The 456,863-nt window shown below is 43.2% G+C and overlaps 7 protein-coding genes, 2 long non-coding RNA genes and 2 other non-coding genes across 25 annotated transcripts; 10 read left to right on the top strand and 1 right to left on the bottom strand.

Annotated features, from left to right (window-relative positions):
- Nucleotides 1-637: 637 nt before the first annotated feature.
- On the top strand, nucleotides 638-62,915 carry LOC144598708 (uncharacterized). 6 transcript variants are annotated; one of them, XM_078409025.1, is made up of 8 exons: nucleotides 638-758; nucleotides 6,968-7,121; nucleotides 46,993-47,106; nucleotides 49,386-49,487; nucleotides 51,238-51,309; nucleotides 54,347-54,544; nucleotides 57,769-58,590; nucleotides 59,622-62,915. In XM_078409025.1, exons 3-8 carry the CDS (start codon nucleotides 47,026-47,028, stop codon nucleotides 59,646-59,648), a joined length of 1,302 nt encoding a protein of 433 aa, XP_078265151.1. In that variant the 5' UTR covers nucleotides 638-758; nucleotides 6,968-7,121; nucleotides 46,993-47,025; the 3' UTR covers nucleotides 59,649-62,915. The 6 variants fall into 6 exon arrangements, with proteins under 6 accessions (XP_078265151.1, XP_078265153.1, XP_078265150.1 ...); XM_078409027.1 differs by lacking the exons at nucleotides 638-758; nucleotides 6,968-7,121 and adding an exon at nucleotides 26,873-27,005 and having other exon boundaries at nucleotides 46,998-47,106; XM_078409024.1 differs by lacking the exons at nucleotides 638-758; nucleotides 6,968-7,121 and adding an exon at nucleotides 26,873-27,005.
- Nucleotides 62,916-72,116: 9,201 nt separating this feature from the next.
- On the top strand, nucleotides 72,117-72,188 carry trnap-cgg (transfer RNA proline (anticodon CGG)). Its single transcript has one exon. It is a non-coding gene; the product is annotated as a tRNA-Pro (tRNA).
- Nucleotides 72,189-72,331: 143 nt separating this feature from the next.
- On the bottom strand, nucleotides 72,332-72,403 carry trnap-agg (transfer RNA proline (anticodon AGG)). The gene has a single exon. It is a non-coding gene; the product is annotated as a tRNA-Pro (tRNA).
- Nucleotides 72,404-80,237: 7,834 nt separating this feature from the next.
- Nucleotides 80,238-91,867, top strand: tagln3b (transgelin 3b). Of its 8 annotated transcripts, none has more exons than XM_078409021.1 (5): nucleotides 80,238-80,326; nucleotides 85,134-85,321; nucleotides 88,101-88,275; nucleotides 89,897-89,999; nucleotides 90,202-91,867. In XM_078409021.1, exons 2-5 carry the CDS (start codon nucleotides 85,142-85,144, stop codon nucleotides 90,341-90,343), a joined length of 600 nt encoding a protein of 199 aa, XP_078265147.1. In that variant the 5' UTR covers nucleotides 80,238-80,326; nucleotides 85,134-85,141; the 3' UTR covers nucleotides 90,344-91,867. The 8 variants fall into 8 exon arrangements, with proteins under 8 accessions (XP_078265147.1, XP_078265149.1, XP_078265144.1 ...); XM_078409023.1 differs by lacking the exon at nucleotides 80,238-80,326 and adding an exon at nucleotides 80,425-80,448; XM_078409018.1 differs by lacking the exon at nucleotides 80,238-80,326 and adding an exon at nucleotides 80,651-80,815.
- An 8,803-nt stretch (nucleotides 91,868-100,670) lies between these two features.
- On the top strand, nucleotides 100,671-146,192 carry tmprss7 (transmembrane serine protease 7). The gene is made up of 18 exons (XM_078409015.1): nucleotides 100,671-100,730; nucleotides 106,939-107,152; nucleotides 110,128-110,258; nucleotides 111,907-111,974; nucleotides 113,727-113,920; nucleotides 115,986-116,024; nucleotides 118,398-118,626; nucleotides 119,253-119,386; nucleotides 120,222-120,334; nucleotides 121,862-121,968; nucleotides 124,185-124,321; nucleotides 129,833-129,940; nucleotides 134,623-134,733; nucleotides 134,821-134,937; nucleotides 135,477-135,648; nucleotides 137,800-138,068; nucleotides 140,181-140,317; nucleotides 146,004-146,192. The coding sequence occupies exons 1-18, from the start codon at nucleotides 100,671-100,673 to the stop codon at nucleotides 146,190-146,192; spliced, it is 2,529 nt and encodes an 842-aa protein (XP_078265141.1).
- Nucleotides 146,193-148,594: 2,402 nt separating this feature from the next.
- Nucleotides 148,595-265,682, top strand: LOC144598644 (transmembrane protease serine 9). The gene is made up of 37 exons (XM_078408854.1): nucleotides 148,595-148,978; nucleotides 149,642-149,870; nucleotides 150,032-150,156; nucleotides 153,153-153,220; nucleotides 154,957-155,156; nucleotides 155,259-155,297; nucleotides 156,494-156,713; nucleotides 158,857-158,999; nucleotides 159,374-159,471; nucleotides 164,579-164,691; nucleotides 167,214-167,347; nucleotides 173,125-173,229; nucleotides 177,912-178,019; nucleotides 179,553-179,672; nucleotides 181,073-181,256; nucleotides 183,612-183,883; nucleotides 185,091-185,227; nucleotides 188,653-188,802; nucleotides 194,349-194,432; nucleotides 202,963-203,212; nucleotides 205,826-205,953; nucleotides 213,327-213,394; nucleotides 216,009-216,193; nucleotides 216,755-216,793; nucleotides 217,622-217,808; nucleotides 223,908-224,047; nucleotides 226,599-226,696; nucleotides 229,290-229,393; nucleotides 234,092-234,225; nucleotides 236,167-236,271; nucleotides 238,063-238,170; nucleotides 246,673-246,789; nucleotides 250,168-250,284; nucleotides 254,402-254,585; nucleotides 258,765-259,036; nucleotides 262,158-262,294; nucleotides 265,157-265,682. Exons 1-37 carry the CDS (start codon nucleotides 148,883-148,885, stop codon nucleotides 265,328-265,330), a joined length of 5,172 nt encoding a protein of 1,723 aa, XP_078264980.1. The 5' UTR covers nucleotides 148,595-148,882; the 3' UTR covers nucleotides 265,331-265,682.
- Nucleotides 265,683-279,502: 13,820 nt separating this feature from the next.
- On the top strand, nucleotides 279,503-286,946 carry LOC144598495 (uncharacterized). The gene is made up of 3 exons (XR_013547872.1): nucleotides 279,503-279,857; nucleotides 285,446-285,499; nucleotides 286,897-286,946. It is a non-coding gene; the product is annotated as an uncharacterized LOC144598495 (long non-coding RNA).
- A 31-nt stretch (nucleotides 286,947-286,977) lies between these two features.
- LOC144598643 (suppressor of tumorigenicity 14 protein homolog) lies at nucleotides 286,978-326,601 on the top strand. The gene is made up of 11 exons (XM_078408853.1): nucleotides 286,978-287,041; nucleotides 288,698-288,864; nucleotides 290,232-290,302; nucleotides 295,195-295,370; nucleotides 297,634-297,669; nucleotides 309,471-309,696; nucleotides 315,027-315,160; nucleotides 317,403-317,500; nucleotides 319,109-319,218; nucleotides 319,854-319,972; nucleotides 322,297-326,601. The coding sequence occupies exons 1-11, from the start codon at nucleotides 286,978-286,980 to the stop codon at nucleotides 322,323-322,325; spliced, it is 1,230 nt and encodes a 409-aa protein (XP_078264979.1). The 3' UTR covers nucleotides 322,326-326,601.
- A 3,289-nt stretch (nucleotides 326,602-329,890) lies between these two features.
- On the top strand, nucleotides 329,891-361,172 carry LOC144598642 (ATPase MORC2-like). The gene is made up of 21 exons (XM_078408852.1): nucleotides 329,891-329,914; nucleotides 332,334-332,377; nucleotides 332,471-332,524; nucleotides 333,956-333,990; nucleotides 336,074-336,142; nucleotides 337,662-337,752; nucleotides 339,923-340,031; nucleotides 340,805-340,964; nucleotides 341,903-342,014; nucleotides 342,744-342,869; nucleotides 343,811-343,890; nucleotides 346,029-346,105; nucleotides 348,117-348,202; nucleotides 348,970-349,113; nucleotides 355,611-355,765; nucleotides 356,428-356,556; nucleotides 357,481-357,586; nucleotides 359,252-359,394; nucleotides 360,249-360,467; nucleotides 360,621-360,869; nucleotides 361,003-361,172. Exons 1-21 carry the CDS (start codon nucleotides 329,891-329,893, stop codon nucleotides 361,170-361,172), a joined length of 2,382 nt encoding a protein of 793 aa, XP_078264978.1.
- Nucleotides 361,173-369,964: 8,792 nt separating this feature from the next.
- On the top strand, nucleotides 369,965-375,926 carry LOC144598624 (uncharacterized). The gene is made up of 3 exons (XR_013547885.1): nucleotides 369,965-370,051; nucleotides 370,837-370,930; nucleotides 375,851-375,926. It is a non-coding gene; the product is annotated as an uncharacterized LOC144598624 (long non-coding RNA).
- A 2,047-nt stretch (nucleotides 375,927-377,973) lies between these two features.
- LOC144598704 (uncharacterized) lies at nucleotides 377,974-414,781 on the top strand. 3 transcript variants are annotated; one of them, XM_078409014.1, is made up of 11 exons: nucleotides 377,974-378,125; nucleotides 390,500-390,566; nucleotides 397,980-398,050; nucleotides 398,226-398,358; nucleotides 399,391-399,443; nucleotides 399,816-399,920; nucleotides 401,773-401,863; nucleotides 404,506-405,920; nucleotides 408,247-408,304; nucleotides 410,405-410,477; nucleotides 413,489-414,781. In XM_078409014.1, the coding sequence occupies exons 2-11, from the start codon at nucleotides 390,545-390,547 to the stop codon at nucleotides 413,574-413,576; spliced, it is 2,109 nt and encodes a 702-aa protein (XP_078265140.1). In that variant the 5' UTR covers nucleotides 377,974-378,125; nucleotides 390,500-390,544; the 3' UTR covers nucleotides 413,577-414,781. The 3 variants fall into 3 exon arrangements, with proteins under 3 accessions (XP_078265140.1, XP_078265138.1, XP_078265139.1); XM_078409012.1 differs by lacking the exon at nucleotides 377,974-378,125 and adding an exon at nucleotides 389,261-389,503; XM_078409013.1 differs by lacking the exon at nucleotides 377,974-378,125 and adding an exon at nucleotides 389,263-389,503 and having other exon boundaries at nucleotides 390,505-390,566.
- The last annotated feature ends 42,082 nt before the right edge of the window (nucleotides 414,782-456,863 follow it).

Below are 456,863 nucleotides of genomic sequence, written 5' to 3'. Positions count from 1 at the left end.
GCCCTCTTTCTAACCTCCAAGTTTTGGAAACAATTTACGTGGAAAGTAGGCACTTAAAGACCAGGGCCACCAGGAACTGCAGAAGCTGAAATCGTGAATAAAACACAAAGTGCTGAAGTAACTCAGCAGCATCAGTGGAGGGAATGAACGGCCATGTTTCGGGTCTGGGCCCTTCCGCAGACTGATCTCCACTTGAGCGGGATACTCGAATCAGTCTGTAGAAGGGGCCAGACCCGAAACATCGTCTGTCCATTCTATCTACAGATGGACACAAAATGGTGGAGTAACTCAGCGGGGCAGGAAGCATCTCTGGAGAGGAGTGGGCTATGTTTCGGGTTGAGATCCTTCTTCGGACTGAGAGTGAGGAAACAGGGAGACTAGAGATATGGAGCAGCAAGAGAGGGTGTTGGAGAACTCTCAGCGGAGAGTGGGGGATGAGAACTTCAAAGTAGGCAAGGTTTGATGAGATTTCGCAGTGGAGCAGACGAAAGGTGTAGGAAGGAACTGCAGATGCTGGTTTACACAATGCTGGAGTAACTCAGCGGGACAGGCAACATCTCTGGAGAGAAGGAATGGGTGGACGTCCTCCTGGAGCTCACACAGTGAACGGGGAGATGGGAGGCTGCTGGTGACGGGACGTTGGGTTGTGCCCTGAGACTCCCGCCCCGAGGGCCACAACTCACACACTGGGCCGGGCCGGGCCGAGGATACCAACACATCGCCAGCAAAGACAGCAGCAGCCAGATTGCCCCTGAGCCGTAAGTACTTCCATGACTATAAGTACTTGTAGTGTTAATTTAAATTACCAAAGATTCCCAGTATATTATACAGTGACTGGGAGAGAAGGAGTCTGAACGGTCCTTCCAAAACCTGGAGGAACTTGGTGGGTCAGGCAGCATCTGTGGAGGGAAATCAACCTGAAGGCTGAACGTCATCTGTTCATTCCCTCCACAATAATTTCCCCATGGCCCCAACTCCACCCACATCAAAAGTTCTATCACATCAGCTCCATTTGTTGATAGCAAAACACAGTGTTGGAGTAACTCAGCAGGTCAGGCAGCATCTTTGGAGAACATGGATAGGTGATGTTTTGGGTCAGGATCCAATCCCCTCCTCTCCCCCCCTCCCCCTCCCCCTCCCACCGCTCCCCCCTCCCCCCCACCGCTCCCCCCTCCACCGCTCCCCCCAACTGCTCCCCCCAACCGCTCCCCCCCAACCTCTCCCCCCCAACCGCTCCCCCCCAACCGCTCCCCCCCCAACCGTTCCCCCCCCAACCGCTCCCCCCCACCACCACACACACAGATGCTGCCTGACCCACTGAGCTACTCCCATACTTTGCTTTTTGCTCAAGATTCCCAAATCTGTAATTACTTGTTTTTCCAATTATAGCAATCATTGCTCCTTTATAATCCTTCCAATCTGACCAGTGAAAAAAGTACATAACCATCAGTTTTCATACATTGTTTGAACTCCTGGTATGGGTAAAATGCCAAGAGAATACCCGACTACAATATGAATGAAAACAGAAACATTTCAAGCGATTAATTTGATGTGTACAGTTAACATAGTGAAGAAACTGTGCTCTTAGTAAAACACACACTAATACAATGTATGTATTAAAAGTGAAGGTACATAAAATATCTAAAACTTCTTTAACTTGAGGGGTTGACAGAGGAGGAGTTGATGCCTCGGGTTGATCTACTCTGACATTGAATGGTGGGGCAGGCTTGACTTGCTCCTATTATATTCCTCTCGTAATAATTAGTACAGCATATTTTACAAACAAAAACTGATGCAGTGTTAAAGAAACATTGGAAGAAATAAAATGGGCCTTGCAATGTTTTGTTTTCATTCACAAAGGGACTCGTATTGTACTCTCTAAAATGGATGGACTGAAGTGTGTTTGTTTCAGTGCAAGGCGTGCATGGGTAAGGCAGATGAGATTAAATGTAAAGCCGGGGCAGGGGTCTGGGGAAAGAGGGAAGGGAATAACAGGGGACGGAGACTTAGATGAGTGTATGGAGGAGAGTAAAGGAGAAGGATGGCTGGGTTGGTTGGAAAAATGTGTGCAGACTGGGATGAGGGTTTGCCTGGGGAGGGGCATGAAAGAGAGGGAATGGAGGGGGGGGGATATTAATTCAGTGATATGACCATGATTAGGTTGTAGGCTACCAAAGCAGAATGTGAGGTGCTGTTTCTCAAGTCTGCATGTGGCTAAACTCTGGCAATGGAGGAGGCCCAGGACAGAACGGTCATTATGGAAAGGGGGGTGAAAATGGTTAGCAACTGGGAGATGCAGTAGGCCTTGATGGACGGAGTGTAAATTCCTCGTATGTTGCAAAACTTACTTGGCTAATAAAGTATGATTATGATTATGATGTTTGACCAAACGGTCCCCCAATTTAGACTTGTTAATGTAGAGAAGGCTACATCGAGAGCACTGAATGCAGTAGAAGAGGTTGGAAGTTGTGCAGGTGAATCTCTGTGAACTAAGGGTGACACGGTGGCGCAGCGGAAGAGCTACTGCCTTACAGCGCCAGGGACCCGGGTTTGATCCCGACTACGGGTGCTGTCTGTACGGAGTTTGTACGTTCCCCTCGTGACCCATGTGGGTTTTCGCCAAGATCTTCGGTTTCCTCCCACCCTCCAAAGCCGTACAGGTTTGTAGTGGTTGGCGCCGACCTGTTTCCACGCTGTATCTAAACTAAACTTAACTATAAACCTCCAAATAGCCTGTGGGAAACAGAAGGACTGATGAGTAGACAGATTATGCAAAAACAACAGGGTTATCATACTGGGTGATTTTAACTTCCCCAATCTTGACTTGGATTTTTCTTAGTATGAAAATGGGCGGGGAAATGGCAGATAAAGTTTAATCTGAGCAAATAAGAGATATTGCGCTTTAGGAGGACAAATGTAAGGGCAGAGTATGCATTTAATAGTGAGGCCTTTAACAGCATCGATGTAGAGAGGGATCTTAGGGTCCTAGTCCATTGTTCCCTAACAGTGGCAACACAAGTAGATAAGAGTGGTAAAGAAGGCATATGGCATGCTTGCTTCATCGATTGGGATATTGAGTCAGGAAGCCATGTTGCAGCTTTATAGGATTTTGGTATGGCTGTATTTTGAGTGTTATATGCAGTTCAGATCTCCCCCTTACATGAAGAATGTGGAGGGTGGGATAGGGTGCAGAAGAGGTTTACCTTGATGTTGCCTGCATTAGAGGGTATTTGCTCCAAGGTTAGACAAACTTGGATTGTTTTCTCTGGAGCATCAGAAGCTGAGGAGAGACCTGTTAGAAGTATACAACATTATAAGAGGCATAGATGAGGTAAACTGTCAGAATCTTTTTCAGAGTGGAAATATCAAATACTAGAGGGCCTGGCTTTAAGGTCAGGGGGGGAGGAAGTTTAAAGGAGATGTTCTGGGAACGAGTGATGGAATGCACTGCCAGGGGTGGTGATAATGGTATTTAAGAGGCTTTTAGATAGGCACATAGATGTGCATGGAACCAATGGTTATGGATCATGTGCATGTATCATTTTTGGCACAGATAATGTGTTTCTGTGCTGTACTTTCAATTTTAGACGATCAACAATTATTGGATTTAACCACTAAAAGGAAAAGCAGTGTATGAGAATCGAGAACAATTGTCATATGTACCGAAAACGGAACAATTAAATTCTCGTAGAAACGAGGAACTGCAGATGCTGGTCAATACACAAAAGGACACGTAGTGGTGGAATAATTCAGCAGGTCAGACAGCATCTCTGGAGAACATGGATAGGTTACGTTTTGGGTTGGGACCCTTCTTCACATTCATCATACATTTTTACTGTTCCGTTTCCAACATATGTTTAAGAAAGTAAATATTGTGAAAAGGACGCATTCTATTAATGCAAACTCGTGGACACAAATACTGAATTTACAGTGGTGGCAAACAGTTACTTTCTCTATCTTAACACCATGAGACTGACTGTCAGCATCTTCCGGATTTCTGCATCACTTTATGTGAAAAACTTGAAGTCACTGACATGTAATTCACACACCTCCAAGAGTTGCGCTGTTTTGCAACTTTTGCAATAGAATAACAGGAAGTCAAGAGTCATGGGTTAAGTCAAAAGTGTTTCATTGTCAATTAACAATTGACAACGGAGCAATTAAATTATTAATGGTAACAGGACTGTACATACAATAATACACAAATAAATATACAATTATCAATGTTACAATAAATTAATAATCAGTAATACTCTGGTAAGCTAATAAACATTTCCAATAGTCTCACTGTAAAATCACACGAAAAATTTGCGAATGGCTACTTGAGGTCCTAATGAAATTTTAATGGCACACTAATCCATATTTACTGCTGAACAAAGTCTCTGGTCTTTAAGTTTGCATTTGTGGATTTTAATTATTTCACACCAAGACATTAAAATATAAAGAATTTGAAATTGACAAAAATATTGTTTTTACAGTGTTTATTTTTTTGCTACGTTTCATGTGTATTTCTTTGTCTTTAGACTTTATAAAATGTTTTAAATATTTATTTAAAAACTATGCATTTTCCTGAAGATAGACACAAAATGCTGGAATAACTCAGCAGGACAGGCAGCATCTCTGGAGAGAAGGAATGGGTGACGTTTCAGGTCGAGACCCTATGCATTTTTCTGCCTGATTTACTGGCTGCAAGAATTCTTAATTGTGATTGACTGGCCCAGCCAGTTTAATGGCTGTGATTTTTGAAGGCTTGGGTCCTTCGAAGTATTCCATGTTATGCAAATTGTTGGAAATATTCTTTGAGCACTGTCACTTTGCTATTGACTGCAAAACCAATTTACAATTGAATGCCTTGTTACCGTACATAATATATACTTTTGTGAATTTTAAAACGTGTAAATTGTCAGTGGGAACATTCTAATTTAATCTTGGGGTACTCTTGATCAAAGCAGGTTTTATTTGGCTTGCATTTCTTTACAATTTGAGCTGGTTTTATTCGAAGCAGCTGCTGACCTATAATTCGGCACATCTCCACAAGTTGTGCTGTTTCACAATTTTTGCAACAGACGAACAGCAAATCAAGAGTCACGAGTCAAGAATGTTTAACGGAACAATGAAATTCTTACTTGCTGGGACTTTTTGTTGGGACTTTTTTGTTTTTGTGTGTGCTAATGATAATGGGATAATGGGTTTCGCAAAAGGTTTGGTTTAGTTTAGTTTATTATTATCACGTGTTCTGAGTTCTGCACAGTGCAAAGCTTTTGTTTGCATGCTATACAGTCAAATGAAAGACTGTGCATGATTACAATTGAGCGGGTGCGCAGATAAAGGACAAAGGATACAACATTTACTGCAAGATAATGTCCGATTAAAGATAGTTCAAAGATTTCCAATGAGGTACACAGGAGGTGTACCCCACTCTAAACCCCACTCTAGCTGACGTGAGAACCGTTCAGTTGCCTGACAACAATAGGACAGAAACGCCAGCTGCATTGTTCTTACAGAGAACTTGCACAGTCTGAAAGGGCCATGTAGCTTCCTCCCTTCTGTGCTCAGGAAATACTCAGCAAGATAGGTAGCATCTGAGAACAGTGGAACAAAGTTAATGTTACAGGCCAATGACAGCAGAACTGGGAAAAGCTCAAGAAATTACTCAGGAAGAGGAAATGGGTGAAAGAATGTGGGAAGATGTGGGAAAAGTGCAGAAGGGAAATGATAAAAAGGATGTCAGCATAGGGGCTGGTAGTGGGACAAGCAAATAAACTAGAGCTGTATCTAAAGTGGGCCGAACTAGTTACAAACTAATTTGAGGGTGATAAATTACTCCTTGACTTTATATCTTGCTTGGTTAGAAAAGCAAAGAGGCCAAGAACAGAGACCACAAATGAGACAGTCCATTAAAATGACAGGCAACAATCAGTTCTGGGTCTTACCTGTGAAATGAAGCAACAACATGTTTCATGAAACAGTGACCCAGTTTGCATTCCACCCCCCAATGTAACAGAGACAGCAGTGCAGTGTGCCAAATTCCCCAGCAAGAAAGCACACAACGTGCTGTAGTACCTCAGTGGTGAGGCATCATCTCTGGGGTACATGGACGGGCGATGTTTCAGCCCGGGACCCTTCTATCCATGTCTTCCAGAGATGCTGCCTGAGCCGCTGAGTTACTCCAGCACTTTGTGTTTTTTTTCGCTCAACCAGCATTTTCTGGGTACAAGCAAATGTCTGTTTTACCACAAAAATAATGTTCAGGCCCTACGTGGTGAGAATAGAAGATGTTAGAGAGCAGCTGGTGTACCTCCTGGAGGAGCCGTGGGTGGGGCCATGTGGATAGTGATTGACGAGTGATTCAGGAAGCCACACTTAACTGATGTTCGGGTTAAAATCAAGGTTAATCTGCAGCTTCACTGCCACTATGAGCTAGTCAATTTAAAAGAACAATTGGTTAGAAATTTGTCAATATCAGTTTACAATATTATGTGGACCAATGTCAAAAAGTAAATAGAAAGAAAATTAAACAGTTGTGTAAGTAAGAAGTTAATTGTTCTTTAATTTAGAGATAGAGCACGGAAACAGGCCCTTCGGCCCACCGGGTCCCAGTTAAAATATTTTTGATTGTTATATATATATATTCCTTTATTCGTCCCACACTGGGGAAATTTACAGTGTTACAGCAGCAAAGTGGATAGCAAGAGAGCAAGAGATCATTCATTATAAATAAAAGATACATAAATTGTCATCAGTTTTTTGTGTGTTTTAGCTGTTATTGTTGACTCGTCTGCTGGGAGCAGTGCTGGTTGTGCAGTCTCACAGCAGCGGGAAGGAAGGACCTCCTATACCTCTCCTTCACGCACTTGGGGTGAAGGAGTCTGTCACTGAAGGGTCTGTCACTGAATTATAAACCATTTAATGTGTTTGTAACATGTGTTTTTAACAACAGTTTTAACGGCAAGGTGTTATTTTACAGGTGTTTTATGGGTGAGAGTTGTTCAGCAGCACCAAATTCCTCAGCTCACTCTCCTGCCGACGCCACACATGGTCCACAGCAAAACACCCTCTCGCATCTTGTGCCCGATTTAAATGGAGGTTGTATGGCTGTGAATTAGGAGGCTAAAGGAAAGGTAAGTTATATTTTTAATTGTTTTTATTTTAAATAATTCTCATGTTTAAATTTAATTTTTTTCAACTTGTTTTTTAATGTCTCTGAATGTCAGAGGTATTAAAAAATTATGCACTGCTCTTATAGCTGGCAAGCTGGTGATGGGACTTTCGCCAGCCACCCGGGTCTTTAAAGGTAATTTGAGAGCAAGGGTTTCACGCCGGGAACCTAACATCAAGGTGGACCGTGGGTAAGGTTGCCAACTTCCTCACTCCCAAACATGGACAAGGTGACGTCACCACCCCGCGCTCCATGTGACCTCACCCAGCGAGCGGCCACGTGCTTCCGCTCCACCAAAGGCGGCCGCCCAGGCCGGGAAGCGGGTTGCTACGCAACCTCCGTTTGGCGAACATACTCGGCCCCGCTCCCCGAACGCACTCCGTTAGCCTACACTGTCCGGAGCTAAAATGTCAGAAACCTAGGGTGTCAGGACCTAAACTGTCGAGACCTCGGGGTACAGCATCAGGGCCTACAGCGTTCAGGCCAACACCGTCCCCCCGAGTCTAATACGGGACAAGGGCGGTCCCGTACGGGAGAAAACAATTTAACAAAAAAAAACGGCTAATACGGGACACTTGGCAACCCTATTCCCAAGGATCTGGGGAGCTGTAGACAGACACACTGAGATCAGCAAGATCTTCCCTTTGTGTAGGAAGGAACTGCAAATGCTGGTTTAATCCGTAGATAGACACAAAAAGCTGGAGTAACTCAGTGGGACAGGCGGCATCACTGGAGAGAAGGAATGGGTGACATTTTGGGTCAAGACCCTTCTTCAGACTTTTATCTTCAATCTCACTGGACTAAGATAAGAGGTCATTAACCAAATGCACCGATCCCTTCCTCCATTTCTCTGCCTTTCAACAGATTAGAGATACAATGTTACCTCCGGAAAGTTCTTCATCCTTTTTTAAATTTAGCACTCTACTTCTGTTCCCAGCTGATGTGCTGTTTTGCTTTAGCTGCCTCTAAAGAAATTTACCCTCACCACCACCCCACCCTTCACCAAGCCAACAGGATGCATGCATTTACAACACAACAGCTTGCTTTTCTCAATACTGAATTGCATGTGACTTTTATTTCCTTCCCTTGAGAAAGCTAAGGCAGGAAATTGTTCAAATTAAGGCAATGAGCCGTTGCATTTACAGGCCTGATTATGTATCCCAATCATAAGAATATTGCACAATTTTTATTGGAAAGCAAACAAGTTACGTGAAATATGCCTTGTGCATTTAATATAAATTTTATTATAACACGGCTATAAAATTGAAATCCAAGAGCTCAAGAATACTTGGAACAAGAAGACGACTGCTGCATTTCAGCTATTGATTTAATTACATTTTCCAGATAACATGGTATGCATATTTATGGTTTGCAAATGAAAAGAAAATTCACCTATTATTTGGTATTTAAGTAATTTGGCATCATGAAGAATTTACTCCATTTCTCTCCTTCATGATCTGGAAAATAAAAAAAAGATACACTGAAATTCCAGAGGAAATTCCCAACTTGGGCGATACAATTTGGGAGAGCAAACAAGGGTAGGACATCGTAAATGATCAGGCCCCAGGGATTATGGATGAACTGAGAGATCTTGGCGTAGAAATGCAAAAATCCCTTAAAGTCTCAGCACGGGAGGATAGAGTGGGGAGGGAGGGATCTGGGACGCTTGCCTTTATCGGCTGTGACATTAAATGTAAGCGCTGGAATGCCAGGATACAACTTTATAAAAGATTGGTGAGGCAGTGTATGGAGTCTCCGGATCACTGAGATCACATCAGATCAAGGCGTAGAACCCTAAATATGCTGTCTGGCTTTATGGGTATTTATGGCAAATGCGGCATACTTGAGCAAATTCTGGTCGTTATTTAGCAGTTCAATATCTTTCATTTAACAACTGATTTTGCAGACGTGGACAATTAAAACACACTCTGAGCACTTTCTGAGTAAACACTGTTTGTGGTACTTACTATTGTTGCATTCATCTGAGGTGTCTTCCCAGTGACTACGGCAGGGTGAATGAACACTTGCTCAATGTCCTTTGCTGGCTTTGCTCGTGAAGCCAAGGTCTGCAAGTGAATTGGAACAAACAAAATGGTTGTGGTGGACATTCTTCAATCCCCCCCAGACCTGCAGTGTTCTTTTATAAAAATATGTATCTTGGAAAGGGAGAGTCTTGGAGTTTTTAGAACCAAGTTATTTGCATTTATATTCCTTATCTGATACAACAGATGATTCTAAATTCAGCATAATTACAACCGTTTTTCAAGTGCTACCTTTCAGAAAATGCACTTTAATTAGCTTCTGCCACCTCTCAGGTGTTGATCGAGCAGGGCAACAATGTTAACGGTTCAATGGCACTTCATTGTCACGTGTACCTAAGTACGGTAAAATTCTTTCTTTGCATACAGCTGAGTGACAATCCTACACTACATTGGGCACAATCCTCACTTCCACAAACATCATCAGAAGATATAGTCCTGATATTGATCTCACTGCCATGAATCTGCAGCGAATTATGTTGCCACCGATTCTAATAGTTAAAAAATAACGTAGGCTATGCGATTGTTCTGGTTGAAAATGGTTTTAGTCAAATATTTTACATCGTCACGCATGTTGTGTTCATTGGATTCTAGCAAATATAAATGAATAAGTTTCATAGAAAACCAATCACCGCCATAAATGTGAAATTAATGCAGCATTTCCAAAGTATGAGCCCCATTTTTAGATAGTGTATGTCCTTTCATAGGATTCAAAGAATCGTCAGTTCAAGTGTTAGCAGTGTGGATTCTGCAGCATTGTTATGTCTGATGTACAGGTGATTTTGTAGAGTTTGGAAAGGGGCCCTCAATCTGACTTACCTATGCCGGCCAAGATGACCCATCTATAGTCCCACCCGCCCATATTTGGCCCTTATCCCTCTGACCTTTCCTATCCATGTGTAAGAAAGAGCTGCAGATGCTGATTTAAACCGAAGATAGACACAAAAAGCTGGAGTAACTCAGCGGGCCAGGCAGCGTCTCTGGAGAGAAGGAATGGGTGACGTTTCGGGTCGAGACCCTTCTTCAGTCTGAGTTCCTCCAGCTTTTTGTGTCTTATCTTTTCCCATCCATGTACCTATCCAAGTGTCTGTTACATGATGTAATAGAACCTGCCTCAACTACCTCCTCTGGCAGCTCGTTCCATTTACACACCACCCTATGTGTGAATTGTGACAGGTAAGTGAGAAAAAACTTTTACTTCCCTCAAGCCAATGACTACATCAAGCTACTATCACTTTATCTGGCATGGAAAGAACTTCTACAGGTGTACAGTAGAGAGCATATTGACTGGTTCCATCACGGCCTGGTTCGGAAACTTTAATGCCCAGGAGCGAAGAAGTCTGCAAAAAGTGGTGAACACTGCCCAGTCCATCACCAGCAAAGGGATTTACAGGAAACGCTTCCTTAAAAAGGCAGCCAGCATCAACAGAGACCCATACCACCCTGGCCACACACTCATTTCACCACTGCCATTGGGAAGAAGGTACAGGAGCCTGAAAACTGTAATGTCCAAGTTCAGGAACAGCTTCTTCCCTACAGCCATTAGGATATTAAAGACTACAACCTCAAAGAATCTTGAACTACATAAACTTGCGGGCACTGGCTTTGTCTTTTTGCACTATTATTGTTTATTTTTATGTGTGAGTGTGAGTGTGTGTGTATATACATATATATGTATATATATGTATATACACACATAAATATGTGGTCTCTGGAGTATTGTGTGCAGTTTTGGTCTCCTAATTTTAGATGATCAGCCATGATAATATTGAATGGCGGTGCTGGCTCAAAAGGGCCGAATGGCCTACTGCACCTATTTTTCTATGTGTGCATATGTATGTAAATATATGTATTTATATGTATATAAACACACACACTGACTTTTTTTCACATTTACTATATTGTTTACAGTGCACTATGTTTACACATTCGGTGTGCTGCAGCAAGAATTTCATTGTTCTATCTGGGACATATGACAAAACATTCTTGACTCTTGACCCACACTGAAAAGCATGCTACATAAATTGCATAGGATTCACATTTATTGAATTCTGTTGAATATATGTTATCTATGTATTGTGTGTGTAGGTTTGTATGCTGCTTCAAGTAAGAATTCCATTGTTCCTTCATTAGGTAGATAGGACAATGAAATACTCTTGACTTTTGGCTCTCTTGACATACCAGTACGACTCACTTGTTTTGGCACAGCTGTTGAAAGGCTTTTTATCTAAAAGGATAAAGTAAATCTCGTAGCTATTTTGGAAACAATTGCAATAACAATGCTTCCAGTGGCACTGGCTGCAGCAAAATATCTCACGTGATCAAGAGTCAACATTGCCCACCAATCACTTCAGGGTCCTTCCCTGGCCATGAGAGCGGGGGAATGGTGTTTTCTGGGCCTGAGTGTGGACCAGGGGTCCTGCTGGTCAATCAATTACAACAAAACCTGCAACCAATGCACAGCACAGATATGGGCTCATAGCTTATATCTGTGCTGTGCATTGGCTGCAGGTTTCGATGTAATTGTCAATGGTCGAGCTTTGCCTTGGGCATGCCAGCAATGTTGACGATGAGTTTGGAATGATGTGTTGGCTCTGACAACAAACCGTAACATCACATAAACGTGGGCCGTGATGCCAATTATTTCATGCAAATCTTTGCTTGCAATTTTGCCTTCAAACTTACCTGGCTATTTTTAGATTTTTTTTTCCTCCTTTCTGAGGATCACCAAAGGCTCCTGGAATATTATTCCCCTATCACAACAACCAGGTGTTACTAAAAATGTATGCGATGCAATTTCCTTCCACACTAGTACAGATTTCGGTTCCAGGTATAATAATGCCTGAAGTTGTGCAGATAAACCGTGGAAAATTTGTGAGTTACTTCCAATTGTATTTCTCTAGAATCTGTCATTCTGATAAATATGATAACGGCAATCTAGGGGTTAATTATTTGCTATCATTAGCTAACCTCAGTTATAAATGCATAATTAATATATATTTTCGCACTTGGAATGTCATGTTGGCTCGTATGAGCAAATGTGTTCCATATAGTTTAATAGTATATTACATAGTGCACCAGTATCGTACATAGGAGATTAGTGTGCAAAATTAGAGCACATGGTATTGGGGGTAGGGTATTGACATGGATAGAGAAATGGTTGGCAGACTGGAAGCAAAGAGTACCAATTACCGGGTCCTTTTTAGAACGGCAGGCAATGACTAGTGGGGTGCCGCAAGGCTCAGTGCAGGGACCCCAGTTGTTTACAATATATATTAACTATTAAGACAAAGGAACTAAATGTAACATCTCCAAGTTTGCGGATGACACAAAGCTGGGTGGCAGTGTGAGCTGTGAGGAGGATGCTATGAGGCTGCAGGGCGACCTGGATAGGTTGGGTGAGTGGGCAGATGCATGGCAGATGCAGTATAATGTGATAAATGTGAGTTTATCCACATTGGTAGCAAGAACAAGAAGGCAGATTATTATCTGAATGGTCTGAAGAAGGGTCTCTACCCGAAATGTCACCCATTCCTTCTCTCCAGAGATGCTGCCTGTTACACTGAATTACTCCAGCTTTTTGTGTCTATCTTTGGTTTAAACCAGCATCTGCAGTTTCTTCCTGCACATTATCTGAATGGTGTTAGATTAGGAAAAGGGAAGGAGCAACGAGACCTGGGTATCCTTGCACATCAGTCACTGAAAGTAAGCATGCAGGTACCGCAGGCAGTGAAGAAAGCAAATGGCATGTTGGCCTTCATAGCGAGAGGATTTGCGTTTGGGAGCAAGGAGGTCTTACTGTAGTTGTTAAGGGCCCCGGTGAGACCGCACCTGGAGTATTGTGTGCAGTTTTGGTCTCCCAGTTTGAGGAAGGACGTTCTTGCTATTGAGGGAGTGCAGCGTAGGTTCACCAGGTTAATTCCTGGAATGGCGGGACTGACATATGATGAAAGAATGGATCGACTGGGCTTGTATTCACTGGAATGGACAGGCTAGATGCAGCAAAAATGTTCCCGATGTTGGGGGAATTCAGAACCAGGGGTCACAGTTTAAGAATAAGTGGTAGGCCATTTAGGACTGAGATGAGGAAAAACTTTTTCACCCAGAGAGTTGTGAATCTGTGAAATTCTCTGCCACAGGAGGCAGTGGAGGCCAATTCACGGGATGTTTTCAAGAGAGAGTTGGATATAGCTCTTAGGGCTAATGGAATCAAGGGATACGAGGAGAAAGCAGGAACAGGGTACTGATTCTGGATGATCAGCCATGATCATATTGAATGGTGGTGCTGGCCTGAAGGGCCAAATGGCCTACTCCTGCACCTATTATCTATGTTTCTTTACATGATATACGATTAATAATATGTATAATTTGGAGATAATTATGAGTATGTTCATTATACAGTTTGTGTTATTTCACAACATAGTACTCGTTATTGAGTTTAGTTTCGAGATACAGCATGGAAACCGGCCCTTCAGCCCACCGAGTCCACACTGATCATCGATAACACTTGTTCTGTGTTATCCCAGTTTTGCATCCAACACACTAGGGGCAATTTACAGAAGCCAATTAACCTACAAACTTGCATGACTTTAGGATGTGGGGGGAAACTGAGCGCCCGGAGAAAACCCACACGGTCACAGGGAGAAGGTACAAACTCCACACAGACAGAAGAAGGTTCCTGACCCGAAACGTCACATTCCCATTCCCTCCACGGATGCAGCCTGACCCACTGAGTTCCTACAGCACTTTGTTTTTTGCTTAATCGATGGCAAGTTGGAGATGTTTTAGAAATGGCACATGGCAATGTATAATTCATATATTGAGGCTCAATAGCATGTTTCCCAATTTATTTCCACACATTTAGAGTCAATTTATAATTCCTGCTGGAGGAAATGGTCAGATCATAAATACACACTGAGATTCAGTCCTTTGCTTTTCTGCCACAGGATGTCTGCTTTGAACGTACCTGTAAGGCATTTTTTTCCATTTTGGCCGTAACATTCAGCAAAATGTATTCCCTTTAAAGTTACTGCTTAATTACCCCAATCATGCACTGGTTTGCTAATAGCATAATACTATTAATACAACCACTCACAATGATATCTTACTGATTGAGTTCAACAGGAAAATTGGTGATCCAATTGGATGGAGATTCAAGTTAAAATAACACGACTACAGCTTTTGTTGTTGGTTCAGTGAAATAAAAATGGGTACTAAATAATTGTAAAAGGAAAGAAATGTCACCACTCAATTGTACAAGGAAGTACTAGTGAATATTCCAAAGAAAATACCAGAAATTGGCTTGAACTATTAAATATCTATGAACGGAAAATCTTTGTTTATCCCTGTGTGGTCCTATTACCCTCTTTTTTCAATCTATGTATAAAATGCCTAGGAATTCTCTTTAATCCGACTTGCCAGGGACTTTTCATGGCCCATTGTGCCATTCTAATTCGCTGATTGAGTTATTTTCCTGATTTCCTTATACTCGAATAAACACACAAGCATCTATACGCTATCGTTTGTTTGGCTGTTTGTTCCTGAACTACAACCAAAACAGTACAAGATAGCGTGACAATTTTAGGCCCACCTTATTCACCGTCGTCCCTTTGGTGCTAATGGAAGGGGTTTCATTGAAATCGTTGTTATATTTTTTAAGTTATTCACATTTTAAAGTTTAAATCTACCTCCTAGGGAGGGAGGGGGGAAGGAGGGAGGGGGGAGGATAAGGGGGGTTGAGGGGGATGGAGTGGGGGGGAGGGGAAGGGGAGGGGGTGTGGAGGGAGGGGGAGGGGGAGAGGGAAGAGGAAGGGGGGAGAGGGAAGGGGGGAGCGGGGAGGGGGAGGGGGAGAGGGAAGAGGAAGGGGGGAGAGGGAAGGGGGGAGCGGGGAGGGGGAGCGGGGAGGGGGGGAGGACTTCTTGCGATTGAGGCAGCAGACATTATGTAACGCCCTCCAGGCGCTGTAGCCAGAGCAATGTGCTGTTGTCGAGGGCCGTGAGGTCTACCCCTCCACCAGGGGGACGGAGGACAGTGCAGTCGAAAATGACGTGCTGCGCTGTTTGCTGGTCTGCTCCACACACTCAGGCTGCTGATGAACGCAACCCCCAACGATGCACGTTGGCGTTGAACCGGCCGACCCCTGTGCGGAGCCGGTTCATGGCGACCCATTCTTTGCGGGGCATGTCCGAGCCGGGTGGGGCTGTGGTGTTCGGTGCGACAGTGAATTGAGGAGGTGGCAATGTCTGTTCCCAATTGGTTCTCCATGCTCCTAGTATGTTGAAACTGGAGCCACAGAGGGTCGCTGCGTGACGGGAGAAAGGGGGACGAGATGACAGGGGTTGAGGTCCCAGTTGCTGTGAATCCTGGGCGAGGTGGTGCAAAGGATGTTTGGCGTCCGATGGGGCCTTGCACACCAGCCTCTCGAAGAACTCTCGGCGAAGCTTGGCGGGTGTGATACCTGCGAGCATCGGCAGGAGATCCGTCGGAGTAGGGCGTAGGCAGCCAGTGATGATCCGCATGGTGTCGTTGACGGTGGCGTCTAGCTTGCTGGTATGAGCGCTGCGGCACCATACTGGGGCGGCGTACTCAGCGGCGCTGTACACGAGTGCAAGAGCACTGGTTCGAAGAGTAGATGTCCTGGCGCCCCATGACGATCCGGCCAAGCAACGCAGGAGGTTGTTCCCTGCCGAGACTTTAGCACGGAGAGCTTCAAGGTGTTGCTTGTAGGTCAGCTGCCGATCTAGTTTCACCCCGGGGGGAGGGGAGGAGAGGGTGCTGCACCAATACAGGAGAGGTTTGGGCCCAACGGGTCCACTTGGTCTAGTTTTTACTAAAACTACACATAAAATTTCTAAAAGAAAGAAGACAGGAAAAAAAAGATATTATTGTAAAACAATTAGAAACAAAAACAAGTCTGTGGTAGTATAAATCGTTCCGTTGTCAAGGTAGGATTTAAGGAAGGTATCAAAGGAAGAGTTAGAGGAATATTTTAAAAGGACATACTCAGATCCAGAAAATAATAGGGGAATGGGTCTCCCTCCAGATGTACCACCCTTAGGAGATATAGAGCAGGTTAGATGTTAAGCCACCAGGGTGTAAAGCAGTAATAAAGCGTGCAAAGGGTTCCCAGGGCCGAATGGAGTCCCTTACCGATGAAATAAAAGTGCACCTGAAATGTTTAGATTCTTGTGGAGGCGAACATTTTGAGAGAAGCCGGTCATACCATGGGTTTGGCAGAGCAGTGAGAATTTTCATTTCCAAGGAGAAAGTCTTCAGAGTTAAATCAGTTTTGGCCTGTACGTCTCCTAAATGTAGAAAGCAAGATTTTCTTTAGCATAGTGGCACAGAGGCTGGCAAGTTATTTAGGAAAGAACAGGTTAATAGATACATTCACAAAATGCTGGAGTAACTCAGCAGGTCAGGCAGCATCTCGGGAGAGAAGGAATGGGTGACGTTTCGGGTCGAGACCCTTCTTCAGACTGTGCAGAAAGCAGGAATCCCGGGTTTTCCAGGGTGCTTTGAACACATTAATGTAATATGGCATCAGATTCAGACAGCCAAGCTCGAGAGAAGAGATTTGCATGTTGTGTTTTTGGACCTGGCAAATACGTTTGGCTCTGTACCACATAGTCCAAGGTGGAGTGCTTTTAATTTCTTTAGAGTTCCAGGATCGATAGTAAATTTAGTGAAAGCATATTTCCAAGATGTCCGAATGTGCTTTAGTTTGGTAGCCTTCACGACAGCATGGCAGAGACTCGAGATGGGCATTATGGCAGGGTGGACTATTTTCCCGTTAGCTTTTCCAATGGCAATGGAGTTCGTGATTAGAGCATCACGGTGGGTTGTCGGCAGGGAGAGATGGCAGGGCGGCTGCGCCTTCCTCCAATATGTGGATGATGTGACCTTGGTGACCAGAACAGGAGCTTGTACAAGAAGGTTATTAGAGAAGATAAATGATCATTTTAAATGGGCGAGATTGAAGATTAAGCCGAGTCAGTCACGGAGTATTTCTTTGCCAAGAGGAAAGTAGAGAAAAGGTTTTATGTAGATGGCGAAAACCCTGTCTAGAATGGAGAAGCCAGGTAAAAGTTTGAATAGGTGGTATAACAGGAAGTTGGACGACACTGAACAGGTTCAGAAAAGATGTTACTGACGGGTTAGAAAGGATAGAGAAGTCAGGGCTTCCAGGCAAGTTGAAGTTGTGGTGTTTGCAGTTTGGGCTATTCCCTTGGTTGATGTGGCCATTGACAGTATATGAGGGGCCAATTTCTAGTGTATAGGGTAGAGAAATTTGATTGTTCATATATTAGAAAATGGTTAGGAGTTCCACAATGTCTTAGTAATGTGGCTTTATATGGGAAAGTTACTCTCCATTTACCATTGTTTAGCCTCACAGAAGAGTTTAAGTGTGCTAAGGTGAGGTTAGAGTTGCAATTATCAGGGACCAAGGATACCTTAGTTAGTAATCTGGTGCCGTGTAACTAGAGGAAGTGGAACTCAAAAGCGGGCAGTAGAAGCACAAGCAGCTCCGAGGCATACAGACATTGTTGGTAGAGTGCAGCAAGGGAAAGGAGGCCTAGGGCTCAGCACAGGGAAACCAGTGTGGAGTAAGGCAGGTCCAACAGAGAAGAGGGAATTGGTTGTAGAGGTACATCGTCAGGAGGAAGCAGTGAGATGTATAAGGGCAGTAGGTCAGGTTAAGCAGGGACCATGGATGAACTGGATAGTGTAGAAAAGAGTAGGTTTAGCCGGAGGGACCTGTGGTGCATGGAGGCGGGTCGTGTAAATGTTCTTATAAGGGCTATTTATGATGTGCTGCCATCACGATACGATACAATAAACTTTATTCATCCCCGGAGGGAAATTGGTCTGCCGAGAGTCACAACACACAAGGTACACAAAAACTTGAAATTAAAAGTGAAAACAAAAACAAAAAGACAAGCAACTGTTGGCTGGCTGCCGTGTGCACAAGGTCTTCACCGGAATAAATGAACAAACAAACAAACACAGATTTATCCGCTGGACAGAGGATTCTAAACTAGAGTGCCCCCCCCTCCTCTCTCCCTCCCCCACACTGGATCCCCCTTTGTTCTCCCACCATCCCTCACGGCGGTCCCCCCAAGCCGGGTCCCTATTGGCTTCCCCTCCCCCCTCACGCTCATCGACTGCGAGGCCCCACCACCACCGAGGCTCACCGCAGTACCTCAAACAATGGGTTGGTGGGGACCCCGCATGTCCCCTGTGTTCAGAGGTAGCAATGTTGAGGATGTAGGATTGTCAGGATGTAGGACCAGTGTTTCTCAGGGTCGGTATACTTGGTTATCCAGGTCTTGAAATGTATAGCTGAACAATTGACAGGAGGAGAGCACAAGTAAATTCTGTAGGTATCAGGACTGAGAGTAGTGATTCATTTTGTCCATGAAGGAGAGAAAGGTAGAGGAAGTTTTCAGACAGGTATGAGTTAGGCCAGTTACGGCAAGCCAATGATTGGGAGATGCAGGTAGATTTGGGAGGAAGGCTTCTTGTTCCACAGGAAATAATTTGTACTAGTTTAGGGCCTGATATAGTGTTATGGTCAGTTAGTCAACGGATAGTGTAGTTTATAGAACTGATGGTGCCTTGGGAGAACAGTGGATGAGGCTTATGAAAGGAAAAGATGTAAAGTTGCAGCAGCAGTTGAGCAGCGAGGATGGAGAGCAAGAGTACGTCCGGTGGAGGTGGGTTGTAGAGGTTTCATAGTGAGATCGACCACGTCGCTATTTGGAGAGCTAGGAATTTGCGGACAGAGTTTGCGTCAGGCCGTAAAGCAGATGTCAGAGACAGCAGAGCCAGGCAGTAGGTGGATTTGGTGGTGAAATAGTGTCAGTTGGGGGAAGAAAGGAAATGTATAACATGCAGTGTGTGTATTTCTTTGTAAGTGTATTCTGTGTAAGTGTATCCCGGTTTTATGCAGGGTTGATATTTGTGTTTAATGTTACGAGTTTAATGATGGGTTAGTGGAAGATAGGATACGAGTGAGTTAATTGTCTGTAGTTTCCCTTATTTAGTAGATACTGATGGCATTGGTGGTGAGGGCAGGTATTGAGGGGGGTTGGTCTGGGACTCCAGAACTAACTGTTGAGCCTTCCCGAGGTGTCGTGGGCCTAACTCAATGAAAGTGAAGGGAGGTGCCCACTTGATAGCCCCAATGATGTACTTGCATCTACACGATCAGTTTTTTTAAAATGAGCATGTTAACATTAGGTAGCTGTTTATTGCATATGGAGTTATTGTCCTCAGCATAAGTTGGTCAATACAGTTTAGATAGTACTTTGGCTTTGGGCTTGGTTTTCTTGGTTGATCGCTTATTCTGGTGTACATTGCGTTTTAATTGTAATTTAGGATTGTGCAGGTTGGTTCAAGAACCTGATAGTTGTAGGAAAGTGGCTGTTCCTGAACCTGGTGGTGAAGGACTTAAGGCTTCAGTACAAGAGATTCCAATGTTAACGGGAATCAAGCAATTAAATTTCTACATCTTGGTTTAAAGAAAGGAATTTTTAATTAGCATTTGGTGTTATGCTCTGGGGCACACAGGAACTGGACTCAAACGCACGACTCACACACAAGAGTAAATTTGGAGAAAATAAAGGCGTTCTTTAATTTTCACATTAAAGAACACTGCGATTCGAACCAAAAACTCTAAACTTACTCAGCTACAAAAACATTAGTTACAAAAATTACTTACTAGCTATACTACGACCGAGAGCACATGAATCAGAGCACATGAATCACAATACGAACTTGCACAGGACAAAGGGAGGCGTGGACTATATATACATGAGGTAAGGGCACACAGGTGGAAACAATCAAGGCGGGGCTGACAATTACAATGGCAGGAAGTCAAGGGACCTGAAATGAGAATCTAAACACAGAACATGACACAAGACTAACAGATCTGACGGGACATTACAGTACCCCCCCTTTAGGACCGACTCCTGACGGTCCAGGCTGGTCAGGATGAGTCTTGTCAAAGTCCTTGATCAAAGTTTTGTCCAAAATGAAGCTGGCAGGAATCCAGCACCTCTCCTCAGGACCGTAGCCTTCCCAGTCGACCAGAAACTGGCGACCGCGACCTCTCTTGCGGACTGCAAGAAGTGCCTTAACTGTGTAGACCGGACCACCGTCGACGAGCCGGGGGGGGTGGAGGGGGCTTGGAGGCGGGCACGAGTGCACTTTCCTTGACCGGTTTTATTTTGCTGACGTGGAATGTAGGGTGAACCCTTAATGACCTGGGGAGTTGTAGACGGACCGAAACAGGGTTAATGACTTTCGAAATGGGAAATGGACCCACGAACCTTGGAGCCAGCTTTCTGGCGTGGACGTGAAGTGGCAAGTCCTTTGTAGACAGCCATACCTTCTGGCCTGGGCGATAATGCGGAGCGGATCTGCGGTGGCGGTCGGCTGCCGCTTTCATCCGGGACTGACCCCGGAGTAGAACCCTCCGAGCTCCGTCCCAGATTCGGCGACAGCGTCGGATCATGGCGTGGGCAGAAGGCACTGTCACCTCACCCTCATAAGCCGAGAACAAGGGGGGCTGGTAGCCGTAGGCACACTGGAAGGGTGTGAGTCCCGTGGCAGCCGTAGGAAGCGTGTTGCGTGCGTACTCGACCCAGATGAGATGGTCGCTCCAGGTGGTCTGGTTCTGCGCGATCAGACAGCGCAAGCAGGTCTCGAGCTCCTGGTTCATCCGCTCAGTCTGGCCATTGGATTGCGGATGGTAACCAGAAGACAGGCTGACGGTGGCACCTATGAGGGAACAAAACTCACTCCAAAACTTGGACATAAACTGAGGACCTCGGTCCAAGACAATGTCTGTAGGGAAACCATGGATACGGAAAATGTGAGACATCATTACCTCTGCCGTCTCTTTGGCAGAGGGGAGCTTGGCCACAGCGATAAAATGTACCATCTTTGAAAATCGGTCTACCACCGTCAGCACAGTTGTGTTACCTTTGGAGGCCGACAACCCAGTAACAAAGTCAATGGAGATGTGGGACCAGGGCCTCTGAGGGACTGAAAGTGGGTGCAGCAGGCCCGCTTGGGCTTGTCTGGAGGGCTTGCTCCTTGCACAGACAGGGCAGGCAGCCACATATTCAGCTACATCCTTCTCAAGTGAAGGCCACCAAAAACGCTGTTTAACCACAAAAACAGTTCTCTTGGCACCTGGATGGCATGTGAGCAGGGACGTGTGAGCCCAGTGGATTACCTGGGGATGCAATGTCACAGGAACAAACAAAGTTAGTAGGACAGCCACTCGGTGCTGGAGTCTCATCATTAGCCTGCTTCACATCTGTTTCGATCTGCCAAGACACCGCTCCTACCACACGGTTAAGTGGCAGGATGGGTTCGGGTTCTCTGGTATCAGGTTCAGGGTCATAAAGTCGGGACAGGGCGTCTGGTTTTGTGATCTGGGAACCGGGCCTGTAAGACAGAGAAAAGATGAACCTACTAAAAAACAGAGTCCATCTGGCCAGACGAGAGTTGAGTCTCTTGGCTTTACGGATGTATTCCAGGTTCTTGTGATCTGTCCATACCAGAAAAGGCTGCTCGGCCCCCTCCAGCCAGTGCCTCCACTCCCCCAATGCGGCTCTGACCGCCAGCAGTTCTTTGTTTCCGACATCGTAATTTTTTTCTGCGGGGGTCAACTTACGTGACAGGTAGGCGCAGGGATGAATCTGGTTGTCCTTCTCCGCTCTCTGGGAAAGTACCGCCCCAATCCCCTCGTTGGAGGCATCCACCTCCACAATGAACTGTCTCTGGGGATCTGGGATGGTCAGAACAGGAGCGTTGGTGAACAATGTTTTGAGGCGCTGGAAGGCGGCTTCGGCCTGAGGATTCCATTGGAACTGGGTCTTGGAAGACGTGAGAGAGTGCAGAGGAGCAGCAACAGCACTGAAGTCTCTAATAAAACGTCTGTAAAAGTTTGCAAATCCGAGAAACTGTTGCACCTTCTTTCTGTTAGTGGGGGTGGGCCAATTGGCCACCGCACTGACCTTACCAGGGTCCATCTGGATGTGGTCGGCCGATATAATGTAGCCCAGAAAGGACATTGTGTCTGCGTGGAAGTCGCACTTCTCGGCCTTCACATACAGACGGTTAGCTAAGAGCTTCTGCAACACACACTTGACATGACGCTCATGAGACTGTATGTCTGGAGAGAAGATAAGAATGTCATCAAGGTAGACAAAAACACACTCATTGAGAAATTCCCTGAGGACCTCGTTCATAAAAGCTTGGAAGACTGCGGGGGCATTGGTTAACCCGAACGGCATCACCAAATACTCGTAATGCCCGTTAGGGGTGTTAAACCCAGTTTTCCACTCATCCCCGTCTCTGATTCTCACTAGATGGTATGCATTCCTTAAGTCTAGTTTAGTGAATACTTTGGCTTTGTGCAACAGTTCAAAAGCAGAAGACATCAAAGGAAGTGGGTAACGATTCTTGATCATAATCTCGTTTAGGAAGCTATAATCTATGCAGGGACGAAGTGACCCATCTTTCTTGCCCACAAAGAAAAACCCCGCGCCTGCTGCCGAGGAGGACGGGCGAATAATGCCTGTCCTCAGGGAGGACTCAATGTACTCATCCATCGCCTTCCTCTCGGGGCCGGATATGGAGTACAGTCGCCCCTTGGGAATAGGGGCCCCCGGCAGCAGGTTGATAGCGCAGTCGAAAGGTCGATGAGGAGGTAGGGTGGTGGCCCTGGACTTGTTGAACACCTCCTTCAGTTCATGGTAACATGGTGGAACCTTCGACAGATCGGGATAGTCATCATCATCATTAGAAATCTTTATTTGTTCAGATTTAAGAACATTTATTCCCAAAACCGCCTCGATCTTCCCGTAACTCACCCCTTTGTTCACTGGTTCAACAAGACATGATTGTGTGCACTCAACCCCCCATCGTCTGATCTTACCAGATCGCCAATCAATCTGAGGATTGTGTTTCTGCAGCCAAGGGAAACCAAAGACCAAGGGATGTTGAGCTGAGTCAAACAAGTGAAAAGACATTATCTCCACATGGTTAGCATTGCACATGACTTTGACAGGTTCAGTACGATGAGTTATCTCAAACAACTGACATCCATCTAAAGCGCTCGCCACAATAGGTTGCAACAAGGGCACAGATTTAACCTTACACGATCGAGCTAGAGTCCAGTCTATGAGTCTCTCGTCGGCTCCGGAGTCGATCAAAACCCCCCGAGTCACAATTTGCTGATTCAGAGTGAGGGTGGCCTGTGTCAGAGGTCGAGGAGGTAAGTCCGAAACGGGGAATTGGCTCACCAGTGTCCTCCTTTTCACTGGTGAGCCACCCCTTTTACCGAGCAGTCGGCCAGACGGTGTCCTTGTTGACCGCAGTAAAAGCAGGCTCCGTCCTTCAGGCGGCGCTGTCGCTGCTCCGGAGTCAGCCTGGTTCGTCCTAGCTGCATGGGTTCCTCCGACGGCTGAGAGGACGCTGTTTTCTCCGGCCAGCGATGGACAGGGAACGATGACTTCTTCGGTGTGAAGGACCCGGAGGAGCGCCCCTGGTGATTGGGAGGACGATCAGCAGCCTGGTGTCTTTCCTTTTCCTTTATCCTGTTATCGACACGAATAGCCCTGGTAATTAATGTCTCTAGATCACTGGGTAACTCAAAAGGTGAAAGTCTGTCCTTTATAGCCTCCGACAACCCATTCATGAATGCCTCCACTTGTGCAGGCATATTCCACCCACTGTCTGTTGCAAGGGTTCAGAAGTCAATGGCATAGTCTATCACTGGGCGAGTGTTCTGTTTTAACTGCAGTAAGACTCGGGAAGCTTCCTTAGCAGAGGAAGTGTGATCAAAAATACTGCTAAATGTTCTTTGGAAGAGGTCTAGATCCTGACAGACTGTGGAGCCCCGAGACCACTCCGCAGTGGCCTATGCTGCGGCTCGTCCCGTCAAATGGGACACAATAAATGCTACCCTGGCCTGGTCTGAGGGGAAGTGTGCAGGGTTATGCTTGAAGTGGAGATCACATTGTACAAGGAATGATCTACAATTCTCCGAGTCTCCAGAGAACTTATCTGGTGAAGCCAGGCATAGAATCAGCGTGGGGTTCGCAGGCGTGGCCGGAACAGCGGGCGGATGGCCGGCTGAAGGTTCAACGTGAGCCAGTGGAGAAGCTGCCGAGGTTGGGTCGAGACGAGCCAGAACCTGATGGAGTTGTACAGCGAGGTGGTTAATCTGGGTCGTCACTGCTGACTGGAACTCGCCTTGTCTATCGTTCAGCTCGCGCACCCCGTGACTGACTGAGCGCAGCTGCTCCTCCTGGTGCTGGATCTTAGTGCCCTGGTTGGCAAGAGCTGATTTCCAAATCTTAGAGTCGGCTGAGTCCATATTATGGCCAGTTCGTTCTGTTATGCTCTGGGGCACACAGGAAATGGACTCAAACGCACGACTCACACACAAGAGTCAATTTGGAGAAAATAAAGGCGTTCTTTAATTTTCACATTAAAGAACACTGCGATTCGAACCAAAAACTCTAAACTTACTCAGCTACAAAAACATTAGTTACAAAAATTACTTGCTAGCTATGCTACGACCGAGAGCACATGAATCCCAATACGAACTGGCACAGGACAAAGGGAGGCGTGGACTATATATACATGAGGTAAGGGCACACAGGTGGAAACAATCAAGGCGGGGCTGACAATTACAATGGCAGGAAGTCAAGGGACCTGAAATGAGAATCTAAACACAGAACATGACACAAGACTAACAGATATGACGGGACATTACATTTGGTGTCACGGACTATACAATAGTAGAGCATTGGAACAGGCCCCTTGGCACAGAATGTTTGACAAGCACAATACCAAACTATTCCCTTCTGACTGCATGTGCTCCAAACGCTTCCAATCCCTGCATATCCACATCTCTCTACTAAAACTCTCGTTTGTTTGTTTGTTTGTTCCTAAACTACCTCCAAAATGGTAGACGATAGTGCGACAATTTTAGGCCCACCTTACTCATCGTCGTTCCTTTGATGCTAATGGAAGAGGTTTCCTTGAAATCGGTGTTATATTTTTAAAGTTATTCACATTTTAAAGTTTAAATCTATCTCCTACGGAGGGGGGAGGGAGGGGCGAGGAGGAAGGATAAGGGGGTTGAGGGGGAGGGGGGAAAGGGAGAGGGGAGGGGGTGAGGGGATGGGGGGAGGGGAGAGGGGAAGAGGAGGGAGGAGGGAGGGGGGAGGGGAGGGAGGGGAGGGGAGGGGAGAGAGGGGAGGGGAGGGGGAGGGACAGGGGCGAGTGGGGGAGGAGAGGGTGCTGCACCAATGCAGGAGAGGTTTGGGCCCAACGGGTCCACTTGGTCTAGTATCTCTTAATTGCCAGAACTGTATCTATTTCTAACGCCACACGTAGTAACACATTCCGGCACCCACCACTCTGTGTAAAAAAAAAGTTGCCCTGCACATCTCCTTTAAACTTTACCCCTCTGATTTTAAAACTATGTCCACTGGTATTTGACATTTCCACCCTGAGAAAATAATCCTGGCTGTCTACCTTATCTATGCTTCTTAGAACTTTATATACTTCTGTCAGGTCTTCCCTCAGAGAAAACAATCCAGGTTTGTCCAACCTCTCCTGATTAGCTAATATCCTCCAATCCAGGCAGCATTCTGTTATAGCTCTTCTGCACCCTCTCCAAAGCCTTCACATCCTTTCTGTAATTAAGCGATCTGCATGCAATACTCCAAACGTGGCGGAACTAAAGTTTTATAAAGCTACAACATTATACTTCTTGACTCTTATACTCAATGCCTGAACCAATAAAGGCAAGCATACCATATGCCTTATTTACCACTTGTCTTGCTACTTCCAATAAGCTATAGACTTGGACCTCAAGATTCCTGTGTGCATCAATGGTATTAATGGTCCTGCCATTGACTATACTTTCCGCTTACATTTCACCTCCAAGGTGCAACACCTCACAATGTGTCTGATCAAACACTATCTTCCACTTCTCCTCCCCTGTGTGCAGCTGATCCGTTTCTCGCTGTATCCTTGACATCCCAACTCCACCAATTTGTGTTTGTCTGCAAACGTATTAGCCAACCCATCTATACTTTCATTCAAGTCATCCATGTATTTCACAAACAATACCGATCTCAACACTGATCAAAATGTCCTCCATCCCAGGGTCAAGGTGTAAGCAAGTTAAAAGGAGCGTCGCTCATCAAAATGAGTGTCTATGATTGAAGTAAAACCTACATCAAGGGCAACAAGGATATCAATCCCCAAATGCTCACAGCCATGAGACAAACGTTCTTGAGATGGTTTCTATTTCTCTGGGATATAATTCCAATTTTGCACTGATATCTTTTTCCTTCATTTGCCAATGATATTTCTAATAAATTCAATAACAGCCTGTGCGCTGCTGTGTCTTCGCCAGTGACCGAAGGCCAATGACTCCAGTCTCTCGATCATCTCAATTTATCTTTACAGAGCGCATTTCCTTCTAACGGCCTCAACTCTGAGTAGTTTCCGTTCCATGGCTTCCTTCCAGCGTAAAAAAACAACCGAACCTCCCGAGTCAAAACCGAAAAGAGGAAGTGCTCAGCGACAGAGTGCATTGAAACTTTGACATCAATCATTCCCACTCACTGTGGAAGCAACTACCACCGAGAAAAGGCCACGGCTGAAACAACGTCAAACAGACTTCATTGGAATATTATTTAAAAAACGTCTCTGTTATGTATTGTTGACCGTGGGGGCCGGTAAATACAGCTAGCGTCAATACCAGGTGAGGTGGACAAGATTCAAAAAAGCGAGGCAAACTTTTAAAGATGTTTATTTCGTGGAGTGACAACTGTACGCATTGCCGCGGGTGGAGTAACAGTTCTGATCAAAAGCCACTTTACTCTGGGTTTGGAATTTGACATGCACACACTGCTGAGGAAGGGTCGGTCAGCTGCGTGTTTACTGGTCAGTGCTGGGCGAGCGACCCCGCTTCAAGTCAAGCACGGTGTCATCCCAACACCAGATGCATTTTGCAGAGGAGTGATTGATATATGTGGAGCCAGGCTGTTCGGGAGGTGACTGTTTTAAAAAAAAGCTCGAAGCCCCCCTCGTGTCTGAAGGTAGACTTGCCCGTTGGGTCTGATGAGTCTGACCACAAGTTGTTGTGCGCGGCTCTGAGCGCGGGTGGGATGTGTGTCCTGACAGACGCCGAGTTTGCGGTCTGAGAGAGAGATCACGTTCTCCAGAGCAAGCCTGAGCACAGACACGTTGTTTGAAAGAACCGGGGAGTGGGGAGGTAAGATAAAAGTGGTAGGAACATTGCGAGATCCGCATGGCCGAGAATGTCTGTTGGGGTTTCATTGCTGGAGTTTCATTGCAGGAGTTTCATTGCTGCTGGAGTTTCATTGCTGGAGTTTCATTGCAGGAGTTTCATTGCTGCTGGAGTTTCAACTCCACTCTGCTTGTGCATGTCGAAACCAGTGATCGTGTAGAAAGAGTCGGTATTCTCCCCAGGGCACATTGTTTATTTTTAAACTGTCCTCAGTATAAGTTACATGTGAAACCACGTCTTACTGTCCAGACTGCTGAGATTCACTAGAGCTGCTACGTGCAAATCTTCAGTCGGCAACTTTTTTCCCCATCATACTTAAAAGTGGATGCGAAGTTAGGAGTCGCGTAGATAGGTTGTCTGAAACACGACTCTCTGCGATTTATTCTTCTGCCTTTACAATGACACGGATAAAACACATCATGTATGAACTGGTAAGGCCCCTAGGGAGTATAACCAAACAACACAATCTGGACAGGCACGTGGATACGAAGCGTTCAGAAGCCGAGTGCGGGCAGATGGGTGGAGCCCACTTTGGTCAGTCTGGACAGAGTGGGCAGAAGGGCCTGTTTCCGTGCTGTACAACTCCATGACTCTGCAATGTGTTCAAACACCCCGCAGACCTACCAGTGAAATCATACTACATCATTGCAAGTAAAAATAGATAGATAGTAAGCGAAGATAGCTTGCAATTAAAACATCGCCGGGACAATTCGAGCATAAATTTATATGGAAGTTTATGAAGGAAAGTAATTCTGTCAATAATTTCTATTTGAAATTAGGATAGGTTCCTCGTGTTAGTGTCGGATGATGTCGAACTCTGTCTAGTCACCTCCCTGTTAAATTCAAGATGTATTTCTGCATATGTCCTGTGCATTCCTTCCACCGAATGGAAACTGTTAACAGCGATATCCCAATGAAGGAGTAATTCATGGATCATATCGGTATGCCGTGGAATGAGTGGGGAGCAATCTATCTCTCTTTGTCCTGTTGCTTCCAGTGGTTTGATTGCTGGGTTGACAGTGGCGAGATTGGTGTGATGCTGCCTGTTCACATCGATGCGAGCTGAGCTGTGCTGAATGTGCGGAATCTCAGCAGGGTCAGCGAAGGGTTGGGCTGGTTGGAAACGTTCAGGGAGCCAGCGATCGATCCCTCCGTGTCACTGAGTGAGTGCTGCTAAAAGGTGCGCGTATCCCAACACTGGTTGAGCATTTGGTGGACATTTCAGCAACGCTGCATGTTGATATATCGTTTGTTGGCGTTGATTACTTGGGCATGTGAGCAATGGCCATCTGGGCCGTGGGGTTCCAGCTTGTTACTGTCATTGTAAAGTATTGCTGCTTGCTCCACAGTTGTGGTTTCTTGCTCTTAATCGCCCACACGTTTCAACAACATTGTAAGAACTGGCTTGAATAGGATGGGCGACATTTCAGGAAATGATTACATCTGTTCATTTTATTATTGTATCGTATTAAACTTTGGAGCTGGCTTGAATGGAGCTTTTATAATATAAACACGCATCGACACATAAGACGCAGGAGCAGAATTAGTCCATTCGGCCCATCGAGTCTGCTCCGCCATTCGATCACGGCTGATCTATTTCTTCCTCTCAGCGGGTCAGGCAATATCTATGGAGGAATGGACAATTAATAGACCATAGAACAGTACGGCACACGAACAGGCCCTTCGGCCCACAAGGTCAATGCTGAACGTGATGCCAAGACTGATGAAGGGACCTGACCCGAAACATTGTCTGTTTATTCCGTTCTAAAATTCCTCGTGACAATAAACAATAGACAATAAGTGCAGGAGGAGGCCATTCGGCCCTTCGAGCCAGCATCGCCATTCAATGTGATCATGGCTGATCATTCTCAATCAGTACCCCGTTCCTGCCTTCTCCCCATACCCCCTGACTCCGCTATCCTTAAGAGCTCTATCTAGCTCTCTCTTGAATGCATTCAGAGAATTGGCCTCCACTGCCTTCTGAGGCAGAGAATTCCACAGATTCACAACTCTCTCTGACTGAAAAAGTTTTTCCTCGCTGAGTTCCTCTAGCACTTTATTTTTTGAGTGCATGGCATGGCCTCCGTTTTCCAAGAAAGATTACTGCAAAAAGGGCATATAGGCAAATGAAGGAAGAAAGGTGCTACAGCAACGCTTCTGGTTCTTGTAGTGATCGGGATGGAGGCACGGCAATATATTTTAGGAAAATTAAGAGCATTAGTAGATGCGCTGCATTTTTCTTAATTGATCCACCGACTCTGCCTTAGTATGGACTTTTTAGAAAAGTTGCTTCTGCCGTGGAAGATATGGGAAAAGGTTGTGCAGAGCGGAAACGCAGATTCCATAGTCAGTGGTAGAACCAAAGATAGTGAGGAGGAAGGATTCTGCAGACAAGTTGAAACCAGCCTTGGTTTCTTGTTCCAACCTAACCGCAAAACTATTTCACTGGCACCTCTAGAGAAAATAATCTGCTCAACATAGTGTAATACTTTCACTGTAATTTCGGGTTACACGGGTTGGTATTTCTAGACAATGCAGAAGGAATAATAAGCCGATTGATTCTCATACCGGACACCTTGAAGTTCTAACCAGCCATATTCTTAAAACATAAATATTCTTATCCCATTCATATAAAGTACAAATTGCTGTTTGAATCGGGCAGAGGAGACGTTATGAATATCAAGCACATTTCAGTATGTGTATATCACATTACAGTCGGCGTTTGAAGGTATCACAAAATGCTGGAGTAACTCAGCAGGTCAGGCAGCATCTAGGAGAGAAGGAATGGGATTGGTATTTGAACATCATCTCCTGACATGAACAAGTTATTGTAAGAAATGGTGCAAACCTTTACATTAGAGTGCCTCTTCATTGGTTTGCAGATATGTCCAATCTCTTTAGATTTATCCCTTTGAAAGATTTTCATGAGTATTAGCAGTATTTTACTTGTAGATTATTACTTTACACAACTCTCATTTCACAATATGTTCAGTTAAAAAGTCTCTTAAAACTAATTTTACCATTCTTAATGATATTTCATTTTTTTCTTCTATAAATCAGACTTGACTGTAACTAAGATTTCCTAACCCCATTGTGCAAAGAAATATTCCCTGATCCCAATCAATCTGAAGAAGGGAGGATTTTTTGTCCATTCCCGCCTCAGATGCTTCCTGACCTGCTGAGTTCCTCCATCATTTTATGTCTTGCTCAATATTTGCTGAGTCTGTCCAAATGCTAACACAACAATTCCATTTGTTCAATGTATATTCCTATCCTGTTGTTCTGATGAGTCTGAATATTTCACTTTTTCTTTCTCATTTACATTCTTTTGCATCACTTTTCTCCCTCAAGAACTCTAGCTATTGAGCCATAATCGAAGACTGTAGCATTATTTTTAGTTGAGTGAATGGGAATTATTTCCCTTGATGTAATTGAACATGTTTTTAATTCAAGGTGTAAAAATAATTTTAAAAACTCGCAGTTGCTGGAAATTCTCAAACAAAAGCAAGAGGTTTTAGAAACACACTGCAGATCAGATGCCGCCTAACTTGCTGAGTGTTTCCGGCATTTTCTGTTGTAATTTATGTAACCACTTCAGAATTAATTAATAAAGCCCATAATTAATGAATCCATCATGTTCTACTATTTATTCTCTGCTAGTTTACGATAGGCCCATTCAAAGCATTGTGTCTCTGCAAGCTCTTTGTTATCCAAGTTATCCAATTAATTATATTATTCTGCTCTTTTCCAAGAGCCATATAAGGTTCTCCTTATCATAAGTATATTCAACATACCTGTAAAAGTGACCAATACCCTTTTAACTAATGTGTATAAGATTTGAACAATTCACAGTATTATAAAATTAATTTCATCTCACCTCACCCTGTTCTTTCTCGCATTACCTTAGATCATGCTCTCTGCCCCCCAAAAATAATTCAAGTTTAAATATACCATCTTAATACACATGACTGCTATTTTGTGCTTAATGCAGTCAAACACGAAATGACAGTCCTGTTTTTCATAGGCTGGCTATCAGATTGCCAAATGTGAGGGGGTTGAATGATTGGCTACTCTGCTATCATTCTACAAATTACACTTGAAATTGCTTCAATCTGCTATTTTGGCTGGTGGTCAGCAGCAAGTCCAAAATATGTTGCAAACAATTTGAACCAATGTGAGGCCAAGATTTTTTTTTAAAGGAAATACTCAACAAGCAGCATTTGCAAAGAGAACTAGAGTAATATTTTAGGTTGATGACCTTCTATTGGAAGTAAGTGTGTTTCCTGTTAGCTGATCGAACAATGACTGATGGTATTTACTGATTAGCTCACAGCTGAAACATGTAAAAGAGTCTCTGGGGAAATGAATGTTGTTGTAAGTCCCTCTTAAAAATGTGTTATTTTTGATAATTGGAGAAGCCACTGCTGTTTGCAAGCATAACTTTTTGGAAATGTTAATTTTGTGGTTGTTAAATTGTTACTTAATTTCTAATTTTGAACTGTGTAAAGACAATGTCATTTAATTTATTTTATAATATTTACTTGTATGCCATGTTAGCTCGCAGCATTTATCAGCACGCTTACAGATGAATCATGATGGCACAGGTTTAAGGTGAGAGGGAAGCTTTTTCCACACAGAAGGTGGTGGGTATGTGGAACAAGTTACCAGAGGAGGTAGTTGAGGCAGGTACTATAACAACATCTATATACGGAAACTCTTGTTTGTTTGTTCCTGAACTACAGCCAAAACGGAACACGATAGCGCAACAATTTTAGGCCCACCTTACTCACTGTCATCACTTTGGTGCTAATGGAAGAAGTTTCATTGAAATTGGTGTCATATTTTAAAAGTTATTCACTTTTTAAAGTTTAAATCTATCTCCTTGGGAGGGCGGAGGGTTGGGGGAATAAGGGGGGGGGGGCTGAGGGGGATGGGGGGGAGGGAGGGTGGGCGGGTTAAGGTGGGATGGGGAGGGAGGTGGGGTTGAGGGGCATGGAGTGGGGAGGAGGGGGATAAGGGGGATAGAGGGGGATAAGGGGGATGGAGGGGGAGTGGGGGGATGGATGGGGGAGTGGGGGGATGGAGGGGGGAGTGGGGGGATGGAGGGGGGTGGAAGGGGTGAGGGGAGAGGGGCTGGAAGGGGTAGGGGGTGGTGGGGGGGAGAAGGGAGGTTGGAGTGGGGGGGGAGAAGGGAGGTTGGAGTGGGGGGGGGGGAGAGGGTGCTGCACCAATGCAGGAGAGGTTTGGACCCAATGGGTCCACTTGGTCTATTTAAAATACAATTCGACAGGTACAAAAGATAGGTTTGCAGGTGTATGGGCCAAACAGGCAGGTGGGACTAGCTTAGATGGGGCATCTCGGAAGAGTCAGGCCGAAGGGTCTGTTTCTATGTTCCACGACTCTACATACAAATAGCAAAATAAATTAAGGAATTTCCCATATGCATTCTTGAAGTGGTAACATTCTTCCTGTTAGGGAACAGCTTTCTGTTTTTATATGTATAGAAACAAAAATGTAGTTCATTTCAGGATCATTAACACATGCCAATTATGCTCTTATTTTCACTCTACTCTCTTTGTAAATGTGATTTTTATTCTTGTTAAACTGGTGTACCTTTTAAATTTCTGTAAATATTGAGTCTAATACTTTCTGGATATTATAATTTTGCAACAAAAATAGGCATAGCATTTCTTAATTCTAAATTGCAATAGACAGCTTTGAAATGAAGCATGAGACCTTTAGATATTGAGATTTTTGGAGGTGACAATCTTTCTTAAATGTAATATAACAATAATATAATGTAATATAATATAACAATCTTTCTTATTGTTATAATGACCACAAAGGTTTCCACAGAGTGTATTAAGAACATAGCATAATAATTACAAGCAATACTTCAAAACGCTAGTTGTTTAAGTATTGTAAGGATAGTTTAAAAAGTTACAGTTATAAATGTTTTGGAATTTTTAAAATGTTTTTAAAAACACCAACAAACATCATGAACACATTGACCTATATAGATAGTTTTTGGTACACCTGCTGGATTGAGGACAGGTGGCAGTGTGTGCAGGATGGCAGTCTGAATGTGCATGTGCGAATGTCCATGTCAGGCTGCATCCTGCTGTTTGGTCACATCACTGAAGGCAGGGACAGAGACCGAGCAAAGCTATTCTAAAATGGGTCTCCAGCAGTTGCTGATAGGTTTGTTAATTCCCCTTTGCAAATCTGACCTTTCCAGAATGTAGTTGTGCCAAAATATTGAAAGAAACATCGCTGTCACCTTCTCTCCAGGGCACTCCCTGAGTTTCAATGGCAGCGATTATTCATCGGGGTTCTGAGATCACTGAGAGCCATGAGGGAATGTGGAGTCTTTCACAGACGGGCCATGAAGCCCCTGACGCGACGGTGTGGCTTATTTCTAAAGCACGTGTTTCCATCGGACTTCACGGTGCTCCTTGCATGTGGCCTCGATGCTCCCAGTTCCCCGCCATGCCTCAGGCAGCAGTGGGGTTGTTGTATTTCCACTTGGACATATCCTTGTACATGTTCCTCTGCAGCCTGATAACCTCTTGCTCTGTGAAGGGTTGAAATAGTATATTTTAAGGAGTCTGGTGTTGAATGGGGGGGGGGGGGGGGGGTGGTAATGAGGGCCTCATTGCTGGAGAGAGGATGCTGTCATTGGTACATTGGATCTTCCAGACGGTTTGGGGGATGTTGGGCAGGTTGGGGTAATGGTTTCTTTCCAGTGCCTGCACTAAGCTGTCCAAGTATTAAAGGTCTATAGAAGGACAGTCTCAACAACACAGTAGACCATGAATGTTGCTCTAGGTTTCAAGAAAATGTGGATGAGAGGAAGCAAATAAATTGGATTTTTTTCAGACTTTAAGTTATTACATTGCAAGTTAAAGTAGCCCCAATCTTGGGTATATTGATGGAAAAAAAGGTAGAAAATTCTAGCTTAATTTTTTAATAGATACAGATTATCATGACCTCAAACCCGAGACTCAAAATCTTGCACAATTACATTCTGTTCCAAGATTCCACACATCTACCCGCCCATGTAAGAGACTAAGTGTAAAAACTGCTGGTAACAGGGTGGATGAAGCTGTCTGGGTGAGACAATCGCAGGTCCAGCAACACTTTCTGTGCAACTCTGTTCTGGTTTTGAGGGCTGACTTGGCCATTTCACAATAAAATACCGTTGCAAAGCTGTGTAAAAGCACCATTTGTTGGCATTTTATCATCCTTCCAAAATACACTCTCAATTCAGGATGTTCTACTGGGAAAGTGGTTTGACCTGGACTGCTTATTCCATTTCCGACAGCTTGTTTCCCCTCAATCCCTTTAGAATCAAACTTGTTTTCCGTCAGTTGCTCATCTGTTTAACAGTCTGGCAAAGAACTGGGAAGAAATCCTGGGAATTGGAGTGCCTACTTGAACATGTGGTCACTGTGGGATTCGGACTGCTGTGGCTCTGATTAGTATCCCAGGCCTCGTCACGACACACTGCTGCAAATAGAACAATGCTGTGGTTTTCCATAAAGTGTAAAGCACTACTTAATTTTTAACAATACGGTAAAGTTAAAAATTCAGTTTCACCATAATTTTTCCCATGTAAAGATAAAACATTGCATTGATTAATTCAGTTTATTTTACGCATAAAGAAAACTACTACAAATTGCCAAAGTTGCCATTGTATTTCATGACTGGATTGACAATGGAAGTGATTATTTCCCATTTAGGAAAAGGCTTCACTTAATGCTGCAGCGCATAAACAAATTATTCACCCAATCTGGTCTTTCAACAATAATTTAAACATTTCCGATTGTACCCTTGGTGGTTGACGTTTGACCCATAACTCCTACACAACCCTTCAGTTACGTAAAGGGATCGAACACTATTCTCTCTCTCTCAATCTGCTGTGCGCATATTCAGAACATATTTTAAGAACTTGACCAGTAGTTGGAAGGCAAAATTGTGTTTTGTGTTAATTTCCATTTTTACATCCCTATGTACAGTATTTGGAAGTTCATCTGTCAATTATTATCAGATTATTATCTGAATGGTGTCAAGTTAGGAAGAGGGGATGTTCAACGAGATCTGGGTGTCCTAGTGCATCAGTCACTGAAAGGAAGCATGCAGGTACAGCAGGCAGTGAAGAAAGCCAATGGAATGTTGGCCTTCATAACAAGAGGAGTTGAGTATAGGAGCAAAGAGGTCCTTCTACAGTTGTACCGGGCCCTGGTGAGACAGCACCTGGAGTACTGTGTGCAGTTTTGGTCTCCAAATTTGAGGAAGGATATTCTTGCTATTGAGGGCGTGCAGCGTAGGTTCACTAGGTTAATTCCCGGAATGGCGGGACTGTCGTATGTTGAAAGGCTGGAGCAATTAGGCTTGTATACACTGGAATTTAGAAGGATGAGGGGGGATCTTATTGAAACATATAAGATAATTAGGGGATTGGACACATTAGAGGCAGGAAACATGTTCCCAATGTTGGGGGAGTCCAGAACAAGGGGCCACAGTTTAAGAATAAGGGGTAGGCCATTTAGAACGGAGATGAGGAAGAACTTTTTCAGTCAGAGAGTGGTGAAGGTGTGGAATTCTCTGCCTCAGAAGGCAGTGGAGGCCAGTTCGTTGGATGCTTTCAAGAGCGAGCTGGATAGAGCACTTAAGGATAGCGGAGTGAGGGGGTATGGGGAGAAGGCAGGAACGGGGTACTGATTGAGAGTGATCAGCCATGATCGCATTGAATGGCGGTGCTGGCTCGAAGGGCTGAATGGCCTACTCTTGCACCTATTGTCTATTGTCTATTGTCTATAAAAATAATAAAATTAAAACCTTGTTAAAACTGAATCGAGATAAACAAGGCCATACTAAATCCAAGATTGGTGTTTATTACTAGTAGTCACCCCAATACATTAACTCACAAATGATGGACAGAATATCAGGTTTTTCACACACAGTGGTTGGGTATATAGACTGAGCTGGCAGAGGAGGTGCCAGTGACAGGTACAATTACAATGTTTAATCGGTATTTGGACGGATACTTAGATAGAAAAAGAAGCAGTGGGTTATGGCCCCAATGCTTACGAATGGGAATAGCTGAGGTTGGCATCATGGTCGTCTTGGGGGAGATAGGCTGAGAATCCCTGTTTCTGTGCTGCACACATGCCTATCCATGCTGTTGCGTGCTATCCAGGCAGATCCCACCACACATGAGTACAATCAAACCCTACATGAGTACAACAGCTAGTACATGAAGAGAAAGCAAATAGAGTGCAGAGTGTCGTGTTACAGCTACAAACAAAGTACAAATAAAATACAGTGGAAAGGTCACAAGGTGGATTGGGAATACGTGTTAAAAAATGTTAAAGATAATCTTGAAGTTTTTTTAAGTGTAATCTCGGCACTGATTATTGGATATTGGTGTTTTTTCCTCTCTGGGCAGGGAATGTCTTCAGGATATCTTGAGCCTCTTAAATTGGTATGTACTGCTGCTGCTGCAAGTAAGAATAAAGAATATTACTTGCCCAGAAACTGCGGTGATACTCTGCCCAGTGGGAAGAAGATTAGCTCATTGGGGTCTACTTTCTGGACCGTAGGTTACAAATAAACAGCCCTGTTTGCTGGGGACAGTGGCCTCTTTCATCAGAGTCTGTGTTGTTTTGTACGTGCCATCTACATCCTCCACATTCAAAGATTTAGCTCTACACTTGACTCTGTCCCTTTACCTGCGTGCATGTAACACGTAACGATCCACAAACTGCCCCGTTTTCAAGTGCAAGGTGTCGGTAGAACTTCATGGCGGGTTAGTATTGTGGCTGCCTTTGATCTCTGTATTGGAGTTTCTACTTTGAAAGAATTGATCGCTGCAAGTGCACAAGAAAATACCTTTTTTGAGGAATTTGCAGAAAATATAAAATACTTTTTTTCCCCAGGAACCCTTCGAAATATTCCCAAAAAATAAGAATGAATTTTACTTGTAGAATCTATCATTGCAGGCCATTTTGAAGTTAAAAAGGGAACGGTTTAAAATTTATTTAAAAATCTTTTCATATATTTACAATTCGACAATATTCAACTGTTCAATTTTATCATTGTTATTCCTACTTTGTGAACGAATTGCTTCACAATGCGAGATAAGATTTTTACAAAAATATAATCATGCTTGAGAACAAAATGAGGAATGGAAACTGTATTTCCTCCACTGAGCACCCTCCAGCATGTTTACTAGAACAGGAAGCTGAAATCAGTTGCTTCTGCTTTGCATTATCAGTCTGATGTTACTATCTGAATGCTATTTCTTTCTAAGCGTCCAACTCTGGAATCTAATTATTTTAGCAACCTTTTATCATGTTATTCCACATTTTTTATCATGAGAATTAAATAAGTATCTGCAACGTAGCCAAACTAGAAATGCAAGTAAGATTTGTAATTTGAAAGAGAATGTATGGCTTTTATAATATGCTCACCGTTTTAATTTCTGGTCCTGTGTTGATCAGGGCTCTGTGGTAAACCTGCAATGCATGCATGGTAAAATATATCGGTTGTTAAAACCAACGACCTCTCTTCAAAATATGGACCCTGCAGATATAAAATTCTTCAAATGTTAGGACTGATTTATCGATTCTTAACTCTTCATTTCAAGTAAAGATAGGAAGAGATTCCCCAGGATGTTACCTGGGCTTGCGGGCTTGTTAAAGGGAGAAGTTGGCTAGGCTGGGCCTTTTTTTGTTTGGAGTGTGGGAGGCTGAGGGGTGATCTAATTGAGGCGTAGAACACCATGAGGGAGGAGCATGGATAAAGTGAATGCTCGCTGTCGTTTTCCCAACACAGAATTCTAAAACTAGACGGAATAGGCTTAAGGTGGGAGGGGAGAGATTTAAGAGGGACCTCTGAGTCGGGGGCAACTTTTTTTGCTCAGAGGGTAGTTAGTATCTGGAATGTGCTGCCAGAGACAGCTGTATAAGTGGCTACAGTTACAACTTGTACAAGAGATTTGGGCAGATATATGGACAGGAAGGGTTTAGAAATATGCCAAATGCACACAGATGGGCCTAGCCCGGTATGCCAACTTGGTCGGCATGGACAAGGTGGGCTGATAGGCCTGTTTCCATGCTATGTAGCTCGAGGACTCTAAAGACTATCGTAACTCTGTGTAAATGTTTGCAACTTGGTTCTTTTATCAAGTATGTTAAATTTTATTTTGTTTACTGACTCGTAACTTTTGGGTAAAGTTGCCTGTAAGAACAATCTGTGCTTCTCGGTACTGACATCATTATTTGTGTGTGGTTTCCAGGACTGGATACAACACTTGAGCAGCGCCTTCGTAAAATTCTACATACTTCCTTCCTCTGTACTTGAAGTCCCTGTTTAGGACATGGAGAGGATTAGACACCCTTCTGCAATATTTTTGTGCACAGCGATGGGGCATGTTGCTTCAGGGAGATGTGTTTGGTCACTTTGCACTGAGCTCATTTCCTTGCATTAAGTTTGGGCGCTCCATGTGCTTAATGCACGGAGGCATGGAGATCACTAGCGCATGCTCTGTTGTGAGTGGCAAGGAAGGCTTGTTTTGAATTTGCTTCTTTTTAGGATGTGGCCATTGTCAGTAAAGTCAGCATTTATTGTCCATGCCTAACTACTGCTCTTGGGAAGATGACAACGAGACATCAAATTGAATTATTGCCCTCCTTGTGCTAAATGTTTTTCCACCTTCCATGTGCAGAGGGAGTTCTGGGATTCAGAATCACATAACTACATTCCTATAGCACAGAAACAGGTCCTTTGGCTCACTTGTATCTCACTGGCCAACATATACCCATCTACATCTGGCCCAAAGCCTTCTCTGCCTTGGCCACCCAAGGCAAGTTCCTGACTCCCACCACTTGTGAAACAAATCTTCCTAGCATCCTGCATGTTACCTTTAAACCTGTACCCTCACAATGTTGTACACTTGATCACCAACGAGAGACTGGTGATATATTTCCCTCAGGCCAGTCTGAAAGGGGAGGAGAGCCTATTTGTGGTGGTGTTCCCATGTATCTACAGCTTTGTCATTCTTGGTAGTAGAAGCCACAGGCTTGGTAGTGTTGTCAGAGAAAGCTAGGGGTTCTGTAGATGGCACACTGTGTGCTGGTGATGGAGGAAAAGGATATTCTTGTTAGTTGACTGGGGGCTAATCAAAATGGCTGCTTTGTCCTGAATGGTGTCGAATTTTCTGATGGTTATTGATGGTACATTTATTCAAGCAAGTGTAAGGTGTTCTATCATCCATGGGACTTGTGGTTTGTAGATAGTGGAAAAGCCTTGTAGCGTCAGGTGGTGGGTCAGCTGCCACTGGATACCCAGCCTCTGACTTGGTCCTGTACCACAGGATATTGGTGGTGAGAGACCATGGTAATGCTAATGAATGTTGAGCATATATGATTGGACTCTCTCCTAATGGGGATAATTGTTGCAACACTTCTGTGCTGCCAATGTCACTTGAATTTATCAGCTCTTGTCTGAATCTCACCTGGGCTATGGTACATATGGAAGAGATGTGATATAAATGTTGTGCAATCATCAATGAACCTCCCCATCTTCTGACCTTCTGACTGGAAGGAAGGTGATTGGTGAAGCATGCCTGAAACTCGCCAGCATGGACAAGATGCTTCAATGGTATTGGCTTTGGATGCTGAAGTAGATCTTCCATAGATTTGAGGCCAGCTTCCATGTTATTTAAAGGGCATAACCTTCAACAACTGGTGAATTGGAGGTGTTTATTGCTTATTTACCTTCCTGCAATTTGTGCCGACCATGGCTCCAACTGATAGATCTGATCTACCCCATTATGGAGAATCTCTTTATTCTCCATAAAGAGATTCTCTCCCCTTTGGTGTCTCAGTCCCCAAATCACTCCTTCTACAATCACCTTAAACAGCAGGATAGGCCAGAGTAAAGACCTGCAAGCAGACATACGGTGCTCATCCTGTTCTGCTGTCCCTGGATCTCGTGTCTCTTCACCACGGCTCGTTAAAGCTGTCATCTCATTAACATGACATTATAATTTGTGCATCAGGATATTGTTTTAACATCCTCCCCAACTGGCCATGAAGCTGTGCAGCAAAGAATCGGGCCCTTCGGCCCACCTTGTCCATGCCAATGGCATACTGGGCTAGTCCCATTTACCTGCATTTGCCCATATCTCTCTAAACCTTTCCTATCCATATATCTGTCCAAATATCTTTTGAAAGTCATAATTGTATCCGCTTGTCTAGCTTTCTCTGGCCACTCATTCCCGAATACTCTCTGAGTGAAAGGTTGCCCCTGAGAACCCTCTTAAATCTCTCCCGTCTCACTTTAAACCTATGCCATCTAGTTCTAGAATCCTCTTCCCATGGAAAAAGACAGTGAGCATTCACTTTATCCCCTTCTGCTTTCAAGGATCTATTGAAATGCTTGCGCACGTGTTTCCGTAGCAACATGCCCTTTTATTCTGTGCCATTTTTAGGTTAAATTGCCTTTCCTCATTCTTCCCAAATCAATTTTCTGTCTGAAATCTATCCATCTGCCCATTTTACCAGTCTGTTACCACACACTTCACTATTTCATGCATCTCAAGTAAAAATAATTTTTAAATGCAATTGGGTGGGGAAATTGCACCCAATCCCACCCTTACCCATTCCTGAGCTGAGCACCAGCTCTTTGTTTGGTTCTTTGGACTTTGCCACAAAGCCGGTGGCACACACGCATCCAACGCATCTCTTAGTCATGGCCGAATGAATTTATTCTCTCTAACTCACTTTGCTAAATGAACCATACTTTCCTCTTCAGTGTTGACAATTATACCACTTCTATTTATATAAAAACTAGACCAAGTGGACCCGTTGGGCCCAAACCTCTCCTGCATTGGTGCAGCACCCTCCCCACCCCTCCACCTTCAACCCCTCTTATCCTCTCCCCTCCCTCCCTTCCCCCTCCCTCCCTAGGAGATAGATTAAAACTTTCAAATGTGAATAAGTAAAAAAATATAACACCGATTTCAATAAAACTTCTTCCATTAGTACCAAAGGGACGACAGTCATTAAGGTGGGCCTAAAATTGTTGCGCTATCGTGTACCGTTTTGGCTGTAGTTCAGGAACAAACAAACAAATAAATGAGAGATTTAGTATATAGATGGTATAAGACCTTCCAAATGTAAAACATTTCAATTATTTTGGGTATTTTCATTTCTAAATAAGATTTCAAGGAATTGATTGCGATATTCAAGTTGGTGCTACACTATGCTCACTGTCTTTGGAATTCTCATCCAATGTTACAAAACTATGTGACATCTATGTGAATTAATTGTGCATAGCGTTACCCTATTGTCTACAAATAAAAAGCATTCTAAATTTGTTTTAGAAATCTGCCGGAGTGATATGAGTGATATGAGGAATATTTACTTAACTATTCCATTTGATAGGGTTATTAAGGCAGTTGTGATAAAGGCGGCACGGTAGCGCAGCGGTAGAGTTGCTGCTTTACAGCGAATGCAGCGCCGGAGACTCAGGTTCGATCCTGACTACGGGTGCTGCACTGTAAGGAGTTTGTACGTTCTCCCCGTGACCTGCGTGGGTTTTCTCCGAGATCTTCGGTTTCCTCCCACACTCCAAAGACGTACAGGTATGTAGGTTAATTGGCTGGGTAAAAATGTAAAAAAAAAAAATTTTTTAAATAAAAGAATTGTCCCTAGTGGGTGTAGGATAGTGTTAATGTACGGACTTGGTGGGCCGAAAAGGCCTGTTTCCGGCTGTATGTGTATGTGTAAAATCCCAGGGACAATGTTAATGCTCAAATCTCAGCAGTGACATGTAGGGTATAAATCAGTGAATCATATTCCAAAATTGTTTGGCAGAGCGATGGGTCAAGAGTGTTTAAATGTCACATGCAATTGTCTTGTCTTTACAAAATCGATGAGCTATAATTGTAGGAAGAAAAGTCTCTGTGTGGATGGGCAGAACTCTTGCAGCAGATGCTGACATCAGTTAGAAATCTAAAATGCTCGTGAGTTCGGGCAGTATGGCAGAGGACAATAAATGCAGATTAATCTTTGAGATTGACCATCTTTTATTCAATGACCCTGCAGTTATTAAAATCTTTATATGATAAACAAAATTTTCAATATGATTGAGGTCAATGAAACTGAACATCAAGAAGGACATCTATTGGGTGAATCTAACTCCTTGCCTTGTAAGGAAGACACAAAATACTGGAGTGACTAGGCGGGTCAGGCAGCATCGCAGGAGAACATGGATAGGTGATGTTTCAGGTTGGGACTCGCTGTGTTACTCCGGCACTTTGTGTCTGCTTTTGTGAGCCAGCATCTGTAGTTGCTTGTGTCTACTTTTCTTGACTTGTAAACTGTTTTGCTTGAAAGTCAAGAGCCATTGGGAGGTGAAGGGGAAAGTTGGTAGTTTTGCCTCCTCTGTCTTCAGAAAGCATCCTAAATTTCACGGTCAGTTTGGCAAGTGGGACATGGTGATCTCGGCGCACAGAAGCGGAGAGGCGGCTCCTGGAGGCAACGGGGGTGGCGTGTTTGCAGTGACTGCGGTGTTGGCGGAGGCATCCGCGGGAGGCCCTACAGCAACCGGCGAGCGAGCAGATGGAGTGAGCCTGTGACAGCTGCACGGAGTGGCGGTGGAAGGAGCCGACCACTAGGGGTGTAGTAGGCCCACCCCTACTCCACCCATCCAATGCTGTCAGGACACTGGGGGAGAAAAGAAGAAATGCATGTCTCCTTGGATCTTGAGCAGACTTGATTTCAGAGACCTGAAAGTTTGCAAGATGGCGCCGGAACGTGGCGGTACGCGTGACAATAAACTAAACTAGATTCTTTGCACGCTGTCCCCAAAGAGGATCCACTATTATCTACCATCATTTTGCACTTCTTCTTGCATATGATTGCACTAATATATAGTATGATTTGACTGAATAGCACTCAAATCAAAGCTTTTCACAGTATCTCTGGATATGTGACAATAATAAAGTAAACTAAACCAAACTTTACCTGCTCGTGTCAGACTTTGTGTTCCTGTGCAGGATTCGAGCATCTGCAGTTCCTTGTGTCTCTTAACTTTTACCTGCTCTTGTCACACTGACGAGTGTCATGCCATGTTAGTTGTGAGTCACGAAAGACATGTTAAAGTTTGAGCACCAATTTTATATCAGAATTTTGCAAAAGGTATTATTTTATTCAGTGCTTTTTTTTTTCCATAGACGAAATAATGGTGTTTAACTGTTTCGAAGTGCTGGTTTGCCATACCATGGCAAACAAAAGCACTGATTCTATTCATTGTGCAGCGCAGTTTACCAGCCAAGTTGTGAGACAGTTATGCAGGGCTGACAATGCTGATAATGGCATTTCTGGCACAGTGCCATCTCCAAGGCTGGGCGTCCCATCATTGCTATCTGTTTGTACTTCACGATGCCCGTGAGAGGCAGTGCAGTCTGCTATGTGAAGCCTGGGTTTGATGGCGCTTATTTAAAGATATCACTGCTGCCACCGCCCACGAATGACTCAAATATTTTCAGCCATGAGTCTCTTTCATCTGCGGGTCACATTGACCTAAAGCTCAAACAATGCACTGATAGCTGGATGTATATTTAAACCAGAACATTTCTATTTATGTCCCCCACACATGAAAGATATCAAAGGTGTGAACAGAATGCATCAGGTGGGAGTGTCATTGGAGCACATTGGAAGCAGATGAAATGAGTACGGAAGGATTAATGATTAGTCTGTTATCTGTACGTTCAGTTACAGCTTAACATTTGGTGCCGTCTCTCAATGGTGAAGGAGTAAGCTACAACACTGCTGGGTAAGTGTGGGTCATAGATAGTTTTGCCCAGCTCGAGGGCCTGAGCTAAATGGAGAGGTTGGGAAGACTAAGATTTTATTGCTTGGAGTGCAGGAGAATGAGGGGTGGTCTTGTGGAGGTGTATAAAATCATGGGGGGGGGGGGGGGGAGATAGATAAGGTGAATCCAAGGTTGGGGAATCATGAGCTAGAGGCCAAAGGTTATTCATTCGGGGAGTGGTGGCTGTATGGAATAAGCTGCCAGATGAGGTAGTTGAGGCAGGGATCATAATGACATTTGGACAGGTACATGGATAGAAATGGTTTGGAGGAATATGGGCCAAACACTGGCAAATAGGACTAGCATAGATGAGAGTTGGGCCGAGGGGCCTGTTTCTGTGCTGTATGTCTCCATAACATCTTCTGCCCCGAGGAAATAATTGTAAATATGAGGCATTATTCCCTGTGAATATTATTTTGAAGAAAATTCCATGATTTCTGAAATGTTTGTTTAATGTTAAAGTTTATTTCAATAGGTGTTCTAGCATCTATCTTAATCCCAGAGGTATGCAGCAATCTGTAATTCACTGAAAATTCTTCAGCCTGCTTGCCTTTGGAGTGCCACGATGCCGAGAACTATATTCTGAACACTGTATCTTCCCCTTTGCTCTTATCTATTGTACTTGAGATTGGCTTGATTGTATGTACGTATAATATTAGTAGTTCTGTTTGGGTAGCATTCAAAACAAAGCTTTTCACCGTACCTTGTGACAATAAACCTAAACCTTGGTGATATTGTTGCTGAATTGCTGCTCAAATTCCCAATGGATTACAACAGTAGGAATCTGAGAAGGAAAAGTTCTTGCCACACTCTCCTAAACCACACTGGGTGAATTTGTAAAGATCTGTGGCAGGTATCGTTGATTTACTGCTGACTGGAATATCAGGCACAAATCCTTGCTGGATGTTACTAATAGCTGGTCACCACTGAAAACCAGGACATTGGGAAAAGGAGAAGGGGGGGGGAGGGGGTCAAAAATACATTATCAGCATGGACAGCTATGGGAAATGCATTTAATGATCACTGCTAGCTTTTGAGGTTTTGCAATGGAGGGTTGAGGTAGGATATTATGAGTTATTTCCTGTTTGCAAATAACATTTTCAGTTGGCACAATAAAACAACTAAGTTGCTTGTTCAGCATTTGCCAGTGGTCTGAAAAACAAAAGAAGAGCAGGGGAGTTAAGGGCACGCCTGCTTGCCAGTTAGAAAAATAATCTCCTGGTGAAAACTTTAACCTGAATTTAAGCTTAAATGTGGACCATTCAATTGACATAAAGGTTTTGTACAAGTAGTTTTTGAACAATCCTAATTAATGCTTCATTGAGACACAAGTAACTGCAGGTGTGGCAATTTTGAACGAGAGGAACTCTGCAGGTCAGGCAGCATCTGTGGAGGGAATGGGCAGCCAGCGGTTTGGATTTGCGACACTTTTTATACTAATTTGGAAGTTCCACTAACCCAAAGCCAAAAGTATGAATTAAATTTAACTGAAGATCAAAAAGAACTACAGATGCTGGAAATCTAAAGCCCAGAGCATGTCAGAGGCATTCTGCAGGTCAAGCAGCATCGATAGAGATGGAACTAGCTGATGTTTCAGGTTGAAGATCCTTCTTGAGAAATTGCAACAGCTGACAAAGAGTTTACACCTGAAATATTAACTCTTTTACCCTTTCCACAGATGCTGCCTGAACTGCTGACTGCCGCGTTTCTTAAGTGAATTAAATTGTTGAATTGATGTCGGGAAACAGTATTAGTGTACATTATAAGGGAACTTTGGCTAATTGAAGTGAATGTTTTGCATGAAGAGCACAGTAACGGATGTACTGCATGCATTTGCGTGCCTGTGATTATTACGTGACAAGGAACCATTTAATGGTCAATGCTTTCTTTATTGCCATGTGTACCAGGTGCAGTGAAATACATTTTTTGCATACAGTTCAGCAAGATTATCCCAGTAAATAAGCACAATCGTCAGTACCCCGGTCAGTACAGTATACATAGAGCAGCCCATTGAGTCCATACGCAAGGGGTGCCATTGTGGCACCAATTTGCAGTCCCAGCTGCAGCTGGCCACAAAGCCCATTGCACCTGTCTCCTCCATTTTGGTCATTCTGCAAACTGATGTCCCTCTCCACGCCTAGCACTCTTCAGCCCTTGTTCCCCAGGGGGCGCCTCCTGCTGCCGACCTCGAGGGCGCGGAAGGTTGTCCCCACCCTCCCCCGGTTCTTCTCACCGGGCCCTTTGTCCAGCGTCTGTCGCTGTGTCCCTCCACCTCCTCTCTGCAGATGGCCGGGCCCCAGGCTGCTGCAGGGCCTCCAGAGGCCCACTCCACCATCGAGGCCCTGCACAGCTTCCTGCCGCCGCTCTGCTTACTGGCCCTGGGTCTGACTCCCTCCTCTCTAGTCCACGGCGCGAGCAGAGGCCGGGTTCGGCGGCAACCTCTCCGGGCTGGTTCTCGTTGCAGCGGCAGCAAGCCAGGCCCGTTGTTGGGCGTGGCTGCAGCTGTTAAACAAAGACTGAGTCCTTGACATGTATTTCTGCTTCTTTCCAGTCTAGGAGACCTCACAAGATCCCAGTCTAAGCAATGGCAGAAAAGCCCACGTCAGTTGCTGCATTAGCTTCAAAATTCAACCACAAGACCAGCAACACCTTGGAAAAGGATGAGGCATGTATTCCGATCACTTTACGAGAATAACGTCTATCATAGCTTCATGAATTGCCAATAGCAAAAGTTGGCATCAATGATGGCGCTGGTATTAAAAATATAAAACGTTCTATGAATGTATGATGAACCAAAACCCATTTAGGTTCTATGCCCACACTTGCCCTGTTTGGTCACGGAGGTAATATCTCTCTGACACTTGGCATCTCTGTCCTACATTTGTGCAGTAAACAGTGGAATCTCCATGTTGTGCCGAGGGTCTGTCTCCTGATCCACCCCTTTTGCAAGATGTCAGTCCCAACCTTGAGGTGTGCCTGTCAAACAAGATGTCAGTCCCAACCTTGAGGTGTGCCTGTCAAACAAGATGTCAGTCCCAACCTTGAGGTGTGCCTGTCAAAATTGAAGTATTTCCCATCGGCAAACTAATTTGATTTCAATAATTGAATTGAATAAATTTTATTAGCCAAGTAGCTTACATACAAGGAATTTGCCTTGGTGCTTTGCTCGCAAGTAACACATGACATGCAGTAAACAATTAAGAATAAAACATAATTTAAACATGTGAATCTATAAATGAAATAAAATATCAGATCAAAACAAGGCTACAGACTTTTGGTTGTTGAGCAGAGCTACTGCTCGTGGGAAAAAAGCTGTTTTTTGTCTGGCCGTGGCGGCTTTGACAGTCCGGAGTCGCCTTCCGGAGGGAAGTGCTTCATTGAGTTTGTGGCCAGGGTGAGAGGGGTCAGAGATGATCTTACCCGCTCGCTTCCTGGCCCTTGCAGTGTACAGTTCGTCAATGGGGGGAAGGTTGCAGCCCACAACCTTCTCGGCTCATCGAACGGTGCGCTGCAGCCTCCGGATGTCGTGCTTGGTGGTTGAGCCAAACCAGACCATGATGGAGAAGGTGAGGACGGACTCAATGAAAGCAGTATAGAATTGGACCATCGTTGCCTGTGGCAGATTGTGTTTCTTTCTTCAGTTGCTGCAGGAAGTACATCGTCTGTTGGGCCTTTTTGTCTGTGGAGTCGATGGTGGCCCCCCATTTAAGGTCCCTGGAGATGATGGTTCCAAGGAACTTAAATGACTCCACAGATGTGACTCTGGTGTTGTTGATGTTGAGTGGGGGAGGGGAGGGGAAACTCTCCGAAAGTCTACAATCAATTCCACCATCTTAAGAGCATTGGACTCGAGGTTGTTGTGAAGGCACCAGGACGCCAGCTGTGTCACTTTCTGTCTGTAGGCAGATTCCTCTCCATCCTGGATCAGTCCAATCAGGGTTGTGTCATCCACAAACTTGAGATGCTTGACAGAGGAGTCTGTGGAGGTGCAGTCGTTGGTGTAGAGAGAGTAAAGGAGAGGGAGAGTACACAGCCTTGCGGTGCTCCTATGCTGAGGGTCTGGCGGTCCGAGATGTGCTGAGGGTCAGTGGGCTCGAGATGTGCTTTCCCAGCATCACATGCTGCTTCCTGTCTGTCAGGAAGTTGGTGATCCACTGACAGAATGACAGATTTTAAAATCTTTTTATTGATTTTCCAAAAAATTATCAAATGATTCTTATTCAATTCATAATTTGTTATAATGATCTCTGGTCCTGTATCTCAATTACTACGCTACAGTACCTGGAAGTATTTGCTGTGATGATCTATACAGGTTCTTAGTCTTTTAGTTTTAGGGGTACAGCACGGAAACTGGACCTTCGGCCCACTGAGTCCACGCTGACCATCGATCACTGGTTCACACTTGTTCTTTGTTATCGCACTTTCTCATCCACTCCTTGCACACTAGGGGCAATTTTCAGAGGCCAGTTAACCTACAAACTTGCCCAAACCAGAGCTCCCCAAGGAAACCTAAGTGGTCACAGGGAGAACGCGCAAAATTCAAACAGTGAGGTCAGGATCGTACCTGGGTCTCTGGTGCTGTGAGGCAGAAGCTTTACCAGTATACCGCCAAGGTTCAGAAGCAGCTTCTTCCCAGCAAAAATCAGGCACTTGAACACTGCACGACGCTAACCTCAGCAATTATGATCTTCTATGGACCATGTCTTTGCTTGATCTATGGACTTTGGTTTTGCACTATTATGGTTAACTAGTGTTACTGATTATTAATTTCTTGATTATTTTATATTTATCTGAGTGGTATTGTATTTACAAGCCTGTAAGCTGCTGCAAATAAGAATTTAATTGTCGGAACATATGACAATTAAACATTCTTGCCGCCCTTCTATAATTTGTGAAAAATTTGCAAGGTGCTTTGAAAAATATGTTTGTTCATTCTTTGCACAGAAACTCCCCAGAGGATCAATTCGGAAAAAACCTCCTTGCTCGCTTCCCCTACATGGTATTAAGAATAATTTGAAAACTGAAACAGACCATAATGGAGAGCAGGTAAGACATTTATGTTTTGGTACATTTCTAATTACACTTCATATGAAGTGTATCCCATAAATGACATTATCCCTCGGCACTTTATGAATGCTTGGATATTATTTTTCTGCTATGGATATTGCTGGCAAGCCCAGTGATTGCTCCCCGACGCTTGCTACACTCCAGAAGATCGTGCTGAGAGTGCGCCGTCATCTTGAGCCCTTGTGGTCATTCTGACGAAGGTCTTCTTCATCACTCAGGACTTCAACTCAGTGATGATGTGTGATATACTTTCAGCTGGGATAGTGGGAAATATGCAGCATCTGGAGTCCCATGCCCCTGGTGCCATTCACCTGCACACCATGAAGTACAGGCGTTTGGGCAGTGCCAGCGTAGCCTAGGCAAATAATTGGTGCATTTTGTCGGTGGTATGGACTACATCTACAGTGCGTGCATAGTGGAGGTCATGGAACACAGAAATGGGCCCTTCAGCAAAACTCCTCCATACTGATTCTGTTGCCCCATCAAAGTTAGGCCCATTTGCCTGCATTTGGCTCATATCCCTGTAAACTTTTTCTCTCCATATATCTATCTGAATAAAAAGTGGCGAATGGGGAGCTGATGAAGAATGCTTCATTGTCCTGGATGGTGTCTTGGGTGCTGTTGAAATTGAACTTGTCTGAGCAAGTGGGAAGAATTGCTTTACATTGCTGACCTGTGCCTTGTAGATGGTGATAAAGCTCTGGGCTACCAGAGGTGAGTTAATCACCACCTGCTCTTGTAGCCGAACAAGGATGAGATGGAGTACAAGGAGACAGAGAACTTAATGACATGGTGTCCCTCAATGTCAGCAAAGTGAAGTAGCTAGCATTTGGCATGTCTCCAGTGACTTTTACAACATTCTACAGATGCAACACAGAAAGCATACTGTTGGGTTACATCACAGCTTGGTTTGGGAACAGCTCTGCCCACGACTGCAAGAAATTGTAGATGCAGCTTAGTCCATCACACAGACCAGACTTCCCATCATGACTCCATCTATCTTCTTGCTGCCTCAGAAAAGCAGCCACCACAATCAAAGACCAGTCATTCCTCCTTCTCCCCACTCCCGTCGGGCAAAAGGTACAGGAGCTTGAAAGTACGCACCACCTGACCCAGGAACAGCTTCTTCCCCTCTGTTATCAGGCTTCTGAACATTCCTTCCATAAGCTAGGGTACTGTCCGATCCACCTCTACCCCATTGAGGCCATTGGACTATGTCTGTGGAACTGATGCACTACAATGCTGAGAACTATTTTCTGCACTCTGTATCTTCCCCTTTGCTGTATTGTACTTGAGTTTGACTTGATTGTGTTTATGTGTGGTATATCTGAAGTGTTTAGATAGCATGCAAAGCAATGCATTTCAATGTACTTCTCTACACCTGATAGTAATAAACATAATTTACAAACTTGGCTAATAAATTAATTACAATAAATCTAGCCACAATGGCTAATACACTTGCTTTTCTGGTCAATGGGAACCCCTGAATGTTAACAGTGGGCTCAGCGATGACAATGTTGTTGAATGGTTTGACTTGTTGTTCTGAAAACATCATTGTTGGGCACTTCTGTGGCACGATTGTGACTTGCTACTTACAGGCCCATGCCCACATATCACCCTGGTCTTGCTGCATTAAGTCATGAACTGCTTAATTTGCTAAAATACTCCAAATAGAATAGAAAGCATTAAAGTGTTTTGCAACCCATTTCTTCTACTTTTATGTACACAGAAGCCACCAATTAACGATACCTCTCGTAAGCCGAAAATGAAAAACTCCTCTCCTCTCATTGAGAAGCTCCAGGTACGTTTGGGAATATCTGCTACCATTGCAGGGTAGTGGGTGTGTAGCACAACCCATGGTAAAATGTCAAGCAGCGTTTAAAAACTTGAGCTAACCTACTGGGTTCTTTAACATTAACAGAGAAAGGTAGCTGACATTCTGGATGTTACATCCATTGCAGAGAAGAGATTTCCTGTAGAACCCACCCAACCAGCCTCAACATTATCCACTGGGAGAAAGCATTCTGAAAACCACTCACTCCTTTCCAAAAGCAGTATGAAAAGTGTTAAAAGTGAAGATTGAATCATAGAGGTCTTTTGCAGTCTGAAGTTTTTCTACTCTTTCACTCAGCTACTTGTTAAACGTTTAATTCTATAACAAATCCATTTTGCAAGTATTTGGAACTCTGGAAGTACGTTACATCCCTCAGGTTGTGAATCAGATGTGGTTGCACATCTCATTATTAAAATCGAGCAGGAAAGCCAATGGCAGCGTGAATTTCCTCAATATTGACAATTTGTTTTAAAATTATTCCAATCCGAAGCTGAACTTTGTGTTTGACCGTCTTGCTGTTGGGAACATGCCTGGTGCTGGCGGGGAGATGCCTGGTGCTGGCAGGGAGATGGCTGGTGCTGGCAGGGAGATGCCTGGTGCTGGCGGGGAGATGCCTGGTGCTGGCGGGGAGATGCCTGGTGCTGGCAGGGAGATGGCTGGTGCTGGCGGGGAGATGGCTGGTGCTGGCGGGGAGATGCCTGGTGCTGGCGGGGAGATGCCTGGTGCTGGCGGGGAGATGCCTGGTGCTGGCGGGGAGATGGCTGGTGCTGGCGGGGAGATGGCTGGTGCTGGCGGGGAGATGCCTGGTGCTGGCGGGGAGATGGCTGGTGCTGGCGGGGAGATGCCTGGTGCTGGCGGGGAGATGCCTGGTGCTGGCGGGGAGATGCCTGGTGCTGGCGGGGAGATGCCTGGTGCTGGCGGGGAGATGCCTGGTGCTGGCGGGGAGGTGCCTGGTGCTGGCGGGGACGTGCCTGGTGCTGGCGGGGAGATGCCTGGTGCTGTTGGGAACATGCCTGGTGCTGGCGGGGAGATGCCTGGTGCTGTTGGGAACATGCCTGGTGCTGGCGGGGAGATGCCTGGTGCTGGCGGGGAGATGGCTGGTGCTGGCGGGGTGATGCCTGGTGCTGGCGGGGAGATGCCTGGTGCTGGCGGGGAGATGCCTGGTGCTGGCGGGGAGATGCCTGGTGCTGGCGGGGAGATGCCTGGTGCTGGCGGGGAGATGCCTGGTGCTGGCGGGGAGATGCCTGGTGCTGGCGGGGAGATGCCTGGTGCTGGCGGGGAGATGCCTGGTGCTGGCGGGGAGGTGCCTGGTGCTGGCGGGGAGGTGCCTGGTGCTGGCGGGGAGGTGCCTGGTGCTGGCGGGGAGGTGCCTGGTGCTGGCGGGGAGGTGGCTGGTGCTGGCGGGGAGGTGGCTGGTGCTGGCGGGGAGGTGGCTGGTGCTGGCGGGGAGGTGGCTGGTGCTGGCGGGGAGATGGCTGGTGCTGGCGGGGAGATGGCTGGTGCTGGCGGGGAGATGGCTGGTGCTGGCGGGGAGATGGCTGGTGCTGGCGGGGAGATGGCTGCTGCTGGCGGGGAGATGGCTGGTGCTGGCGGGGAGATGGCTGGTGCTGGCGGGGAGATGGCTGGTGCTGGCGGGGAGATGGCTGGTGCTGGCGGGGAGATGGCTGCTGCTGGCGGGGAGATGGCTGCTGCTGGCGGGGAGATGGCTGGTGCTGGCGGGGAGATGGCTGGTGCTGGCGGGGAGATGGCTGGTGCTGGCGGGGAGATGGCTGGTGCTGGCGGGGAGATGGCTGGTGCTGGCGGGGAGATGGCTGGTGCTGGCGGGGAGGTGCCTGGTGCTGGCGGGGAGGTGCCTGGTGCTGGAGGGGAGGTGCCTGGTGCTGGCGGGGAGGTGCCTGGTGCTGGCGGGGAGGTGCCTGGTGCTGGCGGGGAGGTGCCTGGTGCTGGCGGGGAGGTGCCTGGTGCTGGCGGGGAGGTGCCTGGTGCTGGCGGGGAGATGGCTGGTGCTGGCAGAGATAGACAATAGACAATAGACAATAGGTGCAGGAGTAGGCCATTCAGCCCTTCGAGCCAGCACCGCCATTCAATGCGATCATGGCTGATCACTATCAATCAGTACCCCGTTCCTGCCTTCTCCCCATACCCCCTCACTCCGCTATCCTTAAGAGCTCTATCCAGCTCTCTCTTGAAAGCATCCAACGAACTGGCCTCCACTGCCTTCTGAGGCAGAGAATTCCACACCTTCACCACCCTCTGACTGAAAAAGTTCTTCCTCATCTCCGTTCTAAATGGCCTACCCCTTATTCTCAAACTGTGGCCCCTTGTTCTGGACTCCCCCAACATTGGGAACATGTTATCTGCCTCTAATGTGTCCAATCCCCTAATTATCTTATATGTTTCAATAAGATCCCCCCTCATCCTTCTAAATTCCAGTGTATACAAGCCCAATCGCTCCAGCCTTTCAACATACGACAGTCCCGCCATTCCGGGAATTAATCTAGTGAACCTACGCTGCACGCCCTCCATAGCAAGAATATCCTTCCTCAAATTTGGAGACCAAAACTGCACACAGTACTCCAGGTGCGGTCTCACCAGGGCCCGGTACAACTGTAGAAGGACCTCTTTGCTCCTATACTCAACTCCTCTTGTTACGAAGGCCAACATTCCATTGGCTTTCTTCACTGCCTGCTGAACCTGCATGCTTCCTTTCATTGACTGATGCACTAGGACACCCAGATCTCGTTGAACTCCCCCTCCTCCTAACTTGACACCATTCAGATAATAATCTGCCTTTCTGGTGCTGGCGGGGAGATGCCTGGTGCTGGCGGGGAGATGGCTGGTGCTGGGGGGGAGATGGCTGGTGCTGGCGGGGAGGTGCCTGGTGCTGGCGGGGAGGTGCTGGCGGGGAGCAGAGGGAGGTGTGTGCGGGTGCTGATAGTGGACAGGCATGATCAATGACCTGGAGAGCACGTGCACCATCACCCTTCTCTCTTTCAATGTCTAGGCCACCTTGCTTTTCTCCCCGACTGCCCTGATGCCTGGGGTCGGTCCAAAGAGCCCGCTGAGGTCGTCCTTCTCACCGTTTGCCAGTCCTGCCTCCACTCCTGAAAGCCCTGGAACAGCATCGCTGTCCAGTGAGTCAGATGGGAGTCTGTCCTTGGACCAACCAAAGGAAGCTGAACCTTTGCAAAGCCTGCACAAGGTAACTCCAATCACCACGTCGAGGTATTGGCAGAGTGCGTGAACGTATATTTTGATGATTTTTTAAACTTTAGTTTTGAAATACAGCGTGGAAACGGGCCCTTCAGTCTACCGAGTCCATGCCAACCATTGATCACCCGTTCACACTAGTTTATGTTATTCCACTTTCCCATCCACTCTCAACACACTAGGGACAATTTACAGAGGCCTACAAACACGCACGTCTTTGGGATGTAGGAGGAAACCCACGTGATCACAGGGAGAACATGCAGACTCCACACAGACAGCACCCAAGGTCAGGGTCGAACCCAAGTCTGGCGCTGTGAGGCAGTGAGTCTACTACCTGCGTTACTGTGCCGGCCTTTAACCCCCAAAATAGCCTGTGGCATTCAATGGCTGCTTGGTGCATGTGTTGGTGAATTTACACAGGGAGACGTTGACCTCTAGCCTCTGTCTCTTCCTCCGCCCATCTACCAATCAAACCCCCCTCACCTGTATCTACCTCTCACGTGTAGGAAGGAACTACAGATGCTGGTTTATACCAAAGATAAACTCAAAATGCTGGAGTAGCTCAGCGAGTCAGACAGCATCTCTGGCAAAAAGGAATAGGTGACATTTCAGGTCAGAACCCTTCAGACTGAATGATATCTCTATCTTTCAGGCTGAAGAAGGGTTCCGACCTGAAATGTCTTCTCCAGAGATGCTGCCTGACCCGCTGAGGTACGCCAGCATTTTGTGTCGATCACTTGCCAGGCTTTGTCCAGCCTCCACCTCTCTTTTACAGCTTTCTCCCTCCATCTGAAAATGGGTCCTGACCTGAAACGCCATCTGTCCACAGATGCCGCCTGACCTACTGAGTTCCACTAGCACTTTGTGTTTTGACCAAACCTGTGCCTAAGAGTAACAGCATGAGGAGGAAAAGGATTTGGATGCCCACATTGTGTGGATCAGTAGAAGATGGAGGGTTAATGGGCTGCTGGCTCTGAGATGCTGGAGTGCAAAAAATGAGGAAGGATGTCATTCCACAGCACAACATTCAGCCAGAGGTTATTGTAGCCAATAAAACAAAGTGCTAGAGGAACTCAGTGGAGGGAAGTGCAGCATTTGTGGAGGAATGGACAGATGGCATTTCGGGCTGGGACTTTCCCAGATGCTGTCTGACCTACTGAGGTCATCCAGGGTTTTGTGTTTTGTTCTGTGTTTTGCTCGTTTCCAGCATCTGCACTTTCTTCTATCCTCATAAGCAGCCAGTTGCTCACACGTCATTTTGCCACCAGATGCTATCTGAAACTCCAATTAGGCCTGTGAAGCTGGCTTGTGTGGGGCTGTTTGTGCTGGAAACACCAGGCCTGACCCCCTGAAATACCTGAAGTGCCACTTGCTGAGCCGTGCCTCCAGGTCCCCAAGTGGTGTGCATGGAGACCAGTGTGTACACAAATCCCATTTTGCACCAGTTCTCCCAAATGTTTTAAACATTTTTCACATTGGTAATAATAAAATGTTTCCTGGTATTCATTGACGACAAGATACAGTATATAGTCCATCAGTCTAATTATGGGTAGTGTTGGGGTGACTATTCAATGAAATGAAAGCATTAGAGCAAGTGTGTGTCCAGTGATGTGGATTACTGCAGACAATGGATGTTTCTGACCTACAGAGAAATTTGTTTATGACAGCACTCAGTGTAACAGATCTGTGTAACAACATTTAAAAAGCACTTGGATAGCGATATGGATAGAAACATAGAACATAGAAAATAGGTGCAGGAGTAGGCCATTCGGCCCTTCGAGCCTGCACCGCCATTCAATATGATCATGGATGATCATCCAACTCGGTATCCTGTACCTGCCTTCTCTCCATACCCCCTGATCCCTTTAGCCACAAGGGCCACATCTAACTCCCTCTTAAATATAGTCAATGAACTGGCCTCAACTACCCTCTGTGGCAGAGAATTCCACAGATTCACCACTCTCTGTGTGAAAAAAAAGTTCTCATCTCAGTTCTAAAAGACTTCCCCCTTATCCTTAAACTGTGACCCCTTGTTCTGGACTTCCCCAACATCGGGAACAATCTTCCTGCATCTAGCCTGTCCAACCCCTTAAGAATTTTGTAAGTTTCTATAAGATCCCCCCTCAATCTTCTAAATTCCAGCGAGTACAAGCCGAGTCTATCCAGTCTTTCTTCATATGAGTCCTGCCATCCCAGGAATCAATCTGGTGAACCTTCTCTGTACTCCCTCTATGGCAAGAATGTCTTTCTTCAGATTAGGAGACCAAAACTGTATGCAATACTCCAGGTGTGGCCTCACCAATGCCCTGTACAACTGCAGCAGAACCTCCCTGCTCCTATACTCAAATCCCCTCGCTATGAATGCCAACATACCATTCGCTTTCTTCACTGACTGCTGCACCTGCATGCCTACTTTCAATGACTGGTGTACCACGACACCCAGGTCTCGTTGCATCTCCCCTTTTCCTAATCGGCCACCATTCAGATAATAGTCTGCTTTCCTGTTCTTGCCACCAAAGTGGATAACCTCACATTTATCCACATGCATTTGCCCACTCACCTAACCTATCAAACTCACCTTGCAGGTTTAGAGGGATTTGGGGCAAATGCGGACAGGTGGCGCTGGTGTAGATGAGGCATCTTGGTCGGCATGGGCAAGTTTGGCCAAAGTGCCTGCATCCCTAAACGACACAAAGTGCTGGAGTAACTCAATGGGTCAGACAGCATCTCTGAAGAACATAGATAGGTGATGTTTCAGGCCAGGACCCTTCTTCAGACTGTTTCCCTGCTGAATTCAGAAATTATAAAATAATTTAAATTATTACATTGTTAAAATGTTCTTAAAGTTAAATATGAGAAAATAGTTTTAATGCATTTAATTGGTTTTCAATTAACATTTAAATATACTAATTATTCTTCAAACTAACTTACTGAAATTGCTTGCGAGCCAGTTCTCTCCCGGAATGGGACTGAATCTGCACCCGTCCCCAGTGGATGTGAGGCAGAGATTTGAATCAGGACCCCCTGCCAATAAACATTGAATAACCCATTCATTCCCATCATTGAATGTAGAGGAATTTCCTGTCCCAGATCCGGTTGCTTTGTTCTTTTGTAGTACCTGCACTGATGTACAGTACTTTGGTCAACGTGGGTTGTGTTTAAATGTGCTATACAAATAAACTTGACTTGACTTGTTTGGTTTGGTTTGACCTGTAGACTCGAGCTCGGCCTTCTCTGAAGCGCCGACCGCCAAGCAGACGATTCAGGAGGTCGGTGACTGACGAAGTGGACGGCCCGGAGCCACCGGACAACGCAGCCCAGACGGCAGACACCAAACCCAGTGCGTCAGCAGAGGACGCCAGCGATGAGGCATTCGCTGATGAAGTTCAAATCAGTAATGGGGAGTCTTGCTCCTCGGCCGAGGGAGAGGCAGGCACTTCACTTCGCTCCTCGGCCGAGGGAGAGGTGGGCCCTTCCCACCCCTCGCCTGAGGGTCATGTCCATTCTTCACCTCAATCGGCCAAGGGGGTGGCAAGTCATTCACCTCGCTCCCCCACCCAGGGGGATGTCCACTCTTCACCTCAATCGGCTGAAAGGGAGAATCTCTCTTCACCTCTCTCCTCGGCCAAGGGGGAGGTAAGCCCTTCAGCTCAATTGGCCGAGGGGGAGGCTCTCTCTTCACCTCAATCTGTCGAGGGGGAGGCTCTCTCTTCACCTCAATCCTCCGAGGGGGATGTCCACACTTCACCTGGTTCCTCAATCGACCTTTCACCCGAGGAACCAGCACGGAAGATGCCCCGTGACCCTGTGGCTCCTCAAAGCCAGGAGCCTGAAGTACGTTCTGTCCCTAACAAACTCGAGGAAAATGGTACCGCTCCAAAAGCGATTGTAGAATCTATAGACAAAGACACTGAGACCTCCAACAGTTTTGCTCATAACCCAGCGGCAAGTGAGACGGTTTCTGCTGTGTCTCATCAAGAGCCGAACGTTGAGGAAGCAAAGGCGATGGACACGGAGCTGCAAGTGGACAATGCAGAGGTAGGTGCAAGGTTCTCCGTCCCATCCAACATGTGCATTGGTTGGTTTCTTAACTCACTGAGAATCTTTGCTAGAAGCAATCTGAATCTTTTAGTTTCGGAAAACAAGTATTTTTCTGGTGGGGTATTCCAAAAGGCATTCAACAAGTTCAAATCATCAGCAGAAGTCTGAATAACTGTATGGTTGCAGGCTAGACCCTAAAGGTTTTCTTATACAGTCATAGAGCTACACAGCATGAAAACAGGCCCTTCGGCCCACCTTGTCCATACTGGGCTGGTCCCATATTCCTCTTATCCCTCCCTGTCCATATTTCTGTCCAAATGTCCATGAGATGTAGCTGGTAATGGGTGTTGCTTGCCCTCTGTCCAACAGCCCTTGTCTGCTCAGTGACACAACAGGGAGGAAGCTCCTGTGAGAAGCCCGTTCAATTATCAAGCCAAGCCAAGCTTAGTAACATTCTCAGAGTGGTGTTTGTGAGCATTAAACCCAGTGCTACATCAGGAGGTGCAGATCCAGAGCAAGCAAGATCATGAGGGACCCCTGCCACCCCAGTAACGGACTGTTCCAGATGCTACGATCAGACAAACGCCTCCGCTGTCACGCTGTGAAAACGGAGAGGATGAGACGGAGCTTCTTCCCACAGGCCATCAGGACTGTCAACTTTTATAACCCCAGAGACTAAATTTTTGTCGACACTAATAGTAACTTATTAACTTTATTTATATGCTGTAACTGTAATTCTTTTTGTGCACAACCCGCAGGCATTGCCACTTTCATTTCACTGCACATCGTGTATGTGTATGTGACAAATAAATTTGACTTGACTTGACTTTAGCTGCTTTCTGTACTGGAAAGATTATCCCTTCCATAACAGGATAAATCTAAAAAGGCAAGTTCAATGTTAAAATGAGTGCCCATCTTCAAGTGTACATAGTGCTGTTGGGCAGGGTGATGCGTCCTTGCATCTGTACAACACTGAGGGATTCCATGTCTCGTGAGTATTTGATGCAGCTGCCTGTTGTATTTTTCAGGGGGAGTCTTCTGGAACAGTTGACTAATAAGGATGTGCCACAGATGTAACTGAGGCAGCATTTACTGGGAACTTCTGGGCTCCGCAGCAGATCAATTACTTTGTCGCCCTTCTCAGTGAAAGGAGAAAGAAAACGGATTACTCGTGTCTTACGGAACTTTCCATGTGTTCATCTGCTAGGGTTTGTGTGCATTGCTGTATCAGTCTAGCTGTACATCCATGCTTCTGCTGGTGGCTCAGGGTCCTGGGCGTCTGCACGTTTCCTCAGCAAGGCAGTAACTCGCACCGAAGTAGCATCTCACAAAACACACTGCTCAGCCCTTTCCTGAAAGTAAATGTGTGCGATGTGTACACATGCAGGGGCTGCTGGCTCTAACTTCATGTGAAAGTGAGAAGATGCCTTTTTAAACACAAGAACATGTTTAAATTATGGTTCTTTGAACTTGGCACGTTGACAAATTATTTTAACTTGGAGTGGACAGGGTGACATTTCAGATCCTGGAATTTGTTAGGGACTCGGACACGACAGCAACAAGTGCCTGGCCTGAACCCCAATGGCAACTCATTAGGAAGAGAGAGCCCTCAATTCTCTCACACTTGTATTTTCTGTTCAATCCCTCTTGGATCATCCTCGTTGGTCAAATGAGACCGTGGAGGTATGGGCAACCTCTCTGATTATCCACCAGGCATAATGGTAGCCAGCCAGTGAGAGCCAAAGACTAGGGATTAGTTACTAAATATTCCGTTGATATGATTAATGTCTTCAAATGTCTTAATATTAAAAGCAAAGCTTCAAAAGTCCACTTAGATGGTTGTTCAAAACTACCTCCATTCTCAGCCAGAAAATGTATTTGTCCATAAATTCAGCATTTAGGAAGTGATCATTAAAATGAGTTAATTAAATATGTAACTTCACGCTTTCTGCACGATATACGTTGGTGTTATTTCCCTTTCGTTGTTGTCTTTGTTTTGAATGGATGAGTAGACCTCTGCATCATTTTGACATAAATATTGTTCCATTCACTCGTTCTGCCAAAGATTCAGTCTCTCTATAACACATGCATCTTTCACCAGGATAACCTGATAAGTTGTTACACTTGCACTGGAAAAACAGGGAGAGGAGCACTCATGAGGTTATTCATGGTAATGTTGGTTGAATGAGGGCTCAATTCTTTGATAATTATAATTCCCGTTGGGGTCTTGTTGTCAGCCTAACGTCAGATGGCAGAATTGTGATCCTCTCCCACTGAACAGAGCCATTCAATAGTTCATTATCTTCTGACGGAGCATGTTGACAGATGACTGGGATGATGATGTGGTTATACTTGATTAATGAATTAGTTCTTTGTTTGTTTGTGTAAAAGAAAAACTACACAGTAAGTTCAACCTAACTTTAGAATGATCATCCTGGTATTTTCTAAACACTTTTTGAAATTCTGTAATTGGGTGAAAGGCCTGACAACATTGCATCAAAACTTTCTCTCTCAAATAACGAAAGACTTGCAATTGATTATATGTGTAGTGCAGTCTCCGAGCTTCCCCACAGCACACCCGCCCCTTTCCATTGTGCTTGTTCCAAAATCCAGCCTACACATGAACTCTTGGTGCCACGTGTTGTGTTCTAACGCCACAATGGACATGTTGATCTCCACTCCCTCCCTGGCATGAAGCTGCCTCCATTTAACATTGCTCTATGTCTCTGTTGGTTCACCATTTCCTTTACAGGGTTCATGATGGGACGTGCTCTGCTGATTATGAAAAATTGCCTTCACAAAACCCGGACGTAACTAGCATCTTTAAACTTCACATTTGCTCTTTGCTTCAAGTGATCACAATCTGGAACTCCTACCCAGACATTTTCTTGTGTAAGTGCTGTCGCAGTGGCCAAGCGTGCAAGATATCCACCAACAGTTCACCATTGCCAACCTCTGATCTTTTCTGTTGTGCAGAACACAGGGAGTGTGTGGCAGTCCCATCTCTTGTGAATAACTTTTTTTAAATCCTGAAGTGGGGAGATGAGATATTTGTGAAGCCAGTAAAATAAATTAGCAAATGCAAGCTGAATTATTACAAAGCAATGTAGCGGCTTTACAGAATGGTGATCTCCCCCTGCATCAATACTGTTATGATATACTGGCCAATCCTCAATGTGAATTTAGAAATAAGCTGCAGAAATGCAAAACTGCTGAAAAGTCTGGTAATTCTGTTACTAGGAAGGCAGTAAAACTGCCTGGGTTGCAGTATTAATGCCAAAGACTGAGATTAGAACTTATTCCAGTGTTTCAGTGGAGATACATTTATCATCAGAGTTTGCCCCTTTCACATGGTATTATTCCTCTTGAAGATTCAACTTTTTACATCAGTGTCTAAAGTAATGTGCATTATTATTATTGAGACTTATTGTAACTTCAACCAATTAACCAGTTTCACCTTTCATGAATTAACCTCCTCTACATCAGAAGGTGTTTTATTTTTATTATGTTGGACAGTGTTTAAAATGTAAATCCAGATTGTTTACCTTTCCAAACTAGATTCTCTGAGTTTGTTATCAGTAATGGTAAGTATGAAGAAGGAATGACAACTCTACCTGTATGAAAGGTTTAAAGTCCCCCAAAGTTTCAAAATAGCTGGATAACTGTTTAAGTCACAGAAAACTAGCAATTCTAAATTCACTAGAGTGTGGGTGCATTTTGTTTTGCAATGTGTCACAATGAATTGCAAGCAGGAACTGCAAACCTGCGTTTCGTCCGAGAGCCTAAATTGATCTAAAAATTGTATAAAATCGCCTTGGCAATTCGCACATTTACAAGGCATCTTGGAAAAGTAGAATGGGGAATCATGCACAACTAATTATGCATTTTCACCAAATAAAAGGAGGCACTCTTTCCTTTGTTACTTAAATAGGATGTTGTTAATGAGATGTTCCCTGTGAAGGGTGTACTTTCTAGCATTAGAGGGATGTTGGTGTTATTAGATTACTGCTGCAGTGGCTGGTTAATGGAAATATTTTGAAATATATGACTACCATCCTTGTATCCTAGTCTAACAAAATGCATATTATATGTCAAATGTCCTTTTATTCAAGTTGGAGTGCTTTTTGTGAAATGGTGATTCGCAGTCACAAGATGAGATTTCTTACTGCACAAATTATTGCATTACTTTGTACTTAATACTGTATTGTATAAGAGTTTCAAGTCATAGATTTATATAAAGTGTTTCTGCTGTACGTGGAACTTTCGTGGAATGAGATGCATGCAGAAAGTGTGTACTTTCTATTTTGATAACATTTAAGACAACTGCTCATTTTGTACGCTTTTAACTCAATAAAAGCGTTTATGAAAATATGAAACTAGCTATCGACCTTTCTTTAAATAAAAAGTTTCTTCCATTCTACAATGACATACAGGTACACCTTTGATTTTTTTTTTTGGCATCCTTGGTTCCAGAGTCTTGCGAGACCAACAGAGGTCACTTAATAATAATTCAACAATACACCTCTGACACACTAATTACACCGCCCCCATGTCTCTAAAGCACCATGGACTGCTAGAAACATAAATAAAGAATTAACAATGAACAAAGAAGTAAACAATTAACACTTTCAGTACAGCGGCACACGTCCCAAAAGACGTACACGCAATGTTCTCGTAATTTTGTTTGGTTTAAAGAAGGTGCTGGACCATCAATTGCCGGAAAATTTGTGGTGTTCCTGTGTATATATATCTTAGCAGAAAATGTACTTTGTTTGGCTTTCCCCTAACTTTACAAATATGACCACAAATGTAGGCAAGTTGTCGCACTGTTGATACTAAGACATTTCACTTGGAAAGTACTTTAAAGTAGATCCAATGTTTTAATAAAATTTGCAGGTATCATAAACTGTTGGTGTTATCTCCCATTGTTGTGGAGTAAGGTAGATGATGTGGAATTTGAAACCACCACTTTCTGATGCCTATAATTTTTAATAGAATACTGGGTCTAATTGAAACTGGTGAGTTCACAGGTTGCTGTTTTAGTGTTGCCACCCAACTTCCTCTGCGTTTGGCAATTTCCGCCCTCCAATCATTTCTACATGTTCTGTTATGCAATTGGCAACCGTCTCCTTCTGAGGAAGAGTTTGCTTTTTGAGGCAGGACTCCAACTGTTGCAAATTGCAACAGGGAAGATCTGTTGCTTAACATTGAGTTGTACAACACTGGATCCAGTGTGCCTTGTTCTCTGTGTCAGGTGGACAACACTGGATCCAGTGTACCATCGAACATAGAGCAGTACAGCTCAAGAACAGGCCCTTCGTGCCGATCACGATGCTTTATCTACTTGCATATAATCCATATTCCCTGCATGTCCACGCTCCTATCAAAAGTCCCTTAAATGCCGCTATCATATCTGCCTCAATCATTATCCCCGGCAGCACATCCCAGGTACCCACCACCCTCTGTGTAAAATTAATAATAGATAGACAAGCAAATAAATAAAGAGAATGAATTTATAAATAAAAATTTAAAAAAATAACTAGCCCTGCACATCTCCACTAAACGTTGCCCCTCTCACCTTAAAGCTTTGCCTAGTAGTACTTCATTTTTACATCCGGGAAAAAAGGTTCCAACTGTATGCCCTATCAGTGCCTCTCATAATTTTATATATTTCTGTCAGGTCTTCCCATAACCTCTGGTGTTCCAGAGATAACCAACCTTCCTTGTAGCTAAGCCAGGCAACATTCTGATAAATCTTCTCGGCACCCTTTCCAAAGCCTCCACATCCATCCAGCAATGGGGCGACCAACACTGCAAATGCAGCCTGGCCAAACTCCTATATAGCTGCATCATGACTTCCTGTCTCTTATACTCTCTTCTACTCAATGCCCCAGCTACATGCAAATTGTGTAAATACTTGATCCAGTGTGTCCTGCTTTTACATGACAGTTGTAACGCTGGACCCAGTGTGCCATGTTTTTACATGCCAGTTCGAGTCAACAATTAGGGCTGAAGAAGATGGTTTCCATATTTTGATCTCTCTTTTGAAAAGGACTGGAACATTACTGCAAGATTATTAAAGGAAATCGCGATTAAAAATGAGTCAGTTTGTTTCATTAATTTACATCATGATGAGTAACTGAGACATAATTGAAAAATACAAAATAATATCTCAAGATGGCAGAGCCCTGGGGAGTGTTGTAGAGCAGAGGGATCTGGGAGTACATTCTACAGACGGCAGGGAAGAGAGAAGACATTCTGGTCTTCCATCACAGTGAGGAGGTGACTGGAGCAGACTCACTGTGATGGATGTTTTTTGTTTTATATTGTTTATTGTGATTGTGTGTTTTATTGCTTTCTTTTTTATTGCCTCTCATTGTTGACTGTGGGTAACGTAATTCTGTCATAATAAAGTAATAAAGGTACTTTATACTTATACATAGTTCCCTGAAAGTGGCGTTGTAGGATTGGTGACAAAGGATTTTGGCATATTGGCCTTCATCAGTCAGGGAATGGAGTCTGAAGAAGAGTTCCGACCTGAAACATGACCTATCCATGTTCTCCAGAGACGCTGCCTGACCCGCTGAGTTACTCCGTCACCTTGTGTTCTGCATAAGAGTCCAACGTCTGGTTTCTTGTGCCTCCAATTGAGTATAGAAGTCTGGATGTTACGTTACAGTTGTACAAGACGTTGATGAAGCGGCATTGGAGTATTGTGTCAGTTTTGGTCGCCCTGCTATAGGAAAGATGCCATTAAACTGGGCAGAGATTTACGAGAATGTTGCCTAGGCTACAGGGAGAGGTTGGGCAGGCTAGGACTGGGTCCATGTCGACCAAGATGCCCCATCTAAGCTAATTCTAATTGCCCGCATTTGACCCATATCCTTCTAAGCCTAAGATAGACACAAACAGTTGGAGTAACTTAGCGGGTCAGACACCATCTCTGAAGAAACGAAATAGGTGAAATTTCGGGTCGAGACCCTTCTGCAGACTGTAATCCAGGTTGGGTCTGAACTTGGGTGTCTGGAATCCCTGAGGTAGAAGATGGAGGTGCAGGCAAGCGCTTGGGTCTGGGTTAAATAGAGGGGGAGCTCTGGGAGATAAGATCACCCAGAGTTTTTTACCCAGAGTAGGGGAATCAAGAAGCAGAGAACATAGATTTAAGATAAGAAGCAAAAGATTTAATTGTAATGTGAGAGGCAACCTTTTCACACAGAGAGTGTGGGTGTATGGAACGAGATAGTTGAGGCTAGTACTAAAATAACATGTAACACTTAAAATAGCAAATAACATTTAAAAGACATTTAAACAGGTATATGGATAGAAAAGGATTAGAGGGATATGGGCCAAAGGCAGGTAGGTGGGACAAGTGTAGATGGGGCATCTTGGTAGGCATAGGCATATTGGGCCGAAGAGCCTGTTTCCGCGCTGTGTGACTCTTTACGACTATCACCCTTCAGCCACCTGCGCTCCAGGAAATAGCCTACCCAACCTCTCCCTGTAGTTCAGGGCCTTGGGTCCTGGCAACATCCTCGTGAATCTTCTCGGCACTCATTCCAGGTTCCTGCACTTCAGGCCTGGGCTCTCACCTTGATCGCTCCATCTAAAACAATTGGAGCGTGGAGAGCCCAGCACTGCCATCTGCTGGTCAGTGATTTTGCAGCAGGTTTTGTTCATTGATATTCTGTGTTGGGCCTATGCAACTAGGCATTCGACAAAAGAAGGGTCTCGTCCTGAAAAGTCACCCATTCCTTCCCTTCAGAGATGCTGCCTATCCCGCTGAGTTACTTCAGCATTTTGTGTCTGTCTTTAGTGTAAACCAACATCTGTAGCTCCTTCAACAAGCCTGGGTGTGGATTTAACCTGTGGGCTTATCGGCCAATTGCATGAAGAACCTCTCAAGTAGAAACAAGTTGACTTCAAGTTTTTTTTTCAAATTGCCCACCTTCCATGCACTTTTGAATTGAATACTGACTTCTGCTCTCGGAAGGATCAATGGTGCAATAGTATTTCATTGGAACATGCACCCAGTCAAGAGACAAGTCAGGAGTGTTTTATTCTCATTTGTCCCAGATAGAACAAAATCATTCTTACTTACAACGGAATATGTGAACATAGTGCACTGTCAACAACATAAAAAATGAGAAAAAAAGTGCAGTGTGTGTATAAATACACATGCACACATGTACATATATATATATACACACACAAATATTATATATACATACTCACACACATTATAAAAACAAACAATAATAGGTGCAGTGAAAATTCCTATTTTACATACAGTTCAGTAAAATATTACTACACATAGGCACAATCACACTTAAGTACAAGAGTGTAGGAATAGTAGATTACACTGAGACTACACAAGAGTCCCCATGTTTCCGGCCCCATTTTGTATGATTCACGTCCAAAGTTGATTAAAAAAAGGATATGGACCAAAAGTGGGCAGGTGGGACTAATCATAATCATAATCAACATAATCATACTTTATTAGCAATATATGAGGAATTTCATTTGCCATACAGTCATACCAATAAAAAGCAACAGAACACACAAAATATACATATTAACATGAACATCCACCACAGTGACTCCTCCACATTCCTCACTATGATGGAAGGCGAAAAAATTAAATCTCTTCCATTCTTTGGCCTTCAGCGGTCGGGGCCTCGAACCTTCTGTTGACGGGACGATCTTGACTCCCGTAGCTGGCGGTCGGCCTTCCTCATCGAGGCGATCAAACTCCTGCATCGGGGGGGAATCTCAGCTCCCCCGCGCCGGGCGATCTAGTCGAAACTCGTGCGGCTTTTGAGCTTTCCAATATCGATCTCAACCCAAGACTGCGAGCTCCTCAATGTTGAAGTCCGCAGGCGTCGATCCCAGGCAAGGGATTGCACGCTCTGATGGTAAGTCCACACCCCCACGGTGGGGCTCAAAGTCAGTCCCGAGCAAGGCCTCCAGCTCCACGATGTTAGGCCGCAGAGCGACCAGAGATACGATCCGGAAAACAATCGCATCTCCGGCAATGTAGATGGGGCATCTAGGTCGACATTGGTGAGTTGGGCCGAAGGGCATGCCTCCATGCTGTACGTCTCTATGGTTTTGGGGTAAGGGTTTGCATGGCTGCACGTGTTGGATGGAGAACTCTGCACTCGCGGTGCTTTGCAACCAGGTATCCTCCCGCAGTGGCAGGACCATGCGCCCACATCAGGCGGTGAGGGTGTGTGTGGGCAAATGTACTGTTGGTGGTACTTGTGCTGACATGCACCAGTGGGGATGCAGATGCCACCTGTTTGGGGTACGTGCCACAGCGATGAGGAAACGGCCCGGGTGAGGCTCCCGTTACATTGCTTACGGACGGCTGGAGGGAACTTCCACTTTCCTTCACCAGTTTATCTGACTCCCCTGCTTACTGAATCTGCTTCTCTCAGGCAGGGCTTTCCTGGCCACATAACCACTGCCACAAAAATGAACTTCCCAGGGGAAACTTATGGTGATATTTTTAGTATAGAAACAAAGAACTACAGATGTTGGTTAATACACAAAATTACACAAATTGCAGAGTAACTTACAAATTGCGAGAGTAACTAGAGGCTGGTGCTCACTCACCTGCGACCCCTGGCTAAACCCTACCTGGACCCTCTGCAGTTCGCTTACCAAACAGAGGTGGGGTTGGAGGACGCCATCATCCACCTGCTTCATCGTTCCAATGCTCACCTGGATAAGCTGGGAAGCACTGTGACAGTTATGTTTTTATACTTCTCCAGTGCTTTTAACACCATCCATCCAAACTGACGAAGATGCGGGTGGATGCTCCATTTGTGTCCTGGATCACCAACTACCTGACTGGACGACCTCAATATGTCAGGCTACAGAACTGTGTCTCGGACATGGTGGTGAGCAACACAGGGGTCGGTCCTCTCTCCCTTCCTGTTCACCATCTACGCCTCGGACCTCAGATACAACCGCTGGGGATGGAGATGCCACCTGTTGGGGGTACGTGTCACAGCGGCGAAGATGCAGGTGGATTATAGAGAATCTGTTCAATTATATTTGCATTAAAACATGCGCTAGATTCCAAAATTTACTTTGAAATGGTAAATTTAAATGAGTAGCACGATAGGTAAAAAGTTAAAACTGTAAATAAAAAAACCCCAAACACATTAGATTTGAATATTGATTACATCAACTGCAAAGGCCACCTGCAGAAATTTTTGGATGACTGCAATTGTGAGCTGCATCAGTGAGGGGAAGGAAGCTGAATACAGAGGTGTAGTCAACGACTTTGTTGAGTGGTGTGGGCTGAATCACCTGCAGCTCAACACCGACACGACTAAGGAGTTAGTGGTGGACGTTGGGAGGAGAGGAACACCCTTGTCCCCTGTCTCCATCAATGGTGTGGATGAGCAGTTTCTCAAGGAGTACAAGTACTTTGGAGTTTACCTGGACAGTAAACTGGACTGGTCCAGGAAATCTGAGGCCCCGTTACAAGAAGGGACAGATCTGTCTGTACTTTCTGAGGAGGCTCTGCTCTTTTAACGTTTGCAGTAAGTTGCTGCAGATGTTTTATTGATTGGTGGTGGCCATGCCATCTTCTTCGCTGTCGTGTGCTGGGGTAGCAGGGTGAAGGCTGCGGACGGCAACAGAATCAACAAGCTCATCAGGAAGGTTGGCTCCGTCCTGGGGGTGGAGTTGGATTCATGGGAGGTGGTCTTGGAGGTAGGATTGCCAACTGTCCTGTATTTGTTGGGACATCCCGTATTTTGGGCTAAATTGTTTTGTCCCATACGGGACCGCCCTTGTTCCGTATTAGGCCCAGGGGGGGCGCTGCAGGCCCAGTCACTGTAGGCCCAGACGCTGTAGTTCCCGATGCTGTAGGCCCCAACGCTGTAGGCCCCGACGCTGTAGGCCCTGACACTGCAGGCCCGATGCTGTATGTCCCGACACTCTAGGTTTCTGACATTTTAGCTCCGGACAGTCTAGGTCTAACGGAGGATTTTTTAACAAGTACATCAAGTCCTTTATTCACAATGTTTTCAGCAATATATTGGCTTCTATCCAAACATGCATGTTCCTTTAATTGTATACAATACTTCCAAAATAGGCCAGTACAAGTCAGAATAAGACATCACGTTTGACACATACATCACAGTCATTATCTGGTAAACCATACCAAGATATGGATTAAATCATTCTTTATCGAGAAACCGTGTACAGTTTACAGTGTAGAAAACGAAATTTTCAAAAGAGTTAAAGAAATGTTTTGTTACATTAAAAAAATTATGCCTTTCATATCAAAAATCAATCTTCAGTCTACAACATAATCTAAAGTCTTCTCTTTGTGTGCTGATGTACAACACGTTGTTGCCTTGAATAAATGCATCATTAGCAAATTTGCAGATGATACAAAGCTGGGTGGTAGTGTGAGCTGTGAGGAAGATGCTATGAGGTTGCAGGGTGATTTGGACAGGTTGTGTGAGTGGGCGAATGCATGGCAGACGCAGTTTAATGTGGTTAAGTGTGAGGTTATCCACTTTGGTGGTAAGAATAAGAAGGCAGATTATTGTCTGAATGGTGTCAAGTTAGGAAAAGAGGGCGAACAACGAGATCTGGGTGTCCTAGTGCATCAGTCACTGAAAGGAAGCATGCAGGTACAGCAGGCAGTGAAGAAGGCCAATGGAATGTTGGCCTTCATAACAAGAGGAGTTGAGTATAGGAGCAAAGAGGTCCTTCTGCAGTTGTATAGGGCCCTAGTGAGACCGCACCTGGAGTACTGTGTGCAGTTTTGGTCTCCAAATTTGAGGAAGGATATTCTTGCTATTGAGGGCGTGCAGCATAGGTTTACTAGGTTAATTCCCGGAATGGTGGGACTGCCGCATGTTAAAAGGCTGGAGCGGCTAGGCTTGTATACACTGGAATTTAGAAGGATGAGAGGGGATCTTATCGAAACATATAAGATTATTAAGGGGTTGGACACGTTAGAGGCAGGAAACATGTTCCCAATGTTGGGGGAGTCCAGAACCAGGGGCCACAGTTTAAGAATAAGGGGTAGGCCATTTCGAAAGGAGATGAGGAAAATCTTTTTCAGTCAGAGAGTTGTAAATCTGTGGAATTCACTGCCTCAGAAGGCAGTGGAGGCCAAGTCTCTGAATGCATTCAAGAGAGAACTAGATAGAGCTCTTAAGGATAGTGGAGTCAGAGGGTATGGGGAGAAGACAGGAACGGGGTACTGATTGAGAATGATCAGCCATGATCACATTGAATGGTGGTGCTGGCTCGAAGGGCCGAATGGCCTACTCCTGCATCTATTGTCTATTGTCTATCTCCATATTTGTTCTTAAGCTGACCTATTACATATTCTTCTGTCTGTTCCAGTGCTATGTTCATATATGCATCCAAACAAGCTACAACACCTTGGTAACCCACACCCGAGTTCAGTTTAACCACCACTGGCCACCCTATGATTTGTTTTAGAAAATCGCTGGGTGTTTGCTTTCGCATGCTCATTTTGCGTCCTTCAGGCTATGCACCGTCCACTGATGGCATAATTCGAACGTGGCCCGGACGGTTCCAAACCCCCTGCACCCGGAATCCGGAGATTGCGTGGCAACCCACCTCCCGGCCCGGGCGGCCGCCATTGGTGGAGCAGGAGCACGTGGCCGCTGGCTAGGTGAGGTCACCTTGTCCCGTATTTGGGAGTGAGGAAGTTGGCAACCCTACTTGGAAGGGAGGATGCTCCTCAAACTGCAGAGCATCTTGGACAATACAGCTCACCCCCTCCATGACTCATTGGTCAACCTGAGGAGTACCTTCAGCAACAGACTGGCTCCACCAAGATGCAGCATAGAACGCCACAGGAGATCCTTTTTCCCTGTGGCTATCAAACTGTTCCACTGCTCCCCCTACTGTCGTGGGATAGACTGACTCCCCTCTCCCCCTCCCCCACCCCCCCTTTGGAGCATTATTTTTTACTGTGCACTATTTTAATTTGTTTATTTGTTTTTTTATATGTACTGAACTTTTGTTGTTTATTATGGATTTCGCATAGTACTACATTTACATATCTATTGCGCTGTTGCAAGTAAGAAATTTAATTGTTATGTTTCGCAAGCAAATGGCAATAAAACCTCTTGAAATGTCGCATAGATTGCAACGTTGTGCTGCCAAAAGTCTGCAGTATGGCATCTGCCATAATAGGCTCGGCCACCGGGCGGCGCCGGAGTGCCGCTGTTCCGCATGTCTCCGGCTGGCGGCGGTGCTGAGCCTGGCCTGCAATACCGCCGAGCGCCTCGGGGTGTCGCGGAGAGGGCACGGCGCGGCGCCACCGGACCCCGGGGCCGGGATGGGATGGGATCGGGCTCCCGTTGCCCTCAGGCCGCCCGCAGAGTGCGGAGAATGAGATCTGTGGTCCGCACTCGGGCTCCGGTCGGCCTCAGAACAAATAAACAGACGTGGGAGGCGACGGCGTGAGGCGACGCAGCTGGAGAAAGGGCTCAGTGCTGCTTAAGATGGCAGCTGGCTCGTTGGTCTAGGGGTATGATTCTCGCTTCGGGTGCGAGAGGTCCCGGGTTCAAATCCCGGACGAGCCCGATTTTATTTTGGAAGCTATTTTTCAAGACGATTGATATATATGTTCCCCACAACCCGTCGCCCACTCTTCTCTGCATTGATCGCTCCTTTTTTTTAAGAGAACGCATTAAAAAGTTGTCTGGACTCAACCTGATACAAAACGGGGCTCGTCCGGGATTTGAACCCGGGACCTCTCGCACCCTAAGCGAGAATCATACCCCTAGACCAACGAGCCACACAGCGGGACCAGCGCGCCGCGGCTTAGAGAGCCCGGTCTGCTGTAGCTGCACAGCCGGTAAATGGCAGCCCCGGTCCCGGGACGCGGCAGAAGCAGGGTCATTGAAAGCTGCACGCAGCATGGAAACAGGCCCTACGGCCAAACCTGCCCAAACCAACAAATATACCCCTTCTAAGTTAATTGCATATAACCATATCTAATCCTTTCCTATCCATGTACCTGTACAAATGTCTTTTAAATATTGTTATAGTACCTGCCTCAACTACCCCCAGCCTTTTACATGCACCCACCACCCTCTGTGTGAAAATGTTGTTCCTCAGGTTCATAGTAAATCTTTCCCCTCTCATCTTAAACCTAAGTCCTCTGGTTCTTGACTCTGGACAAAAGACTGTGCATTCACCCTGTCCCCCTCAATTTAATACACCTCTATAAGATCACCCCTCAGCCTCCTGCACTCCATGGGATAAAGTCCTAGCCTACTCAATCTCTCCCCGTAGCTCAGGCCCTCAAGACCTAGCAACATCCTCTTAAATCTTTGTACCCTTTCCAGCTTAATGGCATCTCTAGTATTGCAAACATTGATCAGAGCAATGTAAGAAAATAACTGCAGATGCTGGTACAAATCAAAGGTATTTCACAAAATGCTGGAATAACTCAGCAGGTCAGGCAGCATCTCAGGAGAGAAAGAATGGGTGACGTTTCTGGTTGAAACCCTTCTTCAGACTGATGTCAGGGGGGCGGGACAAAGGAAGGATATAGGTGGAGACAGGAAGATAGAGGGAGAACTGGGAAGGGCGAGGGGAAGAGAAGGACACAGGAACTATCTAAAGTTGGAGAAGTCAATGTTCCCTCCGTAACTACTTGGTCCACCCGTCCCTTCCTACCCAAACCACCCCATCCCCGGGCACTTTCCCCTGCAACTGCAGGTGATGCAACACCTGTCCCTTTACCTCCCCCCTCAACTCCATCCAAGAACCCAAACAGTCTTTCCAGGTGAGACAGAGGTTTACCTGCACCTCCTCCAACCTCATCTATTGTATCCGCTGCTCCAGATGTACATCGGCGAAACCAAACGCAGGCTCGGCGATCGTTTCGCTCAACACCTTCGCTCAGTCCGCCTTAACCAACCTGATCTCCCGGTGGCTGAGCACTTCAACTCCCCCTCCCACTCTCAGTCTGACCTTTCTGTCATGGGCCTCCTCCAGTGCCATAGTGAGGCCCATCGGAAATTGGAGGAACAGCACCTCATATTTCGCTTGGGCAGCTTGCAGCCCAGCGGTATGAACATTGACTTCTCCAACTTTAGATAGTTCCTCTGTCCCTCTCTTCCCCTCCCCCTTTCCAGTTCTCCCTCTATCTTCCTGTCTCCACCTATATCCTTCCGTTGATCATAGCAATTCTCACTTATTATTGATTATCACAATGTGCTGCTGGCTTTAAATCGTCCACTTTCTTTATCCTTGCATTTACTCTCTCCAGTTTGCACTTTCGCGAGGTTGTGTTTCTCTGTGCCTCTCCAGTAGGGTTGCCAACTTTCTAACTCCCAAATAGGGTACAAGGTAACATCACCGCCAGTGCCCCACGTGACTTCACCCAGCCAGCGGCCACGTGCACCCGCTCCACCAATGGCGGGAGCCGGGTTGCTACGCAATCTCTGTTAGACGAACACACTCGGCCTCGCTCCCTGAACACACTCCATTAGCCTAAAGTGTCCGGGCCTACAGCGCCCCCCCCGGGCCTAATACGGGACAAGGGTGGTCCCGTACGGGACAAACAAATTTAGCCCAAAATACAGGATGTCCCGGCTAATACAGGACAGTTAGCAAACCTACTCTCCAGTCAGACTGTGGTTTTATTTGTTTACAAGATGAGCTTCATTGCAATGACAAGTATTTACAAATGCAAAATTCGCTTAAAAAACAATCTGACAAGAACGCCAACCACCAAAAAATCACACTATCATAAACCTCTAACTAAATGTCAGATCTGACAACGAAATGTCAGATCACTCCATTATTATCCTTTTACAGTCAGCTCCCTGTGTCAGACCATGTTGGTTACCACTGCATATCACAAGGGACCTGCTCTCTGCTTCTTCCGCTTGGGTAGCTTACAACCCAACAGTATGAACATTGAAATAGGTCTTCTTATCGAGTCCACATCACAAGATTAGAAATTGTTTAGCCAGAGCTGAACATACTTCTCGGCATCTGCATACAATAGCGTCTTGCGCTTCTTGTGCGTAATGGTGGAAATTTTTGTGGAAACAGAGCCGTGACGTGAACACTCTTTCCTTGACCCCATTGAATTAGGTAATACCCCCCCTTACCAATCTTCCCCATCACAAACTCCAGTGTGCACACATTTTCCTGAACCATCTCCCATCCCCACGTCAAAATGTTCCTTTCCCCTCCTCCATACTCTAATCTCCCACTCCGAATTCCAAATGTTTTTATTCCCCCCCTTTCCTTCCTCTTCACCACTTCCACTCCTTTGGCTTGTATTTCATTCCTCCACTTCTCTCCTTATTCAACACCCTTTTGTCTCTTTTCTCCTCTAGCCCTTGTCACTTACTCTACACATCCACCTATTATCTGCCAGACTTTGCCCAGCCCTCACCTCTCTTTCCCAGCTCTCTTCCTCTATTCCATCAGTCTGAAGAAAGGTCCTGACCCGAAATGTCAGCTGTCCATTCCCTCCACGGATGCTGCCTGACCCACCTGGTTCCTCTCGTACTTTGTAATTTTCTCAGGATTCGAGCATCTGCAATCTCCATCCATCTGTCTCCATCCATCCCTTGAGTTACTGTGATGAATCAACGGTTTAGTTGCAACACAATGCACTCTGTGACGCGTCGGGCGACCAATTCTGTCAACATGTTGGACGACGACAGAAGCCAACAGCGAGCTAACGTCGTCTGACACACGAGCGAACAATAGAGTAATAAAATTTGATAAAAAGTAATAAGATATAAAAAGTAATAAGAATAGACCAAAAGTAAGATATATAGAGCAGCAAGAATCAAAGTGCTAGTCATATACACTGCAGAACATGAAGGTTTTAAGCCTAGTTTTGAATATATTTAGAGTTTAGGCCTGTTTGAGTTCTTCGGGGAGTTTATTCCAGATGCACGAAGCAGAGTGACTAAAAGCTGCTTCACAGTGTTTTGTTTTTACTCTTGGAGTGTTTAATAGACTGGTCCCAGCTGACCTAAGGGGCCTAGCTGGAATGCAAGGTGAGAGAAGGTCTGATATGTATTTTGGTCCAAGACCATTAAGTGATATGTAGACAATTAGGAGTACTTTGAATTTGATTCTCTGACAGACTGGTAGCCAGTGTAGAGATCTGAGAATTGGCGTAATGTGTTCAAATTCTTTAGCTTTTGTTAAGACTCTAGCAGCGGCGTTTTGAACATATTGAAGGCTCGAAGGCTGGCACGAAGGGCCGAATGGCCTACTCCTGCACCTATTTTCTATGTTTCTATGGTACAGACCAACAGACCATTTGCTTTCTTGATTGCTGGCTGTGCCTATTCTTCCTACCGAAATGTATAACTTCACATTTTTCCACAATATTCTCCATCTGCCTGTAACCATTGCAAGCCCTTTGCACAGCCCATTACACAATCCATTACAAGCTCTCAAAGTACCCCTCATCGATCAGTTTTCCCCCTGGCTTCACTTTATCAGTAAGTTGAATCTTCTTAATAAAATAGCTGTGGCATGATACTAGTCCCTGTGGTATCCCAAGAATCACAGTCTGTCACGCTGAAAACACCATTGTCTTCATATTAATCCTATCACCAGTCCTACAATAATTAATCACTACGCCACATGAATTAACTAACTGAATCACTCACTTCCATTTTGGTTCAGCAACTCTGGCATTCATATGTTGCCAAATGCATCTGCCAGGGTTAGCGAGCCCCTTATTTTATCTAACATCCCTTTGTGTGGTGCCTTACAAGTAGCATTTTGAAATTCTAGATGCACCATATCGAATAGTCCTTTCTCTGGCTTGTAGTTACATCTTCAAAAAACTGTATTAATTCATCAGGTACAATTTTCCATTCATAGAATCAGGCTTTGTGCGGTTAACATAATTCCAGTGACTGATTCCAGCATTTTGTTAATTTTGCTATATTGACATTGGACAAAGTTTAAAGTATTTTGTTTAAAAGTTTGGCTCAAGTTTAAAATGTAACTGTTAATTTCTGATGTGTCAGTTGGCTGATCAATTATAAATAAATTAATTCTGATTGTAGGCCTTATATTTTAATTACTTTGTCTACGAGGATTTGACAATACATAATATATCTGATAGATAAATCTTATTTAGATACATTTTAAATTTAAAGATTATATCTCACTTATCATCACTACATTCTTGTTGATAGCTTCTGTTTTGGCAACAGGGCAGTGATAACTATTTTTGCCCCATTTTTCATGCTGTAAGCTGCTACTGGAAGCAGCAGATTCACGGTTGAGTGTATGTATTTATGCTTAGTAATGAAGACAGGCACTCAACCTCTTTACAGGACATTTTTACGAAGAAGATATGTCACTAGTTTAAGTGTCATCCTATCAATTGCCACAAACAATCTGCTGGAGGAACGCAGCAAGTCGAGCAGTCTGTGGTGGGGAGAGGGATTGTCAACATTTTCATTTATGATCCTGTAGCCGGTAGTACCAGGCAAGGTGCGCTGAAACTGTGACTCGCTGTACAGTTGATTTATGTGGTTTTCTATAATCTTTGTTGGGTAGTCTTTTACCTTTCTAAGAATTTGAGTAAAATGGCCATCTATCTGTAGATAGGTGGCGTTTCAGGTCAGGAACTTAAGAAGGACTCCATGTTCTCCAGAGATGCTGGCTCACCCACTGAGTTACCTCAGCACTTTGTGTCTTGTTACTTAAACTAGCACCTGCAGTTCCTTGTTTTTACGTCTATCTGCACACTACATATTTCTGTTGTAAGAGCACCATTCCCAACTCATAGGATCATAAGATCATAAGTGATAGGAGCAGAATTAGGCCATTTGGCCCATCAAGTCTACTCCGCCATTCAATCATGGTTGATCTATCTCTCCCTCCTAATCCCATTCTCCTGCCTTCTCCCCATAACCTCTGACACCCTGAACTCCTGCAACAGTTTCTCCTGACTATTGTGATAAGCTCTTGTGAGCTTGACAGAGAGCATTGTGCCTACAGACCAGGGTGGGTGTGTGATGCTGGAGGAAACCAGAGACACATGGTTACAGACAGAAACCCAGTATACACAGTGGGCACACAACTCATTCAAGCAGGTCGGCACCAGAAATGCTTGCTGCCTTTTTTGATTAATTCTTATAGGTTAGTGAGATATAAGGAAATAAATATTTTTCTACATAAATCTTAATTTCTATATTTCTATTGACAATAATTAAGTGTTTATGTTATAACAGTAAATATAAACAGTTTTAAATACCAGGATGTGATGGGACTCAAAATAAACTGCAGAAATCAATTTAATCTTAATCTGAATCTTTATCCTTTCAAATACTTTTACAATTTGCTTTGAAATATGATATACTGGTACCTTGTAGTAGTGTGACAAAATGGGAACTCTCTGCTGTCATTTATTTATTTAATTTGTTAAACTGAACCTGTCTTGCCGAGTTTCCTCAGAATAGGGTTCCTCACATCCCTCTGGGTCTTTCCCGGACAAAGTGGGTGCAGTAAATAGGTCACATTTTATATTTAGCTTGCCCTCATTATATCTATCCATAGGGGAGAACTGGTGAAAATCTGTTAGAATTGGAACATAACCATCCATTTTCCCATTGATAATTTGATTTTACTACCAAATGCAAAAGCACTAAAAGGTGGCATTTAAAAGTAAGCAACACTTATCATTTATATTTTAAATTGTTATTGTAAACCAGATGCATTTGGTTTCATCCATTTGAAACCTTTACTGTGGCCGGAGCATTTATACATAAAACCTAGAATATAATTAAACAATTTGAAGTGACATGTTTTGATTAGCCTCTATGTACATCCCCCCCTTTCCCCCCTCTCCTCCATGTGCTCCACCTGAATGTGCACCTATTTCCCCCTTCCACCCATCCCTTTCCACCTATATTCCTTCCTCTGGCTTCACATTTCATACCTCTTCCCTCCTTATCTTCTTGTTTCACACATTGTCCTTTCATCTCTGGCCTTTGCCCAACCATCTGCCATTCGACCCCCACCCCCTATCTGTATCCACCTATCAAGACTATATATAATTCTAGCCATTAACTCCACACTCTCATATTCCATAGCTTGGCAAATAAAGGAAAATATTTGTCTATTGCATTAAAGGTTTTTTTACGTACACTGCCATCTTTAAGGATTGTGGCTATATATGTCAACTCAATATCCTGCCATTTATTGAATCTTCTGATATGCTGAGATGTATTACCTTCACAGTTTTTTGCCTAAATTCCACTTGTCGTGCAAGGAAATGAGAAGACTTAGATCTGGCAATTGAATAATTGGTGCTCTATTTCCAAGTGAGGAGAATACGGGGGGGGGGGGGGGGGGGGGGTATCTGGAGTAGACAAGGTGTGACAAGCTGTACTGGTGATGGAGAGAGTTAGTGCTGAGGGTGTTATGGTGCTGCAAGCAGAGGTGCAGCTTTGTCCTAGAGTGCTTCAAACTCCGAGAGAGATGTTGCTGCTGCTCCATCTCACCGCTATCACCGGGAAGAAGGTACAGGAGCCTGAAAACCATGACCTCCAGCTTTTAAGAATAACTTCTTCCGAGCAACCATCAGCTCTTGAACACTGCACAACACTAACTTCAGCAACTGTGATCTTCTCCGGACTGTGTCTTTAGATCCACAATGGATTTTGGTTTTTGCCCTATTATTGTTAACTAGTGTTACTATTATAACTGTATTATTGATTATTGTTACATTTCTATGTGTTGATGCTCCTGAAAAGCTGCAGCAAGTAAGAAAGACACAAAATGCTGGAGTAACTCAGTGGGACAGGCAGCATCTCTGAAGAGAAGGAATGGGTGACGTTTTGGGTCAAGACCCTTCTTCAGACTGAGAGTCAGGTAAGAGGGAGACATAGAGTGAAAACAGATCAAATTTAGAATGGTTCGTTGTTAGCCGAGGGGAAGGTGGTAAGGAGGCATACAATCTGTAAAATCTATTCAGGAGGACAATGAAACTAGTAGGAGAACTAGGACGAGGGAAGGACAGAGGGAGAGGGAAAGCAAGGGTTACTTGAAGTTAACTTGGGCGGCACGATGTCGCGCAGCGGTAGAGTTGCTGCCTTACAGCGAATGCAGCGTCGGAGACCCGGGTTCAATCCTGACTCTGGGTGCTGTCTGTACGGAGTTTGTACTTTCTCCCCGTGACCACGTGGGTTTTCTCCGTGATCTTCGGTTTCCTCCCACACTCCAAAGACGTACAGCTTTGTAGGTTAATTGTTGTAGGATAGGATAGTGTTGTAATGTGTGCGGGGATAACTGGTCGCTGCGGACCCAGTGGGACTAAACTAAAGTTGGAGAAATCAAAAATCATACCACTGGGCTGCAAGGTGCCCAAACGAAATATGAGGTGCTGTCCCTCCCATTTGTGCTGGGCCTCACTCTGACAGTATGGGAATGGGAGGAGAGTTAAAGTGTTCAGCAACCTGGAGATCAGGTAGGCCCAGGTACATGTGACAAATTAAACAAAAAAAACAACAACAAAAAAACAAAAAAAAAGTAACTCCACAGATGCCGCCTGACCCACTGAGTTCCTTCAACACTTGGTCTAATGCTGAGTCGAAATTGGCAATGAACAGGAAGCAAAGTGGCGAGGAATTAGTACTTTTCAGATAATATCGAGTGCTATCGCCAGAGGACATGGACATTAACGACCCCGACTGAGGGAAACTGGTTTCTGGTACATTGGCAATTTGCATTGCTGAAGGTCAGATTGACGCAGTTAATGCCCCGGGCGTCGTGTTTGAAATATTAATTCATTGCACTGTCATCTGGAAACAGAGAGAAAGGCGTCACCTCAATGTATGATGCTTTGGATGAATAATTTGTCTTTCTTTAATAGATATTTCAAACTAAAAAAATCAGCGTATTGATTTTTTTGTTGCTTTACTTGATTCCTACGCATTGTGATAAGGGAAAACGTGGGGTTTAGTGATGGGGAGGATTGAGTCACGGTGTCACTGGTCTGCAGGGAAAGTTCCCTGGTCACGGTCTGTATCACATCGGCAGTACCAGAGGCAGCGGCAGCCGGGGTGTGGCTAGTGAGAGCATCAGCGGTACCCGGGGGTCCCGCACAGCCGCTCCTCCCCGCGGCCCACCCCCACCCCCACCCCCGGCCGTGCAGTCTGTCCGGGGTCTGCACTGCCTCTCCTGCGCTCCACGCTCTCAGGTCGGTCTGACACAGGGTGCATTGAGCATGGGGGGAAACGGAAAGCTACCGTGAACTACGCCGGGTTTCTGCTCTCCAATAGTTACATCAGGAAACGCAGTGATTTTTTGCTGTTGTTTTTGGCCAGCTAGGCAATTGATAGGTCAAAAGTCACCTGCAATTGTGTCTAGGGAACGGTGCTAGTTAGGGTGGTGTGTGCGTTTAATGTTCTTTTTCACTCGCAATCATCTATTAACCGCATGTTATCTTTAAATGGTCGTTTGATGCGAAGCCATCCCACTTTCCGGTGTGTTTTAATCTTGTTTATCCAGACTGTTGGTGTTCCCTTCTAGTCACTAATGAAATTGGATTGTCAGTGTTTGCTCTAACTCTGTGGTCGTGTTAGTGTTTTCTTTAAAGCGGCTGTTGCCGCAGAGCATGGGCTTTTAACTTTTGACCGTATTTGTGGAACTTTTGTAATATCTTGTGTTGATATATGCCGGGGTATTAAGGGAGTATGTACAAAGACTGTGTACTGTGTCGTGGAGTGGCTCGCTGTAACGGGTGGCCAGATGGCAGGAGATTGCTGCCTCTGGTGAGGTGGGGGAGGTGAGCTGGCGTTCCTGCCGCCTAATCAATATTCTCCCACTATCTTGTGTTTGTCGCAAATGGCCAACAAAACATCGGAAAGTAACGAAGAATTTAAAATATTTAGAACAGCAACTGCATCACAGTCTAAACTGTCGTGAGTTTATAATGAATGGTGCTTAAAATTAGAAAAATGTATTATTACATATGGAATATTCCATACTGGATATCTTCGGTTTAAACCAGCATCTGCAGTTCCTTCCTACACTTTCTATACTGGAGACGGGTAATTATCAATGAAACAATTCTCTACATTGAATTCCTTCAGGTTGTATGATCTATACTGCACTTGGTTTTAAGCAGAGCCTGATACTAATTTGACTGTGGATTTCTTGTCAAGTTTGTTCCATTTTAATTTTAATTAAAATTCACATTATGTATTAACTTTCAAAGTGGTATATACAAACGCTCAAATAATTAATGATAATAATTGAAGAAGAAAAACAGATTCTTGATGAATACGGGTGTCAAAGGCTATGGGAGGAAGGCAGGAGAATGGGGTTGAGATGGGAAGATTGGTCATCCATGATTAAATGGCAGGGTAGACGCGATGAGCTAACAGGACTAATTCTGCTCCCATGACTTATGAATGTATGAAAAATGTGTTTAATGAACCTGAGGACACTTGTTCAAACAAACAAATAATAAACTGATCAAAACACAAAGTACTGGTGGAACTCAGTGGGTCAGGCAGCATCTGTGGAGGAAATGGACAGGTAACGTTTTGGGTGGGGACTTCCTCGGATACTGTAGTTCTGTGGTTTTTTGAGCTTCCCAACAATAAACTAACCTTGGGCAGAATTTTGATTGGGTGGCACACGTGGTTGGATATCTGTAACTTGCTTTGGATTAGCAGAGACAGAGGTCGAGCCAATCCTAAACAGGCTTGAGGGTCTGCGATATCAGTAAAGCTGGGCTAATAGTCCATCCCTGCATCATCCCTGGGGTAGTGGAGACAGCAAGAGAATGAGGGGGCGGCAGAGGGTAATAACTGGGAAATGGGACTAACAGAAAACTATCACCTGAAGCTATGTTCAACTACAATGCCAAACCATTATTATCTTCTGTTTCCTTCAAATATTCAGATGTGAACCATTCACTGACCGTATTGTAGGAGTCATTAGAAATGGAGGGAGGGAGGGGATGCTGGAAATGTGATCTAGGCAGCATCTGTGGTGAGATGCAGTGTTAACATCACTGCTGCTTTGGCCCAAGTCTCTCCAGCACTATTTGTGTCAGATCTTTATTAAATTCTTTTAATTCCCATTGCTTGCTGTTCTGGAAATGAACGGTGCAAGCTGTTGGTGACTTCAGTGAATATCAAACATTTGGCAGCATGTAGTGAATGGCCTGCCCTTGGAGAAAAAATATTGATAGGACATGTCATTGCCTTTGTTCAAGAAAAGTCTGATTAATTAGTTGATTCCAATTCTCCAGTGAATCAATGATGGGTTTTGAATGATTAAAAATGGCGATGAGGGCAGCAGTGGTCTCAGCAGCGGTCTCAGCAGCTGACAACCTGTCAATGCAGTTCCCAAGTGCAACATTCAGAAGGTGAATTATTTCTTCTAGCTAGATTGGTTTCTAGAATGCTTAATAGTTGGAGCTGAACAGAAGTTGGTTGAACAAACATCCTGACCCCTCGTGCCACTGCTCAGATTGGCCTGTTCTCGTTCCACTGCTCTTTGCTCTTCCAGTTTGCACTGCGTTCTGTTCAATAGCAATTGATCTGTACTTATTTGCTGTTGTTCCAAATTATTTGGTGACACTCAGTGAATTTTGTTCTGCTTGTTTCCACTGATCTTTAGCGTTGCAGGGACCAATTTTCAAACTTCTGCAATGGTTTAGAAAAGAGTTTCCTGTTCTAACATCCAAGGAATAATGTCAATTTTAGGAAATCCAATAGATATGCTTGGATCAATGTAACTGCTGTTACTTTATTACTGTATTATGTTTTTGGGTTTTGATTGTATTTAATGTGGGATTACATTTGCTGCACATCTCCTTTTTCGCTGTAGTGTTCTTAAGGCAATGCAGCGGGTGGGATTTTGAACACTCCATTTGACACTGAAAGTGTTACTTTAGTTGTTGATATTGAGATTTGCCCTGGGTATGGCGGTGCATCTTCTGCAGTATGTCTAGTTTCTGTACCTACTGCGTTTCCCTCCCAGCTTATCTGCAGTCCACTCTGGACTGGTTGGCTCTGGTCCAAAGTAACACTCAATGATTTGTCTTTCTGCTGACCAGACCCTTTCTGAACCAAGTTTCTCTTTGCTGGCAAATGTGTGATTTTGCTCCTTCAGCAACCCCACCACCTCACTTGGCATTCGTGCACCTCACTGTCCAGTTATTGCAGCCGATCTGTGACAAGAACTAGCCTGAAGACAAGGTTGCAACTATTTCCCTCTCTGTGTGGTTATGAATATTCCTGCTGACTGGACAGCTCCATGAGTAGTTTTTAAACTTGATTTAGTCCTTAATATCATTAACGTGAGGGCTGGTGTGAAGTGCGTGCTGCTGATCGATTCTTAGTGGGAGACGTTGTTCTTTTTCTGTTCAAATGTGCCTGGATTAATTTTTTAGGGAGATTGCTTGATATTAAGTTGTAAAATATTGTGAACAAAGGATCTTTCAAAGAATGTATTTGGATTTATTACTGTTGTTTGTATCAAGGTACAGTGAAAAGGTTTGTTTTATATGTTATCCAAACAGATCAGATATACCACAATTACAATCAAGTCAAACTTGGGTACGATAGATAAAAGGGGAAGATATGGAGTGCAGAATATAGTTCTCGGTTTTGTAACGCATTAATTGCATGGACAAAGTCCAACGTCCTCAATGGAAAGCATAGATGCCTAGTCAGCAAGTCAAATAAAATTGCTAATTGTTCAAAATGGGACACTATTTACCATTAAACAGATTTGTTTTGTATTAATGAACAATTATAGATATTACTAGACCAAGTGGATCCATTGGGCCCAAACCTGCATTGGTGCAGCACCCTCTCCTCCCCCATCTCCCTCCCCCTTCCCCTCCTCCCCTCCCCCCCCCCCCCCCCCCCAACTCGATCTCCCCTCAACCCCCCTTATCCTCCCTCCCTCCCCTCCCTCCGTCCCCCCCTCCCTCCCCCCCTCCCTCCCCCCCTCCCTCCCTCCCTCCCTCCCTCCCCCCCTCCCTCCCTCCCTCCCCCCCCTGGGAGATAGATTTAAACTTTAAAATGTGAATGACAAAAAATATAACACCGATTTCAATGAAACTTCTTCCATTAGCACCAAAGGGACGATGGTGAGTAAGGTGGACCTAAAACCGTTGCGCTATCGTGTACCGTTTTGGCTGTAGTTCAGGAACAAACAAACAAGAGTTTTAATATATAGATGATCGGATTGCCTGTTTGAATGAATGCTGTTTGACTGCAGTGATCTATAATATGAGTGAATTAAACCACCATCCATCCCACTGCTGTGCTCATGCACTGTTTCCCTTACACCTGCAGTGCACTATATAATGTGTTGAGTCAAGGTGTTTAATTGCCAAGTGTACTGGCAACGAAACAATGACATTCTTGTTTGTGCCATGCAAAGGTAAATATCCGATTATCAATAATAGTAGGTAACCATAACAGTGCAAAAACTAGGTAACCATAATTCATTAACGTTTCTGGATATTAAATGAATACTCGTATTTCCAGCTTTCGAGATGGCCAATAGAGGACCCAGCTACGGTCTGACTAGAGAGGTTGAGCAAAAAATTGAGCAGAAATATGATCCAAACTTGGAAGACCGTTTAGTGGATTGGATCATTGCACAATGTGGTGGGAATATAAATCGTCCGGATCCTGGAAAAACCCACTTCCAGAAGTGGCTGCTTAGCGGTGTGGTGAGTATACGTCACATCTCTGCTAATTTTCACAATCGGTGGGGACTGGTCAGGAATGAAGTCTTAATGTGGTTTAGTGAAAATCTGAACCATGACTAGATCTTGTTGCTTCAATCAGATTTTGGGAAGTGGGGCCCAACAGTTATTAGAGTTTGAAATGGCATTCCTATCTGCCGTGATATTTTAATACTACGCTGAATGTGTAACTATTATGAACTCGGGACCTTCCACCCACAATGTCCGTGCCAATCTTGATGCCAAGTTAAGCTTATGTTTGCATGTGATCCATAATCCCTCCATTCCCTGCAGTTCCATGTTCCCAGCTAACAGACTCTTAAATGCCATTATCATATCTACTTCCACTACCACCCCTGGCAGAACATTCCAGGCACCCACTACCTTCTGTAAAAACAAAAACTTGCCCCGTGTATTTCTAAACCTTCTCCTCTGACCTTAAAGATATACCCTTTATGTTTCCTCTGAGGAAAAAGGTTTTGACAGTCTACCCTATCTATGCCTAAAAGGTCTTCCTTACCTTATGACTTTACTCCCACCGAACTTATTTCCACCTACCTCGACTGCAGCCTTTCCCCCCTGGTCAAATCCCTCCCCACCTACGTCCAAGACACCTCACATGCTCTCCATCTCCTCGGTAATTTCCGGTTTCCAGGCCCCCACTCCCTCATCTTTACCATGGATGTCCAGTCACTCTACACTTGCATCCCCCACAAGGATGGTCTTGAAGCCCTCCGTTTCTTCCTCGACCGTAGAACCAGCCAATCACCATCTACTAACACTCTCCTCCGCCTAGCAGAGCTGGTTCTTGCCCTTAACAACTTCTCCTTTGACTCTTCCCACTTCCTCCAAACCAGAGGCGTAGCTATGGGCACTCGCATGGGCCCTAGCAATGCCTGCCTCTTTGTCGGGTACGTCGAACAATCCCTGTTCCGGACGTACACTGGCCCCATTCCCGAACTCTACCTTCGCTACATCGACGACTGCATTGGTGCTACCTCTTTGACCCTTGTAGAACTCACTGACTTCATACACTTCACTTCCAATTTCCATCCTGCTCTTAAATATACTTGGACTATCTCCGACATCTCCCTCCCGTTTCTGGACCTCACCATCTCCATCACAGGAGACAGACTAGTGACTGACATCTACTATAAACCCACTGACTCGCACAGCTATCTGGACTACACTTCTTCCCACCGTCTCCTGCAAAAAGTCTCCCAATTCCTCCGTCTACGCCGCATCTGTGCCCGGGATGACGTGTTTCACACTAGGGCATCAGAGATGTCCTCATTCTTCAGGAAACGGGGCTTCCCCTCTTCCATTATAGATGAGGCTCTCACTAGGGCCTCTTCTACATTCCGCTCTTGCTCCCCCTCCCCCCATTCGTAACAAGGACAGAATCCCCCTCGTTCTCACCTTCCACCCCATCAGCCAGCGTATCCAACAAATCATCCTCCAACATTTCTGTCGCCTACAACGGGACCCCACTACTAGCCACATCTTCCCATCCCCTCCCCTTTCTGCATTCCACAGAGACCGTTCCCTCCATAACTCCCTGGTCCACTCATCCCTTCCTACCCAAACCACCCCATCCCCGGGCACCTTCCCCTGCAACTGCAAGAGATGCAACACCTGTCCCTTTACCTCCCCCCCTCAACTCCATCCAAGGACCCAAACAGACTTTCCAGGTGAGATAGAGGTTCACCTGCAACTCCTCCAACCTCATCTATTGTATCCGTTGCCCTAGATGTCAACTTCTTTACATCGGCGAAACCAAACGCAGGCTCGGCGATCGTTTCGCTCAACACCTTCGCTCAGTCTGCCTTAACCAACTTGATCCCCGGTAGCTGAGCACTTAAATTCCCCCTCCCACCTAGTCTGACCTTTCTGTCATGGGCCTCCTCCAGTGCCATAGTGAGGCCCACCGGAAATTGGAGGAACAACACCTCGTATTTCGCTTGGGCAGCTTGCAGCCCAGCGGTATGAACATCGACTTCTCCAACTTTAGATAGTTCCTCCGTCCCTCTCTTCCCCTCCCCCTTCCCAGTTCTCCCTCTATCTTCCTGTCTCCACCTATATACTTCCTTTGTCCCACCCCCCTGACATCAGTCTGAAGCAGAGTCTCGACCCGAAACATCACCCATTCCTTCTCTCCTGAGATGCTGCCTGACCTGCTGAGTTAATCCAGCATTTTGTGAAATAAATACCTTTGATTTGTACCAGCATCTGCAGTTATTTTCTTACATTACTCTCATTTGATGTACATAAAGAGATTCTAATACAAATGGACACTTCCTCCATTTTGTAGCTTGGAAATGCAAAAGGTTTTGAAAGTACAGCTGTTAAAGGCTTAGAATGGACTGTAGTGATGGTTCTACAAAAGGCCTGAGGTTAGATCACTTGCATTACAATGCATTTTGCCATGGCCTGTTATGTGAATTGTAAAATTGAGGATAGGACTATTATATTAAATATTTGTTTTAGCTGACTATTAAAGGAAAGTACAGAAGTGTGAATACTTATTTGGGGTTCAATAGAAAGGTTATTTTTCACACTTTGGATATCTTTGTTTGTAATGGTATTTACTGTGATTCAGGAAGTTTTATTTTGTACGTGCCTTGAATTTACTTTATTTGGTTAATGAGCGGAAACTTTAACGTTACAGAGGAGAATTTTAATTGATGGGATATGTCACTAATTAAATGCATTTTGCACAAAGGCATTCTGGAGTAGGTTTGCATTAAGTGTGTTTGCCTTTCAGTTGTTGTGTAGGCTTATGAATGGACTTTATCCAAAAGGCCAGGAGCCAATTAAAAAAATCCAGGAATCCAAGATGGCCTTCAAACAGATGGAGCTAATTTCCCAGTTCCTGCAAGCTGCTGAAGACTACGGTGTTTCAAAAATGGATATATTCCAGACTGTCGACTTGTGGGAAGGTAGAGTCTGCTTCCCCTTACTTTTAGCAATGTTTACGATGTTGGCAGATAACTTTTGGCGTGGTGGGTGGACGGATGTGGGAAGGAAGCTGATCCTGTCTAGCTAGACTTCAACATGCACTTCCTAGAAGGTAATCAAGATGTCCTTCCACCCAGTCTCTTTGTATCAGGGAAATTTTGGATGAAATTACTTGTATACCCAGAGGATAACAAATAATATTTGAGTTGTGCACTTAACCTGCATTTGCCCACTCTAAAGAGCATCTCTGGAGCAAGAAATGGTTAATGTTTCGTGATGAGTAGCTTGTTTGGATCATTGACCAAACACTCAACTTTTTATTTCCACATATTCTTCCTTAATAAAATACCCTTTGAACCTTTAATTTAGTGCCTATTTCTAAGTACTTACAGACAAATCTGGGAGAACAATAGTTTGCTCTTGGTGAATAGTTTTTGTAAATATAGGAAGGTAACTTTTCATCAACATTTTTTTCCCCTCTCCTGCCCCCTCCCCCAATAGAAAATGTTTGCTAGTGCTTGAGAGTAGGAAGCAGGGACTGGGTTTGAATTGTGCTCATCGTACCTTGGTATGTTCAAGTTGATTTGCACCTGCAACGATCTACAGCCACGAGAGACTGAGATGATGCTGTGATCTTGAGCAAAAACACATTGCTGGAGGATCTCAGCAGGCCGGGCAGCATCCGTAGAGGGAACTCGGACTTGAGAAGAGTCCTAAACTGAAATGTGGTTTGTCCATTTCCTATGTTGATGCAGCCTGACACACTGAGTTCCTCCAGCACTTGGCTTCAAAAAATCTGCAAAATGCTTTGTTTGTGCTAATGAGGTTAAATGACTTTCCTACATGGAAAATCATCTTGCATTTGACCACAATGAATGACAAATGCATGGGATCCATTTTGTCTAACTCTAATTTTGAAAGGTGAGGTTTTTTGAGAAATTAATTCAACATTTTAGGAATGAGATAGAAACATAGACAATAGAAACATAGACAATAGGTGCAGGAGTAGACCATTCGACCCTTCAAGCCAGCACCGTCATTCAATGTGATCATGGCTGATCATCCATAATTAGTACCCCGTTCCTGCCTTCTCCCCATACCCCTTGATTTTGCTAGCTATCTAACTCTCTTGAATGCATACAGTGAATCTGCCTCCACTACTTTCTGAGGCAGAGAATTCGACAAGTCCACAACTCTCTGTGAAAAAGTTTTTCCTCATCTCAGTTCTAAAGATGCTTTAGAAGATGCTTGTTATAAAATCATTAAAGTTGTAGGCTCCTCATAATTTACAATGCAAATTGTAATTTGCTTTATTTTGAATGCAACTAATCATTCAAATAATGATTGATTATTGATTAAACAACAACCAATCATTGATTGCAAAATCCTGATATGGATTTCGTACGCAAAAAAATGTGGAGACCATTTATTTTCAGTGGATAATCTTTGCATTTCTTAACTTGAAATGAAATTAACTCGCTGAACAGTATTGTACTTTCTGACACTAGCTTCCATTAATCTAGCGATTTTTGTTGTTATCTTGTCGCCTTGTGACACAGCTTCAATTCCCTGGGCTTTCAGTAAATTCTTTTCTCCTTGTAGGAAAGGATTTGGCTGCAGTGCAAAGAACTCTAATGGCCTTGGGTAGTGTCGCAGTTACCAAAGATGATGGGTATTATCAAGGAGATCCCAACTGGTTCCATAAGTAAGATTTTTACCTTAAAACAATTACTGCCTAGGAAAATCAATTGCTGTTTTGCAATACTGTGGAATATTTAGTGTTTAAAAACCTACATTTGCATGCCAATATATTAATAAATGTATCATAAAGCAATTTTCTGCACTGGCACAGATGCATTTTTCCTCCATATGCCCACCCTACACTAATCTGTTCTTCCACCCAACAGGAAAGCCCAGGGCACCAGGCGCGAGTTTTCAGCAGAACAGCTTCGAAAGGGGCAAAGTGTCATTGGTCTTCAGATGGGGAGTAACAAGGGTGCCTCTCAGTCTGGAATGACTGGCTATGGCATGCATCGACAGATTATGTAGCATGCTGTCCTTCAGCAAGAAGCAGCAAGCAAATGGACTGGGCACTCCAACCATAAAGCAACATATTGTCAATCGCTGCTCACTTTCACTTGCAGTTTATGGATTTTTATTGCAAATAGTGGCAATGCTGCACAACCATGTTAACAATTTAAAGTTTTAAAATTTGCTAAATTTCAGTTGCCGGCCTTTCTGTTCCATCATCCGAACAACTGACAATTTCAGGCATTTTGTATTCCAGAAGAGTCGGGAATGAGGACTTTTGGGATCCTCACTTAATGCCATGTGCCAATTCCTGCCTGCAGAGTTTTCTGGAATTTGTAATATTCCCAAATTTCAGCGTTTATTGTATTAGTAGAATGTGATTTAATTTGCCACAATATTGGATTGCAAAGGAATATTGCGGTTTTTGTGTAGATTATATTTTTGACCTTTGTGTCCATAAGGTAGTAGTCAAGAGACTTTGCAGAGTGATCATGGAGAGGGATATGGGATTAGCCAAGCTGAGGTTGCTGAACAGAATGGGGTCATTTGTCGTGCACCCTTGCTAGTTTTGATTCACAAAATTGGGTTTTTGGTGTTCAAATTACCTTAGTTGTCATTGGTCAATACTATATCAATAGGTTTGATTTCTGGAATTTACTGATGCACATGTGTTTAATTCCTTCCCATTTGAAATGGTTGGCATGTGCCACCTTGCACATGCAGATTTAATTCTTTTGCCTTCTGGTGTTGACACATTGCTCTGCACACAAGGCCACTTGCTAAATATTGCAATTATTCCTAATGCTGTTTTACATTTATACACTTAAGATGAAGCGGTGATCTTAAAACATTTTTGGTAAGGTGGATGTGAATGATTAAATTGGAGGCTACTCCACAATTCAAAATGCAAAAGTACAAAATTCTCCAGAAAGCTTTGTTCTGAAAGCTATTAATTTGATTAATTACCTTGATAGAAAAGAATCTTTACTCTGTGGAAAGAAATCTGTTAAGGCAAAAAAGAAATCACTTGGATCTTGTGGAATATTTGGAATCAGTTTGGACTTTATTCCAACATGAGTTGCTTAATTTGGGACTGGTTAAACCTGGTTATATCTACCTGGTTAAATCTGCTAAATGACTTTGAAGTGGTACTGGTATGAACTTAAAGTGGACAAGCATAATTTTTCAAATTGCTAAGTAAAACTCTGGTTAGATGTGATATTAATCTGATTGTTTCACATTTTCAAAATTGGTTTAAAAGGGACAGTTTTAAACATTGTACATGTAATGCTTAACATGCCCAAGAGTTGTTTTATGAATTGTCTTGAACAAAGTTGTGATGAACACATTGTGTTGCCCAGCCCTCTGCCACTCACTATTCCCTACTGCCTCAAACACAAGTTTACAAAGTCTGAACTGTTCTCTGGATAATTTGGTGTAACACTGATCTTTGAACTTTTAATTTACGTAATTCTAATTCTCATCTGTTCTTGAAAACAGTTTATGGTTCAGCAAAATGTTAATATTAAAGGTTTCAATGAAGTCTCTTGTGTCTACTGTTTTAACTTGAGGTTTGAAACAATATTATTTTATATTATTTGGAACAGGAGGCTCACAAGACTTTCAATTTTGATTCATTCTATTTGGCATAACTAACGGTCGACTATAAATCTATGCCAAATGGCAGTCTGATCAGTAAAGTTGGCCCGTAGAGTGGAGAATTTACAATGCTGATTGCCTCATTTGAAGTCTGATAGTTTAGTGCCTGTTGCCTCCAACTCTGCATAAAATGGTGGGCATTTAGAACATGTTTTTGGTTGTCTGCAACACCCCCTGTTGGAATTTAACAGCTTTTGCATACTCTTTTTATATTAGTCCAATTACCCTGTTAATTGATCCACTTGACTGCTTTCACACAGCAGATTGCCGTGGCAACAGTGGCCTCTCTGGTATTCTCTCTTGTCTTATCCTTCTTTCAGCTGCCCTCTTTACAATTCATCATGAATGAATCTGCTGAGTTTCCAGCATTTAGTTTTGCAGTTCTGGTGTTTGGCAAATTTGGTCTTCACTTTATCTGTGAATCTACTTCATGTAATGCTCATCACGTCCTAAGCACTTGCTATGTTTGAGCTTTTCCTTTGTGGATTTTATTGGGTCATAGGAATTTCTCTCTTATCTATGGTCTAGTCTCAATTTTCTTGCCCATCAAATCCTCGGCCTCCGTTCCTCAGAGAACAGCCCCAATTTGTCTATTTTTAAAATCTAGAATGAGGCCCGTCCTCTTTCCCCAGGACATGTGCTTGGGACTGACAATACTTGTGGCTAGATAGACACAAACGCTGTAGTAACTCAGCGGGACAGGCAGCATCTCTGGAGAGAAGGAATGGGTGAAGTTTCGGGTCGAGAACCTTCTTCAGACTGGTCTTGTGGCTAACTTGGTGTTGTATGAAAGTTGTTCATGATTTTCTTGATCTTTGTTCAGACTTAAAACTTGGGATACCATGTGCTTTAATTCCCTTTCACAATCTTGTTCTATCATTTTTAACAAACACGAGATGCGTGTGCACCCATTGGGTGCAAATCTCTGCTGCGGGCGGTCCTGTGGGCACGGCTGAGGGAGGGGGGTGAGGGGTGGGGGTGATAAGGGCGGTTGAGGAGGGATGGAGTGTGGGGGGGAGGAGGGGTGTTGAGGGGGAATAGAGTGGGTGAGTGGGGGGGGAAGGTGAGGGGGAGTGGGGGAGGAGAGGGTGCTGGACTAATGCAGGAGAGATTTGGGCCCAACGGGTCTGGGAGTTTCCCTCGGGGCAGTGGGCGGGCAAGGGGGAACGGGGAAAAAGCCCCAGACCTCAGCCCCATTTCTCCTGTGGGCCAGGCAACTCTCCCGCAACTGACGATCCTGCGGGCCCGCCAACCCATGGACCTGTTGCTGGGCAGCGAGTGCCCCCGGGGCCGTCGGCGGACGAGGGAGACAGGGAAAAGCCACTGACCTTGGCCCCGTGAGTGCAGTGCTCTGCGATCGGCAGCGACAGCCATCTTGTTGGACCATCTGCCGCCGCCTCTGCCACCACGCTGCACCACGGGAGGAAGGTCAGGTGTGGGGCATGCTGGGATGGGTGCCGGTCCTCCCGCTGGTCCTCCCGGGGGGGGGGGGGGGGAGTGCATTTATTAAAGTTTATTAGGTAAATTGTTTTTAAAAAGTACCAAAAGTGGATTTATTCAGACTGCGGGGGAATGGTGAGTAAGGTCGGCTTAAAATTGTTGCGCTATCGTGTACTGTTTTTTTTTCGTGTAAAGTTTTTTTTCTGGATGAAAACCGCACAAAGAAACAAACAACTACGGCACAAAACATACGGCACAGACATACAGGAAGTGGGGAACAAACAAGATGAGAGTTTTAGTGATAGATAGATAGATATACCCACCTCTTTTCCAGCTTTCTCCCCAAACCCATTCATAGGATCATAAGACATTAGAGCAGAATTAGGTCACTTGGCCCATCAGATCTGCTGTGCCATTTGATTATGGCTGATCTATTTTCCCCTCTCAACCCCATTCTCCTGCCTTCTCCCTGTAATCTTTGACACCCAATCAGTCTGAAGAAGGGTCCTGACCTAAAACATCACCTGTCTGTTCCCTCCACAAATGCTGCCTGACCAACTGAGTTCCCCCAGCACTTCTTGCAGTCTGCATTTGGTATTATATACAGTAATGAATTTTCAATTAATACAAATATTGAACTTTCAAATTTAATGTATTTTCATGTGGGGGTTGGGCAAAGCCTAGTAAGTAATAGATGGATGTAGGTTAGAGGGGTGATTGGAAGATTGGTGTAATAAGTGGCAAAGGCTGGAGGTGAAATGGAGACAAAAGGTTATTGGAGGAGAGGAGTAAAATGTAAAGCTGAAGGGATGTGGGCAGGAGGGGGTGGGGCAAAGGGGTAAAAGGGAAATGTGCGACTCGGTGATGGGGATATGCATTCTATGGATATGACGTGATAATTGAGTTTTGCATTCTTCAAAATTGCAAGTATGACATGTTGAATTGATCCAAATTTTGTTTCGATTCCAATGCTATTGAGTTTTCGTGATGTCAGAAATTATGTTCATTTATGTCTGCACATTCTCCCCTATTTAGACACAAGTAGACGGTGTTATGATCACTACTGAATCCAAAACTATTTTTGTGTGCTCCTCGTCATCAGCTGCTACCTCTTCAATAGGTGGCAATGTTGCACCAGACAAAGTCTGCAAATGTTCAACATGGAAACGGTACATTTCCAGGATATTAACTGAAATGCTATCCCAGTCCCAGGCTATTTACATTAATGTAAAATAATTTAACTTCCTGAAATTGTCCATTGATTCTGCCTGCTTAGCTTTCTAAATCCTATCCAATTACCATAAACAATTTGCCTCTATCATAATAAATTATTACTAATCAAAAATAAAATTTGCAGCCTTTTGCTCCACTTGTTGCAAGAACTATGATTCTCCATGAACTTTGGTTGCACTACAGACATTGATTTTTGCACTAAGATGGTCTCCTTACCTGGTATTAATGATTATTACTATTGTATTATTTAATATTGTATATTTGTGTTAACGGATCTGTAAAGCAGCAGCAAGAGTTTCATTGTTCTGTTGCCAGGACAGATGACACATTTAAACACACTTGACATTGGTCAGATGGGATTGAGGGGTTCTACTGTGAATCGCTAGAATCTGTTTTAACTAAATATTTTGTCCAAATTCATTGGGGACAGCCAAGTGTGGTACAGTTATATGTACATAATGTACACACTTTAATCAGCAGAATATTTCAAAGATTACTTGAAGATGTATTGTTTTTCACCTCTCATTCACTTCATTTCTTTGTGCAGTTTAAAAACAGTAGTGCTGCAATGTACCTTCTAGTTGGCAGTTCAGCCATGTTGATCTGTTTATTGGGGAGTACTCTGCCAGTTTGCATTTTCTTTTCTCAAAGAGGGTCACCATGCTCTGACTCCCCAAACTGCTGCCCAATAAAGTGTGGTGCAAAGTCTCAATGTTGCACCACACTTTATTGGGCAGCATAGAAACATAGAAAATAGGTGCAAGAGTAGGCCATTCGGCCCTTCGAGCCTGCACCGCCATTCAATATGATCATGGCTGATCAAAAGTTTGGGGAGCCAGAGCGTGATGACTCCCCAAACCGGATGCTTTTGTTAAAAGATCTTAAAACAGCAGTAATATAATTTTTCAACTTCCAATGAGAACTTATTCTAATTTCTTCAATCCCAGATTTGGAACCACAGTTGATACCATGTGTCCAGCATATGTACACCCAACCTTGCTGAGTGTGATAGCCATATATTAAATCTGATAGCCATTTTAACTCTGCTTCTTTGCCTTAAACAAATATAGTAGTTGTAGAGAACTGTGCACCTGGTGCTGAAGATCAATTTGTCTGAATGTTTAGGTGGTCAAAGCAAGAGTTGTCTAAAAAAGGGAGAATGTTTGGAATCTAGGCGTATATACTGTTTATATTTGAAAAGTGAGCGCTTTTCATTTTCTTCATTTTAATCATTATTTATGATGAAGATCAGGAATTGTTAATCATCATGGAGTTTGTTAGATCTTCACAATTACACAAAGTGCATTGGACAGATTTAAATATTTAGTCTCCTTGGCAGATACTGATCCTTGTATTCCAAATACCAAAGGAAACAAACTTAGAACACAACAGGCAAGTATTTCATTTTAGAAATATTATTCTCAATGTTTTGGAGTAAAATGACTTAGATACCAGAATATACATATTGAAAGAAATGCATCTCCCCAAGGTAATGCTGGTGCATTGGTGTCATTTCTGGAAACACCCACATTGTTGGCACAACTCTTTATGACCCAGGGTTTTGCTGAGAAAATCCACAAAAATATTAATGAAAATTGAATCTTTACAGATTATAGTCTGTAACAAATAATTGCTCTGAATTAACTACATCTTATTTCTCAGTCCATTGGCATAAAGTTGTTTCATCCTTGGATCTGATTAGTTTGTGGCACAATTACCAGATTTTCAATTTGTTAATTAATTGTTTGGCTTTGTTTGGCTTTCTCCAATAATTAATTTTGCACCTCATTCGTATGATTTGTTAATGCTCCTAATTCGGTTTTGGACAAGAGCCCTGATATGACATTTTATGCATTTAGTGATTAAAATTCGGTGTAAGTGAACCTTGAAATGAGAATGCTTTATTTATGCAGCGAAGTGGGTTTCCCTGCATTGGGAATGTATTTAAAAAAAATGTTCTTGACAGTGCAAATTTTACCTTTTCCGGACTGCAGAATACGAAATGATTTGCAAGCATAAGCAGATGAACACGATCCCCTCTGCCTGCTCTCAATGCTCTGGGCTTCTCCCCTTTAGTTACAATTGCCATCTGTGGCCTGGTTTTCTTTTCATTGCAGAGTGGTTTCCAGCCTGAGGCTGTCATCACCAGCCAGGCATTAGCAATGTTAGCACCATCTGTGTAAACACAACCGGAATAAATGGTACATTTCCTTTTATAATACTCAGTGATGCAAGCAAATTATTGATACAATTATTTCCTTAATGACTTTCTAATATTTTCAGGAAAATTGAGTTACAGCAGGTATTCTTGGTATCAGCCTCTATCTCCTCGCCTTGGCAACCAGCTCGTGTTTCACTTTGCTGGCTCCTAGAGTTACAGGTCCAGATCTGACATCCCCCTACTGCTGTGGCAGTTCACACAAGTATTTTCTCCCATGCACTCTACACTTGCTTAATTTTACTTTAGCTTTTTAATCACTTGCCTTTAAAGCACTTGTTTTGATTATTTCTGGACAGTTTCATCTTATTCTTTCTGATCCTCTTTTATGATATTCAATTCCCATTTCTTTTCCAACTCAGTTGCCTATTCTTTGCCCAGTTGCCACATGTTAACAATGTTTTTGTTTCAATTCCATATTTTAAACCATTGCACATTTAACTCCTAATTTATTTAGGAAATATGGTGGAGCAGAGAAATGCAGCATGCTTGTGACCTTCAGTACAATTCAAAATGTATTGATGAACATTGAAAATTTGGAAGGAAAACACTTCACGGGACTTGTTTAAAGTGCAAGCGAGGAGTTAAACCATCAGGCACCTGAACATAAAACAACACTGACCTCACACTAGCACTAACTGTGCTATTTTATGGACTCTGTTTGGTTACACTACAGACCGGTTTTGCACTATTATGTCACTTATTATTATTGATTATATATTAAATTATTGTATATTTATCCGTAACTACATTTACAGACCTGTAAAGCTCCAGCAAATACCAATTTAATTGTTCTGTTGCTGGTACTTATAACAATTATACACTTGACACTCCCGTAAATCTACAATCAGGCTGAAATGTTGGCTACAGTGATGGTTAAAAATGGCTGATCTCTACAATGCTACAACTAAAGAGTGCCGGTTTTAAAATAAAATACAAGGGGAATGGTAAGGTTTTAATGGTGGGAAAGAACTTCCAGTTTCTGAATATTTTATAAATCATGAAATTAACAACTAACTTCACATCTACTTTGTGATTGCGCTCTTACAGTATTGCATCAGAGTTAATATTAATTGAAAAGACCATCAACTCATCAAGTTCCTGGATATCATATCTCTGAAGATCTATCTAGGGCCCAGCACATTGAGATGATCACCAGGAACGATCATCACACCTCCACTTCCTAAGAAGATTGTGGAGATTCAGTGTGTTTCAACAGCTGTACGATAGAGAGCGTAGTAACTGTTTGCATCACTGCCTACTTTAGTACTTCACGCCTAGGAACAAGAGACCACACAGAAGAGTAGTCACTGCCTGGTTCATCAAAGTACTAATCTCCCCACCATCAAAGTCTGATGAAGGGTTCTGACCTGAAACATTAACTATTCCCTTTCTCCTGAGATACTGACAGACCTCCTGAGTTACTCCAGCATTTTGTGTCGATTGCCACCATCAAAACTATATGAGACGCTGCATCAAAGACCCACACCACCCTGGTCACACTCTCATCTATCTGCTATCATCAGGAACACGGCACAGGAGCCAGAAAACCATGACCATGTTCAAGAACAACAGCTTCCTGACAATCATCAGGCGCTTGAACACTGCACAGCACTAACCTCAGTAACTATGATCCTCCATGGACTGTCTTTGGTTGCACTACGGGCTTTGGTTTTGGCACTATTATTGTCTGGTTATCTAGTAATGTACTGATTGCTGCATTTGCCTGTGTTAATGACCCTGTTAAGCTGCAGTAAGTAAGAATTTCAATGTTTTGCTGGTACATATGATAATTAAATACTCTGACAATTGTGCCTTGAACTTATCTTTCAAATTGTAATTTTGCTGAAACAGCATTTAAAACGCATCCAAAATATTAACCTCTCCCACCCAGAGACAACACTTCCCAAGCCTTCACATTCTCTTGCATTTCACTGACAAGATATGCCAATAATATTTCAGGTGAAGTTTGACACAAATTTTACACTTTTAGTTTGACATTAATGTTCAACAAATTATTTTATTAATAAGACTGTGGGTTTACTTAGCATTACATTTTTAGCTTAGTCTCTGGCCTTCATGCTGCAGTTAAGGTAGGATTAGTGTAGTGGGGTGGTTCATGAGTGGTGTCGACCCGTTTCTACACTCTAGCTCCACGACTGCAGTTAGGCTGATACCTGTGATAATAGTGAGATGCTTCAGTAAATAAAGATAATTACTGTTATTTTAATTTTTTAATGAATGCTTATTTATTTTTGCTATACACTTTGCTGCTCTAACCCTGCAAATTTCCCCGTCGTGGGACGAATAAAGTACTTATTATTATTATTATTATTATTATTATTATTATTATTACTGCAACAAAAATGCTCATCTGGGGAAGCTTTTAGCATTTCCATTTTAAATGGGGGAGAGAAAAAGTTAGTTATCAGGACAAGTGTCACTCATTACAGCAGAATACGCAGTGAGCGTTGTCCACCTGCAGCGGTGAGCATGACTGGAGTTTCAGAACGTTGTGGTTCTCAGACCAATGATGGGAACTCCAATGCTGAAGTCATGATAGACAGGGAGTGTAACAGGGCTTGTTTTATATTTGTGATGGCTTTCACATAATACTTGAGGCACAGCTCTCACTTGTCCATACTTGTGGGCACAGATGGGGCTATTTCATTTGTAAAGGATTTATGAATAAAGAAGAATCAATGGAACTCCTGACAAACCGCCCAATTCAGGATTGAAGCAAGTGTGGACAGATGGGGTGAGACTGCTCCCAAGAGGACAAACCCCCCCACTACCTCACTGCCAATATGCCACTGCCACCACAGCTCTGCACTCAGCTTGAGACTGCAATCATTGGCCACTGACAATTACTGTACAATCAATGTCTTTTGTAGGGAACATAACTCCAGTCACACTAGTATGTTTGAATAGGATTCCTATTGATTTGTGTTTTGTAAGCAGGAGTTTGTGTTGCTTCCTTGATACTCCTCCCACAACCCTGGAATTGCCTCTTTCCCACCTCAGAATTATGAAAGGCATGGAAAGGATAGACAAAGTCTTCTTTCTGTGATGGGTGTAGATTTAAGGTGAGAGGGGCAAGGTTTAAAGAGATGTGTGGGGTAAGTATTTTGCACAGAGTGGTGATGTATGGGGGAAGTATTTTACACAGTGTTGCCAGGAGTGGTGGTGGAGGCAGATACAATAGTGGCATTTAAGAGGCTTTTGGATAGGCACACAGAAGTGCAGGGAATGGAGGGATGTAGATTATGTGAAGGCAAGAGATTAGTTTAACTTGGCATTGTGTTTGGCTGACTTTGTGGGCCGAAAGGCCTGTCCTGTTCTATGGTAAGAATGTGAAGCAAAATAAAAAAATCAGACCAAACAAAAGAATCTCATCGATTTTATGAAAGAGCTGAGACATATTTATAGTTTAGGATTTTAAAAGGTAAGATCCTATGGGCTGTGAATCGTCCGATAGTTATTTTGTTACATATACAGATACTACAATAGAAATGTACACGGTGATAATTGGTGTTATCCTAGCACCAGTTTCCATGTTGCTGCTGCTGTTCCTGCTGCCACCATGTGGTACATTGTTCCCCGTGAGGTAACAATATCTCTTCCAACGGACTCGAGCATTACTCATAGATCTTCATTTGGAAACGATTCATCAAATGATTCAGCAGAAATTAATTATGTGTCACAGAGTCAGTAGGAGTCAGTGAGCTATAAAGTGACTTCAAGTCCTTTGTCCTCAACCTCTCAAGACAGCAAGTCAAGCTAAAACATTTTGTGATGGCAGAAAATAAAGACTGTGAGCAGCCTACCAAACCAGAGGATGAGCCAGGTGTATGTGTAAGTGCACTAAATTCTTGTTAAGAATTTCATGTATTTGCGTTGATATGAAAATAACTTTATTTGGCTGATTCAGGACCAAAAAATGACATTAAATACATAATTTGTCATGATACTTTGTGTATTTCAGTAATAATTGTTTCAAAGAGGAATATTATTGGCCTGTCCACCGTGGAGGATATAGTAGCTTTATAATTAATAAAACTTAATTGAAAATTCTTCCATTATTTCAGTTATTTTGTTTGTCAATATTGTCAACATTCGGATGCACTTTAAATTGCCATACCTATGGTTATGTTCAGCGGCTTAGTTTGCAGGTTGTTTGCTGAGGTGATTTGTGGGTATGATGTTAAGAATAATTTCCTTTCGACGGAAGAGCTGATAAAGAGATGGAAACTGTTCAAAAAAGCAAAGAATAAAACAGGCTGCAAAGTTGATAGGGCAAGAGGTGCAGGGAGCGGCAGGGCACCGAGAGCTCGAGTAACTCAGCAGATCAGAGAGCATCCTTGGTGAACAAGGATGGGTGATGTTTCAGGTCGAGACGCTTCCTCAGGGCACTACTGTACAACAAAGGGATGGAAGCAGAGTGCAAGATTAAAATCTCGCCTTCACATGTACTTGACATGCCTTTACTGATCCTGGGAGACGTTTAATTGTGGCAGTTCTTGTGAAAATTGTTTCCCTGGATCTGAAATTTATCAATGAATGGAAAGAGAATGGATATGCAATAAACTGCAGATGCTGGAATCTTGAGCAAAACACCAATGCTGGAGGAACATAACGGGCCAGGCAGCATCTGTGGAGGGAATGGACAGATATTTCCGAATCGACACCCTTTTTCATACTGATATAGTAGGGGGGAGAAACCTGGAAAACAGAGAAAAGATGGGGCAAGTGATGGGTGGATACAGATAACGGGGTGGGAGGGGGGGAAATGGCAGATGGGTGGAGTAAGTGACGAAGATTAGAGATGAAAAGGAGGCAAAAGACACAGCTAAGGAGAGAAGAGGTGGAGTGAAATGCAAAGGTAGAGGTAAGGATATGGGTGGAAGGGGAACAGAGGGGAAGGGAAAGAGAGGGGATAAAAAGGAAATGGGTTACTCGGGGTTGGGAGATGAGCGTACGTTGAAGGAGAAAGGAGCAGGGTGACCAGGTGGTGAGGGAAAGGTGTACGTACCGGGGATGAAATGGAAAGAGAATGCCACTTTGTAGAAAGTTGAAGCTGAAAAACTTTCCAGTGATTTCCACAAAGTAATGTTTTGGGAACTAGCTTACCAGTGTAATCCAGAATGTCCCTGGTGAATTCTTCATGAATTAACGCATTTGTCTATAATAAAAATAGACACAAAATGCTGGAGCAACTCAGCGGGTCAGGCAGCATCACTGAGAGAAGGAATGGGTGATGTTTCGGGTCGAGACCCTTCTTCAGTCTGAAGAAGACATTTTGTGTCTATCTTTGATTTAAACCAGCATCTGCAGTTCTTTCCAACATATTTGTCTGTTCATTCAAAACCGAGATACACAATGGAAGCCAGTGAACACAATAGAACACAAACCCAGGGAAAGGGGAATGGAAACTACCTTGTGTCTGACACACAAAAATACATCTAGCAGAAACAAACCACCATGTCAAAACTGAATATCATCATATCATATCATCATATATCTACAGCCGGAAACAGGCCTTTTCGGCCCTCCAAGTCCGTGCCGCCCAGTGATCCCCGTACATTAACACTATCCTACACCCACTAGGGACAATTTTTACATTTACCCAGCCAATTAACCTACATACCTGTACGTCTTTGGAGTGTGGGAGGAAACCGAAGATCTCGGAGAAAACCCACGCAGGTCACGGGGAGAACGTACAAACTCCTTACAGTGCAGCACCCGTAGTCAGGATCGAACCTGTGTCCTGTGTCTCCGGCGCTGCATTCGCTGTAAAGCAGCAACTCTACCGCTGCGCTACCGTGCCGCGGTACAAAGCTAGTCAGTAGAATCAGTACCAAGAAAGGGCAAGTTGTGGCATCTTCCAATCTAATGTACTGCATTCAGTGTTCATACTGGAGAAACCAAACACAACGTGTAGGAAGGAACTGCAGATGCTGGCTTACACTGAAGATAAACACAAAATGCTGAAGTAACTCAGCGTCTTCGGATAGAAGGAATGGTTGACGTTTTGGGTCGAGACACTTCTTCAGACTAACACAACCAAACACAAGTTAGGTAGTGAAACACAAAGTGCTGGAGTAACTCAGCAGGTCAGGCAACATCTGTGGAAGGAATGGATCGGCAACCTTTTGAGTATGGACCCTTCTTCAAACTTAACGGATAGGCGACCTACTTTGACGATGTCCTCCTCTCTTTGGCGGGAGTTCTGCAAGATCCTCTCTCACTGCTCCGTCTTGGTGATTTCTTCTGATATCCTGCTCTTTCACCATGTTTTGACCTGACCAGCATCTGTAGTTCCTTTTGTTTGCAAATTAGGTTACTGCTCTGTCATGTCTGTATTAGATCCGCAGGGATAACACTTAGTTCTAGGTTGCCTAACATTTTAATTCCTTAACTTACCTGCCAAGAGAATTCACCTCAGCTATCCTGACAGCAGTCTACATCCTCCCCCATGCAGATGTCATGCTTGCTCTGAACGAACTGTATTCCACTATCAATAGGATCGAGGCAAAACACCCCGAAGCCCTGGTCGTTGTAGCCGGAGACTTCAATCAAGCCAATCTCAGGGGCGTACTACCAAAGTACTACAAGCATGTATCTTGAATCACCAGGGGCCAGAACATCCTCGACCACTGCTACACATCAATAAACAATGCCGACCGCTCTGTCCCTCGGCCATATTTTGGGAAATTTGGTCACCTCGCTGTGCTTCTGCTCTCTGCCTACCAACAACGATTGAAGCAGGAGGATCTGGTACAGAGAGTTGTGAAATGCTGGTCAACGGACACGGATGACTTCCTACGCGACTGCTTTGAGTCAGTGGACTGGTCCATATTCAGGGATTTCACAGCTAACCTGAATGAGTACGCCACCCCCGGGACTGACCACCAGCAAGTGCGAGGAAGACCGTGTGCCGACAAAGAAAATCCGTGTGTTCCCCAACCGGGAACCATGGATGTACCGCGAGGTACATTCACATGTTAAGGCCAGGTCCACTGCATACAAGTCAATCGATCCCAAGCAGCACAAGAAGCCCCGCTATGATCTCCGCAAAGCCATCAAGGATGCCAAGAGACAATACCGGGACAAACTTGATTCGCACTATAATCACTCGGACACACTGAGAATGTGGCAAGGTCTGTATATGATAACCGGCTGCACAGCGAGGTCAGGCAACACCATTGTGATAGTGTGACCTTACCTGATGAACTGAATGCTCTATGCTCGCTGTGAGCATAAGGCCAACATGGCGATGACACCCGTCCATTCAGACTCAAGTGTGCCTCTTCCCTGTAGCAGAGGTCAGGTCGGCCATCCTGAGGGTGAACCCACGGAAAGCAACTGGCCCAGATGGAGTTCCTGGCCGTGTTCCTATTAGCTGCGTGGACCAGCTAGTGGGAGTATTCGTGGACATCTTTCATCTCTCCCTACTCCATTCTGAGATATGCATCTGCTTCAAGAAGACCACCATCATCCCGGTGCCAAAGAAAAGCAAGATCTCATGCCTAAACAGCTACCTTCCAGTAGCCTTGACAACCACCATCATGAAATGTTTTGTGAAGCTAGTTGTGGAATGCATTAAATCCAGTCCACCAAGCAGCCTTGACCCACTGCAGTTCGCCTACCGCTACAACAGGTCCATGGACGAAGTGTGAAAACGCACACCTCCGGATTCAGGGACAGTTTCTTCCCAGCTGTCTTCAGGCAATTGAACTATCCTACCATAACTAGAGAGCAGTCCTGAACTCCTACCTACCTCATTGGAGACCCTTGGACTATCTTTGATCAGACTTTACTGGCTTCACCTTACACTAAACATTATTCACATATTCCCTTTATCATGTACCTGTACACTGTGAATGGTTCGATTGGAAACATGTACAGTCTTTCCACTGACTGGTTAGCGCGCAACAAAAGCTTTTCATTGTACCTTGGGACACGTGACAATAAACTAAACTAAACTAAACCTTGTCCTCATTCTCTAACTACTCCTATTCACTAATGGGCCAGATAAACCTGAATACAGTCTGAAGATAGGAACCGACCCAAAACATTGTCTGTCCATTCACTCCACAGATGCTGCCTGACCTGCTGAGTTCCTCCGGCACTCTTTCCAGCATCTGTAGTTCCTTGCATTCCCATAAGCATATCTCCACAGTTATCAGAGTTATTCCCACCCCACCCACCCTGCAGATTAATGAGTTTCTTAACTCCCCTTCCCAGTTTTGATGAAAGGTCTTTGACATTAAACATTAACTCTTCCTTTCCTCACAGATGCTGACTGACTTGCTTGCTATTTCCAGCATTTCCTGTTTTTATTTTAGATTTCCAGCAATTAATGTTTTTTCCACATAAGGTGGAAGGTATATGTTGTTGAATGATATTGGGAAATCTATGTTCAATTTTCATCCATTTAATGGGGGAGGGGCAGAAGCCAATGTAAATGCCTAATCTAATCTTGTACACTGTTTGTTTGATTTTAAAAAGTTCATATCTATAATCTCAAGTATATTTTGGATTATTTGAAAATATCAATTGTGCTACTTCACTTTCAATGATGCATTGAGAAATGTTTTAGATTGTAATCCTGATTCCATTGTCCATTACAAAAGGGTTTTGTATTTCCCTAACAAATAATACCATCCGGAAAAAGGACATCCTATACCATGCAGTTCCCCGAATAATGTGCTATCCTGTTCGGTTTAGTTTAAATGATGGAATGACACAGCATTTATTATTTAAGGTATTTACAATGAAATACAAGACATCTGTTCAAAGCAGCGTACACATTTGAAGATCAGATTATATTAAGATTTATATCCTACCATAGTTACGTTGATTATATTGCAATTTAAGGATTTACAATACTTCAAAATGTAAGACATTATGTCAAACATATCGGTAACAAGGAAATAATCTGATTAGCTAGAGTTGTTAAAGTTATAGATATTTATATAACCGTCAACACCAGGTTCAAGAACATCAGCACTCGGCAACCATTAGGCTCTTGAACACGGCACAACACTAACTTCAGCAGCTACGATTTTCTGTGAACTTTGGTTTGTTTGTACTACATACTTTGGTTTTGTACTATTATTGTCTGGTTACCTAGAATTACTGATGATTAATTTACTGTGTTATTTATTGATTATTGGATAAGTATTGTGTTATTGTGTCAATGGATCTGCACTGCTGCAGCATCAAATAATTTAATTGTTCCATTCCTGTGCATATGACAATTAAACTCTTGACACTCTTAAATACAGAACAAATTTGCTCATTTATCTAATATATTGAACAGAAAAAAATGCAATAATTTGTCAGCTTTGGCTGACTGGTTTTATTCTTGCCTCTGAATCAGATTGTGTGGTTCAAACTCAACTCAAGAAACTTGAGCATATATTCTAGTTTGAGGGAGTTGCAAAAATAGTTTTTCTTAGTTGGCCTGAGTTGAGAGAAACATGTCTTTCAAATGGATACAGCATATTTCCATGTTTGATGGAGAGAAGATAGTTTCTTCTGACCTTCATAGGCATAGTTTGTTTTAAATTTTCTGGATGCATGGCTGAGAAAAGTTTAAATTAACTGTACATTGTCAAATACATTGTGACCTTTCCATATTGGAGTCACAGAGTGTTAGAGCTGTTCAACACAGAAACAGGCTTTCTGGGCTGGCCCCAATTTCCTGCATTTGGCCCATATCCCTCTAAACCCATTCAATCCATATATCTGTCCAAATATCTTTTAAAAGTCAAAATTGTATCTGCTTCTATTTCTTAGAATCCTCCACCCTGGGAAAAATGACTGTGAGCATTCACTTTATCCATTCTGCTCATGATCTTGAACACCTCAGTAAGGTTATCCCTCAGCCCCCTGTGCTCCATAGAAAAAAAAATCTCAACCTATCCAACCTTTCCCTATAACTCACACGCAGGTAACATCCTAGTGAATTTCTGCACCCTTTCCTACTTAGAAGTGCTAAATTAATAAACGTAGTCACTATGAACTACGATTTAGGTTTTCTTTTGTTTTATTGCAGGTATCTGAAATATCAGTCTACATGACCAATGTAGATGGAATATCGCCCGTGAAAAAGAAAAATCCACGAAAAGCAACCAAGTCCAAATTCTTACAGAAATGCCGATTTGGTGAAATGACTGAGTGTTTCTTTATAAACAAAAATATCATCTTCCTTACTCTACTGCTTCTTGTTATTGTGATAATAACTTGGACCTTACTGTGGGTCTTTGTTTGTGAGTATTTCATTTCTCTATATCCAAAGGAAAATAGGTTAAATTGCTCGTTGACAGTGAAATGGAAGGCTATTCACGTCCAATTCTATATTAACACCAAATAAATATGTTCAAATAAATCAAGGGTGATCAAAATATCCATGGCTGTATTGAAAGCTATCTAGATTACAAGCATACAAAAAGCTGAAAGCATTAATTTTGTTAGGTATTCAACTGAGAGTCAAATGTTGGGCCAAATATTTCATATTGTGTAATAAGCTTGATCTTTTCTACTTATCATCACTGGTTCAGCAGCATTATTTGGTTCTGCAAATGACTTGAATAACGAACTGTGTTGTAGGAGTTGATATGCATCATCCTGCATCCACTTACAAGATAAAGATCTTGAAGGATTGAAGAGTTTGAGTCTCTTGTGAACAAAATTGAATATCTGTGTCTTAGAATCATAGAGCTGTATTGCATGGAAATAGGCCCACCTTGTCCATGCTGACTATGTTGGCATACTCAACCAAGTACTTCCTCTGCTACTTCAGTAATGTTTTTAGAGCAGATCCAGGCAAAGCGTGCAATTAATTACTTAGCTGTTTTATTCTACAAAAATTGATTGAAAGATAGAATGAAGGATACATCATGGAAACTGCAGCCCACAGAATCCATGTCGTTCATTGATCACCCTTTCACACTAGTTCTATGTGATCCCACTTTTACATCTACTACTACACACTAGGGGGTAATTTACAGAGGCCTATTAACCACGTCTTTGGAATGTGGGAAGAAACCGGAGCACTCGGAGGAAACTTCACACTGATCGCACCCAAGGTCAGAAGCAAACCCAGGTAACCCAGGTCTCTGACACTGTGAGGCAGCAGGTCTACCTGTTGCACCACTGTGCTGTCCTCATTAAGATGAATATAGAGTCATATATTTATGGAATAGGACTGTTAGAAGGCCATAAAGTCTGCGCCAGCTCCTTCAAATGTCCGTTGAATTTGTCCCAGTCCCCAGCTCTCGCTCCATATCTAATTTCTTTTACTGCAAGTATTTACCTAATTTTTCTTTTGAACTTGGATGCAAATGGTTAGACTATAACTTGGAATATTTCATTCTGTTCATGGTACCAACATCTGAAGGACTGCTAGGCCTTGCATTCACTGCTGTATTTCTTCCTCTGAATGATACCAGGCTGAAAGGATTACATTATGAGGATGGGTTTTATATGCACAATGAATATTTTCTTGAATATAAACACAATAATTGGTGATGCCAGGAGGTACAATAAATTGCAGATGCTGAAATCTCAATCAAGATGCAAAATGCTGGAGGAAGAAGAGTCCCAAACCAAATCGTCATCTGTCCATTTCCTCCATAGATCTTGCCTGACCCACAGAGTTCTTCCAGCACTTTATTTTATGATCAAGTTGTGATTTGAGAGTACTTTGTTTACTTTAGATTATTATTGTCACGTGTACCGAGATTAATCAAGTTGATGGGGTCGATGCACAGAAATAATTTCCTCTGGCGGGATTGTCAGATTAAGGGAAGATGATCTTAAATTGTGTTCAGGGAAGAAATTCTTCACACAAATGTTTGTGAAAATCTAAATTAATTCCACACAAAAATTGTTGAGGCTAGGTCAATTGAATCTTTTAAAACTTAGATTATTTTTAGGTAACATGTGAGGTAGGTGACATTTGGGTACAAATTAGCAGGGCATATTGAAACAGGTGAATTGGTTAATCGCTTATTCATATGTTTCTGAACCTTTTAGTTGGAAGACAGTTAGATTGAAGGGGTTTGATCAAGAGATCAAAGGGGGGCTGCTGTGGCAACGCCAAGGGTTGGTTGTACAGTATCCAAGGTGAGGAGACCTGTGGCCCTTAGCCTCTCTTTTATTTGGCTGGACCACTAATAATTGAAATTGGGCTGACCATGTACAGTGAGTACTCCATCCAGCTGATCCTCAGATTTGGGCACCTTATCTGTGGAAGGATGTGCTGGCTCTGGAGAGGATCCAGAGGTGGTTTACAAAAATGATCCCAGGAATGAGTGGGTTACCATATGATGCGTTTTTGATGGAACTGGGCTTGTAGTGGCTGGAGTTTAGGTTGAATGGGTGGGGGGGGGGGGGAACCTCATTGAAACTCATCAAATAGTGAAAGGCTTGAATAGAATGGATGTGGAGAGGATGTTTCCACTAGTGGGAGAGTCTAGGACTGGCGGTCATAGCCTCAGAATGAAAGGACAATCCTTTGAAGATGAGGAGGAATTTCTTTAGTCAGAGGGTCGTGAATCTGTGGAATTCTTTGCCACAGAAGGCTGTGAAGGCCATCGATGGATATTTTTAAGGCAGAGATAGATAGATTCTTAATTAATTAGGGTATCGGAGGTTATGGGGAGAAGGCAGGAGAACGGGATTAAGAGGGATCAGCCATGATTGAATGGTGGGGTAGATTTGATGGGCTGAATGGACTAATTCTGCTCCTATCACTTATGATCTTATGATCTTGAAGTCCCATTGGCCAAACAGGACTCCAGGGACCCAGCTTCAATCCCAACCAAGGGCACTGTTTGTGTGAAGTTTGCATGTTTTCCCTGTGACAATGTGGGTTTACCAGTGTGGGTGTTGCAGTATCCTCCAGACATGTAGGTTAATTTGCCTCTGTAAATTGCCCCCCCGAGTGTGTAGGGAGTGGTGCCAAATTGGAATGACATGGAACTAGGGTGTATGGGTGATCAATGGTTGGCGTGGACCTGGTGCGGCGAAAGGTCTGGTTCCATGCTGTAAACTAAACTCATTTCAGAAATGGCCAGCCCATGTACCAGGAATATTATGAAACTCGTAAAACATCGATGGAAATTGTTAATTTGCTAAAAAGGTTTAATTTGTATTTATTCAGGTTGCTGGGCCAAAGGAGTAAATGTTTCTTGTTTTTTTTAAACATTTCATTACATATAATTTTCCTTCCACTGAGCAGTGAGACGTCAAAACAACAATGCTTTATATTTTGCTGGATTATTCCGCATAGCTGATGTTGAATTTATTCCTGAGTATCGAAGGAAGGACTCCCCTGAGTTTCTCTACATGGCAGATAGAGTTCAGCAAGTGGTAAGAAACCTTAAGCCTCTACTTTGACATTTGACTGAACATGAAAAATATTCATCAATATAATAGCTATAATAACTGTGTTGCATTAGTGAAGCATTACCACAAATGACAAAAGTTTTAGTAGGATTATACCTCCCTTGATATTCTTTAACAACCAGCTTGTTTAATTGAATACGATTTTATACAAATATCAAGTGCTAGATCAAACCTCTGTCATTATTGTCTATAAAATTATGAGAGGCAATATATAAAATTATGAGATACATAGATAGGATAGACAGTCAGAACCTTTTTCCAAGGATGCAAAAAATCAAATACTAGAGGGCATAGCTCTGAGTAGGACAAAGTTTAAAGGAGATATGCGGGGTATGTTTTTTTGCGCAGAGGGTGGTGGGTTTGTGGAACGAGCTGCCAGGGGTGCTGGTAGTGGAGGCAGATATGATAGTGGCGTTTGAGAGACATTTGGATAGGCATGTGGATATGCAAGGAATAGAGGGATATGGATTATGGCATCATATGGCACTGATATTATAGGCCATGGGGCCTGTTCTTGTGCTCGACTGTGCCACATTCTATTGCACATTGTTACCTCCAGGTTGGTGGATCCAGTTTACCTAACTTCCCATTTCTCGTGGCATACCTCTCAGAGAATGTATTTTTGTTTTATGTTATTGTTATATGTTAAATCCTTATGTACCTAATCTTTGAGGTGTAGACTGATATTCCATTGGTTTAGATAAGACTTAGCCATGCTCCAGCTGTGCAGCTGACTGACAGTCTAGAGTCCAACCCTGGCTGTGCTCTGAACACATACCACTATTTATACTCTGGACCCTGACTCGCATTGAACATCGAATGTAGAAGAGCACAACACAGAGAAGGCCCTTCGGTCCAGCATGTCTGCGCTGACCACAGTGTCAATCTAAACTGTTTGTTGCCCTGATTCCAGCATCTGTAGTCGTTTATGTCTGGGTTATCGTAGTTTTACTGTAGTTTTAAAAGAGTGAATGCTGTGATTTGATAGCATTGTTGTGCAATATCTGAACCTAAACTACTTTGAGGTAAAGTTAATCGTATTAGTATGTACGTTAGTTACCATCATTGAATGATTAACTTTAAGTGCTTGAAGCTTACGTTATCTATTATACTACTATACTATTTTGTATAACTCAATGGTACAGTTTTCATACTTGCACTCAAGGCACTGATGGTAAATGCAGCAAACTATTCTAAAGAGTATTGGTATTGTTATTATTGCCACGCGTATGGAGATATAATGAAAAGTTTTTATTATTGACTGCTACCGAGTCAAATCAAATCATGCTATCCATGAGTACAATCAAGCCATACATAAGTACAACAGTGCGAAGAGAAACAATATTAGAGTACAGAATATAGTTCATAATGTCATGAGAGTATTTGGATTTCTGAAAAGTCAGTCTGACATGATCTTTAGCAAGTTAATTGCCTTTCTGAAGTTGACTTTTTATTCTCTCGACAAGGGAAGCTTTGTGCTTTGTTTGACAGTCTGACTGCTCCGTCACAAATGGACATGCATTGAGCAACAGCTTTGATCTTCATCAATATGTCATTAATAGATATATTTATTTCTATTTCTCTTGAGCATTGTATTTTTGTTTTCTTTCAGATGAATAATGTTTATGGAAAATCACTTTTCTCCAAGTTATACAAGCAATCGACCATTTCTGACTTGAGGTACTGTTTCAAATGCGTATTCTCAGTAAAAATCATGAAATGAATTGCTGGAATTTATGTGTAGTTGCCTAAACATTGTTTGTCAAATAAAAAATGAATGAATAATGGCATCTCTGGAAAATGGTACGGGCATGAAGGGAAAGTAACGAGAAAATAAGTTTTTAAAGAAAACAATTGTTAGATCCTGGTTCTCTGAGGCTGATTTGGGTTAGCATTGACAGAATATGTCTATCACCACTGAGGTTTTCTGAAATCATGTTCCTGGGATTCAGAGGTTCAAAGACAATTTACCACCACCTGTTAAACAATGGCAGGTTTTAGCAGGACTTTGAGAGGCTTCTTGGCAAGCTCCTTGGCACACTGGAATCTGCATTTTCAGACGTCTGTTTTTGTAGTTCTACACTATGATAAGATTTTTCTTACAATTTACCATGCATTTACTTTGTTTATGCTAATTTAAGTAATAAAAATGGATATAATGCTTCAACTGATATCTGAATTTTTATTAAACTATTAGTGTCTAATTAATAATGATGGTATTTCACAAGTAATTAATTTAGAAACATTGCGGTATCATAAGTTTCCATATGAAAGGAGGCATTGAAAATGTTTAAAAAAGTACAAATGTTAGATTTCTAAAATAAAAACAGAAAATGCTGAAAATTCTCAGCAGGTCAGGTCGCTCCTGTGGTGAGAGAAACAGTTACCATTTCAGATTGATGACTCCAGAGAAACAGTTATTATTTCAGGTTAATGACTCCAGAGAAGCTGTTACCATTTCAGGTTAACATAGAAACATAGAAAGTAGGTGCAGAAGGAGGCCATTTGGTCCTTTGAGCCAGCACCGCCATTCAATGTGATCATGGGCGATCATCCAAAATCAGTACCCCGTTCCTGCCTTCTCCCCATATCCTTTGATTCTGTTAGCCCTGAGCTATATCTAACTCTCTCTTGAATATATCCAGTGAATTGGCCTCCACTGCCTTCTGTGGCAGAGAATTCCTCTAATTCACAACTTTCTGTGTGTAAAGGTTTTGCCTCATCTCAGTCCTAAGTGGGGAACAGTTTTCCTGCATCTCGCCTGTTCAATCCCTTAAGAATTTTATATGTTTCTATAAGATTCCCTCTCATCCTTCTAAATTCCAGTGAATACAAGCCCAGTCGATCCATTCTTTCACGAATTAATGATTCCATTGGAACTGAAACATCGCTTAATATATGGCTCTTTTGAATAAATGATATTTATTTAGTAAGCAAGAATTGGATTAACTTTTGCTCAGCCTTTCATCTCAATCAGATTTAAATGTAACCAAAACTAGGCTAAATTAAATTCAATAAGTTTTCATGCAAATGACAGTATGTTTCCGGACAGCATTACTTCAGCCAATGAGTTGGAGGTGGGATGGTGTACATGACTCAGCAGACTGCACAGCTAACAATGGCAGTTTCTACAGACAGCAGAGTCCATATACATGGCAGAGGAAGCAGAAACTATAGCAACATCTCCCAAATCATTGACAGCTAGCAAGTACTAAATTTGTCTGCCAGGGACATTACCCAATCATCTTCACTCTGCTGAGCTACAACTTTGTCCCAACATGCAGTTGTAAACAGACCATTTGCCTAAAGATGGAAATTCCATGCAGGCATGACTACAGTAAAAGGCCAACCCACATAATCATCATACCATGTTGATAGTAATAGTGCTATTCATGAAAGTGCCTCAGAATCCTACTTGTGTTTCTTCTGCAGTGACAACAACTATGGTGGTGTTCTCGTTCATTTCTGGATTGTCTTTGTGGTCCCCAGTGTGAAGACTTTGTTTGTGTGTGAGGACTGTGTTAGTGCTGTCTTAAAGGACTCTATCCAGACAAGCCTGGTAAACCGTACATCGGTTGGTTACCTTCTTGGACTTCCTGTGGACATGGACTCGATTGTTGTTAATGGTATTTTTTTTTGCATCCTGCATCTTGCTGTTATTGAAAACCAGTGCTTTTTTTGTGGATGGGAAGGTGCTGGTACGCATAACAATTAAAAGTTAAGCTACATTTTTCAACAAATATTTTCATCAATATAGCCCCCCCCCCACCCCCTTCTGTTTTGGTTTTGTGACAAATCAACATAAATTCATAAGTAGAAACAAGGAGCTACAGATGTTGATTTACAAAAAACAGACAAATTGCTGGAGTTACTCAGTGGGTCAGGCAGCATCTCTAGAGAATATGAATAGGTGACGTTACTGGTCGGAATCCTTCTTCAGACTGGTACAACAGTCTGAATCATTCTGAACCAGGGTCCTAACCTGAAAAGATACCTATCCATGTTCTCCAGAGATACTGCCTGGCCACTGAGTTACTCCAGCACTTTGTGGTTTTCTAAGTTCATAAACTAATGAATAAAAGGCATGAAATCAACACAGGAATAAAATATGCACTAAACAATTTACTAACTTTTAGTGACGCTTGAATGCTGTATCTGCATGAACCGTCACAAAAAGAAGCATTGCTGAAAATATATTTTGTACAATATATTAATAGTCCAGAATCTGCTGAAGAATCTGCCAAGGTGGTCTGCACCTGCCTTTATTTTTGTGGAAAACTGATGCCAAATACCCATAGCTGTACATATATAGATTGTCCAGAAGTTGCTATGAATGAGGCCCACTTCCACAATCCCCTCTTGCAGGCATTGCATAAAGAAACAAAACAGAACTGACTTCAACTTCTTACTCATTATTCTTTTTGTAATGGTCAATGAAATAAAATCATTCTTATACCTCATAGAACATCTGATATTTTAAGAATGATCTGTGTCGTAACACTGCAAAAATATATTTTATATATATACATGTTTCAGTTCTTCTGCTAAAAGCTGCACATTTGAAAAAAATTATATTATATTTTACAGTTTGAGATCTGATATTTAGGTTTCTCTGTAAATCTTGCAGATATATTTCAATCATTATTTCACTTTATGTACAATGATTTAAACAAGGACTATATTTCCTGTTTCATGCATAATTCTTTAATCTGACTCTCTATCAGTCCAGTGGTTGGACATTACAGATGACCTCTGTCAGGCACTAAATTGAGAATGATTTGGGACTAGAGAAAATCTGTGGTTCAAAGCCTAATGAAACACTTAGTTTTTGTTGATATTGTTGATTAATGGCAAGTGTGCTTGAATAAAGAGGAAACTTTATTGCCTTCCATCACAGTGAGGAATGTGGAATCCACTGTGGTGGATATTTATATTAACTTTTATGCACCTGTAGTTGTTTGTCTTGTTGCTTTTTTTAGTATGGCTGTATGGTAATACGAATACCAATGTACCTTAATTGGTATATGTGACAATACCTTGAAACCTTTGAAACCTTATTGATGAATACAAAATCTTGGCCTCTTTATTGCTGGTTGGGATTTAATGTCTGATTGCCCAAATGATAGGTTTATAAAGTACGTTCCAATTCTCACACACACATATCTGCCAAAACATTATGACCTGATGGGCCAAAACATTATGACCACCTGCCTAATATGCTGTTGGTCCTCCGTGTGCAGCCCCATACGCAGCAGGGTGCGATGCACTGTGTATTGTGACACATTCCCCCCGTGACCATCATTAAAATTTTCTGTGACTTGTGACTTCTGTCGGTCTGGCCAGATGGGATAACTTTCGTTGCCCTCGCATTCGTGGCATTTTTTGAAATTACTTCATTCACTGTACAGCTATTGATTCATTTAATGTAGTTACAACCATTAAAAGAGGAAAGAAAAAGTTAGAAATCAATTTATGAAATGTCTGTGATATTTTAGTATTATGGCATAATTTTTGAGCAATGATTTTAATGGGTCCTTAAGAAACCCAGTTTGTGAACTGTTTAGTTATATTAAGCTCTGGAGTTTATTTGTATTGTGTACGCATGTTTAGGCAGAATTTTAAAATTTCTGTCTACTGTTTTATTGCTGCATTCCTCAGACTAATATAATTTTAATATTCTTTTGTCGGTAGTTGGTCTTCGTTCAGATTATTTTGCAACAGCAACAACAGGTACGAATTAATTACCAGAGTGTGGTTCATAAGTTCATTGGTTCTAGGAGAATTAGGCCATTCGGCCCATCAAGTCTACTTCGTAATTCAATCATGGCTGATCTATCTTTCCCTCTCAACCCCTTTCTCCTGCCTTCGCCCCAAAACCCCTGACACCCTTACTAATCATGAAACTGTCAATCTCTGCCTTAAAAATATCCATTGGCGGCCTCCAGAGCCATCTGTGGCAATGATTCCACAGATTCACCACCCTCTGACTAAAGAACCTTTCTAAAGATGTGTCCTTTTATTCTGAGGCTATGGCCTCTGGTCCTAGACTTTCCCACCAGAGTGTGGTCCTGGTTTGCCAACCTACTTCATTGCAGACATTGAACTTTTTCTCTGTAACTGTGATGTTACAATACTGTGACAATATATTCTGCACTCTGCTATTTTTCAATGCACTACCTGTTCTTGTGTATGGCTTGATTGTACTTCAGTATAGTATGATTTGATTTGACTTGGAATGCATGTAAGCAAAAGCTTTTTACTGTATCTTACTTCACATTACAATATTAAACCATTATTAATACTAATTAAATTTCATCAGCAAGTATTGTGCAAATGCACACAAGAGGTAATTTTAAAGCAAATCCACCTTGTTTTTGAGCACCCAAGAGATAAATATTAGTCAAAGAACTAAGAAAATACCATATTTCCTTTTAACACAGTCATGTGATCGAGACCCATCTGCACAATGAAAATAAATTTTCAAAATGTTTTTCTGCCATTTCTTGCTGTGGCAACTATGCAAAAGCAAAACAGTTTCCTCAGTTGTCTATTGAATCCTAAAATAAGCTTTTGACCATACATCCACATTATAAAAACAAATGTGCTAATATACATTTGCTTTGTATTCTGTTGGTGACCTCCTCTATTGGTTTCACTCATCTCCTACCTCCTGACCCGACTATTTCAATCTTTTCCTTCACTTTCCATGTTCTCTTCGGCATCCACTTAAGATCATCAAAAACTCTACTGCCGAAAACCTAATACATCAAGTGTTATTTATGAAGTGTGTATGCGTCTACTGACATATATTGGCTTCCAACAGAGCATTAAGCATATGGACACAAAATGCTGAAGTAATTCAGCATCTCTGGAGAGAAGGAATGGGCGACGTTTTGGGTCGAGATATTAACTAACTCTATTTCCAATTTGCTGCAAAGCCTCAATCATGCTCATTTCATATTTTCATCTTTTCTTACAGAAAGAGGTCATTTTAGACCATTCAGTCCATGCATGATAGCTCCAAGAGGATTCATATCATTCCCATTTCCCTGTAATCTATTTCCTCTCACACGCCCATCAACTCCCCCCAATTCACCTTCCATCACTTATGCTGGGGTAATTTAGAGTAGCCAATCCATCTACCAAGCAGTACATCTTTGGGATGTGGCAAGAAACCAGATACAGGAAGAGCATGCAAATCATACAAGCAGTACCAGGGGCTAGGATTGAATCTTGGTCATGGAATCTATGAGAGAGTCGTAGAGTCAAGCAGCACATTATCAAGTACTCAGTATTCCAAGTGTGGTTTTGGCAGAAGTCCCAAACTCCTGGGACACTGTAGGAGATTTGCCTGAATGAATTGAAAGAAATCATAGGTTGGTTTCGTTTCTGCTTAAAGTAAAATCATATTGAGCATACTGCACTTTTATTTAAGGTTTAAGGCAGGCTCAAAGAAAAGTGATGCTGTTGAAGGATGACATTATTCATGCCTTTTATTATACTATTTTTTCCAGTTTATGAAAATACAAATTCATTTTAATGTACAATCGTGGAAATCTTTTTATCACAGTGGGAGAAGCCAGTTATTATCTATTGCTAAAGGAAACTGTAGTGCCAGATTAAGCAATAGAAGTGGATACAACTGTGTCTATTTAAAGACATCCAGATACATTAGATATACGGAGAGGAAGGGTTTGGAGGGATACGAGTCAAATGCAGGGAAATGGGACTAGCCCAGTATGCCAACTTAGACAAGGTGGGCCAAAGGGCCTGTTTTGGTGCTGTCCAGCTCTTATGACTCTGAGTTCATTGACATTGTATTTGAAGTACATTAAGGATTCAGCAACAGAAAGAATCTGAAATCAAGAAAGGAATGAAAAAGGGATTCTTAGAATACAAATTCTCATGTAAGTCTAAAGAGTAATAATGCAAGTGTCACCTATAGAAACCTACCTATTAAGTAACATTAGTTTGCGATAGTTTTTTTTGCCACTGAAGTGCCAGTATTTCATCATTGCATAAACTGCACATAAAGATAGGAAAATACGAAAAAACATAAAATAAGAAATATTAATATCTCTAATAGTTTTTCTCTTTTCCCAGATTCAAACTCTGTTATTGCTAAGCATGCAGAGCAGTCAGGGGTTCCTGTTGCTCTGAACTTCTCCACTAGCACTGAGCGGGTGAACTGCCACTTCAAGCTCACGTCACTATTGGGGCACATCATTCGCCTCTCTCTCACTGCCCTGCACATTGAACCTGACAATTGTGTTACAGATTCACTCCATATCTATGATTCCCTCATGCCCATCAGAAGTAGGAATTTATACCGGTATGTATCCAATCCCAGTGATTCAAGTCTTTCACACGTAACTATTTTATAATAAAAACTAGATAGACAGGGGTTCTTTTCCCCAGAGTGCAGAAGGCTTAGGGGTTGCCGTCTAGAAATAAATAAAAACATAAGGAGCACAGATAAGGTGAATATCACAGTTTGTTTTTTTCCAGGAGAGGGGAGTTTAAAACTAGAGGGTATAGAATTAAGGTGAGAAGGGAAAGATTTAGAGGGGACCTGAGGGGCAAGATTTTCACACAGATTTTCACACAAGATTTTCACACAGTAGGGGGAGGGGGAGGGAGGGAAGGGGGGAGGGGAGGGGGAAGTGGGGGAGGAAAGGGTGCTGCACCAATGCAGGAGGTTGGAGCCCACTTGGTCTAGTAACATTTAAAAGGTATTAAGGCACGTACATGGATAGGAAAGATTTAGAGGGGTAATATAGGCCAAATGCTGGCAAATAGGACTAGCTCAGATAGACATTTTGGTTGGAATAGACAAATTGGGTCAAAATCCTGTTTCTGTGCTGTACATCTCAATGGTTATATTATTCATACTTGCAGTGTCTTATTTATGGATGAATGTTTTAATTGTTTCTGTGGGTTTTGTCTTTTTCATTCCAGAGCCTGTGAATCCTTTGGTTCTTTCCCAGTTTCTTTTGTATCAACTGGCAATGGCATGTTTCTATCATTCAAATCCCTCAGGGTGCACGGAAAGAAAGAAATAAAGGGATATTTTGAAGCAATTCCCAAGAAAAGTAAGTTATATAGCAGCTCTGCACACAATTCTGCATTGTAACTCTCAAATGTCTTAAAGCCTTGAAAGCTGTTAAATCTCAAAACAGGTACACTTCTTTCCTAATTCACAGTGCATTGGATCAACAGCATAAAACTAACCTTACTTTATTACTAATGATTATTTCATTCATGGTGTATTTCTAATGAAACTTATGTTAACACAACAAGATGTTAAAAGTTGGGGTTGGTCAAATTTCCAAACTGAGTAGCTTTTCTTGTTTTGGATTTTTTTTTGAAGTAGATTATAAAGCACAAGTTTTCTCACAAAAGCAACGTACTGTGCATTCTAGAAACCAGATATAAAATACAAGCTGGGCAGCAGATAATGTTTTCCAAAAGGTTTTTCAGCCAAAAACTATTTTGAGGAAACACAATGTTCTGGAAGAACTCAGCAGGTCAGGCAGCATCTGTGAGGGTCCATTCTGACCGCTGAGTTCCTCCAGCACTTTGTGTTTTAGACAATAGACAATAGGTGCAGGGGTAGGCCATTTGGCCCTTCGAGCCAGCACCGCCACTCACCGTGACCATGGCTGATCATGCACAGTCAGTACCTGTTCCTGCCTTCTCCCCATATCCCCTGACTCCGCTATCATTAAGAGCTCTATCTAACTCTCTCTTGAAAACATCCAGAGAATTGGCCTCCAATGCCTTCTGAGGCAGAGAATTCCACAGCTTCACAACTCTCTGAGTGAAGTTCTTCCTCTTGCTCAAAATTCTTGCTCAATTTCTTGCTCAAAATTCTAGCACCTGCAGTTTGTTGCCTCTAAATTAATCATTTTATTTATTTTTTCTCAGAATTTGAAAATACTATACTTTCAATGGATGGAATGAGATTGGAGGGAAACATTACCAGTCCATATTATCCAAGTTATTATCCTCTAAAATGTAGTTCCACATGGATATTTAAGGTAGCATTTGATCTTGTTTTTGACGTATCTGTACAAATTTTGTAAATTAACTGCAGATGCTTGTGAGTGTTATGCTTAATTCGGCGCATCTCTGTTTTACCTCTTCAACTTTGATTAATATAAGTGAACTGATGGTAGAATTACATCAAAATCTTTTGTATTTGTAGCTGCTACTTTAAAATATTTATATTTAAACTAAAGGATTGCTTTAATGCAAGTGCAGAATTCTAGCTGTAATTATACAAGACCATGACATGACGGTGGTCGTAGAAAGCATTAAAAGTTGTGGTAACATTAACTTTGCTTGTGTCAAATGAGTTTCAGACACGCCCCAAGTCTGAAACAAGGCCTTCCGCAACAGTAACAAAGCTACTCCAAAGTTAGGTATCCTCACACCATCACATAAACATTAAGTAAATTGTTTTATTTCATCTGTCTTCTTTTCTAATATTTTGATGTTACCTTTAATTCCTCATAAAGTAATCAGGTTTTTTTTTAATACCATGTCATTTTTGATGTTTCTAAAATATTATTTTTATTTAGTTTCTGTTGTTCCTGAGAATAGGCGGCACGGTAGCACAGCCGTAGAGTTGCTGCTTTACAGCGAATGCAGCGCCGGAGACTCAGGTTCGATCCTGACTACGGGTGCTGCACTGTAAGGAGTTTGTACGTTCTCCCCGTGACCTGCGTGGGTTTTCTCCGAGATCTTCGGTTTCCTCCCACACTCCAAAGACGTACAGGTATGTAGGTTAATTGGCTGGGTAAATGTAAAAAATTGTCCCTAGGATAGTGTTAATGTACGGGGATCACTGGGCGGCACGGACTTGGAGGGCCGAAAAGGCCTGTTTCCGGCTGTATATATATGATATGATATGATATGAAAGGGGAATCATTGGGGACTACACTGAACACTATGTACCTTTGTCGCAAGCCCTCTTTGTGGTGCCTCTTTGTATACTTTGCATATGGTATGCAAAACAAAAAATTTCACTGTGACATGTCACATGTGATAATAAAGTATCAATAAAGTTACAATTAATCAAGCATGGTAAATAAATAATACAAAACATCAAAGTATTTATTTCAGTGAAACCAATTGGTTATTTTTATTTGTAAGCAGCTGACCCTTGGTCTTATTTATATTAGTTGAACTGAGAGCCAGTGGGGTTGATCTGAGTTTCCTGCAAACAGACTGCTGATCATGTAGGCTAATGTATGATCGATTCTTTGAAGTGTAATGAAAGCAAGTCAAAACTGAAATGTCGCAGTAGCTAACCTATGGAGGATAAACGATACCATGTCTGCATCATTTGGTTGACTATTCATCTCATTTCAACGAGTGAAGGAGAGGAAAGATTCCAGTGTGAGTGGATAACAAATGCTTTTAAGTAATCTGCAACCCACCATGTCCTGACCTATGGATGCAGAATAAAAATGGAAAGGAAGAATAAAGAAAATAAGAAATGAAATTTATCATGCCAAGTTTTAAAGATTGTTTTGATGAATATTGTGTTGTGTGTTTATCAGACTTCTACGCCTTCTTTTGGATTAGCATTGAAATTTCAGAACTATACCTTGAAGGAAAAGGGATTTGAACCGTGTGATCATGGCTGGTGGAAAATAAATGAAAAAATGTAAGTATTTTTTATTACCACTTTTATTGCTTTAAAAAAAAGTCATAGTATCATGAAACTGGCCCTTTGGCCCTACTTGTTCATGCTGACCAAGATGCCCCATCTAAGTTAATCCTATTTGCCTGTGATTGGCCCTTATCCTTCTTTTCCTATCCATGTAAAATATTTTGCCTTTTTCTATTGTTACTTTAATAGCACAATAACATAAAACATCAGAAGTTATAAGAAATACATTATCACAGCATCATGACAATTTATGGTATAGAACAAGGCTACCTGACCCTTTGTACCCACACTGGCCAAAATAGAGCTTTGCAAACAAATCACACTTTGTCTCTCTCATCTGCAGCCTTGTTGCTTACAGTATAAAAGGTACTTTTGAAATGTGATGAGGAACTCTGTGTCCAATACCCCATCAGACATGAATACTTCATGCCTAGTATCCTTTGAATGAAAGCACTTCTTTTCTAATTATTTTACCTTAACTCTGTGACATACAAACCCTTTATGTTATTGATTTCCCTGCCATAGGAAATCCCTTACGATTCAGTCCATCTCGGTCCTTTATACTTCCTATTCATCTTAAAATAATCTTTCTTCAGTCTCCTCTACCCCAGTGAAAATACCCCAGTGAAAATAATGTCAATCCCAGCCAGTTTTTCTTCTTGATTAAAAATACCCAGCCCTTACAATATCCTTGTAAATGTTTGTTACTTTTTATAGCACCATCACATACAACATAGGTTACTAGAACACAGTAAATGGTAGTGCCCTGGGTACATTTGTAGAACTGAGGGACCAAGTACATAGTTCCATTAAGATGGTCACACAGGTAGACAGGGTGGTGAAGCATGTGTTTGGTACACTTGGCTTTGTTAATCAAGGTACTGAGTGTGCGAGTTCGACATCAATTTACAGCAGTACAGGGTGTTGCCAAGGCCACATTTGGAGCACCATGTTTAGTTATCGTTTCCCTGCTGTAGGAGGGATGTCATTAAACAGAAAACTTTGCAAAAAATATTTATGAGAATGTTATTCTGGAGGGCTGGGAGCTGGAAGATTTGAGTTATAAGGAGAGGCTGGATAGGTTGAGTCTTTCTCTAAAGCATAGAAGATTGAGGGAAGACCTCAAAGCGGCTTATAAAATCACGAGGGGCATAAATAAGATGAATAACCACAATCTTTTCCCAAGGAGGAGAGTATAAAACTAGAAAACATATGTTTATGGTGAGAGGGAAAAGATTTGAAAGGAACCTGAAGGGCAATTTTATAGCAGTGTGCACAAGGAATGAGATGTCAGTGGAAAAGGTGGGTACAATTACATTTAAAAGATGCTTGGACAGGTACATTCAGTTTCTGTACTGTACAGCTCTAAGACTCTGATTCTAACTGTATGCAGTACCCCAGTTGTGACTGGGTGAGTTATACAAATTTTCATGCTCTTATATACTTTGGTGCAACTAAAGAAGTATCCTGTAAGCTTCATTGACCATCTTGTCTATCTATCCTGCTATGTTCAGGCATCTGTGGCGATGTCTTGCAAGGTTTACCATGTTTCTCTACAATTCTGTACTATCACTTACTGTGTATTCCCTTGCTTGGTCCACTCCAATAAATTACCTTGCATTTCCCCAGACTGAATTCCATTTGTTAATTTTCTGCCCATTTCATCCGTCAATGTGGTCTACAACTTCATTTCTCACTGTCAAGCACAGCTAATTTTTATCAACCTCCAAACATAATTACATTTCCTATATTTGGCTACGTCTTTGATATCAAAGAAACTCGGAAATGATTACAGCATGGAAGACCACTCAATTCATTGCATCTGAGCCCAGCTTTATGTACGCCCCACTCTCCGCTACTCACACTCTCTTTTTAGCCTTGCAAATCCATTCCTTTCAACTATTTACTCAATCTCCTGTCGCTTCTACTGCAGGGTATTGACCTGAAACATTGACAATTCCTAACCTCCCCCCACACAGATGCTACTCAATCCCATTGTTCCTCCAGCCGATCACATGTTATTCCATCACACCCCTGACTTGAATCTTGCGTATAGTGGACAATGGGATTTGGGGAGTTAGGGGATGAGTTACTCTACCAATTAACACATGTTTTACTGTGTCTAATTTCCAGCACCAAAGTTAAATAGCATATTGAAAATGTTGGTCTGTTCATTGTTGGAGTAATTGCAAAATATCCTTTACATGCAGGTACTGCGGTTATCAAATAGATTACCAGACAGTTTTCCACATAGCTAATTTTCTGGTTAGTATCACATTCCAGTGCAGTGGAAAACAATCAAGCAAGGCATTTCTGGCTGAGTACAGCAGCTACAACATCAGTCAACGTAAGGATATTATTATTCAATATCTTACACTTGTGCACTGGAATTACTGCTTTCTTTATGTACCAAAATGAAAAGAGCTAAACAAAAACAAGTCTGTAACTGCAAACACAACTGTTGGTGGAGATGCGAAAATATGGGCAAAAATCAAACTCTGAAGGAACTCAGCAGGCTGAGCAGCACCTGATGTGAGTCCCAAACAAAGACAAAGATGTTGACAATTCTCTCCCCCCCCCCCCCCCCCCCCCCCCACCAAGGCAGATACTGCTCAGTCTGCTGAGTTCCTACAGAAATTTGTTTTTTGCTCAACAATTAGGTGACCCCTTTAGGTGTTTGTTTTTTATTCAAGGAATTAGTGCCACTTGAACCTGCCTTTAAAGTAAATGTTATCAGTTTCACTGGAATGTTTCCTGTATTTACTGGAGGTAGCAAGTTAGAACTGGGCACTGATTAGGTTTGTATCTTGTTTACTTATCATGGAATTAAATTGTAATGCTTTGTATTATTATCTCTTGCACCATCATGGATGCAATGAAAAAGAGAAGCCAGTTGCAAAATAAATAGAAGTGATATTGCGAAGAGTAAATATTAGGAGTATTCTTTCTAAATACCTGAGATCTGAAATGATGCGCCTAAAGTCAGAGTCCGACAGCAAGAACCAGGCCCTTCAGCCCAACTTATCCATACTGATTAAGATGCCATATCTAAACCAACTAATGAAAGACTATTGACTTGAAATTGTAACTGTTTCCCTATGTATGTTGCCGCTTCCAGTACCTTTCTAAATTAATAAAAATACCTCTCTCTGTCTCTTTACAACAATTACTCCACCCATTTCCCCAAGAAGGGTTGCGGGTGGTATCAAGGAAGATGTGGTGGTGTGGAGTTATTTCTAAAAGTGTCAAACCTATTGTAATGCCACCCAGAACATGAATACTGGGATAACCGAACTTATCTCTACCTACCTCGACTTCATCCTATCCCCCCTGGTTAAATCCCTCCCCACCAACGTCCAAGACACCTCACACGCTCTCCATCTCCTCGATAACTTCCGGTTCCCAGGCCCCCACTCCCTCATCTTCACCATGGATGTCCAGTCACTCTACACTTCCATCCCCCACAAGGATGGTCTCGAAGCCCTCCGTTTCTTTCTCGACCGTAGAACCAGTCAATCCCCATCGACCAACACTCTCCTCCGCCTAGCAGAGCTGGTTCTTGCCCTCAACAACTTCTCCTTTGACTCCTCCCACTTCCTCCAAACCAGAGGCGTAGCTATGGGCACTCGCATGGGCCCTAGCTACGCCTGCCTCTTTGTCGGGTACATCGAACAATCTGTTCCAGACGTACACTGGCCCCATCCCCGAACTCTACCTCCGCAACATCGATGACTGCATTGGTGCTACCTCTTGCACCAAAGCAGAACTCACTGACTTCATACACTTCACCTCCAATTTCCATCCTGCCCTTAAATATACCTGGACTATCTCCGACACCTCCCTCCCGTTTCTGGACCTCACCATCTCCATTACAGGAGACAGAATAGTGACGGACATCTACTATAAACCCACTGACTCGCACAGCTATCTGGACTACACTTCTTCCCACCCGGTCCCCTGCAAAAAGTCTATCCCCTACTCCCAATTCCACCGTCTACGCCGCATCTGCGCCCGGGATGAGGTGTTTCACACTAGGGCTTCCGAGATGTCCTCGTTCTTCAGGAAACGGGGCTTCCCCTCCTCCATTATAGATGAGGCTCTCACTAGGGTCTCTTCTACATCCCGCAGCTCCGCTCTTGCTCCCCCTCCCCCCACTCGCAACAAGGACAGAATCCCCCTCGTTCTCACCTTCCACCCCACCAGCCAGCGGATCCAACATATCATCCACCAACATTTCCGTCACCTACAACGGGACCCCACCACTGGCCATATCTTCCCATCCCCTCCCCTCTCTGCGTTCCATAGAGACCGTTCCCTCCGTAACTCCCTGGTCCACTCGTCCCTTCCTACCCAAACCACCCCAACCCCGGGCACTTTTCCCCGCAACCGCACGAGATGCAACACCTGTCCCTTTACCTCCCCCCTCAACTCCATCCAAGGATCCAAACAGTCTTTCCAGGTGAGACAAAGGTTCACCTGCACCTCCTCCAACCTCATCTATTGCATCCGCTGCTCTAGATGTCAACTTATTTACATCAGCGAAACCAAGCGCAGGCTCGGCGATCGCTTCGCTGAACACCTGCGCTCGGTCCGCATTAACAAAACTGATCTCCCGGTGGCCGAGCACTTTAACTCCCCCTCCCATTCCCAGTCTGACCTTTCTGTCATGGGCCTCCTCCAGTGCCATAGTGAGGCCCACCGGAAATTGGAGGAACAGCACCTCATATTTCGCCTGGGCAGTTTGCAGCCCGGTGGTATGAACGTCGACTTCTCCAACTTTATAGTTCCTCTGTCCCTCCCTTTCCCTCCTCCTTCCCAGATCTCCCTCTATCTTCCTGTCTCCACCTATATCCTTCCTTTGTTCCGCCCCCCTGACATCAGTCTGAAGAAGGGTTTCGACCCGAAACGTCACCCATTCCTTCTCTCCCGAGATGCTGCCTGACCTGCTGAGTTACTCCAGCATTTTGTGAATAAATCGATTTGCTATTGAGGGCGTGCAGCGTAGGTGCACTAGGTTAATTCCCGGAATGGCGGGACTGTCGTATGTTGAAAGGCTGGAGCAATTAGGCTTGTATACACTGGAATTTAGAAGGATGAGGGGGGATCTTATTGAAACATATAAGATAATTAGGGGATTGGACACATTAGAGGCAGGAAACATGTTCCCAATGTTGGGGGAGTCCAGAACAAGGGGCCACAGTTTAAGAATAAGGGGTAGGCCATTTAGAACGGAGATGAGGAAGAACTTTTTCAGTCAGAGAGTGGTGAAGGTGTGGAATTCTCTGCCTCAGAAGGCAGTGGAGGCCAGTTCGTTGGATGCTTTCAAGAGAGAGCTGGATAGAGCTCTTAAGGATAGCGGAGTGAGGGGGTATGGGGAGAAGGCAGGAACGGGGTACTGATTGAGAGTGATCAGCCATGATCGCATTGAATGGCGGTGCTGGCTCGAAGGGCTGAATGGCCTACTCCTGCACCTATTGTCTATTGTCTATTGTACCAGCATCTGCAGTTATTTTCTTATACTACTGGAATGGATAGGCAGGTCAGTACTCTGCCTTCAAAACACAGCCCCTTATTTTTATTAAGTGAATAACCTCAGATTTTAGAATTGGTATTTATAACCTGTGGATATGGATTCCCATCACTTGGGTAACCCAGGAGTTAAAATGAGTTGGAACATGCAAATTAATGCTTTCTCAGCAATGTTGGGGCAATAAGAGGAGTGATCTCTACACCAAACATCTTGCACCAACTGGCTTCTATCCCCCAAGCTAGAGTGAGCAATCTCTCCATGATTAAGCATGCGGTAAAGTGTTTGAACTAAAAGGTTGGCAGACAGGCTACAATGTGGTAAATGTGAAATTATCCACCTCACCAGGAAGGGTAAAAATGTAGAACTTTCTTCAAGACGAGAAATTATTAAATATTGGGGTGCAGCAGAGTTTAGGCTATTAGGCACGAGTAACAGAAAACTTAAGTCAGATGCTACCAGCTGTGCTGAGAGTTTCTGGTATTTTCTGTTTTTGTTTTAGATTTCCAGCATCTTCAGTTTTTTTTAGCAAGGCAAATTATATGCTAACGGTATTAGAGTTAGAGTATAGTTGTAAGGAAGCCTTATTTTGTGTAGACCACCTTATAGGGAGGTTTGTTTTCTTATCTAAGAATACATCTGCTATGAGGATCCAACATTGGTTCACAAGATTTGATTCCTGGGTTGAGCAGACTGTTCTGTGAGAAGTTTGAGTAGAATAGACCCCTTTATACTCAAGTTTTTTTTTTAAACACAAGAAGTGACCTCGTTTAAATGTATTAAATTCTAGGAAGCTTTGTAGTGTACTTGGATGTAATCTGTGAGCTGGTCCTGCAGTTTCTTAAGTACAATTAATAATTTCCAAGGATAGCCAGAAAGCATCAAAAACATCAGTGTACTGATGTTGTGCATGCTTTTGTCACTTTTGATGTTGTTTGATTATTTGCAGTATTTATATGCAAACACACATGCTGGGCAGACACAAAATGCTGGAGCAACAGCGGGTCAGGCAGCATCTCTGGAGTGAAGGAATGGGTGACGTTTCAGGTCAAGACCCTTCTTTAGACTGATGTCTGGGGAGGGGGCGGGCCAAAGATTTAACCTAGCAACTGCAGTTTTTTTTCCTACACATGCTGGGCACTTGGATGTGTCATGTGCTTGTAACATCAGCCTTTGCAACTTTGGTGGAAGATCAAATGACTGTCAATAACGATGACCTTCATCTTACACTCAATCTCAAGGAGCCTGCAACCAAACATAGCGCGGCCATTCAAAGTGTTATTTATGCCGTCTGGTCTGTTCACCTGTAAACTATTTGAGGTTATGATTGACAGTCCAAAGTGAACGGCAAGTTAACTGCGCTTTCAGACATCCCTCAACGATCATATAACCATGATCCCAGGATGTCAGCCAGGACCAAGATGGGCAGCAACAACCTTCCACCAGCATTTTAGACATCACTGGTGTATCTCCTTGTAGCAGCAGTAAGTTAGTAAACAGTATTTTGAAAGGCATAATGATTGGCACAGACCTGGGCAAAGAGATCTAAGCAATTATTGCATTTTTTATTTTCACATTTGCCACTTTATTCTGCAGTGTCGCTACTAACACTGCAATCTTTTATTTTGTATTCAGTGGGTTGGGTGGCAGGTGGAACTGCTGCTTATACATAATACTGGAGTATAAATTGGTTTAAAGGACTATTTTACACACATTTACATGTTTCTGCTATGATTAATATGGTAGTAGGCAGGAATCAAAGAGAAATACAGCAATATTTATTGCAAACTTCCTCTACCTGTTTTATGCCTGCATACAAAGGGGTGGAGTTAAAATCTCCCCTTTAAAATCTCCATTTTGAAAGCAATAGACTGGCATCTCTGTAATTGATAGCTTGCTTGTGTTTTGGAGACTGAATGATACTATTATGCCTACTCCAGAGAAATGCTCACAATTTGCCCTGCTTTTTACTACCTTTTTTGTTTATACACAAATACAGAATATGAGTTTTTCAATACAAATAAATAATTGCAACTGAATGTTGTTTTACTACTACAAAAGGCAGCCAGGGCATGTCTTCAGTATAGTTCATAACATGAATGTTATGACCATTTGTTTCTGGTCAAATATCACAAAGAATTACATGCATTTTCTGACGAGTAATTTTGCTTGGTTGGTTATGTATATCAAATCTGACTTTGATGGCAAAGTTACTTTATACGTATGGTAGAGCAGCTTTTTTAATTACTCTGTTTCTTTCATTTATTTCCTCCAGGACAATGTTAACATTGTGCAAAATAAATGAGCTCAATTCTCATTTTTTTTCTAAAGCTTGTCCTAATGGATATTATGTCTGCTCCACTGGTCTGTGCATCCGACAGTCTCAACGTTGTGATGGATCAGATGACTGCTTTGATGAAAGTGATGAAGTATTTTGTTGTAGGTACCTCCAAATAACTTTTTGCCTTAAAGGTGCATGAACTTTATGAGTTGATGTATTTGAGCCAACGACTCAATAACGCTGCAGATTGCAAATTGCACGTGAGGCCTCCGGTTGGAAGACTTCAAATGTATAAATCTGTCACACAAAGTTCTCTATTAGGAAAATGAAACTTTTAAAAGTTCCAGTGTGCCATTTTGCCACAATAAAATTAAATGTGTATATTAGGCCAGACATTATCAGTAAGCAAAGTGCCGATGCACTTTGGGCAAGGAGAGATGTATGCTTAAATTATATCTAAGTGTTGCTGGCTAATTTGCACAGCTTTACTATTAATGGCATTCTACTGTGTGACTTCACTAAGAGCCCTGAAATTGGTGTTTTTGTACTGCAGTTGTAACCTAAACTGAACACACAAAACGAAAGTATATTTTTAACAATCTAATAAGTGCTAATTACTCCTAATCAACATTAAATATTTCAGAAATACAATCTTTCCCAAGCTATTAAATTTAACTTTATTTTATTTTTGGTCCCTTTTCAAAAATCTTATCCACTCTTTCTGTCTATATTCAGTATCTGATTTCATATTTGACTCATCCACTCTGATTTCTTCTGCTTTTAATGTTATAATTACTCAGTCTAATTTGGTTAAGGTAGACACAGTTGTTTTTGCTGTTCAATGATAGGTCCCAGATATCTGATTTCCCTCAATGTGACATTATCAGCCAATACATGCCGGGACTGAGAAGCTCCACGTATTTGAAACTCGGATGTCCAGGTGTAAGTCTAAGTAATGGTAGATACCGTTAGATTCCCTTCTCCACCAAAACTTAAGGCAATTATATCTTGGCAATGAGGATGATGTAAACGATGACAAATCGATCTGAACCAGTCCCATGCAAAATCAGGCCATTCTTTTTTTTAAATTTGTCCACATAAATTTCTTTTGGTCATTTTCTTACATTTCTTTTTGTTATATAGGTATACAATGAAAGTATTTTAATGGAGATTAGTTATGTTCTAATACTGAAGAAGAACTACAATATAAAGATGACGTGCGTTGGATACACTCTGCCTGTTGAGATGCCCAAAATATTTAAAAGCAAATTAATGTCTCATTATTGTTCTGTGTGATAATATGGAGTACTGAATGATTTTCTTTTACTTGCTGGGCAGACATTTACAATGTAAAATGATTCTCCACCTGAGTATCTTCCACTGCCATAATTCCTGGCATGTTGAAATGTTCATTGACTTCATGAAATCTAGAGTGATTAAGAATTACCTTGAATAAATGATGATTTTATTTGGGTTTTTAAGCGTCACGTTGTTTCCAAAGTCTTTAATCAAGATATAATTAGCCTGACAAATATTTTTTGTTGCAGTTTATTGGGAGTGATTACTATGGCATATCTTCAATTACAGATATTAATCTGATAAAGTAACAAATTTCACCGGCATGCCTTCATGTCCCAAATTGGTTTATTGTATTAGGGTGTATTTGTAATGTGATTCTTGCTAGTAGGCAAAAAATAAAATACTAGAGTGCCACAGACCTCAAAGCCCAAACTTCAGAACTTGGAATTAAGCGGAGGTGGCAGGGTCGCTCTTGAGGACTGAATGCTGGGTCTCCGTAAAGTGATTAGCTGATCTACATTTGATTCACCGAGTGTAGAGAAGACAAGAGTCAAGAGTTTTATTGTCATATATGTCGCTGATAGAACAATGAAATTCTTACTTGCTGCTGCACCACAGAATATGTAAGCATAGTGCACTGCAAACAATATAATAAATGAGAGAAAGAAAAGTGTACTCACAAGTACCCCCCCCCCAATATATATACATACATACAGTGCCCTCCACAATGTTTGGGACAAAGACCATTTATTTAATTATTTGCCTCTGTACTCCACAATTTGAGATTTGTAATAGAAAAAATCACATGTGGTTAAAGTGCACATTGTCAGATTTTAATAAAGGCCATTTTAATACATTTTGGTTTCACCATGTAGAAATTACAGCAGTGTTTATACATAGTCCCCCCATTTCAGAGGCAAATAAATAAATGATGGGTCTTTGTCCCAAACATTATGGAGGGTATTGTATATACATATACACACACACACGCACACATACGTACACACAAAAATCAAGCAATAGTAGTGCAATAATAATAATAGTCTATTGTAGTTAAAAGCTTATTTGAGACCATGTTATGTACACTAAATGCAGTGCACTAGACTGGAAGAAGTGCAAATGAATTACTGCTTCTGGAAAGACTATGAGTCCCTGGATATTAGGAAGAGACAAAGTGAAAGTGCAAGTATTTTATGCAGACATAAGGAAGTGCAGATGATGGAATCTTGAGTAAAAAAAAATGCAAAGGACTCAGCAAGCCAGATAGCATCCGTGGAGGGAATGGACAATGTTTTCGGTCGGCACCCTTCTTCCGACTGATGGAGTTGGGAGAATGTTGGAAAAGAGAGGTGGGAATGGGGCAAATGTTTAATCTCCTGCAGTTGAAGCATATCTAAGATATAAACTTTTTTTCCCCACCGGCACTGCCTGATGTGCTGACTGTTCTACACATTTTGTTTTTATTTTAGATTTCCAAGATATGCATTTTTTTAAATTTGTCTTGCTTTTGCTTGTCAAATTGGTTCCAGTGGTTATTTTGATTTCTGCTATATCAATAACACTGATACTTCTGAATTTGATTTTTTCTTAGTGCTCAGATTTAGTTTAGTTTATTGTCACTGTACCCACAAGATCAACCAATATGCATAAGGGTCACCTCTGCTTAAATCCAAGTTCTGAAGTTTGGGCTTTGGTGTCTGTGGCACTCCAGTATTTTATTTTAAATTTGGGGCTTGCTTGAGTGAAAGAGGTCACTGTGCCGTAGACCATTCATCCTGAGCAGGAGTGACGGCCTTGGAATGGGACCAAATGAAACAACTACATTCCCCAGCCCACTCGGAAGTATTAGTACAGTGAAAAGAAATGTTACAGCACCGCAGCAATAGTAACATTGTCCCAGAAGCAAACACTTCCCCCATTGTTTGTGCAAAATCTGTCTTCAGTAGAAGATGTCTTAAATGTCAAGCATATGAAGTGACCTCTGAAAATATAATGCTCCCTCCTGTGTGGAAAATTTAGCAAACATTTTTGAAGATAACGAGGCCCACAAAAGAAAGGCTTTCTTTCAGTAATAACTTGATAATATGAGAGTGGTTTTCTGTTTTTTTTTAAGTTGGCACTTTTTAAATAGCCATATAGGTTCTGACAAATGAGCTAGATACTGCCTTCCTTTGTTTCGATTTCATTGCTGGCAGGTAAGAGTGAATAGACATCAGTTATGATATTACTCTGTGCATTGATCTAGAAATGTTTGTTCTGAGGAATATTAAACATGGTTGTGAGGTTTTAAGGAAATTACAACTTGCATCATGTTTACTTAAAGCTGTAATGAGAAAAAGAAAAAGTTACTGTGAGATTATTAACAGAGTTTTCAAAAGGACAGCACCTCTGATAGAATCCCATTTCTAAACTGAATTCTGTGATTTAGCAATAATGTTTACAGTTATTGAGTCATACAGCACAGAAACGAGTCCTTCAGCCCAACCTCAGCCCTTCATGCCAACCAAGATCCCCATCCAAGTTAGACCTATTTGCCGCCGTTTAGCCCATATCTGTTAAAATCATTCTTATCCATGTAGCTACCCAAACATCTTTTAAATGTTGTTGTACCTGTATCAACTACTTCCTCTGGCAGCTCGTTCCCCTACCTGGGGAAAAAGACTGTGCATTCACCCTATGTACTCGCCTCAAGATTTTAGACCTCTCTATAAGATCACCCTCTCGGCCATCTGTACTCCACAGAATAAAGCCCCAGTCTGCTCAACCTCTCCCTATAGCTCAGGTTCCCAAATCCTGGCAACATCATCGTAAATCTTCCCTGCATTTTTCCTTGCTTAATAACATCTTTCCACTGGCTGAGTGATCAAAACTGAACACAATGTTCCAAGTGCGGCTTCACCAATAACCATTACAACCATAACATAACTTCCCAAAGATAGACACAAAATGCTGGAGTTACTCTGTGGGTCAGGCAACATCTCTGAAGAAAATGGATAGGTGGGTCAGGACCCTTCTGGGTCAGGACCCTTCTGGGTCAGGACCCTTCTTCAGCCCCGACCTAAAACGTCGCCTATTCATTTTCTCCAGAGATACTGCATGACCTGCTGAGTTACTCCAACATTTTGTGTCTATCTTTGGTATGAACCAGCATCTGCAGTTCATTTTTATTACATTCCCAACTTCTATACTCTGTTTTCTGACTGTTAAAGGCAAGCGTGCCAAAAGCCTTCTTCATTGCCTTATCTATCTGCAATGCCACTGTCCAGGAGCTATGGACTTGTACTCCGAGATTCCTCTGTTCCTTATGAACATTAGGAACTTAAATTGCGGTTGCAGTTACTTAAATTGCAACCTGTCCTTTTTGACATGAATATTTCAAATGGCTTTGTTAATTAATCTTTTTCCATGTGTTTCAGTTTTCACATAAAACTTAATTAATGGTAATAAAAAATAAAATAAAAACACTAAATATTTAAATTAAAGTCTCCTGAATAAGTATAAACTGTGCTATTGAGTTTATTTGTGCCTGATTTTAATTCAGCTCTACCGCCAAAGATGTGCAACACAAGTTCTCCACAACATCACCACTACTTCAGCTGTGATGGAGTCAAAGACTGTGAGAATGGCACTGATGAACTAAATTGTACAGACTGTAAGTATTTAAATAACCTGAGATTTATTTTTAAATCATCCTTACATTTTAAATAAATATGAATCAATGTCAATCATCATTTTTTAGCTGTGCCCTGTACAAACATCACGTATAAATGTAAGAATAATTTGTGTATTCAGAAGAAGAATGCTAAATGTGATGGAACTATAGACTGCTTGGATGGAAGTGATGAAATGAGTTGTGGTGAGTACCATTTCTAATAAAAGGGGGCCTCTCTATTGAAAATTATTATTTGCCTAACTCTAGAAAAATTGAAAATGTGCTTACTATTTCAAATTGGAATTCTTAAATCTCTTTTAAATTTTGATGAATTATTTTCTTAATTGGAAATTGATAAGCAGCTGGGGGTCATGAATAAAACAGATGTTAGAAATACTTAGCAGGCCAGGCACCGTCTCTCCCTCCAGATTCTGCCTGAGCAGCTGAGGATTTCTAAGTATCTTCAGTTTTATTTTTGATTTCCATTACAGCATCCGTTGTACATTGATAAAGGAGAACATTTAGTGACCTTGGATAGTTATTCTCATCATTTAGAAATTCTGCATATTCATATATAAAATATTGGCATGCTTTTAATTGTAAGGTTAAATATTTTTGAATTTACTCCTGAATGAGTTGGCAGAGGAGATATGATGGTTTTGATATGACTACATCTACATCAGGTCACATTTGGCCACAGTTTTTGCTTGTTTTTACTGTTTATTTTCACTTCTATCTTGCAGATTGCGGCAATAAAATACAGCACGTAAGCCGAATTGTCGGAGGATCCAATGCGAAAGATGGAGAGTGGTCTTGGCAAGTCAGCCTTCACTTTTCTGGATCACCTTACTGTGGGGCATCAGTAATAACAAAGGAGTGGCTTTTATCTGCAGCACACTGCTTTCAAGGGGAAAAGTACGCAATGAAACTATTAGATTAGATTTTAACTATTTTTGGTCCAAAAATGCAATGGATCGGGTGTAGATGATTGGAATTTAGGAAAATGTGAAAAACATCATTACATAAGCAGATTCTAAATTATATTCTGAATTTTAAGAAAATGTTGTCGGTTAATATGTACCAGTTGGAAGTATGCAAATGAGGAGTCAAAACTATTGTCACAGGAAAGCTGTAATTTACACCAGAGGTGGACCAGATTTCTCTTCTAAAAGGACCAAGTTATTTACAGTGCAGTTATCACAAGAAAACTAGGATAAGTTCTAAATAAGAGGACATGGATGTGACATGTCATATCAGGAAATGCTTCTCACAGATTTTATATAAACAAATAGCTTTTCCCACATACAAATTCAGGCAAGGAAATCATTTGTGACTTGTGGTTTGACACACAGCGTTACCATGAGATCCCACTGAGAGTATTCCATGTAAAAATAAGTTTTTGAGGAATACTTTAGGAAACATGCTATTGCCTGCTCCAGATGGCCAATAGTTCAAAATATTTATTACAAGATACAACTGATCTTTCATGAGGATAGACATTGATACTTGTGGTATCAATATTTTTTTATTATGCTACCATATCACATTCACTAATAATGAATTGGGGCATAATCCCAATGTTCTTTCTTATGTTCCTTGCAATTATCTTCATCTAAATGTAAAGGTCATGCAGCAACCATTAATTAAACATTCCATAGATCTGTTTCCGCATGAAAGACCTCACGCCTGATTAATGGACACTTCTCCCTCTACTGCCAGGTTTCACTTTTATTGTTGACCCCTTTGAAACATTGAGGGCAATGAAGGACGAGTCTGCACAGGGAACTTATCCTAGTATTTTGGTGATGACTGCACTGTAAATAAATGAAAGGCCATGGCCTTTAAATGCACTGTAAATGAATTAAAGGACATGGCCCTTACTATCACAGCCACCTTCCCTGCAAAGAAAATGCCTGTTTCTCAAAGAGTCCCTGGCCCATTTAATGATCACGGACAGACATTCTACATGCTGTGCACATCTATTAGAGCCTCAGCTGTTTCTATGTTCCTAATAATTGACAGGATCAATTTATGAAATATCAATGCTATTAATAGCACTCCAAGACAATTAATCAATAGCTAATAGGAACTGGGAACCATCCAAATTAATTTTAAGGTACACCGAATGTGAAACTGCTCTTTGGTGAAAGGTGTCACCTCTCTGTTAAGTGTTTATGCTTTGGCTGAATCAATTACACATTATTCCAGCCGGTAAGGTGATTCTCACAGCTGAGTTCAGGGACCTCTGAGATGAACACATAGCTGCCAGGTTCCCACACAGTACCATCACCCCATCTTGTTGCACCTTGGATAACATTATAAATTAGCCTTCATTATAGAAATGAACATTTCGTATTACACCAGTAAATGAGTTATCAAAGAAAATGGCATCTTTAAATATGGAAATCGGGTAAAAGTTAAAATTCTGTGACATTTTAACTTTTGGGGCAGTAAAGATACAAGCAGCATTGCACATATAAGAATGCCTATAACACAATGGTATTTTAGCTAAGATGTCTCTGGACATATTCAGACATAAATGATCCTGCGCAAATTCAAGTTGTTTCCTCCTTTAATCATACTCACTGGCCCAGAAATTAACTGATGCCATACACTTTTAACAGCTCTATTAAAATTGTGAGTAATTCAAATGTAATTACATATATTTATCCAGTGTTTTTGTGATGGTATGCAACAGTGAGGCATACCAGCACCTCTAAAAAGTAAAATAGATTTTCAAACTTTTTAAATTTTAATTTTTTAAATGTTGATTTTATACATTTTAGTTATTAGTTTATTACATTAGGAATTGATTTGTCATAAAATCAAAACAGAAGAGGGGTCTATTGATGGAAAAAAATGTTGATAAATGTAGCTTAATTTTTAATTGATATGCATACTGCCACCTTTTTATCTACAAAAATTCACTGCATTTATTCATTGTCTCCAGAATATTTATGTATGTAATAATTGGTGTACAGTGTAATGTAATAGTTTTATTGCTTTGCATGCCACCAAGAAATGAAACACTATTGCTGAAATAATATTATTGTTTTGTTTTGGAAGAATGTCTGATCCCAGACCATGGATAGCTCATTTAGGAATGCATACTCAAGGAAATGCAAGGTTTAAAAGTGAGCTCAAAAGAATTCTTGTCCATGAATACTACAATGGCCGGAACTTTGACTATGACATTTCACTGCTGAAACTGAAAAAGCCTTGGCCAGACAGATCAACAGCAACAATCCAACCAATTTGTGTTCCTTCACTGGCTCAAATGGTACCAAATGGAGAGAGATGCTGGGTAACTGGCTGGGGTCAAAAACAAGAAATGGGTACGAATTTTTATATATTATTATCAAAGGATTTAAACAAGATTATATGAAAAGAACATACACTAATTTTTAATAGTTAAAAGATTCATTCTTAAGTTATGTGTAGGAAGGAACTGCAGATGCTGGTTTACACCAAAGGTAGACACAAAATGCTGGAGTAACTCCGTGAGACAAGCAGCATCTCTAGAGAGAAGGAATGGGTGATATTTCGGGTCAAGACCCTTCTTCAGACGGTCTTGACCCGAATTGTCACCCATTCCTTCTCTCCAGAGGTGCTGCCTGTCCCGCTGAATTACACCAGCATTTTGTGTCTATCTTCATTAGATGGATCATACATTTTTTAAGAAACAGCAATGACCTACATTTATTCTGGGATATGAAGATGTCAGAAAATAACATGTTTTGAAATGTTTTCAATATTATCAGATAGAAATGTATGCATTACTCTCTGCTGCTTTAATGAAGCATCTGTGACATGTTAAAAAAAAACTAGATATTGCTTCACTTAAATAATAGATTGAGATCAAAATTTTGAGTTCAGTGAAATGTGCTAATATTGTAGATCCTATCGAAAATATAAATGATCAGCTTGGACAAGCAAAGGATATGATTCTAAGTCTACTACAAAATAATGCAACATCTTAAAATGTTCTATTTAGATGCTCTGAGCACGCCAACACTATACACCACTGGGATTTATAACACAGGAACTAACCTCTCTTTCACTCTCTGCTGTCTCCCTGCAGTGCTTTGTTTTATATCTCCCTATTCACCACCCTGAAATGCAGACATAAATATAGGCTATCCTTTTCTTCTTAAGCCCTTTGCTCCTCTAGGGAGCATTGGCCATTGACAAATGTCCTCCACCTCACTCGGTTGTTGGCACTTCTTTTGAGATCGCCCCAGTTGAGCCCCTTCCCAGATATTTCTGCCTGGACACCTCTTCTCCAGCTGTTCCTGGGCGACCTCTTTTCCTTTTTCCATGTGGGTTCCATTTCAGGGCTTGCCGGGCGTTGCTTGTGGCAGGTTTTCTGAGGGTGTGTCCAATCCAACTCCATTTTCTCCTTCGAATTTGTAAATCCTGGCTTGTTCTTTTCCACAGGTCCACATTGCTTACTTTGTTTCTCCACCAGATGTTTAGTATTCTCCTGAGGCAGGTGTTAATGAATGTTTGCAGCCTGTTTGTTGTGTGTTTTGTTGTTTTCCATTCCTTGAACAGTCATTGAAATATAGGCTATAACCAATTTTATTTCACAGTTTCCTATTCCATCCTTGAAAAAATCCTAAAGTACATCCTGAATGAAGACAAACTAATCTGCCTCAGCACCTTTTAAAAATAAATATTCGGAATGGCTTTAAGCACTTCAAGTTTATTTGCTGAGGGGACACAGACCTTGCTTAAATGAAAGAAGGAGTGCACAATCTCCCAAACTATCCACCCACATTCCCCATTTAATGCAAAATTTGTAGCTTCCATATTGACGTCAGCAGACACATCATAACTTAGAGAGCTGCCAAAGAACAAAATCACAAATTTTAACGTTATTGAGTCCATTTATTTTTAATTATTTTTATTAATAATTTTATTCTCGTTCAATTAGGTATTAAGCTGTCAAAAAACCCAATGAAGTTGATTAAGGAATAGGCCTACTACCCTAAGTCCACTGGTTGCTCAGATGGCTGTGGTGAGGTGTGCAAGGGGGTAATGAAAAGTAAAAAGTGATCACGAAATAAGTGCAGAATAGGCCAGATCAAATGCGATTGGGTTTAAAGTGCCTAGTTTTTGATAGACTTGAATCAAATGCAAAAGTGCCAATTCAAGATTGTGACAACATGGATCACATTCTTATGCAAGTCCATGGTATTTTGATTATGGTCACAGCATAAATTATATTTTCTTAATAATAAATATATGGGAACAAGAAATGTATTCTCTATTGTTTTTAACATGTTTAATAATTGTTTCCTGCTAATCATTGTGCTATGAATGTTCAACAGTCACAACTGATCTTTTCCAAGTATTTAGTCAGGGGTTTAATCATGGAGTTAGGGATAAAAATACTAAATTAAAAATCTACTGCACATTATTTTGTTTTGTTTTTCTTACTGAAGGTAACAGTGATCCTACTGTTCTTCAACAAGCAGAGGTTGAGATCATAAACCAGTCCCTCTGTCGTTCCGCCTATGGGCTCATCACTCCACGTATGCTGTGTGCGGGATTGTTATCTGGGGAAAGAGATGCTTGTCGTGTAAGTTTAAAAGCAAACATCTTAAACTTAAAATTAACTTCATAAACTTTACTGAATATAATGAATATTTTATACGTTCCTTAAATCAGCAAATAAAAGAATGATCAGTCACATTGAGCAAAACACAGTGCTGCAGGAACTCTACAGGACAGGCAGCATCTGAGGAGGGAATAGACAAATGACAAACGATTCTTCAGTCCGAAGAAGGATCCCTCCACAGATGCTGCCTAAGCTGTAACTCTATGACTTGCTGAGTTCCTCCAGCACTTTGTTTTTGCTCACATTTCCAGCATCTGCAGTTCCTTGTGCCTTTATGAGAAACCTTATTTTTATTGGTGTACATATTCTACGGAAATTATTTTTTACAGAAAATTCTTAATATCTCATGACGCATTACTGACGCAATATCGCATTACTGATCGTGTCCCCTCTAATTAATGTTCCAGAAGTTCTTTGAGAGGCATCTTACCAATCAATCATGCGGGTAAAATTCACAAAGTTCAAGTGTTGCAGTTTCTCAGTGCAAATCATGGAGATCGTGGATTTATACTTATTAAGATGTACAACATATCGAGGTTGCCTTTCATAAATTGCGAAGAAAAATTGTGAGGGTAAAGTGACCTATTCTAGTGGCAATCTGCAGAGTTGGGTGGCTGGGTTTTCGTTTCAGGGGATAGGTGTGTATCACTTGCTGCTGCTGTTGGTGACCTCCCGGGCCGGCGGTTGGTGACCTCCCGGGCCGGCGGTTGGTGACCTCCCGGGCCGGCGGTTGGTGACCTCCCGGGACGGCTCAGCCCGCGTGCCCGCCGCCCGCCCTCTCTGGCCGCCGCCCGGACCAGGTGCAAGGGGCAGGTAGAAGCGATGTTAGGGCCTTGGCACGGACATAGCCCCTCACACACCCAACACTGCGGAACCACAGCTGCTCCATCATGGCAATAGGACACGGCCTCGCCAGCCGTGCAGACAGCGGCCGCAGGAGGGGCATCATTGGTGGTGTGTAAAGGATGAAGAGGTGCCGACACTTCTGGCTGTAACACCTGCAATATTGCCCGATACTAAGATATCACTCAGGGTTTCATTGTATTTTTAAGGGTGGCTCCTTTAAGGTGATGGAGGGCAAATATTTTATAGGAACCTGCGGAGTAACTTTTCACACAGCGGCGGGTATATGGAACAAGCTGTCAAAGGAAATAGTTGAGACAGATACTATCATCACATTAAAGAGACATTTGGACAGGTACATGGATAAGAAAGGTTTAGAGGGATATGGGCCAGACGCAGGCAGGTGGGACAATTGTTGATGGGGCATGTTGATTGACATGAGCAAATTGGGCTAAGGGCTTCTTTTCACACTGTGTATTGAGAGTTTCCCACCATTTTGATGCCACAAAGAACTAGTATTTATCTCATCTGCTCAAACTCTCATTGTAGAATCATAGTCATGGAGACATACAGCATGGAAACAGGCCTTCAACCCTTTTTTCTCTCACCTTTTTTTCACCTCTGTTTTGTTCCAACTATCTGCCTATCAAACCCCCCCCCTTTTGTTTGTCCCGCCCCCCTGACATCAGTCTGAAGAAGGGTCTCGACCCGAAACGTCACCCATTCCTTCTCTCCCGAGATGCTGCCTGACCTGCTGAGTTACTCCAGCATTTTGTGAATAAAAACCTTCGATTTGTACCAGCATCTGCAGTTATCTTCTTATAAAAACCCCCCTTGTCCGTGCTCACCTATTACCTGCCATGCTTTAGTTCAATTATCTCGCTTCTCATCTCTCCCAACTTTTTTTTACCTCCCACACTCCCCTACAATCAGTCTGAAAAAACGAAACATCATCTATCCATGTTCTCCTGAGATGCTGCCTGACCTGCCGTGTTGCTCCAGCACTTAGCATCTTATGAAACAGACCCTTCAACCCAATTCATCCATGCTAACCAAGATGCCCCATCTAAGTTAGTTTGCTCACGTTTTGGTCCAAAGCCCTGTAACCCTTTCCTGTCTAGTATAATGAACAAATGACATAGAACAGTACAGTGCAGGAACAGGCCCTTTACCCCACACAGCGTCTATGTCCACCATGACGCTAGGTTAAACTAGTCTCCTTTGACAATAGACATTAGGTGCAAGAGTAGGCCATTCGGCCCTTCGAGCCAGCACCGCCATTCAATGTGATCATGGCTGATCATTCTCAATCAGTACCCCGTTCCTGCTTTCTCCCCATACCCCCTGACTCCGCTATCCTTAAGAGCTCTATCTAGCTCTCTCTTGAATGTATTCAGAGAATTGGCCTCCACTGCCCTCTGAGGCAGAGAATTCCACAGATTCACAACTCTCTGACTAAAAAAGTTTTTCCTCATCTCTGTTCTAAATGGCCTACCCTTTATTCGTAAACTGTGGCCCCTGGTTCTGAACTCCCCCAACATTGGGAACATTGTTCCTGCCTCTAACGTGTCCAACCCCTTAATAATCTTATACATTTCGATAAAATCCCCTCTCACCCTTCTAAATTCCAGTGTATACAAGCCTAGTCGCTCCAGTCTTTCAACATATGACAGTCCCGCCATTCCGGGAATTAACCTAGTAAACCTACGCTGCACGCCCTCAATAGCAAGAATATCCTTCCTCAAATTTGGAGACCAAAACTGCACACAGTACTCCAGGTGCGGTCTCACTAGGGCCCTGTACAACTGCAGAAGGACCTCTTTGCTCCTATACTCAACTCCTCTTGTTATGAAGGCCAACATTCCATTGGCTTTCTTCACTGCCTGCTGTACCTGCATGCTTCCTTTCAGTGACTGATGCACTAAGACACCCAGATCACGTTGTACGTCCCCTTTTCCTAACTTGACACCATTCAGATAATATAAGAAAATAACTGCAGATGCTGGTACAAATCGATTTATTCACAAAATGCTGGAGTAACTCAGCAGGTCGGGCAGCATCTCGGGAGAGAAGGAATGGGTGACGTTTCAGGTCGAGACCCTTCTTCAGACTGATGTCAGGGGGGCGGGAGGTCAAGATGTGGTCGTAGAGTAGGAGGGCAGGAGAAATCACAGAGGGGGAGCAGCGAGAGAGCATGTTGCTAAACTCTCGTCGAAGAGAGGAGGAGAACTTCTTCAAAGTGGACATACCTCGAAGAGAAATCGCAGTGGAGCAACAAGTAGTATAAGAAAATAACTGCAGATGCTGGTACAAATCGATTTATTCACAAAATGCTGGAGTAACTCAGCAGGTCGGGCAGCATCTCGGGAGAGAACAGCACCTCATATTTCGGCCGTAGTGTGGCCCACCGGAAATTGGAGGAACAGCACCTCATATTTCGGTCGTAGTGAGGCCCACCGGAAATTGGAGGAACAGCACCTCATATTTCGCCTGGGCAGTTTACAGCCCGGTGGTATGAACGTCGACTTCTCCAACTTTAGATAGCTCCTCTGTCCCTCCCTTCCCCTCCTCCTTCCCAGATCTCCCTCTATCTTCCTGTCTCCACCTATATCCTTCCTTTGTCCCGCCCCCCTGACATCAGTCTGAAGAAGGGTCTCGACCCGAAACGTCACCCATTCTCTCCCGAGATGCTGCCCGACCTGCTGAGTTACTCCAGCATTTTGTGAATAAAACCATTCAGATAATAATCTGCCTTCCTATTCTTACCACCAAAGTGGATAACCTCACACTTATCTACATTAAACTGCATCTGCCATGCATCCGCCCACTCACACAACCTGTCCAAGTCACCCTGCAACCTCATAGCATCTTCCTCACAGTTCACACTGCCACCTAGCTTTGTATCATCTGCAAATTTGCTAATGGTACTTTTAATCCCTTCATCCAAGTCATTGATGTATATTGTAAATAGCTGCGGTCCCAACACCGAGCCTTGCGGTACCCCACTAGTCACTGCCTGCCATTCTGAAAGGGACCCATTTATCCCCACTCTTTGCTTTCTGTCTGTCAACCAACTTTCTATCCATGTCAGTACCCTACCTCCAATACCATGTGCTCTAATTTTGCCCACCAATCTCATATGTGGGACCTTGTCGAAGGCTTTCTGAAAGTCGAGGTACACCACATCCACCGGCTCTCCCCTGTCAATTTTCCTAGTTACATCCTCAAAAAATTCCAGTAGATTAGTCAAGCACGATTTCCCCTTCATAAATCCATGCTGACTCGGAACGATCCTGTTACTGCGATCCAAATGCTCCGCAATTTTGTCTTTTATAATTGACTCCAGCATCTTCCCCACCACTGATGTCAGACTAACTGGTCTATAATTTCCCGTTTTCTCTCTCCCTCCTTTCTTGAAAAGTGGGATAACATTAGCTACCCTCCAATCCACAGGAACTGACCCGGAATCTATAGAACATTGGAAAATAATCACTAATGCGTCCACAATTTCTAGAGCCACCTCCTTAAGCACCCTGGGATGCAGACCATCAGGCCCTGGGGATTTATCAGCCTTTGCACGCAATCCATTTCCCTCTATTCCCCGCATATCCATATGCCTATCCAAACATCTCTTATATGCCACTGTCGTATCTGCCTCCACCACTACCCCTGGCGGTGCCTTCCAGGCACTAACCATCCTCTCTGTGAAAACAAACTTGCCCCGCACATCTCCTTTAAACTTTGCCCTCATCACCTGAAAGCATTGCCCTTTAGTCTTCGACAATTCCAATCTTGGAGAATGGTTCTCACTGTCTACCCTATCTATGTCTCTCATGATTTTATATCTTTATTGATTATGCTATATGCCAGAAGTTGCTCTAGGAAAGATGGCATTAAGCTGGAAAGAGTGCAGTGAAGGCTTACAAGAAAGTTACCAGGACTCGAGGGCCTGAGCAAAAAGGAGAGGTTGGGCAGGCGAGGTATTTATTTATTGGAGTGCAGGAGGCTGTGGGGTGATCTTATAGAGGTGTAGAAGATCATGAAGTTGGATTGATAGGGTGAATGCACAGTCTTTTTACCACGGTAGGGACATCAAGAACTAGAGGGCATAAGTGTCAGGTGAGAGGGGAAAGATTTAATTGGAACCAGAGAAGCAACCTTTTCACTCAGGGTGATGTGTACATGGAATGAACTGTCAGAAGAGGTAGTTGAGGCAGTTACAATAACAACATTTGAAGGCTATTTGGATCTTGGCTGTCATGGATGAGTTTGGCCGAAGGACCAGTTTTCATGCCGTATGAGTGTTTTAACTCCAACTCCAAATGTGAATTGCCAGGGTTGGTTTGGCCATTATGACATGACACCTGGTCAGTTTTAATAATGAAACACCACTTCAGCCCAAGAGATTCCAACTGAGGAGTCTCATAGCAGATTGAGAAGGGTCAGCAGATGAAAATCGCTGAGAACTATGGTGAGCACGTCTGGTCAGTGGCAGGTTTTTTGAGTGAAGGCTCCAACATTCTGCCTGAGGAAGTATTGAAGGGTGAGTTTTGTTAAGTAATTAATGCACAAATGTACAGCTTCCTATACATTGCGTGACATTTCCACAAAGTTACCAGAGCTGGAAAGATCAGCCATCAACATGGTGACAGGCAGTTCATGATGATCATTTCCCTGCCAGAGGTCACAGACTGGTATGCACATTATTAATTAGGTCTTCCATCACTCAGACATTATTTCCATCAACAGTTATTAATATTTTAATTTGTAATTATGTTTTACATTTTTGTTATTAATGTTGCAGGGTGACTCTGGAGGACCATTGTCTTGTCAAGAGAAAGTTGGTGGCAGATGGTTTCTAACTGGCATTGTGAGCTGGGGTCATGGATGTGGAAGACCACATTTTCCTGGAGTCTATACAAGAGTGTCAAAGTTCGCTACATGGATCCAACAGCATGTCTCTGCCTCGCCAAAAACTGATGGTGTTACATAGTTACGTTGCTGTCAATATTTATACATCAAAGGATTACATATTCATCAACGAGATAATAAAGTAAACCCAACCATTTAAAATTATATTTTTTACAAGAATACAATATCCAGAATCATTGTAGATTGTGAAAATTATACATATGTCTATTTATGTAGCATGCTTAATATATTATGTACCACAATCAAGATTACATTGCTCGTGTCTTTTTAATATATTTTAATTGATAGAATTTTCCCATTCATAAATTCTTTACTGATGTGCACATATTCTACAACTGAGACCATTCAACCCATTGAGTGTATACCAGCTCTGAAAACAATCCCATTTCCCTGTTTCTTGTGCTGTAACCCATTTTCTCTCACCTGCCCATTAACTCTAGACAAGGAACAGCAGTTCATTTTCTAGGTGGTGCATATTATGCACAGGTACTCAAGAGTGTCCAGCTTCAAGTTTCTGGGCACTCACATTTTGGAGGATCTCACATGGTCCACAAACACCGCTGTGCTGGTCAAGAAGACGCAGCAATGAACACTGAGAACACTGAAAAAGTCTGGTCTGCCCCAACAGCTGCTGACGACCTTCTACCACTGCACCACAGAGAGCATCCTAATACATGGCATCCCTGTGTGGTACCTCAGCTGCACGGAGGCAGAGAGGAAAGCTCTTCAGCGGGTAGTCCATAGAGCTCAGAAGACTATCGGAACACAGCTACCAGCCTTGGAGGACATCTACAACACACCATGCCTCAGAAAAGCCACCAGCATTCACAAAGACTCCTCACACCCCTGCAATAGTCTGTTCGAAATTCTACCATCGGGCAGACGCTACAAGGCCTTCTACGCCCGCGCCTCTAGACTTAGGAACAGCTTCATCCCCAGGACCATAGCTGCTATGAACCGGTCCTGCTGAGCCGGATGGTCACATCGCACAGTGAACCGGCACAGATTTACTTGAACTTTATTCTGTTTTAAAACTTTCTAATTTTGTTTCACTGGGTTGTATAAATTTATACTGATTAGCTGATTAATTTATTGCATCGTATGGAAGGCGCATTCCCAATCTCGTTGTACCCCTGTACAATGACAATAAAAATATATTGTATTGTATTGTAAGTGAGGACTGTATATGTAAGGAAGTGACGGTGTACTAATCAAGTGGGCTGCTTTTTCTGGCACCATGTTGTTCACACAGTGCTTATTAAAGTAAGTGGAGAGTATTCCATCACAGCCTTGACGTATCACTTGTAAATGGTGGAAAAAGGGACCCATATCAGGATGTAACTCGCTAACCCCAGGATATCCAATTTCTGATCTGCTCTTGTGGGCACAGTCTTTGTGTGGGTGGTTCATTGAGTTTCTGGTGAATGATGATTCCAGGCTGTTGATGCTGGTGCACTTGGCAAAGGTGATACCATTCAATGTCAAGAATGTCATTGGCACTTTGATGGGAATGTTTCTTGCATCTTGCCAATCTCTGCATGAATCTTGTTTAAATTCTGCTGCGTGTACTTATGGACTGCTTCATGTACTGAAGAGTTTTGAACAGCATTGAATATTATGTAATCATCAGTGAATGTCCCCTCTTTGGTCACAGCTGAGGATGGTTGGCCCTTGGACAATGCCCTGAGAGACTCCTGCTCTGATGTTCTGGGCTGGGATAATCAACTTTGTACAATCACAACCATCTTTGAGTTTTACTCCAACAGTTAGAATGTTTTTCCCTTTGATGCTACTAACTTCATTTTAACCAGTATGTCTTGTTACTGCACTCAGCTAGATGCTGGTTTTTTTTAGTTTGGCCTTTTTGGGAAATTCTATCTTTGTATTTCTGACAGTATATCATTTTTTAAATGTTTCTGTGCACTCATGGTTGACTTGCAGAAGAGGACAAGGTTCAGAGGTGAACGTACAAAAATAAAATGTGGCAGAAACGCATAGTGTAGTGGTGAAATAGTTTGGACTGAGTTACAGACGTCTGAACTAGTGATATGGAAATGCCAGTATGAATACCATCGTGGCACACAAAATTGACATTCAAGTAATCCTCAACAATGACCAGTAAATCACCAGATCCCACCGCCCAAAAAATTACATTGTGCCACCACTGTCCTTCATGAACAAAATCTGCTCCCTTGTTCCATGTCTGGACTAAGATGATTGCTTGACTTTGAACAGCCTCAGAAAATGACACGCAAACTATTCAGTGTAGGGGAAATAACTTAAATTGTTGTTAAAGGCTAGAGCAGGCGGGAAAGAGCTAATATTTACGGCTGGCGATCATTCAACAGAACTGGACATGTTGTACGTACGAGTAACAGATATGGTGCCATAGATGTATTTCTTCAGGCCGTATTTTGAAGAAGGTGCAAGCAGTTGTAGCACTAAACACCAGATTGGCAGCGGGCGTAGTTCCCCCACAAGAGGTATGCCCTCTGCCCGGAAATTTAAACTGGGCTGTGTACTCGCCACTGGTTTGGTGCTGGTGTCGCGGTTGGACTCGTTCTCTCTTTGTGTCAGTCGGCAGTAGCCGAGAGTGGAAGTGGGTGGGAATCGTCGTATTGCAGACGTTTTGATTGCAAGGTCAAATGAAAGAGACACCTTACAGACAAAGTAGGGTCGTTGTTAGTTCCTTCACGGTGGCGTTACAGCGTTGAGGGACTGAGCAGGCTCTGCTGTTAACGAAGTAGGGCGATGCGAATGCTTCCACAGCCGCGGATCAGTGAGGTCTTCACCATTTCAGAGACAGCCGCTCACCAACAGAAACAAACAAGACCCACCTGTGCCCAGGTAAGGCATATCTTTCGACAATCTTATCGAGTAATAAAGTCGGAGTAGTTTTCTACTTATTAAATAGTATTCCTGCAAGCAGCAGCTTGTTTTCTTACTTACACAATCCATGGCATATAACTAGAATCATTTTACTCGTTGGGTATAGCGTCTAACTATTTTTATAAAGCATATATAAGAGATTTCCGTTATTCTGATGGTTATTTATTGTTACACGTTGCTGACATTTCTATTTGACAGATACTTTAAGAAAAACTGCCATCCATAATGAATTATTTTCCAAGTAACAAAATCAATAATGCAGGGTATTTAATGCAAATGCCAAAGTGAGCGTGGTTAAACTTATTATTACTGTTGGGAAGAATAAGACTCCTCACCCGTGTATAGGATTGAATTTTAAATACCCAGAACTTGTAAAACTTGCATTTGAGTAAACATTGGTCATTGTACAGAGGTAAAACACACAATAGTTTATTTGGCACTTCCTAATGTACTGTCCCTGGAACGACATTTTAATTTGATTCTGGAGGACACAGTTGCAAAACAACTAACAAAGGTAAACGTGTTTGAATCACTCCCTGTGTTTCAGTGCTACATATTCATCAAGAGGTTCTGGTGTGTTTTAGGTGATTGCATTCTTTATCTGTTTATTTTTTCCTTCAGAACTATCCTATTGCAGAATATAACAAAGACACCGTGCCTTCCGATCAGTGTCTCAATCTTTCATCGGCTCATTCTGTGGATCCATTAGCACTCAAAGCCTACCTCTGCCCTTTGAAGTTCTCCCAGGGGCTGGCAAGAAGTGAACCCTACAGAAGATGGATCCTTGGCTCCCTGCCCATAATTCCTCTTTCAGCAGCAGCAATCATTGCGGTGCTTTGTTACTGCTTGTGTAAGTTTAAATCTTGTATTTTGATGGCATACATTAGAAGTCAAGCAGCTATTGTCTAGGTTCGTTGACGGTGCGGACAACATTCACTTGAATAGCGCTATTCAAGTTAACAGAAGTTCTGTTACCTTCAGAATGTAAATTGTGAGTGTCATTTCTTTCAGCGCCTGCTCTCTCCATTTTTTATCTGAGTGGAAGTCTAGAAATCTCTAACCTCACCTACACCAATGAATTGGGAAACCCACACTCAAAACAATTTATCTCACAAGCACAAGCTGTCCAGAATTATGTGAGTTGCAAGCTCATCTTTTAATGTTACCATGATGCTGTTATTCATTAACTGATTCTGTTGACCACTGTCACTTAACAGGACGAGAAATCATTTCCAGATCTGATTACAAGCAATTTTAAATATATCAATTGCCCTGTTTTAAGAGTAGATTGGTTGTTTTTTTATGCTACAGCGGGAAAATTTTAAATGTCGTTTGGTCAGAGTTTATTTTTGTTTTTAACCACTATTACAATTTTAGGATGATTACTAATTCATGCCAGAGTGTATTGCTAAAATTGCTTTTCCATTTGCAAAATTAACCATGGAAGCTTATATCGGTTTGTCGGGGTGAGATTGGAGAAATCAATTAATTATAATTCTTGAAGTCAATACAGTTTGAAAATAAAGTTGAACAAAAAGAAGGACCTACATCAGCTTTCAGTTGATTCTCCTACTAAAATATATTTTAACAAAATATCCCAATGTTTAAGAAACAGTTAGACAGGTACATGGATAGGACAAGCTTGGAGGGATATGGACCAAGCACAGGCAGATGGGACGAGTGCAGCTGGGACACGTTGGCCGGTGTGGGCAAGTTGGGCCGAAGGGCCTGTTCCACACTGTATCATTCTATGACTCTATGACTAAATATAAAGTTACACCCTAGCTATTCAGACACATGAAGATGTTATCTTTTAAGTACAAGAACAAATCTCCCAGATTCAGTCATTATGAAGAATATATCATATGGCTTTCATTGAGATTTAATTCCAGTTTGAAATTATATTAAATGTAATAAATTCCATTTGACCATGCAAGTGCAACAAAGTGTAGTGTTCCAGCAAGCTCGAGTTAGTAGCTCTGTTCATTATTGCATCGTATGGGAGGCGCATTCCCAATCTCGTTGTACCCCTGTACAATGACAATAAAGATATATTGTATTATATTGTATGTACAAAAGGAAGAAAGTATGTGATGACAATTAAAGTAAATGAATACTGTAAAGCAGCCACTCGTTTTTGCTTTGTACAAGCCTTATGCAGTCCTGAAACTTGTGTTGGGATGGATTTGAACATTACAGAGGAGACTTTTGGCTTTGATTAAGCTTGTATGCAGCATTACAACACTCTGTTAGTTTTATTTTCCAAATCTAGAAACATTGGTGAATGTCCAAAGAACAGGACTTCATCAAATTAGAGAAAATAAAAGTAAATTACGGAGTGCAGATTGAGTAAGTGAAACTTAGCATTCAGAAGTATGTGGATGTTTGGAGATAAAAGACTAAAGGAGTGAGGAAGTCTATGGTTTCAGGTATGGGGAAAGAAAAGGTTAAGAATAGCCGACTGGATCTTGCATCAGTCTGAAATTACAGTGGTTAAATTACTCACATCACCAAATTTCAGACAACAAATGCAGGCCCATTGCTGCCTGACATTGAAAAACAAACTATGGAACTTTTGTTTGGTGACACAGTTTTCAGAGACTGAGTATCCCTTCACAGAAAGATGTGCGGGCATGCTGATGTCATTAGCGAGGTTTACACTGAGAGCTTTGTTAAATTCTTTGATAAGACCAAATGGAGAGAGAAAATCAGCACTACAGGTGAAATTGCTGAGTTTTGGCCAGGTTAGGTACAAGATCTTTAGTTTAGATATATCTTTGGAGAATTACAGAAATGTTCAGTAGCGAAGGCCATTTGGCCCATCACATCCCTTGCAAGCCAAAAGATCTATTCTGATTATTCCCATTAAGTTAAATACTAACAGTCATGGACTCAATAGCATGAGTGTCTGAAAAATGTGTGCAAGAGGATTCAAATATGTACAAGTCATCCCACTCATTTATTTGGAGAAATTATTGTTTTGATGACGGTGATTATTTTCCAGTGTGGATCTATCATGATACTAGGGTTACTTCATTCTTTAATGTGTCACAATTAATCTAAGTGAGTTCTACTTACATATTACATGTTTTGCCTGTGAATGAAATTATTGTAAGGGTTAATTCCAGATTCCTCACTTGTCTTTGGGTTTTTATAAAGCATAGAAACAAAGCGATTAACAGTTTGAAATTACTTTTGTTTTTGTGATGATATTGAGTGTACCTCTTCTAGAGCCCTAAGTTTGTCAAGACGTTAAGCCTTAGCTGTTAATGTATCCACAAGTATCCTCACTTTAGGAAGATTATACTGAGTCTGAAGATGGGTCTTAGCCTTTCCAAGTTCTCAAGAAATGCTGTCTAACCCACTGAGTTACTCCTACACTTTGTGACCTTTTTTATACTATATCATCCAATATTTCAAAGGATAATTTACTTCACTATCTTAATCGCTTTTCTGAAGGGGTTTAATTGTCAATAATCACTATTTCAAGTGGTTGGTCCTTCCTTCCAACCAAGAATGATATACTTCAGCTAATAAAGTAAATTAAACAGAGCCATATTTTCAAATGAAGCACATTTAATCTGAGTTTATTTCTACAGAGGTTATAATTTATCAGGAGTTTGCAAAAAACAAGTAGCATTCTTATAATACAAGAAAAATATGCCAATGAGTTGCAGACAAATAAGTCATCTTGGAGCACAGAGAAAGAGGACTGGATTCTGTGTCTTTTCTCTGCAACTACTGCCCACTTTCACAGTCTTCTATCATTTGCACACATTTTCTCTATGTTGACATCATCAGTATGTGATGATTTGCAACCACACAGACCAGGCAAAGTGGATGGTGTGATTTGATTAAGTCAATGTGGGCCTTATCACAATTTTGATAAGGTCACTGTGGACCTCATGGTTCTAGTTTTGTCAGTTCTTGAACAAGCAGAGTCATAATCTTAAAGTCATCATGGTCAATATTGTTTCTCTTGATAATATCAAGATGATGGGCAGTGTCCTGGTCAGAAGCTTATTTTAACCCGCAATAAGCCTTTTGAACTTAAATGAGCATCTGCCTCTGTACTTGAGGGTAAATGACCATCATTAATTTTGTTCTTTCTTTTGCACTCTTTAAATGTTAGTTTTCGGAACAATATGAGTCATCTATATTGGGGAAATATTACCTGAAATCAGTCATTGCTGCATTTAGGTGAGTACAAACACACGATTTAACTCTACTGTATTATTCCCATGTTAAATGCTCTTTTATTTGTATTTGGATGTATAGTGTACAACATATTACATATTTAATTACTAAAATACAAATGATATATGATTAAAATCATAAGTTTAAGTTTCACTTAAGGAATTTTATAACTTTGCTATTGTCCTCTAATCAGTTGTCTCTCATAAAACAATTATTTTAGCCACAAAACATGTGTCTTTTGGATCTTTTCCAAAAAAATGGAGGCTATTTAATCAGTAAGCAATTATTAATGAGTTAAAATGTTATACAATAATGCATAATTCAGCAAAAAACAAACTGCTTGAGGAACTCAGTGGGTCAGCTGGCATCTGTGGATGGAAATGGACAGACGATGTTTTGGGTCAGGACCCTTCTGCAGACTGAGAGACCAATAGGGGATAGCTGTAGAAAGTGGCGAGGGGAAAGGTGGGGCAAGAGCTAGTGATACATAATCCAGGTGAGGAAGAGTTGAATAGCAGGTGATTCAGGAGGGAGAGAAGGCTGGGGATAGTAACCAAGGCTGGATGGTGCAAATGGTGGAATCTGATAAAGAAGCAAGGTGAGGAGTGAAATGTAGAACCAGAGAGAGGGATGGTAGGTAAAAGGTTATGGGGGAGGAGGTGGAAGAAAAATCTGGAGAGGGACTGGGGTAGGAGATGTCAATGGAGGAAGTGAAGGAGAAAGGGTGATGAGGGGAGGGGGAGTGGAAAAAAAGGTGTGGGTTTCATCTTACCATATGCATTTAATTATATGAATCAATCCTTAAAGTCAGATAACACCAATGAATGGTCCCAACAAATAATAACATTTGACACCTGTTATGTTACAATCTCCATAAATGTTTTTTTTAATCTGTAATCTTATTTCCAAAATGCTGTAGGGCATGAAAGGAAGTGAAAATATGTGAAGAAGGAGGAAAGAGGAACAAAGAAAGTGAGGGACATTCAGGGAAAATGGATCTGTAGAAAGAAGTAGAAAATTAGAATGCAGAGCTTAATTAAGTGATATAGATGACAAAATTGAAAAACCCATAAATAGGGTGAAGAAAGGACAGAATGGAAGAGAAGGAAATTAAAGAGCAAATTGGACAATAAAGAAAATAATGTATTGTTTTAATGCTTCCCAGTACTTTGAGGTGCACATATCAATAAAATTGAAAAGTATTGTCAACACATGTCCAGAAACGTCACCCATTCCTTCTCTCCAGAGATGCTGCCTGTCCCGCTGAGTTACTCCAGCATTTTGTGTCTATCTTCGATTTAAACCAGCATCTGCAGTTCTTTCTTACACAAAATTAAACATATTACTAAAATAATATAAACTATTGGTAGGTGCTAGTAATCTGTACCAGCATGTACTGTCACATAAAAAGCATAGCTGCATCAGACAAAAAGGTTTATTCCAGGTGCAAAGTAGGATGGAGACATGAGACTGCAGATGCCGGAATCTGGAACAAGAAACAACTGCTGGAGGAAATCCAGTTGGTCAGGCAGCGACTATGATGGCAAAGGGATAGTCAACGTTTCGGGTCAAGACCTGCAATGTAGGATGCCTGAATTTCCAGTATCTGATGCAGACTGACAAAGCTTTTTTGGATGCAGATTTGTAGTATTTGTTCACCAGTTTATGTCCAATTAATGTATTTTCATTCACATAAACGTAAAGTTCTGACACCTTTTGTTCCTCTTTTATTGTTGCAGCGAAGGCGAAGAAGGGCTTCGAGCTTATTATTGGAGTAAATTCTCAGCACCAGAAGACATAGCACACTACATTAAAAATACAACTACATCTAATTTGCAACAAGTCAATGGAAATAAGTTTAAAATCCCCCTGTTGAACTCTTCTGAAGAGATTTCCTCTGTTGAAGAAGATTTTGATGTTTACACAATTGAGCTATTTGGTAGTGTTTCAATTCCATAAAATGAATCTTTGTGCAGAACTAAAATTGAGTCTTTTATTTCCTTGTGTATTTTTTTGCGATCTCACTATCCAATTTTTGCAGTTTCAGGTTCTGAAGAATATGATTTAACTGTCAAGTCAGGTAAGAGTTTTACTTAAAAGCTTTTGTTTCTATGTTTATCCAGTCATATCAAATCATACCATACATGAGCACAATCAAGCTATACACAAGTACAAAGGGTAGTGCATTATTTTCTTTATCTTCTAATTTGCAATTTAATTTCCTCCTCTTCTATTCTGTCTTTTCTTCACCCTATTTATGGGTTTTTCAATTTTGTCACCTATATCACTCAATTGAAGCTCGAGGTTGCTGGGAAGTTGTTCTTGAACCTGGAGGTCACGGTTTTCGGGCTCCCGTACCACTTTCCTGATGGTAGCAGCAAGATGAGAGTGTGGCCAGGGTGGTGCGGGTCTTTTTGGCTACCATTGGCTATCTTTTTGAGTCAGTACTTCCTGTAGATCCCTTCGATGGCGGGGAGGTCAGTACCCATTATGACATGAACAATAAACGTTTTACCTAAAAAGTAATATATCTAGGTAGTGTGTTTAAAATCTAAACCCTGGCTTGACAGATAACCTTTTCAACAAATATCATTACTTATATATTCATTAGAAGTTTGAAAGTTATTACCTCTGGAACTCCATCTCCATGTTTTGCTGCAGCCATTTTGTTCATTGGATTGAAATGTTTGCAAATTGACTGTCATTTTGTTGAACTAACAGTGAATAACCAAGAAAAAAACATTTTGATCTATTACTCAGAATCTTTTTCTTTGAAGTGCTAAGACTGTGGCTGTTATGACCATGTACTACAATGGACATATGGAATATAAACTTCCAGCTGCAACAGGAATGTAATTAAAATACATTCCCTTTTGAGCCACAGAGACATGCAGCAAGAAAGCTGGCCCTTCGGCCCAACTTGTCTGTGCCGAACAAGATTCCCTATCTAAGCTTGTCCGGTTTGCCTGCATATGGCATATATCCCTTAAATCTTTCCTATCCATACACTTGTCTGATTGTCTTTTAAATATTATTATTGTACCTGCCTCACCTACGCCCTCTAGCTACTATTATTCCCCTTTGCCTTGAATCAAATTTGACTAACATTATGTTATTAGTTGCATCTTTGGGTATTTTAATATTATCTTTTATCTTTGCATTTTGAAAATTGAATTAAATCTTTTGACACTTTAAATTATCTTTGTAGTCGGTCATGTTATTGTTCATTGGTGTATTCCCAACTGTGGTGTGAGATTTGCTTATTGCATTTTGCAGCGATGTCTTTTGATCTGTATGCAAAACCAGGCAACAATCGGACACTGACGCTAACTCGGCCTAAAAGATCCTACTACCAATGGCGACTGCGAGTTCCGGCAGGCCATGTTGTACATTTAGTGATTCTGACGCTATATGGGGCCGTTCCCGGAAACTGTGCCATTCATAAACTATCAGCCTATGATTTTCTGCTTCCCATACAGAACAAAATAATTGCACGGTAAGACAGTCTGTTGGTGGAATTTGCATAGTGAAAATATCTTCAATGGCTCGTTAACCATCCAACACTAAGCTGCCTATTCCTTCATAGGAGTACATTTAAATTCACTCATTATCGATTGTCAGCCAGTGTTTCATTAGTAACTGGCAGAGTGGATTAGCTATGGGAGTAAATGGATCCCTGGAGTGTTTTCTACGGCTTATTATGAAGCTGTACCCTTCCAACTTCCTTGACTGAGATTAATGTTTCAATTTCGGATTTTGTATTTGCAGTTGGAATTCTAAGCAAAACACTAAATATGAATGTGGATATAAGAAACTGCAGAAGCTGGAATTTAAAACAAAAATCAAAACGCTGGAGGAACTCAGTGGATGAAGCAGCACCTGCGAAGACAAAGTGCTAGTCAACCTTTCAGGCCGCGACCCTGCGTCAGAAATGTCGCAGGGTTATGACCCAAAACATTGCCTCCCCACAGATGCTGCCTGAACTGCTGAGTTTCTCCAACAGTTAGAGCAAAAATTTTGAAGAAGGATCCAGACCAAAATGTCGTCTGCCAGTGCCCTCCACAGAGGCTGCCAGACCTTCTGAGTTCCTCCAGCACGGTGTTTTACACTAAATGTGAATGTTGGTTCCAAGGAATTATTGCCGGAAACTCCATTTGTAGTTTATGTTGAACTTATGCTAATGTTACAGCAACTAATCAATAGCAGTTTCGAGAAAGATCCAAGTAAACTTTTCCTGTCAAAGTTCATGCCCGGATTTTTATTTGGAATCACCAGTCCGCATACTGAAAAACTGTCATCATTTTATTGATCTACAGCATCATGGAAATTTCCAATGTATTCACGTGTCTGGCAATAAATGTTTGGATAGAAATGCAAAGTTTCAGACAGCAGATTGTCCACCAAATTCAGGCAATGTGGAGAATATTTTGAAGTTCCCCTCCTCTCTCATGCAGGAGATTTTAAGACCCTCTCTCACCTCCCCTCTGCAATTCCTGCAGCTCTTCTGCTTTTCAATCCCATCTGCCAATCACCCCCCACACTGCCTCGCCAACAGTCTGTCCTTTCCTTCTTTGTTTCTGTTTTGTATGTGTTAAATGTTTGTTTTTTAGTGTTCTTTAGCTTGTTTTATGTGTGGGTGGGGGAGTTGGGGAAACTTTTTCTAATCTCTTACCTCGATGGAGATGCGTTTTTTTCCCCCGTATCGTATCTCCATCCACACTGGAGCCTAACATCGAGGAGTTAGCGGTCTTTGCTGGAGATCGACCGGAAGCTCTATCGTGGGAGCCTGCGGAACGTTAACATCACGAGGCTCGCGATCCCTGTCGGGGATCATCTTTGGGGCTCCAACCATGGGTGCCGGCGGACTTTAACGTTGCGGAGCCCACGGTCTCTGGTTAGAGACAGACATCGGGGACTCCAAGCCGCAGGAGTTTCGACCACCCCGACGCGGGTGTTTCCACTGCCCCAACGCGGGAGTTTCGACAGCCCTGACTTGGGAGTTTCAATCGCCCTGATGCGGGGGCTTCGACCGCCGGCTGCGGGGGCTTCGATCGCCCCAACTGCGGATGGTTCTACTGCCCCGATCGTGGGAGAATAAAGAGGAAGGAGTTTGGACTTTATTACCTTCCATCACAGAGAGGAATATGGGGAATCTGCTGTGGTGGATTTTTATGTTAACTTTTATGCAGTTGTGTGTCTTGTTGCTTTTTTTTTAGTATGGCTGCATGGCAATTTGAATTTCACTGTACCTTAATCGTCATCTGTCCATTTCCTGCTTGACCTGCTGAGTGTCTCCAACACTTCATGTTTTGAGTTGCAAAATGTCAATCCAAGCGCTTCTGAAAGTTGACACAATTAATTCAGGCAGAATCTTTTCACTGATAATGAGAAAATTATGATCCAAATAAAATCATGTTGATGCTATAAATGTTGAAATCTTAATATTTTATTAATGAATGAACCATTCCAAACTTTGTGTTTTGCTCATTACTTCAGGTCAGCTCTTTCTTGTCTGAATACTGAAGGTGACGCAATTGGCTTTAGAAAAAAATGAATAAATTGTAGCATATTGCCACTTACATATGCTGTTTATTCATGTTTTGATAAGTTGAACTAGCGAATAACCTCTCCTTTTTCAGGTGGTGTGGTTCACCTGTCAGTTGGACTCCTCCAGTTATCAGATTGACTTCCTCTGGCAATGTGATGCTAGTGACATTTTCATCAAAAGTTCGAAGAGGCGGTGCAGTATTTAAAGCATACTTTGAAGCTATTCGCAAAAGAGGTAGATATGATGATATTTTGAACTATTTGACCAATAGTAGATTTTCTGCCTTTATTATAACCAAAACCTTAAAACCTGGACCAGTGGATGAACCAAAATGTTTGGGTATATGCATGGTACCTTTTCATGGATAGAAAACGGATTCATCCCAGCTGAATTGTAACACTTTTAGGAAACGTATTGTTCTATTTTCTAAGATTATCAGAGTACAAAGTCAAAAACGCTTGAGGCAAGAAAAGGTTTAGCATTACTATTCATTGTTACATTTGCAATTTCCATTAATAATGACAGATAAAAAGCAGGCGTAAGATTGACTTTCAGTTGTCGTGGTTGTATCTTGTTTGTGATTTTTACAAATATTTTTCCTTTCCTAGGTTGTGGTGGTAACTTCATATCCTGGAATGGTTCACTGAGCTCTCCCTATTACCCTCGCTACTACCCACCCAAGATTGACTGTACCTGGACTATAACAGTGAGTGGGAATAAATGTTATTCTTCAGAATCCCCATTCTATAATGAGACTATCAGTCACGAGCATATTAGTTAATTGACCTGTTAGTGCCCATGAGAGAGAAAACTTACACTGTTTTAAACACTTGCATGGGTGTGCTGAATCAAAAATTCATAGTATTCCTTTATTGAAAATTACTGTACATCAGCAAAAGACAATAGACAATAGATGCAGGAGTAGGCCATTTGGCCTTTCGAGCCAGCACCACCATTCAATGTGATCATGGCTGATCATTCACAATCAGTACCCCATTCCTGCCCTCCCCCATACCCCATGACTCTGTGACTCGGCTATCATTAAGAGCTCTATCTAACTCTCTCTTGAAAGCATCCAGAGAATTAGCCTCCACTGCCTTCTGAGGCAGAGAATTCCACAGATTTGCAACTGTCTGAGTGAAAAAGTTTTCCTCATCTTCGTTCTAAATGGCCTACCCCTTATTCTTAAACTGTGGCCCCTGGTTCTGGACTCGCCCAACATTGGGAACGTTTCCTGCCTCTAGCGTGTCCAATCCCTTAATAATCTTATATGTTTCTATAAGATCCCCTCTCATCCTTCTAAATTCCAGTGTATACAAGCCCAGTCGCTCCAGTCTTTTAACATACGACAGTCCCGCTATTCCGGGAATTAACCTAGTGAACCTACGTTGCACTCCCTCAATAGCAAGAATGTCCTTCCACAAATTTGGAGACCAAAACTGCACACAGTACTCCAGGTGTGGTCTCACTAGGGCCCTGTACAACTGCAGAAGGACCTCTTTGCTTCTATACTCAACCCCTCTTGTCATGAAGGTCAACATGCCATTAACTTTCTTCATTGCCTGCTGTACCTGCATGCTTACTTTCAGTGACTGATGAACAAGGACACCCGGATCTCTTTGTACTTCCCCTTTTCCTAATTGACATCATTCAGATAATAATCTGCCTTCCTGTTCTTACCACCAAACTGGATAACCTCACATTTATCCACGTTAAACTGCATCTGCCCACTCACACAACCTGTCCAAGTCACCCTGCATCGTCATAGCATCCTCCTCACAGTTCACACTGCCACCCAGCTTTGTGTCATCTGCAAATTTGCTAATGTTACTTTTAATCCTTCATCTAAGTCATTAATGTATATTGTAAATAGCTGCGGTCCCAGCACCGAGCCTTGCGGTACCCCACTAGTTACTGCCTGCCATTCTGAAAGGGACCCGCTAATCCCTACTCTTTGTTTCCTGTCTGCCAACCAATTTTCTATCCACGTCAGCACCCTACCCCCAATACCATGTTCTCTAATTTTGCCCACTAATCTCCTATGTGGGACCTTATCAAAGGCTTTCTGAAAGTCCAGGTGCACTACATCCACTGGCTCTCCCTTGGCCATTTTCCTAGTTACATCCTCAAAAAATTCCAGAAGATTAGTCAAGCATGATTTCCCCTTCGTAAATCCATGCTGACTCGGAACGATCCTGTTACTTCTATCCAAATGTTCCGCAATTTCTTCTTTTATAATTGCCTCCAGCATCTTCCCCACCACTGATTTCAGGCTAACTGGTCTATAATTTCCCGTTTTCTCTCTCCCTCCTTTCTCAAAAAGTGGGATAACATTAGCTACCTTCCAATCCACAGGAACTGATCCTGAATCTATAGAGCATTGGAAAATGATCACCAATGAGTACACGATTTCTCGAGCCACTTCCTTAAGTACCCTGGGATGCAGACCATCAGGCCCTGGGGATTTATCAGCCTTCAGTCCCATCAGTCTACTCAACACCATTTCCTGCCTAATGTGAATTTCCCTCTGTCCACTAGTACATCTGGGAGATTGTTTGTGTCTTAGTGAAGACAGATCCAAAGTACCTGTTCAACTCGTCTGCCATTTCCTTGTTCCCCATAATATATTCATCTGCTTCTGTCTTTAAGGGACCCTCATTTGTCTTGACTAATTTTTTCCTCTTCACATACCTAAAGAAGCTTTTACTATCCTCCTTTATATTCTTGGCTAGCTTACCTTCGTACCTCATCTTTTCTCCCCGTATTACCTTTTTAGTTATCTTCTGTTGCTCTTTAAAAGAGTCCCAATCCTCTGGCTTGCCGTTCATCTTTGCTATGTTATACTTCTTCTCTTTTATTTTTATACTGTCCTTGACTTACCTTGTCAGCCACGGTCGCCTCTTAATTCCCTTAGAATTTTTCTTCCTCTTTGGAATGAACTGGGTGGCAGTGTGAACTGTGAGGAGGATGCACCTTCTGCACTATTCCCAGAAATACCTGCCATTGTTGTTCCACCATCTTCCCTGCTAGGGTCTCTTTCCAGTCAACTCAGGCTAGCTCTTCTCTCATGCCTCCATAGTCCCCCTTGCTCAACTGCAATACTGACACTTCCGATTTTCCCTTCTCCCTCTCAAATTGTAGATCAAATCTTATCATATTATGATCACTACCTCCTAATGGCTCTTTTACTTTGAGTTCCCTTATCAAATCCGGTTCATTGCACAACACTAAATCCAGAATTGCCTTCTCCCTGGTAGGCTCCAGTACAAGCTGCTTTAAGAATCCATCTCGGAGGCACTCCACAAACTCCCTTTCTTGGGGTCCATTACCAAGCTGATTTTCCCAGGCTACCTGCATGTTGAAATCTTCCATAACCACTGTAGCATTTCCTTTGTGACATGCCAACTTTAACTCTTGATTCAACTTGCACCCTATATCCAGGCTACTGTTTGGGGGCCTGTCGATAACTCCCATTAGGGTCTTTTTACACCTTACAATTCCTCAGTTCTGTCCATACTGATTCTGCATCTCCTGATTCTATGTCACCCCTTGCAAGGGACTGAATATCATTCATTACCAACAGAGCGACCCCACCCCCTCTGTCCACCTGTCAGTTTTTTCGATATCATATCATATCATATCATATCATATCATATATATTCAGCCAGAAACAGGCCTTTTCGGCCCACCAAGTCCGTGCCGCCCAGCGATCCCCGTACATTAACACTATCCTACACCCACTAGGGACAATTTTTACATTTACCCAGCCAATTAACCTACATATGTCGTATACCCCTGAATATTCAGCTCCCAGCCCTGATCCTCTTACAGCCATGTCTCTAATTGCCACAACATCATACTTGCCAATATCTAACTGAGCCTCAAGCTCATCCACTTTATTTTTTATACTTCGTGCATTGAAATACTACACTTTAACTTCGGTATTCACCTCCCCTCTCACATCAGTCACTATTGCCCTGACCTTACTCTCTTATCCCTTCTCGAACTTTCCTTCCCATTAATTCGGGAGTCTTTTGCAACTTTTCCTGTAATCATGTCCCCTTTAACTCCATCTTTATATTCCCAATTTGTGAACCCCTCCACCCCACTACTTAGTTTAAACCCACACGTGTAGCACTCGCAAACCTGCCTGCCAGAACATTGGTCCCCCTCCACTTGAGGTGTAACCCGTCCCTTTTGTACAGGTCACCCCAGAAGAGATTCCAATGGTCTATAAATCTAAATCCCTGCTCCCTGCACCAGCCCCTCAGCCATACATTCAAAACCTCTATCAGCACGAGGTACAGGAAGCAATCCAGAGATAACCACCCTAGAAGTCCTGCTTTTCAGTAGTCTTCCTAACTCCTTAAACCTGCGATGCAGAACCTCCTTCCTCTTCCTCCCGATGTCGTTTGTGCCCACGTGCACAACTGCTTCTGGCTGTTCACCTTCCCTCTCGAGGATTTCTGAAGTCAGTCCATGACATCTTTAACCCTGGCACCAGGGAGGCAACAGACCATCCTTGACCAACATCCTTGACCATCCTGCCACCACAGAAGTCGGACAATGGAGTCACCCACCACTATGGCTCTGCCCGACGTCGGTCTCATCATTGGTGTTGGAGCCACCGATCTGTCCGCCGGTCGGACTGGAAGCATCTGCCCCGACAGCTCCCAAGAGGGTGTACCTGTTTTCATTCGGCACAGCCACCGGGGTCTCCTGCACTCCACTTGCACTGCCCTTTCTCACAGTCAACCACCTTTGCGCTTCCTGTATCAGGGGAAAAGTTGCTTTTAAATCCAAAATTTTAAGTACACATTAACTACTGAGTACTACTTCTTCTAACTTTAGATTTTTTGTCACTCAAAGACTGAGGGAAGGAGACAAAACAATTATTTAACAATTAATACTCACTGTTATTTGTTAAGCCAAGGGGTTTTATAGAGGACAGAAGTGCAGGAATTAGAACAGGGGTTATTGAGGCTCGATTAGGAGCATTGATTGGGAATCTTTACTTGGGGAACAGGGAATGTACACTAGTACAGCATTGAGAGGATAGATGTTATGGAAACTGAGAAAGTGGAATGGAGTCCTTTCAACTATGATTCAACTATGATTCCCCATGGATATCATAGTTCTGAAAAATATTTTCAGAATGTTGAATTTGAGGAAGTGAAGGGAAGATCAGAGCTAGACCATCTGAAGGTGAGAGGAGTGGAAATTGTCAACAAAGTTTCTGAAGTTATCCTGGTGAGGGGGGGAAAGCAGAAACAGCAATGATTATCATCAGTACACTGAGCCAGTGGTCATGGGAGACTGGATGATCTGCAAATGGTAGGTCCACAATGCAACCTGGTGGAGAGTGGAAGCGTAGAGAAAGCGGCAAAGTCAGCCACTGGTTTCTCAAAAAACAACATCACCCTTGTCAGTGGAGTTAAGAAATATACACTGGTTGGACCTCAGTGAATGGAGCATTGCAAGTTCACTACTAACTGCATTAGTCGTAGAATATAAAGACAAGATAGATTTTGTTTTATTTGAGTAAGTGAAGGATTGATGCCGATATATAATATCTAATGTGAATCATTATTTTAATATACTCCAAAACGCTTTACAGCTAATGTAATGTCATTGTTGTTCTGTTCACGAACATCCCAAAATTTAAATTCTGAAAAAACCTAGTCAACAAATTGTTTATATTCTGTTTTGAATGGAGGCAACCATAGTTTGATATTTTTGTGTACTCCCACGCTCACTTGTAGAATCAAAGCTATTAACTGATGTAATGTAATAGTTGTTATGTTCCTCAACAGACACCTGCTGTCGGATACATTATAGCCCTTTCAGTTATTGTTTTAGAAATCCAAGAGAGATCCCAAGGTTCAAGCTACTGTGATAGGGACTGGTTGGAGATTGATGGAATCAGGTAAGATTATAGATTGTAAGTTTTATTGCAATGGGTGATGCATTATACATTTAAACAGAAGAGTGAGCATCTGATTGTATATAGTCTTTAAAATGACAATTGGGTAGATACAATGAAATGGCTCTGAATGGTATTCCAGAACTATGGCTGGACTGCAAAAGGAGTTTGATGCTTGTAAGGAACTTTTGAATATTTTGAAGTCATGAAACGTCCCAAACAAATGAAATTCAGCCTTTCCATTTTGTATGCTGTATTCTAAGAAACAGTATACAACTTCCACTTTGGCGGCAAAAACAAGGAGGCAGATTATTATCTCAATGGTGTTAGGTTAGGTAAGGGGGGAGTGTTGCGAGACCTGGGTGTCCTTGTACACCAGTCACTGAAAGTTGGCGTGCAGGTACAGCAGGCAGTGAAGAAAGCTAATGGCACATTGGCCTTCATAACGAGAGGATTTCAGTATAGGAGTAAAGAGGTTTTTCTGCAGTTGTATAAGGCCCTGGTAAGACCACATCTGGAGTATTGTGTAAAGTTTTGGTCTCCTAATTTGAGGAAGGACATCCTTGTAATTGAGGCAGTGCAGCGTAGGTTCACGAGATTGATTACTGGGATGGCGGGACTGTCATATGAGGAAAGATTGAAAAGACGAGGCTTGTATTCACTGGAGTTTAGAAGGATGAGAGGGGATCTTATAGAAACATATAAAATTATAAAAGGACTGGACAAGCTAGATGCAGGAAAAATGTTCCCAATGTTGGGCAAGTCCAGAACCAGGGGCCACAGTCTTAGAATAAAGGGGAGGCCATTTAAAACTGAGGTGAGAAGGAACTTTTTCACCCAGAGAGTTGTGAATTTGTGGAGTTCTCTGCCACAGAGGGCAGTGGAGGCCAAATCACTGGATGGATTTAAGAGAGAGTTGGATAGAGCTCTAGGGGCGAGTGGAATCAAGGGATATGGGGAGAAGGCAGGCACGGGTTATTGATTGTGGATGATCAGCCATGATCACAATGAATGGCGTTGCTGGCTCGAAGGGCCGAATGGCCTCCTCCTGCACTTATTTTCTATGTTTCTGCCTAAATTTCACCTGTAGTAATCTCTTTCAGTCAGTCTTTCAAAGTCTGAACAACTCATTCCACCCAGTTGTTTGAAACTAAATGGAGTGGAACTGTATGCATGTGTTTCACTCCATCTATTCATTCACCACTGGTCTCCATCATTAACCACAACTAAACTCAGCAAGACAAAATGTAGGAAAATTTGGCTTCCTGTGCTCCTGGGAATAAAGTCCTGGCTTTAATACAATACAATACAATACAATATATCTTTATTGTCATTGTACCCAGGGGTACAATGAGATTGGGAATGCGCCTCCCATACGATGCAATAATTTAAGTAATTAACAGCAACCCAACGAAATGAAACAATTGTAACAGTTTTTAGACAGGGTAAAGTGCAAGTTGATCTATGCGTTGTGGCCATCCGGCTCAGCAGGACCGGTTCATAGCAGCTATGGCCCTGGGGATGAAGCTGTTCCTGAGTCTGGAGGTGCGGGCGTAGAAGGCCTTGTATCATCTGCCCGATGGAAGGAGTTCGAACAGACTGTTGCAGGGGTGTGAAGAGTCTTTGTGGATGCTGGTGGCTTTTCTGAGGCATCGTGTGTTGTAGATGCCCTCCAAGTCTGGTAGCTGTGTTCCGATGGCCCTCTGAGCTCTATGGACTACCCGCTGTAGAGCTTTCCTTTCTGCCTCCGTGCAGCTGAGGTACCACACAGGGATGCCATGCGTTAGGATGCTCTCTATGGTGCAGCGGTAGAATGTCATCAGCAGCTGTTGTGGTAGACCAGACTTTTTCAGTGTTCTTAAGTAGAACAGTCTTTGTTGTGCCTTCTTGACCAGCGCAGCAGTGTTATTGGACCATGTTAGGTCCTCCGAAATGTGAGTGCCCAGAAACTTGAAGCTGGACACTCTCTCCACACTGTCCCCGTTGATAGAGATCGGGGCATATTCCCCGTTATGTGACCTACGGAAGTTGATGATCAGCTCCTTGGTCTTGGTGGTATTTAGGGACAGGTTGTTATCTGAGCACCAGTCCGCCAGGTTCTGCACCTCCGCTCTATAGTTTGTTTCATCCCTGTTGGTGATAAGCCCGATCACCGTAGTGTCGTCTGCAAACTTGACAATGGTGTTGGTGTTGAATGTAGGAACACAGGGCTGTCCTCATCCCTGTATTTGGATAACTGTCCACACATGGGTCATCCTTGATGCACCTCTCTCCCAAAGTGAAGGGGCGCCATCAAGGATTCATTGACCTTCATGAGGAACTCTGCAGCAGCATAGAATACCCAGACCCAAGTTACAATATGCGGGCTGAGACCAATCAGATAGACAGAAATAAGGTAATAGAGTGATGCTGACATATGTTCATAATAAACCATGAGTTTGAAAGGGATTTGCGTTACTTGTTTAATATTAAATGTAATATTGAAATGTGACACATTTCACTTAATCACCCCTTTTCTTCCATAGATATTGCAATCGATTAACTGAGGGTGGTTTTCACAAGATATATGGAAGATCTGTCAAAATTAAATTTTCCTCTGATCAGTCAGTTACCCAGAAAGGATTTTATTTGGAATACAGAGCTTTCAGCTATGGGGATCGTAAGTAAACTTGATCCTTAGCATGATAGATTTGCAAGAATTTTATGCTTCTATCCCGTCTTTTTTGTAGACAAAAATCAATTAAAAATTAAGCTGCATTTATTAACATTTTTTACCCATCAATATAATGTCATCTGTTTTTATTTTGTGACAAATTAACTTCTAATTTAATAAACTAATAACTTAAAAAATATAACATCAAATTATAATTCTAAAAATCTGAAAATCTAGTTTTTAACTTTATAGAGGTGGCGGTGTGCTGTACTGGTGTGCACTGTCAGAAAAGACATTACTTTTATCCATCTAAACGAAAGATACGGATACCTAGTACTTTAATTTAATCAAGTCATAATTGCCAAGAATATCCGTGCTGCTTCTACCCTAAATTCAAGTTGCAGTTTTGGCAATAACAACGTGCACTGCATTTTTGCCACTGATCCAGGTAACTGTTGAAGTTCCTTTCCAGAGCCCTGGCACAAAGATCAATGCCGATTTTTCAGATCTGAGAACGTGTTGCAATAGACAAGAGACAATAGACAATAGGTGCAGGAGTAGGCCATTCAGCCCTTCGAGCCAGCACCGCCATTCAATGCGATCATGGCTGATCACTCTCAATCAGTACCCCGTTCCTGCCTTCTCCCCATACCCCCTGACTCCGCTATCCTTAAGAGCTCTATCCAGCTCTCTCTTGAAAGCATCCAACGAACTGGCCTCCACTGCCTTCTGAGGCAGAGAATTCCACACCTTCACCACTCTCTGACTGAAAAAGTTCTTCCTCATCTCCGTTCTAAATGGCCTACCCCTTATTCTTAAACTGTGGCCCCTTGTTCTGGACTCCCCCAACATTGGGAACATGTTTCCTGCCTCTAATGTGTCCAATCCCCTAATTATCTTATATGTTTCAATAAGATCCCCCCTCATCCTTCTAAATTCCAGTGTATACAAGCCTAATTGTTCCAGCCTTTCAACATACGACAGTCCCGCCATTCCGGGAATTAACCTAGTGAACCTACGCTGCACGCCCTCAATAGCAAGAATATTCTTCCTCAAATTTGGAGACCAAAACTGCACACAGTACTCCAGGTGCCCGGTACAACTGTAGAAGGACCTCTTTGCTCCTATACTCAACTCCTCTTGTTACGAAGGCCAACATTCCATTGGCTTTCTTCACTGCCTGCTGTACCTGCATGCTTCCTTTCAGTGACTGATGCACTAGGACATCCAGATCTCGTTGAACATCCCCTCTTCCTAACTTGACACCATTCAGATAATAATCTGCCTTTCTATTCTTACTTCCAAAGTGAATAACCTCACACTTATCTACATTAAACTGCATCTGCCATGTATCCGCCCACTCACACAACCTGTCCAAGTCACCCTGCAGCCTTATTGCATCTTCCTCACAATTCACACTACCCCCCAGCTTAGTATCATCTGCAAATTTGCTAATGGTACTTTTAATCCCTTCATCTAAGTCATTGCAGATAGTACCAACTTTCAGTTGTCCTTAACAGTGATGGAAATGGGTTTTAGGAACAAGGGGTACTCTAAGGTCCGTGAGGCTGAGGTTGGGAAAGAAGGGGGGGGGGGGGGATTTTTTTATGTGCGGTCATACCCATGTAAGAGTACAAGAATGCATAACTTGTTTATTGTGTATTTATAATATAGTTTATTGTGTATTATATGTCATAGCTGCTTTCTGGCATCTCTCTCTCTCTCTCTCTCTCTCTCTCTCTCTCTCTCTGCTTACATTACAAAATGTTCCATAATAATATATAATCTCCATTTTTTTCTGTCACCTCTTTCTTTCTGCATGCCGTTTCTTCAGCACGCCTTCTGCCACTAAGAAGCCATGTTCTCACATACTCTTCGGGGTTGAATTTTGACAGAGGAGGTCCCACCAACTTAATAAATAGAAGAGTTGAGAGATGATCAGTTTGAAGTCTTGCATGTTGTGGTGACATGCAGAAATTCATGCCACTGAAGCTTCTTTCACATTCTGCTGTTGATACCGGAATTGTATTTACAGCTGTTACCAGCTGCTGAAAATCTGCAGAAACTATCTTCCCTTTAGATTCTTTGAATTCTCTGAAGGCTCTGACACAAAGCTGACCATTTAAGCCAAATTGTTCTGCCATTTCTTCTACATCATTATCCCCAAAGGTAAAAAGTGAATCTTCTGAAATAGTCTTGCAACCCCTGCATTTTGTCCTAACATTACTGATGCACCATCAGTTACAAGTGATATCACATTTTGTTTTAGGTACTGTATTGAAAAACCACCTCTTTGTAAGCAACTTAGAAGCCCATCATATATAGATTTTGCATTTGCACCAAGTTTCATATGTTCTAAGTCAAAATAGAATGATATAGGTTGGGAAGATTCACCAACTGCTGCTCTCAAGCAGACTACTAGAACAGTTTTCCCATTAATAGTAGTAGATTCATCAATCATAATAGACATTTTAGATTGTTTTGAAATTATATTTTCCACCACTGTCTTTCGCATCTGGTTCCCTATGTGGTGAGAAACATCTGCACATGACTTATGAGAGTGTCGATGCCGTTTCTTTCTTGCAGTTCAATATCAGAAGACATATCTGTGTAGGGCCTACCTTTGTGTACAATATTATATACAGTTCTAAAAACTCAACCTGTTTTTGCTTCGTCTTTTTTCAGTGACATATACACTACATTTTCGATTGCTTTTTTTTCAGCTGTTTCATTGCTTTTTTGGCATCTGATATGAGCTTCACTATTTTTGTGCTTAAAAATCTTTTTTCTTAAACTCATTAACTGTTTTGCTTTGTCATCACTCCTACTACATTAACACTGCACCACTCACGAGACAAGTGAATTCCTTGTGTTCGTTCAAGTCCAAAATGACACTTGCTGCATACACTACATCCTAGTTTTCTGTTTTTAACAATTAGCCAGGGATATTCTTTCTTTTTGTTTAGGTACATTTCTTGTGACCAACAGTCGGAAAGCTCACATTTTTCAATATCTTTTGAAATGTCTTCACATACAGCATCAGGCGAAACAGCTGCATCAGTTACATTATCATTTTCAAGTAATTTTGCCTTCTTTTCTGGCTGTGTTTTCATTATCATTTACTTCTTCATCGATCTGAAGACGCTGTCTTTCAAATATCTCAATATGCTCATTTTCACAGGGGTACACAAATCTGAAATTTATAGATATTTGATAGTGATATATAATAAAATATTTCTGCTTGCACTATTGTTTTGCTAAATAAAACTACCCACAATAAAATATTCACCACTCACGATTTAGGCTGGAAAAGACTATTGGTACTACTTATTTAATTTTCTCCCCATCCATTCTAATTTAACTGAAACAACTGAGGCACAGCGGCAGAGAGGCACAGAGGCACAGCGGCAGAGCGGCAAATAAAATAACGTGAAATAATAGAATAATGTGACTTTATCTGAGCCCGTGCTCGCGGTCCGGCAGCCCTGACAGTGAGTTTAAGAAATTCTCCCTTGAATTTTATTCAAAGGAACGCGGTGTCATTAATACATGGTCAAAACACAATTACATTTACTGAGAAATGTGGATCGATGTATTGATGACACATTGTATAACTACTACCTGTTAACTACTGGCTGTTAGCAAGTACTAACAGTGGCAGTTAACAAATTGTTTTCGTCTGAGTTGAATAAAGTGCTAAACGACTCGAATCTTTCTGCAGTACTCATTAAACCCGAGCTGGAAATTGAAGAAAATCCACATTAGGCAGGAGATGGTGTTGGGTAGACTGATGGGACTGAAGGCTGATAAATCCCCAGGGCCTGATGGTCTGCATCCCAGAGTACTTAAGGAGGTGGCGCTAGAAATTGTGGACGCATTGGTGATTATTTTCCAATGTTCTATAGATTCAGGATCAGTTCCTGTGGATTGGAGGGTAGCTAATGTTGTTCCACTTTTTAAGAAAGGAGGCAGAGAGAAAACGGGAAATTATAGACCAGTTAGTCTTACATCAGTGGTGGGGAAGATGCTGGAGTCAATTATAAAATACGAAATTGCGGAGCATTTGGATAGTAGTAACAGGATCGTTCCGAGTCAGCATGGGTTTATGAAGGGGGAAATCATGCTTGACTAATCTTCTGGAATTCTTTGAGGATGTAACTAGGAAAATTGACAGGGGAGAGCCTGTGGATGTGGTGTACCTCGACTTTCAGAAAGCCTTCGACAAGGTTCCACATAGGAGATTAGTGGGCAAAATTAGAGCACATGGTATTGGAGGTAGGGTACTGACATGGATAGAAAATTGGTTGACAGACAGAAAGCAAAGAGTGGGGATAAATGGGTTCCTTTCAGAATGGCAGGCAGTGACTACTGGGACCGCAGCTATTTACAATATACATTAATGACTTGGATGAAGGGATTAAAAGTACCATTAGCAAATTTGCAGATGATACAAAGCTGGGTGGTAGTATGAACTGTGAGGAGGATGCTATGAGGTTGCAGGGTGACTTGGACAGGTTGTGTGAGTGGGCGGATGCATGGCAGAGGCAGTTTAATGTGGATAAGTGTGAGGTTATCCACTTTGGTGGTAAGAATAGGAAGGCAGATTATTATCTGAATGGTGTCAAGTTAGGAAAAGGGGACGTACAACGAGATCTGGGTGTCCTAGTGCATCAGTCACTGAAAGGAAGCATGCAGGTACAGCAGGCAGTGAAGAAAGTCAATGGAATGTTGGCCTTCATAACAAGAGGAGTTGAGTATAGGAGCAAAGAGGTCCTTCTGCAGTTGTACAGGGCCCTAGTGAGACTGCACCTGGAGTACTGTGTGCAGTTTTGGTCTCCAAATTTGAGGAAGGATATTCTTGCTATTGAGGGGGTGCAGCGTAGGTTTACTAGGTTAATTCCCGGAATGGCGGGACTGTCATATGTTGAAAGACTGGAGCGACTAGGCTTGTATACACTGGAATTTAGAAGGATGAAAGGGGATCTTATCGAAACGTATAAGATTATTAAGGGGTTGGACACGTTAGAGGCAGGAAACATGTTCCCAATGTTGGGGGAGTCCAGAACAAGGGGCCACAGTTTAAGAATAAGGGGTAGGCCATTTAGAACTGAGATGAGGAAAAACTTTTTCAGTCAGAGAGTTGTGAATCTGTGGGATTCTCTGCTTCAGAAGGCAGTGGAGGCGAATTCTCTGAATGCATTAAAGAGAGAGCTAGATAGAGCTCTTAAGGATAGCGGAGTCAGGGGGTACGGGGAGAAGGCAGGAATGGGGTACTGATTGAGAATGATCAGCCATGATCACATTGAATGGCGGTGCTGGCTCGAAGGGCCGAATGGCCTACTCCTGCACCTATTGTCTATTGTCTAAAACTAGGGGAACGCCGTCCCCCTGCCAACCCCCCCATTTCCATCACTGGTCCTTAAACCGAGGTCCCCTTTGATCTCTCAAGTGAAAGTGGAAAATCTCCTGGTATATGTTCATGGAAGTTGCCCCTGTCTTCCCAGCTAATATTTTATTTTTCAAACAATAGCTCCTATCATATTGCTATTACAAGCATTACAGCAGTAATTCAGAAGTACTTCATTGGAGGTTTTTTGGGATGTTTTGCTCTTGTAAAGAACACCCTGCAATTACAAGACATTTCCTTTGAACGGAGTATCATATTTGTTCTGGAATAAACACTTTGTCACAGTCCTTTGCTCAGGTACATATTGCATCTGAAATTTTTATTGTGGAAGAATTAGACCATTTCACCAAAAGTACAACGTTTAATATTTGACCAGCATGCCCAAACCAATTTAAATGCAAGGATGGATCATGTATCTCTGTAAGGAGTCACTGTGATGGATGGACCGATTGTCTGGATGGCAGTGATGAATCAAAGTGCAGTAAGTTCTCTCCATGTTTTTTTGTATTAACAGCTCTTTAGCTTGTATAGTATCCACAACACGGTGCTTCCTTCATTACAGTTCAAAAATAAAGTGAGATGAAATCTTTCTGTTTTAAGAATAAGTCTGCAGTATGTAAGCTGCTGATAGAAGACATTTTTTTTCAATCGTGCCTTCAGCAAAAAGATATAGAAGTCTGTAATGTCCAGGTTCAGGAACAGCTTCTTTCCAAAAACCATCAGGCTATCGAACATTATGAACTCCAACTAAACTCCGAACTACAAGCTGCCTTGATTGCACAGGGACTTCAGGCTCTGTTTTGTTTTTGCACGATATTGGACTTCATTTTTCGGCCATGATTAAATGGCGGAGTAGACTTGATGGGCCGAATGGCCTAATTCTACTCCTATCCCTTATGACCTAATGATTAGCTATTGAGTACTGTGTTTACAAACCTGTCGCGCCTCTGCTGCAAGGAAGAATTTCATTGTTCTGTTTCGGTACATGGGACAATAAAATACTCTTGACTCTTCAGTTGAGATCTCATGAGATGGTATCTATTTCGTACAGGTAGGAAACTGTCCAGAGGATTATAACCTTAAGCATTCTTCCAATCTTGATAAAATAATGGAATCCATTTTTTCAGGGCAAACTAGGGAACTTATAGATGCGTGATCTAAAAGGAGGTGAACTGATATGGACTTAACTGTAACTAGCCTTAACTTTCTAAGTCAATGGATGTGCAGCATACTGTAGATTGGTCAGGATGTTCTGACAGAAACGTAAATGATGTTGTGAAGAGACACACAGGATACCAAAGTTGCAATGAATTCTCCGTAGTTTTCAATTTAAACAGGAGGCAGAAAAACTAGCAATTTTGGATCGTGTACCTTCCTAAGTTTTCCTTTCTATTCATTCTATTCTGGCATTGCCTGAGTGTCATTTCTGTATGTGAAATTTTAATATAATATACACATCTATATGGTTAAATAAATACTGCACGGAAGTTTTAGAATAAAGTGTTTGCATTGGTGCAAGTTCTTCAAGAGTCAAGAGTGTTTAATTGTCTTGTGTACTGGTAATGGGACAATGAGATTCTTACGTGCTGCAGCTTTACTGGTCCATTGATGCAAAAAAAACAACAATAATCAACACTGCAATAAATTGATAAACAGTACTACCAGGTTACCAAACTGTAACAGTGCAAAACCTAAGCCAATAATGCAACCAAAACAAAGGCCATAATAGATCATAGTTGAGGTAGTGGTTAATGTTATGCAGTATTCAAGGGGCTCCTGTACCTTCTTCCCCATGGTGGTTGTGTGGCTGGCCCAGTTTCGTGACAATATTTTGCCAATTTGTCCTTGATCACCTCATTGTGCCTCCACCATACCTAATAATTGTGGGTGATACAACCAATGTAATTTCTGTTTAACTCCCAGCACCATGCAAACTTTTTGCATTATTTCCACTGTATACTTCGAGTCAAGAGTGTTTTATTGTCATATGTCCCTGTTAGAACAATGAAATTCATACTTGCAGCAGTACAACAGAATATGTAAACATAGTGCACTGTAAACAATGTAATAAACAAGAGAAAAAATGTTGCACACGCACATGCGCACACACACAATATTTGTGCAAAAAGACAAAACCAAGTCTTTGTCGTTCAGAGCTTATTTGGAAGTTGTAGTGTTTAATAGCCTGAAGGCTGTTCTGACAAACTGCACATCTTGTGCAGTATCTTGTTGCTGTGAAAGACAATCCCGGTGCATACCAGTGTTTGTACACTAATTTAATCATGTCCCCTTTGCTCATGTGAATTTGCCCATAAGCAACAGCCATTAAATAGGGGAACATCTGTTTAGGGGCAGTTTCCTGAAAGTCCCTTAATAAATCTGTCGGGATTCCAAGGGAAATCATAAGATGGTGAAGGGAAGAATGGGTGATAAAGGGCCTCATGGAAGCACTTTTGGTGACCTTATGAGCCATATCATTACTTTGAGACCGTATCTGTAGCTCGTGTATGGGAGGCACACGTTATCACAGCAATTCATTCAGGCTTTTCGAGAGCATGGAGAAGGGTATCTATGAAAGGGCCACTACAAATGTGGGGCTCCTGCAGAAGTGAGTTAACCCCTCAGTTTCCACAGTGTTGCATAATCATGCACCACCCCATAGGCATAGCGAGAGTCCATATTTACACCAAATCCTTGGGCTAAAAAACAATCCCTGGTTAAAGCATGTAACTCAGCTTGCTGTGTTGAGTAATGGGAAGGTAAAGGAGCATTGCTGATCACCTGTTGCTGGGTACATGCTGCATAAGGTAAGACAGAATTACCTTTATGATCATGGGATACCGTTCCATCGACAAAATATTCCAGATCACCATTTGCGATGGCGGTCTTTAAAAGATCTGGCCGAGGTCTAGCTTCGACTGAGACAACCTCAAGGCAATCATGAGTGTCTATCTTGTTCAGGAGGGAGGAGAGAGGCTGGGTTTAATGGTGGACACCTTTCAATAGTAATATGGCCATATGCTAACAGTATTAGCATTAGTAAGAGAAAACAAAGAATAAACACAAAAAGCTGGAGTAACAGTGGGTCTCGACCCGTCACCTACACCTTTTCTTCAGAGATGCTGTCTGACCCGCTGAGGTATTCCAGCTTGTTATGTCTATCTTCGGTTTAAACCAGCATCTGCAGTTCCTTCCTGCACAAAGAATAAACTGTTAATTTCCACATTGATAGCTTGTAACACGTATCCAAAGAACAAAGGGAAAGAAAAGGTGGATGTGTGGCTCCGACCCCACATAACTTGCACAACTTCTTAAAGAGACACCATCACTTAAAATACAAGAGACACTACAAATATATTTCACTATAGAGGACCAGAATCATTCAGTGACATTGTATTTCATCTGAACTCATCTCCCAGAATCAGTCCTACAAACGAGTAACAATCTTTTAACTCACTTCATACCTTTTTTTAACTTATTTACATACAAATCAAAATTCATTCAAAATTTGCCACACCTCTTGCCATATGCTGAATCTCACAGATATTCATGCACTCAAAGCGATACAATTCTCACTCAAAGTAAAATAGTCATACACACCTCAAGAAAATCACCTCAAGTGGTCTAGCCACTTGCAAGTCCTTAGATGTTCCAAATTACATGTAAAATGCCAATGTTCCTTTAGGTGGTTCCAATATCTTGCCTCCTCCTTGTCCCATGTTTCCTTAGATTATCTCCTTTTCCTTTACTCTGGAAATTTGTAAAATTTCCCTCTTCGTACTTTCCCTTACCTTCTCTTCCTTTCACTTCCCCAAGAGACCCAGGGAAAACCTTGCTCTTACCTTAAGTGTTGAAAGCCTTCTTTTATCCGATCTGTTATGCTCAGATGACTTTAAAACACACCATGAAGATCGGGTAAGGCACTCAAGACTTTAAGAGAGTCAATACAGTAATCACTGGGAGCAATCTAACAGATTGCTCACCGAACAAAGATTAATCTGCACCTTATATACAGAATCTCCCTTTGATGAGTTGTTTACTATTGCAAGCACTTACTCATTATTCTTTCTTCAGAATGGTCTTGTAACAATTATAAATCATGCACCTCTGAAAGACACAAATCAACAAACACATCGCAATCCTACCCCATGATACACCCTCTTTATAATTGCCATTTGTTCTTCACAAGTGATAAATGGATCTATTTTGTTACCTACTTGCCAAAATGTCGACACAATTTAATGCCCCAAAGGTTATTATTTGGTTAACTTTAATTGATATCCCATCTAAAATTTTCATTATGGGTTCCCATTTTTCAAAGCTTCCTTAACCAAAATTCAGATGAATTGTTGCACCATTTTTTTTTGGTAAAAGGGCTGTTAGATCAGTTTATTGATATCTATCCATGGGATAAATAATAACCCTATGTAATTTCTATGCATAATTGAAGCTGCTGCATATAAAATTAAAATCTCAATCTGTTCTTTTGATGAGCACAACACAAAGTGCTGGGGGAACTCAGCAGGTCAGGCAGCATCTACGTTTCTGGTTGGTACCGTTCAGGCTCATGGAATAGTGAGGCAAAAGCTGGAAAAGAGCTGAGGATGGGACTAACCCTAGCATATGATAGGTGAATACAGGTCAGAATGGGCTGATTGGCTGGTCGGTGGAGTAAGTGACAACGACTAAAGATGAAAAGAAGACAAAAGAGTGTTGGATAAGGAGAGAAGAGGAGGAGTGAAATGCAAAGCTGGAAGGAGGTATAGAGGTGGAATGGGACATGGAGGAGGGGAAGGAGAGGGGGGAATAAAAGGTGAATATGGACTTGGGGATGGGAAATGACGTACAAAGGAGCAGCAAGAGCAGGGTGACTGGGGTGGTGGGAGAAATATGTTCTTTTGATGGCCAATTCCATTTCTACCTGATTTAATTGCACATCAGTCTTCATTTTATGCAACAGTATAAAAGAGTGAAAGGGAATAGACAGCCCATGTTCTTTATCTTTTAATACCTATTCTTAATTGACAACAATCCAAGATTACTTCCCATCATTGGAATGTACCAACCCTGAATAGTCTAACTATATTTTGGCCTTAGTGATATTTGACGTTTTTTTGTTGCTATTGTGAACATCACCACTATCATATGTGTTCGGTATTGCAGATTGCTACCTCACATGCCCAAGTGGTACCTGCATTCGCCACAGATCTGTTTGCGATGGAATAAATGATTGTGCAGATGAAAGTGATGAACTAAACTGCACAAGGACACGTACGTGTTTATATATTTAACTTTAAATTTCCTTGTTTTCTTATAATCCATGTAGGAATAAATAACCTGGTTCAATGCACACATAAATTGGTCAATAACCCTTTGATTTTACTGACTTTTACAGGACAAAAATGGATTTGTAATGATAAACTTTATGATGTGAATTTCATAAATGAGCTTCTCACAGCATTAGTCACCAGGAGTAATAGCACAGAAGCTACCACCTCTGTGGTGCCTAAACATTGCAAATTATGACTTACCATCAAGATATAATCCTTTACACATGAATATTGACCCATGGTGCCCTGTGGGCTACTAACTCAGAATACCGTGGACTAAAAAGAAGCAGTAAGATCTTGCAGTTCCAATTTTGGGGATACATGTCATAATTCTAGTTAAATTTCATTAAATTAGATTAAAGAATTTGTTAACATTTTTTTAAACTGCAAAAGCACCAAAATGTGAGCAAAATCATAAATGTAAGGCAACCTTGCCAAAAATAACATATAATTATAAAATATAATTGTGCATAATATTACCATTTTCTCCAAAATAAAAATAAGCATAAATGTATTCACAACTTAATTGAGTTAATAATTAACAAAACTTCTGTAAAAACAAAATGTTACCCCGGGGACGGCCTATAACACACTCTCTGTTTGATGCCCAGCAACCTTTCCCCAATTCTCCTACTAACCACCTACATCAGAGGCAATACACAGCAAGCAGTTAACATGTCATATCCTTGGAATGTGGGCAAACCATGCGATCAGAAGGAGAACGTGCAAGTTCCACATAGTCAGCAGTAGAGACTTGGATCAGACCTGGATCACTGCAACTTTGAGGCTTTAGCATTAGTTTCTGCACCCTGCCTATCAATTTGCTTTGTTCATGGATCACAGTTAATGTTCTCCAAGAATTCTCCAAAATGTTCGCATTTCTCAAAATGAAAAAGAAAACATGATTCTTTGAGGGTGTACGTCGCAGATTAATTGTTTTTGCAGTGGATTTAATGTTCAATACTGTATACGATCATGGAAAGTTGTTGAAACTACCGAGGTGAGCTATTGGTATTAAAGGGGATGATGTCAGCTAGTGCTATTGGCTCATCGTAACCCATGTCACTATTTGTTTGATGTGGAAAATATTTGCGTAGTGAGGGCTAACTGTATGGGTTTAATCACAAGCCAGTTATTAATTACCATACAAACAATGAACGAGAGAGTTATTCATTTTCTTGAATTTTGCATGAAATGTTTGAGAGCAAGCACCTCTCTCTCTCTGACACTAAAAATCATTCACATTTGAAAAAATTCTATCTTCCCAATGTGTCTGTAGATGTCGCTGTCGAGCTGGATTCTCATTTAATTTGTACCGTCTACAATTTATAAGTACCCAGTATTTTTCATGCAATTGTTTAGCTTCTGAATGAACTTGAAATAACTTTTATGAAGTTTTTTTCACTTCATGAAAAGTAATTTGCATCCATTGTTCTTTGAATGTGCGACGTCTCACCAGCGGTCTTTCCTTCAGTCCATAAAGGTTGCTCCTTGTATTCATATAAGTGCCACAATGGAAAATGTGTGAACAAAATTAATCCAGAGTGTGATGGGAAAAGGGATTGCCAGGATGGTTCGGACGAATCAGGCTGTGGTATGTTGAGGTAAACTGTGGAAGCGGTATAGAAGATATCGCAATCAAGAGTCGTCGTTGTTGGAAATATTTTAATTAGTCTCTCTCATAGCAATAAAAGATGATGCCACAGAATCACAGTAACATGAATCCTTCCTTCTGTTTCATCATATACACAATTATCCTTTGTTCATCTTAACAAGTCACAGATGTTTGTTTTTTTAAACTTACTAATAATCTAGTAAAGAATTCTTACAGATAATGGCAGTCTCTGAACATTGTGTACATGTTCTCAATAAGATGATTCATCTGTTCAAACCCTGAATGCCAGTAATTCAGGAAACATTGTGTGACATTATCTTAGTTAAGTGACTTTATGGCTGGCTTTTTCATGGTGTTTTAATAATATTAAATATGAATCTTATTATTACACTATGCTAGATGTTTTTATCTATATTTGCTTTGACAATGCTTGTCATTAAGTTGTATCTGTGCAATTCTGGCAGTATTTTACCACTCAGATTAATATATGTATATCAAATTTAAAAGGAACAGATGGGGCGATTGTAAAGCACTGTTTCAAGGTGTTATTGGTCATGCAAAATAATGATTAAAAACTCTAAAAAAATGTTATATCTATAAATACTTTAAAATATTTAAAAGTGCCTTAAAATACCTAAAATCTAAATTAACAATTACTTCAGTCTCTTGTCACCTTCCTTCTCCATTAAAAAATAATGGAGTATGTATGATGTCATGTCTTGTAGAAACAAGGAACTGCAGATACTAGTTTACAAAAAATATATAAAGTTCTGGATTAACACAGCGGGTCAAGCAGCATCTCTGGAGGACATGGATATGTGACGTTTCAGGTCGCGTCTCAACCCGAAATGTCACCTAGCCATGTCCTCCAGTGAAGTTGCCTGACCCACTGAGTTATTCCAGCACGTTGTTTCATTTCCTGTGCCTCCTCTGACTCAGCATGTGGTGGGAAATAGTAGCAACTTTTCACTCCCACGCTGAACTCTTGGAAAAGGCTGGTGTCAGATCACAGGCTACGGCCCAGAGTCGAATTAGTGACTCTGGTTTCTAGAGTTTAATATTCCTACATCGAAGTTCCTCTCATGGGGTAAGATAGTCAAGATAGCAAGATACATGGGGTAAGATAGACTGCTTCTCTGCCACTCTCCCTCAAATCCTGGGCCGTGAGTTTACCTGGAGATTAGCTACCCATTGATAACTAGTTGAATTTTAATGGTAAACTGGCATAGAAAGGCATACTGCAGTTTTTCTTTAAACCATTCAATCAATTGTGAAATTATTGCACCTTATGTAAAAGAAACAATTCTTGGCTTATTTAAAAATTAAATAAACTTGCTTGAATACAGAAAGAAAAATACAAACCTCCAAATTTGTTTCAGGATGTGGAACAAGCCCAACCAAGAAAACAAAAATAGTTGGGGGTGAAGATGCCAGGAATGGAAAGTGGCCTTGGCAAGTTAGTCTGCAAATGGGATTGTACGGACACGTATGCGGTGCATCTATTGTCTCCAATCGTTGGCTTGTTTCAGCTGGCCATTGCTTCCAAGACTCTGACTCCATACGGTACGTTGACATAACATAATTGTCATAGGATAGGAAAGGTCTAGAGGGATGTGGGCCAAATGTGGACAAATGGGACTAGCTTAGATGGGGCATCTCGTTTGGCTTTGACGAGTTGGGCTGACGTGCCTGTTTCTGTGCTGTATGACTCTATGATTCATTTGCAGTTTGTGAGGACAGCAGAAGTTATTTTCAGAAATAGATACAAAGTGCTGGAGTAATTCAGCGGGTCAGGCAGCACCTCTGGAGAAAAGGAAAAGGTGACATTTCGGGTCGAGATCCTTCTTCAGACTTTTTGTGTCTATCTTCAGTGTAAACCAGGATCTGCAGTTCCTTCCTGCACATTTTGGCTGCTCCACTACGAAATCTCCTCAAGGCATGCCTATTTTGAAGAAATTCCCCTTCTCTCTCCGACGGGCATTCTGCAACACCCTCTCTCACTGCTTTCCCTCTGTGATTCCTCCTGTCTGAGGAAGGGTCTTCACCTGAAATGTCACCTGTTCCTTTTCTCCAAAGATACAGCCAGTTACTCCAACATTTTGTGTCTATCTCCGGTGTAAACCAGCGTCTGCAGTTCCTTCCTATTTATTTTCAGAAATGTTTTTTAATCCAACAATTTAACATTTCCAGCTTTCTGATCAGCCTTTCTTTTTGGTTTAATGTTAACTAGGCAGATAAATTAACAAAATTTCAATGACAGCAATGCTCAAATTCAAGCTCAGAAGTGCTCAACATATTTATACTTTTAATAATTGTGAATGCAAAGAATTGGACCTTAATATACTGTCTAACCAGTGAAGTGATGACTGGCTAAAGGCCTTTTTCATGAGCTTTGTTGTATAAAATCTATAAATTTAAAGAGGGTCATATTTATAGAATCTGTGACCTGTCAAACCTATTGTTATTTTAGCAAGATCAGTACTTTGATTCAACTGGTCACAGTCCATTTTAGAAGTAAATTTTCCCCTGCATCCTGCTCTTGCTTAAAGTGTGTACTGAGAATTGCACATCCTAGCCAATAATCTTTGCCCATTAGTCTTAATGAATAGAAAATTATGAATTGGGAAGCCAAGTTTTCTGATGTGCCAGAAATTGTAGCAATGGAATATTTAGACTCTGAATGACATTATTAAAATTTAAAACTGAATTCTTAGCTAATCTGTAACTTTAAAAAAATAAAGTGACATTTGAAAGTTGTGAAGAACAATAACTTAATTACCAGAAAGTTACGTTCCAGGAATTGAAGTTCCTCGAGGTCCCAGCTGCACATTGGGCTGCAAACAGCTAACACATATAGTTTTGTTTCTTTTCTTTTTGTTTTATTTCAATTTTTTATACTTTGCTGCTAACTTTGCCACTATTAACTACTTGATAACACAGTTCAATATTGAATTACACTCCAGAACTTGAGCAAAGTGTCATTATTAATGTATGAGCTTTGGCAATGAGTGTTAGACCTGTTGACTGTGAGATGTCTCAAAGCTCTATTACTATTTGTCCAGCGTCCTCTCCTATAGATTCTCAATTGCGATCGATGTGAGCAATTTAACTTTTTTTTAACAATAATCTAAGGAAACTGCAGGTATCACAAAATGCTAGAGTAACTCAGCAGGTCAGGCAGCATCTAGGAGAGAGGGAATGGGTGACGTTTTGGGTCAAGACCCTACTTCAGACTGATGTCAGGGGGGCAGGACAAAGAAAGGATATGCTTTCCTTTCTTTGGATATGATATCCTTTCTTTGTCCCGCCCCTCCTTGACATCAGTCTGAAGAAGGGTCTCGACCCGAAATGTCACCCATTCCCTCTCTCCTAGATGCTACCTGACCTGCTGAGTTATTCCAGCATTTTGTGATACCTTCGATTTGTACCAGCATCTGCAGTTATTTTCCTACATCTAAGGAAACTGAAATCAGTTTTAGTGTTATTATCTTAGCTGAAACTGAAAGATAGATATGAATGTGGATAACCATTCTAAAGAACAAAGATCTCTTATTGCAGTTTTCAGTTAAATATATGTAACCACTTCAGTATGAGCCAAGAAGATTTAGAGGGAAATGGACCAAGCACAGGCAAATGGGACAAGTTAGACGTGGCATCTTGGTTGGCATGGCAGAACAATGGGCCTGTTTCCACACAGTATGACTCTAAGTGACATTGTGAAGATCTGTTTCATCCCGGTTTGGTAATTCGCCATATACATTATAAATTTTTCTTCTACTCTGCTCAATGTTATCCAAGGCAGAATGATATTCAAACCCAAGGTCTCCTGGTCTGGATGGCTCACATACTTATTAGATGAATCAATGCATCAGTGGACGAGAAAGATTGTATTATTTATTTGTTTCCTTATTTTTATAGATATTCCACCTCGTCAGCTTGGACTGCATATCTGGGCTTGCAGTTAATGAATAGAATGAATTCCAGGATTGTAACCAGATCAATTCGTAGAATTGTTACCCACCCCAAATACGATGAATTCACATCAGATTATGACATTGCACTGCTGGAACTGAAGACACCCGTCTTCTTCAGTGATTCCATCCAACCAATTTGCTTACCAGCTGCTACTCACATCTTCACTGCCACTGCAAACTGCTATGTAACTGGCTGGGGCGTCCTGGGAGAAGACGGTATGATGCTTTATAAATGGTTATGTGATCTGGTCATGAGCGCAGGATTAATGCTTTAAAATACGATGTGCATTCTTATTAAAAAGGCAGGTAAATTCACTAATTCAATGATCATGTGTTTTTCTGGTTTTGGCGAACCCTTCTTGTGATCATCTGATCAGTGAATAAACCTACATTTTAATCAAAATATATTGACTCGATAAAATGGTCATTTGTGCATTAAGGTATGAGTGGGAGCAAACATTGTGACAACTAATGTTCCTCTGCAGTCAGGTAATGTTTTTTTATATATCATGTGTTAACAATTGAAAGATTTGTTGAAAACGCAAAGATAGGGCAATCAAGAACTAGAGGGCATAAGTTTAAGAGGATGGGGAAGAGTTTTAATAGGAACCTGAGGGGCATTTTTTTCATTCAGAGGGTGGTGTGCAAATGGAATGGGCTACCAGAGGAAGTAGTTGAGGCAGGTACAATACAACATTTAAAGGACACTTGGAAAAATATGTGGATAGGAAAAGTTTGAGAGATATGGGCCAAGAGTGGGCAATTGGTATGCTTAGATGGGGCATCTTGGTTAGCATGGACAAGTTGGATGAGATTACAGAGATAGATGGAAATCAAAGGTGTTATTAGTAATATGGAAATATTAGACTGTGATTGCTGGAATCCTGAGCAAAACACTAAATGCCGGAGGAACCACTGGGTCAAGCAGTTTCTGTGGAAAGAAATAGACAGACGACATTTCAGGTTGAGATCCTTCTTCAGACTGAATGAAGTTTGTCCATTCCTTCTATAGATGCTGTTTGACTCACTAAGTCCCTCCAGCTTTGTGTTTAATTATGCATGTGTGGATTCAGATGTAGCAATTCAGATGTAACTGTTTCAAGATGTAACAATGATGAATGCTAATAATTTTACCATTATTATAGTAAATGTAGACTATTATATTTAGATATATTTAGTGTATAAATGTTGCTCTAGAGACCCACTTTCCAGGCACTGAAATAATGTAAATCAATATGAAATATTAGTTAATTGAGATATATATTAGTTGTGTGAATGTAATTGATGAAAGAAAATGGAGAGACCCCCAACTGCTTCTGATTTAACTGCACAGTGCAAGAAAATAATCTTTTAAGTTCGAGAACAGTTGATTCAATGGTTGTGTGGATAATATTTGGTAATCGGACCATGTTTTGTTTGTTAGGTGAACTGGCCACTGTTCTTCAGGAGGCTAGTGTGAAAATTATTCCTCTTGGTATTTGTAACAAGCTGTATGAGAACTCTGTGACTTCCAGAATGCTTTGTGCGGGCTACCTTCGGGGTGGAGTTGATGCATGCCAGGTAAGTGGTCATGCATTTGAGTACTGATAATTAACTTTCAGTACAGTGCTTCTATGGGGTTACCTACTGTATTCTAGGTGTTTCTCAAGTTTTTACTCTCTATTTCTAAACAAAAAACAAATCTTAAGTCAGATCATATCTTTAAAGCGTAAGTATATGCTGCCAAATCATATATTTTCATGAATTAGAGTCATAGACATATAGCACAGAAACAAGCCCTTCGGCCCAACAACTGGCTGAAGAAAATCTGATAGGGTAGTAGATGTTAGATACAAAAACAGGATAAAAACTATGATACTATTGTTTAAATTGTTTAATATGAGATATACCAATGGATTTAAGGACTTAAGAGAACAAAGTACAACATTGTCATGGAAGTCAATGCAACAGAATATTCCTCAGCCACTAGATTGGATGCAATGGAGTGGTCAGTTTCCTTCATGGCATTGTCTACTCAGTTAAACATGAGTCATTCCCACAGAATGATAGTCAAGAGCGTTTAATTGTCATTTCTACTGGCAATGAAACATTGAAGTTCTTACTTGCAGCCACTTAACACTAAGATAAATATATAATAACCACTAATACCAAAAATTAATAACAATAAAACTAGGCAATCTTTAGTTTAGTTTAGAGATACAATGTGGAAACAGGCCCTTCGACCCACTGAGTCCATGTTGACCATCGATCACCCGGACACTAGTTCTATGTCATCCCACTTTTGCATCCTACACACACTAGGGGCAATTTACAGAAACCAATCAACCCACAAACCCTTTGGAGGAAACCGGAGCACCCACATAAAACGCACATGGTCACAGGGAGAACATAAAAATTCCACACTGACTACCCTTAGTCAGGATCAAATCCAAGTCTCTGGTGATGCGAGGCAGGAACTCCACTGTTGCACCATTGTGCTGCCCTTAGCAGTTCTTTGGTGGCCAGGTAGCTTAAACAGTACAGTGCTTTTGTGCAGTCGAAGATTACATGTTGAGGTCTTATGATCTTGCTTGAGTCTTCTCCTGCCAGGCATCAATTAAACGAAAGGCAACTATTACACAGCAAGTGACCGATTGATCTCTTATTGTGGGTTGCGTGAGGGAATAAAGCTAGGCAGATTATTATTTTTCTACTGTCGCCTATAAATATTGTTTCTATGACAAAACAGGTTTGATTTAGGATACAGATCACCGAAGGATCAGCTACTAACATTTATGAGAAAAAGCATCATGCAGCTAAAGCTTCCATTGTTGTCTGGGAACATTTGTTGGTTGTGTTGCAATATCTGGTTCACGATGCGCAAAGAGAGGGAACGCCACAGGAGAGAGATTGCGATGATTATATTTAATATTCTGATCAAACAAAGTGCTGATAATGGAACAAATGATACCATTCATCGTGGTTAAACCTCAGATGCACTCACACGTGTGGAACAGTATGCAATTTATTAGTGTTACTAAGTACACAGTGAAGAAACATATAAATTTGGAGTCTCCTGTCTGATATCAGTTGCATCTCAAAATTGGGAGATGGTACATCTAGTGCATAATGGCCTGACCTTGATACATCATAGTACATGAAAGTGAAACTGCAAGCTTAAAAAAAAACAAAAAATAAAATCTGAACATTGAACCAATTTCTGATATTGAAGGCCTGTGACTGCTGAGTGTATTCATGTTCATGATATCAAAAGCAGTCATATGATTCCAGAGACGGAGGGTCTGCAATCACAGAGCTACCTTGTAAGTCATTCTCCTAGAACAAAGAGAACAATCTCTGTTTTGCCTTTCTCTCATCCCAGTTGCTATCCTTGTTTCACCTTTGTCTCTGCTCCCTGAATTTAAAGGGTCACCTACTTGAAAGGAGGTGGCAAACATTGATTTAGTAATTCAGTGCCATATTTGTAGTCTAATATGCTGGGATCATTCAGGTCCTGCTATTCTCTCACAAGATGCTAATTTCTTGATAATCATCTTGAATGCAAAGACAACCCCCAACTCGTCTTCTCCACTAGAAACAATTTCTTATCCACCATCTCTTTCATAATTGTCATCAACAAATCCAGGAACACTGAACTAAACTCCCCATAGGTTACCTATGCATCTCATTTTGCATGTTTTCTAACTTCTCTTCCTTCTCCTTTTCGGCTCTGAGGTTATCTGGTCTAGCTTTTATTCATTTGATCATGCTCCCACCAAACTGCTGACTCCATCAGGTTTATGGGTCTCACTGCCATAGCTTTCCCTATGTTCATGTCTAGACTACAATGTCTGCAAATCTTCATTTATACAAAGTTTTCAAATACTGAATTGAAGCTTCTTCCCAGCAACCACAGACCCTTCTACACTGCACAACTCTAACCTCAGCATCTATGAACTTCCATGGACTTTGTCTTTGGTTGCACTACGGACTGGTTTTGCACTATTATTAGTATCCAGTACTACTGTTATTAAATTAGTATTTTATGATTATTGTATATTTATTTGTGTGTTATTGTATCAATGGGCCTGATAAGCTGCAGCAAGTAAGAATTTCATTGTTCCACTACCTGTACAAATGACAAACGCTCTTGACTCTGGATCTGAATCCTAGGTTTGACAGACCATAGACATCATAGGTCACAGCTACCTATGTTTTCAACAGTCAAAGTACTGAAAAAAACTAAAATATCTAATTATTGATCAATTGTAACTTTAAAAGACAACTAACCAGACTGGGAAGCCTTCGCATTCTAATGTAAGCTGATCCTCAGAACAAGGAGCCTCGTTGCCTGATACAGCATAGGGTTTTTTTAACTTTCCATATAATTGTAAAAATAGTAAACTACCTTGCACTTTCTTCATTACCCTTTGACGTAAATTCTCATCACCTCTGCGCAGTGGTTGAAACTATGCTGTGGTCGTCAGAGGCATCTGCAAGCCCTTCTCTTAATGGATGAGCACATCTTTTAACACACGGACTGAAGATATTTTGTATTTCCCTCATCTGCTCTTTTGCACATCCAGGGAGTTCATACATAACCCCTCCTCCAAATGCCTTGAGGCTAAACAAGACTTCCTATAATTAATATATCAGGATTGATTTTTGTGTAATTATGAAGATGTGTGTCCAACCACATATCTAGCTCAATAATAAGGAGAGTCCATTCTATCTCCATGACGAAGCATAACCTAGCCCTAGCTTAGTTCATCCATGAGTAAAATTGGCATTTAAACCTTTGTGCTCTCTTGGGTGTGATCCCTATATTCCACTGTGAAATTTTGACTCTGGCAGGGTTTCCCCAGTCCTGCTTCCTGTGACCTATGATGTCCATGGTCTGTCAAAGTTACAATTACTCAAACTCTGTTGTCTTGTAGTACAGTTATCACTAGATATTGTAATCATAACTTGTCCTATAAGAGACATTTGTTTAACTTTTATTCTAGGGAGACTCTGGAGGCCCGTTGGTGTGTCTGGGCAAAAGAAGAAGATGGTTTCTAGCGGGAATAGTTAGCTGGGGAGAAGGATGTGCTCGACGTAATCGTCCCGGAGTTTATACTCGTGTTTCTAGATTTTCTGACTGGATCAAACAACAAATTAATTGAAACCTTGGATTGTTCAACGGAGATGTTCCTTATGTTTCCGAATTGGATGAATTTAATAACTCAATATTTTTCACTTTCAAGTGAGCCTGAAGCATGATTATTGCTTCCGTCCACTAATGTTTTAAAGATTCGACGGCCAGTAACAGCCATTGGCAGAACAAAAACTGTGGTAGGAAAAACATACACAGAACAATGGTTAATAGTATGTGAATGATTCCTACTAAGAAGATGTTTATAAATGGATTGAGTTCTGCTAATAGCTGGCAAAATAGAGGCACAAGAATAGTACCTTTGTTATATGTCAAGGTTTTATTAAGTGCAATATCTATACTGTACTAGTTTTATCAGGTAATTGGTTCAGAGGTTTCTATATAGTCCTATTTTAAAAGAGGACAATATGTAGCGCTGTTACACTTGGTAGATCAATGAACTTTACTTTTTAATAATTAGGGTTATGACAGTGCTTTTATTTTGAAATAGTAATTACATTTTTCAAGGACAATTGACAATTACGTTTGTGATTATGATCTTTCATAATTTTCTAAATAATTTCATGCCAAATCTCTGCATAAAGGCTAAACATATTCAGCTATTTTTGTGATTTTCTGTTTATTTTAACTGGCACAAAGCATAAACACAGGAAAAATCCAACATTGCATGCTTTGCTGCACGTTAGAGTCATTGAGCTGCACAGCAGGAAAACGGGTCCGGCTCAACTTGACCACGCCGACCAAATTGGCACAGTGGGTTGTCCCACTTGCCTGCATTTGGCCCACATCCTCTAAACCCTTCCTATCCATATATCTGTCCAAATTTCTTTTAAATGTCTTATATATCCCCACAATGTTTCCTAATGGGCAAGTTTGTACCTTCTAAGGTTAAGCAAATACTTCATAAAACAAATTCATGCTACAGTAGATGGAGAGCAATGGGGATAAATATTAAGTTAAAGCATTTTAATAGGAATTGTTTAGATACGGATAGTGGTCATCCGAGATGTCCTCATTCTTTATGGAATGGGGGTCCCCTCTCCCATCATAGATGAGGCCCTGTCTCGTATCTCCTTGGTACCCCGCAGCTCCGCCCTGGCTCCCCTTCCCCCAGTCGCAACAGAGACAGAGCCCCCCTAGACCTTACCTTTCACCCCATCAGCCATCACACCTAATCCTCCAACATTTGTGTCACCTCCAACGGGATCCCAATAGTCACATCTTCCCATCTCCACCCCTTTCCACCTTCCGCAGAAACCGTTCCCTCCGCAACTCCCTGGTTAACTCATCTCTTCCCACCCAAACCACCCCTTTCCCAGGTACCTTCCCCTGCAACCGCAGGAGATGCAACACCTGCCTCGACTCTGTCCAGTGACCTCGATGGTCCTTTCTGATTAGGCAGAGGTTCACTTGCACCTCCTCCAATCTCATCTACTGTATCCATTGTTCAAGATGTGGACTCTTATACATCTGCGGGAACAAACGTAGACTGGGCGATCATTTCGCTGAACACCTTCGCTCAGTCCGCCTGAACCTACCTGATCTCCTGGTTGCTGAACACTTTAATTCTCTTTCCCATTCCCACACTGACCTTTCTGTCCTAGGTCTCCTCCATTGTCAGAGTGAGGCTAAACACAAATTGGAGGAACAGCATCTCATATTTTGCTTGGGCAGCTTTCAGCACAGTGGTATGAATATTGATTTTTCTAACTTCAAGTAATCCCGGCATTCCCTCTCTCTCTATCCCTCCCCGCCCAAGTTACACCAGCTTCACATTTTCACCCAACAAACAGCTAAAAATGGCCTGCTTTACCATTGTTACTTTTTTGCATCTCTTTCATTCGCTGTTCTTTATTTCTCTATATCTTGTTTCCCTTTTCCCTAACTAGTCTGAAGAAGGGTCTTGACCTGAAATGTCACCCATTCCTTCGCTTCAGAGATGCTGCCTGTCCCGCTGAGTTATTCCAGCTTTTTGTGTCTACCTTTAGTGAAACTAATGAATGCCAGTTTTCAGAGAAATCCAGCTGTAAAGAACCACTGAAAGTTGGTAAGCAGGTATAGCAAATAATTAGGAAGGCAAATGTAATGTTGTCCTTTATTGTCAGAGGGATGTGGTACTTAAGTAGGAAAGACTTGTTACAACTTGATAAGTTGAGTTGATACCTGACAGCATGGTGGTGCAGCGGTTGCAGCACCGGAGATCCGGGTTCGATCCCGACCTCGGGTGCTGTCTATACGGAGCTTATACGTTCTCCCCGTGGTCTGCATGGGTTTTCCCCGAGATCTTCGGTTTCCACCCACACTCCAGACATATAGGTTTGTAGGTTAATTGGCTTGTTTAAAGTGTAAATTGTCCCTGGTGTTAATGTGTGGGGGTCGCTGGTTGGCGCAGACCCAGTGGGCCGAAGGGCTTGTTTCTGTGTTGTATCACTAAACTAAACTAAACTAAACTAAACTGGAGGCCTCGTACAGTTTTGGCAGTCTTATTTGTCAAAAACTAGCCTTGCGGACAGCAGAGAAGATTATGGGATTAATTGCTGGGACAAAGAAGCTTTTAATAAAGAAGTATTGTGTAAAAAAGCACATCCATGGAGATTAGAACAGAGAGAGGTAATGGTATGAAATTTGTACAGTTTGAAGGAGATTTGAGCCTTGATTTTCTTAAGATTTTAGCATTTGCTGTTTCTTGTGTCTCCATTAAATATTTTCAATGTTCCAATAGAGGGTTGCAGGATCAAACAGGAAAGTGGAGTTAAGAAAAATGATTAGATGTTATTAAATAGTGAGCACGTTCAAGGGATGTTTGGCCTATCTCTTATACTCTTATGTGACCCCCCTTTCTCACCTTCAGGTCTTGGAAACCCAATGTATGTAGAAAGTAGATTGAAAGATCAGAGTTGTTTAGTTCACCATGTGTACAGCTGCTCTAGAAGTAGAACATGTTTTAATGAGTATGCATTCTGAATAAAAGAAAGTTGTGCTTTCATAATTTATAATGTTCTAACACATAATGCTGTGGTCAGAAATGCATTTGTTGACCTACTCTGTTAATGCAGTCAATCTGAAGTGCACAGCAGTGCATCATGGTTTCGCACATATTATATTTTGTACGGGAATAAAAGTTGACTTCATAATCTGATGTCATTACCTGATCCAGTTAAAAAGTAGCAAAGTTCAATCTGGCTAATTCTTTCCCATACAGACAAAATTCGATGGAGATAACAAATTATGAATCCATTCTCCACCAAACTAGTGTGTGTCCTGATTCAGAACCAATTGGATCATGAATATCGTATCCGGAGTAGTTTATTGTCTATAATCTGTTGCTCTCTGAGCAAATGTTGCTTTATATTACAAGGTCATGGAGTCGTATCTCCCAGAAGGAGGCCCTTCACCACTACTCATCCATACCACTGAGATGTCCCATTTATGCTAGTACCCTGCCCATGTTTAGCCCATATCCCTCTAAACCTTTCATATCCAGATATCTGTCCAAATGTTTTTAAATGCTGCTTCCCTTTTTTTGGTGTTCTACCATACAAAAACGTGGGAATTTCAACACAAACAGCTCCATGGTCACATTGACGCTCTGTTTTATAATGGAAAGCAACATACTTAGATAATGGTTAGAGTCATACTTAGGAGGTTTACTTGTTGAAATGCCCATTCTCCGAGGCCTGTCTCATTTGTAAAAGTAAGAGGGTACCATCTTTGCTGATAGAGGAAGATTTCTAATTCAACAAATAATCACAATAGTTTTACAGATCAGTTTAAACTCATAGAATGTTGCATCAAGAAACAGGCCTTTTGGTCCACCTTGTCCATGCCAACCAATTTGGCATACTGGGCTAGTCCCATTTGCCCAATTTCCCCATATCCCTCTGAACCCTTTCTATCCATATATCTTTCCAAATGCCTTTTTAAAATTGTAATTCTATCCACTTCTATAGCTTCCAGTGGCAGCTCATTCCAGGTACAGACTATCCTAGTGAAAAGGCTGCCCCTGAGATCCACTTAAATCTTTCACCTCTCACCTTAAGACAATGCCCTCGAGTTTTAGAATATTCTGAGACAAAGACTGTGAGTGTTCACTTCATCAATGCCCCTCATAATCTTGTACACTTCAATAAGGTCACCCCCTCAGTCCTCAATGCTCCAAACAAAAAGTTCCTGTCTATTCAACCTCCCCCTGTAACTCAAGCCCAGTCAACATCAGATAAACTTTTACATTGCATAAACTTTTTTGCAGCTCATCTGTTAAGATCTGTGAGATGTAAAGTAAGAGGTACTGTAGGTAGCTGCAAAAGGAAATGCTTTTGGGAATACCCTATCAGATATTTCAGCGTATCACAGAGCTGAACCCTTTTGAATAGGTGGCGAAGGAACAGGAACATCGTGGCCATGCACCAGACCTGTGACTCTCACTGATGGCAAAGCCACACAGGAGTTGTTTGTTGATCTGGGGAAACTCTTGAATTGGTACAATCCTCGGGGCTGTGATCCAGAGCAGAAAATAAATTTCCTGAACCTAACCAAAAAGAACACAGCCCAGTGGGTCAGGGGACATCTGTGGAGGGAATGGATAGTTGATGAAGTTGGGGGGAGAAAGCTGGAAGAGAGGTAGAGAGGTGGGGTGGGCAGGTGAAGAGGGGTCCCGACCCAAGACACCATTTATCCATGTTCTCCAGAGATGCTGCCTGACTTGTTGAGCTACTCCAACACTTTGTGTCTATCTCTGGGGGTGGAACATAGCCTGGCAAGTGATTGCTGGATACAGGCGAAATAAGTGATTGGCAATTGTTTGGAGTAAGTGACAAAGGCTTGAGGTGAAAGGGAGAGAAAAGGGTGTAAAATAAGAGGAGTGAAATGTATAGTCAGAGGGAGGGATCTGGGGGGAAGAGAACGGGTGGAGGGGAAAGAGATAAAAGGGAACTGTGGGACGGATTGGGAAATGAGAAAAGACGGGGAAAGCAGGGTGACGGGGTAGGGTTGGTGAGGTAAAGGAAGAGGGGAAAGGAGCAGGGTGAATGAGATTTAAAAAAAGACAAAGATCAGACTGCCTGATCCGCTAAGTTACTCCAGCACTTGCTGTCTAATTTTTTTGTAAACCAAATCTTGGGTTCCTTGAATCTATGGGTGACTAAGGTGGTGGGAGATGGTTCCAGTATCTGCAGTTCCCTGTGCTTCCATGAACCTAACCAGGGCTGGCTTCTAAGAGAGAAGAACCAGAGGTTCCGGAGTGGCCGCCTGAACCGTTCCTAAGGCGCTTGCTCCTGAACCATGCTGCAGCGCTTGCCACCACCAGAAGGGTTGGACCCTGCTCCTTGCTGAGGCTTGAAGCAGCGGCGGACGGCGGCGCCAGGGGGCGGTGCTGAGCAGCAGTGTGGGCGCCCCATTGGAAACAAAGGCAGCCGGAGTGACAGTCCCTGTTCGTGGGAACCGCCACCAGCACTCACCTAAGCCAGGACCTGCCCTCCTCCGACCCCCACCCACATACGATGTGATCTCAAGGAAGAAGTGATTGTTATTTTGTGTTGATAGAGATAGGTGAACCAGGTACAAACCATGAGGAGAGAAGCTGAGCGCTACCAGACCCAGACCTGCCAGTCCACGACTGTCTCTTCTACACAGGTGAGTTAGGGATTTAACGGGGACATTGTTCTGGTTGGAAGCTTTTTCTTACAGTTAAGCAGAAGTGTGACGAATGAGCAGGAATGTATATTCCCATGTTTTCTATACGCGATTTGCTGGGACATAATTATTTTAGCGTCTTAAGTATTAAGATTAAATGGAATAATACGACTTGGGCAGTTCTGCATTAAGCTGTGTGCTGTTTAAAGCACACCTCAGAGTTGTTTGATTCGTGCGGTTGGTAGGTTAATTAGCCGCTGTAAATTGCCTCTTGTGTGGAGGTGAGTGGCAGAATCTGGGGGGAGTTGGTGACCAGTGTAGACAACTGGATCAAAGAGCCATTTTTCTGTGCTGTGTTTCTCTTTTTTTTAAAGTCTGATTTCTTTTACATATCAGTTGTTCCCAGGTTTGCAAAGAAGAAAGAAATCTCACACCAATTCCAGTTGCTCAATTTCCTTCCAAGCGCACTGGAGATGTTAATGCCGTGGCAGAGTTAGTAAACCACCTAATAGAGTCCAGGCACCTGTTATGTATTGGCAAATTCCATTACAGAGCTTTCCTCCGATATCAGAGCGCCATAATCTTATTGAAGCCTCTCAGCTTCACTCTGATATAAAAACTGAGAAAGAAAATTGCCAAAAAAATGACACAAAGTGCTGGAGTAACTCAGCAGGTCAGAATCTCTGGAGAACATGGATAGATGAGGTTTTGTGTCGGGTCCCTTCTTCAGCTTAAAAAAATGCCAAAGTAAGCTGACGTGTTATTTTCCTGCGACTGGGAAAATCCAACCAACATTTTAAATAATTGGGATAAATGCTTCGAGTCACAGAGCTGTACAGCACGCAAACAGGTCCTTCACACTGAATGGTAGGTTGGGCCCTAAGGAGTGTTGTAGAGCAGAGTGATCGAGGAGTACAGGTACACAATTCCCTGAAAATGTCGTCGCAGGTAGATAGAGCAGTAACTAAGGTACATTGGCCTTCATTAGTCAGAAATTAAATATACAAGTTGAGACATTTTGTTACAGTTGTTCAAGACGTTGGTGAGGCCGCGTTTGGGGTATTGTGTTCATTTTTAGTCACGCTGCAATAGGATGGATGTCCTTAAGCTGGAAAGTGTGTAGAGAAGATTTACGGGGATGTTGCCCGGACTCGAGGGCCAGAGTTATAATGAGAGGTTGGCCTGGCTGAGGGGAGATTTTATGGAGGTGTATAAGATCTTGAGGGGGATAGATAGGGTGAATGCATAGTATTTTTCCCAGGGTAGGGGGAATCAAGAACTAGAGGACATAAGTGTAAGGTGAGAGGAAAAAAGATTTAATAGGAACCAGAGGGGCAACATTTTCACTCAGGGGGTGGTGTGTATATGGAATGAGCTGCCAGAGAAGGTAGTTGAGGCATGAGATTCCTGGAAGGGACTTAGTGGGTACAAACACATTTTTAAAAGTTGAAGTGCCCTTCGATGGGTACCTTGTTTCCTCACACATACCAAAGACGTTCAAGTTTGGAGGTTAAATTTGGCGAATGTGAATTGCCTTAAGTGTATAGGTGAGTGGCAGCATTTGGGGGGAGTTGAAGGATTTGTGGAACGAATAACAAGGTTAATTTAATGGGGCTTGACGGTCCAAGCTGATTCATGGTCCAGGGCTTCCCAATGATACAAGCAAAGGGGAAACAAAGTGAACATGGAAGAGCCACTGGAGAAATATAGCAGTCAACAAGCAATCATTTCAACAACGATTGTCGATGCAGTTCTAAACAATCATATTGTCTTAATCAAATTGAAGTGCTAAGGCTGAACAAATAGGTTCAAAATAATCTCACATTTAAATGCAAATTCTGTTCCTTTTATTTCAAAATGCTGTTTACAAGCAGTGATCTTCAAACTTGAATGATTTCAGAACAATGGGCTTAAACACTTCAAAATAACATTTTATATAACATTTACTGATTGAAATCATGACTATTGGGAACATTGGTAGTGGGAAAATAGTTTTCAAGAGTAGGTGTGGGGGGCTTCAGATCAGAAGAAACAGGACCAAATGTGACTGTAGGTGCTGACTCTGCCATTAAAGAAGATCATGCTGATCTACCCTTGCCCTAAACTCCACTTTTTTTCTTGTGCTGCATACCTCTCGTCCCCCATAGTGTGAAAGGGGGACTTGAGAGGCATAGAGAACAACCAGGAACATGTTGAATGTAAAGTCAGGGGGTGGTGAATCTGTGGAACAGATTCCACAGTGCCGCTGTGGAAGTGTAGGCAAAGTCATTGGGTATTTTTAAAGCAGAGATTGATAGGTTCTTGATTATTAAGAGTGTTAAAGGGTACGGGGACAGGAAAGATAGATCAGCCATGATAGAATGGCATGGTGGGCTTGATGGGCTGAATGGCCTAATTCTGCTCCTTTGCCTTATGTTATTAAATTATCCATATTTAGTGGTGCCAAGGTCCAATATGATAAGGTTAAGCAGTGAAGTTGTTGGCCATATTGAATGTTGAATGAAAGCTCATGAATGAAGCTGTACCAAGGGCAGCAGTGCGAACAGTGGTGTCATCTGTACTGTTAGAGGTTGGGTAATGCAATTCCAAGACTCTTCAGCATTATCCAATTGTGAGTAAATGACACTGAGGCCAATAGGAGTTAATACTATAAACTAAGGAGTTGGAAAATGACATAGCAATTTAACTAAATTAATATTAAAAGAAAGCCTTTTAAAAAAAGATTTATGGAGGGAAATGTAATATTTAAGAATTGAGTACTTAGTGGTCATATGTGCCGAAATAGAATAATACAATTCTTACTTGCTGCAGCCCTTCCTGGCCTGTAAATGCAATGACACAGAAATATAAAATAATCATAAAACAATAAATTAATAACTCTAATACTAGGTAACCAAAGACACAGTGCATAGAAGATCATAGTTGCTGAGGTTAGTCTTGTGTAGTGTTCAAGAGCCTGATGGTTACTGGAAAGAAACTGTTCCTGAATCTGCTGATCACTTGTTTTCAGGCTCCTGTACCTTCTTCCAGGTAGGAGTGATATGAGAGTGGCCAGGATGGTATGGGTTTTTGATGATATTTGTTGCCTTTTGTGAGTAGATCTCTTTGATGGTGGGGAGGTCAGTACTCGTGATGGACCGGACAGTGTCTACCACTCTTTGTAGTCTCCTTCGTTCCTGGCCATGATGCAACGTGTCAATATGTTCTCTACATACATCTGTGGAAGTTCAAGAGAGTATTCATCGACATACCAAATCTCCTCAATCTTCTGAAGAAGTAAAGGCATTGATAAACTCTCTTTGTGACTGCATCGAGATATGCACACCTAACAACATGAAGCAGCTGACTCTCTCCACCAGAAATCCACTCTTAATATTGTGAATACAATATATAATCTAAAAATAGAAATGCTGGAGCAATTTTGCAGGTCAGCAGGGACCTGGGGTTGAGAAACAAAGTGGCAATTTAATGTTTAAAACAGTTCATTGGGAACCGGAGAAGTGTGAGATGAAGTGTTTTAAATTGGAGAGAAAGGAAAGGTTGCGGAGAACGAAGGAATGTCTGTTTTAGGATGGGGTCTGACGCTATTTGGTGCCATCTAAAATATCATGGTGTCTGCATGTTAAACACAGCTGCCCCGTTGAGAGGAGTCAAAGTAGAGGAAGATGAAACTCAGCAGATCAATGACATCTATGGAGCGAGGGAGAGAAAAACTGAATTAATTTTATTGGTGTTAACGGTTTGTTTCTCGCCATTTCCAGTTGACTTTTTTATATCGGGTGCATCAAAGTGTTCCAGCAGTTCTTTTCCTCTCTACTGCCCTCATTTACCTGTCCTAACAGAAGCTGCCTAATCTGCTGAGTTTTTCCAGCATTTCCTGTTGTTATTTCAGGAGTGCAGCATCGGCAGCCTTTAAATTTAGATTTATTATTGTCACATGTACCCGAGGTACAGAGAAAAGCTTTGTTTTGCATGCTATCCAATCAGATCAGATCAGATAACACTACATAAAAACATGGCTGATGTTAATGCAGCCTAGCTAAGTGTGAAGTCATGCCTTTTGGAGCAAAGGCGTAGACTATTTTCTAAATGGGGAGAGAATTCAGAAATCGGAGGTGCAAAGGGACTTGGGAGCGCTGGTACAAGATTCTCAAATAGTTAATTTGCAAGTTGAATCAGTAGTAAGGAAAGCAAACACAATGCTAGCAATTATTTCAAGAGGACTAGAATACAAAAATAGGGATGTAATGCTGAGGCATAATAAGGCACTGGTCAGACCACATTGGGAGTATTGTGAGCAGTTATTACCCTATATCTGAGGATATAGGTGCTGGCGCTGGAGGGGGTCCAGAGGGGGTTTGTGAGAATGATCCCGGGAATGAGTGGGTTACAATATGATGAGCGTTTGACGGCACTGGGCCTGTACTCGCTGGAGTTCAGAAGGATGAGGGGAGACATTGAAACTTACCGAATAGTAAAAGACATGGATAGAGTGGATGTGGAGAGGATGTTTCCACTAGTGGGAGAGTCTTGGGCCAGAGGTCATAGCCTTAGAATTAAAGGATGTTCCTTTAGGAAGGAGATGAGGAGGAATTTCTTTATTCAGAGGATAGTAAATCTGTGCAATTCCTCACCACAGAAGGCTGTGGAGGCCGTCAATGGATATTTTTAAGGCAGAGATAGATTGTTGATTAGTACGGGTGTCCGGGGTTATGGTGAAAAGGCAGAATTAAATGGGAATTACAATAAGAGGGAAAGATGAATCAGCCATGATTGAATGGTGGAATAGACTTGATGGGACAAATGGCCAAATTCTGTTCCTATCAATTATGAACAATCAAGTGAAACTCAAGTACAATAGTTAGAGAAAAGGGGAAGATACAGAGTGCAGAATATAGTTCTGAGCATTGTAGCACACCAGTTCCATGGGCAAAGTCCAATGTCTACAAAGGGGTAGAGGTGCATCAGACAGTACCCCAGCTTCTCGAAAGACCGTTCAGAAGCCTGATAACAGAGGGGAAGAATCTATTCCCGAGTCTGGTGGTGTGCATCAGGTCAGCAGCTCTGCAGAATATCCATGTATTCGTGTTTTCCCTTTCATTACAGCATAAGAAACAGAATCAGTAGTAGGCCATTCAGCCCTTGATGCTGTAGGTGTCATTCCGAAAGATCATGGCTGATCTATCATAGAACCAATCCATATTCTTTGATTCCTTTAATGTTAATTTCTGATTTAAATGAACTAACCAACCATCTCTGCACAGCCCCCTTGACGAGAGAATTCCATACATTTGCTCCCTCAGGTTGAAGGTTCTGAAGGCTGATCATTTACATTGTGGACTATTTTGCTTCAATTCTGTATGTCAAGTATTCGCAGGAGTTTTGAAGGATGAGAGAGGGGACCTCATTGAAACTTAATGAAGGCCTGGTTAGTGTGCATGTGGAGAGGATGTTTCTATTAGTGGGAATGTCTGGGATCAGAGGGCACTTCTTTTCAGAATAAGAGGATGTACCTTAAATAAGATGAGGAGCAATTTCTTTAGTCGGAGGGTGTTGAATCTGTGGAATTCATTGCTATAAATGGTTGTGGAGGCCGTCATTGGATATTTTAAGGTGGTGATTAACAGAGTCTTGATTAATAATAGTGTCAAAGGTTATAGGGAGAAGGCAGGAGAATGGGGTTGAGAGGGATAGATACATCAGCCATGATTGAATGGCATAGACACGATGAGCCGAATGGCCTACTTCTGCTCCTATGACTTATGAAGTCCTTTGAGAACTCTATGTTTCATTTTCCTAAGCACAAGACAGTAAAGGCCCAGTCTGCTTAATCCCTTCTCGTGTGACAAACCTTCGTCGAGTAAGGCATTTTGACAAGGATACTCAGTAGTAAGGCATTTGACACACTCGCTCATGGTAGGCTGATTTGGGAGTTGCTTGGGATCCACAGTGACTTGATGGTTTTGATTCACAACTAGCCTGGCCATAGAAGACTGAGAGTAATGGTGGAAGGGTCTTACTCTGGCTGGGACGCTGGGACCAGTGGTGTTCTGCAAGGATCTGTGCGAGAACCTTCTTTGTTGGTGATTTATATAAATGACTTGGACAAAAATGTGGATGAGTTGTTTAGTAAGTTTCCAGGCAACACAGCAATTGGTGGAGTTGCAGACAGTGAAGAGGGCTGTCAAAGGTTACAGAAAGATATAGATTAATTATAGATATGGACGGAGAAATGGCAGATGGAGTTTATTCCAGGCAAATGTGAGATGTTACAATTAGGGAGGTCAGATATAAGGGGAAAGTATACAGTTAATGGCAGGACCTTTGACAGCATTGCTGTATAGAGACATTTTGGGGTCCACATTTGCCTGAAAGTAGCAATACAAGATTGTAAAGAAGGCATATGGTATGGTTGCCTTCATCAGTCAAAGCATTGAGTATAAGAGTCATGACGTCCTCCAGCAGTTTGTTTTTTGACACAAATATTCTTGTTACTCCAAATATTTGGAAGCATACCCAGAAATGAACTCTGAACTCCCTGAATGTGAGTTATGTGTACTCTACAGAACAAGATTTATGGATTGGTGCCATTAAACCCCAATCACGTGAATTAGTAGCTATTTGCCATCAGGCGAAACAACAGATCCGCTAAATTAGGCAAAAATATCAATCTATTTTACTCCTCAGATGACAATTTATCTTCAAGTACAAAATGTAACACTTGGATTAAGGACAAATATGTTGAGTTGCGCCAATCCTAGCCAATCTCTTTGTGAATTCCCACAAAGTGTCTAACTGTTGGGTGTCATCTGCAGAGTTTGCTCCTCGTTCAGGTTTATCTCCTTTGCTTTGATACTTATTGGATCTGGTAAATGGACAGCTCTTTCTTTCATCAAGGGCAACTCCATGTTAGGGCAGAGCAGTTTCTATGCAACACGGGTGATAATATAGAAATAACATCTCAGATGAAGAGTGGAGTGAAGCTTCTTTCAGTTTTACAGGATCTATTGGAGAGGATACCTTAGCTGCATTTGGTCTTCTTGTGATGTGATTCAGTTCTTCCTATACAATCTGAAGGTGACACAGATGATACAGATCTGGAGATGGTACATGTATTGCCTGAACCATTACCAATGGATTTCTTGTCCTCAGTCCTTAACAGTATATTCCTCACAGCAATTATTTTGATCAGTAAAATGGTCATAGAAACAGGCTCTTCAGTCAAACTCATGCATGGCCCATCCAAGCTGGTCCCATTTGTCCATGTTTGGCCCATATCTCTCTCTAAATCTGTCCTATTTATTTACCAGTCCAAATGTCTCTTAAATGTTATTGCACCTTCCATAACTACTTCCTGTGGCAGCTCATTTCACTTACCCACCACCCTCTGTGTGGAAAAGCTGCCCCTCTGGTTCATTAAATTTTTCCCATTTCACTTTAAATCTTTGTCCTCTGGTTCTTGATTCCCATATCCTGGGTAAGAGTCTGTGTATTCACCCTATCTAATCCCCACACGAACGTATTTACTTCTGTAAGATCACCCCTCAGCCACCTGCACTCCAAGGAATAAAGTCCTAGGCTGCCCAACCTCTCCCTGTAGCTCAGGCCCTTGAGTCCTTGCAACATTCTCATAAATCTTCTTTGCACTCTTTTCAGCTTAGTGAAATCATTCCTATAGCTGTGTGACCAAACTGAACACAATACTCCCAGTCATTAATTTATTTATAAGGTTCTGGGAGCTTATCTGGTTTACACTTCAGTAACTGGTTACGCTAGTGTAAAGAAAATAAATTCTGTAACCTTGCTTATTGTTCCAAGAGTTAAGAGTGTTTAATTGTCAAATGTACCGACAATGGAATATTAAAATCCTTACTTGCTGCGGCTTAACAGGCCTGTAAAGCAAATAACACACAGATGATGTATAATAAACAACAATGCAATAAATTAATAATTTATAATAGTAATACTAGGTAGCCATAATAGTGCAAATCGGAAGTCTGTTGTGCAATTAAAGACACAGTCCATTGAAGATTAATGCTGAGATTAATGTTGTACAGTGGTTCAATAGCCCTGACGTTGCTGGGAAGACGTTGTCCTTTAACCTGGAGGTCATGATTTTCAGTCTCCTGTATCACCTTCCCAATTGTAGCAGGGAGATGAGAATGTGGCCAGGGTTGCGTTGGTCTTTGATGATATTGGCTGCCTTTTAGGAGGAAGTACCTCCCCCGGACCCCTTTGGCGAGGGGAGGGGTACCTCATGGACTGGGCAGTGTTTACTACTCTCTGCAGTTTCCTTTGTTCCATTTCAGGACTTGCATAATAAAATATACATTAACTTTTGATTTTTATGTGACCTATGCACTGTATCTTTTAACCATTGAACTACATTCTATATACTAGCAGTAAATGTAAATTTTAGAAAATAATAAATTTATACTTTATCCAATATCTGAATAACAAGATGATATTGATTATCAAAGGGTTAGTTGCTGTGACATCCGAATGATATCATTTGTACAATCGTTTTCAGACAAATCCTGCATTTCTAACCACACCGGACTATACAACGAGGCAGAATTTTCCCTCAACATGCCCGACATTATGCCATGGAGCTTTGAATACAGATGTCCCAACACACACTGCGAAGCTTTACAAACGGCCAGCAACTGGTCTAGAGGAAGCATATGTGAAGAGATGTTGTCTATCAAAGGTTGTTGTGATAGTGCTTACAATATTGGTGACTTCGGGAGGAGTTGCAGCCATTCTGTGGTACTTTCTCTGTAAGTAAAACAAATGTTCTCAAGTTCCCACTGACATTTAATTCATCAGCCTTTATGTAGTCAATAGGTGAATAAATGTTTTAACCGATATGAAACAGTGTTGAAATCTCCAGAATAGACTAGATTTTGGTCAAATGGTTCTATTCACATAAACCCATTCATGGAAGTATATCTCAATGTAGCACACATCATGTCTGTTTCTGACAGACAGACAGATGCTGACAGCATCTGGAGTAACTCAGCGGGTCAGAGAACTGTGGAGGGAATGGACAATCAATGCTTTGGGTCGGAAGCCTTTCTCTAGACTGAAACATTGTCCCACTGAATCTATCTCCTCAGGCACCGACTCTATCTTGTCCTCCCCTTTGTAAACAAAAATCAAGGGGTCCCTCTGCTCACTTGCCCACCCCTCGACTGAAGCCGCCCTGAGAAGTCCTGCTGCTCACCCATACAAGGACCAAGGCACTGTGTAGGTTCCCACCGCTATTCCCTTCTGCTGGTCACACACATAACACCCCCATCCACCTCTGATCTCCACAAATTCACAACTCTCTGGGTGAAAAAGTTTCTTCTCACCTCAGTTTTAAATGGCCTCCCATTTATTCTTAGACTGTGGCCCCTGGTTCTGGACTCCCCCAACATTGGGAACATTTTTCCTGCATCTAGCTTGTCCAGTTCTTTTATAATTTTATACGTATCTACAAGATCCCTTTCTCATTCTTCTAAACTCATCCTTCTAAACTCCAGTGAATACAAGCCCAGTCTTTCCAATCTTTCCTCATATGACAGTCCTGCCATCCCAGGAATTAACCTCATGAACCTACACTGCACTGCCTCAATAGCAAGGACGTCCTTCCTCAAATTAGGAGACCAAAACTGCACACAATACTCCAGATGTGGTCTCACCAGGGCCCTCTACAACTGCAGAAGGACCTCTTTGCTCCTATACTCAAATCCTCTCGTTATGAAGGCCAACATGCCATTAGCTTTCTTCACTGCCTGCTGTACCTGCATGCTTTCAGGGACTGGTGTACTTGCTGAGACCAGACGGCAACTCTCCCCCTAGATCATCACCCCACCAATGAAAATCAAGCCACTGTCTCCCAGATGCTCACAGATTTCATCACTTCAGGAGATCTTTTCTCCGCAACCTTCATCCTGATAGTTCTCCAAGCCCACACTGCCTATGCCTATCTACTATCCGAGATCCACAAGCAGGAATGCCCTGGTACGTCTATTGTAGCTACCTATTCCTGCCCCACTGAAACTATCTCCTCATAACTCGACTCTCTCTCATCCCCCTTGTACCATCAAGAGTCTAGATGACGAGTGTCAACCCAGCATGTCATCAGACCATTCCCTCCACAGAGCCTGCCTGACCCGCTGAGTTTCAGCAGCTGCCCTCCTTTTTTTTGCTACAGATTCCAGCATCTGCAATCTCTTGTATCACTACTGTGATGTTTGCCATTCAAATTGGTTTGATCTACAGGTTATTTTAAGCTTCTTATATAGAAACATAGGAAATAGGTGTAGGAGTAGGCCATTCAGCCCTTCCAGCCTGCACCGCCATTCAATATGATCATGGCTGATCATCCAACTCAGTATCCTGTACCTGCCTTCTCCCCATACCCCCTGATCCCTTTAGCCACAAGGGCCACATCTAACTCCCTCTTAAATATAGCCAATGAACTGGCCTCAACTACCTTCTGTGGCAGAGAATTCCACAGATTCACCACTCTCTGTGTGAAAAAAAACTTTCTCATCTCGGTCCTAAAAGACTTCCCCCTTATCCTTAAACTGTGATCCCTTGTTCTGGACTTCCCCAACATCGGGAACAATCTTCCTGCATCTAACCTGTCCAACCCCTTAAGAATTTTGTACGTTTCTATAAGATCCCCCCTCAATCTTCTAAATTCCAGCGAGTACAAGCCGAGTCTATCCAGTCTTTCTTCATATGAAAGTCCTGCCATCCCAGGAATCAATCTGGTGAACCTTCTCTGTACTCCCTCTATGGCAAGAATATCTTTCCTCAGATGGTATATAATGTGATGTTAGCGTCATCATCTTTTACATGGCTTTACATTTACCAAAACTGTAATGTGTTTTATTATTTAAGAGTGGTTGCTGGATATGTTATATAAATGTGTGATTGATTTCCAAAGCTAGATTCCAGTCACATTTTTATAGTTTTTGATTTTTCAGAAATAGCCTTAATTTAACAGAGAATAGAGTCATACAGCACGGAAACAGGCCTTGCTGACAAGATACTTCATCTAAGCTGGTCCCATGTGCCTGTGTTTGGCCTAGATCCCTCCAGAATGAGATTCTGATTGATTTTGGAATGACCTTTGTCACGTTTGGTCCTTTTTGTGGAGCATTGTTTAAGTATTCATAATAATATCGGTCCCCGAATTGTCACCTATCCGTGTCCTCTAGAGATGCTGCCTGAGACTCCAGCACTTTGTCATTTGTTTTTCTTTTTAAATTAAGTTGGTCACTTACTGTGATTGTAGTTCCAGCATCTACCATCAAGAATGAATAAGCTTTACACACATGCAACTTCTGAATTCTGCAATGGTCAACTAATTTTTTGCATTCTGTCAAATCCAACAGATGAGACTCCAAATAGTAGAGTTTACTTCAGTGGTTCCATACGTCTGCTAAATGTCCTCTTCAATTCTACATTAACAGACAGCAAATCCCATGAGTTCCTACACTTAGCCAAGCAGATTGAGGAACCAGTAAGTAACATTCTATCATGAAAGGTTTGTATAGATTTTTTTCATTCATAGGTGCAGTCCATTTTAAAGAAGAACATGTAGTGTTATGGTCACAAATCAGATTAACATTTCAAAGTACTAAAAGTTAATAGAATAAACAATTTTGGCTGCAGATTAATCTAGGCACAAATTGCACATGATTTTTTTTTCTCTGATATCTAAAGTGAAATTATGGATTAAAGTTTGCACCTAAACAAATTACCTCGTCATGCATGTACAATCTTTTATCAGCCGGCATAATTAAATGGTAACATTTTGTCCCTGTTATAATAAAAGTTATTCTTTGATGTATTTAGGGTAGTGTCCTACTACAGTCTTTTTAATTCATCTGAAAACCGGTTAACCACCAAAACAGAGCTTTTTTACCGATCAACCACTTGTGAGTAATATGAATGAAAATGGCTTGAGAGGGTAAACTGCATTATTTACCAGTTTTATCAATGTACAATAATTAATTTTTAGTTGATCAATCATTTAGGAATATTTAAGAATTTTAGAGGATATAAACGCATGGCATTTGCACCAAAAAAATATCTAGCTTAATTTGAAAAGTCTCCTTGAATGATTAAGGATGATGTCATTGATTAAGGGTATGACATCATTGAATGACGTAATTAAGGTCCAGTCAACCTGTGCTCAACGTGTCTGCTATTTTGATCTGCCGGTGTGGTCAGTTTTGAGGGTAAACCAAGTTTAAGCCAGCATTGATTTATATTCAACACAGCTAGTGCTCAATCTCCCTGTCTGGGTTGGATAATGTCAGAGCTATTCCTTGTGAAGGTGTGTGCCAGTACAGTGCAGTGTCACCTCTTTAAAAAGTTTAATGCCATTATTTCATTTTCCGGCCATGCAATACAAATGTTTATTAATCCTGTTGTAATAAAGAAAAATTGGTGTAAGTGTACCATCATTGTCAATGTTCTCAACTCATGGTGTTGACAATGATCAATGTTCACAACTTCATGGTGGCCATGAAGTGTGTCTACTCTAAACATGAACATCAACCTCTCCTACAGGGAGGGTATAATACAATGTCTTCAGTGGATTATCGTTGTGTGGATCGGCTATGTACCTCACTGGGGTATTGGTGGTAGTGAATGTTGTACTCTTGGTTTGAATGGCGCACTTTTCTTGATTAAATATTTGGCAGTGTGAGAAGTGTGGGGTTTGAGGTTGTTCTCGTGAATGAAGATGCGGTGGCGACCACGTGAAGGTCGGCCACAATCCTGACTGATGGAGATTAGTGTTAAATGAGTCATATGGATGAGGTACACTGAGTATTGCAGAATAACACTCAAGTCCTGGGTGGGATAGAGTTGGAGTTATACAGCAGGGAAATAAGCCCCTTGGCCTGTCTTGTTCATACCGACCTGTGATATCTTGTGATATCTTGAGCTCAGACACAGAATAACAAGTTAACTCACTGCTGACCGGAACATGGCTGCACAGCTGTACTGTGGTTTATTCAATCATTTACAATCCTCCAACCAAAGGTGGCGCTATTACAACTCCTTCCACCCTAATTTAAAAAAATTATTATTTGTGGACATTTTGTTTTGAATATAACCAACGGTATGAAATTATTACAATCTTGCCTGATAGTTTACTTTTATATAACCTGAATAAAATGAGGGCATCATGCATATATGTTGCATATACAATGATATGTGCATTTCAGGAAATAACTTCACAAATTTAACCTAACCACTGGGTTTCTCCTTCTTTCTGGACATCTTCCCTGACCAAAAGTTTCTGACTGTTTAGAACCACTTGAACTCATTTTTAATCGAGTCAAGCCTTCCTTTTGACCTACATTCATAGATTCCAGTCCATCAGTCAATTTTGTTTGACTGTCAACCCCACTTGAACCTCCATTTTCAGGCTGATTCAAACTCTCACTAACTTGTGTACCTTCTTGTACCATTTCTGGTTCATCTGGTACCTGTACTTGGGTGGTAACCCAATTATCTGACTCATCTAATTGGTCTGATTTCAACCCTGTCTGTGCTTACATAGGCATGACATGGTCAATGTGTACTTTTCTCACCTTTCCACTTCCAAACATCTTGACCAAGTATGTCCGTGGTCCGCACTTTCTCACTACTCTTCCAGGTAACCACTTCACCCACTTGTGATGATGGTTTTTCACCTTTACCTTCTGATTCAACTCAACACTCATTTCCTTTACTCTACTTCCGTCATGATATGCTTTTTGTTTCTCCTGTTTTTCTTCTATTGTTTGAGCCAAGTTTGGTTTCAACAGTGAAAACCTTGTTCTGGGTTTTCTTTTCAAGAACAGTTCAGCTGGTGTTTGACCAGTAGTGGTGTGAGGTGTGTTTTGATATGTAATCAGAAAGTTAGCCAGTTTGTGAAACAAAGACAACTGTCTTTTCTTTGGTTTTGGATCCAGCAGTTGTTTGACTAATGTACGCTTCACAATTTGCACTGTGCGTTGTGCGGCTCCATTGGAAGCGGGGTGGTATGGAGCTACTCTAGTGTGTTTTACAGCATTCCCTTTCATGAATTGTGCAAACACTTGTGAACAGAATTGTGGTCCGTTATCAGACACAATTTCCTCTGGAAATCCATAGGACGCAAACAACCCTCGCAAAATGTCTATTGTTTTGCTGGATGTCGTTTTTTTCATCGAAAACACCTCAACCCACTTGGAGTGACTATCAATCACAATGAACAATTGTTGTCCATCTAACTCTGCAAAGTCAATGTGTAATCTTTGCCACACTCTAACCGGCCATTTCCATGGCTGTAGCGGTACTGTGGGTGGATTATTTCCAACTGCTTGACATGTGCTACACTCTTTCACTGTTTGTTCTATGTCCTTATCTAGACCAGGCCACCATAGATAGCTTCTAGCTAGACTCTTTGTTAGACACATTCCCAAATGCTGATCATGAAGATCTTCTAGCAATTTTACTCCATATTTTTCAGGTATTACAACTCTCGCTCCCCACATGACACAACCTTGGTCTACTGAGAGTTTGTTCCTACGTACAAAGAATGGTTTCAGTTCTGCCTCTGAATTCGGCAATTTGTTTGGCCATCCATTTGTAATATATTCCTGCACTCTTGACAAAAATCTGTCAGTGCGAGTAGCCTTCTGAATGTCCCCTGATGTGATAGGTAACTCATCTACATGAGAGAACTAAAACAAGTCCTCTCTGTTTGGGGTAACCTCCGATTCCAAAGGTAATCTAGACATGGCATCAGCATTGCTGTGCTCTGCTGCCTTACGATACTGAATATCATACTGGTATGCAGACAATATCAATGCCCATCTTTGCATTCTGGCTGCTGCCAGAGTTGGTCTGTGTGCTTTTGGATTTAGGATCATTGTCAATGGCTGGTGATCTGTCTCGATTACAAACCTTCTACCATACAAGTATTTGTGAAACCTTCTAACGGCAAAAATCAATGCAAGAGCCTCTCGCTCTATTTGCGTATAATTTCTCTCACTTGCATTGAGTGTTCTAGACGCAAATGCTATTGGCCTTTCCTCTCCATTTTCCAACACATGAGGGATCACAGCACCAACACCGTATGGTGAAGCATCACATGCTAACTTCATTGGCTTATTGACATCGTAATGAACAAGCATTGGACTCTCTGCCAACTGAGCTTTACATGACTTGAAAACTTGATCACATTTACGTGTCCACTTCCATGGTACATCTTTTCTCATAAGCTCATTCAAGGGATATAAACAGGTGGACAGATTTGGCACAAAATTCCCATAATAATGCACTAATCCTAAAAAGGATCGGATCTCAGATATGTTTCTGGGAGTGGGCGCATTTTTGATCGCATCAACTTTACCCTTGGTGGGGTGTAGACTATCCTTGTCTATCTTATGACCCAAGTACTCTACCGAGTTCTGAAAGAACTCACATTTCTGTGCCTTCACTCTTACACTGTGTGTTTCAAGTCATTTGAGTACCACTTCCAACCTTTCATCATGTGTCTGCCTGTCAGGGGCTGAGATGAGGATGTCATCCAAGTAACACACCACACCTTCAATTCCCTCTAGAATTTGTGTCATTACCCCTTGAAAAATCCCTGGGGCTGACGATATACCAAATGGAAGCCTATTGAACTGAAACAATCCCAAATGCGTGTTAATAGTTTGCTTGGATTTAGATTCGTCATCTACACCTAACTGCAAGTAGGCATTTGTCAAGTCCATTTTTGTGAAGACTTGGCTGCCTGTGAGAGTGCTAAACAAATCCTCTGCCATTGGTAGGGTATCTGGTATGCTATCTTCAAGTACCTGGTTTACGGTCACCTTATAATCCCCACAAAATCAAACACTACCATCAGGTTTAGGTACAACTACAATGGGTGTTGCCCATTCACTATTTTCTACCTTACTGATAATGTTCTCAGCTTCAAGTCTTTTCAGTTCTTTCTCAACCTTGTCCTTAAGAGCATACGGCACAACCCGTGGTTTGCAATGCACTGGCGTTGCATCCTGCTTCACGCATACTTTCGCCTTGTACCCCTTGATTGGCTCTCCCTGGTCGCTAAACATCTTCGGATGTTGCTTGATTACGTCCTCTGGACACTTGAATTCTTCACGAATGAGGAATATCTCGTTCCAGTTAAGTTTCAAGATGTGCAGCCAATTCCGACCTAGCAACGCAGGATTATCTCCCTTTACAACTACGAGGGGCAACTCCGCCTGTTGCTCCTTATACCTAACTGGTACATGTACGCATCCTAACACTGGAATCTTCTCTCCAGAGTAACCACGTAGCTCGATTCGCTTCGCTTCCAAAGGAATTTGACTCAGCTTCTCCCGATACACAAATTCTGGAATCACGCTCACAGATGCTCCTGTGTCGACTTCCATGCTAACATGAGCTCCATTCAACTGGACTTGCATGGACACATTCTTTGTCTTCTGGTTTACTAGCTCATTGCTGCAGATGGTGTATATCTCGAGAAGTTCTTCCTCTACCTGCAGATGATCCACAGAATGCAGCTTACTTGTTGTTAAACTTTTTTTCTGCTTAGCCTTTCGACAAGCCTTCACTAGGTGTCCCATCTTGTGACACGAGTAACACTCTGCCTTAAGAACGGACAAGACTGTACTAGATGTGAGCCCAAACAGCGATAGCATGACTTTGCAGTCGTCTTGCTACCCTTCCATGGAGAACGATTCTCTAATGTCTTTGTCGACTTATCCATCTTTAGTTTGCTGGACTGCAGCTTGTTCAACTCTTCCACTGGTTGTCTAGAAGTTGTCCTGACTTCTCTAGAACCCCTTTCTGCCATATCCATTGATAAAGCAGTTTTACAAGATGTTTCAAAGGTCAGGTCATACACCGTCATCAGCTTACTTCGGATCTACTCACTTCTCAGTCCACACACGAAACGGTCTCTTAACGCCCGGTCTCGGAAATTTCCAAAATGACAATGAATTGATAACCTCTTGAGCGTCACGATAAAGTTACTAATATCCTCCTCTGGAAGTTGGCATCTCGTTCCAAAACAATAGCTTTCAGCTATTTCTAAGGGCTTAGGGTCATAATGTTCTGTTAACTTCTTCAGAATATCCTTCAAAGGCATGTCCTTTGGTTTGGCTGGAGCTAATAAATTCTTTATTGTATCATAAACATCGGGACCCATTTCAGTGAGAAAAATTGCTCTTTTCCTAGTTTGAGTTGCTTCATTCAACCGTCTTGATTCTGCATCAGAAACGTTTACTTCGGTGATGTTATTTGCAGCAAAAAACATCTCTAAACGTTCGATGTATGCACTGAACGTTGCCCGGCTTTGCTAGAACTCACCCAATCTTCCGATATATTCACTGGGCACCGCCATTTTAGATGATTATTTTTTTAACAATCTTACAGAATTCAACTTTGTGACCCGATTTCCAGCTTTCCTTGACACCAAAAGTTATACAACCTTCTCCATGCCTCTGTAGAATTCCTTATCTACACAAACAAGTAAAGCTGGGGAATCGACGATCCCATCCTCGTCGCCAATTTGTGATATCTTCAGCTCAGACACAGAATAACAAGTTAACTCACTGCTGACTGGAACATGACTGCCCAGCTGTATTGTGGTTTATTCAATCATTTACAATCCTCCAACCAAAGGTGGCGCTATTACACGACCAAGTTGGTCTATTGGATGAGTCCCATTTGCCTGCATTTGGCCCACATCCCTCTCAACCTGTTCTGTCCACATCTCTGTCCGAATGTCTTTTATATATTTGTGGATGTTTTGAATTTCCCGAGGCATTCAGTTGTAGGCGTTGAGACCTTTGCAGCAATGAATCCATAAACCTGGGACTGAGCTCCATGCAGTGACATCAACAGGTTTTTTCTTCCTCTGTGCTTTATGTCTGAGGAATTTACTTATCTTGTGCTCTGTCCACACATTTGCCGAATACAGTGCATCATCTGAAAATCTAGCTGTTTGATCTGCTCTGTCCACAGGTAATCAGCGAGGCACCAATTCCAGCAGCATCTCTCCGAATAGGTGCAGGCTCAGGTCAAACTGAGAAATGAGAGCTACAAATGTGAGCAAAAAGCAAAATGCTGGAAGAACTCAGTAGGTCAGGCAGCATGGAATGGACAGACGACGTTTTGGGTCTGAAGAAGGGTCCCTACCTGAAGCGTCATCTGCCCATTCCCTCCACAGATGCTGCCTGGTCAATAACATCCAGAGATTTTCCAGCACTTTGTTTCTTGTTAAACAAGATCAGGACTGTGGGCAAGTTTTACCACGTCTTCATTCATGAGTACAGCCACAAAACCACACTCCGCACACTGCCAAGTGTTTATCTGTAAGAGGAGCAGCATTCAACCCGTAGTGATGGCAATGGCAATAATCAATGTGGTTAGAAATAAAAAGCCAATCAGATAGCATCCGTCACTTGAAATGTTAACTGTTTCTCCCCATAGGTGCTGCCTGAAGTGCTGAAAATTCCCACACTTTTCTGTATTCATTTCAAATTTTCAGAATATGCAGGTCATTGCTTTTCAAACAATGATTGTTAGTACTGACTAATTATTGAAATTCTGGTAATGAGAAGGCAGCAATAATTTTGTGCACAGTTTCACCAAGATCAAACGCTGTTAATTGCACTTTGTTAATCCAGTGTTTGTTTTCCAGAACCTTCCAATTTCATGCTCACAGTGAATCATTAAAAATATCAATTAATGTGATTCTCATCGGGATGAAACAATGATGATTTATTTACAGTTTGACCATAAAATAGTTACTCAGAAATAACTACAAAGTATCACAAAGCATGATGAAAAGTATTCACTTTGCAACTATATTTTATTTTATGTGTTTGGCAGTTGACTGAGATATTTGGAAGATCACAATTGAAACAAAACTTTATCAGTGTCAACGTTGTCGCCTTTAGGTAGGAATTAATCTTTTAATATGCTTTTACCATCTTAATAGAAGATTATTAGATTTAAAATGTTAATTTGTTAAAAATGTTTGAATGGATGACAGGAATCTTCAGCAAATTTTGTTCTCTCCTACACTGAACCAGAGAGCTGCAATTGATTTGTTTAATTGGTTGAAAGATATAGCATAGAAACAGGCCCTTCAGCCCATCATGTCCACGCCGACCATCGATCCCCCATTCACATATTATTTCCACATTATTCCACTTTCTCTTCCACTCATTACAGACTAGGCACAATAATAATTTTGCCCTTTCAGTTTTGGCAAACAAAAGATTTTTTTAACCAAAAAATGATAAAAATCCAAGAAGGAAAACAAACTTTAGCAGATCTCCCAAAGTCAATATAAGCCAGCAGGCAATAAGAAGAGTTACACTTGTGCAGATAGTTTAGTTAGCAAAAAGTACAAAGGCTTTTCTCCGATCATTGAGGAAAGTGAACTGCAAACCAAACAGAAACAGAAATGAGAAGGGGTAACTGAGGATTTGACCAAATGCGGAGGAAAGGGATGTAAAGGGACAGCAGGGGGATTGAGCAGGGAAGTTGAAGGTGGAGAGAAAAATCATGGCCATTTCTTTTGGGTGAAAGAATGGGGATATGCAAAAGTAATGGTGCATACGTAGGGATTTTGTGAATTATTAATATGAAATTATTAACAGTTAATGCTCAGAAACATAAAAATAGGAATTGGGGCATGAATTTACCTTTGGGCTTTGCGCTAGAGTCATACAGCAAGGAAACAGTCTCTTTGGTCCAACTCGTTCATGCTGACCAAGAGGCACCACCTAATCTGGATCCATTTGACTACATTTGGCCCATATCACTTTAAACTTTTCCCGTCCACATACCTACATGACATGTACTTTTGTTGGGCCCCATTGCACTATTTCTAATATTAGTTTCTGTTGACTTCACTAGAATCAAACAGCAGGAGGGGAATATCATGGGTGCCTGGTACTTCAGCTCATGATGCTCAGTCATAGCAATTAGAGGCAAGTGCCTTCTTCCCAAAGTCTGATGTAGTGCAGGATCAACATGTCCGTGAGGAAAGCGAAGATGACTGCATGAGACAGTGCAGGACAACAAGCAGACAGGAGCATTTTAAAAGTTTGTGGAGTTTCACTAATTATCCAAGCCATGGAAGACCATTTTGAATAAAATCAATGAGGACAGATGGCTAAGCATCATTTTGGAATTGCTTTGTATTGTGAAATCTCTGATTCCTGTCCCAAAACGTGATCACGGAGGGCATGGACAAAGTGTATACTCAGTCTTTTTTCCCAGGGTAGAGGGTTCTAAAACTAGAGGACATAGGCTGAAAGTGAGAGGGGAGAGAGGGACCTCGGGTGCAACTATTTCACTTAGAGGGTAGTTTGTATGTGGAATGAGCAGCCAGAGGAAGTCATAGAAGCGGATACAATTGTGACTTTTAAAAGATATTAGACTGTGGACCCGTTGGGCCCATTCCTCGTAGAGGGGGGGTCAGGGAAGGGGAGAGGATGTCACTGAACTCGGGCCCACCCCTCCCCCTCCATTTCCCCCATCCCTCTCTCCTCCACCCATACCCCCTCTCCTCCCCCAACCCTCTCTCCTCCCCCAACCCCCTCTCCTCCCTCCATCGCCCTCCCCTCCGTAAACCCGTTGGCGGCGAAAGCCACTTACCAGTGCCCCATGCGTGCAGCGCTGATTGGCGGCGAGCGGCAGCGGCTGGGGCCCAGCGGGAGCTGAGCCAACACTTGCCGGCGGGCAGCGCGGCGGCGGGAGCTGGGCAGCGCGGCAGTGGGAAGCGCGCACAAGATGGCAGAATGGGAGGAGGAGGAGAAGGAGAGCGGCCTCCATTTTTGTGGAGTCGTCGACGGTGGAGTCGTCGACGATGCCGTCAGTTGAAGCGGCCGTTGTCGACGACGCCGTCGGTTGAAGCGGCCGCTGATGGAGATGCGGGAGGAGGAGAAGAAGCTGCCCGCTGGGGGTTGCATTCGGGTGATGGTGCTGTGTGCTGGGTGGGAGCGGGGACTCGACGACGCTGTCGGTTGAAGCGGGCGCTCGAGGAGACGGAGGGGAATGATCAGTGGTCGGGGTGGATGACCATCTCCCTTCTGCTATGGTGATTAAGGTGATGCTAAAATTGTGGCGCTATCGTTTACCGTTTTGGCTGTAGTTCCATCACAATCTTGGAAATACATACAAATTTATATATACATGCACAAGATCTGAGTTTTAGTAATACATAGATTTGGACAGATACTGTATATGGATAGTAAGGGTTTAGAGGGATGCGGGTCGAATGCAGGCAGATGGGGCCAGACCAGTATGCCAACATGGACAGCATGAACAAGATGGGTTGAAGGGCCTGTTTCCGTCCTGTACAACTCTAACTCTATTCTAAGGCACATTGTAGTAAAACATACTGATCGTTTATACTCAATCTGAGCAGGTGCAATAGTAGTTTCCCACCAGTAAACAAACAATGTTGCTTTGAATGAACTTTGAGAATAATAGATGGTAATGTATAGATATTTGTAATGTGCCTTTTCCAATGAAATTTACTGTATTTCTTTTTCACAGTGAAGGAAGTGTGATAGCTTACTTTATGATTGCATTCAATATGGGTACAACCAGACTTCTGGAATACAGGCAGTCCCTACTTGCAGATGATGTGATTAAGGTATTGAGGAAAACAACTGACACTAATACTGCTGCAGTGTCCCTGGGAAACTTGCTTATAGATGTTAATTCCATTGACATTTATGGTACGAATTTTTCCTATGATATTAAGTTAGAGACATGATGCAAGTTATTTATCATAAATATACTTGGGCATGTGGGGATAATCATTGTGTCTACATTTGTAATCAGCCAAGTGCAAAGATTGAACACAGAAGTTTATGCTAATTAATGGGATGTACCATTCTCATTTGGTTCTTTTTCCCAGGTGAGAAAGTTGCAGAAGGTAGATTTATTAAATTTATCAGATACTGCAAACGTACTTTTACAAAGTGTTACTCGGTGGACATTTACTGTAATGCAGAAAGTTAGAATACTAACAAAGAAATGATTAAAACAATTACAAACTAAATTTTAATTTGTTTCTATGAAAACGAGAAATCAGTTCCAACTTTTCAGAGATGAGCATTGAACTATGTTTTCACAACTGAATGGTATATTGTGTGCTATTTCATTTGACAAAACCCCAACATAATTAGAAAATATTAGTGATCGTACTAATAGTCCTCTTGATTTTTTAAGTGTTTATTTTGGAACTTAGAATATTTGAATATAACATGGTTTTACTTTTGACGCTTCTGTTACAGAGACAGAACACAACACATATTCTCTATCATTGGAAGAAGGTACATATTCTTTTAAATTGTTTGCACATCAGTTTCTGCAAAGGTCCTGCGTTGTGGCCATCAGGGAGCAGCAAAATGTAGTTAAACACGTTGTCTGTTAGCACAGCAGAGAACATAACACATTAAAATGTGGACTGGTGACAAAATTGCAAATGTAATCATGGGTTATTTTTCCTAACGATATGTTTGAAAAAATTAATTGCAAAAATTGTTTTCAAATTCCTCATGATCTTAGACACCTTTATAAGATTACCCCTTCACCTCCTGCGCTTCAAGAAATAAAGTCCTAGCCTGCCCAACCTCTCCCTGTAGCTCAAGTCCTGGCAACCTTCCTGTAAATCCTTTCTGCACTGTTTCCAGCTTAATGACATCCTTCCTATAGCAGGGCGACCAAAACTGAACACAATACCCCAAATTGTCACCACCATCTTGTATAAGTGTAATATAACATCCCAACTTCTATACTTAATACCCAGACTGATGAAGGCCAATGTACCAAAACCCATTACCAACCTTCATGTAGGAACAACTGTACCTCTGATAATAACTTGCAGCTTCCCATTAGTTAATTTTTTTCAAATTTTCCAAAGTGTAAAATAGTTCATTTCTTGGGATGGGCAAAGGATATTTAGCATCCAGGAAGCTTGGAAACTCCCATAAAATCATCTTAATTGATTCATTTTATTAATCCCTCCTTGCAACTGACGTACAAGAAGACTTCATGTTCCAGTAACAGTATTTACAAATGATTTTGCAGTTGCAACAAAGAACAATGAGTCTCAATTTTGTTCCTACATGAAGTTCTTTTGATCTTATCTCACCCTTCAGCATGTCCTATGACTGATATGAGAATCCAGTGGAACCAATCTCTGCCCTGCCGCTGGGAGATAAGTGGGCCGGCAAACCACTCACTGCAGATTGTGATTAAGAAGTATTTTATGAATGGTGATTGCAGCATGAATTATATTGCACTTTATGATTCACTGGTGCCTGCAAAGAGAAAGCTAATCACAAGGTAAGGAGCAGTAAGTCACTGGGCAGCAAGGCTTCATCACAAAATCTGCACATTGGTAGTCGGATTAGGAGTGCGGGCATCAAAATGTGTCAATTATTTTATTTTTCCCCGAAATATTTTCTCCAATGGTATCCAATGTTGGTATACAAGACTGCTTGAGTACCACCTGTCGAGAAAAAAACCTCTTAAAAAGCATTTTGTCATTTTGGTGAATCCATATTTTTCCAACCTGCCCTTAATTGCAGGCCAAGGATTTATAAATTAAGGTGTACAAGGAGATTCTGCAGCGTCACCGCCAGAATGGAAACTTGAAGATGACACCAGTGTAGAGGGCTGGATCTCAGCAATGGCAAGACGGAATACAGGAAGGAGAAAGAGAGCTTAATAACATGGTGTCAGGACAGCAACCTTTTCTCAATGTCAGCAAGACAAAGGAGCTGGTCATCGACTTCAGGAGCTGGAGTACATGCCCCAGCCTACGTCATGATGTGGGGGTGGAGATGGTCGAGAGCAAACAATTTGACCTGGTCCAACCACATTGATGATATGGCCAAGAACGCTTCTAATTCCTTAGAAAACTAAGGAGCCTCCAATAACTCTAACCAAACTCTACAGATGCACTGTAGAAAGCATCCTAAACAGATACATCGCAGCTTGGTTTACCAACTGTTCTGCCCAGATCCCAAGAGAGGTGTGCATGCAGCCCAGCTCTATCATGTAAACCTGCCTCCCCCTCCTTTGCGTCCATCTGCACTTCTTCCCTGCTGTTATCAGACTCTTGAAAGGACCCCTCATATTTCTGGGAAGAATCCTGATCTTCCAATCTACTTGGTTACGGCCCTTGCAATTTTTAACTGTACTTTTCTGAAGCTGCCATACTATAATCTGCACTCAGTTTTCTTCCTCTTTTAACACTACCAGTTGTGCTCGTGTGGGGCATAATCTGTCTGGATCTAGTGCAAAACAACTGTTTTCACTGTATCTCTGAACATGTGGCAACAATAAACCAATACCAAAACAGCAAATGTCATATTTTACAAGGAGACCTCTGGTTGCTGACTCGAGCATTTCTTCATGTACCTTTTCTATCTCCCGATTGATGAAGGAATTATCTGCAGAATAAACATATGTCCTATTTAACAGATTACTTTAGCATTATTCAATTGCATGATTTTCCCAAATGTACAGAGGTAACAATGATATTTAGATACAAGGAACTGCCAATGCTTGTTTACAAAACAAGACACAAAATACAGGAATAACTCAGTGGGTCAGGCAGCATCTCTGGAGAACTTGGATAGGTAATGGTTCATTTTGGGACCCTTCTTTAAACTATTATTTAGGTGATATTTAGGTATCTATGTAGACAGCAGCCTAATGGATGTACATATATTCTGTAACCTTTGCTCCCGATTATAGGTCTGCTCATGAGGGTGGAAACTTGTGTTTCCATGATATTTTCACAATCTCAGTGGGTCAAACTGTGCTCCAGCGCCAGTGAAATTATTTTGAAAAGTGGCCACTGTTGTAGTTCATAAACTGTCTTTTTATAGCCATGACAACGAGGCATGAGTACTTCTGCGTTAGAATGAGTGTTTAGTTGCCTTGCCTTCCGTTCTTCTGAAATGGAAATTATTAACTTAAGTTTTTAAGTTAGATTTTTATTTCTGCAGGTCCTGCCTCTACTGCCTCTTGCTTATACTCCTATGGTATTGGTCATATCTTAGTACTTTTATACTTGAGCACCTATTATACTTGAGTTTGGCTTGACTGTACTTATGTACAGTGTTATATGACTTGATTAGATAGCATGCAAAACAAAGCTCTTCACTGTCCTCGGTACACATGACAACAAGATTTAAGTTTATCATTGTCATGTGTACCGTGGAACAGTGAAAAGCACCAGTTCCAGAGAGAAAGTCCAATGCCCTCAGTGGGGTAGAGGTGAATTGGACAGTATTCTGACTTTTGGAGGGATTGTAATAATAAACCTAAACCATGGAAAAATATTCATATTAATTGTAAGAAGATCTGTAATCAAACCAATGTTTTCCAGCTAATCTTGGAAGAAATAGAGCAAGTCATCAGTTTCTGCTTGTCTCAAAGTTCACTTTGGGCTGTACTATGGCATTTCAAGTCGTAGAGTTACTCAAAGAAAATGGGTCAACATCTGCTGCCAATGGGGAGCTACACATGGGAAATCGTAGCACATAGAACAGTAGAGCAGAGGAACAAGCTCTTCAATCCACAACATTCATGCCTAACATGATGCCAAGTTAAACTAATCTGCTCTGCAAATCACTCTTTGATGTGGTGAGCACATATTTCCCCCAGTCATCAACTTCCAATCCTGGACTGTCGCAATCCTCAAAGATGAAACTTACATGGTGACAGTGTTGCATGTTAATGCATTCACATGAGCGTGGGGTTTAGGGCCCATGAACCCTTGAAACAACTGAACTTTGGCATACTGCCAAGCCATACAAACCACTCCTCTCCGTTGGTTGAACCAGGGGACAAACATCAAAAAGTATGTGATTCTGACAGAATTGGAATCTGAACATTCAAAGACATTAAAAAATCAATAATTTAACAATGAATTCAAAAAATTTATAATGCAAACATACTTGAAACATTCCAGCATTTTGAAACAATTAAAGTATTTACTTTAAACTTAATGGAATTGGTTCAACGATCAAATGTGAGATTGTTGCAGGTTTTCACACCATGGTTGAATTGTCAGCGTTCAGTTGAGAAATTATAGAACGTTGAACAGTGCAGCACTAGAACGGGCCCTTCGGCCCAACAATGTCTGTGCTGACCATGATGCCAAGTAAAACTAATCTCTGCAAATCACCGCTAAGACTGGGTTGCAAGTTCAAGACTTTTGTGTTCAGATGGGCATGTCCAACTTAGCGGGACCTGCACGGAAAAACACAGCTCCACAATATTTGGCACATTTGACTGAAATCAGAAGGAGATGACATCACTTTGAGAAACTAATGGAACAACAAATACATTGCTTATTGGAATGTATTGTTTGTAAAAACTGCAAAACCTATTTCCTTCATGCAAAGTATAGTGCTCTGCAGTTCAGATGCTATATATATAATATATTGCAAAGGCAAGTTTCTTTTAGATAAAATTTAAAAAATAAAATGTATTTTGCTGATGGCTAATACTTTTTGCAAAGATGTAAGTATGTGATAAGAGTTGTTCTGGAACAGTTTGTCTATAACCCAGAGCAATTCAATTTTTTATTAAACAAATGGATTCCAACTAATTTTTTTAAACTCTCATAGTAATGTGGCTGTTTGCTTCAGGATTTTATTTTAACCCATGCTTTTTTTCTTTGCCTGAAGTAAATTTTCTTAATTGCAATGTAGTTAATAATTGCAAATTACTCAAGGTATCTTAATACAGCCTTAAGTTAGAAAGTCTGTTAGAGTCGTGGAAACAGGCCCTTTGGCCCAACTTGTCCATGCCAAAGAAAATGCCCCTTTTAAGCTGGTCCCACTTGCCTGTGTTTTGCCCATATCCCTCTAAACCTTTTCCCATTATGAACTGTTTAAATGTATTTTAAATGTTGTTATAGTACCTGCCTCAACTACCTTCTCTGGCAGCTCATTCCACATACTTACCACCCACAAATTTCTTTTTTTTCCCCTCGCACCTTAAACCTCTGCCCTCTAGTTCTTGATTCCTGTATCCTGGGAGAAAATGCTCTGTGCATTCACACTATTCTCCTAATGATTTTGTCCACCTCTACATGATTACTCCTCAGCCTCCTGGGCTTCAAGGAATAAAGTCCTAGCCTGCCCCGTCTCTCCCTATAGCTCAGGCCTCCAGGTGCTGGCAACATCTTGGTAAATCTTTTTTGCAGTCTTTCCTATAGTAGGATGAGCAAACCTGGACACAGTATTCCAAATGTGACCTTAGCACCATCTTGTACAACTGTTACGTGACATCCTAATTTCTATTCTCAAACCCTGACTGATGATAGCCAGCTTGCCAAAAGCCTTCCTCACCTCCCTATCTCGCTACAACGCCATATATTGCATGTAATTTTTTTTCCCGTAATTTTCAACATAAATTGTTAAAAAAAGTTCCTGCATTAACTCATTACAATACAATACAATACAATACAATATATTTTATTGTCTTTGTACAAGTACAACGAGATTGAGAATGTCACTTCCATATCGATGCTATCAAATATATAAATAATGTTGAAAGACTGGAGCGACTAGGCTTGTATACACTGGAATTTAGAAGGATGAGAGGAGATCTTATCGAAACGTATAAGATTATTAAGGGGTTGGACATGTTAGAGGCAGGAAACATGTTCCCAATGTTGGGGAAGTCCAGAACAAGGGGCCACAGTTTAAGAATAAGGGGTAGGCCATTTAGAACAGAGATGAGGAATAACTTTTTCAGTCAGAGTTGTAAATCTGTGGAATTCTCTGCCTCAGAAGGCAGTGGAGGCCAATTCTCTGAATGCATTCAAGAGAGAGCTAGATAGAGCTCTTAAGGATAGCGGAGCCAGGGGGTATGGGGAGCAGGAACGGGGTACTGATTGAGAATGATCAGCCATGATCACATTGAATCGAAGGGCCGAATGGCCTCCTCCTGCACCTATTGTCTATTGTCTAAGTCACGGCAAAAATGAAAACAACAAAAGGGGGGGGGGGAAAGAATATAAAGGGGGAACAAGGTAAAGTGCAAAAAAAGGTTCATGCAGGGGTCAGTTGTGCCAGATGACCCTAGGGGCAGAGACAGATCATGGCAGGCTCTCAGCAGGACCGATTCAGAGCAGCTATAGCTCGAGGGATATTCCTCACATTGCTGTTTTTAAAAGCTGTGATATCAATGTATCTCATTGTGATGTTGAGAAGAATTTTCTAAACCTGGAAACCCATCGCAATCAAAATTAAGTAAGGCTTGTTGAAATTCTCATGTCTTCTCAGCATCAACAACAAAATTAATGTGTGCCTTTTTAGGATCTTTTGTAGAAGCAAATGCAATCATATTGTGTAACATAAGTTTTGTGTAATATAACATGGGAACACCTACTGGCAGTGTGCAGTCTGTGTTCACAGACCATGCTATGAAAGCATTAGCTTGTGAGCTTATTTAGCTGTAGGTTATTCAGAAACTAGATTCAGCTAGTTTCCCATTCTTTTCTGCAGAAATTAAAGTAAATATTAAAGTTTACTTTATCAACCTCACCTGACCTTTCGTATGTTGCTCATTAACCTCTCCAGATTCAAAATCTGTTAACAATTAAGTCATAATTCACTATTTCACAATAATGTAGGACCCTAAGCAATCCTAACTGCAGACACAGTGCATTCTCACTGCACTATACATTCTTTAGATTGTGGCGTATCCCTCGTACGTGCAAGGCAATCCTCCTGTATATCTTAGAGGAAAAGACAACTCAATACTCTGGAGAGCTGACATCAACGCTGTATGCCACATCAATATCTGACAAACCTTTTGGCAGCAGAGGCAGACCAATATCGACACCTCTGGTCCAACATCCTCAGCTGCCCGGCGCTGGAGTACTGAAACAACCACTCGGTTTTGAGCTCCATCTCAGCAAATGGCTTCCAGGAAGACTGGGTACCTGTTTTGTGGCTATCCTTGAAACCTACTTGGGGGGGAAAAAATATAACCAAATCCTGGAAATTCCTGACACAACACCATGCAAACGAGTGAACAAGCAACTGGGAAGTCAGCGAACATATCGTTCCTATGTGATCACAGAGGCCAACTGCAAACAGTGGAAGGAGTAAGGAGCACCCAGGGAAACCAGACACAGTCACAGGGAGAACATGCAAACTCCACACAGACAGCATCTGAGATCAGGAATGAATCCAGGTTGCTGAAGAGGAAATTGCTCTCTGTGGCACAATGTTAATAGTTGCTTCCACACTCTATCAAAGAAGCCCATTTTTCACATACATTGATGTTGAGTGTCTGCCACCTTTACTGCAAACTTGCCAAATGAATGAATTGTAATTGTTTTTGACGAGCAATACTTTAACCGTATGAATTGAACATCGTGCTTCCAACAGCTGTATCTTTACTTGGCAGGATATGCTCCATTGGTGAACATGTGACTTTACAATCTCTCATTGTAACATCATCGGGAAATGTGATGCTGGCAGTATTATTTTCGGAACCCAAACATGCAAGTCTACTGGAAGCAGTGGTATTATACATCAAGAAAACAAGTGAGTTTCACCTTACATTGTATCCAGCTTTTTAACTTTATAATACCTTGGCATACAAGTGCAAGACAACAAGGTAAGTCACCCTCTTTGAAAACATTTGCACTTAAAAACTATGTATGAGAAGAGCAATTAAAATCCTGCCAGAATCCACAAATAACATCAGCACATTGGTAGGAAACTCGAGTAACCAGTGAAAAGTAATGATAAACCAAGTCCTGATGGAATAGTCTAACGTAAGTTCTATGCAAACTTTTGAACCCATAACACTTTGTTAAATTAATATAAACACTATGAGAAAATATGTTGTGCATAAATTGGACAGAAATATTGTAAACAAGTCAGAGTTGTCATCAAACAGCACAGAAACATAGATGAGGCCCACACACGTGTCTCCTCGGTACCCTGCAGCTCTCGCTCCCCTTCCCCCTAGTCACATCAAGGACAGAGGTCCCCGTCCTCACCTTTCACCCCATCAGCCGTTGCATACAACACATAATTCTCCGATATTTTCGCCACCTCCAACGGGATCCCACCACTAGCCACATCTTCCCATCTCCACCGCTTTTCACCTTTCGCAAAGACCGTTCCCTCCTTCGCTCAGTCTGCCTGGACCTACCTGATCTCCCGGTTGCCAAACACTTTAATTCCCTTTCCCATTCCCACACTGACCTTTCTATCCTGGGTATCTTCCATTATCAGAGTGAGGCCTAACGCAAATTGGAGGAACTGCACCTCATATTTCGCTTGGACAGCTTACACCCCAGCGGTATAACTTTGATTTCTCTAACTTCCTGTTACCCTTGAATTCCCTCTCTCTCCATCCCTCCCCCACCCAAGTTCTATTAGCTTCAAAGTCATCTCGTTGTCTGTAACTCATTTTCACCTAACCCATGGCTAACAGTGAATGGCCTGTTCGCATTATCATCGTTACTTTTTTGCTTATTGTTTATTCATTTGTTCTATATCTCTCTCTATATCTCTCGTTTCCCTTTCTCCTGACTCTCAGTCTGAAGAAGGGTTTTGACCCCAAAGTCACCTCTTCCTTTTTTCCAGAGATGCTGCCTGACCCGCTGAGTTACTCCACCTTTTTGTGTCTATCTTTGGTTTTAACCAGCATCTGCAGTTCCTTCCAACAGAAACAGGCCCTTCGGTCCAACTTGTCTATATTGACATAGATGCCCCATCTAAACTTGCGTTGACCCATATCCCCCTCAACCTTTTACTATCCATGCACCTGTCCAAATGTATTTTACATGTTGTTATAGTACCTGCCTCAACTATGTTCTGAACATAACTCCACCAGCTCTGGCTAGTTCCATCACCACCATCTGTGTGAAAGTATTACCCCTCAGGTTTCTATTAAATCTTTCTCCTCTTAGCTTAAACCAGTGTCTTCTGGTTCTTGACTCCCCTATCCTGGGAAAAAGACCCTGTGCATTCACCCTATCTATTCCCATCATGAACTCATACACCTCTATAGATCACTTTTCAGCTTTCTGCGCTCCAAGGAATAATGTCCACAATCATGTTGGATAATTTCAGCAGATTTTACTTTGATTCAATGAGAAATTGTGTAGATAAACGATTTAGCCTGTTCGGTTTTAAAAATGTGCTTCATAAATTCTCTCAAGGGTGTTCTGATATATATCAGATATCTCGCATAAGAAGAAACATAATGGATAGAACAATGATACAAGAATATTATTCAATTGGAAAATTGTATATTTTGTCAATATAGGATGTCGTTTTTGAAATGTGCGTATTAGAGTCATGGAATCTACATGGCCATTTGGCCCAGCTTGTCCACGCTGGTCAAGATGCTCCATTTAAGCTAGTCCCATTTAACAGTGTTTGGCCCATATCCCTCAAAACCTTTCCTATTCATGTAAATATTTTTAATTTATTGAACCTTTATTTGTTATTTATTATGGAATCTACTAAGTACTATGTTTACATACCTGTAATGCTGCTGTAAGTATGAATTTAATTGTTCTCTTTCAGGACATATGACAATATGAAAATATAACAATTGAAATATGAAAAACTAATTTAAAAGGGTATTAAAATGGAGAATGATTATTCATTGAATATGCTAGACTTCTGTAAGAAATAAGAGCAGGAATAGGTCATTTGGTTTTTTGAGCCTTCTTTGCGATTCATCCAGATCATGCCTGAGTTTCCATCTCATCTCCTTTCTTCCATCACATCACAATTGTGCCAAAACCCAGGACATTGAAAAATTTGCGTCCTAACTTCCCTTTAGGTTTTGTTGTTTTGGAAACAATGAGGATAGAGTTTCCTGAGGGGATTCCAGAGCATTAAGAATTTAGCAACTGAACACATGATGAAGTCTTTACATTTGGGAATGATGAAGAAGCTGTTCTCAGAAGAGCACAAATAGCTCCTTGCAGCTGGAGGACTTTATAAACTAGGCTTTTATTTGTCATCTGATTAGAAGTATGAATATACTGTACTCTGTCAGAATGGTTTATGCCTCCAAGATCAGTGGGATTGCAATGCATTTCTTCATTCGTATACTTTTCTTTTACAGCCTGTGGTGGAAATATAACTGCTTATAATGGATCCCTGATCTCTCCAAATTATCCCCTTCGATACCCTCCAAACATCAACTGTATCTGGAGAATCACAGTAAGTACAAATTAAGCAGATATTCTCCGATGAAGGATTGCCAGCGGATGATATTCCATATGTAGCTGTTTGCTTCCAGTGTGAAGCAGCCTGTGGTTCTTCATTAATCTTCATTCGAGTTCCCACATGTTCCCACTATTCTTTCAATTTCATGCCTGGTTAAAATCAAATTAACATTGTAATTGTGTTCTGTATGTACATTCATTAACGTTGGAAATGTCAAAGACTAGCGGGCATAGCTTTTAGATGAGAGGGGAAAAATTTGAAGGAGATGTACAGGGCAAGTTATTCTTTTATAGAGGGTGGTGTGTGCCTGGAACATGCTGCCAGGGATGGTGGTAAAAGCAGAAACGATAGTGATGTTTAAGAGGCTTTTAGACAGCACATGGATATGCAGGGATTGGAGGGATATTGATCACGTTGAGGCAGAGGAAGATTAGTTTATCTCTGCATCATGTTTGGCATAGACATTGTGGGCTGAAGGACATATTCCTGTGCTATCTTATTTATCTATGTTCTGTGTTTGCCACAACCCTATTTGCTCCATAATCTGAACATATTGTTGATTTCCATTAAAAAATGTCCCTCATTTAATTTTTTTAAAGAAAGGGAGAGGAGAAGCCCTGACCGCCTAACCTAATTAATAATTTTATTATTTTTTTACTTTCGTAATCTTTTTGTATTAAAACTGATCATTTAAAATTGAAGAGCAGAAAAATTAAAATTCTAAAAATGTGTAAATCCAATGTTTAAGTATGTAAAAGTGCCAATAAGCCGTACTGGTGCATACTGTCACATAGATGCACTGTAAAGAGGATACAAAAGACAAAGTAAAAATAAAATAAAGGCAGGAGGAAGCGTTTGGAAACTTGAGGGGAAAGGCAAAAAGTGAACAGAAGCAAAATTTTAAAATATTCTTATTTTGATTTGTTTTCAATACTTATTTTCTTTGTATGGAGTTATTATACACACATAAAATAAAACTAGACCTCGGTGGAATTGATTAATGTGAAGTTATAAGGAGGCTCAATAACCATGTTTGATCAGAAAACATTAATCAAACGTATCACTAAATAGTCTTCCATGACTAGCTTGTTCCCAATAACCATCAGGCTCTTAAACACTACAAAATACCAACAAAACTATGAATGATGAACTGTATTGGTTGCACATAGGACTTCGGGCCCTTTGCACTAATATTGGGATTTTTAGTTTATTATTTTCTTCGGTTTATTATGTTATCTATGATTATTGCACTTCCAGGCCTGTTATGCTGCTGCAAGTAAGAATTTCATTGTTCCATGGTCAGTACATATAAAATGTTCATGATTCTTGCCTTGTGTAAAAAAGAAATAACCCATCCAAGATATCAATGACTTGGATATCTTGGATGGATTATTTCATTTTTAAAGTGCAAGCTGCAAATATGATAGTGGCGTTTACATTTTGAGATAATCACATTGATATGCAGGAAATGGAGGGATATACAGTGCATTCAGAAAGTATTCAGACAACTTTTTCCACATTTTGTTACGTTACAGCCTTATTTAAAAATTGATTAAATTCTTTTTTTTAAATCATCAATCTGCACATAATACCCCAGAATGAAGAAGCGAAAACAGGTGTTTAGAAAATTTTGCAGAGTAATTAAAAAGAAATAACTGAAATATCACATTTGCCCTATTCAAACCCTTTGCTATGACACTCAAAATTGAGCTTAGGTTCATCCTGTTTCCATTGAACCTTGATTGGGGTCTCAACCAGTACAACTTGATTGGGGTCAACCAGTGGTAAATTAAATTGATTGGACGTAATTTGGAAAGGCACACACCTGTCTATCAGGTCCCACAGTTGACAGTGCATGTCAGAGCAAAAACCAAGGCATGAAGACGAAGGAATAGTCCATAGACCTCCGAGACAGGACTGTGTCGAGACACAGATCTGGGGAAGGATATAAAACAATTTCTGCAGCATTGCAGGTCCCGAGGAGCACAGTGGCCTCCGTCATTCTTAAATGGAACCACCAGGACTCTTCATAGAGCTGGCAGCCCAGCCAAACTGAGCAATCAGGGGAGAAGGGTCTTGGTCAGGGAGGTGACTAAGAACCCGATGGTCACTCTGACAGAGCTCCAGAGTTCCTCTGTGAAGATGGGAGAACCTTCCAGAAGGACAACTATATCTGCAGCACTCCACCAATCAGGCCTTTATGACAGAGTGGTCAGATGGAAGCCACTCCTCAGTAAAAGGCACGCGACAGCCTGTGCGTGCTGTGTGGTTCTGTGTTCAAATCCTTTAGGTTGCAATGCCAAGGTTCTCTGGCTCTCCAATTTTTAATGCTTGGAAAAAAAGTGACATTTGTAAATTTATTATTAAATCTTCAAATGTCACTTTTTATGTTTTTTGTTTTTGCAGACTCAGGCTTTGGCTATAACAGGTCAATATAAACTATAAAACAGGCCAATTAATTCAACTGGTTTATGTCAATGTAAATACACGCTAAAGAGACTTTTATGCCATTTCAGCAGAGGACCAATAGTTGCTGAAGTGGAGATTAATTAAGTGCTCACTCCCTGTGCTTTCTGCCTTGTGTTAGGTACCGGAGCCAAACCTTCAATTCCGTATTCAGTTTCCAACTCTAAAGCTGGAAGGTGTGCAGCCAGACTGTGAGAGGGACTGGATTTCAATAAATGGTGTACGGTATGTGGGCAGACAAGTATTTTCCATGTTTAATGATCTATAAACAATTGCAGATGAGTCCTATATTGGACTTACTTGGGCTTATTCTATTCCTGACACTTAGGCTTTTGTTACTCATGGAATTTTTAATCAATGCAGTATATTGTCACAGAGTATTAGAGCTGGCCAGCATGAAACCAAGAGGGCATACTGGGCTAGTCCCATTTACCCGCATTTGATCCATATCCCCGTCAGCCCTGGCATATATCTGTCCAAATGTCTTTTAAAAATCATAATTGTATCCACTTCTATAGCTTCCTCTGGCAGCATGTTTTGAAAAATGGGGTTCTTGTTATTGTAAAGATCTACAGTATTGTTTTGTAAATATTTAGGGAAACTTAAAAAGTCCAGTCTCGGAGTACAAGGCACAATTTTTTTTGTGGCACGGAAAGGAATATTTTTTGCTTAAGTTCAAGTGGATTTTCGATAATTATAGCAGAATGCCTAAGGTATTACCTACCAGAATGAATTGAACAGTCGGCCTTTTGATTCCAATAAATATCCTGATAGAGACATGAACTGCTTCTTCAAACGTCCAGATTCAATGATTTAATGATTCAATTATACTTTATTGTCACATGTACCTGAGTACAGTGAAATGCTTTGTTTTGCACACAATCTGGTAAAAATTATGCACCAGACCTCACCTAGTCAGTGCACAAGTGTAGCCATGTTTTGGTGCAAAGTTACAAAAGTTCACCGAACATTCCTTTTTTCTGCATGCCACCACGCATGGCAGCAGTCGGCTCCCCCCCCCCCCCACCCCCCCACCGGTTCCACATTAATTGTCATTGCCTCTCCCCCCCCCCCCACCCAGTCAGGCCCCCCTTCATTCTCCGCGGCCCCCACTCTCCGGCGTTGTTCTCCGACGCCCTCATAGGTTGTATTGATGAGGAATGGTTGCAGAGGTGTTTAAAGTGCCCACATCAATTGTAATTGACAGCGAATACCAATGAAGACAATATTAAGTTTCAGATTATTTCCCAAGCCATTTCAATTTTGATTATGTAATTCATTGCACTACAGTTGATCAATTTTGTTTCTTCCAGTCAATTAACAGAATGTTAATATTGAAGCGGGACACGAGTGTCAAGCAAAGCCAATAAAGCGGGACACGTGTCAAGAGAAGTTTTCTTTATTTCTCAAGCACCACACAGTTCCCCAAACACCCAACCAGTTCAACTCCTCGTGGAACTCCACTACCAACTGCCACTCTTCCCCATTCCAAGTTCCGTGACCCCACCCCCTCAAGCGCGGCACACCACCAGGGACCGCCACAGGATCCCCCCCCCCGAGAACCAGAGGCAGGGAACTGAACGGGAAGACGAACGAGGCGGGTGGACCTCGTGCATACGTCCCCACGCACAGGGGACACGCCCGGTATGGACGAATTCGGGAGCAACCGGGACGACGGACGCCCCCGACGACGAGGCTAGGCCACCTGCACTGGCTCGCTAAGGTCCAAATGGGCAGGCATCAAACGAGCCACAGACACAGTCTCCCGCCGACCACCCATGTGCAAACCAAAAGTAGTAGGCCCATGCTGCAGCACCCGAATGAAACCCTTATATGGGCCCTGCAAAGGCGATCTGTGGGCGTCGAGGCGCAGAAAAACATACAAACAGTCCATGAGAGCTGGCGACACATGGGCAGGAGCCACCCCATGGCGAGACGTCGGGACAGGAGACAGGGCGCTGACCTCCTGCAAACGGACCAACACAGATGACGGCTACTCCCGGGAGCACCAGCGGCTGGAATAAATTCCCCGGGAACAGTGAGCGGGACGCCATAGACTAATTCAGCTGACGAAGCCAAATCCTCCTTCAGGGCGTTCCGATTACCCAGCAAAACCCACGGCTACTCATCCATCCATTCGGGGCCCATGAGGCATGCCTTCAAAGCGGGCTTGAGATGGCGGTGGAACCGCTCCACCAACCCATTAGACTGGCTGCCTTCATGCAGGTATGCGGATCCCGATGGTGGGTGTCAGCCGTGCTGTCCTGCTGGGGATGCAGGGACTTGCTGAGAGTCTGGAACCTGGTTGCTGTCAGCCGGGCCCCCCCTCCGCTGGCGGAGGGCGGCGGCCCAGGCGTGAGAGCAGCCGGCCCTTGTCCCGCCCAGCCGGGTGTCGGGGGGGCTCAAACGTGTGGAGTAACTGCGGCTGAGCAGACCCCCGCTCAACCGGAAGTACTCGTCGGACCCAGGCACCGTAATCCTTCCCGGGAGCCGGTCCCACATAACATGAGCCGCATTTCCTCGACATCCTTCATCTCCCTCCGAGACGCAGGGAGGTGTGTCCTGTACTGGCTCCTCTTCCACACCCTGCACTTCCTCGCCCTGGTCCACCGTCCGGACACTAAGTGGCGGTCGGTGTTGCCTTCCGGTCGCGGGGGGGCCCCGCGGTGGGGGTCCCTCTATGCAGGGATTCTGTCCCTCTCCATCGGGGACCTGGGGTGGAAGGTATTGCACCGAGGAGTCCCCTGCAACCTATTCCTCGCGCGGTTCAGACTCGCCAGCCGCCTGCCACTTTTGCGGGTTGGAAGAGTGTGTACCACGTGTACATGGAGTGTGTGAGGTTGCAGCCCCTGTTCCAATATCTAAAGGGGCTGCTCCTTGCTTTTTGGCTGCACTTTTTACCTACCATCCTCGTCTTTGGACACCCTGTGCGTAGGGGAGAGGGTAGGGCCGAGGATGTCCTTGTTGGGTTGCTCCTGGGCCTGGCCAAACTGGCCATCCGCGACTCATGGCGCCAGGCGGAAGTGGGCTCTGCCCGAGCCAGCTGCCTACCCCTTTTCCGGGGTTACATCCGTGCCCGGGTGGTGTTGGAGAGGGACTACGCGCTGTCCACGGGCACCCTGGAGGATTTCCGGGACCGCTGGGCACCGCGGGGGATTGGATGTATCCTGGGTGGGGATTGTAATATAATTGTATAATAGTTTCAATTGGTATATTTGTTTGTATAGTATTCTGGTGGTGGGATCTGTTTTGGTTTTATTGTATTGTATATATTATTTTAATATTTGAATAAATATTTTTGATTTTAAAAACAAAAAAACCCCAAAAAACCCAATTAGACTGGGGATGATACGCCGTTGTGTGGTTAAGCTGTGTCCCCAACAGGCGAGCCATTGCGTAGCACAGCTCAGGCGTGAACTGGGCACTCCCGGGCCCAACGACCGACTTGCTTCCGCAACCCATGCCACATGAAACGTGCAGCCACCATCGCGACCGTCGCACGGATAGATGGGTGGGCCAACCCATGAATGACGTTGAAAATCCGGCAACGCCAGGCAGCCGGGACAATGGGCCGTGGCTGCCCCATGGAAACGTCGCACAGGACAGTAACGCCGGTGGGACCCAACGGCACATTGTCCAGCACCAAACTAGAAACCATAGTTCGGTAGGCTGATATCTCCTCGTCCACCAGCTACACTGCAGCCAAGGCAGAATACTCTATGCCCGGGGCCACGTCGAGGAGGCCTCATTAGCTGGGCGGGACAGGGTGTCAGCAACCAGGTTACATTTGCCTGCAATGTGGCGGATGTTGGTCGTGAATTCGGAGATTGCCTTGAGCTGGCGATGCTGCCAAGTGGACCAGGGATCCGAAACCTTCGCGAATGCAAAGGTGAGGGGCTTATGGTCAGTGAAGGCAGTAAAGTCCCGGCCCTCCAGAAAATAGCGGAAGTGTCGTACTCAAAAAGCAGGCAGGGCCGTTGGCCATCCATGAGCGTGAGCATTTCGCTCATGAGGGCCGATGGCTTATGGTCGCCGACCCCACCCATGTGGAGGAACCGCGCCACTCGCGAGGTGTAGGGCCTTGAGGGCCTTGAGGCCATTGTATTTGTTGGCCAATGGTGGGACGCGCAGGTAAGGCACCAACTGACCGGCCGTCTCCTGGTCGAGCGCGCCGATGACATACAAGTAGCGGGTGTCATCGGCTGTAATCCTGCGGATGTGGAATTGAGCTTCCGCCTGCTGGAACCACACCTGGGGCTGCGAGGTCCATAAGACCAGCAGCTTAAGTGCGACTGTGTTTTGTTGGGCATGGTCGGCGGCAACGGCGGGCCGAGCGCTGGCGGCATCCATTATTGCGATCCAAAATACCTATTTCGGACTGTCAGGGTCACCAATTAAGCGGGACACGAGTGTCAAGCAAAGCCAATGAAGCGGGACACGTGCCAAGCGAAGTTTTCTTTATTCCTCAAGCACCATACAGTTCCACAAACCCCCAACCAGTTCAACTCCTCCTGGAACTCCACTACCCACTGCCCCTCCTCCCCATTCCAAGTTCCGTGACCCCTCCCCCCGAGCCGAGGTTCCGCACCACGCGAGGCTCACCACCAGGGACCGCCACAATATATTACATAATGAATAAAAAATATAAAGCTCCACCTATTGTACTTGAGTTTGACTTGATTGTATTTATGTAGAGTATTATCTGATCTTTGAACAGCATGCAAAACACAGCTTTTCACAGTACCTCGGTACATGTGACAATAATAAACCTACACCTATTATCAAAGGATAATATGCCATAGCAACTTTGCCATACTATCTAACACTAGAGAGTCTAAAAGTATCCCTATCCATAACAAATAGTAGATTAAAAAAAGGGTTTTATGATTTTGAAATGTCTGATGGTTTTGATTCTTTGTCCAGTTACTGTGGAGAGCACTCCAAGACCTTAGTGGTTCCCAGTGCATCCAACACCCTGACTGTCCAGTTTCACTCCGATGTGTCTTCCAGTAACCTGGGATTTCGTGCTGAGTACAACAGTTTCAACCCTGCAGATGGCAAGTACCTCCTCTAGAGTATTGATTACTCTAACTTCAAGTAATCCTTGCTTTCCCTCTCTCTCTGTCCCTCCCCCAACCTAGATATCCTACTAGTTTCACTGTCCCCCTGATTAATTTTACTGTTTTTATGCCTCGTTGTCACCTTCCCCTCATCCATCAATGAACCATTGAACATTTTCTTGATCAGCATCTGCTTTGATCTGTTCTTTTCACACCATACGTGTTCTTTGTACCCTTCCATATCCCATTTCCTTTGTCCCTGACTCTCAGTCGGAAGAAGGGTCTCGATCTGAAATGTCACCCATTCTTTCTCTCCAGAGCTGTTACTGTCCCGCTGAGTTACTCCAGCATTTTGTGTCTATCTACAGACCTTGATTGAAACTAATTAGATTTTATTCACTCAATCTCCTTGGTTAATTATGAACGTTTTATAAAACTCATTCAATTTCACCCAATCTTTTAATTTAAAAATCTTTTAATTAGAAAAAGCCACCAACTTTTAACACTTACAATACAATACAATACAATACAATACAATACAATATATCTTTATTGTCATTGTACCCAGGGGTACAACGAGATTGGGAATGCGCCTCCCATACGATGCAATAATTTAAGTAATTAACAGCAACCCAACGAAACGAAACAATTGTAACAGTTTTTAGACAGGGTAAAGTGCAAGTTGATCTATGCGTTGTGGCCATCCGGCTCAGCAGGACCGGTTCATAGCAGCTATGGCCCTGGGGATGAAGCTGTTCCTGAGTCTGGAGGTGCGGGCGTAGAAGGCCTTGTATCGTCTGCCCGATGGAAGGAGTTCGAACAGACTGTTGCAGGGGTGTGAAGAGTCTTTGTGGATGCTGGTGGCTTTTCTGAGGCATCGTGTGTTGTAGATGCCCTCCAAGTCTGGTAGCTGTGATCCGATGGCCCTCTGAGCTCTATGGACTACCCGCTGTAGAGCTTTCCTTTCTGCCTCCGTGCAGCTGAGGTACCACACAGGGATGCCATGCGTTAGGATGCTCTCTATGGTGCAGCGGTAGAAGGTCGTCAGCAGCTGTTGGGGTAGACCAGACTTTTTCAGTGTTCTTAAGTAGAACAGTCTTTGTTGTGCCTTCTTGACCAGTGCAGCAGTGTTATTGGACCATGTTAGGTCCTCCGAAATGTGAGTGCCCAGAAACTTGAAGCTGGACACTCTCTCCACACTGTCCCCGTTGATAGAGATCGGGGCATATTCCCCGTTATGTGACCTACGGAAGTTGATGATCAGCTCCTTGGTCTTGGTGGTATTTAGGGACAGGTTGTTATCCGAGCACCAGTCCGCCAGGTTCTGCACCTCCGCTCTATAGTTTGTTTCATCCCCGTTGGTGATAAGCCCGATTACCGTTGTGTCGTCTGCAAACTTGACAATGGTGTTGGTGTCGAATGCAGGAACACAATCGTGTGTGAAGAGGGAGTAGAGCATGGGGCTCAGAACACAGCCCTGTGGTGTGCCGGTACTCAGGGTGATAGTGGAGGACAGGTGCGGGCCCATTCTCACTGCCTGCGGTCATTCCAGCAGGAAGTCCAGGATCCAGTCACATAATGACGAGCTGAGGCCTAGCTGGTGGAGTTTGGTGATGAGCTTGGTGGGGATGACCGTGTTGAAGGCGGAGCTATAGTCTATGAATAGCATCCTCACTTACGTGCCCTGTCTCTCTAGGTGAGTCAGGACAGTGTGAAGAGCCAGTGAAGGGCCCATTTGCCAGTCACCGACTCTCCCTCCCCCCCCCACTCCTCCCCTCCCGCTCCCCCCCCACCCCTCCCCCCCCCCCACACACACCTGTATGCATATCTGCCCTTTGATTGAGGTACCGACAACACACAAGGGCTATGAAATAAAATATGAAAAATAAATAATCCCCCCCATTGATTAATTTGTTCTCCAAATAAATGTTGTTACAGAATGCCAAGGAATGCATGTTTGTGGAGATGGAAGGTGTGAGCTCCTGAGTAACAAATGTGATGGTTGGGTTCATTGTAAAGATGGAAGTGATGAGATGAACTGTGGTAAGTGAGAGTCATGGTGTTGTACAGCACAGAAACAGGCCCTTCGGCCCAACTTGTCCATGCCGCCCAAGATTCCTCATCTATGCTAGCCCCATTTGCCTACGTTTGTCCCATATCCCGCTGAATCTTTTCTATCCATATATGTTCAAATGTCTTTTAAATGTTGTTATTGTACCTTCCTCAACTACTTCCTCACCAATCATCTTGGTGCTCCCTTCAAAAAGCTCTACCAAATTTGTGAGACATGATTTCCCACACACAAAGCCATGCTGCCTATCCCTAATCAGTTCCTGCCTATCCAAATGCAGGTTTGTGGCACATGGAGTTATCCTGTGAATACAGTTCTAGAAATCCTGGTTTTCAATTTGCTGCTTAACTCCCCAAATTCTCTTCACAAGACCTCATCTCACTTTCTACCTATGTCCATGGTACCAATATGGACCATGACCTCTGACTACTCAACCTCCCCTTTCAGAATGACGCTGGCCTTTGACCCTGGCCTCAGGCAGGCAACACACCATCCTGGAGTCTTGCTTGTGGCCACAGAATCTCCTGTCTGTGCCGCTGTTATTTTTGGTTTAAAATCAAGAAACCATTTGTATATATACATTTGGTCCTGTTGGGTTATATTCCGTGAGTTAATACTAGTTCGTTTCTACACATTTTGTCTGCTCCACTGCAAAATCTCCTTAAGGTATGTATACATTGAAGATGTTCTCGGACGGTAGTTCTATGAGACCCTCTCTCACTGATCCCCCTCTGTGATTGTTACTGTTCTCCAGTTCTATGACTATGTTTCATCTTTGTATCCCTTTGTTATCACCTCTTCCGCAGCTAACAATGGGCCATTATAGGTTCCATCCTTCCGTGGTCATCTGTTGCCGGCCCTGATTTATTCTGGCCTTTTCCTACCGCCAGTTCCCTCCCTTTACTTTCAGTCTGAAGAAAGGTTGTGGCTCGAAATGTCACTCATCCTTTTTCTCCAGAGATGCTGCCTGACTCATTGAGTTACTCCAGCACTTTGTGTCTATCTTCATTATTTATTTATTTGTGTCATCACACAGCTGTTTGCCAGTAGCAAGCAAATTTTAGTGCCACGTCGTTGACCTCTGCAAGATCCTTTACAGTGCACGTGTCATGCAGCATGTCACAGCTCAGGAGATGTTCCATAGTCTGGAGGCCCCGTCCGCACTCGCAGTCTGCCGCATCTTCAGTTTATCCCCACTTCAGCATGTTTGATTTGCCCCTCCCCATGCCTGTCCGCAGTCTGTTGAGACTGCGCCAGGTTATCCACGGTTGGTCGGAACCTAGTGGGAATTTCTCGGAGGGATCGATTGCCATGTGAATGTCGTCCAGAGATTTCTCTAGTCTCTCTTACTAGAGTTTGAGCCTTCTGGACGATGCACTGCAGTTCAGGGGATGGACAGAAGGGAGGAAACTTCTGCGTGATTTCAAACGTTGAGGTAGCAAAGGGTGGTCATGTAGGGGGTGTCTTTCATTCTCTGATTGTCTGAGGCGTTCTTTATGACTGGCTACAGCTCTTCTGATTCCAGGAGGTGCAATACCAGAGAGTAGGTAGATGTTGTCAGTCTTGGGCCATAACAGGAGCGTTCTTGTTGCAGTCCCTGTCAGATTCTACAAGTATCTGCGAATCCTGCTACCACACCACACACTGTATCTATCTTCCTTAAAACGAGGAGTCTTCAGTTTGTCTATTGAGTTCTACTCCTGAGTGAGACACTCGACCAACTCCATTCTTTTTCACTATTTCTTTCTTTGGCCTATATCCAGTGTGCACATCAGAACAGTTTCAATGCCAGAATGATATGTGTAAACCCTTAATTTGGGTCTGTGATGGAGTCGATGACTGTGAAGATATGAGCGATGAAGCCAATTGTGGTAAGAAACACTCTCTTTCATTATGGAAAGGTTATGGTGTTAAATTGATTATAATCGATCGGCTGCTTTTCAAACAAAATCAGTTGACTATTTGGAATATTTCCTTCTGAAGTTATTGGACTGAATTACACTGTCCCTCAGGCTTTCCTGCCTGACCCCCAAGTCCCACAGTTGCATCTCCAGCCCCTGAGCCTCCCCAGACCCTTCAACAACGCAGAGTTATCCATCAGTTTGATTCTGCAGATCATAGATGCTTGAAAACATATAAATATTAAATACATTAAACGACTTTAAACAAGTACTTTAACTAATAGAGTCCCAGAGCTAAATAGTACAGAAACAGATCCTTCGGGTCAGCTTGACCATGCCAACTTGGGCTAGTTTCATTTATCTGCATTTGGCCCAGAGCCCTCTAAATCCTTCCTATGCATATATCTGTCCAAACATCATTTAAACATAGTAATTGTATGCAATTCTATAGCTTCCTCTGGAAGCTCCTTCCACATACCATCTGAGTGAAAAAAGGTTGTCCCTGAGGTCCCTTTTGAATCTCCCCCTACCTCCCCTTCACCTTAAGCCTGTGCGCCCTAGCTTTAGATTCTCTACCTGGGGAAAAACACTGTAAACTTTATCCATGCCTCTCGTGATCTTGTACTCCTCAATAAGGTCACCCCTCGGCTCCAATACCCCAAAGAAAGAAGTCCCAGACTATCCGACCTCTCCCTGTAACTCAAGCTCGCAAGCCCAGATAACATCCTGCATATTTTAGGCTTCCTAGCCAAGAGATAAAAGCAGAAAAATCCCATTACAGCTGTACTGTTCTCATACTTGCAAAATGGCGGCGCTGCCCTAGCAGCTGCGGCTTACCTGCGGTCCATTTGTCTTTGTGTTTGGTTGTTTTTTGTGTCTTAATTGTCGATGTGATGTCGTGTTTTTGTGTTTGTGTACTATGTGTGTATGTGGGGGGGAGGGGGGGAACTGTAAAATTGTAATATGTGTCCCTTCCAAACGGAGACCCGACCTTTGTTTTCTGGGTCGGGTCTCCGTTCCTGCTGCGGCCTACCATCGGCCCAACTCCTGGAGCTGGCGGCCTCCAGGGCTCTGGTTCGCAGAGCCCGCGGATCGGACTCACCATCGGCGGAGCCGGCCGTCTTCGGAGGCTGCGGGAGCGGCTGCGACTCGCCTTAGGCTCGGGCCGCGTGGATGCCGACATCGGGAGCTCCGGCAGCGGCAGCGTGTTCGCCCGCCCCGGATCGCGGGGCTTGGGTCGCGGACATTTCATCGTCCGGCGCGGCCTAAAATAGGCCGCGGGATATTTCTCTGCTGGGCGGGGGCTTCAATGTCGCGAGCCACGACCGCCCCGACGTGCAGCAACAGCGGCAGCAGCGTGTTCGCCCGCCCCGGATCGGACTTATCATCAGCGGAGCCGGCCGTCTTCGGAGGCTGCGGGAGCGGCTGCGACTCGCTTTAGGCTCGGGCCGCTGCGGACCGTCCGGCGCGGCCTGCAACCACAACAACCTGACCGCGGGAGAGGACGGCAGGAGAAGGGAAAAGACATTGTGGCCTTCCATCACAGTGAGGAGAGGACTGGAGGAGACTCACTGTGATGGATGTTTCTTTGATGGATGTTTCTTTTTTTGTGTGTTTTTGGGGTTGTGTAATTTTAATGCCTATTTTGGTGCTTTTGTTGTTGGACTGTGGGTGACGGAATTTCGTCCAATTTGGATGACAAATAAAGCTATCTTGATCTTGATCTATGTGGCGACACAATTTAACAGCCAGCCAAACTCCGCCCAATAAATGCATAAGAGTCAGGGATCATCTTAGTTGTGCCTTTTATTAAGATGCCGTTGTAGGTGAATTCATGAATCAAGAGTGAAACTGTAGAATAACACAACAAAATACATAAGCGATTCAATAGTGTTAGAACAAGTGTAATGACAAGGTAGCTATGGCTTGCTGCTACATACTACATGAATTTTAAATAACCCAAAAATGTCTGAATTATTACTATAAATGTATATTAAATTACAATAATGCACTTTAAATACAACGTAGTTTTCATGACCGGCCTACTTTCTGTTTCAACCCATTTCGGTCCCACACCATCCAGGCACATGTAACATTTCAGCAATTACAGCATAAATCTTACAAAGTTGCCAAAAGCGTTCTCCTCACAAATATCACCAAATACAATTAGAATATAGGGTTACATAACACAGAAACTTAAAGATGATGCTTTCACAAGCTTAAAGGAAAGGATGGCAGCAGATATACAAGTTTGCTTCTTGGACTGCCTGAGGAGAAAATGGCTGCTTTGAGGTCACGCTTTGAGGTCACAAGAGGTCACAAGAGACCCACTTCCTGATCAAACAAATCACCACTAGGGGCGCTAAAACAGTGCTAAAAGAACTCAAAAGCCTGGGGCAGAACACTCCCCGCCTGGCATCTATAAGATGTCATAACTAGTTAGCTATCTTGGTCTTTCCTTGACAACAGAAGTACGACTTCCGTGACCGGTCTGAGGTATGTCTTGCACGATCCTTCCTTGCAAACCTTGATTTGTATCTTGCGTACCTTCTCATCTGGACTTTTAAAGACATCGGAGACAAGTGCCATCGGCCACTCATTGCGCGCTACTTGAGCGTCTCTCATCAGAACAAGGTCTCCCTTCTGAATTTCCGGTTGTGTTGACTTCCATTTGCGGCGGGTCTGCAGAGTGGGAAGATATTCACGCCTCCAGCGATACCAGAACTGGTCAGCAAGACTCTGCACCCATTTCCATTTCTGTCTGAAGTGGTTGCCTTCTGAGAACACTCCCATTGGAGGAGGTAATCCAACCTTTTGGGTAAGTAGCATGGCTGGGGTAAATATCAAGGGTGAATCTGGGTCGGTAGACACAGGAGTCAATGGTCTTGCATTGATTATCGCAGAGATTTCTGCCATGAATGTGCAGAGAACCTCATGAGAGAGAGGTTGTGACTTGACCTGCATCGACATAGAGTCCAGTATCCTTCGGGCAATCCCTATCATACGCTCCCAGGCCCCTCCCATGTGGGAGGCATGGGGCGGATTGAATTCCCATGTGCAAGTGTGGTCCCTCAGGTATTCCTGAACCACTGGTTCCTTCGCCATCTTGTGGAATCCCAGTTCTTTGCTTCCTCCTATGAAGTTTGTCCCACAGTCAGAGCGCAACTGTCTTGCAGGTCCTCTAATAGCAAAGAACCTTCGGAGAGCATTAATGCAGCTTGAAGTCTCCATCGTCTCGATAACTTCAATATGGACTGCTCTGGTGCTCATACAAGAGAAAAGTACAGCCCAGCGCTTGCCATGAGCATGCCCTCCTCTAGTTCTGCGTGCGGTGACTGTGAAAGGACCAAACACATCCAGGCCGACATATGAGAATGGAGGAGATGTGCTTACTCGTTCCTCTGGTAGGTTGGCCATCACCTGGTGTTGGTTTTTCCCACGGAGCTTCCTGCATGCGAGGCATTTGTGAAGAACACTGCTGACACATGTCTTACCACCGATCGGCCAGAATCCCGCAGTGCGCACAGCTCCCTCAGTGAACAGGCAGCCCTGGTGCTGGACTCGGTTATGATAGTGACGTATCAATAAGGTGGAGATGTGGTGGCGGCCTGGTAAGACAACAGGATTCCTTTCTTCACTGTTCAGTTGTGCATGTGCCAGACGACCGCCAACTCTTATTAGTCCATTCTCATCGAGGACAGGATTCAACATAGCCAGAGGACTATTCTTGGGAATGTTTCTCTTTTCCATGAGAACGTTGTATTCCTCAGGGAAAACTGACCTTTGAACAGAGAGGATGGCTACAGTCTTGGCTTGAACTAGTTCCTCTTGAGGATGCGGTTGTTCAGACTGGTGCCAACCAGTGCATCTGTGTGATCGATTGACAGCGGAGGACTTGAAAGAGCGGGCTACATGGATAAGTGAAGCGATTCCCTTCAGCAAACTGTCCCATGTGGAGAAACGCTCAAAGTGTTCCGAACCAAGTTGTCTGTCTTTCACACTGGTGGAAGATGTGGTAACTTGGGGCTGAGGGCGAATCTCAGAGTCGATCTCTGGACTTACCAGTTCGAAGGAGGCTTGTGTGGTAAGGTGATATGTGGATGGCTTGTAGAGGAAATCTGGCCCTGTAAGCCAATTTATATTCTTAAGTTGAAAGGCAGGAACGGATCGTGAAGCGTGATCTTTGTCTGTTTTGCCTGTCAAGTCACCTTTGAAGGCATGATGAAACCCATGTTTGTCATCTCTGATGCTCGGCTTCTCTTTGAGATGGATGTGGTTTTCGCACGGTGTGGTTGAAGGCCTGTCATTCTCTAACACACTGGTTCTGAAGCATTGCAGTCAGGGATCATCTTAGTTGTGCCTTTTATTAAGATGCTGTTGTAGGTGCATTCATGAATCAAGAGTGAAACTGTAGAATAACACAACAAAATACATAAGCGATTCAATAGTGTTAGAACAAGTGTAATGACAAGGTAGCTATGGCTTGCTGCTACATACTACATGAATTTTAAATAACCCAAAAATGTCTGAATTATTACTATAAATGTATATTAAATTACAATAATGCACTTTAAATACAACGTAGTTTTCATGACCGGCCTACTTTCTGTTTCAACCCATTTCGGTCCCACACCATCCAGGCACATGTAACATTTCAGCAATTACAGCATAAATCTTACAAAGTTGCCAAAAGCGTTCTCCTCACAAATATCACCAAATACAATTAGAATATAGGGTTACATAACACAGAAACTCACAGATGATGCTTTCACAAGCTTAAAGGAAAGGATGGCAGCAGATGTACAAGTTTGCTTCTTGGACTGCCTGAGGAGAAAATGGCTGCTTTGAGGTCACGCTTTGAGGTCACAAGAGGTCACAAGAGACCCACTTCCTGATCAAACAAATCACCACTAGGGGCGCTAAAACAGTGCTAAAAGAACTCAAAAGCCTGGGGCAGAACAACAGCCATAAATGCAATCAGTTTCTGCTGCAGCAGTTAGTACGGCAGCAGGAGGTTCCTCTTCTGCGAAGTTGAATATTTCATCAGTATTCCGCATGGGTAGCTTACAACCCAACGTTATGAATATTAAATTGTCCAATTTTTGGTAACTACCGCCCCCACCCCCGCCACCTTCCATGTACCACATCTGGACTCACACCTATTCTGGCCTCACAATTTGCAACTCTTCAATCCATTTGACTCACACCTTCCGTCTTTTCATCTCTGACCTTTGTCCAACCATCTACCTACCAAAACCCCCTCTGGCCTGTGTCAACCTATTACCTGCCAGGCTTTGACCTACCCCTCCTCTCGTCCAACTTTCCTTCCCCCCCCCCCCCTCCACAATTGGTCTGAAGAAGGATCCTGACTTGAAACGTCACCTATGCATGTTCTCCAGAGATGCTGCTTGACCTGCTGAGTACTCCAACATTTTGTGTATCAGTAATCCTTTGCCCATTGAGCCCAGCATCTCGCCATTGGGATAGGTAGGGTAGACATGTACACAATAGACAGTATAGCAAAGGGGATTACAGAGGCATGAGGCAGGAGCTGGCCAGAATTGACTGGAAGGAGGCCCTTGCAGGGAAGATGGTGGAACAGCAATGGCAGGTATTGCTGGGAATAATGCAGAAGTTGCAGGATCAATTTATCCCAAAGAGGAGGAAAGATTCCAAGGGGAGTAAGAGACACCCGTGGCTGATAAGGGAAGTCAAGGACAGCATAAAAATAAAAGAGCAGAAGTACAACAAAGCAAAGAAGAGTGGGAAGCCAGAGGATTGGGACTCTTTTAAAGAGCAACAGGAATGACTAAGAAGGCAATACGGGGAGAAAAGATGAGGTACGAAGGTAAACTAGCCAATAATATAAAGGAGGATAGTAAAAGCTTTTTTAGGTATGTGAAGAGGAAAAAAATAGTCAAGGTAAATGTGGGTCTCTTGAAGACAGAAGCGGGGGAATTTATTATGGGAAACAAGGAAATGGCAGACGAGTTGAACCGGTACTTTGGATCTGTCTTCACTAAGGAAGATACAAGCAATCTCCCAGATGTTCTAGTGGCCAGAGATCCTAGGGTGACGGAGAAACTGAAGGAAATCCACATTAGGCAGGAAATGGTGTTGGGTAGACTGATGGGACTGAAGGCTGATAAATCCCTAGGGCCTGATGGTCTGCATCCCAGAGTACTTAAGGAGGTGGCGCTAGAAATTGTGGATGCATTGGTGATCATTTTCCAATGTTCCATAGATACAGGATCAGTTCCTGTGGATTAGAGGGTAGCTAATGTTGTCCCACTTTTTAAGAAAGGAGGGAGAGAGAAAACGGGAAATTATAGACCAGTTAGTCTGACATCAGTGGTGGGGAAGATGCTGGAGTCAATTATAAAAGACGAAATTGCGGAGCATTTGGATAGTAGTAACAGGATTGTTCCGAGTCAGCATGGATTTACGAAGGGGAAATCATGCTTGACTAATCTTCTGGAATTCTTTGAGGATGTAACCAGGAAAATTGATAGGGGAGAGCCGGTGGATATGGTGTACCTTGACTTTCAGAAAGCCTTTGACAAGGTCCCACATAGGAGATTAGTGGGCAAAATTAGAGCACATGGTATTGAAGGTAGGGTACTGACATGGATAGAAAATTGGTTGCCAGACAGAAAGCAAAGAGTGGGGATAAATGGGTCCCTTTCAGAATGGCAGGCAGTAACTAGTGGGGTACCGCAAGGCTCGGTGGTGGGACCGCAGCTATTTACAATATACATTAATGACTTGGATGAAGGGATTAAAAGTACCATTAGCAAATTTGCAGATGGTACAAAGCTGGGTGGTAGTGTGAACTGTGAGGAAGATGCTATGAGGTTGCAGGGTGACTTGGACAGGTTGTGTGAGTGGGCGGATGCATGGCAGATGCAGTTTAAGTGTGAGGTTATCCACTTTGGAGGTAAGAATAGGAATGCAGAGTATTATCTGAATGGTGTCAAGTTAGGAACAGGGGACGTACAACGAGATCTGGGTGTCCTAGTGCATCTGTCACTGAAAGGAAGCATGCAGGTACAGCAGGCAGTGAAGAAAGCCAATGGAATGTTGGCCTTCATAACAAGAGGAGTTGAGTATAGGAGCAAAGAGGTCCTTCTGCAGTTGTACAGGGCCCTAGTGAGACTGCACCTGGAGTACTGTGTGCAGTTTTGGTCTCCAAATTTGAGGAAGGATATTCTTGCTATTGAGGGCGTGCAGCGTAGGTTTACTAGGTTAATTCTCGGAATGGCGGGACTATCATATGTTGAAAGACTGGAGCGACTAGGCTTGTACACACTGGAATTTAGAAGGATGAGAGGAGATCTCATAGAAACGTATAAGATTATTAAAGGGTTGGACACGTTAGAGGCAGGAAACATGTTCCTGATGTTGGGGGTGTCCAGAACAAGGGGCCACAGTTTAAGAATAAGGGGTAGGCCATTTAGAACTGAGATAAGGAAAAAAAAAATCAGTCAGAGAGTTGTGAATCTGTGGAATTCTCTGCCTCAGAAGGCATTGGAGGCCAATTCTCTGAATGCATTCAAGAGAGAGCTGGATAGAGCTCTTAAGGATAGCGGAGTCAGGGGATATGGGGAGAAGGCAGGAACGGGGTACTGATTGAGAATGATCAGCCATGATCACATTGAATGGCGGTGCTGGCTCGAAGGGCCGAATGGCCTCCTCCTGCACCTATTGTCATACAGCACGGAAACAGGCCCTTCAGCCCACCTCATCTATGCCATCCAAGGTGCCCTATCTAAGTTAGTACCATTTGCCCAGATTCTTCTTAACGTTTCCTATCCATACCCCTTGAAGTGTCTTTTAAATGCTGTTATAGTCTCTGCCCCAACTATCCCTGCTGGAAACTTGTTCCATAAACCCACCAGACTGTTGAAACCTGTAAGGTGAGAGCAGAGAGGTTTAAAGGAGACTTGTGGGGACAGTTTATTTTTGAGGTTGGTGCCTGGAACGCACTGCCAAGGGTGGAGACAGATGTGAGGCTTTTAGGTAGGCACATAGAAATGCAGGGGATGGAGGGATATGGTTCATGTGCAGGCAGATGTGATCAGTTTATCTTGGCATCATGTTTGGCACAGACATTGTGAGCTATTCCTGGTCTATCTTGTTCTGTTCCATGATCCACTGTGACACACAGGTAGTGAGGAAGGGAGGCGTGTTTAGAGTGAACTCATTCAATGAGCATTATCATTTTATTTCTGATCTTCTTGAATTTGCCGTTCATTTCATATTGTAATTGTGCACCTCTATGAAAGGCATTAGATCACAGTACAAAAATATCTACATTTTCCACTTTAAAACAAACAGACCGTGCCAAGAATAACATTCAGCCACAATCTCTTGAAACTAAATGTAAGTTCAAGCAAAGCGCATCAGATGCAATTTCCTTAGCTGGCCTCCAGTAGTTTGTACATTAACAAGTTGTTTCGGGTCCATTTTCAGATTGTGCAGTTGGATTCTTTGCATGCCACAAAAATAGTTGTTTGCCTATTGCTGCCTTATGTGACGGAAATATGGATTGCCTTGATGGCAGTGATGAGGCTAATTGTGAAAAAACAGGTAAGAAAGAGAGTCAAGAGTCTAGTGTTTAATTGTCATATCATAAGAAATAGTAGAATTAGGCCATTTGGCCCATCGAGTGTGTCAATCAGGGCGGATCTATTTTTCCCTCTCAAACCCATTCTCCTGCCTTCTCACGAAACCTTTGACATCCTTACTAATCAAGAACCTGTCAATCTCCAATGACTTGGCCTCCTCAGCCTTCTATGGCAATGAATTCCACAGATCCACCACCCTCTGGCTAAAGAAATTCTTCCTCAAATGTACTGACAATGGAACAATGAAATTCTTACTCGCTGCAATTTTACAGTGATAAACGCAATACATAGATAATATAAACAAAGAATCAATAAATTAATAATGATAATACTAGTGAAAAAAGCAAAGTCCTTAGTTCCATCAAAGACAGTCCATAGCTCACAGTTGAGGTTAGTGTTGTGCAATGTTCAAGAGCTTCATGATTGCTGTTTTTGAACCGAGTGGTCACAGTTTTCAAGCTCTTTTACCTTCTTCCCGATGGTAACAGTGAAATGAGAGCATGACCAGGGTGATGTGGTCGTTAATGTTGGCTGCCTTTTTGATCCACCTTCTGTAGATCCCTTCGATGGTTGGGAGGTCAGTACCTGTGATGGGCTGGATAGTGTCCACCACTCCCTGTAGTGTCCTTTATTCTTGGCCGTTTGACTTACTGAACCAGGCCGTGATGCATCCAGTCAGTATGTTCTCTTCTGTACACCTGTAGAAGTTCAAGAGAATATTTATCAACACCAAATCTTCTCAATCTTCTAAGAAAGTAGAGGTGTTGATGGGCATTAATGTGCTGGGTCCAGGAAAGGTAGTGCATCCGTGGCTAACAAGGGAAATCAAGGATAGTATTAAAACAAAAGATGAAGCATACAGATTAGCCAGAAAAAGTAGCATACCAGAGGACTGGGAGAAATTCAGAGACCAGCAGAGGAGGACAAAGGGCTTAATTAGGAAAGGGAAAATAGATTATGAGGGAAAACTGGCAAGGAACATAAAAACTGACTGCAAAAGCTTTTATAGATATGTCAAGAGAAAACAGGTGAATTGATCATAGGGAACAAGGAGATGGCAGACCAATTGAACAAATACTTTGGTTCTGTCTTCACTATGGAAGACATAAACCGTCTGCTGGAAATAGCGGGGGACCGGGGGTCTAATGAGATGGAGGAACTGAGGGAAATCCAGGTTAGTCGGGAAGTGGTGTTAGGTAAATTAAATGGATTAAAGGCAGATAAATCCCCAGGGCCAGATAGGCTGCATCCCAGAGTGCTTAAGGAAGTAGCCTCAGAAATAGTGGATGCATTAGTGATAATTTTTCAAAACTCTTTAGATTCTGGAGTAGTTCCTGAGGACTGGAGGGTAGCTAATGTAACCCCACTTTTTAAAAAGGGAGGGAGAGAGAAAACGGGGAATTATAGACCAGTTAGCCTAACATCGGTAGTGGAGAAAATGCTAGAGTCAGTTATTAAAGATGTGATAGCATCACATTTGGAAAGTGGTGAAATCATCGGACAAAGTCAGCATGGATTTACCAAAGGCAAATCATGTCTGACAAATCTTATAGAATTTTTCGAGGATGTAACTAGTAGAGTGGATAAGGGAGAACCAGTCGATGTGTTATATCTGGACTTTCAGAAGGCCTTCGACAAGGTCCCACATAGGAGATTGGTGTACAAACTTAAAGCACACGGTATTGAGGGTTCAGTGTTGAGGTGGATAGAAAATTGGTTGGCGGACAGGAAGCAAAGAGTAGGAATAAACGGGTCCTTTTCGGAATGGCAGGCAGTGACTAGTGGGGTACCGCAAAGCTCAGTGCTGGGACCCCAGTTATTTACAGTGTATATTAATGATTTGGACGAGGGAATTGAATGCAACATCTCTAAGTTTGCGGATGACACGAAGCTGGGTGGCAGTGTTAGCTGCGAGGAGGATGATAGGAGGCTGCAGAGTGACTTGGATAGATTAGGCGAGTGGGCAAATGCATGGCAGATGCAATATAATGTGGATAAATGTGACGTTATGCACTTTGGCGGCAAGAACAGGAAAGCAGAGTATTACCTGAATGGTGACCGATTGGGAGAAGGGGAGATGCAACTTGACCTGGGTGTCATGGTGCACCAGTCATTGAAAGCAAGCATGCAGGTGCAGCAGGCAGTGAAGAAAGCGAATGGTATGTTGGCATTCATAGCAAGAGGATTTGAGTTTAGGAGCAGGGAGGTTCTGCTGCAGTTGTACAGGGCCTTGGTGAGACCGCACCTGGAGTATTGTGTGCAGTTTTGGTCTCCTAACCTGAGGAAAGACGTTCTTGCCTTAGAGGGAGTACAGAGAAGGTTCACCAGATTGATCCCAGGGATGGCGGGACTTTCATATGAGGTAAGACTGGATAGACTGGGCTTGTACTCGCTGGAATTTAGAAGACTGAGGGGGGATCTTATAGAAACATATAAAATTCTTAAGGGGTTGGAGAGGCTAGATGCGGGAAGATTGTTCCCGATGTTGGGGAAGTCCAGAACCATGGGTCACAGCTTAAGGATAAGGGGGAAGTCTTTTAGGACCGAGATGAGAAAACATTTCTTCACACAGAGTGGTGAGTCTGTGGAATTCTCTGCCACAGAAGGTAGTTGAGGCCAGTTCATTGGCTATATTTAAGAGGGCATTAGATGTGGCCCTTTTTGCTAAAGGGATCAGGGGGTATGGAGAGAAGGCAGGTACAGGCTACTGAGCTGGATGATCAGCCATGATCATATTGAATGGCGGTGCAGGCTCGAAGGGCCGAATGGCCTACTCCTGCACCTATTTTCTATGTTTCTATGTTTCTAGGACAGCTCTGCAGGACCTATACATCAGGAGGTGCAGATCCAGAGCAAGTAAGATTATGAGGGACCCCTGCCACCCCAGTAACGGACTGTTCCAGATGCTACGATCAGGCAAACGCCTCCGCTGTCACGCTGTGAAAACGGAGAGGATGAGACGGAGTTTCTTCCCACAGGCCATCAGGACTGTCAACTTTTATAACTCCAGAGACTAATTTTTGTCTACACTATAGTAACTTTATTAACTTTATTTATATGCTGTAACTGTAATTCTTTTTTGTGCACAATCCGCAGGCATTGCCACTTTCATTTCACTGCACATCGTGTATGTGTATGTGACAAATAAACTTGACTTGACTTGATATGCACTCCCAGAGACTTGAGGCTGTTGACTGTCTCCACCGCCAACCCAATTTGCATTGTCATCATTAATAACTTATGGAGTTTTATTTACCGGGTAAATGTGTTAGTTTGAGTTCTGCTGTTACTGTTCAATGTCTCCATTGATGCTTATTCTGCCTTCTGTGCCCTTTGTTAGATGTGAATTGTACTGTCAACACCTACAGATGTGCTGACCATAGATGTGTTGTCAAACCCAACGCCGAATGTGATGGTGTGCAGGATTGTGTAGATTTAAGTGATGAACTTTATTGTGGTAAGTCATCATCGGTGATCACTCAAAATGTCCTCCTGGTGGGTCCTTTCTGTGGTATGTCCCTCCAGGTGAACCCCCGTGCTTGACATCTTCTGACATGGGGCGACTGGTGACACTTGGTAGGCATGAGCGAGTTGGGCCAAAGGGCCTATTTCCGTGCTGTATGACAATAGTAACATCCCACATGTGGGTCTGGTTACCAGAAATACAACTAGGTTTAGGGCATATCAGTTTAATGAAGGAGGTATCAATGCACTGGCAAAGACCTTACACTCTTTTCAGGCATGTGCCCTGGGCAGGTCTTTTATATCTGTACCAATGTCACAGGGAGCATCTGGCATTTTGGTGCCTGTTTTAAACTGCCAGGTGGAGCTAACTGAAAGTTTAGGAAATGATTTGGATCCATGAGGTTCTCTGCAGATGTAACAGTGAGATAGTCAAGTGAGAAAGAAGGTTTGCTGTGATCACCGACTGATATTGGTATGATCCCGAACATCATTGTCCCTCTCAGTCTTCAAGTGTGTTGGCATGCCAGCCAAAGCTATTTCAAAATTATTCAACTAACCCCCCCATCCCCAAAACTGTACCTTTGTTTTATTACAACTTTGAACTATTATCTATAGTTTTCAATGTGAAATATATCTTTAAAAGCATCAGGCTTATTTATACACTTTCAAAGCAAATTGGTTGAGAGAGGAAAGAAACCATTGTGTTTCTTTGCTGCTCACATTATTGTCTTTCTTTGGAGAATTTGCAGAAAGTGACATATCAATGAAAGGAATGCATGCACATAATAAAATGCAGGCTGTCGTTTAGTTCTCAGTAGTGCGGTATTCGGTGGACGATCATTGCTTATTTTTCCCTGGGATCCAGTGAATTCCCTGAGATACTGAAGGAAATTCACATTAGGCAGTTGTGTTGGGTAGACTAATGGGACTGAAGGCTTATAAATCCCCAGGGCCTGATGGTCTGCATCCCAGGGTACTTAAGGAAGTGCTTCTAGAAATCGTGGACGCATTGGTGATCATTTTCCAATGATCTATAGATTCAGGATCGGTTCCTGTTGATTGGAGGGTAACTAATGTTAACCCACTTTTTAAGAAAGGAGGGAGAGAGAAAACGGGAAATTATAGATCAGTTAGCCTGACATCAGTGGTGGGGAAGATGCTGGAGACAATTATAAAAGAAGAAATTGCGGAACATTTGGATAGCAGTTACAGGATCGTTCCGAGTCAGTATGGATTTACGAAGGGGAAATCATGCTTGACTAAACTTCTGGAATTTTTTGAGGATGTAACTAGGAAAATGGACAAGGGAGAGCCAGTGGATGTAGTGTACCTGGACTTTCAGAAAGCCTTTGATAAGGTCCCACATAGGAGACTAGTGGGCAAAATTAGAGCACATGGTATTGGAGGTAGGGTACTAACATGGATAGAAAATTGGTTGGCAGACAGGAAACAAAGAGTAGGGATTAACGGGTCCCTTTCAGAATGGCAGGCAGTGACTAGTGGGGTACCGCAAGGCTCGGTGTTGGGACCGCAGCTATTTACAATATACATTAATGACAGATGAAGGGATTAAAAGTAACATTAGCAAATTTGTGGATGGCACAAAGCTGGGTGGCAGTGTGAACTGAGGAGGATGCTATGAGGATGTAGGGTGACTTGGACAGGTTGTGTGAGTGGGCAGATGCATGGCAGATGCAGTTTAATGTGGATAAATGTGAGGTTATCCACTTTGGTGGAAAGAACAGGAAGGCAGATTATTATCTGAATGGTGTCAAGTTAGGAAATGGGGAAGTACGAAGAGATCTGGATGTCTTTGTTCATCAGTCACTTAAAGTTAGCATGCAGGTACAGCAGGTAGTGAAAAAAGCTAATAGCTTGTTGGCCTTTATGACAAGAGCAGTTGAGTATAGGAGCAAAGAGGTCCTTCTGCAGTTGTGCAGGGCCCTAGTGAGACTGCACCTGGAGTACTGTGTGCAATTTTGGTCTCCAAATTTGAGGAGGGATATTCTTGCTATTGAGGGAGTGCAGCGTAGGTTCACTAGGTTAATTCCCGGAATGGCGGGACTGTCGTATGTTGAAAGACTGGAGCGACTAGACTTGTATACACTGGAATTTAGAAGGATGAGAGGGGATCTTATTGAAACATATAAGATTATTAAGGGATTGGACATGCTAGAGGCAGGAAACATGTTCCCAATGTTGGGGGAGTGCAGAACCAGGGGCCACAGTTTAAGAATAAGGGGTAGGCCATTTAGAACGGAGATGAGGAATTTTTTTTTCACTCAGAGTTGTAAATCTGTGGAATTCTCTGCCTCAGAAGGCAGTGGAGGCCAATTCTCTGGATGCTTTCAAGAGAGAGCTAGATAGAGCTCTTAATGATAGCGGAGTCAGGGGGTATGGGGAGAAGGCAGGAGCGGGGTATTGATTGTGAATGATCAGCCATGAACACATTGAATGACGGTGCTGGCTTGAAGGGCAGAATGGCATCCTCCTGCACTTATTGTCTATTGTCTATTGGCTATAACTAATTTCCTATTGGGCTTATCCTTTGCGATCAGTATCCAGTTTGTTTGTCACTGTATGACTCAGCTTCAGCAGGGACTGAGAGACACTGGTCTTTCATTACTCATCTGTACCTGAAAGGAATGCTTTTGCTGACAAGCCCATGTTCATCAGGTGAGATTCGCAGTTACAGAATACACAATGATCATTGTGTTTGCTGTTTGTATGTAGGTCACCCTCAGTTTGAACAAAACCACGGTTTTGCTCTACATCTAAAATGTTTGTGAAGTTTTGCATTGACTTCAATTTATTCCTTTCTGGTGCCAGTTTCTTACTCTCCGTTGAGGACATGATGGTTTTTCGATAAGGCCAATGAGGGGCAGGGGAGTGCTGCAGCTGGAGGTGCCGCTGCTTCAGAGACCTGGGTTCGATCCTGACCTTGGGTGCTATCCGTGTGGAAATTACACACTGTTGCTGTGACCATGTGGGTTTTCTCCAGGAGCTCCACTTTCCTCCAACAGCCCAAATATGTGTGGGTTTGTAGGTTTGGCTCTGTAAATTACCTCTAGTGTGTAGGAACGGATGAGAGAGTGGGATAACATAAAATTCCATTCTATGCATGTCCATGTGCCTATCTAAAAGGCTCTTAAATGCCCTTATCATATCTGCTTCCATCACCAACCTTAGGAACACATTCCACCATTGTGTGTAAAAAAAAACCTTCCTCGCCCATCTCCTTTAAATTTTCCCCACCTCTCACTTTAAAGTTGCACTTGACATTTTCCTCCTGAGACAAAGATTCTGACTGTCTATGCTACCTATTGTGTTTATTGTTTTGTATATCTCTATCAGGTCTCCCCTCAGTCTCTGACACTCCAGTGAAAACAATGCACATTTGTCCAAACTCTTTTTATATTAATACCACCAAATCTAGGCATCATTCTGGTGAACCTCTTCTGCATCTTCGCTGAACTCTCCACATCCTTCTCGTAATGAGGTGACCAGAACTGCACACACAGTCGAATGTTAGAAATCAACACCCTAATGAGGAGTATTGCATGTATCAAAATGAACCGAAACATGGTGATACAAAAGACTGCAAATGCTGGAATCTGGAGCAAAAAGCAAACTGCTGGAGATACTCACCAGGTCGAGCAGCATCTGTGGAGGCAAAGGGCTAGTCGTCACTTTGGGTTGGGACCTTGCATCAGGACATCAGGATTTGTCAGAAGCACACTGGGAGATGTATGCTTTGCAAGTGGTATTAAAAAGCTATCAAACTATTGTCTGGAAAAACAGCTGGCCCACTATCTGAGGGCACGAGATTAATGGAATGTTTCTGCATTGAATATTCCTACACTGGTACCATTCAAAATGCAACACACCTGCATTTTATATTAAAAAATATGTGGCTTATTAAGTGAAAATGTTCTGCTTTTTAATACAGTCTATCAATTCATTCAAACTGTTTGTAATTGAGCTCATTTGCAGGAGGGCAAACGTATGTACAGTTGGACATCTGAGAGATGTTTTTCCTTTGATCAGCCTGACTCCGGCAGAATCAGAGTCAGCCTCTAACGAAGAGCTGTCTTCCTTTTTTCATGTAGAGTGTGGAAGCCAACCGTCCATAAAAAGTCGGATCGTCAATGGTAACGATGCATTGATTGGAGAATGGCCCTGGCAAATCAGTCTCCACTTTGGCACATTGGGCCATACATGTGGAGCCACGTTGATAAATAATTGGTGGCTTCTGTCTGCCTCTCACTGTTTCCAAGATGCGGAGTCGTACAGGTGAGTGAGGTGCCAGGGAAAGAAAAATCTGTGCTGCTGTTTAATGGAATATTGGCATTTGTTCAATGTTGGGGGAGTCCAGAACCAGGGGCCACAGTTTAAGAATAAGGGGTAGGCCATTTAGAACGGAGATGAGGAAAACCTTTTTCAGTCAGAGAGTTGTAAATCTGTGGAATTCTCTGCCTCAGAAGGCAGTGGAGGCCAATTCTCTGAATGCATTCAAGAGAGAGCTAGATAGAGCTCTTAAGGATAGCGGAGTCAGGGGGTATGGGGAGAAGGCAGGAACGGGGTACTGATTGAGAATGATGAGCCATGATCACATTGAATGGTGGTGCTGGCTCGAAGGGCTGAATGGTCTACTCCTGTACCTATTGTCTATTGCCTATTATCTATTGTCTAATAGTAAATACTAAATACATCTGATTAGAAGTAGCCACATTATTATGTGCTGCATAATCCAATATTTAGTTTGAGGCAATCAAACACTAAATTAGCTTAAACCTAATGACACAAAAATTGAATTCTCCAATATACGTAACTAACCATCCCTTCCCGTGTTTCTCCTTCCTCTCACCCATTTCCTTCCCCTACATTCCTTACTCTCTCTTCACATTTTGCAATTCATCTATCCTTACCTCCTTGTCTCACACTTTTTGTCTTTTCATCTTTGCCCTTTGTCCAATCATCTGCCTATCAAACCCCCCGATCCCCTCACCTGTATCCACCTATAACCTACCAGGCTTTGTCCTGCCCCGCCTCTCTTCCAGCCTTCGCTCCCCCCACCACTCTCAGTCCCGCTGAATTACTCCAGCATTTGGTGTCTATCTTTGGCGACCCATTCCTTCTCTCCAGAGATGCTACCTGTCTCGCTGAGTTACTCCAGCATTTTGTGTCTATTTTTGGTGTAAACCAGCATCTGCAGTTCCTTCCTACACACTCTCAGTCTGAAGATGGGTATTAACCCAAAACGTTACATATCCATGTTCTCCACAGATGCTTCTTGGCCCACTGAGTTACTCCAGCACTTTGTGATTTTTTTGTAAACCAGCATCTGCTGTTCCTTGCGTCTCCCTCGTTTTCTTTCTCTGTTATGGATAACTCTGCCATCTAGTGGTCAGTATATAAGGGGAATGAGTATTTACGTACAAGAAGTGGGTGAAGAATTTGGTTCATTATTGCTTACATTTTGTTTACTGCAACCTCCCTTCCATTGACTCCATCTACACTTCACGCTGCCTCGGCAAGATCACCAGCATAATCAAGGATGAGTTTCACCCCTCTCCCATCAGGCAAGAGGTACAGAAGTGTGAAAATGCATACCTTCAGATTCAGGGACAGTTTCTTCCAAGCTGTTATCAGGCAACTGAACCACCCTATCAACAACTAAAGTGCAGTCCTGAACTACCATCTACCTCTTTGGAGACCCTCGGACCATCTTTAATCGACTTTACTGGACTTTATCTTGCACTAAACATTATTCCCTTTATCATGTATCTGCACACTGTGGACTGCTTGATTGTAATTATGTATAATCTTTTCACTGACTGGATAGCATGCAACATGAGAATAAATTAAACTAAAAAAACTAAAACTTAAATCTACAAAGTGGTGTCCTTGGTGACCTGCAGATCAGTGTGATGGATTGCCCCATTCATCATGTGAATGGTTTAAGCACTTTGTGTGAACATTACACAGAGCTGGAGTGAAGTTGGGGTGTTATGTTTCAGTTATGCAAGATATTCTGAAAAAGATGGTTTTAGAGAGTGTGGAGGCATTAGTGTTGATCTTGAAAGAATCACTAGAGTCAGGAATGGTTCCAGAGGACTGGATAATTGCAAGTGTTACTCAGCTGTTCAAGCAGGGAGCGAAGCCAGAGAGGGGAAATTATAGCCGGTTAGCCTGACTTCAGTGGTTGGTAATATTTTAGAGTCCATTATAAAGGATGAGGTTTCCGAGTATTAAAAAGCAGGTGATAAAGTAGGCCACGTGATAAAGTAGGCCACGTGATAAAGTAGGCCACGTGATAAAGTAGGCCACGTGATAAAGTAGGCCACGTGATAAAGTAGGCCACGTGATAAAGTAGGTTTTGTGGAGGGGAGATCTTACCTGACAAATCTGTTGGAATTCTTTGAGGAGGTTAATAGCAGGATAGACAAAGGAGAGTCAGTGGATGTGGTTTACCTGGATTTTCAGAAGGCCTTTGATAAAGTGCTGCATGTGAGGCTGCTAAACATGATGAGAGCCCATGGGATCAGAGGCATGATGCCAGCATGGATAGAAGGTTGGCTGAATGGCAGAAGACAGAGTGGAACTAAAGGAGACATTTTGTGGTTGGCTGCCAGTGAATAGTGGTGTTCGGCAAGGGTCGGTGCTGGGGCAACTACTCTTCACGTTTGTATCAATGATTTGGATGAGGGAATTGAAGGCTTTGTGACCAACTTTGTAGATGATTCGAAGATAGATGAAGGGGCAGGTAGTGTAGAGAAAGCAGGGACTCTGCAGAAGATCTTGGACAGGTTGGGAGAGTGGGCAGAGGGGTGGCAGATGGAATACAGTGTGGTAACATGCAGTAAAGCACTTTGGTAATAGGAATAGTGTAGACTACTTTCTAAAAGAGGAGAGGATTCAGAAATCGGACGTGCATGGGACTTGCTGATGCAGGATTCCCAATTAATTTGCAAGTTGAATTGGTTGTAAGGAAGGCAAATGCAATGTTAACATTTATTTCGAGAGGACTAGAATATATAAATCGGGATGTAATGCTGAGGTTTTATAAAACATTTATCAGACCACATTTGGAGTAATGTGAGCAGTTTTGGGCCCCCATATCTGAGGAAAGATGTGCTGGCATTGGAGGAAGTTGAGAGAATGATCCTGAGGATGATTGGGTTAATGTAAGATGAACATTTGACGGCACTAGGCCTGTACTGCATTCTGAAAACTTACCGAATAGTGAAAGGCCTGGACATAGTGGATGGAGAGAATGTTTCCATTAGTGGGAAGGGTCTAGAACCAGAGAGCTTAGCCTCAGAATAAGAGGACGTACCTTTAATAAGGAGATGAGGAGGAATTTCTTTAGTGCGGTGAATCTGTGAAATTCATGGCCACAGACGGCTGTGGAGACCAAGTCATTGGATATTTTTAAGGCAAATATTGACAAATTCTTGATTAGTACGGGTGTCAAAGGTTACGGAGAGAAGGAAGGAGTATGGGGTTGATGAATGATTGATCAGCCATAATTGAATGGCAGAGAAGGCCTACATCTGCTCCGATGACATGAACTTATGTTGGTGAAGCCGCATTTGGAGTATTGTGTTCATTTATAGTCGCCTTACTTTAGGAAAGATATTATTTAGCTGGGAAGAATGCAGTGAAGATTTACCAGCATGTTGCCAGGACTTTGAGATGAGAGGGGAAAGATTTAATTGCACTAAGCATCTGATTGCTAAATCCAGGCACGATAATGTCTACTCCACAGGGTCCTAACTCTGTCAGGGAGTCAAGAGTTATAAAGCACGGACCAACCCAACCAACATGCCCCATCTAAACTAATCCCATTTTACCACTAAATCTTTCTTCTCCATATACCTGTCCAAGTGGCTTTTAAATATTGTTATAGTACAAGCCTCAATTACTTCCAGATACCCAACATCTGTATGAAAATGTTGCTCCTCAGATTCCTATTAAATCTTTCTCCTTTCACCTTAAACCGATGCCCTCTAGTTTTTGATGCACCTATCTGGGGTAAAACACTGCATTCACCCTATTTCCCTCATGATTTTATACAACTCAATAGGATCACCCCTCATCCTCCTGCGCTCCAAGGAATAAAGTCCTAGCCTGCCCAACCTCTCCATGTAAATCTTCTCTGCACCCTTTCCAGCTTAATGGCATCTTTGCTGTAGCAGGGTGACCAAAAATGAACATAATACTCCAGGTATGGCCTCACCAGTGTCTTGAACAACCACCAATATGCTACTTGAAATTGAACCATGGTTTAGAATGAACCAGATGTATTTTTCCTTCCATATTTTGTGCTAAATGTCCTAATATTATCACAAAACACATTAAATATTAACATTTATAAAAATGGAAGATACTGTATCTAGTCACGCTTCAGTGTTGCCCAGGGATCTTATTGCATTGAAGATACTGTGAGCATGTTGTTTTCCCTGGCAGGTACTCTGACCGACAGTTGTGGAGAGTGTACATTGGAGCACACTCGCTCGGCTTTACTGACGAGGACGTGGAAAGGCGACTCATAAAACGGCTGATAATCCATGAACAATTTGACAACGTCACGATGGATTATGACATTGCATTGCTTGAACTTTCGTCTCCTGTTAGGTACACCAGTTTCATCCAGCCCGTGTGTCTTCCTTCACCATTGCACGTCTTCCCAGCAAACCAGAGATGTTATGTCACTGGCTGGGGCTTACTACAAGAAGGCGGTAAGTTAGTTATACTTCAAACTAATTCCAAGAGATCACTTTTGTTACATATTATTTATAATATCAATTGTGTTCCGATGACATTTACATATAAAATAATCATTGTAAAAGCTGGTGTGATCAATCGTTTCACACAATTATCAAGCTACTGAACTTTACTCCCATAAGCTAAGGTTTAGCTCCATCTTCCAACCTACCTCATTGTGGACCTTGCACTTTATAATGCTAAATGAAATAACACCATATTCTGCCCTGCACTGCACATATTCTGTTATTTTTCTCTTTGCACTACCTGTTGTACTTGTCAAAGGTATCACAAAATGCTGGAGTAACTCAGTAGGTCAGGCAGCATCTCTGGAGAGAAGGAATGGGTGATGTTTCAGGTCGAGACCCTTCTTCAGACTTGTTATACTCAGCTATAGAATGTAATGGCTGGATAGCATGCATGCAAAGCTTTTCACACGTGCCAATAATAAACCAATACCAATAATGGGGTCCCTTTGCCATCCACTAGCTGCACAAAGGCAGCGCTGTGGTGTCTACACTTGGCCAAGCTTTGCATGGCAGTGAGGATGTAGACTGGCTGGAAGAACAAGACATGAAGCCTGGGTTCTCCTTGGATGACTGTGAGTCCAAAGTGGAGGCAGAACATTACCCTCACTGAACCAACAGCAAAGCACAAGCAATGGCCTCTCTTTCCTTGTCAACCCCAACACATAGAAACAAGGAACTGTGGGATCCAGTTTACAAAAAAAAAGACACAAAGTGCTGGAGTAATTCAGTGGGTCAGACAGCATCTCTACAGAACATGGATAGGTGACGTTTCGGATTGGGACCCTTGTTCAGACTGATGGCGTGGTGTGGGGAAGGGGAAAGAAACCTGGAAGAGATGAGGGGCAGGCCAAAGCATGGCAGGTAGTAGATGGGGGTTTTGATAGGCAGATTGTTGGACAAAAGCCAGAGATTAAAAAACAGAAGGTGTGAGTAGACGCTTAAATTTAACATTCAACTAACATTCTTGACTCAAAGATCTGGTTTCATCGAACATGATGAACATCAAACACGTCTGCTTTCATCCGTCCTTTTCACGCCTTACATCTCTTTGTACCCTTCCATATCTCACGTATCTTGATCACCCATATCTTTGGTGTAAACCAGCAGATGCAGTTCCTTCCTACACATGACTTGACCCAACAACAGGCAAGCCCAGAAAGTAAAGTGATGTTAAAGAATAAAAATAATGCACCTGAATTAAACATTAGAAAAGTCACAAAATGACATCATTCCCACTGTGTACATACAATACTTTTCCTTTCCTCACTCTTCCACTCTTGTGCTACTTCTGGAGTGTCTGTGGATAGGCTGCTCAAATACCTTCCTTTCCATCCATGAGGAGCGTTCTGAATTTCCAAATGCTTTTCAACCTGAATTTAGAAACTTGATTGACCAGTTAAACCAAATTAGGGGAGTTCCAATGAAACCAATGAAAAACAAAGTCAATGGTAATCCATCTGCTGCAATAAAAAATTAGAGAGGTTGAGACATATTGTATCTTTACACTGCTGAAGTGATGCCAATAACATCTGGGTTTAAAAGCCAGTAAGAGCCTGAAGAAAGGTTGTTGTGCTTGTACCTGTACAAGGGCAGTTGGATAGGCAGTGGATTTGGTGTTCTTTGAGTGGAGTCCTTCCTCCCAGACCATCATAAGATCATCATGAGACCAAGCAGCAGAATTAGGCCATTCAGCCCATCGAGTCTTCTCCACCATGCAATTAAGGCTGATCTATTTTTCCCACTGAACCCCATTCTCCAGCCTACTCCCCGTAACCTTTGATGCCCTTACTAATCAAGAACCTATCAATCTCCGCTTTAAAAATACCCAATGGCTCAGTGTCCACCACCATCTGTGCCAATGAGTTCCACAGATTCACCACCCTCTGGCTAAAGAAATGTCTCCTCAACATTCTAAAGTTATGTCCTTTTATTCTGAGGATGTGCCCTCTGGATCTAGATTCCCCAACTAATGAAAACATCTTCCCCACATCTACTCTATACAGGCCATCTCTACTATTGTTTGTTTCATGGCCCCGATGCTACCATTGGATACCATTCTGATGCAGAATGATAGTCTTACCGCTCGGAAACAGGCCCTTTGGTGCAACGTCCATGCTGACCAAGATGCCCTACTCAGCTCGACCCATTTGCCCGCTTGAAAACAGATTTTGTTTTTATTGAGAATTAATTGACACAGTTGGATGTTGGTTCTAAGATAGTTTTAAGCAGTAAGACTAGGACTTTTTTTGTAGATGGGTGCCAAAGCACATATCATTCCTTGCTGTTGGTGTCTATTATGGATCATCATCTATAATCTGCTTAAGCTGTTTAAGGACATGAACACCTGATTTAATTAATCAATTTTATTTTTTAAACTTCAGTGATCTTTGTGTAATCCTAAAAACAAAGAAAATCTTAAGAATTTAGAGGTGGCAGTACACTGCACTGGTACATAACGTCACAAAAAACACTGGATAAGAGATAAATATCATTGTGGCTTTGCACAGGTAATGAATACTAAATATCTCACAATCACACTAATACTTTATTAGCCAAGTATCCTTCCTCGTCGGGGTGATCAAGCTCCAGCATCCAGGAGGGGGGGGGGGAATCTCGGCTCCTCCGCGCCGGCGATCTACCCCGGGTCGGGACCAGTCGAACCTCGTGCAGCTTGGAGCTCCTGACCGGTCTCCACCGGAGACTGCGAGCTCCTTGATGTTAAGTCCGCAGGTCGCGGTTGGAGCGTCGATCTTAGGCAAGGAATCGGCTCAGATGTAAAGTTCACGCGCCTACAGGGGCTCAAGATTAGTCGTACGCAAGGCCTCCAGCTCCACGATGTTAGGCCGCAGGGCGACCGGAGTTACAATCCGGAAACAATCGCATCTCTGGCAAGGTAAGAGATTGCCCTACATTAGGCATCAGGATCAACAAGTACAGTAGTGATCTATAAAATTATATATTATAAATTGTACATTGTATATGTAGACCATTACTGGAAGATGTCCACATTTGAAAAGGATGGTTTTTGACTGCTGCTGAGGAAAAATACATGTTTTTTGTTTTGCAGGTCATCTCCCTTTAATCCTTCAAAAAGGTGAAGTTAGAATCATTAATCAAACAACATGCAATAACTTTATGGGAAATATACTAACGTCACGAATGATGTGTGCAGGATACCTCACTGGTGAAGTTGATGCATGTGAGGTATGTAAAGGATGTGTTCATAATGATGGATACAGTTGCCAATTGTACTGTCCACAATCTTCTAACAACATAGGGCACATAGTCGTGCAGTGGTAGAGTTGCTGCCTTACAGCGCCTGTGGCGCCAGAGACCCGTGTTCAATCCCGACTACAGGTGCTGTCTGTACGGAGTTTGTGCGTTCTCCCCCTGACCACGTGGGTTTTCTACGTGATCTTCTGTTTCCTTCCACACTCCAAAGATGTACAGGTTTGTAGGTTAATTGGCTTGGGTTTGTATACTTGGTATAAGTGTAAATTGTCCTTACTGTGTGTATACTTGTGTTAATGTGCGGGGATTGCTAGTCGGTGTGGACTCGGTGGACCGAAGGGCCTGTTTCCGCACTGTATCCCTAAAACGAAATCTACTGTAAAAAACAGTGAAAATCTATTAGCTTTAATGTTGCAAAACATCCCAAGATGCATTTCAGGATATTGAACAGAGCTTGCTTGGTACTGGGCCAGATGTATTTTAGGACATCTTTCACATCAAAGAGTCAAGAATGTTTAGATAGCATATGTGCTAATAATTAAATTCTTAATTGAAGCAGCTTAACAAGCCTATAAACACATGTATAATAAACAAAAAAACGATAAATGAATAACCACGATACAAGTGCAAAAGTCCGTTGTGCAACCGTTGTGCAACCAAAGACATTAATCAGGACCGTTTATAAACATTAAACATGAACAGAACGGTGCCATTGAATCAATCATCCAAAATTCATTATTCTATAAGTGTATCGTGCAATTATGTCATTTTTGATATATTATACAATATTGGATATATTTAAGAAATCTTTTTTTGCCTGACCTGTGACCGGCCTTCCTGGCTTAACTGAAGAAAGAAAACAAGGCAATTAATTTTTTCCCCTGATTATTGAACATATTCGTGGTGTTGGCAAGAATATGACACTGGGAAACTTAGGAAGGAAGCTGTCAAATTAGACCAAAGAAGATATTACCAGGAAACGGGAGTTAACCTTTTTTTACCTCATAGCTGTTCTGCATACAGTTCCCCATTTACACAACCAAGTATTTAGAAATACCTCCTGCAGCTGTCAACTCAAAGAAATTACAAGAGGCTTTGTGTATAAGGGTAAGGATATCTTACTACAGATATATAGGGCCTTGGTGAGACCCCACAACTGAGTGCAGCCAGATTGCTGGGATATTGGGTCTGTTTTATGAGTAGGGTGGACCTCTGTCCTCTAGATGTTTGGAAAAAAACTGATCTCAGTGAAACATTCATGAAAGCTTCAACTGTGTAGACATGGGGGAGGTCTTTCCACTTGCTGCAGAATCTTGAACCAGGGATAACATTCTTATAATGAGTAGGTCATTAAGAAAGGTGTTTAGTTTAGTTCAGCATGGAAATAGCTCTTCGGCCCACTAAGTCTGCGCCAATCAATGATCACCCATACACCAGTTCTATCCGACACATTAAGAGCAATTTACAGAAGCCAATTAACCTACAAGCCTGCACAAATGTTTTTTTGTGGGAAGAAACCGGAGCACCCGGAGGAACCCCACTTGGTCACAGGGAGAACATGCAAACTCCGTACAGACAGCACCAGTAGTCAGGATAAAACCCAGATCTCTGGCGCTGTTTGGCAACAACTCTGCCACTGTGCTGCCCTTAGGTGGAGAAATGTCTTTGTTCACAGGGCAATGAATCACTAGGAATCCTCACTTGAAGTGCTGTGGAGGGTCAGGTATTGAAAAGACTCAGCGATCAATAACCTTCTGGATATTAGAGGGATCAAGACACATGATATAGGACAAGAAACTCGTGTTGAGGTGGTGGACTACATTGATCATGTTAAAGGGAAGAGCATTCTAGGGAGTTAAACACAGTCTCAGAGCTGTACAGCAGCAAACAGGCCCTTCGGCCCACCTTTTCCAAACTGACCAAATTGACATAATGGGCTAGTTCAATTTGGCCAAATGCCCTGCATCTGGTGCTAATTTTTAAATTCTAAGTCTAAGATTTGATTGCTCGTGAATACTGAGCAGTGACATCTGAAAATATAAACCCAACTCTGCGTGATAAGTACAAATTGTAAGTTTAATAAATTATTAAGTCCATTTTAAAGTGATTTTTATTTGAGGTTACCATGATGATATTATAGGGAAGTAACCATTTGGCTCAACCAGTCCACGTTAGCATTTTTACTTTACTTGATCTTTTGCCATGGATAGGAAGAGTTTAGAGGGCTATGGGCCAAATGCAGCCAAATGAAACTAGCCCAATGTGCCAACTCAGTTGCCATAAACATGGTGGTCTGAAGAGTCTGTTTCCATACTGTACAGCTCTGTGACTCTATAATTTCTCATCTAAATTGATCAATGTAGCCCTCTATTTCCAGATTTGCCGCTTAAATATGGGTACAATTCACTTCAAGTACTTGTGATAGCCAGCACTACATGCTCACAATTCTTTAATTAAAAGTTCTTCTGAATACTGAAGAAGGGTCCCAATCTGAAATGTCACCTATCGATGTTCTCTTGTGATGCTGCTAGACCCATGAGTTACTCCAGCACCTTGTGCCTTTTTTTGTAAACCTGCATCTACAGTTTCTTGTGTTTCCTTCTTCTGAATGCCCATTGAATTTCATGGTAACATAGAACAGTACGCCACATCACAGGAACAGGCCGTTATCTGTGCTGAACATGAGGCATGAACATGAGGATTAAACTAATCCCCTCTGCCTGCACGTGAATCCCATCCATCTTACATTAATAGCTTCAAACGAACAGCAGAAGTTTCAGAAACCTTGTTTCAGGATCCTTTGATGGAGTTGCATCTTTTTCTTGTTCTCTGCAGGGTGACTCTGGAGGGCCACTGGTTTGTGAAGAACTATCTGGAAAATGGTTTCAGGCTGGAATTGTGAGCTGGGGTCAAGGATGTGGCCGGTACGGACACCCTGGGGTTTATACACGCATCACAAAGTTCCGAGAGTGGATGCACAGGAATATCGGAATGGCTGGGAACTCTTGAAAAATGTAACTGTGCAAGGAACGAGTACTTTAATTTAATTCAGGCAGTTTTCAATTTCACTCCTAATGCTCATAGCACCACATCAGTAGAACACTGCAAAGTATTTACTTACAAGACTTAGTGACACAGCAGTGATAGAATTTATGATTCGATTAAATGAAGATAGCATGGTCATTGTGTTCCTCTTATTGTTTCTGTAATGGTAGCCAAAGAGATGAGAGGACAAAGAATTAGCCAGGATTGCAATTAGATCAAAACATTGTCATGCATTTGTACTTTACTGCCCCCTTGTACAGCTGAACTTCATTACAGTCTGCTAGAGAATGTTTCTGTCATGATTCAGCAGTATAGTTTAAAACGCATTTCATAGTGAATGTTCTATAACAATGCACTTATACTTCAGGAGTCCAGAGTGTTTAATTGTTATAGATACCGGCCACAGAACAATTAAATTCTTGCTGCACTGTAACTGGCCCGTGAACACAATATCACACAAACATATATATTTATCAGTAATACAATAAATTCATAACCATAATGCAAGTTGACCATAATAGTTCAAAACTGAATTCTGTAGTGCAACCAAAGATACAGTCAATAAAAGATCGTAGTTGCTGAGATTAGTGTTGTGCAATGTTCAAGAGCCTGATGGTTGCTGAGTAGAAGCTGTTCTTGAACCTGGAGGTCAAGGATTAAGTTAGACTGACATTAATAGATCTAGTTTGTGTGTCAGACAGGCAATGGCCTTTTTCTCCAACCTGGATGAAATTTCAGATTGTTTTCTCAAGTACAAAATGTGCAGTGGTACCATCTTGACTCATGGTGTCTTAGTGGTACTTGATTTTCCATTATACCAGGTGTAACATTCATTGGTTTAACACATCTTGTGGAATCAGATGAAGATGGAGCAGCTCCATCTGTCAGGGAGCTCTCTCCCCACTTTGCTCTGGACTCCAGTTGGACCTACAAACCAGGTTAGAATTTAATTCTGATAATCGTGAGGTGTTATATTTTGGGAGGAGCTGCAAGGTGCGGATATATATAATGATTGGTGGGACTACAGGTTGCATAAAGAACAAGGGAACCTTGCTGCACATGTCCAAAGGTCCCTCCTGGTGGCAGCACCACTACGTAAGTTGGCTAAGAAACCATGCAGCACACTTAACACCATTACTTCTGACATAGAATACAAGGGCAGGGAGGGCAACGTGGAACTTTTTAAAGCATTAGATAATTCAGTATGCGACTGAGCATTTCAGTCATGAGGAGACACTGGGTCGATGGGTTGAGGTGGAGGAGGCTGGGGTGAGAGACCTGATTGAAGCATACAAAATTATGAAGAGTGTGGATTGGGTTTGGGAAAGTTTTCTCCATTGCAGAAACGTCTAAAACAGAGGGCATAGATCTTCGGTATGCGGTCGGAGGCTTGGAGAGGGTCGAGGAAGAATGTTTTAACCCAGAGAGTGGTGTTGGAGGCAGAGACTCTCACAACATTTAAGTATCTGGATGAGTACTTGAATCCTTGATGCACAGAAAGGGGCGGGCCAAGCGCCACGATTAGTGTAGATGGGTACTTGATGATTGGCAGGGACATGATGGGCTTACAGCTATTTCCATGCTGTATGATTCTGTAACACTACAGAAAAGTTACACTTCAGAAGAAACTATGTCCCCTGTGTGAAATCATCTGAAAATTTAATAGATATTTGAAAAATTAAAAGATACTTGGACAAGTACATGGAAAGGAAAGGACATGGGAAAAGGTAGGCAAATGACCCTAGCTTAGATGGAGCATCTTGATCGGCGTAGATAAATTGGATCAAAGGACCTGTTTGTATGCTGCATACTCTAGGAGGTATCTGCTGCAAACAACTCCATCACCTCCCCAATTACAGGATTCATTTAAAATATGTTCAGTCAAAGATGGAAACTGTTTATGATCATTTCTTTTAACTGTAGCAAAAATATAATTTAATAAGTTTGCATTTTTGTCTTAAGTACAAGTTGCGAAGGTACATACAGGAAGTCTGATACTTTTATATCTAATTCTGAATGTATGGTGATGAGCTTTATTTTTATCTGCACATGCTCAACACCTCTCCACCATATTGCCAACCACCAATAATGTCAAACAGCTCCAATCTAACAATGGTCGGCTGGGACGATACATGGATGGGAGAGTGGGATATGGCCAAATACAGGCAAACGTTTAAGAATTGTAATATTAGGAAGGTATCGTGGTCAGTATGGATGGGTTGAGCCAAAGGGCCTGTCTCCATGCTGCATGACTTGCATGCAAGCAGGCATTGCCGAATTTAAATCTAAAGCCACATTGGTGCCACATCTATATTTTAAGACATTGGTTCAGAAAGTCTGAATTCAGAAGAGGCAACACCAAGAGTTGAATCATGACATCAGCTTGACAATGGTTCACTTATCTCAGCAAATGCCAGGACTCAAGTATTTTACCAATGCCCGTCCTGCCCCTGATCCCTGATGTCATGTCTATTGGCCCTCGTGGAAGACGATTAAATATAAAAACATTAAATCAGCCCTAGTGGTTAAAATCTGAGAATATAACTATAATTTCTAGTTTCACGACTGACAATTGGAGATCTTAGGAACCAATTCAGTGCAAGCTAAGCTCTGATCTATCAATATCACAGTACACACCTTTTTTCCTTAATTTGACCAGTTAAGTAATTGTCACTAGAACCCTGCTATATTATCATCCATATAATTTGTAAACAGTCTAAAAAAGAGAGTAAAATGCAAAGTGCTGGAGGAACTCGGCAGATCAAGCAGCATTTGTGGAAGGAATGAACAGACAATTTTCCAGGGCGAGCCACTTCTATCCATTCCCTCCACGGATGCTGCCAGACTCACTATGTTCCTCCCACACTTTGTGTTTTGCTCAGGATTTCAGCATCTGCACTGCTTGTGCCTCCTTGAAAGCGAGATCTGTTTTCATTTTATATATGTATTCTATGTAATTACTTTTAGCAAAATTTTATGAATTGTAGAAAGTTTCCATACCATGTAGTATATAACATGTGGCAATGTGTGATTGTTATCTGCATGAGTGTTTTTGATTTTTGAGGCAAATTACTTTTTGAGCATTGGTATGGTCTTGGAATCATGCAGGTAATTTGCCTTATAGTACTAAATTTCTACACAGGCGGATTTATTCTAGGTTTAGATTCAGATATATTGAAGAAATAAAATCAAATATTTTGAACTTATACATATAATTCGGCAAGTTGTAACAGAATTATAACCTAATTAAATATTTCAATAATGTGTTCCATTACAATTGATAAAACTGCATATGAAAGTGTATAGATTTGTTGGGCCATCCTTTTAATTCTGGAATATAATGGGGAAAATATGATTACTGTAGAATATCGGGACAAATACAAGTTGAAAGTGTTTAGAACAATAAATTGATGTTGATTTTATACGTTCATTCCGTTTTATTTGTGATGTTTTTATCAGTGAGAACAGAATTCTTAAATATTTGAAGTTATTGAAAGGATCACGCTTGTTGCAATTAATTGCTAAACCATTTCCATTCACCCACCTGATCATTCAGCAACCACAATATTCAATAGTTAGTTAGTTTATTAATTGTCATGGATACAGTGCAAAGCTTGTTCTGCGAGCTATCCAGTCAAGTGATACACTACATGAGTACAATTGATCCTCTTCTGGAACTGCACCTGTTCACATAAAGCTCACAGAGTGAACAGTAATGATAAATACAACAATAAATACAAGGACCAGTGCAGGACAGCAGATTGTTGTGCAATCAGAAATAGTACAAACATACAAAATAACTGAAGTAAATATGTATGTGTGACAGATATTAAAATGAAATGTATAGAATTCTGCATGATTTCCAGCCAGAAAAATTATGGAGGTAAATTACAGATGGATTTAACAGTAAATAGCTCTTCCCTACTCGACTCGAGTCCCACGCCACCAAGCACTGTGTTCTGGATCATAAGTACAGTTGGGGAGGGGGTTTGCATACAGGAGCTGTGAGGATCTCAATACCACATGGCAGCAGTGGACACTAAGATGTTTGGCCTTCAGGAGTTATCATGTGAGGGAGATGTTCTCAGCCCAGAGACGTCCTCCTGCCTCACTCTCAGAAGGCAGTGGGCTCAGACATCTCTGGAGTCACTCCTGCCTGACTTGGAAAATGCTGCAAGTTTTTCCATGACTTCAACAGGGATCCATTGCTGGATCGACAGATATCGTATTTAAATAATACACACCTCAAATGTTGTTTGATTTACCATACCCGTCATTTACACATTAACATTCACGATTGTACCTGGCATTCATCTGCTCTCCCACACCGTTTCAGGTCATGCCTCAGAGAATGATAATACTACAGTTAGGTTTCTGTACTAACAAACTAGGCAGTAGCCTAGGTTCAAATCTCACAATGGCAGCTTGATTTAAAAGCAAGTTACTGCAACCACGGAAATGTTGTGTTGCCTCTTCCACCGCAACAAACTCCTCGAGATGCTTCAGCCTGGCTGGAGGAGCTGCTGACTGTCAGTGCAAGACATCAATGATGGTCTTGGAGCCCAACAGCAAGCAGTCTGGATGTTGAAATGAAGAACGGCAGAGGTTGGTTGACAAAAAAAGACTGCTATACTCCCTATATACTAAGAAACTGTACGGCCAAATTCAGACCTCACTCTATCTACAACTTTGCTGACAAGACCTCGGGGGTGGGCTAAATCATGAACACTTATGAGATACAGTACAGAAAGGAGACCGAGAACTTAGTGACATGGTGTTAAGACAATAATCTCTCCCTCAATGTCAGCAAGGCAAAGCAGCTAGTTATTGACTTCAGGAAGCATGGTGGAGTACATGCCCCAAACAGCATCAATGGTGCCGAAATGGAAATGGTTGACAGCTTCAAGTTCCTTGGTGTTAATATTACCAATGATCTGTTGTGGACCAACCACATTAATGTGACAACAAAGCAGGCACACCAAAGCCTCTGCTTCCTGAGGAGACTGGAAATTTGGCTCTTACAAACTTCTCCAAGTTCACCAAAGAAAGCATACTGTTGGGTTGCATCACAGCTTGCTTTGTGGAACAGCTCACCCTAAAACCACACAAAATTACAGAGAATTGTAATCTCTGTTATCAGGCTTCTGAATGGTCCTTGCATAAGCTAAGATACTGTTTGATTCACCTCTTCCCATTGAGGACGTTGGACTTTGTCTCTGGAACAGGTGCACTACAATGCTGAGAACTAGATTCTGCACTCTGTTTCTTCTCCTTGCTCTGTCTATTATAGTTTAGTTTAGAGACAGCGCAGAAACAGGCCCTTCGGCCCACCGAGTCCGTGACACCCAGCAATCCCTGCACACTTATGCTATCCTATACACAATATAGGGACAATTTATAATTTTACCAAGCCAATTAACCAACAAACCTATACGAATTTTGGAATGGGGGAGGAAACCAGAGATCCCGGAGAAAATCCACGCAGGTCATGGGGAGAACGTACAAACTCCATACAAACAGTGCCCATAGTCAGAATCGAACCCAGGTCTCTAACACTGTAAGGCAGCAACTCTACCACTGCGCCACCAAGCTGCCCTTGTACTTGAGTTTGACGTGATTGTACAGTATTTATGCATGGTGTGTCTAATCTGTTTGGATGACATGCAAAACAATGCTTTTCACGGTACCTGGGTACACATGGTAATAATTAACCTCAACCTTCCAATCTATTTCAATGGCCACACTCATTAGTCTTCCACTGAAGTCTACCCCACCCGAACTTTATGCAGGAGGATAGGTTTGGAATGAAGTCCTGTGCTGTCCTTGCCCTGGGTCTGGGTCCCATATATGCTGACCCTGCTTGCATGCTGTCCCGTCAATCACAACACAGTATCTGTATCTGGTAGGTGTGAGTGGGAGATGAAATGATGGTGCATCCCCATTCTCACCATCTTCTCGCTGATCCTTCACACTCTGGCTCAGAGATCTGAAAGGAGAAAGGCACAGAGAAACTTGGGCATCCTTCCTCCATCTAGAATCAGAGCTGCCAGTGCGGGTAGTTGAGGCAGGTATTAAAACAAGATTTAAAAGACATTTGGACAGATACAGAGATAGGAAAGGTTTAAGAGGGATATGAGCCAAACGTGGGAAAATGGGACTGACTTTTTTTTGACTGGATAGCAAGCACACGATCAAAAGCTTTTCACTGTATGTTGGTACATGTGATAATAATAATAAACTAAACTAATATGGGCATCTTGGTCAACATGGACAAGTTGGGACGAAGGGCCTGACTATGACACTGATGAAGTACCAGAACGACTGCAGAGGTTCTAAATGGTGTTTGATCATCACCTTCCCAAGAGCAATTAAGCATGGAGTCATTTAAGTTCCTTGGAACCATCATCTTCAGGGACCTTAAATGGGGGCCACCATTGACTCCACAGTAAAAAAGGCCCAACAGAGGATGTACTTCCTGCGGCAACTGAAGAAACGCAATCTGCCACAGGCAATGATGGTCCAATTCTATACTGCTATCATTGAGTCTGTCCTCACCTTCTCCATCATGGTCTGGTTTGGCTCAGCCACCAAGCACAACATCCGGAGGCTGCAACGGATCGTTCGCGCGGCTGAGAAGGTTGTTGGCTGCAACCTTCCCCCCATTGACAAACTGTACACTGCAAGGGCCAGGAAGCAAGCGGGCAAGATCATCTCTGACCCCTCTCACACTGGCCACAAACTCTTCAAAGCACTTCCCTCTGAAAGGCGACTCCGGACTGTCAAAGCAGCCACAGCCAGAATTAAAAACAGCTTTTTCCCACGAGTGATAATTCTACTCAATAACCAAAGTCTGTAGTCTCTTTTTTGCTCTGGTTTATTTTCACCCACATGTTTAGACCGTAATGGTGTATCCTTATTGTTTGAATGTTTATGCTTTATTCTTAAATGTTAACTGTATGTTTGTGTTGTCATTTGTGAGTGGAGCACCAAGGCACATTCCTTGTATATGCGTACTTGGCCAATAAACTTATTCATTCATTCATGACAATGATGGCCTTGCCAACAAAGACCTGGTTTCACTCACTCTGCAAATGTAACTGAAAATATAGATGAAGCTGATGACTGATGGAGTTCACCATGTTATTTGCAAATTCATGAAGAAATTATTTCGTTTACACTTTAAGAAATCCTTCGGTTCTCTATCTTAACTAAGAAAAAGAACGACAATCACTTAATTTTTTTACGAATCGTGCTTTAAATATGTAATAAAAGACACCTAAAGACACTCTACATGTCTAGCGGAGCTGGTCCTCACCCTTAACAACTTCTCCTTCGACTCCTCCCCCTTCCTCCAAGTCCAAGACGTAGCTATGGACCCCAGCTATGCCTGCCTCCTTGTAGGGTACGTTGAACAATCCCTGTTCCAGGTGTACACTGGCCCCATCCCCGAACTTTATCTCCATTACATTGACGACTGCTTCGGTGCTACCTCCTGCACCCATGCAGAACTCATCTCCGACACCTCCCTCCCCTTTCTTGATCTCACAGTCTCCATCACAGGAAATAGACTATCGACTGACATCTCTTACAAACCCACTGACTCCCACAACTGTCTCGACTATACATCTTCCCACCCTGTTTCTTGCAAAGACTCTATCCCCTACTCCCAATTCCTCCGTCTACGCCGCATCTGCACCCAAGATGAGGTGTTCCATACCAGGACATCCGAGATGTCCTCATTCTTTAGGGTACGGGGGTTCCCCTCTCCCATCATAGATGATGGCCTCTCTCGTGTCTCCTCAGTACCCCGCAGCTCCATCCTTGCTCCCCCTCCTCCTAGTCACAGCAGAGACAGAGTCTCCCTAGTCCTTACCTTCCACCCCATCAGCCGTCCCATACAACACATAATCCTCCAAAATTTTCGCCACCTCCAACGGGATCCCACCACTAGTCACATCTTCCCATCTCCACCCTTTTTCTTCCACAGAGACCGTTCCCTCCACAACTCCCTGGTTAACTCATCCCTTCCCACCCAAACCACCCCCTCCCCCGGTACCTTCCCCTGCAATCGCAGAAGATGCAACACCTGTCCCTATTCCTCCTCCCTTGACTCTGTCCAGGGACCCTGACCATCCTTACAGGTTAGGCAGAGGTTTACTTGCACCTCCTCCAACCTCATCTACTGTATCTGTTGTTCAAGATATGGACTAATACATCGGCGAGACTAAACGTAGACTAGGTGATTGTTTCGCTGAACACTTTTGCTTAGTCCGCCTAAACCTACCTGATCTCCCGGTTGCTAAACACTTTAATTCGCCTTCCTGTTCCCACACTGACCTTTCTGCCCTAGGTGTCTTCCATTGTCAGAACGAGGCTAAATGCAAATTGGAAGAACAGCATCTCATATTTCGCTTGGGCAGCTTACAGCCCAGTTGTATGAATACTGATTTCTCTCACTTCAGGTAGCCCCGGCATTCCCTCTCTCTCTATCCCTCCCCCACCCAAGTCACACCAGCTTCTTGTTTTCACCCAACAAATGGCTAACAATGGCCTGTTTCCTTTATCATTGTTACTTTTTTGCATATCTTTCATTCATTGTTCTTTATTTATCTGCATCATCGCCTATGTCTCTCGTTTCCCTTATCCTTAACCAGTCTGAAGAAGGGTCTCGACCCGAAACATCACCCATTCCTTCTCTCCAGAGACGCTGCCTGTCCCGCTGAATTACTCTGGCTTTTTGTGCCTATCTTTCGTGCAAACCAGCATCTGCAGTTCATTCCAACCTAAAATGAAAAACTGATTTCTGTCTGCACAGAATACTAGAAACCCAAGAAAAAATTCTATGCAAATTATAGGCAACCTGTTAAACAACTGATGGCGAGTTTCTCAGATTAAACCAGTGCACTACCAACATTCCAGCAGAAGATTTGAAACATGACCATATCACAGAGGCTGGTCACAAGTTTTCTTCAATCTTTAGAAAAACAGGAAGCAAGGAACTGCACTTTCACAAAGTGGCCAAACACATGCAGTCATTCTGAAACTTCAGTCTGACAAACTGTGATTTTCTCATGTGAAAATCAGTTGTGTCAGTCAATCTGAATTCATATATCAAAACTGAAACAATTTATACCATCTTGAAAATATCCCAGTTACTCCTCTTCTGAAAACACATTATTGTGCTTGCAAGCAAAGGAAAAAATATGTCAGAAAAGCTTAGCACATCTCATCGTGCTGAAGTAACTCAGTGTGTCAGGCAGCATCCGTGGAAGGAATGGATCGGCGACATTTCGGGCCAGGACCCTTCTTCAGACTCAATGGATATGCGACCGACTTTAAAGAATTCAAGGTGACACACTATCCTTTAGAAGGTGACTCCGGACTGTCACAGCCAGGCAGCTTTTTTCCATGAGCAGTAGCTTTGCTCAAAAACCAAAAGTCCGTAGCCTCCTTTTGCTCTGGTATTTTATTTAATTCTTCACATGTGTAAAATATAATGTTTTATACTTAATTGTTTACTGTATGCCATGTTGTTACTTGCGAGCAAAGCACCAAGGCAAATTCCTTGTATGTATGTATGTATGTATGTATACATACTTGGCTCATAAAATTTATTCAATTCAATTCAATTCACTGTCCCAATCTTTGGGTTGTAAGCTACCTGCAAGGTAACAATTCCGCCACTGTGCTGATATCAGCAGAACACTGGAAAGGAAAGTATTGCTAGTGTCCTGTGGTATGTGTGGTAAGGAATGACGAGGGACAAGTTGGTCAATCATCTCACTTCACACAAGGCATATGTTTGCCTGACCTCCTTGTGCAAGCTTCAAGGTCACGACATTTATCTGTCAGTTTCACTGGAAATCAAACGGATATGAGGAAACATGTGTCAGTTGGAGGGACCGCACCACTAACTCCCAGCTCTATGGGGAGATTCCACCTCTGACCGAGAAGATCAGGTCGAGAAGGATGAGGCTCACTGGTCACTGCCACCGCCATCCATAAATACCAGCAAACAAGGTTGTGCTGTGGGAACCCACCCATGGAAGACAGAACCCGGGACGACCCAACATGACCATCCATTCAACTGGTTAAAACACAACACACCATCAGTTGGTGAGACCACACTTAGAGTGTTGCGTGGTCACCTAGAGAGGGTTCAGAAGAGATTCACCTGGGCAATAGACAATAGACAATAGGTCAGGAGTAGGCCATTCGGCCCTTCGAGCCAGCACCACCATTCAATGTGATCATGGCTGATCATTCTCAATCAGTACCCCGTTCCTGCCTTCTCCCCATACCCCCCGACTCCGCTATCCTTAAGAGCTCTATCTAGCTCTCTCTTGAATGCATTCAGAGAATTGGCCACTGCCTTCTGAGGCAGAGAATTCCACAGATTTACAACTATCTGACTGAAAAAGTTTTTCCTCATCTCCGTTATAAATGGCCTACCCTTTATTCTTAAACTGTGGCCCCTTGTTCTGGACTCCCCCAACATTGGGAACATGTTTCCTGCCTCTAACGTGTCCAACCCCTTAATAATCTTATATGTTTCGATAAGATCCCCTCTCATCCTTCTAAATTCAAGTGTATACAAGGCTAGTCTTTCTAGTCTTTCAACATACGACAGTCCCACCATTCCGGGAATTAACCTAGTAAGCCCACGCTGCACGCCCTCAACAGCAAGAATATCCTTCTTCAAATTTGGAGACCAAAACTGCACACAGTACTCAAGGTTCGGTCTCACTAGGGCCCTGTACAACTGCAGAAGGACCTCTTTGCTCCTATACTCAACTACTCTTGTTATGAAGGCCAACATTCCATTGGCTTTCTTCACTGCCTGCTGTACCTGCATGCTTCCTTTCAGTGACTGATGCACAAGGACACCCAGATCTCGTTGTACGTCCCCTTTTTCTAACTTTACACCATTCAGATAATAATCTGCCTTCCTATTCTTACCATCAAAATGGATAACCTCACACTTATCCACATTAAACTGCATCTGCCATGCATCCGCCTACTCACACAACCTGTCCAAGTCACCCTGCAACCTCATAGCATCTTCCTCACAGTTCACACGACCACCCAGCTTTGTATCATCTGCAAATTTGCTAATGGTACTTTGAATCCCTTCATCTAAGTCATTAATGTATATTGTAAATAGCTGCAGTCCCAGCACCGAGCCTTGCGGTACCCCACTAGTCACTGCCTGCCATTCTGAAAGGGACCCATTTATCCCCACTTTTTGCTTTCTGTCTGTCAACCAATTTTCTATCCATGTAAGTACCCTACCTTCAATACCATGTGCTCTAATTTTGCCCACTAATTTCCTATGTGGGACCTTGTCGAAGGCTTTCTGAAATTCAAGGTACACTACATCCACCGGCTCTCCCCTGTCAATTTTCCTAGTTACATCCTCAAAAAATTCCAGGATTAGTCAAGCATGATTTCCCCTTCGTAAATCCATGCTGACTCGGAACAATCCTGTTACTGCTATCCAAATGCTCCGCACTTTCGTCTTTTATAATTGACTCCAGCGTCTTCCCCACCACTGATGTCAGACTAACTGGTCTATAATTTCCCGTTTTCTCTCTCCCTCCTTTCTTAAAAAGTGGGGTAACATTAGCTACCCTCCAGTCCACGGGAACTGATCCTGAATCTATAGAAAATTGGAAAATGATCACCAATGCGTCCATAATTTCTAGAGCCACCTCCTTAAGTACCCTGGGATGCAGACCATCAGGCTTGTGGGCTTGAGTTATAGTGAGAGTTTGGATAGGCTGGGACATTTTTCTTTGGAGCGCAGGAGGGTGAGGGGTGACCTTATTGATGTGTGCAAGATCATGAGGGGCACGGATAAAGTTAACATTCACAGTCATGTAGTGGGGTAAAGAAAAGAAAAATAGTGTGGAAACAGGCCCTTCGGCCCACTGAGTCTGTGCCATACACTCACACTACCCTACACAATGGGGCAGAAGCCAATTAACCTACAAACCTGCACATTTTTGGAGTGAGAAGAAAACAGAGCACCCGGAGGAAACCCGTGCGGTCACAGGGAGAACATGCAAACTCCATACAGTCAGCACCCGTGGTCAAGATCAAACCCAGATCTCTGTCACTGTAAGGTAGCAACTCTACCTCTGCACCACTGTCGGGTAAAGGGGTGGGGGAAACGAAACAGGGAACATTATTTAAAATTGGTAAATTCAAGGTTAATGCCATTGGGTTGTAAGCTACCCAAATAGAATATGAGGTGCTGTTTTCCAGCTTTCCCCCCCTTTACTCCAGTTTGAATAAAGGTCTTGAGCCAAAACGTTCTCGGTCCATTCACTCCACGGATGCTGCCTGACCCGCCGAGTTCAATCATCAATAGTCAATTTATTTGTCACATACACATAAATGTGCAGTGAAATGAATAATTACCCGCAGTTCAACAATAAGACCAATAAGAATAATCAATAAAAATGCAATAACACATACAATCATAACCAACACCAAACAAAAGAAACATCCATCACAATGAGTCTCCTCCAGTCACCTCCTCACTGTGATAGAAGGCCAGAATGTATTTTTCTCTTCCCTTCCGTCGAGTTCAACGAGATCTGGGTGTCCTAGTGCATCAGTCAATGAAAGGAAGCATGCAGGTACAGCAGGCAGTGAAGAAAGCCAATGGAATGTTGGCCTTCATAACAAGAGGAGTTGAGTATAGGAGCAAAGAGGTCCTTCTACAGTTGTACAGGGCCCTGGTGAGACCGCACCTGGAGTACTGTGTGCAGTTTTGGTCTCCAAATTTGAGGAAGGATATTCTTGCTATGGAGGGCGTGCAGCGTAGGTTCACTAGGTTAATTCCCGGAATGGCGGGACTGTCGTATGTTGAAAGTATGTTCAAAGGCTGGAGCGATTGGGCTTGTATACACTGGAATTTAGAAGGATGAGGGGGGATCTTATTGAAACATATAAGATAATTAGGGGATTGGACACATTAGAGGCAGGAAACATGTTCCCAATGTTGGGGGAGTCCAGAACAAGGGCCCACAGTTTAAGAATAAGGGGTAGGCCATTTAGAACGGAGATGAGGAAGAACTTTTTCAGTCAGAGAGTGGTGAAGGTGTGGAATTGTCTGCCTCAGAAGGCAGTGGAGGCCAGTTCGTTGGATGCTTTCAAGAGGGAGCTGGATAGAGCTCTTAAGGATAGCGGAGTGAGGGGGTATGGGGAGAAGGCAAGAACGGGGTACTGATTGAGAGTGATCAGCCATGATCGCATTGAATGGCGGTGCTGGCTCGAAGGGCTGAATGGCCTACTCCTGCACCTATTGTCTATTGTCTTCTCCCGCGGTCAGTTCCTCCGGCACTTTGTGTTTTGCTCAAGCTTCCAGCATCTGCAGTTACTTGTGTTTCTGTGAACGAGGTTGAGCTTATTTCTGAGTGAAACGCTGAAAAGCAAAGAATTCAATAGTCTTCAACAACTGTTGTCATTGACATTCTGTGTTGATGACTTATTCCATGGTCCCTCGCTGTTTCCTTTTTTTCTTTAACATCGCTCGAGGTTTTTAAACCAATTAAGGAAAATGTTCCAAGATTGCCTGGAACTCATTGGTCCCTGAGCCCGTGGTTCCTCGATATCACTGAGTTCGTGCCTGTGGCCAAAACAAACCTGGCTTTTGTTTGTGTGTGGGTTCGGATGCAGTTGAAATATAAAGAGTCCAATTAAAACAAAACTTCCACGACAAGCTGCAAATTCCAACTTGCTGACGCAGGTAGCCGGGAAGGGGGCGGAGATCCGCGAGGTGGGTTATTCCCGCTGAAGGCTTCTACACAGAGCTGGCTGCTCCTCCCCGCCAAGTGAGCCTGGCGCCCGGACCCAGTGCTAGCGCGACCCGTCCGCCCGCCCAAGCAAAGAGTCGGGTCCCGCCGCTGCCCACGACCCGGTGCCATCGCATCGCCCCACGTCAAACTCTCTGACCTCCGGTCTGCAGCGTCCCGTCCCGTCCCGTCCCCCCGCCCGCCAGTCAAACTCAGAGGAAAAGTTTAAAGTCTGTCAACTTTGAGAAAAGTTTCTGTCAACTTTGAGAAGTTTAAGTCTTTGAGAAGGGTTTAACTTTGAGAAAAGTTTGTCAACTTTGAGAAGAGATTAAGTCTTTCAGAAGAATTTAAATTTGAGAAGAGTTTGTCAACTTTAAGAAAAGTTTGTCAAGTTTGAGAAAAGTTGTCAACTTTGAGAAGAGTTTGAGCCTTTGAGAAGAGTTTGTCAACTTCCAGCGAAGTTGCCACAACTTTCCAACCTGCCTCACCTGGAGCCGCCGCTTCCGGGTGGAGAGGGGACGGGACGGGACTGGACGGGACGGAGCAGCCTCCTGCGGTCGGCCGGGGATCGGTCGAGGGACGGACGGATGGCCGTCTGCGCGCTGCAGATGACCCAGGTCCTCGACCGCCAGGAGCCGGTGGATGGTGGCGAGCAGTGGCCGCGGCTTCTCAACAGCCAACCTGGGCAGGTGAGATGCGCGAACTCCGGAGACCCCTGCCCACCCTCCCCCTGCCTACCCTCCCTCCCCCCCCCTACCTACCCTCGCCCCCCCCTACCCTCCCTCTCCCCCCCCTACCCTCCCTCTCCCCCCCCTACCCTCCCTCTCCCCCCCCTACCCTCCCTCTCCCCCCTGCCTACCACCCTCCCTCCCTATGGCCCTATAGAAGTTTGTTTGTTCTCGTCACTTGCAAGATGCGTCTTGACTTTTCTCTCTCTCTTATCGATTGCTTGTTTCCCCTTTTCTATATCGGAAAATTTCACAATCCTCGATTACTGCTCTTTTAAGCAACATAAACTGTCTGTCTTTAATCTAACGTTGTGGCGGCACCCACTACAACGTGATCATTATTTTGTTAGTCATGGCTGGACCACTTTTCTTGTCAGGACTTTTGTTCCTCAGGATTCTATGTCCCAGTTGTCATCCCTTTCAACTCAACTTCCCAATCTACACAAGCCTCAACCATTGTCATTTCCTTTGTATAAATGTAAGATACTGGATTTGGTTTGAACTAAATCTCTTTTAATCTTTATATAGAAACATGGAAACATCGAAAGATAGCAGTAGGAATCTCTGACCTACCCTGCCAGCAATTATGACCTTGCCTGACCCTCTACCTCAATGCCATCGTCTCAGAATCATATCCTTTCATGCCCTTTATTTCCAGAAAGCTACCTACTTTCTTGCATAAATTCGGTGACTTGGCCCCACGCTCTTTGTGGCAGAGAATTCCTTATATTTATTGTCCTCTTAAATATAGAAATTTGTTCTCATCCCTGTCCCAAATGTCTTCTCCTTCACTGATTGAGAATGATCAGCCATGATCACATTGAATGGCGGTGCTGGCTCGAAGGGCCGAATGGCCTACTCCTGCACCTATTGTCTATTGTCTATTGAAGACTGACCCCCACGTTCTACAACCTCTTGCCAAGAGATCCAATCTCCCTGCATCCACCCTGTCATGGATTTACAGGGTTCAATGAAACCTCTTCCCAGTCTCCTAAACTCGAGTGGATACAGACGCCAGAGATCCAGCCCACCGCCATCCCAGGAATCATTCTGATGAACATTTGTTGCTCTTCTTCCATGCCAAGTGTACCTTCTCTGGGTATGAGGCCCCAAAATGGACACAAGAACAGGAGAGGTCTGTATAGTTGTAGTAATTACACTTGTGGTAATTGTAGCATCAGAATATGATTATTGTGTTCCCAAAACCCCTTAACTACAAGATTATAAAAGTAACCAATCAGCATGACATAACATGAGATATAACATCCTGAACCCTCATTCGGTCTGAAGTAGGGCCCTGACCAGAAACGACATCTGTCCATCTCCCCCACAGGTGCTGCTGAGTTCTCTGGCACTTTGCTTTCTGTCTTTGTCAACTTGCTGATCTACAAACACATTCATTGTACTGTGCATTAATTTTCTACACCATTATGGCCAATTCGGTTTGCCTGGTTTCTCTGTAGATGGATGATTGCAATGTGCCTGTTGCTTGCCCTTCTCGTTTGCTGTTGGATCTGCAGCTGGTGCTTTGACGACTACACTGCCCATGGACAGCTCTCCCCCCCCCCCCCCCCCCCCCCATAACATCCTGCCCCTCCCCCTTTCTCAACTCCACTGATTTTATGTCTTGACATCCCAAGCTGAAATCTTTTCTCTCTGTGGAAACGAGGAACTGCAGATGCTGATTTACACAAAAGGACACAAATGCTGGCGTAACTCAGCGGGTCAGGCAGCATCTCTGGAATGTGCATAGGTGACGTTTCGAGTCAGGATCTTTCTTCAGACTGAACAGTTCTGAGCTGAAACTTTTCTCTTTGTTGCCTTTATCCCATCCTCCCTTTCCACTCTTACCCATTTCTTCTGTGTATCAAAGATCCAGAAATATTTAATTCCTGAAAATTGGTCACTTTACACAGCTGTTCCTCCAGTGAACATCACATGCCTCTTGTACCTTGAGGTTTCTAAATGCAGCCTGCTGCAATACAGTGTGCATTTTCCATGCTCAGATCCAGATTGGAGCCAAGTGTGATGTTTGCTTGCTCTGCCCCACGCTGACATCATCAGGGCAATTCCCCTTTTTCACAATACTCCACCACCGCCCTGATATTGCTCTGTAACTTGAGAATTCTCCCTCGCCGTCTGGAAGTTTTGCCACACCCTCTTCTTTCGTTATGCAGCTTAAATCTGATCAAAGTGAAACTGTAACTGGATGGGTCCTCTTTCTCCAGTGCCTCACTGTCCCTCCTGAATTGAAACCCTTTTTCATTAACCCAATTTTTGAGCCACTCTCCGATCTGATTGACCATAAGACAATTTGCACATGACAGTAAAACACTGTAATCTGGGGATTATTGTGTTTTGTGCAGTTTTGCTTTTTAATTTTTATCCAGCCATTAATATTCTTCAAGTGGAACCATCTTCTTGTCCTGTCCATGTCATTAGTTCCCTCGTGAACCAAGATCACGCTCTTTCTGCTCGAAGGTTCTGGCCTTTTCCTACCTCCAGTTCCCTTCCTTCTACTTTTAGTCTGAAGAAGGGTCCCGACCTGAAATGTCACCCATCCTTTTTCTCCAGAGATGCTGCCTGACCCGCTGAGTTACTCCAGCACTTTTGTGTCCATCTTTCCCCTCCAAGTTCTGCTCCAGCTCTCAGCTGACCTCACCTCCTGGGTGACTAGTGCCAGAGTCAGGAAGGACATAGACCTCTGGAAAGGTTTGGAGAAGGCTAACTTCCATGGAGTCTTCCTCAGACAAAGCTCTTGCACTGTCTTCGTCACAACAATTGCTTGCTTCATCAGGGTGATGGGCCCCAACTCCTGGCAATGCTCCTGAGCCAAGCACTGTTTGAAAATATCTCCAAGCAAGAGACTACACATGTCTTCTTTGCCTGTGTCCCAACCCTCCTCGTCTTTCTTGCTGAAATATTGCCCTTCACATCCAACAAGCCCCATGCTGGAGTGGAGCTGATCTACAGGAGGTAGAAACATAGAAAATAGGTGCAGGAGTAGGCCATTCGGCCCTTCGACCCAGCACCGTCATTCAATATGATCATGGCTAATCATCCAGAATCAGTTCCCCGTTCCTGCTTTCTCCCCATATCCCTTGATTCTGTTAGCCCTAAGAGCTATATCTAACTCTCTCTTGAATACATCCAGTGAATTGGCCTCCTCTGCTTTCTGTGGCAGATAATTCCACAGATTCACAACTCTCTGGGTGAAGAAGTTTTTCCTCACCCCAGTCCTAAATGGCCTACCACTTATTCTTAAACTGTGACCCCTCGTTCTGGACATTGGGAACATTTTTCTGCATCCAGCCTGTCAATCCCTTAAGAATTTTATATGATTCTATAAGATTCCCTCTCATCCTTCTAAATTCCAGTGAATATCAACCCAGACGATCCATTCTTTCATCATACATTGCCTTCCATAATGTTTGGGACAAAGATCCATCATTTATTTATTTGCCTCTTTCCTCCACAATTTGAGATTTGTAATAGTCAAAAAAGCCCATTTTTATACATTTTGATTTCACCATGTAGAAATTACAGCAGTGTTTATACATAGTTCCACCATTTCAGGGCACCATAATGTCTGGGACACAGCAATGTTATGTAAATGAAAGTAGTCATGTTAATGTATTAACATATCCTTTGCATGCAATGACTGCTTGAAGGCTGCAATTCATGGACATCACCAGTTGCTGGGTGAGTTCCCTGGTGATGCTCTGCCAGGCCTGTATTGCAGCCATTTTTAGCTTATACTTGTTTTGGGGGCTAGTCCCCTTCAGTTTTCTCTTCAGCATATAAAAGACATGCTCAATTGGGTTCAGATCGGGTGATTGACTTGGCCACTCAAGAATTTACCATTTTTTAGCTTTGAAAAACTCCTTTGTTGCTTTAGCAGTATGTTTGGGATCATTGTCTTGCTGTAGTATGATCTGCTGGCCAATGAGTTTTGAGGCATTTGTTTGAACTTGAGCAGATCGGATGTGTCTATACTCTTCAGAATTCATTATGCTACTACCATCGGCAGTTGTATCATCAATGAAGATAAGTACCTTCAGCAGCCATACATGCCCAGGCCATAACACACCCACCACTGTTTTTCACAGATGAGGTGGTATGCTTTGGATCTTGAGCAATTCCTTCTCTCCTCCATACTTTGCTCTTGCCATCACTCTGATATGTTAATCTTCATCTCATCTGTCCACAAGACCTTTGTCCAGAACTGTGGTTGCTCTTTTAAGTACTTCTTGGCAAACTGTAACCTGGCCGTCCTATTTTTGCAGCTAACCAGTGGTTTGCATCTTGCAGTGTAGCCTCTCTATTTCTGTTCATGAAGTCTTTAGTGGACAGTGGCCATTGACAAATCCACACCTGACTCCTGAAGAGTGTTTCTGATCTGTTGGACAGGTGTTTGGTTTTTTTCTTTATTATAGAGAGAATTCTTCTGTCATCAGCTGTGGAGGTCTTCCTTAGCCTGCCAGTCCCTTTGCGATTAGTAAACTCACCAGTGTTTTCTTTCTTCTTAATGATGTTCCAAACAGTTGATTTTGGCAAGCCTACGGTTTGGCTGATGTCTCTAACAGTTTTATTCTTGTTTCTCAGTCTCATAATGGCTTCTTTGACTTTCATTGGCACAACTTTGGTCCTCATGTTGATAACAGCAATAAAAGTTTCCAAAGGTGATGGAAAGTGGAGGAAAGACTGGGTGCTGAGAGCTCTCTTATACCTGCATTAAGGAGGCAATTAAACACACCTGAGCAATTACAAACACCTGTGAAGCCATGTGTCCCAAACACTATGGTGCCCTGAAATGGGGGGGCTATGTATAAACACAGTTGTGATTTCTACATGGTGAAACCAAAATGTATAAAAATGGCCTTTAATAAAATCTGACAATGTGCACGTTAACCATATGTGATTTTTTTTTCTATTACAAATCTCAAATTGTGGAGTACAGAGGCAAATAAATAAATGATAGGTCTTCATCCCAAACATTATGGAGGGCACTGCATGTCAGTCCCGCCATCCCGGGAATTAACCTGGTGAACCTAAGCTGCACTCCCTCAGTAGCAAGAATGCTACTTGTTATTGAAAGAGGTAACTGTTCAACCTCCACCGCTGAACCAAGATCACTCCAACCTCAGCATCAGATGGTTCTCATGTGTGTTCATGCACAGAACTAAGCATTTGGTTCATCGATGAGTCATTCAGAAAAGCAATCAGGGAGTGGAGTTTTTCATGAAATCGTGTCCATGTTCAGGAAAGGAGATGAATCCTTTTGCATTAATTGGCAAGGACGGTCCCTATTGACTAAAACTGGGAAAACCACTAGAAGGTCCTCCTCGAATGCCTCATCCCAGTGGCTGAAGGGCTACACTACAGGGAGCAATAAGGGTTCCATGTGGAAAGAGAAATACGCCTGGTCTTCACCTTGTGAGAGGTCCATGAAGGGATGGGTGCAGCATTGGGCTCCATCACCGACCCAACCCCATTGCAGATTGAGGTCAAACAAGTTATATGGTTCCATCCTCTTCATCTCTTCACAGGCAACAGACCACTTGCTGGAACAAGGGACACAGAGTGCTGGAGTAACTCAGCAGGTCAGGCACCATCTCTGGATAGGTGACGTATCGGGTCGGGATCCTGCTTCGGGCTGACGTAGTGTGGGGGAAGGTGGGAGAGAGGTGGGACGTGAAAAAGCCTGGGAAGTGATGGGTGGATACAGTTGAGGGGGGCTGCTTGGCAGACAGGTGGACTAAGGCAGGGATGAAAAGGAGGTAAACGGCCGTGAGATAAGGAGAGAAGAGCATGAAGTGTGGGGCCTACTTCTTGCTGGATTGGTTATTGTACAGACTGAATGGGTGACTGTGGCACCCCCACCACTGCCATTCTGGAAGCAGGTTCACTGACCAGAGGTCATTCTGCAGAAGATCACAACAAAAACTGTGGTGGGGAAATTACATAGATATGTGTGGAGAGGATTACATAGAAACATAGAAAATAGGTGCAGGTGGAGGCCATTTGGCCCTTCGAGCCAGCGCGCTATTCATTGTGATCATGGCTGATCATCCACAATCAATAACCCGTGCCTGCCTTCCCATATACTGATTCCGCTAACCCCTAGAGCTCTATCTAATTCTCTTTTAAATTCATCCAGTGAATTGGCCTCCATTGCCTTCTGTGGCAGAAAATTCCACACATTCACAACTCTCTGGGTGACATTTGTTTTCTCATCACAGTTTTAAATGGTCTCCCCTTTATTCTTAGACTGTGGCCCCTGGTTCTGGACTCCCCCAATATTGGGAACATATTTCCTGCATCTAGCTTGTCCAGTCCTTTTTATAATTTTATATGTTTCTATAAGATCCCCTTTCGTTCTTCTAAATTCCAGTGAATACAAGCCCAGTCTTTCCAATCTTTCCTCATATGACAGTCCCGCCATTCCAGGGATTAACCTCGTGAACTTATGCTGTACTGCCTCAATAGCAAGGATGTCCTTCCTCAAATTAGGAGACCAAAACTGCACACAATAATCCAGATGTGGTCTCACCAGGGCCCTGTACAACTGCAGAAGGACCTCTTTGCTCCTATACTCAAATCCTCTCGTTATGAAGGCCAACATGCCATTAGCTTTCTTCACTGCCTGCTGTAGGATTGTGAGAGAGAGAGAGGATCTATATGCATTTGTAGAGGCTGATTAGGGATAGTCAGCATGGTTTTGTACATGGGAGATCGTGTCTCATGAATTTGATTGTTTTAAAAAAAAATATCCAAGAAGGTTGATGAGGACAAGGCTGTAGACATTGTCTTTATGCACTTTAGCAAGACCTTTGATAAGGTTCTGCATGATAGGGAGTGTGACGTGTTTTAGCTGGAGAGAGGAAATGTAAACAGTGCACAGGTAACTTGCAGACTGCATCGCGTTAGGATTCTTATTGCTAACTCATTTGTATAAACGTGTAAATATCTGAAATCATTTTTTAAAATCTTTCTACAGGAAGGTAAAAATAGACAACCGAGAAGTCTGATTCTACAAAATATTTGCAACAAAACCGTCTTCTGGAGGTGTAAAGTGTGGATGTGTCTTTTGGCTGTGGTAGTATTAATCACCACTTTATTTTCCACTGTAATATTCGGCATCAGTGAGTAAAATACTTATTTTTAATAGTTTTTTTAATATATGATTCCCATCATTGATGTGACACCGTGAGCAAATACTGCATATTTGTACATAAACCTGGACTGGACGTTGATCCTATTTAAACATATTTCAGGCATAAATAATCTACAACCCCTCAAATAAAGATGACACTGGTGGGACTAGTGTAGATGGGGCAACTTGGTCGGCAGGGACAGGTTGGGCTGAAGGGCCTGTTTCCGTGCTGTGTGACCCTGTGACATTATTGTTACCCTGCCTAACTACTATTTAGATTTTTTTAGATTTAGAGATACAGCGCAGAAACAGGCCCTGCGGCCCACCGGGTCCGTGCCGCCCAGCGATCCCCGCACACTAACACTATCCTACACACACTAGGGACAATTTTTGCATTTGCCCAGCCAATTAACCTACATACCTGTATGTCTTTGGAGTGTGGGAGGAAACCGAAGATCTCGGAGAAAACCCACGCAGGTCACGGGGAGAACGTACAAACTCCGTACAGACGGCGCCCGTAGTCAGGATCGAACCTGAGTCTCCAGCACTGCATTCGCTGTAAGGCAGCAACTCTACCGCTGCGCCACCGTGCCGCCATTTCAGTGTGTTGGGAGGGAGAGGAAGAGCAGGAATCACAGTGGGGGGGGGGGGGAATAGTAAGGGAGGGTTCCACAGAGGGGGTGGGGGGAGAGTTAGGGAGGTCCCATAGTGTGTGTGTGGGGGGGGGGGGGGAGGAGGAGGTTAGGGGGAGGTCCCACAGTGGTGGGGGGGAGAGGGGCGGTGAGGTAGAGTTTGTGTCTACGGTTTGAACCAGCATCTGCAGTTTAGTTTAGAGATACAGGATAGAACCAGGCCCTTCGGCCCACTGAGTCCATGCTGACCACCGATCACCCATTCACACTGGGTCTGAAGAAGGGTCTCGACCCAAAACGTCACCCATTCCTTTTCTCCAGAGATGCTGTCTGTCCCGCTGAGTTACTCCAGCGTTTTGTGTCTACCTTTGATTTAAAACAGCATCTGCAGTTCTTTCCAAAATCACACTAGTTCTATGTTGACCAACTTTCTCATTCACTCCCTGCACACTGGGGACAATTTACAGTGGGCAAATTAACCTACAAACCCGCACAGAAACACCTCCTTGCCTGGATTGCTGAGCCCCTACTCTGCTGTGACGCATTGAAATGCAACCTGCTTGGAGGCCCAGGTTTAGCATCGTGAAGATGGATTCACATCAAATCAAAACATTTATTTTGGGAATAAATTCAAGTTCATTTTTTAATAGCTTTACCAATCCATGCTGCACCAAGAAAAACGTAAAACGAATTTAATATTATTTTCCGTCTTGATGTTTGTGCTGATAATGTTGTGGAATAAGTCATCTTGTATAACTTTGTAACAATATTATTAACTCTTGCAATGTTTTTTAGACAGAGAGGTACCGATACATATCAATTAAAAATTAAGCTACATCTATCGATAAATATCCTGAGTTACTACATCTTTTTGTGTCTATGGTTTGAACCAGCATCTGCAGTTCCTTCCTACACGAATCTCTTGAGGATTTTGTTTTTAAAACCCTGCGAGAGAAGGAAAGCCTCTTGAATGTAATGTTTGTGGATAATTTAGTTATTGCTTCATGTTTCAGGAGCCACACCACTTGATGATGAGTTCATCGATCCTAACCTCAGGATTCTGGGAGCGCCCCGGTATTACGTTGGAAGTATGAAGCTTTCCAGAGGCTCATTCACTCCTGAACTGGCAACACCCCAATCTAGGAACTTCTCCTCCTTGTCAAACACACTGAAGACCATGGTAAGAGAGTGAGTAAATATCAGCACTAGTTAATCATCTCTTTAAACACAGACCATCTTTCTGTTGACAATAGCAGAAGATGCCAGTACTGAAGCCATTGAATAAAATGTTCTCCAACAAACTTGCTTGGAATCAGTTCCAGACAATCAAGATGTGTTTGCTTTAATTGTTTAATAATCAGAAATAATTTACAAAGCCACAGGCTACACATAGGAGTCGGACTAATTGGCTCCCTCTTTCAGAGTGGTGGGGCAGGCTGGATGCCGTATGATTCCATGTGTGAGTGGGCTTAAGGTTGGCGTAGAACTGCCAGCATTGAACGAAGCATGTTTTAATTTAAGGTGCCCTGCTTATTCAACTGTCTTACATTTCACATTAGTTCATGTTTAATCAAAATGGAGTAACAGCTTGCAATTAGTTTAGCATTTTTAGATACAGCATGGAAACCGGCCCTTCGACCTACCAAGTCCACGCCGACCATCGATCACCCATTCACACTAGTTCTATGTCATCCCACTTTCTCATCCACTCCCCACGTACAAGGGACAATTTACAAAGGGGCAATTAACCTGCAAATTTACACGTCTTTGGGATGTGGGAGGAAACTGGAGCACCTGGGGGAAACCCATGCAGTCACAGGGAGAACATACAAACTCTGCACAGACTGCACCCGAGGTCAGGATAGAACCCGGGTCCAGGATAGAACCTGAGAACCCGGGTCTCTGGCATTGTGAAGCAGCAGCTCTACCATTGTGCTGCCCGTAACAGCATCAATCATGTGATTATTAACTCTATATTTTAGGAAAAACAAAGTATTTGGTTTTAGCCTCTGTGTCCACACATTACAAATCTGAATGCCTACCCTGATGATCGGTCAGAAGTTACAGCAGCAGCTCCAGTTAATATCTCTCTCTGACAAGGAGCAAACAGCTTTACTGAACAGTGCAGTCACCATTGCAACCATCAAACTGCGAGAAATGATTTACAATCTTGTTTAAGATGATTATAAAAACTTAACAACTTATTTAGAATGGTGCAGTGCAAGCTTTACTTCTCATTGGTGGTAATGTGGGAATTGATATCTTTGTCCTATGAACTGACACGAGCTCCTCGGACTATTTTTAATTGGACTTTACCTTGCATTAAACGTTATGGCCTTCACCCTGTATCTGTACACTGTGGACGGCTTGATTGTAATCATGTGTTGTCTTTCTGCTGATTGGCTAGCACGCAGGAAAAAAGCTTTTCACTGTACCTCGCTCGGTACACATGACAATAACCTAAACTAAAACAGTATTTTGGAGTTTAGTTATTTTGGAGATTTGCAGCTTGTCGTGCTTAATACCAGAAGTATTATTATTTTCCAGCTGCAGCAACTCTACAGCACATCCCCAGCACTTGGCTATTACTTTGTGGACAGCGATGTCTTCTCGTTTAGGTAAAACAGAACCTGTCCATTAGATAATTACTAATCAGTGATTTAAAGTGATTAGTGTGTATATAACATTGGAGAGTAAAACCTACCATCCAGTTTTATATCTGTTCATTTGTGGGATTATAACGTGCAGCATTCGGGTACAAGGATGTGTACTGGGTACTGGGTGGTGAGCTGGGTACTCGGCTTGGATATGCACACACTTGGTGCACTCATAGCTTTTAGTGAGGAACAGTTGATGATGTCTCCTTGTTTGTGAGCAAAGCTGGAGTAGAATATACAACAGCACAGGAACAGGCCCTTTGGCCCACTATGTCTGTGCTGAACATGATGCCGTTATTGGTCTGAGTTATTGCCAAGTTAGTGATCTGCCTGCACGTGATCCACATACCCCCATTCCCTGCATATCCATGTGCCTATCCAAAAGCCTCAACACCGCCATCGTATCTGTCTCCACCACTACCCCCGGCAGCACGTTCCAGGCACCTACCACCCTCTGCGCGTGAAAATAAAGCCTGCTTTGCACATCTCCTTTAAACTTTGCCCCTCTCACCTTAAATCCATGCGCGCTTTGATATATGTACCCCAAGTAAAAGGTTCTGACTGTCTACCCTATCTATGCCTCATAATCTCAAATACTTCTATCAGGTCTCCCTGCAACATCTAACATTCCAGAGGTCTAAGTAATTTTATAAAACTGTGTACTTCTAAGAATGGTGTTATGCCTATTTACGACTGTAGGTCGAATCAAAAGCTTTAATGCTCTTTGGGGGAAAAAATGGTGATTAAAAATGCTTTATTCCTTTGAGAATAATATTCTGACAACAGTCATGTTAACCATATACATTTCAGCAAATACATTTTAGTTTGAAATAATAAGTAAAGTCTTTGTCTGCAGAGAGGGCTTAAAACTGGTGCTAGTTAATCAGTGGACCAGTGCACACTATTCCATCTTCCTCAACGTTGAATTCTACAAAGGGTGGCTAAGATGTCCACTATCAGTACAGCACAGCGAGTCAAGTCTGACATTCTGCCATTTAATGAGATCATGAGTGATACTTGTATCTGTCTCTTGCCTGCAACTCTTGGATAACAAAATTTAACCAATCCCGTGTTTGAGATTGTCAATTGACTTGGCATCAATTTAAAGTGAATCATTCCAAAGCGCGACCACACTTTAGCTGAAAAACAGTCTTAGTTTTCTCTCCCCTCTAAACCTTCACCAATCAATGTGATCGATGGTCGGTGTGGACTCGGTGGGCAGAAGGACTTGTTAGAGTTATACAGCACGTAAACAGGCCCTTCAGCCCAAATTTCCCATGCCAACGTGCCCCATCGACACGACGTACAGGTATGTAGGTTAATTGGCTGGGTAAATGTAAAAATTGTCCCTAGTGGGTGTAGGATAGTGTTAATGTACGGGGATCACTGGGCGGCACGGACTTGGAGGGCCGAAAAGGCCTGTTTCCGGCTGTAGATATATGATATGATATGATATGATTCCCACCTGCTCGCGTTTGGCCCATATCCTTCTAAACCTTTCCTATTCATGTACCTGTCCAAGTGTTTTTTTTTAACTGTGTGATAACACCTGCAAACTATTTCTAAACTAAACTGTAAATCTTGGCATTGATCAGCATCACATACTCTCCTGCTGAACTTCCAGTGAAATTCCATGCTGCATCTATAAACTAAACTATTGGGGAATTTGAGAAAAGGCAACAAAAGGAAGTAAATTCTTGTGACCCAATAATAGTTCAAAAGGGGATTTTTGGCAAATGCATATTCAGCCTCACAGTGCAGATTTGAAGCAGTCAGCTGTTTTAATTCCGGATGTAACTATCTGTAAACTGGTTTGTGACTATTTTTAAAATGTTCTAATGAAATGTAATGCAGGAGTCGCCAGCCACAGAACATGTCCCTCTTAATGTGTAGGAAAGAACTGCAGATGCTGGTTTAAATCAAAGGTAGACACAAAATGCTGGAGTAACTCAGCGGGGCAGGTAGCATCTCTGGAGAGAAGGAATGGGTGACGTTTTGGGTTGAGACCCTTCTTCATACTGATATGACTGTTCAGCAGCAATGCACAGGCCAAAGGTTGGAGATTCCTGTTTATCTTGGCTCAGTAAATATCTGCTAATGATGCTAAGGATGCACTTTTTACTGCAGCTGGTGACTAAAAATAAAACATTCAAAATTTAATAGCCACAATTTATTTTCTGCACAACTGCATCTGTCATTTTGACAATTTGGGTTCCTGGCAACAATGTATAAAAAGCGAATTTTGCATCAGTTTTTGTTGCACAGCAGTCTTATAGAATATAGAGATCACAAAGTCAATGTATAGTGTAAAGAAGCTCTGAAAGAGTAAGTAAAGTATGAAATCAGCATGGAGGAGCGGCGATCGTAGGGAACTCGTACATCATGTCTTGCTGTCTCTATGGTTATTGATTGCTCACGAAGATGGACACAAAGTGCTGGAGTAACTCAGTGGATCAGGCAGCATCACTGGAAAAGAGGAATAGGTGACATTTCAGGTCAGAACCATTCTTCAGACTGACTCTGAACGCTCTCAGTCACTTTCCCTGGGCAAGATTCAAAAACTAGAGGGCACAGGCTTGAGGTGAGAGGAGAGAGATTTAAGAGCTCGGGGACAACTCTTTCACTCAGTGAGTAGTCTATCTGGAATGAGCTGCCAGTGGAAGCTGTAGAAGCAGATTCAATTATGACTTTTAAAAGATATTGGGACAGATATATGGATAGGAGGAGTATAATGGGGCAAATGCAGGCAAGTGGGACAAGCCCAATGTGCCATCTTGGTAGGAATGAAGAAGGCGGACTGAAGGGCCTGTTTCCATGCTGTACAACTGTGTGGCTCCGAATGAACAGCTTGCTCCAGCTGTTTCTGATCTTAAATCCGTCTCGTTACGCAGTGCATTCGTACAAGGCTATTGTGGATATCTGCAGGTACAGAGCACTTGCTTTCAACGGGTGAAGGCAATTTAAATGCCCCCTATAGCATGGACACATGTTGGATTCATTTGCTGACATTTGGAATCGGGCAATTCTAGTTGGTGGGCGGTGTGGCTGTGAATGATACCCATGTCAGGTGGAACAATGCAGGTTCCAGCTAATTGTTACATGGCCTCTTGTAAATACGTCTTCTGTAAGGAGGGGAGAGGATTCTAAAATTAGAGAGGATAGGCTTAAGGTGAGAGCAGAGAGATTTAAGAGGGCAAAGTTTTCAGTCAGAGGGTAGTTCGTACCTATAATGAGCTGCCCAGAGGAAGCTGTAGAAGCAGATACAACTACATCTATTTAAAGACATTCAGACATATCTATGAAGAGGAAAGGGTTTAGAATGCAGGCAAATGGAACTAGCCCATTATGCCAACAGTCGGCATGGACAAGGTGGGCCGAAGGGCCTGTTTCTGTGCTGCAATTCTGTGGAAGGGACGAGTGAGGCTAGTTCCGTACAGCATGGCTGGAGATGCTTGTTGATGGCTTTGTGTCGCCCTGACAACTACACTCACAGAAGGTTCTAGAAGTCTCCTTGCCCACGAGTAGATGCAGGGGCGCCCACAAACAAAACTGGGGCCATGCATCTGATTGCATGCCGTTGAGAAGTGAATGCCCATGGTGTAGGATGCTATGGGGAAACACCACTCACAACGAGCTGGGCTCTCAATTATAATCCAGGGGAGCAGATATGTTGTGATGAGCACCGACCACCTCACTCTGACTGGGTGGGCCACGTTAGCGGCAGCAAACCACACTCATCAGCCTCGACACTGTACACGATCACCATTATACACTCCAAGCTAGTGTATGTTGTGTGCGGGGCATACGTTTGAAGTGAGGGGGGAAAGATTTAATAGCAACCTGAGGGGCAACTTTTTTATAGTACATGGAACGAGCTGCTGAAGGAGGTAGTTGAGGCAGATACCTCAACAGCCATGAAGGAGGGGGAGGAAAGGAAGACCTGCTGTGGATACTTTGTAAGTGCCCTTTATGTGGCAACTATTTGCATACCTTGGGTATGAAAGCAAAGTGTTTCACTGTGACTTGTCACATGTGACAATAAAGTATTAATTCATTCGTTCATAACATTTCAGAGAAATAGATAGGAAAAGGTTGAGAGGGCTATGGTCCAAATGCAGGCAGGTGGCACTAGTGTAGATGGGGCATGTTGGTCGGTGTAGGCAAGTTGGATTGTTGGGCCTGTTTCCCTGCTGGATGACTCTAAGTGGTCTCTTGGCTGATGTACATTTTCCAAATGTTTGACTAGCTGCTGTATAAGCAGACTGCTTACCCCAGGGGCGATTGCTATTGACGGGCACATTATCTTTTAGACTTTGGCGATGCAGCGTGGAAACAGGCACATCGACCCACCGAGTCCGTGTCGATCAGCAATCCCTGTGCATAAACACTATCCTACACACTAGGGACAATTAAGTAGTTTTTACCGAAACCAATTAACCTACAAACATGTTTGGTTTTGAAATGTGGAAAGAAACGGGAACAGCCAGAGAAAACCCACGCGGTCACAGGGATAATGTACAAACTCCATAAAGACAGCCCCCGTAGTCAGGATTGAACCCGGGTCTCTGGCGCTCTAAGGCAGCAACTCTACCGCTGCGCCACTGTGCCGCCCATTCAGCTGCTGATGATTCAAAGCAGAAATGTCCCTGGCCCACGGGGGTCCACTCCAACACTCCAGCCAAAGGCAACCCTCTCTTAGACCGGGCCGAGTACATTCTGATGCCTGTGGTTTTGTTACCCTGTCATTGACCAAATCGTGATGCCTCACACCGTTCACTGAGGCTGTTATTACATCGTTTTGATTAAAAAGCATTACCCCCTCTTGTTCTGATCTGACTGTTTTTTCTGTGCAGCAACGGCAGCATTATTGCCCATTACTGGTTGCAGTTTGCGTTACCGAAGGAAGCAGAGCTTTTCATTAGATACACGCTGAGTATTGAAGTATTGATCAATGTATTGCGGCAGCATCTCCACACCCTAGCTGTGAGGCGGATCACAGAGGTCGATCCATCCTCTGTCACACTGCAAGGTAAGAAACCGACTTGCACTCTGAACTGGGGCAAAGGCAGCTGTCTTCTTGTGTGGCTGCATCAGGCGGAGCATAGAGCCAAGGCACGTGGGCACCAAATGTCACGACCTGCTGAGGTTCTACCTGTTTCTGGGTGTTGGAAAGGATGGGCCTGGCGCAGATGCCACGCAATGTGCCAGTCAGCTGGACATTGCCGCACCATCTGTCGTTTGTGGAAAGGTTCTTCTGGACCAACACCTTTGACCACAAGTCCATCGGGCAGTGGTCAGCACGGAATGTCTGGCAGGCACTGCAGGGGAATGACTCCATGGATCCTGTGGCGTGGTTCCCACAGCAGACCGCCCAGCTTGTCTGGCGAAATGCCTCATCGCCAGAACTCACCAACAAGCACCAAGACCTGGCTTGGCTGGCGGTGAGGGGAGCCCTCCCAGTCAGATCCTTCCTGCACCGCTGGAACCTCACTACCAGCGCACTCTGCCCTCGGGACGGCTGCTATGGAGAGGAGACGGTTGCCCACCTCTTCGCAGAGTGTGGATTTGCAAAGAGCCTGGAGAGGTTTGCAAGGGTCCCTGGCACGATTTATTCCAAACAGCTCCGTCACAGAGGACTCTGTGATCTACAGACTGTTCCCAGGGACACATTCCGAGACTGACAGCGAGTGCCGCTGGAAGGTCATCAACTCTGTGAAAGACGCTCTTTGCTCTGCCCGAGCTTTGTTGACCTCCCAGCGGAGCGAGCTGTCCGTGGGGGAATGTTGCCGTCTGGCCCGCTGCAGACTGCAGGAGTACGTGCTGAGGGACGCACTGAAGCTTGGTGCAGCCAACGCCAAGGCTCTGTGGGGGAGGACCACAGTCTAGGGTCCTTCCGCTGCTGGACATGGGGGGCAGGGTGTGGTGGAGAGAGACGCCCCTCCAAATAAAGGAAGGGACTCCATGCCAGTGGGCCACATGAGTGGCAAGGGTGGGGGGTAATTTAGTGCAATTGGTGTATTGAATATCTGTATTGAATGTATGTATAGCCTCCGAGAATGTCGGATGTTTTGGAAGGAACATGTTTTGTATATATTTATTTCTTGAATAAAGTATTTTAAAATAATTTTTTTAAAAGGCAGCTGTAAAACAGCATAACTAAACCAATTGACAATTATACACTTCTGTTATAATCTGGGCCATTCCCTCTCTTGGATGGGATTAAGCATGAATTTTTAAATGCTGCTGAATATTGGTAACTTGGTTTATCCCTTTATGATGCCTCAGCAGTCATAGGGCCAACAGCCAGAAAGAGGCCCTTTGGCATAACTCGTCCATACTGACCAAGAATGCTCCCTCTAAAATAATCCCATTTGCCCATGTTTGGCCCAAATCTCATATCCATGGCGGTACAATAACAACATTTAAAAGACATTTAGACAGGTACCCAGGTAGGAAAGGTTTAGAGGGATATGGGCCAAATGTGGGCAAATGGGACTAGCATAGGATCTTGGACGGCATGGAAACCTTTCCTATCCAAGTACCTGTCCAAGTGTCTTATACATTTTGTTATAGTACCTGCCTCAACTACCTTCTCTAGCAGCTTGTTCCATACACCCACCACCCTCTGATTGAAAAAGTTGCCCCTCAGGTTCCTATTAAATCTTTCCCCTCACCTTAAACTTAAGCCCTCTAGTTCTTGAATCCCCTACCCTGAGCATTCACGTAATATTTAATAAATAGAAGGGCTAATGGTAACATTTTATTAGTAATATTAAAGAATTTGTAAAATTAAATACTGAATCTTGATTGTAGCAGACTTGGTGTCAGCAATAGAGTGTTTGATCCATGTTTGATCAATGCCGCAACGAACACAAACAGCGGCTTCTGGGTGTTTAGGTTTGGACTTTGACATTTCTTACTTTTATCACATCTATTCACAAATATAATCTACAGTATTGTGAATGTGCATTTCCTTTATTACATGGCAATCATGTGGCCAATTTTGTTTCTCTAAATTACCCTTTCACATAGCATCTAAAGCCATTCAGTATGCCCTGTCCCACAGCCCTTGGGCAGGGCAGGACTTTATTCCTTGGTGCGCAGGAGACTGAGGGGCAATCTTATATATAGAGACGTGTAAAATCATGAGGGGAATAGATAGGGTGAATGCACAGAATGTTTTGGTCGAGTTGATGGGCCTGTTTCCCTGCTGTTCTAGCATTGTATCACAGGGGAACGCCTCAAAGTGAAAGTGAGGAAGTTATTGACGGTTTATTTTGTATCTTTTACAGTGGCAAATGAACAATACGTTCAAAGTTTGAAAACCGGTAAGTATCTCATTTAGCCTTCGTGAAGAGTGTTCAGAGTAGCAATCATATGAGTTCAGTTTGAATATTGCTTATCACACATTCTTCATCTTAAATCCCTTTAAATTCTCAGCATCCAGAATTATAATATCTGCGATGCAGTGAATATTAGAGACCTCTCTTCTAAAGGTGTCCTCAATAAATCGCGAGTTTGGCAAAATTGAGGTCAATGGGAATTGGACTGACAGAGTTCCTTGAAAACATAGTTGGTGAAATGCCAACCAGATGGCAGGGCAGCAAGGACAGTCAGAGGAAAGAAAGAGTTAACCAGGGGAATTGGTGAGGGGAGGAGAAGGTTGCAGAATGCTGGAGGGCTGTAGGAGGGTAGAGTCCAGGATTACGGTGAAGATTCAGTTGTTTGCGCCTGGGAGGTCTCGAAATCCTCCCTTTGATGAACTCCTCTGCTTAAGCAAAATCTCAACGAGTTGGAGGGTCCTTTCACGACTGTGAAAGACAGCTGGACACTGAGAAAGCTGGCAGGAAGGGTTGCTTTCGGAGGGGTGACGTGACGGATATCTACAAGAGATTGTGGTGTCCGTTTGCTCAGAGGGAACGTGACAAAGAAGGACAGGAAACAAAATGGTGTGAAGATTCAGCTGGGTGTTTGCAGAATGTACGATGCCGTTGGTTCTTTGAATAGTGTTGCCTGAAGACAGCTGGTGTCACTACATGTGGGGTAGGTGCCGCACCGAACAAAGCAAGTGGACTGGTAGCTTCACAATTAATCAGCAAAGCTCCCGACCAGGTGCAGAGTGCAAGAGTCCAACACTAGAACTGGACCCTCTGTCCTGCCATCAGCCACCGGTTAAGCCGAGCTCTCCCTGACTGCAGATTAATCCATTCCTGGAGTCTGCACACCACGGCACACCTAGAGTCATACAGCGTGGAAACAGGCTCATCAGCCCAACTTGCCCACGCCAACCAACATGCCCCATCTACACTCGTCCCATCTGCCCACCCTTGGCCCATATCTCTCAATCTTTCCTATCCATGTATTCATCCAACTATCTCTTAAATGTTGTGATAGTGCCTGCTGAATGTTGTGATAGTACTTGCCCCACCTATCGTGAACCATAGAAACATAGAAAATAGGTGCAGGAGGAGACCATTTGGCCCTTCGAGCCAGCACCACCATTCATTGTGATCACGGCTGATCATCCACAATCAGTAACCCATGCATGCCTTCTCCCCATATCCCTTGGTTCTGCTAGCTCCTAGAGCTCTATCTAACTCTCTTTTAAATTCATCCAGTGAATTGGCCTCTACTGCCTTCTGTGGCAGAGAATGCCACAAATTCACAACTCTCTGGGTGAAAACGTTTTTTCTCACCTCAGTTTTAAATGGCCTCCCCTTTATTCTTAGACTGTGGCCCCTGGTTCTGGACTCCCCCAATTGGGAACATTTTTCCTGCATCGAGCTTGTCCAGTCCTTTTATAATTCTTATACGTTTCTATAAAATCCCCTCTCATCATTCTAAATTCCAGTGAATACAAGCCCAGTCTTTCCAATCTTTCCTACTATGACAGTCCCGTCATCCCGTGGATTAACCTCGTGAACATACGCTGCACTGCCTTAATGGCGAGGATGTCCTTCCTCAAATTAGGAGACCAAATCTGCATGCAATACTCCAGATGTGGTCTCACCAGGGCCCTGCACAAGTGCAGAATGACCTCTTTACTCAGATACTCAAACCCTGCTGCTTTTCAAGCCCAGGAACTTTCCGTAGGAGTTTGAGCATTTGGAGCCTCCCTGAAAAGCTGAGGCCCCGTGACGCACACAACTCCTGGAGTTTCCACTTGGCCCTAGAATTGCGGAGGAGAGTGGACAGCTGTCTCTGCTCCACCCACAGATGTCAATGACTCTTCAGTTTGTCCACAACGATACTCATTATTAACCTTGGCCACAGTGAAATCCTGTCTGAAATACTAAACACATCGTACCTATAATCAGGATGAATGGAGAAACAAAGAACTGCATGTGCTGGTTTACAAAAAAAGACACACAGTGCTGGAGTAACTCAGCGGGTCAGGTAGCATCTGTGGAGAACATGGATAGGTGACGTTTCAGGCCGGTCTCTTCTGGCTGATTGTGGTGGGGATGCATGAGGAGGAGGATGAGGAAGAAGAAAATGAAGAAGCCTGATGAGTGATGAGGAGGAGTTAGGCAGATGGCTGGACAAAAGGATGCGTTTGGTTTGGTGGCTCTGCTCCTTAAGGTTGATCAAGTGATATCCCATCCCTCCTCTCCACCAAACTCCCACCATCGCCAAACCCTCACCTTTGGCCCCGGCTTGCAATCTGTCCCAGCTGTGAGCTGATGCAGGACCTGGGAACATGTCCAACTCCCCCGTCCTGACCTGGTGTGGTCAGGAATGCGTTCTCTGCAGGAATGCGTTTCTTCCAGTCTCACGGGCTCAACGCCAGAGGCAACATCCTCCCACTCCTTTCCTGAGAAGAGACTTTGCCTCCAGCTGCCCACAACGTGCAGTAGCACAGCACAGCAGTGTTTCTCTCACCTTTGTGCAGTATGCCCATTGTTCATCTGAATCTTCTATGAATTAGTCTGGCCTCCTGCATTACAAGGAATAAAGCCCTGACCTGCCCAATCTCTCCCTATAGCTCAAACCCTCAAGTCCTGGTAACATCCTTGTAAATCTTCCTTTCACCTTAACAGCATTTGTCCTATAGCAGGGTGACCAAAACTGTATGCAATATTCCAAGTGTGGTCTCACCAACATCTTGTATAACTGTAACATAACACCCCAACTTCCATACTCAATTCCCCAACACTCCCACGGCCCAACCATTCACTGTGAATGTCCTGCCCTAGTGTGATTTCCCAAAACTCCATTAGCCATTCCTCATCAAGATCCAACCCATCAAGATCCCATTGTAATACTTGCTAACTATATTCACTGTCTACGATACCACCTACTTTGGTATCTTCTTCAATCCTACTAATCGTGCGCTCTAGGTTCCCATCCAAATCGTTGCTAGAAACCACACCCAGCACAACCACACACAGCACTGAACCCTGAGCCACACCACTAGTCACAGACCTCCAGTCTGGAAAAAACAACCTTCCCCCATCACCCTCTGCTTCCTTCTATGAAGGCGATTCCCTATCCAGTCACCTATCTCTTCTGGATCCCATGCGGTCCAACCTTCTAGAGCAGCTGACCATGTGGAACCTTATCGAATGCCTTGCTGAAATGCATATAGATAACATCCATGGCTTTGCTTTGCACTCATCAATCTTTTTGGTTACCTCTTCAAAAAAACTCAATCTGATTTGTAAAACATGATCTCCCACATACAAAACCATGTTGACATTGTTCATTTAAATACATACAGGTATATATCTAATCCCTCAGAATCCTCTCCAGTAACTTGCCTACCACGTATGTTAGGCTAACTAACGTATAGTTCCCAGGATTTCCCTTGCAGCCCTTCTTAAAAAGAGGCACAACATTAGTCACCCTCTAGCCTTCCAGCATCCACCCATGTCCAATGCTGATTCATGAATCTCAGCCAGGGAGCCTGCAACTTCTTCCCTCACATCCCATATTGTCCGTGGATATATCTGACCAGGACTGGGAGAGCTGGCAACCTTCATACACCGTAGGGCATTTAGCACCTCGGTGGTAAAACAGACTGTTTTCAAGACGCTTCCTTAAGTATCCCAATTTTGTCGGCCCATGTCTTTCTCCATGGTAAAAGTGAAGAGAAATACTCATCGAGGACCTTTCCTATCTTTAGTTTAGTTTAGAGATACAGCGCGGAAACAGGCCCACCGAGTCCGCACCGACCAGCAATCCCTGCACATTAACACTACCCGACACACACTCGGGACAATGTGCACATACACCAAGCCAATTAACCTACATATCTATACGTCATTGGAGTGTGGGAGGAAACCGAAGATCTCGGAGAAAACCCACGCAAGTCACAGGGAGAACGTACAAACTCCGTACAGACGGCGCCCGTAGTCGGGACCCCCTGTGGCTCCTCACATAGATGGTGACATTGGTTTGTGAAAACTAATTTTTCTGCTCTGCTTGAATCGTTGTCGACTAGATGTTTTGTGTTCAGCATAGCAACAGCGACCGCAATCATTCCCCACTTGGCCCCACCCATGGCTCCTGTAACGCGTTTGGTGCATTAAGAGCACCGCTTGAATCCAATTTGCTGCATTTGGCCACAAACGTTCTTGAATACAAGCCAAGGATGACTTTGAGGAATGAAGGTGACTGGCTGCTGGCTCTGGCCTTGAGGATGCCCAGCAGTGTACATCATGGAGGCCAAGTCCTTTATTGAAGTTTGGTGCCTTGGGTGGAGACAGGCAGCAACCACACCCTGGGCAAGTTTTCCAGAAAATTGTTTGTTAATTCAGCAGCCAATCAGTGACACAAACAATGTATTTATTCTACATTTTTTTTCTTGCATACGCTTGTCTGAATGTTATAATGTGGTGACTAGTGAGTGACATTGTACAAAGTTAGCCAAACAATCTTGGTCCTTCTTCAATCTTACTATATAGCTTGAGATGCTTTCAACATAACTCTTTGATTGCAAGGTTGGGCAGAATAACAGTGTCTTCATTTTGTGCACGTAATTATTTTGTTATCTGAGTTGGTGCTAAGTTTGGTGGTGTGGTGTGACTCAGTCCTGTTGCTGTTGAGGTTGCACCCATTGTGTGGAGGTGCTGGTCCTAGTGTTGATGTTGCCGTTGACATGTTCCTGTTCTTTCAATGCGGTTGTTGCTGAAGGATGAGTTTGCTTCTGTCTCATCTGTTGACCCATTCAAGTCCAATGGTGTAGGATTTTCAGCTTTACCGGTGAAGAGCTAAGGTCAATGTTTTCATCACTGAATTTTGTACATGCGCTACATCTCCTCTCCACAACATGGGGAATGATTGAGCCAAGTTGTTGCAGAGCTGAAGGTAGACACAAAATGCTGGAGTAACTCAGCAGGTCAAGTAGCATCTCGGAAGAAAAAGAACAGGTGACGTATTGGCCCTTCTTCAGACAATTGCAACATTCCGAACTGAAACATCACCTATTCCTTTTCTCCGGAGATGCTGCCTGACCCGTTGAGTTACTCCAGCTTTTTGTGTCTAGCTTTGGTATAAACCAGCATCTGCAGCTTCTTCTGACACATTATTTGCAGTGCTGATTTATTTTTATCTATGTATTAGTTGCATTAACTCTTGGTCCAATGATGGATGAATGTTGATGGCCAAATATGTCATTTACTTGTGTAGGAAGGAACTGCAGATGCTGGTTAAACCGCAGATAGGCTCAAAATACTGGAGTAACTCAGCGGGACAGGCAGCATCTCTGGGGAGAAATAATGTGTGATGTTTCGGGTCGCGAAGAAGGCTCTCACCCATTCCTTCTCTCCAGAGATGCTGACTGTCCCGCTAAGTTACTCCAGCATTTTGTGTCTATCTTTGATGTCATTTACTTTTTGTAAATTCATGTTCTTGGTCAATTATTTCATTTCACTTTTAAGAGGTGTCGATCGTGTTTTTAGGTTTTGGGTCTTTACAATTTAAATCTCAGCGACCATCTCTTGATAGTTTGACCCTATCCTCTGCAAACCTCTTGGATGGTATGGAGGTGTCCTCTTCGGATCGTTCACCTTGTTGTGGTGAAGAGGCTTGCATGCCCCCATGATTCCGTGAGCGATGTCGTCGGAAGCACGAGCTTCTGGTAGGGCCACCCATGGCGGTAAGGTCGAGGACGAGGGTCCAGACTAAGAACGATCCAACGCACAAGACCTCAACGGCAGACCAGGCGGACAAAGTTATCTTGAGCTCAACGGCTGTGAAGGCGGATGAAGGCTGCAACAGATCCATCAGCTCCAATCGTCTTGGTTCCCCTGCCATTGGAATTCGTTGATTGATTTGTGAAGGACCGTGTGCTTCTTGAAGTGCAACATCAAGTACACGTTAAACAAACACACGCACAGGCGTCTTCATTCTGACATCGGAACGTAGACCATCATCCTCGACCTTGAGGGATAGCCACGACGATGGAGGTGAAGTCACATGGTGATTCAAAGGCACCCCCTGCATATTAGTTTCTCAGGAGTCCTTTGAACTGCGAATAGAATTCAGACTGTTGTGGGAAATGTTGCAACTCCCTCGTCTTTCATCTAATAAATGGGAACTTTGAGGAGTTAACTGTTACTGAGGTGCCAATCCTTCATGTAGGTGAACAAATCAGCTCTTGGCCAAGACCTTGATACTATCTCAGTCTCCATAATTTCCTCTTTCAGTTGTGTATTTCTACATTCAGTCATGTCAACACCATTTCCTCAACACTACTGTTGGCATAATTTCACTGTACAGATGTTCCAGCTCGCTCGTTGCATTTCTCTGCACCCACACGATGCTCCAGATGCTCATCATAATCATACTTTATTAGCCAAGTATGTTTTGCAACATATGAGGAATTTGATTTGTCATTCAGTCATACCAATAAAAAGCAACAAAACACACAAAATACATTTTAACATGAACATCCACCACAGTGACTCCTCCAAATTCCTCACTGTGATGGAAGGCGAAAGAAAAGTTCAATCTCTTCCCTTCTTTGTCCTCCCGCGGTCGGGGGCCTCGAGCCTTCCGTTGATGGAACGATCTTGGCTCCCTTAGCTGGCGGTCGTGCCCTCTGCATCAGGGCGATCAAGCTCCCACATCGGGGGGATCTGAGCTCCTGCCAGCATCACCCAAAGAAATTCTTCTTCCATGTCTTCGGGTCCAACGATTCTTCACCAACGATGGAACACCATCTTGCAGTCAAAGATGATTTTGTTTCTGGCTGAGTTAGTTGAATCCTGAGGGGCCAATGCCTGCTTCACCGGCAGTGAAATCCTCTCCCAACTTCTCATCTTCCCATCTCATCCAACTCCTCCTCCTCTTCATCCTCCAACCTTGCAAGCTTGTCTTTACATCACGTCGACCAGTGAGTACATTATTGCACCTGGACCTCTCAGTTCAGATGATTTACATATCATTTGCCAGTACTTTTCCGGTGTTGTGTTTCGGCGTAAAATCGTAACTGAAACTGCACAAGTTCTCTTTGCAAACTTGCTGGGTGTTGTTCATAAGTTCCTCTTGCTGAAGTCCATAATCACTGTCTCTGGTAAACATACTCTCTTCTATATCTGTGCAACTGTTTTCGTTCTCGGACAGTGCTGGCATATTTTTGCTGAAACAAATGGTTTGGATACAAATACTTTTGGTTTACCGCAGCGGTTAGAGCTGCTGCCTCACAGCACCAGGGACCCGGGTTCCATCCTCACCTCGGGTGCTGTTTGTGTGGAGTTTTCTCTCTGTGACCATGTGGGTTTCCTCCGGGTGCTCTAGTTTCCTCCCATATCCCAAAGACGTGCAGGTTTGTGTGTTAATTAGCCCTCTGTAAAATTGCCCCTAGTGTGTCGGGTATGGATGAAAAAGTGGCATAAAATAGAACTAGCCTGAAGAAAGGTCTCGACCCAAAACGTCACCCATTCCTTCTCTCCAGAGATGCTGCCTGGCCCGCTGAGTTACTCCAGCTTTTTGTGTCTATCTTTAGTGTGAATCGAAGGTCGGCATAGATTCGGTGGGCTGAAGGGGCTGTTTCCATTCTGTGTCTTTCAATCAATCCTATTTGAGATCTGATTTGTTGAGCTCTCCCTCGTGTGTAGATGACTGTTCTTGACATTGCCATCCATTCCACAGGTCATGATGTCATTTGCTGTGCTGACTGTTCCTTGGCTTCTGTTTTGTGTCTTTTCTTTTTTCTCTCGCGCCAGGTCTTGACTGTAACTTTGACGTCAAATGGTACATGTTGGAACTTGTATTGTGAGTTTAAATGCCTTCAACAGCAAAGGTTCCTGGTCAAGTTTCACATTCCTAAGCACAGTTCTGGCATCAACTCAATGCAGGCCTCTCCAAATGCCAGCTTCTTTCATTTTACGTAGGCTAGTGGCCCCTGTAGATGGCTGAATTCAGGGATTTGGCATTCATCAGTCACCTTGTCCATTCATTAGGGTTGTCAGCAACAAACGCATTCACCCATACTCTAGATGTGGAGAGTTTAACTATTGGCCATTTCTGCTCAAAACACAAAGTGCGGGAGGAATTCAGATGGTCAGACAGGCTCTGGTTCCGCGACACCAGTCCCCATCTCTTTCTCAGCTCCACTGTAGCCATTGCTGCACCTGTAGTTGGACTTCAGCTCAATGGGTTTGTTACAAGGGGCCAGGTCTTGCTTGGTGACCAATGCCAATGTGAAATTCAACACCTTCAGAGCCTCTCATGGTTTCATCCATGGGTGGATTCCACTAGGTCTGTAATGTAGTCCATTGCTGGGCATTTCTCAAACTGATATGACTTTCTTTTTTTTTGTTATCTTCCCCCATGTGGTGGTTGACTGAAACTTGTTGAAGTTCCTCATAGCAGAGCAGCTGGAGGAACTCGGCGGGTCAGGCAGCATCTGTGGAGCGAGATGTATAGTTGCCGTTTTCAGTCACAACTCTTCATTTGGACGGAAATAGAACAGTGAACACTCCAGCACAGGAACTGGCCATTCGGCCCACAATGTCTGTGCCCAATATGATGCCAAATTAAACTAATCTCCTCTGCCTGCACGTGATCACATCCCTACATTCCCTGCATATCCATGTGCCTATCTAAAGTCTCTTAAACACCACTATCCTATCTGCCTCCACCACCACCCCCTGGCCATGTGTTCCAGCCACCCACCAACCTCCATGTAAAAAAGAAACGCCCCACACATCTCCTCTAAACGTTGCCCCTTGCACCTTACAGATATACCCTCTAGTATTGGACACGTTCACCCAGGGAATAAGGTTCTAACTGTCTACCCTATCTACAGTATCATTTTCTTCTTAAGCCCTTTGCTCCTCTAGAGAGCATAGGCCATTAACAAATGTCCTCCACCTCACTCAGTTCTTTCGAGATCTCCCCAGTTGAGCCCACTCCCAGACATTTCTGCCTGGACACCTCTTCTCCAGCTGTTCCTGGGGTGACCTCTTTTCCTTTTTCCTTGTGGGTTCCATTTCAGGGCTTGCCGGGTGATGTTTGTGGCAGGTTTTCTGAGGGTGTGTCCAATCCAACTTCATTTTCTCCTTCGAATTTGTAAGTCAATGGGATCCTGGCTTGTTCTTTTCCACGGGTCCACATTGCTTACTTTGTCTCTCCACCAGATGTTTAGTATTCTCCTGAGGCAGGTGTTAATGAATGTTTGCAGCCTGTTTGTTGTGTGTTTTATTGTTTTCCATGTCTCTGATCCATACAGCATTACCTGCTTCACATTTGAGTTAAAGATGCGTATTTTGGTGTTGATTGAGATGTATTTTGAGCTCCAGATCTTCCTGAGCATGTTAAACACCACCCTAGCCTTATTGATTCTGCTTTTTATGTCTGCATCTGCCCCACCGGTGATGTCCACAACACTGCCTAGGTATGTGAATGTTTCTACCTCCTCCAGGCCAGTGCTGTGCATGAGGATAGGGTTGCTGGTTTTGGAGTGGATCTTCATCACCTGTGTTTTTGCTGTATTGGGTGTAAGACCAAGTTTTGTTGCAGCTTGTAAGAGTCTGTCCATCTTCTCCTGCAATTGTATCTGAGTGTGTGTGTGAAAGGAGAGCTCTGCCGTCTGCAAAGTCAATGTCATCTAGCTGTTCCCACATTGTCCACTGAATTCCATTTATTTCCCCTTCAGTTGTTTCCATCATGATCCAGTCAAATGCCAGGAGGATCAGGAATGGTGACAGTAGACATCCCTGCTTGACGCCCGTCTTGACACTAAAGCTCTGGGAGAGCTGGCCTGCATGCATACCTTTACATGAGGTTCCATCATACGAGTTCTTGATTATGTTTATGATCTTTGTGGGAATTCCATAGTGGTCCATTAGGTGCCATAGTGTTGTCCTGTCTAAGCTGTCAAACGCTTTCTCAAAGTTGATGAAGTTGATGTACAGGGACGTGGTCCATTCAATAGACTGTTCAATGATGATGCGTAGTGTTGCTATGTGGTCTGTGCATGAGCGATCCTTCCTGAATCCTGCTTGCTGGTCCCGTAGCCTCTCGTCTACAGCTTCCTAAAGACGTTGAGGATGACCCGGTTGAGAATTTTACTGGGTACAGAAAGAAGGGTGATCCCTCAGTAGTTGTTACATTTTCTTAGGTCACCTATTTTTGGCAGTTTCACAATATATCCCTCTGCCCATTCTGTGGTGTCTTTTCCTCTTCCCAAATTCTCCCAAAGAAGCCGTAGAGCATGTCTGTTGATGAGTCTATATCAACTTTAAGGGCTTCAGGTGGAATATTGTCAAGGCCAGCAGCCTTGCCAGTTTTCAGTTGCTTTATTGCAGCCTTTATTTCTGATTTTGTTGGTCTATCACACTTCATATGTAGTGGTATCCTGGTTTTGGGAATATGTGGCTGTACTGCCGGTGGTGGCCTGTTTAGGACTTCTTTGAAAGTATCTACAGTATGCCTCATAATTTTATAAACTTCAATCAGCTCAACAACAGCCTCAGCCCCTGTTATCAGGCTTCTGATAAGCTAGGGTACTGTTCGATTCACCTCTACTCCATGGCGAACATTGGATTTTGTGGAACTGGTGCTCTACAATGCTGAGAATTATATTCTGCTCTCTGTATCTTCCCTTTTGCTCTACCTATTGTACTTGAGTTGGAACTGATTGTATCTCGGTATGGTATCTCTGAACAGTTGGATAACATGCAAAACAAAGCTTTTCACTGTACCTCTGTACACGTGACAAGAATAAACCTAAACCTGAAACCTCAACCATCAGCATTTTTCTAGCTGCCACATGCAGAGGGAAACTAACCAGTTTAAAGAGGTGGGGACTGGGGAGATGGGAGGCAAAGCCAGATTGAGCAAGCATTGGCTGAGAAGGGGCTGCTTAACCTCCAAGTTACGGCTTGGTTTCCAAAGCACCTTTTCTGATTAGACTTTCAGTGTAAGGTCTGTGACTCAACAACTTATTTATTCTTTAACCTTCATGTCTCTTGCTTGGCTGATTGGAACAGTAAGTATTTATTATGTGAAATACTGTGCAGTCTTACAGGAACAAAATCATGCCGCTCAACCTAATTATATAGTTGCTTATTCAATTCTAGAATTTACATAACCTGGCAGCTGTGTGGGGAGCCAGGACAGGGAAGGGCAAAGAGGAAGTTTGGAAGAGACTATGGCAAGAAGTAATTAAGTATCTGTGGTTGTTTAGTGATTACCTTGGGACAGTCGTAGAGTCGTACAGCATGGGAACAGGCCCTTCGACCCAACTTGTCCATGCCGACCAAGATATCCCATCTAAGCTAGTCCCATCTGCCCGTGTTTGTCCCAAATCCCTCTAAACCTTTCCTATCCATGTACCTGTCCAAATGCCTTTTAAATGCTGATACAGCACCTGCCTCCGTTACCTCCTCTGGCAGCTCGTTCCATATACCCACCACTCTCTGTGTGGAAAAACCTGCCCCTCGGGTTCCTATTAATTCTTTCCCCCCTCACCTTAAATCTATCCCTCAGATGCTGAGTAACCCGCTGAGTTACCCCAGCTTTTTGTGTCTATCTTTGGTTTAAACCAGCATCTGCAGTTCCTTCCTACACATGAAGATGAAGTGAATGTTCTAATACTTTAATGTTTTAAGTGAATGTTCTAATATCTTCTTATATTATATATTGTTCTAATACTTTTGACTTGTTTGTGTCTTTTTAGGCCAATGTGTATTTCATATTTTGCTACAAAGCAAAAATCAGACTTTTGATTCACTGGGATTAGTTAACTGCAGCAGAAACAGCAGTAACTACTGGCTGGTCCAAGGAATGAGTGGTTACTCCATCAAAGCTGACATTTCATCGACACCACATAGATCCATCTACAGTGATGTGGAGGTGGCAATGTACAGCTCTTGGTTCCCAGATACGGAGCAAACTGTTAGTAAGTACGTGTCATTTACAGAAAAGTTCAATGGATAATTTTCAAAATAGTTGGGTTTTTTCCATTTTTGGTTCCAATCTTTGTTTGATCTTGATCTTTGATCAACTTGAACCTCGACAAAATCCCCAGCCAATGGACAAAATACCCTGTCCCCTCATCCACACCAACCAACATGCCCCCATCTACTCTCGTCCCACCAGCCCACATTTGGCCCATATATCTCTGCCTCAGAAGGCAGTGGAGGCCGATTCACTGCATGCATTCAAAAGGGTGTTGGATAGAGCTCTTGGGGCTAGCGGATTCAAGGGATATGGGGAGAAGACAGGATGGGGTACTGATTGTGGATGATCAGCCATGATCACATTGAATGGCGGTGCTGGCTCGAAGGGCCGAATGGCCTACTCCTGCACCTATTGTCCTTGTATCTATGTAAAACCTTCCTATCTGTGTCCCTATCCAAATGTCTTTGAAATGTAATGTACCTACCCCAACCACCACCTCTGTCAGCTTGTTCCATCTACCCATTGCCCTCTATAAGGTCACCCATCCTCCTGTGCTCCAAGGAATAAAGCCCCAGCCTTCCCAACCTCTCCCTGTAGCTCAGGCCCTCGAATCCTGGCAACATCCTTGTGAATCTTCTTTCCCCTCTTTACAGTTTAACACACACATACATATTTACAGTGTACATATTCTGTTGTGCTGCTGCAAGTAATCATTTCATTGTTCTATCTGGGACATATGACACTAAAGCACTTGTCACATCCTTCCTACAGAAGGATAACCTTGTCAGGGTTGACCTGTGAGTTGTTGCTCCTCAAATCACAGTCAATTTGCTGGCAATTGCCAGCGCAAGTGTTTTGATGTGCTTCAAGCCCCAGTGGCTTTGCCTCCCACTCTGTGCAGATGTGGACGTACAAGAGCTGGTAGAATTGGGATGCATTTGGAAGAAAACTGAGATATTTAGGCGAAGTAAATATTTCATAAAACGTGACATATTTATTTTGTTTAAATATTTTAACATTTTGTTCGTTTCGATATACTGTTAACAATTCACTCAATACATTGTGAATTCCCCAAACTCTGGTGAATTAAATGGAGAATCAAGGAACAGCACGTGCTTAACTTACATAAAAAGACACAAAGCGCTGAAGTAACTTAGCGGGCCAAGCAGCGTCTCTGGAGAGAAGGAATGGGTGAAGTTACAGGTCGGGACCCTTCTTCCTACAAAGTGGCATATCCAGACCCGAAACCTCACCCATCCACCTACTCCAGAAATGCAGCCTGACCCGCTCAGTTACTTCAGCACTTTGTGTTCTTTTCTGGTAAATTAAATATTTGTTCAGCTGTGACTTTGATAATTTCAGACTGCAATTGTTCTGGAGATGAGCTGAACTTTGTACTTCATGCCTGGTGACTTGCATCAATGCAAGGACTATTAAATGCGAAGGCTTTATAAGGCGCTGGACAGACTGCATTTCGAGTATTGTGAGCAGTTTTGTGCCCCAAATCTGAGAATGGATGTGCTGGCGTTGGAGAGGCCAGAGGAGGTCTATATCGAATGATCCTTGGGATGATTCAGTTAACATATGAAGAGCATTTGACGGAAAAGGGCCTGTACTCGCTGGAGTTTGGAAGGATGAAGGGGGGACCTCATTGAAATTTCAAGAACAATGAAAGGCTTGGATAGAGTGGATGTGGAGAGGATGTTTCCACTAGTCGAAGAGTCTAAGATGAGAGGGCAAAGCCACAGAATAAAAGGTCGTACCTTTAGAAAGGAGGTGAGGAGGAATTTCTTTAGTCAGAGGGTGGTGAACCTGTGGAATTCATTGCCACAGATAGCAGTGGAGGCCAAGTCAATGGATATTTTTAATCGGAGATTGAGAGATTCTTGTGTTGGAAGGAACTGCAGATGCTGGTTTAAACCGAAGATAGACACAAAAAGTTGGAGTAACTCAGCGGGTCAGTCAGTATCTCCAGAGATGATGTCTGACCTTCTGAGTTACTCCAGCTTTTTGTGTCTATCCTGAGAGATTCTTGATTAGTACTGGTGTCGGGTTGTGATGGGGAGAAGGCAGGAGAATGGGGTTGAGAGGGAAAGATAGATCAGTCATGATTGAATGATGGCATAGACTCAATGGGCCGAATGGCCTAATTCTGCTCCTGCAACCTATGAACTTATGAAATAGGAATTAAACTACTAAGTTCAAAGCCAGTCTTTGAGTTTGTGGAAGACTGCTAAGCAACTGCTCACTACCACCAACTGGCCATTAGATACCAGTGTTACGTAAGCAGGCATGTGAATTTTCCACATTTCCGTGGATTTCCTCGTTTTAAAATCCATTTTCCGTGCTTTTTGCATGGTTTCCGCGTTTTTCACTTTGCCAAATAAACGGAGAAATCGGATCGAAAAAAAGCAAGAAATAAAAAGGATGTATAGACTTGCTGGAGGTCGCTAGGGGTTCCACAAGAAATCCCCCCTGTGTACCCTAGAAGTCTTCCTGAAAATGTGGCACCTAGGCTGGGCAAGGCAGCCAATCTCAACCTCATTGGGACTTCCATGGTCGATCTGTGGGTTGAATTTGAAACCTGCGGCCGGGGCTCTGGAACTCCAGCCCAGCTGGAGCCAGCACATCTATCCCCATAGCCGACTTCCTTGGCCTGCTGGATAAACCAGCAAAGCTCTGGAAACAAGAGTGCCAGAAAATCAGTGGTGGAACTGTAATGAGTAAATATTAAATTTAAGTGCAAGATTATATAACTAAATTAATTAAGGCAGGGTTAAAATATAAAACACAGCAGGAAAGCCAGTTACCACCTTTTTGGGCTGATTATCAATTAATGTGCGAATTTCAAAACTAATGTGTAACTTCAAAATGTTATTAGTGTACAGTGACATATTCACATTATTTTGTAGTGTCTGTTTTTACTTTGAAATGCACTAAAAGGGGCTTGGGACTGGTAATTTTGTGTGTACATTTTTGACCCCTTGCTCACATGCCTGATAATTCATCACGTATACATCAGAACCTCCTCTGCAGCAACTAGAAACTGCTTTGAGGTTTGGAGTTTTCATTAATGTTCAAACGCGGACCACAGTAGTTTCATTTTCAGTCGCTCTCAGCTTGCACATACAAAACTTCAGCAGAGGAAATGCTAACTGCTGTAGAAAAACTCAGTGAACTTGCCATGACCCTTAATGAGCTGACTCTCTTCCTAGAAAAGTGATGACAGAGCATGTGAGTTAACTTCCCTCCTGAGATACTTTGGGAGGGAGCGGGGTGGTCTCCAGCTTCCGACAGATCCTCGCTGTGTAATCTAAAATTTAAAAAACACACACAGATATATAATTGCTCTAGGACTCTGGCCACCCCTGCAATGAAGAGAGTTCAGGATCTAATCTGTTCACAGTCGGCTTGCACAACCATCACTGTGATCGTAATCATGTAATCTGCTTCAGTAAAAGGTCGAGGGACAATATTAGCCGGGGGTTTCAGAGATGTTGATTTTGTCAGTCATACAGCATTGAAACAGGCCCTACGACCCAACTCGTCCATGCCCACAAGATGCCCCGTATAAGCTAGTCCCATCTGCCCGCGTTTGGCCCATGTCCCTGTAACCTTTCCTATCTATTTACCTGTCCTAATGTCTTTCAAATGTTGTTATAGTCCCTGTCTCAACTACCTCAACTATCTCCTCTTGCAAATCATTCGATATACCCACCACCCTCTGTGTGGAAAAAGTTGCCCCTCGGGTTCCTATTAAATCTTTCCCCTATCATCTTAAACCTATGTCCTCTGGTTCTTGATTTCCCCCAATCTGGGGAAAAGACTCTGTGCATTCACCTTTTCTATTCTCATAATTTTGTACATCTCTATAAAATCACCTTTCATCCTCCTGCATTCCAAGGAATAAAGTCCTAGCCTGCCTGACCTTGCCCTGTGACTCAGGCCCTCGGGTCCTGGCAACATCCTCGTAAATCATATCTGCACCCTTTCCAGCTTAATGACATCATTCCTAGAAACAGGGTGACCAAAACTGAACACTAACTCTAAATGCATCCTCACCAACATTTTGTACGCCAGCAGAATAACATCCCAACTTCTATGCCCGTTAATCACTGAATCTTTTCTTTTCAAGAAGTGTATGATGTCTCATTGCTTACACAAGGACAAATACCAGGTAAAACTTAGCTGCTAATTTAAATGGCATGCAGTGGGGAGAGCGGCAGCCTAACAACATCAGAGACCCGGGTTCGATCCTGACCTCTGGTGCTGTCTGTGTGGAGTTTGCATATTCTCCCTGTAACCACGTGGGTTTTCTCCGGGTGCTCCGGTTTCCTTCCGCATCACAAGGACGTGCGGGTTTGTAGGTTAATTGTCCCTCTGTAAATTGCCCCCAGTGAGTAGGGAGTGGATGAGAAAGTGGAATCACATAGAACGAGTGTGATTGAGGTGAACGCAGGGGTACTGGCAGGGGCCGTCGTGATTGAAGGGGAACACGGTGGGGTGCCGCGGGCTAGCACGTGCAGCGGCCACACTGCTTCACCGCTGCGAGTAGAAGATAACATTGTTCTATTAACTTTTTGTAACTTGGTTTGCGGCAGAAACGTGGCAACTCTCTGTGTACTGCCTTGGCGAGGTCTGCTGTATGATTTCACCAGGTTGTATGTAAAACAATGCAATTAAACTGCACCTAGGTACATGTGACAGTAAATAATTGAAGGACTGAGTCGACTCGGTGGGTCGAAGCGCCTGTTACCATGCGGTATATCTAAACCAAACTAGACTAAATGGTTGTACCAACTAGCTTACTTGTGTGGGTGACTGTTCTGTAAAGAAGCCGGATACATGTACGGACTATCCAAATATGGACAGTCAACAACAACGTTTTATTAACATCATTCTGTTAACATTCATTAACCTATCACACCCTGTACTAAGAATAGGAAAGGGTGAGGTTACAAATGTCTTTTAAAACTAGTTTGTTAAAGCAATAGGTTATCTGTAACTACTGTTGCAGCCAACGACCCTGATATCGTTCATGGTCTCATGTGAGAGGAATGCGACTCTGCTCCATCACTGCATGCCCTCCAGCAGTGACTCCCCAGTTCCTACGCAGTGTGGGAGTGCTGTAGTCTCAAGAGATAGCAGGACCCGGCCAACAAAAGTGATCAGTACATTGATTTCCAATTCCAGACATCAGGGATTTCCATTGATTCTCTCCCGTAATGCCATCTAACCATCTGCAATTTTTTTTCATGTGCAATAATTAGAATAGGCGCAACATTATTATGAAGGAAAGCAAAATGTTAAAATGCAACGTCTTCATTTGCAGGTTCAGTCAAACAGGCCACGCCTTTACAAGCGAGCTGGTAGTTTCTGGGAGTGTGTTACTCATGACCTTTAACCCGAGAGCAGGATGTGAACTTTCGCAATACTCAATCACGTTTCTTCAGGTACCAGAAACAGGTAAGGAGAATAAAAGGTGTCGAGTTTCTATAAAAAATGCACGTCATCGTGAAGATTTCCAAACATCAACATTCCTTCAAATACCAGTGAAGAGTATTAGCATTGATAAAATACCTTTCTCCTCCCTGTAAGGCATCTCATTTTGGTTTGCTGCTAAAATGTATTTTTAAAGTACTTTTGAAAAATGATCTTGTATTGAGCTCTCCTGAAGTGCTTTAAAAGTACTTTTGAACTATGATCATTGCTGTACTGAACTATCTTGACAGAAGGATTCGTGCTTCATGCGAGAGGAGAACAGATAGGTTGAATGCACGCAGTCTTTTTCCCGGGGTAGTGGAATCAAGAGGTAGCAGAGACACAAGGAACTGCAGATACTGGAAACTAGTGCAAAACACAAAGTGCTGGAGTAACTCGGCGGGTCAGGCAGCATCTGTGGAGAACATGGATACACGACGTTCTGGGTCGAGACCCTTCTTCAGAATCAGAGGACATAGGTTTAAAGTGAGAGGGGAAATATTTAATCGGATCCTAAGGAGCAATGTTTTCACACAGAGAGTGGGGAGTATATGGACCGAGCTGCCAGAGGATGTAGTTGAGGCAGCTACTATGACAACATTTAAAAGACATTTGGACAGGTACATGGATAGGAAAGGTTGATGGGGAAATGGGCCAAATGTGTGCAAATTGGACTGGTTTAGATGGGGCATCTTGGCTGGCATGGACAAGATGGGCCGAAGGCCCTGTTTCCGTGCCGTTTGCCTCTATGACTTATTGAGATGGCATCCTGTGGCAACATAGATGTTCCAATGGTATTTTACCTCTCTGCCTCAGTGCCAAGGTGAGACCGTGAGTTGGTCAATGAGGCTGCAAATTGTAGGTGTAAACCAAATTTCTCCATGCATTATTTGTACCAGTCTGTTAAAATAGTGCTTTGTACATCACTCTGATCTTTAACTGGGAATGTTTATCTTTTACAATGATGTTAAACGCGCACAAGCTATGAATGGTATAGTGTTGCAGCAGGTAATCCTGTCCTCTGGTGCTGCCTGTGTGGAGTTTGCACGTTCTCCCTGTGACCACGTGGGCTTTCTCAAGGTGCTCCGGTTTGCTCCCACATCCCTGGTTTGTAGGGAGTAGATGAGAAAGAGGGATAACATGGAACTAGTGTGAAGATAGGCACAAGAAGTTGGAGTAATTCAGCGGGTCAGGCAGCATCTATGGAGAAAAGGAATAGGTGACGTTTCAGGTCGAGACCCTTCTTCAAACTGAGAGTCGGGGAAATGGAAACAAGTGATATAGACGGTGATGTTGGGAGGGAAAGAACAAATGAATGAAAGATATGCAAAAAAGTTTAAACCAACATCTGCAGTTCCTTCGATTTAAACCGGCATCCTCAGTTTCTTCCTACACATAGAACTAGTGTGAACAGGTGATTGATGGTCGGCGTGGACTCGGTGGGCTGAAGGGCCTGTTTCTATGTTGAATCTTTCAATCAAACAATCGGGTTTAAGTTGTCTCCTCTCAGCCTCTGCCCTGTTCAGAAAATCATGGGCAGGAGGCTGGATTAACAATCCTGAGTTACTGATTGTAACTTCCGCGATGCTTCTTCAATCAGTCTTCAACTGTTTCCACGAAGGTTTGGCAGATACTTTTGTGCAGTGAGTTTGTGGAGGTCCATGCTTCTTTCACCAGCTGTTTGCTCAGTTTGTGGGTGTGATGCTGCTGCTGGGTTTATCCCTGTGACTCTCCTATCAAGAGGAGGGGGACGGGGGGGGGGCAATGAATCTGTGCAGACTGCAAGGGCGGAGGTTTCACAGCACCTGAATCTCGCATGAGAGTTGTATTGGAGGCAGCAATGTCTGAAGAGGGAAATTTTATTTATTTCTGCTGTGTGTTTGAATGAAAATTTAAACTCGACATCAGGCATGTCGGTGAAGGTCCACGTGGATGTGTTGTCATTGGTTGCTTCCAGTCTGCATCTGGTGACAACAACCAATCAGCGTGACGCAGTGCTGGAGTCACTCAGTGGGTCAGGCAGCATCTCTCAAAAAATGGATAGGTGATGATTCGGGTCGGGGTCCTCCTTCAGTCCTGATCTGAAACATCACCTATCCATGTTGCCCAGAGATGCTGCCTGACCCGTTGAGTTCCTCCAGCAGTTTGTTTTTTTGCTCAGGATTCCAGCTCTTGCAGTCTCTTCTGTCTCTAGAGTACCGCTGACACGCTTTCTTCCTTCTTGCAGAATGTGGGGGTGTCCTTGGTGGAACAAATGGCAGCTTCATGATACCCAGCTCTTCAAACGACCATCTTGAAGGCATCAATTGCACTTGGAATTTGCAGGTAGTTGGGGTGAAATCATTCTTTATTAAACAAAATGCAATTTCCCAATTGGAAATCTGGGATCAGCGTCAACTTTCCCTTCCGTATAGAGGAAGGTTCAAAAATTATCCAATGCATCATCTCTTCCCCTGTCCAACCCTCTGTAGTCTCCTTCATTCCTGGGTGCTCTTAGGTTCCTGAAAGAAAATGCCAAAAAAGAGATGTAGATTGGAGTGGTTGCAATTTTCCAAAAATCCTTAGCTTCACTTTGTGATTAGACAATGTGATTGTACAAAAGGATTTTTAATTTAATTTAAAATCGTAAAAAATATTAGCGATGCAGTGGCACTGGTTTCCGATGGGCATGGTGATGGACGCACCACACATCTCTGTCCTCCATACAGCTGGCAAGCTCCTCTTTTGTCTCTACATATGTGTCTTCCATCAACGTCTTCCATGTTGGGTCGTCCTGGGTTTCGTCTTCCATGGGTGGGTTCCCACAGCACAACCTTGTTTGCTGGTATTTCTGGCGGTGGCAGTGACCAGTGAGCCTCATCCTTCTCGACCTGATCTTCTCGGTCAGAGGTGGAATCTCCCCGTAGAGCTGGGAGTTAGTAGTGCGGTCCCTCCAACTGACATTTTGAACTTTTCTGAGCATTCGGGTGTAGATACCATCGAGAGACTTGGACAGTGCTCAAGTGAGAGTCCATGCCTCACATCCATACAATAATATTGTCTCTACTGTTGCATGGAAGAATCTCAGTTTGAGACCCTTAGACATCCGAGACGTCCAGATTTTCCCCATGTTATTGAGGGCTTTCCATGCGAGCGCTTTCCGGACCTTGATGTCATTCTCTGAGCTCTGCATCCTCGCTCCCAAAAGGAGAGATGGGCAAAAATAGATAATCAAAGGACATTGAAATCCAATGTAGATTTTTAAAATGAAGGTTTGAAGCAGTTACTGTGGAGGTAACAACAGAACACATGGAAAGGCACAATCTATCAACGCCGAGACAGCTTGGCCTGGAGTTGGGGAAAGATATCATGCTCCTTGAGAGGGTTCGGCAGAGCGGCTGGGAGGCAACCAGTAGATTTAGTTTAGTTTTGTTTATTGGCAGCTTTTTTTGTTGCACGCTATCCAGCCAATGAAAAGACTGTACATGATTACAATCAAACCATCCAGAGAGTACAGATACAGGATAAAGGGAATAACGTTTAGTGTAAGATAACGTCCATCAAAGATAGTCCGAGACTCTTTTCAAAAGGCACTGAAGCATAAAAGAAGTGTAGTCTACAAGACAGCAGGTCGTGGTGTGGAGGTAATGTGGTTACATTGAAAGCGGATTGACTCACTGGCAGAAGACAGCAAGTATGCCGAGGGACATCTTTCCAGGTTGACAACCTCTAGCCAGTGGGGAAGCAGAGGGAACACAGCATTCTTCTGCGTATAATAATGCTTTTAGGAAAGAACGTGTTTGTGCTAAGGGAACATTTCCACTGAAAGCAGCCGGAATTGCATTTCTAGCCAGCCAAGACTTGTTTTGTGTTCCTTTAATCAGAGTACTGCTTACCTAGAACATGCCATCAATCAGTGTTAAAACTCTGGTGTTTTTTCTTTCAATGCTACAGCTTCAAGAACCTTTTCGAGCTAAACTCGTCTTCAAAGATTTCAGGCTGGATGGATCTCCAAAGACCGGAGTGTTGTGTGTAGCAGATTACTTGGAGGTTGATGGTCAAAGGTAACAGTATGTGGCCATGTTAGCCCTGAGGTTGTAATGTCTTTGTAATGTACCAATGCAATTCAGATTGATGAACATGCGAGACAGCTATTTGAAATCATAAAGTGCAGCATAGTTGATAAAAGACACGGTAACACAGAATGCAAATGTGAGGTTTGTCAACAAGAATGTGTTGTAATGAGAATCGACATTTTGCCCCAGTGTTGCTCGAATCTCTTCACAATCTTCCCTAAGCAACAAAATTCAAGTCAAGTCAGGTCATGTTTATTGAGAAAATGAAAAAACAAGAATCTGCAGATGCTGGTTTACAGAAAAAGAGACTCAATGCTGGAGTAACTCAGCAGATCAGGCAGCATCTCTGGAGAACATGGAAAGTTGACGTTTCGGGTCGGGACCCCTGTTGTTTTTTGCCCATGGATGTGTCCCAGTACTACCTGGTGTAAAGTGCTGGGTGCACACAACTGTTGTGGCTGTCCAAAACGTACAGTGGATAATTCTGTGCTCCAGGTGTCCCTTTCAAAAAGAAAGCCTGCTGATTTTATTGCAGTGATGGCAGCGTATCACTGAAGTATTGTCACAAGAAATCCTGTCAGCTTCATCTGCTCACGCTATTTCTTTTCCAATTCCTTCTGTAGATTCTGTGGAGAGCACCAACAGTTCTGCCTTTACAGCAAAGGTTCCAGTTTACAGATAAAATATCACTCCAACCAAACCCACACAAAAGGCTTCACGGTAGACTACATGGCCACAGCAGGTAAGGCTGATGTTTCCAGTCACTTCATTTGTTCAGCTCTTCAGGTCATCAATCTCAGAGATCATTGTAAATCTGGAATATACATGATTTAGGTTGCACAAACTTGGATTGTATTCTCTGGAATGCCAAAGGTTGAGGAGAGACCTGATGAAAATTTCTGAAATTATGAGCGGTGTAGATGGGGTAGACAATCGGAACCTTTTTCCCTGAGTGGAAATGTCACAGACAGGGCGGCACGGTGGCGCTGCGGTAGAGTTGCTGCTTCACAGCGCCAGAGACCCGTGTTTGTTCCTGATCACGGGTGCTGTCTGTACGGAGTTTGTACGTTCTCCCCGTGACCGCATGGGTTTTCTCCCGGTGCCCCGGTTTCCTCCCATATTCCAAAGATGTGTAGGTTTGTAGATTAGTTTGCTTTTGTAAATTGTCCCTAGTGTGTCGGATAGAAGTAGTGTGCTGGTCGGTGTGGACTCGGTCGGCTGCAAAGCTTGTTTCCCCACTGTATCTCTAAACTAAACTAAACTAGAGGGCATAGGTTTAAGGTGAGTGGGTTTCCTTTGCATGCCCCTGGTTTCCTCCCACATCCCAAAGATGTGCAGGTTTGCCTGTTAATTTGGCCTTTGTAAATTGCCCCCAGTGTGTAGGAAGTGGATGAGAAAGTGGGATAACAGAGTGTGATGCTGGGTGGTCGATGCTGGTGTGAATGGGTGGTTGATGCTTGGCTGGACTCAGTGGGCTGAAGGGCCTGTTTCCATGCTGTATCACTAAAATAAATGAAACATCTTTATATTACTTCATAACAACATAAAGGCTGTTGCTTTTACTAGTGCTTGCAACGTTGAGACACCCAATGCACATTACAAACCACTGCAAGAATACAAACATCCTGCAGTCTGTCTCCCCCTGGTGGACAGCCAGTGACTTGACCAGTACCGACCGGCGCTCGAAGGAGCTGCAGATGCTGGTTTAAACCGAAGATAGACACAAAAAGCTGGAGTAACTCAGCGGGTCAGACAGCATCTCTGGAGAGAAGGAATAGATGACGTTTCAGGTTGAGACCCTTCTTCAGACCGAGAGTCAGGGGAAAGGGAAACAAGAGATGTAGACGGTGATACAGGGAATCACAGAGGGGGAGCAGCGAGAGAGGATGTTGCAGAACCCTCGCCAGTGACAGCACCCCCTCTGTGATTCTCTACATCACTGTCTATATCTCTCGCTTCCCTTTCCCCTGACTCTCAGCCTGAAGAAGGGTCTCCTATTCTGTCACCTATTCATTCTCTCTAGAGATGCTGTCTGACCCGCTGAGTTACTCCAGCATTTTGTGCCTACCTGCGACACTCAAATCATTATATCACCAATCAGCACCAATACTGGCAGTAAAAACAATATCATCATATCACAATGGCCATCGTGTTATGATATCATAATTATATCATAATTATATAATATAATTACAATGTTATAATGTAATGACTTAAAAATGATTATGGTTATTATTGATATGATTATTAAATATGATTGATTGGTATGATGTAATTATATGAATATTATATGACATCATTATATCATCATATGTTATAATTATATTTTGCAACATTATTAAATATTGTGATTAATATGATTCGCTATGATGGCGATTGGTTAATGTTATATAATAAAAAGATTATAATAATATATGTTACAATCATCATTATAGCATGGTAATCATAATTATTTATTTATTTGTGGCATCACACAGCTGTCTGCCAGTAGTGAGCAAATTTTAGTGCCACGTCGTTGGCCTCTGCAAGATCCTTTACAGTGCATGTGTCATGCAGCATGCCACAGCTCAGGAGATGTTCCATAGTCTGGAGGCCCCATTCGCATTCTGCCGCATCTTCAGTTTATCCTCACTTCAGCATGTTCGATTTGCCCCTCCCCATGCCCGTCCGCAGTCTGTTGAGACGGCGCCAGGTTATCCACGGTTGGTCGGAACCTGGTGGGAGTTTCTCAGAGGGATCGATTGCCATGTGAATGTCGTCCGGAGATTTCTCTAGTCTCTCTTCCCAGAGTTTGAGCCTTCTGGACGATCATCATTAGAACATCATATTATATCCGGACTAGCACTCCAACCACCGTGTCACTGGGAATTTAAAACCACCCAGCACATCAACACATATGTACGCTGAAGAAGGATCTTGACCCATGGGTTTTCACCCATTCCCTCTCTCCAGAGATGCTGCCTGTCCCGCTGAGTTACTTCAGCATTTTGTGTCTATCCTTGGTGTAAACCTGCATCTTCCTTTCTACACATGTGTACTCACACAGTTTGCTTGTTTTCCTGACAGATGATGTGGCAGAGAGCAGGTGCTATTGATGGGACTGATGGACGAAGAGGATTCCTCAATAAGGACAGTATTTGGGATATAGGAAGTGCTTATGCTCCTTAAAATGTTGTTGCAAATCTACAAGCAAGTTTTAAGGCGTTACTGGACGTTGTGCACCGTAAACTGAGCAGAAGAAATATGTCCTGGTCAACAATTGCCGGCACACCCTCTGCCCAGACTCCACCAAGGCCGGTTTCCCGAGACATGTACCTTAAATTAGAGGTGGGAAAGTACTAAATGGTAGTAAGGCAAACTATGACTTTCTTCGGCAGGAGCTGTGAGGGTACACTGCCAACAATTGTTATTGGGCAAGTCTATATCAGACGTGTGGGAGTGGGTTAAAGGCCAGCTGATGGAATGTTCAGAACCGGCATGTTCCAGTGAGGAGATGGGATAACGATGGGAAAGGAAGGGAACTGGATGACCAAAAAGGGCGTAAATTTGGTCAAACAGAAAAAGGAAGCACATGCAAGGTTTAAGAGGTTGTAATCAGACAAGGCCTTGACAGATATAAAGAAGGGAGGAAAGAACTCAAACAGATGATTAGAAAGGCCAAAAGGGGCCTTGAAATGGCTTTGATGTCGGATTAAATAAAATCCCAAAGGTTTTTATACCTATATTAAAACAAGAGGATAACCTGGGAGAAGGTCGGACAGTTCAAGGATAAAGGAGGGAATTTGTGCTTGGAGTCCGGGAATGTAGGTAAATAAACAAGTACTTTGCATTTGTTTTTTACCAAAGAGAAGGACATGGAAGACAGTGAGATCAGTGTGGAGAATACTAATATGGAAGGGCAGTTTGAGATTAAGAAGGAGGAGGTGTTGGGGCTCTTGAAGAGTATTAAGGTATAAATCCCCAGGACCTGATGGGATTTATCCCAGGTTATTGAGAGAGGTAAAAGAAGAGGATACAGGAGCCTTAACGAAGATCTTTGCAACTTATGTAGCTGCAGGCGAGGTTCCGGAAGACTGGAGAGTCTTCTTCTTGCGTATGGCGTGCACAGCTGACAGTTGTAGGTCAAGGGTAGACATCCAGGCCAGGGCAGCAGCAGTTGCTGGGTGGATGTCCTTGATGCCACCAGGGAAAAGACTCGGTGAGCAGTCATTCACCATGTGTGGGATGGTCTGGTCTGGATATCCGCAGTCGCAAGCAGGGCTGTCTGTCACCCCCCACTTGTGCACTTGTGCACAATCTAATAGATGTATGACTGGAGACTAACTACTGTTGTTCCATTTTTTAAGAAGCAAAGTAGAGAGAATACAGGGAATTATAGGCTGGTAAATCTCATGTCAGTGGCAGGGAAACTATTGGAGAGGATTCTTCAGGATGGGATTTACTCACATTTGGAAGAGAATGGGTTACCGAGGGAGAGTCAGCATTGCTTTGCACACAGGTCGTTTCTTACCAACTTGATCGTGTTTTTGAGGTGGTGACGAAGGTGATTGATGAGGGTATGGCGGTGAATGTTGTGGAATTTAGTAAGGAATTTGCTGAAGACCCCCATGGTCGGCTGATCCAGAAGATTAAGATGCATGGGATTAACAATGAGCGTTGAGTCAGGAGGTCATGATGCAGCTTTATCGGGCTTTGGTTAGATTGCATTTGAAGTATTGCGTACAGTTCTGGTTGCCCAATTACAGGAAGGATGTGATGTGGAGGTTTTGGAAAGTGTGCAGAGGAGGTTTACCACAATGAAGTTTGGATCAGGGGGTACGAGCTACAGGTTGGACAGACTTGGATTGTTTTCACTACTATGCCAGAGGTTGTGAGGAGACCTGACGGATGTGGAGAGCCATAGATAGGCTCGGCAGTCACGACCTTTTTCCCAGGGTGAAAAAAACAAATACTTGAGGCCATAGCTTTAGGACAAGAGGGGCAAAGTTTAAAGGAGATATGTGGGGCAAGTGTTTTTACACAGAGGATGGTGAGTGCCTGGAACGCGCTGCCAGGGGTGGTGGTGGATGCAGATACGATAGTGGTGTATAAGAATATTTTGGGTGGCACATGGATAAGCAGGGAATGGAGGGGTAAGGATTACGTGCAGGCAGATAAGACTTGGTCCTGGCACAGACATTGTGGGACAAATGCCTGTTCTTGCGCTAAACTGTTCCGTGTTCTGAGTTGCTTGTTCTGTGTTCTATGTGACCTTTTAGTTGTCACTGCTCCGGTACCCCCTCCCACTCCTCCCCAATCACCACTTCACACCCAACTACAGCCTGACTCCAGTCTGCAAAGACTGGGCCCTCCTCCACTACCCACCCCCTCCTTGCTGCCCAACATCAGTCTGGCCACCTCCCCATCACTAACAATAGAAATTGCGGAGGTGGAGAACCTATTCAGGAGACAGAAAAGCCGAAATCTCCAGGACCGGACAATGGTTCCCCCTCTACCCTCAAGCTCTGTGCCAAACAACTGGCACCGATCTACACGGACATTTTCAACCAGGTCCTGCAAACCTGCACTGTCCCTGCCTTCTTCAAAGTCTCCACTTTGTTCCTGTACCCCAAAAGACAAGGATTACTGGTCTTAATGACTACAGGCCTGTCGCACTGACCTGTGTAATCATGAAGACCCTTGAAAGACGAGCTGGCCCAGCTGAAAAATATCACAAACCCCCTGCTGGACCCCCTGCAGTTTGCATACCGGGCAAATATCAGTGGATGACGCAGTCAACCTAGGCCTGCACTTCATCCTCCAGCACCTAGGCCCCAGGGGACTCTATGCCAGGATTTTGTTTGCGGATTTTACCTCTGCATTCAACACCGTTGTGCCAGAGCTACTACGCTCCAAACTCTCCCAGTTGACTGTGCCTGAACCCCATTGTCAGTGGATCATCAACTTCCTGACAGACAGGAAGCAGCATGTGAGGCTGGGAAAGCACATCTCGAACCCGCAGACCCTCAGCATAGGAGCACCACAAGGCTGTGTACTCTCCTCTCTCCTTTACTCTCTCTACACCAACGACTGGACCTCCACAGACTCCTCTGTCAAGCTTCTCAAGTTTGCGGATGACACAACCCTGATTGGACTGATCCAGGATGGGGAGGAATCTGCCTACAGACAGGAAGTGACACAGCTGGCGTCCTGGTGCCATTGCAACAACCTAGAGCTCAATGCTCTTAAGACGGTGGAATTGATTGTAATCTTTAGGAGAGCTCCCCCTCCCCCCACTCACCATCAACAACACCACAGTCACATCTGTGGAGACATTTAAGTTCCTTGGAACCATCATCTCCATGGATCTAAAATGGGAGGCCACCAAAAAGGCCCAATAGAGGATGTACTTCATACGGCAGCTGAGAAAACACAATCTGCCACAGGCAATGATGGTCCAGTTTTATACTCCAGTTTTATGAGAGTATCCTCACCTTCTTATCATGGTCGGGTTTGGCTCGGCCACCAAGCATGACATCCGGAGGCTGCAGCGCATCGTTCGATCAGCCAAGAAGGTTGTTGGCTACTGGGCTAGTCCCATTTGCCTGCATTTCCCCCTTATCCCTCTACCCTTTCCGATGCACGTACTTATCAAAGTGTCTTTTAAATGTTGTTATAATACCATCTCAACTACTTCCTCTGGCAGCTCGTTCCATATACCCACCACCCTCTGTGTGGGAAAAGATTCCCCTGTCACCTTCAACCTGCATCCTCTAGTTCCTGATTCCCCTACCCTGGGGGAAAAGGGTCTGTGCATTCACCCTCTCTTTTCCCCCTCATGATTTTATACACCTCTGTAAGATCACCCCTCAGCCACCTGTGCACCAAGGAACAAGTTCCTAGCCTGCTCAACCTCTCCCTTTAGCTCAAGATCCTAGCCTGCTCCACCCCTCGGGATATAAAAGCCAGAATTCCATTATAAGCTTTTATTATTCTATGGCTCTGCCTGTGACATTGTAACATCACTACTTTTGTTACATGAATTTATTCTATCATCCAAGCTAAGGAGCCACAGCAAATTCCTTATTTCTCTTATCCCTATCATCCTACCACTGCTCCCACCCATGGATAGTGGCACAATAAATAGGTATTTTGTGTTGATTGCCTTCAAAAGAAATTGGTGTACATTTTCATACGAGAATGATTTGAATGATTTGATATGGTAACTTTCTCCATTAGAAGAACCAAAGCATATGGGTTGGTGTAAAATGGAATAAGACACAATTCTAATTTGTTTTATATTAAAACAGGAATTGCTGAAAGTAAGTTACATACATAAATTTTAGTTTTCTTAAATCTGAAACAAGATTTTGCTATATACAGACCATTGAATCTACTGATTAAAGTATATTAGTTTTTTACTATTGTACCAGACACTGATGAATGTAATAATTAGGTTGTTTAAGATAGTATTTTTTATAAGGATTTTATAAGAATTATGTTCTTTAAAATACCTATGGTTGAGAAAGCCACATATGCTTGAAATTAAATAAAACTCTCATTTTTATAATCAGACTGTATTTTTTCAGATTTGATATTTGTACATTTTTTAATTATGACTTGGACTAAAATATGTATTTATGGAATATTCTAATGAAAGATTAATATTTTTTCATTAAAATACAGTTTTCAGTACTAGTAAATAATTGTTTCAATTTACTCAGCAAGAGCAAATTTCTCTGAACCCAAAAATATAAACAAAATGCTGGGATTATTCACCAAGTCAGGCAGCAGCTGTTCAGGAAGAAACAGTAAATGTTTGCAGTCATCAGAACCAGAAGGGTCTTGACCCAAAAGTCACTCATTCCTTCTCTCCAGAGATGCTGCCTTGTCCCGCTGTTACTCCAGCATGTTGTGTATTTCTTCGGTTTAAACCAGCATCTGCAGTTCCTTCCAGCATCAGAACTTCCACATCAGAAGCAAAGGCAAGACCAAAATATTTCTTTCTTACCACATGGTGAAATAAAAGTATGATACAAGAACACATGATGAGTGTTTGACGGCTCTGGGCCCTGTACTCGCTGGAGTTTAGGAGGATGAGGGGGGACCTCACTGAATCTTACCGAATAGTGAAAAGCCTGGATAGAGTGGATGTGGAGGAGATGTTTCCACTCATGGGAGAGTCTAGGATCAGAGGGCACCACCTCAAAATAAAAGGATATATCTTTAGAAAGGAGTTGAGGAGGAATTTCTTTGGCCAGAGGTTGGTGAATCTGTGGAATTCATTGCCGCAGACGACGGTGGAGGCCACGTCATTGGGTATTTTTAAGGCGGATGGTGACAGGTTCTTGATTAGTACGGGTATCAAGGGTTTTGGGGAGAAGGCAAGAGAATGGGGTTGAGAGGGAAAGAAAGATCAGCCATGACTGAATGACGTAGTGGACCCGATGGGCTGAATGGCCTAATTCTGCTCCTATACCTTAAGAACAAGGAAAGATGTGAATTAAAGGAGGATATAATGGTATCTGTGGACAATGCTCATAACACTTAATGGTCACGGTAATATTCACAACATCACATGTGACCTCTGTGGTCACTTTGACTCCAATGACGAGCAGGAGCATTGCTGATCGCTTCTGTTCGACTCTCATTTTCCGCTTGCCCTCTCTAACCCTCTGGGAAGTTACAAAGCCATATTCACATTCAGGAGTCAGAGGTGCCAGCATGTTGTTCCTTGCTGTTGGTGTCTATGATGTATTGTCATCCTGTAAGCTGCTTAAACTATTTAAGTGCCTGACTGCCTAATTTAATTAATACATTATATTTTTTAAACTTTAGTAATCTTTTTGTAATATTAATAGTTCTCTAAAACTTTAAAAATCTAGTTTTTTAACTTATTAAACATGTCATTATATCGTCACACCACAACAAAACTGTATATTCATATATCTGCCTTAGGCTCACTGTACACCACAATATTTAAATGCAAAACGAACCTTGCAGGTAATGAAAATCTGAACTAACCACCAAGAATACCCAGCAAACCAGGGCAGAGAAACAGAAATATTTCAGATCATTAATCAGAACTAAGAATGGTTACGTATCCAGCATATTTGAGGAAGGTGGAGGGTTGGTGGGATCAATGTAGGATCAAGGGCAGCATGGTGGTGCAGCGGTAGAGTTGCTGCCTTACAGTGAATGCAGCGCCGGAGACCCGGGTTCGATCCCGACTACGGGTGCTGTCTGTACGGAGTTTGTACGTTCTCCCCGTGACCTGCGTGGGTTTTCTCCGAGATCTTCGGTTTCCTCCCGCACACCAAAGACGTACAGGTATGTAGGTTAATTGGCTTGGTAAATGTTAAAAACAATGTCCCTAGTGGGTATAGGATAGTGTTAATGTACGGGGATCGCTGGTCGGCGCCGACCCGTTGGGAAGAAAGGGTCTGTTTCTGCGCTGTATCTCAAAACTAAATGTCTGTGAAAGGGTGGGGTCCACAAGCAGCTGACCCCAGTGGCGGTGGACTCACCTTCCACTGACCTCCTCCAGTCATTCGCTGGTAGGGTTGCCAACTGTCCCGTATTAGCTGGGACATCCCGTATTTTGGGCTAAATTGGTTTGTCCCGGACGGGACCGCCCTTGTCCTGTATTAGGCCCGGACACTGTAGGTCCAGAGGCCTGGGCGCCACCTAACAGAGGTTGTGTAACAACCCACCTCCCGGCCCGGGCGGCCGCCATTGGTGAAGCGGGAGCATGTGGCCGCTGGCTGGGTGAGGTCACATGGGGCGCTGGGCGGTGACGTCACCTTGTCCCTTATTTGGGAGTGAGATAGTTGGCATTCCTACTCCCTGGGCCTGTCATGGACACAGCACCTCTTCTATCCACCTGGCTCCTGACTACGATTTAAAATATTTCCAACTCTCCCTAAAAAAAAAAGGCACAAGTACTGGAGTAACTCTGCATGTCAGGCAGATTCTCTGGAGAACATGTAGAGGATGCACAGTGGAGCAGTGGTAGTGCTGCTGCCCCACAGCGCCAGAGACCCGGGTTCAATCTTGCCTACGGTTGCTGTCTGTATGGAGTTTGCACATTCTCCCTGGGACTGTGTGGGTTTCCTCCGGGTTCTCTGGTTTCCTCCCTCATCCCAAAGACGTACGGGTTTGTAGGTTAATTGACTTCTGTAAATTGTCCCCAGTGTATAGGATAGAACTGGTGTATGGGTGATCGCTGGTCGGCGTGGACTCGGTGGGCCGAAGGCCCTGTTTCCACACTAGATCTCTAAACCAAAGGTGATATTTCAGGTCGGGACCCTTCTTCAGAATCTCCAACTATTCCCAGTTCAGATGAAGTTTCCAGGACCTGAAACATAACTCTGTTTCTCTTGCACACAGACACTGCCTGACCACCTGAATATTTTCAGCATTTTCTGCTTTGATCACTGTCTGAGTACTTCATCACTCCTTCAGTTCAAACCTGGACATCCTCCCTCAGCTAAACCCATGACCTCTCCCACCTTTGGTGCTCTATTTCAAGTCCTAAGGATGCAGTTTGCATGTGTATGGTGAATAACTGATTGAACCATCCATCACTCTTCAATGGATGAGGAAGCTCACTCCAATCCTCACTCTGCTCAGTATTGCCTGCAAGACTGGTGTTCCGACCGTCAATTAATGTGTGTTTTTGATGGCATTTTACTCAGTGAACTCAGTGAATTAGTTTAGTTTAGAGACAGTGTGGAAACAGGCCCTTCGATCCACAGAGTCCACACCAACCAACGAGTTCACTAGTTCTATCCTACACATTAGGGTCAATTTACCGAAGCCAATTGACCTGTATGTCTTTGGCGTGTGGGAGGAAACCGGAGCACCCAGAGGAAACCCATGTAGTCACAGTGAGAACGTGCAAACTCCACACAGACAGCACCCGGAGACAGGATGGAACCCTGGTCTCTGGTGCTGTAAGGCAGCAACTCTACCGCTGCACCACTGTGCCCACCGTCCGACACAACCAGTACATAGCCCTGCCAGCAATCACTTTGGCCCCTGGCCTTTGCTCAGATCCCAAAGTAAACCTCCAAGTGATTAAAACAAGCACCCAAATAAGTAGAGAAAATGTAGACACAGGGAACTGCAGGTGCCGGTATGCGAGAAAAGGCACGAAGTGCTGGAGTAACTCATTGCTGCCTGACCTGCTGAGTTACTCCTGCACTTTGTGGATGGCGTTAAGTGGAGAAAATGCAGGGGTGAGGAGGTGTTGGTGCAGGGAGAGTGTGCACTCTCCTGGGGGGGGGGAGCGGTCCAGCAGTAGCCGTCCCCCCCGCGCGGGGCCGCGCACACTGGCCCGGGGACGCGCGAGCGAGCACGTGGCGGGAGCGGGAACGCGGAGAGGCGTCGCCGGTCACCGAGGAGACGTGGATTCAGGTGGGACGTTCCTTCCCTCCCGCAGTCCGTGCGGCTCCCGCACCTGTCCAGGTGTTTGTGCACGATGCAGGAGTGGGGCACCTGTCCAGATGTTTGTGCACCCATGCAGGAGTGGAGCACCTGTCCAGGTGTTTGTGCACCCATGCAGGAGTGGGGCACCTGTCCAGGTGTTTGTGCACGATGCAGGAGTGGGGCACCTGTCCAGGTGTTTGTGCACCCATGCAGGAGTGGGGCACCTGTCCAGGTGTTTGTGCACCCATGCAGGAGTGGGGCACCTATCCTGGTGTTTGTGCACCCATGCAGGAGTGGGCCACCTGTCCAGGTGTTTGTGCACCCATGCAGGAGTGGGGCACCTGTCCAGGTGTTTGTGCACCCATGCAGGAGTGGGCCACCTGTCCAGGTGTTTGTGCACCCATGCAGGAGTGGGGCACCTGTCCAGGTGTTTGTGCACCCATGCAGGAGTGGGGCACCTGTCCAGGTGTTTGTGCACGATGCAGGAGTGGGGCACCTGTCCAGGTGTTTGTGCACCGATGCAGGAGTGGGGCACCTGTCCAGGTGTTTGTGCACCCAGGCAGGAGTGGGGCACCTGTCCAGGTGTTTGTGCACCCATGCAGGAGTGGGGCACCTGTCCAGGTGTTTGTGCACCCATGCAGGAGTGGGGCACCTGTCCAGGTGTTTGTGCACCCATGCAGGAGTGGGGCACCTGTCCAGGTGTTTGTGCACCCATGCAGGAGTGGGCCACCTGTCCAGGTGTTTGTGCACCCATGCAGGAGTGGGGCACCTGTCCAGGTGTTTGTGCACCCATGCAGGAGTGGGGCACCTGTCCAAGTGGAGCCGCTGATTCAAGCAAAGAGTAGCTGGGGGAGCACCTACCATTGCTGGATCTCCTCATTACCCTGGCCATAGTTTGTTCATAGAGTCACAGAGCTGTACAGCACAGAAACTGGCCCTTCAGCCCACCATGTTCACCCTGATTAAGTTGGCGTACTGCACCAGTCCCCTTTGCCTGCATTTGGCCCACATGCCTCTAAACCTTTCCTATCCACATCTGTCTAAATGTCTTTTAAACATTGTAATTGTATCCACTTCCATAGCTTCCGGTCCATCTGGCAGCTCAATCCAGATGCAGACGGCCCTCTGAGAATTTTTTTCTCAAACAAAAAGTTGCCCCTGAGGTCCCTCTTAACTCTCTACACTCTTGCCTTAAGCCCGTGTCCTTTAATTTTAAAATGGGAGGGTCCGCTTTACCCGTGCCCTTCATAATCTTGAACACCTCAATAAGGACAGCCTCCTATACTCCAAAGAAAAAAGTCCCAGCCTATCTAACCTCTCGCTATAACTCAAGCCAGCAAGCCCAGGTAATATCTGGTGACTCTCTTCAGCTCCCTTTCCAACTCGGAAACTGTGTCCTGGTTATCTCTGGACTCAGTGCATTTAACTTCTTCCTAGTTTTTGACCAAATCGATCAGTCACAGCAGATGTTGGGCAACTTGGCAGAAGCATGGATGTGTCATGGACCACTTGGCATCTTGTGACTCCAGTTTGGAATGGAAAATAAATTGGTGTAGGATCTGTAATTTTTTTAAATCTTAGGTCTTCGATTTGTTTCCAGAACCCAGCTGGTAGGTTTTAGCTGCTGATATAATTTTGGAAGGTACAGCGAAGGATAGAAGGTGAGGATCAAAATGGCAGACCGATACGTTGAGTTACCTCGAGCTCAGCTCACCCCTGACTATCTGCATGCAAACTCGTAAGTTGAACGGAATAACTTACAATTATCCACATATTTGTGTCTTTGTCATTTTTAGTTTTAATCACTTTTTAATAACAACATTGTTTACAGAACCACTCATGAATTCCTCTTTGGTGCACTGGCAGAATTGGTGGACAATGCAAGGTACAGTATTGGTTCATTATTTGTCGTGCGTGCCGAGATACAGTGAAAAGGTTTTGTTTGCGTGCTATCTAGTCAAATCAAATCATTCTCTATGTGATTACAATCAAGCTATACACAAGCACTACAGTAGTGCAAAGAGAAAAATACCAGAGTGCTGCATATAGTGTCACAGCGCTGTAGTGTTACAGTTGCAGAGGAAAAAGTTGAAGTTCTGCAATGACATAGGAAGTAATGAATGTTAGATCATAAGACATAGGAGCAGATTCAGGCATTTGGTGCATCTAGTCTGCCATTCGATCATGGCTGATCTATTTTTCCTGTCAACCCCATTTTGGTAGGAATCTAGTGAAATTAATATCAAATATTAATTTAAATAATTCTTCTTTTTTTGTGTCCATCATCCGTGTTTCAAACGTTACATCACTGTCTTCATCCGTCCTGAAAAGGGCGCAAGCTTCCGGCGACAATCAGTGGGAGCCATCACTTGTACAGTGCGGTTGCGGTTTTGATTTAATTTTTAAAGAATCTTCATTGATAGTTCAGATTTATATTGTGCCTTCAGTTGTGAAATTGAAATCTTAGGGTGGAAGCTCTCCCACAATGATGTCAGTTGGGGGGGGGGAGTTTCAAGGTTTAGACTCGGCAATGATGACAGATTGGTGATAAATCTCCACACTGGATGGGGTGAGGTTTGGCCACTCAGTCGTTGTTTCTGGGCTGCAGCATTCCTTGTTCTTCTTGGTGGTTGTATTAGGAGATAGGGTTGGGGGGAACCTAGTTGAGTAACTACAATATATCTTGTGGATAATGCACACTGTAGCCGGAGTACACTGTTGGTGGAGAGAACAATTATTTACAGTGGTGTTTGAAATCCAGTCAAGAGGGTTGCATGATGTTAAGTTTCTCAGAAGTTTGCAGTTACAAATAAATTATTTTTAGCCTCCAGAATTGTAGAGTCATACAGCAGGGATAAAGGCCTGGAATACTTCGGTTGTGTTGCTTATGGGATAACATTGGTTTTAAAACGTGCACAAAAGCAGATCTGATGGAGTTGTCAGTTCACTTAACATGGCATTCAACTTTCCCTTCTTTAGGTTTAGTTTAGTTTAGTGATACAGCACAGGGTAGTTAATCTGTGGACCTCATTGCCACAGAGGGCTGTGGAGGCCAAGCCTGTGGATATTTTTAAAGCAGAGATAGACAAATTCTTGATTACTACAGGTGTCAAGGGTTATGGGGAGAAGGCAGGAAAATAGGATTAGGACGCAGAGATTAGGTTTGATTGAATGGCGGAGTGGACTTGATGGGCCGAATGGCCTAATTCTGCTCCTATAACTTGTGAACTTGTGAAACCAATCTTGTATTTGAATATTACTTGCTTTGTAAGTAAAATTTGAAAAAATATAATGGAAACAATTTGTGTATTTGCAGGGATGCTAGAGCAACACATCTGAGCATTTACACGGGTGAGTTGTGACATTTACACAACTGAGCATTTACATGGGTGAGTTGTGACATTTACACAACTGAGCATTTACAGGGGTGAGTTGTGACATTTACACAACTGAGCATTTACACGAGTGAGTTGCAACAGCACGGAGTGTCAAGCCATGAAATTAATACCAAAACCCCGTTACAGAAATTAGTATTCTCGTAAATACGTCAGATCTGCGTGTGCTGATTCTGTTTGGATAAAAAATGGAAAATGAAATGAATGACTTAATCCTGGATTTCCAAATTACCTTGGTGCTCTAGGGTCTTTAGATGTTATATGGGCTCATTGTTCCATTTTGGTCTGAAAAGACATGGATAATATTATTGAAAGACACAAAGTGCTGGAGTAATTCAGCAGGTCAGGCAGCTGGGCAAAACATATTAACCAAACTATCTCAAGCTCAAACAAAATCCTTGGTCTCCTGCGACAAAATTTCTGGAACTATACAAAATCCACAATGGACATTGCTTTCAAAACGTCCAAGACTGGAATACTGTAGTGCCATTTGGGATCCCTACCAAGCGACCCACATTAACAACCTTGTGAAGGTCCAGAGAAAAGCTGCCAGGTTTGTAACCGGTGACCATAGAAAGACCAGAAATGCTTCATGAACTCAAATGGAACACTCTCCAAAGACGCCGCATAATATCCAGGCTTACTGCAGTCTACAAAGAAACCCACTTATTAGCTCCATCCAACATTGCCCATCTTTCATACAATCGGAACAACAGACCAGGGACTCGACTAAACCAATCCTTGAATTATATAACCATCCAGACCAACAAAGACTGTTTCCACTACTCGCTGTACTCCAGACCCATCCCTGTTTGAAATCCTTTGCCACCACATATAAAATCTGCTGCTGATAGTAAATCTTTTAAACTGTTGCTTGCAAAGACTAAATTTTAAACCTGCAACTGCATGCATTAGGGATTGCACGTTTATAGCCCAACAGCGGCAGTTGGTGCAGTATCAACAAGACAAGACAAGACATCTGTGGAGAACATGGATAGGTGATGTTTCGGGTCAAGACCATTCTCCAGGCCTGATATCATGTGCTTGCAAAATGAAACTGCGGAGCATGGTGTTATACATTCCATTAGCATGGGTTTACACCAGGCACTTGAAGACGTGCGGGTTTGTAGATTATTTGGCCTCTGTAAATTGCCCCTTGGTGTATCGGGAATGGATGAGAAAGTGGAATAACACACAGCTACTGTGAATGGGTGATTGATGGTCAGCATGGGCTCGGAGGGCCAAAGGGGCTGTTTCCATGCTGATTGTCAAAACATTAACGAATCTGCAGAAAATGTCGTCACAGTCTCACATTTAGTACATTGCCCCAACTATTTAATTTTTACAAAATTAAACTTCATTCAGAATAATAAGAATAGACAAAACAAAAACTGTGCATTCAACAGTGTTGTACTCAATAGTGCTGGCACGTGTCTTTAGACAGAACATCCTTGTCCTTCAAAGGTAGACACAAAATGCTGGAGTAACTCAGCGGGTCAGGCAGCATCTCTGGAGAGAAGGAATGGGTGACGTTTCAGGTCGAGAATCCTTGTCATTCATGTGGCCCCCTGATGTGATATCCCTTCAGTTGTTTGAGGGGTGTCCCCATCGGATGCTGCCTGTCAATGTCCAGCAGTGGATTAGGACGGGGAGGTCGGAGAGTAAAGCTTTCCCGTGGTTTTGTTTACACCATGTCGGGGCCACCATCCACCGTCCACGTTGGGCTGGGGAGGGAAGTTGCCTCGAGTTAGGGGTGAAGAAAGAAAGGGTCTTTATTGCACCTTTTTATCTTCCAGGATGTATCAAGGCGTTCAGTGGCGTATTTTAGCGTTTTTTACATGCAGGCACTGCTGCAGGAGCAACAATGGAATGGCACGGCATGCAAAGGGCCAGATCACACTTAGGAATTGTACTTTGTATTCTGTCCATGTTGCACGGTGTAAAGTTTCGCAAAGCAGTAAGTGATTGTAACGGCGCTTTGGGGAAATGTGGAAGTGGGAAGTTGGGTAACCGAATATTAATTTGATTCACAATTTCAGAAGAGAATGAACAAAGGACAGGGGGCATGGTGTTGTGTTTTCTGGACGATGGAGTCGGCATGGACCCCGGTAAGTACATTTAAGACCATTGCCTCAGTGTTCACAGTTCATGGTTCAATGAGATTTTATTTGTCACATGAACCGAGGTACCGCGGAATTCATTTCTTTATACAGTTCAGTACAAGTATCATTATACATAAGCACTTAGATACATCTTAGATAAGCATCTCAGATACATACAAAGGTGTAGCAGTAGTATCCTGGGACAGTTTACAAAGTTAACAGATTTGGCACCATTTTCAAGTCCCAGTTTGTAAGTGTGGGGTTCTTGACCATGAAGGCCCGATGTCCTGGCGGCGTTGCAGGGTCGGCCTGGCCAAGCGTGGCCATTGGTGTCCTCCACCGCTGCCCCACTGCTCCACTTCAGATGCACCACTGCTGCTGCACTGCTGCCCCATCGTTGCTGCACTGCTGCCCCCATCGTTGCTGCACTGGTGCTGCACCACTGCCTCATCGCTGCAGCACCACTGCTCCAACGCTGGCCCACCACTGCTGCATTGCTGCTTCTATACAACTGCTACTCCACTGCTGCTGCATGGCTGCTCCATCCCTGCTGCACGGCTGCTGCTCCGCTGCCCCACCGCTACAAACCATGGACATCTCCGCTAACGGTTTCATGATTGTCATCGTGGCTTTGGACACCTGGTACACTCTGGGTGTGGAGTGAAGCACAAATGGAAACCCTGCACTCATATACTGACATAAAAACCTAAAGCTATGGATAGGAAAGGTTTAGAGCGATTTGTGCCAAATGCAAACGGGTGGGTCTAGCGTAGATGGGACACTTTGGTTGGCATGGGCAAGTTGGGCCAAAGGGCCTGTTTCCGAGCTGTGTGATTCTATAACTCTAGTAACTGAAAAGAGAACTATCAAAATTATTTTGGAATTAGGATTAATAGTTCTTATATTTTTTTAGTGTGTGCTAATCCTGGATCATTGAACCAAGAGGTCTCGGTGATGTTATAGAGGTGTAACAACAATGGAAACCAGTCTTCACTTGCTCATTCCAAGTAATATCGCTCTCTTTCCACTGTGGAGTTATAGAGTTATACAACACAGGCCCGACTCATTCATGCCCCTCAGGTTCCTATTAAATCTTTCCTCTCTCACCTTAAACCTATGCCCTCTGCTCCTGAGTCCTCTACCCTGGGGGACCTCTCAAAGTTTCTTGGGTGCTTTGTTGAAGGGGGAACCATGAATGGCTTTCAGATAGTCATAGAGACACATAGCAAAAAAACAGGCCCTTCAGCACAACTGGATATGACATCCAAGATGCCCCACCTACACTAGTCCCACCTCCCTGCATTTGGCCATATCCCGCTAAACCTTTCCAATCCACGTACCTGTCCAAAATAGATATTATATGAAAATGAATCGATGGTGGAATGTCTGTGGGGCAAGATTGCATCACTAGTGCTTAAGAATAAAATATGTTCTTGAAATAGAAAATATAGCTCAAGTACCTTCATATAAAGTATTTATTGGATTTAAACATGTTGAACTTCAACAATTGTTCTGCAATTTATAGATGAAGCAGCTGATGTTATTCATTTGGGGAAATCTTCGAAGAGGACTTCAGATTATCCGTTCAGTGGACAGTATGGAAATGGATTGAAGTCGTGAGTTTCTGGGACATCTTTGTTCTTAGTCCTTCAGAGGGAAATAGTTTTGTTCTGTGAGTTTTAGGGGAAGGAACTAACAACAGTATTGACGGTGGAACTTGATGGGTTTGGACTGCTGGTCCTGAGGTTGCAAAAAGAAAGCATTTAGGCTGGAAGGTGAGATGGTCTGGAAACACGTCGGCCCCAGAATATTCACCGCCTCATCTTTGGCATGATTAAAGAGGAGGCATTTTCTGCAAGAGGTGCATAGGTTAAATATAGTAAATGGAGTTGCCTGATGAGGGAGGGAGAGGTTGCAGCTGAGCTCAGGGGAATGGCAGCATCCTTGATGGGCAGGGGATGGGACAAGCCAGTGGAAGCCATCGCTCAGATCACTGAGAGAACTACATGAAACTTATTTTCCAAACCTTCATTGTAGAAATTCATCATAATTGTGGAATCTCGAGTTCACCCAAACCCATCTCCCCCCTACCCCAGGAATGACAGCACTACTGCCGAGTATAATGATCTATGTACTTTACGTATTCCTTGCATTCTTTGGATCTTTTTTATAAATCCAACTTAAACATCTCAGTTCAAGAGAATACACCCTCTGCAGGTTTAATGGGTGCCTGGACTATGTTATATCATAAAGCCATGTAGCTGTACAGCACTGAAACAGGCCCTTCAGCCCACCTTGCCCATGCTGACCAAGTTAGCATACTGGGCTAGTCCCATTTGCCTGTATTTGACCGATATCCATCGGAACAAGTATGTACAAAAATAAATGGCAGAAGTTTAACTTAATTGGTGAATTACACATTGCAATGCAAGATTGAAATTATAAATGGATTTCCAAGATTGTACTGGGAATTATTGAATGCAATAGGGGAAATGATACCATCTTGAATACTGGTTTAGGTTTGTCACGTGTACTGAGGTACAGTGAAGAGCTTTGTTTTGCATGCTATCCATGTACCATCAAACCTGCAGGAAAAATGTTCCCAATGTTGGGGGAGTCCAGAACCAGGGGCCACAGTCTAAGAATAAAGGGGAGGCCAATTAAAACTGAGGTGAGAAGAACCTTTTTCACCCAGAGAGTTGTAAATTTGTGGAATTCTCTGCCATAGAAGGCAGTGGAGGCCAATTCACTGGATGAATTTAAAAGAGAGTTAGATACTCTCAGGGCTAGTGGAATCAGGGGATATGGGGAGAAGGCAGGCACAGGTTACTGATTGTGGATGATCAGCCATGATCACAATGAATGACGGTGCTGGCTCGAAGGGCCAAATGGCCTCCTCCTGCACCTATTTTCTATGTTTCTAAACCCTTCCTATCCACATATATGTCCAAATGTTTTTTAAATTTTATAATTATATCCACTTCCATCGCTTCCCTTGGCAGCTCGTTCCAGATACAGACTACTCTCCGAGTGAAAGAATTGCTCGTATTGTGCTTGAGTTTCACTTGATTGTATTTGTTTGGTAGTATCTGATCTGATGGATAGCATGCAAAACAAAGCTCTTCACTGTACCTCAGTACAAGTGACAAACCTAAACCTAAACCAGTATTCAAGATGTTATAATTTCCCCTATTGCATTCAATAATTCCCAGTACAATCTTAGAAATCCATTTTTAATTTCAATCTTGCATTGCAATATGTAATTCACCAATTAAGTTAAACTTCTACCATTTATTATTGTACATGTCAAGACTAGACCAGTGGAGCCTACAGTTTGTGGAGAGGTTAGCAATGATGGTGATGTTTGAAAAAGGGTCTCGACCCGAGAATGATCAGCCATGATCACATTGAATAGCGATGCTGGCTCGAAGGGCCGAATGGCCTCCTCCTGCACCTATTGTCACCCATTCCTTTCCAGAGATGCTGCCTGTCCCGCTGAGTTACTCCAGCTTTTTGTGTCTATCTTTGTGACATTGCGAATAACTGGGTTAGCAAGTTGTACATATTCTGTGATCTGGTATATAGTCTGTAGGCTGGGAAGCAAATACTGTAACTGTGTGGATCGTGATATTCAACGCTTTAGATCTCGAGAGTCAAGAGTGTTTAATTGCTAAATGTACTGTTAACGGAACAACGACATTCTTACTTGCTGCAGCTTCACAGATGTAAATGTAATCACACTCAGATAAATATATTGCATATCTAACTGTTGCTTCTTCCTTGTAGAGGGGCAATGAGAATAGGTATGGACTTCATTCTGTTCACCAAGAAAACTAATACCATGACCTGCATCCTATTATCTCGAACATTTTATGAGAAGGAAGGTATTGATGAGGTAAAGGAAAGAGAACTTTAATATCACATAATTTTACTTTTTTTTCGGCAAGATTCAACCTGGGTGCAAGGGGAATGTAAATCAAGTTGTATGTTTACACAGAGGGCAGTGAGTGCCTGGAACTTGCTGCTGGGGGTGATGGTTGACACAGATACAATAGTGGCATTTAAGAGGCCATGATAGGCACATGGATATGCAAGGAATGGGGGGATACGGAGCATGTGCAGGCAGATGAGTTGGTCGAGGCATCATGATCAGCACAGATATTGTGGGCCGAATGGCCTGTTCTTCTGCTGTAGTTTTCTATGAACAGAACTGCCAGCTCCAAATAATGGCTTTCTCAAGGAAGTCGTCACAAGGAACGCAGATGGGAAGATGTTACTGGTGGTGGGATCACATTGGAAGTGACGGAAATGTCAGAGATTGAGGTGTGGAATATGGAAGCTGGTGGGGTGAAAGGTGAGGATCAGGGGAACTTTGTCCTTGTTCCCTCTAGGCAAGATCACGTATACTACAAACCCGGGGGGGGGGGGGGGGGAGAGATCAATAAAGGGCAGATAGAGTGGCTTAAGGGCACTGGTTTTGCATAGGAAAGTTTCAGAGGAATATGGGACTAGCTTGGATGGGGCCAGTATGAATGAGTTGGGCCAAAGGGCCTGTTTTCATGCTGTTATTTCTGCAATAGTGAAATATGGAGCGTGTTTACAATGCTGCATTCAGGATCTTGATTTTTAAAACATTTCTAATGCATGGGTCTTGATTTTGTTCCCTAGGTAATTGTACCAGTGCCATCATGGTTTGTTTCAACTCAGGAACCCATAAAAACTGATGACCTGACGTTTTCCATTGAAATGGCACTAATTTATAAATATTCCCCATTCAGCACTGAGTTCGATGTCATGCAACAGTTTCATAAAATTACAGGATCAAGCGGTAAGAGAGATGCAATAAAAGAAATGGGTAGCGATTTATTTAATTATATTCATACATTACTGCTCCGTCATTAATGAATCCGATCTGTGAAACAACTCAGTTCACCATGTAAAATGCAACCCAGATTATTCCTGATGATGGACTATACAGTTTAGTTTATTGTCACGTGTACCGAGGTAGAGTGAAAAGCATCTGTTGCATGGCATCCAGTCAGCAGAAAGACAACACATGATCACAATCGAGCCATTTGCAGTGTACAGATACATGATAAGGGAATAATGTTTAGTGCAAGGTAAAGCCAGCAGAGTCCGATCAAGGAAAGTCTGGAGGTAAATGGTAGTTCAGCACTGCACTCTGGTTGTGGTAGGATGATTCAGTTGCCTGAATATTCGATGATCGTCGAATAATTATTGGTTTATTATTGTCGCGTGTGTCAAGATAAAGTGAAACACGTTGTTTAGGTGCTATCCAGAAAAATCCCACCAAACCCAAGTACATCAGGTAGTGCACATGAGAAAATAAAGAACATGCAGAATATAGTGTTACAGATACAGTGAAAGAGCAGGTAAAAAAAGTGCAGGTAAAAAAAGTGCAAGGGGTCAAGTAGGTTGGAAAATCGGTAATTTGTTCTTTGAATATGAAAGGTCAGTTATAACTATTTAAAGAAACCTTTTGGGTGGTATACATCAATGGTGGAGTTTTTATTTTTGAGATATAATTTTGATGAAAATCAAACAAATTATGCCTGATAGTGTCCTGAAGTCACTTAGAATTATAAATCTCACTGGTCGTTACAGCAAAGTCCACAGGTTTTGAACATTGCCGGATTGAAATGCGTTTGCTGCACATCTCCCCATTTCTCCAGCACATTTGACACATCTGCATTATGCCTATCAATCTTCACCCAAGATAAAGCTTTATTTGTGATTGCTCACTAGGCACTCTGGTAATTATCTACAACGTAAAGCTGAATGATGATGGAGAACCAGAACTGGATGTTGTATCAGACCCCTCCGATCTGTTGCTGACAGGAATGGTGAGAAATAGAATGTAAGTTTCTATTAAGTGGCGGGTAAGACTGTAGTTGTGTCATTTCAGACCTGTGTCATGGTCTAATTCCAGACCATACTTGGATGGAAAGGGAAGACACAAATTGCTGGAGTAAATCAGTGGGTCAGGCAGCATCCTTGGAGAAGGTGGACAGGTGACGTTTCGGATTAGGAACCACCTTCAGACGGGATGGAATAGGTTTGTGCAAGGAATCTCTGGGATATCACAGGAGATTTTCCAGTTGTTTGTTTGGGACACTAGAAGGCTTGTCTTAATTGCTTTCTTGATACATCACCATGGAAATATCATGAAGTTTTGGTGTTATTATTGAGCAAAAATATTCACTTATTGTAATAATGTTAGGGTTGTAACATTTGTGTAAAGACACAAAAGTACAACACAGATTTTTTTCTTCAAATTTTACATGTTTATTTACGATAGCATAAATAAATCTCTACCGTCTTCAGTAGATTCTTTATGAATGTTGATTGAAAAGCACCATGTCTGAAGAAGGGTCTCGACCCAAAACGTCACCCATTCCTCCTCTCCAGAGAGGCTGCCTGTCCCGCTGAGTTACTCCAGCATTTTGTGTCTACCTTCGATTTAAACCAGCATCTGCAGTTCTTTCTTACACCATATTTCAACTGGTGGACTGAGCCTTCTGATTTTGAAGACACTTAATATTATAAAGCAAAGTTTGGATGCTATTACTGCATTGTACCTCCACAGCCAGCCTGAATGCTATTCCTTCCGAGCCTATGCTGCAATATTGTACATTGACCCACACATGAAGATTTATATCCAGGGGAAGAAGGTTTGCGCAAAACCTCTCATCTTCTCATTGTACAGACCCAGGTAAGAAAACAATTTGCCCGTGACCAAATGTTGCACCTATTTTAAAATTCTCCTCTGAAATTCTGCACCTTATTATTTCTCAAGAACAATTTACCCCTTTCCCACATTGAGAAATAGGGGATGTTTTGATCTGATAATCATTCACGACTTTCTTCTCGTCTAACAGAGGAAAAAAAGGTTATTTCTCATTGATCGGTTTTCCTTAATTTCCACAGTTACATTTATATACAGGTGCTCCTCAACTTACGATGGGGTTACATTCCGATAAACCCATCGTAAATTAAAAATATCGTAAGTCAAAAATGCATTTAATACACCTAACCTACCGAACATCATAGCCACCTCACCTACCGAACATCATAGCCTAGCCTAGCCTAACTTAAATGTGCTCAGAACACTTACATTAGCCTACATTTGGGCAAAATCCAAAAAACGCTTGCAACACAGTACACTGTAGAGTATCGGTTGTTTACACTCGTGATCGCGTGGCTGACTGGGAGTTGCGGCTTGCTGCCTTTGCCCAGAATCACGAGAGGGTAACGTACCGCATATCGCTAGCCCGGGAAGAAAATCAAAACTCAAAATTTGAAGTACGGTTTCTACTGAATGTTTCGCTTTTGCACCCTCGTAAAATCAAAATATCGTAAGTCGAAACATCGTAAGTCGAGGAGCATCTGTATGGTATTTCTATATTCTGACTGCCATATTAAACACATTTACTGTAACTATTTGTAAAGTATTGAATATGAAATTGGAAATGAGCAATGTTTATGTATTTGAGATTTGCATCACTGGTGAAATGTACTGAGTTATTGATGTAAAGGTAGGTTGTATATTGCAGAGTTGGCCTTCATTAGAACTGACATCCCTTAAAAATTAGAAGCAACCATTGTTGAAAGAGTGACGTGATTTTAAATTGACATTCATTACTATCTCTGTAGGAAGTACACATACTTTTCCAAAGGATTCAAAGTACGTACTTTGAGAGAAGTAAAGGAAGCAGAACTCGCTGTCAAAGTAGGTAAGGATTAATGCTTTCAATGACTCATTCTATCAGTAAGCATCACAGATTCTCTCTTTTGGATATCTTGGACTCCCAGTAAGCAAGAAAGCTACCATCAAACGAGTAACATTCCACGTCGGTCTTTGCAGGGAATGGAGGGATTATGGATCACATGCAGGCAGAGGAGATTAATTTAATTTGGCATCATGTTTGGCATGGACATTGTGGGCTGAGGGGCCGGTTCCTGTGCTGTACGGTTCTATGTTCTTAAGGTCATATGAAGTATATATAAACATAGCACAAAAAGTAAGGAAATTTGTGTTTGGTAGATTATTTCTTTGTTGTAACAATGCTTCTTGGCAATAAATCTTATACCGTTGGAAAGCCTGTTTATTTCCCTTTTAAATGGTGCCACATTTGTAAGGAACATGCATTTGTGGGATGAGCAGCAGAGCTGAGTATATGGGTTGCCCCCATGAAAAATTTGCCAAATCTTCTCTGCCAATGCCAAACAGCTTATTCTGCCATTGACTCTTGTTCGGTGTTGTTTGGTGGATTGGATGATTGAAGTCTGAAGAAACAAGACATATTGGCAATTTAACAATTTATTCATTTAATGAACAGGAGCCACAGTAGCGTGTGGAAGAACCATACACAGCCATAACAGCCTGGCACCTCCTCCTCATGCTGGTCACCAGCCTGGTCACACACTGTTGTGGGATGGCATCCCATTCTTGTCAGCACCTGGGGGTACCAGAAGCTCAAAACAAGAGTCAATAGCAACAGCAGAATAAGCTGTTTGGCATTGGCAGAGAAGATTTGGCAAATTTTTCATGGGCGCAACCCATATACTCAGCTCTGCTGCTCATCCCACAAATGCATGTTCCTTACAAATGTGGCACCATTTAAAAGGGAAATAAACAGGCTTTCCAACGGTATAAGATTTATTGCCAAGAAGCATTGTTACAACAAAGAAATAATCTACCAAACACAAATTTCCTTACTTTTTGTGCTATGTTTATATATATTCCAATAAATCATTAGGGGGGTTAGATACAGTTTTTGATTTAGGATGAAAGATCGAAAATGTATTCTTCCAACTATACATTCCATTAGGTTAATTTTATCTCCAAAGTCTAAAGTTAGACAACCATTTGTCACTGAAATATAGTCTGCACATCTTAAAGCAAGACACCTGTTACAATTATTCTCTGAGTTATCAGTGCCTTTCTTTCCTAAATTTTGCTGACATTTGTACTTTATTCTACAAGCACAGAATATCAAATTTGTTTTCATGAAACCTTACTTTTTAAACATAGATGTAAAAGTGCAGAACTCTGAAAACTGATATAATAACATTGGATGTGAATTGGAAAAACAGGATGACCATATCACCCCCGTCCTTTATAAACTCCACTGGCTCCCCATCCCCCAGAGAATCCAGTACAAAATCCTCCTCATAACATACAAAGCCCTCCATAACCTGGCCCCATCCTACCTGACCGACCTCCTCCACAGGCACACTCCCACCTGCACCCTCCGCTCTGCCGCTGCCAATCTCCTATCCCCCCACATCCGGACCAAACTCAGATCCTGGGGGGACAGGGCTTTCTCCATCGCTGCTCCCACCCTATGGAACTCACTACCCCAAACCGTTAGAGACTCCTCCACACTCACCACATTCAAAACATCACTGAAGTCTCACCTGTTCAGTACTGCCTTCAACCACTGAAGGTCACCTCACCTTCTGTCTCCTTTCTCTGTTCATTTATTTATTTACTTATTTATCTATTTATTCATTTCCCTATGTTCTCAAAATCTCTGTAAAGCGTCTTTGAGTATATGAAAAGCGCTATATAAATAAAATGCATTATTATTATTATTATTATTATATTTGCAGCTGGAATTCACGAGATGATCATATGTCTGTCACTTTGTGCCAACTTTGATTGGCTTTCTCCTTGTAATCAATACTTTGTGAATTTTAGCGATTACACTGTTAAAACCCACAGGAGAAATTATTTACATTTCAGAGAAAAATCCATCAACTGACCTCGTTCAAAACTATACACTTCTAAAATGGATTACTCGCAATGATGTAGGCATTAGGCCAACAATAAATGCATCGAAAACTAATTTAGATTTTGTACTTCCAGCAGAGGAAAAGATGCAAGAAGCAAAACTGAAAATGAAGGAGTTTGAAAAGACTTGCGACGATGGTATGGAAGAACAGGTAATCAATAATTTTAAGAAACTAGTGTTCCTTACAAAAGGATATGTTTGGGTGTGTTATTGTCATGGTACAGTGAAAAGCTTGTTTTATAAGCTATCCAATGAGATCAGATAACAGTACATAAATATGTTCAAGTCACTCGGGTACAATAGGTAGAGCAAAGGGGACAAATTCAGAGTGCAGAATATAGCACTCAGCATTCTAGTGCGTCAGTTCATAGACATAGATCTTATAGAGGTGTATAAAATCATGAGAGGAATAGATCGGGTGGGCGCACAGAGTTTCTTGCCCAGAGTAGGGGAACCGAGAACTAGGGCATTGGTTTAAGTTGAAGGGAGAAATATTTTAAAGGAATTTGAGGGGTAACCTTTTCACGCAAAGGGTGGTGGGTGTATGGAACAAGCTGCCAGAGGTAGTTGAGGCAGGGACTATCACAACATTTAAGAAACAATTAGACAGGCATATGGATAGGACAAGTTTAGAGGGATATAGGTTAAATGCTGGCAAGTGGGACCAGTAGGTCAATGGAACATGTTGGTCAGTGCGGGTAAGTTGGGCCAAGGTGCCTATTTCCACACTGTTTGAATCTATGCAATCTATGACAAAGTCTAATGTCCGCAATGGGGTAGAGGTGAATCGGACAGTACCATAGCTCATGGAAGAACTATTCAGAAGCCTGATAACTGAGGGGAAGAAGCTGTCCCTGAGATTACTACCAACACATTGGTAATACAGTCTTGTGGATTTTGCAGAAGTAAAAATGTTAAGATATTGATTATCGGTTTCAAATAAGTCAAGGTAAAATATTTGCTGCACCAGGACTGGTCTTGTGACATTTGCCTACAACCTCTTACATGATAAGACCTTAAGACTCCTTGCAATGATATTAACATTGTCCAATGCTGTGTTGATATAAACATAGAAAACATAGAAAATAAGTGCAGGAGGTGCTATAGCAATAACACACAGATAATTATATGTAATAATGAATACATTAATTACTATAATACAAGGTAACCATGATAGAGCAAAACTAAGTCCATAGAGCAATCACAGACACAGACCATCAAGGCCTGCTAGATCTCCCAGTTCCCAACCATTTTAACTCCCCTTCCCATTGCCACATTGACTTTTCTGTCCTGGGCCTCATCCATTGCCAGAGTGATGCCATACACAAACTGGAGGAACAGCACCTCATATTCCACTTGAGCAGCTTGCAACCCAATGGTATGAACATTGAATTCTTCAATTTTACATCGCTAGCGTAAACTGCCACAACCTCTCCTACTTCCTTCCCTCCACCATCTGTGCTCCATTTGGCCTTGCATCCATTTCTCCCCTTCCCCCTCCTCTTCCAAATATATTCCTTCCCCTGTCTTCTGTAAATCCTTATCTCAGACTTTTTTGTCTATTCATCTGTGGCCTTTGTTCAACCATCTGCCTATCAAACCCTCCCTCACCTGCATCCACCTGTCACTCGCCAGGCCTTGTCCCGCCTTTCCTCTAGCTTTCTCCCCCCACCACTACAATCATCCTGAAGAAGGGTCCCGACCTGAAACGCCACCTATCCATATTCCCCAGTGATGCTGCCTGACCCGCTGAGTTACTCCAGCACACTGTGAAACGTCACCAATCCATGTTCTCCTGTGATGCTGCCTAAAAGACTGAGATACTCCAGCACTCTTTTTTTTGTCCATAGAAGATCAAAGTTAGTGTTGTGCGATGTTCAAGAACTGATGGTTGCTGGGAAACCGTGGCTCTTGAAGAGGTTTTTCATTGAACAGTATTTCGTGCCTTAGAGCAAATGCGTTGAGAATTTTCATATTTTGAAAACTTGACAATAGTTGAATTCTGAATAGGTGCAAAGTAAAGTTTTTTTGTTTGGTTTTGGTTAAGAACTCTATTCAAATAATGCTCCTACACAAAAAGTTCATTTTTTAGATGTCACTAGCTTGCTTAAAATGAAGTATAATTTATTTTGATTTCTAATGTTGTTCCTTTGCAAAATAAGCTTAAACTTGCCAAAGCTCGTACTAAGTTATCAGACTCGCAGAAGGATGTAGAGAGAAAGAAGAAACTGTATCAAGAAAAACTGAGGTAATGCTATTTAGGTTTAAGTCTGCTTTAAAAATAATAGTGAAAGAGATATAGAATCAACCCCTTCGGCCCACTTTGCCCATGCCATCCATTCAGCAATACCCATACCTACTTTATTCTCCCCACATGCCCACCAACTCCCTCCCCCCCTCCCCCCTTCTGTCCTCAAGTCTACTACTAGTATCCACCTCTTACTTGCCAGACTTTCGCCTGATCCCACCTTTCTTTTCCAGCTTTCTCCCCCTCACTCCATCAGCCTGAAGAAGGGTCCCAACCTGAAACGCCGTCTGTCCATTCCCTCCACAGATGCCGTGTGCGTTGTGCTCGAGCTGAGCTTGCGGCTGGGCTGTCATCCCACTGCCATGGTGTTGCGGGGGGAGTGGGCGCGTGGCCAGTGGGTGTTGTGCTTTGGTGCCCAGCGTGGGGAGTTGAGGGCTGTCACCACCTCCCACAATCCTCTCCTGCCCGCCCCACCACTGGCTCCTGCCCCCTCTGTGAAAGAAGCTGCAGATTCACCTTGGCCTTGTTGTCGACCAGACCGAGTGGAGGGTCATCCACCCCCCACCCCCCTGAGCTGAGGGTCTGCCCAGCAAAAGCCAGTGGTTATTCTCTTCCAATTACTGTCCTCTCAACCTGTGTGCAGATCGGTCCATGGTCGTCATTTATGGACATATTAAAATCTCTCTGGACCCACCATTTTCTGAGGCATTGTAAGCAGCTCGTCTTGTGATTGACCTACATCTAACAGCCTGACTTCTTATTCACAGAGCACTGAAAAAGCCAATTAAACTGACTTTTATTTTCGGAGTGAACATCGAGAATAGGAACTGTGATGGGATGTTCATTTACAACAACTGTCGCCTCATCAAAATGTACAAAAGAATTGGAGTCCAGCTGGATCGTGGGTTAAGGTATCTGACAAAGAAATCTGTCCCAGAGTATTATCAGAAATGAAGACACAATGAAATGCAGATGATGGAGTCTTGTCCACCGGGTGGCGCCAGCAATGGCTGCCTCGCCAACAGTCTGTCTGTCCTTTCCTTCTTCCGTTGTTTGTTTGTATGTGTTAAATGTTTTTAGTGTTCTTTAGCTTGTTTTTTTGTGGGGGGGTTTGGGGAAACTTTCTCTAATCTCTTACCTCGACGGAAAAGCGATTTTGTTCCATATCGTATCTCCGTCTCACATCGAGGAGTTGGCGGCCTTTGCTGGAGACCGATTTTGAGAGCTCCAACCGCGGGGGCCTGAGGACTTTAACATCATGGAGCCCGCGATCACTTTGCCAGGGATGAACCTCTGAGCTCTAACGCGGGAGTCTGCGGGACTTTAATATCACGGAGCTCGCGGTCTCTGTTTTGAGACTGATTTCGGGAACTCCAAGCCGCAGGAGCTTCGACCGCCCCGATGCGGGAGCTTCGACCGCCCCGACACTGGGGCTTCAACCGCCGGCTGCGGGAGCTTCAACCGCCCCAACTGCGGATTGTTCGACTGCCCCGACCATGGGAGAATAAAAGAGGAAGAAGTTTGGACTGTATTGCCTTCCATCACAGTGAGGAACGTGGTGGATGTTTATGTTAACTTTTATGTGGTTGTGTGTCTTGTTGCTTTTTTTTAGTATGGCTGTATGGTAATTCGTATTTCACCGTACCTTAATTGGTACATGTGACAATAAACTGACCTTGAAACCTTGACACAGTGCTGGATGAACTCAATGGGTCAGGCAGCATCTGTGGAGGGAATGGGCGGACAACATTTTGGGTCGGGACTCTTCTTCAGAATCAAGAATGGTCCCAGCCCAAAACGTGGTCGGTCCATTCCTTCCACAGATGTACCTGGCCTGCTGAATTCCTCCAGCGCTCTTTTTTATGAATATTATCAGAACTATCTATTTTTAAATCTATATACTATTAAAACTCAGATCTTGTATGTAGGCAGTTTAAAAAGAGCGCCAAAAGGAAGTAGTAGTCAATTTGAAAAGTCCGGGAGCAGAGCAAGGACGCCCGTTGGCTGAGCAGTAAAGGAGAGGAGGCTGAGGTGAGGAGGATACCATTGTTTTAAGCCAGAGCTGGTTATAGGCACAAGGTGATGGCGGAAAAGTTGGTGCGGTGTGTTTCCTGCAGGATGTGGGAAGACAGGGACGTCACGGGAGCTTCTGGGAGCTACACCTGCAAGAACTGTGTCCAGGTGCAGCTCCTGAAGGGACGTGTGGTGGAGTTGGAGAGGCAGTTGGATGACCTCAGGGCCATCCGGGAATGCGAGAGTTTCCTCGACAGGACCTATTGTGAGGCTGTCACGCCAAGGGTCCAGGTCGAGCGAAGGTGGGAGACTGTTTCCGGGGGGAGTGGACGTGGACTACAGGAGACCCCAGTGGCTGTGCCTATTGCAAATAGGTATACCCTCTTGGGAACTGTCGGGGCAGAAGACGTTTCCAGTCCGAGTGGCGGACCTGTTGGCAAGGATACACGACAGGGGAGACCGAAGTCTGGAAGAGCCGTAGTGGTCGGTGACTCCATAGTCCGAGGGACGGATAGAAGATTCTGTGGCAGCAGGAGGGACTTGAGGATGGTCTGTTGCCTCCCTGGTGCCAGGGTTCAACACATCACAGACCGGCTTCAGAAAATCCTAGCGAGGGAAGGCGATCAACCTGAAGTCGTTGTGCACGTGGGCACGAATGACGTCGGGCGGAAGAGGAAGGAGGTGCTACAGCGGGAGTTTAGAGAGTTGGGAAAAACGCTGAGAAGTAGGACGTCGAAGGTGGTTATCTCTGGACTGCTACCGGTACCTCGTGCTGGTGAGGCCAGGAACAGAGAGATAGAGGGTATGAATTTATGGCTGAGGGACTGGTGCAGAGAGCAGGGATTTAGATTTCTGGACCACTGGGATCTCTTCTGGGCTAGGGGTGACTTGTACAAAAGGGACGGGTTGCATCTTAACAGCAGGGGGACAAACATTCTGGCAGGCAGGTTTGCTAGTGTGACACCTGTGGCTTTAAACTAAGTAGTGGGGGGGAGGGGTTAACAAATTGTGAATATGAAGATGAGGTAAAAGGGAATACAGGAGATATTGCAAAAGACTCTCGGAAGAATGGGAACAGAAGTTCTAGAGCGGAAAAGAAATTAAGGGCAGGGCCAATTGTGAACGATGTGAGAGGGGAGGTAAATACAGAAGTTAAAGTGTTGTACTTAAATGCGCGTAGTATAAAAAATAAAGTGGATGAGCTTGAGGCTCAGTTAGTCATGGGCAAGTATGATGTTGTAGGGATCACTGAGACATGGCTACAAGAGGACCAGGGCTGGGAACTGAATATTCAGGGGTACACAACGTATAGAAAAGACAGACAGGTGGGCAGAGGGGGTGGGGTTGCTCTGATGGTAAGGAATGATATTCATTCCCTTGCAAGGGGTGACATAGAATCAGGAGATGTTGAATCAGTATGGATAGAAATGAGAAATTGTAAGGGTAAAAAGACCCTAATGGGAGTTATCTATAGGCCCCCAAACAGTAGCCTCGACTTAGGGTGCAAGTTAAATCAGGAGATAAAATTGGCGTGTCAAAAATGTAATGCTACGGTGGTTATGGGAGATTTCAACATGCAGGTAGACTGGGAAAATCAGGTTGGAAATGGACCCCAGGAAAGAGAGTTTGTAGAGTGCCTTCGAGATGGATTCTTAGAACAGCTTGTACTGGAGCCTACCAGGGAGAAGGCAATTCTGGATTTAGTGTTGTGTAATGATCCTGATCTGATAAGGGGACTAGAGGTAAAAGAGCCATTAGGAGGCAGTGATCACAACATGATAAGTTTTACTCTGCAAATGGAAAGGCAGAAGGGAAAATCGGAAGTGTCGGTATTACAGTATAGCAAAGGGGATTACAGAGGCATGAGGCGGGAGCTGGCCAAAATTGATTGGAAGGAGGCCCTAGCAGGGAAGACGGTAGAACAGCAATGGCAGGTATTCCTGGGAATAATGCAGAGGTTGCAGGATCGATTTATTCCAAAGAGGTGGAAAGACTCTAAGGTGAGTAAGAGACACCTGTGGCTGACGAGGGAAGTCAGGGACAGCATAAAAATTAAGGAGAGGAAGTATAACATAGCAAAGAAGAGTGGGAAGACAGAGGATTGGGACTCTTTTAAAGAGCAACAAAAGTTAACTAAAAAGGCAATACGAGGAGAAAAGATGAGGTACGAGGGTAAACTAGCCAATAATATAAAGGAGGATAGCAAAAGTTTTTTTAGGTACGTGAAGAGGAAAAAAATAGTCAAGGCAAATGTGGGTCCCTTGAAGACAGAAGCAGGGGAATTTATTATGGGGAACAAAGAAATGGCAGACGAGTTAAACCGTTACTTTGGATCTGTCTTCACTGAGGAAGATACACACAATCTCCCAAATGTTCTAGGGGCTGGAGAACCTAGGGTGATGGAGGAACTGAAGGAAATCCACATTAGGCAGGAAATGGTTTTGGGTAGACTGATGGGACTGAAGGCTGATAAATCCCCAGGGCCTGATGGTCTGCATCCCAGAGTACTTAAGGAGGTGGCTCTAGAAATAGTGGAAGCATTGGAGATCATTTTTCAATGTTCTATAGATTCAGGATCAGTTCCTGTGGATTGGAGGATAGCAAATGTTATCCCACTTTTTAAGAAAGGAGGGAGAGAGAAAACGGGTAATTATAGACCAGTTAGTCTGACATCAGTGGTGGGGAAAATGCTGGAGTCAATTATAAAAGACGAAATTGCTGAGCATTTGGATAGCAGTAACGGGATCGTTCCGAGTCAGCATGGATTTACGAAGGGGAAATCATGCTTGACAAATCTACTGGAATTTTTTGAGGATGTAACTAGGAAAATTGACAAGGGAGAGTCAGTGGATGTGGTGTACCTCGACTTTCAGAAAGCCTTCGACAAGGTCCCACATAGGAGATTAGTGGGCAAAATTAGGGCACATGGTATTGGGGGTAGGGTACTGACATGGATAGAAAATTGGTTAACAGACAGAAAGCAAAGAGTGGGGATAAATGGGTCCCTTTCGGAATGGCAGGCAGTGACCAGTGGGGTACCGCAAGGTTCGGTGCTGGGACCCCAGCTATTTACGATATACATTAATGACTTAGACGGAGGGATTAAAAGTACCATTAGCAAATTTGCAGATGATACTAAGTTGGGGGGTAGTGTGAATTGTGAGGAAGATGCAATAAGGCTGCAGGGTGACCTGGACAGGTTGTGTGAGTGGGCGGATACATGGCAGATGCAGTTTAATGTAGATAAGTGTGAGGTTATTCACTTTGGAAGTAAGAATAGAAAGGCAGATTATTATCTGAATGGTGTCAAGTTAGGAGGAGGGGGAGTTCAACGAGATCTGGGTGTCCTAGTGCATCAGTCAATGAAAGGAAGCATGCAGGTTCAGCAGGCAGTGAAGAAAGCCAATGGAATGTTGGCCTTCGTAACAAGAGGAGTTGAGTATAGGAGCAAAGAGGTCCTTCTACAGTTGTACCGGGCCCTGGTGAGACCGCACCTGGAGTACTGTGTGCAGTTTTGGTCTCCAAATTTGAGGAAGGATATTCTTGCTATGGAGGGCGTGCAGCGTAGGTTCACTAGATTAATTCCCGGAATGGCGGGACTGTCGTATGTTGAAAGGCTGGAGCGATTGGGCTTGTATACACTGGAATTTAGAAGGATGAGGGGGGATCTTATTGAAACATATAAGATAATTAGGGGATTGGACACATTAGAGGCAGATAACATGTTCCCAATGTTGGGGGAGTCCAGAACAAGGGGCCACAGTTTGAGAATAAGGGGTAGGCCATTTAGAACGGAGATGAGGAAGAACTTTTTCAGTCAGAGGGTGGTGAAGGTGTGGAATTCTCTGCCTCAGAAGGCAGTGGAGGCCAGTTCGTTGGATGCTTTCAAGAGAGAGCTGGATAGAGCTCTTAAGGATAGCGGAGTGAGGGGGTATGGGGAGAAGGCAGGAACGGGGTACTGATTGATAGTGATCAGCCATGATCGCATTGAATGGCGGTGCTGGCTCGAAGGGCTGAATGGCCTACTCCTGCACCTATTGTCTATTGTCTATTCCACTGATGTCGGCTAAATACGGCAATTCCGGCAAAACGGTGAACCGTAGCGCCACGATTTTTGTACCGCCTTAATCAGCATGCGGTTCGCTGCTGGAAAATGATATTTTTATTTAATTCGGACGCATATTTTTTAAGTTACAGAGGTTTAAAAGTGCTGCCCCCCCTCATTTATCGGTTTTGACAGAAGGGGGGCGCTGCGGTGCGGCAGTGCTCAGTACGCATGCGCGGAATCTCCTCACTCTGTACTCAGCAGGCATGCGCGGCATCTCCTCACTCGCACCAAAACAATGGACGCCGTTAGCGGCACCAGCCCGCGATCACCGGCTCACCTCTCCTCTCTCCCCTTGCTTCTCTCCTCTCTCCCACACCCGGGAGAACATCTCCCCGCTATCCCCCCCCCCCCCCCGGGCCTTTGAATGATGCGATCTCCCAAAGCCCCCCCCCCCCACCGGACTTTTCACTGATCCGATCACCCGCACCCCCCCCCCCCCCGGGCCTTTAACTGAAGCTAAGAGTGTGTCTGGGGGAGAGAAAATGGGGGGGGGGGCTGAGAATGGGGAATGGGACAACAGGGGTAGTGCGGAGGGGAATTGGTGGTGGGGGAAAGAGGGGTACTGGGAAAAGGGGAGGTCCATATCCCTCCCCTCTCCCCCATCCCTCCCTCCCCCCTCTCTCCCCCCCCTCCCTCCCTCCCTCCACAAATACCACCCCATCTCTCATCACCCTCCCCCCCTCCCTCCACCCTCCATCCTCAACACATCCCTCCCTCCACCACTCCCTCCCCCTCGATCACTCCACACCTCCCTCCCCCAAACCTCCCTCTCCCTCCCTCCCCCCTTCACTCCCTCACCCCCTCCCGGATACAATGGAAACCCTAAGAGGACGGGCCAAAGGGGAGAGTGTGGGGAGAGTAAGAGTGGGGATGGGGGACGAGAGAATGGGGGAGTGGGGAATGGGCCCAACGGGCCCACTTTGTCTAGTAAACCTTTAAAAATGTGAGGATTTGCAACAGAAATTACAAAAAGAGTGGTTATTGTTTTTAAATGGGAAAATATTAAAAAAATTAGAGAAGTCAGGCAGGATTTTTTTTCCATTTTGTTTTATCACAGGGCTGTACAGCACAAGAAACAGGTCCTTCGGCCCACCTTGTCCATGCTGACCAAGGTGGCACAGTGGGCCAGTCCCAATGGCCTGAATTGGCCCATATCCCTCTACACCCTTTTTTATCAGTAAATCAGCCCAAATGTTTCTAAGAGCCGTAGTAAGTTGCGTCTTGCGTTTAGTTGACTGTTGAGCTGACCATGCATTCTACCGGACATTGTCTCTGTCTCGTCCTCAGGTCTTGTGATGGTGTTGTGGGTGTGGTCAACGTGCCCAGTGCAATGATGGAGCCAACTCACAACAAGCAAGACTTTGCAGATGCCAGAGAATACCACAGCTTACTGAGAGTCATGGGTCAGTGTTTGCTGCAGTACTGGAAGGGCCTAGACATTGGTAAGAATTGTGCTACCTCTTTTAGACAGAGGGTGGTGAATCTGTGGAATTCATTGCCACGGAAGGCTGTGAAGGCCAAGTCAATGGATATTTTTAAGGCAGAGTTAGATAGATTTTTGATTAGTACGGGTGTCAGGGGTTATGGGGAGAAGGCAGGAGAATGGGGTTAGGAGGGAGAGATAGATCAGCCATGATTGAATGGCGGAGTAGACTTGATGGGCCAAATGGCCTATTTCTGTTCCTATCACTTATGACCTACCTGCTTATCAATTGATAAAGTGGACCAGTGCTCTTTAAAGTGTTGGCATTCTGCCTGAAAACTAGATTTTCACTTTTTTAGAATTCTTAATAAAATAAAACTACTAAAGTTTAAACCATAAAATGTAATAATTAAATTTGCCATTCAAATTTGCCAAACAATTTAAGGAAACGTAGAAACAAAGAACTGCTAATCAGCAGGTCTGGCAGCATCTCTGGAGAAAAAGGGTAAAAAAGGAACAGTATGCGTATTGATACCTTGTCTCCAAAAAATGATGTGGGCTGCAGCAGAAATATGCAATAGAACATGTCATGGTTCTGTGTTCAATTACTGCAGTAGTTATTTCTGGTAAATCAACTGCTACGTTTAGTGACCCTAACGGTCTACGTTGATGTGCTTTCAGCTCGGGCTGGAATCGTGAAGTTCTGGAATGAGTTTGGATACGTGTCTACAAACTGGGACTGGCCACCGTCTGCTGCAGTCCAGTACAGGAGGAGGCGGGCTGCAGAGATCCCGGTCACTGTGCAGTGTGGCAAGTATCTACTGGGTGTAGATCAAGAAAGAGAAAGTCAACAGATAATCCCCAGAGTATTACACCATACTAACAGAATTATAAAACTACCCACAAGAGTAAATACAGTAAATTACCAGATACACAACCTCAGGAAGATGGAATCCGTGGATTGTATAAACTATTAGATATTACTCCTGCTCCCCATCCCAACACACTTTCTACTCACTTGTTTTACATGTTAGACGTTATTACATGTTTTTCACACAGAGGGTGGTGGGTTTATGGAACGAGCTGCCAGAGAAGGTAGTTGAGGCAGGTACTATCACAACATTTAAAAGACACGTGAATTGGGTACATGGATAGGAAAGGTTTAGAGGTATATGAGCCAAACACAGGCAAATGGAACTAGCTTAGATGGGGCATCTTGGTTGGCATGGAGGATTTGGGCCAAAGGGTCAGTTTCCATGCTGTGTGACACTGTGACCAGAACCCTTTTTATGCACAATTTTAGGTGGCGTAAAATGGAAGTGTAAATGGGAGAGTTTGCCCATCGATTAGCAGGTGACATGCTCTAGTTGTGCAAATCGTGCATATGGGATGTTGTTGTCCATGGTTTAATCCATTAGTTGTTTATTTACAACACCCGCAGAATTTGCTCATATCTTTCTGGTTTAGTAGTTTATAACTTAGTCTCTGGGCCAAAATGCTGGGATTCTATGTCTCTCAGCACTTTGGGAATACCTTCTCCGGATGGAAATGTGCATTGTTTCAGCAAGTCATCTCCTTGGAATATACAAGGATTGATGGCAAATGTAGGCTTGGCCTTTGAAACCCATCTGCTATTTGAATTTAAAAAGACTTGTGCACTGGTTGTATTTTAAAATAAAATTCCATATTATTCTTTAGCTGAAGATATGTTTATTTTTGTGTAATTTGTGTCAGACCTGTGCTTACGTTGGAGAGTGTTACCATCTAACGTGGATGTGAATGACGGAGAACTGCCTGACCCCTGGATCTGTTCCATGAACCAAAATCCACAACAAAATCGGTAGGTCGAGGACATTTCATTCAAAGTTTGGAATGCTTTATTGATAAAAAACATTAATATAAAGTGTTAAATACATGTGGCAAATTCATGATTTTATTTAGGTCACATTGTCTCCTTATCAGTAATGAAATTATTAGTATTAGGGCGGCACAGTGGTGCTGTGGTAGAGTTCTTGCCTTAAAGCGCCAGAGATCCATGTTCAATCCTGACTATGGATGCTGACAGTGCACAGATTGTACATTCTCCCTGTGACCGTACCGGTTTTCTCCGGGTGCTCTGGTTTCCTTCCACATTTCAAAGACGTACAGATATGTAGGTTTATTGGATTTGCTATGTTGTAAAATTGTCCCTAATGTGTAGGATAGTGCTAGTGTGGAACTGTAAGTCATCTTAGAAACAATGTACTGAACAGGGATAGACTGCAGATAAGATTAATTGCACTGAAGAAGGGTCCTGACCTGAAACATCACCTACCCATGTTCTTCAGAGATGCCGCCTGACACACTGAGTTACTCCAGCACTTTGTGTTCTTTTGTGTAAACCAGCATCTGTAGTTGCTTGTTTCTACTTATTGGAGTGGTCCTTGGAATGAAAAAAAATGAGCTGGGAAGCATAGATGTTCTCCTTGGAGCAGAGAGGATGGAAAGGTGATTTGATAGAGTGACACAGCATGGAAACAGGCTGTTCGGCCCAACTCATCCAAGATGCCTCATCTAACCTAGTTCCATTTGCCACGTGTCCCATTGATAGAAGGATAATGGGTCCAGGCAACATGAATGTGAGGAACTCTGCCCATTAGTGTAAGGGTTAGCAAGCTCAAAGGTGTCGTGACATGAGCAGGGACTTTCATGCAGTGTTTAAAGCTAGTGTGTATAGAACATAAAACAGTACAGCACAGGGACAGGCCCTTCAGCCCACAATGTCTGTGCTGAACATGATATCAAGTTAAACTAATCTCCTCTGCCTCCATGTGATCCACATCCCTCCATTTCCTGGATATCCTGCAATCATGTATAGACTTTCATCTGACTGGATAGCACGCAACAACAGCTTTACACTGTACCTCAGTACACGCAACGATAAACTAAACCTAACTAAAATACCCTTGTAGACACAAAATGCCAGAGTAACTCAGCGGGACAGGCAGCATCACTGGAGAGAAGGAGTGGGTGACGCTTCAGGTCCAGACCCTCTTCAGACTTCTGAAGAAGGGCTTCGACCCGAGGAGTCACCCATTCCTTCTCTCCAGAGATGCTGCCTGTCCTGCTGCCTGTCCCGCTGCCTGTCCCGCTGCCTGTCCCGCTGCCTGTCCCGCTGCCTGTCCCGCTGCCTGTCCCGCTGCCTGTCCCGCTGCCTGTCCCGCTGCCTGTCCCGCTGCCTGTCCCGCTGCCTGTCCCGCTGCCTGTCCCGCTGCCTGTCCCGCTGCCTGTCCCGCTGCCTGTCCCGCTGAGTTACTCCAGCATTTTGTGTCTACCTTCGAATTAAACCTGCATCTGCAGTTCTTTCTTACACATAAAATATCCTTGTGCCTATCTAAAAGCCTCTGAAACACTGTTATCCTATCTGCCTCCACCACCACCCCAGTTTATATTACACAATGAATACTATATTTATATGTAAACGCAGCAATATAATTGGACTTGTAACTTTAGTCATTTTCCACAGATGTGATATAGCAGAACAGCTGCCTAAAATCCCATCAGGTGCAATAAAAGCCAGATCACCATTATCCAACGAAAAGCAGGAACGATTGGAGAAATCAATCCAAAGGCATTGGGTAAAAGTGGCTTCCTTGCAATCTCAGGCAAGTACTGTATATCTGCTCAAATACTCCCTGCTTTGAATAATTTCCTCATATTTAGCTTTGGCGGGAAAAGGAATTTTGAATTATTTTAGTACCTGGTGACCAATTGTGCTCAGTTTTAATATTGATGAATAATATCAAAGTTTAATGCATTGCACACCAGTTTAACCTGAAATTGGAGAATTCACTGTTTACAGATGGTCTGTGAGATCCCTCTGAGCTACATTCCCATGGCACCAGGAGTCTTGATCTACCTGTGACGTCAGACCTGTGCATGTTTCTATCTCGTTACCACTGCCCCAGTTCAGAGGTCATTGTAAATGGACAATGATGGGCTCTGTATTTTAAAAGATGCCAGAATCCTTTATTTCTGTCTATTATCATTGTCTCGGGCAGTGCCCCAAGTTTGACTTTCTGTTTGTAATACTGAACCATCAATCTGAAACAACAAAGTTAATCAGGGCACAAGTTAAAAATTTCCCTCATCTTCACCAGGCCCTTCCTTCCCCCACAATCAGTCTGAAGAAGGGTCCCGACCTGAAACATCACTTATCCATGTTCTCCAGAGATGCAGACTGACCCGCTGAGTTACTCCAGCACTTTGTACCCTATTTCTGCACACTTTGACATTTTGGTTTTACAAAGTAATTTAAAGTACAACATGTTTACTTTTACAGAGAACATTCCCAACGGAACCTCTGGCACATAGACTGCCCGCTGACTCAAGCAACAAGTCTCTGTCTAAGGTAATTCTCAACACACCAGCATCCTGATTAGAATATTTCTGACATGACTTCAACAGTATGACCAGTCCTGATACCAATGTTCCAAACCAAGTCTGTTTTGTCGTTACATTAGGTTACAATGTGATCTTCATTTACTTCCCCCGCTGGGCATTACAGTATCAGGACATTACAGTATCAGGGCGTTACAGTATCAGGTCGTTACAGTATCAGGGCATTACAGTATCAGGACATTACAGTATCAGGACATTACAGTATCAGGACATTACAGTATCGGGGCGTTACAGTATCAGGGCGTTACAGTATCAGGGCGTTACAGTATCAGGGCGTTACAGTATCAGGGCGATATTGTATCATGGCATCACTGTGTCAGGATATTACTGTATCTGAGTATTACTGTATCAGAACATTACTGTATCAGAGTATTACTGTATCAGGACATTACTGTGTAGGTTATAATGTGATTCTTCATTTATTCCCCTTGCAGGGCATTACTGTATCAGAGTATTAAAGTATCAGGACACTACTATCTCAGGGCATCATTGTATCAGAGTATTAAAGTATCAGCGTATTAAAGTAGCAGGACATTACTATCTCAGGGCATTACTGTATCAGAGTATTAAAGTATCAGGACACTACCATCTCAGGGCATTACTGTATAAGAGTATTAAAGTATCAGGACATTACTGTATCAGAGTATTAAAGTATCAGGACATTACTATCTCAGGGCGTCACGGTATCAGGCTGTTACTGTATCAGAATATTACAGTATCAGGTCACAACTGTATTAGGATATTACTGTATCAGGGTGTTATTGTACCAGGGAATCACTGTACAGGTTGTAATGTGACCGTTTATTCCCCTTGCAGGGCATTACTGTACCCAAACGCTATCCATGCCCGTTAACCTCTCGCAAAAGGCACGTCCCAGCTTCTCGCAGCCCTCGTTGCACAAGGTCACACTATTCAGCAAGGGTTACATTCTCGGGGAACAAACGCTCCAGGACGTCAGGTTGCGAGGAGGTGGCACAAATCCGTAGGGACTTCAGGCCCTCTGTCCTGTGCTCAGAGAAACAACCCTGCACTTCGCAGCATTCTGTAGAAGACAGACGCATTACAAAATCACTTCTGGTAACGTACTCTGACAATCGGAGATGAGCTTACAAGGAACTACAGATGCAAGAGTCTTGAGTAAAAGACAAAGTGCTGGAGGAACTCAGCGGGTCAGGCAACATCTCTAAGACTGGTCCGAACTCAAAACGCTGCCTATCCATGTTTGCCACAGATGCTACTCCAGCACTTCGTATTTTGCTCAATTTGTAGATGACCATAGTTTCAGTAATACAGTATGGAACTTAAAAAATGCATACAAAGTTGTCTTTAGGATGAATTTAAAATTGTCCATAAGTGATGGTATAATTGGAGCCGTTTATTTTAATATAGAGTTAAAATTGATTAAGCATTTTGGACACATCCTTGTGTAATCTTTAAAACAAGCTTTGCTGTGTTCATAACTGAAGCACGTATGTGGAGCTGTGATCAGAATTTACAGCATTCCACTGGTTAAAATGCAGAGATTATTTTGTGATGGTACGCACTGGTACGGCATTCCAGCACATCTAAAAAGGGCAGCATAGTGACGCAGCGGTAGAGTTGCTGCCTTACAGTTCCAGAGACCCCGGTTCGATCCTGACTACGGGTGCTGTCTGTACAGAGTTTGTACATTCTCCCTGTGACTCCATGGGTTTTCTCTAGGTGCTCCAGTTTCCTCCCACATTCTAAAGACATACAGTTGGTAGGTTAATTGACTTCGGTAACATTGTAAAATTGTCCCTAGTGTGTCGGATAGTGTTAGTGTATAGTTTGATCGCTGGATGGCACGGACTCCATGGGTCGAAGGGCCAGTTTCCGCGCTACGTCTCGAAAGTCTAAAGTAAACATCATTATTTTGTTTTCCAGCCATGTGGTTATATGTTTGTTAAAGGTGTGTTAATAAGAGGGCACCTTATTGCCCACAATGAAAGCACGGTTAAAATGTGACATTATGAAGTAAAATCAAGGTGCATTAACTGTGAGTCAAATTTTAAATTGTCGGCTTGAAGGGGATATTTCATGTTCGCTGTTCTGCCGTTCATTAAGAAAGTGCACAAATTCATAGATTAGTGAAAATAAATAATGCATTTGAAAAAGAACATTCAGCAATTTAAAGATAGAATAATTCAGATTAGCCAAGAAATGGGCTAAGAAATTTGCTTTGGCCAAGTACAAATTTATTTCATTAACCCAACATTGACCAGAGCTCAGCGCAGTTTTCACACAGAGGATGGTGGGTATATGGAACGAGCCACCAGAGGAGGTAGTTGAGGCAGGTACAGCTACAACATTTAAAAGACGTTTGGACAGGTACATTGATACGAAAGGTTAAGATGGATATGGGCCAAACACGGGCAGGTAGGACTAGTGTAGATGGGGCATCTTGGTCAGCGTGGGCGTTGGGCTGAAGGGCCTGTTTCCGTGCTGTATAACTCTAAGAATTGGCAGGAAAATTTTGGTATTAACTTTCAAAAGAGTTAGCAGTTTTGGTGCATTTCTGAACACAGAAATTGGAAGATATTATCAACACATGAAAGGAATGATTTGCCGTCAAAGCTTTATTCCAGTAGCTTTGGAAGTTCACTTTGAGCAAGTCCAAATTTATTTAATTGACCCAACATTGACCAGAACTCCTAGGCCAATATTTTCTGACTCTTACACAATTTGAAAGATTATTTGTCTTTGTCAGCGGCCTTTATGTGGCGACTATTGCATTCTTTGGGTATGCAAGCAAATAATTTCACTGTGACTTGCCATATGTAACAATAAAGTATTCAATTCAATTCAGTTTTCATCAACTCTGAATTCATTTCAATTGCTATTTCAAGGCCAGAAAGAGTAATTATCAAGTCTTTCGGAAGGAACAAATCGGCACTTGCAACTCAAACATGGAAATTCCACAGAAAGAATTAACAAGGGAGATAACAAGTGAACTAATAGCTGTAAGTTGCTTTTAAAGTATTATTGAAAGGTTTTGAAAGTACTTTGGCGACTTGTGCTCTACACCTGCCCCTATAACCATTCACAGGCCCAGTGGAGCACATATTTGCCCAGGAATCTTCCTCTTTGATATCTACCTAAGGTGACGTACTAATTACACACAGTTATATTTTGCAGTCATGCACTTACTGTACAGATTTGCGTGAGGAATCAGAATCCTAAAATTGGTTACATTATTGTTTATTTTGGTCGCAGATGTAATGTCACTATCTGTCCATGTGTTACCGACTTCAAATGACCTGTGGGATTTACAACAATCACATTGAACAGAAACAATAGACAATAGTTGCAGGAGTAGGCCATTCGGCCCTTTGAGCCAGCACCGCAATTCAATGTGATCATGGCTGATCATTCTCAATCAGTACCCTGTTCCTGCCTTCTCACCATACCCCCTGACTCCGCTATCCTTAAGAGCTCTATCTAGCTCTCTCTTGAATGCATTCAGAGAATTGGCCTCCACTGCCTTCTGAGGCAGAGAATTCCACAGATTTACAACTCTCTGACTGAAAAGGTTTTTCCTCATCGCCGTTCTAAATGGCCTACCCCTTACTCTTAAACTGTGGGCCCTTGTTCTGGACTCCCCCAACATTGGGAACATGTTTCCTGCCTCTAACGTGTCCAGCCCCTTAATAATCTTATACGTTTCGATAAGATCCCCTCTCATCCTTCTAAATTCCAGTGTATACAAGCCTCGTCGCTCCAGTCTTTCAACATATGACAGTCCCGCCATTCAGGGAATTAACCTAGTAAACCTATGCTGCACGCCCACAATAGCAAGAATATCCATCCTCAAATTTGGAGACCAAAACTGCACACAGTACTCCAGGTGCGGTCTCACTAGGGCCCTGTACAACTGCAGAAGGACCTCTTTGCTCCTATACTCAACTCCTCTTGTTGGAGTGTTGGTTAATTGATATTAAGCATTGTCAACATGTCCTGCACTAGTACGCTGGGCAGCATAACCTCTGTGAGAGGAGAAAGAAAGAGAAACAGAATTAATTGTCACTAACAGTGGAATGGAAGGATATGGATTATGCCCATGTAGATAAGTCATGGTCTTGGCATCATATTCGGCACAGATGCTGTGGGTCGAAGGGCCTGATTTTTGTGCAGCACAGTTCTGTTGCTTTTTTCTAAACAGTGGGTGTAACAGTTTAAGAGCCAAAAGTGTTTATAGACAATAGACAATAGACAATAGGTGCAGGAGTAGGCCATTCAGCCCTTCGAGCCAGCACCGCCATTCAATGCGATCATGGCTGATCACTCTCAATCAGTACCCCGTTCCTGCCTTCTCCCCATACCCCTCACTCCGCTATCCTTAAGAGCTCTATCCAGCTCTCTCTTGAAAGCATCCAACGAACTGGCCTCCACTGCCTTCTGAGGCAGAGAATTCCACACCTTCACCACTCTCTGACTGAAAAAGTTCTTCCTCATCTCCGTTCTAAATGGCCTACCCCTTATTCTTAAACTGTGGCCCCTTGTTCTGGACTCCCCCAACATTGGGAACATGTTTCCTGCCTCTAATGTGTCCAATCCCCTAATTATCTTATATGTTTCAATAAGATCCCCCCTCATCCTTCTAAATTCCAGTGTATACAAGCCCAATCGCTCCAGCCTTTCAACATACGACAGTCCCGCCATTCCGGGAATTAACCTAGTGAACCTACGCTGCACGCCCTCCATGGTGTCACATGCACCAGGATCAGAACAACAAAAAACTCCCTGCAACTTTACAGGCATATTAACTCAAGTAAATATACAATAAATCATTTTATTACTGTCTCACTGGATTTTGATCTCATTATTCTCTGAGTTCATGAACCTCTAGACCTCGCTCAAAATGCTCCATCGATACAGCTATTCCCAGCCACTGCTCAGACCCACACATGCTCCACATCATGGGAATCAACTCCCCAACATCTAGAAGTCCAGCTTTCAGTAGTTATTCTTCAAGCACGAGGTATCTCATCTCCTCAGAGTCACCAGGAATCAGTTGGAAGCACAGGTCTACCACCGATGTTCTGACAACTGGTGGTCTGGCACCTCCTTTAATCTACCAAAATTACAAGAGCGCATTTGAAAACCCTCGTGGAAGTCCTCCCAAAAATGTGGTGGCTAGGCCAGGTGAGGCGGCCGATCTCTACCTCATCGGGATATCAGCTCCAATTGACGGGTTGAATTTGCCCCCAGCAGCCAGGGCTCTGGAACTCCAGCCCAGCCGGAACCGGCAGATCCGTTCCATAGCCGACTTCTGAAACTGACTTAGCGGGCTGGTATCTCGGCGTCTTGGCGGCCTACATGGACCGTTCTCGTACCGTTGGACGACTCTCTGAGGTAGAATCCAGCAAAACGGATAATCCAGAAAGGCTCTGGAACCAACGATGCCGGAAGGGCGGCGGTGGATCTGTACTAGTTAAATGGATTAAAACCATCCTGCTTCTGCAGATCCCAGGACCACCTTGATCTTGTCAGGACTTACTGAATGTTCCTCCTCCCTCTAAACTTCTGAAGAAGCATCACCACAGAAAATATTTCAGAGATCAAACTAATGGAAAGATTGTTCTACAAATGAAGTACATTGAATAAATCCTAGAACTATGCTATCAAGATGTTTGTATTGCTTTTATCACATACTCTATTTATTTACAGGTTCCCGTTAATGTTTGTGGGAAAAGTCCAATATCATCACACAGTAAGGCATCTTAAATCATCTATTCTGCTGTGAATAAATCTGATTCTTAATGCCGCCTGCAGTTTGTTTGGCAAATATTGTTTGTTGGAAGGTTATTTAAAATGTACCTCAATTTGGCTCGCAGCCACTCTCAAAGCTTTCTATCCTGGAGGAAGGGTTAGAAGTGAAGGAGGGAGAAATAGGAAATGAAATGGGAGAGAGGAGCAAAGAGGGAAAGATGGATTACCTTGGGAAGGAATTAAGATAGAGAGACAGGTGAGGAAGACCGGGACCAAGCTAAAAGAGGGAAAGAGATAGCAGCAAAACTAAGGAGGAATGCGAGAGAACACGAGCAAAGAAGGAATATGTCACACTGTTACATAACTGAAGGACCGGGATAATTTTAAATCTGAGATTGTAAAAATAGTAGAAACATAGAAACATAGAAACATAGAAAATAGGTGCAGGAGTAGGCCATTCGGCCCTTCGAGCCTGCACCGCCATTCAATATGATCATGGCTGATCATCCAGCTCAGTAGCCTGTACCTGCCTTCTCTCCATACCCCCTGATCCCTTTAGCCACAAAGGCCACATCTAACTCCCTCTTAAATATAGCCAATGAACTGGCCTCAACTACCTTCTGTGGCAGAGAATTCCACAGACTCACCACTCTCTGTGTGAAGAAATGTTTTCTCATCTCGGTCCTAAAAGACTTCCCCCTTATCCTTAAGTTGTGACCCCTGGTTCTGGACTCCCCCAACATCGGGAACAATCTTCCCGCATCTAGCCTCTCCAACCCCTTAAGAATTTTATATGTTTCTATAAGATCCCCCATCAGTCTTCTAAATTCCAGCGAGTACAAGCCTAGTCTATCCAGTCTTTCTTCATATGAAAGTCCCACCATCCCAGGGATCAATCTGGTGAACCTTCTCTGTACTCCCTCTAAGGCAAGAACGTCTTTCCTCAGATTAGGAGACCAAAACTGCACACAATACTCCAGGTGCGGTCTCACCAATGCCCTGTACAACTGCAGTAGAACCTCCCTGCTCCTAAACTCAAATCCTCTTGCTATGAATGCCAACATACCATTCGCTTTCTTCACTGCCTGCTGCACCTGCATGCTTGCTTTCAATGACTGGTGCACCATGACACCCAGGTCACGTTGCATCTCCCCTTCTCCTAATCGGTCACCATTCAGGTAATACTCTGCTTTCCTGTTCTTGCCGCCAAAGTGGATAACCTCACATTTATCCACATTATATTGCATCTGCCATGCATTTGCCCACTCGCCTAATCTATCCAAGTCACTTTGCAGCCTCCTAGCATCCTCCTCGCAGCTAACACTGCCACCCAGCTTCGTGTCATCCGCAAACTTAGAGATGTTGCATTCAATTCCCTCGTCCAAATCATTAATATACACTGTAAATAACTGGGATCCCAGCACTGAGCCTTGCGGTACCCCACTAGTCACTGCCTGCCATTCCGAAAAGGACCCGTTTATTCCTACTCTTTGCTTCCTGTCCGCCAACCAATTTTCTATCCACCTCAACACTGAACCCTCAATACCGTGTGCTTTAAGTTTGTACACCAATCTCCTATGTGGGACCTTGTCGAAGGCCTTCTGAAAGTCCAGATACAACACATCGACTGGTTCTCCCTTATCCACTCTACTAGTTACATCCTCGAAAAATTCTATAAGATTCGTCAGACATGATTTGCCTTTTGTAAATCCATGCTGACTTTGTCCGATGATTTCACCACTTTCCAAATGTGATGCTATCATATCTTTAATAACTGACTCTAGCATTTTCCCCACTACCGATGTTAGGCTAACTGGTCTATAATTCCCCGTTTTCTCTCTCCCTCCCTTTTTAAAAAGTGGGGTTACATTAGCTACCCTCCAGTCCTCAGGAACTACTCCAGAATCTAAAGAGTTTTGAAAAATTATCACTAATGCATCCACTATTTCTGAGGCTACTTCCTTAAACACTCTGGGATGCAGCCTATCTGGCCCTGTGGATTTATCTGCCTTTAATCCATTTAATTTACCTAACACCACTTCCCGACTAACCTGGATTTCCCTCAGTTCCTCCATCTCATTAGACCCCCGGTCCCCCGCTATTTCCGGCAGACTGTTTATGTCTTCCTTAGTGAAGACAGAACCAAAGTATTTGTTCAATTGGTCTGCCATCTCCTTGTTCCCTATGATCAATTCACCTGTTTCCGACTGCAAGGGACCTACATTTGTCTTAACTAATCTTTTTCTCTTCACATATCTATAAAAGCTTTTGCAGACAGTTTTTATGTTCCTTGCCAGTTTTCCCTCATAATCTATTTTCCCTTTCCTAATTAAGCCCTTTGTCCTCCTCTGCTGGACTCTGAATTTCTCCCAGTCCTCTGGTATGCTACTTTTTCTGGCTAATCTGTATGCTTCATCTTTTGTTTTAATACTATCCTTGATTTCCCTTGTTAGCCACGGATGCACTACCTTTCCTGGTTTGTTCTTTTGCCAAACTGGGATGAACACTTGCTGTAGTTCATCCATGCGACCTTTAAATGCCTTCCATTGTATGTCCACCGTCAACCCTTTCAGCATCAATTGCCAGTCTATCTTGGACAATTCACGCCTCATACCCTCAAAGTTACCTTTCTTTAAGTTCAGAACACTTGTTTCTGTATTGACAAGTAATAGGAAATTATTTTTTATACACGGACTGATATCCATAAGTGACTAGGGTCATAAAATATAATAAAGAATGCAAGGCAGGCCGTGTCAATTTTGACGACACAAGGAACTGCAGATGCTGGTTTACAAAAAATAGCAAATTACTGGAGTAACTCAGTGGGACAGGCAGCATCTCTAGATAACATGGGCAGGTGACATTTTGGGTCTAGAGTCTGAAGAAGGGTCCCAACCCAAAACATCACCTATCTATGTTTTCCAGAGATGCTGTCTGACCTGCTGTGTTACATCGGCACTTTGTGCTTTGCTCCAGATTCCAGCTTCTGCAGTCTCTGGTGTCTTCAATGACTATTTTAAACTGCGCTAAAATAATTCTGATCTAATTTCAGTAATTAGTTGGTGCCAAGATGCAGAATTGTGATCAGTACACTACTTAGGACCAATTCCATCCAAGGGCAATTAATCATCATAAATGCATTAATTTTCAGGCAAATACCTGACACAAGCAATGGTAAAGATAGAATCTACGAACGGAGATACTATTGGATCTATACATAAACCATTTTTTCGGTGGGAAGTTAAGGAAAATATAGTGGTTTGTTCTGACCCTGAAAGGTGAGCTAAAAATCTTATGTTAAGTGAAATTAAAAGGGGATGGATGTAGCTTTACTGCTTCATTGAGCTTATGATTTTAAGCATGTTATTTAAGTGTACGGATTTATTTTAATACCATAAGCTTATTTTTTGTACTTTTAGAATTTGAGGTTGACTATGAATTTACTGAATTTGGGGCGGCACAGTGGCGCAGCTGGTAGAGCTACTGCCTCGCAGCACCAGAGACCCGGGTTCCATCCTGACCTCACCTGATGTCTATGTGGAGTTTGCACGTTCTCCCTGTGACCTCATGGTTTCGTCCAGCTTCTCGGGTGCCCTCTCACATCCCAAAGATATGTGGGTTTGCAGGTTAATTGGCCTCTGTAAATTGCCCCGAGTGTGCAGGGAGTGGATGAGAAAGTGACATAACATAGCACTAATGTTTGATGGTCGGTGTGGACTCGGTGGGCAGAAGGACCTGTTTCCATGCTGTATCTCTGAACTAAACTGAACTAAATCTGATATTTCATTTTCTCCAAGCGTCCTTCCATTCCATACAGTTGTTCAGTGTGTCATTGTGAGAGGGAAGGGTCACAGGAAAAGCTGGCAAGTCATCTGCAGGCAGATGTACAATTTTATTAATCATTCTAATATAATTTTTACAAAATGAAAACTGTGCAACCAGGCCGAATGAAGTGAATTAATACCATGCCTAGATAACTCAAACGTCACCATCCTGTTGAACTCTTCATTGATTCTACACTCAGATTTCAAGGTGGTATTTCACTCTCTGAGCTTTGCAGTGATGTAGAACAAGTGGACCTCACAAGGCCTATGATCAATCGTGGAGTCCTCAAAGGACTTGTGACTTGCTTTGGGTAAGTTTTTATTATTCAGTCTTTAAAGTTGTTGAGATTGCATGTTATCAATTAAATGTAGAGATATGACTATTATTACATATATCATGAATTGCATTGAGTAATGCAGAGTGCAAACAGGCCCTTCAGCCCAACTTGTTCATGCCGACCGAGATGACCCATCTACACTAGTCCCACCTGCATGAATTTAGCCTCTGCCAACTAGTCCCACCTGCCTGAGTATCCCTCTAAACCTTTCTTATCCATGTACCTGTCCAAATGTCTTTTAAATGATATAGTGCCTGCCTCAACTACCTCCCTTGGCAACTCGTTCCATATACCCACCACTCTCTTGTGTGAAAAAGTTGCCCCTCACATTCCTACTAAATCTTTCCGTCTCACCTTAAACCTATGTCCTAAACCTATGGTTCTTGATTCCCCTACTCTGAGTAAAAGACTCCGTACATTCATCCTATCCATTCTTCTCATGATTTTATACCTCTAGCCTCCTGTACTCTAAGGAATAAAGTCCTAGTGTGCCCAACCTCTCCCTTTAGCGTAGGCCCTTGAGACCTAACACCATCTTTGTAAATATATAAAACTACTTCTGAACATAAAACTTCCAAGTATCAGTCGCTCATTTCCTCCCTCCTTCATAAGAAAACAATAATTTATAAACTAGAAGGTTAAGCATGGAGAAAAACTATCATATTTTGTTGGCATGATGCCATTTAAAAAAAAATGAAGAATTGACTTTTAAATAAAGCATTGATGCAGCTGACAAAATATTTTTGATTGTAATTAAGGAATCTCTTGAGTCATTTTGTACCATCAAACTACCATATACCAAAGGAGAAACTTGATAATTTGGGAGCAGAGGAACTGGTTACTTTCCCCATGGTAAGTCTGGATAAATCATTTGTAGTATAACGTATTATAGTGAAATATCTTGTCAATAATTAATTAGATATTTAGCTTCCCAAACCCTTCAGAGCGCAGACTGCACTTCAGAAAGTCAAATCTGACCAGCAACTAATCCACAACAATATGTGAAAGGTGAGGTGAGTAATGGATTAAAAGTATTATATATGAATGCTCAAAGTATAAGAAGTAAAGTGGATGAGCTTGAGGCTCAGTTAGAGATTGGTAGATATGACATTGTGGGGATTACAGAGACGTGGCTGCAGGAGGATCGGGACTGGGAACTGAATATTCAGGGTTATACGCCCTATAGAAAGGACAGGCAGGTGGGCAGAGGAGGTGGGGCAGCTCTGTTGGTGAGGCATAAAATTCAATCCCTTGCGAGGGGTAACATAGGGAGGGACGATGAAGAGTCGCTGTGGATTGAATTAAGGAATTGTAAAGGCAAGAAGACACTAATGGAAGTTATCTACAGGCCCCAAACAGGAGCCTGGAGATAGGGTGTAAGTTGCAGCAGGAGTTAAAATTGGCATGTAACAATGGTAATGCCACTGTGGTTATGGGAGATTTCAATATGCAATATGCAGATTTCAATATGCAGGTAGACTGGAAAATCAGGTTGGTTCTGGACCGCAAGTAAGGGAGTTTGTAGAGTGCCTCCGAGATGAATTCTTAGAGCAGCTTGTACTGGAGCCTACCAGAGAGAAGGCAATTCTGGATTTAGTGTTGTCCAATGAACCAGATTTAATAAGGGAACTCAAGGTAAAGGAACCGCTAGGAGGTAGTGACCATAATATGATAAGTTTTAATTTGCACTTTGAGAGGGAGAAGGTTAAATCAGAAATGTCAGTGTTGCAGTTGAACAAAGGAGACTATGAAGGCATGAGAGAGGAGCTGGCCAAGGTCAACTAGAAAAGGACCCTAGCAGGAATGAAGGTGGAACAGCAGAGGCAGGAATTTCTGGGCATAATCCAGAAGATGCAGGGTCACTTCATTCTAAAGAGGAAGAAAGATTCTAGGGGGAGCAAGAGGCAACTGTGGCTGACAAGGGAATTTAGGGATGGAATAAAACTAAAAGAAAAGATGTATTACATAGCAAAGAGTAGCGGGAAGCCAGAGGATTGGGAAACTTTCAAAGGACAACAGGGAGGTAACAAAAAGGGCAATACAGGCTGAAATGATGAAGTACTGATGAAGTAAGCTGGCCAAGAATATAAAGAAGGATAGTAAAAGCTTCTTTAGGTATGTTAAGAGAAAAAGATTAGTAAAAACAAACGTGAGTCCCTTGAAGGCAGAAACAGGTGAAATTATTATGTGGAACAAGGAAATGGCAGAAGAGTTGAACAGATACTTTGTGTCTTCCTTAGTGAAGACAGAACCAATCTCCCAGATTTACTAGAGGACAGAGGATCGAGAGAAACAGAGGAACTGAAAGAAATTTGCATTTTCTATGGAATGGTCTGCTGGAGCAGCAGCATCTCAGCAGTGGAAGGGAAGAGACTCGACAAGCTGGTCAGGAAGGCCAGCTTTGTCCTGGGTTGCCCCCTCGACTCAGTGCAGGTGGTGAGAGAGGAGGATGATGATGGCAAAGCTAACATCGCTGCTGGACAACGACTCCCACCCCATGCAGGACACTGTCACTGCACTGAGTAGCTCCTTCAGTGACAGACTCCTTCACCCCAAGTGCGTGAAGGAGAGATATAGGAGGTGCTTCCTTCCCGCTGCTGTGAGACTTCACAACCAGCACTGCACCCAGCAGACGAGTCAACAATAACAGCTAAGAACACACAGAAAACTGATGACAATTTATGTATCTTTTATTTATAATGAATGATCTCTTGCTATCCACTTTGCTGCTGTAAATTTCCCCGGTGTGGGACGAATAAAGGAATATATTATTAGGCAAGAAATAGTATTGGGTAGACTGATGGGACTGAAGACTGATAAATCCCCAGGGCCTGATGGTCTGCATCCCAGGGTACTCAAGGAGGTGGCTCTAGAAATCGTGGATGCATTGGTGATCATTTTCCAATGTTCTATAGATTCAGGATCAGTTCTTGTGGATTGGAGGGTAGCTAATGTTATCTCACTTTTCAAGAAATGAGGGAGAGAGAAAACGGGGAATTATAGACCAGTCTGCCTGACATCGGTGGTGGGGAATATGCCGGGGTCAATTATTAAAGAAGTAATAACGGCGCATTTGGATAGTAGTAAAAGGATTGGTCCAAGTCAGCATGGATTTATGAAGGAGAAATCCTGCTTGACTAATATTCTGAAATTTTTTGAGGATGTGACGAGTAAAATGGATGAAGGAGAGCCAGTGGACCTTTCATAAGGCCCCACACAGGAGATTAGTGGGCAAAATTAGAGCACATGGTATTGGGGGTAGGGTATTGACATGGATAGAGAATTGGTTGGCAGACAGGAGACAAGGAGTAGGAATAAACAGGTCCCTTGTCAGAATGGCAGGCAGTGGCGAGTGGAGTGCCGCGAGGCTCGGTGCCTCCTTGTTTTTGCCGCCAAAGTGGATAACCTCACATTTATCTACATTATACTGCATCTGCCATGCATCTGCCCACTCACTCAACCTGTCCAAGTCACCCTGCAACCTCCTAGCATCCTTTTCACAGTTCACACTGCCACCTAGATTGGTGTCATAAGCAAAGTTGCTAGTGTTACTTTTAATTCCATCATCTAAATCATTAATATATTTTGTAAATATTTTGGATGATGGAATTAAAAGTAACACTAGCAAGGAGGCAGATTAATATCTCAATGGTGTCAGATTAGGTAAAAGGGAGGTGCAACGAGACCTGGGTGTCCTTGTACACCAGTCACTGTAAATACGCAGGAACAGCAGACAGTGAAGAAAGCTAATGGCACGTTGGGCCTTCATAACGATAGGATTTGAGTACAGGAGTAAAGAGTTCCTTCTGCATTTGCACAGGGCCTTGTTAAGACCACATCTGGAGTATTGTGTGCAGTTTTGGTCTCCTAATTTGAGGAAGGACATCCTTGCTATTGAGGCAGTGCAGCGTAGATTCACCAGATTAATCCCCGGGATGGTGGGACTGTCATATGAAGAAAGATTGGAAAGACTGGGTTGTATTCACTGGAATTTAGAAGGATGAGAGGGGATCTTATAGAAACGTATAAAATTATAAAAGGACTGGACAAGCTAGATGCAGGAAAAATGTTCCCAATATTGGGGGAGTCCAGAAACAGGGAGACCATTTAAAACTGAGATGAGAAAAAACATTTTCACCCAGAATTGTGAATTTGTGGAATTCTCTGCTACAGAAGGCAGTAGAGGCCAATTCATTGAATGAATTTAAAAGAGAGTTAGATAGAGCTCTAGGGGCTAGCGGAATCAAGGGATATGGGAAGAAGGCAGGCACAGGGTACTGATTGTAGATGATCAGCCATGTCACAACGAATGGCGGTGCTGGCTCGAAGGGCCAAATGGCCTCCTCCTGCACCTATTTTCTATGTTTCTATGTGACATTGAGATTTTGGGCCAAGAGAGATTGTTTCCAATTACAAGTCCCTGCACAGGGGAGCACTGTGGTGCAGCGGGTAGAGCTGCTACCTCACTGCACCAGAGACCCAGGTTCAATCCTGACTACGGGTGCTGCGGGTACGGAGTTTGCATAGTCTCCCTTTGACCGGGGAGAAGGCAGGAACGGGGTACTGATTGAGAGTGATCAGCCATGATCGCATTGAATGGCGGTGCTGGCTCGAAGGGCTGAATGGCCTACTCCTGCACCTATTGTCTATTGTCTATTGACCGTGTGGATTTCCTCTGGGTTCTCTGGTTTCCTCCCACATTCTAAAGATGTGCAATTTTGTAGGTTAATTGGCATCTGTAAATTGTCTCTAGGGTGTGGGATAAAACCTGTGTTGGGGTGATCATTGATCAGCGTGGACTCAGTGGGCCAAAGGGCCTGTTTTCCACACTGTATCTCTAAACTAAGCTAAACTAAACCAAACGCATTGTGGGATTGTGGCAAAGTTGAGAGGAGACGATGTGACATCACAAGGTGGGGGGAGGGGAGCGGGGGAGCAGCCAAACACCACTTGAGATTTGTTCAGCTCCCAGTAGCCAACATGGATCTGGGTTAGATTGGGACATGTATATTTCTAAATGTCCATTGCTCTCTGGGTGTCCAGAATGTACCCTGGTGGTCTTCACTCCAATCCCTGACATCGGAACACTGCTGATCTGATCAAGCAGGCTTCTCCCAGACAAGTCCAAAGTCCCATTGCAGATCTAGGGAGCAAGGACACTGGATCCCCTGCCCTTCCCAGTGACATGGCCCTGCTTCGGGTGCCTGATGGGTCTGTGGCCTGATACTTTCATTTTTTAAATTATTTCTAAATAACATTTTGCGTGGCCCAGCAGTGCAGCGGTAGAGCTGCTGTGTCACAGCTCCTGAGACCCGGGTTCAATCCTGACCTCGGGTGCTGTCTTTGTGGAGTTTGCATGTCCTCCCTGTCTCCGGGTCTTCAGGTTTCCTCCCACACCCCAAAGAAGTGCGAGTTTGTAGGTTAATTGGCCTCCGTAAAAGCCCCTAGTGTGTTGGGAGTGGATGCAAAGGTGTGAACAGGTGATCGATGGATGGTGTGGACTTGGTGGGCCAAAGGGCCTGTTTCCATACTGTACCTTTCGAACAAAAAAAAGTGAGCAGCAACTCTATTTGGTCGGCATGTGTGTCAAATTCTCAATCAAATAAAGAATGAATACCCAGTGAAAGTTATTTAAGCATGTCCTCTCAGTTCTTGCTTGCCTCTGCCATAACAAAGTACTACAGTGCACCCTGCAGTCTTGGCGGCTGTAGTACTTTGGTAAGCGATGGTTGTTTCCATGTGCAGGTAACCAAAGTGTGCCTGTTTTTGTAGCACGACTACTTCATGCATTATGAGAGAACTTTACGGAGGCGGCTGCAATCTACAGCTGAAGGTGCGATCAGCAGAGCTCAGGAACTGGAGCAGAAAATGCAGCAGGTGGAGACACAACTGAGGGAGACCAAAGAGAAACTGCGGTTCTATCAAAATGTCACGGATCTCTTGTTGAACAGGAACTGTACTGTACGTAAATGCTGCCATGCTGTCTAGTTATTTTTAAACCAGTAACAACTTTATTCTTCCATTAATTCAATACAGATGGACTAACCTTTAAGTAGACATAAGGGAAAAAAGTATTTTTACTATCCCATTCTTCATTAAGTTTTATCTTCTCAGGGGAAACCTCTTCCACACTGGGACACAGGACCAGTGTTTGACGTATGTAATTTGATGACTAACACATTCTGAAGAATAGTGCCATCCCAAAATGTCGTCTGTCCATTGCTGCCTGCCAGGGAAATTAGACTGTATAGTTCAGGAAAGTTGTTGATTTCTGCTGGAACAACACTTCAGTGAATCAGTCGAGACTCTGACCAAATACAACTTTTCTCCCCTGTCTCTCTACCCAAAGCTGACATCCCCATGGCCACACATTGCTCCCTGGCCTGCACACTGACTGTACAGCCATCACCCCTGCACTGTTTCCATGCACTGAGGCAGTCTTGAGCCTGATTAAGTCCTGGAGTTTCTAAACACCACTTACCCCAGTGGTTTCTCTGACCTGTGTCCTCCCTCCACTCCCTAGTCATCTCCACTTCAGACTCTCTAAAGGAGTTGATCAAATCGAATAAACTTATTAATCATTTGAGTATTGGAGTAAAGAGGTCCTCTGTAGTTGTACAGGGCCCTGGTGAGACCACATCTGGAGTATTGTGTGCAGTTTTGAATTCCTAATTTGAGGAAGGACACCCTTACTATTGAGGCAGTGCAGCGTAGGTTCACAAGTTTAATCCCCGGGATGGCTGGACTGTCATATGAGGAAAAATTGGAAAGACTGGGCTTGTATTCACTGGAATGTAGAAGGATGAGAGCGGATCTTATAGAAACATATAAAATTACAAAAGGATTGGACAAGCTAGATGCAGGAAAAATGTTCCCAATGTTGGGGGAGTCCAGAACCAGGGGCCACAGTCTAAGAATAAAGGGGAAGCCATTTACAACTGAGATGAGAAAAAACTTTTTTCACCCAGAGTTGAGAATTTGTGGAATTCTCTGCCACAGGAGACAGTAGAGGCCAATCCACTGGATGAATTTAAAAGAGAGTTAGATAGAGCTCTGGGGGCTAGCGGCGTCAAGGGATATGGGGAGAAATTGGGCACGGGTTACTGATTGTGGATGATCAGCATCTATTTTTTATGTTTCTATGAATCTGCCTGATAGAAACGAGTTGAGTCATCTGGGACTCTCCATTTTTCAATTGTAATTAATTATCAGAAGCAAAATTATTCATGAATGAAGCTTATCGTTGTGTCAAAATAATTGATAATGTATTTGTACAGTAACTTTGCCAACTTTCTTATTTTTCATCAGCCACTTCCTGAAGATAACTGAATTAAGCTTTCAACAAAGAAGCAGACTCTCAAGATATGTACAGTGATCAAGAGCAACTGAAGTTTCCCAAAAGTGGTCTGATTCACTGAAAGCAAATTATTTTAGGTTAGATTTTCTCATTTTAGTTTTTTAAAAAAGGATGTCAAACAGGAAAGGATTGACGAAAATAAATCCTTTAATGTAACGATTAACATTTTTTTGTCTGAAGAAGGGTCCCTACCCGAAACGTCGTCTACCCATGTTCTCCAGAAATGCTGCCTGACCCGCTGAGTTACTCCAGCACTCTGTCTTATTTTGTAAACCAACATCTACATTTCCTTGTTTCTATATTTCTATATTTTTTTCTTCTCTGCTTCTCTCTGTGAGAACAGTACAATGAATGAATATTGTAAGATGGCTATTATTTTTTAAGCTTATTTTTGATCATTTGAACATTGCATTGTAAGCCGACAGAATGTTTTAAAAGCTTGCTTTTATTTTTGCAAATAGATGATGTGACCTAGTATTCAAATAACAGCATGGAATACGTTTACTTGCTTTTTGCCATCTGTAACCTTAGTAACCAAGAATACTTCAAGTTTTGAATGAGTCAGCAAGTATTCTGACCTTGGCCTCATTTTTTATGTTTTTATGTTGTCTATATAATAGGCAGTACTGAAAGTTAAAAGCTCATAGTACATATGTATTCACATCTTTACTTTAAATCTGCTCTAAAAAGGTTCGTTATTTTTTTGTCAAACTGTAGAAATGTCAATTGTAAAACTGTATATTTTGAGGTTGTATAATCAGAATAAATGTTATATTGTATTTGCAACTTGTTTAATATTAGCTTTGCTAGGTTTTTGGAAGATTTTTTTATTTTTATTTTTTATTTTTAGTCCCCCAAAAATATTGCACAATGTATACCAATCATTGTAAAATAACCTTTGTAAGTAATCAAACATGATTTGTAGACAATTATTGCAACACTGAAATTGTTCCATTTAAATATCTCCCTTCCCCCAACTCTTTCATCATTGGCAGAAGACTTTTATAACCCAAATCCTGGAATTCATTTCTTCGATTTCTCCATTTTTAGTTATATTGGACACTGCTGAAATCTCATCCAAAGTACTGCATACATTAAATGCTGGAGTAACTCAGCAGGTCAGGCAGTATCTCGGGAGAGAAGGAATGGGTGACGTTTCGGGTCGAGACCCTTCTTCAGACTGAGATTCCTTCTCTCCCGAGATGCTGTCTGACCTGCTGAGTTACTCCAGCATTTTGTGAATAAATACCTTCGATTTGTACCAGCATCTGCAGTTATCTTCTTATACTGCATACATTGTCGGTCTCTTTCATTTAAAGAAGTATGGCACTGCATTAGTTCACAGGTAGGCACAAAATGCTGGTGTAACTCAGCGGGACAGACAGCATCTCTGAAGAGAAGGAATGGGTGACATTTCGGGACGAGACCCTTCTTCAGACTTAGATTCTGCATTAGAAGTTCACACTTTGCAAGGCCAAGACCTGGAGTGGGAAATTATTTTTTTTGTTGCCTGTTGTTATGGAAACATGGAAACATCAAGTGAACAAGCATTTCTTATGCCAGGAAGTCAAAAGTACTCAGTCCAGAATGGGCAAATGATAGGGGAGGGATAGAGAGAGAGAGAGACTTTAATGGTATGTAACAACAATGGAACATTGAGATTCTTAGTTGCTGCAAAGTAACATGCCTGTAAACAAAACAACACATTTTTGCTGTGGTTAGTGTTCAAGAGCCTGATAGTTGTTGGGAAGTAGCTGTTCTTGAACCTGGAGTTCATGGTTTTCATTTACAATTGCATCTTCCTAAAATAAGCAGTGTTTTGCAATCAAATGTCTGAAGTGAAATCAAGTTCTGTAATGGGAGGTAGACAGTGCTGCAGTGCTAATTTTTTTAGGTGCCAGAGCTGTCACTGGTGCCGGAGCGGCCACTGTTAAATTACCCACTAGTTAAAATTCCCCGCTGTTTATTTTGGCTTTTATTTACAGAGATGCTGGAGAGGTGCTCCGGTGAGCTCCAGCAGCACTGCATCCCTGGAGGTAGACACAGAATGCTGGAGTAACTCAGCAGGCAGCATCTCTGGAGAGAAGGAATAGGTGATAGAAACATAGAAACATAGAAAATAGGTGCAGGAGTAGGCCATTCGGCCCTTCGAGCCTGCACCGCCATTCAATATGATCATGGCTGATCATCCAGCTCAGTAGCCTGTACCTGCCTTCTCTCCATACCCCCTGATCCCTTTAGCAAAAAGGGCCACATCTAACTCCCTCTTAAATATAGCCAATGAACTGGCCTCAACTACCTTCTGTGGCAGAGAATTCCACAGACTCACCACTCTGTGTGAAGAAATGTTTTCTCATCTCGGTCCTAAAAGACTTCCCCCTTATGTTTCGGGTCGAGACCCTTCTTCAGACTGATGTCAGGGGAGTGGGCGGTACAGAGATAAAATGAGACAGTAAGACTGGTGGGAGAACTGGGAAGGGGGAGAGGATGGAGAGAGAGGGAAAGCAAGGGCTACGAAGTTAGAGAAGTCAATGTTCATACCGCTGGGGTGTAAATGGGATGTAATGGGAGTGTTATATTGTGAGGAGAGGTTAGACAGGATTGAGATGTATCTGCTGGAGTTTAGAAGAGTGGGAGTTGAAACATAAGATCCAGAGGGATCATGTGTGGATATAGATAGGTTGGCGCCTCTTGTGGGAGATAGTAAATCCACGGATCATTGTCTAAAAATAAGTGGTTGACTATTTTACGCAGAGTTGAGATTACAGGAGTGTTGAGAATTTTTAGCAGGGCCTTTTGAATATTTTTTAAGGCAGAAGTTATCACATGATAAGCAAGGGAGTGAAAGATTATCGTGGATAGGTGATAATATGTGGACGTTACAATCAAACCAGCCATGATCTTTGTAAAGGAGACACAAGAGACTGCAGGTGCTGCAATATGGAGCAACAAGTAATCCACTGGAAAATCTCAGTAGGTTCAGCAGCGTGCGGGGAAGCAACTTGATATTTGGGGTCGAAACCCTGCATCAAGACTTCATCTTATGATCTTCAATGGCGGGGAAGGTTTGAGGGGCCGAATGGCCTACCATGCTTTATCAGCACTCTTACTTGTGCCTTTTGTGCTTGTAGATTAATGGAGCAGATAGCTGCAAAGATAAGGAAGGATCTTTTGTGTAAGGCCATTCAAAATCAGGCAAAAGATTGACTTCTCTTTCAACAGAGCAAGGCAAGATATGAGAGGTCATTGTAGGTCAACTGAATAATTCACTATTGATGGGGTCATGGAGGCCCTGTAATTAATGACCGCAGGATTTCATTAACAACTTAAAGCTCCACCTCCTTCCCAGAAACTGCTCAGCTTGCCCTTCCAATGGTAGGCAGCAAGCCTATGGGATTTGTCCTGGACACTTCAGAGGGGAATAAGCTTGGAAATTTAGTGTTGGCACACATTGAAGATCAAGGACATTGTGCCCGATGGACAAGGTCTATCCCACATTTGTGGAACAGCTCTGTGGCATAGCCAGGAACAGACATCGTATTGTGGATGGCCCAATTAGATTTGGCTCTTGAAGACGTTCTCAATTACTATTTTCCTGTTGTCATCTTCCTCCAGGAATTGGTAACGTTATCTCAGAAATCATTTTCTGACAAATTTGAGAATTTCAGCAAGCACGCATCTTTGGTAGACACAAAATGTTGGAGTAACTCAGCGGGACAGGCAGCATCTCTGGAGAGAAGGAATGGGTGATGTTTCGGGTCGAGACCCTGGCACGTTTTTGTGTATGTAGCACCCTTGCACTCGTATCTTGTAGGAAGTCAATAGTCCCCAGTCTGCAGTGACATGGAATGACAGGGAAATAAGTTATTAATGTGTTTCTTTTTTTTTTTTTTACTTTCTTTTTTATTTTTATTATTATTTTTTTTACATACATACAAACACAAACTAAACAAACATAGGAGATGCATATTGAATGTAAATACCCTTGCTTTAAGTTCCCAAAATCGGAAGAGACTAGAGTCCCGGCATTGCCTGTATTAATAATGACCATCTTTTATCAAACATGTCTGTTGTCAACTGTAACCTTGCTGTGATTTTTTCCATTATATACACATTTTTTACCCTATCTCTCCATTGCATTATGCTTGGAGGCTGTGGTTTCAACCAAGAAGTTGTTATCGTCTTCTTTGCTATCAGCAGCAGGATTGTCAGTAAATGTTTCGAACTCTTATCTGTCATACTGTCAGGAATTATACCCAAAATGTAAAGTGCTGGTTCCAGAGGGAAGTTAATGCCCATAATCTGTTTAATTTCCTTTTGAATATTCTTCCAGAAATCCTGTATTTTTGGGCAATCCCAGAATATATGAGTGGAGTCCCCAACTTCTCCACACTCCCTCCAACATAAATCAGTTGTATTACTATATTTCGATGTAATGAATGGAGTATAAAAGTAACGCATTTTAACTTTCCAGTCAAATTCCCTCCATGTTGGGCTCTTAGTTAGTTTATGTCCCTCTTTAAATGATTCCTCCCACCCTTCTTCTGATATTATGATATTCGCTTCCAGTTCCCATTTTTCTTTGATATGTAAGTTGTTCTCATTGGATTCATGTTGTAGTGCTTCATAAATTTTTGATATAATCCCTTTTTTTGACTTGTCTTCCGAGAACCCCCACAACACTTCCTCTAATTTAGATGGAGTCTTGCAGATGTTCTCCCATTCCTGATGTTTCTGTAGGTAATCTCTTAGCTGTAAGAATTTGCAAAAGTCATGAGCAGGTAAATTGAATTCTTTTTGAAGTTGTGTGAATATTTTCATTGTTTGTCCCTGAAACATTTGATCTATGTATATTAGCCCTTTGTCAGCCCATCTGTCAAATCCTGAGTCCATGGTAGATGGTACAAAGTCTGGGTTTTTTGCTATTCTAGTAGCCCTGCTTACAGAATTTGACAGCTTCAGCTTCTTTCTTACTGCTGACCAGATTTTCATTGTTACCCTAATCCACTCGTTGCCCATCCTGAGCCTCTTCCGGGCCTTCTCGTTTAAAAATGGGAGTGATTCTAAAGGCAAATTTTTACAAGCGTTTTGCTCCATCTCCACCCACATTGAATCTTTCTCTTTAGTAGTCCACATGATTAAGGCTCTGAGTTGCGTTGCCCAATAATAATTTCTTAAATTAGGCAAGTTCAACCCTCCCTTTTCTTTTTTGCTAAGAAGCGTCTTGTATTTAATTCTTGCTTTTTTACTTTGCCATAAGAATTTCGATATAATTTTATCCAGTTTTTTTAGAAAAGCTCCCGAGATCATAATAGGCAACGATTGGAACAAAAACAACAGTCTTGGCAATATATTCATTCTGACTGTTTCTACTCTTCCCACCAGAGTCAACGGCAAAATCTCCCATCCAGCCAAATCATCCTTTATCTCAGATATCAGTTTCCCATAATTAGCTTCAAATAGCTGTGCTGTATTCGAAGTGATAATTATACCAAGGTATCTAAACCCTTTTTTGGTCCATTTAAAATGGACTTTTTCTTTAAGTTCCACTGGACAATCTCCTGAGAGCATCATTGCTATTGATTTGGCTTCATTTGTCAAATATCCTGATATTTCACCATATTCTTTTAGGTTATCTAGTAGAGCTGGTATAGACGTGGAGGGCTCCACTATGTATGTTAATAAATCGTCCGCAAATAATGACGTCTTGTGTTCTATGCCCCCTTCATCTTTTATTCCTTTAATGTTTTTATTTTGTCTTATTGACTCTGCTAACGGTTCAATACTTGCAGCAAACAGTAGCGGGCTCAGGCAATCTCCTTGCCTGACTCCTCTTTTGAGGTAGAAGAAGTCTGAGCAGCAGCCATTAATTCTGATCCGTGATTTGGGATTTTTATAGACAATTCTTACCCAGTCTATAAACGTTGAGTGAAACCCAAAAACCTTCAATGTTTGATATAAAAAGTTCCATTTCACGCGGTCAAACGCTTTTTGTGCATCTAGGCTAAGTAGCATGGTAGGTCTGGGATTATTTTTAGCACATGATATAAGATTTAGTGTTCTCCTGATATTGTTAGCCCCCTGTCTCCCCGGGATAAACCCCGTTTGATCTGGCTTGATTAATTTAGTTATATGTTGTTGCATTCTCTGTGCTAGTATGCTTGTTAATATTTTTAAATCATTACAGAGCAAGCTGACCGGTCTATATCCCTCACATGAAGTCGGATCTTTGCCCTCCTTATGTAGTACGGAAATTATGGCTTCTGACCAAGTATCTGGGCGGTTTCCTGTTGACAGCGCATAATTAAAAACTTTACATAATTCTGGTGTTATGTCTTCTGCAAAACATTTATAATACTCCCCTGAGAAGCCATCTGTACCTGGGGATTTGTTACTTTTAAGGGTTTTTATAGTATCGGTTATTTCTTGTGACGAAATTGGTTTTATCATTTCAGATGCTTCTTCTACCTTTAATGCTGGTAAATGTAGTTTTTTGAAAAATTCTTGTGTTTTGGTCTCAGTGAGATTAGATTCTGAGTCACTGTATAAGTTTTTATAATATTCTGCAAAGGCCTTTGCTATCTCTTTTGGCTTAGCCATAATAAAATTGGAAGTGGGATGTCTTATTTTTGTAACTATTCTATTTGTTTGAGCTTTTCGCAGTTGGAATGCCAGTAACCGGCTTGCTCTGTTACCCATCTCATAATATCTTTGATTTATAAAACGAAGAGCTCCTTCTGCTTTATATGTTAAAAGTTCGTCTAACTCTTGTCTCATTTTTTTTAATTCGACGAGAATAGAATTGTTTCTTGTTCTTTTATGTTCTAACTCCAACTCTCTGATTTTACTTTCTAGCTTTCCTTGCCTTTCCATTCGAGTTTTTTTCAATCTGGAAGTTATCTCTATTATTTTCCCTCTCATGACTGCTTTTCCTCCCTCCCATAATGTCGATGGTGAGACCTCGCCATTGTCATTTATTTGAAAATATTCCTTTAAGTTTAATTTTAGTTCTTTGACAACCTTTTCATCTGATAGGATTGACACATTAAGTCTCCAGTACTTAAAGAAGGATTCCCTGCCCAGCTCAATGGATAGTATGACAGGGGCGTGGTCACTTATAGTTATGGATTCTATACTGCAGTCCCTGACTGTATGTATCTGTTGTTTTGACACACAAAAAAAGTCTATCCTCGAATAACTCCCATGTGGGTTAGAGTAAAAGGTAAAATCTCTTCCTTTAGGATTATTATGTCTCCATGGATCAACCAGACCTAATTCTTTTATAACATTATTTAGGACTCTGGATTTTTTTGTTTTTGGTCCCCTCTCAGATGGCAACCTGTCTAAGTTACGATTCTGTATGGTATTAAAATCCCCTCCCAAAATTATCATCCCTCGTCCGTTACTGGTAAGTATATTGGCTATGTTTTTAAAGAATGTTTCATTTTCTTCATTTGGGGCATAGATGTTTAATATTGAAATACTCATATCTCCTATTGTGCCAACCACCATGATATATCTTCCCATATCACCTTTAATCACTTTCTCTACAGAAAATGGTAGGGATTTATTAATTAGTATGGCCACCCCCCTTTTCTTGCCATATGAAGCATGGAATACTTGGTTTACCCATTCCCTTTTCAGTTTTTTATGTTCATTTTCACTCAAGTGAGTTTCTTGGATTAGTGCAATGGCACATTGTAGTTTCTTCAACTGACTCAATATTTTCTTTCTCTTAATAGGGTGATTTAGACCGTGCACATTATAAGAAACAAGGTTCAACTTATTCATGACATTTTAAAATGTAGGCCATAAACTCGGTTCCTCCTATAAATCAAAACAACTGTGCAAAACGATACACAGCGAAAAAACAAACAAACAATACACATCTCCCTCTGAACTACTATACAAAAATAACATGTGACTCCCAAAAGTCCCGTCATCAGAGAGTGTGGCAATCTCTCTGGGGAAATGGCACAATGTGCACCTGCAACTTCTCAGAATTAAGTTGCTCCTTGCTCAAATTGAGATCCAGCTTTGCTCCTTCAACCAATTTTGACATTATTCAGTATAAGTGTTACTTAAATCCCATAACTAGCTCCTTTTCAATTCTTTGAACATTAAACATAAATTCAGATTGTCCGCATTATATATACTTCAGGATTGTCATTTATTTTTTTACCCTTAGTTCCAGGCTGTTTTTTTGGGTTTTTTTTAGTCCTTACCACTGTGGACCTCAGAGTTCACAGACCGAGGGCTTGTATGTCCGCCTCTGTGATGGGTGGCTGTCTCCTCTTTCCCTTCTGTCCTGTCCCCGTGGTCCAGCTGCCCTCCATCCTCACTCTCTGTAGTTTCTCCCACTCGTCCTCCTCCACATGGATCCCCATGTCCTTCAGCATGGGGGCAGCCTCCATCAGTGTATTGAATGTCTTCCTCTCTGTTCCCAGAAACACCTTCAGTCTTGCAGGATATGGGGACTGTGCCTTTATGTTTTTCTCCTTCAACTTTTTTATTACATCCCGCACTTGTTTCCTCTTCTTCTGTATCTCGGTAGTGTAGTCATGGTTGAAGTAAATGGTCCGTTCCTCATATGTTATTTTTTGTTTCCATGCTTGTTGTATGATGCGGTCTTTCACCTGATGGTCAATGAAGCGGGCGATGATGGCTCGCGGGGGAGCCGCACTCTCTTTCGGTTTGGTAGTCAGCGAGCGGTGCGCTCTTTCGATGCGGATATCGACGGCCGCCGAGATTTGTAATGTTGTTCGGATGAAATCAGTCACAAATCCTATGGTGTCGCCTTTCTCAGCGCCCTCCGGGATCCCATGTATCCGTATGTTATTACGTCTCGCTCTTGCTTCCAAGTCGTCACATTTTGCGGCTAACGCCGCCTCTCTTTGAAGAAGAAAGGCGACTGATCTTTCCAGCCGCGCTGCCCTGTCTTCCGTCTCCCCCAACCTTTCTTCTATGTTCACTGTTCGTCGCTCCAGTGAAGCGGTTCTCTCCAAAAGCTCCTTTAAATTAGTTTCTAGTCTCACCAGAGCTTTTTTGTTGTCATTTACCGCTTCTGTGTGCTCTTGTCTTAACTTGCGTAGCTCCGCCAATATTACAGAGTCTTGTTCCCCACAGCTGATTCCCTTATCTGGCGTGGCTCTCTTTGCCGAGTCCGTAGCTTTAGTATCCGCATTATCCTTTTTGTTTAACCTTGTCTCCATATTTTTATTTATCGTTAACTTTCGTTGTCGAGATAACTTGCGATTGGCCCGCTTCCTGTTGTTACTAATGTTTAAAAGAGCTAGTTTTAATTGGTTTCTTTGAGAGCTAACTTTTTAGATTGTCTAGTCCAACATGGCACCACCGGAAGTCGAGACCCTGGCACGTTTTTGTGTATGTAGCACCCTTGCACTCATATCTTGTAGGAAGTCAATAGTCCCCAGTCTGCAGTGACATGGAATGACAGGGAAATAAGTTATTAATGTGTTTCATTGTGAGAAAAGTGCACTTTCAATTGCATCATGCTGAAATAAGCACTGTTATACAATCAAATACCTGAAATTGAATCAAGACCTGTAATAGGAGAGTTGTATTGTGAGGAGAGGTTGGACAGGATAGAAAAAAAAGCCACAAAGTGCTGGGGTGACTCAACGGGTCAGGCAGCATCTCTGGTGAACATGGATCAGGACCCTTTTTCAGAATCCAGAGATGGTGCCTATCCATGTTCTCCAGAGATGTTGTCTGAATTGCTGAGTTACACCTGCACCAGTTTTTTGGGGGGCAAACCAGCATCTGCAGTTGTATCTGGTGGAGTTCAGCAGGGTGAGTGGGGACTTGGCTGTTCTTCCACATGGCTTCTTGAACCTTCTGTTAGCCTGGGCCGATGAGTGGAGCAGGATCAAGGGCTTATACTTTCTCTCATTTTAACCCTCGGTGGAGCCTCATTTGACTCTGAGTTTAGAAGGATGAGAGGGGACTCACTGAAACTTACTGAACAGTGAAAGGACTGCATAGAGTGGATGTAGATGGGATGTTTCTCTTAGTGGGAGAGTCTAGAACTAGAGGGCACAGCCTCAGAATAAAAGGACATACCTTTAGGAAGGAGAAGAGGAGAAATTTATTTAGTGAGAGGGTGGTTAAATCTGTGGAATTCTTTGCACAGAAGGCTGTGGAGGCCGTCAGTAGATATATTTAAGGCAGAGATAGATAGATTCTTAATTAGTGCAAGTGTCAGAGGTTATGGGGAGAAGGCAGGGGAATGGGGTTAGGAGGGAGATAGATCACCCATGATTGAATGGCGGAGCAGACTTGATGGGCCAGAGGGCCTAATTCTGCTCCCATTCAAAAAGGGGCGTGGCTGTGTTTTGCAGCTGCGGCTCACCGGCAGTCTGTCTTTTTTTTTTTTTTTGTCTGTCATCGTTTAATTGTACGTTTTGTTTTATTTTTAACTTTGTGTATGTGGGGGGGTGGTGGGGGGGTTGGGGGAAACCTTTTTTTCAAATCTCCTCCTCAACGGAGATGCGACCTTTACCGTGTCGTATCTCCGTTCGCGCTACGGCCTAACATCGTGGAGTCGGCGGCCTCCAGCTGGGATCGACCTTGAAGACTCCGGTCGCAGGGCCTGGACTTACCATCTCGGAGGCTTCGGCCATGGGCCCTGCAGACCGCAACATCGGGAGCTCGCAGGTCCCTGGCTGGCGACCGGCTTTCGGGAGCTCCAGCCGTAGCAGCTTCGACCGCCCCGAAGTGCGAGGTATGATCAACCCGCTCGCAGGCCCTTCATCGCCCTGCGTGGCTCGGCCGCAGCACTTTCCATCGCCCGGTGGGGGCTCAAGACTTTCATCGGCCTGCTTGGCTCGGCCGCAGCACTTTCCATCGCCCGGTGGGGGCTCAGGACTTTCATCGCCCTGCGTGGCTCGGCCGCAGCACTTTCCATCGCCCGGTGGGGGCTCAGGACTCTCATCGGCCTGCTCGGCTCGGCCCTGGGACTTTCCATCGCCCGGTGGGGGCTTCAAAAAGTTGGGAGCCTAGATCACCTCGTGGCACCGCGGGAGAAGAATGAGGAGGAGATAAGACTTTGCCTTCCATCACAGTGAGGGTATGCCTAGAGCAATCACTGTGATGGCTGTTTTGTGTAAAAAATTATATGTGTGTCTTGTGCTTTTTAATGTCTACTGCCGGACCCTGACGTGAGAGGACGCTGGCGTTGAGTATTCGCCGCTTTTCCGTCAGGATAGTTTGTCTGTTTGTTTCTATGTTAATTGTTTTTGTAAAGCGCTTTGAGCATGTGATAAGGCGCTATATAAAATAAATGGATTATTATTATTATTATTATGACTGCTGAGTATATTTCATTGTGTGTTTGCACTTCACACATGTGGAGATAAAAGCTCTGCTGAGGAGACTCAATGGGCCGAATGGACCCACGGCTCACAGTTGTGGGCAAAGATACTAGAGGAACAAGATGGACAACTCCATTGAAATCGCGTACACTGAAGCGTAGCACGCAAAGGAGCGTAACGCCCGCCATTTTAGTAGGCAAAACCCGCCGTTCGCTATGCCCCTCGCAGTGTAATCAGTATATTGGGGGAACAGTATGTGTGATGATACCATTAAAATGCAGAATATATCTCATCTATCAATTCACAGATTTTTGTTATTTTTCTTTTTAAATGTTTCTGCCTACGGTGTAGGGTCGAGTGGTCTATCTTGTTCCTCTAGTATCTGGTTGGGGCTGGGCCGCCGGGCCGCGCATGCGCGCTCTCCTCGCTCTCCTCGCCCGCCGCGACCGGTGACGTCAGCGGGGCGGCGAGCCAATGAGGGGAGGGCTGGCGGCAGTTTAAACGCGCGGCGGTTGGCGGCGGCCGCAGCGCGCGCCTGGACCCGGAGCACGGGCCGCTCACCCGGCAACGGTGGCCGGGACAACGAGCCGCTCACCCGGCAACGGTGGCCGCGGCAACAAGCCGCTCACCCGGAGCGCCAGAGCGGCGATGATGGAGGAAGGAGGAGGCCTGGACACCGGGCTGCTGCGCAACGGCAGCCGCTACCGGGCGGCCATGGAGCGCATCATCCAGAAGGTGGGACAGGCCTGGGGTGGAGGCAGTGCCAGTGGCCCTAGGTGTGCGGGACAGCACCTGTGGTCGGGCTCCGCCCTGTCACACTCTGCGTTGCATTTAGTCCCCTCCTCTCAGTCACTAATATCTCGGTGACCTACAACAGGTGGAATGGTGGCTTGTGAAGGGAGTACCGAGAAACATCAGGGTGACAGTGAGAAAATATGTGGCGGATGCAGAATAGTGTGGATTAACCTGCACATTTGTTGGCATTGGTGGCAAGCAGGAATGCAAGAGGTTAGGAAAGGGGAGGGGGAGTGAGATTTTAACGTCAGGAACTGCAGATGCTGCTTTACAAAAGTGGGATGAGATTTGATTGTGCATCAGACCATTTAAATATGCATGGAGATGCCGCAGGATGTTAAAACGGCAAATGACAAATTGGCCTTCACAACGAGAGGAATTCAGTTAAACAGTAGCGCTGTCTTGCTGCAATTATACAGGGCCTTGAAGAGCAGTCCTTTGGTTATGGAAGGATGTTCTTGCTCTGTAGGAGTTAAGTGGAGGTTCACAAGACTACGTCTGGAGATAGTAGAATGTGTGTAGAAATGGAGATAGAATGTGGGTATTTCACTAGAGTTTAGAAGAATGAGAGGAGACGTCACAGAGTGTTAGAATCTTAGTAGGAATATCTTCCACACAGGCAGCATCTCTGGAGAACATGGATAGACAAAATATTTTTTGGGGGTCAAATATATTTAAAGAAGTTAAATCTTTAATTTTGTTTGCATATTTGAATTCCACTGGTGTTTTGGAAGATTTGTAATCACATGTACCAGATAATCTATGAAATTTATAGCTAAATCCATTGTGTCGTCAGATGATGTAATCTTTTGAAGGTAGACGCAAAATGCTGGAGTAACTCAGTGGGACAGGCAGCATCTCTGGAGAGAAGGAATGGGTGACATTTCTGGTCGAGACCCTTCTTCAGACTGACTTTTGATTTATTGATCTCTTTAGTACAGTAATTCATATGAAGAAGACCCGATTATTAATCTTGAGGATATGACCACTGACAATAAATCAGGTAAGACTAATAATATAATAGAAAACCCCAACCAAAACGTGAGTGGATGATCTTTTACTTGTTATTTTCCTGCACCAAGATATTACGGCTGCAGTATGTGGATAGAATCGAGCACAGGTTTTCAGTACCCGTTGTTGTCAGTGTGGATCTTCTTTGTTTTACAAAAGTACACTGCCCATACTCACACATATTTGCAAGACTGATAAGATATTGAATATATCACATGACACAAATCATACCATTCTAAAACTCAGTACTTAAACTTACAGTTACCATTATATACACTACATGAACTAACATCAAATCCCTTTAATATTGAAAACACTCTCCTCCTCTGTCATCTCTGACATCTTCCTGCTGTTTCTTGATCCCACCGTCTCCATCACAGGAGATAGACTATCGACTGACATCTATTATAAACCTACTGATTCCCACAATTATCTAGACTGCACTTCTTCCCACCCGGCCTCCTGAAATGACTCTATCCCCAATCCCATTTCCTCCATCTTTGCTGCATCTGTGCCCAAGATGAGGTGTTCCATACCAGGACATCTGAGATGTCCTCGTTCTTTAAGAAATGGGGGTTCCTCTCTTCCATCATAGATGAGGCCCTCACATGGGTCTTCTCGATATCCTGCAGCTCGGCTCTTGCCCCCCACTCACACCAGGGATAGGGTCCCCCTAGTCCTCGTCAGCTGTCGCACACAGCACATAATCCTCTGACATTTTAGTCACCTCCATCGGGATCCCACCACGGACTACATTTTCTCATCTCTACCCCTTTCTGCTTTCTGCAGAGACTATTCCCCCAGCTACTCCCTGGTTAACTCATTCCTTCCCACCGAAACCACCTCCTCCCCAGGTACTTTCCCCTGCAACCGCAGGAGATGCAATACCTGTCCCTGTAGCTCCTCCCTCAACTCCGTCCAAGGACCCCGACGGTCTTTTCAGGTGAGGCAACGGTTCACTTGCACCTCCTCCAACCTCATCTACTGTTCCAGGTGTGGACTCCTTTATATCGGCGAGACCAAACGCATGCTCGGCGATAGTTCCGCTGAACACCTCCGCTCAGTCCACCTAAACCTACCTGATCTCCCGGTTTCTAAACACATTTTGACTCCCCTCCTACTCCCATACTGACCTTTCTGTCCTGGGCCTCCTCCATTCTCAGAGTGAAGCCCAGTGGAAATTGGAGGAATTGCACCTCTTATTTCGCATGGGCAGCTTACACGCCAGTGGTGTGAATATTGACTTCTCTACCTTCAAGTAACCCTTGCTTTCCCTCTCTCTCCATCCCTCTCCAATTCCAAGTTCTCTGACCAGTCTGACTGTCCCCCTGATTAAATTTTATCTCTGTATGCTTCATTGTCACCTTCCCCTAGCTAACTATGATCTATTCTACATTTTCCTTGATCTTCTAGTCTCTTATAAGATCTTATCATCTTTAGTGTGAAGAAGAGTCTATGAAGGTCTGAAGAATGGAATGTGTAAATCAGCATCTGCAATTCCTTCCAACACGTGACTTTTACTTCTTCACAATAATTGCATTAATATGTGAAAATCTGAAATTAACTTATGTTTAATTGCAACAAATATAACTACATTGAGAATATATTGTTCAACTTTGGTAAATGTGGGTGTCTTGGAATAGATTTTGCACCTACAATTTCTGTAAAATTATTGTTAGATTCCATCTAGGGAGATTTAATAATGCCAGCCATATAATAATAATAATGCATTTTATTTATATAGCGCTTTTCATATACTCAAAGACGCTTTACAGAGATTTAGAGAACATAGGGAAATGAATAAATAGATAAATAAGTAAATAAGTAAATGAACAGAGAAAGGAGACAGAAGGTGAGGTGACCTTCAGTGGTTGAAGGCAGTACTGAACAGGTGAGACTTCAGTGATGTTTTGAATGTGGTGAGTGTGGAGGAGTCTAACGGTTTGGGGTAGTGAGTTCCATAGGGTGGGAGCAGCGATGGAGAAAGCCCTGTCCCCCCAGGATCTGAGTTTGGTCCGGATGTGGGGGGATAGGAGATTGGCAGCAGCAGAGCGGAGGGTGCAGGTGGGAGTGTGCCTGTGGAGGAGGTCGGTCAGGTAGGATGGGGCCAGGTTATGGAGGGCTTTGTAGGTTATGAGGAGGATTTTGTACTGGATTCTCTGGGGGATGGGGAGCCAGTGGAGTTTGTAAAGGACGGGGGTGATATGGTCACGGATCGGGGTGTGGGTGAGTAGACGGGCAGCGGAGTTTTGAATGTATTGAAGTTTACTGATGATTTTTGAGGGTGCGCCATAGAGGAGGCTGTTGCAGTAGTCCAGACGGGAGGTGATGAAGGCGTGGATGAGGGTTTCTGCAGCTGTGGAGGAGAGGGATGGACGGAGACGGGCAATGTTTTTGAGGTGGAAGAAGGCTGTCTTTGTGATGTGTTTGATGTGTTTGTCGAAGGAGAGGGTTTAATCAAAGATGATTCCAAGATTCCGGATGTGAGGGGAGGTGGACACTGGGAGACCATCAATGTTGAGGATGATGTTTTGGGTGGATTTGGTGAGTGTTTTTGGACCAATGATGATGATTTCAGATTTGTTGCAATTGAGTTTGAGGAAATTTGATTGAAGCCAAGATTTTATTTCAGTGATGCAGTTTGTCAGTGTAGAGTGTGTGGTGGGGGAGATTGACTTGGTGGAGATGAGGAGCTGGATATCATCGGCGAAGCAGTGGAAGTTGAGACCATGACGGCGGATTAATTGACCAAGGGGGAACAGGTAGAGGATGAAGAGGAGGGGGCCAAGGACTGAGCCTTGGGGGACACCTTGGGGGAGGGGAGCGGTGGGGGATTTACAGTTGTTAATGGAGATGAACTGGTGTCTGTCAGAGAGGTAAGATTTGAACCAGGATAGGGCTGTGCCGGTGATGTTAAGGGAGGTTTCAAGTCGGGTGAGGAGAATGGAGTGATTTATGGTGTCAAAGGCGGCGCTGAGGTCAAGTAGGATGAGGATGTTGAGGTTGCCAGTGTCGGAGGAGAGGAGAATGTCGTTTGTGATTTTGAGGAGCGCAGTTTCAGTACAGTGGTTTGAGCGGAATCCGGATTGGAAAGTTTCATACAGGTTATTGGTAGAGAGGTGGTATTTGAGTTGGGAAGCTACAGCACGTTCCAAAACTTTGGACAGAAAGAGTTGGTTGGAGATTGGTCTGAAGTTGTTTGGGGTGTCAGGGTTTAGACCAGGTTTTTTCAGAATGGGGGTGACAACAGCGATTTTGAGGGATGGCGGGACGATGCCAGTGGACAGGGAGGAGTTTATTGTTGCAGTGATAAGTGGAGAGAGAGCAGGAAGGCAGGCCTTGACAAAGCTGGAGGGGATGGGGTCCAGAGAGCAGGTGGCAGTTTTTATTCCTGTGAAGAGGTCAGAGAGGTCGGTGGTGGAGATTGGGGAGAACAGAGGCAGGGGTTGACAGGATAAGGGGGGGCAGGTGGTTTGAGGGGGAGCAGTCAAAATCATGTATACTAAGGCACAATATGTTGAGTTTACCCTGTATTTGGCAGTATGAACTTTGTTGTTTTGCTTGTATTTTTAATGAACAAAAAGTGACATTTATAAGTCTTTATCATTACTGAGGTCTGAGGTTCCCACCTGCTTTAAGAGGGCATCAATATTACCCTGGTGCCCAAGAAGAGTAAAATGACAGGCCTCAACGACTATCGACTCGTGGCACTAGCATCCATGGTGATGAAGTGCTTTGAGGTTGGTTATGGTGCGTATCAACTCCTACCTCAACAAGAACCTCGACCGACTACAGTTTGCCTACCGCCACGACAGAGCAACGTCTCTGCACCACGACAGATGCAATCCACTCTGCACTGGACCACTTGGACAATAAAAATACATACATCAGGCTGTTGTTTATAGACTGCAGCTCGGCGTTTCATACCATCATCCCCTCCAGGCTGGTTACCAAGCTCACAGAACTGGGTCTCTGCGTGTCCCTCTGCAATTGGATCCTCTACGTCCGCATCATAGACCAGTCTGTTCGAATTGGCCGAATCACTTCTTCCTCATTAACAATCTGTACAGGAGCACCTCAAGGCTGTGTGCTCAGCTCCCTGCTCTACTCACTCTGTACTCAGGACTATGTAGCTGAACCAGGCATGTGAATTTTCCGCGTTTCCACGGATTTCCGCTTTTTGAAAATCCATTTTCCGTGCTTTTCGCATGGTTTCCGCGTTTTTCATTTTGCCAAATAAACGGAGAAGTCGGATTGAAAAAGAGAAAGGAAAAAAAAAAGCGAACTGTAGACTTGTAATGAACACTAGGGTTCCGCTAGTGGTCGCTAAGGGTTCCGCGAGAAATCTCCCCCCACGTACCCAGGCAGCCTCCCTGGAAATGTGGCACCTCGGCTGGGCAAGGCAGCCAATCTCGACCTCATCGGGACTTCCATGGCCAATTTGTCAATTTGGTCGCTAGAGGTTCCGCGAGAATCCTCCGCGAGCCTTGGAAGTCTCACCAGAAATGTGGCACCTAGGCTGGGCAAGGCAGCCAATCCCGACCTCATCGGGACTTCCGCGGCCAATCGGTGGGTTGAATTTGCAATCTGCAGCCAGGGCTCTGGAACTCCAGCCCAGCTGGAGCCAGCAAATCTATCCCCATAGCCAACTTCCTTGGCCTGCTGGATAAACCAGCAAAGCTCTGAAACCAAGAGTGCCAGAAAATCAGTGGTGGGACTAATGGGTAAATATTAAATTTAAGTGCAAGATTATAAAACTAAATTAATTAAAACAAGGTTAAACAGAGCTGCCAACCATTACGTTACTTATTTATTACCTTTTTTTTTAGATAATTATGACAGCACAATTTTTCTTAGTAAAATACGTTTTTTTGGAATTCTGGGCCGCCGCGGCCTGGAGCACGAGTCCCCGTCGTTGAGCCACTGCGGTCCTGAGCGCGAGTCCCCGTCGTTGAGCCACTGCAGCCCAGAGCGCGTGGCCCGGAGCGGGAGTCCCCATCCCTAGGCCGCCACGGTCTGGATCGCGTGTCCCCGTCCCTGGGCCGCCACGGTCCGAAGCGCGTGTCCTCGTCCCTCGGTCGCCAGAGCGTGAGCGGCCGCCTTCAGCAGCAGACTGAAGGGCAGCTCGCCATCGCTGCAGACTGGGCTGAAATCTGGCGTCTGGCAGCGGACTTCCAGAGAGCGCAGTTCACCAGCAACGTGCAGAGTTAGATAGGAAGGGAAAAGGATAAGAAAGGAGGGGAGAGAAGGGGGGCGGGTGAGCCTTCGCAGCCACTCTCCTGCCTGGGACCAACTGCTTTGCAGGTCAGGCCCGGATAGATTCCCCCTTTCACCAGCCCGGAGTCACTTTTGATGACTGCTCACTGGTATGTCTTGAGGCAGCCGTGCATCCTGCACTAAAGGCCGCACTGACTCCAGGTTGTGTGACTGCTGAAACAGTTTAGCTCAATCCTTCCATCAAACCCGTTTTCTTATTTATAGGTAGTGTACTTCAGACGGACTTTGTTAATCATTGTCATTTTATGGCTGCGCGACTTCATTAGCCTCCAATAAACCAAATAAACACAACTGCATCGCTGAAAATTAATATCACTCTGTTGACCAAAGGCCAACTAAATAAGGAAAAACTCCACTGAATTTCGCCCAAGTCTTAGCACACAAACACTATCAGATTTACTCACACAGAAAGTGTATAGCGGTGCTTAAAAAAAACCTGTTGTCATCAAGTGAAGTTCAGTGAAAGGCTTCTGGAGAAGTGCAAACGGGCAACCATTGCTTATAACAAAAAGCTCTCTAGCAAGGACCTGTCTGTTAGAACCTCTGACAGTTTGAGAACTAAAAATGAAACACTAGATACATGTACTTGATTGGATTGAACCATTGTGGACTATTTCATGTAGATAAACGATGGAGATAACAACTTGAGCACTGGACATCACAATGTCCTGTATTGAAAGTGCATCCTGTATTGCGCATGGTTGTAAGTTTTGTTAAATTGCAAAATTCCTTTTTTTCACTAAAAATTCCTTTTTGCCATCTGTGTTCCCTTTTTTGGTTTGACAAGGTTGGTAGCTCTAGTTAAAATATAAAACATGGAAAAGCCCATTACCACCTTTTGGGCTGATTATCAATTAATGTGCAAATTTACTTAAATGTTATTAGTGTTCATATTATTTTGTAATGTCTGTTTTTACTTTGAAATGCACTAAAAGAGGCTTGAAACTGGTACGTTTGTGTGTAAATTTTCCAATTTTTTGATCCTCATACGCCTCACGCAAGCGCTTGGCTCTTTTCTTCTTTTTTTTACCTCACTTACATGCCTGTGAACACTGCAAATCCGTCTTCAGGTTCGTCGACGACACCACTGTTGTTGGACGAATTGCAGATGATGATGAATCAGGATATGGAGGTGAGATCGATCTGTTGACCAAATGGTACCAGCATAACAACCTGGCTCTCAATATCAATAAGACCAATGAACTGATTGTGGACCAGAAGAGGAAGGATGAGAACCCACAATCCTATTTATATCAACGGGACGATTGTGGAGAGATGCAAATACTTCCTGGGCATGCATGTCCGAAGATCTTTCCTGGACCCAGCACACTCTTTTCAATTATAAAGAAAGCACGTCAACAACTCTATGTCTGAGAAGATTACGGAGATTTGGTATGTTAGAGAATTCTCTTGAACTTCTACAGGTATACAGTAGAGAGCATATTGACTGGTTGCATCACAGCCTGGTTCAGCAACTTGGAGCGAAGAAGTCTGCAAAAAGTTGTGAACACTGCCCAGTCCGTTACTGGGTCTGACCTCCCCACCATCAAAGGGATTTACCGGAATCGCTGTCTCAACAAGGAGACCCACACCACTCATTTCACCCCTGTCTTCGGCAAGACGGTATAGGAGCCTGAAAATTGTAACATTCAGGCACAACTTATTCCCGACAGCCATTCGGCTATTAAACACTACAACCCCAAATAAGTTCTGAACTACATAGTGCAATAATAGTCTATTATTGGGGTTTTATTGTGTGTACGTATGTGTGTTTGTTTATATATACATATGATCAATGTGTGTGTAGGAAAGAACTGCAGATGCTAGTTTAAATCAAAGGTAGACACAATGCTGGAGTAACTCAGCAGGACAGGCAGCTTCTCTGGGTGACGATTCAGGTCTGAAGAAGGATCTCGACCTGAAACGTCACCCATTTCTTCTCTCCAGAGATGCTGCCTGCCCTGCTAAGTTACTCCAGCATTCTTTGTGTGTGTGTGTGTGTGTGTCTTTTTTTCTTTGTTTATAGTGCACTATGTTTACATATTCTGTGCTGCTGCAAGTAAGAATTCCATTGTTCTATCTGAGACATATGACAATAAAACACTCTGGACTCTCTTGACTCTTTTAGGTCAGACGAGATGGTGTCTTGTTGACTTTTACCTCCTGAGAAAACAAGGCCAAAATAACTCCAAGGAAAAGGTACATAAAATAATGAGCCCTAACTTTCAACGCAATAACCTGTCTTAATCCAATTGCATTTTAAGAGCATTTTAGCTGTGGTTTTATAGAAACGGTGGAATTTAAAATGTTTAAAGTTAGTAGACTGAACCAGTGAAAAGCCAATGAAGATTCATTCTTGTCATTATTGTTTCAGTCTAGTAAACAGCGTGAAGCAGATGTAAGCCTGGAGCAGTCAGATACACTGTGTGAAGCTGATGTCAGCCAGGCGCAATCTGACAAACTGTATGAAATTGATGTCAGCCAGGGGTTAAGCACCAATCTATCAGGTATAACAAAACACTTATTAATTGTGTTTAAAGTTGAGAAATTTTGGTTTGTGATAAATAACAAGAATATATTTGTGTACTAACGAACATTCAGCTTGAATTTTTGATATGCCGTGGCTCCTTTGCAACATCTTCAATTTATGAAGCTATTCTCTGTACACTGGATACATTGTACAAAGTTCCCAACCCCAGCCTTTTTAATTTGCAAAAGTTTGCTTAAAGCATTTTCCAAGAATCCAAGCCTATTGTAATTTGCGGAAAGCCACTGAATCACTTTCACTCGACTGATTTCAAACTTCTCTCTTTGCTCCTGAAACTGCAATTTGCAATCTAATCATATATCTTGATCTTGTACTTTCCAACATTGATCTGTGTTGAACATAGTTATGTCCTTTCAGTTTATTTTTAAATACCATGCACTCGCATAACATTTTGAATCTTGTTAGTTCAACCTGTAATTTTGGATGTTGTATTTATCCATAATCAATTATATTGACCGACTAAAACTACAGGTCCCCGGGGACTGTGCTCACTTGCCTTGTATGTTCCCATCTGAGCTCTCCAAATTCTCGTTCTAGAAGTCCTACAAGTTCTAGTCATTTTCCAAGAATGGATGTTAAACACTTGTAATCTTTTTCCTGGTGGCTATGTCTCTGTTAGCTATTTTGGCAATTTTTGCAGGGAAATGCTTGTTCTGCACCTTTTGGCACAGCACAGCCCCAGAAAGCCATGCCACTGCAAGCGTTTGTCAGGGAACTTTGCACAAGGCAAATGCAAGCTTGGCATGTCGGTTGTCAAATATGTAAACATGACTTGACACTGACTACGGATTTAATGAAATGAAGTAATTTCTATATTTCCTGTAGACCATCTTTACCCCTTTTGCCTCTCTCAATCTAACAAAATTAGGTCTTTTTTTTCAACCCACTGTATATCTGATCTGCTTGTTAGTAAGGATATATATTGTGTCAGATAAGGCTCTTGCATTTTGCACATATTCAAAAGGATTTAAAATTATCTTTTTAACAAAAGGTCAAGCGGATCATACTTCAGATTTTGAGGAGTACAGTGAAACTACGTCTAAGGTATAGTATCTTCATCTTGCACATAAAATGTCACTACTTAATTAATGCCAGATGTATGATATATAAAAATGATGCTCTGTGTATGTGTAGTATTAAGTTTCTTAATCGTGCTAATACAGTGTCTTGGCTTTTAACCTCAGCTGTAGCTTAATTTGAGTAGATATTCATGTTAAGTTTATTTTGGATGCAAAACCACTCTATACTTTTCTTACTGCAGCATTTTCTTATATTTTCTTTATTTTTGATTTTGGGTGTATCTGTCAATTTTGAGATCTGTCTTAATTGACTGATTGCGATTGTGCTTGGTGGAAGTATTTTGGGTCAAGGTGAAATTTTTAAGGGCACAATTGTCCTGTTTTTTTTTTAACCTAGCTACAAACCAGTGTATCCATGGGAGAGATGAATGTGGGTGATAAATACGAGATGGATGTTGACATGCTGGCGACTAGCAACTCCAGCCTTGGAAAGCAGATTGTGGTGGGTGTTGGATTTGTGTTAACTGATAATAATGGCAACTGTATGATTAGTAAATCACTGTGTGAAGAGAAAAAATTATTGTAAATCTACAGAATATTACAAGTAAATATTGACTTTAAGATGCTAAATTCACTTTGACTTGCTGTCTTGTTGTAGCATTTCAATCTATCAGCACTGTAATCCCATCTATATCTTTGAGACTTCAGTTGCAGGGATCACCAATCAAAGTTTACAAATAAATTTGACTTTCTAATAAATTGTCCAAAATGATGATTCAATTCTACTAGCCTCTAGCCTTTTTAAAAAAAGTAAACAGATAGTATCCCTTGTCCTGTTTATTTAATAATGTACTTTTCAGATTTTTATTTGATAGTGTAAATTTTGCATTCTGTTGCCACCAATTTTGTGACTAACCTTGATTCATTTTAAAATGATATCTCATTCTTCTTACTCAAGTTGAAGGCTTTAGTTTCAGATAGTAAAATAATTCTAATAATTTTAGTGAGTCTCCATTACATTTTAGGATATAAATATTTAATAATGTTTGTTTTTTTAGAAATTCTCTTCCCCTATTAATAATTCAAGATTTGCTTTCACAATGTGGATAATTTGGTGCTTCTGTGCAACTATATAATCTATCTCAGATTAAGATGGCTGCCAATAAGATGCACTAGAATGGTTCCAGGAATGACAATGGCAAGTGAACTGGAAAAATTATGATTCGTCCTGGTTCAAAAAGACCAGGAGGAGATTAATAGTAGTTAGAAATTAGGTTTTCAGATTTGTTCATGAAAAGCTGATAACCAAAAAGGACAGATTTGTAATTAACAGCCATACCAGAAGTGACATGAGGAAAACCGTTGGTAATACAAGCTGAAAGAATCATTCTGTGGTTACTTTTGAATTGTAATTGTGTAAACGCTTAAAAAATACATTATCACAAGAGGTTTTTGTTGTAAGAGTTATGGAATGGAAGTAACTGAATTGATCTCTGAGAACTAAATGAATATAACTGATTCTGTACAATTCTCTCTACTATACTGTACAAGGACTCGTGAGAAAGGCATGTTTGAGGTGCAAGTTGCGAGTTGGTTTTACACATCTTAAATAACTCATTACAATGCAATATTTGCAACATGTGGAAGGGATGGTATGAAAAGGTCTTGAGAGATGAAATTTAAGGTTCTGGGGGGGGGTGCTAACAATAGGAGCAGGAATGATGTTAACTCTGAATTTTCAAGATTTGGGGGTTACTATTTTAAAATAAGGGGCTAGGTTTCCATTTATGCGTATCAAAGAAATTGAGAGATATGGAGTTAATTATTGGAAAATTATGTCATGGTGAGGGGCGGCACGGTAGCGCAGCGGTAGAGTTGCTGCTTTACAGCGAATGCAGCACCGGAGACTCAGGTTCGATCCTGACTACGGGTGCTGCACTGTAAGGAGCTTGTACGTTCTCCCCGTGACCTGCGTGGGTTTTCTCTGAGATCTTCGGTTTCCTCCCACACTCCAAAGACGTACAGGTATGTAGGTTAATTGGCTGGGTAAATGTAAAAATTGTCCCTAGTGGGTGTAGGATAGTGTTAATGTACGGGGATCACTGGGCGGATCGGACTTGGAGGGCCGAAAAGGCCTGTTTCCGGCTGTATATATATGATATGATATGAAAGGTCAGCGGTGAATTTTGGATGGTGGAGCAGCAACAAGGGTCAAAATGGCTGCCTCTTTATATTTTTTGAAGCTGTACCAGTATGCAAGTGGGGACTGCTGATCCACTGAATGTTGTGTAATGTAAATTATATTTGCCCTAACTGTTAAATATTAAATGCTTTCAATTATTAAATCTTTGAAGGTGAAATGTGTAGGGAAGAATAAAGACAATCCATTGATTACGTTTACACCCACGTTGAAGATACAAATTGGATCATTGCCCCTTAATCATGGTATGGATGCGCTATTCTGGAGGTGTTACTGCTGTGCAGAATTGTGATTATAGCAGATTTGATATTCTTAAATCTTTATTCAGTGTTTAATGCTGTATTTAATCCTTAGTTCAGATAGATTTGCTAAGTAATATATTTTTCAGAGACAATATAAATTCAACTTTTGGCATTGATATGTAAATGGAAACCTTGCACACCAAAATTGGAAATATCATGTAGGGAATATAGGTGCTGAAAGTGTGCTGACAAATACTTGCTCACAAGAGATCTAGTGCAAATTAAGCAGTTCTGTTTCAATCATGTCGAGAATTTTTGGAAGTTCATTTCAGATCCTTTATCCAGGCTACTTAGAACTGAGGGGAGGAAGGAAGGAACTGCCCCCTCTGATTCTGCACAGATGATTGTTCCTTTTTGTTGAAAATGTATTTTGCAGTTAAATGCAGGGGGTGGCAGTCTTGCCCATCTCATTCATGCCACCTTGAAAGGGAGAAATACAATTAATCCTGTTCTTTCTTATTTCCTTTTATCCCTGCAAAGTATTCTCTCTTGCATGCTAATTGGTTTCCCTTTTGATTCTTTTTGCCATTACTTACTCTTTGGGGTAACTAGTGGAGATTAATGGAGAACCCAGCAGAAATCCACATGGCTGCATAACAAACTCCATGCAAACAGCAAGTAAGATCAGGCTTGACCCCAGTTGCTGGGTCTGAGGCAGCAGCACTAACTGCACTATGCTTCCAAATTGTGATAGATTTGACAGTGATTCCTTCTCTCACTTTTTGGTTAATTTTAACTGCCAAAAGGAAAGGAAGTGGACTAAACTTGTGATGGGATGACTTTAATGCCATTGGGTACCGGGCCAAAGCACAGGGTCCCTTGTGTCATCAATCAGTTTGGGAAAGATGGGCTGTGACATTCGACAATACAGTTATCATGCATGCCTTTCAAAAGCTTTTGGTTTGTAACTGCATTTTATTTCTTCAAATTCACTTAATTTAAAGCAGGACATTCAATGGAATTATCCAGAAATCCTTGTGGATGGAATGGGGGGTTGAAAATCTGTGAAATGTGCCATTTTTGGAACCTTTCTCAGTATGCTTGTATCAAAGGTTCGCCTGGTAAAACGGACGTAGCAAGAAGTTGCATCATTTCACCCCTTGCTTCAGTGACTCAGACCAGTGTGAAGATAGCACATGGGAGAGCCTTTGCTGCATATCATTTCAACTATTTTATTTGCTATTTGTACAAATAGCCAGAATAGATGTGTGTGTGTAATTTTCACTTTGTCCCACAGTTTGCTTGAGCCCAAACATTTCTAATGAGATGACAAAAATATTTACGTTCGCCAGAGAATATGCAAAAAACTACAGGTGCTAGTCCACCAGTCACTTGTCAGGCTTTGTCCGACTCCACCTCTTCTCAGATTCAGAATTCGAACTTCTATCCTTATCTCACACTTTTTGCCTTTTCATATCTGGCCATTGTCCAACCAGGCAACATCAGGTGGCAGAGCAGACGCTATAGATCAAATGGCTAATTCCTTCTCCTATGTCTTATGAGCATCTGCCTATCGAATCCCCACCCCCCTCACCTGTATCCACCTATCGCTCACCTGTCCCACCTCTTCTGAAGAGGGGTCTCGACCCGAAACATCACCCATTCCTTCTCTCCAGAGCTGCTGCCTGTCCCGCTGAGTTACTCCAGCAATTTGTGTCTACCACCTCGCTTCTAGCTGTCTTCCACCCCACCACAATCAGTCTGAAGAAATGTCCTGACCCGAAACGCCACCTGTCTGTGTTCTCCAGAGATGCTGAAGCACTTCATGCTTTTTACATTCCCCTGCTTGATTTCTGGGGTGGTGCGCTTGTTGTCTCAGGTTAGAGAGACTGGTTCGGTGCTCTTTTGAGTTTGGAAGAATGAGAAGTGATTTCATTGAAACATACAAAATTCTTACAGACTTAATAGGATAGTTGCAGGCGTGATATCTCCTCTGGCCCGGATGTCTAAAGCAAGGGGTCATTATCATAATAAGGGATCATAAGGTGTTTGTCCTGTTCCATTTGGTCCTGTGCTCTTAACCTGGTTATTTTAGATGTTCCCTCTGAATAGCATCTACAATCAGTTAGTGCAGTGCACAAACAATGTATTCTTCTACAACTGGTTCTGTTGTACTCATCATGAATTGAGCTTTTGCCAATCGTCATGCACAGACTTGGAACTTTTACATATGTTTTTCTATCTTCTCATTCTAACTCAATTTTGGTTCTGGGGGCTCCTAAATATTTTCATGTGTTTACTCGATATATTGCACACCCAGTCATGGAAGATGAATTCTCTATTTGTCATAGAGACACACCTCACACCCTGTGAAAAGAAACAAATTGCTCTCACTTGTAAATATGCTTGCTTTTCTCATGTTTTTTCTCATGTATTAAGAGTAGAATTCTACTCAGTACAATACTTTCAAATCATTTGCTGAACTTGGATAAAGTTTCAACTGCCGTTTATTTATCAAATCGTTTCTATTTGATTTTTCAATGATGTCTATATTCCTAGAATCTTAATTATTGCTTCAACTAGATTGCTTAACTTTACCTAATATTTATAATGTTAACGTCCTTTGTTAAATTCTCTGCTTCCAGATTGCAGTGGTGACTTTCCGACTTCCCAAGTATCAGCTCACTCTTCAAAACCTTATAGTAACAACGACAATTTAAATATGGCCCCCAGCCCTATGTGGCAGCCACTTTGTCTACCCAGTAGCACCGAACCTTATCAGCACAAGTTTAAGGATGATTGGTGCGAAGTGATAAATTTGGAAGAAACTACATCATCTTATGTCAATCAATCTCCAATAGAAAATCATGATGATTCTTCTGGTTTGAGTGATACCACACTTATTGATATCTATCCAGGTATGGTAGCTTCAATGAGTGACTTGCTTGATCGTACCTATAAAACAGAGGCTGCATCAAGGTTAATAAAACATTATCGACATCTCCAGTTCAATACAAACAAATCAAAGCGAAACACCATTCAAAATGGGACACAGATCAAAGCCTGGATGGATGCCCGGAAATTAAAGAGGTTAAAGTATCATTCTGTTATAGAAGTAAAGGCCCATGCTCGAGGTAGAGATAAGCAGAACAAGGCAATTTCTCCAAAAAGTAACAAACCCTTGCAGTATAATCTGGAGACGACGTTTACTCTCATCGCAGATGCAGCTTCTAGGACTGTGCCACAAATTAATTCAAAATCTGACGGTCAGTGCTTCGCATTTGGAAGCCTGAACAATGATTTGGCCTCCTTCCAGCCACTACCAGTAAGCCCTTGCAGTCCAAAAATTCCAACAGCCATTGCCAGTCCAGTTTTTAATGGAACTCCTTTGAATGGGTCAACTTCGCCCCAACAACATCGTGTGACTAACTCCAACAACTTAAAGTCTTTGAGCTCAAAATCGGACATGGCCGGGGTGGAATTGCTAAGCCCAAGAATCATTGTTAATCACCTACGACATGCAGAACAGAGTCCGCTGAGCAGTAGTGCAGTTACGCGGCCAAATGATCCGGTGATGACTTGCAACAGTTCACCATTCAGAATGCTCTTGCGATTGGATAACAGTAAGAGGAATAAACGGAGGCATTCCATTTCTGCCTCTGTCCCAGCCAAGTTCCATTCTGTACAGAGCCTATTCAAATCTAAAGGAAAAGGTATCAATTCATTTGAATCAGTGTATCAAAGCTTGGTTTGTAATTCGTTCTGCCTTCCATCTACATTGGGGCATCACAGTGGATTAAATGTCCATGCTACCCCTAGACGTACAATAACATCCGTGAGCTCTGACACGTACTCACCATCCCCGTTATCCAGGAAGCGGGCTGCGTGCAGCGACCAGGCAAGGGAATCCTCTCGATGGCCGCTGAAGAGATTCCGTTCCTTCCCGGATTCCTCAAGTTCACCGCAAAGTAGTTCGGAAATGCTGATGCTCAACACCATATTGCAGAGACAGGATTATCATTGCGCACACAATGGTTTTTATTCACCAAGAAGCAAGCAGGTTAGTGAGGTGATGGCCAAAGTGATATATTTAAAAGTGCATCTCTAGGTTTCGTGTAAATAGGTTTTAATAAAATGTAATCATTGATGTAGAGACTTAAACTGTACCCATGTGAAGTGCCCACAGTTTGTTTCGTTATTTTTAATTTGTATTTGCATGGCCAAACCTATAAGTGCTCAGACCTTGGTGCATTCACATGTTCGAGCTGCAAGAATGCACTAATTTTAGATTACTTTTTATTACTGATACTCCATTTATAGAAAGATATTCGGCACATTGTTGCCATGGCCTGGTTGCTTACTAGTAAAGCTTGTGAGTTTCCATCTTGGTGTTGACTGCTGACACACTGGTCAACCTGAGGAGAACCCTCTGCAACAGACTGGTTCCACCATGGTGCAGTACAGAACGCCACAGGAGATCCTTCTTCCCTGTGGTTATCAAACTGTACAACTTCCCTTCTGTTGTGGGGTAGACTGACCTCCCTCCCCAATCTTTGTACATCCCCAATCCTTTCCACTTGTTACTTTAATTTCATGTTTCATGTATTTTGTGTTTTATGACTGGTGGCAGATCAATTTCCCTCCTGGGATAAATAAAGTTGTATCGAGTCACTTAGAAATTGAAACGTTATAATTTGTTTAGAATAAGTGCTGGCAAAACCGGTGTTTATTACCCATCCCCACTGGTGTTGAGCTGCTGCACTCCTGCTGGTGAAAGTATTCCGACACTGTTTGTGGGGAGATTTGAGATTTGGATACAGTGATGAGGGATTTGCGTTGTGTTTTGCAAGTTGGGGCTTGGAAGGGAACCTGCAGGTGGTGGTATTCCCCTGATGCCTTTCTTCTTGGTACAGATGCTGGGTTTAGATGAGTTTGGAATAGCCTGTGTGTGTCTTTGCAGTGTAATTTGATGGTGAAGGCATCTTTACATGTAGACACAAGGCACTGCAGTTGTTGGTTTTATAAAAAAAGACAAAGTTGCTGGAGTGTAGGAGTGAATTTTGTACTTCAGATAGGCACAAACAAAACAAAACCGTTCGTAGATCAGTGGTGAGTATCAAAAATTGGTTTATTTAAGGCCTTATCAATGCACATCAGGAAACCGTCTGAGGAGACTTGCCATAGTAACTATACAAATTTTATATCCTCATGACACTGGTTACTTGTGGAGTTGAAATAAACCATCATTAATCAATGTCTCTGTAACCTTCCACCTTTGTCTTTCCCCAGGGTTAACTTTAACCTTTTTTTCTTGTTGTTTTGAAAACCCCTCTCCCATATATCTAACAGATACCATAAATGTCAATGTCCCTGTAAGAAGATTTAATTCAACTCGTTAAATGGGGTCACCTTGTTAAAGAGGTTGTTAACCTTTAGGAGACTTGCCTGCTGAACACTATGACAAACACTATATCTCAAGATTGCAACAGATAAGAGCCTAGACAGAACTGCGAAGGACTAACCCCCCTCCATAGATAAGGAAGCCTGCTTTTCATCAGAATGTTTTAAACTGTGCTGTGAAGCCTAACATTCTATGTTGGCCATTTTTCCCATCATGCTTTCCCAGTATGTGAGTTCTAGGGTTAACCATATTATAACTTACTCGACTTCCTTATAACTTTCAAAATTCCCAACAACAACTCAGCAGGTCAGGCAGCATCTCTGGAGAACAATGATAAGTGATGCTTTGGATGGGTCCCTTCTTCAGACCCTCAAAACATCACCTGTCCATGTTCTCCAGAGATGCTGCTTGAGTCACCAAGTTGCTCCAGCACTTTGTGTTACCTTAACATGTAATTGTAGCATATTCCATGTTGACTGCCCACATTATGAAATATGGCAGAGTGAGCCCTTTGTATTTTTAAGATTCTTATTAGTTCTTCAGTTGTATGGGAGGGGATAAAAGTATTCTCACATTTATTTTCTCCTAGACATGCAACTTAATATCTTGCATGCAATCACAAATCATTAATGTTCTTGGGCCAATTAGCATTTCCTTTTCTGAAATTTATGCAGTATGGGGTAAAATGAATTATTTACCTGTACCTTATTTTAAGTAGTTAATATTTTAAAAGTGAAGCTGTTAACTATTCATTATACTTGTAGGAAGTTAGTTTCTTAATAGATGATTCTGGGGAAGAGCCAAGGGGTGGCACTATTTACTTTTCGACAGCACTAGTGCAGAATGTAACCTTGCATTCTGTGCAGAACTATTCAATCAGTGTTGCCATTGCTAGTGTAACAATATGCATTATCAATGTCTTGTATAATTCAGCCCATTCTGTGGTCAATGCAGTTCACAATGTTTCCCTTTTTGCATTCTCCAGAAAAATGCTGCTGATATGTTTATTAAATGTGAAGATGATAGACTGTACTCGCATTCCGGTATGTATCAAATCTGAGAGTCCAGTTCTTTGTGGTTAATTTCCGTCCACTTCGTTGAATCACTGCGTACATCTGAGTTTGATTTCCTTTACATGTGGTGAGATATTGTGGTATTTTACTGAAAAGTGGTAAACTACTTTGCTGTGTATATTATGGTATGAATACAGTCCTGAAATCTTTCGATTATGAAATTGTCTTGATCATAGAATATACAAGTGACAATTGATTTTTCAGTAAATAGCATTAACACGTGTATTTTGTGCAGAGCTACATAAAATGGTTTTGTCGTGTTTATGTGCACCACATGCTAAGAAAATTAAAAGATTTTGTTTTGGTTCATTATGGGTAGGAGTGCATTTTTCTATTCCATATGTGTCACCAGCACTATTGGATAAGGCGATAGGTTGTTTCTGGGTTATTGGCCCAGTCTCCAATTTGCATTGTCCAAGTTTCCTTTGTTTCTGTAGGCACAATGTGCAGTCTATGCTTTCACCTTTTCAGCCATATAGGCACATATGGTGGCACAGCAGTAGGGTTTCTGCCTTGTAGCACCAGAGATCCTGGTTCAATCCTGACTACGGGTGCCATCTTTACGGAATTTGTACATTCTCCCTGTGACTGCGCAGGTTTTCTCCATGTGCTCTGGTTTTCTCCCACACTCCAAAGATGTACAAGTTTGTAGGTTTTGTAAAAAAAAAAATTGTAAATTGTCACTTGTGTCTTAGTGTTTAGTTTGGAGATACAGCGATCCCCGCATATTAACACTATCACTTGCACTAGGGACAATTAAATTTTTTATACAAAACCAATTCACCTACAAACCTGTACATGTTTGGAGTGTGGGATGAAACCGAAGATCTCGGAGTAAACCCATACGGTCATGGGGAGAATGTACAAACTCCGTACAGAGAGCACCTGTAGTCTGGATCGAACCCGGGTCTCTGGCGCTGTAAGGCAGCAACTCTACTGCTTCGCCACCTAGTCGACGCAGATTCTTGTGGGTTGATGGCCTGTTTCTGCACTGTATCTCTAAAACCTGTTAGGTCAGAGTGGATCGTCAATATAGTGCATAGCTGCATCCCAAAAGACATTTCATTTTTTAACACCTGGGTGTGGTGAAGAGAAGCAGACTTCTCTGCACATCCATATTTCGACCCTAAATTGCTGCTGACAGTCCTTCCATATACCTGTCCCAACATCTGACCGTGAGTCTTTTCACACGCATCTGCATTTTCTCCGCCATGAGTTGTAGCGCACTGATAGTATCAGTATTTCTGTTATCAATCTCGTGTTTATTTGGTTGCGGTTTTTCTTTTTTCCTTTGGTGTAATTGGTGCTCAATGGGCAGAGAAAGAGCACCTCATCCAGACCATTGTTTGTATTTCAGACAACCCCCATGCTACTACAAAACAGTCCCTATCTCGGTGTTATTATTCCATAATATGCAGCCGTTTCTTCTGTGCATGCAACAAAAGATTAGTTGGAAAAACCTTTATTTGTTTCCCATTTATTTCCATGAGAACAAATTTTATTCTGCATCAAATTTTTGAATAGTGACTTGGGGATTCTATAAAGGCAAATTTCTAGTTGGCACAATGCATGGGTTATCTGTATTGCTTGTTTAAGCTCTGACGTGAGTTTACTCAAAATAAAACCATTAAAGTTATGCAATGACTACAATGTCGGAAGTTTTGTTTAAAAATTAAGGCTGATTCATTTTTATGTGCTAAATCTGAAACTAGGAGAAAATGAAATTAAAAATACCTTTTGGCTAGTTTTGGAGTTGATTAAACATCCATTTAATCCAAGTATTAGATTAGATTAGATCTACCAATTTTCCTGAACACTCCAGACTATGAATTGTAGTTTTATCAATAGGAATATGTACTGCTGTTTGGAAGTATGGGCTAAAAGCAATCGAGTATCTGTGTTTAAGTCCAATGGTGGACAAACCGAAGTGTCCTAAATTTGCAATCCAGGTTGTAAAATCTGAGGTACTTCTGACATTCCGTGGTAATGTGCATCCATTGCTGTTCAAAAATGAAAAATTTGGTGCTGTTTGTGATTTTACAGTAAGCTTTCATTTCTATTTATTTTCAGCTACTGTTCTACCTGTGATCAATAGTTCTGGAATTACCGTGAGCTTGAGTTTATCACCCAGATTTCGAAGCAGGTAATTGTTTTCTTATGCATACTCAATCTATTAAGCAGCATTGCACATGAACTGCTCTTTAAGGAATTAGAATTTAAATAATATAGGTGTATGATTTGAACTTTCGTCTTTGTGAAAAATGGTGTTTTAAGTCTTAATTATGATTTGTTACATACACCATTTTGCTGTCAATGGATCTTAATTTAAGCAAGATGTGGTTCTACAAACTTATTTCTGCCATATATCTGCTCAGTTCTTTATTAGATAAAGCTGTTTGTTTTTGACAAGATGCAAAGTTTTAGCAATAATGCAATTACCTTGATAGCCAACAACTTCCTTCTCTTTTCATTCTTCTGTTCTTGTAAAAGGAGATTGCTATTATTTGTATTTCACTGTACCCCAGTTGAAAGTTAGGCATTTTTTAACATTCCCAGCCACGCTTCAGTAAATAATATGCTGAATACATGGTTGTTGACAGATCTCTCTCTATGTTCAATTGCTTTCCCTCAATAGTGAAGTTGTGAAGGTTTCAGCAGTAGACTAACTATTTACATATTTGTCTATTATTTGACAAACTATTTGGTTTGCTCAGTTTTAACAAAGGACACTCCTGATTCAGATAAAAGCAAATAGTGCTGGAGATCCAAAGCAAGTCGGACAACATCTGTGGTGATGGAAACAAAATTAACTTCAGTTAGACAACTTCACATTAAGACTGGAAAAGTGGGAAAACAGGAGTGTGTTAAGTAGAGAGAACAGGATATGACAAGAGGGCTGTGGTAATGCATGAAACTGCAAAAGCTGGAATTGGAAAACAAGGTGCTGGAGGAAACTCGGCGGAAACCCGCCTGAGGGGAATGGACTTTTAATGTTTCAGGTCAGGACCCTTCTTTAGATTGATCGAGCACCTGCGGTCTTGTTTCTCCATCCTGGAGCCTCCGATTGTGACATGATGTGTGGTGTTTGCGATGTCAGGGTGATGAATGCTTGTTAACCGTAGCCAATCAATCTGGAAGAGTGTAAATAACGGGAGATGTACAGGAGCAGTGGGGAGGGAAGGAGGCTGTGCTGGGACACAAATTTCTGGAAATAACACAAGAGAATGCTGGAAACTCAGCAGATCCAGTGACCACTATGGAGAGAACAAAACTGAGTTAGTTGTAGTGGAAGGTCTTGCATCAACTGGCTGTATCTGATACAAGTAGTAAATGCCAGGTACTTTAAATTGCTGCATTTAATAATGAGTGTTCCAAGATACTTGATGTAAAGTAAGATGCTATTCCACAACCCGTGAGCTTCGTTGGGGCATTATTGGATCCTGAATTTCCTGTCAGAGCGCCCTCGGGCAGTGAGACTGGGCCTCCACCTGTCCTCCATTACCACTCTGAGTACTGGCACACCACAGGGTTGTATATTGAGCCCCATCCTCTACTCCCACTTCACACACGACTGTGTTCCTGCATTCACCACCAACACCATCGTCAAATTTGCAGATGACACGACAGTGATCGGGCTGATCTCCAACGGCGATGAATCAGCCTACAGAGCGGAGGTGCAGAACCTGGCGAGCTGGTGCTCAGAGAACAACCCGTCCCTAAACACAACTAAGAGCTAATCATCAACTTTAGAAGGCCACAGAATGAGGAATACGCTCCAGTCTTCATCAATAGGGTCAGAGTGGTGAGAGTGTCCAGCTTCAGGTTTCTGGGCACACACATTTCAGAGGACCTCACATGGTCCACTAACACCGCTGCGCTGGTCAAGAAAGCACAGCAACGGCTGTTTTTCCTGAGGTCGCTGAAAAAGGCTGGCCTGCCCCAACAGTTGCTGATGACCTTCTACCGATGCACCACAGAGAGCATACTAACATACGCCATCTCTATGTGGTATCTCAGCTCCACAGCAGCAGATAGGAGAGCTCTTCAGCGGGTCGTCTGCACAGCGCAGAGGATCATTGGGATACAGCTACTAGCCCTGGAGGACATCTACAACGCACGCTGCCTCAGGAAAGCCACCAGCATCTACAAGGACTCCACACACCCATGCCACTTGTCTGTTTGAGCTACTTCCATCTGGCAGACGGTACAAGGCCTTCTGTGCTTACACCTCCAGACTAAGAAACAGCTTTATTCCTAGAGCTATAGCTGCTCTGAATCGGACCTGCTGAGTGCCCCCATTATCTGTCTCTGCCCCATGGTCATCTGGCACAATTGACCCTGCATGAACCTATTTGCACTTTATCTTGTTTCTTTTTTTTTCCTCCCTCTTTGTTGTTTTCGCCGTGTTTTATTTATTTTATAGCATCGATATGAAAGTGGCATTCTTAATCTCCTTGAACGTACAATGACAATAAAGATATATTGATTGATTGATTGATTGGAAATTGAAGTCATAAGTTAGGCTGGGATTGAGAATTGAAATAGCATACAAATGGAAGCCCGGTCACTCTGGTGGAGTGAGCGGGTGTATTTTGAAAAGCGATTATCTGGTCTGCGTCTGTTTTTTCCAGTGGAGACTCAGCTAAATCATGAGCCAAGAACATAACTCAAAATTAAGAGGTGTAGATGAATGCTGCTTCACCCAGAAGAACTGTTTGGGTCCTAGGATGGTGGGAAGAGGTAAATGGGAAGGTGTAGCTTCGCTCCTTCCAATAGACATTCCCTATCTTGTCTCCATTTTCTCCCTATCTGCAAATTTGCAACTTAAAACACAGTTGTTTACTCACTCCTCCAGTTCTGGAGTGTTAACTCTATTTCTGTTACAACTGATGTCCCCTGACCTCATGAGTATTTCCAATGTTTTCTATTTTTATGTCAATTTGAGCATTGAAATTTTTTGTTTTTCAAAGCTTCACTTGGCTTGATGTGTGTCCTTGAATGATTTGATAGCAGCAAAGTGGGAGCTTGGGGCTTTTAAAACAAAATATCTGAATGGAAGTAGGTGACTGTATTCCCCTATGAACAAAATAGCTAGAATGCATGGATGAGATATTATTTTAAAATAATTCCCTTTTTAATTTTTCCCCTCCACAGAGTATCTAGAAAACTGGAGTACAACAAAGTGAACACCAGTACGAACTACTATGACTTAATGAAGCAAAATCCCTACAATGTACCCTAAATTAATTTTTAAATGTGTCTGCCTGTGTTATCTAACGGAATCCTCCACTGTCTGATGCATGCTCTTGCATTCTCTCCTTCCCTCTCTGGATGTATCCTACAATGCAACTTCAACAACAGGAGGGACTCGCGGAGCAGATGACCAGCAATTGTATGACTCGACCAGTTGGTGAATAGGAATAATACTCAGTGACTCATTTTAAACCTCCACCTTTAGTTCTGGGAAGATATAATGAATATTAGTTAAACTGGACAGTTCATTTATAGTATAGAATGGATTACCAACCTATTTTCTCTTCAGTTTGGTATGACCGTATTTTAATGTTGCAGTTTTTGTATTGGTGTGAAATGTAACAGTTTTAAAACTTCCCCATTTAACTTATCAGATTTTACTGGTGAATTTTATGCAGCAGTTTCTTTAACTGCATTGTTAGCTATGTTGATGCCTTTCTATTGAATTATCCAAATATATAATTATATCATGTGTTTAATGAGTGCACAGCAGTTTTATCATTGCCAAATATAAAACTTGTGGAAGCTGTTCTGGTGTTCAAGGCCAAGTTGAAGTAAAGATGGAACAAGAAGCTGAGTGGCATTTAAACTACATATGTGGCTTCAGTTTAAAGGGAAATGGCCTCAATAATACTATTGCTGTATTAAATATTCTTTAGGGAATTTACAGCTACACACTGCTCTCTTCTGTAGTGATTTGTTTCATTGAATTGTACCCACATTAAGAAAATTGCTGTATGTACATAACTCAGTTAGTAAGCAACAAGCATATATACAAAAAATATTTGCTTCATGCTGATTTCTATGGGCATTTGTTTTTTAAAGTAAAATTGAAATAAATACAGAAATGGAAGTTTGTCATTGCCGTGCCTCCCTGACAGGGCATGCCAAGCCCGACCCATGTAAATGCAGGTTGATGCCTGAGTCATGAAATTGTATAGCATAGAAATGGGACCTTTGCCTCACTGCATCTATGTCAACCCCTCTGTCTTCCTACCCTAATCGCACTTTCCTAATTCTTCTTTGCCTTGCACATTCCAGGTGCCTCTTAAATGTTATTGTTCCTGTAACATTGCTATGCTCCAGGAACCATCCCTCTTGGGAACTCACTAACTTCAACGTCCTCCAACATAAATATACTGGGTGTTTTCATTTAAGATCTTGCCCATTTGCTGTGGCTCCATACATAAATTGGCATGATGATCTTAAAGTGGATCTCTTTCCCTAACTATCTGTTTACTCTTAATGTACTTAAGAGTACATTACTTAATAAGCAATTTACATTATAGTAATAAGTGCATTATTACTATTTTGGGATTCTCCTTTTTACCTTATCTACCTCTATACTTACCATGTACCACCTTTTTTCTGACCAGATCATCAATATCTCTTGTTAACCAAGTTTTCCTAATCTTACTAGCCTTGTCCATCGTTTAACTGGAAACATGCATGCCTGAAACTTTAACAGCTTCCCACTTGCCATTCATCCTACCTGCAAACTTTCTCTCCCAATCAACGTGTGTTGCTGCCTGATGCATCTAATTTGGCCTCCTTTCCCTTCCTATGTCAAATTTAGCACCTTGTTCCAAATTTTGGACTTAACTTGAGTACCAGTCCTACCTTTTACCATGATGTCCTGAAACTCATTTTATTATGGATACTTGCCCCAAAGGGCTCTCCACTGATACATCAACCATTTGCTCAGCCTCCTTTGCTAAGGGGAGATTGAGTGTGTAGTCCATTCCCTATTAGGACCATCTACATATTGCTTCAGAAAAATATCCTGGACACACTTCCCAAATTCTGTCCCATCTAATCACAAAGGCAGCACCTGTCAATATTGAGGTAGTTAAAATGGCTTACTGTTAAAACCTAATTATTCCTAAACCTATCTGTGATTTCCTACATTTTCTCATTTAATTCCTGCTGACTGTCTATTCCTTCGATCATCCATTTTCTTATTTCTACACCAATGATGTTCTCTCCAGAATTTCCCCACTGGGTGCTGTTGTGATGTTCTCGCCACAGATAGAGCAATTCCCCCTTATTCGTAATACATTGGATTATTTCTGCTAGTCAGACACCATCTTCTAAGGTATTCATCCACAATGCAAAATTATTATTTATTAACAATATTGATTTTTTGGGATATTCAATGGGCCAGAAATGGAGAACGGATATTAGATATATATTGAGTACAAGAGTCAGGAAGTCATGTTGCAGCTTTATAGAACTTTGGTTAGGCTGCATTTGGAGTAATGTGCAAAGTTTTGGATGCCCCATTGCAGGAAGAATGCAGAAAGTGCAGAAGAGGTTTAACAGGATGCTCCCTGGATTAGTGAGGTTGGACAAAATTGGATTATTTTCTCTGGAGCATTAGAGTTTGAGGGGAGATCTTGTACAAGTATATAAAATGATGAGGTAGATGGTCAGAACCTTTGTCCTGGGGTGTAAATGTTAAAAACTAGAGGCCGTAGCTTTAAGATGAGAGGGAGAAAGTTTGAAGGAGATGTGCAGGGAAGTGTGTTTTTAGTGATGGTGCCTGGTTCATGCTATCAGGGAAGGTGGTGGAGGCAGATACAATAGTATTCAAGAGGCTTTTGATAAGTAGGTGGAATTGTAGGAAATGGAGGGATATGGATCACGTGCAAGCAGAGAGAATTAACTTGACATCGTGCTCTGTACCGACATTGTGGCCACTCACATGGGCCCAAGCTACGCCTGCCTCTTTGTAGGGTACGTCGAACAATCACTGTTCCAGGCGTACAATGGCCCTATCCCCGAACTCTACCTCTACTACATTGACGACTGCATCGGTGCTGCCTCTTGCACCCATGGAGAACCCACTGACTTCATCAACTTCACGACTAATTTCCATCCTGCACTCAAATTCACTTGGTCCATCTCCGACATCTCCCTGCCGTTTCTGGATCTCACCGTCTCCACCACAAGAGGCAGATTATTGACTGACATCTACTACAAATCTACTGACTCCCATAATCTAGTATGGAAAACCTCATCCTGGGCGCAGATGTGAGGAATTGGGAGTAGGGGATAGAGTCTTTACAGGAAGCAGGGTGGGAAGAAGTGTAGTCTAGTCTAGAAGTGTAGCTATCTAGACTACACTTCTTCCCACCCTGCTTCCTGTAAAGACTCTATCCCCTACTCCCAATTCCTCACATCTGCGCCCAGGATGAGGTTTTCCATACTAGATTATCGGAGATGTCCTCATTCTTTAGGAAACGGGGGTTCTCCTCTTCCATTATAGATGAGATTCTCACTAGGGTCTCCCCGATATCCTGCAGCACCTCTCTTGCTCCCCCTCCCCCCACTCGCAACAAGGACAGAGTCCCACTTGTCCTCGCCTTCCACCCCATCAACCGTCGCATGCAGCATATAATCCTCCAACACTTTCACCACCTCCAACAGGATCCCACTACTGGCCTCGTCCTCCCATCTCCACCCCTTTCTGCTTTCCACAGAGACCGTTCCCTCTGCAACTCCCTGGTCAACTCGTCCCTTCCCATCCAAACCACCCCCTCCGCAGGTACTTTCCCCTGCAACCGCAGGAGATGCAACACCTGTCCCTTTACCTCCACCTCGACTCCATCCAAGGACCCCGACAGTCTTTTCAGGTGAGGCAGAGGTTCACTTGCACCTCCTCCAACCTCATCTGCTGTTCCAGGTGTCAACCTCTGTACATTGGCGAGACCAAACGCAGGCTCAGCGATCGTTTCACTGAATACCTTCGCTTAGTCTGCCTCAACATACCTGATCTCCCGGTTGCTCAGCACTTTGACTCCCATTCCCAATCTGACCTTTCTGTCCTGGGCCTCCTCCATTGTCAGAGAGGCCCAGAGCAAATTGGAGGAGCAGCACCTCCTATTTTGCTTAGGTACCTTACACCCCAGCAGTATGAACATTGACTTCTCTAATTTCAAATAGCCCTTGCTTTCCCTCTCTCTCCATCCCCTCCTCCTTCCCAGTTCTCCCACCAGTCTTACTGTCTCCAACTACATTCGATCTCTGTCCCGCCCACTCCCCTGACATCAATCTGAAAAAGGGTCTCGACCTGAAATGTCACCCATTCCTTCTCTCCAGAGATGCTGCCAGTCCTACTGAGTTACTCCAGTATTTTAATATAAACATAGCACAAAAAGTAAGGAAATTTGTGTTTGGTAGATTATTTCTTTGTTGTATCAATGCTTCTTGGCAATAAATCTTATACCGTTGGAAAGCCTGTTTATTTCCCTTTTAAATGGTGCCACATTTGTAAGGAACATGCATTTGTGGGATGAGCAGCAGAGCTGAGTATGTGGGTTGCGCCCATGAAAAATCTGCCAAATCTTCTCTGCCAATGCCAAACAGCTTATTCTGCCATTGACTCTTGTTCGGTGTTGTTTGGTGGATTGGACGATTGAAGTCTGAAGAAACAAGACATATTGGCAATTTAACAATTTATTCATTTAATAAACAGGAGCCTCAGTAGCGTGTGGAAGAACCATACACAGCCACAACAGCCTGGCACCTCCTCATGCTGGTCACCAGCCTGGTCACACACTGTTGTGGGATGGCATCCCATTCTTCAACCAGCATTTGTCGCAAGTCAGCCAACGTGGTTGTGTTGGTCACTTTGGCACGAACAGCACGCCCAAGCTGATCCCACAAGTGTTCAATGAGGTTGAGGTCAGGACTGCTGGCAGGCCATTCCATCCTCTCCACTCCCAAATTCTGGAGGTAGTCTCTGAGAAACCCTGCTCTGTGGGGGCGAGCATTGTCATCTTGGAGGATAGAGTTCGATCCCAGACTGTGGAGATATGGGATTGCCACTGGTTGCAGAATCTCATCTCGATATCTCTCTGCATTGAGATTGCCTCCAATGATGACAAGCCTCGTTTTTCCAGTGAGGGAGATGCCGCCCCACACCATCACACCGCCTCCACCAAAAGATGTTACTCTATCAGGCACCTGATTGTCAAAAGAAGAGTCAATAGCAACAGCAGAATAAGCTGTTTGGCATTGGCAGAGAAGATTTGGCAAATTTTTCATGGGCGCAACCCATATACTCAGCTCTGCTGCTCATCCCACAAATGCATGTTCCTTACAAATGTGGCACCATTTAAAAGGGAAATAAACAGGCTTTCCAACGGTATAAGATTTATTGCCAAGAAGCATTGTTACAACAAAGAAATAATCTACCAAACACAAATTTCCTTACTTTTTGTGCTATGTTTATATATGAGAAAATAACTGCAGATGCTGGTACAAATCGATTTATTCACAAAATGCTGGAGTAACTCAGCAGGTCAGGCAGCATCTCGGGAGAGAAGGAATGGGTGATGTATCGGGTCGAGACCCTTCTGCAGACTGTACTCCAGTATTTTGTGGCTACATTAGAAAGGTAGGCTAACGTGGTGAATGGGAAAGGGAGTCGGATGGTTAATGAATCAGAATGCACTTGTAAGGGTAGGATGGATGAAAATATATATTTTTTTGTTGTTGCAAACGTGACCACCTTGACTTTCATGAGAGACTAGCATATTTAGTTTCTTGCGCTATTTGGAAATGCATGTTTTACCACCCTCCTCAAAAGGAAAACTCTTAAAGTAAATTGCCATTTTAGAGTATGATCATTTGCATGACAGAAATTCACAAATCATTATCCAGAAATTTGAAATATGGAATAAACTTCATTCTTGGGGTATTTGTGTGAAAATAAATATACCAATTTTTAAACTTTATTTCTTTACAAGTGCAGATGTCACAGCTTTGCATTATGAAACTTCTCTATGGAACCTCAATCCCGGGTAACGTGGGAATATCTGTACTTTGAGACTTTCATCTATGGAACTTCAATATGTGTAATGTACACAAGTGATTTTAAGACCAAAACACATACTTGGCATATGTGGCCATGTGCAACGCACATTAAATTACAATGAAAAAGGTATAGGATTATTAAGTATATTTGCCATGATTTATCAGACATTAATATCCAGTATATCATTGAATCTCTCAGTAATGGCAAATAATTGGTGGCACAGGAAGCAGTATTAAAATGCAAATAAACTTCATTTAGGTTAACATTAAATATTGCTAGATAAAAACGTGAGACTTTTTGACCAGAATAGCTGATATATTCAAGAATGTAATTGTCTGTATTTGTAAATCTGCAAATGGTAGATTGCTTCTTCATGTAGTAACTCGTGCCACTGATTCCAGGTGACAATCTTTACAGAATCAGTCCCTGGATACAATTGTTAAAGGGGTAAGGAATTGACTAAGTTAAAGGCAAATAAATATATAAATACAATACACAATAACTGGATTTGTTCTGTCTGTAGGTTATGTTACTATCACACTGACCTTTGGGTTTTGTTTTTCAAATCTTCAAATATTTTCTTTCTGATTTCTTGTTCACATTGTGGCATTTTTTTAAACAATGTGATCTGTATGTTGACATGGCAGTGAGGGATGTTACAGGATGGTAAGTGCTGTGTTCTGGGACCAGCTGCAATTCAAAGGTGTTAGGAGGGAGGGTGATTTGCAAACTTAGACAATAGGTGCAGGAGGAGGCCATTCGGCCCTTCGAGCCAACACCACCATTCAATGTGATCATGGCTGATCATTCTCAATCAGTACCCCATTCCTGCCTTCTCCCCATACCCCCTGACTCCGCAATCATTAAGAGCTCTAGCTCTCTCTTGAATGCATTCAGAGAATTGGCCTCCACTGCCTTCTGAGGCAGAGAATTCCACAGATTTACAACTGACTGAAAAAGTTTTTCCTCATCTCCGTTCTAAATGGCTTATTCTTAAACTGTGGCCCCTGGCTCTGCTGGACTCCGCCAACATTGGGAATATGTTTCCTGCCTCTAACGTGTCCAACCCCTTAATATTCTTATATGTTTCAATAAGATCCCCTCTCATCCTTCTAAATTCCAGTGTATACAAGCCTAGTCGCTCCAGTCTTTCAACATGACAGTCCCGCCATTCCGGGAATTAACCTAGTAAACCTACGCTGCACGCCCTCAATAGCAAGAATATTCTTCCTCAAATTTGGAGACTAAAACTGCACACAGTACTCCAGGTGCGGTCTCACCAGGGCCCTGTACAACTGCAGAAGGACCTCTTTGCTCCTATACTCAACTCCTCTTGTTATGAAGGCCAACATTCCATTGGCTTTCTTCACTGCCTGCTGCACCTGCATGCTTCCTTTCAGTGACTGATGCAGTAGGACACCCAGATCTCGTTGTACGTCCCCTTTTCCTAACTTGACACCATTCAGTTAATAATCTGCCCTCCTATTCCTACCACCAAAGTGGATAACCTCACACTTATCCACATTAAACTGCATCTTCCATGCATCCGCCCACTCACACAACATGTCCAAGTCACCCTGCAACCTCGTAGCATCTTCCTCACAGTTCACACTGCCTCCCAGCTTTGTATCATCTGCAAATTTGCTAATGTTACTTTTAAACCCTTCATCCAAGTCATTAATGTATATTGTAAATAGCTGCGGTCCCAGCACCGAGCCTTGCGGTACCCTACTAGTCACTGCCTGCCATTCTGAAAGGGACCCATTTATCCCCACTCTTTGCTTTCTGCCTGCCAACCAATTTTCTATCCACAAAATGCTGGAGTAACTCAGCAGGTCAGGCAGCATCTCAGGAGAGAAGAAATGGGAGAGAAGGAATCTCTCCTGAGATGCTGCCTGACCTGAGTTACTCCAGCATTTTGTGAATAAATACCTTCGATTTGTACTAGCATCTGCAGTTAATTTCTTACAATTTTCTATCCATGTCAGTACACTACCCCCAATACCATGTGCTCTAATTTTGCCCACTAATCTCCTATGTGGGACCTTGTCGAAGGCTTTCTGAAAGTCAAGGTACACTACATCCACCGGTTCTCCCCCGTCAATTTTCCTAGTTACATCCTCAAAAAATTCCAGGAGATTAATCAAGCATGATTTCCCCTTCGTAAATCCATGCTGACTCGGAACGATCCTGTTACTGCTATCCAAATGCTCCGCAATTTCGTCTTTTATAATTGACTCCAGCATCTTCCCCACCACTGATGTCAGACTAACTGGTCTATAATTTCCCGTTTTCTCTCTCCCTCCTTTCTTAAAAAGTGGGATAACATTAGCTACTCTCCAATCCACAGGAACTGATCCTGAATCTATAGAACATTGGAAAATGGTCACCAATGTGTCCACGATTTCTAGAGCCACCTCCTTAAGTACCCTGGGATGCAGACCATCAGGCCCTGGGTCTACCCAACACCATTTCCTGCCTAATGTGAATTTCCTTCAGTTCCTCCGTCACCCTAGGATCTCTGGCCACTAGAACATCTGGGAGATTGTATCTTCCTTAGTGAAGACAGATCCAAAGTACCGGTTCAACTCGTCTGCCATTTCCTTGTTCCCCATAATAAATTCCCTTGCTTCTGTCTTCAAGGGACCTACATTTGCCTTGACTATTTTTTTCCTCTTCACATACCTAAAAAAGCTTTTTTCCTTTATATTATTGGCTACCTTTCCCTCGTACCTCATCTTTTCTCCCCGTATTGCCTTTTTAGTTATCTTCTGTTGCTCTTTAAAAAAGTCCCAATCCTCTGGCTTCCACTACTCTTTGCTATGTTATACTTCTCTTTTATTTTTATGCTGTCCTTGACTTCCCTTGTCAGCCACGGGTGCCTCTTACTCCCCTTAGAATCTTTCTTCCTCTTTTGGATAGATTGGTCCTGCAACTTCTGCATTATTCCCAGGAATACCTGCCATTGCTGTTCCACCGTCTTCCCTGCTAGGGCTCTTTCCAGGCAAATCTGGCCAGCTCCTGTCTCATGCCTCTGTAATCCCCTTTGCTATACTGTAATACTGACACTTCCGATTTTCAAACTTATCATATTATGTTCACTGCCTCCTAATGGCTCTTTTGAGTTCCCTTGTCAGATCAGGTTCATCACACAACACTAAATCCAGAATTGCCTTCTCCCTGGTAGGCTCCAGTACAAGCTGTTCTAAGAATCCATCTCGGAGGCACTCCACAAACTCCCTTTCCTGGGGTCCAGCACCAACCTGATTTTCCCAGTCTACCTGCATGTTGAAATCTCCCATAACCACTGTAGTATTATTACATTTGCGACATGCCAATTTTAGCTCTTGATTCACCTTGCACCCTATGTCGAGGCTACTATTTGGGGGCCTGTAGATAACTCCCATTAGGGTCTTCTTACCCTTACAATTCCTAATTTCTATCCATACTAATACTACATTTCCTGATTCTATGTCACCCCTTGCAAGGGACTGACTTGTGACTTCTGTTGCCATCCTATCAAATGCTTAACTTGTATTTGCCGTTAGAGGACAAGAATGGAGCGTTTGACTTGGGCTGCAATATGTTGTGCCAAGTATAAGAAGCTGGGCCACAAGTTGTAGCATACTCTATATGCTTCCACTTGTATGTCTACCACGCTTAATATGCAAACTAAAATTGATATTTATTGCTGTCTTACAGTTCCTGTATTCGATATCAGTGTTGTGAGAATACATTTTACCTGGTTTGTAACAGGAGGGTAATAGTAAAAGCAAGGAGGTAATGTAACATTGTAAATGATCAATTTTTGAACCTTAATTTAACATGTATCCACCTTATTGTTTGGTAATGCGATATCGTATACATGCGATAATGCGATACAGTACATGTAATAGAAAACATACTTGATTTACAGCATTCAAGCATTTAATTGCACTGCTAGTTTGATCTTGCTACCATATCTACCTGGCTGGAATGTTCTTTTTAATGGGTAGGGATGAGGTTCTGTCAAGGTTGTCTTGTGATTAAAAAGTAGTCGGAACAATTACAGAATTATATGAATCATCTTAAATTCTGAGTGCTTATTAACTCCTTTGGTTAAAAATGTACTCTTCATGAAATTGGTAAGTTATGGGGAGTTGTTATTAAAATGCCTGAGAAGTCTGACGGAGAGTTCAACCTGAAACGGTAACTTTGCTGCTTTTCCCACCATGGTGGCTGGCCTGTGTATTCCCTGCATCTGTAGCTTTCCAATGTTCACTAATCAATATGCCTTTGTAGGTCAGGAATCCAACTGTGCGCATTACAACACAGAGGCCCCAGTGTGAACTGTTTAGATATACATTGATTGAACTAGCAGTTTAGCCACAATTTCTTCAGAGGACAAAAGCAAATTTCAAGGCTAAGACGTTACATGACCAACTTGCCGTTTTGTTCACTTTCCCTGGCGATGCTTTACAGGGGGCACAAATTAAAAGTCGATTGCTGTGGCCGAGGCAGTTACGGACAATTTACTGTGAGAGGTATTTATTTTGCCATAAAAGATGGGGTCACTGTGAGTAGTTTCTTCCCATTGGCCTTCATTAAAATTAATCTGTTCATTGTTCAGATAGATGCTTGGTTGTGCGGTCAGCTTGTGTGGATTAAATGGGGTGTTGTCATCACCTGCTTCCGATATATCATTGTTTGTCTGTTTCTCTATCTTTCGTCGTCGTTTTTTCTGCTCCACTGAAAGATTTAGAGATGCATAACACATCTGGTTTTCAATCGCCACCTGTCAACAAAAATGGAGATTATTTCAAATTCTTAATGAATTCAGACACCACATTGCAATCTTACAGGTCGGTCAATAACAATTCCTATGGTTTGTTCAGCTTTTAACATATAGTTTAAGGACTGTTGTTTTGCATGTAGAATTGACAATTGGAGGGGTCAAAGAAAAAATATAGCAGCATCAAAACTTGAAGATTAAGTAGTTGCTGCTTTACAGCGAATGCAGCGCCGGAGACTCAGGTTCGATCCTGACTACGGGTGCTGCACTGTAAGGAGTTTGTACGTTCTCCCCGTGACCTGCGTGGGTTTTCTCCGAGATCTTCGGTTTCCTCCCACACTCCAAAGACGTACAGGTATGTAGGTTAATTGGCTGGGTAAATGTAAAAATTGTCCCTAGTGGGTGTAGGATAGTGTTAATGTACGGGGATCACTGGGCGGCACGGACTTGGTGGGCCGAATGGCCTGTTTCCGGCTGTATATATATGATATGATAAGGCTGAATGATTTGGAAAGAACGTTGCAATAAATTTACTTGAGTATGAAAGCTGGAAGGTAGGTACCAATGTGTAAGTAGGAACTGCAGATGCTGGTTGAAACTAAAGATGAACACAAACATCACCCATTCCTTTTCTCCAAAGATGCTGCCTGTCCCGCTGAGTTACTCCAGCTTTTTGTCTGTCTAGGTCGGCACCAATGTTGTTTGGGTAATTTTTGTTGCCAAACCAAGTCTCATTTTGCTCATGGCATTTGGTCTTTTTTCTGACAGTAAAGGCCTGATTTATCTTTCCATAACCTATTGATGGTCTTGCTATCCATAGAGGTTAGGACCACTGGTCAGACAGCATTTGGAGTATTGTGAGCAATTTTGGGCCCCGTATCTGAGGAAGAATGTGCTTGCACTAGAGAGGGTCCAGAGGAGGTTTACGAGAATGGTCCCAGAAATGATTGAGTTAACGTATGATGACTGCACTGGACCTGCACTCACAGGAGTTTAGAAGGATGAGGGGAGTCCTCATTGAAGCTTACCGAATAATGAAAAACCTGGATAGAGTGGATGTGGAGAGGATGTTTCTACTAGTGGGAGAGTCCAGGACCAGAGGCCATAACCTCAGAATAAAAGAACATACCTATGGGGAGGAGATGAAGAGGAATTTATTTAGTCAGAGGCTGGTGAATTTGTGGAATTCATTGCCACAGGAGACTGAGGCCAAGTCAATGGATATTTTTAAAGCGGAGATAAATAGATTCTTGATTAATACAAGTGATGGGGAAAAAGGCCGGAGAATGGGGTTGAGGGAAAAATAGAACGGCCATGATTGAATGATGGAGTAGACCTGATGGGCCAAATGGCCTAATTCTGCTATCACTTGTAGTTCAATTAATTTGTTTCCATGCCTTTAATAGATTTGTGCTATTCAAGGTTCATTGTGTTCAGGTCACTTGCTTCTATGACAATGTGAAGTAAATTTGAGACTTTTTCCTCTCCTGAACATGCTGTTTCTGTTTACGCATGTGCAATGATTTTTCTTTAATAGGAAGAATATCTGCCCATGGTTGAATATTTTCTGGGGTTTTCTGGATGATAGCTTTGTTTTCCTTCTGAATTTGATGGAAGGTTATGTATGAAGCCACTGAAGATTGCTGAGGGACTCCTACTCTGCTATGGGCCTGAGGAATGGACTTCCAACAACAACAACCATCATGGTACGGTATCTCTGCAGTGAGGTAGAGTTTTCACCGATATTGCTTTGATGTAGAGGGCAGTCACTTTCCCCTCCCCTGGGGTTTGCCACTTGGGTCCATGTTTGTACCAAGAATACAATTGGGTCTGGAGCTGAATCTCTTTGCAAAACCATAATGGAGCACCAGTATGGCACCATGTGACGGCACTATCGATGACTCCTATTACCAGTCTGGATCAGCCTTGCAAGTGTAGAGACAGGTCCTTGGGTTGCATCAAGCTTGCTTTGTCAATCATTTGGATCTTTGCTTAACTTCCCTCCCTATGTTCATAAATATTGATTTCCCTTTGTTCAAAATGTATATAGATGTCAATTTTTCTTAGACTGACTAATCATTTTCAGCAAATCTCAACCGTCCCAAACGTGTTAGTCCAAGCTTGTTCCATTTTGTTGTAGTTGGCCCATATCCCACTAGTAATGGCAGTAACCAGTGTATGTGTGTGGACCTGGGAATGTGCAGAATATCAAGGATTTTGTAGAGGGTGAGGATTTTGAGTCACCATTGCCCATGGGTCTGATGCAACAGTGGAGGTGACCTGGTCTTCTCTTCCAGTGGGTAGATGCTCACTCACTACCTTTTGCTGACGTAAGTCTATTTTCATTATCTGACTTAGCTGAGCAAATCGATTAAAAGTATTACTGTTTTGACCTTTAACTTTCTGAAAGAGCACTGGATGCCACACGGGCTGTCAGGAGGTCCTCTCTGAACCAGCCACAGTTTATTAGGTCAGCAATATGCCAGGTCCTTAATGGAATTCAACAAATCTAGAAGTGGTGGTCAGAGTGGTGTAATATAGACACTGAACACTTCCACCACAGGGCGAGGGAGACAATGAAGCAGCAATTATGTCACTGGCCCATTGATGATCTTCAACTGGATCAAGAACCAGAGGACATAGGTTTAAGGTGAGTTGGGAAAGATTTAATAGGAATTCAAGAGGCACAGAATACCCACACACACTGGGCATGGTCTCATCTTGCTGCGACCACCAGGAAGATGGTACAGGCACCCGAGAACCATGACTTCCAGGTTCAAGGACAGCTTCTGCCCCGCACAGGACAATACAAACCTCAGCATCTATTTACTATGGTTTTAGTTTTAGCACTATCATGGTCGGGTTAGCCAACATTACTGTATTGATTTATTTTGTGTATATTTATTGTGTAATTGCATTAGTGAGCCTGTAAAGCTGCACAAGTAATAATTCCATTGTTCGGGTCCATTTGCCAATTAAACACTTGACAACCTTGCAAGAGGCAGGGTAGGAAGAGGTGTAGCTGTGGGAGTTGGTGGGTTTGTAGTAGACGTCCGTAGATCAGTTTAGTATATTGTCACTTGTACAGAGGTACAGTGAAAAACTTTAGTTGCGTGCTAACCAGTCAGCAGAAAGATGGACTGTCCCCTGGGATGGAGAGTGAAAAAGGAGAGAGCTGTCCGAGATAATCTCAGTGAATTTTAGACAGGATGGAAGTTAGCGGTAAAGTTAATTAAATCAATGGGTTTTGCCTGCGTGCAAGAGGCAGTCCCGATGGAGTCATCATGCAGTGGAGGAATAGTTGGGGAATGGTGCCAGTGTACGTTTGGAACAAGGACTGTTCAATGTAACCAACAAAAAGGCAGGCATTGTAGGTGCCCATGGCTCACCATTGACTTGAAAGTGTGAGGAGTCAAAAGAGATGTTGTTGAGGGTGAGGATAAGTTGCACCAGGCAGAGGAGAGTATTAGTTGAGGGAAACTGATTGGATTCCTGCTCAACGACGAACAGAGGCCCCTGAGACCGACCTTTGGAAATGACGGCGCACAGGGACTGGATGTCCACGGTAAAGATGAGGTGGTGGAGGTCAAAGAATCTCAGGTGATTGAAGTGATGAAGAAGTGCACAAGATATAGGTAGGAATGGACATTGGGACACAGATAGAATTCGGGTATGTGCAGACTTGTTTGGTGAACAAATGAAGGCCAATAATTTTTATGTTTATGTACTCTGAACACCAATGTTTAAGAGTCAATCTACTGCCCTCTTCTGACAAATTTGCTGTGAGGTTTTTGCATTTTTAAAACAAAGTGCTGATGTAACTCATTGGGTCCGGCAGCATCTCTGGAGGGCACCAATAAGTGATGCATCAGGTCGGGACTTTTCTCCAGCTTTCTCCACCCCACTCCATCAGACCGAAGGGTCACAACCCAAAGTGTGACTTATCCATGTTCTCCAGAGATGCTGCCTGAACCGCTGAGTTGCTCCAGCACTTTTTTTTGTAAACCAACCTCTGCAGTTCCTCGGGTCCACAATTTGTATTGGTTATGTTACCAGGACTTGCAGCAAATCCTCAGCAGATATTAAGAGACTTCAGGAAGTTGGCTGTTCTTCCTATTTTGTAACATTGAAACCAATGCAATGGTTTGGTTTCTGTTTGGGACGCACCCAATGAGATATTGGATGGACTATATTATTATTCTGTGCATTGCACATTTAAAAAGTAGCATGAAGTGAGGAATGGAATAATGAATTTGGTTTCACTGATATCCTGCTCCAACTGAGCACACGTGTTTGATAGATTAAGATGCCAACAGTTAATAAGCAAACTTCTTGGTAGAGGTACCTTTGTTTCATTTCCAGATCTGTTGCCTGGCGTCATGGCTTCATAACAGCTCTCACTTTCAACTTTGGGAAAAGCAAACAAGAACATCATAACTTTGCAACTGGTGATTATTTTTTTAAGCCAAAATTTCAATGTACATTTTTAAAAAAATATATCATGTAATCTTCTCATTTACAAGTTTGTATATTTTATTTGACATTGTAATTCTTCACAAATGTAATTTATTGCAATACCTCCTACTGAATTTAATTGCTGAGCTTTCTATTAGTTAGGATTTTACTGGAAATGAGACTTCCTGGAGAATCTGTATCTTTGTCACATTCAACACCATCAATGTTTTATTTACGTTTCAACATTAATCTGTTTAACACACATAGGAGACTGATATAAATACATGAATTGTATGTACAATAATATCCAGATTTTAACTCGAAATATTGGCAAATTAATAGGCAAATATACTTTGAAGATTCATACCTATATTCTCCTGTATGAGATTGCCATAAATTGGATGGTCATCCACCTCCTGAATTGTTGGACTGTACACCAAAGCAAAACAAGTACGTTAAAGAAATATATATTTTAATTCTGTTAAAACAAGCAACACTTTCATTTTATCGTCCCTTTGCTGGATGAATAGTTTTGATTCAACCTCCATGCATAAAGTTCTGCTCAGTGTGTGTGTGCTGCCAGGTAGAATGGAGCAGCCTGTGCATTAAGGTGGCATGGATTTATGGCAGGAAGAACATCTTCCATCAATCCTGCATCATGCTGGTATTCTGATCAATCCTGGCATCTATTTGTTGGAGAGTGTCTGGCTATTTTCTTCATTGAACCTATTACGGATTTTTGTTCTGCTACTTATCTTTCTTTCAGACTCATTGCTTTCTCACTTAAATGGAAGTGGGGAGGATGTTTCCACTAGTGGGAGAGTCTAGGACCAGAGGCCATAACCTCAGAATAAATTGATGTGGATGTTTCTTTAGAAAGGAAATGAGGAATTAATTTTGTCAGGGCAGTGAATCTGTGCAATTCATTGCCACAGACAGCAGTGGAGGCCACGTCATTGGGTATTCTTAAGGTGCAGATTGACAGTTTCTTGATTAGTATATGTGTCAGGGGTTGTGGGGAGAAGATAGGAGAATAGGTTCGAGAGGGAAAGATAGATCAGCCATGATTGAATGACAGAGTAGACTTGATGGGCTGAAAGGCCTAATTCTGCTCCTATAATTTATGACCTTGTGAAATCGGTCTGATCTTTCCTTTCTTTTGATGTCTTTAATGTTCAAATGTAACATGTTTAAATATGGACTCTCAGTTAGGTAGCAAAACTTTGATCCAATTTGCCTAGGGTTTTGTGTTGGAAAGACTTCTATCATATACCCTCGCTGTACAAGGGAAAGGATGCACAGCAAACTTTCCTTGTATGTAATTTCCTTTTACTCTAGATTTAACTGTGCAGTCCTTGGAGTTATCCCTCCAACAAATGATTTTTTTCTGGAAAATGGTCCCTCTTTAAACCATTAAGTTTGAGGGAAAGAGGTTTGAGCCTTATTGGTGCACAACTGTTTAAGTGTTTATCATCAGATCAGTCGCTAGCAAGTCTTGGTCTGATGAATTTAGTGGTTATTGCTGCAGAATCAATCTACTGATGGACTCCATCACCAACCCTTTCTGCCCAACACCTTCACCCTCATCTTCAACAGCTGTGAGAAGCCCATGAATATCTTCAGCTCAATGGGTTAATGGGGCAGTTAGGAAGAGAAAGCATAGCCCTTCATTGAAAAATCAATGTTCATACCACTGGGTTGTAAGCTGCCCAAGCAAAATATGAGGTGCTCCAAAATTGAGGTTCCTCCAATTTGTGTGTGGTCTCACTACCACTGGAGGAGGCCCAAGACAGAAAGCTTCCACAAGGTTATGACAGGAATGACTGGATGTATCACAATCACATACAGGGGCAGCACCCAGCGAGCCATGGCCTGACCTCAACAGCAGATCTGGCTCGTCCGCCACAGAACTGGGAAACCATCTGGAGACATCTGAGGCTCATCTGCTGCTGGACCCCAAAGACTGGGAACCAAGGAGGAGGGTGGAGGGAGTCGTTGACAATGGCAGAAGCTAGACAACGGGCCTTGTAGCCCAAGATAATACTGCACTGGTAAGAACTTTGAATTGAAAAATTTGGGCAGTTAGAAAGTATAAGAGTTGTGAGGTCCAGTGGAACAAACTGCACTAATTCAACACTTAAATTCACAACAAAATGCAAAATGCTGGAGGAACTCAGCGGGTCAGGCAGCATCTGTGAAGGGAACTCAGCGGGTCAGGCAGGCAGCATCTGTGAAGGGAACTCAGCGGGTCAGGCAGGCAGCATCTGTGAAGGGAACTCAGCGGGTCAGGCAGGCAGCATCTGTGAAGGGAACTCAGCGGGTCAGGCAGTGGGTCAGGCAGCGGGTCAGGCAGCGGGTCAGGCAGCGGGTCAGGCAGCGGGTCAGGCAGCGGGTCAGGCAGCGGGCCAGGCAGCGGGTCAGGCAGGCAGCGGGTCAGGCAGGCAGCGGGTCAGGCAGGCAGCGGGTCAGGCAGGCAGCGGGTCAGGCAGGCAGCGGGTCAGGCAGCGGGTCAGGCAGGCAGCGGGTCAGGCAGGCAGCGGGTCAGGCAGGCAGCGGGTCAGGCAGGCAGCGGGTCAGGCAGGCAGCGGGTCAGGCAGCATCTGTGAAGGGAATGGACAGATGATTCGAATCAGGACAAATAAGTCTGAAGAAGCTCCTGACCTGAAATGGTGTCTGTCCATTCTCTCCATCGATGCTACCTGCCCAGCTGAGTTGCTCTAGTTGCATCTGCAGTTTTTGCAAACAGAGGACATGGTTTCATTTCTTGACTGCCTTAAAGCCCATCGGCCTGTGGCTAGAGGGACCTCGGGTGGAGAATGCAGAGTTTGTGTACATTATAAGGAGCAATAAGATGAGGTGCTGGGGAGGCTGCCTACAAAATATTTGGGAATTGAGAAGGATGTGAAAAATTGAAAACAATTCTCAAGTGATATGTTGATAGCTGTCTGACACGCTGCATTACTCCAGCATTTTGAGTCTACCTGTTGATATCAAGTCTGTACTGTACTGTGCTCACTCTGCTTCCATTGTTACAGTATTTGTTTTAATTATTTTGCCTGCCGATTTCTGAGGAGTTGCTCCCCAAAGTTAATATGGGATAGGGTAAATGCTAGAATGCATCTCGATCACATTGTTGGAAGTGGAGTCATAATAATTACAAGATGGTGTCTTACTTTTGAGCTCTCTGGATATGATGTGCCCATTGTCTGGCCATAGTTCTGGATCATATACTGACAAGAATGGTTTACCTGGGGATGAGGAATCAAGAACTAGAAGATTTATGCTTAAGATGAGAGGGGAAAGATTTAATAGGAACCCGAGGGGCATCTTTTTCACACAGGGTGGTGGGTATATGGATCGAGCTGCCAGAGGAATTAGTTGAGGCAGGTACTATGACTGCATTTAAAGGACCATTTGGATAGGTACATGGATAGGAAAGGTTTAAAGGGATAAGGGTCAAACAAGGGCTGGTGAGACTAGCTTAGATAGGGCATCCTGGTTGGGAGATGGAGCCTATTTCTGTGCTGAAATAAATTTTCCTAAGAAAAATGATCAAAAATTACCTATCACTAGAGAAGAATATTTTGCCAGCAATTTATAACACTAAAAGTAACCCTTAGAACTACAGAAAATGTAGTTATTTTGAGGCCCTCGTGCTTGTGCACGACACACGCACCTTAGCCACATTCTATTTTAAATATCCCTGTTTTTATCTCATTTGTTACAAAAGCATTTAAATTACATTGAGATTATTATGATATCACACACGATGATTCAGAGCTTACACGGCATAGTTGGTAGTTTAGTGTTTAGTTTATCTGTGATGGAAACATTTAAAATAACTGATCAGAATCTTTACAACCACATACATGTACCCATTTCAAATGACTACATTTTCATTCAAATTTAATCTTTATTTTTAAACTAAAAAAACACGCTAAATAGTAAAACTATGCAGATTATTCCCAGGGTTAGGAAACTAAAGAATTATTTTGCACAAGTTTTTCTTAAAGCCAGCATTAAAAAAATCAATTACCAGGTGTCATTTTTTTTGTTTCAAAAACTGCTTGAAATATTTCCTCCATTGGTTATATTCTATTTCCGTTTCTGTTCCCAGCCTAATATTACCCCATCCTAACCAAGATATTGTGCACCAATAGTAATCTTGGTGACAATTTTTTTAAAAAATTAATGTTCCACTAGTGCCCATAAATTGACATTGAATCTATCTGGAACTAATTTTTGTGTGTTCTTTATTTTATCACGTTGTACAATTTTAGAAAATGAAACAATTCTTTTATAGAGTGCTATAATTAAGCCCTGGCTAGGCAAGAATAGAACATTTGATCTCAAGAAATAATGATAAGTGGTATGTAATGAATATACAAATGATCAAGTACAAAGGTAGACAACAAATGCAAGAGTAACACAGCGGGCTGGGCAGCATCTCTGGAGAGAAGGAATGGGTGACGTTTCGGGTCGAGACCTACTTATCGAGTACATGTAATTAAATAAATGTACTTGATTAAAGTGGAGAATTCAAAGTGTGAGTAGGGATGGTTGTGTAGAGGGGCTGGAGGACCCTGGTCAAGTTGGTCAGACAATGACTGTAAATGTTATCGAATGATCAATCATTGATGTTGGAGCTGTAGGTCTTTTGCATCTGCTCCCCGTGAGAGCCACTAAGGTAGAATTAAAAGCAGTAATGGACTCAGCGCCGCTGAGTTCGCCGCCCCAGCATGGTACCGCAGCGCTCATACCAGCAAGCTAGGCACCACCCTTAACGACACCATGCTGGCTGCCTACGCCCTACTCCGATCGATCTCCTGCCGGTGCTCGCAGGTATCGCACCCGCCAAGCTTCGCAGAGAGTAGTTCACTCATAGGCTGGTGTGCAAGGCCCCATTGGACGGCAAACATCCTTTGCACCACCTCGCCCAGGATTCACAGCAATTGGGACCTCAACGCCTGTCATCTCGTCACCCTTTCTCCCGTCACGCAGCGACCCTCTGTGGCTCCGGTTTCAACATACTAGGAGCATGGAGAACCAGTTGGGAACAGACATTGCCACCTCCTCAATTCACTGTCGCACCGAACACCACAGACCCACCCGGCTCGGACATGCCCCGCAAAGTGTGGGTCGCCATGAACCGGCTCCGTACAGGGGTCGGCCGGTTCAACGCCAACATGCATCGTTGGGGGTTGCGTTCATCAGCAGCCTGAGTGTGTGGAGCAGACCAGCAAATAGTGCAGCACGTCATTTTCGACTGCACTGTCTTCCGTCCCCCTGGTGGAGGGGTAGGCCTCACGGCCCTCGACAACATCACATTGCACTGGCTACAGCGCCTGGAGGGCGTTACATAACGTCTGCTGCCTCAAACGCAGTAATGGAGCCCTTAGCCCAATATCTATAGATTCAATGCTTCAGGGAAGCAGATCCAAGTTTTACAGTCAAGGAATGACCTCTTGATCTGGATCACGCTGACACTAAGTATGTGTGCAGACCTCCACTCCCTCAGAGGTGTAAGGCCATTACAGACTTTCATGTGGCACTGGAAAGATTGAAAAATAAATGTGTGCATTTTCCTGAATCTCCAATAAAATGCCTGAGTACACTTAACACTGCAAAAGCTGAAAATCTGTACTGTTAAATCAATGGACTTCCTAGCTGGTTTTCCATCACTCATTAGAGAATCGGCCTATTGATGCCCTACTACATAAGATGTGAAGCAGACAGTAAACGTTGTCTTTATACCAGACCACTGCATTGTCCTCTTTCCTGCACCTTCATGGTTTTCAAATCACATTGCCATAGAGTGATAATGTGGAAACAGGCCCTTCGGCCCAGCTTGCCAACATGTTCCACCTGCCCGCATTTGGTCCATATCCCTCCAAACCCGTTGTATCCATGTACCTGTCCAACTGTTTCTTAAATGTTGGGATAGTCACTGCCTCAACTACCTCCTCTGGCAGCTTGTTCCATACACCCACCACCCTTTGTGTAGAAAAAGTTACCCTCAGATTCCTATTAATTTTTTTCCCCTTGACGTTAAACCTATGTCATCTGGTCTTCCACGTTTCCTTGCCAAAAAAAAATTGGACCGCTTCTTACTAACCCCACCTTTCCTTTATCCCCACATTTGATCCAACTTGGAGTTAAGTGCCATCACCTCATTGTAAGTCCTTGAGTTGCTATTTCTCCTTTGCTTTTAACGTCTGTGCTGCCCTGTCTTTTTAGGATGTGGCCCTTAATTTAAACTTTCCAATCCAGTAAAACCCTTTGGGGGAGAAAAAAACATCTCATTTCCACATAACCATTCTGCATTGACCCATTAAATGTAGTCAGACTAGAAGCTGCCAGTAATCTTTCACAGAAAGTGACTTGTGGAAGTGGACTTTTTGTGGAGGTGGTGGTTGTGAGTGATCATTCTGTTACAAGCACGCAACACAAATCCCCATCTAGTCAGGGGACTTGCTGGCAATTAATTCCATGTTCAAATACAGTCACGTAAACTGGTGTTAAATCAACCACAAATGGAATTGGCGCCATAAATCATTTGAAATAATTACTTTGATATACTTGCACATGTTAGGAAAAAAACAGTGGGATTCTTAAGGGAGAAACTGTTTGTTACTTTTCCTCTGCGCCTACAAACTTTTGTAAACATCGAAACATAGAAAATAGGTGCAGGAGTAGGCCATTCGGCCCTTCGAGCCTGCACCGCCATTCAATATGATCATGGCTGATCATCCAGCTCAGTAACCTGTACCTGCCTTCTCTCCATACCCTCTGATCCCTTTAGCCACAAGGGCCACATATAACTCCCTCTTAAATATAGCCAATGAACTGGCCTCAACTACCTTCTGTGGCAGAGAATTCCACAGACTCACCACTCTCTGCGTGAAGAAATGTTTTCTCATCTCGGTCCTAAAAGACTTCCCCCTTATCCTTAAGCTGTGACCCCTAGTTCTGGACTTCCCCAACATCGGGAACAATCTGTAAACTACACCTTGCTGTTTTTAAGGTAGCCAATTGTGTAATAATGATATATTAAACATGTGCATTGTGTAATAATGATATATTAAACATGTGTCCCATTCCAACCCCATCTTTTATTAATTATTTAATGGTGCGAGTTTGATGGTTCTTTGTAATCTAAAATTCTGAACAGCACGTAAATATTCAGAGATAGTAGCCACTTTATATCTAGAGGTCGCCTTTTTAGTGTCATAGAGTTATACAGTGTGGAAACAAATCCTTTGGCCCAATTTGCCCACATCGGCCAACATGTCCCAGCTAGAAACAATACGGGGATAATCTGACTGCCAGGCATACAACAAAAATTGAACTGATTTTTGAACTGGGCAATTCACAGCAAAATAATTCGTATTCAATAATTCCAGAAATACATTTTAGTTTTTGGAAAAAATAAAAGATTCGCGGCCATACCTCTGCAGTTGACTGACGCTTCGGTATATTCGTCTGGGTGCTGTAAATCAGAAAATTATATTAATTCTTCCAAGTTTCACTATTATAATGTTAAAAGACCAAACAGCTTGCTGTATGTAGCCTCTCTGAGAGACAATTGTGAAATGTAACCTAACTGAGCACACATTGCTCAGTTTTGTTTCAAACACATTAAAGCAGATTGTATTCAAAACTCAGAATAGCTCTTCAGCTAAGACTGCTAATTCTCTTTTTCAAATGTTTACAAAAAGGAGGGGAGGGGAGAGTCAAATGCATTTCATGTTTAATGGAATATAGACAAAAAGCTGGAGTAACTCAGCAGGTCAGACAGCATCTCTGGAGAGAAGGAATGGGTGAATAGAAAGGCCTCGACCCGAAACCGCACCTATTCCTTCTCTCCAGAGATGCTGTGCCTGACCTGCTGAGTTACTCCGGCTTTTTGTGTCTATCTCCGGATTAAAGCAGTTCCTTCCTGCACACAGATAAATGGAATGAGCTGTCCGAGAGCGGGGAGCGGTGGTCACTTGTTCCACTAGCTATTGCCTTCCAGTTCCTCTTTTGAAACTTGCAGGTTAGTGTGTGTTTGAATGTGAAAATGTAACCAGCAGGAACGATTTTTAAAAAACTGCTCCCAGAGACAAATTCACAGCAGCAAACCCGAAGCTGGTTTTCGCATTTCCACATTACAATAGTACTGTACAGAGCGCAACATTTCGGACTACATTTGGAGAAGCGCTCCTGTCAGCGCGGTTGGGACTTCAATGTGGCCGTGAGTGGAAATACGCTCACACAAAGAAAGGAGAAACTTTGATTTTAAAGCGCTGCCGGCAAGGAAAAGGCCAATCATGACTGACCATCTATCACTCACACTTCTCCGAAGCGTTAACGTCCTCAAGTTTCCAGAAAAGCGCTATATAAATTAAATGTATTATTATTATTATTAATCATTACTTGCTGATTCAACGCACTTGAAAACACAAGCCGTCAAATGCACTTAGCTCAGATGGTGAAAATGAATATGATTTGTGACCTGCAATTGTGTTGCCTTGGCAATTTTTACTCCACTTCCCCTATTTAGAAACATAGAAAACAGGTGCAGGAGTAGGCCATTCGGCCCTTCGAGCCAGCACCGCCATGCAATGTGATCATGACTGATCACCCAGAATCAGTACCCCGTTCCTGCTTTATCCCCGTGTCCCCAGGAGCTAGATCTAACTCAGCTACACTGTGCTGATGCGTAGAGCGCAATGCATCCATGGGCCAAGGGGCAGGCAGCTCCGCACAACACACCAGGGCTTGGCCGCGACTTGTTCAGCTCATCGTGCCTCTAGAAAGGAGATGGGGAATTTATTGAGCCAGAGGGTGATGAATCTGGAAAGCATTGCCGCAGACGGCTGTGGAGGCCAAGTCTTTGGGTATTTTTTACAGCGGAGATGATAGATTCTTGATTAGTAATGGTGTCCGGGGTTATGGGGATTGAATGGCGGAGTGGGCCGAATGGCCTAATTCTGCTCCTACGACTGTGCAGTGTCTTCACAAGCGGAATGAGAAATTATGGGCAAGATGCTGACCTTTGTGGCGCGTTGCTGTACAGTAGATAACGTTCATCACAAGGGAAGCCAGCAGGGCCAAGGCGGTCACAGCCAACAATCCCCACACTCCGACGTGGCAGCCGCCCGACGCATCTGTGCAAACAAAAGTAGTCATAGAGTCACCGAGTGATACAGCGTGGAGACAGGCCCCATCGACCCAACTTGCCCACACCGGCCAACGTGTCCCAGCTACACCAGTCCCATCTGCCTGCGCTTGGTCCATATCCCTCCAAACCTGTCCTATCCGGTCGGCGTTAATACAATAGACAATAGACAATAGGTGCAGGAGGAGGCCATTCGGCCCATCGAGCCAGCACCGCCATTCAATGTGATCATGGCTGATCATTCTCAATCAGTACCCCGTTCCTGCCTTCTCCCCATACCCCCTGACTCCACTATCCTTAAGAGCTCTATCTAGCTCTCTCTTGAATGCGTTCAGAGAATTGGCCTCCACTGCCTTCTGAGGCAGAGAATTCCACAGATTTACAACTCTCTGACTGAAAAAGTTTTTCCTCATCGCAGTTCTAAATGGCCTACCCCTTATTCTTAAACTGTGGCCCCTGGTTCTGGACTCCCCCAACATTGGGAACATGTTTCCTGCCTCTAACGTGTCCAACCCCGTAATAATCTTATACCGAGCTCTGGGAGGCAAGGGCTTCCTCTCTGTACCTTTCACAAGAGAGCTCTCCGTGTGTAACGGTGGTGCTTCCAGGGCTCGTCTTTCGCTGAGCCCCCCCCCCCCCCCCCATGTCCCACTAGCTGAGCCCCCCCCCCATGTCCCACTAGCTGAGCCCCCCCCCATGTCCCACTAGCTGAGCCCCGTGTCCCACTAGCCGAGCCCCCATGTCCCACTAGCTGAGCTGCATGTCCCACTAGCTGAGCCCCCATGTCCCACTAGCTGAGCCCCCATGTCCCACCAGCCGAGCCCCCATGTCCCACTAGCTGAGCCCCCATGTCCCACTAGCCGAGCCCCCATGTCCCACTAGCTGAGCTCCATGTCCCACTAGCTGAGCCCCCATGTCCCACTAGCTGAGCCCCGTGTCCCACTAGCCGAGCCCCCATGTCCCACTAGCTGAGCCCCCATGTCCCACTAGCCGAGCCCCCATGTCCCACTAGCTGAGCCCCCATGTCCCACTAGCCGAGCCCCCATGTCCCACTAGCTGAGCCCCCATGTCCCACTAGCTGAGCCCCCATGTCCCACTAGCTGAGCCCCCATGTCCCACTAGCTGAGCTCCCCCCCCCATGTCCCACTAGCTGAGCAGCGATGTAAACGTCAGGAGACATTATTCTAAGTCTCTCCCTAAACTAAAACCCTGCTTTACCTGCCCAGCGGCGGCTCCATTCTTCCACTCAAATCACCTGTGACTCAACCCTTAATGTTGGGCCGTCTGCTCCGCACAGAAATATAATCCGTCTTTCCCAGGATATGCAACAAGTCCTGGTCGCTGCGAGCGCAAGAACAGGACGAAAACTATCGCCAAACAGCGCTCTCACAACGGCCCGCTCCCTCCCTCCCTTCAGCATCCTTGCTGTATTTGCACGTCTTTCACATTTGTTCTATATCTCTCTACAACATTGTCTAGATTTCCCTTTCCCTTTCCCTCTGACTCTCAGTCTGAAGAAGGGTCTCGACCCCAAACGTCGCCCATCCCTTCTCTCCAGAGACGCTGCCTGACCCGCTGAGTTACTCCAGCTTTTGGTGTCTATCTTCGGTCTAAACCGGCATCTGCAGGTCCTTCTTGCACACAGCGGTCCAACAGATCACTGGATCCCGTAACCTGGGGTACAAGGAGAACGCATCAGGTCAGTCCCGGGGATTATCCAGCTTCACTGTTACTGGAACGAAGGAAGCCCCTTGGAGTTGAGACGAGTGGTCCCACCACGACTTCCCTTCGTAGTTGTGGAACTACTGAGGACGCGGCGATCTTCACACACAGTGAGACAGACGCCCCATGTCAGGGTTGCACAGTGAAATAGCCGCGACCCAGCCACTCGTGGAGTTGTGTCTGTCCCCGACCTGTGCACCTACCCATTACACCTGGCCCCGGCGCGACTGCACACTCTCGCCGCCCGACGATCCTCTCCCAACACAGCAGAGACACAGGAAATAGCTGACGTCCTTGCAACATTGCACTTATCCTCCGAGGGGCTCGTCCCCGTCCCCGTCCCCGTCCCCGTCCCCGTCCCCGTCCCCGTCCCCGTCCCCGGCCCCAGCACATTCTGTACCTCTTTAGTTGGCAAAGCGTGGGCCGGGAATCAACGGGTGGGAAGTAGAGGGGAGAGGCAAGGAACTGCAGAGGCTGGTTTACAATTTAAAAAAAGACACAAAGTGCTGGAGTAACCCAGCTGGTCAGACAGCGTCTCATGGATCGGTGATGGTTCGGGCGGCGGTTGTGGACCCTTCTTCAGGTGGAGATTCATTCTCGGGAAGCAGCAGTTAAACGCTATTTGGGCCGTGGCTGGATCTCATGTGCCACCTGGCTCCTGATATACCACATGAGGTGTGTCCTCACAAAGTGCGTGAGACTCGTCCAACAAACTATGGCAGTGTTTAAAGTCACTGTGAGAGAGAGAGAGAGACAGAGAGAGATAGCCAAGTCGATGCAGTCCCGGTATCAGAGTTCATTCACCATAATTTAATTACTACCTGTAAATGCGTCTGCAGTTCTGTGTCTCAATTGCCATGTGTACCGGCAACAAACAAGTGAGACTGATTCCCACTTGCTGCAGCTTTACAGGCCCATTAAAGCAACACCCACCAATAAATACACAATAATACAAGAGGCCAGTATTACTGTTAGTAACTATAACAATCAAAAGCCCAAGTTCTTAGTGCAAGCAAAAACACAGGCAACAGAAGTTCATAGTTGCCGAGGTCAGTGCAGTGATCAAGAGTATGATGGTTGCTGGGAAGAAGCTGTTCTTGAACATGCAGGGTTCCTGGAGAGGGATCGCAGTCTCCCATCAATGTGACGGGTGAGTTGTGCAGTTTCACTAGAAGGACCACTCTTGACGGTTATTTGGACGATAAAGTGATTTTTTTTCTGGGGGGTTTTCTGTGGAGACACCAAAACATAGAGGATTAAAAGATGCATCAGACGCCATGATTCTTGATTGCATTCCACCATGTGTTGCATGTTGTGAGGTCTGTTTAACCACACTATCTAGGGTGGTGCAGCGGTAGATTTGCTGCCTGACAGCCAGAAACCGTGCAGTCTGTACTGAGTTTGTACGTTCTCCCCATGACCGCTTGGGTTTTCTCCAGTTCTGGTTTCCTCCCACACTCCAAAGATGTGTGGATTTATAGGCTAATTGGCATGGTAAAATTGTAAATTGTGTCCCCAGTGTGTGTAGGATAGTGTTAGTGTGTGGGGATCGCTGGTCAGTGCGGACATGGTGGGCCGAAGGGCCTGTTTCCACTCTGTATCTCTAAACTAAACTAAATCTACCCAAAGGAACCCAAGACCATCAATAGCACTCTTTCACTATTTGCTCCCAATCATAAAATCAGCCAGCTCTCTTGTAAACAATGCATGCTGCCTCATGTGTAGGAAGGAACGGCAGATGCTGGTTTATACAGAAGAGAGACACAAAATGCTGGAGTAACTCAGAGGGACAGGCAGCATTTCTGGGGAGAAGGAATAGGTGATGTTTCAGGTTGAGACCCTTCTTCAGACTGAAGCCTCATTTCTGGGTGAACGAGGTTGAATGGGCCTGTCGATATTCAGATGACATTTTCTCTTTGGTCTCTGGCACTGAGATGGGATGAGTGGGAAATTGGTAGAGCTTTAACCTTTGGTCGATAACCTTTTGTGTCAAGATACCAAGGAGGGTAATCAAAGGATAAAGAGGTCGCACAGTGGTGCAGCTGGTAGAGCTGCTGCCCCACAGCATCAGTAACCCGGGTCCAATCTTGGTGCTGTCATGTGGAGATTGAGGGAGGTAGGTGGTAGAACCTGGGGGAAAGAGAAGGGAACGTGAAAATAATTTGTTTTAAATTGAGATTAGTAGCGCAGCGGGTAGAGCTGCTGCCTCGCAGCACCAGAGACACAGGTTCACTCCTGACCATGGGTGCTGTCTGCGTGGAGTTTGCACGTTCTCCCAGCGTGGGTTTCCTCCGGGTGCTCTGGTTTCCTCCCACATCTCAAAGACATGCAGGTTTGTAGGTTAATTGGCCCTCTATAAATTGCCCCAAGACAGGGAGTGGATGGGAAAGTGGGATGACGTCGAACTAGTGTGTACGGGTGATCGATGGTCGGCGTGGACTCAGTGGGCAAATGGGCCTGTTTCCATACTGTACCTCTAAACTAAACCGTAGATGTGTGCTTTCTGGTTGGTGTGGATGTGGTGGGGCAAAGGGCCTGGTTCTGTTCTGCTCAGCAGGGACAAGCAGTGACATTTTATAAAACTTATCAAGCTATGATCCAGTTTTCCAAGGAAAGCATTTCCAACTAATTCTACCTCCCCCTCGGTTGTTGTGTTTTTTGGATTGAAAGATTTTATGTTAAAGAAGGAAGTGCAAAAAGGTGACATTGAAAGGGTGTGGGTTACGTGATGTGATACCTGTGATCAGCTGAAGCTTGAGTCCAGTGAGCATGGTTTGCAGGGCAAGGCGGCAAGATAATGATTATTGTAGTTGAATGGTTTGAGGCCACGCAACCTTGTGGTCTTAACTCTGAACGGTAAAGTCAGCCGCTCTCTCTGTGAATCGCATGGAGTGGAAAGTTTGGGGAATTTACAATCGATATTTATCAGGGTCCAACTACTTGTGCACTTTGCTGAGGTGTTCTAAGATTAGACACAATACAAAGGTTGCCATTGCTTCAGTTACAACCCTATTTGCAACTGTACAGTGTTTGGATGTTTATTGTCACGTTCCAATTTTCAGACAAAACTGAAATATTTGAGGGCCAACTGTTCAGTTCAGTTTATTGTCACGTGTACCGAGGTACAGTGAAAAACTTTTGTTGCGTGCTAATCAGTCAGCAGAAAGACAATACATGATTATAATCAAGCCATTTATATCAAGCCATAAAATCTTGGCTTCAATCAAACTTCCTCAAACTCAATTGCAACAAATCTGAAATCATCATCATTGGTCCAAAAATGCTCACCAAATCCACCCAAAACTTCATCCTCAACATTGATGGTCTCCCAGTATCCACCTCACCTCACATCCAGAATCTTGGAATCATCCTTGATCAAACCCTCTCCTTCGACAAACACATCAAACACATCACAAAGACAGCCTTCTTCCACCTCAAAAACATTGCCCGTCTCCGTCCATCCCTCTCCTCCACAGCTGCAGAAACCCTCAACCACGCCTTCATCACCTCCCGTCTGGACTACTGCAACAGCCTCCTCTATGGCGCACCCTCAAAAATCATCAATAAACTTCAATACATTCAAAACTCCGCTGCCCGTCTACTCACACACACCTCGATCCGTGACCATATCACCCCCGTCCTTTATAAACTCCACTGGCTCCCCATCCCCCAGAGAATCCAGTACAAAATCCTCCTCATAACCTACAAAGCCCTCCATAACCTGGCCCCATCCTACCTGACCGACCTCCTCCACAGGCACACTCCCACCTGCACCCTCCGCTCTGCCGCTGCCAATCTCCTATCCCCCCACATCCGGACTAAACTCAGATCCTGGGGGGACAGGGCTTTCTCCATCGCTGCTCCCACCCTATGGAACTCACTACCCCAAACCGTTAGAGACTCCCCCACACTCACCACATTCAAAACATCGCTGAAGTCTCACCTGTTCAGTACTGCCTTCAACCACTGAAGGTCACCTCACCTACTGTCTCCTTTCTCTGTTCATTTATTTATTTACTTATTTATCTATTTATTAATTTCCCTATGTTCTCAAAATCTCTGTAAAGCGTCTTTGAGTATATGAAAAGCGCTATATAAATAAAATGTATTATTATTATTATTATTATTATTTACAGTGTATAGATACATGATAAGGGAACAACGTTTATTGCAAGGTAAAGCCAGCAAAGTCCGTTCAAGGATAACCCGAGGGTCACCTGAGCCGTAGAGTCGTACGGCAGGGAAATAGGCTCTTCAGCCCAACTTGCCCATGCCAGCAAGATGCGCCATTTACACATGCCGACCAAGATATCCCATGTAAGCTACTCCATTTACCTGCGTTTGTCCCACATCCCTCTCAACCTTTCCAATCCATGTACCTGGCGAAATGTCTTTTAAATGCTGTTGTAGTATCTGCTCTACTGCCTCATGTGGCAGCTCGTTTCATACACCCACCACCCTGAGTGTGGGATGAGTGAGCATTGGTGGGCAGGGCTGGAGGACCTCACTGTGGTGCCACATCACGCGACAATGGGAAGAATTGTTATATTCACCGCACAAGAAATGAGTTTCTTCTTCCTCGTCTCAGGCCCAGGAAAACCTCCATTCCACTTCCGTGGGTTCTGAGTTGGCTGATGAGGAACCACAAACACAGCCAAAGGGTGAGCAACAGAGGAGGCGAGGGGTAACAAGTGTCAAGAGGTGTGGATAAGGAGAGTAGATATGGCCACAGTAATATATGGTGTGGCCATCCCAACAATACCCACATCCCCAGAATGAAACAGACCCATCGACTGGAAGAGTGATCATCCAGAAATGTTCACAACAGGAGACTTCTCACAGTGGCACGGCTGTAGTTGCTGCCTTCCAGCGCCAGAGACTCGGGTTCGATCCCGGCACGTTCTGTCGTGCTTCTGATGCCAGGAATCGAGGCCCTCAATGTTGTCCCAAATATCCCACCAGGAATGGGATTGCCAGGAATAAGTGCAGTTGTTACACTTGATCCACCGAGTCCACTCTGACCATCGATTTACCTGTACAATAGTCCTATCCTACACACGAGGGACAATTTACAAAAGCCAATTAACTTACAAACCTGCACATCTTTGGGAGGAAACCGGAGCACCCGGAGAAAACCCACCCGTCACATTGAGAACGTGCAAACTCCACACAGACAGCACCCGTGGTCAGGATCGAACCTGGGTCTCTGGTCCTGTGAGGCAGCAACTCTACCACTGTGCCACCATGCCACCCGTCAGCTGCCCTGATGGGTGGTATATGTCATGGCATCGAGGATGAGAGTGTTGGCTGCCTACCAATACCAACTGAACCGGCAGTGTAGGTGATGTGGGTGTGGGAAAGGTGTGGATGCTCGTAGGTTTGGAGGAGTTTGTGCAGACAGTGTTCCAGAGGTGCAGTGTATCTGCCGTGGTTGTCCTCAGGAGGGCAGGGGTCACAGTGGCCTGGTGAACAATGAGATTTGTGCTGGGTTTGTGGTCTCCATCTTCAAACAATATTTTCCTCAGATCGTTTGCACTTTGTTGTTGCACTTCAGACAACGGTAAATTTCCTCAGCAAAAAAAGGAGGAACTCAGCGGAGGGAATGGACAGGCAACGTTTCAGGTCGGAACCCTTCTTCAGACCGATGGAGTGGGGGGGGGGGGGGTTAAAGTTAAAAAGAGAGTTAGGGCTGGAACAAATGAGGGCGGAGATTGACAATAGACAATAGACAATAGACAATAGGTGCAGGAGGAGGCCATTCGGCCCTTCGAGCCAGCACCGCCATTCAATGTGATCATGGCTGATCATTCTCAATCAGTACCCCGTTCCTGCCTTCTCCCCAGACCCCCTGACTCCGCTATCCTTAAGAGCTCTATCTAGCTCTCTCTTGAATGCATTCAGAGAATTGGCCTCCACTGCCTTCTGAGGCAGAGAATTCCACAGATTCACAACTCTCTGACTGAAAAAGTTTTTCCTCATCTCAGTTCTAAATGGCCTACCCCTTATTCTTAAACTGTGGCCCCTTGTTCTGGACTCCCCCAACATTGGGAACATGTTTCGTGCCTCTAACGTGTCCAACCCCTTAATAATCTTATACGTTTCGATAAGATCTCCTCTCATCCTTCTAAATTCCAGTGTATACAAGCCTAGTCGCTCCAGTCTTTCAACATATGACAGTCCCGCCATTCCGGTAATTAACCTAGTAAACCTACGCTGCGCGCCCTCAATAGCAAGAATATCCTTCCTCAAATTTGGAGACCAAAACTGCACACAGTACTCCAGGTGCGGTCTCACTAGGGCCCTGTACAACTGCAGAAGGACCTCTTTGCTCCTATACTCAACTCCTCTTGTTATGAAGGCCAACATTCCATTGGCTTTCTTCACTGCCTGCTGTACCTGCATGCTTCCTTTCAGTGACTGATGCACTAGGACACCCAGATCTCGTCGTACGTCCCCTTTTCCTAACTTGACACCATTCAGATAATACTCTGCCTTCCTATTCTTACCACCAAAGTGGATAACCTCACACTTATCCACATTAAACTGCATCTGCCATGCATCCGCCCACTCACACAACCTGTCCAAGTCACCCTGCAACCTCATAGCATCTTCCTCACAGCTCACACTACCACCCAGCTTTGTATCATCTGCAAATTTGCTAATGGTACTTTTAATCCCTTCATCCAAGTTGGCGGATGGGTGGAGTAAATAGCAGAGGCGCGGGGTAACAAGGTGACAAGAGGTGCAGATATGGAGAGGAGTCTCCCTAGTAACATATGGTGCGGCCATACCAACAATACCCACATCCCCAGAATGAAACAGATACATCGAATGGAATAGTGATCACCTTGAAATGTTCACAATGAACAGAGATCTTCTCACAGTGACACAGCTGTAGTTGCTGCCTTACAGCGCCAGACACTCGGGTTCGATTGTGACGAACGGGTGCTTTCTGTGAGGAGTTTACACGTTCTCCCTTTGGCTACGTGGGTTTTCTCTGGGTGCTCTGTTTTCCTCCCACACTCCGAAGATGTATAGGTTCACAGGTTAATTGGCTGTGGTAGAATTGTAAATTGTCCCTAGTGTGTAGGATAGTGCTAGAGTACAGGGTGATCGCTGGTTGGCATGGAATCGATGGGCCTGTTTCGGCTCTGTATCTGTAAAGTCTAAAGTGAAGTAAAACTTGCAAAGTGAATACGGTTAATGCAGCAGCTTTTATTAACGTGACCTAGAACCTCAGAGATCTGCAGCATCAATCTAATTGAGCAATGCTTGCACACATTTTAAATGGGTGTGCCTGGCCTGTTAATGTGATTGTCTGCCTTTCATTGGTTCGTGAAGCATTGGCAAAGACACAGCATCTCTATCTGCAAGGTGCATTGGAGCGAATGTCTCATCGTTACGAACAAAGGCTTTCTGAAAGTAAATGCAAGTCCTGTTGTTGAAATGCAGACAGATCTTCAGTCCTTTTCGAGCTGTCAGCTGCACATTTGTCATGGTCTCAATATCGAAAGAAAGTGTAAACTTATAACAGCGTGGCAAGGAAAGAAGGAAAAATAAATATGCAGGTATGTGGTTACCGATATAGCAACTGCTGTGGTTGTGGCTTGGAACACGAAGGTTTCTTATTTTAGTCTCTGTTGACGTCTGTTGTCTAAACCGGTGTGTCTATTTGGAGAAATGCTCTAAATTAACAATGAGGTGTTGAATTTTGGGAAGTCGAACCAGGGCAGGACCTTCACAGTGAATGGTATGGTCCCGGGGAGTGTTGTAGAGCAGAGGGATCCAACTCAGGTACATAGTTGAAAGGTTTCATTGCAGTGACATCATGGGTAGGTAGGGTGGTCAGGAAGGCTTTTGGCATCCTGCCCTTCATCAGTCGGAGAAATGATTCTGGAAGTTCACACAGTTCTGAAATCTTGAGCAAAAGGCAGAGTGCAGGTGGAACTCAACACCTGGCAACATCTGGGGAGGGAATGGACACATGACCTTTCGGGTCAGGAGTCGTCTCCAGAAGTCTCCAGCACTTGGAATAGTTCCGTTTTGGTCACCCTGTAATGGAAAGGTGCCATTAAGCTGGAATGGGTGCAGAGAAGATTTACCGGGATGTTGCCAGGACTCGAGACCTTGAACTGTAGGGAGAGGTTGGGCAGGCAAGGACTTTATTCCTTGGAGCGCTGGAGGATGAAGGATGATCTGATAGAGGTGCATAACATCATGAGGGGAATAGATAGGGTGAATGCACAGAGTGCTTTACCTAGGGAAGGGGAATTGAGAACCACAAGTCATAGGTTTAAGGTGAGAGGGGAAAGATTTAATAGACACCTGAGGGGCAACTTTTTCACTCAGAGGGTGGTGGGAGTGTTTGGAACGAGCTGTCAGTGTAGGTAGTTGAGACAGGTACAATAACAACATTTAGACATTTGGACAGGTACATGATTGGAAAGGTTTAGAGGGACAAGGGGCAAATGCGAGCAAACAGGTCAAGTTCAGATGAGGCATCTAGGTTGGCGCGGACAACTTGGGCCAAAAGGCTTGTTTCTGAACTGTTTGACCAAATGACTAAAACTGGTGATTGAAGGTCTTTTGGCTTGAGAGGATTGGAAGACATTGGCTGAACATACAACCACCATCGAGGAGTTCCTGCATCCAGGGATTCCAAGATGTTGTTATCTCACAAAGTGCAGGGCAGGAGGAGGGAACACAGCTAATGAGGGGTTGAGACCATGGAAGGATTAAAAGCAAAGTTGGGCATTTTAAATCTGAAGAAGGGTTCCGACCCGAAACGTCATCTATGCATCTTCTCCAGAGATGCTGCCTGACCCGCTGAGTTACTCCATCTGTGCCTGTCTTGGGCATTTTAAAACGTAGATGGTAGCGTGCAGCCAGTGTGGGTTGGCAATTGCAGGGGTGTGGAGGCTGTTGTGGGATGGGGCACGGCCAGGTGAGGTGTGCATGACCTCGGCTGCACAGTGGCACAGCAGTAGAGTTGCATTACAGCGCCAGAGACGCAGGTTCAATCCTGACTACTGGTGCTGTCTGTACGGAGTTTGTACGTTCTCCCTGAGACCGCGTGGGTTTTCCTGGGCGCTCCGGTTTCCTCTCGCACTCCAAAGACGTACAGTTTGCAGGCCAATCGTCTTGGTAAAATTGTAAATTGTCCCTAGTGTGTGTAGGAAAGTGTTAGTGTACGTGGTGATCGTTGGTCGGCGTGGACTCGGTGGGCCGAAGGGGTTCTGTATCTCTAAAGTCTAAAGTAAACAAGGCGCTACACAAACTGTACAGTCAGCGCACCATCATGATTTTTTAAATACGTTTAGCCAGATATAATGGATAGTAATGTTTTAGAGGGCTACGGGACTAATGCAGGCAAACGGGACAAGCCCAGTCTGCCAACTTGGTGGGCATGGGCACAGTGGGCCAAAGGCCTGGTTCCAAGCTATATAGGTCTCTGACTATAATATATGATAGGTTTACTCAGAGTAGACAGAATGGGATTGGTAAGTTTCTTTTTCATTGCTTATTATTTTTTGTTGATATGATAGAAACATAGAAACATGGAAAATAGGTGCAGGAGTAGGCCATTCGGCACTTCGAGCCTGCACCGCCATTCAATATGATCATTGCTGATCATCTAGAATCAGTATCCCGTTCCTGCTTTCCCCATATCCCTTGATTCCGTTAGCCCTAAGAGCGAAATCAAACTCTCTCTTGAAAACATCCAGTGAATTGGCCTCCACTGCCTTCTGTGGCAGAGGATCCCACAGATTCACAACTCTCTTTGCGAAAAAGTTTTTTCTCATCTGTTGTCCTTACCCTGGTGCCTACCTCTTATTCTTAAACTGTGAACCCTGGTTCTGGGCTCCCCCAACATCGGGAACATGTTTCCTGCCTCATCGTCTGGACAATTGAAGAGTGAATATTATTGTTGATCTGGTGGAGTGTGCGTTTGACTGTGATGGAGTGGCCAACCTGCCCAACGACCAGTCGTGGGAAATGTCTTTCTTCACCCGTGGGTTTCCATGGGGTGCTCCGGTTTCTTCCCACATCCCAATGACACGCAGGCTTGCTGTTTTATTGTCCCTAGTGTGTCGGGAGTGGATGGGAAAGTGTGATGACATAGATGTGCATCGATGATCGATGGTCAGTGTGGACTCGGTAGGCTGAAGGGCCTGTTTCCGTGCTGTATCTCTAAACTAAAAGTAAACACTATCGGGCAAAGCTTCTGTTGCCCTTGCCCTGGTGTGCTTGCCCAGATTCCTATTAGAAGCATCTGTGCCTCAAGTACAGTACGTTCCACACTTATCACAGTGCTGAGTCTTGCACTTTGTGCTCATTAAGGTGGGTGGGAGGGGGGGGGGGGGGGGTTAACGCAACAGAACAGAACATTCAGCCTACTTTTCCACAAGTCAGCATCAAACCCTGCCAGATTAGGCTGAGCCCAGAATAAAATATAGTTCCAACAAACGACCTGGGAACCAAATTCAGCATTTATCTCGCAGAGGCCTCGAGTTCCATCGTCCATATTAAAAAAAACAGACCATTCCCCCTTGAAGAAATAGGAACCGCCAACATAAGGGCAACACAATCGTGCAGGGAGCAGAGTTGCTGCCTCACACCTCCAGAGACCCAGGTTCGATCCTGACCTCGGGAGCTGTCTGTGTGGAGGTTGCACTTTTTCTTTTTTTTTTTTTAATATTTTTTTTTTTGAAAAGCATATGTACAAATAGAAATAAAAGACAAATTTGTTACAAAGTTCTTACATAGCTTCAATTTTTAAAGAGAGAAAATAAAAAATAAAGAAGAAAGAAAAAAAAAACCTATAAACTATTGGAAAGAGAGAATAAGAAAATTTAAAAAAAGGTTGCACTTTTTCTGTAACTGCGTGGGATTTTCCTGAGTGCTCTGGTTTCCTCCCACATCCTAAAGACGTGCATGTTGGTAGGTTACTTGGCCATGGTAAATTGCCCTTAGTGTAAGTGGGGTAAATTAGAGTCATAGAGCCATGGAGGTTGACAGCCTTTGTCCCAACTTGTCAAGGCCGAGCGCTGGCTCATCCAATTTGGCCCATAACCCTCTAATTACCTGTCCAAATGTCTTTTACAAATTGTAATTGTATCTGTTTCTATAGCAGTTGCTCATGAAGTTCTGCTTGAATCTCTCCCCTCTCACCGTAAGCCTGTGTCCTCTAGTTTTGGAATCCTCTATCCTGGGGAAAAGACTGTGAGTGTTCACTTTGTCCGTGCCTCTCATGATCTTGTACACCTCAATAAGGTCCCCCCTCAGCCTCTGTGCATCAAAGAAAAAAGTCCCAGCCTGTCCAACTCACGTAAGAGTTAAGAATAGGGAAGGACATTGGTTTGTTAAACCTGCTGCAACTTCACTGGACTGCACTGCTTGCCTTGTCCCACAGTTCCAACTCTCCAGCAACCAGCCTTGAATACACCCACAGCCTTATCGAGGAGGGAAGTCCAAAAGTTCACACCACCACATGGGGACAAAATCATTTCTCCTCAGCCCTCAATGGCTGGTGCCTTATCCTGAGAGTGGTCCTTGGACTCACACCTCCAGCCCACACTAGTCTTATCAAATCCATCCCACCAACTCCAGAGCGTGGCCACTCATTGCGTGCTATCCCAGAAGGATCGATGGCAGCCTCGCCTACAGTCGTCTGTCCTTTTCGTCTTTTTGTTAGTGTGTTTAAAAGTCTGTATTAATGTTCTCTGGTTTGTTTTATGTGGGGAATGGGCGGGGGGGGGGGGGGGGGGGTCGGGGGAAACTTTTTTCAATCTCTTACCTTGCCGGAGATGCGATTGTTTTCCGGATCGTATCTCCGGTCGCTCTGCGGCCTAACATCGTGGAGCTGGAGACCTTGCTCGGGACTGACTTTGAGCCCCACCGCTGGGCGTCGACTTACCATCAGAGCCGATTCCTTGCCTGGGATCGACGCTCCAACTGCGGCCTGCGGATTTTACCATCGAGGAGCTCACAGTCTTGGGTTTAGACCGACGTCTGGAAGCTCCAAAAGCTGCATGACGTTCGACAAGCCCCGGCCCGGGGTAGATCGCCCCCGATGCAGGAGCGTGATTGCTCCGATGCGGAGGGCCCAAATGTCGCCGGCTACGGGAGTCAAGATCATCCCGTCAACGGAAGGCTCGAGGCCCCCGGCCGCGGGAGGACAAAGAAGGGAAGAGATTGAACTTTTTTCACCTTCCATCACAGTGAGGAATGTGGAGGAGTCACTGTGGTGGATGTTCATGTTAAAATGTATTTTGTGTGTTTTGTTGCTTTTTATTGGTATGACTGTACGGCAAATGACATTCGTCGTATGTTGCAAAACATACTTGGCTAATAAAGTATGATTATGATTATGATTATGATAATCCACGACAATCGTTACATTCTCACTTGTGTATGATTGTGCTCTTGTATGGCACGATTTGGCTGGATAGCACACTTAACAAGGTTTCCACTGTATCTGTGACAATAATAAACTAAATTGCATTTCCTCAGAATCACCTGTTCCAATGAGATCAACACTCAACCCTGTAAACTCTGGAGGAAATACATTCATTCCTTTCCATTTCTCCTTAAGCCTGGAATCAAGGCTTAAACCAAAATTGAAAATGCTGGCAACCCTCATGTTACCAGGTGACAGTGTTCCTATAAAACTGACACAATGTGTAGGAAGGAACTGCAGATGCTGGTTTACACCGAAGATAAACGCAAAATTCTGGAGCAACTCAGCGGTTCAGGCAGTACAGCATCTCTGGAGAGAAGGAATGGGTCGAGACCCTTCTTCATACGGAGTCAGGGGAGAGGGGGTCGAGAGATATGGAAGGGTAAGGAGTGAAAAAAGACAGATCAAAGCAGATGAAGATCAAGGAAATGTAGAGTGGTTGGTTGTTGGCTGAGGAGAAGGTGACAAGGAGGCATACAATCAGTAAAATTAATGAGGACAGTGAAACTAGTCAGAGAACTAGGGTGGGGAGAGACGGGGAGAGAGAGGGAAAGCTAGGGTTACCAAGGTAAATAAATCAATATTCATACCGCTGGGTGTAAGTAAGCTGCTCAAGAGAAATATGAGGTGCTGTTCCTCCAATTTAGTAAGAGGGTGGTGAATCTGTTGAATTCATTGCCACAGAAGGCTGTGGAGGCCACGTCAATGGATATTTTTAAGGCAGAGATAGATAGATAGATTCTCGATTAGTACGAGTGTCAGGGGTTATGGGGAGAAGGCATGAGAATGGGGTTAGGAGGGAAAGATAGATCAGCAATGATGAATGGCGGAGTAGACTTGATGGGCCGAATGGTCTAATTCCGCTTCTATCACTTATGAAGATAATCAATCATCATCATTTGCATTGAATTATCTAACATTTTAGTTTAGTTTCACACAAAGTAACTCGGCAAGTTGTTGGAATAACTTTGTTTAGTTTGGTTAGTTATTGTCAAGTCAAGAGTGGTTTTCTTGCCATATGTCCCAGATAGAACAATGAAATTCGTACCCCTGTACCTTCTTCCCGAAGGCAGGGGTGAAATGAGTGTGTGACCAGGGTGGTGTGGATCTCTGATGATGCTGGCTGCCTGGTTGAGACAGCGATTCCGATAAATCCCTTCGATGGAGGGGAGGCCAGACCCATGATGGACTGGGCAGTGTTCACAACTTTTTGCAGGCTTCTTGGCTCCTGGGCATTCAAGTTGCCGAACCAGGCCATGATGCAACCAGTCAATATGCTCTCTGCTGTACACCTGTTGAAGTTCAAGAGAATCCTCTCTAACAGACCAAATCTCCGCAAACTTCTGAGGAAGTAGAGGCATTGATGTGCTTTCTTTATAATTGCATCAGTGTGCTGGGTCCAGGAAAGATCATCAGAATTACGCATGCCCAGGAACTTAAAGCTTTTGGTTCTCTCCCATCATCGTCCCGTCGATACAGACTGATTTGTGGGTCCTCATCCTTCCTCTTCCAAAGTCCCCAACCAGTTCCTTGGTCTTACTGACATTGAGAGCCAGGTTGTTGTGCTGGCACCATCTGGTCAGCTGATCGATCTCACCTCTATACTCTGACATCATCATCATCTGTAATTCGTCCAACAATGGCGGTGTCGTCGGCCATCTTGAAGATGGAGTTCACACTGTAATGGACAGTCGTGAGTGTAGAGTGAGTAGAGCAGGGGTACAGAGATACAGGGACAAGCTTGTTCTGCATGTTATCCTGTCAAATAATACCATACATGAATACACTAGATCCTCTTCTGGAACAGCACGCAGAGGGTTGCCATGTTCCAGGCCATCTTGCAACTTCCACGTCTCTGAAAAGTTTAAGAAGTGGGAAATTGAGGGTGAGGAGCCGGGGATACGTTTCTCTCAGAAAACAACATATACAAAGCGGTAGTATTTATTCACAAAGTGCTGGAGTAACTCAGCAGGTCGGGCAGTATCTCGGAAGAGAAGGAATGGGTGACGTTTCGGGTCGAGACCCTTCTTCAGACTGAAGAAGTTACTCCAGCACTTTGTGAATCTCCTGAGATGCTGCCCGACCTGCTGAGTTACTCCAGCACTTTGTGAATAAATACCTTCGATTTGTACCAGCATCTGCAGTTATTTTCTTATATACAAAGCGGTGACCTGAGGGAGATTAGATCTTACAGATCGAGAACATCATGCCTTCTGCACTTGTGGTCTCTTGCGATCTCGTCAATAACACAAAAGAGTCATTTCTTTCCATTGCACTTGAAAGGTAGGTGTGTTTTCATGCTGTACTTGCTGGAGGAAGGGCAGCAGGACTGAGCAACACAGCTGAGGTGATGTATGGGGTGGAATCAACATAGATTCAGCTGTACCGCTGTGTCCATAAACCCGCACACACGGGCTCCTGCCACTAACCTAATGCCTCTCAATGTGAAAACAGCTCACACGACAGCAGCCCACAAGCACCTCTTTGCAAACCTTCTCTGTGGTTTGCATTTATCCGGCATTCCTTTTTGTTGAGCTATCCACATCTGGGTGTTAACTTTATAATCTTCAGCCACCTCTCAGGGACTTCCAGAGGAAGATGGCTGCATGTGGACTCCTAGAAACATCAAGCAGCAGGTCCTTGACATCGATCAAAGAGGTCATACAGCACCGAAATAGGCCCTTCGGCCAAACTCATCCATGCCAATCAAGACTCGCTGACACTCAGAAGAAGGGTCCCGACCCGAAACATCATCAGTCCATTCTCTCCACAGCTGCTGCCTGATCTACTGAGATCCTCCGGCACTTTGTGTTTTGCTCAAGATTCCAGCATCTGCAGTTCCTTGTGTCTCGACAGAAATTGTGCACATGTTTAGAAGGAGATGTTACTGTCATTTCAGTTGTGACCATCATTTCCAATCTGCTGGATGGCCCCTATGCCAGCGTTAGGGCGGACATTACCCACCACTTGTTCCTTTGGTCCACAATGAGTGGCAGCTGGAACAGTGAGCTCCAACTTCAACCAAACCTCGCAGTTTAGTTTTAGTTTTAGAGATATAACGCGGAAACAGGCCCTTCGGCCCACCAAGTCTGTGCCGACCAGCGATCCCCGCATATTAACACTGTCTAGGGACAATTTTTACATTTATACCAAGCCAATTAAACCTAGAAACCTGTACATCTTTGGAGTACGGGAGGAAACCGAAGATATCAGAAAAAACCCACGCAGGTCACCGGGGGGGGGGGGGGGGGGAGGGGGAGGGGGAGGGGGAGGGGGAGGGGGGGGGGGGTAACGTACAAACTCCGGCCAGACAGCACCCATAGTCGGGATCGAACCCGGGTCTCTGGGACACTGCAAGTGCTGTAAGGCAGCAACTCTACCGCTGTGCCACCGTGCTGCCTTGCTCAGCTCTGCACCGAATGACAGAGTACAGACCCTGCCCCAGTTCCTACATGAAATGTGAAGCTCCACTCTTGATCCAGGTGTCTGTACAATGCAGCACATCACATCCATGAGCATTTCAGTGAAGACCCTTGGGCCTCGTGTCACAGGCAGCAGGAGGTCACCGTACACACCAGGAAGCGTGAGTCCTGCAGTAGTGTGCAGCATTGGCTTGTGAGATTGGCTGCTGGGGAACCTGTCACTTTAAGACATGCATTGCTATCACCTTGGGGACTATATCACATGGTTCATCAATGGCCTGGCCTTGCAGACTGAGCTACAAGCAGCAGGCCTTCTCCCTGCTGCTCTAAGTAGGTTCGATAAGAGTGCAACCAGGCAACTGAGATCCAAAACAGAACACCCCCCCACCCCCTCCTCTTCACCCTACTTTTCCGAATCCTCTGAATCTCTCACAAAGCAGCCACTGGTTAGAACGTTTTTTCTGTGTGAGAGAGTTAGAACCTTTTTTTCCTTTTTTTTTTTTAAATAAATTTTTATTGGAGATAGGTACATAACCTGTTTACATCTTTACAGTCATACATTTTTAAATTGATAATATTGTCAATTATTATTATATTGTCTCCAATACCTTTTGCCCCCTTTTTAAATTTTTTTTTTAAACTAGATAGAACTAAAGAAATAGATGAAGTAAAGAAAGAAAAGAGAGAGAAGAAAAAAAAAAAAAAAAAAAAAAAAAAAAAAAAAAAAAAGATAAGGAAAAAGTTAGTTAAAGAAGAATGGAAAAATTTATTAAAATAACAAAAACTTCATTCGAGATATATTCGTACATTTCAAAGTATCGCATTTCATCCATTCTTTAGTCCGAGTGCTAGTCAGGTTCCTGTGCTGAACTATTCTGACCCTTTAAGTAATCAATAAAAGGAGACCATGTTCCAATGAATAATTCCTGTTTGTCCAACAGGGAAAATCTGATTCTTTCCACGTTTAAGGTCTCCGTCATTTCTATAATCCACATTTTGATTGTGGGGGCCGTAGTGCCTTTCCAAAATTTTAGAATTAATTTTTTTCCTGTTATTAAACTATAATCAATGAAGTTTCTTTGTGTTGTTCTAAATGTTTGATTTAATTCTAATATTCCGAGTATAATTAATTTTGGATCTGGGTCCAATTGTGTGCTGGTTACTTTAGATATTATGCTAAAAATATTTACCCAGAATTTTTTAATTTTTATACAGTTTGCAAACATATGAAATAATGTAGCTTCTAAATGTTGACATTTATCACATTTAGGTGAGATATGTTGGAAAATTTTATGTAGTTTTGTTTTTGAATAGTGTAACCTATGTATTACTTTAAATTGTATTAGAGAATGTCTGGCGTTTAGTGAACACTGATGTATATGTTGCAAACTTTCTTCCCAAGTATCTTTCGTTATTACTTGGTTTAATTCTTTTTCCCATTTTTGTCTGTATAAGTCCGTGG

The sequence above is a fragment of the Rhinoraja longicauda genome, chromosome 12 (genome assembly GCF_053455715.1).
Source record: "Rhinoraja longicauda isolate Sanriku21f chromosome 12, sRhiLon1.1, whole genome shotgun sequence".
In the NCBI taxonomy this organism is placed as follows: domain Eukaryota; kingdom Metazoa; phylum Chordata; class Chondrichthyes; order Rajiformes; family Arhynchobatidae; genus Rhinoraja; species Rhinoraja longicauda.
This window is presented reverse-complemented; position numbering and strand designations above follow the sequence as displayed.

What these genes read in the sequence shown, in the direction of transcription:
- LOC144598708 (XM_078409025.1), top strand. Translation starts at nt 47,026, where the DNA reads ATGGCAGAAAAGCCCACGTCAGTTGCTGCATTAGCTTCAAAATTCAAC. An exon ending in CAGACCATAATGGAGAGCAG is followed by an intron (nt 49,488 to 51,237) that starts GTAAGACATTTA and finishes TTATGTACACAG; the next exon opens with AAGCCACCAATTAACGATAC. An exon ending in CTTTGCAAAGCCTGCACAAG is followed by an intron (nt 54,545 to 57,768) that starts GTAACTCCAATC and finishes TTTGACCTGTAG; the next exon opens with ACTCGAGCTCGGCCTTCTCT.
- LOC144598642 (XM_078408852.1), top strand. Translation starts at nt 329,891, where the DNA reads ATGGCATTTTACTCAGTGAACTCA. An exon ending in TGGAGTCGGCATGGACCCCG is followed by an intron (nt 336,143 to 337,661) that starts GTAAGTACATTT and finishes TGCAATTTATAG; the next exon opens with ATGAAGCAGCTGATGTTATT. An exon ending in CAGCTGGATCGTGGGTTAAG is followed by an intron (nt 349,114 to 355,610) that starts GTATCTGACAAA and finishes TCTCGTCCTCAG; the next exon opens with GTCTTGTGATGGTGTTGTGG.
- LOC144598644 (XM_078408854.1), top strand. Translation starts at nt 148,883, where the DNA reads ATGCGAATGCTTCCACAGCCGCGGATCAGTGAGGTCTTCACCATTTCA. An exon ending in GAGCGATGAAGCCAATTGTG is followed by an intron (nt 238,171 to 246,672) that starts GTAAGAAACACT and finishes GTCCATTTTCAG; the next exon opens with ATTGTGCAGTTGGATTCTTT. An exon ending in CAAGATGCGGAGTCGTACAG is followed by an intron (nt 254,586 to 258,764) that starts GTGAGTGAGGTG and finishes TTTCCCTGGCAG; the next exon opens with GTACTCTGACCGACAGTTGT.
- tmprss7 (XM_078409015.1), top strand. Translation starts at nt 100,671, where the DNA reads ATGGCAGAAAATAAAGACTGTGAGCAGCCTACCAAACCAGAGGATGAG. An exon ending in GGACTCGATTGTTGTTAATG is followed by an intron (nt 113,921 to 115,985) that starts GTATTTTTTTTT and finishes TTTTGTCGGTAG; the next exon opens with TTGGTCTTCGTTCAGATTAT. An exon ending in AGAAGTAGGAATTTATACCG is followed by an intron (nt 118,627 to 119,252) that starts GTATGTATCCAA and finishes TTTTCATTCCAG; the next exon opens with AGCCTGTGAATCCTTTGGTT.
- LOC144598643 (XM_078408853.1), top strand. Translation starts at nt 286,978, where the DNA reads ATGTGTCTTTTGGCTGTGGTAGTATTAATCACCACTTTATTTTCCACT. An exon ending in CGTTCAAAGTTTGAAAACCG is followed by an intron (nt 297,670 to 309,470) that starts GTAAGTATCTCA and finishes GTGTCTTTTTAG; the next exon opens with GCCAATGTGTATTTCATATT. An exon ending in AGACTACATGGCCACAGCAG is followed by an intron (nt 319,973 to 322,296) that starts GTAAGGCTGATG and finishes TTTTCCTGACAG; the next exon opens with ATGATGTGGCAGAGAGCAGG.
- LOC144598704 (XM_078409012.1), top strand. Translation starts at nt 389,417, where the DNA reads ATGATGGAGGAAGGAGGAGGCCTGGACACCGGGCTGCTGCGCAACGGC. An exon ending in GACCACTGACAATAAATCAG is followed by an intron (nt 390,567 to 397,979) that starts GTAAGACTAATA and finishes TGACTCTTTTAG; the next exon opens with GTCAGACGAGATGGTGTCTT. An exon ending in ATTCACCAAGAAGCAAGCAG is followed by an intron (nt 405,921 to 408,246) that starts GTTAGTGAGGTG and finishes TGCATTCTCCAG; the next exon opens with AAAAATGCTGCTGATATGTT.
- tagln3b (XM_078409016.1), top strand. Translation starts at nt 81,590, where the DNA reads ATGGAATATTCCATACTGGATATCTTCGGTTTAAACCAGCATCTGCAG. An exon ending in ACTTTCTATACTGGAGACGG is followed by an intron (nt 81,669 to 85,133) that starts GTAATTATCAAT and finishes TCGTATTTCCAG; the next exon opens with CTTTCGAGATGGCCAATAGA. An exon ending in GATCCCAACTGGTTCCATAA is followed by an intron (nt 90,000 to 90,201) that starts GTAAGATTTTTA and finishes TCCACCCAACAG; the next exon opens with GAAAGCCCAGGGCACCAGGC.